This window comes from Ranitomeya imitator, chromosome 2 (assembly GCF_032444005.1).
Source record: "Ranitomeya imitator isolate aRanImi1 chromosome 2, aRanImi1.pri, whole genome shotgun sequence".
Taxonomy (NCBI): Eukaryota; Metazoa; Chordata; class Amphibia; order Anura; family Dendrobatidae; genus Ranitomeya; species Ranitomeya imitator.
Window position 1 is genome coordinate 771642377 of NC_091283.1, and position 576716 is coordinate 772219092.

Consider the following 576716-nt stretch of genomic DNA (forward strand, 5'->3'; position numbering starts at 1 on the left):
AGCGGGCGAAAATTTTCTAGAAAAGAACGCACATGGCTTCATCACCGAGCCATCGGAGCTTCTCTGTGACAAAACCGCCCCCGCTCCAATCTCGGAAGCATCAACCTCAACTTGGAAAGGAAGCGAAACATCAGGCTGACGCAACACAGGAGCAGAAGAAAACCGGCGTTTAAGTTCCTGAAAGGCCTCCACAGCCGCAGGAGACCAATCAGCAACATCAGCACCCTTCTTAGTCAAATCCGTCAAAGGCTTAACAACACTAGAAAAATTAGTTATAAAACGACGATAGAAATTAGCAAAGCCCAAGAACTTCTGCAGACTTTTAAGAGATGCAGGCTGCGTCCAGTCACAAATAGCCCGAACCTTGACGGGATCCATCTCAATAGTAGAAGGGGAAAAAATATACCCCAAGAAAGAAATCTTCTGGACTCCAAAGAGACACTTTGAGCCCTTTACAAACAAGGAATTAGCCCGCAGGACCTGAAACACCTTCTTGACCTGCTGAACATGAGACTCCCAGTCATCAGAAAAAAACAAAATATCATCCAAATACACAATCATAAATTTATCCAGATATTCACGGAAAATATCGTGCATAAAGGACTGGAAGACTGAAGGAGCATTAGAAAGTCCGAAAGGCATTACCAAATACTCAAAATGGCCCTCAGGCGTATTAAATGCGGTTTTCCACTCATCACCTTGCTTTATTCGTATAAGATTATACGCACCCCGAAGATCAATCTTAGTGAACCATTTAGCCCCCTTAATGCGAGCAAACAAATCAGTCAACAAAGGCAAAGGATACTGATATTTTACGGTAATCTTATTCAAAAGACGATAATCTATACAAGGCCTCAAGGACCCATATTTTTTGGCCACGAAAAAAAAACCTGCTCCCAAAGGGGACGAAGATGGACGGATATGTCCCTTTTCCAAGGACTCCTTAACATAATCCCGCATAGCAGTATGCTCTGGCACTGACAGATTGAACAAACGACCTTTAGGAAATTTACTACCAGGAATTAAATCTATAGCACAATCGCAATCCCTGTGAGGAGGAAGCGAACTGAGCTTAGGCTCCTCAAAAACATCCCGATAATCAGACAAAAATACAGGAACCTCAGAAGGAGTAGATGAAGCGATAGAAATCGGAGGTGCATCATCATGAACCCCCTGACATCCCCAGCTTAACACAGACATTGTTTTCCAGTCAAGGACTGGATTATGAGTTTGTAACCATGGCAGACCAAGTACTAGAACATCATGTAAATTATACAATACCAGGAAGCGAATCACCTCCTGATGAACGGGAGTCATACGCATGGTCACTTGTGTCCAGTACTGAGGTTTATTCATAGCCAAAGGTGTAGAGTCAATTCCCTTCAAAGGAATAGGGACTTCCAGAGGCTCAAGACTAAACCCACATCGCTTGGCAAATGACCAATCCATAAGACTCAGGGCAGCGCCTGAATCTACATAGGCATCGACGGAAATGGATGATAATGAGCAAATCAGAGTCACAGACAGAATGAACTTAGACTGTAACGTACTAATGGCAACAGACTTATCAACCTTTTTTGTGCGTTTAGAGCATGCTGATATATCATGAGCTGAATCACCACAATAAAAGCACAACCCATTTTTCCGCCTATAGTTTTGCCGTTCACTTCTAGACTGAACTCTATCACATTGCATTGTCTCAAGTGCCTGTTCAGAAGACACCGCCAAATGGTGCACAGGTTTGCGCTCCCGTAAACGCCGATCAATCTGAATAGCCATAGTCATAGACTCATTCAGACCCGTAGGCGCAGGGAACCCCACCATAACATCTTTAATGGCCTCAGAAAGGCCATCTCTGAACTTTGCAGCCAGGGCGCACTCATTCCACTGAGTAAGCACTGACCATTTCCGAAATTTTTGACAATATATTTCTGCTTCATCTTGCCCCTGATAGAGAGCTAATAAAGCTTTTTCAGCCTGAATCTCCTGGTTAGGTTCCTCATAGAGCAAACCCAATGCCAGAAAAAACGCATCCACATTAAGCAACGCAGGATCCCCTGGTGCCAATGCAAATGCCCAATTTTGAGGGTCACCCCGCAGGAAAGATATAATAATCTTAACCTGCTGAGCAGGGTCTCCAGAAGAGCGAGATTTCAAAGAAAGGAACAGCTTGCAATTGTTCCTAAAATTCAGAAAACTAGATCTATCTCCAGCAAAGAACTCTGGAATAGGAATTCTAGGTTCAGACATAGGAGCATGTACAACAAAATCTTGTATATTTTGAACCTTAGCAGCAAGATTATTCAAGCTGGAAGCTAAACTCTGGACGTCCATGATAAACAGCTAAGGTCAGAGCCATTCAAGGATTAAGAGGAGGAAAAAAAAATCAGCCAGGTTGCAATTAAGGCTAGGCAGCAACCTCAGAGGAGAGAAAAAAAAAAAAAACTTCCTCAGACTACTTTTCCTCCTACTTCAGCCCAAACATTTTTGGGCCGGCTATACTGTCATGATTCCAATGGCAGGGAATCACAAAAGGACAAGCACCAACGAGCTCTAGGGTGATGGAACCTGAGCTGACCGCGACCCTAAACCTGAACACACAAATAACAATAGCCGGGGAACGTGCCTACGTTGATCCTAGACGTCTCGCACCAGCCGAAGATCTAACTTCCCCTATTAGAAGAAACACAGACCTCTCTTGCCTCCAGAGAAATACCCCACAGGAATAGCAGCCCCCCACATATAATGACGGTGAAATGAGAGGAAGGCACATACACAGTATGAAAACAGATTTAGCAAAATGAGGCCCGCTAAAACTAGATAGCAGAGGATACAAAAGTAAACTGCGCGGTCAGCAAAAAACCCTTCAAAAAACCATCCTGTAATTACTTGAACTCATGTTCCAACTCATGGAACATGAGGAGCAATTACAGCCCACTAGAGCAACCAGCAGCAAAGAAACAATTACATGCAAGCTGGACAAGACAAAAATAAAGCAAAACGTGAAACAAGAAAATCAAAAACTTAGCTTGTCCTGAAGATTACTGAAGCCAGAAGCTGAGGTAACAAAACACTCTGATAACCTTGATAGCCGGCGGGGAAATGACAAGAAAGCCCGGTTAAATAGGAAACTCCCAAATCCTAATAGAACAGGTGGACACCAGAGACAGCAGAACACAAATCACCCAGTACCATCAGTAACCACCAGAGGGAGCCCAAAAACAGAACTCACAACAGGGGAAATACAAAGTACAGGTGTGTATTTACAATGATGTATTTACAATGATGGTCCGGCCATCTTCAGGGGTTGGGGAATAGATGGGGATAGTGAATGGGCTACACACACACAAACATAACATAACTTTGATTAGTGAACGTGATAGGCCGCTCTGAACAAATGAGTTTTGAGCGAGCGCCTAAAACTATGCAAATTGTGAATGGTCCTAATATCTTGGGGTAGAGCATTCCAGTGGATTGGCGCAGCATGGGAGAAGTCTTGGAGTCGGGAGTGGGAGGTACGGATTAGTGCAGAGGTTAATCGAAAGTCATTTGCAGAGCGCAGTGGTCTGTTAGGCTGATAGACAGAAATGAGGGAGGAGATGTATGGGGGTGCTGCACTGTGGAGAGCTTTGTGGGTGAGAACAAGTACTTTGAGTTGTATCCTGTAATGAATGGGTAGCCAGTATAACGACTGGCGAAGAGCGGACGCGTCAGAGTAACGATTAGCGAGATGGACGACCGTGGCTGCTGCATTAAGGATGGACTGGAGAGGGGAAAGTCGAGTGAGGGGGAGGCCAATTAATAGAGATAGAAAATAAAGCCTACCTTGCCTCAGAGAAATTCCCCAAAGGAAAAGGCAGCCCCCCACATATATTGACTGTGAGTAAAGATGAAAGTCACAAATGCATAAATGAAACAGGTTTCAGCAAAGGGAGGCCAGACTTACTAAACAGACAGAGGATAGGAAAGGTATCTTTGCGGTCAGCACAAAAAACTACAAAAGACCACGCAGAGTGTGCAAAAAGACCTCCGCACCGACTCACGGTGCGGAGGTGCCACTCTGCATCCCAGAGCTTCCAGCAAGCAAGACAAAATCATGATAACCAGCTGGACAAAGAAACAATGAACAAATAATAACTATCAGGAACTTAGCTTCTGCTGGAGAAGACAGGTCACCAGAAAGATCCAAGAGCGAACTGAATCAATGCAGGAACATTGACAGCTGGCATGGAGTAACGATCTGAGTGGAGTTAAATAGAGCAGCCAACCAAAGGATAAACCACGTCACCTGTGTAAGGAACCTCAGAAGCAGCAGCTTCACTCACAGCCACCAGAGGGAGCCCATAGACAGAACTCGCCGAAGTACCATTCACGACCACAGGAGGGAGTTCGACAACAGAATTCACAACAATACCCCCTCCAATGTACCAAATACTGCAAAGACCCCCGAACCAGCCTGGAATCCACAATATGTTGTACCTCAAAGTCCATATGTCCCTCAACCAAGACTGGAGGAGGAGCAGCTTCAGTATCCTCCCTCACCACCCCCAAGGGTTTAAGTAAAGACCTATGAAAAACATTATGGAGTTTCAACCCATTACTTGCCAAATTAAAATTTTTACAAGTACGGATTTTTTCAGAAAATGGCATCCCAATATTCAATTAAAAATGACAATGACATGATTTCCTATTTTGAAAACATTCATTTTACAAACACAACACAAAAAATTGGACCTAATTATAAAAATTATAAAATCTTAGTTGCTAGAAGCTAAAGATTAGGCATCCCAAAGAAAGGACATTGGTAGATAATGGGTTAAGGAGGGAGGAAAACGGAGGCAATAGGTTACCGGGTTCACTAATTCGATGATCTCATAGGGGCCAATAAATTTAGGCCCCTATTTGGCGGAGGGCAATCGAAGATTTATATTTTGTGCGGACAGCCACACCTTGTCCCCACAAAGCAGCGTCTGAGCAGAGTCACTTTTCCTATTCGCAAAAAGTTTATATTTCTCCTGAGCCTTAGTCCAAAGATCCTTGAGATGATTGACCCCGTCCTCTGCCCCCGGACAACCAGAATCTATTTGAGAAAATTTGCCAAAATGAGGATTCATCCCAAAATTAATAAAAAATGGTGACCTACCAGTAGATTGGTTTACCCGGTTATTGAAGGCGAATTCTGCCAATGGTAAGGCATCAGACCAGTCGCTTTGTAGGGTAGAAGTCTGGCACTGGAAAATTTGTTCAAGCGACTGGTTGGTATGTTCAATTTGTCCGTTGGTTTCTGGGTGATACGCTGAAGAAAAAGAAAGAGATATCCCAAATTTCTTGCAGAAGGCCCACCAGAGTTTAGACACAAACTGAATCCCTCTGACACAATAATAGTGGGGACCCCGTGTAAGCGAACCATCTGGGACAGGAAATGTTTAGAGAGCTTTTCTGCTGACGGTAAACTTGTCATGGGTACAAAATGTGCCAACTTAGAGAACCTATTCACCACTACCCAAATTACAGTATTACCACGGGATGATGGAAGATTGGTGATGAAGTCCATGGACAAGTGAATCCATGGCCTTCCTGGGACTGGCAAAGGCACCAATTCCTCAGCCGGCAACTCGAGCTCTTAGAACGGGCACGTATCCCACAAGCTGCGACATGTTTCTTGATATCTGAAGCCATTAATGGCCACCAAAAGACCCTTGTCACTGCTTCCCGTGTGGTGGCCATACCAGGGTGTGCACTCAAATTTGAATCATGGGACTCCCCCAGGAGTTTGTTGCACATATGCTGCGGGACAAACAATTTGTCTACAGGTTTGGAGGTTGCAGCCAAAGATTGAGCCCCCACAATCTCTCGCTCCAATTCTGACGATACCTCAGCAACCACAAGACTGGGTTGAAGAATGGGGGATGGTGGATCGGGGCAGATAACGGCTCAAAACTACGCGATAAGGCATCAGCCTTTATGTTCTTATACCCTGGTCAAAAGGTAATGGAAAACTGAAATCTTGAAAAAAAAAAGTGACCAGCGAGCTTGCGGGAGTCAGTCTTTTAGCAGACTTGATGTACCCTAAATTTTTATGGTCAGTGATAACCGTAATAGGATGAGCTCCCCCCTCCAAAAAGTGTCTCCATTCCTTGAACGCCAATTTAATAGCCAGAAGCTCTCTGTTGCCTACATCATAATTTTTCTCCGCCAGAGAAAATTTCTTGGAAAAATAAGCACAGGGCCTTTGATTAGTCAGAGAAGCTGGTCCTTGTGACAAAATTGCCCCCACCCCCACCTTGGAAGCATCCACCTCGACCACGAATGGTTTGGAATGATCCGGTTGGACCAGAATAGGAGCATATGAAAAACTGATTTTTAGCATTAGAAAAGATTGTTTAGCTAACGAGGACCAGTTTCTGACATGTGCCCCTTTACAAGTGAGGTCCGGGAGAGGCTTAGTCACCAGTGAAAAAACCTTTAATAAACTTGCGATAATAATTTGCGAATCCTAAGAAGCGCTGGAGTCCCCTAAGGTCCTGAGGCTGGACCCACTCCACAATAGCTTGCACTTTCTTAGGATCCATGCAAAACCCCTGAGGTGAAATTATCAGACCTAGAAATGACAATTCCTGAACAAAAAATTAACATTTCTCGAGTTTGACGAACAATAGGTTTTCTCTGAGCCTCTGAAGCACTGTTTTAACATGCAACAAAGGGGAAACTCTCTCAACAGAATATATCAGGATATCATCAAGGTATACCACTATAAAACCAGAGCAGCTTCGGACAGGCCTCTTCGGAATAAGCCCCGAAGGGTGGCATCATTCCATGAGACCTCTGCTGCCCAGCATTGAAACTCCACACAAAACCACTCAGGCGAGCGTTTACCCTGATGCACACTCATGACTCTGTCAGACTCATCATATATGCGGCCCAAGACTTCAAAGAAGGCATTGACTGTCATTCTCTCAGGGGCAGTGGGAGACAGAGAAAAAGCCCATGCTTGGGAGGCACCCCGCAGTAGAGAAATAATGACCCCCACCCTCTGGAACTCATCTCCAGAGGAACAGGGCCTTAAAGAAAAAAAAGCTTACATCCCTCCCTGAAGGACCTAAACTCATTTTTATCCCCTGAAAAGGAATCAGGTAATTTGACCAGAGATTCAGGGGATACCACAGATATGTCCCTACTCCCAGAACCAGGAGACCCTGCCATAACGGCCTCCTGCACGGTGTCCACCAACTGCTGTTGAGTATGGGCCATCATGCACTGTTCCACATTGAACTTTAGGAACTTTTGAGTTAGATGCTTGACCTGATCGGCCAAAGCCTGCAGGGGATCTATGTTGCTAGTTTGCACAGAAAATACACACAACTTTTCCCAACCTAGAAAAAATGTGCGGTCGCTTATAATATCAGGATCCTGTCAGCACCAGCGAACTGCCACAGCTGAGCAGGGTGACTCACCCACACTGCGGGAGAACCCTGGCTCAGATGCCGCGGGGAAATCTCAGACAGATGGGACCTGAGCAGCATCGTGAGAGAAGACACTGAGAATAGCAGAAAACAGAAGGACCTGCGATCATGTGACCACAGGGGGTGGGTCTTAGCATCTTGCTACTGGACATGAGTGAAGTATACTACAGGGACCCTGGAACAGAGGAAAGGGGAACTCAGGTCAGACAAACGAGGCTCATACACGGAGAGGGCAGCGTGGTACAGAAGGGGAGAGCAGAGAATAGTCAGAATGTAGGCAAGGAGTCATACGCGGAGATAGCAGCGCAGTACAGGAGGGACAGGCAGAACTCTAAACGGGGACAGAACCAGATCAGAACCAGACAAGCATAGAGTAGCACAGGTACAAAGCACAGACACAGGCACAACAGGGTCACACACCTTCGGCCAAGGGTCAAAGTATAAGCGACAGGGAATGGACCCACAATGAGGCTATAAGCAGCCTCTCAGAATCCAAGAGCAAGGCCGTCCAGATTAACCTCTGAACTACCTAATTCCACAAACTAATCAGATCATGACAATGGTGCGTTGTTTTTCTCTGAAACTATTTTTCTACAATCATTTACAGGACTATTTACAGTGTTCTATGCCACAGAATGGTGAGGTATCTAAATAACAGACGGCATAAGGTTGGTCTGTATGCCGTGCGATTTTTTTCTCGCAATTATTGACTTGCATCGGCGAGTCTCATCTGTGATACGCAGCAAATTGCAGCATGCTGCGATTTTTTTCTCAGTCCAATTTCAGCTGAGAAATAAATCGCAGATGAGATGTAACCCATTGAATAACATTGTGCAATCTGATTTTTTCATGGATTGCACTCGTCCATTTTTCTCACAAATGAGTATAAGCCCTAAGAGGGAAAGTGTATGTTTAATAATAAATAAACAAATAATTTTAAAAAATGACATAGGGTACTCCTTTTATTTATAACCATACAGGGTAAAGCAGACAACTGCAGGCTTTTATTTTCAGGATGGGAAGGTCCCTGGTTATTGGGCCCTTCACAGCCTAAAAAAAGCCCACAGCCACCCAGAATTGGCGCATCACATTAAATGCGCCAATTCTGGCTCTTTGACCGGCTCATCCCAATTGCTCTGGTAAGGTGGCAGTCAGGGTAATATATTTGGGGGTTGATGTTAGCTGTGTAAAGTCAGCTGGCATCAAGCCCAGTGGTTAGCAATGGAGAGTGTAGGGGAGTTTTTATTCAAATAAAGTATTTTTTTACTTACTGGGATAGTAACGGGGGTGTCTGTTAGGCGCCACTCCATTACTAACCTCTGGGCTTGATGCCAGCTGACATTGCACAGCTGACATCAATCCCAAAATATTACTCTGATTGCTACTGCAAAAGGGCAATTGGGAAGAGCCAGGCAAAGTGCCAGAATTGGAGCATATAATCGATGTCCCATTTCAGAGGCAGGTGCAGGCTTGTATTTTTAGGCTGGGAAGGGCCAACTAACCATGGACCTTTCCAACCTCATAATACTACTCCTCCCCTCTGTATTTCACCTTGGCTGGTTATCATATATCAAATGTATATTTGACCTTGGTGATGTTGTCCACTTGCTATTTTAATCAATTTTGTCTTTTTAATCACATTCACTATATACTTGCGCATATTACATTTATGGCTAAACTTTATTAATCTGACCTGCTTGCGCAGGCACATTTAGCCATTTCAATTACTAACAAATATGCTAACCCATGCACTATTAAGGTTCATAGACGCTGACAAAAATTACTCAAACATAACCACCTATTTTTAATCAACTTTGTTATGATATATATATATATATATATATATATATATATATAAAACAAAGTTTTATATATATATATATATATATATATAAATATATATATATACCGTATATACTCGAGTATAAGCCGACCCGAGTATAAGCCGACCCCCCTAATTTTGCCACAAAAAACTGGGAAAACTTATTGACTCGAGTATAAGCCTAGGGTGGAAATTCAGCATTTACCGGTGAATTTCAAAAATAAAAATAGATCATTATTTCCCCATAGCTGTGCCATATAGTGCTCTGCACCGTTCATATTTCCCCATAGGTGTGAACCATATAGTGCTCTGCACCGTTCATTGTGCCCCCTAGCTGTGCCATATACGGTGCTCTGCACCGTTCATTGTGCCCCATAGATGTGCCATATACGGTGCTCTGCACCGTTCATTGTGCCCCATAGATGTGCCATATACGGTGCTCTGCACCGTTCACTGTGCCCCATAGCTGTGCTGTGCCATATACGGTGCTCTGCACCGTTCACTGTGCCCCATAGCTGTGCCATATACGGTGCTCTGCACCGTTCACTGTGCCCCATAGCTGTGCTGTGCCATATACGGTGCTCTGCACCGTTCACTGTGCCCCATACATAGCTGTGCTGTGCCATATACGGTGCTCTGCACCGTTCACTGTGCCCCATAGCTGTGCCATATACGGTGCTCTGCACCGTTCATTGTGCCCCATAGCTGTGCTGTGCCATATACGGTGCTCTGCACCGTTCACTGTGCCCCATAGCTGTGCTGTGCCATATACGGTGCTCTGCACCGTTCACTGTGCCCCATACATAGCTGTGCTGTGCCATATACGGTGCTCTGCACCGTTCACTGTGCCCCATAGCTGTGCCATATACGGTGCTCTGCACCGTTCACTGTGCCCCATAGCTGTGCTGTGCCATATACGGTGCTCTGCACCGTTCACTGTGCCCCATAGCTGTGCTGTGCCATATACGGTGCTCTGCACCGTTCACTGTGCCCCATAGCTGTGCTGTGCCATATACGGTGCTCTGCACCGTTCACTGTGCCCCATAGCTGTGCCATATACGGTGCTCTGCACCGTTCACTGTGCCCCATAGCTGTGCTGTGCCATATACGGTGCTCTGCACCGTTCACTGTGCCCCATAGCTGTGCTGTGCCATATACGGTGCTCTGCACCGTTCACTGTGCCCCATAGATGTTCCACATAAATTTGTGCCGCCGCTGCCGCAATAAAGAAAAAAAAACACATACTCACCTCCCTTGATTGCAGCTCCCGGCGTCTCGTTCCGGCGCCTCCATCTTCCCGGCGTCTCTGCTCTGACTGATCAGGCAGAGGGCGCCGCGCACACTGTATGCGTCATCGCGCCCCCTGCCTGATCAGTCAGAGAGCAGAGACGCCGGGAAGATGGAGGCGCCGGCCGGGAAGATGGAGCGGCGCCCGGCGGCTGGAACGAGGACAGGTGAATATGCTATACTCACCTAGTCCTGGCGATCCTCGCGCTGTCCCCTCCTGTCTTCGGTGCCGCAGCTTCTTTCTCTATCAGCGGTCACCGGCACCGCTGATTAGAGAAATGAATAAGCGGCTCCGCCCCTATGGGAGGTGGAGCCGCTTATTCATTTCTGTAATGAGCGGTCCCACGTGACCGCTGAAGAGAGGAAGAAACTGCAGCGCCGAAGCCCGTGGGACGGCAGGGACAGCGCGAGGATCGCTGGGACTAGGTAAGTATGCCTCAGCGCCCTCACCCCCTCACCTGCCGACCCCACCGCTACCGTGACTCGAGTATAAGCCGAGGGGGGCACTTTCAGCCCAAAAATTTGGGCTGAAAATCTCGGCTTATACTCGAGTATATACGGTATATATATAAAACACAGAACACCGAAAACTCATTTCACCCCTGAGGAAGCCACAGATTGCATGGTGATATGCATGGGGTCTTCACCCCTCATCACATTACTGCCTTTCATAGGTTCTTTGCATATTTCACTTCTGCATTTACTGCAGACCCATACATGGGGGGGGTTGGTTGGGAGGGGAGCAAAACTGAGTGGGCGATAACAAGGCAATTCTGATTACAACGATGGTGTGGAATCCTAATAGTGGATGTATGAGAACCTCATCAGATGATCGTGCTGCTACTAAAATAAATCTCTATACAAAGACCAACACTGATATTACTGCTAGATGGTGAACATATAGTGGTAGACACCAGTGCTGCAGAACATGTAAGAGATTACAGTACAATTATAGTGACTTACAGCTGATGTTCTTTCTGGTGGAGTCATTCACTTCTCCTGTCTTTTCTATCTGACCGACATGACAACTTCTTCCAGCCAGGATTCAGCTGCAAAGATTACAACAAAGACACATTTGGCTTCTCACATTTCCAGAAACCTGCACAAACTCCTTGTTCTGCTGATACTGCAGTATGCGGCTTTATTACTGCATTTACTGTGTGGTACTGTGTGCCCTCTAATTTTCCTCCTATTGGATTCCTAGAGTGATGTCAACAAAAATGCCCCAAAACAATGTAAGATACCCCACAGTGAATTACTCTACAGTACCCTCCACATGCACAGTATGATGACCCTACTGTATCCCACCCCTCAACTCCCCTGGAAAAGTATGTTGACCCATCACTGTAAGATCCCCCAACTGGAACCCCTGACAGCCCTCCATGAAGTATAATGTGTCTACATATAGTATAATGGCTCCAAACCTAACCACACTGTATAATAGCCTACACACAGCCCTCCACACAGTAATATAGACTCCACACAAACCTTCACACTGTATAATTGCTTTAATACAGTATAAAAGCCCATGCATAGCCCTCCATGAAGCATAAGGGCCCCCACATAGCCCTCCAAATATTATAACAGCCCGCACATAGCCTTCCATAAAGTATAATGCCCCAATAGCCCTTCAAATGCTATAATGCACTCCCAATAGTATTCCATATAGTATATGGCATTACCAATAGTCCTCCATATAGTATACTGCACTCACATATTCCTCCATATAGTATACTGCACTTTTATTGTCCTCCATAAAGCATACTGCACTCCCCAAAGTCTTCAATATAGTATACTGCACTCCCCATAGTCCTTCATACAGCATACTGCACTCCCCAAATTCCTCCATATAGTATACTGCACTCTTCATAGTCCTCCATATATTACAATGCACCCCATAGTCTTCTATAGAATATAATGCACACTGTATAGTCCTCCATACAGTATAAGGCACTCCCCATACAGTTCTCCATGAAGTATAATGCACCTCATAGTCCTCCATATAGTATAATGCACTCACCATAGTGCTACATACAGTATAATGCACCCTAGTCTTCCATACAGTATAATGCACTTTCCATAGACTTCCATTCAGTACAATGTCATCCATACAGCATAATGAATAATCCTTCAATAGTATAGTACACTCCCCATAGTCCTCCATATAGTATACTAAACTCCCCATAGTCCTCTGTATAGTATAATACACTACCCATAGTCATCCATATAGTGTAATGCACCCCCATAGCCTCCATATAGTATACTCCTATCCCCATAGTATTCCATGTGGTATACTGAACTCCCTATAGTCATCCATACAGCACCCTGCACTTCCCATAGCCTTCCATAAAGCATAATGTATTATATTATATGGAAGGCAGTGTGGGAAAATTATATTATATGGAAGACAATGTGGGACCATTACATTATATAGAAGGCAATGTGGGGGCATTACATTATATAGAAGACAATGTGGGGGCATTACATTATATGGAAGACTATGTAGGGCAATTACATGATATGGAAGCAATGTGGATCCATTACATCATAAGGAAGGATATGTGGGGTCATTATTTCATATGGAAGGCAATGTGTGGCCAAAACATCATATGGAGGGCAATGTGAGGCCATTATAATATATAAGGCAATGTGGGCCCATTATATTATATTAATGGCTATGTGAGGTCCATTATATTACATTATAGACAATGTGGGGCCCATTATATTATGTGTAAGGCTATGTGGCCCTGTCATGATTCCTCTGCTCAGTGTGTCTTGGACGCAGTGAATGACAGTTTTGCTGTCCTATGGACTTAGGACCCTGCTGAGCTGTTAGTTTGGTAGAGACAGCTCAGTAGTCCAATCGTAAGTTACAGGCATTATATCTAGAGCCAGTCAAGCTCCTTACAAGTTCTTTACATTTTGCCCCAAACCTGGGACAGTTTTATGACGTAGCTAAATCAGGATTTGAAAACTAAGTCCCTGGTTTGCACAACAATATGAAATATACCTTTTACTAAAAATATCACATAAAATTGGATCATGAACAATCTCTCATGTACACCTCTCAAGTCCAGGAAGAAGCAGGTCAAAGATGTGGTGGCAGAAAGAATCAGACCTGGTGATAGGCACAGGTGTCAGTTGCCATCTGCCCATTTCTCAGGGACTCTTCTTTTTGCTGTCATAGCTCTGGATAGTACCCTCTCTGGAAGTCCCGACCAGGAGAAAACAGGTCAAAGATGTGGCAGCAGAAAGAATAGGACCTGATGGTGGGCAGCACTGCTTGTTGCCCAACATCCGATTCCAGGGCCTCTTTTTTTGCCGTCATGGTTCCAGCCTGTTTACTCGCAGCTGAACTCCTGTCCACAATCTTAGCCAAAGAAATAAAGAAACTTTAAAATAATCCCCAATAAATTCAGTTATAAACATACAGTAGGAAAAATGCAATGGTACTTATCAGCCAAGGTCACGGAAACTAATGCACAAACAGGATGCAGCAGACCCTCATAATAACGGTGGAGGCAACACAGGTCCAAAATACTGATGAAACTGCAGCTCACAATCTACCAGTTTATGAAGAGGGTGATAGCCCAGTATTAGAACTGCACACAGATGAAGTTTGCAATAGGACGCAGGTCACACTCATGAATATTATTATAATTATTTATTATTATAGAACCATTTATTCCATGGCGCTTTACATGTGAGGAGGGGTATACATAATAAAATCAAGTACAATAATCTTAAACAATACTAGTCATGACTGGTACAGGACGAGAGCGGACCCTGCCCGCGAGGGATCACAATCTACAAGGGATGGGTGAGGATACAATTGGCGAGGGCAGAGCTGGTCATGCAGTGATTTGGTGGATTGGTGGTTACTGCAGGTTGTAGTTAAAGCCCAGCTTTAACTGTTAGTTTACCTACCGGCGCTGGTTGCTCCATCCTCCACCAATGTATTCACAGTTGTCTGCATCAGGAGGATATGGATAGAGGTGACAGCGGGTGGGTGTGGAGTGTGGACATGGTGCGACCAGTGGGCCACTGTTTCAGCCCTTAAGCTGTCTCGCGGGTCAGACTGCAACAGCCAGAGGCTGTACAGTATGTGTCCCATGGGCAGCAGTTTCCTCAGGTCTGCTGTAGATGAAACATTATATGGAATGTAATTTATATCTTTGTTTTGTAAGTTTACAACAGATAGTTTCTGAATTTAATCTGAATACTGTAGTTATGCTATTTTTATATGTCACATTGTTATAAAGATATTCGTTAATTTTAGGGTTTGGTTAAAATCATTTTAAGATTAAAAGGATAAGTCAACAAGAGCAGTGGTATAAAAAAAGAAATGACAATTCGAGAAAGAATTACTGTGTCGATGATTACTTCAGAGACATATAAAATACGTTTTGAAATTGCTTGTAGCTAAAATCACATTTGTCTGAAGAATTGGTATTGATCTTTGTGTAGCCATTACTTTTGTATTGTCAATGGATAAATTGTTATGAAGGCAAAAGTGTTAGAAACTGAAAAGTCCAAATTTGGAGAGACCTTAGTAATGTGAAATATCACATCTGTAGAGTAAGAGGTCAACTAACTAGCTAGCTTGTAAAACTGTGCTATATTTGAAAACAGCTTATGACAGTTTTATAAAAGATAACAAGGTATATCAAGCTATTTTCTATAAATTTCCTTTAAGTACCTGTCAAATAAAACTGTATTGGTTTTACCCACTGGAAAATTGCTTCAAATATAAATTAATATATCACCTCAGATTTTGACTTTTCAGATGTGTTCTCAATTTCTTGTGCTACGGTACTTATTATTACAACAGAAAAGCACATAATACAATTACCCCACAGGGACAGACGCCCCAATGCACCAAGCCAACAATAAGGGGCCTGGCTGCATCCTGCAAAAAAATGATAAAAAGCGCAATAAAAGATTAAAAAAAAATGAATGTATATGATAAATACATTAAATGAGGTATTGGTTAATATTTTGGCAAAAATATATAAGCTTGCAACCCAATGTCAAGGGTCCTCATACTTGCATGTTCTAACACTAATTTCAAAAACAGCTAACATAGAAAAATTGAAAAAAAAAACACATACTCCTGGGTCGTTGGAGGCCGCCATGGCCCTTGCTATCTGGGTGGATAGACGGGGTGGATAAACGCCTCAGGGAGAGGCATACACCGAATCTACCCTTGTTCTCTCTAGGGAGGAGGAGACACTGGTGCAGATGGACAAAACCATGCAGGTGGGAGGAGTCTCTTCTCAGACTAGGTTGCGCGCGGTTCGCCGTGGGATGGGGCAGGATTTTTTTTGTGGTCTGACTGATCATTACATCAGAGTCTGCTCAGCTAGCGCCAAAGTATGTACTCCATCACAAAAGCCATGTACATGTCCTCCATTTTTTCATCTCAGTGTACCATTCCGGCTTGGGTGGTGGGTAGTGGCGAAACTGAGACTATACCAGTTCTGGTGGATAGTGGGGATGGAGTCAATTTGGTGGATTCTCGCTTTGTTCAGACTCATTATCTGATTGGTATAATGCTGGCGAGACCCATTTCTGTTTAGGCAATTGACTCTGTTCCTCTAAGCCAGGGGAGGGTAACCCAAGTGGCAGATAATATTAACCTCCGTATAGGGACTCTTCACAAAGAGTCCCTGTCATGCTACGTCTTGGAGGGTATGCAAGAACACTCAACAAGGCACAGATATCACTTATTTATATTAAAAAGGATTTAAGCATACATATATAGATTTATATATATATATATAGATATATATAAAAATATATATACACAGATACATACATCTACACCTATGTATATATTCGCATATATCTCTTCTATTGTGCCAAAGAGAGAAAAAAATAAAGAAGTGGAACCCACTCAACATATATGAATAACACCAAAATGTGAGCAATGGATAAACAAGGGACCAGTCAAGCAAATAGGTGATGTTTAAAAATTTAACATTTTATTTTAATGAAACATGGTAAGCAATAATCCACAAGAATAAAAAATATAATATAAATATATAATAAACAAACTACGCACGTATGCTGGACCGAAAAAAACCGTGCCAACTACATCAGTATATATAGGCAGAATTAATACAGAAAGCCCCTGAAGGAATAAATATAAATTTTTAAACATCACCTATTTGCTTGACTGGTTCCTTGTTTATCCATTGCTCACATTTTGGTGTTATTCGTCTTGGAGGGTATGCCAACTCCCATAATCTTAGGCCTTCCCTGGCTGAAGTGACACAATCCGGTTATTGATTGGCGGCCTAGGGAAGTAGTTAGCTGGGACCAGTCTTGTAAAGACTGCTGCCTGGGAGCTACTATCTCTGCCATCCTTCTCAAACCTACCCCTTCTGCTCTGGTGGAGGCAGATAAGGAGCTACCAGGGATTAGGGGCAGGATTCAACCCTCACCACAAATAATCCCTGAGTCTCGGGATCCCCTCAGGGGGAGGGATCAGAGGAGGGTGGTGGTGCCCTCTGAATGTAGTGAGGGTATTAGTTTGGTGACATGGGGGATGACTTTGTTGTCTGTTCCTTAGGGAAATTACTGACTGTTGGCAAACTTATGCATGGAAATAAACATTCAGGTCTGGACCTGTGTGTGAATGATTACGTGTGAGTGTCCACTAAAAACATTAAGTGGAAGTATACATCTTGTACCTGGAGTTCTAGGGTGATCGAGCCATATAGGGTGTTGGCCATTCTCAGTCCGGGAACTTTTCAGATGGTGTTACCCCCAGTAATGCAGGTACACAACATATTCCACAGGTCGGCGCTCTAGAGATTTGTGGTGCCTACAGAGCCTACGTTATTTCCATCATGATCAGGCTGCATTTGCCATAAATCTGAAGATCAGGTGACTGCAGAGGTGAATCCTGGTGGGTTGAGGCATCCTCACCTTATTTTTTTCCAGTGAGGTCCGGTTTGAAGGGTCCAGAGGCCCCTCGTTGAAAGGGATACTGTCACAATCCATTTTTGGATTTGTGGCAGCTCTTTTTCCACTATAATTTAAATGTAGCTTTTTTCCTTTCAGGCCAGCAAGGGGTATTGTCAGTTTTCCTTGCTGGCAGCTTGCTGCAGCTGCTAGTTGCTAGGTTAGCTGATGTGGGTGGTGACCACTCCCACCATCCTTTAAATAGTCACCTGATGCATCAGATGACTGTTGATGATAGAGTTTCTCTGGAGACCAGCCGATGACTGAGGATCTCTCTGGTGTCAGCGTATATCACCTGTTTGACATCCTCTGCTGAGTGGTGTTAGCTTGGAAGCTAAGTTTCCTTACTCCCTATTTTTGCCTGAGGTTCGTGATGGCGGCGGGGGAAAGACCCGCATAGGGCATTAGGGGAGCTTAGGGAAAGGCACAGGCAGAGTTAAGAGGTACCCCATCCCTCTTTCCCTATTATGAGGGCCTTCCTTCCCCTTTTTCCATCCCTAATGTTGGTGTTCGTTGTGTAATCCGTTGGACTTAACTGAGTTGACTCATGACACTTTAAAGTTGACTTCAGAAAGGCAGATTTTAATTTACTCAGAAAGAGGATAGGAAAGGTCCAATGGCTGGATGGACAGAAATGACAAAAGATCAGAAATATCCAAGAAGGATGGGAGCTATTTCTAAATGAAATTCTTACCACACAATCAGTAATAAACCCGAAAAAATGGAAAAATTGGAAGCATTTAAAGAGGCCAGGGTGGATGAACACAAAACTTAATCTCTTGTTAAAAATGAAAAAAGACATGTATTTCAAATGGAAAGAGGGGTGCATATCTAAAGAAGAATATAATTCTGTTTGCAGGGAATGCAGGGCAAGCTTTAAAAGAGCTAAAGCCAGTAATGAAGTAAGGCTTGCGAAGGAGACCAAAGCAGTAACAACATTTATGGGGATATGTGAAAAGTAAAAGAGAAGTCGAAAATACTATATTTTTAGATTTTTACAGGATGAAAAGGGTGAAGTGGTCACAAATGATTTGGAGAAGGCCAAAGTTTTATCTTCCTATTTTGCATCTGTGTTCTCTAAGAAAGCAATTGTAACATCAACTGATCACCATGGTGCCATTGAATGAATAAAAGAATGCACACTATCTATAAACAGAGAGATGGTGAGTGAACACTTAGCTAATTAAAAAGACTTTAAATCTCCTGGTCCAGATGAATTACATCCTAGGGTACTGAAAGAGTTATCAGAAGAAATTGCAGAACCACTAGCCATAATCTAGTCCCTGAACATTGGAGAAGGGCAAATTTTGTCCCTATCTTCAAAAAAGGAAAGAAGATGGAGCCATTAAATTACAGGCAAGTGAGCCCTACTTCTCTACCAGGAAACTTATTTTAACAAATTATTAAACAGCATGTATGTAAGTACTTTGCAAAGAATGCAGTATTTAACCAGAGCCAGCTTGGATTTGTAGCAAAAAAGTAATGCCAGACTAATCTAATTTCCTTCTATGATGGAATCTCTGACTGGGTGGGTCAGGGCAATGCAGTAGATAAAGTATACAGTGGGTACGGAAGGCATTCAGACCCCATTACTTTTTTCACTATTTGTTACATTGCAGCCATTTGGTAAATTCAAAAAAGTTCATTTTTTCACATTAATGTACACTCTGCATCCCTTCTTGACTGAAAAAAACTGAAATGTAGTACTTTTTGCAAATGTATTAAAAAGAAAAACTGAACTATCACATGGTCATAAGTATTCAGACCCTTTGCTCAGTATTTAGTATAAGCACCCTTCAATACAGCCTAAAATACTCAATAAAATCAAAGCTTTAGGTATTTATGTAATCTATTGTGACACAAAGAAACTAGCTTTCACTTTTCAAGCTCAAAATGTCTCTACAGATCAACCAAAGGCCTTCTTGCATGAAACTCGTAAGCACCTTCTTTTCAGTCAAAACTAAAGGCATGTACTACGGAGGACAGAGAATGAACTTCAATCCAATATTGCAGCCAGCATGCAGCCAGCGGGTAAGGAAAGGGTGAATAAAAAAACCAAAAACCCCGCCTCCATGGCTGAAGATTGTTCCCTCCAAATTCAGGTGACAGTGTCCCTTTAAGAAACTGTAAGTTACTCAAAAGTGCATATGATTGTGCAAACACTAGTGTTGGGCGATACCTTCCGATATCGAAAATATCGGATCTCGCCGATACCGAGTTCCGATACCAATACAAGTCAATGGGACACAAATATCGGAATGTATCTTGCATGGTTCCCAGGGTCTGAAGGAGAGGAAACTCTCCTTCAGGCCCTGGGATCCATATTAATGTAAAAATAAAGAATAAAAATAAAAAATATGGCTATACTCACCCCTTCGAAGGACCCTGGCTGTCACCGCTGCAAGCGTCCGCCTCCGTCCTTAAGAATGCTGTGAGTGAAGGACCTTCGATGACGTCGTGATCAGGTAACCGGTCACCTGACCGCTCATGTGACCGCTCACCTGACCGCAACGTTATCGAAGGTCCTTCACTCACTACAGTCTCAGGAACGGAGGCGGACACTCGCAGCGGTGACAGCCAGGGTTCTTCAGAGGGGTGAGTATAGCCATTTTTTTATTTTTATTCTTTACTTTTTACATTAATATGGATCCCAGGGCCTGAAGCAGAGTTTCCTCTCCTCCAGACCCTTGGAACCATACGCACCGCACACTCCAATACCGATTTCCGATATCACAAAAATATCGGATCTCGGTATCGGAATTCCGATACAGCAAATATCGGCCGATACCCGATACGTGCAGTATCGGAATGCTCAACACTAGCAAACACATATTCCCTTAAACACAGTGTAAGTAATTATGTACGAAGATCAAAGGTACATAAAAAGTAATGGAAACTAACAGAGCTGTATGCAGAGTTAGAAAAGTGTGCTGGTCAAGAAAGGAGTAAGGTAAGTAGATGGGTGCCTGATGTTACCTGAGGGTTGCGGTGCCTCTGCTCCAATGCGTGTTTTGGCACAGTGCCTTCTTCCTGGGGCTTGACACTGTTATTTTTCTACCACCTGTAGCTATACATGTTTTTATATGGTTTTTCAACAAAGCTTTATTCTTTTAAATATTGATTCTTTGGTGCTGTTCTTTCTTGATATGATTTCCATAGCTTCTGCACTGAACCTGTCACATTAATCCTTTTCACCCCTATATATTGATCACTAGACACTATAGTCACTGTGGGTATTTTCTTACTTATAGGATTTGTGATGAGACTCTATGTACTCAGAATGGAGAGGAGGAGTTCTACCACTAGCTCCTCTCTCTTATCATGTACATAGAGTTTTATCAGTAACACACCACTGGCATAAGGACTCACAGTACAAGTCCACTCACCAAGCCAGGACCCACACTTTCATATAGCATGCTGGGGTGTTAAAGAAGAAAAGTGCCTTGCTGGCAGCTACCACTCTTCAAAAGAAAGAGAAAACAATTACTAAGCATATGCTAGTGCTCGTGGAGAACCCCACTAGGACCCTGGGGTACATGGGCCGGGTCCGGTGGTCATTAAAGGGGTGGTCACGGTGGCAGTGACCGATCCGTGGCCCTGGGCGTTCAAGTAAAATGGAAGGTCTTTAAAGGGATTATTTAGAATAAAGAATGTTCGTGATGCCACCTGTGGTATTCGGTCAGGTATGACCGACGCTGCTTAAAGGGGTCCACTGGGAATGATGGTACTGCAGCAGGATTGGCATGGCTTCCCACAGGTGAAGCCGGATTCCAGGGCTCCCGATGTAGCAAGCAAAGATAGTCAATAGTGTGGTGCCAAAAAGAATCAGAGGACACAAGGTTGCAGTCTCTTTACCTTTTACTGGTGGTGGAAAACCACAGTCCAGGGTACCGGTAACTGGTGATGTGAGGTCCAGGCAGCCTGGAAATGATTAGGGATCCCCTTAGCCAGGTGGAATTAGGAGCCTTCCTTGCTGCGCTGTAAGGTGCTTCCATTGCTGGCATGGCAGGCAGCGCGAGCCTTTTTACAGGTGTCTCTATTTTCTGTGACTCCAGGTTCTGTATGCTGCTGTGCCTTTGGGTGTAGTTGTGGATGTAGTTGTAGTTTAATCTCCTGCCCTCCTGTTCTGCTGCGTGACATACAGTTCCACACAGCCTCGGACTCCCGGTGTGCTGTTCCTACACTCAAGCGTGGAGGGAGCCCAGTCGTATCTCCCCTCCAGCTCCTCACATCTCCTCTGATCCTTCCTCCTTCACTGTCTGCTACAGACTCCTACTCCAAGCCAGTACATATTTCTAGGGCAGCTCCCCTGAAACCACGTTCAGAGCTCCCCCTTCTGGCCTTGAGTCAGAACAAGTTGCATGCATTGTGCTGCCTGTTAAAGTGATCTTCCTCATTTCCAGGCATTGCATCACCCTCCCTGAAAGGAAGGCAATACCACTGTGGTACCCGAACTCCTGGGGTGCCACATTCCCCCCCATTTATTCTCCTTTCTACCTGTAGTAATACCTCTGTTGTTGGTAGCTGTGCTGATTAAAGTCATGATTTTGCTTATTCACTGTGGGCATGAAAAATTCGCTATTAGCAGGGGGTGGATTTTCTTGCTCCACTGCTGGTGTGATGTCTGCTGCTTGAGCTTGCTGGTATAGAGTCTCTTCTGGTTCAGATTGAGTTTGAATCACATCTCTTTCTGGTACTTCCAACTGGGGAAAGGTCAAAACGGGCACCACTATGGCTTGATTTACTTGAGCCCATACCTGGGGAAAATCTCCAAGAGTGGTATAGATTCTCTTTTCCTCCTCTTCTGTGGATTGGGGGCTATATTGGTCTTTCTACTTGTCTTTCAGTTGGTCAGGGCATACCTTGAGATGATCTCTTGATACTGCAGTCGAGGTTTCTCCTCCATCTTTGCTTATGAGACATACCTTGGTGTTATTAAAGTTTGACTGGAAGATGGTGTATGGTTCTGCCTCCCACTGATCATCGAGTTTGTGCATTCTTCTTTTCCTCTTTAGAATTTGTTCACCTGGTGACAAGGGAATTGCAGGGCCATGCTGGTTATAGTTTCTCTCTTGCTTCTGTCTCGCCTGGGACAGACTTCTTTCCACGCATTCTTGTACTTGACGATATTTCTGCTGCCACCCCATATCCCAGTCTGCATCTGGTAATGTTGATCCTGGTGTTAGGACTCCCATATCAAGGTCAACAGATCATTTGCTGGTTCTTCCTCTCATTAGGTAAGCTGGAGTGCAGTTGGTGGAATTCGTTGGGATATGACTGTACGGATCTGCCAGATCCAGCAACTTCTCTGGCAACACTTTCTCTCTTCCAGGGGCAATGTCTTCATTAAGTCAATTACCACCTGGTTCATCTTCTCACACATGCCATTTCTCTGTGGTGATACGGCGTTGTCCTGATCTTCCTGCATCTGTTCAGGTTACAGAACTCCTGGAATACTTCTGCTTCAAAGGCTGGGCCTTGGACGGTGAGTACCTTTTCAGGGTAACCATGTGGTCGACAAAAGTGCTGTTGGAATGCCTTGGCTGCTGTCTTTTCTGTTTGATCCTTGACAGGCATGACTACCCGGAATCTTGAGTAATGGTCCACTATGTTTAGGGTGTAGACATAAAGTGACCAGCTTGGGGTTAGCTTCACATGATCCAAAGCGACCAGTTCAAGTAGTTGTTTGGTGACTATAAGCTAATGGGGTACCCTCTGGCTGTCACGGTCCTTTCTGCACAGGTTGCATGGGCCACACTCTCGGCACCACTTTTCAATTGCTCTTCTCATGCCAATCCAATAGACTCTCCCACAAAATAGGACCTCCAATTTCTTCCATCCGAAGTGTCCTGTTTCATCGTGGTACGCTTCCAAAATCATTGACGCATCTTGTCTCGGGAATACTACTTGGCAGACCAGCTCGTGAGTGTGATATTCCTTTGACACAGCTTATCATCATAGATAAACAATTTGCCCTTCTCCTTGCACAACTATTTAGTCTCTTGTGGAGCATCTGGACTAGGGTGTAAATCAGCTTAGGTCAACAGTTCTTTTACCAGATGGACTGCTGGGTTGCTATCCTGCGTGGCTTCTCGCCTGTCATTGCACTTGTTCTTCACATAATGGGAGTACTGGGTCACCTCGGGGTGGTGGAAGGCTGGTAACTCAATCTCTTCGAGTGCTTCCGGATCTTCTTCCACTTCCGGTAAATGGGGCATCCTGGACAGCGCATCGGCATTTGCGTTCTTGTGGCCCGCACAGTACTTGACAGTAAACTCGTTGTTGGACAACCGGGCTCCAGGTGATTCAGCAGATTGTTGACCATGAAAATGGTGAACTTTGCTGAAGCCAGGTAGTGCTTAAATCGCTCTGTTACTGCCCAGAGTATGGCGAGGAGCTCCAGCTTAAAGGAACTGTAGTTGTCGAGGTTCCTTTTGGTAGGACGAAGCTTCCTGCTGGCGTAGGAAATCACCCTTTCTCTGACTTTCTGCACCTGGGACAATACTGCTCCCAATCCCATGTTGCTGGCATCTGTGTAGAGTACAAACGGCTGGTCATAGTCAGGGTAGGCCAGTATCTCATCTCCCGTGAGAGCTAACTTCAACCGAGTGAAGGATCCTTCCAGCCTGTCATTCCACTAAAATGGAGGACCCTTGTTCTTGGTCTTCTTGGATTGGCCCACTAACAGGTCTTGCAAGGGTGCAGCTATCTTAGTGAAATCCTTGATGAATTTTCGATAGTAGCCTACCAACCCGAGGAACTACCATACTTCATGAATGTTGCTGGGTTTCGGCCAGTCCCTGATCACGGTGACTTTGTCAGGGTTTGGTGCCACACCTTAGGCGCTTGCCACATGGCCCAGGTACTGCACTTTGGGCTTCAACAGGTGGCACTTGGACAGCTTTACTTTCAGGACAAAGTTAGACAGAGCTTCAAACACCTCGGCCAGGTGCTTCAAGTGGTCTTCATAGGTCTTGGAGAAGACGATGACATCATCCAGGTACAACAGAATGGTTTCAAAGTTCTTTTGCCCAAGACAGCACTCCATCATCCTCTGGAACGTCCCTGGTGCATTGCACAGTCCGAATGGCATCTAGTTGAATTCAGAGAGGTCCATTGGTGTCGTGAAGGCAGTCTAGTCTTTGTCCGCCTCTGCCATGGGAACCTGCCAATACTCACTAGTGAGATCTAAGGTGGAGAAATAGTTAGCATATTTCAAGGCAGCTAATGACTCTTCAATTCTGGGTAATGGGTATGCATCCTTGTGTGTAATGCGGTTAATCTTCCTGTAGTCAGCACTAGGGATGAGCGACTTTTCTTTTTATAGGATCGGGTCGGGTTTCACGAAACCCAACTTTTTCAAAAGTCGGGTCGAGTGAAATCGGCCGATCCTATAGAAAAGTCGGGGTCGGCCGAAACACGAAACCCAATGCAGTGCATTGGGTTTCTAATGGTTCCCAGTGTCTGAAGGAGAGGAAACTCTCCTTCAGGCCCTGGGATCCATATTTAGGTGTAAAATAAAGAATCAAAATAAAAAATATTGATATACTTACCCTCGGACGCGCCCTGGTTCTCACCGGCAGCCTTCCTTCCTAAGAATGAGCGCCTGAAGGACCTTCGATGACGTCGAGACTTGAGATTGGTCGCGTGAGCGGTCACATGGGTGTCACGAGACCAATCACAAGCCGCGACATCATCTAAGGTCCTTCAGGCGCTGATTCTTAGGAAGGAAGGCTGTGGGTTAGAACCAGGGCGCGTCCGAGGGTGAGTATATACCTATTAGGAATATACTCAGCCTCGGACGCGCCCTCGGATGCTTCCTTCCTAAGAATTAGGGGTAGGGTTAGGGTTAGGGTTAGGGGTAGGATCCCTTTATCAATTTTATGGTGTGGGGTGGTTTATCAGTGTGTTTTTTTTTTAAACGCACGCGTTTTTAACGCATGCAAACGCATGTGGTTAAAAACGCATGTGTTTACATAGACAGCAATGCATTTTTTTGCCGCAAAAAAAGGCATGCTTTTTTTGCGGCAAAAAAAAGCCGCTAAAAATACTACACGTTGCATTTCTGCAACACAACGCATGCAGAAAAAAACGCATGCGTTGCAAAAGCGCGTCAAAACGCATACAAAAAAACGCATGCGTTTTTAATGTTAAATATAGGTGAAAAAAACGCATGCTTTTTTTTGCATTTTTTACCACAAAAACGCAAACAAAAAAACGCAAATGTGAAACCACCCTAAGCCCCATGTTTTTGGTGTGAAGGGGTAGAGTCAGTGCCTACATATAACTTCTGACACCAATCCTCCAACTGTCCTGCAGAGCCATTGTCCTCCGCCTGGTCCATCTATTGCTGGTATTGCATTATCACTAACAGTGAACATTTTAGCAAGGGTGGCATATATGGGTAAATGGACCTCCTTATCCCCACAATTAAGGATGCATACTGGTACCCTCCTTTTGCGGACATCAACCACCCCTCAGGCTGTCAGGGTGGTGGGCCTACTATCTGAATACACAGGTTCTACCAGGGCCTGGTAGTGTTTACCTCTGAGGCCTATTGCTGCCCAACACCAGATTAACATTTCACACTTGGGGGTATTGCAATGGGAATCAGATCACTCGCTGTGACACTGCCAACTTCTCCACCAGACAGTTCTACCTGTTGTCTCTGCATCAGGGCTTTGATTTCTTTTTGCAAGACGCGCTGCTCACTGGAACTAGCAGCTTCAGCCACTTGTAACAAGACAATAACCTCGCCGAGACATTAGTACCTTAGGTCATCATTGGATTACATTCTCGCCGGTCAATATCTACAATCACCAGACCTTGGTCTTTCAATTCTACCCGCCCCACTTTAATGGTCACCTCCATATACCCATAAAGGCTGACCATTGCTGACCACTATTGTCAAATCACTATCTGGACCACGGGTAATGTCTGAGTCAGCCCAGTACCATTTGTAAAGAATATATGGCATAGTCGTCACCTGAGAGCAGGTGTCCAGTAAGGCGCTCATCGGGATGCCATCAATCACAATTGGGAGGACCAGCCACGTACTTGGCTCACCAGCTTTGTGGGCCTAGTCGTCTTACTACTGGGGGTTGGCCCTCTTCCCCAGAGATCGCTCATTTAAATTGCAGAATCTTGCAATGTTTCCCACTGCCATCACCAGGGGATGTAATCTGGACTGGAAGCCAGCTGGATCTTTTCCCTTGGGGACTCTTGCAGGGACTGCACGGTTTTGGCTAGTGCAGCTACACTTTTGGTTAGCTCCTGGACCTGGAAGCGCAGTCCTGTGGAGGGGTCATCATACAGGGTCTGCGCATCGGCCTCGGTGGTATGTAATTGCTGGGCGCTGCGCGGTTGGGATGTGGTTCATGTAGCACCTGGATGGCCCTATCTTTGAAGTGTGCAAAGTCCAGGTCAGGGTTTTGCAAGGCCAGGATGCGCAACTGTGTCCTGTGGGTGCTGGACAGAAATCCGTCAATAAACTGCTCCTTTAACAATTTGTACCCATCCTGCATGCTGTTTGGGTCGACCTGCTTAATGGCCCGCAGTGCCTCCTGGAGATTAAGGGCATAGTCCCGTATACTGTCCTGCACACTTTGTTTGCACCGAAAGAACCTCATCTTGATTTCTGCAGCAGTTCGGTTGTCAAAAGTGTTTTTCAGTTTGGCTAATATCTATTCTACAGTTCCTTTTTCAATATCCAGCCAGCAAAAATTAATTGGCCAGTTAGGATGCTGACCTTTTGATGTTCTGTCAGGGGCTACACTTCAAATAGGCTGCAGAGTCTCTCTTTAAAGTGTGGGACTCCCCTGAGTATTGTGGCAGCCAGGCTGCTCCCGGTATATAGGACATGGATAATGACATTATGGGGGCAATAGCTGTGGCTGGGTCCGGACGGCTTACAGGGGCTGCAGCCATCGCGGGGCCTGGTGGCATCATGGGGCCTGTGGCAGAGACCGCTGCTGGATCACCTCCCGGGTCAGACATATCCCTTCCTCTGTGCTAACCTCAAACAGGCCTGATATTCCGTCACCAGAATCTGCAGCAGTTCCATTGGCACTCGGTATGATGCTCCTTCCGGTTCTCCACCCGGGGCTTTCTGCTTCTTCACTCGCGTATCCTTCAGCACAGAGTGCCACTTCCTTTTGCACTTTTTCAATTAGAAACCCAATGCACTGCATTGGGTTTCGTGTTTCGGCCGACCCCGACCCCGACTTTTCTATAGGATCGACCGATTTCACTCGACCCGACTTTTGAAAAAGTCGGGTTTCTTGAAACCCGACCCGATCCTATAAAAAGAAAAGTCGCTCAACCCTACTGCCCATACAGTGGGGTTGGAGGCCCAGATCTACACAGGGGCCGACCGAGGGATTCCCCTGTTACCCTGTGGGCCAGTCCGAGCCTGTATACGCTGTATACACTGTGTTCTTAAAGAAAATTATTGCCATATAGCGTCCATGCATCAACCTGCTGTTATGGCTAACATCCCTTCATTACATTACATTGAGTACCTGTAAACATACCGCAAATTCCAGGTTTTTCAAGGACAGAACAACATATCTAAAAAAAACTATAATTATAATAGAAAATAATTTCACAAGAGATAGGTATTTCAGTGTAAAGTTAAGGTGAAAAATCAGATTTAAGACCCCTTAATCTTTTTTTATGTTGCCTGTTCTTTACAGTTTGTTAAATTTAGTCACTCTTTAATCAGTGTCTTAGTTGAGATGTCAATCAGACAGAGCAAAGATTCAGTTAGCTAAAAGCAAAAAACTGTCTAAAGGCGCCTGCAAACGGCAGAGATCTGTGCTTGGAACCTGTCAGAGTGAAACCTGTACATCATTTATGCGTTGGGCTCCATTTGTATGGATGGTTTCCCTTCAATAAATGCTTTGAAGAAAACCTCCTTGCAAAGACACTCAGGCAGAGGCTTCATTTTTTTCTGTCCGTAAAAATGTGACATAGAAAATTCCTGCATAGTAGACAAAGTGAAGGAGCTGCATTACTGGCACTTGGAGAATGTTCAAATAGGATTTATTGTCAGAAGGTCATATCCATTGGTTACACTGCGGTAAGGCTGGTTTCACATTTGCGTTGGGCAGAGCTGCGGAGGGCTGCTTAGTTCCTCCGTTAAGCCCTGCCTACTGCCGCACATCTTCCATTCAGCTCCACCGACGTCGGCAGGCATCCTGCGTACCTATCTTTAACATTGGGAATGCAGGCCATGCAAATGCATGCGGATGCCTCTGCATGCGTCATTTTGACGCTGCACCAACCGCAGCAAAATGCAACATGTTGCATTCGACGCAGTTCGGCGCAGTGTCAAAACGACACATGCAGAGGCATCCGCATACACTCGCATGGCCTGCATACCCAATATTAAAGATAGGTACACAGGACGCATGCCGACGTAGGTGGAGCTGAATGGAAGAGGTGCTTCAGTGGGCGGGGCTTAACAGAGGAACTACGCAGCCCTCCGCAGCTCTGCCCAACGCAAATGTGAAACAAGCCTTAGTACAGTATTACGTTAATGTGTAGGGTGAAAACCCATAATCATACATATAGGCTATCTTCAATGCATATATTGTAGATCAAAGGGGTCCAGGCTGTGGAGTGGGATTCTCCCAAACAGAGACAACTATGATCCAGATGTATCAATGCCTGTGGTATTTAATAAATAGTTCTGCATGTATCCAATTACATACAGGGCATTGTGGGGGCCACATAAACCTTACATAGCAGCCCTCATAACAAAACAACACCGTAATCAAAATTATGAAGTCAGTTTTCCAAAACAGTTTGAAAAGGAGAGCTATTTTCTGATTGGGTAACATACCTCACAGGAACAGACTTTATAATTTGGTAGGGAAAAGGCTATGCAAATGAAATTTGGAAAAAAAATTTAGGAATGAATTGAACCTGGGAAATTTGAAAAATTTGCAACGCAAAATGTCAAAAATTGCCTTTGCCATTTTACACATTGCAGAAAATTTAATCAACCACAGAATGCTCACATGACCTTAGGTGCAGACAGACGGACTTCCTCATAATGCAATTCTAAGGAGGTGACAAAGACTGATATACGCCCCACCCATTTAAATACATCCCAATTGCTGCACTGCGTAAGAATAAGTTAGTTTAATGATGTATGTCATGTCTTCTAAATGTTTGCCATACCATAATGTGTTGTACTACTTGTATGGTGCTTTTATCCCATAAGAATGTAGTGACAGTGTAGTACTTCAGTTGGCCCACTAGATGAGGCCCATGACACCATATCATTAGTAGTGGTGTAAATAGTTAACCATAGGAGGAACTAGCTGGGGTAAGGAAGGAACAGCTTCCTAGTGAGGGTGAGTAGGGACCAGGGGGCCCAGGCAGCTTGGTCGGGCGCCAGAGCCCAGGCTATCCAGCAGCTGTGCAACGATAAGTCAGTTCCAGCCATTCAGGCACCACTGGGCCAGAAAGATAGCAGTGCAGCAGACTGTTAGCAATGAAGAATTGTAAAGCTGAAAGCAGGGCCAGGACAGTACGGGGACACAGGTGACTCCATAATGTGGCAAATGATAGAATGGGCTGATGCCCTCAGATCCATTGTGAAACGGCCAAGCACAGTGAGTTTGGAAAGGGAGAATGCTGCGTTACCACAGGAAGTGGTACGACCTGGGCACGTTCTCGAGGCCGAAAGAGAAGCAGGGAAAGTGAGACATGTGAATTGTTTGAAACCCACTGCTGTAACTGTAACTGAGATGGATGTGCTGTGAAACGTAACAAGTAAAGTTTTGTGTTTGAAGTTAAAACTGGACAGTGTCTCAATTAGTGAAAATTCATCTGAATGGAGCCTGCAACAGCTGAGAAGGGATCCGGAAGGTACAGATAACATAGAGGCAAGTACCCTCATAAAAGAACATTGTTTGTATGTGCAGGGAGACCAGGGCACGCAAGAGCCTTTGATCTCAGCCACAACTACGGCCCTGGTCTTCTCTCACACAGCCACCACATCATATGGTACATCACAGTCAATCATATAATACTATCATACCCTATATAAAAGCCATGGCAAGAATGCAGCAGCATGAATAGGAATAGTGAGAGTAAATCACAGCTCACAGCATAGCAATATAGATAGGGAGAGAAAGACATAAAAAAATAATAAATTCTACTCATAGTGTGTGATAGCACAGTGGTGGAGAATGATTATCATCTGCTAACCCATAGCCATATACGTGTCATGGCTCGGTTTGAGGATTTGAGACACTGACCTTTTGCTGCATGGTCTGTACCCCTGTCCGCTGAGCTATTGTCTTTTCTTCTCTGTCCAAATGCTGATTTATCCAAGTGTATTTGTTCCCCTTTCTTGGTTTACTGTTCTCCAGGTGTCCTTCATTTTCCCGTTTTGGTCTGCCCTATCACATTGTGGGTTGGGTTTTATATTTTCACCATTTACTGCACTTCCTTGCTGGCTATACATCTAGGTGGACTTGGGTTTAGGAGTTTCAATCCTTTAGAAAAGGGATTTCCCTTGCATGGTAAACATCAGTTGAATTCCTGGGGTAAGTCTGTTTGAATTCAATTCCTAGAGAATTCCTGGAGTGAGTTCCTTCCCAGTTCCTCTTCAGGTTTCTGGGAGGTAATACTTGTTCCATTTACTTTTTGCTTCCCTTAGCTTTCTCTCTCTGCCCTATATGAATGTGTTTTGATTTTCTTGCTCTGAGTTTTGTATCTTCCTACACACTTTCCTCTCCTCTTGTTGGCAAAGTCCAGGTTGGTGGTTTTAGAGTTTTCACTGGGGGGTTGTATTCTTCTCCCTGTATGTTGCTGAACAATCATAAGTAGACAGGAAGATTAACATGCCCCCACCAAAACATACAGCAAGTTTGTCAGAGTGTGAGATATATGACAGATAACTTTGATCTTATATGACAGACAGCTCTGATCTCCTGGTCTAACATCCTGCATGAGTCAGCATGGGGAAAGGGGAAACGCAGCTGAGTTTAGCTGTGTCACATACAAACCCTTCTATAAGCTCTCCAGAATCCTGAGTGTCAGTAATAACACTTATTATATGTCTGTTGTGCTCAAGAAACTGGCACCTACTCTGCAGTGAGATTAGGTTGTCATTGTAACTTTGTTCTGGACTATTCCTGTGTGAGATATAATGACACCCTGCTCTGCTCTTACTGCTGGGCAAGTACAAGGTGAGCACAACAGACATAAGTCTAATATATACTGACACATCTCTGAACACACAATGTGGGGTGTAGGGGTTGTACTTGCTCTGGTGCGAAAGCTGACACTCAGGAGGCACGTTCCATTAAAAGTTCACAGGGTTTATTGCTCCATAAACCACATAGTAAATAACAGAAAACAAATAGCCTTTAGCTCAGGAAAAGAAAACACAAGTGTCCAGTCCTTCAGGCTCAGTCCTGGAGCCTTAACACACTCTGGAGGCTTTCACCTCCACACACACACTTCCTGTGTTAAGCATTAGCCTGTCTTTTATGGATCTAACCAAACCCAGGAACCCATCACATGAGTAGACATGTGGCTATGACATCACCACAGGTCCTGAAACACATATAGATAGGCATGGTTATGCCCCTTACCCAGGGGTGAGGTATATGGGTAGTCAGACCCCCTCATTGCTTTATGTGCATCAAAGAAAACACTCCGGGTTACATCACAGCGACAAGCCACCTATGTGACACATACCTCCCGTCGACTACACAACCTTTAGCCACGCTACATGGGGAAGAACAGTATAGCAGAGATGACAGTGCCAGGAGAGGAGGAGAGCTTCTAGAAGTAATATGACACAAGTTTGTAATGTGAAACACCTAAAATCAGCTGCACTGCCCCTCCCCCCACACTGATCCACAGAGTATGAGACCAAGGCTGTCTGCTATTATGCTTCTCACGCATTAGGAAATCTTCTCCATTTTTGGGTGGGGATGTGTTCTTCTTTCCTTTGAGTACTGATGCATGATTATGATTGGTCAGCAACATTTAAAAGAAGTACATGCCCCCCGTGAACACTGACTGGTAACACCCTCTTGGGTTTTAAAATGTTAACTCATTAGGTGCCAAATACCTTAATTGCTAACATCTCTGCAACAAAGAGGTGAAAAAAAAAGAAATAAAAAAAATAACTATTTTTTCTGATCCGCAGCCACTATGCGCAGACACCATGTGTCCAGTTCAACATGAAAAAAAATTGGTGTAAGCTCCTTCTGTAAGGGTTAGCAAAAATGCCAAGTTTCAGACGACAACAGCATGTTTTGTTGTACCATTGTTATATTCTCATTGTGATTGTGTCATTTTAGTTTCCGTTAATGTATTTATTACTATATTAATAGCAGTGTTGTGTTGCTATCTTGCTACTGCTTTAGTCTGAGGATACATGACTCATAAAAAAATGTTACATGCGTGGGAGTCTGCTGCATATTTCTGTTACTGGATTCATTAAGCAATGAAAATGAAAATGTTCTGAAATCCATTAGGAGGATGCAAACAGCATTGTTTTGTACAGATTGTGAGATTATAGTACTCTACGTGTGCATTTATAGTAAAGGATAAGGTATTGTTATTGAGTCATTATTTTTCTACAACTAAAATTCCGTTTCGCATAGCCAGCTATCAAATTGATTCCCAAAATGGCATGTAGTGATATTTGGCAATCTGAGCCAAGGTGGCTATTTCTGCGAGAACATAAGGCTCACTTTGATTGTTCTGAAGATTTTCTAGAAGGCCTATGATTTTTCTATTTCTTTCATATATTGAGTTATCGCTTCATTTTTAGCACGATTCAAATGTACAATCTAAGAAATTGCTTGTGTGGACAAAATTGATCTATTGGCTTTAAAATAGATTTTGGCTGAAGTGTAGTTCAGATTTGTCTATTTATTTCAGTATAAGATTTTCTTTAAATTTATATTTTAAAAAAGCTTGAGATACTGCCTATCTATCTATCTATCTATCTATCTATCTATCTATCTATCTATCTATCTAGCAACTAAAGATGTAGAAAAAAATGCCCCTATGAATGGAGATAAGGGGAAGGAGAAAGAATAATAAAATACTGACAGGGGTGTGTTATAAGTCTGCAAGTATAATGGATGCAAAACAGAAAATATCCTCTTAAAGCAAATATATCAGGCAGCGAATCAGGGAGACGTACCGTAATTATTATGGGGGCTTCACCTGACCTGATATAAATTGGCGAGCAGAAACCTGCATGTCCAGCAAAGGAAACTGGTTTTTTACAATAACACAAGACAATTACTGTACCTTTCACAACTGGTGCAGGACACAACAAAAGAAGGGACACTTCTAGACCTAATTTAACCAATAAGCTAAACAGAGTATCAGATTGTTGGGTTAATGATCACTTGGGTTATATTGATATTTTTTCCTTAATAATATGTATAGTAAAGAATTTCAAACTGCTGAAAGATGATCTTAGTGCCCTAACCTGGGACAATGTCCTTGAAAATAAAAGTACACAAATCAAATATGACACATTTATAAGCATCTTGAATAGGACCTGTGCATAATATATACTGTAAGGCAGTGGCTTTCACAACAGTGTGGTAATGAGGCACTGACCCAAGATAGTTCAAATTAAACATCTTTATTTTTGGCAACTTACAAAATTAACTCCGGTTCGCACCTGGATCATCAACAGTCCGTATCAATCCGATTCTGTGGGTGACTGCACCACCTTTTCACTCGTGGGTGCAGCAATGACTTTGCTCTCTCTGGCTCTTGTCATTTTTCAGTCTCACACAGACCTGACATGCAAAAAGCTCCTGCTCTGATGCTTGTAAACCAATACTGACACACCCAAAACTGAATGAAAGTTTAAATGAGAATCGTGGACATGGGCCACTCCCAAGACCTGGAGTGGAGGGAGAGATCTGTCCCTCTACCATCCTACAGATCTCTCCAAGAATAAAAGCCCATATCAGGTTTTCCTAAAATTGACTTGGTCAAATAGCTTGACCAAGTCCATGCTCTCTTTTACAGTGCATTATAACCACAGCTGTGGCTGTCATTACAATGCTCTCTAGCAGGTTCCTATGCACTTCCTGGAGGAGATGTAGCAACCATCGTACATGATCCCCTCGCTGCCTCACAATACCCAATGGGAATAAACAAGCTAAAAATAGGCTAAAAAGAGCTGTGAGGGGCACAATAAATGATTGCATTCAGGCAATCAAGGCAAAAGGGGAGTTGAGAGGCATTAAATAATTATAGAGAAAAAAATGGTGTAGAAAGGAAAGATTGAGACACCAAGGCTCATTGCCAAAGAAAGTTAATAAAAATCTGTTCTGAAAATGATGTACTTTCCATATGAATTGAAAAACTGAACTCACAAAGCAGGTGAGAAATCTAAAATATAAATTAAATAAATGTAAAAAATAAATTTCTGCAGCCATCTCTGTAATGTGAGAATTCACCCTAAGGGGGTATTAATAGAAATTAAAGTTATCTTAAAGAAAACCTATAAGCATAATTTTATAATACAGAGACATGGCTATAATGGCATTGTAATACTGATTACATTGGTACAGATCGTGAAGAAATCCACCTTGTTCTTCTTTAATCATCATTTGAAGTTGTCTGCTAATTAGATTTTGGTGCATAGAGGCGATACTGTGCACTGAGCCTTCTCTTCCTTGTCTTCGATTCTCTACCCCTCCGTCTGCCTTCGGTCTGTGAATGACATTTCATTGCTATTTTTCAGTAAGCTTCCTCCTCTGTTTGAGATCTGAGCAGTGACCTGTCATTCACATACCAGAGGCAGGTGGAGAAGCTGGGAAACCACACACATGGAGGAGAAGACCCAGTCCACAGTCCGGCACCTATGCACCGAAATTTAAATTGCAGAAAATGTCAAATCCTGGTTAAAGAAGAACCATAAAGTGGATTTGTTTACCAAAGTTAGCAATGTAATCAGAATTACAGCACCATTACACCCATGTCTTTTCTTTACTATACAAAATCTTGCTGACAAGATCTCTTTAAATGGGTTGTCCACTACTAGGACAACCCCTTCTGGACCTGAATGTTTGCCCCTGTGAAAATAAAAACACTTATAGTCACCTCCTGTGCCAGTGCCATTACAGCAGTCTCTACAGAGGTGTTGGCACTCGCGTTCCCGGGGCTGTTGTTATGACACGTGAGTCCTGCACCCAACTAGCAATGACATGACTGTCCCCACGTTTGGACATACACTGTTTAAGCAATTATGAGGAAGCAAGAGCTTCAACTGGCCACTCACTTCCTCCTGATTACTTACAGTATACATCTGAATGTGGAGACAGTGACCTGAGCACTGATTGGGAGCAGGGTTCACATGTCATAACAACCTCACGAGAGCCACGGGAACATGAGTGCTGGCACCGCTGGAATGCCTTCATGAGAAGTATGTGTTTTTACTTTCATGGGGACAAACATTCAGATTGAGAAGTTGTTGTCCTGGTAGTGGACAACCCCATTAATGAAAGATACCTTAATGATCGCTGGGCATCCAACTGTTTCAGCAATCCAGAGAACAAGGATCTAGATCCCAAGAAAGGGGCTTTGTAGATTCATCACTTTGAATGGAGGGGTGCATGCTCAAACTGTACTTCATCATTATCTATTAGACTGCTGGAAATAGAGGATTGTCATACACAATGCATGGATCAGAAGTTGAGCATGAGCACCTTTGCTCCATTTGAGACAAGGAAATTCCAAAACGAAAATAATACACCCAGCCACGTCTTTTAATGACCAGCTGAAGTATCGTTTGACCAATAGACATCTAATGTGTTTACTAACCAGTCATTGTGAGATACAAATTTACTAAATATCATACCTTTTTAATTATTCATTACTCAGTTAAATGTTAAAATGGTTCAGAACTGTTTTTACAGATATCACCACAATCAATGATTTACTAGTTTCATTGTGATAGTTCAGGCACTCATCAGATAATTAGATTTTACATAGGAATAGGCAGAAGCGACACTAGATCATGTCTCCCCTGAATTCATCAAATCACACCATTAGCGTAGCTACTGGGGGGCAAAGAGAGCGGCTGACCCAGGCCCTGTGCTAAGGAGAGACCCAACCGGAGCTACACTACCCTTAACTCAATTGACATATGCAGGATGATGGGGAGAGCCTGGAACAACAGCAGATGTACAGGACGTTTGAGTCCCAGTGCGGTGACTTCATCACGCCATGCTGAACATCTAACATCCAGTGCATACACCCGGACTTTGCTGGAGGACTCATTAGGATTAGGTGAATATTGGAAATTTTTATTTTAACTTGTGATGAGACATGAGGGCATCTTGAACAGTGGTGGAGGGGGCTCCCTCATACACTATAGGGTCTATTAAATTGTGCTAAAGCTAATGTGGGGCCATTATATTGTGCTAATATGGTAATATGCTACTAATATGGTAATGTGCTATATGCTAATGTGCGGGCCATTATTTATATTATGTGGGGGCCATTACATTACAACGATACGATACACTTTATTGCTCCTGGGGAAATTACGGTATTATTACATTACCTTGTGCTGCTGCTAATGTGGAGACCATTATACTGTTTTGGTACTACTGTGGGGCTATTATATAGTGTAGCAGCTAATGTGTGGGCCATTATATAGTGTGGTAGATAATGTAGGAACCATTATATAGTGTGGTAGATAATGTGGGAACCATTATATAGTGTGGTAGATAATGTGGGAACCATTATATAGTGTGGTAGATAATGTAGGAACCATTATATACAGTAGTGTGGTAACTAATGTAGGAATTATTATATAGTGTGACAGCTAATGTAGTCATTATACTGTGTATAGGGGAGTTGTGGGCCCATTATACTGTCTATAGAGGATCTGTAAATTGGGGTACTTAACAAGCATTATTGTTATAGGGGCACACAAGGTATTGTGACAATCAAAAGTGTCCACTATTATCTAGGGTACTTACGCAGAGTATTAATATTTTCAAGGGTCAATGTTGGCATCAAGAGGGCACAAAGAGACATTTTACTTTGTAAGTGGCACAGTGGTGGGCATTAATGCTATTGTACCACACAGCAAGTGATGAGGAGTTTTGAAGGCTGTGAATAGATGGAAATGTGAAAAGTCTAATGTGTCTTTGTTGTAATCTCTGCAGATGATGAGTTGTGGCTGGAGAAGTTGTCATGTCGGTCTGGGCCAAATGGAAAAGATGGAAAAAGAGAGCAACTCCATTAGAAAGAACGTCATCTATCAGTCACTATCTGTAACTGTGCTGTAATCACTTGTATGTTCTGCGGCACTGGTATCTACCACTATGTGGTCACTGAGATGTGTTATCAGCTCAGTCATCTGCTGAGGTTCCCCTATACCCACAATTAGGGTGCACCACTGTAGTTGTAATCAGAGTTATCTGGTTAGGGGCCTATTCAGAAGTTTTGTCCCTCCTGAGCTGAACCACTCGGTACACCGCTGTATTACACCTTAACTTGATATAATATTAGTGTGATGGTAAAATAAATGCTGCAGTTCTTACATTTATTTCCCATCTGACTACATTGTCAAACTATGTGAATCACTATACTTTGGTCATTAAGCAGTTACATTGTAAACTTCTTACACTTCATTCTGTAGAAAACATAGTGCCTGTGTTTATTTCTGAAGCCCACCTGCATGCTTTATTAGCTTTGTTAGCCTCTACACGTTATATCCAACAATGAGAGTATAAAATCATTATAGCTTGAAGGTCAATTGTACGATGTTGAAGGCAGCATACTCCAGAAGCATATTCTATGGGTAGTGTAAACTCTATACCTCATTGTTACAGTAGTTATTATGAATGGTATTCAGTGCATTCAGTATATCTACTATGTCCTTAGTTCTTAGTGATGGGCATACCCATGGATTTTCGAGTCCATCAGGTTCTTCCGAACTCTAAAATAAAGTTTGGTTCAGGTACCAGAATGCTACCTGATCTCGACCCCAAACCCAAACACCATTGAAATGAATGAGGGGCCCTAAAAATACAGCATTTCCCAATGCTGTCATCTGTATTACAAAAAGGTTCACGCAGGTCACAGGCGTAGGTTGATGAGAGTACTACTCTCATCATTATACGCTTGGTCTTTCTGATACCAGAGAGAGCAGGAGCACGATAAAGAGTGTATTTCCCAGCCAGCACCTGTCCATTTACCTAATAAATAAATAAAACAAAAAATGGAGTGGGATCCCCTCTATTTTTATAAAAACAACTCAGGCAAAACCGACAGCTGCGGGTTGCAGCCCTTAGCTGTTTTGCTTTATCTTGAACGATTATCAAAAATAGAGGGGTCCCCACGCTGTTTTTTCTGAAATATTTAAATAAATAAGTTTAAAAAATAGCGTGGGGTTCCCCCCATATTTGATAACCAGCCAAAGTAAAGCAGATAGCTGGGGGATGGTATTCTCAACCTGGAAAGGGGCCATAAATATTGGCCCTCCCCAACCTAAAAATAGCCACCCCAGAAATGGTGCATCCATTAGATGAGACAATTCTTGCATTTTGCCTGGCTCTTCCCACTTGCCCTGGTATGGTGGCAAGTGGGTTAATAGGTTTTGGGGTTGATGTCAGTTGTATTATGGCCACTGACATCAAGACCAGGGATTAGTAATGGAGATGCGTTTATAAGATGCCCCCAATAATAACCTCGAAAGTTTGTTAAAGGGAACCTGTCACCTCCAAAATCGAAGGTGAGCCAAGCCCACCGGCATCAGGGGCTTATCTACAGCCCCCGATGATGATGAGAAAAAGAGGTTAGATTATACTCACCCAGGGGCGGTTCCAGTTCTGGTCTGATGGGCGTCGCGGTCCGGTCCGGGGCCTCCCATCTTCTTACGATGACGTCCTCTTCTTGTCTTCAGGCTTTCAGGCTGCGGCTCCGGCACAGGCGTACTTTGTCTGCCCTGTTGAGGGCAAAGCAAAGTACTGCAGTCCGCAGGCGCCGGGCCTCTCTGACCTTTCCCAGCGCTGGCGCACTGCAGTACTTTGCTCTGCCCTCAACAGGGCAGACAAAGTACACCTGCGCCGGAGCCGTAGCCTGAAGGCAAGAAGAGGACGTCATCGTAAAAAAATGGGAGGCCTCAGACCGGACCACGACGCCAATCGGACAGAATAGAATTGGGACCGCCCCCGGGTGAGTATAATCTAACCTCTTTTTCTCATCTTTCAGGATACATCTGGGGCTTATCTACAGCATTCCAGAATGCTGTAGATAAGCCCCTGATGCTGGTTGGCTTAGCTCACCTTCGATTTCGGGGGTGACAGGTTCCCTTTAAAAAACAGCACACACAGAGTAAAGTCCTGTACTTGAAATAGCGGGTCCCCACATCATTTTTTTAAATAATTTATTTATTATTATTGAATACATTTGCTTAGCCTTCAATAGATATTATAGGGAGACCCCCCAAAAATTGATGTGGGGTCCTCCCTATATTTACTAACCAGCAAAAGCTAAACAAGACAGCTGCGAGCTGATTTTATTAGCCTCAGAAAGGGCCATGGATGTTATCCCCTTCCCAGACTAAGAATGTCATTCCTCAGCCGCCCCAGAAATGGTGCATCCATAAGATACACCAATTCTGCTGCTTATGCTCACTCTTGCCACTTGCCCTGGCCTGGTGGCAAATGGGGTAATAGTTATGGGGTTGATGTCAGCTGCTTTATGGCTGCTCACATGATCCCAGGGGTTAGTAATGTGGATGTCATTTAGTCCCATAGTCAAATGTAATAAAGACAGAGACAGAGTAATGTCCTTTAACTGAAATAAACACACAAAGTCCTTTAATCAAATAAAAACTCACCAACCCTCTTTTGCTCATGCATTCAACAAAAATAAGATTAAAAAGGAAAGTTATACTCACCTTTCCGCTTATAATTCATTAAGCCCATGCCCCACGACGATCCAAATGGTTTGGTGAGAGGTGACATCAGTAACGAGAGCACTCACCACGCCAGCCTGCTCACACTGAGCTGAGCATGAGAACGCGGCTGCAGATAACCTTAATGACATCACCGCCAGTCTCACTGCAGCTGCGTTCTCACGCTCAGCTCAGTGTCTCCTCGCTGGCAAGGGGAGAGGTCGCATCACTGATGTCATCGCTTATCCATTGTACTGTCACACAAATGCCTATGTTTATTTCCTATCTATTGTCCAAGCTACTGTCGCATAGTGTGATCTAATTTTCTCGGATGATGAGCAAATAGAAAAGAAAAGTTTCTCCATCTTCTCCACTCTGTCCGATTTTTTTCCACTGATTCATTTCCTTGCATGGCCAAGTGTGATCCGAATATCGGATGCAAGTCATGCATGCCGCGAAGAAATCGAACATGTGCACAAGCGCATTGAAGAGTGAGCTGATGTTTTGTCTAATCGCACTAGGACCGAAAATATGGTCTTCCGCAAAAACCCTTACAGTTACACAAAGTTGCCTAACCATGTTAACGAGGGTTTGTGTTCAAATTTGAAGAAGCAGTGCCAGTCTTTTCCATGGGCTGTGTTTGATATTTGGTATTAATACATAACATTTAGGGCTAAAATATTTGCAGATATGGTTTCATTATTCTTGGCAGTTTCAATTGTGGTATAAGTATTTTCCAGATTTTGCATTAATCCTGGAGATAAAAGGTCCGTGATTGAAATTTTGTTCCAACTCTCAATGCTAGTAGTATTCTGAGGCCAAACTTTAAATTCCATATAGAAAAACATAAAAAGTGCTGACACATTAATTCGGTAGACTAAAACAAACGTTGTTTACTTTGTTTCTGTACTTTACATTTTTGTGTGTTGGCAACCCATTTATTGACTATCACCTTCCAAGGACAGTGAAACAGATTTTGGTTGGCAAGCAAAAAATACATCAATTAACTGCTGCAATTCAGAACATAACACTTAATGAGCATCATCTAAGGTACAAGACACAGGCAGCCAAAAATGAGGGCAAGGTAGAATAAAAACAAAAATAAATATTTATCATTTATTATTAGTGCTATTATTATTGATAAACATTATAATAATTGGAGGCAATGTACACTCATATGTCGATTTTCCATTTTCAATTTTTTTTATTAATGCTGCAATCTTTGACAGACGGTGCTCATATGGATTGTTACTAGCTATTGCTCAGTATATACAGTGCCTATAAACGTAAATGGTATTCTGGCCACTGCATTGATTTGCTGCTTGGCGGAGTTTAAGTTCTGCCAAGTGAATAATCAGTATAAATATTCTCTTAGCCAAGGACACAAAGGAGAACGTAGAAGCTGCATAAAAGCAGATGCATAATCTCACATGAAAATAGATCTGATGATTTGTTTCCGTTTTAAAGACAGCAGGCTCCAGTATTTCAAAACACCACCAGGGCTGTATTATCTTCAAAGGATCTTTCTGCTAAATTACTGTTTTTTTTGTTACCAGTTATGATATGATTTATCAGAAACAATATGCAAATTGTGTTTTTAAAAGGAAAGTGTAAATTTCTTTGAAGTGTTTAATGCTTGTTAAACAACACCTGAATTGATTTTAGTATCTGACTAGCAACAAGTACTATTGGAAAAATGGATAGCTGTATCGATTCCACACCCCTCAGTGTGTCTTAGGGAGCAGTGATTGAAAGCTTAGTCATCCAGTCTGGTGCAGCGGCGTGCTGAGGTGTCTGTGCAGTGACTGACAGCTCTGTTGCCCAGTCTGGTACAGGAGAGTGCTGAGCTGTCTGTGCAGTGACTGACAGCTCTATTTTTCAGTCTGGTGCAGGGGCATGCTGAGCTGCCTGTTCAGCGACCGACAGTTCTGTTGTCCAGTCTGGTACAGGAAAGTGCTGAGTTGTCTGTGCAGTGACTATCAACTCTGTTGCTCAGACTGGTGCAGAAGCGTGCTGAGCTGCCTGTGCAGTGAGTGACAGCTCTGTTGCTCAGTCTGGTGCAGGAGAGTGCTGAGCTGCCTGTGCAATGAGTGACAGCTCTGTTGTTCAGTCTGGTGCAGAGGCATGCTGAGTTGTCTGTGCAGTGACTGACAGCTCTGTTGCCCAGTCTGGTGCAGAAGCGTGCTGAGCTGCCTGTGCATTGACTGACAGCTTTGTTGCCCAGTCTGGTGCAGGGGTGTGCTGAGCTGCCTGTGCATTGACCGACAGTTCTGTTGTCCAGTCTGGTACAGGAGAGTGCTGAGTTGTCTGTGCAGTGACTAACAACTCTGTTGCTCAGACTGATGCAGAAGCGTGCTGAGCTGCCTGTGCAGTGAGTGACAGCTCTGTTGCTCAGTCTGGTGCAGGAGAGTGCTGAGCTGTCTGTGCAGTGAGTGACAGCTCTGTCATTCAGTCTGGTGCAGAGGCGTGCTGAGTTGTCTGTGCAGTGACTGACAGCTCTGTTGCCCAGTCTGGCGCAGAGGCGTGCTGAGCTGCCTGTGCAGTGACTGACAGCTCTATTGATCAGTCTGGTGCAGGGGCATGCTCAGAGGCCTGTGCAGTGACTGACAGCTCTGTTGCCCAGTCTGGTACAGGAGAGTGCTGAGCTGTCTGTGCAGTGACTGACAGCTCTTTTGTTCAGTCTGGTGCAGAGGCGTGCTGAGCTGCCTGTGCAGTGACTGACAGCTCTATTGATCAGTCTGGTGCAGGGGCATGCTCAGCAGCCTGTGCAGTGACTGACAGCTCAGTGGTCCAGTCTGGTGCAGAGGTGTGCTGAGCTGTCTTGTTTATACTGACAGCTGGGCCGTCCAATCTGAGTCTGGGAGGTGCTGAACCCCTTTAGGTGTTCCCTGTTCCAGTGATTCTACTTAACTTAGCTGTCTGGCACAGGTAGCTGCCAGTAATACAATTGAAACTAGAAGTTTACATACACTATATAAAAAGACACATATATGCATGTTTTTCTCAATATGTGACATAAAATCAGAATAAACCTTTCCGGTTTTAGGTCAATTAGGATTATCATAGTTAATAATATTTGCCAAATGCCAGAATAATGAGAGAGAGAGACTGTTTTAAGGCATTTTTATTACTTACTGCAAAGTCAAAAGTTTACATACACTAATATTACTATGCCTTTCAGCAATTCTGGACTGCCCATATGATGATGTTAGGTGTTTGGAAGCTTCTGAGAGAATGTGAAGAGGTTTTATGGGCTACATTTTGTCAGAATTTCACAAAAAAGAACCCTAGTGCAATGCTACATCAGACAAAGTATTGCCAAATTATTTTTTGGGGGTTGAGTTATGTTCATAATACTGTGGTGACAACTCCTTAGTATGTTTTATTTTATAGTCATCTTATATTGGACTTGCTTTCCAGGGCTGCCAAAAAAACAGAAAGTAGATGTAGGCTTTGTTAAGACTACAGGAAAATCTCCCCATTTTAGCGAACAAGGTCTCTACTTGACATACAGCCCCAACTGCACTGAAAAAATTTTTTGAGCGCACGTTTACCACTGTATAAGGATCATTACAGTGCAAAGTATACATTTTGCAAGGGAATTCTGTGGCAGAGGCTTTCACCTATAGAGGTGCATCTGTGCATTCAGCGGGAATATTGATGACATTTAAACCTAATGTGATCTAAATCTATTGTTACATTGCATGAATGCTGTGGAGACATAGGAAATGTTCTGGGCATGTAATATCAATGGATTGATGACAGGAAATGAAGCGATACAAGAGAAAGTATAGATACAGTGGTAGCGGATACAGAAATTCATCCTTTCAAAGAAACTAAAGACAGGACCTAAAATACTTAATTATATTCACCGGCTTCAAGTTCAGCCAATACCTCCTGGTCCATGGTCCTGCCATTCTGTTCTCTTGTTTCTGGTGGATACACTGGTGCGGTCACATGACCATAGACTGTACCCTCATACTGGGTCTACTTAGTTTCGCCTTAGTCACTTTCTCTAGTTCCTTGCCCCAATTCAACTTTCTGTTGTCCCAGAATACTTAAAGGGGTATTCCACTTCTCTAAAATGTTTTGGTCTCAGTGGGGATGTCACATCAACAGGTTTTTTGATGTAGATAGCACAAGCTGCCAAGCTCAGTGATTGGCTACAGTGATGACAGACACTGTTGACTTGATGTCACCCTTGCTGCCAAAACACTGATACAGGAGGAGAGGTAAAGAGCTGGTGTTGGACCAGTTGAGAATGAGAACCTGCTCTGATTGTTATGTTTCTTATTTAAAAGTGTTTTAGCTCCACTATTCTTAAAGTGAAAACCCTTTAAGGGTCCCTCCACCATCACTTCCCATGTGAGCAAAATTGTTCTATAGTTCTTGTTAAATGCTACAGTTACTTTTTTGATTTTTCATCAGTTACAACCTGTCTTCATCTTTTGCATGATTACTGTATTAAACATGCCCTGCCTTCCGTCACTTTGACGTGTCAGGCTACATTTCACAGACCACATGTTTACCTTATGCCTTGAAATACATCAACTGACAGCCAATAGGGACCACTATAAGGTTGAGTCATAGAATATTATGCAAAAAAAGTCCAGGTATCTGTGCAGCAATTAAATGGTAAAGGACAGGGTGTGCTAGGGTTTCCCACTCATTAGTTTAACCCAACTCCATTGCAACCCTAGGGGTCCATGAATTCCAGGTAGGTCTTAAATGAAAGAGGAAGACTCTACAGTGCCATCCAGACTCAAAAGAACATTTTTTTTTTTGTAGTAGGCTTTAACCCCTTCATGCAACCTGATGTAATTGTACGTTCCAATCATGGTGTGCATGTATGAAGCAAGTTCATGAGTTGGGCTCTCTCTATATAAAGCAGCTATTGGCATTCTTGGGGGCATGACAGGTTTCCTTTAACTCAACCCCCCAACCCTTCTTTTCCCCGTTTTAAAAATAAAGAAATAGAAAAAAAATAAACATAATTGGTATCACCGCGTTAATACAAATCTGATCTATCATATTAATTTAAATAATATACATTATATACATGAAAAATCTAAATCAAAATGCCAGATTTGTGTTTTTTCAGTCCTTGCAGTTCTAAACAATGCACTAAAAATCAATAAATCATACAGCTCCTTTGACTGATTAATATAAATGTTATAGTGACACAAACAAAATAATTTTATACAAATTTGTAATTTTTTTCTCATTTATTTCACCCAAATGAGATTATTTTCACATTTTAGCCATTATTACCACAAAATGAACGCTATAGAGACAAGACACAAAAACAGTTGCATAATTGTGTTTTTTTTTTTCACAAATTCACATCTCTTGGGAAAAAAAAATTCAGCTAAACAGCACATTTGTTAAGGTGAATAGAGCCATTCAACTTTACAATTTTTCCCACAAGAAAAAAAACCTTCATACAGCTTGAACAATAGAAAAATAAAAAAGTTATAGATTTTGTAAAAAGGGGAGAAAAAACTAAATAAAAATGAAAAATAACACTCATATTGTATTTTTTTCAAAATGATTATCTCCAATAAATGTATTCAGTTCATGTTACATTATACGTTTGTAGGAAATGGACTGATTTATTGAGTGCTCAAATTTACAGTCAGTTTCAATTGAATCTCCATTACTTTATTGTAACTAGAGACCAATCAAACCGAGTGATTGGGTTCAAGAAACATTTAGAAGTCATTTTAGCTCATTTACAACTCATAGAAAATATCTGACCATTTTTGATGCTGTTAATGGATTTCCCTGTGGAGCCATTCGTGACTAATCTTTTGTTCCATTCTTCAATTTTAATATGCAATTTCGATCTTTGAATAAGTTGAGCCCCAGTTTGAGACCAGCGATCCTTTTAAGCGAAATGAAACAGTAAAAAGAAAGCATTTGCACTACTAAAGCAGGATGGCACCATTGAAGCTCTAAAAAACTATAGGGAGAAAAATACTTTATCTAAAAAACTAATTAAAGCTGCCAAAAAGGAAACAGAGAAGCACATTGCTAAGGAGAGTAAAACTAATCCCAAACTGTTCTTCAACTATATCAATAGTAAAAGAATAAAAACTGAAAATGTAGGCCCCTTAAAAAATAGTGAGGAAAGAATGGTTGTAGATGACGAGGAAAAAGCTAACATATTAAACACCTTCTTCTCCACGGTATTCACGGTGGAAAATGAAATGCTAGGTGAAATCCCAAGAAACAATGAAAACCCTATATTAAGGGTCACCAATCTAACCCAAGAAGAGGTGCGAAACCGGCTAAATAAGATTAAAATAGATAAATCTCCGGGTCCGGATGGCATACACCCACGAGTACTAAGAGAACTAAGTAATGTAATAGATAAACCATTATTTCTTATTTTTAGTGACTCTATAGCGACAGGGTCTGTTCCGCAGGACTGGCGCATAGCAAATGTGGTGCCAATATTCAAAAAGGGCTCTAAAAGTGAACCTGGAAATTATAGGCCAGTAAGTCTAACCTCTATTGTTGGTAAAATATTTGAAGGGTTTCTGAGGGATGTTATTCTGGATTATCTCAATGAGAATAACTGTTTAACTCCATATCAGCATGGGTTTATGAGAAATCGCTCCTGTCAAACCAATCTAATCAGTTTTTATGAGGAGGTAAGCTATAGACTGGACCACGGTGAGTCATTGGACGTGGTATATCTCGATTTTTCCAAAGCGTTTGATACCGTGCCGCACAAGAGGTTGGTACACAAAATGAGAATGCTTGGTCTGGGGGAAAATGTGTGTAAATGGGTTAGTAACTGGCTTAGTGATAGAAAGCAGAGGGTGGTTATAAATGGTATAGTCTCTAACTGGGTCGCTGTGACCAGTGGGGTACCGCAGGGGTCAGTATTGGGACCTGTTCTCTTCAACATATTCATTAATGATCTGGTAGAAGGTTTACACAGTAAAATATCGATATTTGCAGATGATACAAAACTATGTAAAGCAGTTAATACAAGAGAAGATAGTATTCTGCTACAGATGGATCTGGATAAGTTGGAAACTTGGGCTGAAAGGTGGCAGATGAGGTTTAACAATGATAAATGTAAGGTTATACACATGGGAAGAGGGAATCAATATCACCATTACACACTGAACGGGAAACCACTGGGTAAATCTGACAGGGAGAAGGACTTGGGGATCCTAGTTAATGATAAACTTACCTGGAGCAGCCAGTGCCAGGCAGCAGCTGCCAAGGCAAACAGGATCATGGGGTGCATTAAAAGAGGTCTGGATACACATGATGAGAGCATTATACTGCCTCTGTACAAATCCCTAGTTAGACCGCACATGGAGTACTGTGTCCAGTTTTGGGCACCGGTGCTCAGGAAGGATATAATGGAACTAGAGAGAGTACAAAGGAGGGCAACAAAATTAATAAAGGGGATGGGAGAACTACAATACCCAGATAGATTAGCGAAATTAGGATTATTTAGTCTAGAAAAAAGACGACTGAGGGGCGATCTAATAACCATGTATAAGTATATAAGGGGACAATACAAATATCTCGCTGAGGATCTGTTTATACCAAGGAAGGTGACGGGCACAAGGGGGCATTCTTTGCGTCTGGAGGAGAGAAGGTTTTTCCACCAACATAGAAGAGGATTCTTTACTGTTAGGGCAGTGAGAATCTGGAATTGCTTGCCTGAGGAGGTGGTGATGGCGAACTCAGTCGAGGGGTTCAAGAGAGGCCTGGATGTCTTCCTGGAGCAGAACAATATTGTATCATACAATTATTAGGTTCTGTAAAAGGACGTAGATCTGGGGATTTATTATGACGGAATATAGGCTGAACTGGATGGACAAATGTCTTTTTTCGGCCTTACTAACTATGTTACTATGTTACTATGTTACTATGAAAGTAGCCCTTCTTAGTAGTCTAAAACATTTACAGTTGATATCATATTTAAGAAAATAAGAATGGAGTAAATCTACAGAATTTATCTTCCATATCTTTTTTGGTTAGAAAAAGGCAGTATCGGCTTTATGTTTTATGCTTATATTATTATGTTTAGGTTGTTGTAATTTTTACATATTCGACCCCTTATTTTTGAGAAGTTTCACAGCCTTAAAATACAGTGGGATTTTAGCAACCATGGTCACATGAACTGAACCCAGTCCCCATGGTTATTTAAATCTTCTTAAAATAACAGTGAGCCATATCAAAACAAAGAACCATCCAATTACGCATTTCAAGCCATTGTATAGAAGTGTGGTATGCCCAACCACCCATGAGATGACTAAGGGCCAAAATGCCTCATAACACATAATCAGATGGTTATTTTTTGTCCTCCATGTTTGATATGGCTCACTGCTGTTTTAATAAGATTTAAATACACATGATTGATTTTATACCATTTTGAGCATTGGCATTATCATTTATTCCTACTTGTTTCCAGATTGGGCTGACTGCCTCCTTCATACATTTGAATAGGAGAAAAAGGGAGCATACAATATAGATAATTTTGTAAACACATGTCTTTATTGGTACAAAAATACTAAAAATAGTAAGGCAATTACATCTTAGGTGTCATCCACTCAGGCACAGAAGGAGAACCACCCCCATGCAAACCCCCATGTATGTAGACATAGTGGCCGGGGAGAAAAAAACTCCCATATGTTATAAACCTGGGAGACTAAGCCCACATGTACCAAGGTAAATGTCATTACAAACGATAGAACAATGCTACCGATAATATGCACTGCATCATGATATAGCAGGTACCGTGGCTAGGCTTACCAGTGGGGGATGCAGGAAGAGGGTCCGACCGGAAGAAAAGCGCCCCGACGTGCGTTTCGCGGCTCAAAAGTGCCGCTTTCTCAAGGGGAAAGCAGTCCACCGGTACAGGACCTGCAAATAACCCCCCCTGACCCCAATCACGTGCGCGAAGTCAACCAATCCGCGCGGCGTAAGCGGCGCATGCGCACTGCGGCGGGCGGGTCGGGCATGGGGGCAGGGCGTCAGGCCGAGCACGCAAGCGCCGGGAGAATGCCCGGAGATTGCGCACAGGGCACCGAGACGCCCCGCCCACACATCGGAGCCGCTCACACACAGCGCGATGCGCACAGCCGCATAGATGGATGAGTGAGGGGAAGGACGTAAACCCTGAACTAACAGTGGGGGAACTCTCTATATAGGCGGTATGGACATAATAGAGCAAAGTGTCTGCAGCACACCAGTCAGCAAAGTGGGAGTCGACTCCATATAGGCTAAACATTATTATATATATACGCGCGAGTAACATGCCATATCAAACTGTACGTACAGTAGTGTCTGCAATAAATGCACAGGAGAATAGTAGCACCTAGCACCAATACACTCTATGCCTGCATATCACTATCCAAATCACGTACCCCCAATAAATAATCCCAACTTATCCAAGTAGGTAAAGAGAGGGGGGGAGGGAAAAGTAGGGGAGAGAACAACCGCAATGCATGACATAAAAGTGAATATAATATACGCAAAACCTGTGCACATGCGTATAACCTAAAGCAATATATACATAACATTGATCATAGCGACATGATATATCCGGACAACCATTTGCATATACATATGTGTCAATGCTCGTTATCCGTATTACGTCCAATAGTAGCAGATGATACGCCAGACAGTCCCACATTCATATAAGTGGATGATAAGGTGTGTGTGGAATATTCACCTCACACGAGGCTGGGATCAGGGAGGAGCCATATGCAAAAAGCATTACTATGAATAAAAAGAACACAATAAATTCAAATAGGAAAAATAATACATTAAAAAGAATAAAAACACGAAAACCGGAGGGACCATGATGAGACGCAAGGGAGACTAATATAGAACTACACTAGAGATAGGAAGCAAAGCTTAAAGATTCGTTGAGACCCCTAGGTGTCAAAGTATCAAGCAAAACGATCCACTTGGACTCGATCTGGGCCAGTCGTTTTTTTATAGTCCCCACCTCTAATGCCAAGGTGAAGAACGTCAATCCCCCTCACAGAGAGTAACTTATCATTAAAATTGTGGTGCTGCCTGTAATGGCGTGGAATAGATTTCAAGTCCACTAGTGTGGGTGCCGTCCTGGCCGCACCAATGTCCCGCACATGCTCACGAACACGAACCCTGAGCTCACGAGTGGTAAGCCCAACGTATATTTTTGGGCACGGACAAGTCGCATAATAGATGACATTGGTAGTATTACAAGTTATGCGCTGTCTAATTTGAAACCTTTTTAAACCATCACTCGAAGTAAAGTCGGAACAGCGGAGGACATTGGTGCAGGCAAGACAGCGCCCACACGGGACACATCCCAGATGGGGACCCCCCGTACCAAAGATGTTTCTCGGGGCTGGAACGTAATGACTCCTTACCAGTATATCATTAAGGCTCCTACACCTCTTAGGAGTCATCAAAGGGAAATCACCCAAGGCAGCACGCAGGGAAGGCTCGGTGTGTAATACAGACCAATGTTTTGAAAAAATTGAGCGCATGTTCTCCCACTCATGATTATAGGTGGAAGTGTATCTAATTAATCCACCTTTTTCCCCGTTGCGACGTCGAGAGCTACCATGCAATAGATCACTACGTGGAGTGGTCCTGGCACGGTGATAACCGGCCCTAATAGATCTGTGGCTGTAGCCACGAGCCTTAAATCTCTGTTTAAGGTCACTCGCCTGTTGTTCAAATTTAGTCTCAGAGGAGCAGATACGTCGCATCCTGAGAAACTGTCCGACCGGGATGGCCCTCACAGTGGCTGGATGGTGAGCGGAGGTGGCATGCAACAAAGAATTGACCGAAGTCGGCTTCCTGAAAACGTCGGTCTGGATGCGCCGATCAGAATCAATTTCCAGACGGACGTCCAGGAAGTCGACCGTGGTAGTGCTGAAAACATAAGTCAAACGTATATTTAGTGTATTGTCATTAAGGCCCCTCATAAAATCCTCGAGCTGGTGGACAGACCCACTCCAAAGAAACAAAATGTCATCGATATAACGATGCCAGTACAGCACATGGGCAGCGGACGGTGGGCCCCCGTCGCCAAAGATCTCTCTCTCCCAGGCGCCCAAGAAGAGGTTGGCGTACGAGGGCGCACACGCCGCGCCCATGGCTGTGCCGCGTTTCTGTAGATAGAAATTATCTTTAAAAATAAAGAAATTGTGGGTCAGAATATACTCCACCAGCTCGAGGATTAGCTCACATAGAGGGCCGTCCAGGTCGGAGGCACTCAGGAAGCGGCAAATAGCATCCAATCCATGAGAGTGATCGATGCATGTATATAGACTCTCGACGTCAGCTGTAACAAGGATTGTATCACAGTCCACAAGGATGCCATCAACCCTCGACAGGACGTCCGAGGTGTCTTTGACGTAAGATGGTAAGGTCTCTACCAAAGGTTTTAAGTAATAGTCAACAAATTGGCATATGGGATTACACATACCATCAATACCAGACACTATCGGACGCCCCGGAGGGTCAAGGGCATCCTTGTGGACCTTAGGCAGCAAATACAGGGTCGGAACTCTGGGGGACCTAACCATTAATCCGTCGAATACTTGTTTGGTAATAATATTACCCTCCAAAGCCTCAATGAGAATATTTTGTAAATCCCGCAAAAAAGGTACCGTGGGGTTGGAGGAGAGCCTGAGGTAAGTGTGAGGATCCTTAAGTTGCCGAAAGGCTTCCCGTTCATACTTCACGCACGGCCAGATCACCACGTTCCCCCCCTTGTCCGCTGGTTTAAATATCACATCTTTCCATGATTGTAATTGTTTAATAGCCGAACGCTGTCTAGCGGTAAGGTTATCATGCGTGCGGCGTGAAGACAATTTTTTGAGATCCTCACTCACCAATTTAGTGAAGATCTCCACCGCAGGAGATAAGGACAAGGGGGGGAACCTGGCAGATCTGGGACTGGCGGAAGGAGGGAACTTACTTGGATCAGGAGTTTCTTGTTCCTCAAGCAGATCCTCCAAATCCCGGAGAGTATTCCTCTCAATATCACTCATATCAGTAATGAGGGTTCTGCTTGTATGAAGTTTCTTGAGGATTAGTTTGCGGGAAAACAAATGAAGGTCTTTTACTGCGGAGAAGTAGTCAAACGAATTAGTGGGAGAAAAAGTTAGGCCCCTACTAAGAACATCAATCTGGTCTTTAGAGAGAACATGTGCAGATAGATTAAGTATCTGTATGCCCCCCTGCGTGCTTACCTGGGCAGACCCCCCAGTCTTAGTAGATTTGGCAAGTCGTCTAGTCGTCATCCCCTTATTAGAGTATCCTGACGTAGTGGGACCACCACTATGGGAGGTGGGGACTATGTCATCGTCCTGGATGGATACATTGGAACGTATAGAAGTTGACCTTGATCTAGATTGGAACCTGTTCCTAGATCTGGTACGTGATCGGCCAGGTGGATTCTGCCATCTATATACTCGTAGAAGTTGTTTATCTTGGATGTCCCGTTGAAACTTTTTCGCTTTGGTGGCTTGAATATCACTGGCCCACTTCTGAAGCTCAGCATCCACCTCATCATTTAATTTTTTGAGGGCATCTCCTGTCATTTCTTTTTGTAAGATGGTCTGCAGGCCATCAATTTCCACCTCGATGGACTCTAATGATGTCTGATTCATTTGTTTAAGGAGGCTCATAAAGCCCCTTGAGCAGGTGTTAGCCAGGTCCTCCCATTTATTTTTAATATCTACATCCTCTATAGGGAAAGAGGGAAAGACCTGTATCCGGAGTCCCCTCGGGATGAGGTCTTTTTGGAGATACTTTGCCAAGAATTCGTGGTTCCACCAAATACGTGTTCTCTTGCGTAAGAGATCTTTAAATCGAAGAATGGTCTCTTGTATTTCTCTGTTAGGCCTCTCATCGCCCCCTTCGGTGCTATTGTGGAACACCTCATTAAGCTGTGCACGCCACGTATGGTCGCGTGCACGGAAGTCCATACTGGTAATGGGACACACTGTGAAACACACAGAAACAATCAATGTTAACAAAAGTCCCAATGTCATAATGCTGGTCTGGGTTATAGCACATAACCGTAAAGTGCACCCAGATCAGTCAGGAAAAGCTCCAAAGCAAGCATATAAATAGGAGAAAAAGGGAGCATACAATATAGATAATTTTGTAAACACATGTCTTTATTGGTACAAAAATACTAAAAATAGTAAGGCAATTACATCTTAGGTGTCATCCACTCAGGCACAGAAGGAGAACCACCCCCATGCAAACCCCCATGTATGTAGACATAGTGGCCGGGGAGAAAAAAACTCCCATATGTTATAAACCTGGGAGACTAAGCCCACATGTACCAAGGTAAATGTCATTACAAACGATAGAACAATGCTACCGATAATATGCAGTGCATCATGATATAGCAGGTACCGTGGCTAGGCTTACCAGTGGGGGATGCAGGAAGAGGGTCCGACCGGAAGAAAAGCGCCCCGACGCGCGTTTCGCAACTCAAAAGCGCCGCTTTCTCAAAGGGATAGCAGTCCACCGGTACAGGACCTGCTAATAACCCCCCTGACCCCAATCACGTGCGCGAAGTCAACCAATCCGCGTGGCGTAAGCGGCGCATGCGCACTGCGGCGGGCGGGTCGGGCGTGGGGGCAGGGCGTCAGGCCGAGCACGCAAGCGCCGGGAGAATGCCCGGAGATTGCGCACAGGGCACCGAGACGCCCCGCCCACACATCGGAGCCGCTCACACACAGCGCGATGCGCACAGCCGCATAGATGGATGAGTGAGGGGAAGGACGTAAACCCTGAACTAACAGTGGGGGAACTCTCTATATAGGCGGTATGGACATAATAGAGCAAAGTGTCTGCAGCACACCAGTCAGCAAAGTGGGAGTCGACTCCATATAGGCTAAACATTATTATATATATACGCGCGAGTAACATGCCATATCAAACTGTACGTACAGTAGTGTCTGCAATAAATGCACAGGAGAATAGTAGCACCTAGCACCAATACACTCTATGCCTGCATATCACTATCCAAATCACGTACCCCCATTAAATAATCCCAACTTATCCAAGTAGGTAAAGAGAGGGGGGGGAGGGAAAAGTAGGGGAGAGAACAACCGCAATGCATGACATAAAAGTGAATATAATATAGGCAAAACCCGTGCACATGCGTATAACCCAAAGCAATATATACATAACATTGATCATAGCGATATGATATATCCGGACAACCATTTGCATATACATATGTGTCAATGCTCGTTATCCGTATTACGTCCAATAGTAGCAGATGATACGCCAGACAGTCCCACATTCATATAAGCGGATGATAAGGTGTGTGTGGAATATTCACCTCACACGAGGCTGGGATCAGGGAGGAGCCATATGCAAAAAGCATTACTATGAATAAAAAGAACACAATAAATTAAAATAGGAAAAATAATACATTAAAAAGAATAAAAACACGAAAACCGGAGGGACCATGATGAGACGCAAGGGAGACTAATATAGAACTACGCTAGAGATAGGAAGCAAAGCTTAAAGATTCGTTGAGACCCCTAGGTGTCAAAGTATCAAGCAAAACGATCCACTTGGACTCGATCTGGGCCAGTCGTTTTTTATAGTCCCCACCTCTAATGCCAAGGTGAAGAACGTCAATCCCCCTCACAGAGAGTAACTTATCATTACAATTGTGGTGCTGCCTGAAATGGCGTGGAATAGTTTTCAAGTCCACTAGTGTGGGCGCCGTCCTGGCCGCACCAATGTCCCGCACATGCTCACGAACACGAACCCTGAGCTCACGAGTGGTAAGCCCAACGTATATTTTTGGGCACGGACAAGTCGCATAATAGATGACATTGGTAGTATTACAAGTTATGCGCTGTCTAATTTGAAACCTTTTTAAACCATCACTCGAAGTAAAGTCGGAACAGCGGAGGACATTGGTGCAGGCAAGACAGCGCCCACACGGGACACATCCCAGACGGGGACCCCCCGTCCCCGTATCTGCTCCTCTGAGACTAAATTTGAACAACAGACGAGTGACCTTAAACAGAGATTTAAGGCTCGTGGCTACAGCCACAGATCTATTAGGGCCAGTTATCACCGTGCCAGGACCACTCCACGTAGTGATCTATTGCATGGTAGCTCTCGACGTCGCAACGGGGAAAAAGGTGGATTAATTAGATACACTTCCACCTATAATCACGAGTGGGAGAACATGCGCTCAATTTTTTCAAAACATTGGTCTGTATTACACACCGAGCCTTCCCTGCGTGCTGCCTTGGGTGATTTCCCTTTGATGACTCCTAAGAGGTGTAGGAGCCTTAATGATATACTGGTAAGGAGTCATTACGTTCCAGCCCCGAGAAACATCTTTGGTACGGGGGGTCCCCATCTGGGATGTGTCCCGTGTGGGCGCTGTCTTGCCTGCACCAATGTCCTCCGCTGTTCCGACTTTACTTCGAGTGATGGTTTAAAAACGTTTCAAATTAGACAGCGCATAACTTGTAATACTACCAATGTCATCTATTATGCGACTTGTCCGTGCCCAAAAATATACGTTGGGCTTACCACTCGTGAGCTCAGGGTTCGTGTTCGTGAGCATGTGTGGGACATTGGTGCGGCCAGACGGCGCCCACACTAGTGGACTTGAAAACTATTTCACGCCATTTCAGGCAGCACCACAATTGTAATGATAAGTTACTCTCTGTGAGGGGGATTGACGTTCTTCACCTTGGCATTAGAGGTGGGGACTATAAAAAACGACTGGCCCAGATTGAGTCCAAGTGGATCGTTTTGCTTGATACTTTGACACCTAGGGGTCTCAACGAATCTTTAAGCTTTGCTTCCTATCTATAGCGTAGTTCTATATTAGTCTCCCTTGCGTCTCATCATGGTCCCTCCGGTTTTCGTGTTTTTATTCTTTTTAATGTATTATTTTTCCTATTTTAATTTATTGTGTTCTTTTTATTCATAGTAATGCTTTTTGCATATGGCTCCTCCCTGATCCCAGCCTCGTGTGAGGTGAATATTCCACACACACCTTATCATCCGCTTATATGAATGTGGGACTGTCTGGCGTATCATCTGCTACTATTGGACGTAATACGGATAACGAGCATTGACACATATGTATATGCAAATGGTTGTCCGGATATATCATGTCGCTATGATCAATGTTATGTATAAATTGCTTTGGGTTATACGCATGTGCACGTGTTTTGCCTATATTATATTCACTTTTATGTCATGCATTGCGGTTGTTCTCTCCCCTACTTTTCCCTCCCCCCCCCTCTCTTTACCTACTTGGATAAGTTGGGATTATTTATTGGGGGTACGTGATTTGGATAGTGATATGCAGGCATAGAGTGTATTGGTGCTAGGTGCTACTATTCTCCTGTGCATTTATTGCAGACACTACTGTACGTACAGTTTGATATGGCATGTTACTCGCGCGTATATATATAATAATGTTTAGCCTATATGGAGTCGACTCCCACTTTGCTGACTGGTGTGCTGCAGACACTTTGCTCTATTATGTCCATACCGCCTATATAGAGAGTTCCCCCACTGTTAGTTCAGGGTTTACGTCCTTCCCCTCACTCATCCATCTATGCGGCTGTGCGCATCGCGCTGTGTGTGAGCGGCTCCGATGTGTGGGCGGGGCGTCTCGGTGCCCTGTGCGCAATCTCCGGGCATTCTCCCGGCGCTTGCGTGCTCGGCCTGACGCCCTGCCCCCACGCCCGACCCGCCCGCCGCAGTGCGCATGCGCCGCTTACGCCGCGCGGATTGGTTGACTTCGCGCACGTGATTGGGGTCAGGGGGGTTATTAGCAGGTCCTGTACCGATGGACTGCTATCCCCTTGAGAAAGCGGCGCTTTTGAGCCGCGAAACGCGCGTTGTGGCGCTTTTCTTCCGGTCGGACCCTCTTCCTGCATCCCCTACTGGTAAGCCTAGCCACGGTACCTGCTATATCATGATGCACTGCATATTATCGGTAGCATTGTTCTATCGTTTGTAATGACATTTACCTTGGTACATGTGGGCTTAGTCTCCCAGGTTTATAACATATGGGAGTTTTTTTCTCCCCGGCCACTATGTCTACATACATGGGGGTTTGCATGGGGGTGGTTCTCCTTCTGTGCCTGAGTGGATGACACCTAAGATGTAATTGCCTTACTATTTTTAGTATTTTTGTACCAATAAAGACATGTGTTTACAAAATTATCTATATTGTATGCTCCCTTTTTCTCCTATTTATATGCTTGCTTTGGAGCTTTTCCTGACTGATCTGGGTGCACTTTACGGTTATGTGCTATAACCCAGACCAGCATTATGACATTGGGACTTTTGTTAACACTCCTTCATACATTCCCCACGGTTCTGCTGAACCAAACTTTGATAACACTATGGAGATCTGTATTCAGTTTAGTAGAACCACTAGTGACTAAGCATTGTGGCCCCAACAACTAAAAATGGGCTACGTAAAATTGTCCTTTTGTTATTGCATGTCATATAATGATGATGACTGCTATACATTTAGTTCAAGATGGTGCTGTCCAACCCAAATATGTTTTTAAAATCGAATCTTAATGGTCCACTGCCTCTACTGTTCCCACAATTCAAGGTCCTGATTACCTGGTTCATCCACTAATGACTTTCACTTCCTTAGGTATCAAGATTCAAAGATTCAAAGAAGCTTTATTGGCAGGACCAAATACACATCAGTTTTGCCAAAGCAAGTGTATAGAGGCAATAGGGATAGGGACTGTGGGGATGTTGGGTAGGAGCTGTGGGGGAGGTGGATGGGGCAGATCCAGGTTGGGGGCTATAGTCCATGGCATAGGGGAGGTGGATGGGGCAGATCCAGGTTGGGGGCTATAGTCCATGGCATAGGGGAGGTGGATGGGGCAGGTCCAGGTTGGGGGCTATAGTCCATGGCATAGGGGAGGTGGATGGGGCAGGTCCAGGTTGGGGGCTATAGTCCATGGCATCATACTTCTCTTTCTCACAGTCTATGACATTCGCTCACATACCGCGCTGCTATCTCCACTGCTCTCTCTTCTTCTCCCCTATTACCGTATTATCTCTCGCTTGGTACTTACCATTTCACATAATATATCATATCATTTTTATCATAAACTTAGATTAACAATTAACCATAACCCAACACCTAGTCCTTTCAACAATGAATTGAGTACCACCTAGAGATGACAACTGGAATTGCTCTCCAGATCCCCAATCTAGCACTTCCTGTAACCTAACTCATGGCTTCCAGCACTACAACCCTTCATTATATTATATCATAGACAGCCCGTAACTTGGATGCAATATTTAAAATCGTTATAAAAAAAATGTGCATGTTGCCTTTATTTACCAGATAGAAGATCTTGCTATCTGATGCCTTCTTATTGAAATGTATATAGAGGACATTTATTTCAAGAACAGTTCTAGATACAAAGAATGGTTAATATATGCTAGGTGTAACCTTGTTATTTACTAGATTATGCCTGTGAATTCTTTCCATCCCCCTTTTGTATATGTAACCTGTTTTTCTGTTGTACAAATCTCACAGTTTTGATTAAGGTCTGATTGTAAGACCGAAAACGTTTAACTTTTATTTATAGCCTGAGTAAAAGTATTCTCATGTACTGCAAGTCCTTTTGAGTGCCAAGTTTAATGTTTGCCTCTGGCTCTACTAAGTCACCACTGCTGCTAGTGATTGGTTACAGAGGTAACATGCTCATGTTGTGCTGTTTTCACAGGAACAGGAAGTACAAAGCGTGTCGTAATCAGAAGCAGAACAAGAGTGGTAGCGGATTGCTATGGAATTACTTATTATTTATTATTTTAAATAATTCTGATATTTTTGCTTCATTTCTTAGCTGTATAACCGTAACTAAAATTATCTAGGTTTCGTGAAAATTACGTTTTACATTTTTTTATTCATATATTCATTCATTCAGAGGGGCAATTTTTTCCTCTTGGCCCTTTTCATGCCCCTGTGTAACCTGAAATGAAAATAAAATATTATAATATATTGATAGTTTTAGTACTTGTGAAAGAAAATGTTTTATTATTTTTGTAAAATACTGAGTAACATAACTTGCATAAAACTTAACAATTCTGTGCTAAACAAACAAAATCCCCAAAACTGACAGACCCACTTTACTCTGAATTTCTAAATGCGCTTTCCACTGCAATAATATTGAAGTCCTATCTCTAAGATAAGTTACTAATATCAGATCTGTGCAAGTGTGAAACTTAAGGTACCGTCACACTAGACGATATCGCTAGCGATCCGTGACGTTGCAGCGTCCTCGCTAGCGATATCGTCCAGTGTGACAGGCAGCAGCGATCAGGCCCCTGCTGTGCTGTCGCTGGTCGGGGAAGAAAGTCCAGAACTTTATTTTGTCGCTGGACTCCCCGCAGACATCGCTGGATCGGCGTGTGTGACACCGATTCAGCGATGTCTTCACTGGTAACCAGGGTAAACATCGGGTAACTAAGCGCAGGGCCGCGCTTAGTAACCCGATGTTTACCCTGGTTACCAGCGTAAAAAAACAAACAGTACATACTTACATTCAGCTGTCTGTCCCTTGCCGTCTGCTTCCTGCACTGACTGCTGGCCGTAAAGTGAAAGTGAAAGCACAGCACAGCGGTGAGTCACACAGCGGTGACTCACCGCTGTGGCTGTGCTGTGCTTTCACTTTACGGCCAGAAGTCAGTGCAGGAAGCAGACGGCAAGGGACAGACAGCTGAATGTAAGTATGTACTGTTTGTTTTTTTACGCTGGTAACCAGGGTAAACATCGGGTTACTAAGCGCGGCCCTGCGCTTAGTTACCCGATGTTTACCCTGGTTACCGGGGACCTCGGGATCGTTGGTCGCTGGAGAGCGGTCTGTGTGACAGCTCTCCAGCGACCAAACAGCGACGCTGCAGCGATCCGGATCGTTGTCGGTATCGCTGCAGCGTCGCTAAGTGTGACGGTACCCTTATAGTGGCAGTCTGGAGGTAAACAGACTACATCACAGATCAGGAACAGAAGCTGATGTGCAATACCTGGGAGCAGCCACTAAACAGTGGGACAGATCAGTTGCATTCTGTTCTTAAGCCACAGGGCCACCATCAGGTCATTACTACCCTTACTGGTATATAGGGCACGGTGAGCAGCAATAAAGAGAGGATGCCTGGACTGTGTGAGACATTCTGGCAGCATTTCTCACCCAGTCCAGACCCCTACCGAGCCCTAGGGGCAGGTTGGACTGGTTCAGTATTCAAGTGAACGTGTGTAGTCGGACGTCCATTCAGTTGAAATACCAGAGCACTTGTATTCCTGCAGGTTCCACCTTCTCTTGGTGCCTATGTATTGTATATGTTTTTTGTTAGTTGGGTGTATTTGGTCAGGAAAACTTTTTTTACTGCATCACCATCATAAAGGTTAAGTTTTAATGATCACTTTTCTTGTTGGATTAATACTATTTAATTGGTGATCCTATCTGGTTTATTCGTATATTGCTGCTTTTTCTGCAATAGTGAGCAACCAACAGCCAGTCAGAGGCTGGAAGCTGACTTTAGCGCGCACATCACCGATGTATGACGTCACTGCCATGCGCCGGCGCGTCCACACCTCATATAAAGAAGGAAGAGGATGCCGCTGGACAGCGGCCACGTAAGAAGAAAAGAAAATTTTTGAAAAGCCACAATATTGGGAACAGGGAGAAATGATGGATGTGGGGTCAAGTGACACGATAGACATATGATGGATGTAGGGACAGGAGATATGATGGAGACATAGTAACATAGTAACATAGTTAGTAAGGCCGAAAAAAGACATTTGTCCATCCAGTTCAGCCTATATTCCATCATAATAAATCCTCAGATCTACGTCCTTCTACAGAACCTAATAATTGTATGATACAATATTGTTCTGCTCCAGGAAGACATCCAGGCCTCTCTTGAACCCCGCGACTGAGTTCGCCATCACCACCTCCTCAGGCAAGCAATTCCAGATTCTCACTGCCCTAACAGTAAAGAATCCTCTTCTATGTTGGTGGAAAAACCTTCTCTCCTCCAGACGCAAAGAATGGCCCCTTGTGCCCATCACCTTCCTTGGTATAAACAGATCCTCAGCGAGATATTTGTATTGTCCCCTTATATACTTATACATGGTTATTAGATCGCTCCTCAGTCGTCTTTTTTCTAGACTAAATAATCCTAATTTCGCTAATCTATCTGGGTATTGTAGTTTTCCCATCCCCTTTATTAATTTTGTTGCCCTCCTTTGTACTCTCTCTAGTTCCATTATATCCTTCCTGAGCACCGGTGCCCAAAACTGGACACAATACTCCATGTGCGGTCTAACTAGGGATTTGTACAGAGGCAGTATAATGCTCTCATCATGTGTATCCAGACCTCTTTTAATGCACCCCATGATCCTGTTTGCCTTGGCAGCTGCTGCCTGGCACTGGCTGCTCCAGGTAAGTTTATCATTAACTAGGATCCCCAAGTCCTTCTCCCTGTCAGATTTACCCAGTGGTTTCCCATTCAGTGTGTAATGGTGATATTGATTCCTTCTTCCCATGTGTATAACCTTACATTTATCATTGTTAAACCTCATCTGCCACCTTTCAGCCCAAGTTTCCAACTTATCCAGATCCATCTGTAGCAGAATACTATCTTCTCTTGTATTAACTGCTTTACATAGTTTTGTATCATCTGCAAATATCGATATTTTACTGTGTAAACCTTCTACCACATCATTAATGAATATGTTGAAGAGAACAGGTCCCAATACCGACCCCTGCGGTACCCCACTGGTCACAGCGACCCAGTTAGAGACTATACCATTTATAACGACACTCTGCTTTCTATCACTAAGCCAGCTACTAACCCATTTACACACATTTTCCCCCCGACCAAGCATTCTCATTTTGTGCACCAACCTCTTGTGCGGCACGGTATCAAACGCTTTGAAAAAATCGAGATATACCACGTCCAATGACTCACCATGGTCCAGCCTATAGCTTACCTCTTCATAATGGATGCGGGTCCAGGAGACATGATGGATGTGAGGCCAGGAGGATGGAGACATGATGGATGTGGGGCCAGGAATGAGACACATGGGGGCCAGGATGTGGGATATTACCGGAAGGGGTCAGGATGTGGGACATTATTACTATAGGAGCTAATTAATGGAAAGTATTACTGCTGTGATGCATTTTATTTTTGAGAATACTATTTCAATGGATGGCTAATTGTATCCAGAAACATTTTTCAATGCTTTTTTTGAGTGTTATATACCATCATTATTTAACAGAAAGTACGCAATACTTTGTAGATAACTAATTGAATCCGGAAAACATTTTGAATACTTTTTTTGGAGTGTTATATACCATCGAAATGTAAAACAAAGCACACAATATTCTATGGATGACAATTTAGTACATTTTTTCACCCCTCAAAAAAACAATAAGGTCAACGTGCAGCAACCTTATAGTTAACAACGGACTACAAAGCCCTAAGTCCAGCCTAGGCGCTGTATTCTGCCACTCTCACTGCTCCCGCAACTGTCCCTAGTCTAAATGCATAAAGTATCTGATACATACAGCAAAGCACAATATTAGCCCTTATAAGAACTGTTAGTCTGATGGTTCAGCATCAGCACCAGTACAAACACTATAGGACACTGATTAGTTAAACTGTCCACACATAGGCCTTGAAAACTGCTCTCTTCCTCCAATCAGAACTGTCCCTGAGCTGTGCAATGGCGTCAGGGAGCCAAGCATTGCGGTGACAGTGGTTTTATAACCGCTGATAAAACAATACGGCCAGCCAATCACAGTAATGCCATTACCAAGATGGCTTCAGCATTACCGTGACTGGCAGGCAGAGATTCGAGCTTCAAATCCGGGCACCAGCCAAAGGTCATCGAGTGCCGAGCATATCCAAGCACCCAGATACTCGAGTGATATCCGAGTATCACCAAGCTCGTTTGTTCAACCTTAATCCCAACTGATCTGATATTGATGACCTGTAATAAAGGTGTGATTGTAGTGGAGCCCCTTTAAACTATTAAAATTATATTTCTTCTACATAAATTGTAAATTAATAAAATCTTCATACAATAATATAACCTCTATATATTCAGTATCCCCATAAGAAAAAACGTTAACAAATAAATGTTTAAAATAGTACATATAGTAAAAAATATAACATACATGGGACCCATATTATTTCCATGTCAAGATGGTAAAAAAATAATAAAGTGGTCTTAAGTCCACGAATGGTCTGATTTTGGTTATTTGTGTGTAGCTATGGATATTCGTAGTCAGCATGTATCTTAGGATCATCTGTTGGTATTTCTAGCAGAGAATATAATATCACACCATGAACAAAAAATATATAAAATGATACTATTTTCTCATTTTAAACAGGTCCTATATAGAAAAAATCACTTTGGGATTTGTTCTTATTCTTCTTAATGTTGATGCCTTTTTGAACGACTGGCAGCTAGAGAGATTGACAATTTAGATAAAACATTTAGATAAGTGGAAATTCATTCTTGTCTATTTAGGATTCTGTCTTTGAAATTATATATTGAATTTTTATCAAATTTACTTCATGCACATTTTGTGGAAGCAATCACTTTGCAAATGCGGAAAATGATGAAAAAAAATATACGGTATTTATAAATACACTTCAGGTTAATATCAAGGAAAGCATATACTTAAAGCAAACCTGTCAGTAGGATAGTTGCTACTGAGCATACACCACAACTCACGCCATTTTGCTGGAGTAAATTTTTTTTTCTAAGCCAGCAATATTATATGCATTATGTGAAATAGGAGGCAGGTCATTGAAGATTCAGTGATCTGTCATAAGCCCATAAGGATGAATATGTCAACAGAGCCCCAAGTGCTGCCCCGGACCACGAGAATCTCATTAACTAAAAACTACAAATATAGATTAACCCCATAACCCCCGGGTCATTTTCCATTTTTGTGTTTTCATTTTTTGCTCCATCTTCCCATAGCCACAACTTTGTTATTTTTCCATAGATATGTCCATGCGAGGACTTGTTTTTTGTGGGACAAGTTGCACTTTTGAACAACACCATTGGTTTTGACATATCATGTTCTGGAAAATGGGAAAAAAATTCCAAGTGTGGTGAAATTGCAAAAAAGTGCATTTCCACAGTTCTTTTTTTTTCAATGTTCACTAAATGCTAAAAGTGACCTGCCATTATGATTCTCCAGGTCATTACAAGTTCATAGACCTCAGACATGTCTAGGGTCTTTTTTATTTAAGTGGTGAAAAAAATCCAAACTTTGGTAAAAAAAAAGGCTCCATTTTCTGAGGCCTGTAGCGTCACCTTTATTCTTGATCTGGGGCTGGATGGGGGCTTATTTTTTGCGTGCTGAACTAACGTTTTTATTGATGTCATTTTTGTTCAGATACAATACTTTGATCACTCGTTATTCCATTTTATTTTGCTTGGCAAAGAAATTCTTGAATAAATGAGAAACCAAGTAATTTAGATCTATCAGTCTGGAAAAGGTTATAAAGCCATTTCCAAAGCTTTGGGGCTCCAGTGAACCGCATTAACTGCCATTTGCAAATGGCAAAAACATTGAACAGTGGTGAACCTTCCCAGAAGTGGCCGGCCGACCAAAATTACCCTAAGAGTGCAGCGATGACTCATCCAAAAGGTCACAAAATGCCCTACAACAACATCCAAAGAACTGCAGGCCTCACTTGCCTTAGTTAAGGTCAGTGTTCATGACTCCACCATAAGAAAGAGACTGGGCAAAAATGGCCTGCACGGCAGAGTTACAAGAGGAAAACCACTTCTGAGCAATAAGAACATCTTAGTTTTGCCAGAAAACATCTTAATGATCCCCAAGACCTTTGGGGAATAATCTGTGGACTAACAAGACAAAAGTTGAACTCTTTGGAAGGTGTATCACCTTTGCCGCAGAAGTAGCACAGCATTTCAGAAAAGGAACATCATACCAACAGTAAAATATGGTGGTGATAGTATGATGGTCTGGGGCTGTTTTGCTGCTTCAGGACCTGGAAGACTTGCTGTAATAAATTGAACCATGAATTCTGCTGTCTACCAAAATATGTCCGGCCATCTGTTTGTGACCTCAGCGTACTTTGGTTATGTAGGTGGACAATGATCCAACACACACCAGTAAGTCCACCTCTGAATGACTTAAGAAAAACAAACTTAAGACTTTGGAATGGCCTAATCAATTATCTGCCCTTAATCCGATTGAGTTGCTGTGGCATGACTTTAAAAAGGCCGTTCATGCTCGGAAACCCTCCAATATGGATGAACTACAACAATTCTGCGAAGATGAGTGGGCCAAATTTTCTCCATAGCATTGTGAAAGACTTATTGCCAGTTATTGCAAACACTTGATTGCAGTTGTTGCTGCTATGGGTGGCCCAACCAGTTATTAGGTTTATGTGGAAAATAAGGAAAACCAGCACCACAAAACTTATAGCATACCTTTTCAAGCTTACTCAGCTGACCATCAGTGTAAGGCTAGCAAAATCCAAAGTGCAACACCTGAAACAATCAGCATTGTACAAAATCTAGGCCAAAGAGGAATAAGTAGGTGGCACTCAGTGATGCAGTAAAACAATCATTTCTTTATTCAATACAATTGATTTATTCAAGCAATGCTTTGTGAAAGCAGCACATGGCTTTTATCTGAGACCTTCCCCAAGGCTAGCTGAGGGGTAACTATGGTATTCTGTAAGGAGCCTTAGCACTGAGCTTCTCTCCACAAGTAGTATACAATACAAGTAGTACATGGATGCAGGGGAGCACTTTTTCACACAACTATAGTATTCCTGACACAGGCATTTTACAATCCCTTTTATGCAACATGTTTTATGTGTTTTAATATTGAATGTTTCCGCTTAGGTTTCAAATGTGTGGATTGGGTTGCAATTCTGAATTGCACAATCTTTACAGGGAAAAAAGACGTTCTGGTTATATTTAGGATTACCAGTTTTTCTAATAACTATGGGAGCTATTTTGCTTGCTAAATTCTGCGCATCTTTTTTAAAAATGAACCTTGTTTGGGGTGGAATAATTTTCCCCAAAATCTTATTTCCCTGTAGTAATGGCCAATTTTTTTTACAATAGTTTTTAGAAATCTACATTCCTTGTTATAAGGTGTCATAATTGGTATGCAACATACAATATTATTGTTTTCTGCGCTGTTAGATAAAAGAGATTCTGTTGGTATATCTTCCACTTCTTCATGTGTTTTTTTTTTTTAGTTTGGCTGGATTGTATCCCTTTTGGACAAGTCTTTTGATAATTTTTTGTGATTCTTCTTAGAACAATTTCTTGTAATTCGCATACCTTTTGGGGTATTTTCAAGCCATACTGGTAAGTGGCAGCTATCCTTCCGGATATAACTATTTCTCTCAGTTGGTTCGTTACATGTTTTAGTAGCTATAAGGATCCAATCTATAAATACTGTGATGTCTAAAGAATTGGTGCTAAAAAAAAAAGAACCTGGCACTCAACTTAATGCTCGTGAGATTTTAATGGTAGTAGCCAAAAAACGTTTCGGTCCTATATCTGGACCTTCATCAGTTACGTACTATGATGAAAAAGTGAATGACTGTAGTGTCATATAAGGCACAGCATGGTCTGCGTCTGGTATTTGCGCAGATAGGTTTAGGCACACAGATTGGACTTATTCACGCTGATAGGTGCTGTGCTTGTGTCCAGACACGGAATCCCCGCTTGTCTGAGACATACCAGACCAGGTTCTTTCTTTTAGTATCACATGGTGTGGGAACCTACCTGGGCACCACTAGTAGTAGTGCACACGGCTTTATCTTTTAAAGAATTGGTGCTAACAGCCTTCCTCAGATATCTGCAAATAAAATGAAGAGCCTGACCCTCTTATACATCTCAATTGGAAAGGGTGGAATTATTGATTAACAAAAGACACACAGTATTTGTACAATTATTCTCAGCAATAACACATCCTAAGCATATAAATAAAAGGAGTATTTCACATATGGACTCATAAAGGAACATAAATGAATAACAACACATGTTCATTTTATCTAATTCTCTGCTCTAAGACAATAGTTACCAAAACAGACACCTTTAACTTCTGGAATCCATTAGTTGCCTAAGAAAACAAAAGTGAATAAGTTTTTCTACAATCTGGTTTCAGTGCTTCACAAAAAACTTTTCTGTTCTGACAAATGTGCAAGCCACAGTCACTTCTTTATAGTTTGTAAAGCCATGCTGGCTTTCTAGGCCAGTTGGCCCAGCATGACTGTTAAAGGGAACCAGAAAAGATGGTTTCACTAATCAAACTAGTGATATTCCTGTATAAGTCATAGAATAACAATAAAACTGTGATCTATTTTGTAGTAATTCAATGTGCCAGCTATGAATAATCAAGCTGTGAAGCAGGAGAGGACATACCACTATGGGACTGCAAAGGGCCCATTTAGTGTATCTGTACAGGGTTCCTCACCTTTCTATGCCCACCCCTGCTTTGAAGCCACATCCAAATTAGCTTGGAAGTGCATTATGGATGTGCATCACCCCTCTACAAAACTCCTATCCCTATAACCAATGTCAGCTAGGCAAATACATGACATATGAGGGGCATATGAGATGCTAATCGATGTGAGATTGGTAGAGCTGTGCAGGGATTAACCCCTTTCCGACATCAGGCGTAATAGTACGCTGATGTTGGACTCCCTCCATTTGCTGGTGAGCCCACATCTTTCCCAACACGTCAGCTGAATTGAACAGCAGACATGAGCTCCACCCGCGACTATTAACCCGTTAAGTGCCACTGTCAAAGTTTGACAGCAGCATTTAACATGTGCTTCCAGCAATCGTACCGGAAGTCTGTCCATCGCTTACTTCCGTCATGTGATCGCGGGTCACAGATGGGTCGGCATGACAACCAGACGTCTCCTGCAGTCCTGTATGATTGTCAATGCCGGATAGCTATGAGCGTCGCCCGATGGTCGGTGCTCATGGCAAGTTAGCAATTCTGCTACATACAGGCGATGATTGGGTTATGGCAGCTTCAAGTCTCCGATGGAGATTATTGAAGCATGCCAAAAGTAAAAAAATATGTTTTTAAAAATATTAAAAAAGTAAAAAAAATAAAAGCTCAAATCACCCCCCTCTCGCCCCATTCAAAATAAAACTATAAAAAAAATCAAACATACATATATTTGGTATCGCCGAGTTCAGAATCGCCCAATCTATTAACCCTGCTGTTCTGTTCGGTCTGGGGAGACCTATTTTGAACTTTGGTATTTTTTGGGGTGTTCAAGATGCGGTTCTGAAACTTGTGGTTGATTGACTTAAATGAGGATGGGTCGGTCGGCCATGGGTTTCAGAGCCGCATCTTGAATATTTTAAAGAATATTGAAGTTCAAAGTCGGTCATTTTTGACCAACAGAACAGCAGGGTTAATACAAAAACAGAATTAACCCGATTGCTAATTGGTGTAACGAGAAAAAAAGTCAAAAAGTCAGAATCATATTTTTTCGGTCGCCACAATCAAAAGACCATATCTGCACCAAAATGATATCAGTAAAAACATCAGCTCGACACACAGAAAAATAAGCTCTCACCCAACCCGAGATCATGAAAAATGGAAAAATGGAGACGCCATGAGTATTGGAAAATGGCTCAATTTTTATTTTTATTTTTAACAAATTTGGGATTTTTTTTCGCCACTTAAATAAAAAAGAACCTAAACATGGTTGGTGTCTATGAACTCGTAATGGCCTGGAGAATCATAGTGGCAGGTCAGTTTTAGCATTTAGTGCAAATGGTGAAAAATAAACACCAAAAGGCAACTGTGGAGTTGCTCAAGAGACCTAAACTGAAAGACTAGGTGACATTCGCTGGAGTAAAACTAATATATCATCTCGTTTTTCCATATGAATAACTGTATGCAAGGCCATGCAGAAGGAATAATTAAGCATTTCAGCTCTTGTAAGAAATATAGTAATTATGTCGCATACACATTTGCTGAATTGCACTCGCTTTGTGTTAATATTGAAATAAGGGGTTTATTGACTTCAGCAATCATATTGTTGTTCATAATATCTTGTTACATGAATGCCAGAAATGACCTTCAACTTTGCAATAAAGTGTTTTGTCTTCTCACAAAACGTGGGTAATCACATAGAAATTGTGGAATAAATGGAAAGCTTTCATTAACAAGTGAGGAATACAGACAGGTTTCTCAGTTCAGCCACTGTGTGATTAAAATAATTTTCCTGGGAAAATTAAAAGTTTAAATTAGTTGCCTTAAAAGCAACCCTTTTTTGGGCTGCACAGTAGTCCTACTTTCAACAGCTTCCGCAAACAGCTAATTTTGCAGGGGTGAATCTACATCCAGCTACAGATTTCCTTTGCAGTAATGAAAATGTAATATTTTGATGATCAAGTGTCCTTGCAATACAAGTATAGCTCAAGTCTGGCAGAAAGGCAGTCACTTTTATGGAACTGCTAGCTGTCCTTGCTCATAGAGGAGGGTCCTGAATGGAAGACTTCCTCAAAAACATCCATACGTGATAATACGAAATTCTACCAATACAGAATTCTAGTATACCCTATTTAGTGGCATAATGATCGTGGTTGCAGAGAGTGAGATTACGACCAAGCCTGTGCAGAAGAAGGGCCCGACAATGACAATTTCACCTGAAATCTGTGTTCTTTGACGAACATTCAGGTGAAACAACGTCGGCTCTCTTCTCTGCAATACATGTTGCTGACTAATCAGAGGCTGGCAGCAGACATCAGCTAGCCAGTGATGCGTGGCATATGACAGTGATGTCATGTGCTGCCCGCACCGACAAGCTGAAGTCAGCTGCCAGCTACAGAAGAGAACACCGCATAGCATGGGAGTGGAGGAAGGTGAGAATAATCATTTGTTTCTCTTTAAAATGTGCTGAAGAAGAACAGAATGGGCATGGCATATTACACCAGATTAGGGGCATTATACCAGCATGGGGACATTCTACTAGAATTTGAGATATTATACCAGAATGAAGTACATTATACCAGGATGGGTGTTGTGAATTCTGTGGCAGAGCTCCCTCCTGTGGTCTTTTCTATCCTCACTCTGTTAAGAAAGTCGGGCCTCACTTTGCTGAATCTATTTCATCTCTACGTTTGTCTTTTCATCTTAACTCACAGTCATTATATGTGGAGGGCTGCCTTTTCCTTTGGGGTATTTCTCTGAGGCAAGGTAGGCTTATTTTCTATCTTCAGGCTAGTTAGTTTCTCAGGCTGTGCCGAGTTGCATAGGCAGAGTTAGGCGCAATCCACGGCTGCCTCTAGTGTTGTTTGGAGAGGATTAGGGATTGCGGTCTGCAGAGTTCCCACGTCTCAGAGCTCGTTCTATGATTTTGGGTTATTGTCAGATCACTGTATGTGCTCTGACCGCTATGTCCATTGTGGTACTGAATTGCCTTTCATAACAGATGGGGACATTATACCAGAATGAGAGCATTATAACAGAATGGGGGTGGGGGAATTATACCAGCATGGCGACATTATATCAGCATGGGGGGTGTTATACCATTATGGGGACATTATACCAGGATGGGGCATATTATACCACGATGTTAGGGGTCGAGTTCCTGCCTCTGCACAGCGGGAATCTCGGGCCATCTCCGCTGCGGTCTCCCATTCTTCTCCTGCCGCAGTAGAGCCTGCTCAGCGGAGACGTCGGTCCCAGCGTCTCGCTCAGTCTGACTCTGTACAATGAGTTACTGCTGCTTTTCCTGCTTCTGCCAATGAAGTCAGTGCTGGGCAGCGGTGAGCAGAAACTTCTGGGACTAAGTCCTGCTTTTCTCATTCTGAGCATGCCCAGAGTAAGATCTCTCAGTGGAGATCAAGGGTCACATGATCAGATACTGCAGCCAAGGCCATTGGTCCTTCAGGAAGGGCCTGTAGGTGCTCAAATTTTGTGGCAGCCTCTCATTGGTCCTTCTAGGAAGGTCCTGTACGTGCTGCAACTATTTAAGGCTCGCATGGCCACACGGCCATGCGCTAGTATTGTTCTAAGTTATGGGCTTTGCGCCAGTGTGGTCACGTGAGAGTGTGTTCAGGGACCCAGCTGAAATAAGCCCCTAGAATGCATGCACCTCCGGTGAGGAGATTGTGTTTGTATGTATTCAGGGACCTGGCTGAAATAAGCCCCTAGAATGCTGGCACCTCCGACGAGGAGTTTTGTGTGCATGCATGACCACTGACTGCTCTCTGTTGGGCAGTTAGCCTGTGCCTCTGTGAAGTCTAACAGGGTGCAGTGCTTTGCTTTCACGGCTACTCAGTGAATTAACTGAGTCAGTCCATACCGCCATATAGTGCCGCCGTTTGCTAGAAGCAGGTTCTCCTGCACGGTGGACCCCGGGCTGCGAACGCATCAATTATAATAAAACCTTTAAATTTACTTGGTGCATTCCGCTAGCCCTAACACAGGATGAAACTATACCAAGATGGGGGACATTATACCAGCATGTTGTACACTATGCTAGAAGTTGGGGTATTATACCAGGATCAAAGAAATTATACCAGAATTGGTACATTATACCAGGATGGGGACATAATACCAAGATGGGGACATTATACCAGGATGGGGGACATTATAACAGAATGGGAACATTATACCAGGATGGGAACCTAATATTAGGATGGGGACATTATAACAGAATGGAAACATTGTACAAGGATGGGAAACATTATAACAGAATGGGGAAATTTTACCAAGATGGGTGAACATAATACCAAAATGCAGGAAATTATACCATGAAGGGGCTCAGGATGGGAGACATTATTACAAGAAGGAGCCAAGACAGGGAACATTATTACATTGGAGGGTGAATAAGTATGCCTTTATAGGATCTAGAAAGCTACGAGGGCCCATACATCTGACCAACATGCAGGTAGGGGCCAAGGTCCAAATTTTGCATCACACCACATCGTACTCTAGTTACACCACTGGCCATATGTGATATGGGAGTATGCAAAAGGCCTTTTTGTTTGGAGGGGGAGGAGGATGTGCTGTGTTCATCACCTATGATCAAAGGAGTGATCCTGTACCATCTGCCTCCATCTTTATACCAAAGTTTTTACTTTCTGTATAATTCTGTCTGTGATAATAATGAGATAACTGCTAAGGTGTCATATGAATAGAACAGAAAGTATCAGCCTATCTTGAGTCTCAGCATCTGGTGAAAAGAAAGCAATGTTTTACAATTTTTTGCCCAATACAAATATTGAAATGAGAATGAATTAAAAAAAATAAGTAACATAAAATATCATCTAATATGAAAATTAATTTAAACAGTGGGTCATTTTCTTACAAAACCTATGCCACCACATATGTATATTTTTAACTTTCATAACTGTTTAAAATGAAATGTCTGCAAGTCTGCACAGACGGTATTAACTGAGTATGGTGATAAAGTCAACAATAGAAATTAAATGATTTTCTATTTCTAAAGAAAAGCATTCAGAGTAATGTTTATGCTCTAAGCCTGGATGCCGTTTGGCATGACTAGCATAATAATCTCTTTAACAATTTAACAGGTTTCATTTTACAGCTATCCAGTGTTTTAATTTGCTTTCATTGTTCCATTTTCATTTTCTTTACTGTCTTTTTTTTTTTTTACAAAAGATAAGTAAAATTCCATTTGTAATAACTCAATTTAGTTTCAGTAGATAATATATTCATTGTAAGTGTTATTGCCATAATAATAAACATTTCAACATTTAAATCCTGGGTCCATTAGATATAAGAACAAGGCCAAGATGAGAATAATCCCATAGTTTGCCCATATTGGAATAGCAGTGTTATTAGTGAGGATGAGGAATGTACCTTAAACATTTTACATTAAAAATGATATTTTATTTAATTTACTTTTCTATAGCACATTTTTTAATAGAAGATTTTGCAGATTTCTGCCAATCTAATATAACTACCAGATATTGCACATAAAAATAATCTAGCAAAATGAATGCAACTTGTATGATCAAATCTGAATTGCTATTATTGTAAAAAAAAAAAAAAAAACTAAAAAAAAAAGGTAAATGAAACAAAGACCCAGTGGAAAATAGCAAAATTTTATTAACCCCTTTCTGACCTCGGACGGGATAGTACGTCCGAGGTCAGATCCCCTGCTTTGATGCAGGGCTCTGGCGGTGAGCCCGCATCAAAGCCAGGACATGTCAGCTGTTTTGAACAGCTGACATGTGCCTGTAATAGGCGCGGGCAGAATCGCGATCTGCCCGCACCTATTAACTAATAGGGCGGCCGGAAATGACGTCATCGCCGACCCCGTCACATGATCGGGGGTCAGCGATGCTTCAGAATAGTAACCATAGAGGTCCTTGAGACCTCTATGGTTACTGATCCTCGGCAGCTGTGAGCACCACCTTGTGGTCGGCGCTCACAGCACACCTGCAATTCTGCTACATAGCAGCGATTCGATGATCGCTGCTATGTAGCAGAGCCGATTGTGCTGTGCCTGCTTCTAGCCTCCCATGGAGGCTATTGAAGCATGGCAAAAGTAAAAAAAAAAAGTTAAAAAGAATGTGAAAAAAATAAAAAAAATATAAAAGTTTAAATCACCCCCCTTTCGCCCCAATCAAAATAAATGAATAAAAGAAAAATCAAATCTACACATATTTGGTATCGCCGCGCTCAGAATCGCCAGGTCTATCAAATAAAAAAAAACATTAACCTGATCACTAAACAGCGTAGTGAGAAAAAAATGCAAAATGCCAGAATTACGTTTTTTTGGTCGCGCTACATTGCATTAAAATGCAATAACGGGTGATCAAAAGAACATATCAGCACCAAAATGCTATCATTAAAAACATCATCTCGGCACGCAAAAAATAAGCCCTCAACCGACCCCAGATCATGAAAAATGGAGACGCTACGAGTATCGGAAAATGGCGCAATTTTTTTTTTTTTTTTTTTTAGCAAAGTTTGGAATTTTTTGTCACCACTTAGGTAAAAAATAACCTAGTCATGTTAGGTGTCTATGAACTTGTACTGACCTGGAGAACCATAATGGCAGGTCAGTTTTAGCATTTCGTGAACCTAGCAAAAAAGCCAAACAAAAAACAAGTGTGGGATTGCACTTTTTTTGCAATTTCACCGCACTTGGAATTTTTTTCCCGTTTTCTAGTACATGACATGCTAAAACCAATGGTGTCGTTCAAAAGTACAACTCGTCCCGCAAAAAATAAGCCCTCACATGGTCAAATTGATGGAAAAATAAAAAAGTTATGGCTCTGGGAAGGAGAGGAGTGAAAAACGAACACGGAAAAACGTAAAATCCCAAGGTCATGAAGGGGTTAAAGTAGGTGTGTGGTGGTTAAGTAGGAGACAGGCGTACAAACAATGTTAAAACCAATAAGAAAAACATATTAAAAGAACCATACAGTAGCTGGATGTAACCTACAAGGCATATATGATAATGTATACATACACAGTAAAAAAGTTTGCAAATGAGGACAATGAAATTGGAATAACAGTCAACTCATCAGATATGTGCATGTGCATAAATATTCCTAATATTCCTAATTACTTGCATTCGCTAATGAGGACAAAAAATTGCATAGTCAACTCATAGGTGATAGTGCTACAGTGCTAATCAAAGAGAGGACAATGTAATTGGAAAAATAGCCATCTCTTAACTGATATTACTGCATTCGCTAATGAGGACAATAGGAACTACTGTAGATAACTAGTCAACTCATAAGTAATAGAGCTAGTCAGAGCGAGGACAATGTAATTGGGTAAATGGCTTGTTCCTTGTTCTGATTTGTTTAATTGTCATTATTAAGTAAGCATAAAATAAAAAAAAACATGAACCAAAAAGTACAAAGCAAGAGGTTAACGAGTGACACACTGCTACAGAAGAAGACAGGGCGCTGCTTGCAAGGGCTTACAATCTGCAGCGAAAGGTGGCAAGAGACAGGAGGTGAAGGTAGAAGATTCTTGTATTGCAGTATGGTTGTAGCACGGTTAATGTAGATTGCACCAATTTTTGAAGTGGGTTTTAGATTCTTTTTGAAATGTTCAAAGGTGGTAGAGGTGTTATGCTTTACAAGGGTCCAAAGTATAGTAATGCACAAAGAATTGGGATACAATAGTGTGAGGAACAACAAGAGAGGTAAATAAGAAGGTCTTAGGAGGATTAATGCGGAGTTCATTGTCTCTTAGCCCCAAATGAAGGTGTGTTTGTCTATACCAGGGGTGGGCAATTAATTTTCCCTAGGGACCACATGAGAGACCATGATGTTGTGGAGGGTCGAACTAATAGCTTGAAATTAATTCTACTCAATATTAATTTATTAATATTAATTGCATTACTTAAAATTGAGCATAATCATGTATGCTGACGCCCTCTATAAATCTTTGAACCCTCCCACAGCCCCTTATATAAAGTATGAGTCTCACACAGCCTACTACATATGCGGCATGAGCCCCACACAGTCTCCCTATATATGGCATGAGCCCCACACAGCCTCCCTATATACGGCATGAGCCCCACACAGCCTCCCTATATACGGCATGAGCCCCACACAACCTCCCTATATATGGCATGAACCCCACACAGCCTCCTTATATATGGCTTGAGCCCCACACAGCCTCCCCATGTACAGCATGAGCTCCACAGAGCCTTCCCATGTACAGCATGAGCCCCACACAGCCTCCCTATATACAGCATGAGCCCCTCACAGCCTCCCCATGTACAGCATGAGCCCCACACAGCCTGCCCATGTACAGCATGAGCCCCACACAGCCTCCCTATATACAGCATGAGCCCCTCACAGCCTCCCCATGTACAGCATGAGCCCCACACAGCCTGCCCATGTACAGCATGGACCCCACACAGCCTCCCCAATGCATAGCATGAGCCCCACACAGCCTCCCCATGTACTGCATAACGCCCCACACAGCCTCCCCATAAACTGCATGAGCCCTACACAGCCTTCTTATATGCAGCATGAGCTCCACAGTCTCTCCACATACTGAATGAGGCCCTACACAGCCTCCCATATACTGCATGAGGCCCCACAGCCTCCCCATATACTGATTGAGCCCCACACAGCCTCCCCATATATTGCTTGACAGTATACAGTCTTCCCATAACCTCACCATGTGCAGCATGTCACCCCATAGCCTCCCCATGTGCAGCATGATACCCCCATAGCCTCCCCATGTGCAGCATGACACCCCCATAGCCTCCCCGTGTGCAGCATGACATCTCCATAGCCTCCCCGTGAGCAGCATGACACTCCCATAGCCTCCCAATGTGCAGCAAGTCACCCCCATATAATCTCCATGTTCACCCCATGAAATCCCCATGTTCAACCTCATAGAATCCCCATGTTCACCCACATAGAATCCCCATGTTCACTCCATAGAATCTCCATATTCACTCCCATAGAATTCTTATGTTCACCCCATAGAATTCCTATGTTCACCCCATAGAATTCCTATGTTCACCCCATAGAATCCCCATGTTCACCCCATAGAAGCCCTATGTTCACTCCGATAGAATCCCCAGGTTCATACACATGAAAAAAAAACACCACATACTCACCAGCTCCCAGGTGCCCTGCTTTTACTTCTGTTGCTGTTTCCGATGTGCTGACTCTCCAGTGGTACGCAGCTGACGCAATGACAAGAAGTCATCACGTCAGCTGTTTTACATGCTGATTGGTGGAGGAAGTGGCCGGAGGCCCCTGCTCCACCAATACTGACTGCGGGAGACAGCGAGCGAGCAGGCGGGCACGGTGCGGCCCGCGGACCTCAGGTTTTGAGCCCCAAAGGGCCGGATGTGGCCCACGGGCCCCACTTTGCCCAGGTATGGTCTATACCAATATAGGATTATGTACTGGAAAGTCAAATTACTATCCATGTTATATATAGACACAATGCATCTGCCAAAGTGAGAATCTAATATATAAAGCTGAATGTGTGTGTGTATGTGTGTGTGTGTGTATGTATGTATGTCCGGGATTGGCATCTGCACCGTCGCAGCTACAGCCACAAAATTTTGCACAGTCACACGTCTGGACCCCGAGAGCGTCATAGGCTATGTTGTGAGGCGAAATTTTAACCCCGCGCGTTCCAATTCACCAAACAATTTTGCTCCTATCTACATAATGGGGAAAAAAGTGAAAGGAAAAGTGTTGGAGGCGTCGCAGCTACAGCCACAAAATTTTGCACAGTCACACGTCTGGACCCCGAGAGCGTCATAGGCTATGTTGTGAGGTGAAATTTTAACCCCGCGCTTTCCAATTCACCAAACAATTTTGCCCCTATCTACATAATGGGAAAAAATGAAAGGAAAAGTGTAGGAGGCAAATTGACAGCTGCCAGATGTGAACAAGGGGGACTTAAAGAATGAGAGCGATGGCACCAAAGAGTATATACCGTACTGTTGCTAAGGTGGGGCCCCGACATGGGATACTCACCACACACGGGGATATGAACACACACACAAAATGCGCCACACACTACCACGTGCTTGAACACATATTACCCTCAGCACACATTTCACCACAAATACACCAACCTCGCCACATAAAAGTCAAAACACAAAAGTCGCCACTCAAAACTCGCCACGCGCAGAACTCGCCACATGCAAAAACTAGGCTCTTGCAAAACTCGCCACAAGTGCAAAACTCACCTCATGGAAAACTCGCCACACGCAAAACTTGCACACGCGGAAAAATTGCCACATGCACAAAAGTTGCAACACATGCAAAAGTTGCCTCACACAAAACTTGCACATACTCAAAAGGCACCACAAATAAAACTCGCCACGCGCAAAACTCACCATGCGCAAAACTTGCTGCACACAACTTGCTACACTAACCTGTCACATGCAACTCGACACACAAAAAGTTGCTACATGCATGTTGCCACACAAAACTCATCTCACAAAAGTCGCTACATGCATGTCGCCACACGCAACTCAACACACACAACTTGACAAATGAAACTCGCCCTAAAACACACACAAGTCTGGTATTATCCTTCAAAAATAAAAATCTGATTAATAAGCAGACAAACTACAACAAATGTACCATATAGGAAATACGGCAGCTGTCAGTCACATGACCTGTCTATTATGGGTATGTGTGAGCTAATATATACTGCCAGGGGGAGGGCTTCCTGTTGGCTGGGGATTTATCAGGCTGCCAATTTAGCTTACAAATACTGAGGTAAAAATACTGAGCAAATAACGTGTGAACGAGGTCTAATACAGGAGGAGATGACACACAGGTATATACTATATACAGGGGAGATGACACACAGATATATACTATATACAGGAGAGATGACACACAGGTATATACTACTTACAGGAGGAGATGACCTACAGGTATATACTATATACAGGAGGAGATGACATACAGGTATATGCTATATATAGAAGATGACATGCAGGTATATACTATATACAGGAGGAGATGACACACAGATATATACTATATACAGGGGAGATGACACACAGGTATATACTATATACAGGAGGAGATGACATACAGGTATATACTATATATAGAAGGAGATGACATTCAGGTATATACTATATATAGGGGAGATGACACACAGCAGGTATATACTATATACAGGGGAGATGACATACAGGTATATACTATATACAGGAGATGACATACAGATGTATACTATATGTAAGGGAGATGACAAACATGTATATACTGAGGTGATGAGGTGAAAATGAGAGGTGTGAGGTGAAAATGAAAAGGTGTGAGTGCAAAATGAGAGGAGTGAGGAAAAATAGTGGAGTGATCAGAAAATGACAGATGTGAGGTTGAAATGACAAGTGTTAGGGGGAATGAGAGGAGTGAGGGAGAAAATGAGAGGTGTGGGGGAGAAAATGAGATATGTGAGGGGGAAAATGAAAGATGTGAGGTTGAAATGACAAGTGTTAGGGGGAATGAGAGGAGTGAGGGAGAAAATGAGAGGTGTGGGGGAGAAAATGAGATATGTGAGGGGGAAAATGAAAGATGTGATTGGGAAAATGAGAGGCGTGATGGGAAAATAAGAGAAGTGACGTGCTATAACTAACCACAGATATTTACTATGCCCAGGCAACGCCGGGCTCTTCAGCTAGTCAGTTTATAAAGCTGAAATGTATTTAGGCTCATAGTGGGGATCCAGAGCAGGGAACATGACTGTATGAGATACAAATGCCCAATCCTTTTTGCACCTTGTGTGTAAATGACTGCACAATAGTAAAATTATTCCATTTTTACTACTTACATTTGAGCACTTAAATGGTTTCTGTTGCTTTGACAAACTTTAACTATATTGATAGTGCAGGTAAATAAATACAGTATATACTATGAGCCATTTCTTCAATTGCCTCCTAAGCTCATCATCAACCCTGAAAAATAGCTCAAATCCTTCTTGGTCAAATCAAAAGTGCAGATTAGTGCAGAAAGGGGAAGGTGGTATGAGACGGTGTCCGGTCAGTGAAAGATCAGGCAGACACAGGCAGATTGTACTGTAGCATCTAGCAAATAGATTTAGCTTCAGAGCTGGATTCATGGCCACGCAGCTCGTTATTGTTTTATAATGTCTTCAATGCTGCTGGTGAATCATCTGCGTGTCTGCTACAGAGAAAGAAGACCTGGAATCCATCTCTCTGTGTGTACTGTGCATGGGAGACATCATAGCTCAGATAAAATTATAAATTAGCTATAGAAAAGTGGTGAAAAAAGGATGCAAGTCGTATTATGAGCTGAAATGGGGTTATTCTGCATGTAAAACACTCATGACAACTTATTCTGTAAAGTAACCTGAAATAGAAGGTAAGCTTCAAGATGAATTGGTGCTGTGTACAAGCATAGAGAAAATAAATATGACAATACTTTTAAAGTTGCTTTATAATGCCATGTCTTGTTACGATAGTTTTTAGGGCTCTCATTAACTACAAGAAAAATACATTATCTGTGTAAACCATGTAACTTTTTTTTACTGACAATAATGACTAATCATAAAAACAAGTGGGAATTAAATTGAACCGGTTATGTCCACAAGTAATATTACCCTGCAGATATAAGGCTAAGCCCCATGTTAATTGTAGTAGAATACTGCTCTGCTTTCAGTCATAGAGGCATGGCTGGAGTGGCTACAGTCACTGCTCAGTACACAGCTAGCGGATGCTGGAATCACGCCCACCACTTTGATTGACAGCTTGCTTTGCATCGCGTTGGTGCAGAGTGAGCTGTCAATCCAAATGCTGGGGTGTTCTTACAGCCACTCACAATACTGTGCGTGCTGACTGTAGCCACTCCACGCATGCCTCTTTGAAAGCTGGGGGATACCATGAGGAATAAAACTTTCAGTATGGTGGCCAGACAGGATTGTATCACTATTAATCTGCAGATTAATAATTTATCAGTAGGCTATTAGTAATTGAAGCATGACAGGTTCCCTTTTAACACACACAGTAACACACTCCAAAGACATACTGATAGGGAATTTAGATTAACTCCAATGGGGACAGCAATAATAATATATGTAAAGCATTGTGGAATATGATGGCGCTAAATATATAATGAAGAATAAAACTAACTTTCCTTAATACAATGAATAAGCTTTTTCTCTCAATTTTTGACTCATAATTTGTTACGTGTATTGCTGTTTCACACTAGAGGCCCACAGCTTCTGTTTTGGTCTTCATGCTTCTCAGTGACAGGTTTATTTTCTGTAATTGTAAGCGTGTATCTCATCATTAATTACATTATTCAACACAGATTTTGAAATCAAAACATGATTAACTAAATCTTCCATAATTGTTGGATGTTGATCATCAAAATGACATTGAAAATGCAAGATTGGTTTGTGTTTGAAAGTTGCAAAAACGAAAAGAATGCTGAGTTTAATTAGATTTTCTTTTATTAGAAAGAAAATGCACATACACACAAATACAATGTCTTGTTGCTTATCTCATAATTGCAGGGCACTTAGGGTGAGTAGACCAGTGGAAGATCGGGTTTGATAGATTTGACCAAACCGTCGTCCAAAGTTCGGTTTGGGTACCAGAACTGTACCTAAACTTATTATTATTATTATTATTGTTATTTATTGTTATAAACTTGAAGCTGAACCCAAAACCCATAGAAATCAATATTGACCCGAACTTTGGAGCTGGAAAATCTTTCCCTCTCTCACAGTCTTAGGGACGTTCTGGAGTACATTTTCTGGTATGCAATAGAGATTTTTGCCCCTGACAAACTATTTGACCCAATACTGAAAGCCTTCCATGCTTCATTTTCACTGTCCTTCATCCAACTCTCAAATTCCTCATCCTTTTGCAGTCGTCTGATCTGGGGACCAATAAATATTCCTTACTTGATTTCTTCTGTGGTGACGCTCGGTACTATGAAAAAATGAAAAACATAAAACCACTTCAAACAATTCTCAAAGTGTTTTAATTCATGTGGAACCGCAAATATCTAGAAATTTGACTCAAAATCTATCATCCGTGGATTGATCATCTTGCTATTTATTGCTTAATTATTGTTGTATAGTTTATATACATATATATAGTAATATAGTTATAGTTTATTGCGTAAACTCATCATCTTTCCCCCATCTCACATATATTCTCTACCTGATCTACGGTATCTATCAGAAAAAATAACATCATGCTTTTCCCTGTACTAGAAATGCACTGCTTCAGAGTAACCTTTGACTCTGCCCTGTCCTTAAAACTGCATATGCAAGCTCTCCCCCATCCCCTGTCGCCTCCAGCTCAAAAATATTTCCAGAATCCATCCATTCCTCAATCCTCACTCTACTAAAATGCTTGTGCATGCCCTCATCATCTCCTGCCTTGACTACTGCAACATCCTTCTCTGTTGCCTACCTGCTAACACTCTCCCACATCTCCTGTCTGACCTTAACTCTGCTGCCAAACTAGGTAATCTCTCTCCTCCCTACTCCTCCACTTCCCCCCTTTGCAAATCTCTTCACTGGCTCCCATTCCTCAGCGTATCCAGTTCAAACTTTGAACACTGACCTACAAAGCCATCAATAACCTTTCTCCATATATTTCTGAAATAATCTTCCGTTATCTTCCCTCACGTAATCTTCAGTCTTCGCAAGACCTCCTCCTCTCCTCCACACTTATTCGTTCCTCACCCAATTGCCTCCAAACCTTCTCCTGAATATCCTCCATTCTCTGGAATTTTGAGCCCAAACACGTCCGATTATTCACCACACTTGGATCCTTCAGGAGGAACGTGAAAACCCTTCTCTTCAAAAAATCTACAATTTGAAATGATCACGCTGCCACATCAACACCACCAGAGATACTGCAATCAACTGTCTCCATCACCATCATCCTGTAGAATGTAATTCCGGAAGAGCAGGGTCCTCTTCCCGCTGTACCAGCCTATCATTGTTAGTTTGTTTACTGTAAGTGATATCTGTATTTTGATGTAAACCCTTCTCATATACAGCATGGTGGAATCAATGGTGCTATATAAACAAATAATAATAATAGTTAAATAGCTCCATCTTTTGTGAATGTAGCCTTGTATGATTCGTTTATCTACTTTTTTTATTGAAATTCTCAGATTGTGCATCTCCCCTCAAAAAATAAAAAGTGCTCACATACACTGTGTGCAGAATTATTAGGCAAGTTGTATTTTGATCACATGATACTTTTTATACATGTTGTCCTACTCCAAGCTGTTTAGGCTTGAGAGCCAACTACCAATTAAGTAAATCAGGTGATGTGCATCTCTTTAATGAGGAGGGGTGTTGTCTAATGAAATCAAAACCTTATATAAGGTGTGCTTAATTATTAGGCAACTTCCCTTCCTTTGACAAAATGGGTCAGAAGACAGATTTGACGGGCTCTGAAAAGTCCAAAATTGTGAGAAGTCTTGCAGAGGGATGCAGCAGTCTTGAAATTGCCAAACTTTTGAAATGTGATTACCGAACAATCAAGCGTTTCATGGCAAATAACCAACAGGGTCGCATGAAGCGTGTTGGACAAAAAAGGCGCAAAATAACTGCCCAACTGCGTGAAGCTGCCAAGATGCCATTTGCCACCAGTTTTGCCATATTTCAGAGCTGCAACGTTACTGGAGTAACGAAAAGCACAAGGTGTGCGATACTCAGGGACATGGCCAAGGTAAGGAAGGCTGAAAAACGACCACCTTTGAACAAGAAACATAAGATAAAACATCAAGACTGGGCCAAGAAAGATCTTAAGACTGACTTTTCAAAGGTTTTATGGACTGATTAAATGAGAGTGACTCTTTATGGGCCAGATGGATGGGCCAGAGGCTGGATCAATAAAGGGCAGAGAGCTCCACTCCGACTCAGACGCCAGCAAGGTGGAGGTGGGGTACTGGTATGGGCTGGTATCATCAAAGATGAACTTGTGGGACCTTTTCGGGTTGAGCTCAACTCCCAGACCTACTGCCAGTTTCTGGAAGACAACTTCTTCAAGCAGTGGTACAGAAAGAAGTCGGTATCGTTCAAGAAAAACATGATTTTCATGCAGAACAATGCTCCATCACATGCCGCCAACTACTCCACAGCGTGGCTGGCCAGTAAAGGTCTCAAAGAAGAACAAATAATGACATGGCCCCCTTTTTCACCTGATATGAACCCCATAGAGAACCTGTGGTCCCTCATAAAATGTGAGATCTACAGGGAGGGAAAACAGTACACCTCTCGAAACAGTGTCTGGGAGGCTGTGGTGGCTGCTGCACGCAATGTTGATCATAACCAGATCAAGCAACTGACAGAATCTATGGATGGATGGCTGTTGAGTGTCATCATAAAGAAAGGTGGCTATATTGGTCACTAATTTTGGGGGGGTTTGTTTTTGCATGTCAGAAATGCTTATTTCTAAATTTTGTGCAGTTATATCAGTTTACCTGGCGAAAATAAACAAGTGAGATGGGAATATATTTGGTTTTTATTAAGTTGCCTAATAATTCTGCACAGTAATAGTTACCTGCACAAACAGATATCCTCCTAAGATAGCCAAATCTAAAAAAAAAAAAAAAACCTCTACAACTTCCAAAAATATTAAGGTTTTATATTTTATAAGGTTTGAGTCTTTTGGGTTGATTGAGAATATAGTTGTTGATCAATAATTAAAATAATCCTCTAAAATACAACTTGCCTAATAATTTTGCACACAGTGTAGATGAATACTTTTCAAAACCTGCAATAAAAAGAGAAGGGACACAACGTATTTTCCAACCCTCTGAATCAAGAGACCAACCTATAACGTCCAGATGCACATTACTGATTTAAGTAGGAGGGGACAGTGCTAAATTTGCATAAATTTGCATGTACAAGGCTAGTGTTTTTTGACAATTAATTTTCTCTTCTACAACAGTGGTCAATCAGATGTTGCGATGTGGAGAACAGGAGGTACTACTATTTACTTACAGCTAATAGAACTTGCTCTACAGCTACAAAACATGTATTCATACTTGTGATTTTCATGATATTTAGATTTATGTGTTCATTCCATAAAAACTGTATAATTTTGTCATCTTTCAGTGCGTGTATCAACAATAAATGCTTGGTCAATGAAAGAAGATAACAATAGCAGTATTCACATTAGGTTTGAAAATAATGACTGGCTGTTGAATTTGTATTTCACTTTTGCATTCCTGGCAGATGTCCTATGTTATTAGAATAATTACTGCTCCATTTAACATCAGTATGTAATAACACCCATGCAAAAAGGCATACCAGTTTCATCTTCTACGATTTCTATGTTTCAGCTCTATTTCATAATGTATCGGTATTAGTGATGAGCAAATATACTCGTTACTCGAGATTTCCCGAGCACGCCGAGTGTTCGGAGATTTAGTTTTCAACACCTCAGCTGAATGATTTACATCTCTTAGCCAGCATAAGTACATGTGGGGATTCCCTAGCAACCAGGCAACCCCCACATGTACTTATGCTGGATAATAGATGTAAATCATTCAGCTGACGTGATGAAAACTAAATCTCCGAGCACTAAAAAATACTCGGAGGACAACCGAGCGTGCTCGGGAAATCTGGAGTAACGAGTATATTCGCTCATCACTAATCGGTATCAATAAATACGTATACTATCAGTATATTGTCAAGATGTATTGAACTCTATGAACCATTGCCTTATGTGATGCGTACATGGGCCTGCACATACTACACAGGCTGCATCTGCCATGAGATGGGTTTAGCATCTCTCATCAGATGAATTATTTCAGCATGTTAAAGGGGCAGCAAGACAGCACCTTAAAAAATCACTGTCATAAATATTTGTTTTACTAAATCTGTGTATATGTGCATGTGTGTGTTGTGTTACTATACTAAGCTACCACTACATGCACATATATACCTTTATTAAACAAAAATCATCAAGTATTTGCTGCCTTTACTTGAGCCCCTTCACCTGGCAACTAGAAGTGTTGCTTCCTTAAAAACCTGCCCAGCATTTCCTTAAAAACATGCCTCCTGCCTCCTCTGAGCCTCTGCACCCTCACTGCCTTTAAAGTATAGTGTGATATCAATAGAAAATTGAAGCTGGATGTCTTGCTCATAGCCCAATGTTGTGCAAATGCCTTCTGATAGTTTTGCGTAGAAATAGTTTGACACCTGACCTTACCCTTGGTAAGTGATATCCAGTGCAAAGTACAGTTCGAGAGCGGGAATAATGAGCAGTGATGTCACCGCTCATCATTTGGGCTCTCGCACTGCCCTCGTTAGACCTGGCGCCTGTGAACTGAGGTACTCTTAATGATGTCACTGCAGTTCACAATGACCTGGTCTCCCAGAGTGAAGTGTGAGACCTATCAGCAACTTCTGCTCCAGTTTATGGAGCTTCGTTCTCTGAACAGGGATCCATACAGTGGACGAAGAAGATGGGGATTGTCGAGGGACCTCCATTTAGATTACGGCAGACCAATGTGGATTATTAAATTTTTTTTTAAATAAATTTGTGAAGGAGGGAATTGATTTTTTTAAATAAAGGATTTGTGTGTATGTTTTACTTCTTTTGACTATGGGATTAGTAATGGGAGTATCTGACAGACATCTCCATTACTAACCCATGCGCTTGATGTCAGCAAGAGCTGCTGACATCACCCTTACAAACACATTACTTCGATTGCCAATGCACTAGAGCAATCAGGAAGAGCGGAGGCTAAGTGCCAGAATTGGATTTGTCATTTCTTGGGCGGCTGAGGGCTCTTCTTATTAGGCTGGGAAGGAGCCAATATCCATGGATCTTCCCAGCCTATTAATGTCAGCCCCCAACTGTCTGCTTTGCCTTCACTCGTTATTAAAAATATGGGGCCCCACATCTCTTTTTAGGGCCACACCTATTTTTAATAACCAGCAAAGAAAAAGCAGATAGCTGAGAGCTTTATATAGCCTGGAAAGGTCCATAGATATTGGCCCCTTCCCAGCATAATAACAACTCACAGCTGTTTGATTTCCCTTGGCTGGTGTCACGAGTGTATCACGCCAATCTGAGAGATCTGGGGGTAAAAGTTCACTTTGTATTGTGAATCACAGTTCTTCCAGTAATTCAGTGTATTTGGATCCCATATTAAAAAATTAATTTGGTTTCCTTTAGGTGCTGAAGAGGTTAGCAACTCTTTCTATGCTGGTCAGAAACATGCAGCTCCATTTCTGCTATTTTTGATCTGGTCATTAAATCTTCCTGTATAACCTGGCCAGACCCTCTCTGTCCTGCCAGAGAAAGCTCTGCTTCCTTGCTCTTAGGAGATCCTGTGCTGAATAGGAGTTTGTTGTTGTTATTGGAAATTCATCTTCCTGTGCTATATGCCAAACAAAGTAGTTGATGCTTGGAGTTGGAGTTGTGATGTTCTGTAGTTTGTTGATGTTCGTATGTGTTTACCTCCTGTGTCACACTGCTGCAATGCAGGTAATTGCCAGCTCCATTAGGTGGCAATAGAGTGGAGGGAGGACTACACACAGCAGGACCAGACCTGCTATGCAGCGGCAAGGCCACCACCAGGTGGCAGCTGAATAGTCAAAACAAGCCGGGTCGATGTAAGACTGTAGCACAGTTCAAAAGGAATAAGCAAACACAGAGTCAATAACAAGTCAAATGGGTCAGTACCAGGCAGATGCAGATATGCCAAACACAAGAGACTATTGCAAAACAATGGGGAGACAAAGAGCGCAATAGGGTCTTATCCACGTTACACAGAGGAGAATACATACCAAATTTGCTCACCTGGTTAGGATGAGATTAGAGCACATAGATAGTAGCTGCTGCAGATCCACAGGTCTTCACCGACCAGAGAAAATAATGTCTTCAAAGGGAGATTTGTAGTTAAAGTTCTGCGCTGCCGCTAAGATGAATTTCAGGAGAGTATAGTTGATTCACAGTGGTTTTATTCAACGCGTTTCAGGGGTCTCATGCCCCCTTAATCAGGAAATACCACACAGAATATACAGGCATCACAGGTATAAATAGTTTTGCTAGGTTACAAAAAAAATGGGTGCCAACAGGTCAGATGACTCAGTGTCAAAGTTCAATGAATCACACAATTAACAATTCAAGCGATTAGAGAGGTATGTATAATGAAAAAAATACAATGACTTCTTTTATATTGCTAGACAATAGTTCCAAATTTGCAGCATTTAGGAGGAAATAAAGAAAAAAAAACATGATCTCTACTTAAAGGGACACTGTCACCTGAATTTGGAGGGACCAATCTTCAGCCATGGAGGCGGGGTTTTTGGGTGTTTGATTCACCCTTTCTTTACCCACTGGCTGCATGCTGGCTGCAATATTGGATTGAAGTTCATTCTCTGTCCTCCATAGTACATGCCTGCGCAAGGCAAGACATTAAAGACAAGAGACAAAACAACAGGTCAGGGTCCAAGCCAAGTCAAAACCGGTGAGTCAATACACGAAAAGGGAACACAGAGTCTGAAAGGGAAGAGGAGATGAACAGGCATGGGTTCAGTAAGCAAGCAGCAGGACAAATCAGGGCAAACAGAGTCAGATACACATGCCATAGGCTGAAACTATAACTGACATGATCTGCAAGACCCAGTGGCGATAAATAGCAAGCCTGAGACCAGATTGAGGCTGAGAAAGTTAACTCCTGGCATGACCAGACTGGAAAAAGAAGAAGAAGACAGGACTCAAAACTCCGTCTGGATCATGACATCCTGGTCCCTTTTCCCAGTTAGTTTATTCCTTCCGGTCCTTATCTTCCTTATTGTGGGGCCGTGGTGCCCTAGTGGTGCCGTGAGAGCACCGGAGCTGATCAGCTGATGAACTCCGGTGAACTGTCACGACAGTTCATTGATACACTGTGGAAGCGATTACCTCCCATCAGTGTATTGCCGGCGGCCAGGTGAGATCGACGTGGGACACTCGGTATTAAACGGACTATGGCGGAAAGGTGAGTATATGTTGGTTTAATATTTTTTATTATTTGCAGGAGACAAGGGCATCGGGATTAGGTGTTTTGTGTGTATTCATTTTGTATGTGAATATGTAAATGTTTTGTTTTTTTACAATTGAACACAGATGCCGGATGATCAGACTGTTCTCCCATCATCGGCTCATGCTGTCTCTGTTATATGTCACAAAATACATAGCCGGATGGGAGTAGTAGCCGCATCAGGCATCACGCAATGCCTGGCTATACCTGTTGCATGGCTTTACACACACAGAGAGACACACAGACATATGCACATATTCTCCACCCACACACAGAGACACTCACATATTTACCACCCACACACTCCTCCTCCTTCTGACATCATTTCCCATTGACAAATCACAGTATTTTTGGAAGCAAATCTGCAGCAAATAAGCAAACCTTTTTACACCTGTGTTTTTGCTGCAGATTTGACTGACTCAATTGAAGTCAATGAGTCAAAAAGGCTGCAAAATCGCAAAAAGAATTGACATGCTGCAGGAAATAAAACGCTGCAAATACAGACGGAAATTTATGGCTCATGTGCACAACATTTCAGGATTGTCTTTGAATTACTTTGCTTTAGTATTCCATTGCATTTTTGGAGCACTTATGCGCGTAAAAAAATGCTGTGAAAACTCATAAAAAAACGCATCTTGTGCACATAGCCTTAGAATGTAACATTTCCTGGAATCATTAGCACATGTCATGTCTCATTTGGAGAGCCCCTGATGTGCCTAAACAGTGACATACCCCACAAGTGACCCCATTTTGGAAAATAGACCCCTCAAAGAATGTATTTAGATTAGAAGTTTATAATGTTGAGCCGTGAAAATAATAAAATCATGTTTTCCTCACAAAAATGTTGTTTTAGCCCCAAGTTTTCACCTTTTCAAAGGGCTCATAGGACAATTAAGAAAAATAACTACAAGTGTACCATCAAAATTTAGTTTGAGCCCCAGATTTTACATTTTCACATGGCACCACAATTTGTCCCGCAATTTCTACTGTGGGACTCCAGGAGTTTGGGGACCACAGTGGTGCTGCCTTCCTCTTGGGGAGGGTAATGCCATTCCTGGAGACAGGAAGGATCCCTTTGGCAGGTAATCTTACATGCAACACTTTCTGACTCCAGGCCAGAAGGGGAGCTCTAAACCCGGTTTAAGGGGAACTTTCCTATATACATCCAGGTCTGGAGAAGGAATTAGACAGTTGGTAGTATATAGGGAAGGAGCACAGAGGAACTTAAGAGCTAGAGGAGGGCTGTGATTGGGCCTCCTCTAAGCCAGAGCTCAGAAATCGGGCATCGGGAACCCGAGGCTGTGTGGAACTGCAAGTCCCTAGGCAGAACCGGAGGGAAGGAAGCTAAAAGTGACTTGCCCACATAATACCTTAGGTACAGCAACAATTAGAGCCCGGACACACCGTGGATAGAGACACTAAGGGAATAGCTCAAGTTGCCTACCATGCAGGGACTGTCCCAGTACAGAGAGTAACTGAGGACCTCGTCAGGACACTACAGGCAGCAAGGGACTAGTAATTAGCACAAATTGGAAGGCTCCCAAACTGACCTGGCAAAGGGATTTCCTCTTGTCTTCAGGCTGCCTGGACTCGATCAACTCCTGTTGCCGGTACCCTGGACTGAGGCTGACTACAACATCAGTAAACCAGGTAAAGACTGCAACCCTGTGTCCTCCATTTATTTGTCGGCATTCACCATCCCTGCTAAACAAACCCTTTTTTTGACAACCAGCCAAGCTGAAACAGACAGCAGGGTGCTGGTACTCTCAGGCTGGTAAGGGGTCGTGGATATTACCCCCCAGCATAAAAATAGCAGCCTGCAGCTGCCACAGAAATGGCATCTATTAGATGCGCCAATTCTGGTGCTTTGCCTGGATTTTCCCACTTGCCCTGTGGTGGTGGGATTGCATTGTTCATCGCCAGACACTGAGCAGTGCTAGCACATTCTGTTCAGTGTCTCTGCTGGATGGCAGGCTGTATAGTCGCATCATGCAACAATGCAGTCTGCCATGTAGCAGAGCTACATCGCGGGATAAATGGATTATTATTTTCTCACTGGACAGGTAAGGAATATTGTTGTTTTATTATTTTAATTCTGTTACAGGAGACCATGGCTTCTGTGGACTGGGTGATGACGTGAGTATGGTTTAATTTAGATTCATTAACGGAGTCTGTGTCATTCTTTCAATTAACCCCTTAATGTCCAATAACGAGCAGAGCACATCATGTCAGGATGTCAGTTCCTGCACCAGGACAGACTGTGCCCATCATGCATTGAAACTATCACTGCATGAAAACACTCAGGATAGCTCAGTGCCGAGAGCTGTCTGTGACAGCTGAGAGGCACGGGAAGTCGTGCGAGGACCATGCCGTTGGTCCCCGCACCCAGATCTCTGTGACCAGTCAGTCAATCTGACTGACCAATCACAGCATGATCGCGCAGGAGATGTTGAAATATCAGCACTTAATGCCCAATCAGTGCAGCAGCTCAGCTCTGCCAGTGGCTGAGCATCTGCACTAACAGCTAAGAGTGGTGTCAGCGCTGACACTGGTTGTTAACCACCTAAATGCTGCGATCGAGTGTGATCACAGTGTTCAGTAGTGAGGCAGAGGGATGGGAGCTCCCTCTGCCTTCAGACCAGCATCCCTGCGACGTCATTGTGGGGCCCAATCGTTGCCATGGTGACCCCCGGGACACCAGGCTACAGAAAGTTCTAAGACCACGCTCACAGCATGGTTTCAGAAGCTTTCAGTATAGTGTATTGCAATGCATTATAGGTGCAATCATAGTAAAAAAATGTGAAAGTCCAATAAAGGGACTAGGTAAAAAAGGAATTGAAAAAATATTTTTTTTTTAAAAAAAGGAAAAAATCCACCAATAAATACACATTTTTATGTAAAAAAAATAAATAAACAAAACAAGTGCACGTTTGGTATCGCCGCGTCTGGAACAATCCGATCTATAAAATTGCCATGCTAATTAACCCCTTCAGTGAAAGCCGTTAAAAAAAAGCACTAAAAGAAGTAGCAAACAATGCTTTATCATAATACCGCTTGGAAAAAGTGGAATAATATGCAATCAAAAAGACGACTGTAAATAAAAATAGCATCATTGAAAATACCATCTTGACCCGCAAAGAACAAGTCACCATACAGCTACATTAGCGGAAAAATATAAAAGTTATAGCTCTCAAAATAAAGCGATGCACAAATAATTATTTTTCCTATAAAAGTTTTTATTGTTCAAAAGCGCCAAACATAAAAAAACTATTTGAATGTGGCATCGCTGTAATCGTACTGACCAGAAGAATAAAGCAATTTTACCACATGCAGAACGGAGTTAAAAAAAATTCCTGAATTGCTGTTTTTTGTTCATTCTGCCTCCACAAAAATCGCAATAGAAAGCGATCAAAAATGTCATGTGCCTGAAAATGGTACCAATAAAAAAGTCAACTTGTCCTGCAAAAATTAAGCCCTCACATGACTCTGTGGGCTGAAATATGGAAAAATTATAGCTCTCAAAATATGGTGCTGCAAAAACTTCTTTAAAAAAAGCTTCTTTTAGTGTGTGACAGCAGCCAAACATAAAAAAGATATAAACCTGGTATCACTGTAATCGCACCGACCCAAAGAATAAAGTTGCCTAATCACTTATATGGTGTAAAAAGTAAATAAAACCAATTCTTCACCTGTTGTGGATTTTTTATTCTCCGAAAGATCACAGTAAAGCTCAGCGCACATTTATCCTGCACTTTTCACTGAGGGCTTACACCGGGGTTTCCTTGTAAATCTCTGAAATATGTTATTCAGTAGGAAACCCCAGCGGAATATTCCCTATAATGAGGCAGATGGAGGCACTGTGAACGCCAAAGGACCTGTGATACGGCAGTGTCCGTCTTTTTAGGCTTGCATAAAAATACGGTCCATCACAGTTTTTTGCACCTCTGAAAGGAAAGACAATGTTGAACAGAGGCCTGATGGAGTCAAGAGTAACTCTGCTGCCTCATTATAGTGAATGGATACCTCTGGGGCTTCATCTGTCACGTCACATGGAGATTTAGATGGAAACCCCAAAGTAAGTGGTCAGAGTAGAGCACTATATAAATGTTATCCCAAATGTTATGAAAAATGTATCCAATAAAATCTTCAACTCAATCCACAAAAAGCAAGTCCTCACTCAGTTCCATCATCTCTTAACAGAATATAGGGGGCTTCCACATTACTGGTAGCACAATTGCTCTGGAAAAGCAAAATGGCTGGTGATTACCCCCAAACAGAAATTCAGCGAATTCTGTGCTCCATCAACCTGTTGAAGCGCTTGATCAGCGTGAAACGGCCGTCGTCATTCCCTGCTCACCTCCCGTTCACCTGCACTCCCTCGGACCATGAAGCTGTAAATCCTCATGTCTTGAATAAAAGCATTGGACCACTACAGGGTGAGTGCTGCCGCATTTTTCTGCTCTTAGTCATATGTACACAGTTGTCTTCCATGCGAGCACCCCCTGCACTGAAGGCTGATTGCTGTGAATCATCGCCGCTGATCTGCTGAAAGGTAAGGCTGTGGAGCTCGACCCCTTTTGTTTCTTTTTGTCTTGGACATTATAAACTTATGTGAAGCACTTGGTGATTCAGGGTGCTTAACAAACATCTATATTAGGGTACCGTCACACAGTGCAATTTTGATCGCTACGACGGCACGATTTGTGACGTTACATCGTCGCTTAATTATCGCTCCACTGCGGTCACACTTCACGATGTACGGCGCTGGAGCGATAATTTCATGACGTATTTGCGATGTAGAAGTCGTATGGGACAGTCGTACGGTCGTGTCACACAAGACGATTCAGAGCAAATTTTGCATAATCTGTGCGTGACGTTGTTCACTAGGGGGCGTGTCGAGCTGCTAGCTATGTGCTGATAGGTCACAGGTTCTGAGCACACAATTGGTTGGAAAATTTGTCACCTGAGCGCTATTGTTTCCAAGCCACCTCACCGGTTTCAAAATTTCCTTTCTTCACTTTGTACTTGGACACTTGTTGGACTAGGACATCGGATTCAGTATTTCACAGAATATTCCACGCTTTGCACCGCAGCTTCGAGGTATGTTACACCGCTTGGGCATAGTGGATGGAACGATGTACTGTCGTCATGAGCGCTTCGTTCCGTCGCTGAAGCGATGTGGATGGTACGCTGTTGTGACTGGTTGTGACTGGTGGGCTAGAGCGTGGTAGATGGAACGCTGTTTGGTCTGCATGACCGCTTCGTTCCGCCGCTGAAGTGATGCGGATGGTACGCTGTTGTGACTGGTTGTGTCTGGTGAGCTACAGTGTGGCAGATGGTACAATGTATGGTCACCATGAGCGCTTTGTGTGGCTGCTGTATGGAAGCGGGCGGTACACTGTTCTGGGTTATGGTGGCCTATGGCGTGGCAGATGAAACAAGCGATGCGGATGTTACGCTGTTGTGACTGGTTGTGACTGGTTGTGACTGGTGGGCTAGAGCGTGGTAGATGGAACGCTGTTTGGTCGGCATGACCGCTTCGTTCCGCCGCTGAAGCGATGCGGATGGTACGCTGTTGTGACTGGTTGTGACTGGTTGTGACTGGTGGGCTAGAGCGTGGTAGATGGAACGCTGTTTGGTCGGCATGACCGCTTCGTTCCGCCGCTGAAGCGATGCGGATGGTACGCTGTTGTGACTGGTTGTGACTGGTTGTGTCTGGTGAGCTACAGCGTGGCAGATGGTACAATGTATGGTCACCATGAGCGATTTGTGTGGCTGCTGTAGTGAAGCAGGCGGTACACTGTTTTGGCGTGGCAGATGGAACAATGGATGGTAGGCATGAGCTCTTTGTGTGGCTGTTGTTGTTAAGTGTTTGGCACACTGGCAAAAGTATTGTTTAAAGGACTCTTTGTCAACCGTGTAATTTTTTTTTTTTTAATAATTATTTTTCAGATGTCAAATCGTGTGGAATTCATCAGGGAATTCATCGAAATATACCAGTCTTTTCCCTGCCTCTGGAAAATCAAATCTCCAGAGTATTGTAACAGGGAAAAGAGGCAGGAGGGTTATTTAAAGCTCATTGAGCTTTACAATCGTCATGCACCAGAAGAGCCAGCAAACGAAGCGGTTATTAAAAAGAAAATTCAGGCGCTCCGCACGGTGTGGAGGAAGGAGCTTAACAAGGTTCTTCACACTACAAAGTCCGGGGCTTCCACCGAAGATGTTCATGTGCCAAAGCTTTGGTATTTTGAACATCTGAATTTTCTGAGGGACCAAGAGGTGCCACGGCCTTCCACGTGTTTTCACTTGTTGGCACCTGTGGAACAAATTGTTTCGGAGAACCACGCCGAGCAGGAGTCACAAGGGCAACAAGTAAGTAGCTCTTTGGACGAAAGTTCACCAATGTGTCCTATAATTACATAATTTTTCTCTGCATTTTATGTTTTATACTTCTGATTATCACATCAGTTTGAAGTTATTACAAAAACATGTCCACATAAGTAACCCTGTCGCAGTAAAGTATTATATGTGGAACATAATATGTATGAAATGGCGATATTTCTAAACCATACCATCTAAGCAATATAGAAAATAGTATCGCTTCAAGCTGCCGATGTACTCTTGTTGAGACTATTTAGACTATAAAATATTAATCAGGTTCCCCTAGCAGTCAGAACAGTGTAGTTAAAAGTATTAAATAAATGGGAAGGTTAAAGAATATTACTAAGCTTAAAATATATTACAACCTTTTTTTACCTACTACGAATATATAGTTTGGATGCGGTTATGGTGGTCAAACTTTTTGTTGCCAGGTTCGTAACTTTTTTTTTTTTTTTTTTTTCCCCAGGATGACAGTGCGCAGGACAGTACACTGGACTGTTCACAGGACTGCACGACAACAGATTTAGTGGAGGCGGCACCTGCCAGGACTCAATCGAGGCAAGGTCCAAGGAAACGGAAAGCCACCTCAGACGTTTCACATGAACTGTTGAGCCTTGCAAAAAAGGTGTTAACAAACAATGTTAGCCCTGCGTTGCAGGGGTTTGGACACTATGTTGTTGACAAACTGGCCAAAATGGACGACAGCCAAAGAACACTAGCGGAGCGTCTAATATTGGAAGCAGTAAACAAGGGTACAGATGGCGATTTGGACAAGCACACTCGTTTGGTCTATTCCCGGCCAATGTAGCGGACAGAGCCCTCATATTACAATGGTTGGTCACAGTGTCAGACACCAATGCGACACAATGTTCCCGTTTCCCACTTCGTCCAGCCACCCCCTAACTCCTACACGCCAATACCTTCACATATGGCTTCGCCCATCAGGCACCCAAGTTATCAGCCGGAAGAATCGGCGTATCACGATTTGTGATTTCCTAACTTATTTTACATTACTTTTTTTTTATTGTCTTGTTAACATAATGTGTTAAATAAAAGCTTTTCTTTGAAATTCTATCACGACTGTTTGATTGGTGTGTCTCGATCACAGCACTGTATGAGGGCACAAATTAACGTAACAAAGTCATGTACATTTAACTAATACAAAAAAAAAATGAATCATAGTTTAACTAAATTTTTTTAATGTAACAACAAAAAATTTTTTAACCCGGTAATAATATGTATTATTGTCCCGCCTCCAACAGTTGGCACATGTCTTTAATCTTATTCAACTCTCCGATTGCCAGATTCTGCTGCTCCTGAATCTGCGCCAGAGTCACGCACAGCCTTTCAATCCTGGCTTTAACATCTACGATGGTCACACTGCCGGCTGCTGTTGTTGAGAAAGCATAAAAACATAACATTAATACCACAGTATTATCCAGATAGTGGGCTGTGATCACATCCCCATAATAGCGTAAAGGATGAATGAAACATCTGAGGCGGCGGAAGGCTCTGAAACGGCCCTTGATGTACAGGGTTACATAGAGAGATGCAGTGAGTGACAATCTTAAGCGAGTTGGAAAAACTTACGTGGCAAGACCTCGTCTGGGGTCATATTCTCCGGAAGAGCATCAGGGGGCCAGTACTGCGGTGACTGGGATGCCTCGGGGTGGCTGCGCTGTTTCTTTGCCTCTGTGAAGGGAAAAAAACAAAAAAATATTTAACATAAATGGCAACAGTGACTGCAGTTGAGGGGGGGGGGGGGGGAAGAGGGGACCTGCCACCAATTTCTAATCACATTATTGTGGGAACCTACTAGGTTGTTCAGCCGTTGACCCAGATGGCGCATGGACATGTGAGGCGGGGTGGGAAGCCTCGTGGCTGCGGCGCTGTGTCTTTGCCTCTGTGAAGGGAAATTTTTTTTTTTTTTTTAACATAAATGCCAACAGTGACTGCAGTTGTGGGGGGGGGGAAGAGGGGACCTGCCACCAAATCCTGAACACATTATTGTGGGAACCTACTAGGTTGTTCAGCCGTTGACCCAGAGGGCGCACGGACATGTGAGGCGGGGTGGGAAGCCTCATGGCTGCGGCGCTTGGTCTTTGCCTCTGTGAAGGGAAATTTTTTTTTTTTTTTTTTAACATAAATGCCAACAGTGACTGCAGTTGTGGGGGGGGAAGGGGACCTGCCACCAAATCCGGAACACATTATTGTGGGAACCTACTGGGTTGTTGAGTCGTTGACCCAGAGGGCGCACGGACATGTGAGGCGGGGTGGGAAGCCTCGTGGCTGCGGCGCTGTGTCGTTGCCTCTGTGAGGGAAAAAAAAAAATTTTTTTTACATAAATGGCAACAGTCACTGCAGGTGGGGGGGGGGAAGAGGGGACCTGCCACCAAAACCTAATCACATTATTGTGGGAACCTACTAGGATCTGTAGGCACGGAGGGCAACTCTGGATCAGAGTCCGTGTCAAAGGCCTGGTAAACTCGACTGCGGCGCTGTGTCTTTGCCTCTGTGAAGGGAAAAAATAAAAAAATTTTTTTTACATAAAAAACATTTTTTTTACATAAATGGCAACAGTGACTGCAGGTGGGGGGGGGGGGAGAGGGGACCTTACAACAAATCCTAATCACATTATTGGGTGAACCTGCTGGGTTGTTGAGCCGTTGACCCAGAGGGCGCACGGACATCTGAGGCGGGGTGGGAAGCCTCGTGGCTGCGGCGCTGTGTCGTTGCCTCTGTGAGGGGAAAAAATAAAAAATTTTTTTTTACATAAATGGCAACAGTGACTGCAGGTGGGGGGGGGGTAGAGGGGACCTTACAACAAATCCTAATCACATTATTGGGTGAACCTACTGGGTTGTTGAGCCGTTGACTCGGAGGGCACAGCGATATCTGAGGCGGTGTGGGATGCCTCATGGCGGCGTCAGTGTGTCTTTGCGTCTGTGAAGGAAAAAATAATGTTCGATCAGCAGATATGGCAACAGTGATATTTGACCATAGCAGGGCCACATAGTGCTCTGCACCTTTCATTGTTGCACCATAGCAGGGCCACATAGTGCTCTGCACCATTCATTATTGCACCATAGCAGGGCCACATAGTGCTCTGCACCTTTCATTGTTGCACCATAGCAGGGCCACATAGTGCTCTGCACCTTTCATTATTGCACCATAGCAGGGCCACATAGTGCTCTGCACCATTCATTATTGCACCATAGCAGGGCCACATAGTGCTCTGCACCTTTCATTGTTGCACCATAGCAGGGCCACATATTGCTCTGCACCATTCATTATTGCACCATAGCAGGGCCACATAGTGCTCTGCACCTTTCATTGTTGCACCATAGCAGGGCCACATAGTGCTCTGCACCTTTCATTATTGCACCATAGCAGGGCCACATAGTGCTCTGCACCATTCATTATTGCACCATAGCAGGGCCACATAGTGCTCTGCACCTTTCATTATTGCACCATAGCAGGGCCACATAGTGCTCTGCACCTTTCATCGTTGCACCATAGCAGGGCCACATAGTGCTCTGCACCTTTCATTGTTGCACCATAGCAGGGCCACATAGTGCTCTGCACCATTCATTATTGCACCATAGCAGGGCCACATAGTGCTCTGCACCTTTCATTGTTGCACCATAGCAGGGCCACATAGTGCTCTGCACCATTCATTATTGCACCATAGCAGGGCCACATAGTGCTCTGCACCATTCATTATTGCACCATAGCAGGGCCACATAGTGCTCTGCACCTTTCATTATTGCATCATAGCAGGGCCACATAGTGCTCTGCACCTTTCATTGTTGCACCATAGCAGGGCCACATAGTGCTCTGCACCTTTCATTATTGCACCATAGCAGGGACACATAGTGCTCTGCACCATTCATTATTGCACCATAGCAGGGCCACATAGTGCTCTGCACCTTTCATTGTTGCACCATAGCAGGGCCACATAGTGCTCTGCACCTTTCATTGTTGCACCATAGCAGGGCCACATAGTGCTCTGCACCTTTCATTATTGCACCATAGCAGGGACACATAGTGCTCTGCACCATTCATTATTGCACCATAGCAGGGCCACATAGTGCTCTGCACCTTTCATTATTGCATCATAGCAGGGCCACATAGTGCTCTGCACCTTTCATTGTTGCACCATAGCAGGGCCACATAGTGCTCTGCACCATTCATTATTGCACCATAGCAGGGCCACATAGTGCTCTGCACCTTTCATTGTTGCACCATAGCAGGGCCACATAGTGCTCTGCACCTTTCATTATTGCACCATAGCAGGGCCACATAGTGCTCTGCACCATTCATTATTGCACCATAGCAGGGCCACATAGTGCTCTGCACCTTTCATTGTTGCACCATAGCAGGGCCACATAGTGCTCTGCACCATTCATTATTGCACCATAGCAGGGCCACATAGTGCTCTGCACCTTTCATTGTTGCACCATAGCAGGGCCCCATAGTGCTCTGCACCTTTCATTATTGCACCATAGCAGGGCCACATAGTGCTCTGCACCATTCATTATTGCACCATAGCAGGGCCACATAGTGCTCTGCACCTTTCATTATTGCACCATAGCAGGGCCACATAGTGCTCTGCACCTTTCATCGTTGCACCATAGCAGGGCCACATAGTGCTCTGCACCTTTCATTGTTGCACCATAGCAGGGCCACATAGTGCTCTGCACCATTCATTATTGCACCATAGCAGGGCCACATAGTGCTCTGCACCTTTCATTGTTGCACCATAGCAGGGCCACATAGTGCTCTGCACCATTCATTATTGCACCATAGCAGGGCCACATAGTGCTCTGCACCATTCATTATTGCACCATAGCAGGGCCACATAGTGCTCTGCACCTTTCATTATTGCACCATAGCAGGGCCACATAGTGCTCTGCACCTTTCATTGTTGCACCATAGCAGGGCCACATAGTGCTCTGCACCTTTCATTATTGCACCATAGCAGGGACACATAGTGCTCTGCACCATTCATTATTGCACCATAGCAGGGCCACATAGTGCTCTGCACCTTTCATTATTGCACCATAGCAGGGCCACATAGTGCTCTGCACCTTTCATTGTTGCACCATAGCAGGGCCACATAGTGCTCTGCACCTTTCATTATTGCACCATAGCAGGGACACATAGTGCTCTGCACCATTCATTATTGCACCATAGCAGGGCCACATAGTGCTCTGCACCTTTCATTATTGCACCATAGCAGGGCCACATAGTGCTCTGCACCTTTCATTGTTGCACCATAGCAGGGCCACATAGTGCTCTGCACCTTTCATTGTTGCACCATAGCAGGGCCACATAGTGCTCTGCACCATTCATTATTGCACCATAGCAGGGCCACATAGTGCTCTGCTCCTTTCATTATTGCACCATAGCAGGGCCACATACACACCACATACACACCCAATTAACCCTTCGCCGTGCAATACTTTTGGGTACCTGCGTACTCACCACTGCGGATCTCACGGCGAAGCTCCTGCAGGCGCGCTGGGCTTTTTGATTTAAGATCTCCCCATTTCTTCACAATCTGGGCCTTACTTCTCGTTATCCCAAACTGCTTCCTGAGGCCCTCAGACACCACCCGCACAACTTCATCCTTGTGCTGGTTGCGGTGCAGCACCAGCCCTGTGGTTTCATACTGCATCTGATCCATAGTGGTAATCATGAACTTTAGCTCTGGGACACCCATAGGAGGATCACGTCGCCTGGCAGCCATTTTAAGGATGTCAGGGAAGCAAAGCAAGGTAGCGCAGGCACGCAGGAACGCTGTAACGTCATCACGCCGTCATATACCACGAGCGCACATTACGTGCCGCACCGGCGTTATATCTTCATCGTTCGAACGTCATTTACTATGTGCGTTCCTTCTGTAGCGCTCAACCGTCACAAATGTGACGCTGTCCATAAACGGCAACGCTATAGCGATGCGGATCGCGCGGGAGAACTGCACAGTTAAGGACTTCCTCTGGGCGTGGTTAGGTGCTGCTTTATAGCGTCTTTTTATTTGTAATGGCTGGAAGACAGAGATCTGCCCCTTTGGGGCACACCGAGCTCCGGTTTTTGGTACATCGCATGGATGCACTTGATTATGAGTGCCAGAAGACTCTCCCAGCACACCCGAACCAACATAAGCAGGAGGTGCTGCGTCGCATTGTCCAAATGCTGGATAGGAGGTTTGGCATCCGCCGGAGTGCGCAGCAGTTGCGTAAGAAATGGGCTGACCTCCGACACAAAAATCCACACCTTCTTGCTGAGTTGCGTGCGGAGACAAGGCGAGGCAAGTACCAGTATGGGGGAATTGGGCGATGCACGCTTTTATGAGGAGGTAGGCCTGCGGGCTATTTTTTTTTGGGGGGGGCTCTGGAATCCCTGTTCTTTGTTTTTAAAACATTGCTTTTCTTTCATTTATGTGTAGAGAGAAGGCGACGGCAACACAGACCTGCCATTGCTGCCAGTTCTCCTTCATCCACCAACAGCAGCAGGCCACAGCCCAGGACCTCACGTAAGTGTACCATCACTCATAGAAATGTAATTATAGCATAGGTGACATAACAGTGTAGCGTACATATTGTATACATTATCCTGCGCGCACAGTGCCCGGAGGAGAAATAATGGCAGCTAATCAGTAGACGCGCACAGCCGTGATGCTCTTCTAGTACTGCGGCATACACACCGTGTCGCACATAATACGGAGCACACACAGCGCCGCACACACAACGACGTACACACCGTGCCGCTAACACAGTACCACGTACACATCGTACGGAACACACAATATGGAGCACACACAGTACTACACATATAAAAGACAAGCTTCTCTGTTACAACTTCTCCAAATGCTGCTGCAAAACACGATCAGAACACAGCGTTCATTCCCTTTGAATTTTAGGACTAATTAAAGCAGGAACCGTATTGGTTTAAATGATTCCCTTTGCTCTGCACTTGGTTTATAACATACAGTATAGGAATGTCTAAACATTTTGTTTGTTTCATTTATGTGTAGAGAGAAGGCGCCGGCAACAGGCACCTCTCATTGAGACAAGCTCTCCTTCATCCGCCACCAGCGGCAGCCCAGAGCCCGGGACCTCAACATGTTTATTGACCATGCGGCCTCGCACCCCAACACCACCCTCAACACCTCCCTTCCGGCCCTCATTTTCCTCCCCCGGGTCGGCGGCCTTCTCCCCAAAAGCTACCATACGTAAGTGACAAAAACAGCGAGCGCTTTGCAACGGCGTGTTCCATAGTTAAACAGATCTGTTATTATTTCCTTTTAGCAGCAGTGGCCAGATGTCATGGATGGGAAATAAGCAGTAGTGGTTCTGGCAATGAAGAACCGGCGTCCCTTCTCCGTAAGTATTAAGATAATACGAGTGGATATCTCGGTGGAATGTCACAATTGACAACAAAAACTGTAAAATTTAATTTAAAAAAAAAAAAGCCCTGTGTGCCCGGACCAAATAGAAATTTACAACACACTCAATTTGGTCCAGCAACAGAGGTCGATAGGTATTTTCAGCGGAATCACCATCAGTTCTCCAACCTCTTCTATCCACAGAACCGCCCACCGTGAGAGACCTCCTGGCCAGACAACTGCGCCTGGAACGTACAGCAGCGCTCCTGCAGCAGACAGCAGCGCTCCTCCAGACTCAAGTTGAGCAGCAGGGCGTGATACTGCGACACCTGTTGGGCCGTGGAAGAAGATAATTTTTCTTTTTTATTGTTTTTTTGGTTATGTTATATTTTGGAGTTAGATTGTTACATATAAAGAAATTGTTATCTAAAAAAAAAAAAATCTCATTATTTAATGTTTATGGAGCTATAAGGGTTTACAACACTATTTTTTCGGCATCTCATCACATTTTAAGTCATTTACAGAGGTTTATATGATTGAAAATACGATTCTGTGTGGGTACACCTTTGTTTGTGTGCATGGCAGAGCTTGGAATGGAAGGAAGTCAACATTTGACTTTGGAATGCAATATAGACCGACCGCTATAACGTAGTATCTAAAATGAACAATCAACAATAACGGGAGAAATAAATACAATTTAATTTTATTACAGAAAAGACAGTGACCTACTCGCAAATTTACATTGTGGACACGAAAGCATAACATACATATTGTTGAGTAAACAGCAAAACAAAAAGAAATATTTTTTTTATACGGCGCGATCCTGCCAGGGTACAGCTCCAGAACCATTAAAGTACTGACAGTATTTTTCTCGACAGTCCCTTGCATCGTCTGCCTGTCTGCCAGATCCAAGTGCTTGAAGAGCTGTTAAATTATCAGGTTGTGTACGCCATTCCCCGGGCACAATATCTCCGGTTCTTGGGTCCACTGCATCAATAAACGAAGGAGGAGAATAGGAGCTCGTATCATGATGTCTCAGGAAATTATGGAGCACACAGCATGCCAAAACCACAAAGTCTATAGACGGCAGCTTCAAGTTGATAGCTGTGTGGAACACTCTAAACCGATTAGCCATAATCCCAAAGGCATTTTCAACCACACGACGGGCCCTCGACAACCGGTAATTATAGATTCGGCGCTCCGGTGTGAGTGTTCTCTGTGCAAATGGCTTCAGCAAATGTGGATGAAGAGGGAAAGCTTCGTCTGCGATGAAAACAAAATTGAGGTTTGCTTTTGTGTCTTCATTTACTGGCAACTGCAGTTGATTGTTCCTTAAGCTTTCCCCAAATGAAGTGTGTTCAAAAACTCCACCGTCGGAGACTCGACCATTCATGCCAACATCCACATCGACGAACTCATAGTTCGCATTGACAAGGGCCATGAGGATCACACTGAAATATCCTTTGTAGTTGAAAAAAAAGGATCCAGAGTTGGCTGTTTGCATGATGCGCACATGCTTTCCATCTAATGCACCACCGCAGTTTGGAAACTGCCACAGCTCATCAAAATCGGAAGCAATCTTCTTCCAGTCCTCCGCCGTCTTGGGAAACTGCAAGATGAGAAGGAAACATGTACAAATTAGGTCAAATATATTGTTGTGCACATACACTCTCATGTGGACATCCTAGAGTGATTGACGCACAGTTTTGATTAGTATAACAAAGTTATAGTCAACAATCCTGAATATGCAGGCAGCCATTTTATCAGACGGCTTCACTGACTGAGAGGGGGTGCAAAACAATGTATCAAAATAATATAACCTATTAAATTACGTTGGGAGCAGCAAATAAAAGAAGGGTGGCGCAGGATTGGAGCAGCACATGTCAGAATGGAGCCGCAAAATGGGAGCAGCACATGTCAGAATGGAGGCGCAGGATGGCGCAGGATCGCAGCAGCACATGTCAGAATGGGGGCGCAGGATGGGAGCAGCACATGATAGGATGTAGAACATATACCAATAGAAATGCGCGCAACCAGGGCGTAGAACGGGTTAAATAGCTAGTATAATATATCGACATAACACAACAGCCAAAATAATATAGTAGTACCTCCATATAATGCCTTAAGCTGTGCACAATGGCCTCGCATGTCTCCGGAATCACAACGCTCAGGAAAGGTCTGGAAACAGCTGCGGAAAACTGCAAATCCTGAAGAGACCTTCCTGTTGCCAGGAACCGCAGTGTCACCGCCAACCTTTCATCCACGGGCACGGCTGCACGCATCGGCGTATCACGCCTTTGTATGAGTGACGTAACAGCAGACAGTATTATTTGGAAGGATTCCTCTGACATCCGAAGGTAGTTTCGGAAATCATGAGGGTTATTGTCACGTAACTCTCTTATGAGACCCATGTGTGACAATGTGGATCTTTTCTGCAGCCAGCTCCGGGTCCACATGCGACGTTTTCGTTTAGGACGTCTCTCCTCTTGGAGACGTGCTGCCTCAAACACCAGGGCAGCAGCAACAACAGAACTCTCATCGGAAGTGAGCATAGTTCCTAAAAATAAAACAAATGTACAATAAATACACGTGCTTACAAAACAATGTTTTGACCATTGATCTAATAACTATATATGTTACTACTGGCATTAAATGGGGCAGTCAACCATCTCGATCTGTAAAAGGATTAATTAATTGGGCCACGCTACAGCTGTGTACCTGAGGTTCTCTGGCCTACCCTACCCTACTCTCCATAAAGGAACAATCGACCACGCTCCAGCGTTTATCCCCGTTGAAGCGCAACATCTGCTACGCTGTAGCGTTATGCATACCTTTTGCGGTAAAAGTCTGTAGTTATAGTAGTTATAAAAGTACAGGGAATCCAGCGAATTTAGGAGTTCTGCATCCAGCACGTGCTACAGAGAGAAATGAATAGAGCGCTCGACAGCTCCGGTTTTATCCGCTTGGAACAATAGTCCTTTGTCTGTCGAATGAGCGCACAGTATTGTACCGCCCAATCAGCACACGGGAGGTGGAGAATTTTGCGCTCCTACGTAGCCAGCTCCTCCGCCCTTTACATCGTATACAATATCGTGCACACCTTTGTTACACCATGCGATCATGCCGCCACAGCGGGACACTAGACGACGAAAGGAAGTTTGAAACGATGTGCTACGACGTACGATTCACAGCGGGGTCCCTGATCGCAGGAGCGTGTCACACACTGCGATATCGTAACTATATCGCTCGAACGTCACGAATCGTGCCGTCGTAGCGATCAAAATTGTACTGTGTGACGGTACCCTAAGTCCCTGAGGGGTCTAGTTTCCAAAATGGTGCCACTTGTGGGGGGTTTCTACTGTTTAGGTACATCAGAGGCTCTCCAAATGCGCCATGGCGTTGTCATGGCGTCTTCTCTCGATTTCAGTCAATTTTGCATTCAAAACATGAAACAGTGCTCCTTCCCTTCCGAGCCCTGCCGTGCATCCAAACACCGGTCTTCCTCCACACATGGAATATTAGAATACTCAGTAGAAATTGCACAATAATTATTTTGGTCCATTTTCTCATGCTACCTTTGTTCAAATAAAAAAATTGGTGCTAAAAGATGGTTTTTGTGGAAAACATGTGATTTTTAATTTTCACGGCACTACATTATAAACTTATGTGAAGCACTTGGGGTTTCAGGGTGCTTAACTGCTTAACAAACATCTATATAAGTCCCTGAGGGGTCTAGTTTCCAAAATGGTGCCACTTGTGGGGGGTTTCTACTGTTTAGGTACATCAGAGGCTCACCAAATGCGCCAATGGCGATCTCATGGCGTCTTCTCTCGATTTCAGCCAATTTTACGTTCAAAACCTCAAACGGTGCTCCTTCCATTCTGAGCCCTGCCGTGCTCCTAAAAAGTGGTCTTCCTCCACACATGGGGTATTGGTGTACTCAGGAGAAATTGCTCAACAAATATTGTGGTTCATTTTTTCCTGCTACCCTTGAGAAAATGAAAAAAAATTGAGCCCGAATTAAAATTTTTGTGAAAAAAGTTAAATGTTCGGTTTTTTTCCTTCCACGTTGCTTCAGTTCTTGTGAAGCACGTGAAGGGTAAATAAACTTCTTGAATGTGGTTCTTAACATCTTGAAGGGTGTAGTTTTAAGAATTTTTTCCCATGAGGGTATTTTCTGTCATATAGGCCACTTCAAATGTGAGGTGGTCCCTAAAAAAATTGGTTTTGTAAATTTTGTTGGAAAATCGCTGGTCAACTTTGAACCCTTATAACTTCCTAAGAAAAACAAATTATGCTTCAAAAATTGTGCTGATGTAAAGAAGACATGTGAGAAATGTTATTTATTATCTATGACATAATGCTTTGATTTAGGGGCATAAAAAATTAAAAGTTTGAAAACTGTTGTCAGAATCACCGGGATCCATTGAAGCGTTCCAGAGCTATAACCACATAACGTGACAGTGGTCAGATTTCAAAATTAAGGCCTGGTCATTAACCTACAAAGTGGCTTGGTCATTAAGGGGTTAATGGACTTTATTCTGGGTGTGTGTTTATTTACAATATAACTGTAGGATTAGTAATGGTCAGGCGTCTTATAGATGCATATCCATTACTAATCCGTGGGCTTGATTTCACCTGATAATACAAAGGTGACATAAACCCCAGAAATATGAACACCACTTACCACCGGCTCAGGGCAAGTGGGAAAAGCCAGGCAAAGTGTCAGAATTGGTGCATCTAATAGATGTGCTTTTTCTGGGTCAGCTGTGAGGTGCTATTTTTAGGTTGGGGGGCTAATATCCATGGTCCCTTAACAGCCTGACAATTTCTGTCTGCTTTAGCTTGGCGCTTTGTAAAAAAAGTAATGAAAAAATATGTGCGGCCCCCTCTATTCATGATAACGAGCCTTGCTAACAGTGACAGCTGAGAGTTGCATCCCCCAGATTTGTCTGGCTGGTTATCAAAAATACCGGGAAACTCCATGTCATTTTTTAAAACTTATTTATTTATAGCGATGATGAATACTCCCATAAGCCGCCGCCTGCTCTTGTGTTTAACAATTGAATGCAGCTCTCAACATTGTCCCCTTCTCGCGCTTACCCAGTGAGAGCAGTGGACAGTGATGTGAGCTATCTTCACTTCAGCACCCAGCTCCAGGGAACAGCGTGAACAGTATCGCTGATTCCCAGGCACCAGTACGTGTCATACTGATGACACACGGATGTCATCTGTGTGTAATCAGGTTGCGGGGTGTCTTGCGGCCTGTGCAGCTACCGGAAACACTGACATCTGAAAGAGCCCTTAGTGAATTTGATCATTTACCGAACTATTGCCGACTTTTTCCGATTTTTAGGGAAGAAGCTCGGGAATCCAAACACAAATCCAAATGTGCAACGTTCGTGCTGAATTTGAGATTGGCGAACATTTTCTTAACAAGTTCGCTCATCTCTAGAAATGTGTCCCAGTTACGGATCCAGCCATGAGCTCATCCATCTGGTTTGACAAAAATCACTGTCATCCGAGTCCAATGTAGGCTCACAGAGATAATAGAGAAGATGGAGGAATTCTCCATCTTCTCCACACCTGTGCTGTGATTCTCTCATGCAAAAGAATCGGATTACACTCAGATGACACTTGGCTCAAGCTCTGACAAAGCTTGAGCCAAGTATCAATAGCATAGTTGGCCTGATTCTCTCGCACTAGAGAATAAACACCAGTATGAGCGAGACCACAGGGTAAAATCTGTATTCAGTGAAGACAGACTTTACCATTACTTAGATAGGAGATGGCAGCTGTTACTAAGGGAGAGGTAGCCCACTCCTTCTTTTAATCATCTAGATGCTGCGATGATGATTGTTTTATTTAAATGAAAAAAATAATCTTTTCATGATCAAGCAAAGGACACAGAGGTGACTGGCTCATAGTCTGTCTACCACGTGAAAAGACTTTTTTTCTGCTTGAAGTTAACAACAAAGATCCTTTAAGATGAAAGTCATCCAAGATCTTGAATACAATGGGGAATTGGTACATAAAGTGAATTGAAATATACATTTGCATAAATTGGATAATTAAAAGTATATTTTTAATTAAATAATGAGCCATATTTGTTTGCTGAAACTGGAATAGCCCTTTAGGGACTGAAGTTGAGAAACACTGTGTTTGAGCCAGCAAAGAAAAGCCCGAAGGAAGCTGCTAGGCATATCATGTGAAAAAAATAAGTACCGTATTTGCATTTCATTTTGGTGATAGACTACAGGTCATAATCGGGTATTTTTTTCAAGTCTTCTAGAATCTTGAGCTCTTTTCTTTTTTTGGGTGAATTTTTATCAGAAGCTCAGGTTGATTTTAGAATTTAATGGTTGTTATTTAGCTCATGGAGACCTAAATATAGAACAATATGATAATTCCCTTTGCATGTGAGGAAAATCAATTGCATTGTCCTTAAACAATTCAGAGATTCCTCAAATGTTAAACTCAAATAGCCTGTAAAGCAATAATAGATTGGAGAACAAAAAGCCAAAGGCAATAGCAATGGATATCTTAACTGCTTTCCGCTACATTAATTTACTAAAGGAATAATGTTTCTTTTCACATTCAGGTTCAAATCATAAGTCAGGACTAACAATAAAACCCATAAAATCTCTAAATTGTCTAAAGTTACAACTTCAAGGGAGAATGTACTCAAGTATTTCTGTTTAATGATGAGCAAATTATGATTTTTTATTGTAAATGTAATCAATTACATAATATATAAATATTAGAATTATTATCAGAATAATACTTAGAACTGTTGGAGTAGTATTACAGTGTTTTGCATTGTGAACTGGAGCAGAATAGGTTGATACTTTTTTCTGCAGATCAAGTGTGTACTTTGCTGTGTAGACTCGGACAGAGTCAACAGAAGATGGAGGATTTAATGTCAGCTATGTTGTATTGTTGCATGTCAAAATGAGGAGGGTTAGTAACACTATACCAGGCACATTATTATCAGCATAAATCTCCACTCTCGATGATTTAACTTAATTCTAATAGTCTGTACTTGACTCAATTAATTCTAGAGATGAACAACCGTTTGAACAACCCCAATGCATGGTCCAGCTCAGTTTCCTCACTCCATGGACAACAGCATCTTATGATTAGCTGGGCAGGCAAGTTGTCAACTGTGCACCGCACACCACACAGGTAATGTCACATGAGGCTAGAGAATCATATGCCGTGCCTGGAAACCCCCGAAGCTCAGGATATTCACACACATCTTGTATCCATGCCCAGAGAGTTCTGGCTTGGTGTGGAGACATAGGGGGGGTCAGTGGGTGCTCTCATCTGCTTGCCTGAGATCACATGGACCAGGGCTCATTCCAATGAATGCCCGCTCTACTTTTTTTGTGTGCAGAATACTACTTAGACAACACAGGGTGAGGGTAAAACAGCTTGGCAATAATTTATTTTACCACCAAACAGACAGTAACATATAGAACAGTCCCAGCAAAATGCCTAAGATGGTACAAAATTACAGAGTCTCACCTTTCCACTGACTCACCGGGATTAGAGCAGTTGCGACTTCAAGACTTACAGGATTGCCTACCCCCACAACTGGCATCTTGCTTTTGGCAGGCACCGACAAAGAGGATGCATGGAGCCAGGTGACCAGAGGATCCCAACATGGCTTCTCCAAACATATCCATGGGGTCAGTGATGGTCAATGGAGCAGATCTGTATTCTTCCAGGCAGGGCCGTAGTCCCTTAAGCTGGCATCCCGTAAAATCGACAAATCTGTGTCTCTCTTCATGGAGCCATAGTGTCCTGTCAGTTGTCTTGTGGAGTGTTCCTGGTAGTGGATTTGTAAACTTACTCCATTTGATGGAGTGCAGCTCCATGTATTATTGTGCGGCTGCACTCCCACTCCGGAGTGCCAGCGCCAGAGCTGGGTTTTCACCTGCGAGACTCGGCCGTATCTCGCGTATGTGTGATCCCGGCCTTACTATTCGTGTTCGTCACCACGAAAATCAGGTGTTTCCCATACTGTCATCCACATGGCAGCGCAAAACACACAGATGGCTCTGACCATCGGTAAGTTAGTTACCGCCTGACAGATGACAGCGTCAGCCAGTATCTGTGACTGGCGGTAAAAAGGCTACTGCCAGTCAAAGGTGTCAGCTGATGAAAGATCACTACTCTTATCAGTGTACGCGTGCTGTCATTGATAAATAAATAATAACAAAATGATGTGGGGTCTCTTCTATTTTTGATAGCCAAAGCATGCAAAGCTGACAGCTGGGGGTGCAACCCTTAGCTGTCAATTTTATCATGGCTGGTTAACAAGAATAAAGAGTGTGAAGGATGACACCAGGGAGCTCATGCAGAATCCCAGCGCTTCCACCACATGTGAAGAAACTGTACCTCGCCACCCCGCCCGACGTCACTATTAAGTCCAAGGGATCACAATATATGCTCTCCTCACTTGCACCAATGTGACCTTCCACATCACCACAGTTTTCCACAGACACTCTCTATCCACACAGGCCCAGGGAGGCATGAGGAATGACAGTATGTGGCTCACACAGTCGCTGACATAGCACCACAATCGTTCACAAAAATGACAGGCTGAAAGACCCCTTTTTACTAGCACCAGTGAAACAGCTCCTGTTCAGCCCAGTAGGACTGCCACCAGTTCTTCGCTATATATAACCCCAGGCTGTTAACGGGATTAAATCAAGGCAAAAACCAGCCCCGCTGGCATGGAAAGTTAAACCGAGAACACGAACGGACATGAGATTCGTGAATCAAGATAAAAGAGCAGCCCAAGGTTAAATTATATATTCAATCGCCTTAAGGGCAAACTAGACAAACCACTATATACTGTATGCAATGGTTATACATATAAAATGGGCAGATATGCAAATACAGTAGTTGTAGGTAGGGTTGAGCGACTTTTCTTTTTATAGGATCGGGTCGGGTTTCACGAAACCCGACTTTTTCAAAAGTCGGGTCGAGTGAAATCGGCCGATCCTATTGAAAAGTCGGGGTTGGGGTCGGCCGAAACACGAAACCCAATGCAGTGCATTGGGTTTCCAATTGTTCCCAGGGTCTGAAGGAGAGGAAACTCTCCTTCAGGCCCTGGGATCCATATTTAAGTGTAAAATAAAGAATCAAAATAAAAAATATTGATATGCTTACCCTCGGACGCGCCCTGGTTCCTTCCTAAGAATGAGCGCCTGAAGGATCTTCGATGATGTCGCGGCTTGTGGTTGGTCGTGTGAGCGGTCACATGGGCTTCACGCGACCAATCACAAGCCGCGACGTCATCTAAGGTCCTTCAGGCGCTGATACTTAGGAAGGAAGGCTGCGGGTTAGAACCAGGGTGCGTCTGAGGGTGAGTATATACCTATTAGGAATATACTCACCCTCGGACGCGCCCTCGGATGCTTCCTTCCTAAGAATTAGCGCCTGAAGGACCTTAGATGACGTTGCGGCTTGTGATTGGTCGCGTGATGACCATGTGACCGCTCACGCGACCAATCACAAGCCGCGACGTCATCAAAGGCCCTTCAGGTGCTCATTCTTAGGAAGGAAGGCTGCCGGTGAGAACCAGGGCGCGTCCGAGGTATATCAATATTTTTTTATTTTGATTCTTTATTTTACACTTAAATATGAATTCCGATACCGATTCCCGATATCTTAAACATATCGGAACTCGGTATCGGAATTCCGATTCCAGATCAGAAGATCGCCGACCTCATGGCCGACCCCACACAGGGGTCGGGTTTCATGAAACCCGACTTTGCCAAAAGTCGGCGACTTCTGAATCTGGCCGACCCGTTTCGCTCAACCCTAGTTGTAGGACAAAGTGTGCAGAATATAAAAGTCAATTACCAGTTAGATGAAAGGCCTGGCTTGTGGGGGAATGGCTGCCACATGGGAGGCTTGTGGTTCCCTCTGTACCTTGACTTCTCCCCATACGATATGTTGTTGTAACCTCCCCAGAGAAAAAGTAATAGGCCATGCTTTACACAAGTATTTAACCCCTTGGGGTCACTTCCCTCCTGCCCCTGGGTTGGATATAAGTCATCTCCCCTTGCATCTAGCAGGAAAAAAACCCAAACCTAAGATGGGTCATAATAACTCCTTTATGAATGGTCATAGGGAGATGGTTTTGGTACCATGAGATCTGGGCAGGCTCCTGCTACAGATGGCTTGCTACCTGGCTCCCACTAGGCATTTTACGTAATTCTCCACCCTGAGGTGCTAGAACGTATCGAGACTCTGGAGGGCATTCAGCCCATTTCAGATATCTTGAAAATGTTACCAGTGTGTGACTAGGTTGTACTATAAGTCCATATTCTCCTTATGAAATACTAGTTGTCTGAACAAAGCAGTTACATGGCATGGGCTCCGCAGTAGGTCTTCCTGTAGATGTTTAGATGCTAGCTTTGCTTGTTGGGGTGTGAATTTCTTCTTGTAAGCTGAAAAGGCTGGGCCACCTGCTGAGCTAGGTGTTGTGTCACAGCTAAACATGTTTTTAGGAGGATTCTAAGCTGACATTACATCCCCCATTTTTCACAGAGGGTTCTCACACATTTTTTTTAAATTATTTAAATATTTTTGTCAAAAAGCCAAGCTAAAGCAGACAGCTAAAGCAGAAATCACAGTTTCATTTGAGGCCCTGACAAAAGGCAGGATTTCAAAGAAGTTCTGTTATGACAAGCATGGTGGGTGTTCGGGTTTGCCCATTTCTTTGCCCAGGGCTCATGCTCCCTTCATGTTATGCCTTTATGTTAACCAAACTCCAAAAAATCTCATTTAACAAAAGAATTATACAATAAACATATATACTTCCAATCCATACAGTAAGGCTTATATGCTTTAAACACCAATAACACCTATAATGGAAAAAAGATGCAAGTCATTGAAATCACATTTACATCTTTATTAATGTATATCACAAGACAAAGATAAAAACATAGAAAGAATGATACACCACAAGTAATGAATAAAACACAGGGGACTTCAACAAGCAAAAATTAAACCATAACACCATTCTAGGTTATGTATTAAAGAAAAAATACCATGCATAGCAAAAAGGTGCGAATAGATAAGTAATTTAGTAAACAAGGCAATTAATCATGTCATATCCAAGTAAGACTCCTGTTCTGTCCATTAATGTGCAGCAAGTTAATTCACAAATGTAGTCCTAGTTGTCACCATTAAAGGTCATTAGGTACACAATTATCCTGTTCCTGTATCCAGGAGCATTTTGCTTTAAGCCTGTGTTCTGACTAGAACCACCCCCTGGTTTCCCAGGCAAAAGTAGCCATTTTCCCCTGAACCTTGAGTCTTACCCACATGTTCCTTGCTCTCTCTTCCTGCAGATCATTGCTCTTGATAAGCGGATTCCGGTGAGGCACAAATGTACTTACATGTGTGTGTTATGTTACAACACTTATGCAGCCACTGTGTAGCAGAGTGTGTAGTTAGGCATGTTGTGCTTTGTTTCATATTGCTGTTTCTCTGTATGCAGATAGATGTTTGCCTGCTTAAAGTAATACAATGCTGACAGCCTATACTTTCCCTAAGATAGCCATGATAAATGTGTATCTGCCTTATGCTGTGTTAGCTCTGCAATCTCTGTTATTCATGTTATTGCATCCTGTAACATGCTGTAATGTGCCAAGTACTGATGCACTGTTATTTCCTTTGTAGTTCTTACCTGATCATCCTTTATATCGCATATCTCACAATATCATCCACTATTGTTGTTCATTGTTCACCATCTCAATAAATATACATAGACTTAAGAACCTATACCGTCTGTTTACTGAGGAAATGGATGAAGGTTTAGCCTTATGCTAGAATCCACACCACATCATACTTGGAGGAAGGCAGAACAACTCCCACACCAATATCTATATTAAAGCTCTATAACAGTCATCTACAGTAAATACCCACATGACTCTAGAGGTAAGGCAAGGTAAAGGCCGGGGTCACACTTCCGAGTGTGATTGAAGAAACTCGCACGAGTCTCTCTCATTAATTCCTGGCACTGCCGCCGGCACTCGGGACCGGAGCTTGTGGCTGCATAGAAATACATGCAGTGTCAGGTATTGAATCGAGAGACTCGTGCAAGTTTCTCACATTGCACTCGCAAGTGTGACCCCAGCAAAAAGAAGAGTCCCGATGTACCTGACGGGGGTTTCAAATGTCCAAGTTGCCGTTTTACAGCTTTTTTAAATGTTTTTCCAATACACAAAATGGAAATAAACATGTATAACACAACATGTGTAATTGCCATAATTTTTTGGGAGAAATACATCATTTTCTGGAGCAATTTTAAGAGTGCCAACACTTTCGGCCATGACTGTATTAGCCCATTATTTTACATGTATTTAAGCTTCTTTGTAGCGTTGAAAACCTATTTAACTTCAATGCAGGAGGGTCTGAGTGTTAGGTGTCGAGTTCCCGCCTCTGCACAGAGGGAATCTCGAACCATCTCTGCTGCGGTCTCCCATTCTTCTCCAGCCGCAGTTGAGTCTGCTCAGCAGAGACATCGGTCCCTGCGCCTAGCTCAGGCTGATTACTACTGCTCTTCCAGGCTCTGTCCTTGTAGCCAGCAATGTTCAGCAGCGAGCAGGTCTTTCTGGGACTAAGTCCTGCTTTTCACATGCCCAGGGTAAGATCTCTCATTGGAGATCAAGGGTCACATGCTTAGATACTGCAGCAAATCCCATTGGTCCTCTAGGAAGGTCCTGAAGGTGCTCAACTTCTGTGGCAGCCTCCCATTGGTCCTTCTGGGAAGGTCCTGTACTTGCTGCAGCTATAAAAGACCCTGTTGAAAAACCTAGAACGCGAAACGCGCATCCGGGGTAGCTGAGAGAGGCGGGGGTGTTTTCCCTGATGATTGCAATGGGTAAGCATGAACCTTGAATATTGTAGGATTATTTGTATGCGGCTAGCCTGAGTATATATATCGCTACTTACATTACTGGGGACCCTGTGGGACCGCTTATAGATTTGGGATTGGTTCATGTTTGTTGCCCTAAGGATGTATTGCAACATCCCCCCCTAACTTGGCTACCGTCATGTCTCCTCCTCATTGTCCTCTATTTTATATTTTATACATAGTGCATAGAGCACATTTATGCAGTTTTGGAACTTTGTTTGTATTGATATATTGTTATATCTACATAATTAATAAAACTTCATAGATTTTTATATATAATAATGTTGTTGTGGACGTTCTTGCTCCATTTGTTTGTGTTAATAAGCTATAAAAGGTTCACATGACCGCACGGCCATGCGCTAGTGTATACTTGAAATCATGTGTGTGTTGATGTGTGAAAGTCGCTCATTAATCATCCCCTCCCTTGTGTATGACTGCTCGTGTAAGGTGGATGTTTGCTATCTAGCGCCTGACAAAGCCATCAGTACTAAACACACGATACAGTGTCAATTGCTGTGACAGCCAGTGTGGCGCCGTGTGCTATTAGAGCACTTTCCTATCCCAAGACTGGGTGGTTAATGGCGTCCACCAAAAGCGGCACAGCGCGCATTCTTGTGCATTTAAATTATATTTTCAGTTACTCTGACACCCCAGTTGCGGTGTCGAGTGCAAGTGGTCTGAACGTACTCTAATCCTGTGTCTTGGGATAGAGTCCTGAGACTCCTTGCTTGCGCTCTTGGTGCGGTACCGCGGCCCTGTGACGCAACAGGGTTTGCTTCCTTCACACAGGGTGAAGTTAACCCTTGTGTGTATCCACATTGTACCGCCATATAGTCCGTCATTACTCAGCAGCAGGTTCCATCTCTGCACGGTGGACCCCGGGCTGCGAACGCACCTCATATCATCTCTCTTATAATTTGGTGTGTTCCGCTAGCCCTAACACTGAGAAAGGGATTGACGCACAGCATAGGAATATTTTTACAGATATTCTGAGCCATAGAGGTGAACTAATCATACATTTGCAATGGTGAATTTCAATAGAAACACACCTGTGAAAGCCATTTAAAACAGAGACTCTTGATGACAGCTTCCCTTTAATTTACTGTAATATGTACTATAATAAATTAATTCTAAAGGAATCTGCCATCAGCCTTCCAATCTTCATAACACATTGATTATATTTCTTCCATATATTCCTTTACTATTAAAACCTAAAACTATTAGGTAAGTAAAATGTTAGTCATAAATTCTGGTGTAGTAACTTGTGTAGACCCATGACTCATACTGTTTTTGGAAAGCAAAACAAGTTTGATTCAAATTTCCACTTGTGCCTATTCTCGCACAAACATTAAACTGAGATTACAGCCCTTTGAGAAAAGGGAATGACAGATGCACGGTATAAAAAAAAAGTACATGAAAACCCTATTCTGACCGCCATCACACAGCTGAAGCTTGTGACAGCTACTCCTCTCAGATAAGATGATGGTTTTAAAGTACAAATTGGAAAATCAAAAAGCCAATTTAAAACTCTGATATTTTAAATGGTTATCAGTAAAGCAATATACACTTGTCTATAGACCCATTTACTGTAAAACTAAATGACTAACATTATCTTGAAGAAAGTGTAAAAATCAAAGAGCCATATTTGAAAATAGAAATCACTTGAAAATCTTAAGTAATAATAATTTCATGCTTAAGAAAAAAGTATTGTTATGGTACCACAAATAATTATAATCTATCATTTATGGCTTCAAGAAATAACAGGGAATTTAAAGAATGTTTCATATTTATTTCAATAATAATTTGTAAAATACAATTGCTTGTATATTACTGTTAAAGAGCTTCTATTTCTACACCTATTTTTGTTCTAGATTGCAATTTTTTTATTTCTGTGTGTATGGGAACAGCATCCTGATTGAGTTGTTGCTCGGAAAATAGCAGGTTCAGAAATTTGTTGTATATTTGGCATCTATTCAAAAAAAGAAATAATTGAATTCTATAGGATGATCTATGGATGATCACTCTCCAAGGAGGAGGAAGAGGGAGACTCAGAAGTTGAAGTATGTTTCTCACGTATCGTTATTGGTATGAATCTTTGTTATTTTCCTCCATATTAGTGGTGTTATGCTAGTTTAATACTACGAAATCTTTTGAAATTCAAATTCACCAGCTTTGAAGAATTTTTCAAAAATGTTTGACCTATGACGAATCTGCTAAGCATGCAACTGCCCAGAAAAGATGCGCAATACTCTGAAGTCTCCTACGATTATATAGCATCCATTTTTAGCACTTTAATGCAAATACAGCCTTAGAAATGGTAAAGTGACTTCAACTTTTCTCACTAGAGGAAAATTGATGGTATCAGCTTATTTAACACAACACTGCGCTTCCACACATTTTAGGTTACTTACATTGTAAAATCAGTCCAAAAATTATGCCTTTTGGGGGGCAGAAGCCAGCTTTGTTGGAGTTTATACACTGGTGGTGCAAATGAAAGAAGCTTTGTCTTTTTGACAACGGACAGTGAAACAATTATCCCTATTTGAAAATGATCATTTGCTAAATGAAGAATAAATAGTTTTTTTTCACAAGCCACCTAAAAGTTGTCCTTTTATTTATGTTTTAACAGTGAAGAAAGCAATTCTCAACTAGGAGTGAAAATATTATTAATTTTTCTGTGATCGGCAAAGGTATGCAATTCACTTAATGACAATTATATGTTTAAACAATGAAAATGGCGTTTTATCAAGCCATTCAACAGGTAACCCACTACATAGGGGACATGAACAGATTAGCTGTTTTTAAAGTAAAGAAGCAATGGCTTCTCAATAAGCTATGAAAAAATATACCTATTTTGGAAGCGATTTCCTGTTTTTTCCCTGATGAGGGTACACATCTCAGCAACAGTACAGTATGGCTATTACAAAGGATATATGCGTGGACATCTAGTGGAAGTAACAGTGGCAATAACCCCCCAATATAGGAGAGAGCAAGAAAGGAGATTTCTGGTAGTGAAGGATCAGATCTGTCACACCTGGCAGCAAAGTTTGATATTGCAATGTAAAACATAATTGCCACGAAATGTGTGGTTGACGTGGCTGTGCAGAGACAGCAGCAAAAACCATATGGTATAAATACATTACAGGACATGAAGATGTCTGGCAGTGAGGGCCAGCAACAGTAGCCATAGCAGCAGTATAGCATAGATGAAATGATGAGCATTGAGTAGATGACCATCTGGGTATGCTAACCTGCCTGTCTGTATGCTGATCTGCCTGTCCACTGACTTGCCTGTTTATTGTCTCCTACACTGTTCTGCTGCTGCAGCATTGGCAGCAGCAGAGCACTGTAGAAGACAACAGACAGGCCAGCAGAACGTACGGGCAATTTAATCATCAACATCATCTGTAGGTGAATGAAAGTCAACACTCATCCATACCTTATTAATTTTGGCAAAAGTAAAGTTTTCCATGCTTGTAGAAGATAACCGGGTCCACTTGAGTATGACGAAGCCAATGGTCATGGGCAATATCCTCTCTGCTAGTACACTGGAGGCTCGACATGACAATACATCCATAGCAAGCTCAGCCAGTTCTTGTCATTGGTCCATTCTGCTCAGACAGAAGTCCATGGAATTAAGATTAAGGGTATGTGCTGGAGAAAGGGCACAGTCTAGGTTTGACTAAGCCTAGCTGATCAGCTGGTGCATCTTTTTTGCTGAAATTTAGTTGCCCCCTCCAACACCTAGCCTTATTCTCAAGAGAATTGTCCTAACTCAGAGTGCTGCTAAACATCTGGTCCATCAAATCAAATATACTGCAGTTGATGCTGCAATCTCAGCTACTTGTTGTTGCCCAAGTGCTGGCATAAAAGGGGGAGTATTGAATCTGTGATAGGAGAGTGGGATCTCATGGTCAGCCGTGCAGTGGCAGGCATCCTTCAGGCAAAAGTTTCACCAAAAAGGTAAGATAGCTTATCCTGATAATATACCAATTTGGACATCCTTTTGGAAGCCAGAAAAAACATTTTGTTTTTACAGCCAGTGTCTAAAAGCAAAAGCATGGCTAATTGTCATCCCTTTACTTGAATGTAGAAACAAACATGTCATATACGCTATTGCTATGCTCTCTAGCAAGACCCAGTTCATAAACGCTCTATTGGTCATCATAGTCAGTGTCTTCATTAATGTCATTTTAACTATGACTTTCAGCCTAATTACCTTTTGCTGCTCTTTCCCCTCATCCTCCTTGTCCTCCTCCTCCCCCCATTCCTCCATATCTTGCTGCATGTAACATGGACCTTAAGTGTTCCCAACTGCCACAAAGTGGTGATAAAGATGTCCAAGTTGCTGTTCTTCTTCCATCCCTTGTTGAATTTTGGTGAATGTTTTTTTTACAGAATAAATATGAGTGGAATGAAAACCATGATAACACACTTGTCCCTGAAAAATTTTGTAGCCCCTTCAAAAGACTTCAGTAGGTGACTTTCATCCCTCATCAGCTGCTAATGGTAGAACTCAAAGTAATTGACACTCCCATTTGGCTGTGGCACATTATACACAGCATTTTAATCAAGTGGGTATTTCTTAGAAAAATGATACACAATTAAAATTAGGACATGTGCCATGCAGAGAGCAAGCGTTACCATGTCCAAACATAAAACAGCCAGAATGCTTTGAGATTGTTGTGCATGGTACTTCCCAGGTGCAGTTCAAGGGAGCCATCCAAAATGAGATTTACTGTTTGATGCACAACAGCAAAGAGTCCTCTGTACAGCTTTTGTCCCAATGCTTTCAAGCTGTAAAAGCGCTTTACTTTGCATGAGAGAAAAGAATGAGCATATCACAGTATAATTCATTCTGTATGAAGACACGGTGACTTGGATAGAATACCACACTGTGAACCAAAATAAGTAAATAATCCGCACTCTTTAAATTGCAAGAAAATGTGGTTTTAATGAGAGTCACAATCCAGAAATAAAAAATGCCCTTTCTGTCAACAATACCTTATTCACACGGATTGCACTTGATTGGCTTGATGTCATCTGTCAATACAAAGGTGCTCAATGTCATCTGACAATACAACTTCCTACAACTATTACTCCTCTTGCTACCGCTATAGGGCAAGTGGGAAGAGTGAGGCTAATCGCCAGAATTGGCACTTCTTATAGATCCATCTTTTCTGGGGTGGCTGAGGGATGATATTTTTAGCATGGGGGGCAGTATCCATGACCCCTTCCTGAGCTTTTAACCTTCGTCCGGCTGAGTAGGTACAATTGTAACTATTCAGTTTGAAAATTGCAATAACTTTTTTTTTCGAAAAGCCGTAGAGGGCTGAAATTTCGTGACATCTCTGCAGTTTTGGTCCAGAATATATTGGCCAAATTTCAATAAAATATATATGAAGGTACAATTGTACCTCTGCAGCCTGTTAACGTTGTAAAATTATGCAGCCTGACGAAGGTTAATATCAACCCACAACTCTCTGCATAGACTTTGCTGGTTATTAATTATAAGGGGACCCTACGTCATTTTTTGGGGGGGTTCCCCATTTTAATAGCCAGTAAAGGCTAAGTATAGAGCTGTGAGCTGATATTAATAACCTGGGAAGCTCCATGGGTATTACCCCCTTCCCAGTCTGTAAACATCTGCCCCCAGCCACAGGCTTTCCCTCTGCTCGTTAAGAAAATTACTCAGGAGCCCACGCCATTTTTTTTTCAATAGTTTGACAATAAATGGCTTTACCCAGCTACTAACCATGAGTGGAGAACTAATTTTGGTGTTATCATTCATACTCTCCGAAAAAAGGCCAATAAAGCAAACATTCTACTGGGGTATGTAAACTTTGAGCACAACTGTATATATATATATATATATATATATATATATATATATATATATATATATATATATATATATATATATATATACAGCTCTGGCAAAAAATTAGGAGACTGCTGCAAAATGTTCAGTTTGTCTGATTTTTCTCTTTATAGGTATATTTTTGAGTAAAGTGTAAATTGTTTTTTTAGTCTATAAACTTCTGACAACATGTCGCTGAATTTCCAAACAATAAATTTTGTATTTTTTTCTGACGAAGAAATATGGTCAAAATAAAAAAACACTGCTTTCAGACCTCAAGTAATGCAAAGAATACAAATGCATAATCATTTCAATTCAAACAACAATACCAATGTTTTAACTCAGGAAGAGTTCAGAAATCAATATTTTGTGGTTTTTAATTTAATGGTTTTTAATCACAGCTTTCATGTGTCTTGGCATGTTTGATGGCTTGTAACTACCCATCATCCTCTTGATTACATTCCAGAGGATTGGAATATGGTTCAAGTCTGGAGATTGGGCTGCCCATGACAGGGTTTTGATTTGGTGGTCTCTTAATTTTTGCCAGAGCTTTATATATACATATATATATTGTGGTGCAGTGGCCAATGTTACACCCAGGGGGCGCTGCGTGTGCACTTCAAGATGCACTTGGAGGCATAATTGTAATGAGACAAAGTCCGGCAGAATTGTAGATGGCCGGTATGTGTGTCGCAGAGGAGGACACTCTGCGCTGTCAGTCTGAAGGTATGTTGTATTCTGGGACCTGTAGTCCCACATGTAAATGTGTAGTTCTAATGGGAGACTGATAAGGCTAGTTATGAGAGATGGGCGGTCAAACTAGCCACACACACCCACACTCCCACCCAGGGGAGTGGTTACAGGTATGTAATGTGACCAGGGTGTGGTTCTCAAGGTTCCTGTGTGTGGATCTGAATGATCCAAGTGCAAGGCCCTGGAAGCCTGTTGGAAGTTCTGGGGAATAGAATTCCACAATAGCACATGGTTGGGTTTTGGCACTGAGTGGATGGTCAGTGTTTGAGTCTCCTGGCAGTGGAGACGTCCTGGAAGCACTGTGAGACCATCGACCTGGACAGTCTGTGTTGAGGACCTGGGACTGACGTGGAGTCAACCTGTGGAGCAGGAGCTCCTGAGAGGTACCAGGGGAAAAGAACTGTGTGCTAACACATGACAGTTGCTGAACTGTGCAGTCACCTGGTGACTGGAGAGACAAGGCGTGCCTATTGAATGCTTTGTAAAGCCACACGTGTCAAAACAGTGGACTATGTGTAAGCTGGTGATGTGAAGCTTATGACAAATAAATAAACCATATGGACTGATTTGTGTGAGATATCGTGCCTGAGTGCCTGAATCCTATGCCAAGCGAGTGTCCCCCAAGACACGTAGTAGGTGAAACGCTACAATATATATATATATATATATATATATATATATATATATATATATATATATATACATACACAGTACAGACCAAAAGTTTGGACACACCTCATTTAAAGATTTTTCTGTATTTTCATGACTATGAAAATTGTAAATTCACACTGAAGGCATCAAAACTATGAATTAACACATGTGGAATTATATACTTAACAAAAAAGTGTGAAACAACTGAAATTATGTCTTATATTCTAGGTAGCCACCTTTTGCTTTGATGATTGCTTTGCACACTCTTGGCATTCTCTTGATGAGCTTCAAGAGGTAGTCACCGGGAATGGTTTTCATTTCACAGGTGTGCCCTCTCAGGTTTAATAAGTGGGATTTCTTGCCCTATAAATGGTGTTGGGACCATCAGTTGTGTTGAGCAGAAGTCTGGTGGATACACAGCTGATAGTCCTACTGAATAGACTGTTAGAATTTGTATTATGGCAAGAAAAAAGCAGCTAAGTAAAGAAAAACGAGTGGCCATCATTACTTTAAGAAATGAAGGTCAGTCAGTCCGAAAGATTGGGAAAACTTTGAAAGTGTCCCCAAGTACATGTAAGGAGTGATGATCACATGGACTCACTCTGAGTGCCGACCCTCCTTCTTGTGTGCAATGCACTGATCTAATGCCCTGCAATGCAAAAGCATTGCAGAGTATAAGATAAGCGATCAGAAGAGGAAAAACTGATGTCTCTTTCTGGGACAAAGTAAAAAAAAATGTTTAAAATTGTAAAAAATACAAAATAAAGAACCTAAAGAATGAAAAAATCTGAATCCAATAAATACATATATTTATTAGTGATGAGCGAACGTGCTTGGATAAGGTCTTATCTGAGCATGCTCGTGTGCTAACAGAGTGTCTTTGACGTGCTTGAAAAATATATTGAGGGCCACGTGCCTGCATGTCTCAAGGCTGTTCGGGCAGCCGCGACAAATGCAGTGGTTGCCTGTTTGTCATGCTGGAGCAGGGATTTGAACATATTCTTTGGGCAGGCCGAAGACACTCGGTTAGCAACCGAGCATGCTCAAAAAACACCTTATCCGAGCAAGCTCATCACTAATATTTATCTTAAAAAAAAACAAATAAAATAAACATATTTGGTATCGCCATGTCAGGCATAACCAGACCTATAAAAGTGTCCCACTAATTAGCTCCATCATTGAACACCGTAAAAAGAAAATAAAAAAAATGTGGCAAAATAGTATGTTTTCTCATGATATCATCGGACAAAAAGTGGATTAAAGCACGATCAAAAAGTCAAATGTAGGTAAAATGGTATAGCTAAAAACAATATTTTGTCCCACAAAAAATCAAGCAAGTCACCATACAGGTTCATAAGCAGAAAAATAAAAAAGCTATAGCTCTTAGAATAAAGCAATGACAAAACAATTCTTTTTATTCTAGAATAGTTTTAATTGTGTCAAAGTGTCAAAACTTAAAAACAGGTATAAATGTGATATCCCTGTAATCGTATTGACCCGAAGACTTAAGCTGCAAAATCACTTTTACTAAACGGTGAACGTCATGAAAAAAAAATCCTGAATTGCTGTTTTTTGTTCATTTTGCCTCCCAAAAATCAGAATAGAAAGCGACCATAAAAAAAATAGATGACCAAAATCCTTGTATTTTACTTATTGCTTTATCTCCCCTTTCCAAAGTTGCAAAAATTCTCACAAATAATTATTGGAATACAAATGAGACAAATAAAACGTTAACTCATCCTGCAAAAAACAAGCTCTCACATGACTGTTGGCAGAAATATAGAAAAAGTATAGCTCTCAAAATATTACCCTGCAAACACTTTATTTTGCAAAAAAAAAGCATCTTTTAGTTTGTTATAGCAGCCCAACAAAAACCTAATGTAAATCTATACATACATGCTGGCCACCTTAGGGAGAGACCCAAGTTGGGCTAAATGTAGCGGGACGAAAGAGACCGAAAAGCCCTCTACTTAAAGGAAATACATAGTGGATGCTTTCCTGAAACGGAAAGTACTTGCCAAGCGTGCAATGCTGCGGATTAGTTTCTAAATTTACACAGCCAACCAATTCCTACCTGTGGACACGTGTTTCGGGCTTTAGGCCCTCATCAGCACAGGAAAGCATCCACTATGTATTTCCTTTAAGTAGAGGGATTTTCTGTCTCTTTCGTCCCGCTACATTTAGCCCAACTTGGGTCTCTCCCTAAGGTGGCTAGCATGTATGTATCGCTTGCTCACCGAGCCCCACTCCATACAGCCAACCAATTCCAGCCCTGTGCTGATGAGGGCCTAAAGCCCGAAACACGTGTCCACAGGTAGGAATTGGTTGGCTGTGTAAATTTAGAAACTAATCCGCAGCATTGCACGCTTGGCGATTCCAAGCGCTGTGGATTAGACAGGGGTGGAAAGAGATGATTTGCATAGCTCCGCCTACTGCAAAGGATTCTGGGTAAACCTGCTATTCTTTGTATTATGCTGCTTGCAAGTACTTTCCATTTCAGGAAAGCATCCACTAATGTAAATCTAGTATTTCTGTAATCGCACTGACCCAAAAAATAAAGTTGTCTTATCACTGTTACCGCAAGAGGAACATTATAAAAAGAAACAAATAAAACAAATTCTTTAACTGATCTTGATTTGTTTAGTATCGCTCACCTCACATTTATCCTGTGCTCTATACTGAGCGCTTAAAGTACCTTCACACTCAGCGACGCTGCAGCGATACCGACAACGATGTCGATCGCTGCAGCGTCGCTGTTTGGTCGCTGGAGAGCTGTCACACAGACAGCTCTCCAGCGACCAACGATCCCGAGGTCCCCGGGTAACCAGGGTAAACATTGGGTTACTAAGCGCAGGGCCGCGCTTAGTAACCCGATGTTTACCCTGGTTACCAGCGTAAAAGTAAAAAAAACAAACACTACATACTTACCTACCGCTGTCTGTCCCCGGCGCTCAGCTTCTCTGCACTCCTCCTGCACTGACTGTGAGCACAGCGGCCGGAAAGCAGAGCGGTGACGTCACCGCTCTGCTTTCCGGCTGACCGACGCTCACAGCCAGTGCAGGAGGAGTGCAGAGAAGCTGAGCGCCGGGGACAGACAGCGTTAGGTAAGTATGTAGTGTTTGTTTTTTTTACTTTTACGCTGGTAACCAGGTTAAACATCGGGTTACTAAGCGTGGCCCTGCGCTTAGTAACCCGATGTTTACCCTGGTTACCAGTGAAGACATCGCTGGATCGGTGTCACACACGCCGATCCAGCGATGTCTGCAGGGAGTCCAGTGACGAAATAAAGTTCTGGACTTTCCTCAGTGACCAACGATCTCCCAGCAGGGGCCTGATCGTTGGTCGCTGTCACACAGAACGATTTCCTTAACGATATCGTTGCTACGTCACAAAAAGCAACGATATCGTTAATGATATCGTTATGTGTGAAGGTACCTTTACACAAGAGTTTCTGTGTAAACATTTGATCCAAGCAGTATCGTTTCTCCTTCTGGAGAGTGACATGTTAAGCATGTCGAGATGAGGAGACTCAAAGCTGCAATGCTCCTCCGAGAAATATGCAAATTGTCCCTTCAGAGAGGAAGAGGACTAGAATTCTAGTGCCACCTATTGGAAGTAGCAATCCTAACATTGACTGTTAGGATTGCTACTTCTAATAGGTGGTACTAGAGTTCTAGTCCTCTTCCTCTTTGAAGAGACAATTTGTGTAAATCTTTAAAATATGTGATTGAGACCGAACCCCAGCAGAAGATTCCATATAGTGAGGCAGCTGTTGACACCATCTAGCCTATGATCCAGCGGTGTCCCTTTTTAAGAGTGCACAAAAATACAGTTGACCACAGTTTTGCACACTTCTGAAAAGAAGTACATCAATCAACAGTGGTGATACGGAGTCCAGAGTGACTTTGTTGCCTCATTATAGTGAATGATCTCTCGGGGATTTCATCTGAATCACATCACTCCGAGATTTACATGTAAACACTAATGTAAGTGCTCAGCATAGAGCACAGAATCAATGTGATCCAAAATGTTATGTAACATAGTAACATAGTTAGTAACATAGTTAGTAAGGCCGAAAAAAGACAATTGTCCATCCAGTTCAGCCTATATTCCATCATAATAAATCCCCAGATCTACGTCCTTCTACAGAACCTAATAATTGTATGATACAATATTGTTCTGCTCCAGGAAGACATCCAGGCCTCTCTTGAACCCCTCGACTGAGTTCGCCATCACCACCTCCTCAGGCAAGCAATTCCAGATTCTCACTGCCCTAACAGTAAAGAATCCTCTTCTATGTTGGTGGAAAAACCTTCTCTCCTCCAGACGCAAAGAATGCCCCCTTGTGCCCGTCACTTTCCTTGGTATAAACAGATCCTCAGCGAGATATTTGTATTGTCCCCTTATATACTTATACATGGTTATTAGATCGCCCCTCAGTCGTCTTTTTTCTAGACTAAATAATCCTAATTTCGCTAATCTATCTGGGTATTGTAGTTCTCCCATCCCCTTTATTAATTTTGTTGCCCTCCTTTGTACTCTCTCTAGTTCCATTATATCCTTCCTGAGCACCGGTGCCCAAAACTGGACACAGTACTCCATGTGCGGTCTAACTAGGGATTTGTACAGAGGCAGTATAATGCTCTCATCATGTGTATCCAGACCTCTTTTAATGCACCCCATGATCCTGTTTGCCTTGGCAGCTGCTGCCTGGCACTGGCTGCTCCAGGTAAGTTTATCATTAACTAGGATCCCCAAGTCCTTCTCCCTGTCAGATTTACCCAGTGGTTTCCCGTTCAGTGTGTAATGGTGATATTGATTCCTTCTTCCCATGTGTATAACCTTACATTTATCATTGTTAAACCTCATCTGCCACCTTTCAGCCCAAGTTTCCAACTTATCCAGATCCATCTGTAGCAGAATACTATCTTCACTTGTATTAACTGCTTTACATAGTTTTGTATCATCTGCAAATATCGATATTTTACTGTGTAAACCTTCTACCAGATCATTAATGAATATGTTGAAGAGAACAGGTCCCAATACTGACCCCTGCGGTACCCCACTGGTCACAGCGACCCAGTTAGAGACTATACCATTTATAACCACCCTCTGCTTTCTATCACTAAGCCAGTTACTAACCCATTTACACACATTTTCCCCCAGACCAAGCATTCTCATTTTGTGTACCAACCTCTTGTGCGGCACGGTATCAAACGCTTTGGAAAAATCGAGATATACCACGTCCAATGACTCACCGTGGTCCAGTCTATAGCTTACCTCTTCATAAAAACTGATTAGATTGGTTTGACAGGAGCGATTTCTCATAAACCCATGCTGATATGGAGTTAAACAGTTATTCTCATTGAGATAATCCAGAATAACATCCCTCAGAAACCCTTCAAATATTTTACCAACAATAGAGGTTAGACTTACTGGCCTATAATTTCCAGGTTCACTTTTAGAGCCCTTTTTGAATATTGGCACCACATTTGCTATGCACCAGTCCTGCGGAACAGACCCTGTCGCTATAGAGTCACTAAAAATAAGAAATAATGGTTTATCTATTACATTACTTAGTTCTCTTAGTACTCGTGGGTGTATGCCATCCGGACCCGGAGATTTATCTATTTTAATCTTATTTAGCCGGTTTCGCACCTCTTCTTGGGTTAGATTGGTGACCCTTAATATAGGGTTTTCATTGTTTCTTGGGATTTCACCTAGCATTTCATTTTCCACCGTGAATACCGTGGAGAAGAAGGTGTTTAATATGTTAGCTTTTTCCTCGTCATCTACAACCATTCTTTCCTCACTATTTTGTAAGGGGCCTACATTTTCAGTTTTTATTCTTTTACTATTGATATAGTTGAAGAACAGTTTGGGATTAGTTTTACTCTCCTTAGCAATGTGCTTCTCTGTTTCCTTTTTGGCAGCTTTAATTAGTTTTTTAGATAAAGTATTTTTCTCCCTATAGTTTTTTAGAGCTTCAATGGTGCCATCCTGCTTTAGTAGTGCAAATGCTTTCTTTTTACTGTTAATTGCCTGTCTTACTTCTTTGTTTAGCCACATTGGGTTTTTCCTATTTCTAGTCCTTTTATTCCCACAAGGTATAAACCGCTTACACTGCCTATTTAGGATGTTCTTAAACATTTCCCATTTATTATCTGTATTCTCATTTCTGAGGATATTGTCCCAGTCTACCAGATTAAGGGCATCTCTAAGCTGTTCAAACTTTGCCTTCCTAAAGTTCAATGTTTTTGTGACTCCCTGACAAGTCCCCCTAGTGAAAGACAGGTGAAACTGCACAATATTGTGGTCGCTATTTCCTAAATGCCCAACCACCTGCAGATTTGTTATTCTGTCAGGTCTATTAGATAGTATTAGGTCTAAAAGTGCTGCTCCTCTGGTTGGATTCTGCACCAATTGTGAAAGATAATTTTTCTTGGTTATTAGCAGAAACCTGTTGCCTTTATGGGTTTCACAGGTTTCTGTTTCCCAGTTAATATCCGGGTAGTTAAAGTCCCCCATAACCAGGACCTCATTATGGGTTGCAGCTTCATCTATCTGCTTTAGAAGTAGACTTTCCATGCTTTCTGTTATATTTGGGGGTTTGTAACAGACCCCAATGAGAATTTTGTTACCATTTTTCCCTCCATGAATTTCAACCCATATGGACTCGACATCCTCATTCCCTTCGCTAATATCCTCCCTTAAAGTGGACTTTAGACAAGACTTTACATAGAGACAAACCCCTCCTCCTCTCCGATTTTTACGATCCTTTCTAAACAGACTGTAACCCTGTAAGTTAACTGCCCAGTCATAGCTTTCATCTAACCATGTCTCGGTTATTCCCACTATGTCAAAGTTACCTGTAGATATTTCTGCTTCTAGTTCTTCCATCTTGTTTGTCAGGCTTCTGGCGTTTGCGAGCATGCAGTTTAGAGGATTTTGTTTTGTTCCAATCTCCTCACTGTGGATTGTTTTAGAAATGTTCTTACCTCCCTTCTGAGTATGTTTTCCTGGGTCGTCTTTGTTCGAGTCTAATGTTTTTCTTCCCGTCCCCTCTTCTTCTAGTTTAACGCCCTCCTGATGAGTGTAGCGAGTCTTCTGGCGAATGTGTGTTTCCCAGGTTTGTTGAGGTGTAGTCCGTCTCTGGCGAGGAGTCCATCATACCAGTAATTCACACCGTGGTCCAGGAATCCAAATCCTTGTTGTCTGCACCATCGTCTTAGCCAGTTGTTTGCATCAAGGATCCTGTTCCATCTCCTGGTGCCATGCCCGTCTACTGGAAGGATAGAAGAAAAAACTACCTGTGCATCCAGTTCCTTTACTTTCTTCCCCAACTCTTCAAAGTCCTTGCAGATTGTCGGTAGGTCCTTCCTTGCCGTGTCATTGGTGCCAACATGTATCAGAAGAAATGGGTGGACGTCCTTGGAGCTGAAGAGCTTTGGTATCCTATCGGTCACATCCTTGATCATCGCACCTGGAAGGCAGCATACTTCTCTTGCAGTTATGTCCGGTCTGCAGATGGCTGCTTCGGTGCCTCTCAGTAGTGAGTCTCCCACCACCACCACTCTTCGTTGCTTCTTGGCTGTACTTTTTGCTGTCACTTGTTGCTGTGTGCCCTTTTCTTTTTTGCTTGCTGGTATTGCTTCATTCTTAGGTGTGCCATCTTCATCCTCTACAAAGATTTGATATCGGTTCTTCAGTTGTGTGGTTGGTGATTTCTCCATGGTCTTCTTGCTTCTTTTGGTCACATGCTTCCACTCATCTGCTTTTGAAGGTTCTCTGACACTTTTTGCACCTTCTGTGACCAGTAGAGATGCTTCTGTTCTGTCTAGAAAGTCTTCATTCTCTTTGATGAGTTTCAAGTTGCTATTCTTTCTTCCAGACCCCGCACCTTTTCTTCTAAAAGGGCCACTAGTCTACACTTCTGACAGGTGAAATTGGATTCTTCTTCTGGTCGATCTGTGAACATGTAGCACATGCTGCAGCTCACCATGTAGGTTGTCACATCTGCCATGTTGCTCCTAGATCCTGCTGACTTGCTGTGTGTTTTCCTTCTTGTTTAATCTACTCAGCCAAGCTCTCTTGCAATAATGTCCTACAGGCAAAAATTGCTTTCGAAGCAGCTGGCCCCGGCTGTACCCAACGATCTTCTAGCTTAGGGAGACTTCGCTTCTCCCAGAAGGCACCTGGAATATGCAAATTAGCCTCCTGAAGCTTGAATCCCTGGTTTGGTGATGCTTTCGAAGCAGCTGGTCCCGGCTGTACCCAACGATCTTCTAGCTTAGGGAGACTTCGCTTCTCCCAGAAGGCACCTGGAATATGCAAATTAGCCTCCTGAAGCTTGAATCCCTGGTTTGGTGATGCTTTCGAAGCAGCTGGTCCCGGCTGTACCCAACGATCTTCTAGCTTAGGGAGACTTCGCTTCTCCCAGAAGGCACCTGGAATATGCAAATTAGCCTCCTGAAGCTTGAATCCCTGGTTTGGTGATGCTTTCGAAGCAGCTGGTCCCGGCTGTACCCAACGATCTTCTAGCTGTAAAATGCTTCCCAAAAAAGATTCAACTTAATCCACAAAAAAACAAACCCCCACTCAGGTCCTACATCTGTCAATGGAAATATAAGGCCCTGCCACATTACTAGTAGCACAAAAGTTCTGGAAAATTGCTATGGCTCCTCACCCCCCAGAAGAAATCACGCAAATTCTGCACTCCGAAATGCAAATTACCCCCTCCCTTCTGAGCCCCACAGTGTGCATAAACTGCAGTTAGCATCCACGTTTGATATTTCTGTAGCAATGAGAGCTTGCTTAATTTAGTGTGGGTCCATGTCTTCAGAATCATGAATTTGGGAAAAATGGATGGGTACTGCAATGTATGGGCACTACAAAGTATGGGCGCTACCATGGCAGATTTGCAATTTTCATTCAGCAACATTCACTGTTACTTGTTTCTGGCAAATACCAATGGAGTCAAATCGTCACTACATTTGTAAAATAAATTCCCAGAGGGGTATACTTTCCACTTGTGGAGAGATTCTGCTCTTCTGGCACTTAAGGGTTCTGAATATGGAGTTGGCAAATTATTCAATGATAATTTGTTCTAAAAAGTCAAATAGCACTCCTTCCTTTCCGAGTCATGCCGTGTGGCTAAGCAGTACTATACAGGTACGAACACATATGTGGTATTGAAACGTTGAGCAGAAATTGTGTGACAAACTTTAGTAATGATTTTTCTTCAGCGCCCAAAAGTATAAAATTCTATGACACACATGTGGTGTCAATATGATCACTGCACCCCCACATCAATTCACTGAGAGGTATTGTTTGCAAAATGAGGTCACTTATGGGGTTCTGCAGTTCTTGCAACCCCAGGAACGCTGCTAATATGATATGGCACCCTCAAACCATACCAGCAAAATGTGCACTACAATATGGCGCTCCTTCCCTTCTGAGTTTTGCACTGTGCCTCAAAAGTAGTTTTTTACTGCAGAAATCGCATAACATACTTTATGGTCCATTTTATCCTAGTATCCTTTTTAATTTAAAACTTGGGCCAAAGTAACATTTTAGTTGATAAAATTGTAATTTTCCATTGACTCAGCCCAATGTTTTAAAATTCAGTTAATCTCCTGAGAGTTAAAATGCTCACTACATCTCTAGATGAATTCCTCAACACGTGTAGTTTCCAAAATATGGTCACTTGTGGAAATGTTTGCTGTTTTGGCATGTCAGGGACTCTTTAAATATGATATGGTATCCACAAACTGTTCCAGCCAAAATTTTCCTCAAGAATTCAATTAGCGCACCCTCTGTTCCAAGCCCTGCTTTGCATCCAAACAGTAGTATTTCACCACTTATGGGGTATCGGCATACTCAGTGCAAATTGAAAAACACATTTTATAGTTATAGTTTTTCCTCCTGTTACCCTTGTGAAAATGGAATATTTGAGGCTAAAGCAGTATTTTTGTGTGAAAAATTTATTTTTTTCATTTACATAGCTCAACTTTATAAAATGCGGTGAAGCACTTGTTAGTTCAAGTTGCTCTCCACACCTCTAGATAAATTCCTTCAGGGCTGTAGTTTCCAAAATGGAGTCCCTTGTGGGGGTTTCCACTGTTTAGGCACATCAACAGTTCTGCAAATGCGACAAAGTCCTTACTATTAGTGATGAGCGAGAGTGTTCGTCACTAGAGTTGAGCGACCTTGAACTTTTTAGAGTCGAGCCGGGTTTTGCGAAACCCGACTATGTCCAAAGTCGGGTCGAGTGAAATCGGCCGATTATGACGTAAAGTCGGGATCGACCGAAACACGAAACCCAATGCAAGTCAATGGGGCAGCATAGTCGGCAGTGAGTGGGGGCCAGGAAAACACCTAGAGTACCCATTTTAATGTCAAAACCATCCATTCTTCTTAATGAAGCTTGTCAAGCGTAATTTACCTTATAATAATTGGAAGGCATTTGAAATTGGGGGTCATTTGGCTAAAGTTGTGGGGGGTAGGGCTGGTTCAAGTAATTAGTGGGCCCAGGAAATCTGGACCACGTCACGGCAGTGGAGCAGGGAGAGGTAAGTATTTCAACTTTGCAAGTGCTGTGAACCTGAGCAAGCAGGGGGGGCCCACTCGTTGGCATTGGCACTGGCACAGGGCCCCTCAAAGTACAGCGGTGTGTTTGCACGGCGGGGGCGCCTCCCACCGGCAGCAACACTTTTGCGTACTATGAGAGGCCCTGTGCCAGTGACGTCGCCAACTAGTATTCCTCCCCCCACCTGATGAAGGAACCTGCACTTTCATCTGCACCTTCCTCTTTGTCCCCGTGTAAGGTGGTATGGTATGCGGGAAGAGCAACCTGACTTTCAGCAGGGTCACAATGTTGTTGTGTAGCGTGCACGGGGAATGTTGCGTTATGGGTCAATGTACCAGCAGACTCATCTTTCACTGGCTGGGCAATGGGCACGATGAAGTGGAAACACAGATATAGGCCCAAAGAAGAAAGTGGGCTAAATGCAGTTCAAAATTGGTAACACAGGAATAACCAGGGGGCATTGCAGTGGAGGACAACTGGAATGAGAGGCTGACACAGAGAGTAGGGCCAAATCAGTAAGTAGTCGAAATGCAGTTCAAAATTGGCAACCGTAGTAAACAGGCGGCACAGCTTTGTTCAGTGGAGGAGAACAGCAAGGAGTGGCAGACACCGATAGTAGGCCCCAACCCAACTAGTAGGCCAAATGCAGTCTAACATTAACAACTACTTAACGAGAGGCTGAAAATGGAATTTCAGGACAGGAAACCAGGAGAACAGCAAGGAGTGGCAGACACCGATAGTAGGCCCCAAACCAACTAGTACGCCAAATGCAGTTGTTCCATTTAACCACAATTTAATGAGAGCCTGAAGATAGAAGCTCAGGAAAGGCAACCTGGGGAACACCTTGGAGTGTAACACACCATCTCTCTCCACCCCATACCCATTTTGTAGGCCTAATGCTGTGTACTTTTCTACAACTACTAAACGAGAGTCGGAAGACCGAAGCAATGGCAAGGAAACCTGGGGAACACCTTGGAGTGTAACACACCATCTCTCTCCACCCCATACCCAATTTGTAGGCCTAATGCTGCCTACTTTCCAACACCTACTAAACGAGAGCATGAAGATCGAAGTTCAGGAAAGGCAACCTGGGGAACACCTTGGAGTGTAACACACCATCTCTCTCCACCCCATACCCATTTTTTAGGCCTAATGCAGTGTACTTTTCTACAACTACTAAACGAGAGTCGGAAGACCGAAGCAATGGCAAGGAAACCTGGGGAACACCTTGGAGTGTAACACACCATCTCTCTCCACCCCATACCCAATTTGTAGGCCTAATGCAGCCTACTTTCCGACACCTACTAAACGAGAGCATGAAGATCGAAGTTCAGGAAAGGCAACCTGGGGAACACCTTGGAGTGTAACACACCATCTCTCTCCACCCCATACCCATTTTTTAGGCCTAATGCAGTGTACTTTTCTACAACTACTAAACGAGAGTCGGAAGACCGAAGCAATGGCAAGGAAACCTGGGGAACACCTTGGAGTGTAACACACCATCTCTCTCCACCCCATTCCCCATTTTTTAGGCCTAATGCAGCCTACTTTCCGACACCTACTAAACGAGAGCATGAAGATCGAAGCTCAGGAAAGGCAACCTGGGGAACACCTTGGAGTGTAACACACCATCTCTCTCCACCCCATACCCATTTTGTAGGCCTAATGCAGCGTACTTTTCTACAACTACTAAACGAGAGCATGAAGATCGAAGCTCAGGAAAGGCAACCTGGTGAAAACCTTGGAGTGTAACACAACCTGTCTCTACACCCCATACCAAATTTGTAGGCCTAATGCAGCGTAGTTTCCACCAACTACTAAACGAGAGCCGGAAGATCGAAGCTCATGAAAGGCAACCCGGGGAACACCTTGGAGTGTAACACAACCTCTCTCTACACCACGAAAGGGCTGATTCTTAGGAAGGAAGGCTGTTGTAAATAAGCATTGCGCGTCCGAGGGTGATTATATTCTTATTCGGTATCTACTCACCCTCGGACGTGCCATGCTTCTTGATTTGTAATTAATGTTTATTTGCAATGTGCTTTTGACTTACTCAATTATTTTTTTAATTATTGATTTTATTAAATTAATAGTTTAACATCTTATTGGAAATAATTTAAAGGAGACGCGACAGGACAACACTCGGTGGATGCCATATCTGTGTTAACAACTCCAAAAAACTTTCAGTTAACTTCTTGCAGGAGAAAGAAATTGTAGCTGTTGGACCTTTGTAGTACAGTTCCAGATATTTGTTGTGTGTTTGTTTTGATTGTTAAAATGTCTGCATTTGAGATCTCAACACGATCTTATTTTTTATAATCAAATTAATTTTTTAAATATTTTATTAGGTTGGTTCAAGGGGTACACGGGCCGCAGTAGACAGGTCAGTGGAGGCCTAGTGGAAGGAGGGACCGCAGATGCGCCACTGTTTCACCCATACACAATTAGTAGGCCTAATGCAGCGTAGTTTCCAACAGCTACTAAACGAGAGCCGGAAGATCGAAGCTCAGGAAAGGCAACCTGGGGAACACCTTGGAGTGTAACACAACCTCTCTCTACACCACGGAAGGGCTGATTCTTAGGAAGGAAGGCTGTTTTAAATAAGCATTGCGCGTCCGAGGGTGATTATATTCTTATTCGGTATCTACTCACCCTCGGACGCGCCATGCTTCTTGATTTGTAATTAATGTTTATTTGCAATGTGCTTTTGACTTACTCAATTATTTTTTTAATTATTGATTTTATTAAATTAATAGTTTAACATCTTATTGGAAATAATTTAAAGGAGACGCGACAGGACAACACTCGGTGGATGCCATATCTGTGTTAACAACTCCAAAAAACTTTCAGTTAACTTCTTGCAGGAGAAAGAAATTGTAGCTGTTGGACCTTTGTAGTACAGTTCCAGATATTTGTTGTGTGTTTGTTTTGATTGTTAAAATGTCTGCATTTGAGATCTCAACACGATCTTATTTTTTATAATCAAATTAATTTTTTTTATATTTAATGATGTTGGTTCAAGGGGTACACGGGCAGCAATAGACAGGTCAGTGGAGGCCTAGTGGAAGGAGTGACGGCAGACAGGCATCAAAGGCCTAACATTGGGCTGGCTGTAGGCAAGTTAAAATTGGTTCCAGGGGAACACGGCCATCAGTGGCCTGGTCAGTGTAGTTGTAGTTGAAAGAACGGGACGCAGACAGGCTTCGAAGGCCTAACATAATAACATAGGGCTGGCTGTAGGCAAGTTAAAATTGGTTCCAGGGGAACACGGCCGTCAGTGGCCTGGTCAGTGTAGTTGTAGTTGAAAGAACGGGACGCAGACAGGCTTCGAAGGCCTAACATAACAAACTTGGGCTGGCTGTAGGCACTTTTAAATTTGTTCCAGGGGTACATGGGCAGCAGTGTATGGTCAGTGGAAGTCTAGTGGAAGGAGTGACCGCAGACAGGCTTCCAAGGCCTAACATAACAAACTTGGGCTGGCTGTAGGCACTTTTAAATTGGTTCCAGGGGTACACGGGCAGCAGTGGTCTGGTCAGTGGAAGTCTAGTGGAAGGAGTGACCGCAGACAGGCTTCCAAGGCCTAACATAACAAACTTGGGCTGGCTGTAGGCACTTTTAAATTGGTTCCAGGGGTACACGGGCAGCAGTGGTCTGGTCTGTGGAAGTCTAGTGGAAGGAGTGACCGCAGACAGGCTTCGAAGGCCTAACATAACAAACTTGGGCTGGCTGTAGGCACTTTTAAATTGGTTCCAGGGGTACACGGGCAGCAGTGGTCTGGTCAGTGGAAGTCTAGTGGAAGTAGTGACCGCAGACAGGCTTCCAAGGCCTAACATAACAAACTTGGGCTGGCTGTAGGCACTTTTAAATTGGTTCCAGGGGTACACGGGCAGCAGTGGTCTGGTCAGTGGAAGTCTAGTGGAAGGAGTGACCGCAGACAGGCTTCCAAGGCCTAACATAACAAACTTGGGCTGGCTGTAGGCACTTTTAAATTGGTTCCAGGGGTACACGGGCAGCAGTGGTCTGGTCTGTGGAAGTCTAGTGGAAGGAGTGACCGCAGACAGGCTTCGAAGGCCTAACATAACAAACTTGGGCTGGCTGTAGGCACTTTTAAATTGGTTCCAGGGGTACACGGGCAGCAGTGGTCTGGTCAGTGGAAGTCTAGTGGAAGGAGTGACCGCAGACAGGCTTCCAAGGCCTAACATTACAAACTTGGGCTGGCTGTAGGCACTTTTAAATTGGTTCCAGGGGTACACGGGCAGCAGTGGTCTGGTCTGTGGAAGTCTAGTGGAAGGAGTGACCGCAGACAGGCTTCGAAGGCCTAACATAACAAACTTGGGCTGGCTGTAGGCACTTTTAAATTGGTTCCAGGGGTACACGGGCAGCAGTGGTCTGGTCTGTGGAAGTCTAGTGGAAGGAGTGACCGCAGACAGGCTTCGAAGGCCTAACATAACAAAATTGGGCTGGCTGTAGGCACTTTTAAATTGGTTCCAGGGGTACATGGGCAGCAGTGTATGGTCAGTGGAAGTCTAGTGGAAGGAGTGACGGCAGACAGTCTTCGAAGGCCTAACATAACAAAATTGGGCTGACTGTAGGCACTTTTAAATTGGTTCCAGGGTAACACGGCCAGCAGTGGCCTGGTCAGTGTAGTAGTTGTAGAAAGAAGGGACCGCAGACAGGCTTTGAAGGCCTAACATAACAAAAATGTCAAAACAATGGTATTGTCAGTGCCAGGCATTGAAGGATGTCAGCGCCTAGACTACACATTGGTGAAGCTGTGAGAGATAATTTTGCTAGTGGTAGAGCACTGTTTGAGCTGGGGGGGAACTGTCTTGTGGCCGGCGGTACAGGCACAGGGCCCCTCATATTACAACGGTGTGTCTGACGTTGGGTGCGCACCACCACCGCCAGAGACACTTTATTGTACTATGAGGGACCCAGTGGCAGTGCCGTCGACCAAAAGCGGCCACACCCACCTCTTCAGACAAACAGCACTCTCAAGGGTCCAAGCGCAAAGTGGCGATAGCACGGCCCCGTGTGGGGAGTTTGGCCATTTCGTGAGGTGGAAACATGTCGTATGCTGGACAATCAGGTGAAGAAAATTACGAGATTGGAAAAGTCATTCAGAATAGTCCACAGGCAAGACCTTTTCATAGGAAAGCTAGGTGTCAGCCGGGCAGGGTGGGGCAAAAGATTTTGAAATCCAGTTGTGGTTCATTTTAATGAAGGTTAGATCATCTACATTTTGGGTAGCCAGACGAGTCCTTTTTTCTGTTAGTATTGAACCTGCAGCACTGAATACTCTTTCTGATAGGACACTAGCTGCCGGGCAAGCAAGCTCCTGCAATGCATATTCTGCCAATTCTGGCCAGGTGTCTAATTTGGATGCCCAGTAATCAAATGGGAATGACGGTTGAGGGAGAACGTCGATAAGGGATGAAAAATAGTTTGTAACCATACTGGACAAATGTTGTCTCCTGTCACTTTGAATTGATGCTGCAGTACCTGTCCTGTCTGCGGTCATAGAAAAATCACTCCACAACCTGGTCAGAAAACCCCTCTGGCCAACGCCACTTCTGATTTCTGCCCCTCTAACACCTCTGGTCTGCTGGCCCCTGGAGCTCGTGTGAGAACGATCACGGGCGCTGTGTGCAGGGAATGCCAGAAGCAAACGGTCAACAAGAGTTGATTGTTTTGTTGCTAATATTAGTTCCAAGTTCTCATGTGGCATAATATTTTGCAATTTGCCTTTATAGCGAGGATCAAGGAGGCAGGCCAACCAGTAATCGTCATCGTTCATCATTTTTGTAATGCGTGTGTCCCTTTTGAGGATACGCAAGGCATAATCCGCCATGTGGGCCAAAGTTCCCGTTGTCAAATCTGCGGTTGTGCTTGGTTGAGGGGCAGTTGCAGGCAAATCTACGTCACTTGTGTCCCTCAAAAAACCAGAACCCGGCCTTGCCACGCCACCAATTTCCCGTGCCCCCGGGAAAGCTTCCTCATTAAAAATATACTCATCCCCATCATCCTCCTCATCCTCCACCTCCTCTTCGCCCGGTACCTCGTCATGTACACTGCCCTGACCAGACAATCGCTGACTGTCATCAAGGCTTTCCTCTTCCTCTGGTGCAGACGCCTGATCCTTTATGTGCGTCAAACTTTGCATCAGCAGACGCATTAGGGGGATGCTCATGCTTATTATGGCGTTGTCTGCACTAACCAGCCGTGTGCATTCCTCAAAACACTGAAGGACTTGACACATGTCTTGAATCTTCGACCACTGCACACCTGACAACTCCATGTCTGCCATCCTACTGCCTGCCCGTGTATGTGTATCCTCCCACAAAAACATAACAGCCCGCCTCTGTTCGCACAGTCTCTGAAGCATGTGCAGTGTTGAGTTCCACCTTGTTGCAACGTCTATGATTAGGCGATGCTGGGGAAGGTTCAAAGAACGCTGATAGGTCTGCATACGGCTGGAGTGTACAGGCGAACGGCGGATATGTGCGCAAAGTCCACGCACTTTGAGGAGCAGGTCGGATAACCCCGGATAACTTTTCAGGAAGCACTGCACCACCAGGTTTAAGGTGTGAGCCAGGCAAGGAATGTGTTTCAGTTGGGAAAGGGAGATGGCAGCCATGAAATTCCTTCCGTTATCACTCACTACCTTGCCTGCCTCAAGATCTACAGTGCCCAGCCACGACTGCGTTTCTTGCTGCAAGAACTCGGACAGAACTTCCGCGGTGTGTCTATTGTCGCCCAAACACTTCATAGCCAATACAGCCTGCTGACGTTTGCCAGTAGCTGCCCCATAATGGGAGACCTGGTGTGCAACAGTGGCAGGTGCGGATGGAGTGTTTGTGCGACTGCGGTCTGTGGACGAGCTCTTGCTTCTGCAGGAGGACGAGGAGGAGGAGGAGGAGGAGGGGGTGCGAACGGCTACAGACAACTGTTTACTAGACCGTGGGCTAGGCAGAACTGTCCCAAACTTGCTGTCCCCTGTGGACCCTGAATCCACCACATTTACCCAGTGTGCCGTGATGGACACGTAACGTCCCTGGCCATGCCTACTGGTCCATGCATCTGTTGTCAGGTGCACCTTTGTGCTCACAGATTGCCTGAGTGCATGGACGATGCGCTCTTTAACATGCTGGTGGAGGGCTGGGATGGCTTTTCTGGAAAAAAAGTGTCGACTGGGTAGCTCGTAGCGTGGTACAGCGTAGTCCATCAGGTCTTTGAAAGCTTCGCTTTCAACTAACCGGTAGGGCATCATCTCTAACGAGATTAGTCTAGCTATGTGGGCGTTCAAACCCTGTGTACGCGGATGCGAGGCTAAGTATTTCCTTTTTCTAACCATAGTCTCATGTAGGGTGAGCTGGACTGGAGAGCTGGAGATCGTGGAACTAGCAGGGGTGCCGGTGGACATGGCAGACTGAGAGACGGTGGGAGATGGTATTGTTGCCGCCGGTGCCCTAGATGCAGTGTTTCCTACTACGAAACTGGTGATTCCCTGACCCTGACTGCTTTGGCCTGGCAAAGATACCTGCACAGATACAGCAGGTGGTGCGCTAAATGGTGGTCCTACACTGCCGGAAGGGATGTTGCGTTGATGACTAGCTTCACTGGCCGAGGGTGCAACAACCTTAAGGGACGTTTGGTAGTTAGTCCAAGCTTTCAAATGCATGGTGGTTAAATGTCTATGCATGCAACTAGTATTGAGACTTTTCAGATTCTGACCTCTGCTTAAGGAAGTAGAACATTTTTGACAGATGACTTTGCGCTGATCAATTGGATGTTGTTTAAAAAAATGCCAGACTGCACTCTTTCTAGCATCGGATACCTTTTCAGGCATTGCAGACTGAGCTTTAACCGGATGGCCACGCTGTCCTCCACCAGGTTTTGGCTTTGCCACGCGTTTTGGGCAAGATACGGGCCCGGCAGATGGAACCTGTGGCGATGTTGATGCCTGCTGCGGCCCCTCCTCCTCCTCTGCTTCAGAACTGTTGCCGCCTGCACCCTGTTCCCCCAATGGCTGCCAATCGGGGTCAAGAACTGGGTCATCTAATAACTCTTCTTGTACCTCCTGCGCAACTTCGTCTGTGTCACCGTGTCGTTCGGTGGTATAGCGTTCGTGATGGGGCAACATAGTCTCATCAGGGTCTGATTCTTGATCAGCAGCCTGCGAGGGCAATGTTGTGGTCTGAGTCAAAGGACCAGCATAGTAGTCTGGCTGTGGCTGTGCGTCAGTGCACTCCATGTCAGATTCAACTTGTAATGGGCATGGACTGTTAACTGCTTCACTTTCTAAGCCAGGGACGGTATGTGTAAAGAGCTCCATGGAGTAACCCGTTGTGTCGCCTGCTGCATTCTTCTCTGTTGTTGTTTTTGCTGAAGAGGACAAGGAAGTGACTTGTCCCTGACCGTGAACATCCACTAACGACGCGCTGCTTTTACTTTTACCAGTTTCACGAGAGGAGGCAAAAGAGCTAGAGGCTGAGTCAGCAAGATAAGCCAAAACTTGCTCTTGCTGCTCCGGCTTTAAAAGCGGTTTTCCTAATCCCAGAAAAGGGAGCGTTCGAGGCCTTGTGTAGCCGGACGACGAACCTGGCTCCACAGCTCCAGACTTAGGTGCAATATTTTTTTCCCCACGACCACCTGATGCTCCACCACTACCACTACCCTCATTACCAGCTGACAATGAACGCCCCCGGCCACGACCTCTTCCACTAGACTTCCTCATTGTTTTAAAAACGTAACCAAACTAACGTTATTTGTTGCAGTCACACAACTTACAAGGTGAGCTATAACTTCAGTATGATTTAGCTACCCCTTTACAGGTTGGTGAGACCACAGCGAAAATCAGGCCCAATGTTACACACTCTTTTTTTGGTGGCTGCAAATTAGAGAGATGCCCCACACGCAGGACTGTCACTGAAGCACAAATGTTAATATTAATGTCACACTATTATTTTTTTTTTATTTTTATTTTTTTCAGGAACACTTTAGAAACCCCCAAAAAAAAAAAAAATAGATTTTTGCAGGGAGAATTTAGAAAACAAATGTAACAAACTATATGCTTTCTATGGGCCACTGAGTGAGAGATGACGCACACAGGAATCAGGAGTGGCACACAAGCCCAGAGGCCAATATTTTTCTACCAATGATTGATGGAGTTATTTTCTCTGGTAGATTTTGGAACCCAAATCAAGGAAAAAAAATATAGGCTTTCTATGGACCACAATTGGAGAGAGAGAGAGAGAGAGAGAGAGAGAGAGAGAGAGATGGCACACCCAGGAGTCAAGACTGGCACACAAGCAGAAAGGCCAATATTAATCTCCCATTTTTTTTTTGGGTTTGTTTTTTTTGGTTGTTTTTTTTTTTTTTTTTTCAGGGAGACTTTAGAAAAAAAAATAATAAAAAAAATATGATTTTATCAGGAAGAATTTAGAAACCAAATAAAATAAAATGATTTTTTCAGGGAGAATTTATAAAACAAATAAAAACAAAAATAGGCGTTCTATGGCCCACTGACTGAGAGATGACGCACACAGGAGTCAGGAGTGGCACACAAGCCCAGAGGCCAATATTTTTCTACCAATGATTGATGTAGTTATTTTCTCTGGTAGATTTTGGAACCCAAATCAAGGAAAAAAAATATAGGCTTTCTATGGACCACAATTGGAGAGAGAGAGAGAGAGAGAGAGATGGCACACCCAGGAGTCAAGACTGGCACACAAGCAGAAAGGCCAATATTAATCTCCCACTGTTTTTTTTGTTTGTTTTTTTTTTTTTTTTTCAGGGAGACTTTAGAAAAAAAAATAATAAAAAAAATATGATTTTATCAGGAAGAATTTAGAAACCAAATAAAATAAAATGATTTTTTCAGGGAGAATTTATAAAACAAATAAAAACAAAAATAGGCGTTCTATGGCCCACTGACTGAGAGATGACGCACACAGGAGTCAGGAGTGGCACACAAGCCCAGAGGCCAATATTTTTCTACCAATGATTGATGTAGTTATTTTCTCTGGTAGATTTTGGAACCCAAATCAAGGAAAAAAAATATAGGCTTTCTATGGACCACAATTGGAGAGAGAGAGAGAGAGAGATGGCACACCCAGGAGTCAAGACTGGCACACAAGCAGAAAGGCCAATATTAATCTCCCACTGTTTTTTTTGTTTGTTTTTTTTTTTTTTTTTTCAGGGAGACTTTAGAAAAAAAAATAATAAAAAAAATATGATTTTATCAGGAAGAATTTAGAAACCAAATAAAATAAAATGATTTTTTCAGGGAGAATTTATAAAACAAATAAAAACAAAAATAGGCGTTCTATGGCCCACTGACTGAGAGATGACGCACACAGGAGTCAGGAGTGGCACACAAGCCCAGAGGCCAATATTTTTCTACCAATGATTGATGTAGTTATTTTCTCTGGTAGATTTTGGAACCCAAATCAAGGAAAAAAAATATAGGCTTTCTATGGACCACAATTGGAGAGAGAGAGAGAGAGAGAGAGAGAGAGAGAGAGAGAGAGAGAGAGAGAGATGGCACACCCAGGAGTCAAGACTGGCACACAAGCAGAAAGGCCAATATTAATCTCCCACTGTTTTTTTTGGTTGTTTTTTTTTTTTTTTTTTCAGGGAGACTTTAGAAAAAAAAATAATAAAAAAAATATGATTTTATCAGGAAGAATTTAGAAACCAAATAAAATAAAATGATTTTTTCAGGGAGAATTTATAAAACAAATAAAAACAAAAATAGGCGTTCTATGGCCCACTGACTGAGAGATGACGCACACAGGAGTCAGGAGTGGCACACAAGCCCAGAGGCCAATATTTTTCTACCAATGATTGATGTAGTTATTTTCTCTGGTAGATTTTGGAACCCAAATCAAGGAAAAAAAATATAGGCTTTCTATGGACCACAATTGGAGAGAGAGAGAGAGAGAGAGAGATGGCACACCCAGGAGTCAAGACTGGCACACAAGCAGAAAGGCCAATATTAATCTCCCACTGTTTTTTTTGGTTGTTTTTTTTTTTTTTTTTTCAGGGAGACTTTAGAAAAAAAAATAATAAAAAAAAATATGATTTTATCAGGAAGAATTTAGAAACCAAATAAAATAAAATGATTTTTTCAGGGAGAATTTATAAAACAAATAAAACCAAAAATAGGCGTTCTATGGCCCACTGACTGAGAGATGACGCACCCAGGAGTCAAGACTGGCACACAAGCAGAAAGGCCAATATTAATCTCCCACTGTTTTTTTTTTTTTTTTTTTTGTTCAGGGAGACTTTAGAAAAAAAAATAATAAAAAAAATATGATTTTATCAGGAAGAATTTAGAAACCAAATAAAATAAAATGATTTTTTCAGGGAGAATTTAGAAAACAAATAAAACCAAAAATAGGCGTTCTATGGCCCACTGACTGAGAGAGAGAGAGAGATGGCACGCTTAGTACTGGCACACAAGCCCAAAGGGCAATATTAATCTCCCTTTTTTTTTCAGGGAGAATTTCTAAAACCCAAAAAAAAAAAAAAATAGGCTTTCTATGGCCCACTATTTGTGAGAGAGATGGGACGCTCAGGACTGGCACAGATGGCACGCTCAGGACTGGCACAGAAGCCCAGAGGCCAATATTAATCTCCCTTTTTTTCTGGGAGAATTTATAAAACCAAAAAAATATTTAAATAGGCTTTCTATGGCCCACTATTTGTGAGAGAGATGGCACGCTCAGGACTGGCACAGATGGCACGCTCACAACTGGCACACAAGCCCAGAGGCCAATATTAATCTCCCTTTTTTCAGGGAAAATTTATAAAACCAAAAAAAAAATTAAATAGGCTTTCTATGGCCCACTATTTGTGAGAGAGATGGCACGCTCAGGACTGGCACAGATGGCACGCTCACAACTGGCACACAAGCCCAGAGGCCAATATTAATCTCCCTTTTTTCAGGGAAAATTTATAAAACCAAAAAAAAAATTAAATAGGCTTTCTATGGCCCACTATTTGTGAGAGAGATGGCACGCTCAGGACTGGCACAGATGGCACGCTCACAACTGGCACACAACCCCAGAGGCCAATATTAATCTCCCTTTTTTTCAGGGAGAATTTATAAAACCAAAAAAAAAAATTAAATAGGCTTTCTATGGCCCACTATTTGTGAGAGAGATGGCACGCTCAGGGCTGGCACAGATGTCACGCTCACAACTGGCACACAAGCCCAGAGGCCAATATTAATCTCCCTTTTTTCAGGGAAAATTTATAAAACCAAAAAAAAAATTAAATAGGCTTTCTATGGCCCACTATTTGTGAGAGAGATGGCACGCTCAGGACTGGCACAGATGGCACGCTCACAACTGGCACACAAGCCCAGAGGCCAATATTAATCTCCCTTTTTTTCAGGGAGAATTTATAAAACCAAAAAATAAATTAAATAGGCTTTCTATGGCCCACTATTTGTGAGAGAGATGGCACGCTCAGGGCTGGCACAGATGGCACGCTCAGGACTGGCACACAAGCCCAGAGGCCAATATTAATCTCCCTTTTTTTCAGGGAGAATTTATAAAACCCAAAAAAAAATAAAATAGGCTTTCTATGGCCCACTATTTGTGAGAGAGATGGCACACTCAGGACTGGCACACAAGCCCAAAGGCCAATATTAATCTCCCACTGTATTTTTATCAGGGAGAATTTATACACCCCACAAAAAAAAATACAGAAAAATGAAAAGGCTTTCTATGGCCCACTATGTGAGAGAGATGGCACACACAGGGATGGCACTCTAGCAGAAATGCCAAATTGCCAATCTTAATCTCCCACCGAAAAAAAAAAAAAAAAAAAAACAGGGAATGTCCTACAATTACTATCTCCCTGCCTGCAGTAATCTCAGCCAGGTATGGCAGGCAGCTACTATCTCCCTGCCTGCAGTAATCTCAGCCAGGTATGGCAGGCAGCAATAAGGAGTGGACTGATGCACAAATGAAATAAAAAGTGTGGACAAACAAAAAAGATAGCTGTGCAGAAAGGAAGGAACAAGAGGATTTGTGCTTTGAAAAAAGCAGTTGGTTTGCACAGCGGCGTACACACAGCAATGCAGCTATCAGGGAGCCTTCTAGGGCAGCCCAATGAGCTACAGCGCTGAGGGGAAAAAAAAAAAAAAAAACTTCCACTGTCCCTGCACACCGAGGGTGGTGTTGGACAGTGCAAATCGCTGCAGCACAAGCGGTTTTGTGGTTAATGGACCCTGCCTAACGCTATCCCTGCTTCTGACAAAGCGGCAGCAACCTCTCCCTAAGCTCAGATCAGCAGCAGTAAGATGGCGGTCGGCGGGAACGCCTCTTTATAGCCCCTGTGACGTCGCAGACAGCAAGCCAATCACTGCAATGCCCTTCTCTAAGATGGTGGGGACCAGGACCTATGTCATCACGCTGCCCACACTCTGCGTTTACCTTCATTGGCTGAGAAATGGCGCTTTTCGCGTCATTGAAACGCGACTTTGGCGCGAAAGTCGCGTACCGCATGGCCGACCCCGCACAGGGGTCGGATCGGGTTTCATGAAACCCCGACTTAGCCAAAAGTCGGCGACTTTTGAAAATGTTCGACCCGTTTCGCTCAACCCTATTCGTCACTGGTCATCACTCACTCATGTATCAGTGTGCTCAAGATGCTCGTTACTAGATGAGTATTTTTCCAATGCTCGAGCGCAAGCTTGAGTCCGCACCCACATGTTAGGCACTTTTTAGACAGACAATAAACATGGGGGATTGCCTGCCTGTCACTGTAATGCCATAGTCACCTTGGTTGTGGCATTACTGTGATTGGCTGGCCACATAGCATCATCGCATCAATATAAGACATGTGACGCCATGCTCGGCACACTGTAACCCGGAAACAAGCAGAGCAGGGAGAGGTGCTGATTAATGATGAGTAAAATAGATGATTACAGCACTCCTGTGGATGGTGCCCAAGTAACATAGTAACATAGTAACATAGTTAGTAAGGCCGAAAAAAGACATTTGTCCATCCAGTTCAGCCTATATTCCATCATAATAAATACCCAGATCTACGTCCTTCTACAGAACCTAATAATTGTATGATACAATATTGTTCTGCTCCAGGAAGACATCCAGGCCTCTCTTGAACCCCTCGACTGAGTTTGCCATCACCACCTCCTCAGGCAAGCAATTCCAGATTCTCACTGCCCTAACAGTAAAGAATCCTCTTCTATGTTGGTGGAAAAACCTTCTCTCCTCCAGACGCAAAGAATGCCCCCTTGTGCCCGTCACCTTCCTTGGTATAAACAGATCCTCAGCGAGATATTTGTATTGTCCCCTTATATACTTATACATGGTTATTAGATCGCCCCTCAGTCGTCTTTTTTCTAGACTAAATAATCCTAATTTCGCTAATCTATCTGGGTATTGTAGTTCTCCCATTCCCTTTATTAATTTTGTTGCCCTCCTTTGTACTCTCTCTAGTTCCATTATATCCTTCCTGAGCACCGGTGCCCAAAACTGGACACAGTACTCCATGTGCGGTCTAACTAGGGATTTGTACAGAGGCAGTATAATGCTCTCATCATGTGTATCCAGACCTCTTTTAATGCACCCCATGATCCTGTTTGCCTTGGCAGCTGCTGCCTGGCACTGGCTGCTCCAGGTAAGTTTATCATTAACTAGGATCCCCAAGTCCTTCTCCCTGTCAGATTTACCCAGTGGTTTCCCGTTCAGTGTGTAATGGTGATATTGATTCCCTCTTCCCATGTGTATAACCTTACATTTATCATTGTTAAACCTCATCTGCCACCTTTCAGCCCAAGTTTCCAACTTATCCAGATCCATCTGTAGCAGAATACTATCTTCTCTTGTATTAACTGCTTTACATAGTTTTGTATCATCTGCAAATATCGATATTTTACTGTGTAAACCTTCTACCAGATCATTAATGAATATGTTGAAGAGAACAGGTCCCAATACTGACCCCTGCGGTACCCCACTGGTCACAGCGACCCAGTTAGAGGCTATACCATTTATAACCACCCTCTGCTTTCTATCACTTAGCCAGTTACTAACCCATTTACACACATTTTCCCCCAGACCAAGCATTCTCATTTTGTGTACCAACCTCTTGTGCGGCACGGTATCAAACGCTTTGGAAAAATCGAGATATACCACGTCCAATGACTCACCGTGGTCCAGCCTATAGCTTACCTCTTCATAAAAACTGATTAGATTGGTTTGACAGGAGCGATTTCTCATAAACCCATGCTGATATGGAGTTAAACAGTTATTCTCATTGAGATAATCCAGAATAACATCCCTCAGAAACCCTTCAAATATTTTACCAACAATAGAGGTTAGACTTACTGGCCTATAATTTCCAGGTTCACTTTTAGAGCCCTTTTTGAATATTGGCACCACATTTGCTATGCGCCAGTCCTGCGGAACAGACCCTGTCGCTATAGAGTCACTAAAAATAAGAAATAATGGTTTATCTATTACATTACTTAGTTCTCTTAGTACTCGTGGGTGTATGCCATCCGGACCCGGAGATTTATCTATTTTAATCTTATTTAGCCGGTTTCGCACCTCTTCTTGGGTTAGATTGGTGACCCTTAATATAGGGTTTTCATTGTTTCTTGGGATTTCACCTAGCATTTCATTTTCCACCGTGAATACCGTGGAGAAGAAGGTGTTTAATATGTTAGCTTTTTCCTCGTCATCTACAACCATTCTTTCCTCACTATTTTTTAAGGGGCCTACATTTTCAGTTTTTATTCTTTTACTATTGATATAGTTGAAGAACAGTTTGGGATTAGTTTTACTCTCCTTAGCAATGTGCTTCTCTGTTTCCTTTTTGGCAGCTTTAATTAGTTTTTTAGATAAAGTATTTTTCTCCCTATAGTTTTTTAGAGCTTCAATGGTGCCATCCTGCTTTAGTAGTGCAAATGCTTTCTTTTTACTGTTAATTGCCTGTCTTACTTCTTTGTTTAGCCACATTGGGTTTTTCCTATTTCTAGTCCTTTTATTCCCACAAGGTATAAACCGCTTACACTGCCTATTTAGGATGTTCTTAAACATTTTCCATTTATTATCTGTATTCTCATTTCTGAGGATATTGTCCCAGTCTACCAGATTAAGGGCATCTCTAAGCTGGTCAAACTTTGCCTTCCTAAAGTTCAGTGTTTTTGTGACTCCCTGACAAGTCCCCTTAGTGAAAGACAGGTGAAACTGCACAATATTGTGGTCGCTATTTCCTAAATGCCCAACCACCTGCAGATTTGTTATTCTGTCAGGTCTATTAGATAGTATTAGGTCTAAAAGTGCTGCTCCTCTGGTTGGATTCTGCACCAATTGTGAAAGATAATTTTTCTTGGTTATTAGCAGAAACCTGTTGCCTTTATGGGTTTCACAGGTTTCTGTTTCCCAGTTAATATCCGGGTAGTTAAAGTCCCCCATAACCAGGACCTCATTATGGGTTGCAGCTTCATCTATCTGCTTTAGAAGTAGACTTTCCATGCTTTCTGTTATATTTGGGGGTTTGTAACAGACCCCAATGAGAATTTTGTTACCATTTTTCCCTCCATGAATTTCAACCCATATGGACTCGACATCCTCATTCCCTTCGCTAATATCCTCCCTTAAAGTGGACTTTAGACAAGACTTTACATAGAGACAAACCCCTCCTCCTCTCCGATTTTTACGATCCTTTCTAAACAGACTGTAACCCTGTAAGTTAACTGCCCAGTCATAGCTTTCATCTAACCATGTCTCGGTTATTCCCACTATGTCAAAGTTACCTGTAGATATTTCTGCTTCTAGTTCTTCCATCTTGTTTGTCAGGCTTCTGGCGTTTGTGAGCATGCAGTTTAGAGGATTTTGTTTTGTTCCAATCTCCTCACTGTGGATTGTTTTAGAAATGTTCTTACCTCCTTTCTGAGTATGTTTTCCTGGGTCGTCTTTGTTCGAGTCTAATGTTTTTCTTCCCGTCCCCTCTTCTTCTAGTTTAACGCCCTCCTGATGAGTGTAGCGAGTCTTCTGGCGAATGTGTGTTTCCCAGGTTTGTTGAGGTGTAGTCCGTCTCTGGCGAGGAGTCCATCATACCAGTAATTCACACCGTGGTCCAGGAATCCAAATCCTTGTTGTCTGCACCATCGTCTTAGCCAGTTGTTTGCATCAAGGATCCTGTTCCATCTCCTGGTGCCATGCCCAGGATCCTATCCCATATAAATCTTGCAGAAAACTGGCCACTCAAGTAAATGTTGTAAGCAGATAATTTTATTGTGTGAAGGCAATCCAAAAATAAAAGAAGACATTTCAGCCCAACAATGACCTTCATCAGTCAAGCAGATTGCAGTGTGCACAGGGTTATAGGCAGAAAGCAACGCTCAGTATCAACGGCACATACTGCAGCAGTGTATACCGTTCAGCATGTGCTACTGATCCTGAGCATTGGTTTCTGCCTGTAACCCTGTACACAATGCAATCTGTCTCCCTGATGAAGGTCATTGTAGAACCAAAATGTCTTCTTTATTTTTGGATTGCCTACAAACAAAATTATCTTCTTATAAAATTTTACTGACTGCCAAGTTTTCTACAAGATTAATGATGAGTGAGAGTGCTCTTAGCTGCTAGTTATTCGCTTGAGTATCAGTGTGCTTGAGATGCTCCTTACTCGATGAGTATTATTTTGAATGTTCAAGGTCAAGCTTGAGTCCCGCGTGTTTGACACTTTATAGACAGCCAATAAACATCCGGGGATTGCCTACCAGTCACTGTAATGCCATAGCCATCTTGGTTGTGGCATTACTGTGATTGGCTGGCCACATAGCGTTATCGGATCTATATAAGACTCATGATGCCATACTCAGCACACTGTAACCCAGAAAACAGGCAGAGCAGGGAGAGGTGCTGGTGAATTAGGGAGAGAAATTTAATTGCACTTCCTTCCTTTCTGGTGCAACTCGTATCAGAAGCCTTTCTCAGGGATAATAATATTCTTTTTGCTCTTAATCCTGTAAATTGTTCTGAGCAGGGAAATATTATATGCCATTTATACTATGGCAGTTGTGCATCAAAATTAAAAAGCCAGAATTGGTTGGTTAGAAACAGCATCGCTATATTGCTCCAGCACTGTAGCACGTTCATCTGAGGTGAGCACTTTTTTTCTGTGCTAATATTCCTGCCATTTTTTTTACTATATGCCATTTATACTGCATCAGTTGTGCATCAAAATAAAAAAGATAGAGTTGGTTGGTTAGAAATTGCATTGCTATATTGCTCCAAGACTGTAACACGTCCATCTGAGGAGAGCAATTTTCCTGCGATACTAATCCTACAAATTTTGGGGGACAAGTAAATATTATACACCATTTACACTGTGGCAGTTGCGCATAAAAAAAAAAGTCAAAGTTGGTTGGTTAGAAATAGCATCGCTATATTGCTCCAAGACTGTAACAAGTTCATCTGATGTAGGCAAAATTTCCATTGCTAGTATTCCTGCCATTTTTTCAGCAGACAAATATTATATGCCATTTATACTGTGTATCAAAACAAAAAAATCAGAGTTGGTTGATTAGAAATTGCATTGCTATATTGCTCCGCACTGAAACAAGTCCATGCGAGGTGGGCAAATTTTCCTGCGATACTAATCCTACAAATTTTGGGGGACAAGTAAATATTATACACTAGGGTTGAGCGAAACGGGTCGAACATTTTCAAAAGTCGCCGACTTTTGGCGAAGTTGAGTTTCATGAAACCCGATCCGACCCCTGTGCGTGGTCGGCCATGCGGTACGCGACTTTCGCGCCAAAGTCGCGTTTCAATGACGCTAAAAGCGCCATTTCTCAGCCAATGAAGGTAAACGCAGAGTGTGGGCAGCGTGATGACATAGGTCCTGGTCCCCACCATCTTAGAGAAGGGCATTGCAGTGATTGGCTTGCTGTCTGCGGCGTCACAGGGGCTATAAAGGGGAGTTCCCGCCGACCGCCATGTTACTGCTGCTGATCTGAGCTTAGGGAGAGGTTGCTGCCGCTTTGTCAGAAGCAGGGATAGCGTTAGGCAGGGTCCATTAACCACAAAACCGCTTGTGCTGTAGCGATTTCCACTGCCCAACACCACCTTTGGTGTGCAGGGACAGTGGAAGCTCCTTTTTTTTTTTTTTCCTCAGCGCTGTAGCTCATTGGGCTGCCCTAGAAGGCTCCCTGATAGCTGCATTGCTGTGTGTACGCCGCTGTGCAAACCAACTGCTTTTTTCAAAGCACAAATCCTCTTGTTCCTTCCTTTCTGCACAGCTATCTTGTTTGTTTGTCCACACTTTTTATTTAATTTGTGCATCAGTCCACTCCTTATTGCTGCCTGCCATACCTGGCTGAGATTACTGCAGGGAGATAGTAATTGAAGGACAGTTCCTTTTTTTTTTTTTTTTTGTGGGAGATTAAGATTGACATTTCTGCTAGAGTGCCATCTCTGTCTGTGTCATCTCTCACTCAGTGGGCCATAGAAAGCCTATTTATTTTTTGCTTGATTTGGGTTCCAAAATCTACCAGAAAAAATCACAACATCAATCAGTGGGAGAAAAATATTGGCCTCAGGGCTTGTGTGCCACTCCTTACTCCTGTGTGTGCCATCTCTCACTCAGTGGGCCATAGAAAGCCTATTAATTTTTTTGCTTGATTTGGGTTCTAAATTCTACCTGAAAAAATCAATAAATCAATCAGTGGGAGATTAATATTGGCCTTTGGGCTTGTGTGCCAGTCCTAAGCGTGCCATCTCTCTCTCTCTCAGATAGTAAGCCATAGTAAGCCTATTTTTTTATTATTTTATTGGGTTTATAAATTTTCCCTGGAAAAAAAAAAAAGTGGGAGATTAATATTGGCCTCTGGGCTTGTGTGCCAGTCCTGAGCGTGCCATCTCTCTCACAAATAGTGGGCCATAGAAAGCCTATTTATTTTTTTGGTTGATTTGGGTTCATAATTCTACCTGAAAAAATCAATCAATCAATCAGTGGGAGAAAAATATTGGCCTCAGGGCTTGTGTGCCACTCCTTACTCCTGTGTGTGCCATCTCTCACTCAGTGGGCCATAGAAAGCCTATTAATTTTTTTGCTTGATTTGGGTTCTAAATTCTACCTGAAAAAATCATTAAATCAATCAGTGGGAGATTAATATTGGCCTTTGGGCTTGTGTGCCAGTCCTAAGCGTGCCATCTCTCTCTCTCTCAGATAGTGGGCCATAGAAAGCCTATTTTTTTATTATTTTATTGGGTTTATAAATTTTCCCTGGAAAAAAAAAAAGTGGGAGATTAATATTGGCCTCTGGGCTTGTGTGCCAGTCCTGAGCGTGCCATCTCTCTCACAAATAGTGGGCCATAGAAAGCCTATTTATTTTTTTGGTTGATTTGGGTTCATAATTCTACCTGAAAAAATCAATCAATCAATCAGTGGGAGATTAATATTGGCCTTTGGGCTTGTGTGCCAGTCCTAAGCGTGCCATCTCTCTCTCAGATAGTGGGCCATAGAAAGCCTATTTATTATTATTTTTTTTATTGGGTTTATAAATTTTCCCTGGAAAAAAAAAAATGGGAGATTAATATTGGCCTCTGGGCTTGTGTGCCAGTCCTGAGCGTGCCATCTCTCTCACAAATAGTGGGCCATAGAAAGCCTATTAATTTTTTTGCTTGATTTGGGTTCCAAAATCTACCAAAAAAATCACTAAATCAATCAGTGGGAGATTAATATTGGCCTCTGGGCTTGTGTGCCACTCCTGACTCCTGTGAGCGTCATCTGTCACTCAGTGGGCCCTAGAAAGCCTATTTTTTGTTTTATTTGTTTTCTAAATTCTCCCTGAAAAAATCATTTTATTTTCTTTGGTTTCTAAATTATTCCTGAAAAAAATCATTTTTTTTGTATTTTTTTTTCTCTAAAGTCTCCCTGAAAAAAAAAAATAAAAAATCTGTGGGAGATTCATATTGCCCCTTCTGCTTGTGTGCCAGACTTGACTCCTGGGTGTGCCATCTCTCTCTCTCTCCCCAATTGTGGGCCATAGAAAGCCTATTAATTTTTTTGCTTGATTTGGGTTCCAAAATCTACCAAAAATAATCACTAAATCAATCAGTGGGAGATTAATATTGGCCTCTGGGCTTGTCTGCCACTCCTGACTCCTGTGTGCGTCATCTGTCACTCAGTGGGCCCTAGAAAGCCTATTTTTTGTTTTATTTGTTTTCTAAATTCTCCCTGAAAAAATCATTTTATTTTCTTTGGTTTCTAAATTATTCCTGAAAAAAATCATTTTTTTTGTATTTTTTTTTCTCTAAAGTCTCCCTGAAAAAAAAAAAAAAAAAAAAATCTGTGGGAGATTCATATTGCCCCTTCTGCTTGTGTGCCAGTCTTGACTCCTGGGTGTGCCATCTCTCTCTCTCTCCCCAATTGTGGGCCATAGAAAGCCTATTAATTTTTTTGCTTGATTTGGGTTCCAAAATCTACCAAAAAAAATAACTAAATCAATCAGTGGGAGATTAATATTGGCCTCTGGGCTTGTGTGCCACTCCTGACTCCTGTGTGCGTCATCTGTCACTCAGTGGGCCCTACAAAGCCTTTTTTTTTTTTTTTTTTCCTAAATTCTCCCTGAAACAATCATTTCATTTTATTTGTTTTATAAATTCTTCTGTAAAAAATAATTTTTTTTTAATTTTTTTTTTTTCTAAAGTCTCCCTTTTAAAAAAAACAAACACAAATCAGTGGGAGATAAATATTTACATTTGCGCTTCAGTGACAGTCCTGCGTGTGTGCCATCTCATTTGTTGCCAACAACAACAGAGTGTGTAACATTGTGGCTGATTTTCGTTGTGGTCTCACCCACCTGTAAAGGGGTAGCTAAATCATACTGAAGTTATAGCTCACCGTGTAAGTTGTGTGACAGCAACAAATACCATTCGTTTGGTAATGTTTTTAAAACAATGAGGAAGTCTGGTGGAAGAGGTCGTGGCCGGGGGCGTTCATTGTCAGCTGGTAATGAGGGTAGTGGTAGTGGTGGAGCATCAGGTGGTCGTGGGAAAAAAAATATTGCACCTAAGTCTGGAGCTGTGGAGCCAGGTTCGTCGTCTGGCTACACAAGGCCTCGAACCCTCCCTTTTCTGGGAGTAGGAAAACCGCTTTTAAAGCCGGAGCATCAAGAGCAAGTTTTGGCTTATCTTGCTGACTCAGCCTCTAGCTCTTTTGCCTCCTCTCGTGAAACTGGTAAAAGAAAAAGCAGCGCGTCGTTAGTGGATGTTCACGGTCAGGGACAAGTCGCTTCCTTGTCCTCTTCAGCAAAAACAACAACAGAGAAGAATGCAGCAGGCGACACAACGGGTTACTCCATGGAGCTCTTTACACATACCGTCCCTGGCTTAGAAAGTGAAGCAGTTAACAGTCCATGCCCATTACAAGTTGAATCTGACATGGAGTGCACTGATGCACAGCCACAGCCAGACTACTATGCTGGTCCTTTGACTCAGACCACAACATTGCCCTCGCAGGGTGCTGATCAAGAATCAGACCCTCATGAGACTATGTTGCCCCATCACGAACGCTATACCACCGACCGACATGGTGACACAGACGAAGTTGCACACGAGCTACAAGAAGAGGTAATAGATGACCCAGTTCTTGACCCCGATTGGCAGCCATTGGGGGAACAGGGTGCAGGCGGCAGCAGTTCTGAAGCGGAGGAGGAGGGGCCGCAGCAGGCATCAACATCGCAACAGGTTCCATCTGCCGGGCCCGTATCTTGGCCAAAACGCGTGGCAAAGTCAAAACCTGTTGGAGGACAGCGTGGCCATCCGGTTAAAGCTCAGTCTGCAATGCCTGAAAAGGTATCCGATGCTAGAAAGAGTGCAGTCTGGCATTTTTTTAAACAACATCCAATTGATCAGCACAAAGTAATCTGTCAAAAATGTTCAACTACCTTAAGCAGAGGGCAGAATCTGAAAAGTCTCAATACAAGTTGCATGCATAGACATTTAACCACCATGCATTTGCAAGCTTGGACTAACTACCAAACGTCCCTTAAGGTTGTAGCATCCTCGGCCAATGAAGCTACTCATCAACGCAACATCCCTTCCGGCAGTGTAGGGCCACCATTTTCTGCACCACCTGCAGTATCTGTGCAGGTTTCTTTGCCAGGCCAAAGCAGTCAGGGTCAGGGAATCTCCAGTTTCGTAGTAGGAAACACTGCATCTAGGGCACCGGCGGCAACAATACCATCTCCCACCGTCTCTCAGTCTGCCATGTCCACCGGCACCCCCGCTAGTTCCACGATCTCCAGCTCTCCAGTCCAGCTCACCCTACATGAGACTATGGTTAGAAAAAGGAAGTACTTAGCCTCGCATCCGCGTACACAGGGTTTGAACGCCCACATAGCTAGACTAATCTCGTTAGAGATGATGCCCTACCGGTTAGTTGAAAGCAAAGCTTTCAAAGACCTGATGGACTACGCTGTACCACGCTACGAGCTACCCAGTCGACACTTTTTTTCCAGAAAAGCCATCCCAGCCCTCCACCAGCATGTTAAAGAGCGCATCGTCCATGCACTCAGGCAATCTGTGAGCACAAAGGTGCACCTGACAACAGATGCATGGACCAGTAGGCATGGCCAGGGACGTTACGTGTCCATCACGGCACACTGGGTAAATGTGGTGGATTCAGGGTCCACAGGGGACAGCAAGTTTGGGACAGTTCTGCCTAGCCCACGGTCTAGGAAACAGTTGGCTGTAGCCGTTCGCACCCCCTCCTCCTCCTCCTCCTCCTCATCCTCCTGCAGAAGCGAGAGCTCGTCCACAGACCGCAGTCGCACAACCACTCCATCCGCAGCTGCCACTGTTGCACACCAGGTCTCCCATTATGGGGCAGCTACTGGCAAACGTCAGCAGGCTGTATTGGCTATGAAGTGTTTGGGCGACAACAGACACACCGCGGAAGTTCTGTCCGAGTTCTTGCAGCAAGAAACGCAGTCGTGGCTGGGCACTGTAGATCTTGAGGCAGGCAAGGTAGTGAGTGATAACGGAAGGAATTTCATGGCTGCCATCTCCCTTTCCCAACTGAAACACATTCCTTGCCTGGCTCACACCTTAAACCTGGTGGTGCAGTGCTTCCTGAAAAGTTATCCGGGGTTATCCGACCTGCTCCTCAAAGTGCGTGGACTTTGCGCACATATCCGCCGTTCGCCTGTACACTCCAGCCGTATGCAGACCTATCAGCGTTCTTTGAACCTTCCCCAGCATCGCCTAATCATAGACGTTGTTACAAGGTGGAACTCAACACTGCACATGCTTCAGAGACTGTGCGAACAGAGGCGGGCTGTTATGTTTTTGTGGGAGGATACACATACACGGGCAGGCAGTAGGATGGCAGACATGGAGTTGTCAGGTGTGCAGTGGTCGAAGATTCAAGACATGTGTCAAGTCCTTCAGTGTTTTGAGGAATGCACACGGCTGGTTAGTGCAGACAACGCCATAATAAGCATGAGCATCCCCCTAATGTGTCTGCTGATGCAAAGTTTGACGCACATAAAGGATCAGGCGTCTGCACCAGAGGAAGAGGAAAGCCTTGATGACAGTCAGCCATTGTCTGGTCAGGGCAGTGTACAGGACGAGGTAGCGGGCGAAGAGGAGGTGGAGGATGAGGAGGATGATGGGGATGAGTATATTTTTAATGAGGAAGCTTTCCCGGGGTCATTGGAAATTGGTGGCGTGGCAAGGGCGGGTTCTGGTTTTTTGAGGGACACAAGTGACGTAGATTTGCCTGCAACTGCCCCTCAACCAAGCACAACCGCAGATTTGACAACTGGAACTTTGGCCCACATGGCGGATTATGCCTTGCGTATCCTCAAAAGGGACACACGCATTACAAAAATGATGAACGATGACGATTACTGGTTGGCCTGCCTCCTTGATCCTCGCTATAAAGGCAAATTGCAAAATATTATGCCACATGAGAACTTGGAACTAATATTAGCAACAAAACAATCAACTCTTGTTGACCGTTTGCTTCTGGCATTCCCTGCACACAGCGCCCGTGATCGTTCTCACACGAGCTCCAGGGACCAGCAGACCAGAGGTGTTAGAGGGGCAGAAATCAGAAGTGGCGTTGGCCAGAGGGGTTTTCTGACCAGGTTGTGGAGTGATTTTGCTATGACCGCAGACAGGACAGGTACTGCAGCATCAATTCAAAGTGACAGGAGACAACATTTGTCCAGTATGGTTACAAACTATTTTTCATCCCTTATCGACGTTCTCCCTCAACCGTCATTCCCATTTGATTACTGGGCATCCAAATTAGACACCTGGCCAGAATTGGCAGAATATGCATTGCAGGAGCTTCCTTGCCCGGCAGCTAGTGTCCTATCAGAAAGAGTATTCAGTGCTGCTGGTTCAATACTAACTGAAAAAAGGACTCGTCTGGCTACCCAAAATGTAGATGATCTAACCTTCATTAAAATGAACCACAACTGGATTTCGAAATCTTTTGCCCCACCTTGCCCGGCTGACACCTAACTTTCCTATGAAAAGGTCTTGCCTGTGGACTCTTCTGAATGACTTTTCCAATCTCGTAATTTTCTGCACCTGATTGTCCAGCATACGACATGTTTACTCCTAACAAAATGGCCAAACTCCCCACACGGGGCCGTGGTATCGCCACTTTGCGCCAGCACCCGTGAGAGTGCTGTTTGTCTGAAGAGGTGGGTGTGCCCGCTTTTGGTCGACGGCACTGCGACTGGGTCCCTCATAGTACAATAAAGTGTCTCTGGCGGTAGTGGTGCGCACCCAACGTCAGACACACCATTGTAATATGAGGGGCCCTTGGCCTGTACCGCCGGCCACAAGACAGTTCCCCCCCCCAGCTCAAACAGTGCTCTACCACTAGCAAAATTATCTCTCACAGCTTCACCAATGTTTAGTCTATGCGCTGACATCCTTCAATGCCTGGCACTGACAATACCATTGTTTTGACATTTTTGTTATGTTAGGCCTTCGAAGCCTGTCTGCGGTCCGTTCTTTCTACAACTACTACACTGACCAGGCCACTGCTGGCCGTGTTCCCCTGGAACCAATTTAAACTTGCCTACAGCCAGCCCAATTTTGTTATGTTAGGCCTTCTTAGCCTGTCTGCCGTCACTCCTTCCACTAGACTTCCACTGACCAGACCACTGTTGCCCGTGTACCCCTGGAACCAATTTTAAATTGCCAACAGCCAAATGTTATTATGTTAGGCCTTTGATGCCTGTCTGCCGTCACTCCTTCCACTAGACTTCCACTGACCAGACCACTGTTGCCCGTGTACCCCTGGAACCAATTTTAAATTGCCAACAGCCCAATGTTATGATGTTAGGCCTTTGATGCCTGTCTGCCATCACTCCTTCCACTAGGCCTCCACTGACCTGTCTACTGCTGCCCGTGTTCCCATGGAACCAATTGTAAATTGCCTACAGCCAGCCCATTTTATTACATTAGGCCTTCGAAGCCTGTCTGCGGTCCCTCCTTCCACTAGGCCTCCACTTACCTGTCTACTGCTGCCCGTGTTCCCCTGGAACCAATTTTAAATTGCCTACAGGCAGCCCAATTTATTATGTTAGGCCTTCGAAGCCTGTCTGCGGTCCCTCCTTCCACTAGGCCTCCACTTACCTGTCTACTGCTGCCCGTGTTCCCCTGGAACCAATTTTAAATTGCCTCCAGCCAGCCCATTTTATTATGTTAGGCCTTCGAAGCCTGTCTGCGGTCCCTCCTTCCACTAGGCCTCCACTTACCTGTCTACTGCTGCCCGTGTTCCCCTGGAACCAATTTTAAATTGCCTACAGGCAGCCCAATTTATTATGTTAGGGCTTCGAAGCCTGTCTGCGGTCCCTCCTTCCACTAGGCCTCCACTGACCTGTCTACTGCTGCCCGTGTTCCCCTGGAACCAATTTTAAACTGCCTACAGGCAGCCCAATTTATTATGTTAGGGCTTCGAAGCCTGTCTGCGGTCCCTCCTTCCACTAGGCCTCCACTGACCTGTCTACTGCTGCCCGTGTACCCCTTGAACCAACATCATAAAATAAAAAAAAAAGTATTTTGCTTATAAAAAAGAAAATACTGGTGAGATATCAAATGCAGACATTTTAACATTAAAAACAAACACACAACTAAAATCTGGTACAGTACTAAAAATGGCCACCAGCTACAATTACTTTATCCTGCAAGTATTTAACTGAAAGGTTTTTTAAATTGAAAACACAGATATGGCATCCACCGAGTGTTGTCCTGTCGCGTCTTCTTTATATTATTGCCGAGAAGATGCAAAACAATGAAAATAATAAAATCATTAATTACCAAAATAATAGAGAAAGTCAACAACACATTGCAAATAAACATTCATTCCAAATAAAGAAGCAGGGCGCGTCCGAGGGTGAGTATATACCTAATAAGAATATAATCACCCTCGGACGCGCAATGCTTATTTCCAACAGCCTTCCTTCCTAAGAATCAGCCCTTCCGTGGTGTAGAGAGACGTTGTGTTACACTTCAAGGTGTTCCCCAGGTTGTCTTTCCTGAGCTTCGATCTTCCGGCTCTCGTTTAGTAGTTCTTGGAAACTACACTGCATTAGGCCTTCAAATTGGGTATGGGGTGTAGAGAGAGGGTGTGTTACACTCCAAGGTGTTCCCCAGGTTGCCTTTCCTGAGCTTCGATCTTCCGGCTCTCGTTTAGTAGTTGTTGGAAACTACGCTGCATTAGGCCTTCAAATTGGGTATGGGGTGTAGAGAGATGGTGTGTTCCATTCCAAGGTGTTCCCCAGGTTGCCTTTCCTGAGCTTCGATCTTCCGGCTCTCGTTTAGTAGTTCTTGGAAACTACACTGCATTAGGCCTTCAAATTGGGTATGGGGTGTAGAGAGAGGGTGTGTTACACTCCAAGGTGTTCCCCAGGTTGCCTTTCCTGAGCTTCGATCTTCATGCTCTCGTTTAGTAGTTGTCGGAAACTACGCTGCATTAGGCCTACAAATTGGGTATGGGGTGTAGAGAGAGGGTTTGTTACACTCCAAGGTGTTCCCCAGGTTGCCTTTCCTGAGCTTCGATCTTCCGGCTCTCGTTTAGTAGTTGTTGGAAACTACGCTGCATTAGGCCTTCAAATTGGCTATGGGGTGTAGAGAGAGGGTGTGTTACACTCCAAGGTGTTCCCCAGGTTGCCTTTCCTGAGCTTCGATCTTCCGGCTCTCGTTTAGTAGTTCTTGGAAACTACACTGCATTAGGCCTTCAAATTGGGTATGGGGTGTAGAGAGAGGGTGTGTTACACTCCAAGGTGTTCCCCAGGTTACCTTTCCTGAGCTTCGATCTTCCGGCTCTCGTTTAGTAGTTCTTGGAAACTACACTGCATTAGGCCTACAAATTGGGTATGGGGTGGAGAGAGATGGTGTGTTACACTCCAAGGTGTTCCCCAGGTTTCCTTGCCATTGCTTCGGTCTTCCGACTCTCGTTTAGTAGTTGTAGAAAAGTACACTGCATTAGGCCTACAAAATGGGTATGGGGTGGAGAGAGATGGTGTGTTACACTCCAAGGTGTTCCCCAGGTTGCCTTTCCTGAGCTTCTATCTTCAGGCTCTCATTAAATTGTGGTTAAATGGAACAACTGCATTTGGCGTACTAGTTGGTTTGGGGCCTACTATCGGTGTCTGCCACTCCTTGCTGTTCTCCTGGTTTCCTGTCCTGAAATTCCATTTTCAGGCTCTCGTTAAGTAGTTGTTAATGTTAGACTGCATTTGGCCTACTAGTTGGGTTGGGGCCTACTATCGGTGTCTGCCACTCCTTGCTGTTCTCCTCCACTGAACAAAGCTGTGCCGCCTGTTTACTACGGTTGCCAATTTTGAACTGCATTTCGACTACTTACTGATTTGGCCCTACTCTCTGTGTCAGCCTCTCATTCCAGTTGTCCTCCACTGCAATGCCCCCTGGTTATTCCTGTGTTACCAATTTTGAACTGCATTTAGCCCACTTTATTCTTTGGGCCTATATCTGTGTTTCCACTTCATCGTGCCCATTGCCCAGCCAGTGATAGATGAGTCTGCTGGTACATTGACCCATAACGCAACATTCCCCGTGCATGCTACACAACAACATTGTGACCCTGCTGAAAGTCAGGTTGCTCTTCCCGCATACCATACCACCTTACACGGGGACAAAGAGGAAGGTGCAGATGAAAGTGCAGGTTCCTTCATCAGGTGGGGGGAGGAATACTAGTTGGCGACGTCACTGGCACAGGGCCTCTCATAGTACGCAAAAGTGTTGCTGCCGGTGGGAGGCGCCCCCGCCGTGCAAACACACCGCTGTACTTTGAGGGGCCCTGTGCCAGTGCCAATGCCAACAAGTGGGCCCCCCCTGCTTGCTCAGGATCACAGCACTTGCAAAGTTGAAATACTTACCTCTCCCTGCTCCACTGCCGTGACGTGGTCCAGATTTCCTGGGCCCACTAATTACTTGAACCAGCCCTACCCCACACAACTTTAGCCAAATGACCCCCAATTTCAAATGCCTTCCAATTATTATAAGGTAAATTACGCTTGACAAGCTTCATTAAGAAGAATGGATGGTTTTGACATTAAAATGGACACTCTAGGTGTTTTCCTGGCCCCCACTCACTGCCGACTATGCTGCCCCATTGACTTGCATTGGGTTTCGTGTTTCGGTCGATCCCGACTTTTCGCCATAATCGGCCGATTTCACTCGACCCGACTTTTGAGATAGTCGGGTTTCGCGAAACCCGGCTCGACTCTAAAAAGGTCAAGGTCGCTCAACTCTATTATACACCATTTATACTATGGCAATTGTACATATGTGAGGTGGGCAAATTTTCCTGCAAAAGTAATCTTGCATAGTTTTCTCAACAGGGATATATCATTACGTAATTTAAAATGAGCAATGTGCGTGGTAAGGCACAAGGAAGTGAATATGATGCTGATGGTGAGTGCAGAGGCTGCGGCCGTGAGCAAGGTGAAACTGTACCTGCTGTGTAAGCACAACAAACACACACATCATGTCGATCTAGCTTTGTGTCCCACTTTGCAGGGGCGCATAGAACACCACTCTTGAAGCCAGACCAATGTAAAAAGGTTGTTGGATGGTAAGTAAATAATGCTTCCAGTCATTTTGCCAGCACCACCCTGTATTCCACACAGTCCAGTCTCAGTATCCATGCTTCTGGACCACACAATCCTCACCCTGATCCTCCTTCCGCCCGCCATGCCGATTGCCCGGAGACAAGTGATCCCACACTTGGACACTTCAAAGAGCTTTTCACATTTTCATTTATAGATTCTGGCCTCTCACCTTGTCCATTTCAAGTGGGACATGAGAAGATTACATGTAGCGATTCCCAAATATTTGAGCAGCCTCGCTCACAAAAAGGTGACGGTGGGAAAATGCAAATACTGTTGGAAGAGGTGGATGACGATGAGACACAATTGTCAATAACTGATGTTGTTACATCAGCAAGTCAGGAGGAGGATCAGAGTGAGGAAGTGGAAGATGAAGTGGTGGACGATGAAGTCACTGACCCAACCTAAGAAGGATGACATGCCGAGTGAGGACAGCACAGCGGGAGGTATCTGTAGCACCACAACAGGCAGGAAGAGGTACTGGGGTGGCCTGAGACACAACACAGGCAACTGTTCCCCAGAAGACCAACACAGGTGAAGTTGCCACACCAAAGTTTAGGCATTCACAAGTCTGGTGCTTTTTTAAAGACAGTCCAATTAACCCCAAAAAGGCCATTTGCAACATCTGCTATGCCAACATCAGCAGAGGAAGCACAACTACTAGCCTGACCACCACCAACATGCTCAGGCACATGCCAACAAAGCACCCAAATACTTGGACCGAACACCAGGGTCCTGAAATTGCGCCAGTGATTAACATCATTGCCTCTTCCCCTATTCTATGTGCACACCAATTCTCTGTTCATGATGTAGGCAAAATTTACATCTACCCTCCACCTGACGTTGCACACTTGCAACAACCGTCAGCAACCACGTCCACATCCTTGTCCCAGCACATCGTTTAGTTGTCCCTACCCCATTCCTTGGAGCGCAAGTAAGTACACAGCCACCCATCCATAGGCCACAGTACTAAACAGCTACATTTCCAGATTGCTTGCCCTGGAAATGTTTCTGTTTAGGCTTGTGGAGATGGAACCTTTCCTCGTCTCTTGGTACTCGGTTCCCAGATGCCTCAATTTCCCCCGTTGTTGCCATCCCTGCCTTACACAATCATGTATCCCATAACATCAGCCGTGTCCTGACCAACGCTGTTACTTGGAAGGACCACTTAACCATGGACATGAGGACAAGTGCTTGTGGCCAGGGACGCTTTATTTCCCTGAAGGCATACTGGGTGAACATTTTGGAAGCCGAGACCCAGTCAGACCCTGACACAGAACACGTGCTACAGACACCGAGGATTGCGGGCCCGGTTTCAATTAGGTTTTCCACCACCTTCTACAGCAGCTCCTGCACCTGCTCCTCCTCACCCTCCAACTCAGAAACGTCAACATCAGTTGCAAGCTGGAATCACTGCAGCACTGCCTTCGCTAAGCGACAAGAGGCTCTGCTGAAGCTAATCTGCTTAGGTGACAAATGCACACCTCCGCAAAGTTGTTGAGATATCTAACCGACAAGACTGATCTGTGCCTGTCACCCCTGAACTTACAGCAAGGCATGGTCATGTGTGAAAATAGCCCTTACTCTGGTGGTGGCTCTGAAGCTTGGCAACCCCACTCACATACCATGCCTGGCCCACATGCTCAAATTACTGGTTCATCAATTTCTCAAAATTTAACCAGATCTGCTTGTAAAAGTACGCTGTGTCATGACTCAGGACGGAATGGTTTAGCCTCTGTCCTGGTCAGGTCAGGGTTAATGTTAGTTCACCTCTCTTTTGTTCTGGGATGGCTATTTAACCCTCCGTCACATACAATATTCGGACTAACGAGTTCACATACAATGTGCCTGTCAGGCACCTGCTGGAAAAATACCTATAATATCTAATGTTTGCAATTTCAGTGCTCTAAAAGTGATCAGTGACCTTCATAGGGATGTAATAAAAGAGACTACACATAATCAGTTGCAAAAAAAAACATTTACTTAACATAAACCTAATAACTATGAAATACAAACTTTTCAAAACTCCCGCCAAATAGTCCCCAGTTCGACTCTCTCAAAAAAACGTACAAAGAAAATTTTTGAACACAAACTTAATTTTAAGGTACCTTAAGTACTATTAAAAACATATTCAATCAGAAGTAGATGCTGAGGTTTCCCCAGAAAAGTCACACTTGCAGAGCAAATAGCAAGAATTACACACCATTTTTGCATGTGTCAGGCAAATTGCTTTATGACATTTGAGACATTCATAATTTGAAAGCCTTCTGGTTCCGCTTTCCGTTTGGCAGGTGGTGCATCTCCTTCTTTTGTGAGGTGGTGCAGATGGTGACTTTTCACCATCATCTTCTGGGCGGAACCTTTTGAGCTGAACTTGAAGGCGAGAGGAGATACCGATTGTTTTCACGCTTCTCCTGCGTAGCTCTCCAAGTACTAGTTCATGGGCCAATTTTTTCAGATACAATCATCTACGGAGTGGTTCAAGCTTGTTTTCAAGATAAATTACTTGTGAATTTATACCACCCAAATTCAACATAGCAAAAAATATGACCATTGGCCAGCGTTTGATGTTTCTGCTGACGTTGAAAGTGGAGCACATCTGATCTGCTGTATCCACACCCCCTTTGGTGGCATTGTAAAATGTAATTATCTCCGTTTTTTTTTCTGCCCCAGTCCCAGGATCGATGGCAGCATCATCATGAAGTGTTGATAGAAGAAGTACGATTTTTTTGGCATGTGGTACATAGGAAACTAAAGCCTTTCCATTATGGAATGCAAACATACTGCTGTACTGTTGTCTCTCTTTCACACTTACAAACTGTGGCGGCAATTCCCTTTTGTTTTTTCTTACAGTTCCCACATATGACAGCTTCTTAATTTTCAGATAATCAATCAGATCACAACTTGTAAACCAATTGTCAGCTGTAATATTGCGACCCGATCCAAATAAGGGTTCAGCCAGTCTTTTTACAACATCAATGGGTTTGTTGCTCACACAGTAAGGACCTTCTGGTTGTTTTCCTGCATAAACTTCCAGGTTGTAAGTGTAGGTCTTACTGGCATCAACAAGGGCATAAATTTTTATTCCATAAATCCTAAATCCTCATTCAGTGTGAGGTCTCTATCATCTAACAGCATGTTTGTTACTTCCTCAACATCAAGTTGTTTGGATAAATTGTACATTTTCCTCTCCATTTCAGCAGATAATCTGAAGCAAGAGAAGGAATATGTTAGGGAACTACTGTATATGCCTGAGCAGCACACTTTCTTTTATAAAATCTCCCTTATTTCTATGAAATATCCTCACATTTTGTGCTATACATTCATAAAACAAGCTAAATAAACTATTGTGATGAATAAAAACATAAAATACCAACCTTACTGAATGTGACGTATTCACATACAATGAGCCTGAGACATCTGTGCAGCTATATCCTCTCCCCTGAAGCTCTGAAATCCAACTGTGATATCAGGTTTCACAGACCTTCAAGAGACAGGAGACTACCTGGAGGGAGGGGGTTTCCTCACAATCTGGTGAGGAAGGAGAAATGAAAGTAAAAGAGAAGCGCCTGTCAGATCAGTTGTATGTGACGGAGGGTTAATGCTGGTTGTTCCTGGGTCTGGTGTCAGTAATAATTCCGTTACTCTTGGCTAGTGTAGCTGAACCAGGTTACTCAGTTAACTATCGTTGTTCCTCTGTATGCGTGTGCTTCTGTGTATGACCTGGTGTGCTCCTTGACTTGTCTCTGTCTCCTGTCTCTGTACCGTTATGACTTCTCTGGTTTCTGACACTTGGCTTGGCTCCTGCCTTTTCTCCTGTACAGCCCTTTGGATACCGTGCTCCCTCCTGGCCTTTGACCCACGGCTCATTACTGACTTCTCTCTTGTCTCACCCCTCAGCTCCCGCGAACCCTATCTGGCTTCCGACCCTCCGCTTGCTCCTGACTACGTCTCCGTTACCACTTCCAGCCGGTTCCCGTTCTGTTGTGTGGTGGTTGGCTCTGCCCCATCCTTCCCTTTGACTTTGCACGTCCAGCTGGGCTTTGGTTTGGTACTCAAAGCACCTTGCGGTGTTCTCTGTTGTGAATTCTGTTGTCGAGCTCCCTCCTGTGGTCGTGAATGGTACTTCGGCGAGTTCTGTCTATGGGCTGCCTCTGGTGGCTATGAGTGAAGCTGCGGCTTCTGAGGTTCCTTACACAGGTGACGTGGTTTATCCTTTGGTTGGCTGCTCTATTTAACTCCTCTCAGATCGTTACTCCATGCCAGCTGTCAATGTTTTTGCATTTGTTCAGTTCGCTCCTGGATCTCTCTGGTGACCTGCCTTCTCCTGCAGAAGCTAAGTTCCTGATAGTCATTATTTGTTCTTTGTTTTCTTGTCCAGCTGGTTATCATGATTTTGTCTTGCTAGCTGGAAGCTCTGGGATGCAGAGTGGTCCCTCCGCACCGTGAGTCGGTGCGGAGGTCTTTTTTGCACACTCTGCGTGGTCTTTTGTAGGTTTTTGTGCTGATCGCAAAGTTACCTTTCCTATCCTCTGTCTATTTAGTAAGTCTGGCCTCCCTTTGCTGAAACCGGTTTCATTTCTGCGTTTGTGACTTTCATCTTTACTCACAGTCAATATATGTGGGGGGCTTCCTTTACCTTTGGGGAATTTCTCTGAGGCAAGGTAGGCTTTATTTTCCTTCTCTAGGGCTAGATAGTTCTTAGGCTGTGACGAGGCGCCTAGGTCTGGTCAGGAGCGCTCCACAGCTATTTCTAGTGTGTGTGATAGGATTAGGGCTTGCGGTCAGCAGAGTTCCCACATGCCAGAGCTCGTCCTGTATGAGGTTTAACTATCAGGTCATTCCGGGTGCTCCTAACCACCAGGTCATAACAGTATAGCTGGCCCAAAGTATTAATACATCTCAATAGAGGGATAAGAGAACTTCTGAGACCATTTTTTTTTTCTTTGCACTGTGTTTTGTTTCTCTTTTCCCCTAGACCTTTGGGTGGTTCAGGACACAGGTGTAGGTATGGACATTCAAGGTCTGTCCTCTTGTGTGGATCATCTCACTACAAGTGTACAAAACATTCAAGATTTTGTGGTTCAGAATCCTATGTTAGAGCCTAGAATTCCTATTCCTGACTTATTTTCTGGGGATAGATCTAGGTTCTTGAATTTCAAAAATAATTGTAAACTGTTTCTAGCTTTGAAACCCCGCTCCTCTGGTGACCCCGCTCAACAAGTAAAAATCATTATTTCTTTGTTGCGCGGTGACCCTCAAGACTGGGCATTTTCCCTTGTGCCAGGAGATCCTGCATTGCGTGATGTCGATGCTTTTTTTCTGGCGCTTGGATTGCTTTATGATGAACCAAATTCAGTGGATCAGGCAGAGAAAATCTTGCTGGCTTTGTGTCAGGGTCAGGATGAAGCGGAGGTGTATTGTCAGAAGTTTAGAAAGTGGTCTGTGCTTACTCAGTGGAATGAATGTGCCCTGGCAGCAATTTTCAGAAAGGGTCTTTCTGAAGCCCTTAAGGATGTCATGGTGGGATTTCCCATGCCTGCTGGTCTGAATGAGTCTATGTCTTTGGCCATTCAGATCGATCGGCGCATGCGTGAGCGCAAAGCTGTGCACCATCTGGCGGTCTTCTCTGAGCATAGGCCTGAGCCTATGCAGTGTGATAGGACTTTGACCAGAGCTGAAAGGCAAGGACACAGACGTCGGAATGGGCTGTGTTTTTACTGTGGTGAATCCACTCATGCTATCTCCGATTGTTCTAAGCGCACTAAGCGGTTCGCTAGGTCTGTCACCATTGGTACGGTACAGTCTAAATTTCTTTTGTCCGTTACTCTGATTTGCTCTCTGTCGTCCTATTCTGTAATGGCATTTGTGGATTCAGGCGCTGCCCTGAATTTGATGGATCTGGAGTTTGCCAGGCGCTGTGGTTTTTTCTTGGAGCCCTTGCAGTATCCTATTCCATTGAGAGGAATTGATGCTACGCCTTTGGCCAAGAATAAGCCTCAGTACTGGACTCAATTGACCATGTGCATGGCTCCTGCACATCAGGAGGATATTCGCTTTTTGGTGTTGCATAATCTGCATGATGTGGTCGTTTTGGGGTTGCCATGGCTACAGGTCCATAATCCAGTGTTGGATTGGAAATCTATGTCTGTGTCCAGCTGGGGTTGTCAGGGGGTACATGGTGATGTTCCATTGCTGTCTATTTCGCCTTCCACTCCTTCTGAAGTCCCTGAGTTTTTATCAGATTACCGGGATGTATTTGAAGAGCCCAAATCCGGTGCCCTACCCCCTCATAGGGATTGCGACTGTGCTATTAATTTGATTCCTGGTAGTAAGTTTCCTAAGGGCCGTCTGTTTAATTTATCTGTGCCAGAGCACGCCGCTATGCGGAGTTATATAAAGGAATCCTTGGAGAAGGGTCATATTCGTCCGTCGTCGTCACCATTGGGAGCAGGGTTCTTTTTTCTGACCAAGAAGGATGGTTCTTTGAGACTTTGTATTGATTACCGCCTTCTTAATAAGATCACAGTCAAATTTCAGTATCCTTTGCCGCTGCTGTCTGATTTATTTGCTCGGATTAAGGGGGCTAGTTGGTTCACCAAGATAGTTCTGCGTGGTGCGTATAATCTTGTGCGAATTAAACAGGGTGATGAATGGAAAACGGCATTTAATACGCCCGAGGGCCATTTTGAGTACCTGGTTATGCCATTCGGGCTTTCTAATGCTCCATCTGTGTTTCAGTCCTTTATGCATGACATCTTCCGAGAGTACCTGGATAGATTCATGATTGTATATTTGGATGACATTTTGGTCTTTTCGGATGATTGGGAGTCTCATGTGAAGCAGGTCAGAATGGTGTTCCAGGTCCTTCGTGCGAATTCCTTGTTTGTGAAGGGGTCAAAGTGTCTCTTTGGTGTTCAGAAGGTTTCCTCTCCTAAGTTTAAGCCTCATTTCATTGGGCCGTATAAGATTTCTGAAGTTCTTAATCCTGTGTCATTTCGTTTGGACCTTCCAGCTTCTTTTGCCATCCATAATGTGTTCCATAGGTCGTTGTTGCGGAGATACGTGGCGCCTATGGTTCCCTCCGTTGATCCCCCTGCCCCGGTGTTGGTTGAGGGGGAGTTGGAGTATGTGGTGGAGAAGATTTTGGATTCTCGTGTTTCGAGACGGAAACTTCAGTACCTGGTCAAGTGGAAGGGTTATGGTCAGGAAGATAATTCCTGGGTTTTTGCCTCTGATGTTCATGCTGCCGATCTTGTTCGTGCCTTTCATCTGGCTCATCCTGATCTGCCTCGGGGCTCTGGTGAGGGTTCGGTGACCCCTCCTCAAGGGGGGGGGTACTGTTGTGAATTCTGTTGTCGAGCTCCCTCCTGTGGTCATGAATGGTACTTCGGCGAGTTCTGTCTATGGGCTCCCTCTGGTGGCTATGAGTGAAGCTGCGGCTTCTGAGGTTCCTTACACAGGTGATGTGGTTTATCCTTTGGTTGGCTGCTCTATTTAACTCCTCTCAGATCGTTACTCCATGCCAGCTGTCAATGTTTTTGCATTTGTTCAGTTCGCTCCTGGATCTCTCTGGTGACCTGCCTTCTCCTGCAGAAGCTAAGTTCCTGATAGTCATTATTTGTTCTTTATTTTCTTGTCCAGCTGGTTATCATGATTTTGTCTTGCTAGCTGGAAGCTCTGGGATGCAGAGTGGTCCCTCTGCACCGTGAGTCGGTGCGGAGGTCTTTTTTGCACACTCTGCATGGTCTTTTGTAGGTTTCTGTGCTGATCGCAAAGTTACCTTTCCTATCCTCTGTCTATTTAGTAAGTCTGGCCTCCCTTTGCTGAAACCTGTTTCATTTCTGCATTTGTGACTTTCATCTTTACTCACAGTCAATATATGTGGGGGGCTTCCTTTACCTTTGGGGAATTTCTCTGAGGCAAGGTAGGCTTTATTTTCCTTCTCTAGGGCTAGATAGTTCTTAGGCTGTGACGAGGCGCCTAGGTCTGGTCAGGAGCGCTCCACGGCTATTTCTAGTGTGTGTGATAGGATTAGGGCTTGCGGTCAGCAGAGTTCCCACATCCCAGAGCTCGTCCTGTATGAGGTTTAACTATCAGGTCATTCCGGGTGCTCCTAACCACCAGGTCATAACAGTTCTCCCTACTTCCTCGCAGGCCTGTGCTATCTGCTTAAGCCCCCTAGGCTTCACCTCTGGATACACACGCGCTGTGTATCATTACATTATCACTGACCTGAACTTTTCACAGAGGGCACCTTTTGTATGTCATGGATCTGCTCCGTGCTCTATCGGATCAGGTTTCCAACCTGACCGAAATGATGCAAAATTTGTCTGTGGAACAAAGCGCCTGGTTGCTTCTCACCAACAGATGCAGACTGAGCTGGCTGATACTGTTAACATTGTGCGGGGTGCCTCCTCTTAGTCTGGTGGTGTGCCAGATGTTTCCCTACCCTCTCCTGAACTCTCTGTCAAACTTCCAGATACCTTTTCTGGGGATAAAAGTATTTTATAAAAAGTGTTTAAAGAGAATTGCAAGTTACTATTTTAACTGCGACATCAGTACTCGGGTGATCAGAGTCAAAGAGTGGGGATAATTACACTGTGTTCCAAATTATTATGCAAATAATATTTCCTCATATTTTCTCTAAATTACCTATCTGAATTGCAGTCATTGTTATTTTCAAGTCATCTACTATTCTAGTATAATTGCAATGTTTTGGAACAAACTGCCTATGAAAACTATCTTTTTTAAAAAAAAAAATAAACACTCAAAATGCAAGTTTTTGGATGGTTTCTGCTTCAATTGTTTTGCATGTGGACAGAATACCCTCCCAGAGCTGTTGCTTAGATGTGAACTGCCTCCCGCCATCATAGACACTCCTTTTGATGATGCTCCAGAGGTTCTCAATGGGGTTGAGGTCAGGGGAAGATGGTGGCCACACCATAAGTTTGTCCTCTTTTATGAGACGGTGCATTATCATGCATGAAAATTATCTTGCTGCGGAAAACACGGTTCTTCCTCTTGAACCATGGCAGGAAGTGTTGTTTTAGAAACTCCACATAGATTATGGAGTTCATCTTTACCCCTTCAGGGATCATAAAGGGGCCGACAATCTCTCTCCCCATGATTCCAGCCCCAAACATTACTCCACCTCCTCCTTGTTGGTGCCTTAGCCATGTTTTCATGGGGTGTCCATCAACCAGCCATCCTCCACTTCATCCATCTGGACCATCGAGCGTTGCACGGCACTCATCGGTGAACAAAACAGTTTGGAAGTCAGTCTTCATGTATCATTTGGCCCACTGGAGCCATTTCTGCTTGTGTGTAGTGGATAGAGGTGGTCGACAGGATGGCTTACACACAGCTGCAAACCTCTGAAGGACCTTGCATCTTGTTGTTCTGGGGATGTTGGAGGCACCAGCAGCTTCAAAAACTTGACCAACCCTGAGGAAGGAGACAGGCGTCTCCGAAACGCGTCGGTTGTTTGGCCCCATTCGCACTCCGTACTCACTTGCCTGGTCACCGGGGGTTACGGTCACGTGACTTGTTACGTCACCCAGGTCCTGCGCACAGCCGGCACGCACTGCCGCTTACACACGCGGCGTCGGCTCTTCAGGATCTTCGTCTCCTCCCGGAGACCAGCTGTTTGTGGCTTGCCGCCGGCCGGGGCAGCCACTCGACCAGACCTTCTGTGTCCGCTGAAGGACTTATCGCGCAACAAGAGCGCTCAAGACTCCTTATCCTACGATACAGGTAGGAACTATTGCCGAGTGCTCTGAATTGTTATTGCCCGTGTCAGACGAATATATTGTCATCCTGCCAGCGGCCATTGTTCCAGTTAAAAGACTGAGATTGGGACACTTTTTTGAGCAAGGTTTCTTTTTCTATCGTGTGAATATTTTATTTATTTATTTCTTTTTCCACCATCCTCCGTTATTTTCCTAGCGCTTACCGGAATATATTACTCACGTATATATACATATTCATAAGCTTCAAAAACTTGTCTGCTGCTATGACAAGACATGTTTGCAGCTGCTCTTTTAACCTTACGCAATTGCCTGTTGGAAAGAGTTCTCAATTTTTCCTTATCAGCACGCACACGTGTGTGCTGGGAATCAGCTACATACTTCTTGATTGTGCGATGATCACGATGAAGTGTCTTTGGCCAAAAATGTAGGCTGCTTAATAATGTGGAACATCCTTCTTAAGTAGTCTTGCCTTCATTTTGACACACCTACCAAACTAATTTGCATAGGTATCTGCAATTGCTTTCAGTGATATAAAGAGTCCTGACACACATCACCATCAATGAGTTTAAATGACAAACAAAAAAATTCTAACCTTATCACTCCGAAACTCTTTGTGCATAATAATTTGGAACACAGTGTATATCTCTTTTACGGGAAGGGACACAGGCTTGGGCTTTCTTGCTATCCCCCACCTCCCCTGAGAGATTGTCTGTGGATAGGTTCTTTGAGGCCTTGGGTCTGGTTTACGATGAACGAGATTGAGTGAGGTTGGCTGAGGACACGATTATGAATCTCACCCAGGGAAAGCGCTCTGTTGAGTGGTACTGTTCTGAGTACAGACAATGGGCACCAGAAGTATCTTGGAATGACTTAGAGGGCTTTTCCGAATCGGCCTTTCTGAGCATATAAAGGACGCATTGGCTCTGCACCCGCCACCTGATTCTCTGGAGGAGACCATGACACAGGCAGTCCGCATGGACCGCAGGTTTTGAGAGAGAGGAGTGGTGCAACATGACATTTCTTTAATCCCGTCTGAACCTGAGAGACTCAGGGAGAACAAGCTGTTTGCTAAGTTTTTAGGGTTCATTATATCGTGTGAGGGGTTTCATATGCATCCCAAGAAGGTTCAAGTCATTGTAAATTGGGTGCAGCCCCGTGTCCTGAAAGGACTTCAATGCTTCTTGGGATTTGCCAATTATTACCGGAGGTTTATTAAGGGGTTCTCCCAATGGTCATACTCCTCACTGATTTGATGCAGAAGGGAGCTGATGTTAAGAACTGGTCAGCCTCAGCTGTTGCGGCATTTTCATCTTTGAAAAAATGCTTCATGACTGCTCCGATCCTAGTTCAACTAGATCCATCCAGACCCTTTGTGGTAGAGGTGGATGCCTCAGTGGTTGGGGTGGTGGCGGAGTTGTCTCAGGGCCCGCCACTTTGACCAACCTGAGGCCATGTGCCTACTTTTCTGAAAAGTTCTCCCTGGCAGAGAGGAACTATGACGTGGGCAATCAAGAACTTCTGGCAGTTGAGTTGGCTTTTCAAGAGTGGAGGCATTTTTTGGAAGGGGCAGTTCATCCCATTACTGTGGTTACTGATCACAAGAACCTGGGGTATATTGAGTCTGCCAAAAGATTGACCCCGAGGGGGGACAGGTGGTCTTGGTTTTTTTTACCGGTCCCAGTTCTTGATCACTTTGGGCCCTGGGTCCAAGAATGTTAAGGCCAATGCCTTGTCCCAGAGTCTGGATTCAGTGTATCCCCCAGAACCTCCATCCCCTATTCTTCAACCTGGGGTGGTGGTGTCTGATGTGTCATCGGGGTTGGAATGGGAGATTTGAGAGGTTCAGTCACAGGCTGCTCCATCTAAACCGATGGATAAACTGTTTGTTCCCATTTAGTTTTTTCTCAGGGTTCTCCAGGAGTTCAACAACTTGGCTCTAAGAGGACATCTGGGGATCTCAGCTGCTCATGGGACCATTGTGAGGGATTTTTGGTGGTCCCTGCTTGCATCAGATGTTAGGAGGTTTGTGTCTGCCTGTGAAGTTTGTGCCCGTGCTAAGAGCTCCTACAACTGGCCAGCTGGGAAATTGGTGCCTTTGCAAATTCCTGGTAGACCATAGACACATTTATCAATGGATTTTATCAACAATCTTTCCCCTTCCAAAGGGAATAATGTGATGGTGGACAGGTTTTCTAAGCAAACACACTTTGCACCTTTGGTGGCTTTGCCTTCTGCAGAGACCTTGTCTACGTTGTTTGTGCAGCATGTGGTTTGGTTGCATGGGGTACCCTTGAGTGTGGTGACTGATCGTGGAGTGCAATTTGTGGCCAAGTTTTGGATGGCATTTTGCAAGAGGTTGGGTGTTACGTTGTGCTTTTCGTATGCGGATACCACTCAGATTCCAATGCTCAGATTGAGCTGGCCAACCATTCTCTGAAGCACATTTTGTGCTGTCTTTCTACTACTAGACAGGATGATTGGTGTGATGCCTTGCCGTTAACAGAGTTTGCATTCAGTAACCGTCTTAATCACTCCATAGGCATGTTCCTGTTCTTCTGCAATTACGGGTTCAACTCACACTTTAGGGAGTTCTCCCGTTTGGGCTCTGGTTGCCCTGTGGCTGTTGTAGCAGTACAGCAGCTGGGGAAATTATGGCAGCAGGTCCAAAAAAATATGGGGGAGGCTCAAAGGAAGTTTAAGGTTTTAGTGGACAGAAGAAGGGCTGTGGGACCCACGCTCCGGGTTGGAGATAAAGTTTGACTGTCCACTAAGAATATTAATCTTAAGATTCCCTTGGCAAAACTGGGGCCTATGTTTATTGGTCCGTATGAAGTCACGGAAGTAGTCAACCCGGTGGCGTTTTGGATGTGTCTTCCATCATCCTTTAGGATCTCCAATGTATTCCATAGGGCCCTGTTGAAACCATTGGGGGCTGTTGAGGAGGGATCACTGGTTCCCTCGCCACCCATTTTGGTGGAGGGTCACATGGAGCACATCGTGGATTCTTGGATTGTCCGTTATACCCTTCAGTATCTTGTGCACTGGAAAGGTTATGGCCCAGAGAACCATTTGTGGGTTCCGGCCTGGTCGATTCATGCCTATCATTTGGTTCAGTCTTTCATGTCTGATATCTTGGGAAACCCGGGGGTCCAGTGGACCACGTTGACAGAAGGTACTATCATGACTCAGGACAGGATGGTTCAGCTTTTGTCCTGGTCAGGTCAGGGTTAATGCTAGTTTGCCTCTGTTTGGTTCTGGGGCATCTATTTAATGCTGGTTGTTTCCCTGTACAGTCCTTTGGATACCGCACTCCCTCCTGGCCTTTGACCCCTGGTTTGCTATTGACTTCTCTTTTGTCTCACCCCTCGGCTCCTGCAAACCCCGTATGCTTCCGATCCTCCACTTGCTCCTGATTACATCCCCATTTCCTCTTCCAGCCGGCTCCCGTTCTGTCACTTGGTGGTTGGCTTCATTCATATCCTTCCCTCTGACCTCACACATCCAGCTGGGCTTTGGTATGGTAGTCACGGCACCTTGTGGTGCTCTCCCTACTTCCTCGCTAGCCTGTGTTCTCTGCTTAAGCGGCCACTAGGCTTCACCTCCGGATACACACGTGCTGTGTATCATTACATCACTGTGTATCATTACACACTGGGTGTGTGCCCATTTCTGAATATCAGCTACAGCTGCCGCCCTGGCAGTGCTACAGCAGCGTTTCCTACGCTGACTCTTGACCCAGGCAGGCGCTCCCCCTGTTCTGGGTTCTCAGAAATATACACAATGTACAGCTAGGATGTATAGAATTTCCACAGCTCCTTTAATTATTCCTAGATGACTGAACAAAGGACTCAGGCCATATGGCTTGGATCCCCAGGGGGTCTTTCTGTAGAAGGTTGCATACCAGCTAGCGGGGGGGAGGGGGGGTGAAACCCTTGTTTGAAACTGACCAGGTGTTATGTTACCACAGCATGTGTTTCAGGAGTTTTTACAATTCCATGCCCAATAGTATACAAATGATTAACATAGAATGGAATTATGTCTCTAATATTCTTCACATATAGCAATAGAGGACACGGCACTCAGGGCTTCTTGGTGGTGCACAAGTTAGGTATCCAACCCGTCAAATATAAGCAATAAATTACTTGGCACTCAGGAGATAGTTATGCAATTTGAGAAGTTCATTTATTCAGTGCATCCAGTTCAAAATTAAACGTTTTCGGTCTAATCACAAGACCTTCATCAGAAACAGTTTTGAACACTGAAACACATATGCAAAAGAACAAAAAAGAAGTTTTTCAGACAAAATACAAGATGCACAGTACAATTATATGCGTATAGTACATTCTGCTCATCAGAAAAGAAAAACTACATCACATGTTAAGTGGCGAACAACAATGGTGGCGGTCTAGGTGGATCCAACCTGGTGGGCCGTGAGGCGTGGGTCTCGTTCAGGAGATGAGAGACTGAGGTGACCTCCCAAGACGCGGGGTCTTATGGCTAAGGTGCAGGGTGAGCTGCCTGGAAGCCACAAGAAATATAAATGTGTCAGCCCTCAAGGTGCTAACTTCAGATGGAGTCCGGGAGACTCGACAAGGGAAACAAAAGTTTCCACCGGTGGATTAGACCGTGGTGGCATGTAAGAACTGCGGATTCGTAGGCCCAGGTCGCGGAGTTCAAGTAGGGTCTTGTCCTGCCTTGAAGGATTCAATGCAGGAGATTGTTCCGAGAAATGGACACGTAGTCTGAGGTTGCGATAAAACCTCTGTAGGTCCATATTGAGTTCAAATGAGTTAAACTTGTACATAGGACAGAAGGATAAGCCCTTCTGAAGTACAGCCAGTTGATGTGTGTCCAAATTTTTCGGGGAGATATTTACTACCAGTGGGAGGTCCTTACCTGTGAGCGTGTTGCCATCTGGTTTCTGGGTTCCCCGGCGGCACTGGCCCCCCCGCCTCGTTTTCCCTTTTGGCGACCGCGGTTGTTCCCTAAAAAAGAAGAGTGGGAGATGGAAGAATTTGAGGTGCCGGGCCTGCTGTCGATGGAACCAGAAGAGTCCAGAGGATCCCACGGGGCCTACGGGTCCCTTTACAACCGACCTTCTTCAGGGAAGATAAAGATTACTGTACAAAGTTTGAACACATTCTGAACAAATGCTCAGCGGACCTCATGACCTTAACCCTCTCTTTTCTCCAGAAGAACCTGGATACGGTAAACGCCCAAATAAATGCTATCGAAAGCCAATTGACCAGCACTATGCCCCAGGAGGAGTTCCAGGAACTCAAGATAAAAAATCAAGAACTATTACGATCACACAGATTGGAATTAGAAAAGAGGAAAAGATCAAAATTCCTACGAGACACCGAGGATTATTTACAGAACCGAGTCTACCAGTGGCGGGATACTCGGCATTCCACCAGATGACACAGCTCTCTAAGCTCTTCTGGTTCCATCGACAGCAGGCCCGGCACCTCAAATTCTTCCATCTCCCACTCTTCTTTTTTAGGGAACAACCGCGGTCGCCAAAAGGGAAAACGAGGCGGGGGGGCCAGTGCCGCCGGGGAACCCAGAAACCAGATGGCAACACGCTCACAGGTAAGGACCTCCCACTGGTAGTAAATATCTCCTCGAAAAATTTGGACACACATCAACTGGCTGTACTTCAGAAGGGCTTATCCTTCTGTCCTATGTACAAGTTTAACTCATTTGAACTCAATATGGACCTACAGAGGTTTTATCGCAACCTCAGACTACGTGTCCATTTCTCGGAACAATCTCCTGCATTGAATCCTTCAAGGCAGGACAAGACCCTACTTGAACTCCGCGACCTGGGCCTACGAATCCGCAGTTCTTACATGCCACCACGGTCTAATCCACCGGTGGAAACTTTTGTTTCCCTTGTCAAGTCTCCCGGACTCCATCTGAAGTTAGCACCTTGAGGGCTGACACATTTATATTTCTTGTGGCTTCCAGGCAGCTCACCCTGCACCTTAGCCATAAGACCCCGCGTCTTGGGAGGTCACCTCAGTCTCTCATCTCCTGAACGAGACCCACGCCTCACGGCACACCAGGTTGGATCCACCTAGACCGCCACCATTGTTGTTCGCCACTTAACATGTGATGTAGTTTTTCTTTTCTGATGAGCAGAATGTACTATACGCATATAATTGTACTGTGCATCTTGTATTTTGTCTGAAAAACTTCTTTTTTGTTCTTTTGCATATGTGTTTCAGTGTTCAAAACTGTTTCTGATGAAGGTCTTGTGATTAGACCGAAAACATTTAATTTTGAACTGGATGCACTGAATAAATGAACTTCTCAAATTGCATAACTATCTCCTGAGTGACAAGTAATTTATTGCTTCTAATATTCTTCACACCATGTGATTCATATATGGTGGTCCCAGGCAGACGTTCTTTTTTATGCCACCTTGTTTTCATAAGACAATAACTTTAATTGAGAAAGCATGAAGACCAAATCAGAGACAGTAATGGCTACTGAGGTTTTACTTGGAATAAAGTACAAGCACAGTATGCATAATTGTCTTCAATAGATACATGTTATGGTTGTCTATTTCCACTCCTGACAAGTAGATTTCTACAAGACTATTCATAGATTATAGATTATTGTGCACTTTCTATTATAAATGTGTGATTTTTAAATTGACTTTGATTAGTTATAGAAATATTGCATTTCTATTTCCATATTTTATCCTCAAAGCTTCCTGTGTCATTTCTTCTATTCAGGCATCACAAGTCAGTAGAAATGTTGTAGCAAATGAATAAAAATGATTTTTAACAACCCAATTCAGCATGAAATGTGCTAACAGCTTAAGAAACATGAACTAATCATGGCAAACCGCATGTCAACATTTACAACTGTTGTACTTTTTCTCCCGAGGACAAGATTCAGATTTCCTATCCGCAGTTCTCCTATGCTAAGGATGTCATTTAATATAGAATATTTAATTATTCATTGAAACAAGTAGGAAAAATCATCTTAACGGACTAGCAGATTATCATTTTCTCCTTTATTACTTTAACTTGGATTATTGCTTTGTAGTTATCAGAGATCTTAATTGGAGTGAAATATGTAGAATCAAATTGATAACATTTGCCATTCCTAAAAGACAGCACTAATAAAATCACTCAGAGATTTATAAAAACTATTTTATTGTGAAGAGTACACAATGATGTTAGAGTTATATAATTTCCCAAACATTTCTGTTGTTAATGTATTGTAATTTGTTATCAAAGGCCATGCACTTGGCACTCTACAGGGACTGTAGTGCAATATGAGGACTCCATCTTTACATACCCATCTGTTCTGCTTGCCATGTGGTGCCATTGTAAAATGCCTTCCTGATACCGAATATAATGGAGTATGCTACCAATTTTTTCCTCATAGACAAATTAATTTTCTAGTGTCTTTCTCATAATACATACAAGTGCTTTGCACTAAATTAGAATATCATCAAAAAATTAATTTATTTCAGTTCTTCAATACAAAAAGTGAAACTCATCTATATATATAATTGTCTAAGGGTTTTTCTGTCTGTCTGTCTGTCTGTCCTGGAGGCCTGGCGGCCTCGACCAATCAGAGACGGGCACGGTATCGACGTAGAAATCCCGCATCTCTGATTGGTCGAGACCGCCAGGCCTCGACCAATCAGTGATGGGCACAGTATCGACGTAGATGTCATAATGGTTGCCATGGCGACGATGATGTCATAAAGGTTGCCTCGACCAATCAGCGACGGGCACAGTCTGCCGCGAATTCTGGAATCATCATTGTCCATATATTACGGACAATGATCATCAATATTAACAGAAATAAACACTTGAAATAAATCACTCTGTAATGACCCTATGTAATATGTGAGTTTCACTTTTTTGTATTGAAGAACTGAAATAAATTAACTTTTTGATGATATTCTAATTTAGAGAGAAGCACTTGTTCTAATAAATTAAAGTGGGAAATGGTTTAAAATTGAAATGACATAATGTGTGTAAGTTCACATTCACACATTCAGTATTTGATCAGTATTTTACATCTGTATTTGTAAGTCAAAACCAGGAGTGGAGCAATCAGAAGAAACACGTAATCACTTCTGCATTATTCACCTACTCCTGGTTTTGGCTTGCAAATACTGATGTAAAATACTGAACAAATACTGATAGTGTGAATGTGGTCTTAAGGGGAATTTGTCAGCAGGTTCAGCCTTCCTAAGCTGTTCATAGAGAGTTGTATAAATGATACCTTTAAATTTGCAATCTGATGTTTTGTTCCTGAGAAATCCTCTAGCCATTAAAATCCATAGGCTGGAAATAGATCTCCCAGTATTAGTGATGAGCGAGTATGCTCGTTACTCAAGTTTCTCCGAGCATGCTTGGGTGTCCTCTGAGTATTTTAGTGTGCTCGGAGATTTCGTTTTTGTCGACACAGCTGCATGATTTGCGGCTGCTAGACTGCCTGAATACATGTGGGGATACCCTAACAGTTAATCCCCACATGTATTCAGGCTGTCTAGCAGCCGCAAATCATGCAGCTGCGTCAACAAAAATGAAATCTCCGAGCACACCAAAATACTCAGAGGACACCCAAGTGTGCTCGGGAAAAACTGAGCAACGAGTATATTCGCTCATCACTACCCAGCATTGTACATGAAAGGGGTTCTAACCAGTATGAGACATGCAATGACTGACAGTCTGCTCTCTTGATCTATGTCTCACTCTGGTAATGCCCCTTTCATTTATAATAATCTCTGTAGCAGATTTTCATGCAGATCACTGTCTGACCCATAGCCTGGAACAGCTCATTTACATATAAGAAAAATGTGAATTTCTCTGGAATAAGACATTTGATCGCAGATATCAAGGTGTTATTGTGTTCAGCTTCCTATGATCTAGATGCTTGTATTAACGGCTTAGGAGGGTTGATCCTACTGACAGATTCCCGCTGTCAGAAAATGCTTTTCAAGTTTGAAAGAGCTGCTGAAATGTTTTTTTTTTTTTTTCTGTAAGATATGAGTTACCCCATAATGATGATTTACAGTATATCTAAATGTCCTTTTAGGGTATTTAGATTTATAGACCTCCTGGAGGGAGGATCCCCTTCGTAGATGCTCTGTAAGAGCGACTTTCACTTTGACAAATCTTGCACATCCATGGTGTAACAATATATAGGTACTAAGGAATCTGATAGCGTAGGATAAAACCAGTCTGAGAGCAAAGCTGCAGTAAACGATGTATTTAAACAAAACAGAAATGCAAACAAAACTAACACAGATATTCCTGCAATTGTAACGAGGTGCTCAGCACAATATGGTAATCACAGCACAGTGAATAGCGGGACGCGACCGCTAATATGAACCAGTCCAGCAAGGATATGACAAGGGGGCAGACAAGACACTTGACAAGGAAGTCCAGCAGGTAATTAGTGGAAATGCACACAGTACTTAAACTTGAGAATCCAGCAGAAGTGAAGTAGAAATGCACACAGAAATGCACACAGTACTTAACGAGAAAGTCCAGCAAAACTTGATCCCATGTGCGCACAGCATTTGTTTGTGGAAGTTCAATAATATGCAGGTGGTGCATTGAGCATGAAGTCCTGGTGAAAGAGGATGAAGGGAAAAAGAGGGAGAGTGCTATCTAAGCGTAGTAGATGAGTACAAAATTCTCTTGGTGAGAAAAGCAACACTGGAATCTTGCTCACCTGGTGTGGTTGTGCAAAGAGGCACAACGCTGGGAAAAGCTTAGCAAACAAGGGAAATCCTTCCACAGGTGTGCTGCCAGTCGCAGCAGTTCCAGAGGTGATATGCAGCTCAAAGGGGTGAGGCAGACCACCGAGTAGTGAGCAACTGAAGCAGGGCATTCCCCAGACCACAGGCAGAAGCTCAGGAGCCAGCAGCACAAATTGCTCAAGCACAGAACACCACATGCCTCAGACTTAAATAATCAGGACAGACAGGAAGTTCCATGACAGGGTGAGATCCAAAACTCCATCTTGGATCAGGGCAAACAGGAACAAACAGGAACAAGGTAAGTCTGGAATCCTTACACATGGATTACATGCACAGTTGTTTATTGATATTGCAATATGTAACTTTACATATCCCTTGTGTTGGTGGCTGCAAGGGAAATGTAGGCTTGCTGATATCACCTGACCATCAGGGATTATAGAGGTCGGATCATGGAGCCAGACGTCTTCTCTTCATGATGCTCCTTTTTATGGTATGTTTTGGCATGTGTTCAGTATGATTCCATAAAAAGACATGCAACTGCAAGGCATACAGCTGCATATGTTGAGATCTATATGTCCAGTATAGACTGATAATTACTTAATAGCCTATACACCAGACAAAAACACAAATTTGATTGATAAGAATTTAATAAAATAAAACAATTTCATTTAAGACAAAAAACTAAAAGACAAAGTGCCTATGTATGAATCAGAATGTAGTGTATGTGAAAATTGTATAATATTCTAGCAGAAAATATATAGCGATTGGATTTAATTCTACACTATAATCCTTTTGCATGGCTATTAGTGTATTAGAGAAGCAAGGAGAGATTAGTGATATTATCTGAATAATCACCATTATATTGTAATTACCAAAGGCGGGGCTGTAATGAGGGAAATTCACTAAGGTGAAGAACATTTTTTGCTCCTATACTGTTAGCATCCATAAATTGAGCACAGAATTAGCGACTAAAGTTCCATCCATATTTGGATTTCCTACCTCCTTATAGCACTGATACTTTCCCTCACTTCCATCCTCTCTCTTTATCAGCAATTCATATCGTTGATGAAGGTCTATTATGATGAAAACTTTTATGCTTTACGCTATGAGCGAACATTGCGTATTTGCTTGCAGACGATTTTGCAAGGTTTCTGCATAACTTGGCAGAAAAACGCATCTGAAAATATGCGTGTTTTTAATGCGTTTTTGTATGTGCTTTTTTCATGCATTTTTGTAAATCAATAGAGCTAAATAAAAATATAATATTAAAAAAGAACTGTGAAGTCATTTCCTTGTTCAACCTCTTCAGGTAGATACCCTCATTAAAGAGAACCTGTCACCCCGTTTTTTCAGATTGAGATAAAAAATACTGTTAAAGAGGGCCTGCGCTGTGCATTACAATAGTGTATGGAGTGTACCCTGATTCCCCACCTATGCTGCGAAATACATTACCAAAGTCGCCGTTTTCGCCTGTCAATCAGGTTGGTCAGGTCGGGTGGGCGTGGTGACATCGCTGTTTCTTCCCCAGCTTTCCGTTGGTGGCGTAGTGGTGTGCGCATGTCCAAGTGCCAAATCCACTGCGCGCAGGTGAAGAAAAAGCGCGCGATCTGCGCTATTACCCTTGTCATCGGTGGGGGCGGCCATCTTCCTGAGGCCGCGCGTGCGCAGATGGAGTGCTCTGCTGCACGGGGCTTCAGGAAAATGGCCGCGGGATGCCGCGCGTGCACAGATGGAGATCGCGGCGGCCATTTTCCTATAGCCGAGTTTGCATCTTTGCTTCAGGAAAATGGCCACCGCGATCTCCATCTGCGCACGCGCGGCATCCCACGGCCATTTTCCTGAAGCCCCGTGCAGCAGAGCACTCCATCTGCGCACGTGCGGCCTCAGGAAGATGGCCGCCCCCACCGATGACAAGGGTAATAGCGCAGATCGCGCACTTTTTCTTCACCTGCGCGCAGTGGATTCTGCACTTGGACATGCGCACACCACTACGCCACCAACGGAAAGCTGGGGAAGAAACAGCGATGTCACCACGCCCACCCAACCTGACTAGCCTGATTGACAGGCGAAAACAGCGACTTTGGTAATGTATTTCGCAGCATAGGTGGGGAATCAGGGTACACTACATACACTATTGTAACGCACAGCGCAGGCCCTATTTAACAGTATTTTTATTTCAATCTGAAAAAACGGGGTGACAGGTTCCCTTTAATATTAAATAAAGACACACACACACCAGCCTATGTAAGAGCATTAGCAAAATTAACCTACACATGCTGTAACAAAACACAAACTGTCAGAAATCTGCGTGAAATGCAATATTTGTTTATTTTTCAAAAAAATGTAATAAAAAATTGTGTGGGCTCCCGCATAATTTTCATAAAAAGCATAGGGAAAACCGATGGCTAAGGGCTGATTTTAATATTCTGGGAAGGAGCCAATAGCCAAAGGTTCCCAAGCTATTAATATCAGCTCATAGCTGTTTGCTTAGTCTTTACTGACTAGTTTACAGGGGAACCCTATAAACAATTGACATGGGGTCCCCCTGTAAAATCGAACCAGCAAAAGCTAGGCAGACAGCTGCGGGCTGATATTAATAGCCTGGGAAGGAGCCATGGATATTGGCACCCCAAAGCTAAAAATATCAGCTCTCAGCCACCCCAGAAATGATGCATCTTATAGATGTGCCAATTCTGGCACTTAGCCTCGCTCTTCCCACTTGCCCTGTAGCTGTGGCAAGTGGGGTTCATATTTGTGGGGTTGATGTCACCTTTGTGTTGTTGGGTTACATCAAGGCCGCAAGTTAGTAATGAAGAGGCATCAATAATACACCTATCCATTACTAACCCCATAGTGATATTGTATATAAACACAGACACCCAGAATAAAGTCCTTTATTTGAAATAATCACAGACTCCTTTATTGGATCTAAATTTACCATACTTACTGAATGCCAAATCCCCGACGCCTTCATCTCCGGCAATCAAAAATGATAAACCATCATATAAAACTATCCTGTCTGATGTAGTCCTCTTAATACCGAGTGTCCCACAGCGATCTCACGTGTAGAACAGTCACATCGGGAGATGTGACCACTCTACCTGGCCGCCGGCGATACACTGACAGGAGGTAATCGCTTTTGAAATGTATCACTGAGCTGCCATTAGAGTTCACTGGAGTTCATCAGCTCCTTTGCTCTCAGTGATGGCAACACTGGTCATACATCTTGCTTGGACCCGATAAAATAATAAAGTTTATACTCACCTCCTGTGTCGGTGTCGTTCCCACAATGTCGGCACTCGCTCTCCCTAGGACTCTCATGTGGGGTTGTGACAAGTGATGCCAACACCTAATCAGTGCTGATTAGTGTTGAGCATTCCGATACCGCAAGTATCGGGTATCGGCCGATACTTGCGGTATTGGAATTCCGATACCGAGATCCGATACTTTTGTGGTATCGGGTATCGGTATCGGATACATAGAGATGTGTAAAATAAAGAATTAAAATAAAAAATATTGATATATTTACCTCTCCGGCGGCCCCTGGACTCAGCGCGGGTAACCGGCAGGCTTCGTTGTTCAAAATCAGCGCTTTTAGGACCTGAGAATCACGTCCCGGCTTCTGATTGGTCGCGGGCCGCCCATGTGACCGCCACGCGACCAATCACAAGCCGCGACGTCACCGCAAGCTATTAACGCGCTCATTTTTAAAAATGAGCGCATTAATGACTTTCAAAGACGTAGCGGCTTGTGATTGGTCGCGTGGCCGCGACCAATCACAAGCCGCTACGTCTTTGAAAGTCATTAACGCGCTCATTTTTAAAAATGAGCGCGTTAATGGCTTTCAAAGACGTAGCGGCTTGTGATTGGTCGCGGCCACGCGACCAATCACAAGCCGCGACGTCACCGCAAGCTATTAACGCGCTCATTTTTAAAAATGAGCGCGTTAATGACTTTCAAAGACGTAGCGGCTTGTGATTGGTCGCGGCCACGCGACCAACCACAAGCCGCGACGTCACCGCATCTATTAACGCGCTCATTTTTAAAAATGAGCGCGTTAATGACTTTCAAAGACGTAGCGGCTTGTGATTGGTCGCGTGGCCGCGACCAATCACAAGCCGCGACGTCACCGCATCTATTAACGCGCTCATTTTTAAAAATGAGCGCGTTAATGACTTTCAAAGACGTAGCGGCTTGTGATTGGTCGCGACCACGCGACCAATCACAAGCCGCGACGTCACCGCAAGCTATTAACGCGCTCATTTTTAAAAATGAGCGCGTTAATGGCTTTCAAAGACGTAGCGGCTTGTGATTGGTCGCGGCCACGCGACCAATCACAAGCCGCGACGTCACCGCAAGCTATTAACGCGCTCATTTTTAAAAATGAGCGCGTTAATGACTTTCAAAGACGTAGCGGCTTGTGATTGGTCGCGGCCACGCGACCAATCACAAGCCGCTACGTCTTTGAAAGTCATTAACGCGCTCATTTTTAAAAATGAGCGCGTTAATAGCTTGCGGTGACGTCGCGGCTTGTGATTGGTCGCGTGGCGGTCACATGGGCGGCCCGCGACCAATCAGAAGCCGGGACGTGATTCTCAGGTCCTAAAAGCGCTGATTTTGAACAAAGAAGCCTGCCGGTTACCCGCGCTGAGTTCAGGGGCCGCCGGAGAGGTAAATATATCAATGTTTTTTATTTTAATTCTTTATTTTACACATCCCTATGGATCCCAGGGCCTGAAGGAGAATACCTTCCGATACTTGATGTCCCATTGACTTGTATTGGTATCGGATATCGGTATCGGCGATATCCGATATTTTTCGGGTATCGGCCAATACTATCCGATACCGATACTTTCAAGTATCGGACGGTATCGCTCAACACTAGTGCTGATGTTACCGTCCCCTCCTTCTGATAAATTGAGCCTGAAGAGGAAATCTGCAGCCCAGACTTCTTCTTCATGTTTAATTTGTGCGAAGACAGAGACAGTGATGATTAAGCACCGGCATTACGTGTCACAACATTGCATGAGTGCCTCGGGGAAAGCAAGTGCTAACACAGCGAGAACGGTGCTGGCATGGGATGTGAGTATTGGCTTTATTATTTAATGGGACCAAACCCCTTTAAGTTCTGAAAATAATTATATCAACTAAGCATATTGTATCTAGAGTTATTTCCTAATAAATGTCTGTGTATAAGTGTGGTTGATACTCATATGGTGCTGGCCTGCACTGCGGTGCATCAGAAGTACTCAACATTGATGACACTTTTTTTTTGTAATGTGCATAAATATTCCCTATTTAAAGGGAATCTGACAGCAGGTTTATGCAGTGTTGTTGAGGACAGCATGATGTAGGGGTTAAAACACTGAATTCAGTGATGTGTTAATTATCCGTCTGTGTGCTGTTGTTTACTTACAATGAAGGTTTTATCACTAGGACATTATCATTGCCCTGACCACAGTGCACCTCTCAAGTCGTCTGACCATACCCTTTCCTCTAATGAGCATCTTGCTGTCAATAGACTATGTACACAAAAAGCCTGGTGTGGGTGTGGTTAGTTTTCTGAGCTCTGCTTCATGCTACATTTAAGAACTCTAATTGTGTAACAACGGCTGCACCCAGTAAACTAAGTGATACATTGCTGGAATCGTGGTCTGTTTTCCTACATTATTCTGCTGTCAGATGAAGTAGCAAAAATCTGGTTACAGATTCAAATTAACTGATGGTCAATACACATCTAAATAACATGGTTAATCCGTTAGAAAGTGTGTCTAATGCAGACATCAATAATAAAATATTGCCATGACTATTTAAAAATAGCCACAAGTTTTAATGATCTCTCTACTGAAACAAAATACATTGCAATTTCTAAAATTGATATTTCACAATAAGAAAAGCTATTATCATAAGAGACAAAAGAATTGTAGGATTTGACCAGGTTGCAAAGTTCTAATGAAAAGTGTATGATTCCTTTTGAGACACTAATTGCTGTTCCCCACCATCATCTTCTTCTGGCCGTCACTGCTCAAATATTTGGGCATCACTACACACAAACTCCTTATGTCCCTCTTGAAACATTCAGAGCGAGAGGCCAGAATCAATAAGTGGACACAGCTCCTTGGAGTGTCTGAATGTGGGATCACTTGTTGCATGGGACCCGCCATGGTGGGAGGAAGGAGGATCAGAGTGAGGATTATGTGGTCCAGAGTCTTGGCTAGTGAGACTGGACAGTGTGGATGACAGGGTGTTCCTGGAAGATATACTGGGAGCATTATCTTCCATCCAAACTTGTTCACAATGTTCTGGCTGCAAGACTGGTATCCCGCGCCCCCCTGTAATGTCCACACGGTGTAAGGAATTTAAGAGAGAGTAAGCTTTAGGCCATGTTCACACAGTGCGTTTTTTTTCTGCGGAACCGCAGCGTTTTTGCCGCTGCGGTTCCGCAGCTGTTTTCCATGCAGGGTACAGTACAATGTACCCTATGGAAAACAGGAACCACTGTGCACATGATGCGGGAATCGGGAAAAAAAGCCGCGCTGAATAGCCGCGGTAAAAAAGAAGTACCATGTCACTTCTTTTTTCGGAGCCGCAGCGGTTCTGCACCCATAGACCTCCATTGTGAGGTCAAACCCGCAGTAAAACCCGCAGATCAAAAATATATCTGCGGGTTTTATTGCGGCTTGTGGTGCCGAACCGCTGCAGCAGGAAGTGCGGGGAAGCGGGCGGAAGTGCGTGGGCGGAGTGTGGCTGCCCCGATCCCACCCCCCCATGCTCCGATGCCCCCCCGTGCTCCGATGCCCCCCCCGTGCTCCGATGCCCCCCCCGTGCCCTAATCTCCCCCCCCTTATACTTACCCGGCCTCCCGTTGTCCGTCCGGCCGTCTTCTCCCTGGGCGCCGCCATCTTGCAAAATGGCGGGCACATGCGCAGTGCGCCCGCCGAATCTGCCGGCCGGCAGATTCGTTCCAAAGTGCATTTTCATCACTGAGATATAACCTATCTCAGTGATCAAAATAAAAAAAATAGTAAATGACACCCCCCCCCTTTGTCACCCCCATAGGTAGGGACAATAAAAAAATTAAGAATTTTTTTTTTTCCACTAAGGTTAGAATAGGGTTAGGGTTAGGGGTAGGGTTAGGGTTAGGGGTAGGGTTAGGGTTAGGGGTAGGGGTAGGGTTAGGGTAGGGTTAGGGTTAGGGGTAGGGGTAGGGTTAGGGGTAGGGTTAGGGGTAGGGTTAGGGTTAGGGGTAGGGTTAGGGGTATGGGTAGGGTTAGGGGTAGGGGTAGGGTTAGGGTTAGGGTTAGGGGTAGGGTTAGGGGTAGGGTTAGGGGTAGGGGTAGGGTTAGGGGTAGGGTTAGGGTTAGGGGTAGGGTTAGGGTATTTTCAGCCATTTTAACCCTAAAAAACTTCCTAGAAAACACACAGACTCTGCATAGAAAACTGCATAAAAAAACGCATCAAAAAATGCATCAAAAAATGCATCAAAAAACGCACCAAAAAAAGGACCTGCGTTTTCTGCAAAGAGCTGCGGTTTCAGTCCTGAAAAAAAAAGGATGGAAATCAGGAACGTGTGAACATACCCTTAACTGTATTTTATTCTCCTCTTCTTCCTCCAGCACACAACATAACAGCAGCATAAGATTTCCTCCTCAGGCCAGAACTGAAACTGAAACTCCTCTCAACTCCCGCCCTCGCTTTCTTAAAGAGACAGATCTAATTCTTATACATTACATCATCCCCCTTTTTTTTTTTTTTTTATATATATATTAACCTAAAACAAATATTGACAATGTAACAATACGAAAATGTCCAAGAAAAACCATATGTCTGTATTGTCTTATTCCCCTTTTTTTTTAAACTATATCTCTTCAATAAGTCTCGATGGAGCCCTTCTTTCCCGTGTAGGGTAATGTCTGGATTCATTGGGGGTGTCCAGTGCTGACGGATCAGTCACCTCTTGTTGGTCCTCTCCACCGTCGGGTATCAAATCTTCCACTGGTGGGAGTTCATTATCATTGTTCTGCAGTATGATTTTAAAATGTGAGGAATTTCGAGTGATGGAGTGTTCGTCTCGCTCAGCCGTGACCATACTGCCTTTTCTCTCAGTAACATTATATTTTGTGGGACTATATACAGCTGAGGTTTTGTTGGTTGATTTTTGACGCACAACAACCATATCACCTCTTTTGATGACACATGGCTGTGCCTGTCGCCTTCTGTCTGCATAATGTTTCATGGCTTGCTTGTTAAAGAAATCCGTTGATCGCACTGAAGAGTCATTTGGTAAGGGATGAATGGTCACATCAGGGATCCGTGTACGAAGAGTTCTGCTGAACATTAGATGAGATGGCGCAGCATTAGTGGTGGAATGTGGCGTGTTGCGGTAATTGCGCAGGAATTTGTATAGTGACTGTTTCAGTGGGGTGTGCTCCAGGCTAGCTGCCTTGATTCGTTTCCCCATGGTGCGCATGAAACGTTCTACGATTCCATTAGCTTGCGGCCAGCAAGGTGTGATTTTTCTGTGGCTGAACCCCAAGTATTCAGAAAACTGTGCAAACACATGTCCATTGAATGGAGGTCCATTATCTGTTTTGACCACTCTTGGAATGCCATATGCAGAGAATATGTCGTCCAGTTCTGGTATGACACTATTAGCAGACGTTGAAGAGATGAATGAAATGACAGGGTATCTAGAATATTCATCAATTGTTACTAGAATGTATTGGCCATTTGGTAATGGTCCATATATGTTGACTGCCACTTCCTCCCATACAGCAGTGGGTAACGGAGACATTTGTAGTGGCTCTAGAGTTGATGATGGAGTAATTAATTGACAAGTGGAGCAATGTCCAATCTTCTCTTCCACCAATTTATCCATATTTGGGAACCACACTTTTTCTCTGAGTAACTTTTTTGTGCCAACAATTCCTAGATGACCTTCGTGTGCTATCTGTATGACTAGGTTGCGCAAGGCCTTAGGTACAACCAGTTTGGTACCACGAAGGATGAGTTGATCTTCAGTGACTGATAATTCCTCACGTACATTTGAAAATAGTTTTAACTCTTTCAGATCAATCCCATCTTCAGCAAATTTTTTCTTTTGAATTTCATGCCACCTTCTATTTTGGATAATTTGTATTAAGGCACAGAGTGTCTTGTCACTTGTTGTCGTATTCACAAACTGATCAACAGAAAGTGCTTTTGGCACGGCGTGAGCTGCAACAAAGTGGATGTATTCTTCAATGGAGGAATGCACAGGTAAATCATCATTCGTGGGATGTCTTGAGAGATAATCAGCCGGATTGCTGTATTTTCCAGGTTTGTGAACAATTTTGTAATTATAGTCCTGTAGACGTAGACCCCATCGTTCAATCCGTGCTGGCATTTTAGCTCGGGGATTTCCAAAAATTGTAAGGAGAGCTTGATGATCTGTGACAATAGTGAAGGGAGCACCATAGAGAAATAAGTGAAAGTGTTCACATCCCCAGACGACTGCCAAGCTTTCTTTTTCAGGTTGTGAATACTTTCTTTCAGTGCTTGTTAAGCTTTTACTTGGATAGGAAATGATGTGGGGACTTTGATTGTCATCCTTGTATTGTGCTAAAATTGCACCCAGTCCTACGGGACTAGCATCCACAATCAGTTTGGTTCGAAGAGCTGGATCAAAATAGGCCATGGTGGTTGTTGAGCAGAGTTCGTTTTTGATTGTTTCAAAAGAGGCCTGACAGTCTTGGGACCATTGAAAAACGCAATTTTGTTTCGTAAGTTCCCTTAATGGAGTGCTGATTGTCGAAAAATTTGGAATATATCTAGCACAGTAACTTGCCATTCCAAGAAAAGAGCGCACTTCACTGGCTTCCTGTGCGATTGAAGCTGCTCTGATGGATTCCACTTTCTTGGGATCAGGTCGTACTCCTTCCGCCGAGAAAATGTGACCATAGAACTCCAATGAATTTTTATCGAATTCACATTTTTCTTTGTTTAAAGTGAGTCCAGCAGAGAGCAGACATTCAAAGATAGCATATAGAGCACGATTATGTTCAGCTTGAGTTTTCCCAAAAACCAGTATGTCATCACTGTAATTAAAGGCATTTGGAATATGTTGAATGACGCTCCTTATCGTATCTTGAAAAATTTCTGCTGCTGAGCAGACCCCAAACGTCAATCTTTTGTATCTTCTGAGACCCACATGGGTGGAAAATGTTGTTAAGTATCTGGATTCTGGACTCAATTCTAATTGATGATAGCCCTTATTGAGGTCGAGCTTTGAAAAAACAGTTGCTCCATTTAATAAATTGATAATTTCATCAATTGTGGGTGAGATGTGTCTTTCCCTTTGAATAGCAGTGTTGGGCAGGCGCATGTCAACACAAAGTCTTACCTGCTCTGGAGTCTTTGGTTTTGGAACTACCACAAGTGGAGAGACCCACGGAGTGGGACCAGAAACAGTTTCAATGACATCATCATCCATGAGTAATTGGAGTTCCTTTTCTACCTTCTTTCTCAGGTGAAATGGAATACGCCTGTGAGCCTTGGCTACTGGACGGACACTGTCATCCACATGAAGATGCACTTGAGAGTCCTTTAATTTTCCTAATCCACTAAATAGTGAGGGAAAACCGTTCACCATAGCTTGTACATCCAGGTCCGCAGGGTCGGTTATGGTATGAACAATCTGGATGAGTCCTAGCTTCAAGGCAGTGTGATAGCTGAGAAGACAGCCTCCGGATCCTTGTAATGTGTGAAAAGTGGTTTTCTGCCTATTTTCTTTATAGCTAAGTTCAGCATCAAATTGTCCCATTGTAACTAGAGGTGTTTTAGATCCATATGGAAAGATTTTAGTATGCACTTGCTGTAGGACTGGCTTTGTTTTCAACTGTTCATAAGTATTGCTGTCTATGATATCCACCGAAGCTCCTGTATCTATTGTAAAGGTGATATCCGTGTTGCAGATGGTGAGTGTAATACATGGAGACAGCACTGAGCCAGTGGCAGACGTCGTGAACACATAGTTCTCAGCCACAGACATTTCTTCTATATCCTGATTTACCATTTTTATATTTGCAGGCTTTGTAATTGGCAGAGGAGACTTGTTGGGCGCTGATTTGCAGACAACTGCAAAATGGTTCCCTTTTCCACATTTACTGCAAGTTTGTCCTATAGCTGGACATTTGTTCATGTGGTGAGGGAAATCTTGTCCACATCTATAACATTTCTTCTGTTGCGGAGCCTGCTTGCCTTGTGCACTGTTATGTTTGAGATTATGCACATGTAAATTATCCCCACTCTCCATTGCACTTGCCTGATGATCTGCTATCTCTATAGCACGGGCCATCTTGAGTAAATCATGCAGAGAGAGATCCTGCTGCAGAGCTTTACGCCTTATGGTATTAGACGAGCAGGTGACAATTACTTGAGTTAGGATTTCATCATCTACGTCAGTAAATGCACACCCATGTGCTAGTTCTTTTAGCCGGGTGACATAGGTGTCTATGGATTCTTCTGGAAGCTGCTTAGCAATCCTGAACTTGTATCTTTCATATCTGATGTTTTGTTTAGGGTTGAAGTAGTCAGTGAGAGCTTTGGAGCATTTGCTGTACGTGTCTGTCTCCGCTACTGGTAATGTGCTGTATATGTCATAGACTCCTGTGCCAAATAGATCAATGGCTGCACTCAAAATTTACTGTGCTACAGCAAGGAAATGTGTGATATATGAAATGGGAATAGCATAATGGCTTGTGAAATATATGAAAAAACACATGAGATTCTTAGCACAAGATTTGGCCAAAAGTTGTGAGCCCATCCACCAAACGTCAAGGTAATCTCAGAACGGATGGGTACCTGAGCTGACTGCCTAGTGTGAACACTTACCTATGGCTAATAACGTGGTAAAGCCTGCTTTTATAGGAAGCTCAGAACCAACTGTGTTAGGATGTAATTAAAATCACAGCATGGTGAAGGGCGGGGCGTTCAAGTCAGAAAAAAAGTACATAATAGGTATAGAAAAACTGACTGAACAGCAATCTAGTCTGAACTGGTGCATAACCAAAAAAGTCATATAGCAAATAGATCAATGGCTGCACTCAAAATTTACTGTGCTACAGCAAGGAAATGTGTGATATATGAAATGGGAATAGCATAATGGCTTGTGAAATATATGAAAAAACACATGAGATTCTTAGCACAAGATTTGGCCAAAAGTTGTGAGCCCATCCACCAAACGTCAAGGTAATCTCAGAACGGATGGGTACCTGAGCTGACTGCCTAGTGTGAACACTTACCTATGGCTAATAACGTGGTAAAGCCTGCTTTTATAGGAAGCTCAGAACCAACTGTGTTAGGATGTAATTAAAATCACAGCATGGTGAAGGGCGGGGCGTTCAAGTCAGAAAAAAAGTACATAATAGGTATAGAAAAACTGACTGAACAGCAATCTAGTCTGAACTGGTGCATAACCAAAAAAGTCATATAGCAAATAGATCAATGGCTGCACTCAAAATTTACTGTGCTACAGCAAGGAAATGTGTGATATATGAAATGGGAATAGCATAATGGCTTGTGAAATATATGAAAAAACACATGAGATTCTTAGCACAAGATTTGGCCAAAAGTTGTGAGCCCATCCACCAAACGTCAAGGTAATCTCAGAACGGATGGGTACCTGAGCTGACTGCCTAGTGTGAACACTTACCTATGGCTAATAACGTGGTAAAGCCTGCTTTTATAGGAAGCTCAGAACCAACTGTGTTAGGATGTAATTAAAATCACAGCATGGTGAAGGGCGGGGCGTTCAAGTCAGAAAAAAAGTACATAATAGGTATAGAAAAACTGACTGAACAGCAATCTAGTCTGAACTGGTGCATAACCAAAAAAGTCATATAGCAAATAGATCAATGGCTGCACTCAAAATTTACTGTGCTACAGCAAGGAAATGTGTGATATATGAAATGGGAATAGCATAATGGCTTGTGAAATATATGAAAAAACACATGAGATTCTTAGCACAAGATTTGGCCAAAAGTTGTGAGCCCATCCACCAAACGTCAAGGTAATCTCAGAACGGATGGGTACCTGAGCTGACTGCCTAGTGTGAACACTTACCTATGGCTAATAACGTGGTAAAGCCTGCTTTTATAGGAAGCTCAGAACCAACTGTGTTAGGATGTAATTAAAATCACAGCATGGTGAAGGGCGGGGCGTTCAAGTCAGAAAAAAAGTACATAATAGGTATAGAAAAACTGACTGAACAGCAATCTAGTCTGAACTGGTGCATAACCAAAAAAGTCATATAGCAAATAGATCAATGGCTGCACTCAAAATTTACTGTGCTACAGCAAGGAAATGTGTGATATATGAAATGGGAATAGCATAATGGCTTGTGAAATATATGAAAAAACACATGAGATTCTTAGCACAAGATTTGGCCAAAAGTTGTGAGCCCATCCACCAAACGTCAAGGTAATCTCAGAACGGATGGGTACCTGAGCTGACTGCCTAGTGTGAACACTTACCTATGGCTAATAACGTGGTAAAGCCTGCTTTTATAGGAAGCTCAGAACCAACTGTGTTAGGATGTAATTAAAATCACAGCATGGTGAAGGGCGGGGCGTTCAAGTCAGAAAAAAAGTACATAATAGGTATAGAAAAACTGACTGAACAGCAATCTAGTCTGAACTGGTGCATAACCAAAAAAGTCATATAGCAAATAGATCAATGGCTGCACTCAAAATTTACTGTGCTACAGCAAGGAAATGTGTGATATATGAAATGGGAATAGCATAATGGCTTGTGAAATATATGAAAAAACACATGAGATTCTTAGCACAAGATTTGGCCAAAAGTTGTGAGCCCATCCACCAAACGTCAAGGTAATCTCAGAACGGATGGGTACCTGAGCTGACTGCCTAGTGTGAACACTTACCTATGGCTAATAACGTGGTAAAGCCTGCTTTTATAGGAAGCTCAGAACCAACTGTGTTAGGATGTAATTAAAATCACAGCATGGTGAAGGGCGGGGCGTTCAAGTCAGAAAAAAAGTACATAATAGGTATAGAAAAACTGACTGAACAGCAATCTAGTCTGAACTGGTGCATAACCAAAAAAGTCATATAGCAAATAGATCAATGGCTGCACTCAAAATTTACTGTGCTACAGCAAGGAAATGTGTGATATATGAAATGGGAATAGCATAATGGCTTGTGAAATATATGAAAAAACACATGAGATTCTTAGCACAAGATTTGGCCAAAAGTTGTGAGCCCATCCACCAAACGTCAAGGTAATCTCAGAACGGATGGGTACCTGAGCTGACTGCCTAGTGTGAACACTTACCTATGGCTAATAACGTGGTAAAGCCTGCTTTTATAGGAAGCTCAGAACCAACTGTGTTAGGATGTAATTAAAATCACAGCATGGTGAAGGGCGGGGCGTTCAAGTCAGAAAAAAAGTACATAATAGGTATAGAAAAACTGACTGAACAGCAATCTAGTCTGAACTGGTGCATAACCAAAAAAGTCATATAGCAAATAGATCAATGGCTGCACTCAAAATTTACTGTGCTACAGCAAGGAAATGTGTGATATATGAAATGGGAATAGCATAATGGCTTGTGAAATATATGAAAAAACACATGAGATTCTTAGCACAAGATTTGGCCAAAAGTTGTGAGCCCATCCACCAAACGTCAAGGTAATCTCAGAACGGATGGGTACCTGAGCTGACTGCCTAGTGTGAACACTTACCTATGGCTAATAACGTGGTAAAGCCTGCTTTTATAGGAAGCTCAGAACCAACTGTGTTAGGATGTAATTAAAATCACAGCATGGTGAAGGGCGGGGCGTTCAAGTCAGAAAAAAAGTACATAATAGGTATAGAAAAACTGACTGAACAGCAATCTAGTCTGAACTGGTGCATAACCAAAAAAGTCATATAGCAAATAGATCAATGGCTGCACTCAAAATTTACTGTGCTACAGCAAGGAAATGTGTGATATATGAAATGGGAATAGCATAATGGCTTGTGAAATATATGAAAAAACACATGAGATTCTTAGCACAAGATTTGGCCAAAAGTTGTGAGCCCATCCACCAAACGTCAAGGTAATCTCAGAACGGATGGGTACCTGAGCTGACTGCCTAGTGTGAACACTTACCTATGGCTAATAACGTGGTAAAGCCTGCTTTTATAGGAAGCTCAGAACCAACTGTGTTAGGATGTAATTAAAATCACAGCATGGTGAAGGGCGGGGCGTTCAAGTCAGAAAAAAAGTACATAATAGGTATAGAAAAACTGACTGAACAGCAATCTAGTCTGAACTGGTGCATAACCAAAAAAGTCATATAGCAAATAGATCAATGGCTGCACTCAAAATTTACTGTGCTACAGCAAGGAAATGTGTGATATATGAAATGGGAATAGCATAATGGCTTGTGAAATATATGAAAAAACACATGAGATTCTTAGCACAAGATTTGGCCAAAAGTTGTGAGCCCATCCACCAAACGTCAAGGTAATCTCAGAACGGATGGGTACCTGAGCTGACTGCCTAGTGTGAACACTTACCTATGGCTAATAACGTGGTAAAGCCTGCTTTTATAGGAAGCTCAGAACCAACTGTGTTAGGATGTAATTAAAATCACAGCATGGTGAAGGGCGGGGCGTTCAAGTCAGAAAAAAAGTACATAATAGGTATAGAAAAACTGACTGAACAGCAATCTAGTCTGAACTGGTGCATAACCAAAAAAGTCATATAGCAAATAGATCAATGGCTGCACTCAAAATTTACTGTGCTACAGCAAGGAAATGTGTGATATATGAAATGGGAATAGCATAATGGCTTGTGAAATATATGAAAAAACACATGAGATTCTTAGCACAAGATTTGGCCAAAAGTTGTGAGCCCATCCACCAAACGTCAAGGTAATCTCAGAACGGATGGGTACCTGAGCTGACTGCCTAGTGTGAACACTTACCTATGGCTAATAACGTGGTAAAGCCTGCTTTTATAGGAAGCTCAGAACCAACTGTGTTAGGATGTAATTAAAATCACAGCATGGTGAAGGGCGGGGCGTTCAAGTCAGAAAAAAAGTACATAATAGGTATAGAAAAACTGACTGAACAGCAATCTAGTCTGAACTGGTGCATAACCAAAAAAGTCATATAGCAAATAGATCAATGGCTGCACTCAAAATTTACTGTGCTACAGCAAGGAAATGTGTGATATATGAAATGGGAATAGCATAATGGCTTGTGAAATATATGAAAAAACACATGAGATTCTTAGCACAAGATTTGGCCAAAAGTTGTGAGCCCATCCACCAAACGTCAAGGTAATCTCAGAACGGATGGGTACCTGAGCTGACTGCCTAGTGTGAACACTTACCTATGGCTAATAACGTGGTAAAGCCTGCTTTTATAGGAAGCTCAGAACCAACTGTGTTAGGATGTAATTAAAATCACAGCATGGTGAAGGGCGGGGCGTTCAAGTCAGAAAAAAAGTACATAATAGGTATAGAAAAACTGACTGAACAGCAATCTAGTCTGAACTGGTGCATAACCAAAAAAGTCATATAGCAAATAGATCAATGGCTGCACTCAAAATTTACTGTGCTACAGCAAGGAAATGTGTGATATATGAAATGGGAATAGCATAATGGCTTGTGAAATATATGAAAAAACACATGAGATTCTTAGCACAAGATTTGGCCAAAAGTTGTGAGCCCATCCACCAAACGTCAAGGTAATCTCAGAACGGATGGGTACCTGAGCTGACTGCCTAGTGTGAACACTTACCTATGGCTAATAACGTGGTAAAGCCTGCTTTTATAGGAAGCTCAGAACCAACTGTGTTAGGATGTAATTAAAATCACAGCATGGTGAAGGGCGGGGCGTTCAAGTCAGAAAAAAAGTACATAATAGGTATAGAAAAACTGACTGAACAGCAATCTAGTCTGAACTGGTGCATAACCAAAAAAGTCATATAGCAAATAGATCAATGGCTGCACTCAAAATTTACTGTGCTACAGCAAGGAAATGTGTGATATATGAAATGGGAATAGCATAATGGCTTGTGAAATATATGAAAAAACACATGAGATTCTTAGCACAAGATTTGGCCAAAAGTTGTGAGCCCATCCACCAAACGTCAAGGTAATCTCAGAACGGATGGGTACCTGAGCTGACTGCCTAGTGTGAACACTTACCTATGGCTAATAACGTGGTAAAGCCTGCTTTTATAGGAAGCTCAGAACCAACTGTGTTAGGATGTAATTAAAATCACAGCATGGTGAAGGGCGGGGCGTTCAAGTCAGAAAAAAAGTACATAATAGGTATAGAAAAACTGACTGAACAGCAATCTAGTCTGAACTGGTGCATAACCAAAAAAGTCATATAGCAAATAGATCAATGGCTGCACTCAAAATTTACTGTGCTACAGCAAGGAAATGTGTGATATATGAAATGGGAATAGCATAATGGCTTGTGAAATATATGAAAAAACACATGAGATTCTTAGCACAAGATTTGGCCAAAAGTTGTGAGCCCATCCACCAAACGTCAAGGTAATCTCAGAACGGATGGGTACCTGAGCTGACTGCCTAGTGTGAACACTTACCTATGGCTAATAACGTGGTAAAGCCTGCTTTTATAGGAAGCTCAGAACCAACTGTGTTAGGATGTAATTAAAATCACAGCATGGTGAAGGGCGGGGCGTTCAAGTCAGAAAAAAAGTACATAATAGGTATAGAAAAACTGACTGAACAGCAATCTAGTCTGAACTGGTGCATAACCAAAAAAGTCATATAGCAAATAGATCAATGGCTGCACTCAAAATTTACTGTGCTACAGCAAGGAAATGTGTGATATATGAAATGGGAATAGCATAATGGCTTGTGAAATATATGAAAAAACACATGAGATTCTTAGCACAAGATTTGGCCAAAAGTTGTGAGCCCATCCACCAAACGTCAAGGTAATCTCAGAACGGATGGGTACCTGAGCTGACTGCCTAGTGTGAACACTTACCTATGGCTAATAACGTGGTAAAGCCTGCTTTTATAGGAAGCTCAGAACCAACTGTGTTAGGATGTAATTAAAATCACAGCATGGTGAAGGGCGGGGCGTTCAAGTCAGAAAAAAAGTACATAATAGGTATAGAAAAACTGACTGAACAGCAATCTAGTCTGAACTGGTGCATAACCAAAAAAGTCATATAGCAAATAGATCAATGGCTGCACTCAAAATTTACTGTGCTACAGCAAGGAAATGTGTGATATATGAAATGGGAATAGCATAATGGCTTGTGAAATATATGAAAAAACACATGAGATTCTTAGCACAAGATTTGGCCAAAAGTTGTGAGCCCATCCACCAAACGTCAAGGTAATCTCAGAACGGATGGGTACCTGAGCTGACTGCCTAGTGTGAACACTTACCTATGGCTAATAACGTGGTAAAGCCTGCTTTTATAGGAAGCTCAGAACCAACTGTGTTAGGATGTAATTAAAATCACAGCATGGTGAAGGGCGGGGCGTTCAAGTCAGAAAAAAAGTACATAATAGGTATAGAAAAACTGACTGAACAGCAATCTAGTCTGAACTGGTGCATAACCAAAAAAGTCATATAGCAAATAGATCAATGGCTGCACTCAAAATTTACTGTGCTACTTTTTTGGTTATGCACCAGTTCAGACTAGATTGCTGTTCAGTCAGTTTTTCTATACCTATTATGTACTTTTTTTCTGACTTGAACGCCCCGCCCTTCACCATGCTGTGATTTTAATTACATCCTAACACAGTTGGTTCTGAGCTTCCTATAAAAGCAGGCTTTACCACGTTATTAGCCATAGGTAAGTGTTCACACTAGGCAGTCAGCTCAGGTACCCATCCGTTCTGAGATTACCTTGACGTTTGGTGGATGGGCTCACAACTTTTGGCCAAATCTTGTGCTAAGAATCTCATGTGTTTTTTCATATATTTCACAAGCCATTATGCTATTCCCATTTCATATATCACACATTTCCTTGCTGTAGCACAGTAAATTTTGAGTGCAGCCATTGATCTATTTGCTATATGACTTTTTTGGTTATGCACCAGTTCAGACTAGATTGCTGTTCAGTCAGTTTTTCTATACCTATTATGTACTTTTTTTCTGACTTGAACGCCCCGCCCTTCACCATGCTGTGATTTTAATTACATCCTAACACAGTTGGTTCTGAGCTTCCTATAAAAGCAGGCTTTACCACGTTATTAGCCATAGGTAAGTGTTCACACTAGGCAGTCAGCTCAGGTACCCATCCGTTCTGAGATTACCTTGACGTTTGGTGGATGGGCTCACAACTTTTGGCCAAATCTTGTGCTAAGAATCTCATGTGTTTTTTCATATATTTCACAAGCCATTATGCTATTCCCATTTCATATATCACACATTTCCTTGCTGTAGCACAGTAAATTTTGAGTGCAGCCATTGATCTATTTGCTATATGACTTTTTTGGTTATGCACCAGTTCAGACTAGATTGCTGTTCAGTCAGTTTTTCTATACCTATTATAGACTCCTGTGCCCGCACAATGCAGGAACACGGCTTTTTTTCTGTTGTCCTCTTTTATATCTATTGCTTCCAGGAAATTCTCAAATCGATTTAACCATTTTCTCCAGTTATGAGAGAGATTAGTGACATCAGTCATATCAAACTGTGGGAACATGTGCAAGTATTCAGCCATGATGGAGTCTCTCAGTGGTGCTGGCGTGTGAAGCAGTAAAGCAGGGGTCAGTACTCACAGTAGCAGGTGATTCAATCCCATCCTCGTCGCCAGTTGTAATGTCCACACGGTGTAAGGAATTTAAGAGAGAGTAAGCTTTAACTGTATTTTATTCTCCTCTTCTTCCTCCAGCACACAACATAACAGCAGCATAAGATTTCCTCCTCAGGCCAGAACTGAAACTGAAACTCCTCTCAACTCCCGCCCTCGCTTTCTTAAAGAGACAGATCTAATTCTTATACATTACACCCCCCTGCAAAGGTGGACCCGGAAGCTAGTTCTCATGGATGAGCATGTTTGTTGTGCCAGTGGCAGACACAGACAGAAAAGGGCCCAGTGCAAGAGCAGCATATGGGCCCTTTGTAGTCCAATAGTTCTGCTATAACAGAAGCTCCTTACTGCTTTGGAAAAGGAAAAAGGGGCACCTGACCTTTTCAGCCTCTGTGCAGCTGCACAGCCTGCACCAATCATATGTCCATCCCTGTTTTGTGCTTCTGCAGCTGGCACAGTTTCACCTGGCCCATGGCCTCGACCTCTGCATACACCATTAGCAGCACGTCCACTTCCCTATCCCTTGCCGCACACATTTCACATATTAAATTAGGTATAAAATACTTTCCTGCAAACTTCCCGCTACTAATGTATGGCACGTAATCCTTGCCCATTTATTGGCTGTCTAAAACAGCTGCAAATAGAAAAAAATTACCACACACAATACTGGTATGATGCGAAAAAAGGTATATGCCAGGTTTTATTTAAACAAAGAATTTCAAAGTTGCCACAGATTTTGTAGACAGAAATATATACAGACAGAGATGGGTCTCTGTCTGTATATATTTCTGTCTACAAAATCTGTGGCAACTTTGAAATTCTTTGTTTAAATAAAACCTGGCATATACCTTTTTTCGCATCATACCAGTATTGTGTGCGGTAATTTTTTTCTATTTGGATTAACTGGACCACACGGTCCGTTTTACCAGCACCTGCTTGTCCCTGACCTGAGTGCACACCATTATCCCTATATATATAAAACAGCTGCAAAACATGTGGGGCGTGGACTTCATCACCCGCAATACTCTATCAAGTGACGAGCGTACCCGAGCACCCCAATGCTCAATCAAGTATCAAGCAGTGGCGAGCATGCTCGCTCATTACTAGTAACTAAACTTTCATTTTTTTAATAACGCTGTTCAGTCTATAATTTTAAGGGTTTGTTAATTTTAGCATTGAGAGATACTTATTTCTCACTGCAAAATGCAAATAAATTTATATAATTTATACAATGTGATTTTCTGGATTTTATTTTTGATATTCTATCTCTCAATGTTAAAATTAACCTACCCTTAAAATTATAGACTGTTCATGTCTTTGTCAGTGGGTAAACTTACAAAAACAGCAAGGGATCAAATACTTATTTCCCCCACTGTATATGCAGCCAATTAATGACCTCACTGGTCAATGATGCCACAGAACCAGTTGGGACCACTGGAATGGTAGTCCAGTAGCGGCAATTTCCATAATTGATGTTCATAATAGCATACCCAAAGATTACGGGGGACTCCTACAGTTAAGCCATAAATTTCCCAGATGGGACAAACTATTTCAATAGGTAGTTCAATATAAGAAAAAAAAAGTATTTTCTAAACAGTGACACTATTGTTAATCGATCTGGTGCTGTAAGTCTGGGTCAGTCACATGAAAGAAAACCTCTTTTAATTGTAGCAGTTGGTAAATGTGAACAGTTTGTCATTGGCATACCCACTACAGAAAGGAATGTCAAGTGAAAAAACATTTATCTGTTTTGTTTCTTTTTAAGTACAAATGATTAGTTAGCTAAATAGTACATACTTATGTTGGTTCAAATATTACATTAAACTAATATAATATCAGCTTGTACCTGGGTATAATATTACAAAAACAACTAAAAAATATACAGTGCATACCATGATCACAGTCATAAAAGGAATCACAGAGACGTTACAGGAGATCTTTCCCTCTTGATACATGAAAGAAAATCAAAGCAATTGTTTTGCGTCATGCATCTTGATTCTTGGCACCCTGTTGGATGTCCTGCTGCCGTTGGTGATCAACAGTGGGAAGTGTAGCTCTATCAGAATAGTGGTAGCAATGTTTTCTGCCTGCAGCTTTAATAGAAGCAGCAATAAAGATGCTAAAACAGTTCCAATTCAACACAATGGGTGGCAATGCAAATAGAGTCTGATGTTAAATGAATGCTGTGATCAACTGACCCACACAGCATGGGTGATGCAGTGTGCAAGTATAATCACTCCCTAAAATCATGGACTAAGTTCACTTAGACGACAAACAGGTTTTAGTAAAAGCTGATATCTCATTATGGGCTATTTAGTTACCGTAAATTATCGCAACATGTGATATCATAGAGATGTCTTCAAACAGAAAGGTAAGAGAAACCTATACTGGCCGTCCTGTATTTATGCAGATATAATATTTATATGGCATATTTGCATTAATTATTTTTCATTTGAATGACATTTTCTGCCACACGATATTGTAATGGTCAATTCACTACTAAAATTCAAGAAAGAAAAAACACAAAAATTGAGCTTGACTTAAGTTGGTACACATGCAGCACATAAACGCATGTTCACATTGGCCATAAAACATATAAAACCTACAAGAGAAAAAATGAGCTAAAACCCTGCTGTAAATAAGTAAAAAGCAAAACGTGCATCTAAATAACCCAATGTTGACTTGCCTTTTGTTGTTGAGGTAGATGACTCTTCTATAGGCAAGGGTGCTGTTCTTTCACAGAAGAAGGAAGGTTACTTTCATCCTTGTGCGTTTCTATAGTTGAAATTCTCACAAGCAGAGTCCAACGATGATATGGACAATCAGAAACTCTTGGCAGTTAAGAGAGCTTTTGAAAAATTGAGACATTGGTTGGAGGAGGCTAGGCATAGAGTAACGTTCTTTACTGATCACAAAAATTTACTGTATGTTGACGCTTCTAAGTGCCTGAATAGTAGACAGGCCGGTGGGCTCTCTTTTTTTGTTTGGTTTGATTTCTCTGTGATATATCTCTCTGGTATTAAGAATGTTAAAGCGGATGGCTTATCACATAGTTTTGTTCCAGAGTTGAGGGATGAAAATCCAGTTAAAATGCTTAAAGAAGGGGTGATGGTGGTGGGTGCTTTGGGTCTCAATCTCAGACATCACTTTATGAAGCTCAGGATGGGGCACTGGAGGGCTTTCCACCCTTCAAGTTTTTGTGCCTTTCTCGCTTCGCATTGATCTTTTTAACAAAGTACATGACTCTGTGTTGGCTGCATATCTGGGTTCCTCTGCCATCTGGAGAGCTTTCAACAGGTCTTTTAGTGGTATAGTGCTCGAAAAGATGTGGATAAGTATGTTCGTAAGTGTAGGATTTGCCCGAGGTCTAAAGCATCTTGCCAGGCCCCCACAGTGTTTCTTTTGCCTAACGAAGTTATGTCTCGACCTTGGACCCACGTGTCTATCAATTTTGCCATGCCTAATTTTGGTGAAAATACTGTGGTGTGGGTAGTGGTTGACCATTTTGACAAGATGGTTCACTTGGTTCCTCTACCAAAACTCCTGTCCTTCAAGTGGGAGATTTTGTCTGGTTGTCCTCTAAAATCTCCTTCTTAAAGTTCCATCCAGAAAATTTGCTCCTAACTTTTCTGGATCATATAAGATAATCAGGATCATTAATCTGGTGACAGTGAAGCTTCAAATCCCGGTTACATGAAGGATTAATAATTCTTTCCATGTCTCTCTTCTTAGAAAGTTTGAACGAATGCTGGGTCCTCAGGACAGTATTGAGGTAAACTTAGTGGAGGCCAGGGAGTATGAGGTGGAACGAATCTTGAAATCCACCAACGGAACACCGTCGCCCCACACACACACTGTATACATCATACGCACCACACACACACACACAAACACACACTGTATATGCCATATGCACCACACACACTGTATACACCGTACGCACCACACACACATAAACACACACTGTATATGCCGTACACACCACACACACACACACTGTATATGCCATACGCACCACACACACAAACACACACTGTATATGCCGTACGCACCACACACACACTGTATACGCCGTACGAACCACACACACACTGCATACGCTGTACGCAGCCTCTTGCGCGGTACCACCAGCGGAACACAGCTTAACATCGTTGCGAACACGCTGCCGTCGGGATCAGCCGAATGATTCACTGACCACCACCATCTTTGTACAGGAGGAGCGCATGTGCAGTTTTAATGTGACCGCCGCTATCTGTCTGCACAAAGATGGAGGCAGTCTGATTTACTGCACCTGCGTGAATTCCATGAAGGTGCAGTGAATCATTCAGCTGATCCCGGCGGCAGATGTGCGATGTGTCTACAGGCAGGAAGCCGGTCATTTTAAAGGGGTTTTCTCATGAATGAAAGTTCATTTTAAAAATTGTCTGTGTCGTGTACAGAGCATACCACATCTCCTGGGCAGGGGAGGTGGAGCGCCCTCAGACGCAGGGCCACGGGTTTCTCGGTACCGGTCCTCTCTGTCTGGCTCTAGGGTTGTCACGGTGGCTGGACCCGGTCTGTGACCCTGCTAAGGGGCGTCCAATGAAAGGGGTGATGAAAGTCGGCCAAGGTTTCGTGATGCCACCGGTGGTATTCGGTCAGGATGACCAACGCTGCTTGGGGCCCACTGGGGTGGTGTTATGGCAGCTAGATGGTATACCTTCCCACAGGTGAAGTGCTTCCCCAGGGCTTCCCAGTAGTGTAGGTGGTGATGATGTGAGGCGCGGTTAATAACGAGGACACAGGGTTGCAGTCTCTTTACCGTTTTACTGAAGACTCCGGGATCCGCAATGCAGAGCACTGCTAACAGGGCTGGCTGAGTCCGGTCGGTCCGAAGGCACATCCAGAGTTCCCTTTGCAGGTGGAAATCAGTGCCTACCACTAGCGCCTGTGTGTTGTAATTCTTCCCTGCTGAGCATTCAGGATAGTCCTCACAACTTTCGTATTCGCTCTTTCTCTCAATCTCCGTCCCCCAAGTTTATCTGGATAGGACGCACCCGTTTGACGGGAAGGCTCTGAGCTATTCTGGGACCCTAGAGACGCTCCTCTCCACGCTTGCCCCCTATGTCTTCTTAGGTGATCTATGGTAGACAGCCATCCTATAATCAACTGTCCTGCTGCTGTTTGAAGTAATGCTTGGAGTCAGTTACTTCCTCGGTGTTCCGGCCAACGGCTACGCGCCTCAGTAGGATGTTGCCATTCTCGGTGCACGACTCCTACTGGCTCTCCTTTGTTCTTTGATCTCGTTTCTCACTTCTCCACAATATCCTTCTCTTCGTGTCCTTTCTTAGGATGCCGCTGCAAGGTAGTGCAGGTGCGGCTCTGTTGCTTTCTACTCTTTCTGCTAGGTACCTGTCAGAAACCCACCCCTGACAGGTCCTCCCTGGAGCTCTCCCAGGCTGCGTTCTGTGCTAACTTCCTATCCGATTCCCAGTTTTACCAGTACGAGGAGTGGCTTAATACATAGTGCCTTTTGCTCCCCCTGGTGGCCGGAGTGTGAAGTGTAATGTGTGACTGTGATGCCTGGTCAGGTGAACTCCTTTAGTGCAATCAGACATAACATCACTCCCCTTAGTGGCAGAGCGACATTACTGCAACGACTAGGACTCTGGTGTGCTGCAGAGGAAGCAAAAGACAATACTGACATTACAGCAGTAGATCGCAGAGGATACATTTTGTCAGGTAAAATATTTAGCTGACTGTTCTTAAACAATATTTTACCTCACAAAATGTATCCTCTGCGATCTCCTGCTGTAATGTCAGTATTGTCTTTAAAAAGCAAATATCAATGCCAACATGGCTCCTCCTAAAAAGTACACCAATGACAATGAAAAGAAAGCAGCAAAGGCACAACAACGGGCAAACAAGACTTTTGAAGAGCAACAGCATCGCTGGGACAAAAACAATTCCTATAGGCACAGGCATCAAGCACATGAGTCCCCTGGTGCAAAAGTCATTAGAATATCACAGGATGCCATTAGGCAACAAAAGCACCACAAACAGAAATCTGCAGTCTTAACTGCAATACCATGCTCACAAGATGACCCATTGGACCAGCACACCACACCGCCGAGTCTACAACTTCAAAGTGTATGAGCTTAACTAAGAAGACATTTTCCCAAAGCCAGCTACTTCAGGGACAATATCCATTGGCCACAGCAAGAAAACTGCCACACGATGCAGAAGCACACTGTCTACAGCGACATGCTGAAACACAAAGCCAGAGACAAGTGCGACTACAACAGCTACAACAACTCAACATCCACCGGCAAATAAGTCACATACAAAAAAAAAGACATGAACTTCAACTACAAGCAAAAAATTTAACCCATGATAAAAACACTCATGAACACAGCTGCGGTCCCATGAACCATTTATGTCAAAGTTATCAATCTTTGAATTTTGGAGCTGAGACACCTTCGGATGGAAAATTTAATCAGTGTTCAAATAACAGATGATAGAAACATAGATAGATGATAGATCAATATCGAATACATGTATAATACATAGAGACAGGGATAGATAGATAGATAGATAGATAGATAGATAGATAGATAGATAGATAGATAGATAGATAGATAGACAGACATAGATTATAGAATAAAATGTGTTTTTTGTACTTATGTGGATACAAAGTAAATTAAAGCACCTTTGTCATAAAATGTTACTTTTACCTACTTTGCATTCATTTTAACACGGGGAGGGGTGAGTGCACATAGGAAAGAGAACACACGGGGGAAACAGCTCAAACAAGAGAACACATGAGGGAAGAAGACAGCACAGTGGTGGAGAGAGAGAGCAGACAAGGGGGAGAGCACATGGGGTACACAGAAGAAGATGGGGAGAGAGAAAGCACACAGGGGTGAGAGAGACAGAGCACAGGGGGAGACAGCTCAAACGGACAGCACATGAGGGGAGAGCATAGCACAGGAAGGAGAGAGACAGCAGACAAGGGGGATAGCACATGGTGTAGACTGGTCAAAGAAAAGAGCACAGACGGGAGAAGTCAGCACATGGGGAAAGAGAGAGTGGATAGGTGAGTGAGCACATGGGGGGAGAGATTCTCAACTCTGCAAAGCCTGCCCCTTCGCGACATTACCGCCCTCCCGATGGGATAGCATCGGGCCTCCATCTAGCAAATATATAAAACAGAATGAAATTAAGTGGAGTATAAGTTGTTATACCAGCATAGTGTAGGAATATGCTCACACTCGCCATTAAACAGACAAAACCTAAGATACAAACAAAATGAACGTATACTTTGCTATAAGAAATTAAAAAGCAATAGTGCCTATAAATGCCACAGGTTACTTAGTAAACATTGTTTTTGATTGAAAAAAGAGTAAAAGCCATCCCACCAGCGCCATGGTCTACGCAATTGGGATGATCCTAACCTCTACTATTAAAACCTTATCTATATTTATAATTGTCTAAGGGTCACTTCCGTATGTCTGTCCCGGAAATCCCGCATCGCTGATTGGTGTCGCCAGCTGCCTGTCCTGGCTGCCGCGACCAATCAGCGATGGGCACAGTCCGGCCGAGAATTAGTCCCTCCCTACTCCCCTGCAGTCAGTGCCCGGTGCTCGCTCCATACTCCCGTCCAGTCAGCGCTCACACAGGATTAATGGTAGCGTTAATGGACTGCGTTATGCCGCGGGTAACACACTCCATTAACGCTGCTATTAACCCTGTGTGACCAACGTTTTACTATTGATGCTACCTGTGCAGCATCAATAGTAAAAAGATCTAATGTTGAAAATAATAAAAAAATAAAAAATCTGCTGTTAGGAGTCGAGTTTCCTCTCCTGCACAGGGGGAATCTCGATCCGTCTCCGCTGCGGTCTCCCATTCTTCTCCAGCCGCAGTGGAGTCTGCTCAGCAGGGACGTCGATCCCAGCGTCTCGCTCAGTCTGACTCTGTGCGAAGAGTTACTGCTGCTTTTCCTGCTTCTGCCATTGAAGCCAGTGCTGGGCAGCGGCGAGTGGACGTTTCTGGATCTAAGTCCTGCTTTTCTCTGTCTGAGCATGCCCAGGGCAGAATCTCCCGTTGGAGATCGAGGGTCACATGCTCAGGTACTGCAGCACATCCCATTGGTCCTTTTGGCAGGTCCTGAAAGGGCAAAACTTCTGTAGCTGTTTCCTGTGCTGCAGCCATACAAACTGCGCATGACCGCACGGCCATGCGCTAGTATTGTCTTGTAAATATGTGTGTGTGTTGTGAGTGAAAGTCGCTCTTTAAATAACCCTCCCTATTGAATGTCTGTTCGCGGAAGGTGTATGTTTGCTATCTAGCGCCCGACTTATCCAACAGCACGAAACACACATTACAGCTACCAGTTGCTGTGTCCGCCAGTACGGCGCTGTGCGCTTGCTCTGTGCTTTCCTGACCCAAGCCTGGGTGGTTAGTGGCGTCCGTCAGTGCGGCACCGCACGCACTCTTGTGCCTTAATATTATTATTTATGTTCTTCTGACACACCCAGTTGCGGTGTTGTGCCAGCAAGTGTCTAATCGGACTTCAATCCTGTGTAGGGGTTGAGTCCGCTGACTTCTTGCTCGCGGTTTATGTGCGGTACTGCGGTCCTGTGACGCAACAGGATCGCTTCCTTCATGCAGGGTGAAGTTAACCCATGTGTGTATACTTAGTACCGCCATATAGTCCGTCTTACTAGCAGCAGGGTCTGCACGGTGGACCTCGGACTGCGAACGCACCTAATACCATCACATCTGATTCTTGGTGCGTTCCGCCAGTCCCTAACAGAATACTAGCGCCAAGGTCTGGCTAATAATGACGGACGATCAGCGTTCACAGCGGTACATCCAACAGCTGGAGGGTAGGTTGGCGGCTCTAGAGCGTGCAACCTCAGCTGTGGATGTTACTGCTGTCGCTGTTCAGGCTGCAAGTGCAGTTGCAGCCAGTTTGTCCGCTGCCACCCCTGCTCCGACCTTATCCCGTCTCCCGCTTCCAGACAAGTTTGCTGGTGACAGTAAGTTATGTCGGGGATTCGTGAACCAGTGCTCCATACATCTCAAGCTGCTGGCTGCACGTTTTCCTACGGAACGGGCGAGGGTGGGATTCATCTTGTCTCTTTTGTCGGGCAGGGCGTTGGAGTGGGCAACGCCGCTTTGGGAACGTGGTGATCGTGTGGTACAGAGTGCTCCTATCTTCCTGGATGCTCTGAGGCAGGTCTTTTTGGGACCCCGTGTCACCCACGATACCGCGCTCCAATTGTTGCCAATTACTCAGGCTTCGTCCATGGTCAGCCAGTTCGCAATCCTATTCCGGACTCTAGCTTCTGAGCTGGAATGGCCGGATAAAGTCCTTATTCCGGTGTTCTGGAAAGGACTGGCAGATCATGTAAAGGACGCCTTGGCCACCAGGGAGATTCCCGCCACACTGGAGGAGCTTATTACTATAGCTACCCGCATCGATCTCCGTTTTAACGAGCGGAGGTTGGAGCGGACCCAGTGTAGGCAGAGGTTTCGGCTGGCTCCCACCTTTGCCAAACCTCTAGAATCTCCTGTTATGGCGTCTGACTCCCATGAGGCCATGGAGGTTTCTCGAGCGGGACCTAGGTCTCAGACCGCTCGAGTACCTGTGGTGCGTAAAAATTGCCAGCAACCGGGACATTACGCTAATAAATGTCCACGGCGGTCGGGAAAACGATCGCGTCTAGTGACCATTGGAGGAGGTTCACTGGACACAGCGGCATTTTCCTCCAAATTGTCCTTTAAAGGGACAATCCTGTTAGGCACATCCACTCTTACAGTAGAGCTTTGTGTGGATTCAGGAGCAGAAGGAAATTTTATGTCTTCTGCTTTTGCTCTGCGCCACGCAGTACCTCTGGTTATGCTTGCCAAACCAGTAACCGTTAGAGTGGTGAATGGGTCGACACTTCCGCTACAGATCACACATCAGACTGTCCCTTTCACATTAGCCATGTCCCCATCCCACCAGGAGATTATTTCCCTTCTTGTCCTTCCCGAGGGAATGGATGAGATTCTGCTGGGAATACCCTGGCTCCGTTTCCAATCCCCACATATTGAGTGGACCTCTGGGAGGATATTGGGTTGGAGTGAATCCTGTAAGGGCAGATGTGTGAAAGAGTGCGTTCAGGTTTCCACCACTGAGATGCCCGCAGATCTCTCTACTCTCCCCAAATACTATTGGTCTTATGCAGACGTCTTCTCCAAAAAGGCCGCGGAGACCCTTCCGCCTCACCGTCCCTATGACTGTCCTATAGATCTCTTGCCTGGAGCAGAGCCTCCTCGGGGACGTGTCTATCCCCTCTCTCTCCCGGAAACGGAGGCTATGTCCCAGTACATCCAGGAGCATTTGGCAAGAGGGTTTATTAGGAAGTCAGTGTCACCAGCAGGGGCAGGGTTCTTCTTCGTACAGAAGAAGAATGGAGAGTTGCGTCCTTGCATAGACTACAGGGGTCTTAACGCCATCACTGTTAAGAATAAGTACCCGCTGCCCCTGATTTCTGAGCTTTTTGATAGGCTACGGGGAGCAAAGGTATTTACCAAATTAGACCTGCGGGGAGCTTATAACCTGATTCGCAACCGTGAGGGGGACGAATGGAAGACGGCGTTTAACACCAGAGATGGGCACTATGAGTATCTGGTGATGCCCTTCGGGCTCTGTAATGCCCCAGCCGTTTTCCAAGACTTTGTCAACGACATCTTCCGGGATATGCTTTCCACCTCGGTCGTAGTCTATCTGGATGATATTCTCATCTTCTCTCCAGATATTGACTCCCACCGGAGAGATGTTGGCAGAGTCTTCGACCTCTTACGGGCAAACTCTCCTTACGCAAAGTTGGAGAAGTGTGTGTTTGAGCAGGAGTCTTTACCTTTCTTGGGCTATATCATCTCTGCCCAGGGATTGGCTATGGATCCTGCCAAACTACAGGCTGTGATGGACTGGCAAGAACCCCATTCACTTAACCCTGCTGTTCTGTTGGTCAAAAATGACCGACTTTGAACTTCAATATTCTTTAAAATATTCAAGATGCGGCTCTGAAACCCGTGGCCGACCGACCCATCCTCATTTAAGTCAATCAACCACAAGTTTCAGAACCGCATCTTGAACACCCCAAAAAATACCAAAGTTCAAAATAGGTCTCCCCAGACCGAACAGAACAGCAGGGTTAAAGCGGTGCAGCGCTTTATGGGGTTCATTAATTATTACCGCCAGTTCATTCCCCATTTCTCAACTTTGGTAGCTCCCTTGGTAGCCCTCACCAAGAAGGGAGCAAATCCCAAACTGTGATCTGAAGAGGTCTCCAAGGCCTTTTCTTCTACTAAGTCTCATTTTGCTAGCGCTCCCATCCTACATTGTCCCGATGTCGATAAGCCGTTTATAATGGAGGTGGATGCCTCTTCCGTTGGTGCTGGAGCAGTCCTCTTCCAAAAGGATGCTCAAGGTCGGAAGCATCCGTGCTTCTTCTTCTCCAAGACCTTCACACCAGCGGAGAGGAATTATTCCATCGGGGACAGGGAGTTGCTAGCGATGAAATTGGCTTTCTCAGAGTGGAGACATCTCTTGGAGGGGGCTCGTTTTCCCTTTCAAGTTTTTACAGACCACAAAAATTTGCTCTATTTGCAAACAGCCCAGCGGCTAAATTCTCGCCAGGCCAGATGGTCCTTATTCTTCTCCCGATTCCACTTCACCCTCCATTATCTCGCTGGGGAGAAGAATATTCGAGCTGATGCTCTTTCTCGCTCTGTTGTGTCATCTGAGGAGGAGGAAGGAGAGCCTCGGCTTATTGTTCCTTCTGAGAGCTTGAGAACCATGGCTCCGGTGTCACTTGAGTCTGTGCCTCCGGGCAAGACTTTTGTGCCCATAAATTTGCGACCGGAGGTTCTCTCTTGGGCTCATTCCTCCAGGGTGGGCGGACACTTTGGGACAAAAAGGACATTTGAGCTGCTGGCGAGGACGTACTGGTGGCCGCATATGCTCCGAGATGTCAGAGATTACGTTCTGGCGTGTGTCTCATGCGCCAAAAATAAGTCTCCTCGACAACGGCCGTCTGGGTTACTCTATCCCTTGCCGGTGGCAGACAGGCCCTGGGAGATGGTCGGGATGGACTTTGTAGTGGGTTTGCCCAAGTCTCGCGGCTGTACCATCATTTGGGTTATTACCGATCATTTCTCGAAAATGGTGCATTTGGTGCCGCTCCCACGGTTACCTTCTGCACGGGCCTTGGCAGCGTTGTTCATAAGACACATCTTCCGCCTACACGGCATGCCAGACAAAATTGTCAGTGACCGGGGTCCCCAGTTTGCGTCTCGGTTCTGGAGAGAGCTTTGTCGTCTTCTCAGCATTGAGTTAAATCTTTCTTCCGCATATCATATCGAGAAGAATGGGTTGGTAGAGAGGGCCAATCAGACTCTGGTCATATATCTACGACATTTTGTTTCTGCCAGGCAGGATGACTGGGCATCTTTATTACCATGGGCAGAGTTCGCCCTTAATAACGCTGTAGCCGACTCCACCGGTCAGACTCCTTTCCTCCTTAATTACGGCCAGCATCCGCGGGTTCCTGTGCCTATGCCTGTGTCCTCTGCTGACTCCAGGGTGGCAGACTGGGCAGTGGAGGCACGGGACATTTGGGACCGCACTCAGGATGCCATTCGGCCTCGAAGGAGAGAATGAGGTCCTCCGCCGATGCACATCGGCGCCCTGCCCCGACCTTTGCTCCTGGCGATTTAGTGTGGCTCTCCGCCCGTAACATCAGGCTGCGAGTTGAGTCCACTAAATTTGCTCCTCGCTACTTGAGCCCATTCAAGGTCCTCGAGCAGGTTAATCCTGTGGTCTATCGTTTGGCCCTTCCGCCACGCCTGGGTATCACCGACACATTTCATGTGTCCCTCTTGAAACCCGTGTATATGTCCCGGTTTTCCGAGTCATCTGCTGGGACATCAGGTTCGTCTACGGACGATTATGAGGTGAACGCTATTTTGGGGTTCAAGGTGGTACGTGGCAAAAAAATTTATTTGGTAGACTGGTAGGGTTATGGCCCCGAGGACAGGTCCTGGGAGCCTGTTGAGCACATTCGGGCCCCGCAGCTCATTGCTGCCTTCGAACGTAGCGAGGCCCAAGGGGGGAAGGCCATGTTAGGAGTCGAGTTTCCTCTGCTGCACAGGGGGAATCTCGATCCGTCTCCGCTGCGGTCTCCCATTCTTCTCCAGCCGCAGTGGAGTCTGCTCAGCAGGGACGTCGATCCCAGCGTCTCGCTCAGTCTGACTCTGTGCGAAGAGTTACTGCTGCTTTTCCTGCTTCTGCCATTGAAGCCAGTGCTGGGCAGCGGCGAGTGGACGTTTCTGGATCTAAGTCCTGCTTTTCTCTGTCTGAGCATGCCCAGGGCAGGATCTCCCGTTGGAGATCGAGGGTCACATGCTCAGGTACTGCAGCACATCCCATTGGTCCTTTTGGCAGGTCCTGAAAGGGCAAAACTTCTGTAGCTGTTTCCTGTGCTGCAGCTATATAAACTGCGCATGACCGCACGGCCATGCGCTAGTATTGTCTTGTAAATAAGTGTGTGTGTTGTGAGTGAATGTCGCTCTTTAAATAACCCTCCCTATTGAATGTCTGTTCGCGGAAGGTGTATGTTTGCTATCTAGCGCCCGACTTATCCAACAGCACGAAACACACATTACAGCTACCAGTTGCTGTGTCCGCCAGTACGGCGCTGTGCGCTTGCTCTGCGCTTTCCTGACCCAAGCCTGGGTGGTTAGTGGCGTCCGTCAGTGCGGCACCGCACGCACTCTTGTGCCTTAATATTATTATTTATGTTCCTCTGACACACCCAGTTGCGGTGTTGTGCCAGCAAGTGTCTAATCGGACTTCAATCCTGTGTAGGGGTTGAGTCCGCTGACTTCTTGCTCACGTTTTATGTGCGGTACTGCGGTCCTGTGACGCAACAGGATCGCTTCCTTCACGCAGGGTGAAGTTAACCCATGTGTGTATACTTAGTACCGCCATATAGTCCGTCTTACTAGCAGCAGGGTCTTTTACCTGCACGGTGGACCTCGGACTGCGAATGCACCTAATACCATAACATCTGATTCTTGGTGCGTTCCGCCAGTCCCTAACACCTGCTATACTCACCTTCCGTCGTCTGCCGAGGCGAGCGCGGCTGCCGCCAGCTTCCATTCCCAGAGATGCATTGCGAAATTACCCAGAAGACTTAGCGGTCTCGTGAGACTGCTATGTCCTCTGGATAATTTCGCAATGCATCCTGGGAACGGAAGGAGACAGAAGCCGTGCACGCATTGGCACAGCTTCGCTGGATGCCGGCGGGTGAGTATACAGTCATGGCCAAAATTTTTGAGAATGACACCAAAATTATATTTTCACATGATCTGCTGCCCTCTGGTTTTTATTAGTGTTTGTCTGATGTTTATGTCACAGACAGAAATATAATTGCAATCATATTATGAGTACCAATAGGTCATATTGACAGTTAGAATGAGTTAATGCAGCAAGTCAATATTTGCAGTGTTGACCCTTCTTCTTCAAGACCTCTGCAATTCTCCCTGGCATGCTCTCAATCAACTTCTGGACCAAATCCTGACTGATAGCAGTCCATTCTTGCATAATCAATGCTTGCATTTTGCCAGAATTTGTTGGTGTTTGTTTGTCCACCCGTCTCTTGATGATTGACCACAAGTTCTCTATGGGATTAAGATCTGGGGAGTTTCCAGGCCATGGACCCAAAATCTCTGTTTTGTTCCATGAGCCATTTAGTTATCACCTTTGCTTTATGGCAAGGTGCTCCATCATGCTGGAAAAGGCATTGTTGGGCACCAAACTGCTCTTGGACGGTTGGGAGAAGTTGCTCTTGGAGGACATTCTGGTACCATTCTTTATTCATGGCTGTGTTTTTAGGCAAGACTGTGAGTGAGCCGATTCCCTTGGCTGAGAAGCAACCCCACACATGAATGGTTTCAGGATGCTTTACAGTTGGCATGAGACAAGACTGGTGGTAGCGCTCACCTCTTATTCTCCGAATAAGCTGTTTTCCAGATGTCCCAAACAATCGAAAAGGGGATTCATCAGAGAAAATGACTTTGCCCCAGTCCTCAGCAGTCCACTCCCTGTACATTATGCAGAATATCAGTCGGTCCCTGATGTTTTTCTGGAGAGAAGTGGCTTCTTTGCTGCCCTCCTTGAAACCAGGCCTTGCTCAAAGAGTCTCCGCCTCACAGTGCGTGCAGAAGCACTCACACCAGCCTGCTGCCATTCCTGAGCAAGCTCGGCACTGCTGGTAGTCCAATCCCGCAGCTGAAACAGTTTTAAGATATGGTCCTGGCGCTTGCTTGCCTTTCTTGGGCGCCCTGGAGCCTTTTTGACAACAATGGAAGCTCTCTCCTTGAAGTTCTTGATGATGCGATAGATTGTTGACTGAGGTGCAATCTTTGTAGCTGCGATACTCTTCCCTGTTAGGCCATTTTTGTGCAGTGCAATGATGGCTGCACGTGTTTCTTTAGAGATAACCATGGTTAACTGAAGAGAAACAATGATACCAAGCACCAGCCTCCTTTTAAACTGTCCAGTGATGTCATTCTTACTTAATCATGACTGATTGATCGCCAGCCCTGTCCTCATCAACACCCACACCTGTGTTAATGGATCAATCACTAAAACGATGTTAGCTGCTCCTTTTAAGGCAGGACTGCAATGATGTTGAAATGTGTTTTGGTGGTTAAAGTTCATTTTCTGGGCAAATATTGACTTTGCAAGTACAGTAATTGTTGTTAAGCTGATCACTCTGACATTCAGGAATATATGCAAATTGCCATTAGAAAAAATGAAGCAGTAGACTTTGGAAAAATTAATATTTGTCTCATTCTCAAAATTTGTGTCCATGACTGTATAACTATTTTTTATTTTAATTATTTTGTTAACAGGGATATGGTGCCCACACTGCTATATACTGCGTGGGTTGTGTTATATACTACCTGGCTGCTACATATTACGTGGGCAATGTAATATACTGCGTGGGCTGCGTTAGATACTACATGGCTACTATATACTACGTGGGCTGTGTTATATACTACGTGGGTTGCGTTATATACTGTGTGGGCTGCGTTATATACTACATAGCTGCTATATACTACGTGGGCTGTGTTATATACTACATGGCTGCTATATACTACGTGGGCAGTGTTATATACTACATGGGCTGTGTTATATACTGCATGGGCTGCGTTATATACTACATGGCTGCTATATACTACATGGGCAGTGTTATATACTACATGGGCAGTGTTATACTACGTGGGCTGCGTTATATACTACGTGGGCTGTGTTATAAACTACATGGCTGCTATATACTACGTGGCCAGTGTTATATACTGCATGGTCTGTATTATATACTGCATGGGCTGCGTTATATACAACATGGCTGATATATACATCGTGGACAGTGTTATATACTATGTGGGCAGTGTTAAATACTACATGGGCTGTGTTATATACTGCATGGGCTGCGTTATATACTACATGGCTGCTATATACTACATGGGCAGTTTTATATACTACGTCGGCAGTGTTATACTACGTGGGCTGCGTTATGTACTACGTGGGCTGTGTTATAAACTACATTGCTGCTATATACTACGTGGCCAGTGTTATATACTGCATGGTCTGTATTATATACTGCATGGGCTGCGTTATATACTACATGGCTGCTATATACTACGTGGACAGTGTTATATACTATGTGGGCAGTGTTATACTACGTGGGCTGCGTTATGTACTACATGGGCTGTGTTATATACTACATGGCTGCTATATACTACGTGGGCAGTGTTATATGCTACGTGGGCTTTGTTATATTCTGCGTGGGCTGTGTTATATACTACAGGGCTGCTATATACTACATGGGCTGTGTTATATACTGTGTGGGCTGCGTTATATACTACATGGCTGCTATATACTAGTGGGCTGTGTTATATACTACGTGGGCTGCGTTATATACTACATGGCTGCTATATACTAAGTGGTCACTGTGATATACTGCGTGGCCTGTATTAATGCATCGGGTATTCTACAATATGCCGTGGCCTGTGCTACATACTATGTGGCTGCTATATACAGTGGGGCAAAAAAGTATTTAGTCAGTCAGCAATAGTGCAAGTTCCACCACTTAAAAAGATGAGAGGCGTCTGTAATTTACATCATAGGTAGACCTCAACTATGGGAGGCAAACTGAGAAAAAAAAATCCAGAAAATCACATTGTCTGTTTTTTTAACAATTTATTTGCATGTTATGGTGGAAAATAAGTATTTGGTCAGAAACAAACAATCAAGATTTCTGGCTCTCACAGACCTGTAACTTCTTCTTTAAGAGTCTCCTCTTTCCTCCACTCATTACCTGTAGTAATGGCACCTGTTTAAACTTGTTATCAGTATAAACAGACACCTGTGCACACCCTCAAACAGTCTGACTCCAAACTCCACTATGGTGAAGACCAAAGAGCTGTCAAAGGACACCAGAAACAAAATTGTAGCCCTGCACCAGGCTGGGAAGACTGAATCTGCAATAGCCAACCAGCTTGGAGTGAAGAAATCAACAGTGGGAGCAATAATTAGAAAATGGAAGACATACAAGACCACTGATAATCTCCCTCGATCTGGGGCTCCACGCAAAATCCCACCCCGTGGGGTCAGAATGATCACAAGAATGGTGAGCAAAAATCCCAGAACCACGCGGGGGGACCTAGTGAATGAACTGCAGAGAGCTGGGACCAATGTAACAAGGCCTACCATAAGTAACACACTACGCCACCATGGACTCAGATCCTGCAGTGCCAGACGTGTCCCACTGCTTAAGCCAGTACATGTCCGGGCCCGTCTGAAGTTTGCTAGAGAGCATTTGGATGATCCAGAGGAGTTTTGGGAGAATGTCCTATGGTCTGATGAAACCAAACTGGAACTGTTTGGTAGAAACACAACTTGTCGTGTTTGGAGGAAAAAGAATACTGAGTTGCATCCATCAAACACCATACCTACTGTAAAGCATGGTGGTGGAAACATCATGCTTTGGGGCTGTTTCTCTGCAAAGGGGCCAGGACGACTGATCCGGGTACATTAAAGAATGAATGGGGCCATGTATCGTGAGATTTTGAGTGCAAACCTCCTTCCATCAGCAAGGGCATTGCAGATGAAACGTGGCTGGGTCTTTCAACATGACAATGATCCAAAGCACACCGCCAGGGCAACGAAGGAGTGGCTTCGTAAGAGGCATTTCAAGGTCCTGGAGTGGCCTAGCCAGTCTCCAGATCTCAACCCTATAGAAAACCTTTGGAGGGAGTTGAAAGTCTGTGTTGCCAAGCGAAAAGCCAAAAACATCACTGCTCTAGAGGAGATCTGCATGGAGGAATGGGCCAACATACCAACAACAGTGTGTGGCAACCTTGTGAAGACTTACAGAAAACGTTTGACCTCTGTCAATGCCAACAAAGGATATATTACAAAGTATTGAGATTAAATTTTGTTTCTGACCAAATACTTATTTTCCACCATAATATGCAAATAAATTGTTAAAAAAACAGACAATGTGATTTTCTGGATTTTTTTTTCTCAGTTTGTCTCCCATAGTTGAGGTCTACCTATGATGTAAATTACAGACGCCTCTCATCTTTTTAAGTGGTGGAACTTGCACTATTGCTGACTGACTAAATACTTTTTTGCCCCACTGTACATACATACATATTCTAGAATACCCGATGCATTAGAATCGGGGCACCATCTAGTCATATATAAATGAATATAAACACATAAATACATTGTACCCACCAAACCATCAGAAAACAGCAGATGTCGAGATGAAATAGCAATGCAACACATGTATTTGTAACTAAAATTAACTGGAAAACTAGACAAAAATGTTAAATGTGAGAAGCAGTCTAGAGATTGTACTAATTATTTTTGCTGAATGATCATTTGTCTTTATAAAGCTTAGTAGCATGTCTGGATAAATCCTATAAAATATACAGTAATTAGCAATATCTCCAAGAAGAAGGTTGTCATAGTAATCCTAGCAGGTGTATGCACTGTAGCTTCACATACAGTGTAAAACAAGGTCTAGGTTATTTCAGATATTTTCTCCTTGTAAACAAATGACTAATAACTGTCATCTCAAAAATACATAAATGCCATTTAGGAAATATTGTAACTACTTATTTGTCATATTCATAACAAAATGTGTACTAACCAGGTCACTACGGTCTAATCTTTTTCCTTTTTTTAAAATCTGAAAGACATAATTAAATTGGACCTGTCAGCTGATACATGCTGCTCGATCCACGGGCAACGTTTATCACACACTGGCTGTAATATCTCAGCCATGTATGTTTGATTTATGCTTTAAATGCTGTCAGAGACTGAGACCATGCTGTAGAATAGTCAGAATAGTCAGACAGGCGGGTCCACAGTGACTTCTCCCCTCCCACTGCCCTGGAATGACAGAGTTCTGCCTACATGTGTGTATAAATTAGGGTGTGTTCACACAATTTTTGGAGAAGTAACTGAGCTTACACTGTGTGACGTTAACAGAGTGTGTTTAAGGAAACGCTCGCCATTTTGTTCCGTCATTGTCGACACGAGCAGCAGATTCTAGTCTGCACGGTGGACCCCGGGTTGTGATTGCACTTTATTTTATATTTTATTTAGTGCAATCCGCTAACCCTAACAGTAGGTACGGAAAGTATTCAGACCCCTTTAAATTTTTACACTCTTTGTTTCATTGCAGCCATTTGGTAAACTTAAAAAGTGTATTTTTTTTCTCATTAATGTACACTCTGCACCCCATCTTGACTGAAAAAAACATTTTTTTTTGCAAATTTAATATAAAAGAAAAAGAGAAATATCACATGGCCATAAGTTTTCAGACCCTTTGCTCAGCCTTGAGTATAAGCACCCTTTTGTGCTAGTACAGCCATGAGTCTTCTTGGGAATGATGCAACAAGTTTTTCACACCTGGTTTTGGGGATCCTCTGCCATTCTTCCTTGCAGATCCTCTCCAGTTCCGTCAGGTTGGATGGTGAACGTTGGTGGACAGCCATTTTCAGGTCTCTCCAGAGATGCTCAATTGGGTTTAGGTTAGGGCTCTGGCTGGGCCATTCAAGAGTGGTCACAGAGTTGTTCTGAAGCCACTCCTTTGTTATTTTAGCTATGTGCTTAGGGTCATTATCTTGTTGGAAGGTGAACCTTTGGCCAAGTCTGAGGTCCAGAGCACTCTGAAAAAGGTTTTCATCCAGGATATCTCTGTTTTTGGCCGCATTCATGTTTCCTTCAATGACAACCAGTCGTTTTGTCCCTGCAGCTGAAAAACACCCCAATAGCATGATGCTGCCACCACCATGTTTCACTGTTGGGATTGTATTGGGCAAGTGATGAGCAGTGCCTGGTTTTCTTCACACATACCGCTTAGAATTATCACCGAAAAGGTCTATCTTTGTCTCATCAGACCAGAGAATCTTATTTCTCATAGTCTGGGAGTCCTTCAACGTGCCAGGAGTAAGGCACCTTACTCCTGGCACGTTAGTGCATATCCCCAGCACTCGTACTGGTTTCTTCAGGTCCATTCGGTCAATGTGTACCTGATCTTTTCGTCCTCAGGAACTGATAATAATTGTAGTTCTGAAGAAGGCCTGGCATTGGCCAAAACATCAATTTTGGATATACCTACTTTAATGAAAATTATTTTGTTTTTTTGCATCTCAATTGGGAGTGTCGAATTCTGTTTTTCTATACTAATTGATAACAGTATCGGCGTCCAGAGGACACTGATATCGTTAAAAGAATAGAAGACATTGTGGCCCACAGCCAGACCAGCCTATCTGACATTTGTCAGAATTGTCAGATGGTCAGTCCAGCCCTGTACGCAGGCCATGCTGCATTTATTTTTTTTAAAAGCGTCAATGATCCAATTAGCAATAAAGAATAAAAAATGCTTTCTTTGTAGAGAGCTAGAAATATGTATGTAACTTTGGCCACACTAAAAACATTTAAGAATATGTCTTGAATAACAAGAAAAACAAATGAGGCTTTTTGTCTGAAAACCGCTCTATGTTGAATTACTGTTGTACGATGTACAAAGTCGAACTAAGAAGAACATTTTCCCTTCTTTGAATTTACTTCTCTGTTTGACTAAAAAAAAATCTGGATCCTAAACTGCATGTGTGATTCTAGCTTTAAACATAGCCGAAAATATGTTCTTTATGATTACTTTTGTTATCCCAGGTGGTAGAACATCGTGACTAATTTTTCTGCTTCATTCATGTGGCATTTGGTGCATATGTAGATGCTTGCATTGCATGCCTATTTTGTTGCCTATATCTTACTTTGATAGGTTGTAAAAAATATTGTAAAAAAACTATATCCACTGAAGTCTATGGATTTTTTGACACTTGACAAAATTATTGATTTAAATGTTCTCGTCACAAAGTAATATATAACCCTCTGCTAAAATTATCATTATGCATTTTCTAATGTTAATTTGTTACTAACTATAGGAAAAATCAGCCGCACTCAAATGGTTGAAAGTTCAGCAAACTGTGTAGTTTCTTTATTAACATAAACAATAAACATCACCAGGTGCTTTTTTAGGAGGTAAATGGGTGGCGGACTATTCAATTCGGGTAATGTTTCGACCCCAGCGGGTCTTTATCAAAACCTCACTTATGCCAAAGAGGTAGAGGAGAGGAGAAAGAGCCGAGTTCCCATAGGGCAGCTCTGGTGGAGTTGTGTGGAAGCACGTCCACCCGCTGGGGTCGAAACGTTACCCGAATTGAATAGTCCGCCACCCATTTACCTCCTAAAAAAGCACCTGGTGATGTTTATTGTTTATGTTAATAAAGAAACTACACAGTTTGCTGAACTTTCAACCATTTGAGTGCGGCTGATTTTTCCTATACTTGGACTATTTTGTTCATGCCTGCACCAACCTAGTGACAGTGTGCACATCTTTTTCCTGAATTTGTTACTAATTGGCAGTTTTGCTGTATGACCTGCATTGTGATTTTCTTCATATGTCCCACTTTCAGCTGTTATGCAGAATTACCCTTCTACTTGAAACTAAACAGATTGTCGGCATCTGATTGCAGTTACATCAAGTCTGTAAATCATTTGCATATTCTATAAGCCATTTGATTAGTCAAAAACAAACTTCAAGTAGGCAGTAATAGCACAAACAAGAATACCAGTCTTAATTTATTTTACATGAAGCAGAAAATCTGTTCTAGGCTAAAAATATACAACCATGTGCGCTCTGCAGTCACACAGGTTAACATTGGATTTATAGTGAGGATCTCATTTCATTTTAATATTAGCGGTCAGAGAGGCATAACTTGAAGCTCTTGGGCCCCAATGCAAAAACTCCAGCAGGGCCTCCAGTTATTTCAAGTTTTTAATTGCATTGTATTTTTATATAGGCCAATGAGAATTTTTCAAGGCTCGGATGCAATTGCAATCCCTATACCTATTGCAATTACGCCCGTTTAAGGGGGTGTCTGAGATGCCCGCTATGGCTGCTATCCTCATCCAACCCCATCAGTTTCCAAGTTTCAAATATTAACATAACTATATCAACACAGTCTATGCCTGATGAAGAGATCTTAGTAGTCTTGAAAGCTTGCAATTTGTTAGCATCTTTTCAGTTAGCCTTTAAAAGGTATCAACCACTGAGGACTCTAGATTCTAAATATTGTTCATAACTATAATCTTTATTTTTGTTATAATAATCTTTATTTTTTATATAGCGCTAACAAATTCCACAGTGCTTTACAAACATTATCAGCACTGTCCCCAATGGGCTCACAATCTAAATTCCCTATCAGTATGTCTTTCGAATGTGGGAGGAAACCGGAGTACCCCGGAGGAAACCCATGCAAACACGGAGAGAACATACAAACTCTTTGCAGATGTTGTCCTTGGTAGGATTTGAACAAGGACTCCAGTGCTGCAAGGCTGCTGTGCTAACCACTGAGCCACTGTGCTGCCCATGGGAACTAAGTTCAGTATTTAAAAACAGCACCTGAATTAAGATTTTTACATAAATAAAGCACCAAAACTAAACTAACAACATATGTATAGTTATAATATAAGTATTAGAGATGAATGAATCTTGAAATTCAAACTCAGCATGTTCTCTGAATTTTAACTGTGAAATTCAATTTGCCACAAATTGGAAGTACTCCAAATCTGCCAATGGCCTTTAAAGGATGAGTATGACATTCTGGGCTCTCTTAAGATTGCATAAAACCCTGTTAAATTCTTTAAACCAAACACTGCCTCACTTGTGTCAAAGTGACCTCAGTATAAATGACTGCGGGTAACTGGTTGATAATCAGTGGTTCATCTATTGCCTGTTTAATAACATATTACCCTGTTAGATTTTTTGCCCCTTTTTAAAATTGAAAAGAAAAAAGAGAGACACGTGCGCTTCGGGTGATGCCATATAGGGTAGAGGAAGTTATGGGGAGGTGAGAGAGGTTCTCACCTGACCAGTTATGAATCTCTCAACCCTATAGAGGAGTATAGCTGGAGTCACACCCGTGGATTGAAGGAAATCTGCATCTGCAAATGTATTGAGGAGTAATAAGATATGTACGTTTCTGGTTGACTGCTCTGCTGCTGGTTGACTGAAAATAAAAACCAAGGAATACTCACAGCGTCGGGGTGCCAATACGAATCAGTGATATAAGTATTGTTTAGCTATAGATAGTAACCTGTTGTGAATTCTGTTATCGAACTCCCTCCTGTGGTCATGAATGGTACTTCGGCGAGTTCTGTCCATGGACTCCCTCTGGTGGCTGTGAGTGGAGCTGCTGCTTCTGAGGTTCCTTCCACAGGTGACGTAGTTTATTCTTTGGCTGGCTGCTCTATTTAACTCCACTTAGATCATTACTCCATGCCGGCTGTCAATGTTCTTGTACTGGTTCAGTTCGCTCTTGGATCTTTCTGGTGACCTGTCTACTCCAGCAGAAGCTAAGTCCCTGCTAGTTAATTATTTGTTCATTGTTTCCTTGTCCAGCTAGCTATCATGATTTTGCCTTGCTAGCTGGAAGCTCTGGGATGCAGAGGGGCACCTCCGCACCGTGAGTCGGGGCGGAGGTCTTTTTGCACACTCTGCGTGGTTTTTTTGTAGTTTTTTTGTGCTGACCGCAAAGATACCTTTCCTATCCTCTGTCTGTTTAGTAAGTCTGGCCTCCCTTTGCTGAAACCTGTTTCATTTCTGTGTTTGTGACTTTCATCTTAACTCACAGTCAATATATGTGGGGGGCTGCCTTTTCCTTTGGGGAATTTCTCTGAGGCAAGGTAGGCTTTATTTTCTATCTCTAGGGCTAGTTAGCTCTTAGGCTGTGAAGAGGCATCTAGGCAGAGTTAGGTACGCTCCACGGCTATTTCTAGTTGTGTGATAGGATTAGGGCCTGCGGTCAGCAGAGCTCCCACTTCCCAGAGCTTGTCCTGTGTGAGTTTAACCATCAGGTCGTTCCGGGTGCTCCTAACCACCAGGTCCATAACAGTACAGCTGGCCCAAAGTATTAATGCATCTCAATAGAGGGATAAGAGAAGTTCTGAGACCATTTTTTTTCTCTGCAGTGTGTTTTGTCTTTCTTTTCCCCTTAACCTCTGGGTGGTTCAGGACACAGGTGTAGATATGGACATTCAAGGTCTGTCCTCTTGTGTAGATCATCTCACTGCAAGGGTACAAAGCATTCAAGATTTTGTGGTTCAGAATCCGATGTTAGAGCCTAGAATTCCAATTCCTGATTTGTTTTCTGGGGATAGATCTAAGTTCCTGAATTTCAAAAATAATTGTAAACTGTTTCTGGCTTTGAAACCCCGCTCCTCTGGTGACCCCGTTCAACAAGTAAAAATCATTATTTCTTTGTTGCGTGGTGACCCTCAAGACTGGGCATTTTCCCTTGCGCCAGGAGATCCTGCATTGCGTGATGTAGATGCGTTTTTTCTGGCGCTTGGATTGCTTTATGATGAACCAAATTCAGTGGATCAGGCAGAGAAAATCTTGCTGGCTTTGTGTCAGGGTCAGGATGAAGCGGAGGTGTATTGTCAGAAGTTTAGAAAGTGGTCTGTGCTTACTCAGTGGAATGAGTGTGCCCTGGCGGCAATTTTCAGAAAGGGTCTTTCTGAAGCCCTTAAGGATGTCATGGTGGGATTTCCCACGCCTGCTGGTCTGAATGAGTCTATGTCCTTGGCCATTCAGATCGATTGGCGCTTGCGTGAGCGCAAAGCTGTGCACCATTTGGCGGTATTCTCTGAGCATAGGCCTGAGCCTATGCAATGTGATAAGACTTTGACCAGAACTGAACGGCAAGAACACAGACGTCGGAATGGGCTGTGTTTTTATTGTGGTGATTCCACTCATGCTATCTCCAATTGTCCTAAGCGCACTAAGCGGTTCTCTAGGTCTGCCACCATTGGTACGGTACAGTCTAAATTTCTTTTGTCCATTACTCTGATTTGCTCTTTGTCGTCCTATTCTGTTATGGCATTTGTGGATTCAGGCGCTGCCCTGAATTTGATGGACTTGGAGTTTGCCAGGCGCTGTGGTTTTTTCTTGGAGCCCTTGCAGTATCCTATTCCATTGAGAGGAATTGATGCTACGCCTTTGGCCAAGAATAAGCCTCACTACTGGACTCAATTGACCATGTGCATGGCTCCTGCACATCAGGAGGATATTCGCTTTTTGGTGTTACATAATCTGCATGATGTGGTCGTTTTGGGGTTGCCATGGCTACAGGTCCATAATCCAGTATTGGATTGGAAATCTATGTCTGTGTCCGGCTGGGGTTGTCAGGGGGTACATGGTGATGTTCCATTGCTGTCAATTTCACCTTCCAATCCTTCTGAAGTCCCTGAGTTTTTGTCAGATTACCGGGATGTATTTGATGAGCCCAAATCCAGTGCCCTACCTCCTCATAGGGATTGCGATTGTGCTATTAATTTGATTCCGGGTAGTAAGTTTCCTAAGGGCCGACTGTTTAATTTATCTGTGCCAGAGCACGCCGCTATGCGGAGTTATATAAAGGAATCCTTGGAGAAAGGTCATATTCGCCCGTCGTCATCACCGTTGGGAGCAGGGTTCTTTTTTGTGGCCAAGAAGGATGGTTCTTTGAGACCTTGTATTGATTACCGCCTTCTTAATAAGATCACAGTCAAATTTCAGTACCCTTTGCCGCTGTTGTCTGATTTGTTTGCTCGGATTAAGGGGGCTAGTTGGTTCACCAAGATAGATCTTCGAGGGGCGTATAATCTTGTGCGAATTAAACAGGGCGATGAATGGAAAACAGCATTTAATACGCCCGAGGGCCATTTTGAGTACCTGGTTATGCCATTTGGGCTTTCTAATGCTCCATCTGTGTTTCAGTCCTTTATGCATGACATCTTCCGAAAGTACCTGGATAGATTCATGATTGTATATTTGGATGATATTTTGGTCTTTTCGGATGATTGGGAGTCTCATGTGAAGCAGGTCAGAATGGTGTTCCAGGTCCTTCGTGCGAATTTCTTGTTTGTGAAGGGGTCAAAATGTCTCTTTGGAGTTCAGAAGGTTTCATTTTTGGGTTTCATTTTTTCCCCTTCTACTATCGAGATGGACCCTGTTAAAGTTCAGGCCATTTATGATTGGACTCAGCCGACATCTGTGAAGAGCCTGCAGAAGTTCCTGGGCTTTGCTAATTTTTACCGTCGCTTCATCGCTAATTTTTCTAGTGTTGCTAAACCGTTGACTGACTTGACCAAGAAAGGTGCTGATGTGGTCAATTGGTCCTCTGCGGCTGTAGAGGCTTTTCAGGAGTTGAAGCGTCGTTTTTCTTCTGCCCCTGTGTTGTGCCAGCCAGATGTTTCTCTCCCGTTTCAGGTCGAGGTTGATGCTTCAGAGATTGGAGCAGGGGCTGTTTTGTCGCAAAGAAGTTCTGATGGCTCGGTGATGAAACCATGTGCCTTCTTTTCTAGAAAATTCTCACCTGCTGAGCGCAATTATGATGTTGGCAATCGAGAGTTGTTGGCCATGAAGTGGGCATTCGAGGAGTGGCGACATTGGCTTGAAGGAGCCAAGCATCGCGTGGTGGTCTTGACGGATCACAAGAATTTGACTTATCTCGAGTCTGCCAAACGGTTGAATCCTAGACAGGCTCGATGGTCGCTGTTTTTCTCCCGTTTTGATTATGTGGTTTCGTACCTTCCGGGCTCTAAGAATGTGAAGGCTGATGCCCTGTCAAGGAGTTTTGTGCCTGACTCTCCGGGTGTTCCTGAGCCGGCAGGTATTCTCAAAGAGGGGGTAATTTTGTCTGCCATCTCCCCTGATTTGCGGCGGGTGCTGCAGACGTTTCAGGCTGATAGACCTGACCGTTGTCCAGCGGAGAAACTGTTTGTCCCTGATAGATGGGCTAGTAGAGTTATCTCTGAGGTTCATTGTTCGGTGTTGGCTGGTCATCCTGGAATCTTTGGTACCAGAGATTTGGTGGCTAGATCCTTTTGGTGGCCTTCTTTGTCACGGGATGTGCGTTCTTTTGTGCAGTCCTGTGGGACTTGTGCTCGGGCTAAGCCCTGCTGTTCTCGTGCCAGTGGGTTGCTTTTGCCCTTGCCGGTCCCGAAGAGGCCCTGGACGCATATTTCCATGGATTTTATTTCAGATCTCCCTGTCTCTCAAAGGATGTCGGTCATTTGGGTGGTTTGTGATCGCTTCTCTAAGATGGTCCATTTGGTACCCTTGTCTAAATTGCCTTCCTCCTCTGATTTGGTGCCATTGTTTTTCCAGCATGTGGTTCGTTTGCATGGCATTCCGGAGAACATCGTCTCGGACAGAGGTTCCCAGTTTGTTTTGAGGTTTTGGCGGTCCTTTTGTGCTAAGATGGGCATTGATTTGTCTTTTTCTTCGGCTTTCCATCCTCAGACAAATGGCCAAACCGAACGAACTAATCAGACTTTGGAAACGTCTGAGATGCTTTGTTTCTGCTGATCAGGATGATTGGGTGTCCTTCTTGCCTTTGGCTGAGTTCACCCTTAATAATCGGGCCAGCTCGGCTACTTTGGTTTTGCCTTTTTTCTGTAATTCTGGTTTCCATCCTCGTTTATCTTCAGGGCAGGTTGAGCCTTCGGACTGTCCTGGTGTGGATACTGTGGTGGACAGGTTGCAGCAGATTTGGACTCATGTGGTGGACAATTTGACATTGTCCCAGGAGAAGGCTCAATGTTTCGCTAACCGCCGGCGCTGTGTTGGTCCCCGACTTCGTGTTGGGGATTTGGTTTGGTTGTCGTCTCGTTATGTTCCTATGAAGGTTTCCTCTCCTAAGTTTAAGCCTCGTTTCATTGGTCCGTATAAGATTTCTGAAGTTCTCAATCCTGTGTCATTTCGTTTGGCCCTTCCAGCTTCTTTTGCCATCCATAATGTGTTCCATAGGTCGTTATTGCGGAGATACGTGGCGCCTATGGTTCCCTCCGTTGATCCTCCTGCCCCGGTGTTGGTTGAGGGGGAGTTGGAGTATGTGGTGGAGAAGATTTTGGATTCTCGTATTTCGAGACGGAAACTCCAGTACCTGGTCAAGTGGAAGGGTTATGGTCAGGAAGATAATTCCTGGGTTTTTGCCTCTGATGTTTATGCTGCCGATCTGGTTCGTGCCTTTCATTTGGCTCGTCCTGATCGGCCTGGGGGCCCTGGTGAGGGTTCGGTGACCCCTCCTCAAGGGGGGGTACTGTTGTGAATTCTGTTATCGAACTCCCTCCTGTGGTCATGAATGGTACTTCGGCGAGTTCTGTCCATGGACTCCCTCTGGTGGCTGTGAGTGGAGCTGCTGCTTCTGAGGTTCCTTCCACAGGTGCCGTAGTTTATTCTTTGGCTGGCTGCTCTATTTAACTCCACTTAGATCGTTACTCCATGCCAGCTGTCAATGTTCTTGTACTGGTTCAGTTCGCTCTTGGATCTTTCTGGTGACCTGTCTACTCCAGCAGAAGCTAAGTCCCTGCTAGTTAATTATTTGCTCATTGTTTCCTTGTCCAGCTAGCTATCATGATTTTGCCTTGCTAGCTGGAAGCTCTGGGATGCAGAGTGGCACCTCCGCACCGTGAGTCGGTGCGGAGGTCTTTTTGCACACTCTGCGTGGTTTTTTTGTACTTTTTTGTGCTGACCGCAAAGATTCCTATCCTCTGTCTGTTTAGTAAGTCTGGCCTCCCTTTGCTGAAACCTGTTTCATTTCTGTGTTTGTGACTTTCATCTTAACTCACAGTCAATATATGTGGGGGGCTGCCTTTTCCTTTGGGGAATTTCTCTGAGGCAAGGTAGGCTTTATTTTCTATCTCTAGGGCTAGTTAGCTCTTAGGCTGTGAAGAGGCGTCTAGGCAGAGTTAGGTACGCTCCACGGCTATTTCTAGTTGTGTGATAGGATTAGGGGTTGCGGTCAGCAGAGCTCCCACTTCCCAGAGCTTGTCCTGTGTGAGTTTAACCATCAGGTCGTTCCGGGTGCTCCTAACCACCAGGTCCATAACAGTAACCCTACCACCGGGAGCTGGACCTGTATAACTAAATGAGGACAGTCGAAAAAACACAGAAGAAAGACCAAAAGAAAAAGCATAAAGTTCAATCAAAGTGTGATGAAAAAATCAATCATGTGTATTAATATCAATAATGCACAGGTAATAATAATAGGAAAAACAAATCAATGTATACAAAAAGTTTAAAACAAGGGCGCACATCCAGACAGAAAAAATTGGCAATAAACAGTAAAATACAATCTGACCAATTATAAAGTGCCAATCACAATATTGATGGAAATAAGTCAGTAAAAAATACAAATCAACCACAGGATAGTACAGTGCATGTAAGTTGTAGTTGTGTAAGGTAAATATAAGGTAATAAAGTGCTAAATGCTTCGTGCAGAAAATACCTACAATAGTACATAGCTCCAGGAAGTATCAGCATAGGTTCATCGAACTATGCATGAGATGATGTGCAGGCATATTAAAGCAATATATTAATGTATTAAATAGAGTGGAGACCAGGTATAATTGTGTAAACTTTGGACCCGTCACCAACAGGCAGGACAGTGTGGTCGAAGGACTGCGCAACAGGGTTAGACAGCAGTTGGAGGGGGCGTGGTATGATCCATGGGGAACAGGACGACGAGGGCCAACCGTGGAGACCGCGTCATGCAGCCATGGCAATGGGAACACATGAAGAACAACGTAATCCGACACCAGGAAGCATAGAGAAGCTGCCCACAAGGCATAACAAGGACAACACTGCCCCACACTCATCTCCAAGTCGGAGAGTAATCTGAATAAGGTTGAAAAAATGGAGATGGTATTTCACAGAAAAAATGTATAATGCTTTAAAAATAACATGCCATACAAAAAATAGGAATGGAAAGAAAAAGGGAGCTGACAATATATGGAACTGAAGGAAATGTAAATAAATACAAAAGGGAAAAGAGAAAAAATTAATAATGTATGATACAGAAAAGAAAATAATGATATGAAACGTAGGAGATATGCTTATACTAGTAAAGAAGAATGATACCACTGCTGACTGGTGAACATTGTGAATAAATGGGAAGTGACAAGATAATGACTTATTTCCATCAATATAGTGATTGGCACTTTATAATTGGTCAGATTGTATTTTACCGTTTATGGCCAATTTTTTCTGTCTGGATGTGCGCCCTTGTTTTTAACTTTTTGTATACATTGATTTGTTTTTCCTATTATTATTACCTGTGCATTATTGATATTAATAAACATGACTGATTTTTTTCATCACACTTTGATCGGACTTTATGGTCGGCTTTTTCTTCTGGTCTTTCTGCTCGTTGACTGCACAGAACACATAGTCCAGCTGATGGTGTCACTGTCAAAGGTTAAATCATCCTGCTGTGTTTGAGATGAGTAATGGGATATATACTTCATTACCGTCTATGTGGTGTACAATTGCTAAAATGGAATGCTGTTACAATTGTCAACTATGTTTGCTCACTCTGAGCAGTAGATTTATGTACCTGCAATTCTGTGTAATATCACCAGATGAAAAGCTCAGCTCTGCTACATATCTATCCTACATCAAGCATCGTCAGGAATATCTAGCACATTCCTCTGCTCTGTGTCTACCAGTCTTCACTGTACATCCTGTATTCTGTTTATCCTGTAAGAAGCTGGGTGACAACTTCTGTCAGTAGCGTAGTTACCGGGGGGGGGGGGGGGGGCATAGGGTGCAGATGCCCGGGCCCGGTGCTCAGAGGGGGCCCACCCGGAGCTACGCTACTGTAACTGTATTAGCGTGTGCAGCGCGCCGATACAGTTACATTCTGTCCCAGAGCAGGGAGAATCAATATGCTATGCAGCTGTATCTGCATTTAGCCGTGCAGCTGATCGCAATGATGGGAGAAGGAGCGCTACGCTCTTTCTCACCTTCATCCCCGTCAGTGTCGGTGTCTGAAGTCGCCGACACTGACAGCGGGCGTGATGACATCACTGCCCCACGCCCGCTGTCAAGGAGATCAGCGGGACCAGAGCAGGAACCAGGAAGAAGAGAGGTGAGATTTTTTATTTTAGTTTTGTTTTAATTGGTGCTGCTACCTTATTACAGGGTCTGCCTATGGGGGGGGCTGCCTTATTACAGGGTCTGACTGTGGGGGCTGCCTTATTACAGGGTCTGCCTATGGGGGGGCTGCCTTATTACAGGGTCTGACTGAGGGTGCTGCCTCATTACAGGGTCTGACTATGGGGGTGCTGCCTTATTACAGGGTCTGCCTATGGGGGGGGCTGCCTTATTACAGGGTCTGACTGTGGGGGCTGCCTTATTACAGGGTCTGCCTATGGGGGGGCTGCCTTATTACAGGGTTTGACTGAGGGTGCTGCCTCATTACAGGGTCTGACTATGGGGGTGCTGCCTTATTACAGGGTCTGCCTATAGGCCTTATTACATGGTCCGCCTATAGGGGTGCTGCCTTATTACAGGGTCTCACTATAGGGGTGCTGCCTCATTACAGGGTCTGACTATGGGGGTGCTGCCTTATTACAGGGTCTGCCTATAGGGGTGCTGCCTTATTACAGGGTCTGCCTATGGGGGGGCTGCCTTATTACAGGGTCTGACTGTGGGGGCTGCCTTATTACAGGGTCTGCCTATGGGGGGGCTGCCTTATTACAGGGTCTGACTGAGGGTGCTGCCTCATTACAGGGTCTGACTATGGGGGTGCTGCCTTATTACAGGGTCTGCCTATAGGGGTGATGCCTTATTACATGGTCCGCCTATAGGAGTGATGCCTTATTACAGGGTCTCACTATAGGGGTGCTGCCTCATTACAGGGTCTGACTATGGGGGTGCTGCCTTATTACAGGGTCTGCCTATAGGGGTGCTGCCTTATTACAGGGTCTGCCTATGGGGGGGCTGCCTTATTACAGGGTCTGACTGTGGGGGCTGCCTTATTACAGGGTCTGACTATGGGGGGCTGCCATATTACAGGGTCTGACTATGGGGGTGCTGCCTCCTTACAGGGTCTGACTATGGGGGCTGCCTTATTACTGGGTCTGCCTATAGGGGTGCTGCCTTATTACAGGGTCTGACTATGGGGGCTGCCTTATTACTGGGTCTGCCTATAGGGGTGCTGCCTTATTACAGGGTCTGACTATGGGGGTGCTGCCTTATTACAGGGTCTGACTGTGGGGGCTGCCTTATTACAGGGTCTGACTATGGGGGGGCTGCCATATTACAGGGTCTGACTATGGGGGTGCTGCCTCCTTACAGGGTCTGACTATGGGGGCTACCTTATTACTGGGTCTGCCTATAGGGGTGCTGCATTATTACAGTGTCTGCCTATAGGGGTGCTGCCTTATTACAGGGTCCGCCTATATGGGTGCTGCCTTATTACAGGGTCTGGCTATGGGGGTGCTGCCTTATTACAGGGTCTGACTATAGGGGTGCTTCCTTATTACAGGGTCTGCCTATAGGGGTGCTGCCTTATTACAGGGTCTGCCTATAGGGGTGCTGCCTTATTACAGGGTTTGACTATGGGGGTGCTGCCTTATTACAGGGTCTGCCTGTGGGGGTGCTGCCTTATTACAGGGTCTGCCTATGGGGGCTGCCTTATTACAGGGTCTGACTAAGGGGGCTGCCTTATTACAGGGTCTGTCTATGGGGGCTGCCTCATTACAGGGTCTGACTATAGGGGTGCTGCCTCAGTACAGGGTCTGACTATGGGGGCTTCCTTATTACAGGGTCTGACTATAGGGGTGCTGCCTTATTACAGGGATTGACTATAGGGATGCTGCCTTATTACAGGGTCTGACTATGGGGGAGCTGCCTTATTACAGGGTCTGCCTATGGGGCTGCTGCCTTATTACAGGGTCTGACTACAGGGGTGCTGCTTCATTACAGGGTCGGACAATGGGGGTGCTGTCTTATTACAGGGGCTGCCTTTTTACAGGGTCTGACTATAAGGGGGCTGCCTTATTCCAAGGTCTGACCATGGGGGTGCTGCCTTATTACAGGGTCTGACTATGGGGCTGCCTCATTACAGTGTCTGACTATAGGGGCGCTGCCTCATTACAGGGTCTGACTATGGGGCAGGGGCGGATTATAAGAGGGTCAATCTGGGCGGTAGCCCAGGGCCCAGTGGTGTGGGGGGGCCCTGGGCTACCGCACAGATTGCCTGCCGGCCGCCGCCATCAGGGCATTACTGCACGTGACCCTGTCAGACTGGTGTATCATTTATGGGCCCCTGGACCCGGTGGGCAGAGAGAGGGGGCCCGCATCGAGCCCCATCTCATCTGCTCACTGGGCCCCTACCGGCGCTGCGGCGGTTTCCTATTGACGTGCGGGCGCGCGCCCGCACGTCAATAATTAACAACAGCCACCAGCCAATTGGTGGCTGATAACTGAAGTCGGCCGCAGGCGCAGCGCACACGTCGACGGAGTCTGACGTCACTGTCAGTCGCTGGCGAGTGCGCGTTGCTGGAGGGAGCTTGCCGCCTGGAGCGCTGGTCAGGTGAGGAGAACTCAGTTTTTTTTTTTGTTTGTTTTTTGTTAACCTAACGGCAATCCGGGTGGGCCAGAATGCTGGACACTGGCTGGGGGCAATATACTGGAGTCGGAGGACACACTGGGGCAGATGATAGCTGCACACACTGGGGCAATGCTGGAGACACTGGGGCAGATTGCTGGACACACTGGGGGCAATGCTGGAGGGCACACTGGGGCAGATGATTGCTGGACACAGTGGGGCAATGCTGGAGATACTGGGGCAGATTGCTGGAAACACTGGGGGCAATGCTGGAGGACACACTAAGGCAGATGATTGCTGGAGACACTGGGGCAATGCTGGAGACACTGGGGCAGATTGCTTGACACACTGGGGGCAATGCTGGAGGACACACTGGGGCAGATGATTGCTGGAGACACTGGGGCAATGCTGGAGACACTGGGGCAATGCTGGAGACACTGGGGCAGATTGCTGGACACACTGGGGGCAATGCTGGAGGACACACTGGGGCAGATGATTGCTGGAGACACTGGGGCAATGTTGGAGACACTGGGGCAATGCTGGAGACACTGGGGCAGATTGCTGGACACACTGGGGGCAATGCTGGAGGACACACTGGGGCAGATGATTGCTGGACACACTGGGGCAATGCTGGAGACATTGGGGCAGATTTCTGGACACACTGGGGGCAATGCTGGAGGACACACTGGGGCAGATGAATGCTGGAGACACTGGGGCAATGCTGGAGACACTAGGGCAATGCTGGAGACACTGGGGCAGATTGCTGGACACACTGGGGGCAATGCTGGAGGATACACTGGGGCAGATGATTGCTGGAGACACTGGGGCAATGCTGGAGACACTGGGGCAATGCTGGAGACACTGGGGCAGATTGCTGGACACTGGGGGCAATGCTGGAGGACACACTGGGGCAGATGATTGCTGGAGACACTGGGGCAATGCTGGAGACACTGGGGCAATGCTGGAGACACTGGGGCAGATTGCTGGACACACTGGGGGCAATGCTGGAGGACACACTGGGGCAGATGATTGCTGGACACACATTGGGCAATGCTGGAGACATCGGGGCAATGCTGAAGACACTGGGGCAGATTGCTGGACACACTGGGGGCAATGCTGGAGGACACACTGGGGCAAATGATTGCTGGACACACTGGGGCATTGCTGGAGAAACTGGGGCAGATTGCTGGACACACTGTCTGGGGGCAATGCTGGACACACTGGGGCAGATTGCTGGACACACTGGGGCAATATGCTTGAGTCAGACACTGGGGCAGTTTGCTGAACACACTGTCTGGGGGCAATGCTGGACACACTGGGGCAGATTGCTGGACACTGGGGCAATATGTCCTGGCTGGAAGAAATGATGGCGGTCTGTGCTGGATGAAAGATGAAGGACTTCACCTAGAGACGTCACTGTTGAGTCAGTGTTACCTATACACTGACACTATACACTGTATACTATATACAGAGGTCCTGTGCACAATGTCACCAGTGATCACTGTATTACCTATACATTATATACAGAGCTCCTGTGTATAATGTCACCAGTGATCTCTGTATTACCTCTACACAGACACTGCATACTAAATCACTATGTGGTGGTAATATGTGGTCTGGAAATGGTGTTGTGGTATTTGTCCCTTGTATGTGCTATTTGGTTACCAAGTGGTGGTAATATGTGGTCTTGACATGGTGCGGTGGTATTTGTTCCTTGTATGGGATATTATTCGATCTCTGTGGTTGTAATTTGTGGTCTGGTCATGGTTCGGTGGTATTTGTTCCTTGCATGTGATATTGGTCAAAATATACCTAAATTGTATTGCATATTTTAACAAATATTTAATAGGTTACAGTAGAGTAGGGCCCGTCCATTTTTCTGGAATAATCTGGTTCAGGTATAACATGACCCCCGTCACATGACCCCCATCACATGACCCCCGTCACATGACCAGGGGGGCCCACAGTGTCTGCAAAGCCCGAGGTCCTGGCTACCCTTAATCCACCCCTGCTATGGGGGCTGCCTTATTACAGGGTCTGACTATGGGGGTGCTGCCTTATTACAGGGTCTGCCGCCTTATTACAGGGTCTGCCTATAGTGGTGCTGCCTTATTACAGAGTCTGACTATGGGAGCTGCCTTATTACAGAGTCTGACTATGGGGGTGCTGCCTTATTACAGGGTCTGCCGCCTTATTACAGGGTCTGCCTATGGGGCTGCTGCCTTATACTACAGAGTCTGTCTAAGGGGGTACTGCCTTATTACAGGGTCTGCCTATATGGGGGTGCTGTCTTTTTACAGTGTCTGCCTATGGAGGCTACCGTATGCTATAGAGTCTGCCTATGGGGAGTGCATTATACTATATTTTGGACTATTTGGTGCATTATGCTACTGTATATGGAGGCTATCTAGGGGGCCATCGTACAGTATGGAGATTACAGTGTGGGGGTCATTATACATTGTTGGAGCCATCAAACAGTTTGGGGGCTACTAAGGTGTCAGTATACTGTGTGGGTGCATTATACTGTGTATAAGAGAGCATCATGCTGTGTAAAGGGGAGCTGTACGGGGGGGGGGAGACTCTGGACTTTATTAAATGTAAAGTGGGCACTTATTGTCATAGGGGAACTCAGGTTACTGTGGCTATCAAAGGGGCACACAGGGCATTATTACTTTCTAAGGGCAAAATATGGGCACTGTTTTCTAGGGCACTTGCAGCTGGCATTACTATATTGTAGAGAGTTGCTTTAGAATTTAGAGGGCACAGAGAACCACACAGCAGGTGCAGTAATAGGGACACATACGGCAGCAGCGGCTCAGTATTGGGGTATCAGGAGCAGTAATAGGGTCACATACGGCACCAGCGGCTCAGTATTGGGGTATCAGGTGCAGTAATAGGGACACATACGGCACCAGCGGCTCAGTATTGAGGTATCAGGGGCAGTTATAGGGACACATACGGCAGCAGCGGCTCAGTATTGGGGTATCAGGGGCAGTAATAGGAACACATACGGCAGCAGCGGCTCAGAATTGGGATATCAGGGGCAGTAATAGGGACACATATGGCAGCAGCGGCTCAGTATTGGGGTATCAGCAGGATGAGTTTGTGCAGGTTGGGAATAGATGGTGATGGGACTGGAATACGAGAAGTGAAATGTGTCTTTGTTGTATTCTCTGCAGGTGAGTCGTTGCTGGGTCATGTCGGTCTGGGCCAGATGGAAAAGACGGGAAAAATGAACGATTCCATCAGAAAGGACGTCAGCGGTAAGTCATTATCTGTAACTGTGCAGTGATCTGTTATATGTTCTGTAGGACTGGTATCTACCACTGACCATATGGCAGTAATATCCATGTTGGTCTTTGTATAGAGATTATCTTCAGTATTAGCGCAGTCATCTGCTGAGGTTCTCCTCCACTATTAGGGTGCATCACCGTGTTGTAATGAAGATTACCTGGTTAGGAGCCCACTCAAAAGCTTTGCCCCCCCCCCAACCAAAACCCTAGCTACGCCTCTGACTTCTGTAGATATTGTAATTGCAGCCATATTGGTTGTCACCCAGCTTTTCAAAGAACACAGCTGTGTTGTTTTTAAAGTAACAGTACTAATTAGAAATTCCATGTTGACTGAACTTCTGTGCCTGATTGCTAAGCCATTGACGGATACTCTGTGTCGGATCAATGGGTTAGAGGCTGATTCTCTGTGCCGGATTAGTGAGTCAGTGACTGGTCCTCTGTGCCGGATCACTGAGTTAGTAAATGATACTCTGTGTCAGATTGATGGATCAGTGACTGATCCTCTGTGCTGGATCGCTGGGTCTGTGACTGATCCTCTGTGCCAGATCGGTGGGTCAATGATAATCTTCTGTGCCGGATCACTGGGTCAGTGACAATCTTCTGTGCCAGATCACTTGGTCAGTGAATGATCCCCTGTGCGGGATTGGTGGGTCAGTGACTGATCCTCTGTGCCTGATCACTGGGTCATTGAATGATCCTCTTTGCCAGATCGGTGGGTCAGTGACTGATTCTCGGTGCCGGATTAGTGGGTCAGTAACTAGTCTTTTGTGCTGGATCACTGGGTCAGTGACTAATCATCTGTGCTGGATCACTGGGTCAGTGACTGATGCTCTATGCCAGATTGGTTGGTCAGTGACTGATCTTCTGTACTGGATTGCTGGTCAGTGAGTGATCCTCTGTGTCGGATTGATGGGTCAGTAACTGATCCTCTGTGCCGGATTGGTGGGTGAGTGACTGATTCTCTGTGCCAGATTGCTGGGTCCATGCCTGATCCTCTGTGTTCTGAGCTCCGGTGTCCAGTAGAAGTCTCCTATTCTAAAATCAAACTGAACATGCTCTGCGTTCTGACCAATCAGCACTGAGCTCAAGTGTTTCTACCCAATGAGAGGTGAACAGTAGGAGCCCATTGTGACGTCATATCTTGGTCTGCTCACTCTGCGCTTGCTGTATGTCCATGCACTTCTTCCACAGCTTGTGCATCCTGTTTGACATCCTGAATGATGAGCGTCGGGGATACGTGCATATCTAGGAGATAGAGAATTGCTGGCGGGTAGCTGACTCCCATGCACTGCCATCTGGGAAGCTGCTGTGCCTTAGGAAGGGGGCACCCTCAGATGGCTAACTCACTTTTGACCGATTTGTTCATGGCCTCCGGACTTCAATGCTGAACTCTCAGAACAGGGAGAATTACTATGCGGGGGTGCGAAGAGATCCTGCAAAAGTTCACAGAAAAGTGTGATACAAAGTGGTGACAGGCAAGTGGCAAGCGGCATGGGCAGTGTCCACAATGATGAGTTCTCCCCCCGTTTGTCCAGGGACCCAGCACATGCCTGGTTGCGCTGGGTGGTGACGCTGACCTTGACTGCATGCATACCCAAATAGACAACTTAGAAGGATTGATCCTACTGAGAGATTTTCTTTAAACACTAAAAAAGAATGGCTGCCATTGTATTAATAATTGTCCCTGTGCCGTGTCCACACAGCGCTCTGCGCACCGCACACACCGCACATACCGCGCAGGCGCCCTGTGCCCTCTCTCCTAGCCTTCTACTGTGCCGTGTCCACACAGTGCTCTGCGCACCGCACACACCGCACATACCGCGCAGGCACCCTGTGCACTCTCTCCTAGCCTTCTACTGTGCAGGTGTCCACATAGCTCTGCGTTTCAGACTGGCTCCCTGTGCTCCTAGCCTCTCGATTCATCGCGCGCACGCGCATTCCCTCCCGCCCCTCTCCACTTCCTGTTCCGCCGCTACATTTAACCTCTGGCCACCAATGACGGCAAACACCACCGCAGATCTCCCAGAATCCGAACCCACAGGTATTTCTCCAGGCACCGCCACCTCTTTGCTCTCTGACAAGATAAGGATAAGGAGTGCAAGATAAGTCTGGATGTTGCAACATCCATACAAATAGAGGAAAAAAATTTTTATGAAAAAATATTTTTGGGAAATGTATATTTGTCTGTGTTTTCACATGGCCGATTCATGTGCATGTGCTGCTGTGGTCTTTTTTATCTGTGTGTTGCAGTTTGCAGCTTGCACGTGTTCACATTGGGAGTGCTGATTTGTTTTTTTTCCTCTATTTGTATGGATGTGGCAACATCCAGACTTATCTTGCACTCCCCCCATTGACCTTGCAGGTGGCGGTGTTCTGCCCATCTTAATGTGCAGAGAGTTAATTATCATGTTATTCAAGTTGTGGCCACTGGAGGTCATCAGTTGCCTACTTTTCATATTGTTTACCAACCTTTCCCTCCTAAGAGCAATGTCTTATGGGTTAGTTCCACCCACATTCTTCTTGTGAAGACAAGCTTCAGTAGCCATTTTTCCTCAGATCTGCAGAGAGGCACACGTGCTCCTGTCTCGCTTACGTTCTTACCCCTGTCCTAACGAATCTCGGTACGTTTATAAAGGTTTAATGCATCTTATGTTTGTGTTAGTATTTAAGCCTTATGCAGCTCCTATAGTCAGATATAGTTAGGCAGATGTGCTTTGCAGCTTGCAGTTAGGTTAATGTGTACTCTGCATTTAGATAGATGCATTCTTGTATAGAATAGGGCAGTGCTGTTAGAATTACTGTGTAATGCACTCTGTATAATTCTTGCTGTAATGTCCCAGTTATTTATGTGATTGCACCCTGTATGTGCATATACTGAAATGCTGTTATTCTTTACAGTTTTTCACCAGTCATCCACTATGATCAGTCATCCAATATGATCAGTCATCCACTATGATTATTCACTGAACATCCACTTTGTACATCAACATCGTTCACTATTCGATCATCTACTATGAATACTGTCCACCATTGTTGTTCAACGTTATAGTTTTGGTTATCATCACCCTAATAAATAAGACTTAAGCATCAGCACAGTCTGTTTACTGGGATGTGGATGAAGGTTTAGCCATATGTTGGAATCCACACAGCATCCTACGTGGAGGAAGACAGAACAGTGAAAAACGAGACCGCCAGTCGCAGGCGGTGATTGTAAAGTAAGAACAGATTAGCTGCCTTCAGTGAAACTGATAGCCGGTTGCAGGCTGTAGTTGTTCAGACTGTACGGAACCGCTAACACCCACACTGCTCTGCATTCGGGTATCACAGCAGCCGCCATACAGCCGCAGGACTATACTGCAGCCCGCCAAGAGGAGCTACATCATTCCCGCCACGCGGAAGCTCACCGCACCTAGACTCAGTTTCCCGCCAAAACACTCAGCAGTACGCAGCTTAGCGCACAATGTCTGGAAACAACACATCCTCACTCAAGACGAGGTCACGAGCAAGCTCTAGCAGGTCATCATTAGCAGAGCTGGCTGCTGTCGCTCGTGCTGAAGCTGAAGCAGCCAAAGCGAGGTCTTCCTTCACTGAGAAAGAAATGCATCTAAAGCTGAGACAAGCAGAGCATGCAGCAGAAAATGCACGTATGCGGGCAGAGCATGAAGCAGAAAATGTACGTTTGCAGGCTGAAACCGCACGTTTGCGGGCAGAGCATGAAGCAGAAAATGCACGTTTGCAGGCTGAAACCGCACGTTTGCGGGCAGAGCAAGAAGCAGAAGGTGCGCGCCTGCAAGTGTCTCTAGAAAGACTTATGGTAGACAAAGAGGCAGCAGCTGCAATAGCTAAGACAGAGTACTTGGAAGCCATGAAGGATCCTGATTATGAGAGACGCAGCAACGTTCTTTGAACAGATCTAGAGCAGCAAGATCCAGCTCAGCGCGTCGCAGAGTACGTTCATCGACACTCCAGCATGGACAACACCCTTGACAGACTACAACGATCAGCCTACGCCGATTATCATCGATCCAACCCCGAACTTCACTACTACAAACAAGAAGACGTCCAACACAGAGGAGTCGACCACAGCTACCGTTCCACTGAAAAGAAGGTACAGCTCCCACCTCACCTTAAAGAGACATCTTCTTCACCAGAAAGGTACTATGCAGACTGTCCGAAGCCAAGAGCGTCTCACAGGTATGGTGATGCACCACACACTAGACATGGCTATAACATACCGGCTCGTACCAACACTGATCAAGCCACCATAGACTTGGCAAAGTTCTTTGCCCGCCGAGAACTGGTAACAAAAGGACTTGTAAAGTTCACTGACAAAGCCGAAAACTACAGGTCGTGGCGAGCTTCGTTCCAGAACGCCATTCAGGGACTGGACCTTTCTAGTAGTGAGGAGTTAGATCTCCTGGTAAAGTGGCTTGGAACTGAATAGGTCGAGCATGCTAAAAGACTAAGAGACATTAACATAGAATACCCACACATAGGTTTACGTAAAGTGTGGGAAAGACTTGACGAATGCTATGGGTCCGTAGAAGTAATAGAGAATGCTTTATTCAAAAGAATTGATGATTTCCCTAAGATAGGGCCCAAGAGTTATCAAAGACTTAGAGAATTGAATGATTTATTGATAGAGTTAGAGGTCGCCCAGAAGGAAGGTCACTTGGCTGGATTGGCATTCTTAGACACTGCTAGGGGTGTCAATCCAATAGTACAAAAACTTCCTTACAATCTTCAAGAAAGGTGGATTATACATGGTTCAAGGTATAAACAAATTCATAACGTACCATTCCCTCCTTTTACTGTATTTGTTGAGTTTGTCACCCAGCAAGCCAAGATCAGAAATGACCCTAGTTTTGATTTCACTCTGTCATGTTCCACTACCCCTGGTGTCAAACCCAGTAAGACACCCGTGGCAGTCCATAAAACTGATATTGATTCCACAGGTCCTCCACACAAGACAACTAAGCCCCCTACGGAAGAGAGCAAACCTCAGGATGTCAGTAAGCAGTGTCCTCTACACAGGAAACCACATCCTCTACTAAAGTGCAGAGCCTTCAGGGAGAAGACTTTAGAGGATCGCAAAGGTTTCCTCAAGGAAAACAACATCTGCTTCAAATGCTGTGCTACGACCTCTCACTTCACCAGGAACTGTGGAGCTAGCGTGAAATGTGCAGAATGCAGCAGCACGGATCACAATACAGCCTTGCATCCTGGACCACCTCCAGGAGTGTTGTCACAAGCAGAGGAGCACAATGAGAAACAGAAGAACACCGACGAAGACACCCCTGTGGTCACCTCTCAATGTACGGAGATCTGTAAGGGACTCAAGGGAGGAAGATCCTGCTCAAAAATCTGCCTTGTCCGAGTCTATCCAACAGGCCACAGAGACAAAGCGCTCAAGATATATGCAATCCTAGATGACCAAAGTAATAGGTCTTTAGCCAGGTCCATCTTCTTTGACAACTTCAGCATTGTAGGCCCCAGTTCTCCCTACTCCCTTAGGACATGTTCAGGTACCGTCGAGACGGTGGGGAGGAAAGCAACCGGATACAAAGTGGAGTCCATGGATGGCCAGACCTGTCTGTCACTACCGACCATCCTGGAGTGCAACCAGATTCCTGACAACAGGTCTGAGATACCTTCACCAGAGGTGGCAACGTATCACCCCCACCTGAAGCGTATAGCCCACCTGATACCTAAGTTGGAACCAGAAGCGCCAATAGCTTTACTTCTGGGAAGAGATATACTACGAGTCCACAAGACTAGAGAATATATCAATGGCTCACTGAATGCTCCATACGCGCAGAGGCAAGACCTTGGATGGGTCATTGTAGGAGATGTCTATCTAGGAGGAGAACACAAGCCGGTCTCAGTCAACAGTATGCTTACCAGCACACTAGAAAATGGACGTCCATCTCTCTTCCAGCCGTGTCACAATAGTCTGCTGGTAAAGGAACTACCGAGCAGCACTCCCCTACCTTGCCCTTTCTCAGTTCCTATCAACGAAGACCACGCCTGTGAAGGTGAACAAGACCACATAGGATGTACAGTCTTCCACAGGACGAAGGAAGACAACAAGGTAGCGATGTCTATAGAAGACAAGATATTCCTGGACATCATGGACGAACAATTAGTCAAGGATACGGCGAATAGTTGGGTCGCACCTCTACCATTTCGACCTCAGAGGAGATGCCTACCCAACAACAAGGAATTGGTCTACAGCAGATTCATCTCCCTAAGACACAAGCTTCAGAAGTCACCTGAGACGAAGGAACATTTCTTTACCTTCATGGGAAAGATATTCCAGAACAACCACGCAGAGATTGCACCTGCACTTCGACACGGAGAGGAGTGTTGGTACCTGCCCATCTTCGGAGTGTACCATCCTAAGAAGCCAGGTCAAATTAGAGTGGTATTCGACTCAAGTGCCAAATGCGAAGACGTGTCATTGAATGATGTCTAACTGTCGGGCCCAGACCTCAACAACAGACTTCTGGAAGTATTACTCTGTTTCCGTAGAGATTCAGTGGCATTTATGGCCGACATACAACAGATGTTCCACTGTTTTCTCATCAAAGAGAAACAAAGAAACTACCTGAGGTTCTTCTGGTACCGTGACAACGACCCGGACGAAGACATCGCAGAGTACCGGATGCGGGTACACATCTTTGGGAACAGTCCTTCCCCAGCGGTCGCAATCTACGGCCTCTGACATTCTGCCAAAAAGGGTGAAGAAGAGTATGGCTCGGACGTCAGGTCCTTTGTGGAAAAGAATTTTTACGTGGATGACTGTTTGAAGTCCACACCGACAAGTGAGGCCGCAATCAGTCTACTAAAGAGGACTCGTGACATGCTCGCTCAGTCTAACCTAAGGTTACACAAGATTTCTTCCAACAGCCGAGAGTTGATGGAAGCCTTTCCCTCTGAAGACTATTCCAGCGATCTAAAGGATTTAGACCTCAGCATCGACCCCCTTCCTATGCAGCGGAGCCTTGGATTGCTGTGGAACCTGAAGACAGATACCTTCACCTTTCAGATCAGCAAGGATGAGAAACCCTTCACGCGCAGAGGAGTTCTTTCCTTCGTGAATAGTTTATACGACCCCTTGGGGTTCGTAGCTCCAGTAACCATCCAAGGAAAGCTGATGCTCAGGGACTTCACCCAAGACACTACTGATTGGGATGATCCACTTCCAGCAGGAAAGGCTGACCTGTGGGCAGAGTGGAGGAAGTCTCTTGAAGCCCTGACCGACCTTCGTGTGAAATGACCGTATGCTCCTGTGCCATCCACAGAGGTCAAAACGCAAACACTTTGTATTTTCTGTGATGCATCAGTCAAAGTGATTGCAGCAGTAGCATACCTCAAATCCACAGACATAAGCGGACAATGCCATATCGGGTTCGTTATAAGCCGGACGAAATAGGCGCCACTTCGTGAACACACGATACCCAGACTGGAACTCTGTGCTGCTGTCCTCGCAGTTGAGTTGGCCGAGCTGGTCTCGGATGCGATGGGCCTGAAGATCGGCGATGCAGAGTTCTACACCGATAGCAAGGTGTTACTGGGGTACATCTGTAACAAGACACGACGCTTCTACGTCTTCGTCAGCAACCGGGTACTTCGGGTAAGAAGATCCACCGACCCTAATCAGTGGCACTACGTACCTACTCACCACAATCCTGCGGACCACGCGACTAGATCCGTTACACCAAGTCATCTGAAGGACACTTCATGGTTCACAGGTCCTACCTCTTTGTACCGTTCGATGCCCCACATCAGCAGGCCTGAAACTTTCGAACTTGTGGGTCCAGACACAGACGAAGAGATCCGACCTCAAGTGTCTGCTCTACATACAGAGATTTCAAGCTGCCACCTCGAATCTCACCGGTTCAGCAGGTTCTCCACCTGGAAGTCACTCGTTCGAGCTATAGCTTGTCTGTTTCATGTAACGCAGTCCTACAAGACAGCACTTTCTAGTGATTCTGGAGATCCATCCATCCTTACTCCTGCAATGTTACTCACACAGAAAACCTGTGTCCCGAAAGCTCCACTCAGAGAATTCAATGACAAAGACCTCTACAGACGACAATGGAGGCAAGTACAAAGCGTGTCCAACGTCTTCTGGAATAGATGGAGGAAACAGTATCTCTCCACTCTGCAAACCAGGACAAAGTGGCAGAAAGACCGCCCAAACATTCAATCTGGCGATGTTGTACTCGTCAAAGACAGTCAGTCACATCGGAACGAGTGGCCACTCGGCTTAGTCATTAAGACCCTTCCCAGTAAAGATGGGAAAGTGCGGAAAGTAGAGGTCAGAGTGTGCAAGCTTGGAGAAAACAAACTGTTCCTCAGGCCCGTTACCGAGCTTGTATTATTATTTTCCCCAAAAGAACCTAATTGTGGCATCTGTTGACGCCAAGCGGGGAGTGTTCTGCCCATCTTAATGTGCAGAGAGTTAATTATCATGTTATTCAAGTTGTGGCCACTGGAGGTCATCAGTTGCCTACTTTTCATGTTGTTTACCAACCTTTCCCTCCTAAGAGCAATGTCTTATGGGTTAGTTCCGCCCACATTCTTCTTGTGAAGACAAGCTTCAGTAGCCATTTTTCCTCAGATCTGCAGAGAGGCACACGTGCTCCTGTCTCGCTTACTTTCTTACCCCTGTCCTAACGGATCTCGGTACGTTTATAAAGGTTTAATGCATCTTATGTTTGTGTTAGTATTTAAGCCTTATGCAGCTCCTATAGTCAGATATAGTTAGGCAGATGTGCTTTGCAGCTTGCAGTTAGGTTAATGTGTACTCTGCATTTAGATAGATTCATTCTTGTATAGAATAGGGCAGTGCTGTTAGAATTACTGTGTAATGCACTCTGTATAATTCTTGCTGTAATGTCCCCGTTATTTATGTGATTGCACCCTGTGTGTGCATATACTGAAATGCTGTTATTCTTTACAGTTTTTCACCAGTCATCCACTTTGATCAGTCATCCACTATGATCAGTCATCCACTGTGATTATTCACTGAACATCCACTTTGTACATCAACATCATTCACTATTCGATCATCTACTATGAATACTGTCCACCATTGTTGTTCAACGTTATAGTTTTGGTTATCATCACCCTAATAAATAAGACTTAAGCATCAACACAGTCTGTTTACTGGGATGTGGATGAAGGTTTAGCCGTATGTTGGAATCCACACAGCATCCTACGTGGAGGAAGACAGAACAGGCGGTAATCAACTCTACCTGCCCATAAATTGTAGGTTTGGCCCAGAGTGACATGTTTGTCCGAAGTTGTAGGCTGGTGGCCCAGGAGTGGCATGTGCAGTGGAGTGGGACCCATCAGGGGGAGATCACCTTGCCGTGGTTGATGGGCACACATGAATTGGCCAATTTATGCTCTAAGAATCTCCATTTTAACTGTAAGTTTTATGAAAAAAATTTTTTGAAATGTATATTTGTCTGTGTTTTCACATGGCCTATTCATGTACATGTGCTGCTGTGGTCTTTTTTATCTATATATATTTATGTACATATTTTTTGTATACTACTGTGTGTATCTACTTATATTCTCTGATGTTTGTTTACCATAATTCTGTGTGCATTTGATAGGTTTTTGGTCACCACATAGTGCTTGTGCACTATATCTTGAACCCTTTATTTTCTCTTTTATATGGACTCTAATATATTGTATTTCTATGTTTTTTTTCAGTGAGTTTTGATAAAGGGGTCGAAACCTTACATCAACACTTTATTAACTACTGTGGTGTGCTTTAATAAAACTTCACATGTATGATGCAGTTCATATCCATCTCCTGAGAGTGGTGGTTTCTTCAAATATACGAGTCTACTGGATCCATTCCAGGTTCAGCCTGCACCAGCTCCGTATTTCCAGAGTGCACGCCTTTCCCTTAGAACCATTGTATTAATAATACATATTTAGAGTTATGTTCACTCAGGTGAAAATGCACTTTATCATGTTAATTCCCTCACATCTTTAATATTGCCATGAAACTGCGCTGTATCAAATATACAACTATTAAAACTCACTAATGAGAGGCACCAAAATTACAGTGCTCTTGTCCTAGGAAGAAGCCAAGAATAACCAGACAAAATGACACTCCGGATGCTTTCCCAGTGCGTAGAGAGATTAAAAATTGCCATCTAGAATGAGATAGGAAATGATTGAGACTAGTATTGTAGTTGACATCAGTTCATGTGGCTGTTCAGTGCAGCACAAAGCAGTAGCCAGTACAGTATGTCCCAACAGCTGGCGACAGCTCAATTGGCCAGCTGGGAGATTGGTTTCTATAAGAAAAGCAATGGAGATATGATCAATGCAGCATTTTATCACAGAGCATCACAATTTAAAATGATCCTAAAGATTCTTAATATTGAAGTCTGTACATTAGGCGGTTTAATAACTGGTACCGGCAGAACAACAGCTGCGATTGCTGATAGAATCAAATGCAGCATATTCCTGTCCACAGTGGTTATACACTGTCAGGGCTGATATATTGTATTAGCTGGGCTATGAAATAACATAGAAAGGCATTATGTTTTCACACAAGTTTACATTAGATATATAAAGGAGCAAGCTGGATATAGCAATCTGTGCACTATATAAATAAATAGAAATGGAACAATAGGCAGTGAATGTCAGTTATTGAATTCTGTAGTATTAAACTCGAAACAATAGCATATAGGTAATCAGTTATTGCATGCCAAAATAGGTGGCTTGGATAGTATAATAAGTTATAAGGGGAATATGAAATTTATTCTTAGACAGCCAATAAAAAAAAGCATATGTTCATTATCTGAGACATCAAGGTGTAATTATTATTATTATTACTATTATTATTATTGTTATTAATAATAATAGTGTGCAATAGGAATTTATTAATAGGTGTCACTAAAAGATATATTTTAAATTACCTACATCACTTTTTTCCCATTTTGCTTATGCCATTTTATTGATTTTTTTACATAGGAAAAGTGCTGTAATGTAATCTTTGCACTGTCTACACACACTTCAATTCCAAGAAAAAGCCTCTATACTCCCCTTGCGTGGTGGCAATCCTTGACTTATCTTAGTAAAGATGGAAATTTCATGCAGGTGCGCTGGTCTCCTACAATTCGGATAAACTACATTGGCAAGCAGTTCAGCATGAAGATGTTTACACGCTCATCTTTGGCCCTTTCTAAAGCCTTGGAGATGTACACTTTACTTACCATAACTTGTTAGCTAGCAAAGTCGCAGGCTTTCTTTTGGGCAACTCATATTCTTCATTCCCTGCCTGCCTACACATTTCTGATCTGCACTTCAATGGACAAGGATACAGTGGGTACGGAAAGTATTCAGCCCTCTTTAAATTTTCCACTCTTTGGTTCATTGCAGCCGTTTGGTAAATTCAAAAAAGTTCATTTTTTCTCAATTTCCTTGTGATTCTCCTTGAGATGGTTCTAATCCTTCATTGGAGTCCAGCTGTGCTTAATTAAACTGATAGGACTTGATTTGGAAAGGCACACACCTGTCTATATAAGACATCACAGCTCACAGTGCATGTCAGACCAAATTAGAATCATGTGGTTGAGCTCCAATGATGCAGTAGGGAGATGGGAGAAAGCTCCAAAAAGTTAACTATCACTGCGGCCCTCCACAAGTCGGGCCTTTATGGCAGAGTGGCCCAACAGAAGCTTCTCCTCAGTGCAAGACATATGAAATCCCGCATAGAGTTTGCTAAAACACACATGAACGACTCCGAGACTATGAGAAATAAGTTTCTCTGGTCTGATGAGACAAAAGATAGACCTTTTCGGTGCAGGAAAGAAATATATTTTGGTACCTTTTCAGTAATAATCGTAAGCAGTATGTGTGGAGAAAACCAGGCATTGCTCATCACCTGCCCAATACAATCCCAACAATGAAACATGCTGGTGGCAGCATGAAGCTTTGGGGGCGTTTTTCAGCTGCAGGGACAGGATGACTGGTTGGCATTGAAGGAGACATAAATGCGGCCAAGTACAGAGATATCCTGGATAAAAACCTCTTCCAGAGTGCTCTGGACCTCAGACTTGGCCAAAGGTTCACATGTCCTGATTTAACCTGATTACCTGGGCTGCCACGCCAGTGTCCCAGCTGATGACCTGGGCTGCCATTCCAGTGTCCCGGATGTCTGTCCAGTACTCCTGTGTCCTGATGCCCTGCCTGTGTCCTGATGTCCTGAGGTATTTCCTGAGTCCAGATGTCCTGTCTGTATCCTGATGTCTTGCCTGCGCCCTGATGTCCTCGTGTATCCTAATGTCCTGCCTGTGTCCTGATGTCCAGCCTATATGTGTGTGCCTCGGTGATCTGTTGGTGCCTTGGGGTCCACTGGGTGGTACCCTTCTGAGGTGTGGAATAAGGAGCCTGACATCGTCATGTTTTGTTTATATACTGTGTGACTTTACTTAGTAAACTTTACTTTCTCTATACCTGAAGTTGTGCGGTGTAATCAAGTCCTACGTGTCTTTTTCCTTGTCCACATGCTCAGCTGTCACAGAACCCCGGTCGCTGCCCTCCCCTAGTTCGGGTAGGCCGGGTCCCCCTCTGCGGTTTAAAGGGTCCATATTTCGTCCCTGGGGGACGCATGCCCCACGCCTTCTGAGGTTGGTCGGCTTGGGGGCGTCTATGGGCTGGGCCGCATCTGCGGCTGCAGCTGATCGTGACACTAGCACTCAGGAAGGAAGGAAGAGTCCAAGGGAGACTTAGAGATGCTGCTTACTTAGTCAAGGGCTGAGCATTGGTTAAACTAGTTAAAGAGGTTGTCTATTACTTTTTGATTGATGACCTATCCGCTGGATAGGTCTTCAATGTCTGATCAGTTGGGATCCAAAACCCGGCACAACCTCTGACCATCTGTTATCGATGTCTATGTTGGCGGTTGCCATCCAGAAGTACTCACATGCAGAGCTGGTGGCCGCCTCTGCCAACACCGATGACCGCTAATCTGTGGGGATGCCGTTGTCAGACCTAGAACAAAAGCAAAATTGTAAGGCAGGTGAATGGTCCAAAAAAAACAGGCCAGGGTCAATAACAGGATATTGCTGATAGATGTGTGTGAACCACATAGCAAAACAATGACTAGTAATAAGGCATTCAAAATTTGTTTAGCCAACAACCCTGCCCCGAATTAATTACAGGGATCTAAAGGCATAAGTGTAACCCAAATGCCTCAATCAGTGCAGGTCCACAAGTCTCAGAATAATTCAGAACCATTGCATAATCTCTATGTTTTGCCAATGACAAAGGTTAGTGGAAAGAAACGTGTGCACTACTGGTAAGATGGTGCTAAGGTAGGCTCCCACACCATAATGCAAATAACGAAAAGAACCTAGCACTCAACTTGATGCTCATGTGCAAATTTTATTGTAGTACCCAACAAACGTTTCGGTCCATCATACGGACCTTCATCAGTAACGTACTATACTGGAGTTAGGGCAAAGAGACCGTAATGTCTTGGGGCACTAATGAATGCAGCGCCTTATGAGAACGCTGGGCCGGTTAGCAAGCTTAGAGGGATGAGTCGTGATGTGCCACTGACAGACGCGGAGTCCACCGCTGGTCTCTGTTTTTTGATGCTCATGTGCAAATTTTATTGTAGTACCCAACAAACGTTTCGGTCCATCATACGGACCTTCATCAGTAACTACATGTGAAAGCAAACAACCAAAATCAACCAAAACAATAAACAAAGTATATACATTGCATGGAGAAAGAGAAACAACAGCATCTATATCATAACAGGTCAAGTGTGCAAGCGAAATATATGCTGAAGGAGACCATACCGAAAAAAGAGGCACAGAACTGTTCCACAAAATGAAATAAAATAAAAGAAAAAGAAAATGGGAGTGTATGGCACGTACCGTACTATACTGGAGTTAGGGCAAAGAGACCGTAATGTCTCGGGGCACTAATGAATGCAGCGCCTAAAAGTCATGGGAGAGTGAAATAAGACGTCTGCCTACAGTGCAGTGATCAGAGGGAGTGCTGTTGTAAGCGTACCTTATGAGAACGCTGGGCCGGTTAGCAGGCTGGGGGTAAAAAGAGGAATGTGGTAAGCATACATACCAGATTGCTATACGGGAGATGATAAGCTGCGCTGGAAGGTGGTTACCTTAGAGGGATGAGTCGTGATGTGCCACTGACAGACGCGGAGTCCACCGCTGGTCTGATCAGGGGATGTGAAAACCGCTATTAAATAGACAGAGGGAGGGGCCATATCCGCCAAATAGCCAATGATCTGTGTATGCAATGGACAGGAAGTGACATCACCGGGCCCTAGTAACGCTGTGAAGCTAGCGTGCGGTTATGCAGGTACAGTTAGGGGCAGAAATATTTGGACAGTGACACAATTTTCGCGAGTTGGCTCTGCATGCCACCACATTGGATTTGAAATGAAACCTCTACAACAGAATTCAAGTGCAGATTGTAACGTTTAATTTGAAGGGTTGAACAAAAATATCTGATAGAAAATGTAGGAATTGTACACATTTCTTTACAAACACTCCACATTTTAGGAGGTCAAAAGTAATTGGACAAATAAACATAACCCAAACAAAATATTTTTATTTTCAATATTTTGTTGCAAATCCTTTGGAGGCAATCACTGCCTTAAGTCTGGAACCCATGGACATCACCAAACGCTGGGTTTCCTCCTTCTTAATGCTTTGCCAGGCCTTTACAGCCGCAGCCTTCAGGTCTTGCTTGTTTGTGGGTCTTTCCGTCTTAAGTCTGGATTTGAGCAAGTGAAATGCATGCTCAATTGGGTTTAGATCTGGAGATTGACTTGGCCATTGCAGAATGTTCCACTTTTTGGCACTCATGAACTCCTGGGTAGCTTTGGATGTATGCTTGGGGTCATTGTCCATCTGTACTATGAAGCACCGTCCAATCAACTTTGCAGCATTTGGCTGAATCTGGGCTGAAAGTATATCCCGGTACACTTCAGAATTCATCCGGCTACTCTTGTCTGCTCTTATGTCATCAATAAACACAAGTGACCCAGTGCCATTGAAAGCCATGCATGCCCATGCCATCACGTTGCCTCCACCATGTTTTACAGAGGATGTGGTGTGCCTTGGATCATGTGCCGTTCCCTTTCTTCTCCAAACTTTTTTCTTCCCATCATTCTGGTACAGGTTGATCTTTGTCTCATCTGTCCATAGAATACTTTTCCAGAACTGAGCTGGCTTCTTGAGGTGTTTTTCTGCAAATTTAACTCTGGCCTGTCTATTTTTGGTATTGATGAATGGTTTGCATCTAGATGTGAACCCTTTGTATTTACTGTCATGGAGTCTTCTCTTTACTGTTGACTTAGAGACAGATACACCTACTTCACTGAGAGTGTTCTGGACTTCAGTTGATGTTGTGAACGGGTTCTTCTTCACCAAATTAAGTATGCGGCGATCATCCACCACTGTTGTCATCCGTGGACGCCCAGGCCTTTTTGAGTTCCCAAGCTCACCAGTCAATTCCTTTTTTCTCAGAATGTACCCAACCGTTGATTTTGCTACTCCAAGCATGTCTGCTATCTCTCTGATGGATTTTTTCTTTTTTTTCAGCCTCAGGATGTTCTGCTTCACCTCAATTGAGAGTTCCTTTGACCGCATGTTGTCTGCTCACAGCAACAGCTTCCAAATGCAAAACCACACACCTGGAATCCACCCCTGACCTTTTAACTACTTCATTGATTACAGGTTAACGAGGGAGACGCCTTCAGAGTTAATTGCAGCCCTTAGAGTCCATTGTCCAATTACTTTTGGTCCCTTGAAAAAGAGGACGCTATGCATTACAGAGCTATGATTCCTAAACCCTTTCTCCGATTTGGATGTGGAAACTATCATATTGCAGCTGGGAGTGTGCACTTTCAGCCCATATTATATATATAATTGTATTTCTGAACATGTTTTTGTAAACAGCTAAAATAACAAAACTTGTGTCACTGTCCAAATATTTCTGGCCCTAACTGTAGCACATGTAACAGAGCCGGCGGAAGTGACGTGCATGTGTATCACCATTCTAAGGAAAATATGCTACAGTCAAAAGGTTCCACCTGAAAGAATGCGAATATAGGTAATCACAGGAAAGCGTGGAGGGGCGGTGCCTAGCGGAGATCCAGTGATTGGTGGAGGATCTCCGTGGTGAATATGCTCATTCTGCACTGTGTTCAGCCGTGCGATTACTAGGCGTAGTGAAGAAAGAAGACTTGGTCCAGTGCGGTCTATTAATGGCGTTAAAGAGGCCTCAATACAGTCGGCTCTAATAATAAAAGAGAAAAAACAGTTACATATGGTATACATATATACATTTGCCATATTGAAATTAAATAACCACCTGAGAAAAGGATGCACAGGATATATTGTATAACCGGTAAGAGGTAGTAACCCAGAATGTTTTGGGATAAGTCAAAATCGGACAACCTCATATGGGGGCCTACGGGAATGTAGTGTAGATGTACTGTAGGAAGAAATTACTGCCTGAGTAGGTACTCAGAGAAATGACGCCAGATCGTAGTCTCTGTTGAGACCCAATGGGTGAAGGGTCTCCAACGTGTGGATCCAAAAAGCCTCCCTCAGGTTTTAGACGGGCCACCCGATCCCCACCCCGTCGAATGGGGGGGATGTGTTCAATAACCTGAAACCGTAACTGTGAGACATTATGACCTTGAGTATTGAAGTGTGACGGGATGGGTAATAAAAGGTTTTTGCAACGGACCGTAGACTTGTGCTTAGAGATACGATCGCGTATTGGTTGCGTGGTTTCCCCCACGTATAGAAGTCCACACGGGCATTTGATCAGATATATTACCCATGATGAGGCGCAGGTGAAGTAATCTGGAATGCGGAATATTTTACCCGAGCGAGGATGGTGAAAGGAGGAGCCCTTGAGGACATTATGGCACTGTGAGCAATTGAGGCATGGAAAAGTCCCTGTGCGGGGATTTTGTAAAAAACGTTGGCGAGGGGACGATTTACTAGATCCCAAGTCTGCCCTCACCAATGAGTCTTTCAGATTAGGTGGGCGCTTAAAGCAGGGGAGAAATGGGTTTTGGAATTCAGGAACGTGAGGGTAGGCTTTTGACAGTAAATGCCAATTTTGGCGTATGGACCTATGTAGGATATAGGCGAATGGGTGGTATGAATGTATAAATGGAACCTGATTGGTGGCTTTGTTGGGTCGTGTGAGCGGAGGTGAAGCGGCTTGTTGGAGAACAGATGACGGATAGCCACGTTGGGTAAATTTAGTGGCCATTTCTTGTAGACGGAGTGGCCGTAGATCCGTGTCAGACACAATTTTAGAGACCCGATGGAATTGGGACTTGGGTACCGATTTCTTAGTGGCAGGGGGATGAAAACTCGTAATATGTAACAAACTGTTACGGTCGGTACTTTTTGTGTAAAGGTCAGTTGAAATAGAGCCGTCTGGCTGAAGGATGACCATAGTGTCAAGGAAGTTACATAGTAACATAGTAACATAGTTAGTAAGGCCGAAAAAAGACATTTGTCCATCCAGTTCAGCCTATATTCCATCATAATAAATACCCAGATCTACGTCCTTCTACAGAACCTAATAATTGTATGATACAATATTGTTCTGCTTCAGGAAGACATCCAGGCCTCTCTTGAACCCCTCGACTGAGTTCGCCATCACCACCTCCTCAGGCAAGCAATTCCAGATTCTCACTGCCCTAACAGTAAAGAATCCTCTTCTATGTTGGTGGAAAAACCTTCTCTCCTCCAGACGCAAAGAATGCCCCCTTGTGCCCGTCACCTTCCTTGGTATAAACAGATCCTCAGCGAGATATTTGTATTGTCCCCTTATATACTTATACATGGTTATTAGATCGCCCCTCAGTCGTCTTTTTTCTAGACTAAATAATCCTAATTTCGCTAATCTATCTGGGTATTGTAGTTCTCCCATCCCCTTTATTAATTTTGTTGCCCTCCTTTGTACTCTCTCTAGTTCCATTATATCCTTCCTGAGCACCGGTGCCCAAAACTGGACACAGTACTCCATGTGCGGTCTAACTAGGGATTTGTACAGAGGCAGTATAATGCTCTCATCATGTGTATCCAGACCTCTTTTAATGCACCCCATGATCCTGTTTGCCTTGGCAGCTGCTGCCTGGCACTGGCTGCTCCAGGTAAGTTTATCATTAACTAGGATCCCCAAGTCCTTCTCCCTGTCAGATTTACCCAGTGGTTTCCCGTTCAGTGTGTAATGGTGATATTGATTCCCTCTTCCCATGTGTATAACCTTACATTTATCATTGTTAAACCTCATCTGCCACCTTTCAGCCCAAGTTTCCAACTTATCCAGATCCATCTGTAGCAGAATACTATCTTCTCTTGTATTAACTGCTTTACATAGTTTTGTATCATCTGCAAATATCGATATTTTACTGTGTAAACCTTCTACCAGATCATTAATAAATATGTTGAAGAGAACAGGTCCCAATACTGACCCCTGCGGTACCCCACTGGTCACAGCGACCCAGTTAGAGACTATACCATTTATAACCACCCTCTGCTTTCTATCACTAAGCCAGTTACTAACCCATTTACACACATTTTCCCCCAGACCAAGCATTCTCATTTTGTGTACCAACCTCTTGTGCGGCACGGTATCAAACGCTTTGGAAAAATCGAGATATACCACGTCCAATGACTCACCGTGGTCCAGTCTATAGCTTACCTCTTCATAAAAACTGATTAGATTGGTTTGACAGGAGCGATTTCTCATAAACCCATGCTGATATGGAGTTAAACAGTTATTCTCATTGAGATAATCCAGAATAACATCCCTCAGAAACCCTTCAAATATTTTACCAACAATAGAGGTTAGACTTACTGGCCTATAATTTCCAGGTTCACTTTTAGAGCCCTTTTTGAATATTGGCACCACATTTGCTATGCGCCAGTCCTGCGGAACAGACCCTGTCGCTATAGAGTCACTAAAAATAAGAAATAATGGTTTATCTATTACATTACTTAGTTCTCTTAGTACTCGTGGGTGTATGCCATCCGGACCCGGAGATTTATCTATTTTAATCTTATTTAGCCGGTTTCGCACCTCTTCTTGGGTTAGATTGGTGACCCTTAATATAGGGTTTTCATTGTTTCTTGGGATTTCACCTAGCATTTCATTTTCCACCGTGAATACCGTGGAGAAGAAGGTGTTTAATATGTTAGCTTTTTCCTCGTCATCTACAACCATTCTTTCCTCACTATTTTTTAAGGGGCCTACATTTTCAGTTTTTATTCTTTTACTATTGATATAGTTGAAGAACAGTTTGGGATTAGTTTTACTCTCCTTAGCAATGTGCTTCTCTGTTTCCTTTTTGGCAGCTTTAATTAGTTTTTTAGATAAAGTATTTTTCTCCCTATAGTTTTTTAGAGCTTCAATGGTGCCATCCTGCTTTAGTAGTGCAAATGCTTTCTTTTTACTGTTAATTGCCTGTCTTACTTCTTTGTTTAGCCACATTGGGTTTTTCCTATTTCTAGTCCTTTTATTCCCACAAGGTATAAACCGCTTACACTGCCTATTTAGGATGTTCTTAAACATTTCCCATTTATTATCTGTATTCTCATTTCTGAGGATATTGTCCCAGTCTACCAGATTAAGGGCATCTCTAAGCTGTTCAAACTTTGCCTTCCTAAAGTTCAATGTTTTTGTGACTCCCTGACAAGTCCCCCTAGTGAAAGACAGGTGAAACTGCACAATATTGTGGTCGCTATTTCCTAAATGCCCAACCACCTGCAGATTTGTTATTCTGTCAGGTCTATTAGATAGTATTAGGTCTAAAAGTGCTGCTCCTCTGGTTGGATTCTGCACCAATTGTGAAAGATAATTTTTCTTGGTTATTAGCAGAAACCTGTTGCCTTTATGGGTTTCACAGGTTTCTGTTTCCCAGTTAATATCCGGGTAGTTAAAGTCCCCCATAACCAGGACCTCATTATGGGTTGCAGCTTCATCTATCTGCTTTAGAAGTAGACTTTCCATGCTTTCTGTTATATTTGGGGGTTTGTAACAGACCCCAATGAGAATTTTGTTACCATTTTTCCCTCCATGAATTTCAACCCATATGGACTCGACATCCTCATTCCCTTCGCTAATATCCTCCCTTAAAGTGGACTTTAGACACGACTTTACATAGAGACAAACCCCTCCTCCTCTCCGATTTTTACGATCCTTTCTAAACAGACTGTAACCCTGTAAGTTAACTGCCCAGTCATAGCTTTCATCTAACCATGTCTCGGTTATTCCCACTATGTCAAAGTTACCTGTAGATATTTCTGCTTCTAGTTCTTCCATCTTGTTTGTCAGGCTTCTGGCGTTTGCGAGCATGCAGTTTAGAGGATTTTGTTTTGTTCCAATCTCCTCACTGTGGATTGTTTTAGAAATGTTCTTACCTCCCTTCTGAGTATGTTTTCCTGGGTCGTCTTTGTTCGAGTCTAATGTTTTTCTTCCCGTCCCCTCTTCTTCTAGTTTAACGCCCTCCTGATGAGTGTAGCGAGTCTTCTGGCGAATGTGTGTTTCCCAGGTTTGTTGAGGTGTAGTCCGTCTCTGGCGAGGAGTCCATCATACCAGTAATTCACACCGTGGTCCAGGAATCCAAATCCTTGTTGTCTGCACCATCGTCTTAGCCAGTTGTTTGCATCAAGGATCCTGTTCCATCTCCTGGTGCCATGCCCGTCTACTGGAAGGATAGAAGAAAAAACTACCTGTGCATCCAGTTCCTTTACTTTCTTCCCCAACTCTTCAAAGTCCTTGCAGATTGTCGGTAGGTCCTTCCTTGCCGTGTCATTGGTGCCAACATGTATCAGAAGAAATGGGTGGACGTCCTTGGAGCTGAAGAGCTTTGGTATCCTATCGGTCACATCCTTGATCATCGCACCTGGAAGGCAGCATACTTCTCTTGCAGTTATGTCCGGTCTGCAGATGGCTGCTTCGGTGCCTCTCAGTAGTGAGTCTCCCACCACCACCACTCTTCGTTGCTTCTTGGCTGTACTTTTTGCTGTCACTTGTTGCTGTTGATCCGAGTGGGATCATGTGACATGGTAAAGGAGATGCCCGGCCAGGCTGTATTGAGCCAGTCAAAAAAGGACGTGAGGGCTTCCAACGAGCCCCCCCATATGCAAAAGACGTCGTCTATGTAACGTCTCCAAAGGAGTACGTTACTACGGAATAAGGAGTGAGAGTATATCTGGCTCTCCTTGACGTCGTCCATGTAGCAATTAGCATATGGGGGCGCTACGTTGGAGCCCATCGCGGGACCCCGGATCTGTAGGTAGAAATCGTCCTGAAACATAAAATAATTGCGGGTAAGAATAATGGTTAACAGTTCAATGCATAGGTTAATTTGGTCAGGTTGAAAGCCGGACTGAGTGAGAAGTTTGTGAACGGAATTAATACCCTCTATGTGTGGAATGGACGTGTACAAATCTTTTACATTCTCAGTAACCAGTATAGAGTGTGGAGGAATGGGTCCCACTTCTTTAAGAATATTTAGGAAGGATCCTGTGTCCAGGATGAAGGACTTGGATGACCGTATCAGTGGAGTTAAGATTTTCTCGAGGTACACTGCCAGAGGGGAGAGTATGGAGTCAGTGGAGGCAACTATCGGCCTCCCTGGTGGTTTCTCCAGATTTTTGTGAATTTTAGGAATAGTGTAAAAAACAGGGATAACCGGATGTAAATTGGTAAGGAATTCGCATGTTTTCGAATCGAGGACCCCTAACTGAGTGTATTTCAGAAGGGTGTCTGAGATGATTTGCCGAGTAGCGGCCGTAGGGTCTCGTTGTAACTTAACATAGATGGTAGAATTATCCAATTGAGGTCTAATTTCAAGAAGGTAGTCCGTCTTATTCATTATCACCAGGGCGCCCCCTTTGTCAGCCGGTTTGATAACTAGGCTGTTGTCATTTTGTAGGCCTTCTAGGGCCTGACGTTCCGTGGTGGAAAGATTGGGAGGATAAGACAGTCTACCCCTTCTGATGTCCTCACAAAGTGATCTGAACGAATCCTGTACGAAACCTATAAAGGTTTCCATGGCGTGTGAGCCATGTGGGGGCCTGAAGTGGCTTTTAGTGTGGAGGCCCAAACTGCGTGAGGAGAGGGTATGGTCTGATGGTACAATTTGGGATTGGATCGGAGCTGGCTCTGGGGAGGTAGCGAAAAAGGCCTTAAGTCTAAGGGTGCGAAAAAATCGTTGGAGGTCCATTTCGAGATCAAATGTGTGGCACTGATACGAAGGACAAAATGATAGTCCCTTCTGTAGTACCTTATATTCCGCCACCCCAAGTAGTCTATCTGAAATGTTTATCACCAGCGGGTTAGTACCTGAGATCTCGTTATTCTCACATGGTCTGAGTCTCTTCCTGTGTCCGTGGCCGCGCCTCGTGGTCTTCTTCGCGGGTAGCGTTGTCGTTGGCCTAAAAAAGAGGCGGGATGGCTGCAGAGGTTCCTTGTTCTTGTTCCGAGCCTGATGTTGAGTAGTCGAGGGAGGTTCGAGGAGCCTGGCGTGATGTGTTTCGTCGAACGTAAAAGTTGTCTTGCCATCTGTATACCTGTTGGCGTTCGGTGGACTCCGCGTCTGTCAGTGGCACATCACGACTCATCCCTCTAAGCCTGCTAACCGGCCCAGCGTTCTCATAAGGCGCTGCATTCATTAGTGCCCCGAGACATTACGGTCTCTTTGCCCTAACTCCAGTATAGTACGTTACTGATGAAGGTCCGTATGATGGACCGAAACGTTTGTTGGGTACTACAATAAAATTTGCACATGAGCATCAAGTTGAGTGCTAGGTTCTTTTCGTTATTTGCCAATGACAAAGACATGATGCCCTGTGATTGGAGCAGAAGCAGAGAGCAGACAGTGACACGGATGTCATGTACACACAGGGCATTTTTAAAAACCACAGTTGTAATTCTGCTGAAGCAATGGAAACTTCACATACAGTAATATAGACACCTGGAGGAGTATCCTGTATTTTGTCCATGGGAGACTTTTGCCAGTGAATATTTCTCACAGCCTTTTAGTAGCACAAACAGATGTAATTTTATTTTTGGCAGGCAACATGATAGTGCAATATTTTCTATTATTTCTAATTAGAATGACATCCTGCCAAAACAAATCCTACTAGGTTATAAATTATAGCCATATATCTCAGACACATTTTACGATTTCCTAAATATAATTGGAAAAAAAGTCATTTTGCTGAAATGTTTTAAGATGGTTGATATGCCAACAATCAGTGCCACCATCAGGGCTGTAAAAAATAAGGGGCCCACTACCACACACCACTTGGTGATACACGTAGGCCTCGATTCATTAACACTGGCATTTTGTACACAAGTCTTAACCCCTTTCTGACATTAGACGTAATATTCCATCCATGTGCTTATTTGACCGGGGACAGAATATTACGTGAATGCACGGTGCTAGCGGGGATCTCACCGAGGTCATGCCAGTTCAGCCAGACTGGGAATGTAGCCTCAGTGACCGGAGGTAACCTCGATGATGTCACCACCGGTCACTGACACTGCACTCGCAGCAGCTCAGTCACCAGTGGTTCTCAGCCTGGATGGTCGCATCTTGGCACCGTCCAGGTTGAAAACTATTTATCCCCCAGACATGGATTATGGCATGGGACAGAATGACGGTGAGATGAGGAATATTGTTTTTTCTTTTGTTTTCTTATAGTAGATGAGGAATTCAGTGGAATTAGGCGTGAGTATAACTGTGCTTATTATTTTTAAATAAAAATGGAAAACTGTGTTTTATTTCTAATAAAACACTTTGTTCTGGCTGTGTCCTAATTTGCCATATAACTATTGGATTAGTAATGGAAAGGTGTCTTATAGATGCTTCTCCATTACTAAGCTGTGGGCATGATGTCTCTTAACAATACAAAGGTGACATCAACCCCACAAATATGAACCCCACTTGCCACTGCTACAGGGCAACTGGGAAGAGCCGGGCAAAGTGCCAGAATTGGCGCCTCTAACAGTTGTGCCTTTTCTGGGTGGCTGCAGGCTGCTATTTTTAGGCTGGGGGGTCAATATCCATGGCACCTTACCAGTCAGAGAATACCAGCCCCCAGCTGTGAGCTTAAGCAAGGCTGATTGTTAAAAATGGGAGGGACCCCACACTGTTTTTTTAAATTATTTATTTAAATAATTAAAAAAAGAACAGAGTGAGGACCCCTCTATTCTTGATAGCCAACCTTGCTGAAGCTGACAGCTGAGGTTTGCAGCCCCAGTTGTGAGTTTTGACTGGCTGGTTATAGAAAATACAGGGGAACCCACGCTGTTTTTTTAATTTATTTATAGCGCAGGCAGCGGCTGATAAATACCCCCATCAGCCGCTCTTGCTCTTACTGTTATTAGCAGCAGTACTGGTAGCCTGATGGGAGTAATAGTCGCATTAGCTGCCGACTGCTGTCGATCGCTGGCAGAGCAGGGGAGAATGATGAGAACCGTGTTCACACCTGGCATCGGGGAACTGCGCTTACTGTAACACTTCTTCCCCGGCACCGATGCGTGTCACACGGATGAACAGATGACATCCATGTGTGTTATCAATGGGCACGTGTGCGGAAGGGTTTGCAGCCCATGCTAACATTAAAAAACAGACATGTCAGCATGTTTTGCCCATGGACACATGGTCCGTGAAAACACACTGACGTGCACAGACCCATTCACTTGAAAAAAAAAATGATGTTGTAAAAATGAGAAATTGCTGGTCAACTTTTAACCCTTAAAACTTCTTAATAAAAAAAATTTGGTTCCAAAATTGTGCTGAGGTAAAGTAGACATGTGGGAAATGTTACTTATTTGACATATCTCTGTGATTTAAGGGCATGAAAATTAAAAATTGGAAAATTGCTAAATTTTCCAAATTTACGCCAAATTTCAGTTTTTTCACAAACAAACGCAAGTAATATCAAATAAATTTCACCACTATCATGAAGTACAATAAGTACATAAGAAATGTTACCACTTTCTATTAATTTGATGGGCAGGTGTTCCACCCTGTCCCTCCCCAGGTTCTTTGCAGCTCAACCCATTATGGTAGCTCAACCTAGCATGGTAGAGCTGCTAAAAACTAACATGAGAAAGACAAAAGTCAAAAAATGTTTGCACAACTTCTCACTGCACAAAAAGTTTGAGACTATTCAAAATGTTTTGCGCCCGGGTATTAGTCTGCAACCGCGAGGCCCATTCTTTTGAGTGCCCAAGGTGATAAAGCTTTGCTCCCCTCTTTCTGAGAGTAAAATTACAATGGAGTTCATGACTAATGGTCCAATTCATCTCTCAGCCTAGCCGATGTGGTCGTTTTTGAAAAGGGCCAGTTGATGAGTCAAAAGCATCTTTGGTGTTCTGTGTTGGCACTGTAGCTGATAACTTCAGTATTGTTCTGTCATGTGATTGTCTGTAGCAATTAGGTGACTAGAACAATGTGTCAATTAAGAAACATCTGAAGAAATACCATTCTAGTAATCTAAGCACTCCTCGGCACTTCAGTGACAGACACTACCACAGTGGCATGCTAAATTCACAGGGCTGACAGCATGTGAATATGACTCAGTTTATTTTCAATTCATCCTTGCCACTATTGAAGTTTTTATGTTACCTGGACAATCCCTTTAATATTTGACACTAGCCAGATTGTGTAGTGCTGAAAAATCTCCTTAGCAGCTGAAGTCATAATAAAACCCCAAGTCTGCCATCAATGCACTCCTGTGCATAACATGGCAGATATTATTGAATTGACCAAGCGAGTACATGGTCAAATCCCCTACTGGGTCTAAAAATGTTGCAAAAATTCCAGAATTGTTATTTTTTGTTTCACACTCCCCAAAAAGTTATCAAGAAGTTGTCTGCGAATTGAGATACTGATTTGGCTTTTGTCCTAAGTCATGTTGCGTGACCCGTTAAAGGGTTGATTGTGACTTGTAGGATCGCTACTTCCAACAGGTGGCGCTATAGAGTTTAAGTCCTATTTTTCTCTGAAGAGGCAATTTGCATACAAGAAGTTGCATACATTATACATCCATGCAATAAAAAAAATAAAAAGTGTCAAGAAGTTGCATGTATCTAAAATGGTAGCAATAAAAGCTGCTTGTCTAAAACAAAAAAATAAATTAGAAAAGTGGTACAAAAATTATTCCTCTAAGTCATTTTTGATCAGGCAGACGGTTCTGTGCAGAACACTGACTCAATCTGATAGGGTAGGTGTGACTGAGATGAATGATGTGCCATATATTAATGCCAAAATGCCCTTTGCTTCCTCCCCACTAATAGATTTGTTGAAGACAAATTGTGGTTCCGATGGCTGATGCCTAAGGTTGTGGTGTTTTTATGCTGCTCTTTGTGGCCTCTACTGTCTTAACTATGATATAGTGTTTGTTTGTTTTTCTTATACTACGGTATATACATTGTCAGTGCCACATTTTCCTTTACCATACACTTTGTACAATACTTTTACTATTTAAAAAAGTATTAATAAATGCTAGGAAAGTAGTTACACATACAATATTCAAAATCTTCCAGGAAAAATGACAAAATTAGAAATACTAAATATATACATGACTAGAAAAGCCAGCATCTACAACAGAACATTGAATTGGTGGGATATGTATAGAAGTAAAATTTGACTAGTAAAACAGCTCTGCAAAAATCAAGTGATTGGAACACGCACACTTTGTGTGATAGACAGTCTTCATAATTAAATGCCTAGATAAGGGAGAATTTTCTTTTGCATTTTTAGAAAACAATTAGTCCCCCCTTTCACAAAAATGATTGCACCAGAAATGCATTAGCTCAGTAGTTACTAGTGACAGACTCATAGACTGACACTGATTATTTTTTCTGTAAAAAGTATTGTAATGTCTTGCTTAAGCTTTTTATTACATTAAGAAAAAAATGTGTAATTGTAATTCAAATTCAGCAGGACAGATGCTAGCTACACCATATCACTAGTCAATCTTCCTCTGTTGCTGGTATCTCTGCTATCTCTTGCTCCCCCTACTAATTGAATCTCTGTATTTGTTCTCAGACTACTACTCTCATCTGCTTCAGTGATGCATTCATACATAAGTTTATGGAGTATGTGTCCAATGTTTTAGTGCTTTTTTTCTCATCTCTCTTGCTAAGCTGGGACCTCTGACATCATCTCACTATCGTAAAATCTCCACAAAATGGCTGCTGCATTCCATGCCCATGCTTTTATACAGGCTAAAATAGTTCCTCCTGATTTGTAGTAATAGCTTCAAGGCCTTAAGTGTTATCAAACCTGTGACTGATGCAATCAACCGTAATGTATTAAAAAAAATCAGACATTTGTTGATGATTCACATGAATAAAATTACAAATTGTTCAAATTTGCCAGATGCTGCGAATTTCCCAAAATTTTACTCAAATTCAATTTCCATAGAATCAACTCAGTCATCTCTAGCTTTATGATTAGTGTTGAGCATTCCAATACTGCAAGTATCAGGTATCAGCCAATATTTGCTGTATCGGAATTCCGATACCGAGTTCCGATATTTTTGTGATATCGGAAATCGGTATTGGAGTGTGCGGTGCGTATGGTTCCCAGGGTCTGGAGGAGAGGAAACTCTCCTTTAGGCCCTGGGATCCATATTAATGTAAAAAATAAAGAATAAAAATAATAAATATGGCTATACTCACCCCTCCGACAAACCCTGGCTGTCACCGCTGCGAGCGTCTGCCTCCATTCCTGAGAATTGCAGAGAGTGAAGGACCTTCGATGACGTCGCGGTCATGTGAGCGGTCACGTGAGCAGTCAGGTGACCGGTCACCTGACCGCGACGTCATCGAAGGTCCTTCACTCTCTGCAATTCTCGGGAACGGAGGCAGACGCTCGCAGCGGTGACAGCCAGGGTCCTTCGGAGGGGTGAGTATAGCCATATTTATTATTTTTATTCGTTATTTTTTACATTTATATGGATCCCATCGCCTTAAGGAGAGTTTCCTCTCCTTAAGACCCTGGGAACCATCCAGGATACCTTCCGATATTTGTGTCCCATTGACTTGCATTGGTATCGGGTATCGGTATCGGCGAGATCCGATATTTTGCCGGTATCGGCCGATACCATCCGATACCGATACTTTCAAATATCGGAAGGTATCGCTCAACACTATTTATGATCCTTGAGCCCCATTTATATGGTGTCAATGTTGGAAAATTTCTAAAAAAAAAAAAAAAAAGATAGATATTAACTGATCTATTTGGTGGTATGCACTTTTCTAATGATCCAATAGCTAAAACCGAATTTGCAGTGTTAATCAGAAGAAAACCATTGGCCATAAATAATTCTTCACACATATTATGCCAAACAATAAAATTCCTCCCATCCACAACACATTTTATAAATAAGACTACAATCCATACATCACAACTCCCTATATTTGTAGGTTAATTAAATGGAAGCGAGCCAAACTGCAAACGAAATACCCATTTCTATATTAAATGCTGCAGCAGTAATCTGTTTAAAAAGCTGTGGGCTCCTAAAGTGATTAAGCGTGATTATTACGCGCTATCTGGCCTTGGAAGTGGTAATCAGGATGCAGAAACAGGATGTCAGCGGATGCAAATAAAGGTCTGCACCATTCATTCTCATTGAAAAAGAAAAAGAGAGAGATGTGTTTACTTCCAACCTCCAAGGAAATTTCCTTCCACCAATAAATGAGAATAACGGCTGAAACAATGCATAATCAAAGCAGCACATTGCAATCAGCAGAGACCTGGCAGGAGAGTGATCAAGGGGAATAAAGTTATTACAGGTGAAATTAACTTTTTCGTTTTTAATTTGCAGTTGTCTTTTTAAGACAGAATATTTTTGTTTTGTTAATTATTTCTGTGGAAGAATGCTCATTGTCATCAACCCTAGCCTTTATTACATTACATTATGGAGCTGGAAAATGTACAAACGTAACATCATATATCAGTTCTGCATTTTCACGTATGGATTTTTTTACGGATCTCAGTAAGAGGAAAAAGTAAGACAATATTGAAGTTGAAAGTTTGGCCAAACTAGAATTCATCTGCAGCAAAAGAGACATTGCGAGAGATTACGGGAAGCTTCAGCTAAGGCTATCTGTCAAACTGGACTTTTTAAGGTCGGGACAAGCAAACTGACAATGGCAGGAGAAATGCATGCTGGAATGTGAAAGAGGTTCCAGCACATATAGTGCTTGCAGAATGCCGATAAAGGGAAACAGCCTATGAAAAAAACTGATTGAAAAATTAGCGTGAGGATAGGGTAAGCTCCTGAAATATGTTATGTGGTATGTACAAAAAAAAACAATTTGTGGAGGACGATGGCGGTAAGACAGTGCTTTTCTACAGGTTTTCAACTTATGAAAAGAAAGTAGGGACCTCCGCTTTACCGTTTAGTATAAAAATTGTCCGTGCCTTACTGTTCTTCATATACCAATCTGTCATAGATAGGATAAAGATTTAGCCTCTGTTTTTCTACATCATGGTTATTCCATTACAGTGATTCGTCTTTATCGGTATACTTAATGGCTACATAGCCAGCATCTATGCACTGTCAGTCTGAGTTCTCCGATCCAGTGGTCTCTAGTATATTACAGATCAAAAGTACACAAAAATAAATAAAATACATTTTTAAAAATCGCATGAATGAAAATAAAGATAATAAAATAATCATCTCTTGGCAGTCAATGTAGATCCTCTATAAGGTATGATGCTTTATATCTCTCTCACTAGTACCATATCAAACGTGCATTGATTTTTTTTTTTTTACTTAAGTAGTGAAAAATATTCAGATGCTTGTAAAAAATATTCTTGATTTGTAATGCTATTTTCCAAGCTCGGTAACACTTTTAATTTTCCATCATTGGAATTGTATGATGGTTGTATTTTGCAGGTCAAACTGATAGATTCACTGATACTGTTTTGGAGCAAATTCAATGGTTTGCATTTTTTTTTACTGTACAAAAAAGGCAATTCTGGTAAGGTCAATGTGATTTTCTTTCTCTTAACAGCATTTACAGTATGAGTATATGATTTTATATTTTGATAAACTGGACTTTTGCCAACACAGGAATGCCATATGTGATTATTTTTATAACTTTACATTTTTTTTATATATATATATGTTATAAAACTTTTTTTTTCATTTTTTAGATTTTTTAAGTATTTTTAGGAGTGTTGAACCTGCAATAATCTGTTTGTTGATACTATGCACTGTAATACCACAGTCAGCGTCGGACTGGAGTGTGCAAATACCTGTTAGCCATTATTATTGTTATAATGGTATGTCGACTGTAAAACACCGGAGGCTCCTGCACATGTACTGTGCGCATATCATAACTGTGAAGTACAATTACGGTAGTTTGCATTAAAAGGGTTCTTTGGTGAAAGCACACCCATCCATGGGCTCCACAGGATAGATGATAACTTATTGACCGTTTGGGTAAAGAGGAACGTTTTATCCCTGACAGCACACTTTTATCCACATTTTAAAATGCAGCTGCAGGTGGGATGTCTGACCGCAGCTCCATTCATTCTCTTTGGGGTTTCCAGAGAAAAAACAAGAATAGCACTCGAAGCCACTGAGGAAATGAATGGATCAGTGGCCAAGCTATACATGCTGCTCCAGTCTTATAGGGATAAAAGCTCCACAAAAGCTCCACATTCTGCCAATTGCTGCAGGTCCCAACAATCGGACCCCCACAGATCAAATTAGCAATTATCCTGTGCAGAGGTGATTACTTGTTTTCACCGAGGAACTCCTGTAAGTGCATCTTGTTCCAACTATTTAATCTCTAATGCAAATAAAGTGTCTTCTCCTAATTAATAAAAGAGAGTACAAATAACCTCCATACACAACACAATCCACTATAGCAGGAACAATAATACGACATACACAGGAGAAATATCGCCACACCGTGGCCAGACCACATATTACCACCACATAGTGACCGAATAGTACCACATACAAGGGAGAATGCAACCATACCATGACTGGACTACATCTTACCACCACATAGTTACAGAATAATCCCACATACTGTACAAGGGAGAAATACTGCCACCCCATGACCAGACGACATATTACCACCACACAGTCACAGAATAATACCACATACGAGGGAGAAATATCACAACATAGTGACAGAATAATACCACATACTGTACAACAGAGAAATACCGCTACACCATGATAAAAACACATTACCAGCATATAGCAAGTAAATAATTCCACAAAGGAAAAATATCGCCACACTGTGACCAGACCACATAGTGACTGAATAATACCACATACAGTTAGGGCCAGAAATATTTGGACAGTGACACAATTTTCGCGAGTTGGGCTCTGCATGCCACCACATTGGATTTGAAATGAAACCTCTACAACAGAATTCAAGTGCAGATTGTAACGTTTAATTTGAAGGGTTGAACAAAAATATCTGATAGAAAATGTAGGAATTGTACACATTTCTTTACAAACACTCCACATTTTAGGAGGTCAAAAGTAATTGGACAAATAAACATAACCCAAACAAAATATTTTTATTTTCAATATTTTGTTGCAAATCCTTTGGAGGCAATCACTGCCTTAAGTCTGGAACCCATGGACATCACCAAACGCTGGGTTTCCTCCTTCTTAATGCTTTGCCAGGCCTTTACAGCCGCAGCCTTCAGGTCTTGCTTGTTTGTGGGTCTTTCCGTCTTAAGTCTGGATTTGAGCAAGTGAAATGCATGCTCAATTGGGTTTAGATCTGGAGATTGACTTGGCCATTGCAGAATGTTCCACTTTTTGGCACTCATGAACTCCTGGGTAGCTTTGGATGTATGCTTGGGGTCATTGTCCATCTGTACTATGAAGCACCGTCCAATCAACTTTGCAGCATTTGGCTGAATCTGGGCTGAAAGTATATCCCGGTACACTTCAGAATTCATCCGGCTACTCTTGTCTGCTCTTATGTCATCAATAAACACAAGTGACCCAGTGCCATTGAAAGCCATGCATGCCCATGCCATCACGTTGCCTCCACCATGTTTTACAGAGGATGTGGTGTGCCTTGGATCATGTGCCGTTCCCTTTCTTCTCCAAACTTTTTTCTTCCCATCATTCTGGTACAGGTTGATCTTTGTCTCATCTGTCCATAGAATACTTTTCCAGAACTGAGCTGGCTTCTTGAGGTGTTTTTCTGCAAATTTAACTCTGGCCTGTCTATTTTTGGTATTGATGAATGGTTTGCATCTAGATGTGAACCCTTTGTATTTACTGTCATGGAGTCTTCTCTTTACTGTTGACTTAGAGACAGATACACCTACTTCACTGAGAGTGTTCTGGACTTCAGTTGATGTTGTGAACGGGTTCTTCTTCACCAAATTAAGTATGCGGCGATCATCCACCACTGTTGTCATCCGTGGATGCCCAGGCCTTTTTGAGTTCCCAAGCTCACCGGTCAATTCCTTTTTTCTCAGAATGTACCCAACTGTTGATTTTGCTACTCCAAGCATGTCTGCTATCTCTCTGATGGATTTTTTCTTTTTTTTCAGCCTCAGGATGTTCTGCTTCACCTCAATTGAGAGTTCCTTTGACCGCATGTTGTCTGCTCACAGCAACAGCTTCCAAATGCAAAACCACACACCTGGAATCCACCCCTGACCTTTTAACTACTTCATTGATTACAGGTTAACGAGGGAGACGCCTTCAGAGTTAATTGCAGCCCTTAGAGTCCATTGTCCAATTACTTTTGGTCCCTTGAAAAAGAGGACGCTATGCATTACAGAGCTATGATTCCTAAACCCTTTCTCCGATTTGGATGTGGAAACTATCATATTGCAGCTGGGAGTGTGCACTTTCAGCCCATATTATATATATAATTGTATTTCTGAACATGTTTTTGTAAACAGCTAAAATAACAAAACTTGTGTCACTATCCAAATATTTCTGGCCCTAACTGTATATGGATAATTACCACCACACCATGACTGAACCACATATTATGACATAGTGACTGAATATTACAATACTTATTATTAATAAAAAGCTCAATACTTACAACACTGTTTGTTGTGAATTCCGCTCTTGGGCTCCCTCCGATGGTTGTAAGTGGCACTTTTGTGAGTTCTGCTCTTGGGCTCCCTCTTGTGGTTTCTAGTGGTATGGCTGCTCCTTGGATTTAGCTGTCTTCAGCTGCTTCTACTGATTGTCTTTTCTGCTCGGCTATTTATGCCTGGCTCTGTCCTTCAGACAGTGCCACTTGTAAATGGTTTCTGGTTGGATTCGCATCTCATTGGATTTCCCTGTTTTCCTGACCAGTTCAGCAAAGCTAAGTTTTTGCTTGCTCTTTTCTGTCCATAGATTGTGGACTTATCCGTTCTGTGCTTTCTATGTTTGTCCAGCTTATCAGTATGAATTAATTCTGTCTTGCTGGAAGCTCTGGGAAGCAGATTTACCCCCCACACCTTTAGTGAGGTGTGGAGATTTTTTGTAAACTCTGCGTGGATTTTTTGTAGTGTTTTATACTGACCGCACAGTATTCCATCCTGTCCTATCTATTTAGCTAGACTGGCCTCCTGTGCTCATCCTGGTTTCATTCTGTGTATGTCTTTTCCCTCTCCACTCACAGTCATTATTTGTGGGGGGCTAATCTATCCTTTGGGGATTTTCTCTGAGGCAAGATAGTTTTCCTGCTTCTTTCTTTAGGGGTAGTTAGCTCTTAGGCTGTGACGAGATGCCTAGGGCGAGTTAGGAGCATTCCACGGCTACTTCTAGTGTTGTGTTGAGCTTAGGGACTGCGGTCAGTACAGTTACCACTTCCTTCAGAGCTCATTCCATGTAGCTCCTAGTCCACCGTATCATAACAACTGTTATTACCACCGGTTACATAATATACAGGAGCTCTGTGTATGGTATACAGTGAATAGTGTAAGTGAACAGGTAATACAGTGACTCACCAATAACAATATACACAGGAGTTCTGTATATAGTGCACAGGTTATACAGTGATCACCAGTGACATTATAAACAGGAGCTCTGTGTATAGTGTAAGTGTACAGGTAATGCAGTGACTCTCCAATAACAATATACACAGGAGTTCTGTATATAGTGTACAGGGAATACAGTGATCACCAGTTACATTATACACAGGAGCCCTGTATGAGTACACGTAAGACGCTGACTCACCAGTGACGTCTCAAGGTGAAGTCCTTCATCTTTGCTTTTCTTCTTCATCTGGCAATGACCACCAACGCTTCTTCCAGCCAGAACTCATCTCCACAGAAAATAACACACAGTTATCAATAGCTGATCGCTTCTAGTGCACATTCTCCACTCGTTCCCCAACTTCTACACTACACAAGATGAAGAAAAAAGTGACATAGTGCCGCCCTGAACAGTAACAGGACTTCCCTTTTGTCCCTCCCCATGGAAAACAGTATTCTAAAAAGTAAATTATATTATGGCAACAATGTTCCCTCATTGAAATCTACATTAATTATGTCCATCCACTTGCCAGAATAAACTAATAATGTAGGTTCCTCATTTTGGTCTCCACATAGTAATTAATTCCCTCAACCTAACTACTTTAATTAAAAATGTCTCCCATGTTGGAGCCACAGGTCTCTAGTTCCTGGACCTCATGTCTCTGGTCGATGGCCCCCATGTCCCTGGCCCCCACGTCCCTGGTTCCTGGTCCTCATGTCCTATGTCCATGGCCCCCATTTCCTATGCCCCTGGTCCCTTTCCACCATAGGCCCCATGCCCTATGTCCTTGGTCCTGGCCCCACATCATGCCGCATCCACAAAAGCAGTTGAAGAAGAAAAAAAAATCTTCTTACCTGCCTGTGCTCCTGGTGTTCTGTCCCTTCATATCCTGCACGGTCGAGATAAAATGGATGCTGACCTATCAGAGGCCGGCTGTTGATGTCAGTGCGCCTGTCGAGGTCACAACAGGTACAGTGATGTCAGCTCTTGGCTGTGCTAACTATTGGGGTGCAGATTTTCTACATTGTAATACATTTCAACTGACGCATATCCAGTTGAAAACAGCGGGCCCCCTCTACATCCCGCTAGGGGCCCCGCCTTGGACCTGGGTCCACTGGAGAAATGTCTGGTGTCCCAGTGCTCCAGGCCAACCCTGACCACAGTATAACATTAATTGGTACACCTCACTGCTTCACAGTTGTACGAAAATGGTGGTCACAGGGACCTTCAGCAGACCTCCACCTGCCATGGTAACCCATTTGTGCTCCACTTAAAGAGACTCTGTCAGCACAGAAGGACTGTTCACCCCAAGTACATGCGCTCGATGCTACATGGCGGAGCCATACATTTAAATATACCTTCCTACCTGTTTGGTTTTCATCTATCTCTGCCCATCTCTGGCTCTACCAGAGACTGGTAATTGACCGGGCCCACCATGAAGCACCCAGTGGCAATACTTAGCATGAACAGTAATTCTGTGCTGACCGAGTCCTTTAAAATAATAATCTTCATTTATATAGCGACAACATATTCCGCAGCGCTGTACAATTAAAATTTCATATACAAGTTATAAGTAACAACGTTAAAGATAATACAATAATTAAAGGAAAAATAAGGACGACCCTGCCAGTAAGAGCTTACAATCAACAACTTTAAATGTTGTTATCCTGCTCTGCTTTCTGCTCCTGGTAACAGGTCCTGGCTATATAACATGGACAATGTCTACCGCGTATGGTGGCTACTCTGCTCCTGGACACCCCTCCACATTTGAAAACCTTAGATAGTATATTCATCTAGGTTAATTTGTGCTAAGGGAATATTTTTCTGATATATGTACAGGATATGCTAAAAATGTATAATAGAATAAGATCCTACCAAATGGACTTGAATATATCTCGAGATTGTAGCTCTGTCCAGCAGATGGTGCCTGCACTCCAAATAAATAAAGTAAAAAAAACGACGTGGGTTCCCCTGTATTTTTGATAATCAGACAGGGAAAACTGACAGCTGGGGGCTGCAACTCTCAGCTGTCAGTGTTAGCAAGGCTGGTTATCAAGAATAAATTTTGTAAAACTATTTAAAGAAATAATGTTGAAAAAAAAACTCACCATTTTTGACAACTAACCAAGCTAAAGCAGACAGCTGGGGACTGGTATGTTAGGTTTTCATATCTACGCATTTCAACGTCTTCCTCAGGACACAACCACAGTGAAAATCCATTTACAACAGACAGTACATTGTATAATTCCTTGTATAATTGATTTGGACTTTGTGGTAACAAACTGTGGTTGAACTTTGACAACTTTGTCTTTTTGGCGCTTATATTCAAACATCAACATACCCTATATATCTGCCTACTTGTAAATGGAATCTTCACTGTGGTTGTATTCTAAGGAAGAAGTTGGATAACTTTGAAACGCGTAGATATTAAACAGCATTTCATTCACCTTGATGTCCTTGCGTCCCTTCACGGTTTCCCACCAGCATCACAGACAAAACGGCTTTAATTCCATACAACATTTCTCCTGGTCCGTTGACCTGTGGTTTGCAGCAGCTCCTACTTGCCTAGAGATTGAGGCATATGCAACCCCATCAGGTGATCAAGCACTTCACTTGTACAAAGTCATCATCACTGGATAAAACCCTATTTATGCTTTTGTTTACTCCTCAGTCTCCCTTGATATAGAATTTTAATTCGTTTTGCTTTCCCTATCGCATATATGTGAAATGTATGATACGCATAATGAATATACACGCGTCTCCACTCCCATAGGCGTGGAACACATATTCATTACCTTAATGAGTGGTACCACATGACCGCTCAGTACAGGAGAGCTGCCAGGGCCGGGACAACTGAGATGCAGGGACATGCAGCGACCGTGCAAGGAGGGTGAGTATGACGGGGAAGATGCCAAGCCATGCATACAAGGGGAGGACGGCGAGCCATGCTTACAAGGGGAGGATGCTGAGCCATGCATACAAGAAGGAGGACAGGGAGGATGCCAAGCCATGCATACAAGGGGGAGGATGGGGGAGGACACCGAGCCATGCATACAAGGGGCAGGACGGGGAGGAAGCCCAGCCATGCATACTACTAGGAGACCAGGGGAGCCACACATATCAGGACAGGGATGAGGGGACAATGCATACCCAGCTTATACTCGACTCAATAAGCATACCCAGTTTTCCGTGGCAAAATTAGGTGCCTCGGCTTATACTCGGGTCAGCTTATACTCGAGTATATATGGTATATATATAAATATATATATATATATAATACACTGCTCAAAAAAATAAAGGGAGCACTTTAACAACAGAATATAACTACAAGTAAATCAAACTTCTGTTAAATCAAACTGTCAACTTAGGAAGCAACACTGTTTGACAATCAATTTCACATGCTGTTGTGCAAATGGAATAGACAAAAGATGGAAATTGTTGGTAATTATCAAGACACACTCAATAAAGGAGTGGTTCTGCAGGTGGGGACCACAGACCACATCTCAGTACCAATGCTTTCTGGCTGATGTTTTGGTCCCTTTTGAATGTTGATTGTGCTTTCACACTCGAGGTAGCATGAGACGGACTCTACAACCCACATAAGTGACTCATGTTGTGCAGCTCATCCAGGATGGCACATCAATGCGAGCTGTGGCAAGAAAGTTTGCTGTGTCTGTCAGTGTAGTGTCCAGATGCTGGAGGCACTACCAGGAGATGGGCCAGTACACCAGGAGACATGGAGAGGGCCATAAGAGGGCAACAACCCAGCAGCAGGACCGCTACCTCAGCCTTTGGGCAAGGAGGAACAGGAGGTTAGAAACTGACTCCATGAGGATGGTCTGAGTGCCCGAAGTCCACAGATGGCGGTTGCGTTCAAAGCCCAACACCGTGCAGGAAACTTGGCATTTGCCACAGAACACCAGCATTGGCAAATTCACCACTGGCACCCTGTGCTCTTCACAGTTGAACGCAGGTTCACACTGAGCACATGTGACAGAATCTGGAGTCGCCATGGAGAGCGATCTGCTGCCTGCAACATCCTTCAGCATGACTGGTTTGGCAGTGGGTCAGTAATGGTGTGGGGTGGCATTTCTTTGGAGGGCCACACAGCCTTCCATGTGCTTGCCAGAGGTACAGTAGTCTGACTGCCATTAAGGTACCTTCACACTCAGCGACGCTGCAGCGATACCGACAACTATGTCGATCGCTTCAGCGTCGCTGTTTGGTCGCTGGAGAACTGTCACACAGACAGCTCTCCAGCGACCAACGATCCCGAGGTCCACGGGTAACCAGGGTAAACATCGGGTTACTAAGCGCAGGGCCGCACTTAGTAACCCGATGTTTACCCTGGTTACCAGCGTAAAAGTAAAAAAAAAAAACACTACATACTTACCTACCGCTGTCTGTCCCCGGCGCTCAGCTTCTCTGCACTCCTCCTGCACTGGCTGTGAGCACAGCGGCCGGAAAGCAGAGCGGTGACGTAACCGCTCTGCTTTCCGGCTGACCGACGCTCACAGCCAGTGCAGGAGGAATGCAGAGAAGCTGAGCGCCGGGGACAGACAGCGGTAGGTAAGTATGTAGTGTTTGTTTTTTTTACTTTTACGCTGGTAACCAGGGTAAACATCGGGTTACTAAGCGCGGCCCTGCGCTTAGTAACCCGATGTTTACCCTGGTTACCAGTGAAGACATCGCTGGATCGGTGTCACACACGCCGATCCAGCGATGTCTGCAGGGACTCCAGCGACGAAATAAAGTTCTGGACTTTCCTCAGCGACCAACGATCTCCCAGCAGGGGCCTGATCGTTGGTCGCTGTCACACAGAAAGATTTCCTTAACGATATCGTTGCTACGTCACAAAAAGCAACGATATCGTTAACGATATCGTTATGTGTGAAGGTACCTTTAGGTACAGAGATGAGATCCTCAGAACCCTTGTGAGACCATATGCTGGTGCGGTTGGCCTGGGTTCCTCCTAGTGCAGGACAATGTCAGATCTCATGTGGCTGGAGTGTGTCAGCAGTTCCTACAAGACGAAGGCATTGAAGCTATGGACTGGCCCACCCGTTCCCCATACCTGAATCCAATTGAACACATCTGGGACATCATGTCTCGCACCATCTACGTTGCACCACAGGCTGTCCAGGAGTTGGCGGATGCTTTAGTCCAGGTCTGGGAGGAGATTACTCAGGAGACCATCCGCTGCCTCATCAGGAGCATGCCCAAGCATTGTAGGTAGGTCATACAGGCACGTAGAGGCCACACACGCTACTAAGCATCATTTCCTTGTCTTGAGGCATTACCACTAAAGTTGGATCAACCTGTAACTTCATTTACCACTTTGATTTTGAGCATCATTCCAACTCCAGACCTCCGTGGGATATTAGTTGTGATTTACGTTGATAATTTTTAGGTTTTATTGTTCTCAACACATTCCACTATTTAATGAATAAAGATTTACAACTGGAATATTTCATTCCGTGATATCTAGGATGTGGGATTTTAGTGTTCCCTTTATTTTTTTGAGCAGTGTATATTATGGTAAATGTATTGACAAGTCTATAGCATTGAAAAGTCAATGTCAAAAGTCTGTTATATTATTTTAGAATGGAAGAGATCCATATAACTAAACACAAGTTTAATATTCTAAATTTAAGAGCAATAAGAAAAGCTTTATAAATGTTATTAAGCAGAATAAAAAGCCTCCTGGCACGCAGTGAATTAATTACATTCTGATCAGTTTTCCATTTCATTTGCCCTAGTTAGCACCACTACAAAATGCCTGATGAATATATACAGTATAGAGCATTCATTGTGATATTTTTAGAGATGCTGTGTATTATTAACCTATAGATTCTTTTGAATGTCCGTAGAGACTTCTCTGTAAGAATCCATCCACTTCCCATTAAAAAGACCATTTCTATAGGGATTAAAGTTAATTAGAGTCATTGATATTGTTAGTGGATTAAAGGCCTAACACATGGATGCCCCAACACAGTAAATTAACTAGTGTGTTACAAAACAATATAAAAGGCTGATCCCTCAGTAGACTTAATAGACTTTAACAAGTTCCAAGCAGAATTATATTCTCATTTTCTATAGTTTACAGGTATTTAAATAGCATTTAAAGGGCAACTCCTTGCAAAAAAAAATTGTTATATTTGTACAACTTTTGGTTATTCTAGTTTTGGCATTGGGTGAAGACTAACATGCTGTAAAGCATTTTATTGTACACCAACCAGCAAAAGGGTAACAATGCTTTCATCTTTTGATTTTCAGGCTCCACATATCACTATCCACTACAGCTTCAAGCATGAGACAGCCATCATTTTATAGATAATCATCTTGACTCCAGAATGTATGTCTCACGTCCCCTCTCAGCTCTGGTGATATATGTTTTATCACTGTGGCCCCACTTGAGGTCTCATTTTGGACCCAATTTATTAATGGAAGAGGGTTTTTGAGTCTCCTGTTAATCTATCAAATTGCCTCTTCAGAGAGGAAGAGAACTAGAACTCTAGTGCCACCCTAGATGCCAATCAGAAGTCTGTCATACAGCCAAATCAGATCTCTTACTTTGCACTGACGAGGAGCAACAACCCGAAACACTGTCTGCAAATTGAGATTCTGGTTTGGCTTTTATCTTAAGTCAAATGGCAAGGCTCGTTAAAGGGTCCATTACTGATTTTCAGGATTGCTACTTCCAACAAGTGGCACCACAGTTCAAGTCCTCTTCTTCTCTGAATAGACAATTATCATATTTAATTTCCAAGAGGAGCACTATATGGCACTATAAGCCTCCTCACAGTATCATGCTAAGCATGTCACTCTCCACGATGTGAAATGTTACTGTGGCACCCCTGGAGTTTGGGTACCACAGTGGTGCTGCCTTCCTCTCGGGGAGGGTAGTACCATGCCCGGAGACAAGTGGGATCCCTTTGGCAGGTAAGTCTTACACACAACAGATTCCAACTCCAGGCCAGAAGGGGGAGCTCAAAACCCTGTTTTGGGGGAACTTCCCTGATTTCCATCCTGGTCTGGAGGAGGTGTTAGACAGTCGGTGTGAGACAAGAGACAGGAAAGGAGTGATTAGGAGCTTAAGGAGGCTGCGATTGAGCCTCTCGTGAGCCAGAGTGCAGAAACCGAGCATCGGGAGCCCCAAATTGTGGATAACTGCAAGGTCCACAGTAGAACTGGAGGGCATAGGACTATGTCAGAGACCCCAGGAGAACAGCTCAAGTTGTCTGCAATGCAGGTCCTGTCCCAGGACCGGAGAGAGAAAGGGGTACCTTGCCAGCAAGCTACAGGTAGCAAGGGACCAGAAAACCAGCGCGTAGTGGAAGGCCCCCAACCTGACCTGCCAAGGGGATTTCTACTTCTTTTCAGGCTGCCTGGACTCCTTCTGCACCTGTTGCCGGTACCCTGGACTGAGGCCTGCTACCATCAGTAACGTAGTAACATAGTTAGTAAGGCCGAAAAAAGACATTTGTCCATCCAGTTCAGCCTATATTCCATCATAATAAATCCCCAGATCTACGTCCTTCTACAGAACCTAATAATTGTATGATACAATATTGTTCTGCTCCAGGAAGACATCCAGGCCTCTCTTGAACCCCTCGACTGAGTTCGCCATCACCACCTCCTCAGGCAAGCAATTCCAGATTCTCACTGCCCTAACAGTAAAGAATCCTCTTCTATGTTGGTGGAAAAACCTTCTCTCCTCCAGACGCAAAGAATGCCCCCTTGTGCCCGTCACCTTCCTTGGTATAAACAGATCCTCAGCGAGATATTTGTATTGTCCCCTTATATACTTATACATGGTTATTAGATCGCCCCTCAGTCGTCTTTTTTCTAGACTAAATAATCCTAATTTCGCTAATCTATCTGGGTATTGTAGTTCTCCCATCCCCTTTATTAATTTTGTTGCCCTCCTTTGTACTCTCTCTAGTTCCATTATATCCTTCCTGAGCACCGGTGCCCAAAACTGGACACAGTACTCCATGTGCGGTCTAACTAGGGATTTGTACAGAGGCAGTATAATGCTCTCATCATGTGTATCCAGACCTCTTTTAATGCACCCCATGATCCTGTTTGCCTTGGCAGCTGCTGCCTGGCACTGGCTGCTCCAGGTAAGTTTATCATTAACTAGGATCCCCAAGTCCTTCTCCCTGTCAGATTTACCCAGTGGTTTCCCGTTCAGTGTGTAATGGTGATATTGATTCCCTCTTCCCATGTGTATAACCTTACATTTATCATTGTTAAACCTCATCTGCCACCTTTCAGCCCAAGTTTCCAACTTATCCAGATCCATCTGTAGCAGAATACTATCTTCTCTTGTATTAACTGCTTTACATAGTTTTGTATCATCTGCAAATATCGATATTTTACTGTGTAAACCTTCTACCAGATCATTAATGAATATGTTGAAGAGAACAGGTCCCAATACTGACCCCTGCGGTACCCCACTGGTCACAGCGACCCAGTTAGAGACTATACCATTTATAACCACCCTCTGCTTTCTATCACTAAGCCAGTTACTAACCCATTTACACACATTTTCCCCCAGACCAAGCATTCTCATTTTGTGTACCAACCTCTTGTGCGGCACGGTATCAAACGCTTTGGAAAAATCGAGATATACCACGTCCAATGACTCACCGTGGTCCAGTCTATAGCTTACCTCTTCATAAAAACTGATTAGATTGGTTTGACAGGAGCGATTTCTCATAAACCCATGCTGATATGGAGTTAAACAGTTATTCTCATTGAGATAATCCAGAATAACATCCCTCAGAAACCCTTCAAATATTTTACCAACAATAGAGGTTAGACTTACTGGCCTATAATTTCCAGGTTCACTTTTAGAGCCCTTTTTGAATATTGGCACCACATTTGCTATGCGCCAGTCCTGCGGAACAGACCCTGTCGCTATAGAGTCACTAAAAATAAGAAATAATGGTTTATCTATTACATTACTTAGTTCTCTTAGTACTCGTGGGTGTATGCCATCCGGACCCGGAGATTTATCTATTTTAATCTTATTTAGCCGGTTTCGCACCTCTTCTTGGGTTAGATTGGTGACTCTTAATATAGGGTTTTCATTGTTTCTTGGGATTTCACCTAGCATTTCATTTTCCACCGTGAATACCGTGGAGAAGAAGGTGTTTAATATGTTAGCTTTTTCCTCGTCATCTACAACCATTCTTTCCTCACTATTTTTTAAGGGGCCTACATTTTCAGTTTTTATTCTTTTACTATTGATATAGTTGAAGAACAGTTTGGGATTAGTTTTACTCTCCTTAGCAATGTGCTTCTCTGTTTCCTTTTTGGCAGCTTTAATTAGTTTTTTAGATAAAGTATTTTTCTCCCTATAGTTTTTTAGAGCTTCAATGGTGCCATCCTGCTTTAGTAGTGCAAATGCTTTCTTTTTACTGTTAATTGCCTGTCTTACTTCTTTGTTTAGCCACATTGGGTTTTTCCTATTTCTAGTCCTTTTATTCCCACAAGGTATAAACCGCTTACACTGCCTATTTAGGATGTTCTTAAACATTTCCCATTTATTATCTGTATTCTCATTTCTGAGGATATTGTCCCAGTCTACCAGATTAAGGGCATCTCTAAGCTGTTCAAACTTTGCCTTCCTAAAGTTCAATGTTTTTGTGACTCCCTGACAAGTCCCCCTAGTGAAAGACAGGTGAAACTGCACAATATTGTGGTCGCTATTTCCTAAATGCCCAACCACCTGCAGATTTGTTATTCTGTCAGGTCTATTAGATAGTATTAGGTCTAAAAGTGCTGCTCCTCTGGTTGAATTCTGCACCAATTGTGAAAGATAATTTTTCTTGGTTATTAGCAGAAACCTGTTGCCTTTATGGGTTTCACAGGTTTCTGTTTCCCAGTTAATATCCGGGTAGTTAAAGTCCCCCATAACCAGGACCTCATTATGGGTTGCAGCTTCATCTATCTGCTTTAGAAGTAGACTTTCCATGCTTTCTGTTATATTTGGGGGTTTGTAACAGACCCCAATGAGAATTTTGTTACCATTTTTCCCTCCATGAATTTCAACCCATATGGACTCGACATCCTCATTCCCTTCGCTAATATCCTCCCTTAAAGTGGACTTTAGACAAGACTTTACATAGAGACAAACCCCTCCTCCTCTCCGATTTTTACGATCCTTTCTAAACAGACTGTAACCCTGTAAGTTAACTGCCCAGTCATAGCTTTCATCTAACCATGTCTCGGTTATTCCCACTATGTCAAAGTTACCTGTAGATATTTCTGCTTCTAGTTCTTCCATCTTGTTTGTCAGGCTTCTGGCGTTTGCGAGCATGCAGTTTAGAGGATTTTGTTTTGTTCCAATCTCCTCACTGTGGATTGTTTTAGAAATGTTCTTACCTCCCTTCTGAGTATGTTTTCCTGGGTCGTCTTTGTTCGAGTCTAATGTTTTTCTTCCCGTCCCCTCTTCTTCTAGTTTAACGCCCTCCTGATGAGTGTAGCGAGTCTTCTGGCGAATGTGTGTTTCCCAGGTTTGTTGAGGTGTAGTCCGTCTCTGGCGAGGAGTCCATCATACCAGTAATTCACACCGTGGTCCAGGAATCCAAATCCTTGTTGTCTGCACCATCGTCTTAGCCAGTTGTTTGCATCAAGGATCCTGTTCCATCTCCTGGTGCCATGCCCATCTACTGGAAGGATAGAAGAAAAAACTACCTGTGCATCCAGTTCCTTTACTTTCTTCCCCAACTCTTCAAAGTCCTTGCAGATTGTCGGTAGGTCCTTCCTTGCCGTGTCATTGGTGCCAACATGTATCAGAAGAAATGGGTGGACGTCCTTGGAGCTGAAGAGCTTTGGTATCCTATCGGTCACATCCTTGATCATCGCACCTGGAAGGCAGCATACTTCTCTTGCAGTTATGTCCGGTCTGCAGATGGCTGCTTCTGTGCCTCTCAGTAGTGAGTCTCCCACCACCACCACTCTTCGTTGCTTCTTGGCTGTACTTTTTGCTGTCACTTGTTGCTGTGTGCCCTTTTCTTTTTTGCTTGCTGGTATTGCTTCATTCTTAGGTGTGCCATCTTCATCCTCTACAAAGATTTGATATCGGTTCTTCAGTTGTGTGGTTGGTGATTTCTCCATGGTCTTCTTGCTTCTTTTGGTCACATGCTTCCACTCATCTGCTTTTGGAGGTTCTCTGACACTTTTTGCACCTTCTGTGACCAGTAGAGATTCTTCTGTTCTGTCTAGAAAGTCTTCATTCTCTTTGATGAGTTTCAAAGTTGCTATTCTTTCTTCCAGACCCCGCACCTTTTCTTCTAAAAGGGCCACTAGTCTACACTTCTGACAGGTGAAATTGGATTCTTCTTCTGGTCGATCTGTGAACATGTAGCACATGCTGCAGCTCACCATGTAGGTTGTCACATCTGCCATGTTGCTCCTAGATCCTGCTGACTTGCTGTGTGTTTTCCTTCTTGTGTAATCTACTCAGCCAAGCTCTCTTGCAATAATGTCCTACAGGCAAAAATTCGCGCGCCGTAAGGCGCGCGGTTTGGTGATGCTTTCGAAGCAGCTGGTCCCGGCTGTACCCAACGATCTTCTAGCTTAGGGAGACTTCGCTTCTCCCAGAAGGCACCTGGAATATGCAAATTAGCCTCCTGAAGCTTGAATCCCTGGTTTGGTGATGCTTTCGAAGCAGCTGGTCCCGGCTGTACCCAACGATCTTCTAGCTTAGGTAAAGTAAACCAGGTAAAGACTGCAACACTGTGTCCTCCGTTATTTACCGGCAGCCCACCATCCTTGCCATACACCTTGGGAGCCCTGGGGACCCCGCTTCACCTGTGTGAAGCGTCACCATCTTTCTGCAACAACATCACCCCAGAGGACCCCTTTAAGCAGCGCCAGTCCCTCTGACAGAGAACCACAGGTGGCGTCACAAATAAACTTTATTCCAAAGTACCCTTTAAAGGATTTCCCTCTTTACTTGAGTGCCCAGGGCACGGACCGGTTGCTGCCACTGTGACCACCCCTTTAATTGCGACCTGACCCGGTGCCGAGTGCCGCAGGCCCTGGCGGGTGACTCATTACCCCTTAGATCATGTTACTCCTCACATACAATAAATGCTTTGGTGGTCAGACCCCCTTAGATCACTATATACAGTAAATATACAGATTACATTTTAATTTTGAAATCGTAAAACCTTTTTGCCATAAGACACGTCACAATCTCTGTTATAAAACTCAAAGTTCACCGGTAAAATATTAATCTTTGTGTTCGCTTTGTTCTTCAGTGGAGGATTTACTTGTCATTTTCAGCCAGGTTCCTATGGGTTTATTCTAAAAATAAAAGCATAATCCAATGAAACTGCTTAAGAAATAGGTTCATTTTTCGTAAGCAAAAAAGACATCAGACATTTCCTTTAACTGGTTTATGAGTGTTACTTAGTTTGTCTGTGTTCTGGTTTGATAAGGGATTTGAAAAAGATGTACATTTCCACAGTGTGATTTGTACTTGTTCAGAACGTAATAATAATATCTGGTATGTTTGCATTAGCAATGCACAATTTAGCACCACTCAAAACAAGAATCGAAATGATAAATCGGCTTAGTAGGAATATATTTTTAGAAAATAATTACTCTTGCATTCCTACTCACAGCATGCTGTCATGTTGTCTAATACTAATATTCCTGGATATCTGTGGCACATTTGTGCGATTTTAACTGTTGTGCTACTGATTTACTTTGTACTTTGCTTAAAAATGTGGAAAAATTATTATTCAAACACAATTTCCAGCTGTGCAAAGACAATGTAATCGTAGATATTATTGTCCTCCGTAACTAGTGAAAATTCCTGAGCATAAGACTAGTGATGAGCGAATATAGTCGTTACTCGAGATTTCTCGAGCATGCTCGGGTGTCCTCCGAGTATTTTTTAGTGCTCGGAGATTTAGTTTTTCTTGCCGCAGCTGAATGTTTTACATCTAAAAACACACATGAGAAAGATCCAGTATACTGTGCTATTTTAAAAAAAAAAAAATTATCTCTTTATTCAACACAACTACAAAACTACATGAAGTTAATGTAGCAAAATCACAAAATCATAACTGTAAATCCAACATCAATAAGTATAATCATTAAGGTCACTACTTGATTTAGATGGGGAAATATGCCAACACACACCTGATCTACTACTCATGTATAGAGTGCACGATTCAATCCTAACTCTTAATCCCAAGTGGTGTCCTGTAGAATAGTCACTCATGCTAATACGGGATTAAATTAAGACATGTTGTTCACAAGCACTTACATAAGGGGTGGTCTGCTGTGCGTGGTTATCCCCAAGCGCGCCATCGCGCGTTTCGTCCCTTCGTCAGGAGGCGAACGCTAGAGGGAAGGTGTGTCTATCTTAAATAGGAAGGATATCCAATGGGAAAGCCAGTTTCACTTTCGCATAGCTACGCTCAATGTCATATGAACATCACATCCTGTGCATCGTGTGCGTGCGCTGCTGATAAAATCCATCACCAAGACGCCATGGTTTGCGGCCGTGGAACGCAAGCTCTACCTGGGCCATCATAGAGATGGCGCAGGCGTCCTGCTCCTAATGCCTGCTCACCATAGCGTCAATGGATATGACGGCGGGGCACGCATCACATCACATGGAGTGACTAAGTGTTAGAACTCCAGTTAAACTAATTTAAAGTGCACAGTGCCTAGTGAATATAAAAAACCATTAATAAGTACTAGATAGTGATAGCATTTTACCGCTGCCCCATTCATAACTAAACTACATATTATTTAAATAAATGTGCACTAGTGCTCCCTAAATGTGTAATATTGTAACAAATATTGTACAGTGGATTAAGTTGAATATAACATATAACATACCTTTATATAGTACAATAACAATCACAAAAAGGTGATACATGTGCAATGTAAGTGCTTGTGAACAACATGTCTTAATTTAATCCTGTATTAGCATGAGTGACTATTCTACAGGACACCACTTGGGATTCAAGGTTAGGATAGAATCGTGCACTCTATACATGAGTAGTAGACCAGGTGTGTGTTGGCATATTTCCCCATCTAAATCAAGTAGTGATCTTAATGATTATACTTATTGATGTTGGATTTACAGTTATGATTTTGTGATTTTGCTACATTAAATCCATGTAGTCTTGTAGTTGTGTTGAATAAAGAGATATTTTTTTAAAAAATAGCACAGTATACTTTCTCATGTGTGTTTTCTGACATTGTCAGTTTTATGTGCTTTGACTAATTAAGGGGATTTTTGTGATATGATTTACATCTGGTAGCCAGCATAAGTACATGTGAGGGTTGCCTGGTTGCTAGGGAATCCCCACATGTACTTATGCTGGCTAACAGATGTAAATCATTCAGCTGTGGCAAGAAAAACGAAATCTCCGAGCACTAAAAAATACTCGGAGGACCCCCGAGCGTGCTTGAAAAATCTCGAGAAACGAGTATATTCGCTCATCACTAGTGTTGAGCATTCCGATACCGCAAGTATCGGGTATCGGCCGATTTTTGCGGTATCGGAATTCCGATACTGAGTTCCAATATTTTTGTGATATCGGGAATCGGTATTGGGATTAAGATTCATGTGTAAAATAAAGAATAAAAATAAAAAATATTGATATACTTACCCTCGGACGCGCCCTGGTTGTCACCGCTGCAACCGCCATGCTTCCGTTCCTAAGAATGAGCGCGTTAAGGACCTTCGATGACGTCGCGGCTTGTGATTGGTCACGTGAGCGGTCACATGACCGCTCAGCGACCAATCACAAGCCGCGACGTCATCGAAGGTCCTTAACGCGCTCATTCTTAGAAAGGGAACCATGGAAGTTGCAGCGGTGACAACCAGGGCGCGTCCGAGGGTAAGTATATCAATATTTTTTATTTTTATTCTTTATTTTACACATGAATATGGATCCCAGGGCCTGAAGGAGAGTTTTCTCTCCTTCAGACCTTGGGAACCATAGAGGATACCTTCCGATATTTGTGTCCCATTGACTTGCATTGGTATCGGATATCGGTATCGGCGATATCCGATATTTTTCGGATATCGGCCGATACCATTCGATACCGATACTTTCAAATATCGGACGGTATCGCTCAACACTACTCATCACTAATTAAGACTCAATGTCATAAAACGCACGCATACGTATACCATGTGCAGAAACTCCACATAGGAACTTGAAGGTTAGATTTGATTTGCAAATTATGTCACTTTACCTAATAATTACCACAGTTGTGCTTCAAAATTATTACATTTCTGTTTCACTCGTGCCAGAACTCAAAACTAGAGGTGAAGGATCTATTTGTGTACGATCAAGTTTGTGTTTAAATTCCTTTTACTTGTATTCAAACATTTTGAGATTAGATTCTCATTAAAAAAAAAAAATAGCCCGGCACCATTTTCCACACTGCTGAAGCACCATAGAGCAGGATAATATCATTTTGCATTGCTCACCCATAAGCCACTGCAGCTATGACATCTAACGTAATTATCATAGCTGGTACAGTGGTGGTCAGTACCTGGAACATCACAGATCCCACCAGTTCCCAGCAGAACACAGTTTGTACAGAGTCGATTTTCATCCTCAGAGTCACTGGGTCAGTTTCTCTCTCCTGTCTCTTCTCTTATCGACAACTATTCACTCTTTATCCTGTAGAGTTAAAGCTCTTATGGTCATAGGTGCCCTCTCTTTCTCGTCACCTATAGAGTGTAAGCTCTTATGTTCAGCAGGGTTCTCTCTCTCACGTGTAGAGTGGAAGCTCTTATGATCAGCAGGTTTCTCTTTCTTTCACTCATAGAGTGTAAGTGCTTATGGTCCACAAGGTTCTCTCTCTCTCTCTCCCTCTCTCTCTCCTGTAGAGTGGAAGCTCTTGTGGTCAAAGGGGTCCTCTTTCTCTCTCTCTTTCTCTCATCTATAGAGTGTAAGCTCTTTTGGTCAGCAGGGTTTTCTCTCTCCTGTAGAGTGGAAGTTCTTGTGGTCTGTGAGTTCCTCTTTCTTCCTTTTTCTCTGTATTTCTCTTCTATAAAGTGTAAGCTCTTATGGTCAGTCATGTTCTCTCTCTCTCTCTCTTCTCTCCCACATGTGTATTTTCTGAGTAATTGCAAGTTTCCCCTAGTGAGATTTGCACAAATTTATTTGCTTCAAATCTAATCTTTGGGAAAAATTAGGTGAAGTCGGCAAATATGAATTTAGAAAGATTCACTCATCTCTACTTAAAATATAACCTTTATTACCCAACAGTTCACTATAAGAAAATAACAGCATAACAATGACAAGAATCATGTAAGATCCTAAAACAGGCAATAGTAGTATAATACAAGGAATAAATAGTATAAAAGAGCAAAAGGACCATAGGAGGGAAGGCGGTCTGTAGGAATAGGAAAAAAATTGAAAAATTTCAGCTTCTAAAATTCCAGTGTTTATTTTAAAAAAATTCAAAACATGAATCCACAGCGCAGAGCAACGCATTTCGAACACATGCAGACGTTCTTTGTCAGAGCTCAAAAGAACATCAGTGGTTGTAGGAATATGGGCATGCTCTACTAATTAATTTTTTAATTGCGTGCTGGGTTTCCTACAAAACCACAGGTCCCATGGAAGCAGCTATAGCTGCAGAAGTGATAGATACATGCCTGTATCTATCTTTCTATCTGACTGTCTATTCATTTATTAATCTATATATCTATCTAGACAAAAAAAAATAAAGCAGGACAAGTCCCAAAATTAGAAAATGGTGCTAGCCTTTAGGTAGTGGTCCGACAACCAAACTATACAAAAATAAAAATAAAAAAGGTAGGCAGTACTCAAGTTTCGGATTATCAAAAGTGCAGAAAAACTTTTAATCAGTCCATGTGTGCAATAGTTTTGGTTCCACGGAGCATTTGTCAATGAGTTGATCAAGTGCAACAGACTAGTATAAATATAAATATTAGCATAAAAACATAAATCAATCAAGTGTTTATCAATGATATACAGTCATGGACGAAAGTGTTGGCACCCTTGAAATTGTTCCAGAAAAACAAGTATTTCTCCCCAAAAAATAATTGCAATTACACATTTTGTTATACACATGTTTATTTACTTTGTGAGTATTGGAACAACACAAAAAAAATAGAGAAAAAAAGGCAAATTGGACATAATTTCACACAAAACCCCCAAAATGGGCTAAACAAAAATGTTGGCAACTTTCTAAAATTGTGGGTAAACAACTTTGTTTCAAGCATGTGATGCTCGTTCAAACTCATCTATCATCTATTTATCTACCTATTTATAAACATCCCTAATATTTCAATACGAAGAGGTAAATAGTTTTCTCTATAGTAACTATACAATAATTTCGATAAGATTACTATTGTGCAGATTCAGAACATCTGCTCATTAATGCACATTTATTTTGTTCCAGATATTTGCACTGTGAAAGCAAACAATATATTTCTTTTTGCTTTCTTTGTAAATTACGATCCATTATTGCTATTTTGGCACACCATTCTTCAATGTACAGAATCTGGGACAGTCGTTTCGTCTCTCACAATAGAATCATTTTTCTGGCACAAAATTTCATTGAAACTTCATCAAAGTCTTTTGAGAACCCTCTATTTGTCCAACAGATTATGTTCTTCTATCTGCTTTAATACAACATGATTTGATATAATTCTAGATTAAAATAATTAAATGGCTGTACACTGTTATCTGCTTAGACAACATCTCACTTCACAAATTTTAAATTCAGGTTAGGTTTAAAGAAGACCTGTGACCAGGTTAAAAGTGGCCAGTTTTTGCAGATATTTTATTATTGCTCTTCCACTGAGAATTCCGTTTTTCTTTTTTTTGTTTTTTTAATCTTTTTAATCTGCCATACAGTTGATCTGGAAATTTACTTTTAGCGCTACTTTTATGCTCTTTAGAAAGGAGGTGTTGCTCCCAGGGTAATGATGCAAAGCCTAAAGACACGCCCATGAGAATCCTGTGAGCAACATCCTCTTGACATCCTCTAGACAATAAAAATAAACACTAAATAAAAAGGCCCATATCTGTGGAACCATATGGCGGAAAAACAAGTGAATACGCAGAGGAACATCAGGAACAAAATAAGAGATTTCAGTCTCAGAGCAGCAGACGCAATGATGTCACTATATCTTGCCTGCGGTTCAGAGCTTCAGACCACATAATGCAGAGGGAAATGAGGTGAAATAAGCCATTTTCTTCCTTTTTTTAAAGTGACATCCGGGACTTTAAAAAAAAAAAAAAAGAAGTGCTTTAACAGACAGATAGTGTCTACCTACTTGCTTGTTGTGCACGGTGCAATTCTCCGCCGACACAGAGTGGTCACAGATTTTCACTTATGTCATGTTAGCACAGTGGCAGTTTCTTTTCTTGTTCACAGGGCAAGACTACCGGTGTCATGCTGATTGACAACTGCCTAATTAGGGGAAAGTGGCGTGCAATCGGCATGATGCCAGTAGTCCCGCCCTGTCAACAGTAAAAAAAAATCTGCTCTGTTGACAGGGAGCAGCTGAATCTCCGGCAGGAGTGATCAATAACTGGCGCCAAGTACAACAGGCAGGTAGTTTCTTCTGTTAGTAGATACATACCTGTTAGTGTTTAGGAATGTTTAGGCATATATTTTTTTCAAGTCCCGGATATCACCTTTAAATAAACATGAATACTTGTATGAATCTGTCAAACTGTGTGTAGGGATCATGGGGGATCATAAACTGTTAGGAACTTTGGGGGTCATCAACTGTATGGGGGGAAACGGTGGAGGTGATGAAACTGTGTGGGGGAACTGTTGGGGTGATAATACTTTGTGTAGGTTATCATACTGTGTAGGGGAGTTTTGGGTGCATCATACCATGTGGGGATCATAATACTGTTTGAGGAGGCTCTGGGGCCATCATGCTGTGAGGGGCAGCAGTGAAAGGCTTCATACTGTGTGGGGCAACAGTAGGGCAGAATCATACAATGTAGGAGGCTGTGGATGTTATACTTTGCAGAGGGGTATGTGCACCATCATACTGTGTAAGACAACTGTGGGGACATCATACTATATGAAGAGGGTTGTGAGGGCATCATAATGTGTGGGGGCTTATGTGGGAGGGCTGTGGAAGGCATTATACTGTGTGGATGGCTGTGGTGGCATGATGTTGTATGGGGAGCTGTGGGACCACCATACTATGGGGAAATCATACTATGTGGGGGGTTATGGTGACCATCATACTGTGTGTAAGAACTGTGGAGGCCATTTTATTGTGTGGAAGGTTGTGGGGGCCATGCTCATAAAATACAAAATAGTTATGGCTCTCAAATATGGGGAAAGAAACAATCTTATTGCAAGATATTTAAGTTGTAAAACATAAAAAAAACTTTATAACTTTGGCCTTATCATAGCACAACTGACATGTAGAACAAAGTTACCAGTTGTAGTTGTACCAAAGTGAAAGCTGTGTGGACTAAATCCAAAACACAGTGTTAAAATTTAAGATTTTTTTTTTTATTCCACCCCACTTGTATTTTTTTGGTACTTTACATGATAAAATGACTACAACTAAAACTACATTAAAAACTACAAGTAATTATTTTAAAAATGGCCATGTCTCAAAATCACTATTCATATCAATTTCCATATTCTATCACATTATTTCAGCTTAAATTTTAATCAATGTCTGACCAGCTGCAGTGATCAGAAGCTTCCCGAAATCAGCCTCAATCTTCAATATAGATTATGTTTTGTGCACAAATCAGGGATTAGAACAAAAAGGAACATTTTGGATAACAGGATATGAGAATTGTTAAATGGGCATGTGGGGAATTGTGCTAAAAAATGTATGGAATATTCAAATATTAGACAATTCTATTATAAAACTGGAATTGAACATTTATACACAGGACATGTCCAGGATTTATACATATTCAACAGTACACATGGTCAGGGGAAGACGCCATCAGGCAAATCTAGCAAATGCAAGATGGGCCAGTCCTGCCCTCGGTTGCATTTATTGACATACTGTAAACAGTATTGGTGTCCTCAGGCTCCTCGCTCCAGATTGATTGCTCTCAGTGGGAGAAACAAAACAATAATCTTGTAGGTATGATACCTTTAAAGGTTAACTAAAAAAATAAGCGATGTTGCACAGTTAGCTTTCAAGACTTCTTAGGTTCTTCATTAGGTATGGTAAAACAAAGTGTCTGAAGCAGTAGCGTAGCTACCGGGGGGGCAGAGGGGGCAGTGGTCCCGGGCCCTGTGCACTGAGGGGGCCCACCCAGAGCTACGCTACTGTAACTGTATCGGCGTGCACAGCGCGCCGATAATGTTACCTTCTGCGGTCTGCCGTCGGCTGCTACTGGGCCCCTAAGCAGGCAGGGGGGCCCAGTGCCAGCAGTGGGCCCCCCGCCTGTCATCGCAGGGTCAGCTGTACCGGCATTTAGCCGATACAGCTGACCGCAATGATGAGGGAAGGAGCACTGCGCTCCTTCTCCCATCATCCCCCTGTCAGCTTCTGACGTCATCAGCACTGACAGGGGGCGCGATGAGTCAATGCCCGGCGACGAGACAAGCGGGAGCTCAGAGCACCGCAGAAACCAGGAAGAAGAGAGGTAAGTATTTATTTTTTTAAGGGGTGCTGCCTTATATTACAGAATCTGCCTATGGGGGTCTGCCTAATTCTACAGGGTCTGCCTATGGGGGGTCTGCCTAATGCTACAGAGTCTGCCTATGGGGGGTCTGCCTAATGCTGCAGGGTCTGCCTATGGGAGTCTGCCTATTACTACAGGGTCTGCCTTTGTGGGGGTCTGCATTATACTACAGGGTCTGCCTATGGGGGCCTGCCTTATACTACAGGGTCTGCCTTTGGGGGGTCTACATTATACTACAGGGTCTGCCTATGGGACGGCGTCTGCCTAATACTACAGAGTCTGCCTTTGAAGTCGGCTGCCTAATACTCCAGGGTCTGCCTTTGGGGGTCTGCATTATACTACAGGGTCTGCCTATGGGGGGTCTGCCTTATACTACAGGGTCTGCCCTTGGGGGGGTCTGCATTATACAACAGGGTCAGCCTATGAGAGGGGGTCTGCCTAATACTACAGTATCTGCCTATGGGGGTCTGCCTAATACTACAGGGTCTGCCTATGGAGGGGTCTCCCTAATACTACAGGGTCTGCCTGTGGGGGGTTTGCCTTATACTACAGGGTCTGCCTGTGGGGGTCTGCCTAATACTACAAGGTCTGCCTATGGGGGGTCTGTCTTATACTACAGGATCTGCCTATGGGGGGTCTGCCTAACACTACACGGTATGCCTCTGGGGGGTCTTCCTAAAGATACAGGGTCTGCCTATGGGGGGACTGCCTTATACTACAGGGTCTGCCTATGGGGGTCTGACTTATACTACAGGTTTGCCTATGGGGGTCTGCCTAATGCTACAGGGTCTGCCTATGGGGGTCTGCCTTATACTACAGGGTCTGCCTTTGGGGGGTCTGCATTATACTACAGGGTCTGCCTTATACTACAGGGTCTGTCTATGGGGGTGCTGCCTTATACTACAGGGCCTGCCTATGGAGGTGCTGCCTTATACTACAGGGTCTGCCTATGGGGGTGCTGTCTTATACTACAGGGTCTGCCTATAGGGGTGCTGTCTTATACTACAGGGTCTGCCTATAGGGGTGCTGCTTTATACTACAGGGGCTGCCTGCAGGTGCTACCTTATACTACAGGGTCTGCCTATGGGATGCTGCCTTATACTACAGAGTCTGCCTATGGGTAGGGTTGAGCGAAACGGGTCGAACATTTTCAAAAGTCGCCGACTTTTGGCTAAGTCGGGGTTTCATGAAACCCGATCCGACCCCTGTGCGGGGTCGGCCATGCGGTACGCGACTTTCGCGCCAAAGTCGCGTTTCAATGACGCGAAAAGCGCCATTTCTCAGCCAATGAAGGTAAACGCAGAGTGTGGGCAGCGTGATGACATAGGTCCTGGTCCCCACCATCTTAGAGAAGGGCATTGCAGTGATTGGCTTGCTGTCTGCGACGTCACAGGGGCTATAAAGAGGCGTTCCCGCCGACCGCCATCTTACTGCTGCTGATCTGAGCTTAGGGAGAGGTTGCTGCCGCTTTGTCAGAAGCAGGGATAGCGTTAGGCAGGGTCCATTAACCACAAAACCGCTTGTGCTGCAGCGATTTGCACTGTCCAACACCACCCTCGGTGTGCAGGGACAGTGGAAGTTTTTTTTTTTTTTTTTTCCCCTCAGCGCTGTAGCTCATTGGGCTGCCCTAGAAGGCTCCCTGATAGCTGCATTGCTGTGTGTACGCCGCTGTGCAAACCAACTGCTTTTTTCAAAGCACAAATCCTCTTGTTCCTTCCTTTCTGCACAGCTATCTTTTTTGTTTGTCCACACTTTTTATTTCATTTGTGCATCAGTCCACTCCTTATTGCTGCCTGCCATACCTGGCTGAGATTACTGCAGGCAGGGAGATAGTAGCTGCCTGCCATACCTGGCTGAGATTACTGCAGGCAGGGAGATAGTAATTGTAGGACATTCCCTGTTTTTTTTTTTTTTTTTTTTTTGGTGGGAGATTAAGATTGGCAATTTGGCATTTCTGCTAGAGTGCCATCCCTGTGTGTGCCATCTCTCTCACATAGTGGGCCATAGAAAGCCTTTTCATTTTTCTGTATTTTTTTTTGTGGGGTGTATAAATTCTCCCTGATAAAAATACAGTGGGAGATTAATATTGGCCTTTGGGCTTGTGTGCCAGTCCTGAGTGTGCCATCTCTCTCACAAATAGTGGGCCATAGAAAGCCTATTTATTTTTTTTTTTGGTTTTATAAATTCTCCCTGAAAAAAAGGGAGATTAATATTGGCCTCTGGGCTTGTGTGCCAGTCCTGAGCGTGCCATCTGTGCCAGCCCTGAGCGTGCCATCTCTCTCACAAATAGTGGGCCATAGAAAGCCTATTTAATTTTTTTTTTTGTTTTATAAATTTTCCCTGAAAAAAGGGAGATTAATATTGGCCTCTGGGCTTGTGTGCCAGTTGTGAGGGTGCCATCTGTGCCAGTCCTGAGCGTGCCATCTCTCTCACAAATAGTGGGCCATAGAAAGCCTATTTAAATATTTTTTTGGTTTTATAAATTCTCCCAGAAAAAAAGGGAGATTAATATTGGCCTCTGGGCTTCTGTGCCAGTCCTGAGCGTGCCATCTGTGCCAGTCCTGAGCGTCCCATCTCTCTCACAAATAGTGGGCCATAGAAAGCCTATTTTATTTTTTTTTTGGGTTTCAGAAATTCTCCCTGGAAAAAAAAAGGGAGATTAATATTGCCCTTTGGGCTTGTGTGCCAGTACTAAGCGTTCCATCTCTCTCTCTCTCTCAGTCAGTGGGCCATAGAACGCATATTTTTGGTTTTATTTGTTTTCTAAATTCTCCCTGAAAAAATCATTTTATTTTATTTGGTTTCTAAATTCTTCCTGATAAAATCATATTTTTTTTATTATTTTTATTTCTAAAGTCTCCCTGAAAAAAAAAAAAAAAAAACAACCAAAAAAACAGTGGGAGATTAATATTGGCCTTTCTGCTTGTGTGCCAGTCTTGACTCCTGGGTGTGCCATCTCTCTCTCTCTCTCTCTCTCTCTCTCTCTCTCTCCAATTGTGGTCCATAGAAAGCCTATATTTTTTTTCCTTGATTTGGGTTCTAAAATCTACCAGAGAAAATAACTACATCAATCATTGGTAGAAAAATATTGGCCTCTGGGTTTGTGTGCCACTCCTGACTCCTGTGTGCGTCATCTCTCAGTCAGTGGGCCATAGAACGCCTATTTTTGGTTTTATTTGTTTTCTAAATTCTCCCTGAAAAAATCATTTTATTTTATTTGGTTTCTAAATTCTTCCTGATAAAATCATATTTTTTTTATTATTTTTTTTTCTAAAGTCTCCCTGAAAAAAAAAAAAAAAAACAGTGGGAGATTAATATTGGCCTTTCTGCTTGTGTGCCAGTCTTGACTCCTGGGTGCGTCATCTCTCAGTCAGTGGGCCATAGAACGCCTATTTTTGGTTTTATTTGTTTTATAAATTCTCCCTGAAAAAATCATTTTATTTTATTTGGTTTCTAAATTCTTCCTGATAAAATCATATTTTTTTTATTATTTTTTTTTCTAAAGTCTCCCTGAAAAAAAAAAAAAAAAAACAACCAAAAAAAACAGTGGGAGATTAATATTGGCCTTTCTGCTTGTGTGCCAGTCTTGACTCCTGGGTGCGTCATCTCTCAGTCAGTGGGCCATAGAACGCCTATTTTTGGTTTTATTTGTTTTATAAATTCTCCCTGAAAAAATCATTTTATTTTATTTGGTTTCTAAATTCTTCCTGATAAAATCATATTTTTTTTATTATTTTTTTTTCTAAAGTCTCCCTGAAAAAAAAAAAAAAAAAACAACCAAAAAAAACAGTGGGAGATTAATATTGGCCTTTCTGCTTGTGTGCCAGTCTTGACTCCTGGGTGTGCCATCTCTCTCTCTCTCTCTCTCTCTCTCTCTCTCTCTCTCTCTCTCTCTCCAATTGTGGTCCATAGAAAGCCTATATTTTTTTTCCTTGATTTGGGTTCTAAAATCTACCAGAGAAAATAACTACATCAATCATTGGTAGAAAAATATTGGCCTCTGGGTTTGTGTGCCACTCCTGACTCCTGTGTGCGTCATCTCTCAGTCAGTGGGCCATAGAACGCCTATTTTTGTTTTTATTTGTTTTATAAATTCTCCCTGAAAAAATCATTTTATTTTATTTGGTTTCTAAATTCTTCCTGATAAAATCATATTTTTTTTATTATTTTTTTTTCTAAAGTCTCCCTGAAAAAAAAAAAAAAAAAAAAAAAAAAAAAAACAGTGGGAGATTAATATTGGCCTTTCTGCTTGTGTGCCAGTCTTGACTCCTGGGTGTGCCATCTCTCTCTCTCTCTCTCTCCAATTGTGGTCCATAGAAAGCCTACATTTTTTTTCCTTGATTTGGGTTCCAAAATCTACCAGAGAAAATAACTCCATCAATCATTGGTAGAAAAATATTGGCCTCTGGGCTTGTGTGCCACTCCTGATTCCTGTGTGCGTCATCTCTCACTCAGTGGCCCATAGAAAGCATATAGTTTGTTACATTTGTTTTCTAAATTCTCCCTGCAAAAATCTATTTTTTTTTTTTGGGGGGGTTTCTAAAGTGTTCCTGAAAAAAATAAAAATAAAAAAAAAATAATAGTGTGACATTAATATTAACATTTGTGCTTCAGTGACAGTCCTGCGTGTGGGGCATCTCTCTAATTTGCAGCCACCAAAAAAAGAGTGTGTAACATTGGGCCTGATTTTCGCTGTGGTCTCACCAACCTGTAAAGGGGTAGCTAAATCATACTGAAGTTATAGCTCACCGTGTAAGTTGTGTGACTGCAACAAATAACGTTAGTTTGGTTACGTTTTTAAAACAATGAGGAAGTCTAGTGGAAGAGGTCGTGGCCGGGGGCGTTCATTGTCAGCTGGTAATGAGGGTAGTGGTAGTGGTGGAGCATCAGGTGGTCGTGGGGGAAAAAATATTGCACCTAAGTCTGGAGCTGTGGAGCCAGGTTCGTCGTCCGGCTACACAAGGCCTCGAACGCTCCCTTTTCTGGGATTAGGAAAACCGCTTTTAAAGCCGGAGCAGCAAGAGCAAGTTTTGGCTTATCTTGCTGACTCAGCCTCTAGCTCTTTTGCCTCATCTCGTGAAACTGGTAAAAGTAAAAGCAGCGCGTCGTTAGTGGATGTTCACGGTCAGGGACAAGTCACTTCCTTGTCCTCTTCAGCAAAAACAACAACAGAGAAGAATGCAGCAGGCGACACAACGGGTTACTCCATGGAGCTCTTTACACATACCGTCCCTGGCTTAGAAAGTGAAGCAGTTAACAGTCCATGCCCATTACAAATTGAATCTGACATGGAGTGCACTGACGCACAGCCACAGCCAGACTACTATGCTGGTCCTTTGACTCAGACCACAACATTGCCCTCGCAGGGTGCTGATCAAGAATCAGACCCTGATGAGACTATGTTGCCCCATCACGAACGCTATACCACCGAACGACACGGTGACACAGACGAAGTTGCGCAGGAGGTACAAGAAGAGTTATTAGATGACCCAGTTCTTGACCCCGATTGGCAGCCATTGGGGGAACAGGGTGCAGGCGGCAGCAGTTCTGAAGCAGAGGAGGAGGAGGGGCCGCAGCAGGCATCAACATCGCCACAGGTTCCATCTGCCGGGCCCGTATCTTGCCCAAAACGCGTGGCAAAGCCAAAACCTGGTGGAGGACAGCGTGGCCATCCGGTTAAAGCTCAGTCTGCAATGCCTGAAAAGGTATCCGATGCTAGAAAGAGTGCAGTCTGGCATTTTTTTAAACAACATCCAATTGATCAGCGCAAAGTCATCTGTCAAAAATGTTCTACTTCCTTAAGCAGAGGTCAGAATCTGAAAAGTCTCAATACTAGTTGCATGCATAGACATTTAACCACCATGCATTTGAAAGCTTGGACTAACTACCAAACGTCCCTTAAGGTTGTTGCACCCTCGGCCAATGAAGCTAGTCATCAACGCAACATCCCTTCCGGCAGTGTAGGACCACCATTTAGCGCACCACCTGCTGTATCTGTGCAGGTATCTTTGCCAGGCCAAAGCAGTCAGGGTCAGGGAATCACCAGTTTCGTAGTAGGAAACACTGCATCTAGGGCACCGGCGGCAACAATACCATCTCCCACCGTCTCTCAGTCTGCCATGTCCACCGGCACCCCCGCTAGTTCCACGATCTCCAGCTCTCCAGTCCAGCTCACCCTACATGAGACTATGGTTAGAAAAAGGAAATACTTAGCCTCGCATCCGCGTACACAGGGTTTGAACGCCCACATAGCTAGACTAATCTCGTTAGAGATGATGCCCTACCGGTTAGTTGAAAGCGAAGCTTTCAAAGACCTGATGGACTACGCTGTACCACGCTACGAGCTACCCAGTCGACACTTTTTTTCCAGAAAAGCCATCCCAGCCCTCCACCAGCATGTTAAAGAGCGCATCGTCCATGCACTCAGGCAATCTGTGAGCACAAAGGTGCACCTGACAACAGATGCATGGACCAGTAGGCATGGCCAGGGACGTTACGTGTCCATCACGGCACACTGGGTAAATGTGGTGGATTCAGGGTCCACAGGGGACAGCAAGTTTGGGACAGTTCTGCCTAGCCCACGGTCTAGTAAACAGTTGTCTGTAGCCGTTCGCACCCCCTCCTCCTCCTCCTCCTCGTCCTCCTGCAGAAGCAAGAGCTCGTCCACAGACCGCAGTCGCACAAACACTCCATCCGCACCTGCCACTGTTGCACACCAGGTCTCCCATTATGGGGCAGCTACTGGCATACGTCAGCAGGCTGTATTGGCTATGAAGTGTTTGGGCGACAATAGACACACCGCGGAAGTTCTGTCCGAGTTCTTGCAGCAAGAAACGCAGTCGTGGCTGGGCACTGTAGATCTTGAGGCAGGCAAGGTAGTGAGTGATAACGGAAGGAATTTCATGGCTGCCATCTCCCTTTCCCAACTGAAACACATTCCTTGCCTGGCTCACACCTTAAACCTGGTGGTGCAGTGCTTCCTGAAAAGTTATCCGGGGTTATCCGACCTGCTCCTCAAAGTGCGTGGACTTTGCGCACATATCCGCCGTTCGCCTGTACACTCCAGCCGTATGCAGACCTATCAGCGTTCTTTGAACCTTCCCCAGCATCGCCTAATCATAGACGTTGCAACAAGGTGGAACTCAACACTGCACATGCTTCAGAGACTGTGCGAACAGAGGCGGGCTGTTATGTTTTTGTGGGAGGATACACATACACGGGCAGGCAGTAGGATGGCAGACATGGAGTTGTCAGGTGTGCAGTGGTCGAAGATTCAAGACATGTGTCAAGTCCTTCAGTGTTTTGAGGAATGCACACGGCTGGTTAGTGCAGACAACGCCATAATAAGCATGAGCATCCCCCTAATGCGTCTGCTGATGCAAAGTTTGACGCACATAAAGGATCAGGCGTCTGCACCAGAGGAAGAGGAAAGCCTTGATGACAGTCAGCGATTGTCTGGTCAGGGCAGTGTACATGACGAGGTACCGGGCGAAGAGGAGGTGGAGGATGAGGAGGATGATGGGGATGAGTATATTTTTAATGAGGAAGCTTTCCCGGGGGCACGGGAAATTGGTGGCGTGGCAAGGCCGGGTTCTGGTTTTTTGAGGGACACAAGTGACGTAGATTTGCCTGCAACTGCCCCTCAACCAAGCACAACCGCAGATTTGACAACGGGAACTTTGGCCCACATGGCGGATTATGCCTTGCGTATCCTCAAAAGGGACACACGCATTACAAAAATGATGAACGATGACGATTACTGGTTGGCCTGCCTCCTTGATCCTCGCTATAAAGGCAAATTGCAAAATATTATGCCACATGAGAACTTGGAACTAATATTAGCAACAAAACAATCAACTCTTGTTGACCGTTTGCTTCTGGCATTCCCTGCACACAGCGCCCGTGATCGTTCTCACACGAGCTCCAGGGGCCAGCAGACCAGAGGTGTTAGAGGGGCAGAAATCAGAAGTGGCGTTGGACAGAGGGGTTTTCTGACCAGGTTGTGGAGTGATTTTTCTATGACCGCAGACAGGACAGGTACTGCAGCATCAATTCAAAGTGACAGGAGACAACATTTGTCCAGTATGGTTACAAACTATTTTTCATCCCTTATCGACGTTCTCCCTCAACCGTCATTCCCATTTGATTACTGGGCATCCAAATTAGACACCTGGCCAGAATTGGCAGAATATGCATTGCAGGAGCTTGCTTGCCCGGCAGCTAGTGTCCTATCAGAAAGAGTATTCAGTGCTGCAGGTTCAATACTAACAGAAAAAAGGACTCGTCTGGCTACCCAAAATGTAGATGATCTAACCTTCATTAAAATGAACCACAACTGGATTTCAAAATCTTTTGCCCCACCCTGCCCGGCTGACACCTAGCTTTCCTATGAAAAGGTCTTGCCTGTGGACTATTCTGAATGACTTTTCCAATCTCGTAATTTTCTTCACCTGATTGTCCAGCATACGACATGTTTCCACCTCACGAAATGGCCAAACTCCCCACACGGGGCCGTGCTATCGCCACTTTGCGCTTGGACCCTTGAGAGTGCTGTTTGTCTGAAGAGGTGGGTGTGGCCGCTTTTGGTCGACGGCACTGCCACTGGGTCCCTCATAGTACAATAAAGTGTCTCTGGCGGTGGTGGTGCGCACCCAACGTCAGACACACCGTTGTAATATGAGGGGCCCTGTGCCTGTACCGCCGGCCACAAGACAGTTCACCCCCCCAGCTCAAACAGTGCTCTACCACTAGCAAAATTATCTCTCACAGCTTCACCAATGTGTAGTCTAGCCGCTGACATCCTTCAATGCCTGGCACTGACAATACCATTGTTTTGACATTTTTGTTATGTTAGGCCTTCGAAGCCTGTCTGCGGTCCCTTCTTTCTACAACTACTACACTGACCAGGCCACTGCTGGCCGTGTTACCCTGGAACCAATTTAAAAGTGCCTACAGTCAGCCCAATTTTGTTATGTTAGGCCTTCGAAGACTGTCTGCCGTCACTCCTTCCACTAGACTTCCACTGACCATACACTGCTGCCCATGTACCCCTGGAACCAATTTAAAGTGCCTACAGCCAGCCCAATTTTGTTATGTTAGGCCTTCGAAGCCTGTCTGCGGTCACTCCTTCCACTAGACTTCCACTGACCAGACCACTGCTGCCCGTGTACCCCTGGAACCAATTTAAAAGTGCCTACAGCCAGCCCAAGTTTGTTATGTTAGGCCTTGGAAGCCTGTCTGCGGTCACTCCTTCCACTAGACTTCCACTGACCAGACCACTGCTGCCCGTGTACCCCTGGAACCAATTTAAAAGTGCCTACAGCCAGCCCAAGTTTGTTATGTTAGGCCTTGGAAGCCTGTCTGCGGTCACTCCTTCCACTAGACTTCCACTGACCAGACCACTGCTGCCCGTGTACCCCTGGAACCAATTTAAAAGTGCCTACAGCCAGCCCAAGTTTGTTATGTTAGGCCTTGGAAGCCTGTCTGCGGTCACTCCTTCCACTAGACTTCCACTGACCAGACCACTGCTGCCCGTGTACCCCTGGAACCAATTTAAAAGTGCCTACAGCCAGCCCAAGTTTGTTATGTTAGGCCTTGGAAGCCTGTCTGCGGTCACTCCTTCCACTAGACTTCCACTGACCAGACCACTGCTGCCCGTGTACCCCTGGAACCAATTTAAAAGTGCCTACAGCCAGCCCAAGTTTGTTATGTTAGGCCTTCTAAGCCTGTCTGCGGTCCATTCTTTCAACTACTACTACACTGACCAGGTCACTGCTGCCCGTGTACCCCTGGAACCAATTTAAAATTGCCTACAGCCAGCCCAATTTTTTTATTTTAGGCCTTCGATGCCTGTCTGCGGTCCATTCTTTCAACTACTACTACACTGACCAGGTCACTGCTGTCCGTGTACCCCTGGAACCAATTTAAAATTGCCTACAGCCATGTGTTATTATTTTAGGCCTTCGATGCCTGTCTGCGGTCACTCCTTCCACTAGGCCTCCACTGACCACACCACTGCTGTCCGTGTACCCCTGGAACCAATTTAAAATTGCCTACAGCCAGCCCAATTTTTTTATTTTAGGCCTTCGATGCCTGTCTGCGGTCCATTCTTTCAACTACTACTACACTGACCAGGTCACTGCTGTCCGTGTACCCCTGTAACCAATTTAAAATTGCCTACAGCCATGTGTTATTATTTTAGGCATTCGATGCCTGTCTGCGGTCCATTTTTTCAACTACTACTACACTGACCAGGTCACTGCTGCCCGTGTACCCCTGGAACCAATTTAAAATTGCCTACAGCCATGTGTTATTATTTTAGGCCTTCGATGCCTGTCTGCGGTCACTCCTTCCACTAGGCCTCCACTGACCACACCACTGCTGCCCGTGTACCCCTGGAACCAATTTAAAATTGCCTACAGCCAGCCCAATTTTTTTATTTTAGGCCTTCGATGCCTGTCTGCGGTCCATTCTTTCAACTACTACTACACTGACCAGGTCACTGCTGCCCGTGTACCCCTGGAACCAATTTAAAATTGCCTACAGCCATGTGTTATTATTTTAGGCCTTCGATGCCTGTCTGCGGTCACTCCTTCCACTAGGCCTCCACTGACCACACCACTGCTGTCCGTGTACCCCTGGAACCAATTTAAAATTGCCTACAGCCATGTGTTATTATTTTAGGCCTTCGATGCCTGTCTGCGGTCACTCCTTCCACTAGGCCTCCACTGACCACACCACTGCTGTCCGTGTACCCCTGGAACCAATTTAAAATTGCCTACAGCCAGCCCAATTTTTTTATTTTAGGCCTTCGATGCCTGTCTGCGGTCCATTCTTTCAACTACTACTACACTGACCAGGTCACTGCTGCCCGTGTACCCCTGGAACCAATTTAAAATTGCCTACAGCCATGTGTTATTATTTTAGGCATTCGATGCCTGTCTGCGGTCCATTTTTTCAACTACTACTACACTGACCAGGTCACTGCTGCCCGTGTACCCCTGGAACCAATTTAAAATTGCCTACAGCCATGTGTTATTATTTTAGGCCTTCGATGCCTGTCTGCGGTCACTCCTTCCACTAGGCCTCCACTGACCACACCACTGCTGTCCGTGTACCCCTGGAACCAATTTAAAATTGCCTACAGCCATGTGTTATTATTTTAGGCCTTCGATGCCTGTCTGCGGTCACTCCTTCCACTAGGCCTCCACTGACCACACCACTGCTGCCCGTGTACCCCTGGAACCAATTTAAAATTGCCTACAGCCAGCCCAATTTTTTTATTTTAGGCCTTCGATGCCTGTCTGCGGTCCATTCTTTCAACTACTACTACACTGACCAGGTCACTGCTGTCCGTGTACCCCTGTAACCAATTTAAAATTGCCTACAGCCATGTGTTATTATTTTAGGCATTCGATGCCTGTCTGCGGTCCATTTTTTCAACTACTACTACACTGACCAGGTCACTGCTGCCCGTGTACCCCTGGAACCAATTTAAAATTGCCTACAGCCATGTGTTATTATTTTAGGCCTTCGATGCCTGTCTGCGGTCACTCCTTCCACTAGGCCTCCACTGACCACACCACTGCTGCCCGTGTACCCCTGGAACCAATTTAAAATTGCCTACAGCCAGCCCAATTTTTTTATTTTAGGCCTTCGATGCCTGTCTGCGGTCCATTCTTTCAACTACTACTACACTGACCAGGTCACTGCTGCCCGTGTACCCCTGGAACCAATTTAAAATTGCCTACAGCCATGTGTTATTATTTTAGGCCTTCGATGCCTGTCTGCGGTCACTCCTTCCACTAGGCCTCCACTGACCACACCACTGCTGTCCGTGTACCCCTGGAACCAATTTAAAATTGCCTACAGCCATGTGTTATTATTTTAGGCCTTCGATGCCTGTCTGCGGTCCATTCTTTCAACTACTACTACACTGACCAGGGCACTGCTGGCCGTGTACCCCTGGAACCAACATCAGAAAATATAAAAATAAGTATTTTGCTTATAAAAAAGAAAATACTGGTGAGATATCAAATGCAGACATTTTAACATTAAAAACAAACACACAACTCTAATCTGGTACAGTACTAAAAATGGCCACCAGCTACAATTACTTTCTCCTGCAAGTAGTTAACTGAAAGTTTTTTTAAATTGAAAACACACATATGGCATCCACCGAGTGTTGTCCTGTCGCGTCTTCTTTATATTATTGCCGAGAAGATGCAAAATAATGAAAATAATAAAATCATTAATTACCAAAATAATAGAGAAAGTCAACACCACATTGCAAATAAACATTCATTCCAAATAAAGAAGCAGGGCGCGTCCGAGGGTGAGTATATACCTAATAAGAATATAATCACCCTCGGACGCGCAATGCTTATTTCCAACAGCCTTCCTTCCTAAGAATCAGCCCTTCCGTCGTGTAGAGAGACGTTGTGTTACACTCCAAGGTGTTCCCCAGGTTGCCTTTCCTGAGCTTCGATCTTCCGGCTCTCGTTTAGTAGTTCTTGGAAACTACTCTGCATTAGGCCTTCAAATTGGGTATGGGGTGTAGAGAGATGGTGTGTTCCACTCCAAGGTGTTCCCCAGGTTGCCTTTCCTGAGCTTCGATCTTCCGGCTCTCGTTTAGTAGTTGTTGGAAACTACGCTGCATTAGGCCTTCAAATTGGGTATGGGGTGTAGCGAGAGGGTGTGTTACACTCCAAGGTGTTCCCCAGGTTGCCTTTCCTGAGCTTCGATCTTCCGGCTCTCGTTTAGTAGTTCTTGGAAACTACACTGCATTAGGCCTTCAAATTGGGTATGGGGTGTAGAGAGAGGGTGTGTTACACTCCAAGGTGTTCCCCAGGTTGCCTTTCCTGAGCTTCGATATTCCGGCTCTCGTTTAGTAGTTGTCGGAAACTACGCTGCATTAGGCCTACAAATTGGGTATGGGGCGTAGAGAGAGGGTGTGTTACACTCCAAGGTGTTCCCCAGGTTGCCTTTCCTGAGCTTCGATATTCCGGCTCTCGTTTAGTAGTTGTCGGAAACTACGCTGCATTAGGCCTACAAATTGGGTATGGGGTGTAGAGAGAGGGTGTGTTACACTCCAAGGTGTTCCCCAGGTTGCCTTTCCTGAGCTTCGATCTTCATGCTCTCGTTTAGTAGTTGTCGGAAACTACGCTGCATTAGGCCTACAAATTGGGTATGGGGTGTAGAGAGAGGGTTTGTTACACTCCAAGGTGTTCCCCAGGTTGCCTTTCCTGAGCTTCGATCTTCCGGCTCTCGTTTAGTAGTTGTTGGAAACTACGCTGCATTAGGCCTTCAAATTGGGTATGGGGTGTAGCGAGAGGGTGTGTTACACTCCAAGGTGTTCCCCAGGTTGCCTTTCCTGAGCTTCGATCTTCCGGCTCTCGTTTAGTAGTTCTTGGAAACTACACTGCATTAGGCCTTCAAATTGGGTATGGGGTGTAGAGAGAGGGTGTGTTACACTCTAAGGTGTTCCCCAGGTTTCCTTGCCATTGCTTCGGTCTTCCGACTCTCGTTTAGTAGTTGTAGAAAAGTACACTGCATTAGGCCATACAAAATGGGTATGGGGTGGAGAGAGATGGTGTGTTACACTCCAAGGTGTTCCCCAGGTTGCCTTTCCTGAGCTTCTATCTTCAGGCTCTCATTAAATTGTGGTTAAATGGAACAACTGCATTTGGCGTACTAGTTGGTTTGGGGCCTACTATCGGTGTCTGCCACTCCTTGCTGTTCTCCTCCACTGAACAAAGCTGTGCCGCCTGTTTACTACGGTTGCCAATTTTGAACTGCATTTCGACTACTTACTGATTTGGCCCTACTCTCTGTGTCAGCCTCTCATTCCAGTTGTCCTCCACTGCAATGCCCCCTGGTTATTCCTGTGTTACCAATTTTGAACTGCATTTAGCCCACTTTCTTCTTTGGGCCTATATCTGTGTTTCCACTTCATCGTGCCCATTGCCCAGCCAGTGATAGATGAGTCTGCTGGTACATTGACCCATAACGCAACATTCCCCGTGCACGCTACACAACAACATTGTGACCCTGCTGAAAGTCAGGTTGCTCTTCCCGCATACCATACCACCTTACACGGGGACAAAGAGGAAGGTGCAGATGAAAGTGCAGGTTCCTTCATCAGGTGGGGGGAGGAATACTAGTTGGCGACGTCACTGGCACAGGGCCTCTCATAGTACGCAAAAGTGTTGCTGCCGGTGGGAGGCGCCCCCGCCGTGCAAACACACCGCTGTACTTTGAGGGGCCCTGTGCCAGTGCCAATGCCAACGAGTGGGCCCCCCCTGCTTGCTCAGGTTCACAGCACTTGCAAAGTTGAAATACTTACCTCTCCCTGCTCCACTGCCGTGACGTGGTCCAGATTTCCTGGGCCCACTAATTACTTGAACCAGCCCTACCCCCCACAACTTTAGCCAAATGACCCCCAATTTCAAATGCCTTCCAATTATTATAAGGTAAATTACGCTTGACAAGCTTCATTAAGAAGAATGGATGGTTTTGACTAGAGTTGAGCGACCTTGACCTTTTTAGAGTCGAGCCGGGTTTTGCGAAACCCGACTATGTCCAAAGTCGGGTCGAGTGAAATCGGCCGATTATGACGTAAAGTCGGGATCGACCGAAACACGAAACCCAATGCAAGTCAATGGGGCAGCATAGTCGGCAGTGAGTGGGGGCCAGGAAAACACCTAGAGTGGCCATTTTAATGTCAAAACCATCCATTCTTCTTAATGAAGCTTGTCAAGCGTAATTTACCTTATAATAATTGGAAGGCATTTGAAATTGGGGGTCATTTGGCTAAAGTTGTGGGGGGTAGGGCTGGTTCAAGTAATTAGTGGGCCCAGGAAATCTGGACCACGTCACGGCAGTGGAGCAGGGAGAGGTAAGTATTTCAACTTTGCAAGTGCTGTGAACCTGAGCAAGCAGGGGGGGCCCACTCGTTGGCATTGGCACTGGCACAGGGCCCCTCAAAGTACAGCGGTGTGTTTGCACGGCGGGGGCGCCTCCCACCGGCAGCAACACTTTTGCGTACTATGAGAGGCCCTGTGCCAGTGACGTCGCCAACTAGTATTCCTCCCCCCACCTGATGAAGGAACCTGCACTTTCATCTGCACCTTCCTCTTTGTCCCCGTGTAAGGTGGTATGGTATGCGGGAAGAGCAACCTGACTTTCAGCAGGGTCACAATGTTGTTGTGTAGCGTGCACGGGGAATGTTGCGTTATGGGTCAATGTACCAGCAGACTCATCTATCACTGGCTGGGCAATGGGCACGATGAAGTGGAAACACAGATATAGGCCCAAAGAAGAAAGTGGGCTAAATGCAGTTCAAAATTGGTAACACAGGAATAACCAGGGGGCATTGCAGTGGAGGACAACTGGAATGAGAGGCTGACACAGAGAGTAGGGCCAAATCAGTAAGTAGTCGAAATGCAGTTCAAAATTGGCAACCGTAGTAAACAGGCGGCACAGCTTTGTTCAGTGGAGGAGAACAGCAAGGAGTGGCAGACACCGATAGTAGGCCCCAAACCAACTAGTACGCCAAATGCAGTTGTTCCATTTAACCACAATTTAATGAGAGCCTGAAGATAGAAGCTCAGGAAAGGCAACCTGGGGAACACCTTGGAGTGTAACACACCATCTCTCTCCACCCCATACCCATTTTGTATGGCCTAATGCAGTGTACTTTTCTACAACTACTAAACGAGAGTCGGAAGACCGAAGCAATGGCAAGGAAACCTGGGGAACACCTTAGAGTGTAACACACCCTCTCTCTACACCCCATACCCAATTTGAAGGCCTAATGCAGTGTAGTTTCCAAGAACTACTAAACGAGAGCCGGAAGATCGAAGCTCAGGAAAGGCAACCTGGGGAACACCTTGGAGTGTAACACACCCTCTCGCTACACCCCATACCCAATTTGAAGGCCTAATGCAGCGTAGTTTCCAACAACTACTAAACGAGAGCCGGAATATCGAAGCTCAGGAAAGGCAACCTGGGGAACACCTTGGAGTGTAACACACCCTCTCTCTACGCCCCATACCCAATTTGTAGGCCTAATGCAGCGTAGTTTCCGACAACTACTAAACGAGAGCCGGAATATCGAAGCTCAGGAAAGGCAACCTGGGGAACACCTTGGAGTGTAACACACCCTCTCTCTACACCCCATACCCAATTTGAAGGCCTAATGCAGTGTAGTTTCCAAGAACTACTAAACGAGAGCCGGAAGATCGAAGCTCAGGAAAGGCAACCTGGGGAACACCTTGGAGTGTAACACACCCTCTCGCTACACCCCATACCCAATTTGAAGGCCTAATGCAGCGTAGTTTCCAACAACTACTAAACGAGAGCCGGAAGATCGAAGCTCAGGAAAGGCAACCTGGGGAACACCTTGGAGTGGAACACACCATCTCTCTACACCCCATACCCAATTTGAAGGCCTAATGCAGAGTAGTTTCCAAGAACTACTAAACGAGAGCCGGAAGATCGAAGCTCAGGAAAGGCAACCTGGGGAACACCTTGGAGTGTAACACAACGTCTCTCTACACGACGGAAGGGCTGATTCTTAGGAAGGAAGGCTGTTGGAAATAAGCATTGCGCGTCCGAGGGTGATTATATTCTTATTAGGTATATACTCACCCTCGGACGCGCCCTGCTTCTTTATTTGGAATGAATGTTTATTTGCAATGTGGTGTTGACTTTCTCTATTATTTTGGTAATTAATGATTTTATTATTTTCATTATTTTGCATCTTCTCGGCAATAATATAAAGAAGACGCGACAGGACAACACTCGGTGGATGCCATATGTGTGTTTTCAATTTAAAAAAACTTTCAGTTAACTACTTGCAGGAGAAAGTAATTGTAGCTGGTGGCCATTTTTAGTACTGTACCAGATTAGAGTTGTGTGTTTGTTTTTAATGTTAAAATGTCTGCATTTGATATCTCACCAGTATTTTCTTTTTTATAAGCAAAATACTTATTTTTATATTTTCTGATGTTGGTTCCAGGGGTACACGGCCAGCAGTGCCCTGGTCAGTGTAGTAGTAGTTGAAAGAATGGACCGCAGACAGGCATCGAAGGCCTAAAATAATAACACATGGCTGTAGGCAATTTTAAATTGGTTCCAGGGGTACACGGACAGCAGTGGTGTGGTCAGTGGAGGCCTAGTGGAAGGAGTGACCGCAGACAGGCATCGAAGGCCTAAAATAATAACACATGGCTGTAGGCAATTTTAAATTGGTTCCAGGGGTACACGGGCAGCAGTGACCTGGTCAGTGTAGTAGTAGTTGAAAGAATGGACCGCAGACAGGCATCGAAGGCCTAAAATAAAAAAATTGGGCTGGCTGTAGGCAATTTTAAATTGGTTCCAGGGGTACACGGGCAGCAGTGGTGTGGTCAGTGGAGGCCTAGTGGAAGGAGTGACCGCAGACAGGCATCGAAGGCCTAAAATAATAACACATGGCTGTAGGCAATTTTAAATTGGTTCCAGGGGTACACGGGCAGCAGTGACCTGGTCAGTGTAGTAGTAGTTGAAAAAATGGACCGCAGACAGGCATCGAATGCCTAAAATAATAACACATGGCTGTAGGCAATTTTAAATTGGTTACAGGGGTACACGGACAGCAGTGACCTGGTCAGTGTAGTAGTAGTTGAAAGAATGGACCGCAGACAGGCATCGAAGGCCTAAAATAAAAAAATTGGGCTGGCTGTAGGCAATTTTAAATTGGTTCCAGGGGTACACGGGCAGCAGTGGTGTGGTCAGTGGAGGCCTAGTGGAAGGAGTGACCGCAGACAGGCATCGAAGGCCTAAAATAATAACACATGGCTGTAGGCAATTTTAAATTGGTTCCAGGGGTACACGGACAGCAGTGGTGTGGTCAGTGGAGGCCTAGTGGAAGGAGTGACCGCAGACAGGCATCGAAGGCCTAAAATAATAACACATGGCTGTAGGCAATTTTAAATTGGTTCCAGGGGTACACGGGCAGCAGTGACCTGGTCAGTGTAGTAGTAGTTGAAAAAATGGACCGCAGACAGGCATCGAATGCCTAAAATAATAACACATGGCTGTAGGCAATTTTAAATTGGTTCCAGGGGTACACGGGCAGCAGTGACCTGGTCAGTGTAGTAGTAGTTGAAAGAATGGACCGCAGACAGGCATCGAAGGCCTAAAATAAAAAAATTGGGCTGGCTGTAGGCAATTTTAAATTGGTTCCAGGGGTACACGGACAGCAGTGGTGTGGTCAGTGGAGGCCTAGTGGAAGGAGTGACCGCAGACAGGCATCGAAGGCCTAAAATAATAACACATGGCTGTAGGCAATTTTAAATTGGTTCCAGGGGTACACGGACAGCAGTGGTGTGGTCAGTGGAGGCCTAGTGGAAGGAGTGACCGCAGACAGGCATCGAAGGCCTAAAATAATAACACATGGCTGTAGGCAATTTTAAATTGGTTCCAGGGGTACACGGGCAGCAGTGACCTGGTCAGTGTAGTAGTAGTTGAAAGAATGGACCGCAGACAGGCATCGAAGGCCTAAAATAAAAAAATTGGGCTGGCTGTAGGCAATTTTAAATTGGTTCCAGGGGTACACGGGCAGCAGTGGTGTGGTCAGTGGAGGCCTAGTGGAAGGAGTGACCGCAGACAGGCATCGAAGGCCTAAAATAATAACACATGGCTGTAGGCAATTTTAAATTGGTTCCAGGGGTACACGGGCAGCAGTGACCTGGTCAGTGTAGTAGTAGTTGAAAAAATGGACCGCAGACAGGCATCGAATGCCTAAAATAATAACACATGGCTGTAGGCAATTTTAAATTGGTTACAGGGGTACACGGACAGCAGTGACCTGGTCAGTGTAGTAGTAGTTGAAAGAATGGACCGCAGACAGGCATCGAAGGCCTAAAATAAAAAAATTGGGCTGGCTGTAGGCAATTTTAAATTGGTTCCAGGGGTACACGGACAGCAGTGGTGTGGTCAGTGGAGGCCTAGTGGAAGGAGTGACCGCAGACAGGCATCGAAGGCCTAAAATAATAACACATGGCTGTAGGCAATTTTAAATTGGTTCCAGGGGTACACGGACAGCAGTGACCTGGTCAGTGTAGTAGTAGTTGAAAGAATGGACCGCAGACAGGCATCGAAGGCCTAAAATAAAAAAATTGGGCTGGCTGTAGGCAATTTTAAATTGGTTCCAGGGGTACACGGGCAGCAGTGACCTGGTCAGTGTAGTAGTAGTTGAAAGAATGGACCGCAGACAGGCTTAGAAGGCCTAACATAACAAACTTGGGCTGGCTGTAGGCACTTTTAAATTGGTTCCAGGGGTACACGGGCAGCAGTGGTCTGGTCAGTGGAAGTCTAGTGGAAGGAGTGACCGCAGACAGGCTTCCAAGGCCTAACATAACAAACTTGGGCTGGCTGTAGGCACTTTTAAATTGGTTCCAGGGGTACACGGGCAGCAGTGGTCTGGTCAGTGGAAGTCTAGTGGAAGGAGTGACCGCAGACAGGCTTCCAAGGCCTAACATAACAAACTTGGGCTGGCTGTAGGCACTTTTAAATTGGTTCCAGGGGTACACGGGCAGCAGTGGTCTGGTCAGTGGAAGTCTAGTGGAAGGAGTGACCGCAGACAGGCTTCCAAGGCCTAACATAACAAACTTGGGCTGGCTGTAGGCACTTTTAAATTGGTTCCAGGGGTACACGGGCAGCAGTGGTCTGGTCAGTGGAAGTCTAGTGGAAGGAGTGACCGCAGACAGGCTTCCAAGGCCTAACATAACAAACTTGGGCTGGCTGTAGGCACTTTTAAATTGGTTCCAGGGGTACACGGGCAGCAGTGGTCTGGTCAGTGGAAGTCTAGTGGAAGGAGTGACCGCAGACAGGCTTCGAAGGCCTAACATAACAAAATTGGGCTGGCTGTAGGCACTTTAAATTGGTTCCAGGGGTACATGGGCAGCAGTGTATGGTCAGTGGAAGTCTAGTGGAAGGAGTGACGGCAGACAGTCTTCGAAGGCCTAACATAACAAAATTGGGCTGACTGTAGGCACTTTTAAATTGGTTCCAGGGTAACACGGCCAGCAGTGGCCTGGTCAGTGTAGTAGTTGTAGAAAGAAGGGACCGCAGACAGGCTTCGAAGGCCTAACATAACAAAAATGTCAAAACAATGGTATTGTCAGTGCCAGGCATTGAAGGATGTCAGCGGCTAGACTACACATTGGTGAAGCTGTGAGAGATAATTTTGCTAGTGGTAGAGCACTGTTTGAGCTGGGGGGGGGAACTGTCTTGTGGCCGGCGGTACAGGCACAGGGCCCCTCATATTACAACGGTGTGTCTGACGTTGGGTGCGCACCACCACCGCCAGAGACACTTTATTGTACTATGAGGGACCCAGTGGCAGTGCCGTCGACCAAAAGCGGCCACACCCACCTCTTCAGACAAACAGCACTCTCAAGGGTCCAAGCGCAAAGTGGCGATAGCACGGCCCCGTGTGGGGAGTTTGGCCATTTCGTGAGGTGGAAACATGTCGTATGCTGGACAATCAGGTGAAGAAAATTACGAGATTGGAAAAGTCATTCAGAATAGTCCACAGGCAAGACCTTTTCATAGGAAAGCTAGGTGTCAGCCGGGCAGGGTGGGGCAAAAGATTTTGAAATCCAGTTGTGGTTCATTTTAATGAAGGTTAGATCATCTACATTTTGGGTAGCCAGACGAGTCCTTTTTTCTGTTAGTATTGAACCTGCAGCACTGAATACTCTTTCTGATAGGACACTAGCTGCCGGGCAAGCAAGCTCCTGCAATGCATATTCTGCCAATTCTGGCCAGGTGTCTAATTTGGATGCCCAGTAATCAAATGGGAATGACGGTTGAGGGAGAACGTCGATAAGGGATGAAAAATAGTTTGTAACCATACTGGACAAATGTTGTCTCCTGTCACTTTGAATTGATGCTGCAGTACCTGTCCTGTCTGCGGTCATAGAAAAATCACTCCACAACCTGGTCAGAAAACCCCTCTGTCCAACGCCACTTCTGATTTCTGCCCCTCTAACACCTCTGGTCTGCTGGCCCCTGGAGCTCGTGTGAGAACGATCACGGGCGCTGTGTGCAGGGAATGCCAGAAGCAAACGGTCAACAAGAGTTGATTGTTTTGTTGCTAATATTAGTTCCAAGTTCTCATGTGGCATAATATTTTGCAATTTGCCTTTATAGCGAGGATCAAGGAGGCAGGCCAACCAGTAATCGTCATCGTTCATCATTTTTGTAATGCGTGTGTCCCTTTTGAGGATACGCAAGGCATAATCCGCCATGTGGGCCAAAGTTCCCGTTGTCAAATCTGCGGTTGTGCTTGGTTGAGGGGCAGTTGCAGGCAAATCTACGTCACTTGTGTCCCTCAAAAAACCAGAACCCGGCCTTGCCACGCCACCAATTTCCCGTGCCCCCGGGAAAGCTTCCTCATTAAAAATATACTCATCCCCATCATCCTCCTCATCCTCCACCTCCTCTTCGCCCGGTACCTCGTCATGTACACTGCCCTGACCAGACAATCGCTGACTGTCATCAAGGCTTTCCTCTTCCTCTGGTGCAGACGCCTGATCCTTTATGTGCGTCAAACTTTGCATCAGCAGACGCATTAGGGGGATGCTCATGCTTATTATGGCGTTGTCTGCACTAACCAGCCGTGTGCATTCCTCAAAACACTGAAGGACTTGACACATGTCTTGAATCTTCGACCACTGCACACCTGACAACTCCATGTCTGCCATCCTACTGCCTGCCCGTGTATGTGTATCCTCCCACAAAAACATAACAGCCCGCCTCTGTTCGCACAGTCTCTGAAGCATGTGCAGTGTTGAGTTCCACCTTGTTGCAACGTCTATGATTAGGCGATGCTGGGGAAGGTTCAAAGAACGCTGATAGGTCTGCATACGGCTGGAGTGTACAGGCGAACGGCGGATATGTGCGCAAAGTCCACGCACTTTGAGGAGCAGGTCGGATAACCCCGGATAACTTTTCAGGAAGCACTGCACCACCAGGTTTAAGGTGTGAGCCAGGCAAGGAATGTGTTTCAGTTGGGAAAGGGAGATGGCAGCCATGAAATTCCTTCCGTTATCACTCACTACCTTGCCTGCCTCAAGATCTACAGTGCCCAGCCACGACTGCGTTTCTTGCTGCAAGAACTCGGACAGAACTTCCGCGGTGTGTCTATTGTCGCCCAAACACTTCATAGCCAATACAGCCTGCTGACGTATGCCAGTAGCTGCCCCATAATGGGAGACCTGGTGTGCAACAGTGGCAGGTGCGGATGGAGTGTTTGTGCGACTGCGGTCTGTGGACGAGCTCTTGCTTCTGCAGGAGGACGAGGAGGAGGAGGATGAGGGGGTGCGAACGGCTACAGACAACTGTTTACTAGACCGTGGGCTAGGCAGAACTGTCCCAAACTTGCTGTCCCCTGTGGACCCTGAATCCACCACATTTACCCAGTGTGCCGTGATGGACACGTAACGTCCCTGGCCATGCCTACTGGTCCATGCATCTGTTGTCAGGTGCACCTTTGTGCTCACAGATTGCCTGAGTGCATGGACGATGCGCTCTTTAACATGCTGGTGGAGGGCTGGGATGGCTTTTCTGGAAAAAAAGTGTCGACTGGGTAGCTCGTAGCGTGGTACAGCGTAGTCCATCAGGTCTTTGAAAGCTTCGCTTTCAACTAACCGGTAGGGCATCATCTCTAACGAGATTAGTCTAGCTATGTGGGCGTTCAAACCCTGTGTACGCGGATGCGAGGCTAAGTATTTCCTTTTTCTAACCATAGTCTCATGTAGGGTGAGCTGGACTGGAGAGCTGGAGATCGTGGAACTAGCGGGGGTGCCGGTGGACATGGCAGACTGAGAGACGGTGGGAGATGGTATTGTTGCCGCCGGTGCCCTAGATGCAGTGTTTCCTACTACGAAACTGGTGATTCCCTGACCCTGACTGCTTTGGCCTGGCAAAGATACCTGCACAGATACAGCAGGTGGTGCGCTAAATGGTGGTCCTACACTGCCGGAAGGGATGTTGCGTTGATGACTAGCTTCATTGGCCGAGGGTGCAACAACCTTAAGGGACGTTTGGTAGTTAGTCCAAGCTTTCAAATGCATGGTGGTTAAATGTCTATGCATGCAACTAGTATTGAGACTTTTCAGATTCTGACCTCTGCTTAAGGAAGTAGAACATTTTTGACAGATGACTTTGCGCTGATCAATTGGATGTTGTTTAAAAAAATGCCAGACTGCACTCTTTCTAGCATCGGATACCTTTTCAGGCATTGCAGACTGAGCTTTAACCGGATGGCCACGCTGTCCTCCACCAGGTTTTGGCTTTGCCACGCGTTTTGGGCAAGATACGGGCCCGGCAGATGGAACCTGTGGCGATGTTGATGCCTGCTGCGGCCCCTCCTCCTCCTCTGCTTCAGAACTGCTGCCGCCTGCACCCTGTTCCCCCAATGGCTGCCAATCGGGGTCAAGAACTGGGTCATCTAATAACTCTTCTTGTACCTCCTGCGCAACTTCGTCTGTGTCACCGTGTCGTTCGGTGGTATAGCGTTCGTGATGGGGCAACATAGTCTCATCAGGGTCTGATTCTTGATCAGCACCCTGCGAGGGCAATGTTGTGGTCTGAGTCAAAGGACCAGCATAGTAGTCTGGCTGTGGCTGTGCGTCAGTGCACTCCATGTCAGATTCAATTTGTAATGGGCATGGACTGTTAACTGCTTCACTTTCTAAGCCAGGGACGGTATGTGTAAAGAGCTCCATGGAGTAACCCGTTGTGTCGCCTGCTGCATTCTTCTCTGTTGTTGTTTTTGCTGAAGAGGACAAGGAAGTGACTTGTCCCTGACCGTGAACATCCACTAACGACGCGCTGCTTTTACTTTTACCAGTTTCACGAGATGAGGCAAAAGAGCTAGAGGCTGAGTCAGCAAGATAAGCCAAAACTTGCTCTTGCTGCTCCGGCTTTAAAAGCGGTTTTCCTAATCCCAGAAAAGGGAGCGTTCGAGGCCTTGTGTAGCCGGACGACGAACCTGGCTCCACAGCTCCAGACTTAGGTGCAATATTTTTTCCCCCACGACCACCTGATGCTCCACCACTACCACTACCCTCATTACCAGCTGACAATGAACGCCCCCGGCCACGACCTCTTCCACTAGACTTCCTCATTGTTTTAAAAACGTAACCAAACTAACGTTATTTGTTGCAGTCACACAACTTACACGGTGAGCTATAACTTCAGTATGATTTAGCTACCCCTTTACAGGTTGGTGAGACCACAGCGAAAATCAGGCCCAATGTTACACACTCTTTTTTTGGTGGCTGCAAATTAGAGAGATGCCCCACACGCAGGACTGTCACTGAAGCACAAATGTTAATATTAATGTCACACTATTATTTTTTTTTTATTTTTATTTTTTTCAGGAACACTTTAGAAACCCCCCCAAAAAAAAAAAATAGATTTTTGCAGGGAGAATTTAGAAAACAAATGTAACAAACTATATGCTTTCTATGGGCCACTGAGTGAGAGATGACGCACACAGGAATCAGGAGTGGCACACAAGCCCAGAGGCCAATATTTTTCTACCAATGATTGATGGAGTTATTTTCTCTGGTAGATTTTGGAACCCAAATCAAGGAAAAAAAATGTAGGCTTTCTATGGACCACAATTGGAGAGAGAGAGAGAGAGAGATGGCACACCCAGGAGTCAAGACTGGCACACAAGCAGAAAGGCCAATATTAATCTCCCACTGTTTTTTTTTTGTTTTTTTTTTTTTTTTTTTTTTTCAGGGAGACTTTAGAAAAAAAAATAATAAAAAAAATATGATTTTATCAGGAAGAATTTAGAAACCAAATAAAATAAAATGATTTTTTCAGGGAGAATTTATAAAACAAATAAAACCAAAAATAGGCGTTCTATGGCCCACTGACTGAGAGATGACGCACACAGGAGTCAGGAGTGGCACACAAACCCAGAGGCCAATATTTTTCTACCAATGATTGATGTAGTTATTTTCTCTGGTAGATTTTAGAACCCAAATCAAGGAAAAAAAATATAGGCTTTCTATGGACCACAATTGGAGAGAGAGAGAGAGAGAGAGAGAGAGAGAGAGAGAGAGAGAGAGATGGCACACCCAGGAGTCAAGACTGGCACACAAGCAGAAAGGCCAATATTAATCTCCCACTGTTTTTTTTGGTTGTTTTTTTTTTTTTTTTTTTCAGGGAGACTTTAGAAAAAAAAATAATAAAAAAAATATGATTTTATCAGGAAGAATTTAGAAACCAAATAAAATAAAATGATTTTTTCAGGGAGAATTTATAAAACAAATAAAACCAAAAATAGGCGTTCTATGGCCCACTGACTGAGAGATGACGCACCCAGGAGTCAAGACTGGCACACAAGCAGAAAGGCCAATATTAATCTCCCACTGTTTTTTTTGGTTGTTTTTTTTTTTTTTTTTTCAGGGAGACTTTAGAAAAAAAAATAATAAAAAAAATATGATTTTATCAGGAAGAATTTAGAAACCAAATAAAATAAAATGATTTTTTCAGGGAGAATTTATAAAACAAATAAAACCAAAAATAGGCGTTCTATGGCCCACTGACTGAGAGATGACGCACCCAGGAGTCAAGACTGGCACACAAGCAGAAAGGCCAATATTAATCTCCCACTGTTTTTTTTTTTTTTTTTCAGGGAGACTTTAGAAAAAAAAATAATAAAAAAAATATGATTTTATCAGGAAGAATTTAGAAACCAAATAAAATAAAATGATTTTTTCAGGGAGAATTTAGAAAACAAATAAAACCAAAAATAGGCGTTCTATGGCCCACTGACTGAGAGATGACGCACACAGGAGTCAGGAGTGGCACACAAACCCAGAGGCCAATATTTTTCTACCAATGATTGATGTAGTTATTTTCTCTGGTAGATTTTAGAACCCAAATCAAGGAAAAAAAATATAGGCTTTCTATGGACCACAATTGGAGAGAGAGAGAGAGAGAGAGAGAGAGAGAGAGAGATGGCACACCCAGGAGTCAAGACTGGCACACAAGCAGAAAGGCCAATATTAATCTCCCACTGTTTTTTTGGTTGTTTTTTTTTTTTTTTTTTCAGGGAGACTTTAGAAATAAAAATAATAAAAAAAATATGATTTTATCAGGAAGAATTTAGAAACCAAATAAAATAAAATGATTTTTTCAGGGAGAATTTAGAAAACAAATAAAACCAAAAATATGCGTTCTATGGCCCACTGACTGAGAGAGAGAGAGAGATGGAACGCTTAGTACTGGCACACAAGCCCAAAGGGCAATATTAATCTCCCTTTTTTTTTCCAGGGAGAATTTCTGAAACCCAAAAAAAAAATAAAATAGGCTTTCTATGGCCCACTATTTGTGAGAGAGATGGGACGCTCAGGACTGGCACAGATGGCACGCTCAGGACTGGCACAGAAGCCCAGAGGCCAATATTAATCTCCCTTTTTTTCTGGGAGAATTTATAAAACCAAAAAAATATTTAAATAGGCTTTCTATGGCCCACTATTTGTGAGAGAGATGGCACGCTCAGGACTGGCACAGATGGCACGCTCACAACTGGCACACAAGCCCAGAGGCCAATATTAATCTCCCTTTTTTCAGGGAAAATTTATAAAACAAAAAAAAAAATTAAATAGGCTTTCTATGGCCCACTATTTGTGAGAGAGATGGCACGCTCAGGGCTGGCACAGATGGCACGCTCAGGACTGGCACACAAGCCCAGAGGCCAATATTAATCTCCCTTTTTTTCAGGGAGAATTTATAAAACCAAAAAAAAAAATAAATAGGCTTTCTATGGCCCACTATTTGTGAGAGAGATGGCACACTCAGGACTGGCACACAAGCCCAAAGGCCAATATTAATCTCCCACTGTATTTTTATCAGGGAGAATTTATACACCCCACAAAAAAAAATACAGAAAAATGAAAAGGCTTTCTATGGCCCACTATGTGAGAGAGATGGCACACACAGGGATGGCACTCTAGCAGAAATGCCAAATTGCCAATCTTAATCTCCCACCAAAAAAAAAAAAAAAAAACAGGGAATGTCCTACAATTACTATCTCCCTGCCTGCAGTAATCTCAGCCAGGTATGGCAGGCAGCTACTATCTCCCTGCCTGCAGTAATCTCAGCCAGGTATGGCAGGCAGCAATAAGGAGTGGACTGATGCACAAATGAAATAAAAAGTGTGGACAAACAAAAAAGATAGCTGTGCAGAAAGGAAGGAACAAGAGGATTTGTGCTTTGAAAAAAGCAGTTGGTTTGCACAGCGGCGTACACACAGCAATGCAGCTATCAGGGAGCCTTCTAGGGCAGCCCAATGAGCTACAGCGCTGAGGGGAAAAAAAAAAAAAAAAAAACTTCCACTGTCCCTGCACACCGAGGGTGGTGTTGGACAGTGCAAATCGCTGCAGCACAAGCGGTTTTGTGGTTAATGGACCCTGCCTAACGCTATCCCTGCTTCTGACAAAGCGGCAGCAACCTCTCCCTAAGCTCAGATCAGCAGCAGTAAGATGGCGGTCGGCGGGAACGCCTCTTTATAGCCCCTGTGACGTCGCAGACAGCAAGCCAATCACTGCAATGCCCTTCTCTAAGATGGTGGGGACCAGGACCTATGTCATCACGCTGCCCACACTCTGCGTTTACCTTCATTGGCTGAGAAATGGCGCTTTTCGCGTCATTGAAACGCGACTTTGGCGCGAAAGTCGCGTACCGCATGGCCGACCCCGCACAGGGGTCGGATCGGGTTTCATGAAACCCCGACTTAGCCAAAAGTCGGCGACTTTTGAAAATGTTCGACCCGTTTCGCTCAACCCTAGTTTTGACATTAAAATGGCCACTCTAGGTGTTTTCCTGGCCCCCACTCACTGCCGACTATGCTGCCCCATTGACTTGCATTGGGTTTCGTGTTTCGGTCGATCCCGACTTTACGTCATAATCGGCCGATTTCACTCGACCCGACTTTGGACATAGTCGGGTTTCGCAAAACCCGGCTCGACTCTAAAAAGGTCAAGGTCGCTCAACTCTACCTATGGGTGCTGCCTTGTGCTATAGAGTCTGCCTATGGGGGGTACATTATACAATATAGAGTTGGCCTATGGGGAGTGCATTATACAAAATTGAGGACTATCTGGTACATTATACTATATTGAGGACTATCTGGTGCATTATACTATATTGAGAACGATCTGGTGCATTATACTATATGGAGGCTATCTAGAGGGGCATCATACAGTGTGGGGATTACAGTGTTGGAGCCATCAGTTTGGAGGCTACTAAGGGGTCAGTATACTGTGTATAAAAGAGCATCATGCTGTGTATTGGGGAGCTGTACAGGAGCCAGACTCGGGACATTATTAAATGTAAAGTGGGCACTTATTGTTATAGGGGAACTCAGGTTACTGTGACTATCAAAGGGGCACACGACAATATTACTTTCTAGGGGGCAAAATATGGGCACTGTTTTCTAGGGCACTTGCACCTGGCATAGCTATATTATAGAGGGGTGCCTTAGAATTCAGAGGGCACAGAGAACCACGCATCAGGAGCAGTAATAGGGAAACATACGGCAGCAGCGGCTCAGTATTGGGGTATCAGGTGCAGTAATAGGGTCACATATGGCAGCAGCGGCTCAATATTGGGGTATCAGGTGTACTAATAGGGACACATACAGCAGCAGCGGCTCAGTATTGGGGTATCAGGTGCAGTAATAGCGACATATTCGGCGGCAGCAGCTCAGTATTGGGGTATCAGGGGCAGTAATAGGGACTCATACGGCAGCAGTGGCTCAGTATTGGGCTATCAGGGGCAGTAATAGGGACACATACGGCAGCAGCGGCTCAGTATTGGAGTACCAGGGGCAGTAATAGGGACACATACGGCAGCAGCGGCTCAGTATTGGGGTATCAGGGGCAGTTTTAGAGACACATTCGGCAGCAGCAGCTCAGTATTGGGGTGTCAGGGGCATTAATAGGGTCACATAGGGCAGCAGCAACTCAGCATTGGGGTTTCAGGGGCAGTAATAGGGACACATATGGCAGCAGCGGCTCAGTATTGGGGTATCAGGTGCAGTAATAGGGACACATTCGGCAGCAGCGGCTCAGTATTGGGGTTTCAGGGGCAGTAATAGGGACACATTCGGCAGCAGCGGCTCAGTATTGGGGTATCAGGGGCAATAATAGGGACACATAGGGCAGCAGCGGCTCAGCATTGGGGTATCAGGGGCAGTAATAGAGTCACATAGAGCAGGAGTGGCTCTATGTGACTCTATTAGTATCAGCAGGATGAGGAGTTTGTGCAAGTTGGGAATAGATGGTGATGGAGCTGGAATATGAGAAGTGAAATGTGTCTTTGTTGTATTCTCTGTAGCCGAGTCGTTGCTGGAAGAAGTTGTCATGTCGGTCTGGGCCAGATGGAAAAGACGGGAAAAGTGAACGACTCCATCATAAAGAACGTCAGCTGTAAGATATTATCTGTAACTGTGCTGTGATCTATGTTCTGTAGGGCTGGTATCTACCACTGACCATATGGTGGTAATATCCATGTTGGTTTTTATATAGAGATTATCTTCAGTAGCAGAGCGGTTATCTGCTGAGGTTCTCCTCCACTATTAGGGGGCGTCACCGAATTGTAATCAAGGTTACCTGGTTAGGGGCCCACTCAGAAGCTTCGCCCCCCTTGAGCCAAAACCCTAGCTACGCCTCTGGTCTGAAGAGATACAAGTATATACAGAAAAATAGCAGCGACCTGTCACAATAAATGGACAATTATAAAAAACAAACTGAGCTCAGAGAATGAGCACAGTAGTAATTATAAAAACATACAGAGTCATTATTATTACAATGAGTCAACAGAGATTATTTTTATTATAGGGAGGCAAAGGTGTATTATTATTATTATTATTAGAATGCACAGGAGCAAATTATTTCTATAGGGTGCTATATAGCTGTAACGAGGCACAGAGGGACATTGCTACAGCAAGAAAGTACAGCTAGTTATTCAGCTAGGGAAAATAAATCAATTAGAAAATGGCGCTCCCCGCGACTTTGCAACTCGGAGATAGCCAATAGCTGCTACTACATAGGCGACGCAATCTTGGAGGAGGAATGTTTTTTTCTCCAGCAGGAAGGCGCCGCCGGTGCAGCTATCGGATCACAGCCAGACACCGACAGCAGCTACTGCGCAGGCATGGTGAGCACCATTTGAAAATTGATTTTTTTCCAAAGCTAAATAACGTGAATAGAATGTATTATTGTCACATAAAACATGCGATTATGCTAAAGAGCAGGTGCCATGGGTGGCGCCTGCCTGCAGAAGGTTTTTTTTTTTTTTTTTAAATGTACAGATATTGATTATGCAAACTAGGGGGCAGATAAGTGAGGGATCAGTGACCTATCAGAAGCCTGCATTATGAATATCTAATCAGAGCACCACATGAAGACCCCTCCAGACCCGCCTTAGGGCACGGGCATATAATTACCGTATATACTCGAGTATAAGCCGACCCGAGTATAAGCCGACCCCCCTAATTTTGCCACAAAAAACTGGGAAAACTTATTGACTCGAGTATAAGCCTAGGATGGAAATGCAGCATTTACCGGTGAATTTCAAAAATAAAAATAGATCATTATTTCCCCATAGCTGTGCCATATAGTGCTCTGCAGCGTTCATATTTCCCCATAGCTGTGCCCCATATAGTGCTCTGCACCGTTCATTGTGCCCCATAGCTGTGCCCCATATACAGTGCTCTGCACCGTTCATTGTGCCCCATAGCTGTGCACCATATAGTGCTCTGCACCGTTCATTGTGCCCCATAGATGCTCCACATAAATCTGTGCCGCTGCTGCTGCTGCTGCAATAAAAAAAAAAACACATACTCACCTCTCTTGCTTGCAGCTCCCAGCGTCCGGTCACGGCACCTCCATCTTCCCGGCGTCTCTGCTCTGACTGATCAGGCAGAGGGCGCCGCACACACTATATGCGTCATCGCGCCCTCTGACCTGAACAGTCAGAGCGCAGACGCCGGGAAGATGGAGGCGCCAGGAAGATGGAGCGACGCCCGGCGGCTGGAACGCGGACAGGTGAATATTACATACTTACTTGGTCCCAGCGATCCTGATGCTCCCTCTGCCTGGTCTTCGGTGCCGCAGCCTCTTTCTCTATCAGCGGTCACCGGCACCGCTGATTAGAGAAATGAATACGCGGCTCCACCCCTATGGGAGGTGGAGCCGCCTATTCATTTTTTTAATGAGCGGTCCCACATGACCGCTGAAGAGGGGAAGACGCTGCAGCACAGAAGACCGTGGGACGGCAGGGGGAGCGTCAGGATCGCTGGGACTAGGTAAGTATACCTCAGCGCCCTCTCCCCCTCACCCGCCGATCCTGCCACCCACCTTGACTCGAGTATAAGCCGAGAGGGGCACTTTCAGCCCAAAAATTTGGGCTGAAAATCTCGGCTTATACTCGAGTATATACGGTAACTACAAACTGAAAATAAAGATTACACAACAACCACAAGACGGATTTTATCACCAGGTATCATTGTAATCAGTATAACAGCGCTGACCTGACGCTGTCTGTAGATTACTGAGCACAATCCTGCTGACAGGTTCCCTTTAATAACAGAGACCCAAGATGGGGAATAGGTCAGAGACAGCATGGTGTCTCTGTGCACTGTCAAATGCCAGGGCGGAATTTCAGTCCTAATCTGGCCCTGCTGGTTGAAGAGGAATATCTCAGTTTGGTGTCTAAAATGCCCATTAAATTGAAATATTTGACGACTATGCTATTTATAAGTGTCCTGTATATTACATTGCAGCTTTTTGATAACTATAGAACAACTTTTAGAGCTTTTTATTCAGAGCTTCACATTATGAATATTTTTTATTTCCAGTAAAGGCATATATTTAAATGACTAATACGATGTTTGTTGCCCAGCAACAACTTTTAGGCTGCCAGTGTCAAATTTCTGTAGGAAAAGTGCAATCGGTTTCAATAACTTATCTTGACGGCTATTAAAAAGATTATTTAAAGAAATAAATGGACTACCAATGTAAATTATGGTCATTACGATAATTATTGCTGTCATGTTCAGCCACTTAAAGCAAATTTGACTTATTTTCAGTACTGTGTTTTGGTGGAAATACTGCAGCCTTGCTATTGTGTTCTACTAAATAAAAAAAAATTAATTGAGGTCCACTGGCTCAGTGTTTCTTGTACCCTGCAACTCTCTACTTTGCAATAAATGTAAAAAAAAAACAACTTTTTTTTAAGAAAAGTCTGCAAACAGGTAAATCTCAGTAGCACCTTAAAATACTACACTAGTTTGGATCTCCTGGTAAGTGACTCTGGCATGCTGGAGAGTCACAGCACATACACTGGACTGTACTGCATTGTTTGTTCAGGTTCTTCATCTCTTTGCTTCTTTTTTAACCCCTTTACCCCCAAGGTTGGTTTGCACGTTAATGACCGGGCCAATTTTTACAATTCTGACCACTGTCCTTTTATGAGGTTATAACTCTGGAACGCTTCAACGGATCCTGATGATTCTGACACAGTTTTCTCGTGACATATTGTACTTCATGATAGTGGTAAAATTTCTTTGATATTACCTGCGTTTATTTGTGAAAAAAAAATTGAAATTTGGCAAAAATTTTGAACATTTTGCAATTTTCCAACTTTGAATTTTTATGCACTTAAATCACAGAGATATGTCACACAAAATACTTAATAAATAACATTTCTCACATGTCTACTTTACATCAGCACAATTTTGGAATCAAATTTTTTTTTGTTAGGGAGTTATAAGGGTTAAAAGTTGATCAGCAATTTCTCCTTTTTACAACACCATTTTTTTTAGGGACTACATCACATTTGAAGTCACTTTGAGGGGTTTATATGATAGGAAATACCCAAGTGTGACACCATTCTTAAAACTGCATCCCTCAAGGTGCTCAAAACCACATTCAAGAAGATTATTAACCCTTCAGGTGTTTCACAGGAATTTTTGGAATGTTTAAAAAAATGAACATTTAATTTTTTTTCACAAAAAAATTAATTCAGCTCCAATTTGGTTTATTTTACCAAGGGTAACATGAGAAATTGGACCCCAAAAGTTGTTGTGCAATTTGTCCTGAGTACGCTGAAACCCCATATGTGGTGTTAAACCACTGTTTGGGCGCACAGCAGAGCTCGGAAAGGAAGGAGCGCTGTTTGACTTTTAAATGCAAAATTTACTGGAATTGAGATAGGATGCCATGTTGCGTTTGGAGAGCCCTTGATGTGCCTAAACATTGAAACCCCCACAAGTGACACCATTTTGGAAAGTAGACCCCCTAAGGAACTTATCTAGATGTGTGGTGAGCACCAAGTGTTTCACAGAAGTTTATAACGCAGAGCCGTGAAAATAAAAATTCTTTTTTTTTTCCACAAAAATTATTTTTTAGCCCCCAGTTTTGTATTTTCCCAAGGGTAACAGGAGAAATTGGACCCAAATGTTGTTGTCCAATTTGACCTGAGTGCGCTAGTACCCCATATGTGGGGGAACCACCGTTTGGGCGCATGGCAGAGCTCGGAAGGGAAGGAGCGCCGTTTGGAATGCAGACTTAGATGGATTGGTCTGCAGGCGTCACGTTGCATTTGCAGAGTCCCTGATGTACCTAAACAGTAGAAACCCCCCACAAGTGACTCCATATTGGAAACTAGATCCCCCAAGGAACTTATCTAGATGTGTTGTGAGAACTTTGAACCCCCAAGTGTTTCACTATAGTTAATAATGCAGAGCCATGAAAATAAAAAATCTTTTTTTCGCAAAAATTGTATTTTAGCCCCCAATTTTGTATTTTCCCAAGGGTAACAAGAGAAATTGGACCCCAAAAGTTGTTGTCCAATGTGTCTTGAGTACGCTGATATTCCATATGTTGGGGTAAACCCCTGTTTGGGTGCACGAGAGAGCTCGGAAGGGAAGTAGCACTGTTTTACTTTTTCGACGCAGAATTGGCTGGAATTGAGATCGGACGCCATGTTGCGTTTGGAGAGCCCCTGATGTGCCTAAACAGTGGAAACCCCAAAATTCTAACTGAAACCTTAATCCAAACACACCCCTAACCCTAATCCCAACGGTAACCCTAACCACACCTCTAACCCAGACACACCCCTAACCCTAATCCCAACCGTAAATGTAATCCAAACCTTAACCCTAACTTTAGCCCCAACCCTAACCCTAACTTTAGCCCCAACCCTAACTTTAGCCCCAACCCTAACTCTAACTTTAGCCCCAATCCTAACTGTAGCCCTAACCCTAGCCACAACCCTAACTTTAGCCCCAGCCTTAACCCTAGCCCTAACCCTAAACCTCATGGGAAAATGGAAATAAATACATTTTTGTAAATGTTATTATTTTTCCCTAACTAAGGGGGTAGTGAAGGGGGGTTTGATTTACTTTTATAGCGGGTTTTTAGCGGATTTTTATGATTGGCAGCTGTCACACACTAAAAGACGCTTTTTATTGCAAAAAATAGTTTTAGCGTCTCCACATTTTTCCATATTATGGTCCACAGAGTCATGTGAGGTCTTGTTTTTTGTGGAACGTGTTGAAGTTTTTATTGGAACCATTTTCGGGCACGTGACATTTTTTGATCGCTTTTTATTCTGATTTTTGTGCGCCCCCGTGAGCGGGGGGCATTCTTAAAGGGTTGGAGAGAAGAAGAAACAATAATACTTTTTTTTTACATCCCTACACCAGCAGTATAATCCCTCCTCTGCCTTCTCCCGCCAGTTTCCTGGCATAACACTAAGCACCACTGTGCTCAATGGCACATTAGGGTGAGTCTCAGCTTGGGCTCAGACAAACGCTTTACACCTCCTGCATCTTCAAGCTTGCAACCAGGATATTACGCTTTCTAGTGACCAGTGACATCGACAGGCTCTCGCAGTGGCTACCAAATCTTTACAATTCAAGGGCTGAACACAGGACAGATAGTAATAAGGACAATCAGGGCCACTTCTCATGTCTTAGGGCTCCAGGGGACCCATGGCCAAATAGCTTTTATGATTATTCATTTTGCTTACGTTGCCTGTTGCCTGCAATATAAAACAGCAGCATAGATTTTCTTGGTTCTCTGACCTGTGCTTTCTCTATGACGCAAGCGGGATGATGTTGTCATCAGAGTCATTTAGCAGAACTCAAACAGGGTTTGAAATGCATTCGTGTTTTTTTTTTTTGTCGCATTTTTGACTCTTTTTAATGGACTTGAATAATGCTGTGAAATTTTATACTAATGGAGCTAAATTACCTCCTCCCTGTACTCATGTAGAATATGGCAAGCCACTCAGGCAAGTAGTGGCCTGGGGGATCATCTGGAAGAGAAAGTGATTCATTTATTTATTTTTTTTTACCTTGAACTTCTGCACTTAGTGGAGTACAGTGGGGGAGAGAACAATGGGAGGGGTGGGAATCAAGAAAGGGACTTGTAATGAATTAGTGAGCAGAAGAATAAAGTGGGGGGAGAAGACAAAGGACAAAAGCTTGAAATTAATTGGCAAAGGTAGATGTTTAGTGGCTAAAAGGGGAAAGAGTACAGTAGCTAATTTATATTGCTATTGGGTGGGGGAAGGTTTGCTAATTATAGGTAATGAGGGGCCCAATGTTGGCTTATTAAATAATATTCTGAATGGTGAGTAGAACAGTAGCTAATTGTATATTAATGATTTGGAGGATATTCATACTGAGGAGCCCAGCATATTGAGCATAATGGGCATCAATTTGACACCACTGGATAATACTGCCATTGCTATTGTTGCACTATTTATTATAGTTATTATTTATTTATTTATTTATTTATATAGCACCATTGATTCCATGGTGCTGCACATGAGAAGGGGTTACATACAAGTTACAGATATCACATACAGTAAACAAACTAACAATGACAGACTGATACAGAGGGGCGAGGACCCTGCCCTTGCGGGCTTACATTCAACAGGATTATGGGGAAGGAGACAATAGGTTGAGGGTTGCAGGAGCTCCGGTGTTGGTGAGGCAGTATCTCCAGTAGTGATGAGGAGGCAGCGGGGTCTGTGCAGGCTGTAGGCTTTCCTGAAGAGATGGGTTTTCAGGTTCCGTATGAAGGATCCGAATGTGGCTGATATTCGGACATGTTGGAGCAGTGAATTTCAAAGGATGGGGGATATTCTGGAGAAGTCTTGGAGGCAGTTGGATGAGGAGCGAATAAGTGTGGAGGAGAGAAGGAGGTCTTAGGAGGACAGGAGATTACGTGAGGGAAGATATAGGGAGATTAGTTCAGAGATATATGGAGGAGACAGGCTATGGATGGCTTTGTAGGTCAGTATTAGTAATTTGAACTGGATACACTGAGGTAATGGGAGCCAGTGAAGAAATTTGCAGATGGGGGAATCGCAGGAATAGGGAGGACAGAAATGAATTAGTCTGGCAGCAGAGTTAAGGATGGACTGGAGAGGTGCAAGGGTGTTAGCAGGGAGGTCGCAGAAAAGGATGTTGCAGTAGTCAAGGTGGGAAATGATGAGGGCATGCACAAGCATTTTAGTAGACTGACGGTTGAGGAAAGGACGGATTCTGGAGATATTTTTGAGCTGAAGGCGACAGGAGGTGGACAGAGCTTGGATGTGCGGTTTGAAGGACAGGGCAGAGTCAAAGGTTACTCCGAGGCAGCGGACTTCCTGTACAGGGGAAAGCATTGCTGTGAGGATTAACTGTGGAGACTATAGGGTGGACCCACTGGACCGTGACAACGAACCTCCTACGGGCGAGCTGACCAAGTGCACCACCCCCTATACAGAGAGAGTTAGGGGCAGACCCGAAGGAGACTATCGCCACGGCAGCTGGTAAGAAGGACAGACAAGAAATCAACTAATAGGGATCAGAAAGGACCAACGAGGAGACAGAAACAGGGAAAGCATGGGAATACGGACTGGACGGAGAGGACGAGCAGGAAGGCAAGACGCGGGAGCAGGGACTGGACAGAGGACACGGGCAGACAGACTGGAGACAGGAACACGGACAAGGCGGAGGACAGAGGCAGGCAGGCAAGGACCCTGGAACACGGACAGGATGATGAACGCAGGCAGGAAGGCAAGGACACTGGAACATGGACAGGATAGAGGACACCGGAAGGCAGGCACTAGAAGGGAACAAAGGAGAAGACCAGGATTAGCTAAAGGATACAGCAACTGGAAGTGAGCGGCAAACAAGAAGGCAGGGATGAACGCAGGAGAGACGTGGAGCCAGATTCACTTGTGGATCAAAAATGAGCATCAGGCATGACCAAGAGGAAGAGGCTGCCTAATAAGGGCAGTGCAGTGCAGTACTTCTGGGATGGAGTCCTCCAGGGAGATAGAGAGGGCAGTCAAGAGAGACCAGGACTGAGCTCAGAAGTGTGCGCACACAGCGCTGAACCCAGCGCGCGTGAGCACCCGATGTAAAGCATAAGCCGGGTGCGAGCGCTGAGGAGGAGGTGGTGCCAGGCGGGGAAAAGCAGCTGTGGGAGCGTGCCAGGACGCCGATGAAAGGTAAGTATGACAGGGCTCTGGAAGCGGCGGTGACGGTGACGTGACAATTGCATTATTATATCACTTATACATTGTTTGTTGTAACATTACTATGGTTGTCTTACTTACTGTGAATATAAGGATGTCGTCATACTTCACTTTGTGTGGCTTTATATATTTTTGCTTGTCCATTAATGTCAATAAAATGTATTTTTATTCATTAATTATGTGTGCACATCTAATATGTATTAGTCATTTCTTTTCTCTTTGTCTCCCTCACTAAGAATAGCAACCTCAAATATCACAGTGTCATCTATTACTATGTATGATGCCGTTTCTTATTACGTAGTGTTGTTTCATTATTTATAGCGCCGTCCCATTTTACATAGTGTCCTCTCATATTATGTATAGCAGTGTCCCTTGTTACATAGTGTCCTCTCTTATTATGTATAACACTGTTCATTATGACATCCTTTCTTGTTATGTTTAGCACTGGCTACAAGGAAAGAATTTGGCACGGCAAGGGCAACCTAATAATTACTTTTGTAATAGAACTGCTTGCACTATTTTCAACGTCAAGATTCAGAGTGACCTGCTGTAAACAATGTTAGTATTGATCAATTTTTATATGTTCTTTTTTAGGGAGATTAAAAAGATTGTGCATAATTTAATATATATTTCAAAGGACTTGGAAGTAGAGTTGAGCGACCTTGACCTTTTTAGAGTCGAGCCGGGTTTTGCGAAACCCGACTATGTCCAAAGTCGGGTCGAGTGAAATCGGCCGATTATGACGTAAAGTCGGGATCGACCGAAACACGAAACCCAATGCAAGTCAATGGGGCAGCATAGTCGGCAGTGAGTGGGGGCCAGGAAAACACCTAGAGTGGCCATTTTAATGTCAAAACCATCCATTCTTCTTAATGAAGCTTGTCAAGCGTAATTTACCTTATAATAATTGGAAGGCATTTGAAATTGGGGGTCATTTGGCTAAAGTTGTGGGGGGTAGGGCTGGTTCAAGTAATTAGTGGGCCCAGGAAATCTGGACCACGTCACGGCAGTGGAGCAGGGAGAGGTAAGTATTTCAACTTTGCAAGTGCTGTGAACCTGAGCAAGCAGGGGGGGCCCACTCGTTGGCATTGGCACTGGCACAGGGCCCCTCAAAGTACAGCGGTGTGTTTGCACGGCGGGGGCGCCTCCCACCGGCAGCAACACTTTTGCGTACTATGAGAGGCCCTGTGCCAGTGACGTCGCCAACTAGTATTCCTCCCCCCACCTGATGAAGGAACCTGCACTTTCATCTGCACCTTCCTCTTTGTCCCCGTGTAAGGTGGTATGGTATGCGGGAAGAGCAACCTAACTTTCAGCAGGGTCACAATGTTGTTGTGTAGCGTGCACGGGGAATGTTGCGTTATGGGTCAATGTACCAGCAGACTCATCTATCACTGGCTGGGCAATGGGCACGATGAAGTGGAAACACAGATATAGGCCCAAAGAAGAAAGTGGGCTAAATGCAGTTCAAAATTGGTAACACAGGAATAACCAGGGGGCATTGCAGTGGAGGACAACTGGAATGAGAGGCTGACACAGAGAGTAGGGCCAAATCAGTAAGTAGTCGAAATGCAGTTCAAAATTGGCAACCGTAGTAAACAGGCGGCACAGCTTTGTTCAGTGGAGGAGAACAGCAAGGAGTGGCAGACACCGATAGTAGGCCCCAAACCAACTAGTACGCCAAATGCAGTTGTTCCATTTAACCACAATTTAATGAGAGCCTGAAGATAGAAGCTCAGGAAAGGCAACCTGGGGAACACCTTGGAGTGTAACACACCATCTCTCTCCACCCCATACCCATTTTGTATGGCCTAATGCAGTGTACTTTTCTACAACTACTAAACGAGAGTCGGAAGACCGAAGCAATGGCAAGGAAACCTGGGGAACACCTTAGAGTGTAACACACCCTCTCTCTACACCCCATACCCAATTTGAAGGCCTAATGCAGTGTAGTTTCCAAGAACTACTAAACGAGAGCCGGAAGATCGAAGCTCAGGAAAGGCAACCTGGGGAACACCTTGGAGTGTAACACACCCTCTCGCTACACCCCATACCCAATTTGAAGGCCTAATGCAGCGTAGTTTCCAACAACTACTAAACGAGAGCCGGAAGATCGAAGCTCAGGAAAGGCAACCTGGGGAACACCTTGGAGTGTAACAAACCCTCTCTCTACACCCCATACCCAATTTGTAGGCCTAATGCAGCGTAGTTTCCGACAACTACTAAACGAGAGCCGGAAGATCGAAGCTCAGGAAAGGCAACCTGGGGAACACCTTGGAGTGTAACACACCCTCTCGCTACACCCCATACCCAATTTGAAGGCCTAATGCAGCGTAGTTTCCAACAACTACTAAACGAGAGCCGGAAGATCGAAGCTCAGGAAAGGCAACCTGGGGAACACCTTGGAGTGTAACAAACCCTCTCTCTACACCCCATACCCAATTTGTAGGCCTAATGCAGCGTAGTTTCCGACAACTACTAAACGAGAGCATGAAGATCGAAGCTCAGGAAAGGCAACCTGGGGAACACCTTGGAGTGTAACACACCCTCTCTCTACACCCCATACCCAATTTGTAGGCCTAATGCAGCGTAGTTTCCGACAACTACTAAACGAGAGCCGGAATATCGAAGCTCAGGAAAGGCAACCTGGGGAACACCTTGGAGTGTAACACACCCTCTCTCTACACCCCATACCCAATTTGAAGGCCTAATGCAGTGTAGTTTCCAAGAACTACTAAACGAGAGCCGGAAGATCGAAGCTCAGGAAAGGCAACCTGGGGAACACCTTGGAGTGTAACACACCCTCTCGCTACACCCCATACCCAATTTGAAGGCCTAATGCAGCGTAGTTTCCAACAACTACTAAACGAGAGCCGGAAGATCGAAGCTCAGGAAAGGCAACCTGGGGAACACCTTGGAGTGGAACACACCATCTCTCTACACCCCATACCCAATTTGAAGGCCTAATGCAGAGTAGTTTCCAAGAACTACTAAACGAGAGCCGGAAGATCGAAGCTCAGGAAAGGCAACCTGGGGAACACCTTGGAGTGTAACACAACGTCTCTCTACACGACGGAAGGGCTGATTCTTAGGAAGGAAGGCTGTTGGAAATAAGCATTGCGCGTCCGAGGGTGATTATATTCTTATTAGGTATATACTCACCCTCGGACGCGCCCTGCTTCTTTATTTGGAATGAATGTTTATTTGCAATGTGGTGTTGACTTTCTCTATTATTTTGGTAATTAATGATTTTATTATTTTCATTATTTTGCATCTTCTCGGCAATAATATAAAGAAGACGCGACAGGACAACACTCGGTGGATGCCATATGTGTGTTTTCAATTTAAAAAAACTTTCAGTTAACTACTTGCAGGAGAAAGTAATTGTAGCTGGTGGCCATTTTTAGTACTGTACCAGATTAGAGTTGTGTGTTTGTTTTTAATGTTAAAATGTCTGCATTTGATATCTCACCAGTATTTTCTTTTTTATAAGCAAAATACTTATTTTTATATTTTCTGATGTTGGTTCCAGGGGTACACGGCCAGCAGTGCCCTGGTCAGTGTAGTAGTAGTTGAAAGAATGGACCGCAGACAGGCATCGAAGGCCTAAAATAATAACACATGGCTGTAGGCAATTTTAAATTGGTTCCAGGGGTACACGGACAGCAGTGGTGTGGTCAGTGGAGGCCTAGTGGAAGGAGTGACCGCAGACAGGCATCGAAGGCCTAAAATAATAACACATGGCTGTAGGCAATTTTAAATTGGTTCCAGGGGTACACGGGCAGCAGTGACCTGGTCAGTGTAGTAGTAGTTGAAAGAATGGACCGCAGACAGGCATCGAAGGCCTAAAATAAAAAAATTGGGCTGGCTGTAGGCAATTTTAAATTGGTTCCAGGGGTACACGGGCAGCAGTGGTGTGGTCAGTGGAGGCCTAGTGGAAGGAGTGACCGCAGACAGGCATCGAAGGCCTAAAATAATAACACATGGCTGTAGGCAATTTTAAATTGGTTCCAGGGGTACACGGGCAGCAGTGACCTGGTCAGTGTAGTAGTAGTTGAAAAAATGGACCGCAGACAGGCATCGAATGCCTAAAATAATAACACATGGCTGTAGGCAATTTTAAATTGGTTACAGGGGTACACGGACAGCAGTGACCTGGTCAGTGTAGTAGTAGTTGAAAGAATGGACCGCAGACAGGCATCGAAGGCCTAAAATAAAAAAATTGGGCTGGCTGTAGGCAATTTTAAATTGGTTCCAGGGGTACACGGACAGCAGTGGTGTGGTCAGTGGAGGCCTAGTGGAAGGAGTGACCGCAGACAGGCATCGAAGGCCTAAAATAATAACACATGGCTGTAGGCAATTTTAAATTGGTTCCAGGGGTACACGGACAGCAGTGGTGTGGTCAGTGGAGGCCTAGTGGAAGGAGTGACCGCAGACAGGCATCGAAGGCCTAAAATAATAACACATGGCTGTAGGCAATTTTAAATTGGTTCCAGGGGTACACGGACAGCAGTGACCTGGTCAGTGTAGTAGTAGTTGAAAGAATGGACCGCAGACAGGCATCGAAGGCCTAAAATAAAAAAATTGGGCTGGCTGTAGGCAATTTTAAATTGGTTCCAGGGGTACACGGGCAGCAGTGGTGTGGTCAGTGGAAGTCTAGTGGAAGGAGTGACCGCAGACAGGCTTCGAAGGCCTAACATAACAAAATTGGGCTGGCTGTAGGCACTTTAAATTGGTTCCAGGGGTACATGGGCAGCAGTGTATGGTCAGTGGAAGTCTAGTGGAAGGAGTGACGGCAGACAGTCTTCGAAGGCCTAACATAACAAAATTGGGCTGACTGTAGGCACTTTTAAATTGGTTCCAGGGTAACACGGCCAGCAGTGGCCTGGTCAGTGTAGTAGTTGTAGAAAGAAGGGACCGCAGACAGGCTTCGAAGGCCTAACATAACAAAAATGTCAAAACAATGGTATTGTCAGTGCCAGGCATTGAAGGATGTCAGCGGCTAGACTACACATTGGTGAAGCTGTGAGAGATAATTTTGCTAGTGGTAGAGCACTGTTTGAGCTGGGGGGGGGAACTGTCTTGTGGCCGGCGGTACAGGCACAGGGCCCCTCATATTACAACGGTGTGTCTGACGTTGGGTGCGCACCACCACCGCCAGAGACACTTTATTGTACTATGAGGGACCCAGTGGCAGTGCCGTCGACCAAAAGCGGCCACACCCACCTCTTCAGACAAACAGCACTCTCAAGGGTCCAAGCGCAAAGTGGCGATAGCACGGCCCCGTGTGGGGAGTTTGGCCATTTCGTGAGGTGGAAACATGTCGTATGCTGGACAATCAGGTGAAGAAAATTACGAGATTGGAAAAGTCATTCAGAATAGTCCACAGGCAAGACCTTTTCATAGGAAAGCTAGGTGTCAGCCGGGCAGGGTGGGGCAAAAGATTTTGAAATCCAGTTGTGGTTCATTTTAATGAAGGTTAGATCATCTACATTTTGGGTAGCCAGACGAGTCCTTTTTTCTGTTAGTATTGAACCTGCAGCACTGAATACTCTTTCTGATAGGACACTAGCTGCCGGGCAAGCAAGCTCCTGCAATGCATATTCTGCCAATTCTGGCCAGGTGTCTAATTTGGATGCCCAGTAATCAAATGGGAATGACGGTTGAGGGAGAACGTCGATAAGGGATGAAAAATAGTTTGTAACCATACTGGACAAATGTTGTCTCCTGTCACTTTGAATTGATGCTGCAGTACCTGTCCTGTCTGCGGTCATAGAAAAATCACTCCACAACCTGGTCAGAAAACCCCTCTGTCCAACGCCACTTCTGATTTCCGCCCCTCTAACACCTCTGGTCTGCTGGCCCCTGGAGCTCGTGTGAGAACGATCACGGGCGCTGTGTGCAGGGAATGCCAGAAGCAAACGGTCAACAAGAGTTGATTGTTTTGTTGCTAATATTAGTTCCAAGTTCTCATGTGGCATAATATTTTGCAATTTGCCTTTATAGCGAGGATCAAGGAGGCAGGCCAACCAGTAATCGTCATCGTTCATCATTTTTGTAATGCGTGTGTCCCTTTTGAGGATACGCAAGGCATAATCCGCCATGTGGGCCAAAGTTCCCGTTGTCAAATCTGCGGTTGTGCTTGGTTGAGGGGCAGTTGCAGGCAAATCTACGTCACTTGTGTCCCTCAAAAAACCAGAACCCGGCCTTGCCACGCCACCAATTTCCCGTGCCCCCGGGAAAGCTTCCTCATTAAAAATATACTCATCCCCATCATCCTCCTCATCCTCCACCTCCTCTTCGCCCGGTACCTCGTCATGTACACTGCCCTGACCAGACAATCGCTGACTGTCATCAAGGCTTTCCTCTTCCTCTGGTGCAGACGCCTGATCCTTTATGTGCGTCAAACTTTGCATCAGCAGACGCATTAGGGGGATGCTCATGCTTATTATGGCGTTGTCTGCACTAACCAGCCGTGTGCATTCCTCAAAACACTGAAGGACTTGACACATGTCTTGAATCTTCGACCACTGCACACCTGACAACTCCATGTCTGCCATCCTACTGCCTGCCCGTGTATGTGTATCCTCCCACAAAAACATAACAGCCCGCCTCTGTTCGCACAGTCTCTGAAGCATGTGCAGTGTTGAGTTCCACCTTGTTGCAACGTCTATGATTAGGCGATGCTGGGGAAGGTTCAAAGAATGCTGATAGGTCTGCATACGGCTGGAGTGTACAGGCGAACGGCGGATATGTGCGCAAAGTCCACGCACTTTGAGGAGCAGGTCGGATAACCCCGGATAACTTTTCAGGAAGCACTGCACCACCAGGTTTAAGGTGTGAGCCAGGCAAGGAATGTGTTTCAGTTGGGAAAGGGAGATGGCAGCCATGAAATTCCTTCCGTTATCACTCACTACCTTGCCTGCCTCAAGATCTACAGTGCCCAGCCACGACTGCGTTTCTTGCTGCAAGAACTCGGACAGAACTTCCGCGGTGTGTCTATTGTCGCCCAAACACTTCATAGCCAATACAGCCTGCTGACGTATGCCAGTAGCTGCCCCATAATGGGAGACCTGGTGTGCAACAGTGGCAGGTGCGGATGGAGTGTTTGTGCGACTGCGGTCTGTGGACGAGCTCTTGCTTCTGCAGGAGGACGAGGAGGAGGAGGAGGAGGGGGTGCGAACGGCTACAGACAACTGTTTACTAGACCGTGGGCTAGGCAGAACTGTCCCAAACTTGCTGTCCCCTGTGGACCCTGAATCCACCACATTTACCCAGTGTGCCGTGATGGACACGTAACGTCCCTGGCCATGCCTACTGGTCCATGCATCTGTTGTCAGGTGCACCTTTGTGCTCACAGATTGCCTGAGTGCATGGACGATGCGCTCTTTAACATGCTGGTGGAGGGCTGGGATGGCTTTTCTGGAAAAAAAGTGTCGACTGGGTAGCTCGTAGCGTGGTACAGCGTAGTCCATCAGGTCTTTGAAAGCTTCGCTTTCAACTAACCGGTAGGGCATCATCTCTAACGAGATTAGTCTAGCTATGTGGGCGTTCAAACCCTGTGTACGCGGATGCGAGGCTAAGTATTTCCTTTTTCTAACCATAGTCTCATGTAGGGTGAGCTGGACTGGAGAGCTGGAGATCGTGGAACTAGCGGGGGTGCCGGTGGACATGGCAGACTGAGAGACGGTGGGAGATGGTATTGTTGCCGCCGGTGCCCTAGATGCAGTGTTTCCTACTACGAAACTGGTGATTCCCTGACCCTGACTGCTTTGGCCTGGCAAAGATACCTGCACAGATACAGCAGGTGGTGCGCTAAATGGTGGTCCTACACTGCCGGAAGGGATGTTGCGTTGATGACTAGCTTCATTGGCCGAGGGTGCAACAACCTTAAGGGACGTTTGGTAGTTAGTCCAAGCTTTCAAATGCATGGTGGTTAAATGTCTATGCATGCAACTAGTATTGAGACTTTTCAGATTCTGACCTCTGCTTAAGGAAGTAGAACATTTTTGACAGATGACTTTGCGCTGATCAATTGGATGTTGTTTAAAAAAATGCCAGACTGCACTCTTTCTAGCATCGGATACCTTTTCAGGCATTGCAGACTGAGCTTTAACCGGATGGCCACGCTGTCCTCCACCAGGTTTTGGCTTTGCCACGCGTTTTGGGCAAGATACGGGCCCGGCAGATGGAACCTGTGGCGATGTTGATGCCTGCTGCGGCCCCTCCTCCTCCTCTGCTTCAGAACTGCTGCCGCCTGCACCCTGTTCCCCCAATGGCTGCCAATCGGGGTCAAGAACTGGGTCATCTAATAACTCTTCTTGTACCTCCTGCGCAACTTTGTCTGTGTCACCGTGTCGTTCGGTGGTATAGCGTTCGTGATGGGGCAACATAGTCTCATCAGGGTCTGATTCTTGATCAGCACCCTGCGAGGGCAATGTTGTGGTCTGAGTCAAAGGACCAGCATAGTAGTCTGGCTGTGGCTGTGCGTCAGTGCACTCCATGTCAGATTCAATTTGTAATGGGCATGGACTGTTAACTGCTTCACTTTCTAAGCCAGGGACGGTATGTGTAAAGAGCTCCATGGAGTAACCCGTTGTGTCGCCTGCTGCATTCTTCTCTGTTGTTGTTTTTGCTGAAGAGGACAAGGAAGTGACTTGTCCCTGACCGTGAACATCCACTAACGACGCGCTGCTTTTACTTTTACCAGTTTCACGAGATGAGGCAAAAGAGCTAGAGGCTGAGTCAGCAAGATAAGCCAAAACTTGCTCTTGCTGCTCCGGCTTTAAAAGCGGTTTTCCTAATCCCAGAAAAGGGAGCGTTCGAGGCCTTGTGTAGCCGGACGACGAACCTGGCTCCACAGCTCCAGACTTAGGTGCAATATTTTTTCCCCCACGACCACCTGATGCTCCACCACTACCACTACCCTCATTACCAGCTGACAATGAACGCCCCCGGCCACGACCTCTTCCACTAGACTTCCTCATTGTTTTAAAAACGTAACCAAACTAACGTTATTTGTTGCAGTCACACAACTTACACGGTGAGCTATAACTTCAGTATGATTTAGCTACCCCTTTACAGGTTGGTGAGACCACAGCGAAAATCAGGCCCAATGTTACACACTCTTTTTTTGGTGGCTGCAAATTAGAGAGATGCCCCACACGCAGGACTGTCACTGAAGCACAAATGTTAATATTAATGTCACACTATTATTTTTTTTTTATTTTTATTTTTTTCAGGAACACTTTAGAAACCCCCCCAAAAAAAAAAAATAGATTTTTGCAGGGAGAATTTAGAAAACAAATGTAACAAACTATATGCTTTCTATGGGCCACTGAGTGAGAGATGACGCACACAGGAATCAGGAGTGGCACACAAGCCCAGAGGCCAATATTTTTCTACCAATGATTGATGGAGTTATTTTCTCTGGTAGATTTTGGAACCCAAATCAAGGAAAAAAAATGTAGGCTTTCTATGGACCACAATTGGAGAGAGAGAGAGAGAGAGATGGCACACCCAGGAGTCAAGACTGGCACACAAGCAGAAAGGCCAATATTAATCTCCCACTGTTTTTTTGGTTGTTTTTTTTTTTTTTTTTTTCAGGGAGACTTTAGAAATAAAAATAATAAAAAAAATATGATTTTATCAGGAAGAATTTAGAAACCAAATAAAATAAAATGATTTTTTCAGGGAGAATTTAGAAAACAAATAAAACCAAAAATATGCGTTCTATGGCCCACTGACTGAGAGAGAGAGAGAGATGGAACGCTTAGTACTGGCACACAAGCCCAAAGGGCAATATTAATCTCCCTTTTTTTTTCCAGGGAGAATTTCTGAAACCCAAAAAAAAAATAAAATAGGCTTTCTATGGCCCACTATTTGTGAGAGAGATGGGACGCTCAGGACTGGCACAGATGGCACGCTCAGGACTGGCACAGAAGCCCAGAGGCCAATATTAATCTCCCTTTTTTTCTGGGAGAATTTATAAAACCAAAAAAATATTTAAATAGGCTTTCTATGGCCCACTATTTGTGAGAGAGATGGCACGCTCAGGACTGGCACAGATGGCACGCTCACAACTGGCACACAAGCCCAGAGGCCAATATTAATCTCCCTTTTTTCAGGGAGAATTTCTAAAACCCAAAAAAAAAAAAAAATAGGCTTTCTATGGCCCACTATTTGTGAGAGAGATGGGACGCTCAGGACTGGCACAGATGGCACGCTCAGGACTGGCACAGAAGCCCAGAGGCCAATATTAATCTCCCTTTTTTTCTGGGAGAATTTATAAAACCAAAAAAATATTTAAATAGGCTTTCTATGGCCCACTATTTGTGAGAGAGATGGCACGCTCAGGACTGGCACAGATGGCACGCTCACAACTGGCACACAAGCCCAGAGGCCAATATTAATCTCCCTTTTTTCAGGGAAAATTGATAAAACAAAAAAAAAAATTAAATAGGCTTTCTATGGCCCACTATTTGTGAGAGAGATGGCACGCTCAGGGCTGGCTGGCACAGATGGCACGCTCAGGACTGGCACACAAGCCCAGAGGCCAATATTAATCTCCCTTTTTTTCTGGGAGAATTTATAAAACCAAAAAAATATTTAAATAGGCTTTCTATGGCCCACTATTTGTGAGAGAGATGGCACGCTCAGGACTGGCACAGATGGCACGCTCACAACTGGCACACAAGCCCAGAGGCCAATATTAATCTCCCTTTTTTCAGGGAAAATTTATAAAACAAAAAAAAAAATTAAATAGGCTTTCTATGGCCCACTATTTGTGAGAGAGATGGCACGCTCAGGGCTGGCACAGATGGCACGCTCAGGACTGGCACACAAGCCCAGAGGCCAATATTAATCTCCCTTTTTTTCAGGGAGAATTTATAAAACCAAAAAAAAAAATAAATAGGCTTTCTATGGCCCACTATTTGTGAGAGAGATGGCACACTCAGGACTGGCACACAAGCCCAAAGGCCAATATTAATCTCCCACTGTATTTTTATCAGGGAGAATTTATACACCCCACAAAAAAAAATACAGAAAAATGAAAAGGCTTTCTATGGCCCACTATGTGAGAGAGATGGCACACACAGGGATGGCACTCTAGCAGAAATGCCAAATTGCCAATCTTAATCTCCCACCAAAAAAAAAAAAAAAAAAAAAACAGGGAATGTCCTACAATTACTATCTCCCTGCCTGCAGTAATCTCAGCCAGGTATGGCAGGCAGCTACTATCTCCCTGCCTGCAGTAATCTCAGCCAGGTATGGCAGGCAGCAATAAGGAGTGGACTGATGCACAAATGAAATAAAAAGTGTGGACAAACAAAAAAGATAGCTGTGCAGAAAGGAAGGAACAAGAGGATTTGTGCTTTGAAAAAAGCAGTTGGTTTGCACAGCGGCGTACACACAGCAATGCAGCTATCAGGGAGCCTTCTAGGGCAGCCCAATGAGCTACAGCGCTGAGGGGAAAAAAAAAAAAAAAAAAACTTCCACTGTCCCTGCACACCGAGGGTGGTGTTGGACAGTGCAAATCGCTGCAGCACAAGCGGTTTTGTGGTTAATGGACCCTGCCTAACGCTATCCCTGCTTCTGACAAAGCGGCAGCAACCTCTCCCTAAGCTCAGATCAGCAGCAGTAAGATGGCGGTCGGCGGGAACGCCTCTTTATAGCCCCTGTGACGTCGCAGACAGCAAGCCAATCACTGCAATGCCCTTCTCTAAGATGGTGGGGACCAGGACCTATGTCATCACGCTGCCCACACTCTGCGTTTACCTTCATTGGCTGAGAAATGGCGCTTTTCGCGTCATTGAAACGCGACTTTGGCGCGAAAGTCGCGTACCGCATGGCCGACCCCGCACAGGGGTCGGATCGGGTTTCATGAAACCCCGACTTAGCCAAAAGTCGGCGACTTTTGAAAATGTTCGACCCGTTTCGCTCAACCCTACTTGGAAGTTCTAATTAAGCAGTGAAGGTACAATGATATTTCACAAACAAACCATCGTTTTATTCCAGCTGTTCAATGATATTAAATTCAAACAAACTAAAATCTTAACTTTCAATTGTTTCACTTTAACACATTTTGTTCTCATTTTGCAAGAGTGTTGTTAAAATAAAATTACCTTATTCACTGCATAATTGTACATAATTATTTTTTACACTGTGAAAGTCTAATTTAATATCCCTAAAACTGTCTGCATTTGCTGGGTGATAGACAGTGGATATAGAAAAATCCAAGCAACCCTTTTAAAATGGCAAGTTTTTGTTATATGAAAATTGTCTCTTCAGAGAAGAAGAGGACTTGAACTCTAGTGCCACCTATTGGAAATAGCAATCCTAAAAGTCAATACTGAGCCTTGCCATATGATTTCAGATAAAAGCCAAACCAGAATCTCAATTTGCAGACACAGTGTTTCAAGAATTGCCCCTCTTCAGTGCAAAGTATAAGATCTTAATTGGCTACGTGAGAGGCTTCAGACTGGTATCTAAGGGGTCTCCTTGTGAAGAGTGACATGCCTGGCATGTCAGTGTGAAGAGGCTTATAAACCAACATCAACCCTTTATCAAGCCTTGCCATATGACAGCATAAAAGCCAAACCACAATCTTAATTGAGAATCTCAACTGACACATATTATGCGGGGGAGTTTTTTGATGAAAGAGTTTGCTCAACTCTGAAATGCGTAGATTAATGAAACTGCTCTTTGTTCAACATGATCATCGCCATTGCATATCTTCTTGACCAGCAGCGCAACAGAATTATCCATATATTCCTTTCTACTATTGCATTTACTACTGATTTATTCCAGCATACAGAGCAGCAGCAGCTGGTACTTATACCTGCATAAGAGTTGTGCCTGACACAATCCAGCCAGGTAAGCAATACCACAGTACCTACAATATTTATTGCTTGGGTGATGCCCTATTTTGTGTTTTTTGTCACTTTATATCTATACTACAGTTCCAGGTATTGTCACTGTTGTGCTAAATTTAAGCCATTTCTCGAAGACCATCTTCACAATGTCCCATGGTATATCTATTTCCTTCCAAATTATTTTGTACCCTTTTCTACATGGATAACTTTCAACAATTAAATCCCTTTGCTATGTTGTAAGCTGTTTACGGACCATGGCTTTTACAATAAAATTCAACAAAGAAAATGTCAGAAAAATCCTTCTAGAATTGGAATCACTGTAAATGATGACAGCCATGCATTGGCTATTTAACATGAGTTTAATTGTGATTGGTTAATTCTGAACATAACCACATCCCCAATTATAAGAGAGTGATCAAATGTATGCATTCACAGTATTTTAGTTTTGCTATTTTTATTTACCTCTTTAAAATGTTTGCAGTTTGTTTCTCAACAGATTTAAACAGATTTTGGATGGCATTAAATGGGGAGAAAGTTCTGAAATGATTCTTCTTGGAATGATTATTTTTAATATTTTTATATAATATTAAGTCATTTTAACAGGGATTTATAGACTTTTTATATCTACTTTACATATATACTTTATTGTGCCGTTTTTTGTATAGTTGTTATTTTTGATGTCAAGTAAGGGAGTGACAACCCTGTACAGACTATTGGACCTTTTGAAGTCAAGGGGATTAGCCCTTTTTATACCAACTCTTTTTGCACTTAATATTTTCGTATGTTTCCCTTTCCAAATGTTTTTTCAAATGTTTTCCCCTCCAGATTTTTTTTAAAGGTTTTACCCTCAATGCATGCAACATGATATTTGATGACAAAGAATCAGTCTCCTTTAATGGGTATGTTCACTTTTGCAATTATACATATTGTCCCAATACATGTAAAACAGGTTTTACAGCTTAAATGTTTACAGCTGATTTCCTAGCATGTCAATTAAAAACAGTCAAAAGTGCAGTAATAAAAAATTGCACTTAAAATGCTTTTTGCAATCTTAATCTGGGTATTACCACGTTGAGAACAGCTTCCGTTAGCTATGCTGCCCTATTGCAGGCAGCAAACCAGCAGGAATGGTCTCTGCATGCTACTAATGATGGCAAAAAAGTTGTAATGTAGCAACCGGACCATGGCACCCCTGGGGCTCCATTCAATAGCACCACTTGCCCTACTTCTGAATCTGAATCTACCCTCACCTACTGTATCCTAACCATCCCTTGTAGATTGTGAGCCCTCACAGACAGGGTCCTCTCTCCTCCTGTACCAGATGGCCACTTGTTTTATTTAAGATTACTGTACATGGTTTTATTATGTATACCCTTTTCACATGTAAAGCTCCAATAATAATAATCTGTCCCTGTATTTAGTCCTTGAGTTGTAAAAACTAGTCAGAGTAGCTAGGCCCACCAGGAAACATAGTTTCCTAGTTACAAACTTCAATAAGAAGGGGGTATTGAGTGATAGCATGGCCCATGCAGAGCTTGTGTGCCAATTAACACTCTGTTTCCTAATGTTGTGCTAGGTGGGAAAGGGTAGATCAGGGATTTGCTGCAAGCGGAAATGAGGCGTGACTTTGACAGGTGTCAGAGAATCCTCTTTATGTGAGCAAGTATCTCCACATACATCAACACTAAGTTGTGCCAGTTGGTTGTAGAAAGAAGCAAAACTACAAGGAACCTGAGCGAAACAGTTCATCACAGTTCAATGTACCCTGCCATCTTGGTAGAGTAACTTACCAGGAGATCCAAAGTTACCAACTGGTGATTTAATCTATGGTGTTGAGTTTTGCCACTCAGATAAACCAATGATCTTAGAAAGTTTGCTTAATTTGTTGTTGTTGTTTTTTTTTTTTTGCTTGTTATTCTCCTGTTAAAAGTAATGGGAATAGAGAGTGATTAGAGTATAGGGAGTGAAGTACAGTTAGGGTACCGTCTCACAGTGGCACTTTGGTCGCTACGACGGCACGATCCGTGACGTTCCAGCGATATAGTTACGATCTCGCAGTGTCTGACACGCTACTGCGAATCATACGTCGTAGCAGATCATTTGAAACTTTCTTTCGTCGTCTAGTGTCCCGCTGTGGCGGCATGATCGCATCGTGTAACAAAGGTGTGCACGATATTGTATACGATGTGCGCATAGTAACCAACAGCTTCTACATCGCAAACACGTCATGAAATTATCGCTCCAGCGTCGTGCATTGCGAAGTGTGACCGCAGTCTACGACGCTGGAGCGATAATGGAGCGATGCTGGAGCGTCACGGATCGTGCCGTCGTAGCGACCAAAGTGCCACTGTGAGACGGTACCTTAACACACGTCAGCAGAAGATGGCTGCACACAAGGTTGGCTTGTAGCCTTTTTAGTACAGGACACATGGGTAGGCATACAGAATGCGGTATATACACAAGCCACGGGCTATTTATATTCATTAACTATTAACAAGATTGCTTTATGTTTTATATACACTGAAGCAATACAAGAAATGGTATACTGGTTTTTACCTCCTGCAAACATAATTGTACAATCTATTGCAAATCTATTTTGCAAATATCTGTTATATTGTGCTGAGCTATAGCATACAGATCTGGCAAAATTAAGAGACCAACACATCAAGTCCCTGTCATGGGCAGCCCAATCTCCAGACCTGAACCCCATTGAAAACCTCTGGAATGTAATCAAGAGGATGATGGATAGTCACAAGCCATCAAACAAAGAAGAACTGCTTACATTTTTGCGCCGGAAGCAGTGTGAAAGACTGGTGGAAAGCATGCCAAGACGCATGAAAGCTGTGATTAAAAATCATGGTTATTCAACAAAATATTGATTTCTGAACTCTTCCTGAGTTAAAACATTAGTATCGTTGTTTCTAGATGATTATGAACTTGTTTTCTTTGTATTATTTGAGGTCTGAAAGCACTGTTTTTGTTTTTTTAACTTTGACCATTTATCGTTTTCAGAAAAAAAACAAAATGTATTGCTTGGAAATTCAGAGACATATTGTCAGTAGTTTATAGACTAAAAGAACAATTTCCATTTTACTCAAACACATACCTATAAAGAGAAAAATCAGACAAACTGAACATTTTGCAGTGGTCTCAGTTTTTGCCAGAGCTGTAAATTATATACAATTCTTAGGGTTTGATACTAGAATCTTTGCAAAATTGCAGTCCATGAGAGATTTCTTGAAAACACATTTGGAAAAGCCATCAGCTTTGAGTTTATAAACTTATGTATGAGTCTCAGAATTAAAATGATCTATATAAACTAATGTTTGACACACCAATAAGAACCATCTCATTGAAAGTGAGCTTCTGGTCCAGAAACATGTAACAGAAACTTAACATCACAGTCAGCAACATCAAACTGAACAAGGATGATTTTACTACTACATGACTTTTTTTTAACAATGATGTAATATTTGTTTAATAATTTCATGGTAATTGGATTTTTAATTATTTGATTTTAGTTTTAGTTATGATGGATGTACATCTTCCTGCTAAGATTAAAAGGCCAGGAGACCTTTAGCTTAAGTTTTAAATGGTTATTCTTTTCTACATTAAATATCATCTACTAGATATGTGATAACTGATAATTCTTACATCAGTATAATTCCCACAGGAATTGTGAGCACCAAGCTCAGATATCTAACCATGTCTATTAATACACATAGGAACAAATTACACAACAGAAAAGGACCTGGAAAATAAATGCAGAGACTTTGAAGACCTAGGCCGGAAAGTGAAGGAACTGGGAGCGCAGGTCGTCTCCTCACTCATCCTTGGATGGGCATAGACCAAGGAGATTGAAGAGGATTACAGGTGAACAACTGGCTTTGTCAATGGTGCCATGAGCATCGTTTTGGGTTTCATGACCATGGAGTGAATTACCTGTATGATGAACTACTTGCTAGAAATGGGTTGCATTTTGCGAAAACAGGAAAACATATTTGGTAGACGCCTTGCTACACTCAACAGGAGAGCTTTAAACTAGAGCAATATGGGATGGTTAATATATGGCCAGGAGAAAATATGCAGCTAATTCATTCTTTTGAGAATCCTGCTTTTAGAAGTGGAAATAAAGAATGAAAACAACAAACTCTGAATGAAAATAGCTGAGCAACAGAAACCGACTACAAACTAAAATGTGTCTATATAAATACACAGCATGGGAAACAAACAAGGAGGATTGGAGCTGCTAACACAGGAAGAGAGATATGATGTCATAAGCATCACTGAATCTTGGTTGGATAATACACATGATTGGAATACAAACCTTGAAGGCTACAACTTATTTATTAGAAACAGGATTAACAAGAGAGGTGGAGGTGTTGCTTGTCTGTACAAGTCCCCTCTATAATTTGTAAAGCGCTGCGGAATATGTTGGCGCTATATAAATAAAAATTATTATTATTTATTATTATTATCTCCACAGAGAGAGAGGACACTATTGTAGGTGTCGGTTTACTATAGGCCACCTGGACAGACTGAAGATATAGATGAACTCTTTTTACATCTGATGTCTCTGTTCTCAAAAAAGTACAACATAGTGATCATGGGAGATTTTAGCTATCCAGATATTTGTTGGGAATCTCTATCAAGCTAAAGTAATGGGTCCAGAAAATCCTTATCTTCTCTTGCTGACAACTCTATCTTTGAAATGGTAGAAGAGAGAACAAAAGGATCTGAAATATTGGACCTAATTCTTACCAATAGGGAGGAAACAGTTGAAGAAATATAGGTGGCTGGGAATTTAAAAGGAGGAAGACCAGCGAGAACTCAAAGTTTAAGGTTGGACTTCAAAAAGGCAGATTTTAATAGACTCAGAAAGAGGGTAGGAAAGGTCCAATAGCTGGATGTTTTAAAGCAGGGGTCCCCAACTCCAGTCCTCAAGGCCCACCAACAGGTCATGTTTTCAGGATTTCCTTTGCATTGCACAGGTGATGCAATTATTACCTGGGCAAGACTAAGGAAATCCTGAAAACATGACATGTTGGTGGGCCTTGAGGACTGGAGTTGGGGACCCCTGTTTTAAAGGACAGAAATGTCCAAGAAGGATGGGAGATTTTGCTAAATGAAATTTAGGTAAAAAATCAAAAAAGAAGGAATAATTTGAAGCATTTAAATAGACCAGGATGGATGAACACAGAATGTAATCACTTGTTAAAAAGTTAAAAATAAATATATATTAAGTGGGAAGAGGGGGGCATTGCAGTAAAGTGAGGCTTGCAAGGGAGACCAAAAGCAGTAAAAAAGGATTTGGGGGGTATGTCAAAAGCAAAAGAAAATTCAAAGATACTATAGAATTTTTACAAGATGAAAATGGTGAAGTGGTCAAAAATTATGTTGAGAAGGCCGAACTTTTAAATTCCTATTTTACATCTGTGTTCCCTAAGAAAGTAATTGTAACATCAACTGATCTTCACGGTGCCATCAAAGGAATAAAATAATCCACACTATCTATAAACAGTGAGATGGTGAGGGAATACTTAGCTAATTTAAATAAATGTAAATCTCCTCGCCCAGATAAATTACACTCTAGGGTACTGTAAGAGTTAGCAGAAGAAATTGCAGAACCACTAGCCAGTATCTTTGAAAAATTCTGGAGAACAGGAGAAATCCTTGAAGATTGGCGAAGGGCAAATGTTGTCTCTACAGTTGAAACCAGAAGTTTACATACACTATGTAGAAAAATATTTAAAATTGAGAGTCCTCAGTGGTTGATACCTTTTAATGGCTAACTGAAAAGATGGTAACAAATTGCAAGCTTTCGAGACTACACAGGTCTCTTCATCAGGCAAAGACTAAAAGAAATTGTGTAGTCTCGAAAGCTTGCAATTTGTTACCATCAGGTGGCTGATTTGGGCCTTGTATTCCTATACATGCCTACCTAATGAAACCAGGTGCGTTTTGTGTTTACTGTGTGCCCTGTGAAATATATGATAGTTGACACTGTATAATAGAATAATGGCTGACACTGTTCTGATATTTGTGTGTTGTGTGCATTGGTAAGGGTTATGGCAGTGCAGTTGCGGGTTCGAACACTGTGGGGCACTGTACTGTAGGAGATTAGATTGAGATAAGAACTGATTTCATCCGGAGTTGTGACAGTTGAAAAAGGGGACGGGGCCAGTGTAGAGGCGGGAAGAGTGTCTCCCTAAGGTAATTTTCAGCTAGTAGAGTTGAGTAGAGCTGTCAGGTTGTGAGAGGAATGAGTCTGTGAGGAGGATTGTTCCAGAAGATTATTAAGGTGACACGTCTGTCTTCATGACTGGTGTGATCTGGGCAGTTGGAGACATCAGCGGTTAGGCCTTTGGGATCTTCCATGATGTCCGGGACCTACGGTCTGACAAGGATTAGAACCATAATCCTGTAATTTCACCTAAGGAAGGGAAAAGTGGATGGGGAGCATTGGGGATCAGCTAGACGGGCAAGCCAGAAAAACTGCAGGAATGGAGATCATGGTACCACATAATGTGGTGTTAAGAAAGACCAGGGACAGCTTAGAGAGTGGAACCTCTGTGATATGTAAAGACTAGTGTTGAGCTTTCCGATACCGCAAGTATCGGGTATCGGCCGATATTTGCGGCATCGGAATTCCGATACCGAGTTCTGATACTTTCAGTATAACGGATACCGGAATCGGAAGTTCCCATAATTCAAACAGCCAGAATTCAGCCAATGAGGAATGATTAGAAGTGTGGGCACATCCTGTTCTGCATGGTAGGCATGTAACTACTGGCATGGCTGTGATTGGCTGCTGAAATGATGTCATGATGAACTATAAAAGTCGCTGCTGCCATTTTGGGTTCACTCTGCTGTGAATTCAGTTAGGGACAGGACGCTGTGTTCTGACTGAGGGCCAGTTTAGAGATAGCGATTTGCTTCATTGTGCTTTACCCAGGCTAATTTAGCAACCACTGTGTGAGAACCTTGTTTTTGCCTTGCAGCGCTGTTCACAGGTGTCTGCACGGTCTCTGTGTGAGAGCAGCTCACTCTAGTCTGGTCTGCAGCCACCGCTGGTTGTAGTCTGCTCAGGGTGCATCACTGCCTTATACCGTTCCAATGTCCGTTTTTCAATTAGTGCAGCCTGCTGCACATTTGTTCAAATGTATCCTATTAGTGGCTTCCCATCCGTATACAGCTAGATTGTGGGAAAACACTATAGGATTGCATAGAGAAGCTTTTTTTGGCCTTGCAGCGCCGTTCATGGCAGTCTGCACGGTCTCTGTGTGAGTGCAGCTCACTCTGTAGTCTGTTCTACTGCCACAGCCGGTTGTAGTCAGCTCAGGGTGCATCACTGCCTCATACCGTTCCATTGTCCGTTTCTCAATTAGTGCGGCATGCTGCACATTTGCTCAAATTTATCCTATTAGTGGCTTTCCATCCGTATCCTGCTAGATTGTGGAAAAACACTATACAGGAGTACATAGAGGAGCTTTTTTTGGCCTTGCAGCGCCGTTCAGCGCATTTCGACGGTACCCCCGTCTTCATCAGGTGGACGACCTGTTAAAGACGGGGTACCGTCGAAACGCGTTGTGGGTTACACCAATATTCTTGTCCTGGCTTCATTTCAGTGCTCCTGTGACCGTGCTTGTTTTTCCAAGTTTTATTCGCTCCTTCTAGAAGGTGCACGACTGGAGCTGTGTTGAATCCTGCTTCAGTTTTTAACTCCCTCGCTGCTCTCATAGCGCTCCCAATAGACTGCTATTTTCCTGACTTATAACTGCTCTTTGATTGACAGTTCTCTTTTCAGCGCATCTGCATCGGGACATGCTTACAGTAACTGTTCACAATGCTGTAAGTGATGACTGTAGCCATTCCATGCACACTTCTAGTACTGACAGCTTAGCTTGTGATTTTTTTCATCATGAATTTGCAGCCATCATTTATACTATTCATCAATTGAGCCTCCTGATGAACCAAATGGACAGGGAAACACATCGAGGCAGTTTCTACAACTATTGATAAGTTTATCCTTCTTTCTATGCAGGGTGCCAGCCTCCGCATTAAGGAGTATCAGCTAAGGAAAAGAACAGAGATTAATAATTTTATAGTTGGTATTGTCAGAATTTTTTTTAGGGTATTTGTTTAATATGGTCGCCTTCATTAGAATATCGTTTGTTTCCACATCACACGGGTAATGGTGTTTTTTCATCAAGTATATTGAAGTAGATTGTTTTTACATGGTATATATGTTCACACTACCAGGAGGAATGAAGTTCATGGGGCCGCACTAAACCAATATAACAAGTGCTGTGAAGAGCCCTGTGTGAATGTAGCAGTGGTCAATCATACATGTTCCTGCTGCATTCATTCTTATGGAAGTTCCAAAGACCTGTCAAGTGCAGCTCTAGCCCTATATCCGGTGGTCCTATTAAGAATGAATGAGGTGACGTCTGCATGATCGACCCCATCATCATTCGCATGGTTCTCGGGGTCAAAGCAGGTGGACACACAGTGATAGAGTTATCCCCTAATCCACAGATAGGAAATAACTTTCAAACTAGAGAATAGTAGCTTAAGTTCTAAAATAAATTCACTTTTCAACAGTGTAATATTAGAATGATTGAGTGAGTCAACAATGTACTATTCTCATTTGTTATTTTCCACAGATTAATACTGTAAATTCACAATACGACACATTCCCATGTGTGATCTTAGAAGCATTCAACCAAAGAACCCATTAGTGACTTTAAAATATTATAAGAGTGACCTTTTATAAATTACTGTATTCTGCAAAATCAAAATCATGTTTACTTTTGCATTTTATCCTTAAAGCCTACTAAAGTTCAGCGCTGCAACTGCTAAAAGTTGAGTTTCTTTCAATATGAAAAAGGAATAAACTGCTTAAAAAAACAATTACAATGGCTTATGATAGAACAGCTCCCCAATACTATATTTTTATATCATCATTAATCTATGGACAATAATGCTGACCCAAAAGGGGGCATGTGAAAAATTAATGTTGGCAGATCTTTGGAAAATGACGCAGAAGCAGCTACAAAATTTGCAACAGTATGCTATTCTATTTTATGGCTCCATAAACCTTTATGTTGTGTGAACCAATAGTATGATATTTAATGATGCATCATATAGTGATATCATATTGATTGTTTAAAAAGAACCTATCAATTTTCCTGACATGTCTGTTTCAGTAAATGCAGTGAGTACGGAAAGTATTCAGACCTTTCAATCTTTGTTTCATTGCAGCCATTTGGTAAATTCAAAAAAGTTCATTTATTTCACATTAATGTACACTCTACACCACATCTTGACTGAAAAAAACAAATGTAGAAATTTTGCAAATTTAATAAAAAGGAAAACTGAAATATCACATGGTCATAAGTATTCAGACCCTTTGCTCAGACACTCATATTTAAGTCACATGCTATCCATTTCATTGTGATCCTCCTTGAGATGGTTCTACTCCTTTACTCCTTTATTGGAGTCCAGCTGTGTTTAATTAAACTGATAGGACTTGATTTGGAAAGGCACACACCTGTCTATATATGACCTCACAGCTCACAGTACATGTCAGATCAAATGACTGAGAATAATAAGATCAAAGGAAATGGCCAAGGAGCTCATAGACAGAATTGTGGCAAGCCACAGATCTGGCCAAGGTTGCAGCAGAAGTTCTGCACTACTCAAGGTTCCTATGAGCAAAGTGACCTCCATAATCCTTAAATGGAAGAAGTTTGAGACCACCAGAAGTCTTCCTAGACCTGGCAGTCCAGCCAAACTGAGCAATCATGGGAGAAGAAACTTTGTGGGAGAGGTAAAGAGAAACCCCAAGATCGCTGTGGCTGAGCTCCAGAGATGCAGTTGGGAGATATGAGAAAGTTCCACAAAGTCAACTATCACTGCAGCCCTCCACCAGTGGGGCCTTTATGGCAGAGTGGCCCAATGGAGGTCTCTCCTCAGTGCAAGACATATGGAAGCCCTCACAGAGTTTGCTAAAAAAAAAACACATGAAGGACTTCCAGACTATGAGAAATAAGATTGTCTCATCTGATATGAAGATAGACCTTTTTGGTGATAATTCTAAGCGATATGTGTGGAGAAAACCAGGTACTGCTCATCACCTGCCCAATACAATCCCAACAGTGAAATATGGTGGTGGCAGCATCATGCTATGGGTGTTTTTGTCAGCTACAGGGACAGGGTGACTGGTTGTCATTGAAGTAAACATGAATGCGGCCAAGTACAGAGATATCCTGGATGAAAACCTTTTCCAGAGTGCTCTGGACCTCAGACTTGGCCTAAGGTTCACCTTCCAACAAGACAATGACCCTAAGCCCACAGCTAAAATAACAAAAGAGTGGCTTCAGAAAAACTCTATGACTATTCTTTACTGGCCCAGTCAGACCCCTAACCTAAACCCAATTGGGCATCTCTGGAGAGACCTGAAAATGGCTGTCCACCAATGTTCACCATCCAACCTGACGGAACTGGAGAGGATCTGCAAGGAAGAATGGCAGAGGATCCTCAAATCCAGGTGTGAAAAACTTCTTGCATCATTACCAAGACGAAGCAAGGCTATACTAACTCAAAGGGGTGCTTCTACTCACTACTGAGTAAAGGGTTTGAATATTTATGACCATGTGATATGTCAGTTTTTTGTTTTTTAATAAATTTGCAAAAATTACTACATTTCTGTTTTTTTTGTCAAGATGGGGTGCAGAGTGTACATTAATGAGAAAAAAATGAACTTTTTTGAATTTACCAAATGGTTGCAATGAAACAAAGAGTGAAAAATGTAAAGGGGTATGAATACTTTCTATACCCACTGCAAATAGCATTTCCCAACAAAATATCAGTTTAGAATTTTTTTCTTTAACGGTAACCTGCGGTGTAAAACAAAAGCTTTTAACCTGCTTAAATGGGGATAAGCTTCAGGTTCTAAAGCTGCCTGGCCACCTACCTAAAAGCTCAGCCTCCAGCGTTCAGTGATAGGGGTGTGGCCAGCACTGCTTCAGTCGCCACTCAGTACACTGTGAGCTGTGGCTGTAACCACCCTGGCACTGACTGATAGCTGGCTCTTACAACCAGTGCAACGAAACAGAACTATTTTAGTACAAGAAAAATGTGCAAAAACTAGACAACCTTTAGGAAGCCAAATACAGGAAGAATATTAGAATACTAGATGGTGGCCCGATTCTAATGCATCGAGTATTCTAGAATATGTATATAGTTTATTTATGAAGTTTTCAGAATAATGCAATTTATACACAGGATTCGGCCGGCCGCGACCAATTAACGAAGCGTGATTCAAATTTGCGGGCGGACTGCGCCTGTCGCTGATTGCTTGCGGCCGGGCGTGACCAATCAGTGAAGCCAGGGCTGGCTCCAGGTTTTTGAGGGCCCCGGGTGAAAGATTCTCAGTGGGCCCCCCTCTTTAACACATACCATGATTCATGATGCACAGATACAGCAGAGAAATATAGCACAGCCAAGTAGCATATAACACAGCCCACATAGTATATAACACAGCCACATAGTATATTGCCCAGCCACATAGTATATAGCACAGCCCACATAGTAAATAGCACAGCCCACGTAGTATATTGCCCAGCCACGTAGTATATAGAACAGCCACGTAGTATATAGCACAGCCACATAGTATATAACACAGCCCATGTAGTATATAGCACAGCCACGTAGTATATAGCACAGCCCACATAGTATATAGCACAGCCCACGTAGTATATAGCACAGGCCACGTAGTAAATAGCACAGACACGTAGTATATTCCCCAGTGACGTAGTATATTGCCCAGCCACGTAGTACTGTATATTGCCAGCGACATAGTATATTGCCCAGTGACGTAGTATATTGCCCAGCCACATAGTATATTGCCCAGCAACGTAGTATATTGCTCAGCCACGTAGTATATTGCTCAGCCACGTAGTATATTGCCCAGCCACGTAGTATATTGCCCAGCCACGTAGTATATTGCTCAGCCACGTATTATATTGCTCAGCCACGTAGTCTATAGCACAGATATGCAGTATATAACACAGCCCACACAGTATCTAACACAGCCCAAGTAGTATATAGCAATGTGGGCACCATATCTCTGTTAAAAAAAGAATTAAAATAAAAAATCGTTATATACTCACCTTCCGTCAACCCCCCAGATCCAGCTGAGACGTTTACCAATGCTCCTCGCGACACTCCGTCCGAAGAGTGCATTGCGGTCTCGCGAGATGATGACGTAGCGGTCTCGTGAGACTTCTACGTCATCATCTCGCGAGACCACAATGCATGGACCGGTCACCGGAGCGTCGTGAGGAGCAGGAAAGGCCTGGGCTGGATCTGGAAGGTGAGTATATAATGATTTTTTTTTTTAATTATTTTTAACATTAGATCCCGCTCCAATGTCGCTGATTGGTCGCGCCCAGCCGGCGCGACCAATCAGCGAAGCGTGATTTAAATCCTGTGGCAATGTCACTGATTGGTCGCGCCGGCTGGGCGCGAGCAATCAGCGAAGCGGGATTTAAATCCCATGGAAATGTCACTGATTGGTTGCGCCGGCAGGGCGCGAGCAATCAGCAAAGCAGGATTTAAATCCCGCGCCAATGTCGCTGATTGGTCACGCCGGCTGGGCGAGAGCAATCAGCGAAGCGGGATTTAAATCCCACGCCAATGTCACTGATTGGTCGCACCGGGTGGTCGCGACCAATCAGCGAAGCGGTGGGACCGGAGCATCGCGAGCTGCAGGAAAAGCTGCTGCGGAGGTGACAGAAGGTGAGAATATCATGATTTTTTATTTTTTTATTATTTTTAACATTATATCTTTTTACTATTGATGCTGCATAGGCAGCATTATTAGTAAAAAGTTCGTCACATAGGCTTAATAGCAGCGTTAACAGACTGCGTTACACCGCGTTATGCCGCGGTGTAACGCAGTCGGTTTAACGGACTGCTACAATGCTATGTGGGCGGCGGGCATTGACTGAGGAGGTAGTATAGAGGGGGCACTGACTGCAGGGGAGTACGGAGTGGCCAGACTGTGCCTGTCACTCCCAAGAGTGCATTGGGGTCTCGCGAGATGTTGACGTGCAGTCTCGCGAGACCGCTACGTCATCCTTTCGTGAGACCGCAATGCACCGGAGCGTCGCAAGGAACGGGAAAGGCCTGGGCTGGATCCAGAAGGTGAGTATATAATGATTTATTATTTTTAACATTAGATCTTTTTACTATTGATGCTGCATAGGCAGAATCAATAGTAAAAAGTTGGTCACACAGGGTTAATAGCAGCGTTAACGGAGTGCGTTACACCACGGCATAACGCGGTCCGTTAATGCTGCCATTAACCCTGTGTGAGCGCTGACTGGAGGGGAGTATGGAGCGGGCACTGACTGCGGGGAGTAAAGAGCGGCCATTTTGCCGCCGGACTGTGCCCGTCGCTGATTGGTCGTGGCTGTTTTGCCGCGACCAATCAGCGACTTGGGATTTCTGTGACAGACAGAAAGACAGACAGACAGAAGGAAAGACAGAAAGACAGAAGTGACCCTTAGACAATTATATAGTAGATTATAATATTCATAATCTGATCCCCTTTAACACCGTGTTTCAGGAAGTCTGAATCTACCCATGTAAATGAAGCAGTTAGAAAGCTCACACACCTTAATAATTTTGACACATTTTAACTGCTTAAGGTCAGTTTCACAGATTTGTTTTTTTTTTGCTCAGACATGAAAAACAGTCTGTGCTTTTTTTAGTATACTGTATCCATTTTTATTTAGTGTGTCGGTTTTTACAATCTATGTTGGATCCATTTTCCACATAAAAAGAAAAAAATGTCTTAACTTCTCCTTTAAGCAGTAAAATGCAGACAGCACAAGGAAGACATCATTGTCCTGTTTTTTTTCATTAGTTTTTCCCAATCTCCCCAGTTGGCTCTTCCTTTAAATGTTTTTCTTTCTGGATCCTATTCACTAGCCTATCCTGGCTTATAATTAAAGTTGAGCAAAATTTTCAATATTTGGTTCAGAATTCGTTCGCCAACGAATATGGTTTTTGCAATACTCACCAAACATTGCCAAATGTCATTGGAGTCAATGGGAGTAGAAATGTTCAGAAGCTATCGTCAAACATAAATTCAGCACAAATATGGTACCAAAATGGAACGAATATTGCAAATTCAGATTCGGAGATCGTTTTCGAACATATTCACTCAACTCGTTATAATCCCATTTCTCCTCAACACTTTGTCCTGTATTTATTTATATACTATCATTTGTATGTATAGTTTACTTTTTTCCTCAATTGCCAGTTGAATTTCACTCCCATTCCTTATTTCCCTATTTGTTTAAACATCCCTTTGGGTGTCCCTATATCTAAGTGGCATCCATTTTGGGCCTTTAAAAAGCCATCTGTTGTCCTGTATTGTACATTTGTTGTCACTTTATTAAGATGTCGGTACGATGATAAAACGCGTTTTGAGCGGAAAAACACCTTAATTATCATCATTGTTGAAGAATCGGTTTACTCCAGCAGCGCAGCCCACATAATGTGTTTGATCCAACTGGATCCAATATTTTCAGGAGGATTTATTCACCAGCCTCAGGGTAGCCGCAGCTGTTCATGCCTACATAAGAGTTGTACCTGTCACAACACCACCAGGTGAGCATAACCAGAATTTACCCACTCTCTCTCCATAGGGTATTGTCACCTACACAGGCCTTACTAAGTGGCTACCTGGTGTGCACTGGAGATTCTAATGGTGGAGTCAGACTTGAGCTGCAGGTAGCTGCCAAGTACCACTCCAGTGGAGTCCTGGATGCTGCTTCAGGATTCACATACCGCTGGTTCAGGTATCACCGGATGTAGTTTCAGGTTTAGGCCCTGGCCACACAAGGAACAGGGGTTTAGGTACTTAGACCTGGCAACTCACCAGTTGCACAAACTATCACTAATGGGAGAAAGTTGATCAGGCACCTCCCTATTGGGAAGGATGCCTTTTGTACAAGATTCCTCCCATTTTCAAACTACGCGTGTTGCCCCTTTAAGAGCAGGGGAATGTCGTGCACAGACAGCAGGATGGGAGATGTGCCAAGAGATGGGGAAGTGACCGCGTAGCCACGGCAGTGAGTATGTTGGCGTCCCTGCATGGAGAGGGAAGAGGAACCATGCAGGGGCACTGGCTTTAGCATTACAGATATTACCCTATTGTGCACTCTGTTCCCCACATCTAGATTTCTTCAGTACCACCACTTTTAACATAGTTAAACTCATCCTGTCTTGAGCTGCTTAAAAGGGAATCTGTCAGCAGTTTTCTGCTCTATAATCTGAGAGCAGCATACTATAAGGATATAAGGTAAGAGAGGCTGATTCTAGCAATGTGTCACTTTGATAGAATCCCTGTTTGGCCGGGGTCACACTTGCGAGCACAATGCGAGAAACTCGCACGAGTCTCTCGCATCAATACCCGGCACTGCCGCCGGCTCTCGGGAACAGAGCCCTCAGCTGTATAGAAATACATGCAGCCGCATGCTCCGGTCCCGAGTGCCGGCGGCACTGCCGGGTATTGATGCGAGAGACTTGTGCGAGTTTCTCGCATTGTGCTCGCAAGTGTGACCCCGACCATTGTGTGATGTAAACATAGCAAGGTTAAGTCTGCTAATCATTGGTGGGGCAGGGTTGCACAGATCAGTTTAATATTCTTTATACTGAAATTCTTTTTTTTCATCACTGTCATTTTCCCATATAGATAGTTGAATAAAGAAGAATAACTGTCACCATAAGAAATATATTTAATCTAAAAGTCTAATTTAAATATGTTTTATATTTTCTTGTTTGTCCACCTTTATATATATTTAAATAGTGTAATTTACTTAATGGATCATCGAGCACAATATTACTTGGTAATGTTAAAACGTAACGTGTTTTGTTGGATAAGCAAATGTAATTAAAAAAAGATCATGATTGCGCCAAAATAATGCCAGTATAAATAAACATTTTTTATTCAAAGGCCATTTCTGACTTTTTAAATAAAATGGCATTTACCTTTGACTTTTAACCAAATGAATTGTATTTTTATGTAAAACCATACACGTTGCATGAGTTAGATTTTGTAATGGTATAATAAATTTCAAAGCTAAAATCTAAGAATTCACATCACTGTAATATCAGACTTTCAAAAATTAAATCTGTTCTCTAAGTATAGTATTGATGACCTACCCATGGGATTGGTCATAAATATCAGATCAGTGATATTCAGCACTCTGATCAATCAGTTGCTATTAGCTCTGCTATCGGCCAGATGTAAACATTGAATAAATGGATGGATGGCACAGCTTTATTCCATATGAATCAGCTGCTGCCAAAAGCTGCTGATCAGTTTCTATTCTATGGAATCTCTGGACAGCTACTTACCCTGTTCCTATTGTTTGGTGGCATGCAAAGAACAAGCTTTTGCAGAAAGTTTTTTTCTAAATAATCCTCCTACCGTGTGTAGCATGGTGTATCTCCTTGTTCCACAGCACCGACAAGTCTCCACTGCCAATAATAAGATTTCATATAGTCATGTCTGCAATCTATACCACCTAATGAGACTCTTGTAATATTTCTTCTTGTCATTGCAAGTTGTACAGTACTTATTCGTAAATGTTTGATCATCTTGTGGAAATAAAGAAATATTTACTTCCTGTTCCCAAACTTGATCCATAGAAAAAAAACAATGGAGTACATGTCCATATTTAAACACGTTACAATTTTATTAAGTTTTATTAAGTCACAATTCACAACAATTAAATATATACAAATTAGTTCATACAAAAATAAGAACTATTTCAGACAGAGAGAAACCAGGTAGCACAGACCAAAACACGGTGTGGATCACAGCTGATGCCGTATACAAACGTAAGGTGCATAGTGCAAAAATGGACAGGCATGAGACCGGGGGTATAATTAAACCATATGAGAAAATCACTTAGCCCTGTACACAGGCTCCAAAAGTCATTAGATAAACAATCACTCACACCCCAGGTTCTTACCCATGTGCTGGCATCAAGGAGGATCCACATCGTAGCCCCAACGCGCGTTTCGCGTCGGCTTCGTCGGGGGGCAAACTTCCCAAACTTGTATAATGTTAAAATCTGGTCCTTTATACAGGAAAGTTAAATAGTAGGATAATTATGTGCATGGGTAGTGAGTAGGGATGAGAGAATGTGCTTGGTGACACTCAGATATCGCTGAAGTATCTGGGTGCTCGGATGTGCTCGTTCCTCGGCAAGCATTGGGGGGTGTTCGATTTACAACTGATGATGTAATATGGCCAGACAATCACAATAATGCCACCATGAAGCTGGTGACTATAATGATTGTCTGGCCGTATTACATCATCAGGGGTATAAAAGGACAGGCACTGCCACACTTGGCTCACTGAAGCCATTGCACAGCTTAGGTACAGTTCATATTGGAGGGAGAGATACTGGTGCTGATGCTGAATCATCATACTAACAGCCCTTCTAAGGGCTAATGTTGTATTTTGCTGTTTGTATCAGATAAATTGTGCATTTAGCCTAGGGACAGTTGCAGGAGCAGGGTGGTAGAATAAAGGCTCAGAGCTGGGCTGAGTGCTTAACCCCTTAATCCCATATGACGTACTATCCCGTCCAGGTGACCTGGGACTTAATTCCCATGGACGGGATAGTACGTCATATGCGATCGGCCGCGCTCACGGGGGGAGCGCGGCCGATCGCGGCCGGGTGTCAGCTGCCTATCGCAGCTGACATCCGGCACTATGTGCCAGGAGCGGTCACGGACCGCTCCCGGCACATTAACCCCCGGCACACCGCGATCAAAGATGATCGCGGTGTGCCGGCGGTGCAGGGAAGCATCGCGCAGGGAGGGGGCTCCCTGCGGGCTTCCCTGAGACGATCGGTACACGGTGATGTGCTCACCGTGTACCGAGCGTCTTCTCCCTGCAGTCCCCGGATCCAAAATGGCCGCCGGGCTGCATCCGGGTCCTGCAGGGAGCACTTCCGGGTCAGGATCAGGCTGCAGCTGCAGCTCTAATCCTGCCCGGCTGTATGTCAGATCACCGATCTGATAGAGTGCTGTGCACACTGTCAGATCGGTGATCTGTGATGTCCCCCCCTGGGACAAAGTGAAAAAGTAAAAAAAAAAATTTCCACACTTGTAAAAAAAAAAAAAAAAAAAAAATTCCTAAATAAAGCAGAAAAAAAAATATTATTCCCATAAATACATTTCTTTACATAAAAAAAAACAAAAAAACAATAAAAGTACACATATTTAGTATCGCCGCGTCCGTAACGACCCGACCTATAAAACTGGCCCACTAGTTAACCCCTTCAGTGAACACCGTAAGAAAAAAAAAAAAAAAACGAGCCAAAAAACAACGCTTTATTATCATAACGCTGAACAAAGAGTGGAATAACACGCGATCAAAAAGACGGATATAAATAACCATGTTACCTCTGAAAACGTCATCTTGTCCCGCAAAAAACGAGCCACCATATAGCATCATAACCAAAAAAATAAAAAAGTTATAGTCCTCTGAATAAAGCGATGCCAAAATAATTATTTTTTCTATAAAATAGCTTTTATCGTATAAAAGCGCCAAAACATAAAAAAAATGATATAAATGAGGTGTCGCTGTAATCGTACTGACCCGAAGAATAAAACTGCTTCATCAATTTTACCAAACGCGGAACGGTATAAACGCCTCCCCCAAAAGAAATTCATGAATAGCTGGTTTTTGGTCATTCTGCCTCACAAAAAAATCGGAATAAAAAGCGATCAAAAACTGTCACGTGTCCGAAAATGTAACCGATAAAAACGTCAACTCGTCCCGCAAAAAACAAGACCTCACATGACTCTGTGGACCAAAATATGGAAAAATTATAGGTCTCAAAATGTGGAGACGCAAAAACTTTTTTGCTATAAAAAGCGTCTTTTAGTGTGTGACGGCTGCCAATCATAAAAATCCGCTAAAAAACTCGCTATAAAAGTAAATCAAACCCCCCTTCATCACCCCCTTAGTTAGGCTAGGTTCACATTGCGTTAATGGGTTAACGCTAACGGACAGCGTTGCACGGCGAAAATGTCACAATTAACGCCGTGCAACGGGTCCGTTAGCACAACCATTGACAGCAATGTGATTTTCAGGTGTAGCGCATCGCTAGAGCGTGCCATTTTCGGCTCGCGCTAGCAAGGTGCCATTCTTTTGTGGCGCGCCTCAGACGCTGCTTGCAGCGTCCGCGGCGCGCCCGAGGTCCGATCCCCGATCTTCCAGAGCGGGGACGTTAACGCGACCACTAAACACGACACCTAAAAAGACATTGTGTTAGCGCAATCCGCTAGTGCTAAACGGATTTCCCTAACGCAATGTGAACCTAGCCTTAGGGAAAAATAATAAAATTAAAAAAAATGTATTTATTTCCATTTTCCGGTTAGGGTTAGGGTTAGGGCTAGGGTTGGGGCTAGGGTTAGGGTTTGGATTACATTTACGGTTGGGATTAGGGTTGGGATTAGAATTAGGGGTGTGTCTGGGTTAGGTGTGTGGTTAGGGTTACAGTTGGGATTAGGGTTAGTGGTGCGTTTGGATTAGGGTTTCATTTATAATTGGGGGGTTTCCACTGTTTAGACACATCAGGGGCTCTCCAAACGCGACATGGCGTCCGATCTCAATTCCAGCCAATTCTGCATTGAAAAAGTAAAACAGTGCTCCTTCACTTCCGAGCTCTCCCGTGCGCCCAAACAGGGGTTTACCCCAACATATGGGGTATCAGCGTACTCGAGACAAATTGGACAACAACTTTTTGGGTCCAAGTTCTCTTGTTATCCTTGGGAAAATAAAAATTTGGGGGGCTAAAAATCATTTTTGTGGGAAAAAAAAGGATTTTTATTTTCACGGCTCTGCGTTGTAAACTGTAGTGAAACACTTGGGGGTTCAAAGTTTTCACAACACATCTAGATAAGTTCCATGGGAGGTCTAGTTTCCAATATGGGGTCACTTGTGGGTGGTTTCTACTGTTTGGGTACATCAGGGGCTCTGCAAATGCAACATGACGCCTGCAGACCAATCCATCTAAGTCTGCATTCCAAATGGCGCTCCTTCCCTTCCGAGCTCTGCCATGAGCCCAAACAGTGGTTCCCCCCCACATATGGGGTATCAGCGTACTCAGGACAAATTGAACAACAACTTTTGGGGTCCAATTTATTCTGTTACCCTTGTAAAAATACAAAGCTGGGGGCTAAAAAATCATTTTTGTGAAAAAAAAAAAGAATTTTTATTTTCACGGGTCTGCGTTATAAACTGTAGTGAAACACTTAGGGGTTCAAAGTTCTCACAACACATCTAGATAAGTTCCATGGGAGGTCTAGTTTCTAATATGGGGTCACTTGTGGGGGGTTTGTACTGTTTGGGTACATCAGGGGCTCTGCAAATGCAACGTGACTCCTGCAGACCAATCCATCTAAGTCTGCATTCCAAATGGCGCTCCTTCCCTTCCGAGCTCTGCCATGCGCCCAAACAGTGGTTCCCCCCCACATATGGGGTATCAGCGTACTCAGGACAAATTGGACAACAACTTTTGGGGTCCAATTTATTATGTTACCCTTGTGAAAATACAAAACTGGGGGCTAAAAAATTTTTGCGAAAAAAAAATAAATTTATTTTAACGGCTCTGCGTTATAAACTGTAGTGAAACACTTGGGGGTTCAAAGCTCTCAAAACACATCTAGATAAGTTCCTTAGAGGGTCTAGTTTCCAAAATGGTGTCACTTGTGGGGGTTTTTAATGTTTAGGCACATCAGGGGCTCTCCAAACCAACATGGCGTCCCATCTTAATTCCAGTCAATTTTGCATTGAAAAGTCAAATGGCGCTCCTTCCCTTCCGAGCTCTGCTATGCACCCAAAAAGTGGTTTACCCCCACATATGGGGTATCGTCGCACTCAGGACAAATTGCACAACAACTTTTGTGGTCTAATTTCTTCTCTTACCCTTGGGAAAATAAAAAATTGGGGGCGAAAAGATCATTTTTGTGAAAAAATAAGATTTTTTATTTTTACGGCTCTGCATTATAAACTTCTGTGAAGCACTTGTTGGGTCAAAGTGCTCACCACACATCTAGATAAGTTCCTTAAGGGGTCTACTTTTCAAAATGGTGTCACTTGTGAGGGGTTCCAATGTTTAGGCACATCAGGGGCTCTCCAAACGCAACATGGCGTCCCATCTCAATTCCAGTCAATTTTGCATTGAAAAGTCAAATGGCGCTCCTTTCCTTCCGAGCTCTGCCATGCGCCCAAACAGTGGTTTACCCCCACATATGGGGTATCGTCGCACTCAGGACAAATTGCACAACAACTTTTGTGGTCTAATTTCTTCTCTTACCCTTGGGAAAATAAAAAATTGGTGGCGAAAAATTATTTTTGTGAAAAAATATGATTTTTTATTTTTACGGCTCTGCATTATAAACTTCTGTGAAGCACTTGTTGGGTCAAAGTGCTCACCACACCTCTAGATAAGTTCCTTAAGGGGTCTACTTTCCAAAATGGTGTCACTTGTGGGGATTTCAATGTTTAGGCACATCAGGGGCTCTCCAAACGCAACATGGCATCCCATCTCAATTCCAGTCAATTTTGCATTGAAAAGTAAAATGGCGCTCCTTCCCTTCCGAGCTCTGCCATACGCCCAAACAATGGTTTACACCCATATACGGGGTATCAGCGTACTCAGGACAAATTGGCCAACAATTTTTGAGGTTCAATTTCTTCTCTTACTCTTGGGAAAATAAAAAATTGGGGGCGAAAAGATCATTTTTGTGAAAAAATATGATTTTTTATTTTTACGGCTCTGCATTATAAACTTCTGTGAAGCAATTGGTGGGTCAAAGTGGTCACCACACATCTAGATAAGTTCCTTAGGGTGTCTACTTTCCAAAATGGTGTCACTTGTGGGGGGTTTCAATGTTTAGGCACATCAGTGGCTCTCCAAACGCAACATGGTGTCCCATCTCAATTCCTGTCAATTTTGCATTTAAAAGTCAAATGGCGCTCCTTCCCTTCCGAGCTCTGCCATGCGCCCAAACAGTGGTTTACCCCCACATATGGGGTATCAGCGTACTCAGTACAGATTGTACAACAATGTTTGGCATCCATTTTATCCTGTTACCCTTGGTAAAATAAAACAAATTGGAGCTGAAATAAATTTTGTGTGAAAAAAAGTTAAATATTCATTTTTATTTAAACATTCCAAAAATTCCTGTGAAACCCCTGAAGGGTTAATAAACTTCTTGAATGTGGTTTTGAGCACCTTGAGGGGTGCAGTTTTTAGAATGGTGTCACACTTGGGTATTTTCTATCATATAGACCCCTCAAAATGACATCAAATGAGATGTGGTCCCTAAAAAAAAATGGTGTTGTAAAAATGAGAAATTGCTGGTCAACTTTGAACCCTTATAACTCCCTAACAAAAAAAAATGTTGGTTCCAAAATTGTGCTGATGTAAAGGAGACATGTGGGAAATGTTACTTATTAAGTATTTTGCGTGACATATCTCTGTGATTTAAGGGCATAAAAATTTAAAGTTGGAAAATTGCGAAATTTTCAAAATTTTCGCCAAATTTCCGTTTTTTTCACAAATAAACGCAAGTTATATCGAATAAATGTTACTACTAAAATGAAGTACAATATGTCACGAGAAAACAATGTCAGAATCGCCAAGATCCGTTGAAGCGTTCCAGAGTTATAACCTCATAAAGGGACAGTGGTCAGAATTGTAAAAATTGGCCCGGTCATTAACGTGCAAACCACCCTCGGGGCTTAAGGGGTTAACAGTCTGTTGATAAATATATATGTGCTGTATGTGACCAGATTTTTATTTATCATTCATATAGTATTACGTGCTCTGGGGTAAATTTTGATGATACATTACCCTTCAAAAAGCATTGAAAATTGTATCTGGATTCAATTACTCATTGATATACTATTTTGTATTCTGGGGTTCATTGCGGTGGTATCAAACCCTCAAAAAGCATTGAAAAAGTTATCTGGATTCAATTCCTCATAAACAGTTGTGCTCAGAAGTTTACATACCCCAGCAGAATTTTTCTTGGCCTTTTTTCAGAGAATATGACTATGAAAATTGTACATTCACACTGAAGGCATCAAAACTATGAATTAACACATGTGGAATTATATACTTAACAAAAAAGTGTGAAACAACTGAAAATATGTCTTATATTCTAGGTTCTTCAAAGTAGCCACCTTTTGCTTAGATTACTGCTTTGCACACTCTTGGCTTTCTCTTGATGAGCTTCAAGAGGTAGTCACCAGAAATGGTCTTCCAACAGTCTTGAAGGAGTTCCCAGAGATGCTTAGCACTTGTTGGCCCTTTTGCCTTCACTCTGCGGTCCAGCTCACCCCAAACCATCTCCATTGGGTTCAGGTCTGGTGACTGTGTAGGCCAGGTCATCTGGCGTAGCACCCCATCACTCTCCTTCTTGGTCAAATAGCCCCTACACAGCCTGGAGGTGTGTTTGGGGTCATTGTCCTGTTGAAAAATAAATGATGGTCCAACTAAACGCAAACCGGATCGAGAATAGCATGCCGCTGCAAGATGCTGTGGTAGCCATGCTGGTTCAGTATGCCTTCAATTTTGAATAAATCCCCAAAAGTGTCACCAGCAATGCACCCCACACCATCACACCTCCTCCTCCATACTTCTCGGTGGGAATCAGGCATGTAGAGTCCATCCGTTCACCTTTTCTGTGTTGCACAAAGACACGGTGGTTGGAACAAAAGATCTCAAATTTGGACTCATCAGACCAAAGCACAGATTTCCAGTGGTCTAATGTCCATTCCTTGTGTTCTTTAGCCCAAACAAGTCTCTTCTGCTTGTTGCCTGTCCTTAGCAGTGGTTTCCTTGCAGCTATTTTACTATGAAGGCCTGCAGCACAAAGTCTCCTCTTAAGAGTTGTTGTAGAGATGTGTCTGCTGCTAGAACTCTGTGTGGCATTGACCTGGTCTCTAATCTGAGCTGCTGTTAACCTGCGATTTATGAGGTTGGTGACTCGGATAAACTTATCCTCAGAAGCAGAGGTGACTCTTGGTCTTCTTTTCCTGGGGCGGTCTTCATGTGAGCCAGTTATTTTGTAGCGCTTGATGGTTTTTGCAACTGCACTTGGGGACACTTTCAAAGTCTTCCCAATTTTTCAGACTGACTGACCTTCATTTCTTAAATTAATGATGGCCACTCGTTTTTCTTTACTTAGCTGCTTTTTTCTTGCCATAATACAAATTCTAACAGTCCATTCAGTAGGACTATCAGCTGTGTATCCACCAGACTTCTGCACAACACAACTGATGGTCCCAACCCCATTTATAAGGCAAGAAATCCCACTTATTAAACCTGACAGGGCACACCTGTGAAGTGAAAACCATTTCCGGTGACTACCTCTTGAAGCTCATCAAGAGAATGCCAAGAGTGTGCAAAGCAGTCATCAAAGCAAAAGGTGGCTACTTTGAAGAACCTAGAATAAATTATATAATTTCAGTTGTTTCACACTTTTTTGTTAAGTATATAATTCCACATGTGTTAATTCATAGTTTTGATGCCTTCAGTGTGAATGTACAATTTTCATAGTCATGAAAATACAGAAAAATCTTTAAATGAGATGGTGTGTCCAAACTTTTGGACTGTACTGTATATATATCTATATACATAGACTAGATGGTGGCCCGATTCTAACGCATCGGGTATTCTAGAATATGCATGTCCACGTAGTATATTGCCCAGTCACGTAGTATATTGCCCAGCGACGTAGTATATTGCCCAGCGACGTAGTATATTGCACAGCCCACGTAGTATATTGGCTAGTCACGTAGTATATTGCCCAGTCACATAGTATATTGCCCAGTCACGTAGTATATTGCCCAGCCACGTAGTATATTGCCCAGCCACGTAGTATTTTGCCCAGCCACGTAGCATATTGCCCAGTCACGTAGTATATTGCCCAGCGACGTAGTATATTGCCCAGCAACATAGTATATTGCACAGCCCACGTAGTATATTGGCCAGTCACGTAGTATATTGCCCAGTCACGTAGTATATTGCCCAGCCACGTAGTATATTGCCCAGCGACGGAGTATATTGCCCAGTCACGTATATAGCAGAGCCACGTAGTATATAGCAGAGCCACGTAGTATATTGTCCAGCACAGAGCCACGTAGTATAGAGACTTTAAAAAAAAATAAACATATACTCACCTATAGCCCGTTGAAGTCCTGCTATACTTACCATCTGCCGCCTTTTCCGCTCCTCGCCACGCTCCCTGGATCGCTCCATTGCAAGCGGCAGCTTGCGGTCCCAGGGCTGGTGTGAGCAGGACCTATGATGACGTCGCGGTCACATGACCGTGACGTCACGGCAGGTCCTTGTCGCACAGCAGCCCTGGGATGGGACCGGAAGCTGCCGCTTGCAATGGAGCAGTCCCGGGAGCGTGGCGAGGAGCAAGAAAGGCGGCGGAGGGTGAGTATAGTAGGTTTTTTTTTTTTATTATTTTTAACATGACATATTTTTACTATTGATGCTGCCTAGGCAGCATCAATAGTAAATAGTTGGGGACACACAGGGTTAATAGCAGCGGTAACGGAGTGCGTTACACCGCGGGCCGTTACCGCTGCCATTAACCCTGTGTGAGCGGAGGGGATTACGGAGCGGGCGCCGGGCAGTGAGTGCAGGGGAGTAGGGGAGGGACTAATCGGACCGTGACCATCGCTGATTGGTCGCGGCAGCCATGACAGGCAGCTGCCGAGACCAATCAGCGAACGAATAACCATGACAGAAGGACAGACAGACAGACAGACGGAAGTGACCCTTAGACAATTATGTACATAGATATATATACATATATTTACTAGATGGAGGCCTGATGCTATCGCATCGGGAGGGCGGTAATGTCACGATGTTGATTTGTCGTAGCTGTTGTAGTCGCACTTCTCTCTGGCTTTGTGTTTCAGCTTGTTGCTGTAGATGGTGTGCTCCTGCATCATGTGACAGTCTTCTTGCTGTTGCCAATGGACATTGTTCCTGAAGTAGCCTCTTGCGCGGTACCACCAGCGGAACACCATCGCACCACACACACACATACTGTATATGCCGTACGCACCACACACACACAAAGACACACTGTATGTGCCATATGCACCAAACACACACACACTGTATAGGCCATACGCACCACACACACACACTGCATAAGCCATACACAGCCTCTTGCGCGGTACCACCAGCGGAACACTGTTGCGAACACGCCGCCGCAGTGATCAGCCAAATGATTCACTGACCGCCGCAATCTTTGTACAGGAGGAGCGCATGCGCAGTTTTAGTGTGGCCGACGTTATCTGTCTGCACAAAGATGGTGGCGGTCTGATTTACTGCGCCGGCGCGAATTCCACTCAGGCGCAGTGAATCATTCGGCTGATCCCAGCGGCAGATGCGCGATGTGTCTACAGGCAGAGGAAGCTGGTCACATTAAAGAGGCTTTCCCATGAACAAAAGTTAATTTTAAAAATTGTCTGTGTCTGACCGTGTACAGAGCATACCACATCTCCTGGGCAGGGAAGGAAGCAAAAGACAATACTGACATTATAGCAGGGGATCACAGAGGATTCATTTGTGTGTTTGTGTGTGTGTGAGGTGCGTACGGTGTATACAGTGTGTGTGTGTGTGTGTGTGTGTGTGTGTGTGTGTGTGTGGTGCAATGGTGTTTTGCTGGTGGTACCGCGCAAGAGGCTGGTACTGACAGAAGTTTCCATATTTGGACACCCATCACTTGAGTGTCCCAATATAGAGGTCGGTGAACTTCCGCCACTCGGAATTCTGGGATCCGGACACATCTGGATGGAACAGGATGTGAAGACATTACAAGGTAAGTATATATTAAGATAATTACACTGCCTCCTCTCATCTTAATATTAGTTACCTTGTAATGTCTTCACATCCTATTCCATCCAGATGTATCCAGATCCCAGAATTCCAAGCGGCGGAAATTCACCGACCTCCATATTGGGACACCCAAGTGATGGGTGTCTCAATATGGAAACTGCTGGTGGTACCAGCCTCTTGCGCGGTACCACCAGCGGAACACCATCGCACCACACACACACATACTGTATATGCCGTACGCACCACACACACACAAAGACACACTGTATGTGCCATATGCACCAAACACACACACTGTATAGGCCATACGCACCACACACACACACTGCATAAGCCATACACAGCCTCTTGCGCGGTACCACCAGCGGAACACTGTTGCGAACACGCCGCCGCAGTGATCAGCCGAATGATTCGCTGACCGCCGCAATCTTTGTACAGGAGGAGCGCATGCGCAGTTTTAGTGTGGCCGACGTTATCTGTCTGCACAAAGATGGTGGCGGTCTGATTTACTGCGTCGGCGCAAATTCCACTGAGGCGCAGTGAATCATTCGGCTGATCCCAGCGGCAGATGCGCGATGTGTCTACAGGCAGAGGAAGCTGGTCACATTAAAGAGGCTTTCCCATGAACAAAAGTTAATTTTAAAAATTGTCTGTGTCTGACCGTGTACAGAGCATACCACATCTCCTGGGCAGGGAAGGAAGCAAAAGACAATACTGACATTATAGCAGGGGATCACAGAGGATTTCTTTTGTCAGGTAAAATATTTCACTGACTGTTTTTAAACAATATTTTACCTCACAAAATGTATCCTCTGTAATCAAAGCGCACAGGGGTGAGAGAGACAGAGCACAAGGGGGAGACAGCTCAAATGGGAGCGCATATGTGGGGAGGACACAGCACAGGAAAGAGAGAGACAGCAGACAAGGGGGATAGCACATGTGGTAGACAGGTCAAAGAAGAGAGCACAGACGGGAGAAGTCAGCACATGGGGAAAGAGAGAGTGGATAGGTGGGTGAGCACATGGGGGGGAGAGATTCTCAATGCTGCAAAGCCTGCCCCCATCTTGACATTATCGCCTATCGCATTGGGCCTCCATCTAGTTATGTATATTGCCTCCCCTTACCATATAATGCCTACTCTTGTTATGTACAGCACCTTTCCTTACATAACGGATTTTCTTGTTATTTATAATCCCCTGTGATTACCAAGATTCGCTGCAAAAATAAGAAAGCTGCATCAGTTTATGGAAGCCGATAATATAAAGACAAGAACTGTGAAAAACTTTAATCTTGGCAGGAGAACAGAAATTTATCTGAAGAATGGAAAGCTTTGCTTAACTGTATTTCTGCAAGGTGGTAAAAAGAGGCTGCTTTGAAGTTTAATTTAAGCATTTATTTGAACAGCTTTTTGAAGAGCTTAGAGGAACAATATTTTATAAGTATGGACAGTTCATTTTATATGTAATTAAACTCATGTGTTTGAAAGATGAACTAAAATTTATCTGACTATATGCAACTACTGAAAGACTTTAGAGGGAACTTGACAGCTGATACATGCTGCCCAATCCACGTGCAGTAGTTATCAGACACTGGCTGCATGATCTTAGCCATATGTGTTTAACCCTAAAACACCGCAGCGCTTCAGAGAAAAACATAGCTATTATTAGTTGCTGGGAATTGAGACACTTGGAGACTAGTCAGTGATATAGAAGGGTTAATAGTTTGCCTTTAAGTGCCTTTTGCCTTTAATTGTTAGAATTACTAGAATCTGTTGATGCAGTAGTCTGATGGCCTCCTTTCAAGGAGACCATACTTCTTATCAATGTATGTTCTCAATAGTCAGTCACAACATGCTCTGGGTACGTTAGAGAATAAAGGTCAGTATGACCCTGGGTGATGGTGTGGGCTACATGAATTGCATTAAGAGTTACATTTGTTGTAAATGGTATAAAATATTGCCTCTTGCTCTATTACTTCAGATAAAAGTGACTTGCTCACAGGATATGTGTGAGGTGTCTTTTTGTCTCCAAGCGCGCTTGTAAAATGACGGGTGTAACTCCACAATTTGGTCTCACTGGTGATCTGTCAGCTGACATTGGTCAGAACGAAAACAGCTACGACAGTTTTGGAGCCCAACGTGGGGCCGTGTATCCAGTCTATTCGGAATCCGTATGGGGGAGCTTTCTGAGAAATTGGACATGCAAAACACCAGCTGCAGCAAGGTGAGAAATATTATTCTTACAACCTGTTTTGCACTTACAATCTCTCATCTGGATCTCTCCATACCTCTGGGTAAAAGGCTGCGAGCATGGTTCAAAGAATCCACATCACCAGTGAGTTTTGTGTATGTTTTCTGTTTATGTCCGTATGAGAGGTGAATAATAGAGTTATAAGATGATAATTGTTATCTGTATTATTTGTCAGTATCCTAATTGGTTGTGTATTTGTTTAGTGTGTGTGTGAAGTACAGAGCTGCGATAGACTCTGTGCAGTGTTGTTATTTTGGTCATTTTGGATTGGCAGTACATTATATGAAGCTGTATTTTGTATTAGGGCCGTGGTTTTTGTTGTTTGGCCTTAAAGTGCTTTCAGAGTGTCAGTGGACACTGCTGCAGTTTTTGTTATATAGAGTTGTGTTATTTCCAAAGTGCAAAATAGGCAGGCTGTGTGAACCTTGTATGTATGTATGTCTATGAGAACTCTGAATGAGATGACAGGTGAGTAAATGAGTATAAGGGATAAATAGATAAATCCCTGATTGATGAGGGGTTCCATTAGGTGTGGTCCTCTGTATGTGACAGAAGACATTATTCAACGCAGTTTGAGCTGAATTAGGTGGAGTGATTGAGATAAGGGATTTTCTTCTTGTAAAAATCAACTGAAAAGTGAAAGGAAAAGAAACAACAATCCCTGAATGAGCATGTATGTATGAGTGATCATTACTTATCATTACTTATCTAACTGTTGTTGATTGTCTAGGATGAATGAGTTGTGGATATTTTTAATGTACATTTAATTTACATCTGAGATTCAGTGAAACCCGTGTTATATATATGGTTTGACATTGGATAGGTTTCTATATGTGTTTTGGCCGGACGTGGTCAGAATCAGCTTATTCAAGTTGTGCAGTGATCTGCCTGTATAGAGAAACTGTTTTTAATTCCGAGAGGATGAATGTTTTGTAGAGATTAAGTCTGAAAACTGCTGCATTCTGTTTCTGTGTGTGAGACAAGCTCTTATCTATGTTTATACCTGATGGGAGGGGCGAACCCCTGCGCAAATTGTTTTTGATTTCTCCTCTGTGCTGCGGGCCAGAGGAAGGGGGGCCATGCAGCTGCGCTGAAGAATATGGAGCTGTGCATATTCTGTCCTTGGTTCAGTATGCGCTGAGAGATTTGTGTTTAAAGCAATAGTACTGTATGTATTGAAGTAGAAAGAAATATCGTAAGTTCAAGTTGGAATTTGAAAGTGAAAGAATTGTGCCTATTTTAGAGGAAACTTGTAAGTGATTGAAAGATTGGTAAAAGATTCACCTGCTTCAAGTTGAGTGATTGATATATAGCAAATTGAGGATCAACTGAGGAGGTAGCCAACTGCACGGCTGATGTAGTAGGTGGTGTAACCTGCTACAGTCAGCCTACGGCAAATAGGTGGTGTAACCTTGCCGTTCCATGGAGCTGTGCTAGCCAGCTGATCTACCGGGTGGTAGGTGGTTTAACCTGCCCGCTAGAATCCTTTAGGTCTACCGGGTGGTAGGTGGTGTAACCTGCCCGCTAAACCTTGACACTCGCTCTGACTTGTCACGTGTTGCAACCCTGGTTTAAGGCAAGGCACACTAAAAAGGGCATTTTTAGAGCTGAGTTGTCTGAGCGGATAAGTTGAAGCCATGGGCAACTTATTCTGTGTGCAGTCAGGGCCCCCAATGGGATCCAAAAACCGCTGTACAGATTGGAAAAAGGAAGCAGTGAAAGATGTGAGACCAATATTGAAACAGGCAAAAATGCCAGTGAGTGGATGGATGTTTGGATGTTCAAAAAGGCACAGACAAAGGAGGAAAATAGCATGTGAATAAATGGCATCTGAGAGAGTGCAGCAGGACGGAAGTAAGGTGTATTATGAATATTTTGATGCTCAAAAGTCCGACTATGACCGACACATTACTGCTACGGTCATACCTTTGTATAACCAGAGACCAAGACAAGACAGATGGACTTGTAAACATTGCAGTCAGACAAACCCAGACTGGAGAAATACTTGTATGATCTGTGCTGCAACCCAACCTAAGTGAATTACACTGAATCTTGTCCAGACAAGATCACATGTAGTGACATAAGAAGCTGACACAGGATTGTGGTTAGTGGGTAGTGGGGACATTAACTTTTGGGAGTAAGCTGACAGTAATCCTTTTGGGAAGGAGCTGTAGACCAGCATGTCATGTCACCCCCAACCGGTCATCTAGTCACCCCCACCACCAGAGAACCAACCACATCAGGTAGTGTAAGACAGATACAGGAGTATTATCCCTGGAAGCCCTCTGACTAGCTAGCTTCGCTAAAATAATTGGCTGACCCTGAGAACAAACCTTTCCCATTTAACAGACAAAGACAATATGATGGACGTATAAGTGCACCTGAGCAGACCTAGAGAGTTGGTGAGCACAAAAGCAGGTGACGTACTAGGATGCAAATTAAGACTTTTACAGATGTGGCAAAAGGAGAGAGTGTAGAGATGTACTCTGGACGGTTACAGCTGAAATGGGCAGACATGGAGTACAGTCCAGTAAACCCACTCAATGTTAAAATATTGGTAAATACATTCATTGACGGCTTACGAGACGCAGTACAGACAGCCAGACCTAAATGGAGAAATGTAGATCCAAAGACCTCCTGAAGGTTGCTCAGGAGTTGAAGAAACTAGGACAATAAGACGACGTGTCATGTATGCTGGAGCACAAGGAAAACAGTAGAGACATAGTAAGGGACCTAAGGACTTAGAAACAGTGAAGTGCTGGAATTGTGGAGAAAATGGACACTCAGACCAATCTTCCACCTTCTTCACCTTCAGACTTGGAAACTGACAACCCAGTGACAAATGTGTGCCCTGTTCTTGTCCCCTCCGGACCTGGTCCTGCCTTGATGACCACCATACCAATGCTGGGAGGGAAATAGACAGAATTCTTAACTGACACTGTTGCAGCCGGAACTGTGGTACACAAAGACTTGATACTGCCAGACATGATTACTGACGAGACTGTGGAATACGTGAGGGTAGAGGGACAAGCGACTGAAGCCCCTATGACTAAACAAGAAAAGACTAGAGTCTCGAGACAGCCAAGAGGTGCTTACAAACTTATTGTTAGTGACAATACCCCTATGAATTTGCTGGGAGCAGAGTTGAGTGCTGTCTAGGCCACTATACAGTACTCTCCTGAGGGTATAACAGTCACAAGTCCCCTTTCATATAAACACTTGTGGCAGAGGGACGACAGGGTCTTCCACGTGCACATTATACCACAGGTAAATCATGCCCTATTATAGTTACACTTAATTCCATTAATTTAGCAGTTTAGTAGTTTCCTTACACAAGATGGTATAGTTACCGTGGTGTATTTCTAGGTTGTCTTCATATGATATATAGTTTTTTAGCCATTCATTATATTGGCTCAAACCATAGTCACTGTTTATTTGTCTTTTCCACTTCCTATACCTTATCGCAAGCAACTGGTATTGATATTTGGCATTTTTCAAATCCCTTCTTTTTGTATTTGGAACTGTTAGTTATGGATTTATATAGGGCTGCTACTTTCTTAGAAGAAGCTTGTGCTTTGCTGTGGCCTATGGCATTGTGCTCCCCCGTTTTATGACTCAGTATCTTTCGTAATTATATATATAATTTTCTTTTGGTAACATTTTGTGAATCAAATTTAATTTTTTTAAGGGGTACTCTACCCAATCAAATACGGGTATAAATATTTGGACATTAATGTGTGACTTATATAAACACTTAATAATATTGCAAAAATGGTGTATATGGCAAGAGTAGTGAAAGTAACACCTGACACCAGAATGTCTGAGGACAGGGAAAAGAGTCAGGTACCAGACACTGTTTGGGCAAGGGGAAAATCTGATATGGGTCGGCTGCCCATTCCCCCTGTCATGATAAATCAAGAGAAGGAATCACTCCTCTTTGGTTAAGGCAATACCCCTTAAGTCTAGTCAAATCAATGGCCCTGAGCAGGGATATTAAAGAGTATGTTAAGGCAGGGGTTCTAGTGCAGAGATATTCCCCCTGCAACACCCTTTTGTATCCCAGTAAGAAAAAAAGGACCCAAGGGTTCCCCTAGTGCTTACAGAATAGTTCATGACTTAAGGGCTATTAATGAGGTTACAGAGAGTATGACCTTAATTAACATAGTAACATAGTAACATAGTTAGTAAGGCCGAAAAAAGACATTTGTCCATCCAGTTCAGCCTATATTCCATCATAATAATTGTTCCTAACCCACACACCTTACTGTTACAAATCCCAGCGACATCAAAATGTTTCACAGTTATTGATTTGGCAAATGCATTCTTCTCTGTCCCACTGCACTCTGACTGACAGTATCTTTTTTTTCTTTCACTCACGAAGGTAAACAATACTGTTGGACGGTCCTCCCACAAAGGGGGAAAGAACTCCCCAACCATCTATTCAACAGCGATGGCAGGGATTCTTGAGCAGTGGCAACCACCTCATCCACAGATTGTACTATTACAGTACGTGGATGACCTCTTGCTCTGCTGCCCGGACCAGATGTCCTGCAAGGAAGCTACAGTTTCCTTGCTGTGTTTTTTGGCAGAAAAGGGTTGCAGAGTCTCACGTGATTGCAAACAAAAGGTGCCATTTTTAGGACATTGTATTGCTGAAGGTACAAGACACCTGACTGAAGACAGAAAACAGGCAATACAAATCTCCCTTTACCCCGGTCACACCAGCATCTACGCACTTTTCTAGGTTTGGTGACCTACTGTAGGCCTTGGATAAGGTCTGCTTCACAAATGATGCACCCACTCTATGACTGTTTGCCATCAGACCCCTACAATCTCACTCAAGAAGCAATTGACTCCTTCCACTCTCTCAATCTGCTCATTGTGTCAGACATTCCAAACTATGATCAGCCATTTTTCTTATTTTTCACAGAGCAGGGTGGACATGCTAACGCAGTACTGACACAACAACATGGAAGGAAACAGAGACCGATAGCTTATTACTTAGCACAATTAGACCCCGTGATTAGAGGGTCTTCTACGTGTGTCCGTGCTGTAAGAGCTGCTGTATTACTGAAAGGCATGTGAGATCACACTGACTTTTTCTTTTTGACAATTTGTTCCTCACATGACATTAATGCCATACTCGTACAAGTTCAACAAAAACACCTGTCTATGGCGAGACAGATCAGACTTGAATGTGCTCTAATACTAATTCCTGAATACGTCACCCTCAAAAGACATAATGTTCTGAATCCAGCCACTCATCTGCCTGTGGATTCAGAAAAGGGGAATTGGTGACAGCATTGGCAGGTGGGAAAGAGAACATGACATGATGTTGACATGACGCACGAACATGACTGCATAGGAACTGATGAGTCAGGAGACAGTGGGTTTTACATATGTTCGTGGGAAGAAAAAAACCTGTTCCTAATGCATATTTTGAGGTTTTTTATTTTTGTAGATGGCTCCAGATACCACCAGAATGGGCGACTCTACATTGGATATGCAGTAGTATCCTCACATGAGGTAATCCGAGCTGAACCACTCGCTCCTCACATGTCGGTGCAGGAGGCAGAGTTGAAGGCACTCACTGAGGCGCGTAGAGCTGCTGCAGGTAAAGTCGCTAACAGTTACACAGTTTCGAATTGTGCATGAGGAATATCCCATGATTATTGCCCTATCTGGAGAAGCCGGTAAGCCCATTAAAAATGCAGAGCTGGTGAAACTATTAGTTGAGGCATTGACGTTATCAATCCAGGTTGGCAAAGTAAAAGCACACACGGACGGTGACTCTGTGGAGGTAGAGGGCAACAAAAGGGCGGACGAGGCTGCTAAAGTAGCAGCAAGACGGCCTAGGGAGCAGTGGACGGTGGCGGGGAGTCAGCGTATTCCAGCCACACTGAGCCTAGATGTCCTGAAATCCCTCCAGCTGCCCAAACAGAGAAGGAACACTGGGAGAATGGGAGTTGAGCTGAACTCAGAAAGAGTATGGGAGAATAAGGATAAATCGTATATACCAAGATCCCTGCTCCCAATCACGGCGCAAGCAACACAAGATGCCTTCTGGATCGCTCCTGGTTTCAGTTACGGAGCCGCAAAGCTCGTACAGTCATGCTTCATCTGTGCACAGCACAACCCAGGAAAAACAGTAAAAATCCCTAAGAAAGCGACACCCAGGTCTCTCTACCCGTTTCAGAGACTGCAGACTGGCTACATACAGCTACCCAAGGTAGTAGTGTGTGGAAAATGTCCTAGTATGTGTAGATCTCTTCTCTGGTTGGCCGGAAGCCTATCTGGTAAAATGTGCAAATACTAAAGTGACTGCAGACAAACTGATGAAAGAACTGATCTGCAGGTATGGTGTCCTAGAAACCATAGAGAGCGATAGGGGTACACACTTCACGGGAGAAATAATGAGGGAAGTCATGCAGGTCCTGGGAGTACAGCAAGCATATCATGCACCATATAGACCACAAAGTAGTGGGAAAGTGGAGAGACTAAACGGGACACTTAAACTGGAAAATCAAAGGCCACGGCAGACACAGGAAAGAGCGGGGTAGAGTGCTTGTCTCTTGCACTCATGTCAGTCAGACACACTCCAAATAGAAAGACAGGCTTGTGTCCTTTTGAAGTCCTGTTTAGTAGTTTGCCAAAGGCTGGTCTGTACTTCCCACAGGTGCTACAAAGGCAACACGGTGCTATGACAGCCCATGTCCAAGCCTTACAGAAAATACTTAATGTGGTGCATAAACATGTGTTTTCATCCATTCCAGATCCTAATGCCAGTGCAGACGTACATCAGCTGAAACCAGGTGATTGGGTGGTCATACACAGACACGTGAGAAGGAGCCTAGACCCACGGTTTGACAGCCCATTCTAAAGTCCAGCTGACCACATTCACCTCAGGGAAACTTGAGGGAAAGCCCACCTGGATCCATGCCAGTCACTGCAAAAAGATCTTTTCACCAGCAGAATGACTGTTCTCTTATTCACCTTGCTGGCAGTGGTAGGATGTTTGCACCTTACAGAGACACTGGATAAACAACCTTATTCAACATCTTGCTTTTCTTATAAAAGACGCGGAAGGACAAAAACTGCTGGACTGTTGGATCTGCATACACAGCCCAGTATATGCAAGGACTATGCTGTACTTAGCCTTTACCCCAGGAGCCAAGGAAGGTATTAACACCACACCGCATATACAATGAGACTTGGACTCAGATTTTCTTGGTTCCTTAAGGCTCTTAATGAGACTAATACAATATAGAGACTCCTTTTTAAATCCAGCCAATTGGCTTAGCGGCCTAGCGGGATGGATTATTTTTGGTATTTTACAGACTTGTATGCAAATTTTGTTGCTTTGCTTATTGTTTTATGTAGCCGTAAAAGCACTAATGTATATATTACCTAAGCTATGGAATAATGTAGGTGTAGAAAAAAATCTAAGGCTGAACCTTCTGTAGTGTATCATAGGCCCCGTGTAGCCACTGCTGACGGAGGAGGTGAGTGTCCACACTGAGGGTGGATCGGCGAAGCAGGTAGGAAGTCCCCTTGTGGGTACTAGACCCATGAGACAGTAGCTCCTTTGTGGACATCAGCTGACCCCATAGCAGAGGTTATACCATTTACAAAAGGGGGAAATTGATATAGAAGGTTTAATAGTTTGCCTTTAAGTGCCTTTTGCCTTTAATTGTTAGAATTACTAGAATCTGTTGACGCAGTAGTCTGATGGCCTCCTTTCAAGGAGACCATACTTCTTATCAATGTATGTTCTCAATAGTCAGTCACAACATGCTCTGGGTACGTTAGAGAATAAAGGTCAGTATGACCCTGGGTGATGGTGTGGGCTACATGAATTGCATTAAGAGTTACATTTGTTGTAAATGGTATAAAATATTGCCTCTTGCTCTATTACTTCAGATAAAAGTGACTTGCTCACAGGATATGTGTGAGGTGTCTTTTTGTCTCCAAGCGCGCTTGTAAAATGACGGGCGTAACTCCACAATTTGGTCTCACTGGTGATCTGTCAGCTGACATTGGTCAGAACGAAAAAAGCTACGACATCAGTTTCTTTGATCTCCCTTTGATTGACAGGTCTGTCCCTATATACAAACACAAATAGAGACCTATCACTTCATAGGGAGCAAGTAGGGAGAAGCAGAGAGGGATCCATCTGTCTGACTACTTTCCTGTTTAGCGTTTAAACTGTTTTCCTCTGAAACGCTGCAGCATTTCAGAGATAAAACACGTGTGGCTGAACTCATGCATTCCTCTTTATCCAATGCATGTTGTACCACTTGGTTCCTTCTCTTATGGTCAATAGTAATTTCCACACTCTCTTTGGACTCCTAGAGAGCCCAGTGTTCTCATCCCTTCATATACTGGTACAAGTGGATATTCTGAATTTAGTCTGGAGGCTCTTGTAAGAATTTCAATTGACTTGTGCATTTTAGGGGTATAAGTATGAAACTTGGCAGATATGTTTTATGAAGGTGACTGACCTTTTTGTGTGTTGTAGACATCATTGTAAGTTATTCTGAGCAGCCATCTTTGAACATGGCCATTAGTACGTTTTTTAGCCAGTAGCTTTTGAATGTATGATCCGATTTCAATTTTTTTTTTTTTTTCATTTTAAAGGCCTTTTTAAACAGAAAATAATATATTAGGAAATATTTTTCCAAAATTCATTTTTTTGCTGCAATTTTCAAAATATGTAAAAAAGAAAGGTCATGAAGTCACTTTAAACTAGAAGTTATACTTTATTTGTGCAAATGATACATATTGAAAATAACCATTGTTGACAACATTAAAGAAACTCATTCGGAATCTGCTTCATAGCCACCACATAGACAAAGGCCGCTGCATGGTATATCAGATTTAACACATTTACATAAGGGAGGGCAAGACTTTTTGCACTTGCATTGAATCAGGTCTCTGTATTCTGAACCAGCAGGTGCTTTAGTAATCCACTTTGGTTGCCAGGATTCTGAACTCATGTGTTGTGTCCAGCCAAACAGTTCCAAACTGGGTAGTTGTGAAGCCATTGTAGATCCTAAAGGTACCTTCACACTCAGCGACGCTGCAGCTATACCGACAACGATGTCGATCGTTGCAGCGTCGCTGTTTGGTCGCTGGAGAGCTGTCACACAGACAGCTCTCCAGCCGACTCTCCAGCGACCAACGATCCCGAGGTCCCCGGGTAACCAGGGTAAACATCGGGTTACTAAGCGCAGGGCCACGCTTAGTAACCCGATGTTTACCCTGGTTACGAGCGTAAAAGTAAAAAAAACAAACACTACATACTTACATACTTACCTACCGCTGTCTGTCCCCGGCGCTCTGCTTCTCTGCACTCCTCCTGTACTGGCTGTGAGCACAGCGGCCGGAAAGCAGAGCGGTGACGTCACCGCTCTGCTTTCCGGCTGACCGACGCTCACAGCCAGTGCAGGAGGAGTGCAGAGAAGCTGAGCGCCGGGGACAGACAGCGGTAGGTAAGTATGTAGTGTTTGTTTTTTTTACTTTTACGCTGGTAACCAGGGTAAACATCGGTTACTAAGCGCGGCCCTGCGCTTAGTAACCCGATGTTTACCCTGGTTACCAGTGAAGACATCGCTGGATCGGTGTCACACATGCCGATCCAGCGATGTCTGCAGGGAGTCCAGCGACGAAATAAAGTTCTAAACTTTCCTCAACGACCAACGATCTCCCAGCAGGGGCCTGATCGTTGGTCGCTGTCACACAGAACGATTTCCTTAACGATATTGTTGCTACATCACAAAAAGCAACAATATCGTTAACGATATCGTTATGTGTGAAGGTACCTTTACCCCACACATGGCCTGCCTGATATGCGATGCTAAGGTACCATCACACTCAGCGACGCTGCAGCGATATAGACAACGATCCGACCGAAACTCGATCGCTGGAGCGTCGCTGTTTAGATCGCTGTAGAGACGTCAAACACACCAACTTCCGAACGATGCAGGAGCGATACAGTGGCGTAACAGCGACTCACGGATCGTTCTCACTGGTTGTTTGCTCCATGTCAAACAGCAGTGGTGTAAGATACTAACAGGAACGCGGGATGCAGTGACGAGCAAGAGTTGTGGGGGGTTGTAAATATACAGGCCCACAATGTGTATATGTAGCAATAAGATAACTACAACAGGTGAAATAATGGGTTAACTTATCAGACTCTGGTTCCTGGGTGATGGTTGCTGGAAAATCCCACGATGGTGCCGTAGATGGAGCTAGAAGTCTCTGAGCCAGTCCTGAAGAAAAGTTTAGCACTCTCTCTGTATGGCGGCGAAGTATCCTGGTCTTCTTCCACGTGGCCTTGTGATTCTGGAACAGACCCGCAAGAGAGACTAGTATTCTGGTCCATCTTCCTACATTCCCCCACTCCTTTAGCTCGCCATTCCACGGGCAAGGGTTCTTGCGAATTACATTGCCATCTTCTTTTCTTTAGTACATTTTGCTGCCAAATGAAATGTTCCTGATCGAAACGATTGGGAGGTTTGCCTGCTGTTGTTCATTCGTAGCGTCATAAATTGGAAGGAGTAGTGGAGTCCCCTTGAGTGGTAGAATCAGGTTGCATTGAAGGTGCCTCTGTATTCCCGGGATCAGATTCTTCCAGGGCCCCAGGTCTTTGCTCCTCTCTCTCTTCCTCCTCTTCTTCTTTTACTATCGGGGAAGCTGGCTCAGGAGTCTCTGGGATGTCTTCTGCTCGTACCCAGGCCCCTCGGGGCTGACTCATTGCTTTACCCGGTACGGGTCCTTTTCCCACCGATTTTCCAGCTTGTCTTGAGGACTTCTTTCCCGCACGAAGACACGGTCTCCAACCTGAAGACCTGTTGCCTGCAGTGGAGTCCTTTCAGCATGCTGAGTCTCCCGAAGCCTGGTCTGTACCAGCCGATACAAAGTCTGCAGACGATGACGATGTTCTCGAACCAAGTAGGACATCCCCGTCCATTGGTATTCCTCTTCTGGATCCAATTCTAACTCAGTGATTCCCTTTCCAGCCCGACCGAATAGGGGAGATTAGGGGTTAAAACCCGTGGTTCGCTGCACTCGATTGTTGTATATCCATACCAAATCTGATACATATTCAGGCCACCGGGCCTTCCGATCTTCTTCCAGGGTTCTAAGCATTTAAATTAACTTTCTATTGAACCGCTCACAGGCAATGGTTTCCTGAGAGTGATATGGTGTGGAGTGGGATTTGTCGATCCGATATATACAATGTAACTCTTCCATCACTTTCCCCAAGAAACAGGCTCCCTGGTCAGAATGAATCCTGACAGACATCCGTAAAGTTAAATGAAATTTTTGCAGATCGCATGTGCAGCTGACTCCACAGTTTGGTCCCGGGTTGGAGTTACAACAGCGAATTTCGTGAAGTGATCCACCATCACTAAACAATGTTCATACCCCTGGTGGGCTGGCCCGATGGTCAGATAGTCTATCATTAACAGCTCCAGAGGAGCAAATGTCACAATGGACTGTATGGGGGCTCTCTGCTCCAGCGGTTTAGTCAATTCACATGTCCGGCATGCTCTACAGGTCTCTTCCATGACCGCCTTTAACCGAGAATGAAAAATTAACTGTTGTAACCACTGAAAGGTTCTCCTGGCCAAAATGTGCCCCTTGTTCATGTGCTTCGGTGGCTATTTCAGACAACAACGCTTCTGGATCTATGACTTGCCAGGTGGCGCCCAGCTCTGCCTGTAATTGCACTTTCCAATATAGAAAACCATTCTTCATCTGAAGGCGTTCCCACTGTCAAAGAATCTGCAGGGTTTCCTGGGACAGGGTACTTCTCTCCACCAAACTGGGAAGTTTCTTTAAGGTCACACACCATCTAAGCAGAGGAAGCTCACTATCTTCTTGTTGTAACTGGACCCACTCATCCCAAGATTGGCCCAAGATGCTTCCTGAGTAAGGATTTGTACCTGGTCTTGCAATGTCACCACTGTCCCAGCGAGGCCTTGGAATCTGGGGACCTCCTCACTTTCCAGTTCTTCATCTCTATTCTGCTCAGATTTAGCATGTCTCGCCCTAGATAGAGCATATGCATGAGTTTTCTCTGCTCGCCTTTTATAACCAATCTTATATTGAAACTTTGCCATCCTAGCCACCCATCATTGTTCCAGAGCTCCCAGCCTCGCATTTTCCAGGTGAGCCAATGGGTTGCTATCGGTGTGCACCAGCATTTCGGAATCGGACAAATATTCTGTGAACCTCCCGATCATAACCCGCACCAACGCCAGCAGCTCTAACTTAAAGAAACTGTAAATGTCCAGATTACGTTCGGAATCATGAAGGGACTGACTTGCGTAAGGGATCACCCTCTCTCTCCCATCCTGTATCTGTGACAACACAGCCCCAAGTCCCAGCAAACTCCCGTGAGGAGAATAAACGGTTGAGAAAAGTCCACATAGGCCAACACAGGAGCTTCCATCAATGCTTTCTTCGAATCTTGAAAAGCTTCCTCCTGATGTTCTTTCCAACTAATGCTCCAGTTCTTTGCACCCGAGGGCACCACTTTAAGCAGCTCCAGCAGCTTAAATTCTTCACAAAGCGGCGGAAATACCTGGCCAATCCCAGAAATGCTCTGACATCTTTCACCGTCTCTGGAGTGGGCCAATCCTGTACCACCACGATCTTTTCTTGGGATGGTTTCACCCCGTCAGCAGAAACATCATGGCCCAAAATTTTAATTTGGGTGTGAAACAAATGACATTTTTGAGGTTTCACCTTTAATCCGTGCTTTTGGAGGTGATTTAACACCTGTTCCAGTCATCTGAGATGTTCCTCAAATGAAGTAGCATAGACTATAATGTCGTTTATATAGATAAGTGTGGCTTCAAAATTAAAGTCGCCCAGACACCTTTCCATGAGACGCTGAAAAGTTCCAGAAGCGTTGGCCAAGCCAATCAGCATTCGGTTGAATTCGAACAGGCCGATGGGTAGAATGAAATCGGTCTTTGCTTGATCCTGTTTGGATATTGGCACTTGCCAATAGCCGCTGGCGAGGTCCATTGTAGAAAAGAATTTGGCTTTTCCTAGCGCAGACAGGGATTCCTCGATCCTGGGTAAAGGGTATGAGTCTCTCACAGTACAAGCATTGAGTTTCCGGAGTAGTGAGTGACAGTATGTCCACTACTCACTTCTCCCTGGGTTAGAACCAGACCCTTTTGTCCCAGATCTTTTCCACAAATGAAGATTTGCATCCACGCTACCCCTGCAACCGAAATGGGCAGTTGGTTGGCAGCCAGCAACATTATCACTGGGCCCCACTTGGACTGCCTTGCTTTAGGAAAATATCACCAGAAGTACGTTTCTGGCATCGTAGTTACTCTTGAACCTGTGTCCACCAGGCAGCGCACTGCACGACCATCAAATTTGGCACAGGCTAGAGGGCACACTGATGCTAGACTTGTGGGACTTCCACTACTCCTCTTCATCCATTCTGGATCCGGGTGGCGTTCCCCCGGCTCAGAGTCTGTTAGTTTAATGGACGATGGGGTGGAACTCTTCCCCGATGTGTACACTCCTGCACTTCCTTTTAACGTCAGCCAATTCTCCTTTAATATTCAGAAGCTCTCTCCTCAATTCTTCCACCCACTGGGGTTTGGTGATTGCATTTACGGTCACTTCACCTTCCCCTCCCTTCACCCCCTGCTCCTGTTCACGCAAGAGTGCTTCACCTCCTATTTCAGCAAAAGTCACCCGAGGGTTTACCTGCACATGCTCTGGCAGGGTCTGTTTCATCATAGTGTCCCACAAACCCGTCACTAAAAATGTCTTGCAGCATTATTTTCATAGGGCCTATACCAACGCCATCTTTCCTGACAATCACAGTATGTAATTCCTGTAGAGCATTCATATACTGATTCATGGTTTCCCCCTCCCTCTGCATGTGACTAAAGAGACGTTTCCACAGTTCCCCTACATCTGTGGGATCCCCATGGGTATCTAACCAAAATATGCAGCACTTTATTAAAAGTCTCACACTCCTGGGGTCCGCATAATGCCATTGTAGCCATTTCGGCTTCCCATGCAGGGGTCGTGGGGTGCAACCTCATCATACCCCTTATACGTTCAGTCCAGCACCACAACATGGTGTAAGACCCCGTAAACTTTGGTAAATTGTTCAACATTGCCCCCAGCGAGACACTGGACCTAGGGCCTTCCCCAAATGCTTGGTCTGCCACCTCCATGCTGTTGGACTGCATCCTGCTGTCTACGCCAAATTTAAGATACTAGCAGGAAAAAGCGGGATGCAGTGACATCAGGAGGCTGAGCAAGAGTTAACGGGTTTTATATATATAATTATCTCAACAGTAAATACTCCTCAAAGGCAGTGGGAGGTTGTAAATATACAGGCACACAATGTGTATATAGCAATAAAGTAACTACAACTGGTGAAATAACTGGGTAAACTTATATAAGTCTCTGGTTCCTGGACGATGGTGGCTGGAAAATCCCACGATGGCACCATAAGTGGCACTAGAAGTCTCTGAGCCAGTCCTGGAGAAAAGTATAGCACTGTCTATGTACGGCAGCGAAGTATTCTGGTCTTCTTCCACGTGGCCTTGTGATCCTGAAACAGGCTAATGAACGGTGAAAGGTCTGCTGCACGGCTGAGGATGTACAAAGTCCCAGACTGGAGACCGCAGTCTCACTGCTGCAAGCCGTGTGCAACGCCGGATCAGTGCTACCAAGAGTTCAAGTCCTCTTCCTTTCTGAACAGGCAATTTGCATGTTAAATTTCCCAGAGGAGCAGTGCATGGCGAATAAGACTCTTTACTTTGGCATGCCAGAGTCGCTATGTCACTCTCGACAAGGACAACCGTTACTCCTTAGCCCTCAGTCCAGGGCCTCTCAACTAATCAAATCTGTTCTCATACTTTGCACCGATGAGGACCAATAGCCCAAAACACTGAGTCTGCAAATTGACATTCTAATTTGGCTTTTACACCAGGAGTTATATTGCAAATTTTGTTAAAGTGTCGATTACTTTCAGAATTGCTGCTTTCAGCAGGTGGCACTATAGAGTTCAAGTCCTCCTCCTCTCTGCAGAGGCAATTTGCATATTCAATTTCCCAGAGGAGAATTGCACGGCGAATAAGCCGCGGCATGCCAGAGTCGATATGTCACTCTCCACAAGGAGAAATGTTAGACTTCAGAACTAAAACAATGACATCTGTGACTACACTTCTAACGAGGATTTGTTTATGTCCTTGCATCAAGTCATGAGTTGCATGTAAGAAAATTCTAAAATTTAACCTTTATTTAATAAATTTAGAAAATCAAACAAAAATTTTTTTGAAAATGTTTTCATACATAACTATATGTATATTAGGTCACTTGTGCCATACTTGACCCACTAGTTCCAATAGGCGAAATATAGAAATTTTACTTAAATAATATAAAGGGGTTCAGACCATTGTCCCCATAAACTATTGGTCAGATAATTCCCCTGAGTAGGTTGACTATGTCAGAAAGTCATATGCCATTAATACTCAGCAATAGTTGGCTTGAAAAAGTCCCAATTCATAATTACTATTGGGGAATAGAAGTACTGTATATGTAGCACCATACAAAAGAAAATTCACTGCTGAAGCATGGTCATGGTCATGGACGCGAGATTAATGCAGCACACTAAAAACTACACAATTGCCTAGTCTGCCCAGTCTGTGACTGGGGTGCAAAAGTCATTGGAGATCTATGATTTGTTTATTTTGATGAGCGTTAGGCAGTCTGCACTTTCAGGGGACAGCCGAATGCGCTTATCCATTAGGACACCACCAGCAGCACTGAAGACATGTTCTAAGAGAACGCTGACTGCCGGGCATAACAAAACCTCCAAGGTGTGACAGACGAGCTCAAGCCACTATTCCATTTTTGAAGACCAAATTCAAAAGGGTCCAAATTCCCCTTGATGACATTGATATTGAGCTTGAGATGCTCCTACACGAGTCTCTCCTGTCGTGAACAACGTGTACTTTGTTCTGTTAATGCACTGACTGGTCTAAAAAAAATGTGTGAAACGACTCACAGAAATTGCTTCTGCCACGTACACTGTTGCTGCTAATGTTTTTGCGTTGACAACTCGATGTTCCCAGGGTTGGAAATCTATAACTGCGACAACTGAGAGGGGAACTTTATCCTCTTTATCTCCTGACTGTTGCACACCCATCACCTCTTCCTCCTCTTGCTTCTCCATTTGTTCTTCCTTCAAAATCAGTTTGCCTGGTACCATTAGCCCACCTAGATTGCTATAATCCAGCCTCCCATGGCACCCGCCTATGCAACGACAGTCCGGAACGTAGAGATATTGTTATCCCTTCCGCATCCACGTCTGCTTCCACCTCTTCCTCTGGAACCACCACCTCCTCTTGCAGACTATTCAAAGTGTGCTCCAACATGTAGGTGACCAGAAAAGTGATGCTGATGATGGTGTCATCAGCGCTAACCATCTTAGCAGCCATTTTGAAACTATGCAGAATGTTGCAGAGGTCCTTCATCTGGGCTTACTCCGCATAGGTGATTTTCACCACGTCTGTACTAAGTTGGACCAGGCTATGCAAAAGGACATACTGCACCAGGGCTGATGCCACAGTCGCTGAAACTTGTGCAGAGTGGAATTCCACCATGTCGGCACATTGCGCATCAAATGGTTAACTGGTAAGCCAACAGACCTCTAAGGTTGCAAATGGTGGAAAAGAGGTGGCGGGGACCCTCAGTTGCTCTCTCTCCTTTGTCAGACACATGTCCCCCATGTGGTGCTGTGATAGTTTGGCTATGTATTACTGTTATGAACTACTGTTTTATTGCTGTACATGTACTGTGTGAAGTTTACCTGATTTCATGTCTTTGTATTATATTGCACTGTATTGAACATGACTAGTTCAGGGACAGGAAAGGTTAACAAAAAGGGGCTGGGTTAGCAGCCTGGAAGAAGTAGCAATTTCCTGCTTCTGCAGTAGAGCCCAGGCTGTCTTGCCCATGGCAGGACGTGCTACAGCTATTAGATCATAACATTCCCCATGGAGGGGAGAAAGTGCTGCCAAAAAGACTACTGGGAAGCCGAAACAGGCATTAAGACTGTGTGAGTGCCCCATAAGGGACTGTTTGCTCTTCGGAACCAGATGGGAGCTGCTGAAGCAGAGTTTCTGGAAAGAGACAGCTGAGGAACTGTTATCTTCTCTCTTTTCACCATTATTAAAGTTCTACTGTTGGGAAAGAGCTGTGACTCAGAGGAAATTCCTAGGACCAGAATTCCAGCCGGCAGTGAGTACCCATCTCCATGTGCAAGGTGCCAGTGTGTTCACTGACTGTTGCTTAATAGAGTAACCCATGACTACCACCCCGTGCCACCTTGTTACATTTGGAGTAGTCAGCAGGATTGAACCCATCAGCCCTGCAACAAGACTGAAGCTCACATTGAGGAGCCCCGGGGACCCACTGCTGGATCCAGAGGGTGATTGGGGAGAAGAAGTGGCGAGAGCACCCCATTGTCAAGGTACTGCAGCGGCCCAGAGGGGGAGCTCTGGCTGGACGGATGACCAGCGGTGTGGTCTGACACAGGGCCGCCATCAGGGCATGACGGCCGTGACTGGCGTATGGGGCCCGGTGAGCAGAGGGGGCCCGCATCGGGCCCCGTCTTATCTGCTCACCGGGCCCCTACCGGCAGCCGCAGGCTGAACCGGGCCCTTAGCGCCGACGCTGCAGCTGTTTAAAGCTATTGACGTGCGGGCGCGGGCCCGCACGTCAATAGTTAACAGCCGCAGCGCCGCCAGCCAATCTGAGGCTGGCAGGCACTGACGTCAGCCGCAGCGTGCGTGCATGTCGCCGGCGTCTGACATCATTGTCAGTCGCCGGCGAGTGCATGCACGCTGCAGCTGCGTGGAGACTTCGCCCGCCGCAGGAGCGCGGCCAGGTAAGAAGAACTTCTTTTTTTTTTTTTTTTTCTTGAGAGGGGCGATCCGGGGGCCCAGGGAAGAACGCTGGACACAGGGGCAAAACGCTGGACAGAGATGGGGCAGAGTGCTGGACAGAGATGGGGCAGAGTGCTGGACAGAGATGGGGCAGAGTGCTGGACAGAGATGGGGCAGAGTGCTGGACAGAGATGGGGCAGAGTGCTGGACAGAGATGGGGCAGAGTGCTGGGAAGAGATGGGGCAGAGTGCTGGGCAGAGATGGGGCAGAGTGCTGGGCAGAGTGCTGGACAGAGATGGGGCAGAGAGCTGGACAGAGATGGGGCAGAGTGCTGGACAGAGATGGGGCAGAGTGCTGGACAGAGATGGGGCAGAGTGCTTGGCAGAGATGGGGCAGAGTGCTGGGCAGAGATGGGGCAGAGTGCTGGGCAGAGATGGGGCAGAGTGCTGGACAGAGATGGGGCAGAGTGCTGGGAAGAGATGGGGCAGAGTGCTGGGAAGAGAAAGGGCAGAGTGCTGGACAGAGATGGGGCAGAGTGCTGGACAGAGATGGGGCAGAGTGCTGGACAGAGATGGGGCAGAGTGCTGGACAGAGATGGGGCAGAGTGCTGGACAGAGATGGGGCAGAGTGCTGGGCAGAGTGCTGGACAGAGATGGGGCAGAGTGCTGGACAGAGATGGGGCAGAGTGCTGGACAGAGATGGGGCAGAGTGCTGGACAGAGATGGGGCAGAGTGCTGGACAGAGATGGGGCAGAGTGCTGGACACAGATGGGGCAGAGTGTTGGACAGAAATGGGGCAGAGTGCTGGGCAGAGTGCTGGACAGAGATGGGGCAGAGTGCTGGACAGAGATGGGGCAGAGTGTTGGACAGAGATGGGGCAGAGTGCTGGACAGAGATGGGGCACAGTGCTGGGAAGAGATGGGGTAGAGTGCTGGGAAGAGATGGGGCAGAGTGCTGGACAGAGATGGGGCAGAGTGCTGGACAGAGATGGGGCAGAGTGCTGGGCAGAGATGGGGCAGAGTGCTGGACAGAGATGGGTCAGAGTGCTGGACGGAGATGGGGCAGAGTGCTGGACAGAGATGGGGCAGAGTGCTGGACAGAGATGGGGCAGAGTGCTGGGCAGAGTGCTGGGCAGAGATGGGGCAGAGTGCTGGACAGAGATGGGGCAGAGTGCTGGACAGAGATGGGGCAGAGTGCTGGACAGAGATGGGGCAGAGTGCTGGACAGAGATGGGGCAGAGTGCTGGGCAGAGATGGGGCAGAGTGCTGGGCAGAGATGGGGCAGAGTGCTGGGCAGAGTGCTGGGCAGAGATGGGGCAGAGTGCAGGACACAGATGGGGCAGAGTGCTGGACAGAGATGGGGCAGAGTGCTGGGCAGAGATGGGGCAGAGTGCTGGACAGAGATGGGGCAGAGTGCTGGACAGAGATGGGGCAGAGTGCTAGACAGAGATGGGGCAGAGTGCTGGACAGAGATGGGGCAGAGTGCTGGACAGAGATGGGGCAGAGTGCTGGACAGAGATGGGGCAGAGTGCTGGACAGAGATGGGGCAGAGTGCTGGACTGAGATGGGGCAGAGTGCTGGGCAGAGTGCTGGACAGAGATGGGGCAGAGTGCTGGGCAGAGTGCTGGGCAGAGTGCTGGACAGAGATGGGGCAGAGTGCTGGACAGAGATGGGGCAGAGTGCTGGACAGAGATGGGGCAGAGTGCTGGACAGAGATGGGGCAGAGTGCTGGAGGTAGATGGGGCAGAGTGCTGGGCAGAGTGCTGGGCAGAGTTGGGGCAGAGTGCTGGACAGAGATGGGGCAGAGTGCTGGGCAGAGTGCTGGACAGAGATGGGGCAGAGTGCTGGACAGAGATGGGGCAGAGTGCTGGGCAGAGTGCTGGACAGAGATGGGGCAGAGTGCTGGACAGAGATGGGGTAGAGTGCTGGGAAGAGATGGGGCAGAGTGCTGGACAGAGATGGGGCAGAGTGCTGGACAGAGATGGGGCAGAGTGCTGGGCAGAGATGGGGCAGAGTGCTGGACAGAGATGGGTCAGAGTGCTGGACGGAGATGGGGCAGAGTGCTGGACAGAGATGGGGCAGAGTGCTGGACAGAGATGGGGCAGAGTGCTGGGCAGAGTGCTGGGCAGAGAAGGGGCAGAGTGCTGGACAGAGATGGGGCAGAGTGCTGGACAGAGATGGGGCAGAGTGCTGGACAGAGATGGGGCAGAGTGCTGGACAGAGATGGGGCAGAGTGCTGGGCAGAGATGGGGCAGAGTGCTGGGCAGAGATGGGGCAGAGTGCTGGGCAGAGTGCTGGGCAGAGATGGGGCAGAGTGCTGGACAGAGATGGGGCAGAGTGCTGGACACAGATGGGGCAGAGTGCTGGAAACAGATGGGGCAGAGTGCTGGACACAGATGGGGCAGGATTGGAAACAGATGGGGCAGAGTGCTGGACAGAGATGGGGCAGGATTGGACACAGATGGGGCAGAGTGCTGGACACAGATGGGGCAGGATTGAAACAGATGGGGCAGAGTGCTGGACACAGATGGGGCAGAGTGCTGGACACAGATGGGGCAGAGTGCTGGACACAGATGGGGCAGATATGCTGGACACAGATGGGGCAGATATGCTGGACACAGATGGGGCAGAGTGCTGGACACAGATGGGGCAGAGTGCTGGACACAGATGGGGCAGGATTGGACACAGATGGGGCAGAGTGCTGGACACAGATGGGGCAGGATTGGACACAGATGGGGCAGAGTGCTGGACACAGATGGGGCAGGATTGGACACAGATGGGGCAGAGTGCTGGACACAGATGGGGCAGGATTGGACACAGATGAGGCAGAGTGCTGGACACAGATGGGGCAGAGTGCTGGACACAGATGGGGCAGGATTGGAGACAGATGGGGAAGAGTGCTGGAAACAGATGGGGCAGAGTGCTGGACACAGATGGGGCAGGATTGGAAACAGATGGGGCAGAGTGCTGGACACAGATGGGGCAGGATTGGACACAGATGGGGCAGAGTGCTGGACACAGATGAGGCAGGATTGAAACAGATGGGGCAGAGTGCTGGACACAGATGGGGCAGAGTGCTGGACACAGATGGGGCAGAGTGCTGGACACAGATGGGGCAGAGTGCTGGACACAGATGGGGCAGATATGCTGGACACAGATGGGGCAGATATGCTGGACACAGATGGGGCAGAGTGCTGGACACAGATGGGGCAGAGTGCTGGACACAGATGGGGCAGGATTGGACACAGATGGGGCAGAGTGCTGGACACAGATGGGGCAGGATTGGACACAGATGGGGCAGAGTGCTGGACACAGATGGGGCAGGATTGGACACAGATGGGGCAGAGTGCTGGACACAGTGGGGCAGGATTGGACACAGATGGGGCAGAGTGCTGGACACAGATGGGGCAGGATTGGACACAGATGGGGAAGAGTGCTGGGCAGAGATGGGGCAGAGTGCTGGGCAGAGATGGGGCAGAGTGCTGGGCAGAGATGGGGCAGAGTGCTGGACAGAGATGGGGCAGAGTGCTGGGAAGAGATGGGGCAGAGTGCTGGGAAAAGATGGGGCAGAGTGCTGGACAGAGATAGGGCAGAGTGCTGGACAGAGATGGGGCAGAGTGCTGGACAGAGATGGGGCAGAGTGCTGGACAGAGATGGGGCAGAGTGCTGGACAGAGATGGGGCAGAGTGCTGGGAAGAGATGGGGCAGAGTGCTGGGCAGAGTGCTGGACAGAGATGGGGCAGAGTGCTGGACAGAGATGGGGCAGAGTGCTGGACAGAGATGGGGCAGAGTGCTGGGCAGAGTGCTGGACAGAGATGGGGCAGAGTGCTGGACAGAGATGGGGCAGAGTGCTGGACAGAGATGGGGCAGAGTGCTGGACAGAGATGGGGCAGAGTGCTGGACAGAGATGGGGCAGAGTGCTGGACACAGATGGGGCAGAGTGTTGGACAGAGATGGGGCAGAGTGTTGGGCAGAGTGCTGGACAGAGATGGGGCAGAGTGCTGGAAACAGATGGGGCAGAGTGCTGGACAGAGATGGGGCAGAGTGCTGGACAGAGATGGGGCAGAGTGCTGGGAAGAGATGGGGTAGAGTGCTGGGAAGAGATGGGGCAGAGTGCTGGGAAGAGATGGGGCAGAGTGCTGGACAGAGATGGGGCAGAGTGCTGGACAGAGATGGGGCAGAGTGCTGGACAGAGATGGGGCAGAGTGCTGGACAGAGATGGGGCAGAGTGCTGGACAGAGATGGGGCAGAGTGCTGGACAGAGATGGGGCAGAGTGCTGGACAGAGATGGGGCAGAGTGCTGGGAAGAGATGGGGCAGAGTGCTGGGCAGAGTGCTGGACAGAGATGGGGCAGAGTGCTGGACAGAGATGGGGCAGAGTACTGGACAGAGATGAGGCAGAGTGCTGGACAGAGATGGGGCAGAGTGCTGGACAGAGATGGGGCAGAGTGCTGGACAGAGATGAGGCAGAGTGCTTGACAGAGATGGGGCAGAGTGCTGGGCAGAGTGCTGGACAGAGATGGGGCAGAGTGCTGGACAGAGATGGGGCAGAGTACTGGACAGAGATGAGGCAGAGTGCTGGACAGAGATGGGGCAGAGTGCTGGACAGAGATGGGGCAGAGTGCTGGGCAGAGTGCTGGACAGAGATGGGGCAGAGTGCTGGACAGAGATGGGGCAGAGTGCTGGACAGAGATGGGGCAGAGTGCTGGGAAGAGATGGGGTAGAGTGCTGGGAAGAGATGGGGCAGAGTGCTGGACAGAGATGGGGCAGAGTGCTGGACAGAGATGGGGCAGAGTGCTGGACACAGATGGGGCAGAGTGCTGGACACAGATGGGGCAGAGTGCTGGACAGAGATGGGGCAGAGTGCTGGACAGAGATGGGGCAGAGTGCTGGACAGAGATGGGGCAGAGTGCTGGGAAGAGATGGGGCAGAGTGCTGGGCAGAGTGCTGGACAGAGATGGGGCAGAGTGCTGGACAGAGATGGGGCAGAGTACTGGACAGAGATGAGGCAGAGTGCTGGACAGAGATGGGGCAGAGTGCTGGACAGAGATGGGGCAGAGTGCTGGGCAGAGTGCTGGGCAGAGATGGGGCAGAGTGCTGGACAGAGATGGGGCAGAGTGCTGGACAGAGATGGGGCAGAGTGCTGGGCAGAGATGGGGCAGAGTGCTGGGCAGAGATGGGGCAGAGTGCTGGGCAGAGATGGGGCAGAGTGCTGGGCAGAGTGCAGGACAGAGATGGGGCAGAGTGCTGGACAGAGATGGGGCAGAGTGCTGGACAGAGATGGGGCAGAGTGCTGGGCAGAGTGCTGGGCAGAGATGGGGCAGAGTGCTGGGCAGAGATGGGGCAGAGTGCTGGGCAGAGATGGGGCAGAGTGCTGGGCAGAGTGCTGGGCAGAGATGGGGCAGAGTGCTGGACAGAGATGGGGCAGAGTGCTGGACTGAGATGGGGCAGAGTGCTGGGCAGAGTGCTGGACAGAGATGGGGCAGAGTGCTGGGCAGAGTGCTGGACAGAGATGGGGCAGAGTGCTGGACAGAGATGGGGCAGAGTGCTGGGCAGAGTGCTAGACAGAGATGGGGCAGAGTGCTGGACAGAGATGGGGAAGAGTGCTGGGCAGAGATGGGGCAGAGTGCTGGGCAGAGATGGGGCAGAGTGCTGGGCAGAGATGGGGCAGAGTGCTGGACAGAGATGGGGCAGAGTGCTGGACAGAGATGGGGCAGAGTGCTGGACAGAGATGGGGCAGAGTGCTGGACAGAGATGGGGCAGAGTGCTGGGCAGAGTGCTGGACAGAGATGGGGCAGAGTGCTGGGCAGAGTGCTGGGCAGAGTGCTGGACAGAGATGGGGCAGAGTGCTGGGCAGAGTGCTGGGCAGAGATGGGGCAGAGTGCTGGACAGAGATGGGACAGAGTGTTGGACAGAGATGGGGCAGAGTGCTGGACAGAGATGGGGCAGAGTGCTGGACAGAGATGGGGCAGAGTGCTGGGCAGAGATGGGGCAGAGTGCTGGGCAGAGATGGGGCAGAGATGGGGCAGAGTGCTGGGCAGAGTGCTGGGCAGAGATGGGGCAGAGTGCTGGACAGAGATGGGGCAGAGTGCTGGACAGAGATGGGGCAGAATGCTGGACAGAGATGGGGCAGAGTGCTTGACAGAGATGGGGCAGAGTGTTGGACAAAGATGGGGCAGGATGGGAAACAGATGGGGCAGAGTGCTGGACACAGATGGGGCAGGATTGGACACAGATGGGGCAGAGTGCTGGACACAGATGGGGCAGGATTGGACACAGATGGGGCAGAGTGCTGGGCAGAGATGGGGCAGAGTGCTGGGCAGAGATGGGGCAGAGTGCTGGGCAGAGATGGGGCAGAGTGCTGGACAGAGACGGGGCAGAGTGCTGGGAAGAGATGGGGCAGAGTGCTGGGAAGAGATGGGGCAGAGTGCTGGACAGAGATAGGGCAGAGTGCCGGACAGAGATGGGGCAGAGTGGTGGACAGAGATGGGGCAGAGTGCTGGACAGAGATGGGGCAGAGTGCTGGACAGAGATGGGACAGAGTGCTGGACAGAGATGGGGCAGAGTGCTGGACAGAGATGGGGCAGAGTGCTGGACAGAGATGGGGCAGAGTGCTGGGCAGAGATGGGGCAGAGTGCTGGGCAGAGATGGGGCAGAGTGCTGGGCAGAGTGCTGGACAGAGATGGGGCAGAGTGCTGGACAGAGATGGGGCAGAGTGCTGGACAGAGATGGGGCAGAGTGCTGGGCAGAGTGCTGGACAGAGATGGGGCAGAGTGCTGGGCAGAGTGCTGGGCAGAGTGCTGGAAAGAGATGGGGCAGAGTGCTGGACAGAGATGGGGCAGAGTGCTGGACAGAGATGGGGCAGAGTGCTGGGCAGAGTGCTGGGCAGAGATGGGGCAGAGTGCTGGACAGAGATGGGGCAGAGTGCTGGGCAGACTGCTGGACAGAGATGGGGCAGAGTGCTGGACAGAGATGAGGCAGAGTGCTGGGCAGAGTGCTGGACAGAGATGGGGCAGAGTGCTGGACAGAGTGCTGGGCAGAGTGCTGGGCAGAGATGGGGCCGAGTGCTGGACAGAGATGGGGCATAGTGCTGTACAGAGATGGGGCAGAGTGCTGGACAGAGATGGGGCAGAGTGCTGGACAGAGATGGGGCAGAGTGCTGGGCAGAGATGGGGCAGAGTGCTGGGCAGAGATGGGGCAGAGTGCTGGGCAGAGATGGGGCAGAGTGCTGGGCAGAGATGGGGCAGAGTGCTGGGCAGAGTGCTGGACCGAGATGGGGCAGAGTGCTGGACAGAGATGGGGCAGAGTGCTGGACAGAGATGGGGCAGAGTGCTGGACAGAGATGGGGCAGAGTGCTGGACAGAGTGCTGGACAGAGATGGGGCAGAGTGCTGGGCAGAGTGCTGGACAGAGATGGGGCAGAGTGCTGGGCAGAGTGCTGGGCAGAGATGGGGCAGAGTGCTGGACAGAGATGGGACAGAGTGCTGGACAGAATTGGGGCAGAGTGCTGGATAGAGATGGGGCAGAGTGCTGGACAGAGATGGGGCAGAGTGCTGGGCAGAGATGGGGCAGAGTGCTGGGCAGAGATGGGGCAGAGTGCTGGGCAGAGTGCTGGGCAGAGATGGGGCAGAGTGCTGGGCAGAGTGCTGGACAGAGATGGGGCAGAGTGCTGGACAGAGATGGGGCAGAATGCTGGACAGAGATGGGGCAGAGTGCTTGACAGAGATGGGGCAGAGTGTCGGACAGAGATGGGGCAGGATTGGAAACAGATGGGGCAGAGTGCTGGACACAGATGGGGCAGAGTGCTGGACACAGATGGGGCAGATATGCTGGACACAGATGGGGCAGAGTGCTGGACACAGATGGGGCAGAGTGCTGGACACAGATGGGGCAGAGTGCTGGACACAGATGGGGCAGGATTGGACACAGATGGGGCAGAGTGCTGGACACAGATGGGGCAGGATTGGACACAGATGGGGCAGAGTGCTGGACACAGATGGGGCAGGATTGGACACAGATGGGGCAGAGTGCTGGGCAGAGATGGGGCAGAGTGCTGGGCAGAGATGGGGCAGAGTGCTGGGCAGAGATGGGGCAGAGTGCTGGACAGAGATGGGGCAGAGTGCTGGGAAGAGATGGGGCAGAGTGCTGGGAAGAGATGGGGCAGAGTGCTGGACAGAGATAGGGCAGAGTGCTGGACAGAGATGGGGCAGAGTGCTGGACAGAGATGGGGCAGAGTGCTGGACAGAGATGGGGCAGAGTGCTGGACAGAGATGGGGCAGAGTGCTGGACACAGATGGGGCAGAGTGTTGGACAGAGATGGGGCAGAGTGCTGGGCAGAGTGCTGGACAGAGATGGGGCAGAGTGCTGGACAGAGATGGGGCAGAGTGCTGGACAGAGATGGGGCAGAGTGCTGGACAGAGATGGGGCAGAGTGCTGGACAGAGATGGGGCAGAGTGCAGGGAAGAGATGGGGTAGAGTGCTGGGAAGAGATGGGGCAGAGTGCTGGACAGAGATGGGGCAGAGTGCTGGACAGAGATGGGGCAGAGTGCTGGACAGAGATGGCGCAGAGTGCTGGACAGAGATGGGGCAGAGTGCTGGACAGAGATGGGGCAGAGTGCTGGACAGAGATGGGGCAGAGTGCTGGACAGAGATGGGGCAGAGTGCTGGGAAGAGATGGGCAGAGTGCTGGGCAGAGTGCTGAACAGAGATGGGGCAGAGTGCTGGACAGAGATGGGACAGAGTGCTGGACAGAGATGGGGCAGAGTGCTGGACAGAGATGGGGCAGAGTGCTGGACAGAGATGGGGCAGAGTGCTGGACAGAGATGGGGCAGAGTGCTGGGCAGAGATGGGGCAGAGATGGGGCAGAGTGCTGGGCAGAGTGCTGGGCAGAGATGGGGTACAGTGCTGGGCAGAGTGCTGGACAGAGATGGGGCAGAGTGCTGGACAGAGATGGGACAGAATGCTGGACAGAGATGGGGCAGAGTGCTGGACAGAGATGGGGCAGAGTGTTGGACAGAGATGGGGCAGGATTGGAAACAGATGGGGCAGAGTGCTGGACACAGATGGGGCAGATATGCTGGACACAGATGGGGCAGAGTGCTGGACACAGATGGGGCAGAGTGCTGGACACAGATGGGGCAGATATGCTGGACACAGATGGGGCAGAGTGCTGGACACAGATGGGGCAGAGTGCTGGACACAGATGGGGCAGGATTGGACACAGATGGGGCAAAGTGCTGGACACAGATGGGGCAGGATTGGACACAGATGGGGCAGAGTGCTGGACACAGATGGGGCAAGATTGGACACAGATGGGGCAGAGTGCTGGGCAGAGATGGGGCAGAGTGCTGGGCAGAGATGGGGCAGAGTGCTGGGCAGAGATGGGGCAGAGTGCTGGACAGAGATGGGGCAGAGTGCTGGACAGAGATGGGCAGAGTGCTGGACAGAGATGGGGCAGAGTGCTGGACAGAGATGGGGCAGAGTGCTGGAAAGATGGGGCAGAGTGCTGGACAGAGATTGAGCAGAATGCTGGGAAGAGATGGGGCAGAATGCTGGGCAGAGTGCTGGACAGAGATGGGGCAGAGTGCTGGACAGAGATGGGGCAGAGTGCTGGACAGAGATGGGGCAGAGTGCTGGACAGAGATGGGGCAGAGTGCTGGACAGAGATGGGGCAGAGTGCTGGACAGAGATGGGGCAAAGTGCTGGACAAAGATGGGGCAGAGTGTTGGACAGAGATGGGGCAGAGTGCAGGGCAGAGTGCTGGACAGAGATGGGGCAGAGTGCTGGACAGAGATGGGGCAGAGTGCTGGACAGAGATGGGGCAGAGTGCTGGACAGAGATGGGGCAGAGTGCTGGACAGAGATGGGGCAGAGTCCTGGGAAGAGATGGGGCAGAGTGCTGGGCAGAGTGCTGGACAGAGATGGGGCAGAGTGCTGGACAGAGATGGGGCAGAGTGCTGGACAGAGATGGGGCAGAGTGCTGGACAGAGATGGGGCAGAGTGCTGGACACAGATGGGGCAGGATTGGACACAGATGGGGCAAAGTGCTGGACACAGATGGGGCAGGATTGGACACAGATGGGGCAGAGTGCTGGGCAGAGATGGGGCAGAGTGCTGGGCAGAGATGGGGCAGAGTGCTGGACAGAGATGGGGCAGAGTGCTGGGAAGAGATGGGGCAGAGTGCTGGGAAGAGATGGGGCAGAGTGCTGGACAGAGATAGGGCAGAGTGCTGGACAGAGATGGGGCAGAGTGCTGGACAGAGATGGGGCAGAGTGCTGGACAGAGATGGGGCAGAGTGCTGGACAGAGATTGGGCAGAATGCTGGGAAGAGATGGGGCAGAATGCTGGGCAGAGTGCTGGACAGAGATGGGGCAGAGTGCTGGACAGAGATGGGGCAGAGTGCTGGACAGAGATGGGGCAGAGTGCTGGACAGAGATGGGGCAGAGTGCTGGACAGAGATGGGGCAAAGTGCTGGACACAGATGGGGCAGAGTGTTGGACAGAGATGGGGCAGAGTGCAGGGCAGAGTGCTGGACAGAGATGGGGCAGAGTGCTGGACAGAGATGGGGCAGAGTGCTGGACAGGGATGGGGCAGAGTGCTGGACAGAGATGGGGCAGAGTGCTGAACAGAGATGGGGCAGAGTGCTGGGAAGAGATGGGGCAGAGTGCTGGGCAGAGTGCTGGACAGAGATGGGGCAGAGTGCTGGACAGAGATAGGGCAGAGTGCTGTACAGAGATGGGGCAGAGTGCTGGACAGAGATGGGGCAGAGTGCTGGACAGAGATGGGGCAGAGTGCTAGACAGAGAAGGGGCAGAGTGCTGGGCAGAGTGCTGGACAGAGATTGGGCAGAGTGCTGGACAGAGATGGGGCAGAGTGCTGGGCAGAGTGCTGGGCAGAGATGGGGCAGAGTGCTGGACAGAGATGGGGCAGAGTGCTGGACAGAGATGGGGCAGAGTGCTGGACAGAGATGGGGCAGAGTGCTGGGCAGAGATGGGGCAGAGTGCTGGGCAGAGATGGGGCAGAGTGCTGGGCAGAGTGCTGGACAGAGATGGGGCAGAGTGCTGGACAGAGATGGGGCAGAGTGCTGGACAGAGATGGGGCAGAGTGCTGGACAGAGATGGGGCAGAGTGCTGGACTGAGATGGGGCAGAGTGCTGGGCAGAGTGCTGGACAGAGATGGGGCAGAGAGCTGGGCAGAGTGCTGGGCAGAGTGCTGGACACAGATGGGGCAGGATTGGACACAGATGGGGCAAAGTGCTGGACACAGATGGGGCAGGATTGGACACAGATGGGGCAGAGTGCTGGACACAGATGGGGCAGGATTGGACACAGATGGGGCAGAGTGCTGGGCAGAGATGGGGCAGAGTGCTGGGCAGAGATGGGGCAGAGTGCTGGGCAGAGATGGGGCAGAGTGCTGGACAGAGATGGGGCAGAGTGCTGGGAAGAGATGGGGCAGAGTGCTGGGAAGAGATGGGGCAGAGTGCTGGACAGAGATAGGGCAGAGTGCTGGACAGAGATGGGGCAGAGTGCTGGACAGAGATGGGGCAGAGTGGTGGACAGAGATGGGGCAGAGTGCTGGACAGAGATTGGGCAGAATGCTGGGAAGAGATGGGGCAGAATGCTGGGCAGAGTGCTGGACAGAGATGGGGCAGAGTGCTGGACAGAGATGGGGCAGAGTGCTGGACAGAAATGGGGCAGAGTGCTGGACAGAGATGGGGCAGAGTGCTGGACAGAGATGGGGCAGAGTGCTGGACAGAGATGGGGCAGAGTTCTGGGCAGAGATGGGGCAGAGTGCTGGGCAAAGATGGGGCAGAGTGCTGGGCAGAGATGGGGCAGAGTGCTGGGCAGAGATGGGGCAGAGTGCTGGGCAGAGTGCTGGACCGAGATGGGGCAGAGTGCTGGACAGAGCTGGGGCAGAGTGCTGGACAGAGATGGGGCAGAGTGCTGGACAGAGATGGGGCAGAGTGCTGGACAGAGTGCTGGACAGAGCTGGGGCAGAGTGCTGGACAGAGATGGGGCAGAGTGCTGGACAGAGATAGGGCAGAGTGCTGGACAGAGTGCTGGACAGAGATGGGGCAGAGTGCTGGGCAGAGTGCTGGGCAGAGTGCTGGGGCAGAGTGCTGGGCAGAGTGCTGGGCAGAGATGGGGCAGAGTGCTGGACAGAGATGGGACAGAGTGCTGGACAGAGATGGGGCAGAGTGCTGGATAGAGATGGGGCAGAGTGCTGGACAGAGATGGGGCAAAGTGCTGGGCAGAGATGGGGCAGAGTGCTGGGCAGAGATGGGGCAGAGTGCTGGGCAGAGTGCTGGGCAGAGATGGGGCAGAGTGCTGGGCAGAGTGCTGGGCAGAGATGGGGCAGAGTGCTGGACAGAGATGGGGCAGAATGCTGGACAGAGATGGGGCAGAGTGCTTGACAGAGATGGGGCAGAGTGTCGGACAGAGATGGGGCAGGATTGGAAACAGATGGGGCAGAGTGCTGGACACAGATGGGGCAGAGTGCTGGACACAGATGGGGCAGATATGCTGGACACAGATGGGGCAGAGTGCTGGACACAGATGGGGCAGAGTGCTGGACACAGATGGGGCAGAGTGCTGGACACAGATGGGGCAGAATTGGACACAGATGGGGCAGAGTGCTGGACACAGATGGGGCAGGATTGGACACAGATGGGGCAGAGTGCTGGACACAGATGGGGCAGGATTGGACACAGATGGGGCAGAGTGCTGGGCAGAGATGGGGCAGAGTGCTGGGCAGAGATGGGGCAGAGTGCTGGGCAGAGATGGGGCAGAGTGCTGGACAGAGATGGGGCAGAGTGCTGGACAGAGATGGGGCAGAGTTCTGGGCAGAGATGGGGCAGAGTGCTGGGCAAAGATGGGGCAGAGTGCTGGGCAGAGATGGGGCAGAGTGCTGGGCAGAGATGGGGCAGAGTGCTGGGCAGAGTGCTGGACCGAGATGGGGCAGAGTGCTGGACAGAGCTGGGGCAGAGTGCTGGACAGAGATGGGGCAGAGTGCTGGACAGAGATGGGGCAGAGTGCTGGACAGAGTGCTGGACAGAGCTGGGGCAGAGTGCTGGACAGAGATGGGGCAGAGTGCTGGACAGAGATGGGGCAGAGTGCTGGACAGAGTGCTGGACAGAGATGGGGCAGAGTGCTGGGCAGAGTGCTGGGCAGAGTGCTGGGGCAGAGTGCTGGGCAGAGTGCTGGGCAGAGATGGGGCAGAGTGCTGGATAGAGATGGGGCAGAGTGCTGGACAGAGATGGGGCAAAGTGCTGGGCAGAGATGGGGCAGAGTGCTGGGCAGAGATGGGGCAGAGTGCTGGGCAGAGTGCTGGGCAGAGATGGGGCAGAGTGCTGGGCAGAGTGCTGGACAGAGATGGGGCAGAGTGCTGGACAGAGATGGGGCAGAATGCTGGACAGAGATGGGGCAGAGTGCTTGACAGAGATGGGGCAGAGTGTCGGACAGAGATGGGGCAGGATTGGAAACAGATGGGGCAGAGTGCTGGACACAGATGGGGCAGAGTGCTGGACACAGATGGGGCAGATATGCTGGACACAGATGGGGCAGAGTGCTGGACACAGATGGGGCAGAGTGCTGGACACAGATGGGGCAGAGTGCTGGACACAGATGGGGCAGGATTGGACACAGATGGGGCAGAGTGCTGGACACAGATGGGGCAGGATTGGACACAGATGGGGCAGAGTGCTGGACACAGATGGGGCAGGATTGGACACAGATGGGGCAGAGTGCTGGGAAGAGATAGGGCAGAGTGCTGGGCAGAGATGGGGCAGAGTGCTGGGCAGAGATGGGGCAGAGTGCTGGACAGAGATGGGGCAGAGTGCTGAGAAGAGATGGGGCAGAGTGCTGGGAAGAGATGGGGCAGAGTGCTGGACAGAGATAGGGCAGAGTGCTGGACAGAGATGGGGCAGAGTGCTGGACAGAGATGGGGCAGAGTGCTGGACAGAGATGGGGCAGAGTGCTGGACAGAGATGGGGCAGAGTGCTGCACACAGATGGGGCAGAGTGTTGGACAGAGATGGGGCAGAGTGCTGGGCAGAGTGCTGGACAGAGATGGGGCAGAGTGCTGGACAGAGATGGGGCAGAGTGCTGGACAGAGATGGGGCAGAGTGCTGGACAGAGATGGGGCAGAGTGCAGGGAAGAGATGGGATAGAGTGCTGGGAAGAGATGGGGCAGAGTGCTGGACAGAGATGGGGCAGAGTGCTGGACAGAGATGGGGCAGAGTGCTGGACAGAGATGGGGCAGAGTGCTGGACAGAGATGGCGCAGAGTGCTGGACAGAGATGGGGCAGAGTGCTGGACAGAGATGGGGCAGAGTGCTGGACAGAGATGGGGCAGAGTGCTGGACAGAGATGGGGCAGAGTGCTGGGAAGAGATGGGGCAGAGTGCTGGGCAGAGTGCTGAACAGAGATGGGGCAGAGTGCTGGACAGAGATGGGACATAGTGCTGGACAGAGATGGGGCAGAGTGCTGGACAGAGATGGGGCAGAGTGCTGGGCAGAGATGGGGCAGAGTGCTGGGCAGAGTGCTGGGCAGAGTGCTGGGCAGAGATGGGGCAGAGTGCTGGGCAGAGTGCTGGACAGAGATGGGGCAGAGTGCTGGACAGAGATGGGACAGAATGCTGGACAGAGATGGGGCAGAGTGCTGGACAGAGATGGGGCAGAGTGTTGGACAGAGATGGGGCAGGATTGGAAACAGATGGGGCAGAGTGCTGGACACAGATGGGGCAGATATGCTGGACACAGATGGGGCAGAGTGCTGGACACAGATGGGGCAGAGTGCTGGACACAGATGGGGCAGAGTGCTGGACACAGATGGGGCAGGATTGGACACAGATGGGGCAAAGTGCTGGACACAGATGGGGCAGGATTGGACACAGATGGGGCAGAGTGCTGGACACAGATGGGGCAGGATTGGACACAGATGGGGCAGAGTGCTGGGCAGAGATGGGGCAGAGTGCTGGGCAGAGATGGGGCAGAGTGCTGGGCAGAGATGGGGCAGAGTGCTGGACAGAGATGGGGCAGAGTGCTGGGAAGAGATGGGGCAGAGTGCTGGGAAGAGATGGGGCAGAGTGCTGGACAGAGATGGGGCAGAGTGCTGGACAAAGATGGGGCAGAGTGCTGGACAGAGATGGGGCAGAGTGCTGGACAGAGATGGGGCAGAGTGCTGGACAGAGATTGGGCAGAGTGCTGGGAAGAGATGGGGCAGAATGCTGGGCAGAGTGCTGGACAGAGATGGGGCAGAGTGCTGGACAGAGATGGGGCAGAGTGCTGGACAGAGATGGGGCAGAGTGCTGGACAGAGATGGGGCAGAGTGCTGGACAGAGATGGGGCAGAGTGCTGGACAGAGATGGGGCAAAGTGCTGGACACAGATGGGGCAGAGTGTTGGACAGAGATGGGGCAGAGTGCAGGGCAGAGTGCTGGACAGAGATGGGGCAGAGTGCTGGACAGAGATGAGGCAGAGTGCTGGACAGAGATGGGGCAGAGTGCTGGACAGAGATGGGGCAGAGTGCTGAACAGAGATGGGGCAGAGTGCTGGGAAGAGATGGGGCAGAGTGCTGGGCAGAGTGCTGGACAGAGATGGGGCAGAGTGCTGGACAGAGATGGGGCAGAGTGCTGGACAGAGATGGGGCAGAGTGCTGGACAGAGATGGGGCAGAGTGCTGGACAGAGATGGGGCAGAGTGCTGGACAGAGATGGGGCAGAGTGCTAGACAGAGAAGGGGCAGAGTGCTGGGCAGAGTGCTGGACAGAGATTGGGCAGAGTGCTGGACAGAGATGGGGCAGAGTGCTGGGCAGAGTGCTGGGCAGAGTGCTGGGCAGAGATGGGGCAGAGTGCTGGACAGAGATGGGGCAGAGTGCTGGACAGAGATGGGGCAGAGTGCTGGACAGAGATGAGGCAGAGTGCTGGACAGAGATGGGGCAGAGTGCTGGGCAGAGATGGGGCAGAGTGCTGGGCAGAGATGGGGCAGAGTGCTGGGCAGAGATGGGGCAGAGTGCTGGGCATAGTGCTGGACAGAGATGGGGCAGAGTGCTGGACAGAGATGGGGCAGAGTGCTGGACAGAGATGGGGCAGAGTGCTGGACTGAGATGGGGCAGAGTGCTGGGCAGAGTGCTGGACAGAGATGGGGCAGAGTGCTGGGCAGAGTGCTGGGCAGAGTGCTGGACAGAGATGGGGCAGAGTGCTGGACAGAGATGGGGCAGAGTGCTGGACAGAGATGGGGCAGAGTGCTGGGCAGAGTGCTGGGCAGAGATGGGGCAGAGTGCTCGACAGAGATGGGGCAGAGTGCTGGGCAGAGTGCTGGACAGAGATGGGGCAGAGTGCTGGACAGAGATGGGGCAGAGTGCTGGGCAGAGTGCTGGACAGAGATGGGGCAGAGTGCTGGACAGAGTGCTGGGCAGAGTGCTGGGCAGAGATGGGGCCGAGTGCTGGACAGAGATGGGGCAGAGTGCTGGACAGAGATGGGGCAGAGTGCTGGACAGAGATGGGGCAGAGTGCTGGGCAGAGATGGGGCAGAGTGCTGGGCAGAGATGGGGCAGAGTGCTGGGCAGAGATGGGGCAGAGTGCTGGGCAGAGATGGGGCAGAGTGCTGGGCAGAGATGGGGCAGAGTGCTGGACAGAGATGGGCAGAGTGCTGGACAGAGATGGGGCAGAGTACTGGACAGAGATGGGGCAGAGTGCTGGACAGAGATGGGGCAGAGTGCTGGGCAGAGTGCTGGACAGAGATGGGGCAGAGTGCTGGGCAGAGTGCTGGGCAGAGTGCTGGACAGAGATGGGGCAGAGTGCTGGGCAGAGTGCTGGGCAGAGATGGGGCAGAGTGCTGGACAGAGATAGGGCAGAGTGCTGGACAGAGATGGGGCAGAGTGCTGGACAGAGATGGGGCAGAGTGCTGGGCAGAGATGGGGCAGAGATGGGGTAGAGTGCTGAGCAGAGATGGGGCAGAGTGCTGGGCAGATTGCTGGACAGAGATGGGGCAGAGTGTTGGACAGAGATAGGGCAGAATGCTGGACAGAGATGGGGCAGAGTGCTGGACAGAGATGGGGCAGAGTGTTGGACAGAGATGGGGCAGGATTGGAAACAGATGGGGCAGAGTGCTGGACACAGATGGGGCAGAGTGCTGGACACAGATGGGGCAGATATGCTGGACACAGATGGGGCAGAGTGCTGGACACAGATGGGTCAGAGTGCTGGACACAGATGGGGCAGTGTGCTGGACACAGATGGGGCAGGATTGGACACAGATGAGGCAGAGTGCTGGAAACAGATGGGGCAGAGTGCTGGACACAGATGGGGCAGGATTGGAAACAGATGGGGCATTGTGCTGGACACAGATGGGGCAGGATTGGACACAGATGGGGCAGAGTGCTGGACACAGATGGGGCAGGATTGAAACAGATGGGGCAGAGTGCTGGACACAGATGGGGCAGAGTGCTGGACACAGATGGGGCAGAGTGCTGGACACAGATGGGGCAGATATGCTGGACACAGATGGGGCAGATATGCTGGACACAGATGGGGCAGAGTGCTGGACACAGATGGGGCAGAGTGCTGGACACAGATGGGGCAGGATTGGACACAGATGGGGCAGAGTGCTGGACACAGATGGGGCAGGATTGGACACAGATGGGGCAGAGTGCTGGACACAGATGGGGCAGGATTGGAAACAGATGGGGCAGAATGGAGACAGATGGGGCAGGATTGGAGACAGATCGGGCAGGATGGATACGATGGAGACAGATGGGGCAGGATGGGGAGATCATATGGGGCAGAATGGATACTCATGAGGGCAGGATGGGAGAACATATGGCTGGAGCCTGCAATGAGACACACGGGGGCTAGGATGGCGAATATTACCATAGGGGCTAATTAAGGGATATTATTATTGCAGTGATGTATTTATTTTATTTTTTGATTATACTGTTTTAAATGGGGGGAGGTCCTGTTACTGTGCAGAGTGATACTATGTCACCTTCTTTATGTAGTGTAATGTAGAGGCTGTGAAAATTAAGTAATGTGTTCTGCAAGTGGAACTCGAGATAACTGTGTTATTTCCTGCAGAGACGAGTCCTGGCTGGAAGAAATGATGGCGGTCTGTGCTGGATGAAAGATGAAGGACTTCACCTAGAGACGTCACTGGTGAGTCAGTGTTAACTATACACTGACACTATACACTGTATACTATATACAGAGCTCCTGTGTATAATGTCACCGGTGATCACTGTATTACCTGTACACAGACACTGCTTACTAATTGCAGATCTCCTGTGTATAATGGCACTGATGGTGATAGTATTGTGTTTTTTTTTTTATTACTGATCAGTATTGTAGTATTCAGTCATTGGTGGTAATATGTGGTCTGGTCATGATGTGGTGGTATTTGTTCCTTGTATTTTATATTATACGATCACTGTGGTGGTAATATGCGGTCTGGTCATGGTGTTGTGGTATTTGTTCCTTGTATTTGATATTATTCGGTCACTGTGGTGGTAATATGTCATCTGGTCATAGTGCTGTGGTATTTGTTCCTTGTATGTAGTATTATAGGTTATTTTAAAAATTGAAAAATAAATAAAAATATACCTAAATTGTATTGCATATTTTAACAAATATTTAGTAGGTTACAGTACAGTAGGGCCCGGCCAAAAGTGTCAACTGTGTTCTGGTGGCGGCTTAAAAAATCTTTTGGCCAAAACAAAAGCTGCCGGCTATATGTGTGATCTGGTGATGGGAACTGTCAATGTGTGATAGATGAGAAGTGGAGATTTTCCAAGAGATAGCGGTGGGACTGTGGACAGTTCGAGGGGTGGAGCCTGGAGGCGGGGCTGGGGTGGAGCCTGGGCGGAGTCTCAAGGGGGCCCCGAAAATTTTGCCAGTATGGGGCCCCGAAATTTCTAGTGGCAGCCCTGGTCTGACATCTTGATCTGGGAGGGGCTACAGCTTCATCCAGGTAATGGTAATGGAGAAAAGGTCTACGTTAATGCCGGGTTCCTTACTTTTAGCGGTCCTCTGCAGTTAAGGAACCCATGTTGCTTTCATCAAAGAGCCAGGGCCCCAAGGGCTATATGCGGTGGCCATAAAGATGGCCTCGGATTGGGAGGAAGGTCCACCGCAGGAGGCTCCGTATGGTGAATGGCCGATTGCCGCAGCGGTTTTTCCTGCAGATAAGCAGGAGGAAGCGGCTCCTAGACCGAATGTGGCATCCGCAGCTGAGTTACCGGAGCAGGTTCTTGAGAACTTTGAGTACTGCACCAAGTTCGTGAGTGCTGATCAGGCTATTATCAGCGTAACCATTCCGCTGCTGCATCTCTTGAAACAATCACTGCATAATCTCAAAGAGAAGCTTTGAGTGCCCAGCATGTTGGTATGGAGCCAGATTTCACAATCGGTGATATTACCCAGCCCAGCCAATATCCTGAGGCAACATTGGGTAATGAAGAAAATGAGGAGGATGAGGAGGGAGAGGACTTGTTTTTCTGTGCTACCGAGGGGACTCCTAATGCTACAGAGGGGACACCCAACCCAAGTTTCATGTCTGTGCAGCCTGGATGGGCTGGAGAGGAGGAGGTGGAGGAGAGGATGGCTACTGTTCCTACTATTGGGGACACAGAACATTTGTTTTTTTGCAGCTTGGCTCACATGGCACAGTTCATGTGTGTCTGTGGCAAGACCCTCGCGTGATAGACATTTTGTCAAACAACCAATGCTGGTGGCCATTTTTCGGTACAAGGAGGAATTTCGTTCTCTCCTTTTGTAGTAACCAAAGAGTTTTACAAAGGAATCAAGAGGAATCAAGAGGGACGTTGTAGATCAGTTGCTGAAAACATCACCTTCAGACAATGCTGGTGGCAGAGGTAGCGGCTGTTTTCAACGCCAAGAGATAATAGGGAGAGACACGAACACCAGTGTTATGAACAGGTAATTCAGAACCACAATGGACCTTGAAGTTCTGAGCATACAAAGTGACCTGACATTTACCAAAAACATATGACGAGCTCTGAGACGTGGAAACTCTGCTGACAGCAATCCCTAATCCTATCACACCACACTAGAGGTAGCCGTGGATTGCGCCTAACGCTCCCTATGCAACTCGGCACAGCCTGAGAAACTAACTAGCCCTGAAGATAGAAAAATAAGCCTACCTTGCCTCAGAGAAATTCCCCAAAGGAAAAGGCAGCCCCCCACATATAATGACTGTGAGTAAAGATGAAATACAAACACAGAGATGAAATAGATTTAGCAAAGTGAGGCCCGACTTACTGAATAGACCGAGGATAGGAAAGATAGCTTTGTGGTCAACACAAAAACCTACAAACAACCACGCAGAGGGGCAAAAAGACCCTCCGCACCGACTAACGGTACGGAGGTGCTCCCTCTGCGTCTCAGAGCTTCCAGCAAGCAAGAAAAACCAATATAGCAAGCTGGACAGAAAATATAGCAAACAAAAATAACATAAGCAGAACTTAGCTTATGCAGGAGAGACAGGCCACAGGAACGATCCAGGAGGAAGCAAGACCAATACTAGAACATTGACTGGAGGCCAGGATCAAAGCACCAGGTGGAGTTAAATAGAGCAGCACCTAACGACTTAACCTCATCACCTGAGGAAGGAAACTCAGAAGCCGCAGTACCACTCTCATCCATGAAAGGAAGCTTATAGACAGAACCAGCCGCAGTACCACTCACGACCACAGGAGGGAGCTTGGCCACAGAATTCACAACAGTACCCCCCCCCTTGAGGAGGGGTCACCGAACCCTCACCAGAGCCCCCAGGCCGACCAGGATGAGCCACATGAAAGGCACAAACCAGATCGGCAGCATGGACATCAGAGGCAAAGACCCAGGAATTATCTTCCTGACCATAACCCTTCCACTTAACCAAATACTGGAGTTTCCGTCTCGAAACACGAGAATCCAAAATCTTCTCCACAATATACTCCAATTCCCCTTCAACCAAAACCGGAGCAGGAGGATCAATAGATGGAACCACAGGTGCCACGTATCTCCGCAACAATGACCTATGGAAGACGTTATGGATGGAAAAAGAAGCTGGAAGAGTCAAACGAAAAGACACAGGATTAAGAACCTCAGAAATCCTATATGGACTAATGAAACGAGGCTTAAATTTAGGAGAGGAAACCTTCATAGGAATATAACGAGATGACAACCAAATCAAATCCCCAACACGAAGTCGGGGACCCACACAGCGCCTGCGGTTAGCGAAACGTTGAGCCTTCTCCTGGGACAAGGTCAGATTGTCCACCACATGAGTCCAAATCTGCTGCAACCTATCCACCACAGTATCCACACCAGGACAGTCCGAAGACTCAACCTGCCCTGAAGAGAAACGAGGGTGGAACCCAGAATTGCAGAAAAACGGCGAAACCAAAGTAGCCGAGCTGGCCCGATTATTAAGGGCGAACTCAGCCAAAGGCAAAAAGGACACCCAATCATCCTGATCAGCAGAAACAAAACATCTCAGATATGTTTCCAAGATCTGATTGGTTCGTTCAGTCTGGCCATTTGTCTGAGGATGGAAAGCCGAGGAAAAAGACAAATCAATGCCCATCCTAGCACAAAAAGCTCGCCAAAACCTCGAAACAAACTGGGAACCTCTGTCAGAAACGATGTTCTCCGGAATGCCATGTAAACGAACCACATGCTGGAAAAACAACGGCACCAAGTCAGAGGAGGAAGGCAATTTAGACAAGGGCACCAAATGGACCATCTTAGAGAAGCGATCACAAACCACCCAAATGACCGACATTCTTTGAGAGACGGGGAGATCCGAAATAAAATCCATAGAGATATGTGTCCAAGGCCTCTTCGGGACCGGCAAGGGCAAAAGCAACCCACTGGCACGAGAACAGCAGGGCTTAGCCCGAGCACAAATCCCACAGGACTGCACAAAAGAACGCACATCCCGCGACAGAGACGGCCACCAAAAGGATCTAGCCACCAAATCTCTGGTACCAAAGATTCCAGGATGACCAGCCAACACCAAACACTGAACCTCAGAAATAACTTTATTCGTCCACCTATCAGGGACAAACAGTTTCTCCACAACGGTCAGGTCTATTAGCCTGAAATTTTTTCAGCACCCGCCGAAAATCAGGGGAGATGGCAGACAAAATTACCCCCTCTTTGAGAATACCCGCCGGCTCAGACAAACCCGGAGAATCGGGCACAAAACTCCTAGACAGGGCATCCGCCTTCACATTTTTAGAGCCCGGAAGGTACGAAACCACAAAGTCAAAACGGGAGAAAAACAGCGACCAACGAGCCTGTCTAGGATTCAACCGTTTGGCAGACTCGAAATAAGTCAAGTTTTTGTGATCAGTCAAGACCACCACGCGATGCTTAGCTCCTTCAAGCCAATGACGCCACTCCTCGAATGCCCACTTCATGGCTAGCAACTCTCGATTGCCAACATCATAATTTCGCTCAGCAGGCGAAAATTTCCTGGAAAAGAAGGCACATGGTTTCATCACCGAGCAATCAGAACTTCTCTGCGACAAAACAGCCCCTGCTCCAATTTCGGAAGCAACCAACCTCGACCTGGAACGGAAGCGAAACATCTGGTTGGCACAACACAGGGGCAGAAGAAAAACGACGCTTCAACTCCTGAAAAGCTTCCACAGCAGCAGAAGACCAATTGACCACATCAGCACCCTTCTTCGTTAAATCAGTCAACAGTTTAGCAATGCTAGAAAAATTAGCGATGAAGCGACGATAAAAATTAGCAAAGCCCAGGAACTTCTGCAGACTCTTCAGAGATGTAGGCTGAGTCCAATCATAAATGGCCTGAACTTAAACAGGGTCCATCTCGATAGTAGAAGGAGAAAGTAATGAACCCCAAAAATGAAATCTTCTGAACACCAAAGAGACACTTTGACCCCTTCACAAACAAAGAATTAGCACGCAGGACCTGGAACACCATTCTGACCTGCTTCACATGAGACTCCCAATCATCCGAGAAGACCAAAATATCATCCAAGTATACAATCAGGAATTTATCCAGGTACTCTCGGAAGATGTCATGCATAAAGGACTGAAACACTGATGGAGCATTAGAAAGTCCGAATGGCATAACCAGGTACTCAAAATGGCCTTCGGGCGTATTAAATGCTGTTTTCCATTCATCGCCCCGTTTAATACGCACAAGATTATACGCACCACAAAGATCTATCTTGGTGAACCAACTAGCCCCCTTAATCCGAGCAAACAAATCAGACAGCAGCGGCAAGGGGTACTGAAATTTGACCGTAATTTTATTTAGAAGGCGGTAATCAATACAAGGTCTCAGCGAACCATCCTTCTTGGCCACAAAAAAGAACCCCGCTCCCAATGGCGACGATGACGGCGAATATGACCCTTCTCCAAAGACTCCTTCACGTAACTCCGCATAGCGGCGTGCTCAGGTACAGATAAATTAAACAGTCGACCCTTAGGAAACTTACTACCAGGAATCAAATCGATAGCACACTCACAATCCCTATGCGGAGGTAGGGCATTGGACTTGGGCTCATCGAATACATCCCGGTAATCAGATAAGAACTCTGGGACCTCAGAAGGGGTGGATGATGAGATAGACAGAAATGGAACATCACCATGTACCCCCTGACAACCCCAGCTGAACACAGACATTGATTTCCAATCTAATACTGGGTTATGGACTTGTAGCCATGGCAACCCCAACACGACCACATCATGCAGATTATGCAACACCAGAAAGCGAATATCCTCCTGGTGCGCAGGAGCCATGCACATGGTCAGCTGGGTCCAATACTGAGGCTTATTCTTGGCCAAAGGCGTAGCATCAATTCCTCTCAATGGAATAAGACACTGCAAGGGCTCCAAGACAAACCCACAGCGCCTAGCAAACTCCAAGTCCATCAAATTCAGGGCAGCGCCTGAATCCACAAATGCCATGACAGAATAGGAAGACAAAGAGCAGATGAAAGTAACGGACAAAAGAAATTTCGACTGTACCGTACCAATGGTGGCAGACCTAGCGAACCGCTTAGTGCGCTTAGGACAATCGGAGATAGCATGAGTGGAATCACCACAGTAGAAACACAGCCCATTCTGACGTCTGTGTTCTTGCCTTTCAGCTCTGGTTAAAGTCCTATCGCACTGCATAGGCTCAGGTTTATGCTCAGATAATACCGCCAAATGGTGCACAGATTTACGCTCGCGCAAGCGTCGACCGATCTGAATGGCCAAAGACATAGACTCATTCAGACCAGCAGGCATAGGAAATCCCACCATGACATCCTTAAGGGCTTCAGAGAGACCCTTTCTGAAAATAGCTGCCAGCGCACATTCATTCCATTGAGTGAGCACGGACCACTTTCTAAACTTCTGACAATAAATCTCTATCTCATCCTGACCCTGACACAGAGCCAGCAAATTTTTCTCTGCCTGATCCACTGAATTAGGTTCGTCGTACAGCAATCCGAGCGCCAGAAAAAACGCATCAATATTACATAATGCAGGATCTCCTGGCGCAAGGGAAAATGCCCAGTCTTGAGGGTCGCCACGTAATAAAGAAATAATGATTTTAACTTGTTGAACTGGGTCACCAGAGGAGCGGGGTTTCAAAGCCAGAAATAGTTTACAAGTATTTTTAAAATTCAAAAACTTAGCTCTATCTCCAAAAAACAACTCAGGAATAGGAATTTTAGGTTCTAACATAGGATTCTGAACCACTAAATCTTGAATGTTCTGTACTCTTATAGTGAGATTATCCATCAAAGAGGACAGACCCTGAATGTCCATGTCCACACCTGTGTTCTGAACCACCCTGATGTATAGGGGAAAAGAAAGACAAAACACAGTGCAAAGAAAAAAAATGGTCTCAGAACTTCTCTTTTCCCTCTATTGAGAAGCATTAGTACTTTGGGCCTCCAGTACTGTTATGAACAGGTAATTCAGAACCACAATGGACCTTGAAGTTCTGAGCATACAAAGTGACCTGACATTTACCAAAAACATATGACGAGCTCTGAGACGTGGAAACTCTGCTGACCGCAATCCCTAATCCTATCACACCACACTAGAGGTAGCCGTGGATTGCGCCTAACGCTCCCTATGCAACTCGGCACAGCCTGAGAAACTAACTAGCCCTGAAGATAGAAAAATAAGCCTACCTTGCCTCAGAGAAATTCCCCAAAGGAAAAGGCAGCCCCCCACATATAATGACTGTGAGTAAAGATGAAATACAAACACAGAGATGAAATAGATTTAGCAAAGTGAGGCCCGACTTACTGAATAGACCGAGGATAGGAAAGATAGCTTTGCGGTCAACACAAAAACCTGCAAACAACCACGCAGAGGGGCAAAAAGACCCTCCGCACCGACTAACGGTACGGAGGTGCTCCCTCTGCGTCTCAGAGCTTCCAGCAAGCAAGAAAAACCAATATAGCAAGCTGGACAGAAAATATAGCAAACAAAAATAACATAAGCAGAACTTAGCTTATGCAGGAGAGACAGGCCACAGGAACGATCCAGGAGGAAGCAAGACCAATACTAGAACATTGACTGGAGGCGAGGATCAAAGCACCAGGTGGAGTTAAATAGAGCAGCACCTAACGACTTAACCTCATCACCTGAGGAAGGAAACTCAGAAGCCGCAGTACCACTCTCATCCACGAAAGGAAGCTTATAGACAGAACCAGCCGCAGTACCACTCACGACCACAGGAGGGAGCTTGGCCACAGAATTCACAACAGTACCCCCCCCCCTTGAGGAGGGGTCACCGAACCCTCACCAGAGCCCCCAGGCCGACCAGGATGAGCCACATGAAAGGCACAAACCAGATCGGCAGCATGGACATCAGAGGCAAAGACCCAGGAATTATCTTCCTGACCATAACCCTTCCACTTAACCAAATACTGGAGTTTCCGTCTCGAAACACGAGAATCCAAAATCTTCTCCACAATATACTCCAATTCCCCTTCAACCAAAACCGGAGCAGGAGGATCAATAGATGGAACCACAGGTGCCACGTATCTCCGCAACAATGACCTATGGAAGACGTTATGGATGGAAAAAGAAGCTGGAAGAGTCAAACGAAAAGACACAGGATTAAGAACCTCAGAAATCCTATATGGACTAATGAAACGAGGCTTAAATTTAGGAGAGGAAACCTTCATAGGAATATAACGAGATGACAACCAAATCAAATCCCCAACACGAAGTCGGGGACCCACACAGCGCCTGCGGTTAGCGAAACGTTGAGCCTTCTCCTGGGACAAGGTCAGATTGTCCACCACATGAGTCCAAATCTGCTGCAACCTATCCACCACAGTATCCACACCAGGACAGTCCGAAGACTCAACCTGCCCTGAAGAGAAACGAGGGTGGAACCCAGAATTGCAGAAAAACGGCGAAACCAAAGTAGCCGAGCTGGCCCGATTATTAAGGGCGAACTCAGCCAAAGGCAAAAAGGACACCCAATCATCCTGATCAGCAGAAACAAAACATCTCAGATATGTTTCCAAGATCTGATTGGTTCGTTCAGTCTGGCCATTTGTCTGAGGATGGAAAGCCGAGGAAAAAGACAAATCAATGCCCATCCTAGCACAAAAAGCTCGCCAAAACCTCGAAACAAACTGGGAACCTCTGTCAGAAACGATGTTCTCCGGAATGCCATGTAAACGAACCACATGCTGGAAAAACAACGGCACCAAGTCAGAGGAGGAAGGCAATTTAGACAAGGGCACCAAATGGACCATCTTAGAGAAGCGATCACAAACCACCCAAATGACCGACATTCTTTGAGAGACGGGGAGATCCGAAATAAAATCCATAGAGATATGTGTCCAAGGCCTCTTCGGGACCGGCAAGGGCAAAAGCAACCCACTGGCACGAGAACAGCAGGGCTTAGCCCGAGCACAAATCCCACAGGACTGCACAAAAGAACGCACATCCCGCGACAGAGACGGCCACCAAAAGGATCTAGCCACCAAATCTCTGGTACCAAAGATTCCAGGATGACCAGCCAACACCAAACACTGAACCTCAGAAATAACTTTATTCGTCCACCTATCAGGGACAAACAGTTTCTCCACAACGGTCAGGTCTATTAGCCTGAAATTTTTTCAGCACCCGCCGAAAATCAGGGGAGATGGCAGACAAAATTACCCCCTCTTTGAGAATACCCGCCGGCTCAGACAAACCCGGAGAATCGGGCACAAAACTCCTAGACAGGGCATCCGCCTTCACATTTTTAGAGCCCGGAAGGTACGAAACCACAAAGTCAAAACGGGAGAAAAACAGCGACCAACGAGCCTGTCTAGGATTCAACCGTTTGGCAGACTCGAAATAAGTCAAGTTTTTGTGATCAGTCAAGACCACCACGCGATGCTTAGCTCCTTCAAGCCAATGACGCCACTCCTCGAATGCCCACTTCATGGCTAGCAACTCTCGATTGCCAACATCATAATTTCGCTCAGCAGGCGAAAATTTCCTGGAAAAGAAGGCACATGGTTTCATCACCGAGCAATCAGAACTTCTCTGCGACAAAACAGCCCCTGCTCCAATTTCGGAAGCAAGCAACCTCGACCTGGAACGGAAGCGAAACATCTGGTTGGCACAACACAGGGGCAGAAGAAAAACGACGCTTCAACTCCTGAAAAGCTTCCACAGCAGCAGAAGACCAATTGACCACATCAGCACCCTTCTTCGTTAAATCAGTCAACAGTTTAGCAATGCTAGAAAAATTAGCGATGAAGCGACGATAAAAATTAGCAAAGCCCAGGAACTTCTGCAGACTCTTCAGAGATGTAGGCTGAGTCCAATCATAAATGGCCTGAACTTAAACAGGGTCCATCTCGATAGTAGAAGGAGAAAGTAATGAACCCCAAAAATGAAATCTTCTGAACACCAAAGAGACACTTTGACCCCTTCACAAACAAAGAATTAGCACGCAGGACCTGGAACACCATTCTGACCTGCTTCACATGAGACTCCCAATCATCCGAGAAGACCAAAATATCATCCAAGTATACAATCAGGAATTTATCCAGGTACTCTCGGAAGATGTCATGCATAAAGGACTGAAACACTGATGGAGCATTAGAAAGTCCGAATGGCATAACCAGGTACTCAAAATGGCCTTCGGGCGTATTAAATGCTGTTTTCCATTCATCGCCCCGTTTAATACGCACAAGATTATACGCACCACAAAGATCTATCTTGGTGAACCAACTAGCCCCCTTAATCCGAGCAAACAAATCAGACAGCAGCGGCAAGGGGTACTGAAATTTGACCGTAATTTTATTTAGAAGGCGGTAATCAATACAAGGTCTCAGCGAACCATCCTTCTTGGCCACAAAAAAGAACCCCGCTCCCAATGGCGACGATGACGGCGAATATGACCCTTCTCCAAAGACTCCTTCACGTAACTCCGCATAGCGGCGTGCTCAGGTACAGATAAATTAAACAGTCGACCCTTAGGAAACTTACTACCAGGAATCAAATCGATAGCACACTCACAATCCCTATGCGGAGGTAGGGCATTGGACTTGGGCTCATCGAATACATCCCGGTAATCAGATAAGAACTCTGGGACCTCAGAAGGGGTGGATGATGAGATAGACAGAAATGGAACATCACCATGTACCCCCTGACAACCCCAGCTGAACACAGACATTGATTTCCAATCTAATACTGGGTTATGGACTTGTAGCCATGGCAACCCCAACACGACCACATCATGCAGATTATGCAACACCAGAAAGCGAATATCCTCCTGGTGCGCAGGAGCCATGCACATGGTCAGCTGGGTCCAATACTGAGGCTTATTCTTGGCCAAAGGCGTAGCATCAATTCCTCTCAATGGAATAAGACACTGCAAGGGCTCCAAGACAAACCCACAGCGCCTAGCAAACTCCAAGTCCATCAAATTCAGGGCAGCGCCTGAATCCACAAATGCCATGACAGAATAGGAAGACAAAGAGCAGATGAAAGTAACGGACAAAAGAAATTTCGACTGTACCGTACCAATGGTGGCAGACCTAGCGAACCGCTTAGTGCGCTTAGGACAATCGGAGATAGCATGAGTGGAATCACCACAGTAGAAACACAGCCCATTCTGACGTCTGTGTTCTTGCCTTTCAGCTCTGGTTAAAGTCCTATCGCACTGCATAGGCTCAGGTTTATGCTCAGATAATACCGCCAAATGGTGCACAGATTTACGCTCGCGCAAGCGTCGACCGATCTGAATGGCCAAAGACATAGACTCATTCAGACCAGCAGGCATAGGAAATCCCACCATGACATCCTTAAGGGCTTCAGAGAGACCCTTTCTGAAAATAGCTGCCAGCGCACATTCATTCCATTGAGTGAGCACGGACCACTTTCTAAACTTCTGACAATAAATCTCTATCTCATCCTGACCCTGACACAGAGCCAGCAAATTTTTCTCTGCCTGATCCACTGAATTAGGTTCGTCGTACAGCAATCCGAGCGCCAGAAAAAACGCATCAATATTACATAATGCAGGATCTCCTGGCGCAAGGGAAAATGCCCAGTCTTGAGGGTCGCCACGTAATAAAGAAATAATAATTTTAACTTGTTGAACTGGGTCACCAGAGGAGCGGGGTTTCAAAGCCAGAAATAGTTTACAAGTATTTTTAAAATTCAAAAACTTAGCTCTATCTCCAAAAAACAACTCAGGAATAGGAATTTTAGGTTCTAACATAGGATTCTGAACCACTAAATCTTGAATGTTCTGTACTCTTATAGTGAGATTATCCATCAAAGAGGACAGACCCTGAATGTCCATGTCCACACCTGTGTTCTGAACCACCCTGATGTATAGGGGAAAAGAAAGACAAAACACAGTGCAAAGAAAAAAAATGGTCTCAGAACTTCTCTTTTCCCTCTATTGAGAAGCATTAGTACTTTGGGCCTCCAGTACTGTTATGAACAGGTAATTCAGAACCACAATGGACCTTGAAGTTCTGAGCATACAAAGTGACCTGACATTTACCAAAAACATATGACGAGCTCTGAGACGTGGAAACTCTGCTGACCGCAATCCCTAATCCTATCACACCACACTAGAGGTAGCCGTGGATTGCGCCTAACGCTCCCTATGCAACTCGGCACAGCCTGAGAAACTAACTAGCCCTGAAGATAGAAAAATAAGCCTACCTTGCCTCAGAGAAATTCCCCAAAGGAAAAGGCAGCCCCCCACATATAATGACTGTGAGTAAAGATGAAATACAAACACAGAGATGAAATAGATTTAGCAAAGTGAGGCCCGACTTACTGAATAGACCGAGGATAGGAAAGATAGCTTTGCGGTCAACACAAAAACCTGCAAACAACCACGCAGAGGGGCAAAAAGACCCTCCGCACCGACTAACGGTACGGAGGTGCTCCCTCTGCGTCTCAGAGCTTCCAGCAAGCAAGAAAAACCAATATAGCAAGCTGGACAGAAAATATAGCAAACAAAAATAACATAAGCAGAACTTAGCTTATGCAGGAGAGACAGGCCACAGGAACGATCCAGGAGGAAGCAAGACCAATACTAGAACATTGACTGGAGGCGAGGATCAAAGCACCAGGTGGAGTTAAATAGAGCAGCACCTAACGACTTAACCTCATCACCTGAGGAAGGAAACTCAGAAGCCGCAGTACCACTCTCATCCACCAAAGGAAGCTTATAGACAGAACCAGCCGCAGTACCACTCACGACCACAGGAGGGAGCTTGACCACAGAATTCACAACACACCAGGTACAACAGAGGTGGGGTGGTAAATGTGCACAAATTGGGCAATTTTCAATAAACCAGTACAACAGCAAGGGCTATCTGTGCCTGCAACAATGCCAAGGAGGGAGAAGTTGCAGAACATGGTCAAGGGGTACTTAAGTGACCATACGTGCATCCTTTCTGATGCTTCAGTTCCCTTTAATTATTGAATGTCCAAGCTGAACACTTGGCACGACCTCTCCTTATATGCCGTGGAGGTGCTGGCCTGCTCGGCTGCTAGTGTAATGTCAGAGCGTGTCTTCAGTTCCACTGGGTCAATCATCACTGATAGGCGCACACGCCTCGCCACCGAAAATACAGACAGACTTACTCTGCTTAAATTCAACAAGGACTGGATATCTCCACAGTTTGAAATCCCTCCAGATGACAGCAAGCCAATCTAAATTCACCAAAAATGCTGATTCAGCATCAGGGAGGTTAATAAGTGGCTCAAGAATTGGTGTAGGAAGGAGGGGTTTGGGTTCCTTCAGAACTGGGCCAACTTCTCAGTTGGCTACAGGCTCTACGCTAGGGACGGGCTGCACCTCAATGGGGAAGGTGCCGCTGTGCTGGGGAGAAAATGGCTAGAAGGTTGGAAGAGTGTTTAAACTAGGAATTGGGGGGGAGGGTATTCATTTTATAGGAGGGGAAGATAGTGTAGATAGAGACCTGGGCACAAATAAGGAAGATGGGGGTGGCGGTGGCATGGGGGGTGGGGTTAGAACAGTTAATAATTTAAGAAAGAAAAGAGGTGCAGAGAGATACATAAAATGTTTGTATCCTAATGCAAGAAGCCTCGCCAACAAAATGGACGAATTAGAATTAATGTTGTTGGAGCATAATTATGACATGGTGGGGATATCTGAAACATGGCTGGATGAGAGCCATGACTGGGCTGTTAACTTGCAGGGCTATAGCCTATTCAGAAATGACCGTACAGATAAGCGAGGGGGTGGGGTGTGTCTATATGTAAAATCGTCCTTAAAACCCATCCTGCGTGATAATATAGGTGAATTTAATGAAAATGTAGAATCCCTGTGGGTGGCGATAAGGGGAGGGGAAAAAATAATAAATTACTGATAGGGGTTTGTTATAAATCTCCAAAAATAATGGAAGCAATGGAGAATATCCTTGTAAAGCAAATAGATGAAGCTGCGACTCAAGGAGAAGTCATTATTATGGGGGACTTCAACTACCCTGAAATAGATTGGGGAACAGAAACCTGCAGTTCCAGCAAAGGTAATCGGTTTTTGACAACTATGAGAGACAATTACCTTTCACAACTGGTTCAGGACCCAACAAGAAGGGGGGCACTGCTAGACCTAATATTAACCAACAGGTCAGACCACATAGCAAATATAAGGGTTGGGGGTCACTTGGGGAATAGCGATCACAAAATAATAAGTTTTCATGTATCCTTTAAAAAGATGTGTAATAGAGGGGTTACAAGGACACTAAACTTCAGGAGGGCAAATTTCCAATGGATGAGAGAGGATCTTGGTGCAATTAACTGGGATGATATCCTGAGACGTAAAAATACACAAAGAAAATGGTAGACTTTTATTAGCATCCTGGATAGGACCTGTGCACAGTATATACCGTATGGGAATAAACATACTAGAAATAGGAGGAAACCAATATGGCTAAATAGAGTTGTAAGGGGCGCAATCAGTGACAAAAAGAAAGCATTTAGAGAATTAAAGGAAGTAGGTAGTGATGAGGCATTAAATAAATATAAAAAATTAAATAAATTCTGTAAAAAGCAAATCAAGGCAGCAAAGATTGAGACAGAGAGACTCATTGCCAGAGAGAGTAAAAATAATCCCAAAATATTCTTTAACTACATAAATAGTAAGAAACTAAAAAATTATAGTGTTGGCCCCCTTAAAAATAGTCTGGGTGAAATGGTGGATGAGGATGAGGAAAAAGCCAATATGCTAAATAACTTTTTTTCATCAGTATTTAAACAAGAAAATCCCATGGCAGACAAAGTGACTAGTGATAAAGATAAAGTGCTTAACCCAGCAGGAAGTGCGGCGGCGTCTAAAAATCACTAAAATTGACAAATCTCCGGGCCCGGATGGGATACACCCTCGAGTACTGCATGAATTAAGTACAGTCATTGATAGACCATTATTTTTAATCTTTAAAGACTCCATAATAACATGGTCTGTACCACAGGACTGGCGTATAGCAAATGTGGTGCCAATATTCAAAAAGGGGACAAAAACTGAACTCGGAAATTATAGGCCAGTAAGCTTAACCTCTACTGTGGGTAAAATCCTGGAGGGCATTCTAAGGGATGCTATACTGGAGTATCCCAGTATTAGCACGGGTTTACTAGGGACCGTTCATGTCAGACTGATCAGTTTTTATGAAGAAATAAGTTCCGGATTGGACCAAGGGAACCCAGTGGATGTAGTGTATATGTACTTTTCAAAAGCTTTTGATACGGTGCCACACAAAAGGTTGATACATAAAATGAGAATAATGGGGATAGGGGAAAATATGTGTAAGTGGGTTGAGAGCTGGCTCAGGGATAGGAAACAAAGGGTGGTTATTAATGGAGCACACTCGGACTGGGTAGCGGTTAGCAGTGGGGTACCACAGGGGTCAGTATTGGGCCCTCTTCTTATTAACATATTTATTAATGACCTTGTAGGGGGCATTAAGAGTAGAATTTCAATATTTGCAGATGACACTAAACTCTGCAGGGTAATCAATACAGAGGAGGACAATTTTATATTACAGGATGATTTATGTAAACTAGAAGCTTGGGCTGATAAATGGCAAATGAGCTTTAATGGGGATAAATGCAAGGTCATGCACTTGGGTAGAAGTAATAAGATGTATAATTATGTGCTTAATTCTAAAACTCTGGGCAAAACCATCAATGAAAAAGACCTGGGTGTATGGGTGGATGACAAACTCATATTCAGTGGCCAGTGTCAGGTAGCTGCTACTAAGGCAAATAAAATAATGGGATGCATTAAAAGAGGCATAGATGCTCATGAGGAGAACATAATTTTACCTCAATACAAGTCACTAGTTCGACCACACTTAGAATAATGTGCACAGTTCTGGTCTCCGGTGTATAAGAAAGACATAGCTGAACTAGAGTGGGTGCAGAGAAGAGCGACCAAGGTTATTAGAGGACTGGGGGGTCTGCAATACCAAGATAGGTTATTACACTTGGGGCTATTTAGTTTGGAAAAACGAAGACTAAGGGGTGATCTTATTTTAATGTATAAATATATGAGGGGACAGTACAAAGACCTTTCTGATGATCTTTTTAATCATAGACCTGAAACAGGGACAAGGGGGCATCCTCTGTGTTTGGAGGAAAAAAGGTTTAAGCATAATAACAGACGCGGATTCTTTACTGTAAGAGCAGTGAAACTATGGAACTCTCTGCCGTATGATGTTGTAATGAGTGATTCATTACTTAAATTTAAGAGGGTACTGGATACCTTTCTGGAAAAGTATAATGTTACAGGGTATATACACTAGATTCCTTGATAGGGCGTTGATCCAGGGAACTAGTCTGATTGCCGTATGTGGAGTCGGGAAGGAATTTTTTTTCCCCAATGTGGAGCTTACTCTTTGCCACATGGGTTTTTTTTGCCTTCCTCCAGATCAACATGTTAGGGCATGTTAGGTTAGGCTATGGGTTGAACTAGATGGACTTATAGTCTTCCTTCAACCTTAATAACTATGTAATTACTAGATTGTGGCCCGATTCTAACGCATCGGGTATTCTAGAATATGCATGTCCCCGTAGTATATGGACAATGATGATTCCAGAATTCGCGGCAGACTGTGCCCGTCGCTGATTGGTCAAGGCAACCTTTATGACATCATCGTCGCCATGGCAACCATTATGACATCATCATCGCTGTGCCTGTCGCTGATTGGTCGAGGCCTGGCAGCCTCGACCAATCAGAGGCGTGGGATTTCTACGTCGATACTGTGCCAGACACGGGATTTCCAGGACAGACAGACAGACAGAAAGACAGACAGAAAGATAGACAGACAGACAGACAGACAGACGGAAAAACCCTTAGACAATTATATATAGAGATGTAATAAGCTACAGAGCTGATGCACCCAAAAAAAAACTCCACTCTCCCTGCAAAGAAAAGGTGGTGTTGGACAGTGGAAATCGCTACAGCACAAGCGGTTTGTGGGTTAATATTCCCTTCCTAACAATATCCCTGCTTCAGACGAAGCTGTAGCAACCTCTCCCTATACTCAGATCGGCAGAAGTAAGATGGCGGTCAGCGTGCACGCCCCTTTATAGCCCCTGTGACGCCGCAGAAAGCAAGCCAATCACTGTAATGCCCTTCTCTAAGAGGGTGGGGACTGAGACCTATGTCATCACGCTGCCCACACTCTGCGTCCACCTTAATTGGCTGAGAAATGGTGCTTAACGCGTCATATGAAATGCGACTTTGGCGCGAAGATCGCGTACAGCATGGCTGATCCCACACTGGGATCGGGTCGGGTTTCATGAAACCCGACTTTGCCGAAAGTCGGCGACTTATGAAATTGACCGATCCGTTTCGCTCAACCCTAATTGACACCACTGGTGTGTCACAGAATTTTATACCATTGGGAAGAGAAGAAAAAATAACTAAATTTCTACCATCAAAATTTTGTTTTAGCCATAGATTTTACATTTTCACACAGAAAGTGGATAAAAATGGCACCGCAATTTGTCCCACAATATCTACTGAACATGGCAATGCCCATATGTGGCTATACAGTACTACTTAGCGATGTGGAGAGACTCGGGAGGAACGGAGCGCTATTTGCCTCCTGGAGGGCAGATTTCCCTAAAGGTTCCATCTGAATCACATATTTCAGAGATTTACATGGAAACCCGAGTGCAAGCGCTCAGCTCAGAGCACAGGATTAAGGTGTGCCAAGCCTTACTGCGATCTTTGGGAGGCAAAATGAAAAAATCAGGTAGGGGAGATACAAGGTACAAATGTGTATATTCAATGTTGGTCCAGCCATCTTGAGGGAGTGGGGGATAGATGGAAGTAGTGAATGGGCTACATATACACACTTACACATAAAATGACTTTGATTAGGGAACATGATAGGCCGCTCTGAACAAATGTGTTTTGAGGGAGCACCTAAAACTATTCAAATTGTGAATGGTCTTAATATCTTGGGGTATAGCATTCCAGAGGACTGGTGCAGCATGGGAGAAGTCTTGGAGTCGGGTGTGGGAGGTACAGAGTAGTGCAGAGGTTAGTTGAAAGGAGTCTGTGTCTTTCTTTCAATTAAAGGACTTTTTTCTGGGTGTCTTTGTTTTCTTACAATGTGACTATGGGATTGGTAATGGGGGCATCTGACGCCTCTCCATTACTAACCTCGGGGCTTGATGTCACCAGACAATACAAGATGACATCAACCACCCCAACTATTACCCCAGATGTGCCTTTTCTGGGGTGGCTGAAAACTGATGTTTTTAGCCCGGGGGGGCAGTATATCCATGGCCCCTTCTTAGGCTATTAATATCAGCCCACATCTGTATGCATTGCTGGTTATTAATTATAGGGGGATCCCACATCATTTTTGGGGGGGTCACCCATTTTAATTGCCAGTAAAGGCTAATTATACAGTTGTGAGCTGACATTAATAGTCTGGGAAGCTCCATTGGTATTACCCCTTTCCCAGGCTATAAACATCTGTCCCCAGTCGTTGGCTTTCCCTCTGCTGATTCCGAAAAATTGTACGGGAACCCACCCCTTTTTTTTCCAAAAAATAATCTTTAAGATGAATTACCGGCTTTTCTTCGATCTATCTCTCTATGCAATATAAATACTTACATATATGTGTGTCATTGACATATATATGGAGCACCCCCGTGGGCAGTGGGGTACTCGGTACCGGGTCCTTCGGTTCTCGGGGGGATGTCACGGTGGCTGACCCGGTCTGTGGCCTGTGGGGTGTCCGTGTTAAAGGGGAAAGGTCTTTAAAGGGAATATGTTCATGACGCCACCTGTGGTATTCAGTCAGGGTGACCTACGCTGCTTTAAGGGGTCCGCTGGGGTGATGTTATGGCAGCTAGATGGTATACCTTCCTACAGGTGAAGTATGTCCCCAGGGCTTCCCAGTGTGTAGATGGTGGATGGTGAGAGGCGCAGTGAAGAGCGAGGACACAAGGTTGCAGTCTCTTTACCTTTTACTGAAGGCTTCAGCATCCACAATCCAGAGCACGGACCACAGGGCAGGCAGAGTCTGGCCTGTTGGAGGCAAATCCAGAGTCCCTTTATCCATCTAGAAAACAGTAGCCTGCCACTAGCGCCGTGTGTTGTAGTACCTTACTGCTAAGCTTCTCATAAGGTCCTCACAACTGTTGAAGATGTTACAGATGTTATGTCTCTCTCTGTCCCCCAGATGGATAGGACAAACCCATATGACCAGTGGCTTGAGGCTTTTTACAGGGACTCTATCATGCCCCGGCATCTCGTGGGTATCACTTGGCCTCCTGGGTATAGGGCGGATCAGTAACTTGCAATTAGCTGTCCTGCTGGTCTCTGGAGCAAGGCATAAAGGACTGTTGCTCCCTCGGTGTTCCTGCTACTAGGATCCTGCGCCTCAGAAGGAGGCAGCCTGTGCAGGGCAGAACTCCTTCCGGTATCCACTCCTTTGCTATGACTTCTTCACCCTCTCTACAATACAGTTCTCTGTTCGTGTTCTTTCTTAGGAACTGCCACACTTAGGGCAGGCGCAGCTCCGTGTCCCTCTGTCTAGGCCTCTGACAGGCTCCCACCCCTGTCAGGGACCAACTACCTGAGCAAAGCTCAGCCAGCAACTGCCTAACTTTCTCTCCAGGCCACCAGTTTCACCTAATTGTGAAGAGTGTCCTAATAAATAGGAGCATAGCTCCCCCTGGTGGACTGGAGTATGAAATGTGTTGCATGTTTGTGGTACCTGGTAAAGAGACCTCCTTTATTGCCTCCAAATGTAACATCACTACCCCCTAGAGGAAAATGACATTACTGCAATGACCAAGTCCATGGGGCGCTGCATATATATATATATATACATCTATGTGTTTATCTCTATTCTATTCTAACCTGTCACTCTGTGATTATAATGTACGCAGCAGGTATTTTATATGTATATATCTATTCTATCTATTCTATTCTAACCTGTCAGTGTGATTTTACTGTACACCGCACATGAATTGCTGGCATTTCAAAGGTGAGTAAACATCGGACAGTACTTGCATGGTCCATGTGGTGTCCAATGTTCTCTCACAAACATGGGCTTGCATTGGCAAGACTTGGCCGATATACACTTAAAATCACAGCATACTGCGATTTTACACGCACATAGAATATGCCTGAGAAAAAATACGGTGATGTGAGCTGCCCCAGAAATTAACACTGGTCCGAGTGTTATGTGATGTTTCCTCGCATAGCACTCATCCGTATTCTACAGTAGTGAGACCCCGGCCTAACAAATACACTCATTAGAAAACATATGGTCGGCAGTGACAGGACAGGGATCATGGAGATACTTTATTTATAAAAGAGAAAGGTAACATCCAATTGTGAATATATTCATACATTTCATAAGAGATGAAAATGCACAATGCAGAATTATATACAAAGTATTATTCTATGGGGAATACAGGCATTTACTAAAGCAGACATGGCAAGAGATATGGCTGGTCTTTAAGGGTTTGTTTTTTCTATTAAACGTAAAGGGCACATTAAGTTTTAATTTTATGCAAATTACTTTCACCAAGTAATACCTCAAGGCTTATAGCTGAAAAAAGAGACAAAACTAGTATTTGGATTGATCAAAATTTACATTTTAATTGGATATTCTTTTTACCCTCTCAAATGTACTGTATTTAGGTGGTTCTTGGTCTCCTCAATAACTTATAATATTCATAAATGTATCTCCAGGGACTTTCTGAAAAACCAAGATAGTTCTTATTTATTAAACACCTTGCGTCGTGGCTAGGGTTGAGCGAAACGGATCGGACAAATTCAAAAATCGCCGACTTTTGGCAAAGTCGGGTTTCATGAAACCTGACCCAATCCTAGTGTGGGATCGGCCATGAGTTCGGCGATCTGCGCGCAATAGTCGCGTTTCGTATGACGCTTTCAGCTCCATTTTTCAGCCAATGTAGGAGGACGTAGAGTGTGGGCAGCGTGATGACATAGGTCTCATTCCCCACCATCTTAGAGAAGGGCATTACAGTGATTGGCTTGCTTTCTGCGGTGTCACAGGGGCTATAAAGGGGCGCGCACGCCGACCGCCATCTTACTGCTGCTGATCTTAAGATAGTAAATGAAAAAGCCACAAGTACACCAGTCACAAAATACCAAATACAGGCACTGATATAAAGAATAAAAATAAATAATAAAAAAATAATACAGACTATATATATTAATATCAGTGACTAGTGTCCTGTGGAACAAGGAGTGTAGGAAACACCAACGTACCAGACAAAAGCAACCACAGCCAACATGGAATAATCCAAGAAGAATCACCAGACAGGGATAAGGTACAAGAATTATCTTTATTATATCAGATTGGCAATTGTTAACAATAGTAAAAAAATATCAAAAGAAATTGTGCGCACACGGGACAATATAATTAATAATTAAAATCAATACAGAATGGTACAGGCTGACCCAAAGGATATATATAAAAATATGTAAAAACAGGTACATACACCCCCGGACAATTTATAGATAATTAAAAACAAATGGCCAGAAAATTACATATTCCTCTCATGGATATTCAAAGTATAGAAAAGAGTCCTTGATCAAGAAAGCCAAAATATGCGTGCAAAACTGCAGTGTAAAGTGCTAACAGACAAATATTTAAAGTTGATATGGCGTTTAGTAAGATGTCATAAAAAAGTATAGTGCAAAGAAAAGTGCAATGTGCAATATGCAAGGACCATAAAGGTTGTGGTTAGCACAAAAATTGCATAAACCACGGAATGCAGGGTTAACAGCAGTGTATAACTAATTTTAAGTTGTGCACAAAATCGCAGAATGTGAACATACAATGCTATAAGATCCTAATGCTGTCCTAAGACAGAAAGAAGCTGTCACTGCCCGGCCATAATACAAGCCAAGTGCCGGTATAAGAGCCTACAATAGGAGGGTTAACAGCAGTGTATAGCTAATTTTAAGCTGTGCAAAAAATCGCAAAATATGAACATACCAAACTATAAGATCCTAATGCTGTCCAAAGACAGGAGAAAAACTGCCACCGCCCGGCCACAATGCAAGCCAAATGCCGGTATAAGAGCCTACAATAGGAGGGGAATGTATGTTATATTTAGTTTACCTGTAATAATGGGTCAGCCTGGTCCCAGAGAGGCGCACCCCTCTCTGGGACCAGGCTGACCCATTATTACAGGTAAACTAAATATAACATACATACTCCTCCTATGCATTTGGCTTGCATTGTGGCCGGGCGGTGGCAGTTTTTCTCCTGTCTTTGGACAGCATTAGGATCTTATAGTTTGGTATGTTCATATTTTGCGATTTTTTGCACAGCTTAAAATTAGCTATACACTGCTGTTAACCCTCCTATTGTAGGCTCTTATACCGGCACTTGGCTTGTATTATGGCCGGGCAGTGACAGCTTCTTTCTGTCTTAGGACAGCATTAGGATCTTATAGCATTGTATGTTCACATTCTGCGATTTTGTGCACAACTTAAAATTAGTTATACACTGCTGTTAACCCTGCATTCCGTGGTTTATGCAATTTTTGTGCTAACCACAACCTTTATGGTCCTTGCATATTGCACATTGCACTTTTCTTTGCACTATACTTTTTTATGACATCTTACTAAACGCCATATCAACTTTAAATATTTGTCTGTTAGCACTTTACACTGCAGTTTTGCACGCATATTTTGGCTTTCTTGATCAAGGACTCTTTTCTATACTTTGCACAATTATTGAATATCCATGAGAGGAATATGTAATTTTCTGGCCATTTGTTTTTAATTATCTATAAATTGTCCGGGGGTGTATGTACCTGTTTTTACATATTTTTATATATATCCTTTGGGTCAGCCTGTACCATTCTGTATTGATTTTAATTATTAATTATATTGTCCCGTGTGCGCACAATTTCTTTTGATATTTTTTTACTATTGTTAACAATTGCCAATCTGATATAATAAAGATAATTCTTGTACCTTATCCCTGTCTGGTGATTCTTCTTGGATTATTCCATGTTGGCTGTGGTTGCTTTTGTCTGATCTTAGGATAGGGAGAGGTTGCTGCAGCTTCATCAGAAGAAGGGATATAGTTAGGGAGGGAAGATTAACCCCCAAACCGCTTGTGCTGTAGCGATTTCCACTGTCCAACACCACCATTTTTTTGCAGGGACAGGGGAGGCTATATTTTTGTGCATCATCTCTGTAGCTTATTAGGCTGCCTTATAAGGCTCCCTGATAGCTGCATTGCTGGTTGCGCGCTGCTGTGCAAACCAACTGCTTTTTTAAAAGCAAAAATCCTGTTGCTCCTTTCTGCACAGTTATCTTGTTTATTTGTCCACACTTTTGTGTGCAGCAGTCCTTTTTATTGCTGCCATACTTTTCCTGGGATCATTGTAGGGAGATTGAAATTGTAATACAGTCCTTGTATTTTTTCATATATATTCCAGCCACTTTCTGCCACTTACATTGTGTTGTTTTATACACTGGGCCTGAGTTTTGGTTCAGTCTCCCCAAAAAAAAGTGAGATTCAAATTCTCACAAAGTGGATATACTTCAGTCCTGTTAGTTTGTCGTATGTCAGCCAGCCACTTTCTGCCATTTACATTGTGTTGTTATATACACTGGGCCTGAGTTTTGGTTCAGTCTCCCCAAAAGAACGTGAGATTCAAATTCTCACAAAGTAGATATACTTCAGTCCTGTTAGTTTGTCGTATGTCAGCCAGCCACTTTCTGCCACTTACATTGTGTTGTTTTATACACTGGGCCTGAGTTTTGGTTCAGTCTCCCCCAAAAAAGGGAGATTTTTAATTCTCACAAAGTAGATATACTTCAGTCCTGTTAGTTTGTCGTATATCAGCCAGCTAGTTTCTGCCACTCAGATTGCGTTGTTATATACTCTGGGCCTGAGTTTTGGTTCAGTCGCCCCAAAAAAAAGGGAGATTCAAATTCTCACAAAGTGGATATACTTCAGTCCTGTTAGTTTGTCGTATGTCAGCCAGCCACTTTCTGCCACTTAGATTGCGTTGTTATATACACTGGGCCTGAGTTTTGGTTCAGTCTCCCAAAACAAAAAAGGAGATTCTAATTCTCACAAAGTGGATATACTTCAGTCCTGTTAGTTTGTCGTATGTCAGCCAGTCACTTTCTGCCACTTACATTGTGTTGTTTTATACACTGGGCCTGAGTTTTGGTTCAGTCTCCCCAAAAGAACGTGACATTCAAATTCTCACAAAGTGGATATACTTCAGTCCTGTTAGTTTGTCGTATGTCAGCCAGCCACTTTCTGCCACTTAGATTGCGTTGTTATATACACTGGGCCTGAGTTTTGGCTCAGTCTCCCCCAAAAAAAGGGAGATTTAAATTCTCAACAAGTTTATATACACCTTCTACCTTGTTTTACAGTACCATATAACGGTTGTTATTTTGGTTAGATTTTCCAAAAAATGAGGAAGTCTGGTGGAAGAGCCCGTGGGCGGTGGTTGCCAGCTGGTACTGATGGTGGTGGTGGTGGTGGTGCATCTGGTGGTAGTGGCAAAAGCACAGTAGCACCTAAGGCTGGAGGTGTTGAGCCAGTGTCATCCTCTGGCTACACAAGGCCTCGAAGGCTCCCTTATCTGGGAGTAGGAAAACAGCTTTTAATGCCGGAGCAGCAGGAAAAAGTTTTGGCTTTCCTTGCTGACTCGAGTCGTCAGTGGATGCTCCCGGTCAGGAACAAGACGTTTCCTTGTGTCCTTCAACCAAACCAAAAGTGAAGGATGCGTCAGGCGACACTACAGGTTACTCCATGGAGCTCTTTACACATACCGTGCCTGGGTTAGAAAGGGAAATTGTTAACTGCCCATTACAAGATGAATCGGACATGGAGTGCACTGATGCACAGCCACAGCTAGATTATTATGCATTTCCATTGACTCAGATCACTACGTTGCCCTCGCAGTGTACTGAGCCAGAATCTGACCTTGCTGAGACTATGGTGCCCGGTCCCGAACGGTATAGCACCTTACATGGTGACACAGAGGAAGGTGCACATGACATTGAAGAGGAGGTGATAGATGACCCAGTTGTTGACCCAGATTGGCAGCCATTGGGGGAAGAGAGTGCCACTGCCAGTAGCTCAGAAGCGGAGGAGGATGATCCGCAGCAGCCATCTACATCGCAACAGCTGTCATCTGGCAGGCCCGTATCAGGCCAAAAACCTTTGTCAAAAACAAAAACAGTTTTAGGACAGCGTGGCCATCCGGTGAAAGTAGCACAGCGTGCAATGCCTGAAAAGGTATTCGATAGTAGGATGAGTGTAGTGTGGCAATTTTTTAACCAAGATCCGAATGATCAGTCAAAAGTTATCTGTAAGAAATGCTCAAAGACCTTTAGCAGAGGGAAGAATCTTCAAAATTTAAATACATCGTGAATGCTTAGACATTTAACCAGCATGCACTTGCAAGCCTGGACTAACTACCAAACGTCCCGTACCGTTGGTGCACCTGCTCAGAATGAAGGTAGTCAGCAACGCTACATTGCTTCCCTCACTGTAAGCCCACCTATTAGGACACCACCAGCAGCAAATGTGGAGGTATCATCGCAAGGCCAAAGCAGTCAGGGAATCACAAGGTTATTGGTAGGAAACACTGTATGTAGGCCAACATCAAGAATACCATCACCCACCCTCTCTCAATCTGCCATGTCCACCACCAACACCGCTAGTTCCACCATATGCAGCTCTCCAGTCCAGCTCACCCTACAAGAGACTCTCATTAGGAAAAGAAAGTACTCATCCTCTCATCTGCGTTCACAGGGTTTGAATGCCCACATTGCTATACTAATCTTGTTAGAGATGATGCCCTACCGGTTGGTTGAAAATGAAGCTTTCAAAGACCTGATGGCCTATGCAGTACCATGCTATGACCTACCCAGTCGGCACTTCTATGCGAGAAAAGCCATCCCAGCCCTCCACCAGCATGTCAAAGACCGCATTGTCCATGCACTGAGGCAATCAATGGAACGGTTGTATTTGCGGCAGCACTTCTGGTGTATACTGTGCAATGCTTTATTTTGATAAGACTGTCCTTTATTCTGTTTACCTTGAACACACATTCATGGGTTTGCCCTATTGTATTGTAAGTGCATGTATGGTGGTGTCCATATAGCTATTGTCCTATTGGGTATTGACCTATTTACTCTGGCGCAGGTGTAGGCCCTATTATGGGCTGTGTTCTCAAGGAACAAGTATGTTGCCTTTTTTAATTGTTTTTAATTGTGTGTTTTCTTTATTGCCTGTTTCATTTGTATTGTGGCATTTTTGTAATATAATAAAAATGGAACTGGTATATAAGGTAAAACAGACATAGCGGTAGGCACCCCTGACGAAGTCTCCTTTGTGGGGCGACACGCGTCGGGTCTCCGCTTCACCTGCGCTCATTTAACTGGGTCATACACCATTGGTTCGTGGTATTGTATTGAATAGGCTACACATGGGGCTCCTTGCATTTTAACTCGCATTTAACCTTATTTGGTAATGCGATTCAGGGTGTCTGCTTTTGTGTATGCCAAATAGGGGACATGCCTTTATTAGGGGTAGCATTTATGGTTGTATTTGCGGCAGCACTTCTGGTGTATACTGTGCAATGCTATATTTTGATAAGACTGTCCTTTATTCTGTTTACCTTGAACACACATTCAAGGGTTTGCCCTATTGTATTGTAAGTGCATGTATGGTGGTGTCCATATAGGTATTGTCCTATTGGGTATTGACCTATTTACTCTGGCGCAGGTGTAGGCCCTATTATGGGCTGTGCTCTCAAGGAACAAGCATGTTGCCTTTTTTAATTGTTTTTAATTGTGTGTTTTCTTTATTGCCTGTTTTATTTGTATTGTAGCATTTTTGTAATATAATAAAATTGTGTTCATATTTGCTGAATCCATGGTGTGGTGATCCCCTTTTGTATGGCCTTCACTTTTCTTCTGTGCTGTTTTTTGGTTATGCATACATTGTAGGTCAGGGTGATCCCACTGTGTGGACTGTGGTGCCCCCTCAACATTTATTTGCACTGAGGCAATCAGTTAGTGGAAAGGTGCACCTCACAACAGATGCATGGACCAGTAGGCATGGCCAGAGACGTTACGTGTCCATCACAGCGCACTGGGTTAATGTGGTGGATGCAGGGTCCACAGGAGACAGCCATAGTGGGACAGTTCTGCCTAGCCCACGGTCTAGCAAGCAGTTGGCTGTAGGCGTTCGCTGTTGTGAATTCGGTGGCTGAATTCACTCCTGTGGTCACAAGTGGCACTGCAGCTTCTGAGCTTCCTCCCTCAGGTGTTCTGGTGAGCTCGTTAACTGCTTCATTACTTAACTCCGCCTGATGGTGCTATCCTTGCTCCTTGTCAATGTTTCAGTGTTGGATCTGAGCTTCTCCTGATTGTTCCTGTGACCTGCTGCTCTGTATAGCTAAGTGCTTTTTGCTTTTTTGTTGCTTTTTTTCTGTCCAGCTTGTCTTTTGTTTTGCTGGAAGCTCTGAGACGCAAAGGGTGTACCGCCGTGCCGTTAGTTCGGCACGGTGGTTTTTTTTTGCCCCCTTTGCGTGGTTTTGTTTTAGGGTTTTTTGTAGACTGCAAAGTTCGCTTTACTGTCCTCGCTCTGTCCTAGAATATCGGGCCCCACTTTGCTGAATCTATTTCATCCCTACGTTTTGTCTTTTCATCTTACTCACAGTCATTATATGTGGGGGGCTGCCTTTTCCTTTGGGGAATTTCTCTGGGGCAAGTCAGGCCTATTTTTCTATCTTCAGGCTAGCTAGTTTCTTAGGCTGTGCCGAGTTGCCTAGGTAGTTGTTAGGCGCAATCCACAGCCGCTTTTAGTTGTGTTTAGGATAGGATCAGGTGTGCAGTCTACAGAGTTTCCACGTCTCAGAGCTCGTTCTTGTATTTTTGGGTATTTGTCAGATCACTGTGTGTGCTCTGATCGCTAAGCACACTGTGTTTCTGGATTGCCTTCATAACACCTGTCATTAGCAAACATAACAGTACAAGGAGCCAAACTAATGATTCTCAATAGAGGGAAAGAAAAAGTTCTGACATCATTTTTTTTTTTTTTTTTTTTCTGCTCTGTGTTCACTTTTTTTTTTCCCCCTAGACATTTGGGTGATTCTGGACACAGGTGTGGACATGGATATTCAGGGTCTGTGCTCTTCAATGGATAATCTCGTTATAAATGTACAAAAAATTCAAGATACTATTGATCAGAAATCTATGTTAGAACCAAGAATTCCTATTCCTGATTTGTTTTTTGGAGATAGAACTAAGTTTCTAAGTTTCAAAAATAATTGTAAGCTATTTCTGGCCTTGAAACCTCATTCTTCTGGTAATCCTATTCAACAGGTTTTGATTATTATTTCTTTTTTGCGCGGCGACCCTCAAGACTGGGCATTTTCTCTTGCGCCAGGAGACCCTGCATTGAGTAGTGTCGATGCGTTTTTCCTGGCGCTCGGATTGCTGTACGATGAGCCTAATTCAGTGGATCAGGCTGAGAAAAATTTGCTGGCTTTGTGCCAGGGTCAGGATGATATAGAAGTATATTGTCAGAAATTTAGGAAATGGTCAGTACTCACTCAGTGGAATGAATCTGCGCTGGCAGCTTTGTTCAGAAAGGGTCTCTCTGAGGCTCTTAAGGATGTCATGGTGGGATTTCCTATGCCTGCTGGTTTGAATGAGTCTTTGTCTTTGGCCATTCAGATCGGTCGACGCTTGCGCGAGCGTAAATCTGTGCACCATTTGGCGGTACTGCCTGAGGTTAAACCTGAGCCTATGCAGTGCGATAGGACTATGACTAGAGTTGAACGGCAGGAATACAGACGTCTGAATGGTCTGTGTTTCTACTGTGGTGATTCCACTCATGCTATTTCTGATTGTCCTAAGCGCACTAAGCGGTCCGCTAGGTCTGCCGTCATTGGTACTGTACAGTCCAAATTCCTTCTGTCCATTACCTTGATATGCTCTTTGTCGTCGTTTTCTGTCATGGCGTTTGTGGATTCGGGCGCTGCCCTGAATCTGATGGATTTGGATTATGCTAAACGTTGTGGGTTTTTCTTGGAGCCTTTGCGGTGTCCTATTCCATTGAGAGGAATTGATGCTACACCTTTGGCCAAGAATAAACCTCAATACTGGGCCCAGCTGACCATGTGCATGGCTCCTGCACATCAGGAAGTTATTCGCTTTCTGGTGTTGCATAATCTGCATGATGTGGTCGTGTTGGGGTTGCCATGGCTACAAACCCATAATCCAGTATTGGATTGGAATTCCATGTCGGTATCCAGCTGGGGTTGTCAGGGGGTACATGGTGATGTTCCATGTTTGTCGATTTCGTCATCCACCCCTTCTGAGGTCCCAGAGTTCTTGTCTGATTATCAGGATGTATTTGAAGAGCCCAAGTCCGATGCTCTACCTCCGCATAGGGATTGTGATTGTGCTATCAATTTGATTCCTGGTAGTAAATTCCCTAAAGGTCGATTATTTAATTTATCCGTGCTCGAACACGCCGCTATGCGCAGTTATGTGAAGGAATCCCTGGAGAAGGGACATATTCGCCCATCGTCATCACCACTGGGAGCAGGGTTCTTCTTTGTAGCCAAGAAGGATGGTTCGCTGAGACCGTGTATTGATTACCGCCTTCTTAATAAGATCACTGTTAAATTTCAGTATCCCTTGCCATTGTTATCTGACTTGTTTGCTCGGATTAAGGGGGCTAGTTGGTTCACTAAGATAGATCTTCGTGGTGCGTATAATCTGGTGAGAATCAGGCAAGGAGATGAATGGAAAACTGCATTCAATACGCCCGAGGGTCATTTTGAGTATCTAGTGATGCCGTTCGGACTTGCCAATGCTCCATCTGTGTTTCAGTCTTTTATGCATGACATCTTCCGTGAGTATCTGGATAAATTCCTGATTGTTTACTTGGATGACATTTTGATCTTCTCAGATGATTGGGAGTCTCATGTGAAGCAGGTCAGAATGGTTTTTCAGGTCCTGCGTGCTAACTCTTTGTTTGTGAAGGGATCAAAGTGTCTCTTCGGTGTGCAGAAAGTTTCATTTTTGGGGTTCATCTTTACCCCTTCTACTATCGAGATGGATCCAGTTAAGGTCCAAGCCATCCAGGATTGGATTCAGCCGACATCTCTGAAAAGTCTGCAAAAGTTCCTGGGCTTTGCTAATTTTTATCGTCGCTTCATCTGTAATTTTTCTAGCATTGCCAGACCATTGACCAATTTGACCAAGAAGGGTGCTGATTTGGTTAATTGGTCTTCTGCTGCTGTGGAAGCTTTTCAGGAGTTGAAGCGTCGTTTTTGTTCTGCCCCTGTGTTGTGTCAGCCAGATGTTTCTCTTCCGTTCCAGGTCGAGGTTGATGCTTCTGAGATTGGAGCAGGGGCGGTTTTGTCACAGAGAGGTTCTGATTGCTCAGTGATGAAACCATGTGCTTTCTTTTCCAGGAAGTTTTCGCCCGCTGAGCGTAATTATGATGTGGGCAATCGAGAGTTGCTGGCCATGAAGTGGGCATTCGAGGAGTGGCGTCATTGGCTTGAAGGAGCTAAGCATCGCGTGGTGGTATTGACTGATCATAAGAACTTGACTTATCTCGAGTCTGCCAAGCGCTTGGATCCTAGACAGGCCCGTTGGTCGTTATTTTTTGCCCGCTTCGACTTTGTGATTTCGTACCTTCCGGGCTCTAAAAATGTGAAGGCGGATGCTCTGTCTAGGAGTTTTGTGCCCGACTCTCCGGGTTTATCTGAGCCAGCGGGTATCCTCAAGGAAGGAGTCATTGTGTCTGCCATCTCCCCTGATTTGCGGCGGGTGCTGCAAAAATTTCAGGCGAATAAACCTGATCGTTGTCCAGCAGAGAAACTGTTCGTCCCTGATAGGTGGACTAATAAACTTATCTCTGAACTTCATTGTTCGGTGTTGGCTGGTCATCCTGGAATCTTTGGTACCAGAGAGTTAGTGGCTAGATCCTTCTGGTGGCCATCTCTGTCACGGGATGTACGTACTTTTGTGCAGTCCTGTGGGATTTGTGCTAGGGCTAAGCCCTGCTGTTCTCGTGCCAGTGGGTTGCTTTTGCCCTTGCCGGTCCCAAAGAGGCCTTGGACACATATTTCGATGGATTTCATTTCTGACCTCCCCGTTTCTCAAAAGATGTCAGTCATTTGGGTGGTCTGTGATCGCTTTTCTAAAATGGTCCATCTGGTGCCCTTGGCTAAATTGCCTTCCTCCTCTGATTTGGTACCTTTGTTCTTTCAGCATGTGGTTCGGTTGCATGGCATTCCTGAGAATATTGTTTCTGACAGAGGTTCCCAGTTTGTTTCAAGGTTTTGGCGAGCCTTTTGTGGTAGGATGGGCATTGACCTATCCTTTTCCTCGGCTTTCCATCCTCAGACTAATGGCCAGACCGAACGAACCAATCAGACCTTGGAAACATATCTGAGATGTTTTGTTTCTGCAGACCAGGATGATTGGGTGTCCTTTTTGCCGTTGGCTGAGTTCGCCCTTAATAATCGGGCCAGCTCGGCTTCCTTGGTTTCTCCATTTTTTTGCAATTCTGGGTTCCATCCTCGTTTCTCTTCAGGACAGGTTGAGTCTTCGGACTGTCCTGGTGTGGATTCTGTGGTGGATAGGTTGCAGCAGATCTGGACTCAGGTAATGGACAATTTGATCTTGTCCCAGGAGAAAGCTCAACTTTTCGCTAATCGCAGACGCCGTGTGGGTCCCCGACTTCGTGTTGGGGATCTGGTTTGGTTATCTTCTCGTCATATTCCTATGAAGGTTTCCTCTCCTAAATTTAAACCTCGTTTTATTGGTCCGTATAGGATTTCTGAGGTTCTCAATCCTGTGTCTTTTCGTTTGACCCTCCCAGACTCCTTTTCCATACATAATGTATTCCATAGGTCGTTGTTGCGGAGATACGTGGCACCTATGGTTCCATCTGTTGAGCCTCCTGCCCCGGTTTTGGTGGAGGGGGAATTGGAGTATATTGTGGAGAAGATTTTGGATTCTCGTGTTTCTAGACGGAAACTCCAGTATCTGGTTAAATGGAAGGGTTATGCTCAGGAAGATAATTCCTGGGTTTTTGCCTCTGATGTTCATGCTTCCGATCTTGTTCGTGCCTTTCATGCAGCTCATCCTGGTCGGCCTGGGGGCTCTGGTGAGGGTTCGGTGACCCCTCCTCAAGGGGGGGGTACTGTTGTGAATTCGGTGGCTGAATTCACTCCTGTGGTCACAAGTGGTACTGCAGCTTCTGAGCTTCCTCCCTCAGGTGTTCTGGTGAGCTCGTTAACTGCTTCATTACTTAACTCCACCTGATGCTGCTATCCTTGCTCCTTGTCAATGTTTCAGTGTTGAATCTGAGCTTCTCCTGATTGTTCCTGTGACCTGCTGCTCTGTATAGCTAAGTGCTTTTTGCTTTTTTGTTGCTTTTTTTCTGTCCAGCTTGTCTTTTGTTTTGCTGGAAGCTCTGAGACGCAAAGGGTGTACCGCCGTGCCGTTAGTTCGGCACGGTGGGGTTTTTTTGCCCCCTTTGCGTGGTTTTGCTTTAGGGTTTTTTGTAGACTGCAAAGTTCGCTTTACTGTCCTCGCTCTGTCCTAGAATATCGGGCCCCACTTTGCTGAATCTATTTCATCCCTACGTTTTGTCTTTTCATCTTACTCACAGTCATTATATGTGGGGGGCTGCCTTTTCCTTTGGGGAATTTCTCTGGGGCAAGTCAGGCCTATTTTTCTATCTTCAGGCTAGCTAGTTTCTTAGGCTGTGCCGAGTTGCCTAGGTAGTTGTTAGGCGCAATCCACAGCCGCTTTTAGTTGTGTTTAGGATAGGATCAGGTGTGCAGTCTACAGAGTTTCCACGTCTCAGAGCTCGTTCTTGTATTTTTGGGTATTTGTCAGATCACTGTGTGTGCTCTGATCGCTAAGCACACTGTGTTTCTGGATTGCCTTCATAACACCTGTCATTAGCAAACATAACAGTTCGCCACCCCTACTCCTCCTTCTCCTTCTCCTCCTCCAGAAGCAAAAGCTCGTCCACAGAGCGCAGTCGCACGACCACTCCATCCGCAGCTACCAGTGTTGCACATGAGGTGTCCCATTATCGAACAGCTAGTGGTAAGCGTCAGCAGGCTGTGTTACAAATGAAGTGTTTGGGCAACAACAGACACACCGCGGAAGTACTGGCCGAGTACTTGCAGCAACAAACTCAGTCATGGCTGGGCAGTGTACATCTTGAGGCAGGCAAGGTAGTCAGTGATAACGGAAGGAATTTTATGGCTGACTGGTGGTGCAGTGCTTCCTCAAAAATTATCCGGAGTTACCATCCCTGCTCCTGAAGGTGCGAAGACTTTGCTCGCACATCCGCCGGTCGCCCGTACACTCCAGCCGTATGCTGAACCATGAGTGATCGCTGAATCTTCCCCAGCACTGCCTAATAATCGACATTGCAACAAGGTGGAACTCCACACTGCACAGGGTTCAGAGGCTGTGCAAACAGAAGCGTGCTGTAATTAATTTGTGGGAGGATACACATACACGGGCAGGCACTTGGATGGCAGACATGGAGTTGTCTGGTGTGCAGTGGTCGAAGCTACAAGAACTCTGTCAAGTCCTTCAGTGTTTTGAGGAAAGCACATGGCTGGTAAGTGCAGACGACACAATAATAAGCATGAGCATCTCACTAATGCATCTGCTGATGCAAAGTTTGACATACATTAAGGAGCTGGCGTCTGCAGCCGAGGAGGAGGGAAGGATGATGGGGATGAGTATTTATGGGAGGAGGATGCTTCTCAGGGGGCAATACAAACTGGTGGCGTTGCAAGGTCAGGAACAGGGTTTTTGCGGGACACAAGTGATGTTCATTTGCAAGAAAGTGCTCCTCAACCCAGCTCAAGCAGTGAATTGACACCTGGAACATTGGCCCACTTGGCTGAGTATGCCTTGCGTATCCTAAAAAGGGACCCCCGCATTATCAAAATGATGACCGATGACGATTACTGGTTGGCCTGCCTCCTGGATCCACGATATAAAGGAAAATTACAAAATATCATGCCACATGAGAACCTTGAGCAAATATTTGCTACCAAACAAGAAACTCTTGTGGACCGTTTGGTTCAGGCATTCCCAGCACACAGCGGCGGTGATGGTTCTCACACGAGCCGTAGGGGGCAACATGGCAGAGGTGTTAGAGGTGCACAAATCTGAAGTGGCATTGGTCAGAGGGGTTTTATGACCAGGTTGTGGAGTGATTTTGCAATGACCGCAGACACGACAGGTACTGCTGCATCGATTCAAAGTGACAGGAGACAGTATTTGTCCAGTATGGTTACCAACTATTTTTCCTCCCTTATCGATGTTCTCCCTCATAGGTCATTCCCCTTTGATTACTGGGCATCTAAAATAGACACCTGGCCTGAATTGGCAGAATATGCATTACAGGAGCTCGCTTGCCCAGCTGCTAGTGTGCTATCAGAAAGAGTCTTCAGTGCTGCTGGTTCAATACTGACCGAAAAAAGGATACGTCTGGCTACCCAGAATGTTGATGATCTAACCTTCATTAAAATGAACCAATCATGGATTTCAATTTATTTTGCCCCACCTTCCCCTGCTGACACGTAGCTTGCCCAAAGAGGAGCTTACTATTTGCCACATGGGTTTTTTTGCCTTCCTCTGGATCAACATGTTAGGGCATGTTAGGTTAGGCTATGGGTTGAACTAGATGGACTTAAAGTCTGCCTTCAACCTTAATAACTATGTTACTATGTTGCCGGAAAAATGTTTTGCTTTTGGCCTCCTCTTACTGACTTCTCCAATTCGTCCATTTGCAGCTGCTGAATGTCCACCATAGGCCATTTTTATACCTCCCTAAATGGGCTGACTCCCCCCACAGGGCCGTGGTCACCACCTGGCGCAAGCACCCGTGCGAGTGCCATTTGCTTGGACAGGTGGGTGGGCCCACTCTTGGGCGACGGCACTGGCACAGGGTCCCTCATAGTACAATGAAGTGTCTCTGACCGTGGTGGTGCACAACCAACGTCAGACACACCATTGTAATATGAGGGGCCCTGTGCCAGTACCGCAGCCCACGAGAGAGTGTTCCCCCCAGCTCGAACAGTGCTCTACCACTTGCAATACTTACCTCTCCCTGCTCCAACACTGTGTAGTCTGTGCTGTTAAATCCTTCAATGGCACTGCCAATGCAAATTTGTTGAAATGATAGATTATAGTTAAAATATACAGGGGCCCTGGCCTCCATTTAGACCAATTAATACTTTGCGCCTACTACCACTGTCTGCTACTCAGCAGAGGAGCCCACCCCTGTACCTAGCTATGCCACCTGTTTAGTCCTGTTACCAATTTTGAACTGCATTTAGCCTACTTTATTATTTGGGCCTACTAACTGTGTCTGCTATTCATTACAGTTGTCCTCCACTGAACAAAGCAATGCCGCCTGTTTAGTCCTGTTACCAATTTTGAACTGCATTTAGCCTACTTTATTATTTGGGCCTACTAACTGTGTCTGCTGTCATGATCCCAATGGCAGGGGATCACAAAAGGACAAGCACACAAAAAACAGAACAAGCTCTAGGGTGATGGAAACTGAGCTGACCGCGATCCTGAACCTAATTCACAACACTAGCAGTAGCCGGGGAACGTGCCTACGATGATTCTAGATGTCTCGCGCCAGCCGAAGGACTAGCTTCCCCTATTAGAAGAAACAAAGACCTCTCTTGCCTCCAGAGAAACACCCCACAGAAATAGCAGCCCCCCACATGTAATGACGGTGAAATGAGAGGAAAGCACATACGTAGTAATGAAAACAGATTCAGCAAAATGAGGCCCGCTAAAACTAGATAGCAGAGGATACAAAAGTGAACTGCGCGGTCAGCGAAAAACCCTACAAAAAACCATCCTGAAATTACCTGAACTCATGTGCCAACTCATGGAACATGAGGAGTAATATCAGCCCACTAGAGCAACCAGCAACAAGGAATCACATAACTGCAAGCTGGACTAAAACAAAAATAAAGCAAAACGTGGAACAGGAAAATCAAAAACTTAGCTTGTCCTGAAGATTACTGAAGCGGAAAGCAGAGGTAACAAGACACACTGATTACATTGATCGCCGGCGAGGAAATGACAAGAAAGCCAGGTTAAATAGGAAACTCCCATATCCTGATAGAACAGGTGGACACCAGAGACCGCAGAGAACACAAGTCACCCAGTACCATCTGTAACCACCAGAGGGAGCCCAAAAACAGAATCCACAACAGTACCCCCCCCTTGAGGAGGGGTCACCGAACCCTCACGAGAACCACCAGGGCGACCAGGATGAGCCCTATGAAATGCACGGACCAAATCAGCAGCATGAACATCAGAGGCAACCACCCAAGAATTATCCTCCTGACCATAACCCTTCCACTTGACCAAATACTGAACTTTCCGTCTGGAAACACGAGAATCCAAGATCTTCTCCACAACATACTCCAATTCTCCCTCCACCAGCACCGGAGCAGGAGGCTCAAGCGAAGGAACAACAGGTACCTCATACTTCCGCAACAACGACCGATGAAACACATTATGAATAGCAAACGATGCCGGGAGATCCAAACGAAACGACACAGGGTTAAGAATTTCCAAGATCCTATAGGGACCGATGAACCGAGGCTTGAACTTAGGAGAAGAGACCTTCATAGGAACAAAACGAGAAGACAACCACACCAAGTCCCCAACACGAAGTCGAGGACCCACGCGGCGACGGCGATTAGCAAACTGCTGAGCCCTCTCCTGGGACAACTTCAAATTGTCCACCACATGACTCCAAATCTGATGCAACCTATCCACCACCATGTCCACTCCAGGACAATCAGAAGGCTCCACCTGACCAGAGGAAAAACGAGGATGAAACCCCGAATTACAAAAGAAAGGAGAAACCAAGGTAGCAGAACTAGCCCGATTATTAAGGGCAAATTCGGCAAGCGGCAAAAAGGTAACCCAGTCATCTTGATCAGCAGAAACAAAACACCTTAAATAAGTTTCCAAGGTCTGATTAGTTCGTTCCGTCTGGCCATTCGTCTGAGGATGGAATGCAGACGAAAAGGACAAATCAATGCCCATCTTAGCACAGAACGTCCGCCAAAATCTAGACACAAACTGGGATCCCCTGTCAGAAACAATGTTCTCCGGAATCCCATGCAAACGAACCACGTTCTGAAAAAACAGAGGGACCAACTCAGAGGAGGAAAGTAACTTAGGCAAGGGTACCAGATGAACCATCTTAGAAAAGCGGTCACACACAACCCAGATGACGGACATTTTTTGAGAGACAGGGAGATCCGAAATAAAGTCCATGGAAATGTGCGTCCAAGGCCTCTTCGGGATAGGCAAAGGTGACAACAATCCACTGGCCCGAGAACAGCAAGGCTTAGCCCGAGCGCAAACCTCACAAGACTGCACAAAAGAACGCACATCCCTCGACAAGGAAGGCCACCAAAAAGACCTGGCCACCAAGTCTCTAGTACCAAATATTCCAGGATGACCTGCCAACGCAGAAGAATGGACCTCGGAGATGACTCTACTGGTCCAATTATCCGGAACAAACAGTCTTTCAGGCGGACAACGATCAGATTTATCCGCCTGAAACTCCTGCAAAGCACGTCGCAAGTCTGGGAAGACAGCCGACAAAATCACCCCATCCCTAAGGATACCAGTGAGCTCAGAATTTCCAGGGGAATCAGGCACAAAACTCCTAGAAAGAGCATCAGCCTTCACATTCTTTGAACCTGGCAGGTATGAAACCACAAAATCGAAACGGGAGAAAAACAGTGACCAACGAGCCTGTCTAGGATTCAGACGCTTGGCAGACTCAAGGTAAATCAGATTTTTGTGATCAGTCAAGACCACCACACGATGTCTAGCACCCTCAAGCCAATGACGCCACTCCTCAAATGCCCACTTCATGGCCAAAAGCTCCCGATTACAAACATCATAATTCCGCTCAGTGGGCGAAAACTTTCTAGAAAAGAACGCACATGGCTTCATCACCGAGCAATCGGAGCTTCTCCCCCGCTCCAATCTCAGAAGCATCAACCTCAACCTGAAAAGGAAGCGAAACATCTGGCTGACGCAACACAGGAGCAGAAGAAAACCGGTGCTTAAGTTCCTGAAAGGCCTCCACAGCCGCAGGAGACCAATCAGCAACATCAGCACCCTTCTTAGTCAGATCCGTCAAAGGCTTAACAACACTAGAAAAATTAGTTCTGAAACGACGATAGAAATTAGCAAAGCCCAAGAACTTCTGTAGACTCTTAAGAGATGTAGGCTGCGTCCAGTCACAAATAGCTTGAACCTTGACGGGATCCATCTCAATAGTAGAAGGGGAAAAAATATACCCCAAAAAAGAAATCTTCTGGACTCCAAAGAGACACTTTGAACCTTTTACAAACAAAGAATTGGCCCGCAGGACCTGAAACACCTTCCTGACCTGCTGAACATGGGACTCCCAGTCATCAGAAAAAACCAAAACATCATCCAAATACACAATCATAAATTTATCCAGATATTCACGGAAAATATCGTGCATAAAGGACTGGAAGACAGAAGGAGCATTAGAAAGTCCAAAAGGCATCACCAAATACTCAAAATGGCCCTCAGGCGTATTAAATGCGGTTTTCCACTCATCACCCTGCTTAATCCGCACAAGATTATACGCACCCCGAAGATCAATCTTAGTGAACCATTTAGCCCCCTTAATGCGAGCGAACAAATCAGTCAACAATGGCAAAGGATACTGATATTTGACCGTAATCTTATTCAAAAGACGGTAATCTATACAAGGCCTCAAGGAACCATCTTTTTTGGCCACGAAAAAAAAACCTGCTCCCAAAGGAGATGAAGATGGACGGATATGTCCCTTTTCCAAGGACTCCTTAACATAATCCCGTATAGCAGTATGCTCTGGCACTGACAGATTGAACAAACGACCTTTAGGAAATTTACTGCCAGAATCAAATCTATAGTACAATCGCAATCCCTGTGAGGAGGAAGCGAATTGAGCTTAGGCTCCTCAAAAACATCCCGATAATCAGACAAAAATACAGGAACCTCAGAAGGAGTAGATGAAGCGATAGAAATCGGAGGTGCATCATCATGAACCCCCTGACATCCCCAGCTTAACACAGACATCGTTTTCCAGTCCAAGACTGGGTTATGAGTTTGTAACCATGGCAGACCAAGCACTAAGACATCATGTAAATTATACAGTACCAGGAAGCGAATCACCTCCTGATGAACGGGAGTCATACGCATGGTCACGTGTGTCCAGTACTGAGGTTTATTCATAGCCAAAGGTGTAGAGTCAATTCCTTTCAAAGGAATAGGGACTTCCAGAGGCTCCAGACTAAACCCACAGCGGTTGGCAAATGACCAATCCATAAGACTCAGGGCAGCGCCTGAATCCACATAGGCATCGACGGAAATGGATGATAATGAACAAATCAGAGTCACAGACAGAATGAACTTAGACTGTAAAGTACTAATGGCAACAGACTTATCAACCTTTTTTGTGCATTTAGAGCATGCTGATATAACATGAGCTGAATCACCACAATAAAAACACAACCCATTTTTCCGCCTATAGTTTTGCCGTTCACTTCTGGACTGAATTCTATCACATTGCATTGTCTCAAGTGCCTGTTCAGAACACACCGCCAAATGGTGCACAGGTTTGCGCTCCCGTAAACGCCGATCAATCTGAATAGCCATAGTCATAGACTCATTCAGACCTGTAGGCGCAGGGAACCCCACCATAACATCTTTAATGGCCTCAGAAAGGCCATCTCTGAATCTTGCAGCCAGGGCGCACTCATTCCACTGAGTAAGCACCGACCATTTCCGAAATTTCTGACAATATAATTCTGCTTCATCTTGCCCCTGAGAGAGAGCCAATAAAGCTTTTTCAGCCTGAATCTCTAGGTTAGGTTCCTCATAGAGCAAACCCAATGCCAGAAAAAACGCATCCACATTGAGCAACGCAGGATCCCCTGGTGCCAATGCAAATGCCTAATTCTGAGGGTCACCCCGCAGGAAAGATATTACAATCTTGACTTGCTGAGCAGGGTCTCCAGAGGAGCGAGATTTCAAAGAAAGAAACAACTTGCAATTGTTCCTAAAATTCAGAAAACTAGATCTATCTCAAGAAAAAAACTCTGGGATAGGAATTCTAGGTTCAGACATAGGAGCATATACAACAAAATCTTGTATATTTTGAACCTTAGCAGCAAGATTATTCAGGCTGGAAGCCAAACTCTGGACGTCCATGATAAACAGCTGAGGTCAGAGCCATTCAAGGATTAAGAGGAGGTAAGACGCAGCAAACTCTGAGGGAAGGAAAAAAAAAAAAAAAACTTCCTCAGACTACTTTTCCTCCTACTTCAGCCAATATGATTACCACTTTTCAGGCCGGCGATACTGTCATGATCCCAATGGCAGGGGATCACAAAAGGACAAGCACACAAAAAACAGAACAAGCTCTAGGGTGATGGAAACTGAGCTGACCGCGATCCTGAACCTAATTCACAAACTAGCAGTAGCCGGGGAACGTGCCTACGATGATTCTAGACGTCTCGCGCCAGCCGAAGGACTAGCTTCCCCTATTAGAAGAAACAAAGACCTCTCTTGCCTCCAGAGAAACACCCCACAGAAATAGCAGCCCCCCACATGTAATGACGGTGAAATGAGAGGAAAGCACATACGTAGTAATGAAAACAGATTCAGCAAAATGAGGCCCGCTAAAACTAGATAGCAGAGGATACAAAAGTGAACTGCGCGGTCAGCGAAAAACCCTACAAAAAACCATCCTGAAATTACCTGAACTCATGTGCCAACTCATGGAACATGAGGAGTAATATCAGCCCACTAGAGCAACCAGCAACAAGGAATCACATAACTGCAAGCTGGACTAAAACAAAAATAAAGCAAAACGTGGAACAGGAAAATCAAAAACTTAGCTTGTCCTGAAGATTACTGAAGCGGAAAGCAGAGGTAACAAGACACACTGATTACATTGATCGCCGGCGAGGAAATGACAAGAAAGCCAGGTTAAATAGGAAACTCCCATATCCTGATAGAACAGGTGGACACCAGAGACCGCAGAGAACACAAGTCACCCAGTACCATCTGTAACCACCAGAGGGAGCCCAAAAACAGAATCCACAACAGTCTGCTACTCATTACAGTTGTCCTCCACTGAACAAAGCAATGCCGCCTGTTTAGTCCTGTTACCAATTTTGAACTGCATTTAGCCTATTTTATTATTTGGGCCTACTAACTGTGTCTGCCACTCATTACAGTTTCCTCCACTGAACAAAGCAATGCCGCCTGTTTAGTCCTGTTACCAATTTTGAACTGCATTTAGAATACTTTATTATTTGGGCCTACTAACTGTGTCTGCCACTCATTACAGTTGTCCTCCACTGAACAAATCAATGCCGCCTGTTTAGTCCTGTTACTAATTTTGAACTGCATTTAGCCTACTTTATTACTTGGGCCTATATCTGTGCTTCCTCCTCATCCTGCCCATTGCCCAGCCACTGCTAGATGAGTCTGCTGGTACATTGACCCAGACCACTACATTCCCCTTGCACTCTACACAGCCAGAATCTGACCCTGCTGAAAGTCAGGTTCCCCTTCCCGTATACTATACCACCTTACACGGGGACAAAGAGGAAGGTGCAGATGAAAGTGCAGGTTCCTTCATCAGGTGAGGGGAGGCATACTCGTTGGCGACGTCACTGGCACAGGGCCCCTCATAGTATGCAAAAGTGTCTCTGCCAGTGGGAGGTGCCGCCCGCCATCAAACACACCGCCGTACTGTGAGGGGCCCTGTGCCAGTGCCAACGAGTGCCCCCCCCCCCCCCGCTTGCTCAGGATCACAGCACTTGCAAAGTTGAAATACTTACCTCTCCCTGCTCCGCCGCCGTGACGTATTCCACGTTTCCTGGGCCCACAAAAATCTTGAGCCAGCCCTACCCCCCCACAACTTTAGCCAAATGACCCCTAGTTTGCCTAACTATTATTATAAAGAAAATTAAGATTGTCAAGCTTAAGTAATAAGAAATTATGTTTTTGGCTTTAAAATGGGCACTGTAGGTGTTTTCCTGTCCTCCAATCACTGCCGACTTTGATTCCCCATTGACTTGCATTAGGTTTCGTGTTTCAGTCGGCCCCCGACTGTTCGCAATAATTGGCCGATTTCACCCGACCCGACTTTTGACAAAGTTGGGTTTCGCGAAACCCGACTCGATCCGAAAAAAGTAAAAGTCGCTCAACTCTAGTTGTGGCATTTGCATATGCCTGAGTGAACGGTATCAGCATGGTGCTGAGATAACAAATGGAATTGTCATGTCAAGACAAGTTTAAAGGGAACCTGTCACCTGAATTTGGAGGGACCAGTTTTGGGTCATATGGGCGGAGTTTTCAGGTGTTTGATTCACCCTTTCCTTACCCGCTGGCTGCATGCTGGCCGCAATATTGGATTGAAGTTCATTCTCTGTCCTCCGTAGTACATGCCTGTGCAAGGTTATCTTGCTTTGTGCAGGCGTGTACTACGGAGGACAGAGAATGAACTTCAATCCAATATTTCGTCCAGCATGCAGCCAGCGGGTAAGGAAAGGGTGAATCAAACACCTGAAAACTCCGCCCATATGACCCAAAACTGGTCCCGCCAAATTCAGGTGACAGGTTCCCTTTAAAAATGCAGGAAGTTATGTGTTCTCTCATTTCATATACATAAGACCCAAGAGCATAGCAACCATAGGGTGAAAGAATAAAATACTCACCTTGCTGCTCATCTGTCCTTCCTCCACAGTGGGATATTAAAGATCCTTCCTTATAGATGCAGGAAGAGAATGTCACGTGCATGTTTGGTGATAGAGGAGGTGTATGAATAATATTTTCCTTTATCCCTATTCCTATTACCTTGTATGTCTGGCTGGTGTAACACCTTACACTACTACTCCCCTCTTCCCTAGGTTGGGGAAGGGAACAGACTGACGGTGGATTCAGGAGCTCAGCAAGGTATATGGCCTAGCGTCTTCACCATTAGAAGTAATCCGGGGAACAAGGATAGCTAAGGCAGGAACAGAGAAGGAGCACCTGGCCCCGGGATACCTTACAAAAGAGTCATGACAGGAACTGTGTAATCCTTATTTTCTTCTATGGTGGCGCTGCAAAAGAATTAAAGCCATTTGATATGTTTCTTTGTCAGATTATAGCGGATCACTTGAAATTTTGTACATCATGTATTTTAGAGATATTCACAATTTAGTGATGGAAATGGAAACCAATGTCGTTCATCAAAAGAGATATCCATAGTTTTCTTCACCCTTGGTATTCTCTGGAGATTTTAGCATTCTAGGAATAAGCACATAATGTTTAGATGAGATAATGCAAATTAATTATGTGTTATTCCTGGGACATAAAAGCATAGTTCTGGCCATAGACATGAAACAATCTTGCATAACAATATAATATCTATTAACTCAGACCAATTATGGAAACAGGAACACATGGGCTACTTGCACAGTGAACAAGTCTGTATGATCATGTTCACACACCACCAAGAAACCTGAAGACACAAAAGAGAATAGTAAAACCAAAAACACTCAGTTTGAAAAAATGTTGCAGTAATCCGCAAGTGCTAGTAAAAGATGTAAAAAACAGGGTATTTGGTTGATACGTTTTTTGCAAAAAATGTATACTAAGCTGCTCTACCAATCTTCACGGTATACCCTTATCAGACCAGTCCTAACTAATGTATGCAATCCCTATCTGATGTATTTAAAAACCTGATCATCTGTATATAACCTGTGTGAACAGGGTTCAGAGAGGAAAAATCCATGTGTGCATACAGGGTAGAACAGCTTTTGTGCAGATAGCCCAAGAGGAGTGGTGGAACTCCCCAGTCTTGTAGACACAAGAGAACAATTATGGAAACAGGAACACATGGGCTACTTGCACAGTGAACAAGTCTGTATGATCATGTTCACACACCACCAAGAAACCTGAAGACACAAAAGAGAATAGTAAAACCAAAAACACTCAGTTTGAAAAAATGTTGCAGTAATCCGCAAGTGCTAGTAAAAGATGTAAAAAACAGGGTATTTGGTTGATATGTTTTTTGCAAAAAATGTATACTAAGCTGCTCTACCAATCTTCACGGTATACCCTTATCAGAGCAGTCCTAACTAATGTATGCAATCCCTATCTGATGTATTTAAAAACCTGATCATCTGTATATAACCTGTGTGAACAGGGTTCAGAGAGGAAAAATCCATGTGTGCATACAGGGTAGAACAGCTTTTGTGCAGATAGCCCAAGAGGAGTGGTGGAACTCCCCAGTCTTGTAGACACAAGAGAACAATTATGGAAACAGGAACACATGGGCTACTTGCACAGTGAACAAGTCTGTATGATCATGTTCACACACCACCAAGAAACCTGAAGACACAAAAGAGAATAGTAAAACCAAAAACACTCAGTTTGAAAAAATGTTGCAGTAATCCGCAAGTGCTAGTAAAAGATGTAAAAAACAGGGTATTTGGTTGATACGTTTGGTTGTAGTAACATGGATCAAGCCTTTCAACATTCTACCTGTATGATTATTTGTTATCTACGGTATTTCACTTAAAAAGAAAACAAATGTAAAGAAGGATGACTAAATCTTTAAAGGGTTATTCACAACTTTATTAAAGGACACAATTGGATAGTGCTTATGAAATCAAGCAACTTTCCAATTTACAATTTATTACAATTCATCACACCTACCCAGATAGTTGAAGTTTTATTTTTAGAGGTTTTATTTTTAGAGCTTATAAGCACTGCTGTGAAGCTAGCCAGGATAGCTGGAGTGAACTCATAGCTCCCAAACTGGAACAGCATTGATGTTATTACATACTTCCAACTATGCTGAAGCAAAGTTACAGCCAACAGCAACATTTGTTGGGGTATAATTCAAGCCATCAGCGCAATTACATCGATATCCTGAATTGTCAACCTATCAAGATTGCACTACCCCATATCAGCAGGAATTAAAGGGAACCTGTCACGCCCCCCAGGCCTTTTTATCTAAAAGAGCCACCTTGTGCAGCACTAATGCTGCATTCTGTCAAGGTGGCTCTTTTAGTTGGGGTCCCTTCCAACAATAAAATATTGATTTTTATAATTTGCCCCTCATACCTGTGGTCTGTCCGGGGGACATGTCTTTTCCCCCTGGACACAAACATCTCCCAGCCATCCCTCGGCCCCTCCGTGCGCCGGGCGCCGCCTCCTCGGTCATTAGCGTCCCCGGCGCCTGCGCTGTAAGTTCCCATCATGTGATGGAAGTGGAAGGGTAGCGCAAACTGCGCATGCCCGAAAAAAAATGTACAACGCAGGCACCGGGGACGTTAATGACTGCAGAGGAAGCGGTGCCCCGGCACACGGAGGGCCTGAGGGATGGTTCGGAGGCATTTGTATCTGGGGGAAAAGTTATGCCCCCAGGACTGACTACAGATATGAGGGGCAAATTATAAAAATGAATATTTTAGCGTCGGAAGGGACCCCAACTAAAAGAACCACCGTGACAGAATGCAGCATTAGTGCTGCACAAGGTGGCTCTTTTAATTAAAAACGCCTGGGGGTGACAGGTTCCCTTTAAGGAGTCTATACTTGCCTTTATAGAGGTTCTCTGAGAATGAGATAAAATGGTGTCACTGATAGAATTCAAACTTCAGCACTTTATAGTCAAGTGTACGGGCTGCAAACTGAAGACATACAGTTCCCAAGACCTGTGTCTCAACTGCCAAGAGCTGTATTACAGATGCCTCAGTCAGCTGGAATCAGGGCTGCGATATGTGAAGAAATATCTATTTCTATCAACAGGGGCTATCTCCAGCTTCATCCTCTTCAATGTTAATTTGTTTTCTAGCTGGGAGCATCAGTCTCCTGCTATAAAGCTTTCAGAATGATGAAGGATGATGAAGCTGGAGGTCTTCTCACCAAACATAACATGGGTTAAGACATATTTCTTCATATACCACAGCTGAGCTCCTGGCAGCTGACTGAGGTATGTGTGATACAATTCTTGTCAGCTGAGGTCTCGGGAGCTATATATCATCAATCTGCAGCCTGTACTGACACATGACAAGCATAAACTGCAATTTTAATTATATCAGGGACTTTATTATATCATCATTCTTGGAGAACCCCTTTAAGCTATACTTTAAAAAAAAGTGACAAATCCAGTTATCTCTCATGCTTGCAAATTGATTTTCATTAAAATTATGCTGCTTTACCCATAAAGAATAGTGATGAGCGAATATACTCGTTACTCGAGATTTCTCGAGCATGCTCGGGGGTCCTCCGAGTATTTTTTAGTGCTCGGAGATTTTGTTTTCTTGCCGCAGCTGAATGATTTACTTGTGTTAGCCAGTATAAGTACATGTGGGGATTCCCTAGCAACTAGGCAACCCCCACATGTACTTATGCTGGCTAACAGATGGAAATCATTCAGCTGCTGCAAAAAAAACTAAATCTCCAAGCACTAAAAAATACTCGGTGGACCCCCGAGCATGCTCGAGAAATCTGAAGTAACGAGTATATTCTCTCATCACTAATAAAGAAACTACTCTAATGTGCCATCCACTAGGTGTTTATATTATGTGTAACTTACTGTTCACTGCCTGTTGTCAAGTCTAATCAATCTATAGCAATAGAGATACTGGGATGCATTACAGGAAGTGGGAGCAGATCTTTGTATCTCTGCTCCTGCTCTCCTGTCTGTCAACCTGGATGCATACAAAGCAATAAAGTAAACTGAAAAAAAGGTGGCACACATCCGGTAAAACATTCCTTTTAGTCCATAACAGGTGTACAACGGGAGAGGAGTAGATACCTTCTGTGGACGACGGCCATTTCGCGCTAGCTGCGCTTGAACGGGTCCTATTCTCAGAGCATTTTACCGGATGGTGAGTGCCACTTTTTTTTTAGTTTTTGTATTATAAGAGATTTATTTTTTTGGTGTGAACCCGGATTCCCTCAGTTGGCTGGTGTGCAGCCTACACCCAGGTAGATTTCAATCTCAGCTGAGATAACCACAGAAGTAAGTGCTAGTAACACACCTCTTTTTAAACGAAGATGAGTCACCTGCCAGGGCCGTGGGGTACCTGATACCGTCTGGTGTTCATAGGGGGATGTCACGGTGGCTGTGACCCTGTCCGTGGCCCTGGATGCCCATGTAAAAGGGGAAACTCTTTAAAGGGATTTGGTGAATAGAGTTTGTTCGTGACACCACCTGTGGTATTCGGACAGTGAGGACTGATGCTGCTTAGAGGGGTCCACTGAGGTGATGTTATGGCAGCTACATCGTATACTTTCCCACATGTGAAGTATGTCCCCAGGGCTCCCGGTATAGATGAGGATGGTGAATGGAGCAGTAAAGAACGAGGACACAGCTGTGCAGTTTCTTTACCTGGTTTACTGTAGGCTTCAGGCAACCGCAGTCCAGGGCACCAGATCACAGGTACAGGCGAATCCAGAGTTCCCCTTTACCAAATGGAGATGAAAGCCTTCCTCTAGTGTGGTGGTGTTGTAGTCCCTTACTGCCTATGGCTTCTGATAAGGTCCTCACAGTTCTCTCTGTTCCCCCATATAGGATAGGATACAAACCTATATGACAGGTGACTCGAGCCTTTTTACAGGATCTCTATCATGACCCAGGCTCTATGCGTCATTGTGCCTCCTGGGTATTGAGGCGGACAGGTAACTTGAGGTTCAGCTGTCCTGCCAGTCTCTGCTGTAGGTCTTAGAGTCCCTTACAACCTCGGTATTCCGGCTACTGGTTATCTGCACTTCAGAGGGAGGCAGGTCCTCCGCAGCTGGTCTCCCCTGATATCACTCTCCTATGCTTCGCTCTCCTTCACGCTCACTGAACGATGTCCTTTGCTTCTGTATCTCTGTCCAGGAGCTGTAGTACCTCGGACTACCGGACCCCTTCAGACCTTCTGACACTCTATGTCGGTCTGCACTCTCTTCTGTCTCTCTCTGACAGGAACCGACTTTCCCTCCAAACCACAATATATATAGGGGAGTCACCTAGGAATAGGATCAAAAGCTCCCCCTTGTGGCCAGGAGTGTGAACATTGTGATTACCTGATTAAGAGATATCCTTCATCGCTTCCAAGCATAACATCACTCTCCCCGTGAGGAAAGCAATGTCACTGTGACGACCCGGACCCTGGGGCGCCACACTAACAAAACAGTAAGCTTTTAGCTTTAGGAAGTTCTTTGGACAGTGGCAAGCCCAGTGCATGGGAAGTGGGGGGAAAAGTTCCTGCAACTGTAGTACTGCACTGATTAAAATAAACTGCCAAAGAGTGGACAGGAAAATACAGAGCAAGAGACTAAAGTGTTTTGCTAGACTCATATGTGCCCCAGTTTTAAATTGGTTTGCCTTAAAGCACAGGTAGACTTTCACTAAATCTCAAGGAAAAAATTAACAAACACTGGGATTTTGCATGTGTTAGAAAGAAAGGATATTTATAAATAATAAGGGATTAACGATTCTCTTTTAAGTTTCTCTTATAACTGTGTACTGGTGTACCCTAAGGCTTATCACCACAAGGAACTTTGATTTTTATTTGTATAGCAAAAATGCTTTTTCTTTTATGCACCAATTGTAAGAAACAAAACAAAAAAAATCGATAAAAGCCCTTTCCACAGTAATAATATTCTCACTGAGAGGTACAAAACAAATCATTTATATCAAGTTAAAATTGGAATATTCTTCATCCTCTGCCATGTTATTGAGCAGTTTACCAGAGAACAAATGTGTAAATAGTATATTAATAACGTGTGATGTCAATATCCTACTCTGAGATCACTGAGAATAAAAATTTTAGACTATCAAAAGAACTTACAAATCCTAACAAGCGTGATATTTTCAATCAGAGGACAATTGTTGTTAGATTTGAATTAAAGTGAACCTGTCAGGGTATGTTCCCGCAGTTAGTAAATGCTGCGGGTTTGACGCTGTGCATTTGTGCAGCGTCCAACCCGCAGTGTCCAGATGTTACAAGCATAGTGGATGGGATTTCAAGAAATCCCATGTCCACCATGCGTGCTCCGATACCTGCGGCTTAACTGCAGAGACGGACTTAGGGTGCGTCTTTCCAGACCGCAGCATGTCTATTTATTTTGCGGAGATGCTCATTGTCCGCAAGATAAATGTCCCCGTACAATGTATTTGGCATGGTGATTCCGCACGGTTTAATGAACACATGCAGAGTCACCTGAGTTCAAAACGCGGCAGTGCTTTGGACGAAGCGGACATGTGCTGCGTTCAAAGCGCTGCCGATTACTGACCATGGGGACGTAGCCTCGTGGAAAAAAATTCTATTAACCTGCAGATATGGGGTTAATCTGAAGGTTAATAACCTGCTGTGTGCCTGCACTTAGACCCACGGTGCAGGGAGGAAATTAACTTTATTCTTCCCAGCAGCATTCCAGTTTTATTCACAGAGATGGCTTTGGTGCAGGTTCGGTGAGAAGCGGCTGTAACTGGGTCCCCGCACTGGCAGCAGATCAGCATTAGAGTCAGCTGTCAGTCAGTGGGGGGATGCGGTTATAGCCATCACTTTTTATACCCAGAGCGGTGACTGAAACCAGGGCTCCACCAAGAGGAATAAAGTTAATTTCCTCTCTGCAGTGGGGGTCTAAGTGAAGGCGTCGGCCAGGTTGAAAACCCTATTGGCCGGCAGATTAGCCCCATATATGCAGGTTAATAATGCTTTTTCATGTGACAGGCTCCCTTTAATATGTGCTCTTTACTGGTTCTGTGGCACTGGGGAAGACATTCTCATAATATGGACTAAAGAGTGAGGTAGAGTGATAATTCACATTCAGGATTTGAATTTTTTTTTTTAAATCAGGAACCAGAAGGCAAATAAAATGGTGACACTACAAGAGTTGGTGTGAATCAATTTGCAGAACCCAGTCTATCAGCCACATCATAATTTCTGGATTTAAAATCATAAGGCTTTAAAAACGTATAATCTTAGGAAAAAATTCTATTTCTACTATACACATATAGTTGCAATCAAAATTACTCGACCCACATAAAAAAATTTGGTGTCATGCTTCTGGGTTCAAACACTTGAGCTTGTGTTTTGTAGTCAGCTTCTCTTTCTGAAAAGCCACAGTTGTCACACCATTTGTGTTGGTGTTTTGGTTCTGCTATTCTGGCAGCAGTCCATTTAGCATAACACAGGTGTTTTCATTTGTCCTATAACCTTTTGGGTGCAGTTTTATATTCTTTCCCCTACCTACCATTTCCTGCTGGTGATAGTTTTCATTTGGACATCCAACCATACTGCTGTAAGTTAGAACTAAACAGAGAAATTCCAGCTATAGTTTATCTTTTTGCGGTTTCTATTTTTTCTTTGCACCTACTTTCTGTTTGTTGTTTGGAAGTAGACGGCATATAATCTAACAGTCTATGCTCTTTACTTTACTCACTCTGGGATCTTTCCTTTTTCAGCACACTTTTCCTTTTGCAGGGAATTCATAATCTACATTGTCCTCCAGTTCTTTAGGAGGAGCATGAAACGCTCAAAGGCCTTTAAGGCAGTTTACATCCAAACTGCCATCTTCTAGTCTGTGGTTAGTGGTATCTGCACATGCAGGAACTTGTTGTGAATTCTGTGGCTGAGTTCACTTCTGTGGTCACAAGTGGTATTGCAGTCTCTGGGCTTCCTCCCTCAGGTGTTTTGGTGAGCTCGTTGGCTGCCTTGCTATTTAGCTCCACCTGAGTCTGTCTTCCTTGCTCCTTGTCTATGTTCCAGTGTTGGATCTGAGCTACTGCATCTTTCCTTGGGCCTGCTGCTCTGCTAGATAAGTGCTTCTAGTTTGTTTTCTGTTTTTTCTGTCCAGCTTGCTATTGTCTTTTGCTGGAAGCTCTGAGAAGCAGAGGGGTGCACCGCCGTGCTGTTAGTTCGGCACGGTGGGTCTTTTTGCCCCTTTGCGTGGTTTTCGTTTTAGGGTTTTTTGTAGACTGCATAGTTCTCTTTGCTATCCTCGCTCTGTCTAGAATATCGGGCCTCACTTTGCTGAATCTATTTCATTCCTACGTTTGTCTTTTCATCTTGCTAACAGTCATTATATGTGGGGGGCTGCCTATTCCTTTGGGGTATTTCTCTGAGGTAAGTCAGGCTTGTATTTCTATCTTCAGGCTAGTCAGCTCCTCAGGCAGTGCCGAGTTGCATAGGTAGTTGTTAGGCGCAATCCACTGCTGCTTATAGTTGTGTGAGGATAGATCAGGTACTGCAGTCTACAGAGATTCCACGTCTCAGAGCTCGTCCTATTGTTTTTGGTTATTGCCAGATCTCTGTATGTGCGCTGATTACTGCACGCTGTGTTGCCTGATTGCCAGCCATAACAGTACAAGGAGCCCCACCAATGATTCCCAATAGAGGGAAAAAAGAAATCCTGACATCATTTTTTTTTCTTAGCTCTGTCTTCAGTCTTTTTTTTCCCCTAGACATTAGAGTGCTTCAGGACACAGCTGTGGACATGGATATTCAGGCTCTGTGCTCCTCAATGGATAATCTCGTTGTAAATGTACAAAAGATTCAAGATACTATTGATCAGAAATCGATGCTAGAACCAAGAATTCCGATTCCTGATTTGTTTTTTGGTGACAGAACTAAGTTCCTGAGCTTCAGAAATAATTGTAAGCTATTTTTGGCCTTGAAACCTCATTCTTCTGGTAATCCTATTCAACAGGTTTTGATTATTATTTCTTTTTTGCGCGGCGACCCACAGGACTGGGCGTTTTCTCTTGCACCAGGAGATTCTGCATTGAGTAATGTTGATGCATTTTTCCTGGCGCTCGGATTGCTTTACGATGAGCCTAATTCAGTGGATCAGGCTGAGAAAAATCTGCTGGCTTTATGCCAGGGTCAGGATGATGTAGACGTATATTGTCAGAAATTTAGGAAATGGTCAGTACTCACTCTGTGGAATGAATCTGCACTAGCGGCTTTGTTCAGAAAGGGTCTCTCTGAAGCTCTTAAGGATGTAATGGTGGGATTTCCTATGCCTGCTGGTTTGAATGAGTCTATGTCCTTGGCCATTCAGATCGGTCGTCGCTTGCGCGAGCGTAAATCTGTGCACCATCTGGCGGTACTGCCTGAGAGTAAACCTGAGCCTATGCAGTGCGACAGGACTATGACTAAAGTAGAACGGCAAGAACACAGACGTCTGAACAGACTGTGTTTCTATTGTGGTGATTCTACTCATGCTATTTCTAATTGTCCTAAACGCACTAGGCGGTTCGATAGCTCTGCCGTTATTGGTACTGTACAGTCCAAATTCCTTTTGTCCATTACCTTAATGTGCTCTTTGTCATCGTATTCTGTCATGGCGTTTGTGGATTCAGGCGCTGCCCTGAATCTGATGGATTTGGATTATGCTAAACGTTGTGGATTTTTCTTGGAGCCTTTGCGGTGTCCTATTCCGTTGAGAGGAATTGATGCTACACCTTTGGCCAAGAATAAGCCTCAGTACTGGGCCCAGCTGACCATGTGCATGGCTCCTGCACATCAGGAAGTTATTCGCTTTCTGGTACTGCATAATTTGCATGATGTGGTCGTGTTGGGGTTGCCATGGCTACAAACCCATAATCCAGTATTGGATTGGAACTCTATGTCGGTAACCAGCTGGGGTTGTCAGGGAGTACATGGTGATGTTCCATTTTTGTCTATTTCGTCATCCATTCCTTCTGACATCCCAGAGTTCTTGTCGGACTTTCAGGATGTATTTGAAGAGTCCAAGTCTGATGCCCTACCTCCGCATAGGAATTGTGATTGTGCTATCGATTTGATTCCTGGTAGTAAATTCCCTAAGGGTCGTTTATTTAATTTGTCCGTACCTGAACACACCGCTATGCGCAGTTATGTGAAGGAGTCCCTGGAGAAGGGACATATTCGCCCATCGTCGTCACCATTGGGAGCAGGGTTCTTTTTTGTAGCCAAGAAGGATGGTTCGCTAAGACCGTGTATTGATTACCGCCTTCTTAATAAGATCACTGTTAAGTTTCAGTATCCCTTGCCATTGATTTCTGACTTGTTTGCTCGGATTAAGGGGGCTAGTTGGTTTACTAAGATTGATCTTCGTGGTGCGTATAATCTAGTGAGAATCAGGCAGGGAGATGAATGGAAAACGGCATTTAATACGCCTGAGGGTCATTTTGAGTATCTGGTGATGCCGTTCGGACTTGCCAATGCTCCATCTGTTTTTCAGTCTTTTATGCATGACATTTTCCGTGAGTATCTGGATAAATTCTTGATTGTTTACTTGGATGACATTTTGATCTTCTCAGATGATTGGGAGTCTCATGTGAAGCAAGTCAGAATGGTTTTCCAGGTACTGCGTGCTAATTCCTTGTTCGTGAAGGGATCAAAGTGTCTCTTCGGTGTGCAGAAAGTTTCATTTTTGGGGTTCATCTTTTCCCCTTCTACTATCGAGATGGATCCGGTTAAGGTTCAGGCCATCCAGGATTGGACTCAGCCGACATCTCTAAAAAGTCTGCAGAAATTCCTGGGCTTTGCTAATTTTTATCGTCGCTTCATCTGTAATTTTTCTAGCATTGCCAGACCATTGACCGATTTGACCAAGAAGGGTGCTGATTTGGTTAATTGGTCTTCTGCTGCCGTGGAAGCTTTTCAGGAGTTGAAGCGTCGTTTTTGCTGTGCCCCTGTGTTGTGTCAACCTGATGTTTCTCTTCCGTTCCAGGTCGAGGTTGATGCTTCTGAGATTGGTGCAGGGGCGGTTTTGTCACAGAGAGGTTCTGGTTGCTCAGTGTTCAAACCATGTGCTTTCTTTTCCAGGAAATTTTCTGCTGCTGAGCGTAATTATGATGTGGGCAACCGAGAGTTGCTGGCCATGAAGTGGGCATTCGAGGAGTGGCGTCATTGGCTTGAGGGTGCTAAGCATCGCGTGGTGGTATTGACTGATCATAAGAACTTGACTTATCTCGAGTCTGCCAAGCGCTTGAATCCTAGACAGGCCCGTTGGTCGTTATTTTTTGCTCGTTTTGATTTTGTGATTTCATACCTTCCGGGCTCTAAAAATGTGAAGGCGGATGCTCTGTCTAGGAGTTTTGTGCCCGACTCTCCGGGGTTATCTGAGCCGGCGAGTATCCTCAAGGAAGGAGTCATTGTGTCTGCCATCTCCCCTGATTTGCGGAGAGTGTTGCAGAAATTTCAGGCTAATAAACCTGATCGTTGTCCGGCCGAGAAACTGTTCGTCCCTGATAGGTGGACTAGTAAAGTTATCTCTGAACTTCATTGTTCGGTGCTGGCCGGTCATCCAGGAATCTTTGGTACCAGGGAGTTGGTTGCTAGATCCTTCTGGTGGCCATCTCTGTCACGGGATGTGCGTGCTTTTGTGCAGTCCTGTGGAATTTGTGCTAGGGCTAAGCCCTGCTGTTCACGTGCCAGTGGGTTGCTTTTGCCCTTGCCGGTCCCGAAGAGGCCTTGGACACATATTTCGATGGATTTCATTTCTGACCTTCCCGTTTCTCAAAAAATGTCGGTCATTTGGGTGGTCTGTGATCGCTTTTCTAAAATGGTCCATCTGGTGCCCTTGGTTAAATTGCCTTCCTCCTCTGATTTGGTGCCTTTGTTCTTCCAGCATGTGGTTCGTTTACATGGCATTCCTGAGAATATTGTTTCTGACAGAGGTTCCCAGTTTGTCTCGAGGTTCTGGCGAGCCTTTTGTGGTAGGATGGGCATTGACCTATCTTTCTCCTCGGCCTTCCATCCTCAGACTAATGGCCAGACCGAACGAACCAATCAGACCTTGGAAACATATCTGAGATGTTTTGTTTCCGCTGACCAGGATGATTGGGTGTCCTTTTTGCCGTTGGCTGAGTTCGCCCTTAATAATCGGGCCAGCTCGGCTACCTTGGTCTCTCCATTTTTCTGCAATTCTGGGTTCCATCCTCGTTTCTCTTCAGGACAGGTTGAGTCTTCGGACTGTCCTGGTGTGGATTCTGTGGTGGACAGGTTGCAGCAGATCTGGACTCAGGTAGTGGACAATTTGACCTTGTCCCAGGAGAAGGCTCAGCTTTTCGCTAATCGCAGACGCCGTGTGGGACCCCGACTTCGTGTTGGGGATTTGGTTTGGTTATCTTCTCGTCATATTCCTATGAAGGTTTCCTCTCCTAAATTTAAACCTCGTTTTATTGGTCCGTATAGGATTTCTGAGATTCTCAATCCGGTGTCTTTTCGTCTGACCCTCCCAGACTCCTTTTCCATACATAATGTATTCCATAGGTCGTTGTTGAGGAGATACGTGGCACCTATGGTTCCATCTGTGGAGCCTCCTGCCCCTGTTTTGGTGGAGGGGGAATTGGAGTATATTGTGGAGAAGATTTTGGATTCTCGTGTCTCTAGACGGAAACTCCAGTATCTGGTCAAATGGAAGGGTTATGCTCAGGAAGATAATTCCTGGGTTTTTGCCTCTGATGTCCATGCCCCAGATCTTGTTCGTGCCTTTCATGTGGCTCATCCTGGTCGGCCTGGGGGTTCTGGTGAGGGTTCGGTGACCCCTCCTCAAGGGGGGGGTACTGTTGTGAATTCTGTGGCTGAGTTCACTTCTGTGGTCACAAGTGGTATTGCAGTCTCTGGGCTTCCTCCCTCAGGTGTTTTGGTGAGCTCGTTGGCTGCCTTGCTATTTAGCTCCACCTGAGTCTGTCTTCCTTGCTCCTTGTCTATGTTCCAGTGTTGGATCTGAGCTACTGCATCTTTCCTTGGGCCTGCTGCTCTGCTAGATAAGTGCTTCTAGTTTGTTTTCTGTTTTTTCTGTCCAGCTTGCTATTGTCTTTTGCTGGAAGCTCTGAGAAGCAGAGGGGTGCACCGCCGTGCTGTTAGTTCGGCACGGTGGGTCTTTTTGCCCCTTTGCGTGGTTTTCGTTTTAGGGTTTTTTGTAGACTGCATAGTTCTCTTTGCTATCCTCGCTCTGTCTAGAATATCGGGCCTCACTTTGCTGAATCTATTTCATTCCTACGTTTGTCTTTTCATCTTGCTAACAGTCATTATATGTGGGGGGCTGCCTATTCCTTTGGGGTATTTCTCTGAGGTAAGTCAGGCTTGTATTTCTATCTTCAGGCTAGTCAGCTCCTCAGGCAGTGCCGAGTTGCATAGGTAGTTGTTAGGCGCAATCCACTGCTGCTTATAGTTGTGTGAGGATAGATCAGGTACTGCAGTCTACAGAGATTCCACGTCTCAGAGCTCGTCCTATTGTTTTTGGTTATTGCCAGATCTCTGTATGTGCGCTGATTACTGCACGCTGTGTTGCCTGATTGCCAGCCATAACAGGAACTATTAGGAACTGTGGGTCAGGATATCTAGTCTATATAGGAACTCAAAGTTTCTTGGTGGTGTGTGTGAATATGTTCCTACAGACTTGTTCAATGTGCAAGTAGCCCATGTGTTTCTGGTTCTATAATTGTTCTGTTGTTTCTGCAAGACTGGGGAGTCCACCACTCCTTTGTGGGTCATTTGCACTTAAGCTGTTCCATCCAGCATGTCCACATGGACATTCCTTCTCTGAACCCTGCTTATACAGGTACGATACAGATGATCAGGTTTTTAAATACATCAGATAGGGATTATATACATTAGTTAGCACTGCTCTATATGGGTATACCTTGACGATTGGTGGAGCAGCTTAGTATACATTGTTTTGCAAAAAAACATATCAACTAAATACCCTGTTTTATTTCCATCTTTTGACTAGCACTTGCTTATTACCGTGATTTTTTTTTACAACAGAGTATTTTGGACCTTACTGTGCTCTTTTGTGTCTATACAGGAAATGGCAGTGTCAGTTGCAGTTTTTTAGTTTGTCACCTAATTTCCTGAGTGAATTGCTACACAAGCATGACATTAGGCTTATTTGCAAAATTTACAAACTTTCAGATTTTTCTAAACCAATCAAGAACAATTCAAATAGTTCAATACAACTAGTATGACATGTGTTTTCTCCAAAGTCTATACAAAATGCTATTTTACTGAATATGGCAGTCTCCAAATTATCCAATCCTTTCATGATAAGTGTCTATAGAAGTTAGTAAAGCACCTTTTCTGTGATGAACTGCTGCATAGCCAGACACCAATTTCTAGCAGCATTGTTGAAGAATCTTAGCACATTCCACATAAGCAATGGCCTTTAGTTCACTAATATTTTTTTGTTTACTTGCAACAACCACCTTTTTCAAATCCCACCAAAAGATTTCTATGGGATTAAGTCTGGCAGCTGTGATGGCCACTCCAGAATCTACCAGGATTTCTTCTGAAACTAAATATGGTTGGTCTTTGAGATATGTTTGGGATCTTTTTAGTCTTGAAAGCTTCAGCTTCCTCACACAGGGCCTGATATTTTCTCTTTAGATTTCCTTATACTTGAGTGAATCCATCTTAACCTTGAAACACTGCAGGTTTCCAGTGCCAGAAGAAGAAAAGAAACTCCAGAGCATCACCAAGTCACCACCATGCTACACTATTGTTAGGGTGTTTTTTTCAGCATTTGCTTTATTCTTCTTCCTCTAGACATACCACTGATCCTTAGAACCGAAAAGTTCCAGTTTCCTTTCATCACTCCACAGAATTAAATCCTAAAATCTTTTATGTTTATATGGTTTTGCACATTTTGGAAATAACTTTTCTTGTTCTTTTGGGTCACTGAAATCTCAGTATCGGCTTTTGAATACCTACCTCCTCAGGACTCGGTTGACTTCATCTTTCTATCATTTCCAAGTAATTTCTAAATGACAAACAAACATTTGTATTGCATTTTTCCCATAATGGACTCACAGTGTAATGTAGTCAGGGATGCTTTTACTTTGAACTTGTGAATTCTGTTTCCAACAGTATCACTAGGAAAATCCAATCCCTTTGGTATGTTTGTGCAAAGTAACAATCTTTTCTCTTTATGTTTTAGACAATTCTCTTGGCAACCCAAGAATGAACTATAAGCCATTGCCAATGACAAATGGGATAAGATTCCTCAGAAATGCTGTCAGAAGCTGGTGTCTGGCTATAAATCAAATTTGCAGTAGGTCATAATAGTCAAAGGTGCTCTTATTGAGTATTAAAGATGCTTATCATGAAGGGCTTGACTAAGGGTACCGTCACACAGTGCCATTTTGATCGCTACGACGGTACGATTCGTAACGTTCCAGCGATATCCATACGATATCGCTGTGTCTGACACGCAGCAGTGATCAGGGATCCTGCTGAGAATCGTACGTCGTAGCAGATCGTTTGGAACTTTCTTTCGTCGCTGGATCTCCCACTGTCATCGCTGGATCGGTGTGTGTGACACCGATCCAGCGATGCGTTCGCTTGTAACCAGGGTAAACATCGGGTTACTAAGCGCAGGGCCGCGCTTAGTAACCCGATGTTTACCCTGGTTACCATCCTAAAAGTAAAAAAAACAAACACTTCAAACTTACCTTCCGCTGTCTGTCCCCGGCGCTGTGCTTTCCTGCACTCACTGTGAGCACAGCGGCCGGAAAGCAGAGCGGTGACGTCACCGCTCTGCTTTCCGGCCGCTGTGCTCACAGCCAGAGCAGAGAAGCAGAGCGCCGGGGACAGACAGCCGAAGGTAAGTATGTAGTGTTTGTTTTTTTTACTTTTAGGATGGTAACCAGGGTAAACATCGGGTTACTAAGCGTGGCCCTGCGCTTAGTAACCCGTTGTTTACCCTGGTTACCGGCATCGTTGGTCGCTGGAGAGCGGTCTGTGTGACAGTTCTCCAGTGACCACACAACGACTTACCAACGATCACGGCCAGGTCGTATCGCTGGTCGTGATCGTTGGTAAATCGTATAGTGTGACGGTACCCTAATTCTGAGACTTCAAAAGTCAGTAAAAGTGACATTTTTTGTGTTGAATTTTGGGAAACCATTTGTTATATAAGTTATATAAGGTATTTAAATTGACCTCACTTAATTGGCTTACTGCAAACAGCTGAAAGTTGGAAAATTTTGCTGTGAGTTTGATCTGAGCGTGATCTTACTGTGAGGCCAATCTCTCACATGATAAAATTGGAGCACAGGTTTGCAGAGGATGGAGAACCTACCGTGTCCTTCCCCATTATGCTGTAGAATGTAAGCCCGCAAGGGCAGGGTCCTCTTCCCTCTATACCAGTCTACCATTGTTAATAAATCTACTGTAAGGGATATTTGTATTTTGGGTATAAACCCTTCTCATGTACAGCACCATGGAATCAATGGTGCTATATAAATAAATGATAATTTCTATAACTTTCTTTTGTTTGAGTCTGCGGTAGTCAGTCTGCACTGAGATAACATCCGAGTGCAGTCCAATGTTTTACACCCACGCATAGACTTGTATGGATGTGTGTCATTCAATTAGTGGATCCATGATTTTTTTTCTCATGTCAGATCTGTCCAAGTGCTATCTGATAACACATCAGCGCTTGTCTGATTTATACACTCGGTGAGTGAGCATGTAAAAGTGTGAGCGTCCCTGTAATAGTTTATTTCCTAATGACAGCTTCCCTTTAAGAGAAATGTATATTATGACAGACTTTGCGTTAGCTTAGGCATAGGGCCATTTGTTTCTACAATTAAATGATCATAATCAATTTAACACACAATGCCGTCTGTAAACTGCTTAATTCTTATTTTATTATCCATTACACAAATTTAATTGACTTGAGCCTGTTCGTTTATAGGCCCATAATTCCAGTGAAATGTATTAACTAAATGGACATGAAATATAACGGCACATCACAGCTATTCTCAGGGCAACAAACAGCATGTTTTATACTTCCTCGCAGTATTTTAGCCGGTGCCTGTTTTAACGGCTTTCTATCAAGGTCAGATGCAATTGAAAAAATAATATTATCAACTAATGGTCTGAGAGCTCGGAAAAGCTGCTCGCTACATTGTGACTGGTCCAATGAGTCATCCATAAAAGCACAGATAAACTATTTGCAGATATTTGGTGCAAAATCTAATGTGTGGCACAGAAATTTACAGTAAATACACATCAATTATCAAATCTGAGTAAGGTCTTATACACGTCAGGGTTTTTTGCGTACAAGAAAAATTGATGAATTTTGATCAGTTTTTTTATCCCATTTTCATTGTTTTTTTGTGATGTGCCTCTGTTTTTATCATTAATGTTAGGCCGGAGTCAAACTTAACGTATGAAAAATCGGTCCATTTCTTTCGGCCGAGAGTTGTACAAATGTTCCCCGTATGGTCATCCATGTATAATGCGTTTGCAATGCGATGATGAGATTTTCTCGCACCTACGTATCCGTATGACATCCGTGTGGATTTACATTTCCCACGGCTTTTCCCCAATGAATTTAAAGGCTCAATGGGCTGAAATCAGAAAAATGCACGCGTATTTCTCACAAATCACGCTAATGGTCCGTGTGGTGTCCAATTTCTTTCTCGCACCTATAGACTTGCATTGGCGAGTCTCGGGTGATATACGCATACAATCGCAGCATGCTGCGATTTCACCCGCACGTATAATACTTCCGAGAAAAAAAACGGTGATGTGAGCTTCCCCATAGATTAACACTGGTCCAAGTGCTATGCGATGTTTTCTCGCACACCACTCGTCCGTATTATATGCTAGTGTGACTCCGGCCTTACAATCATTTTCTTTGTATAACAAAAAAAAAATTAAAGCTTCATTTACCTACTAGACAGTAAAATACCGACAGCACTGGACACAGCACAGATGTCACTCATCTGGTTTTTATTTTCATAGACCTGTTGAATTGAATGGGCGATTTTCTAACAAGTCTATTTTTATATTTTTTTTGCAAACAATTTATCAACAAGAAAACCAATCCTGTGAACTAACCCTGTGAAGATGCCTCAAGTTAGGGATCTGGGGTCCCCAACCTGTGGCTTGAGAGCCGCATATGGCTCAGGGGCTCATGATGTGCTGCTGGCAGCTGTCTATTATCTTATTGCATTCACAAACAGTTATGAAGAGAAAGTGGCCCCTCATAGAAGAGCCGATATAAATGTCCTTATAATGACTTCAAGGGAACCTGTCAGGTCCCCCGTGCCCCCAGAACCAGCTTATATAAATTCCCTGCCTAACAGTCCCTGTATTACATTATACACATAAACAGATCTTTAGAAAAAGTATTTCTAAAGTCCATTTATGACATTTATGATATGTAAATGAGGACTTTGACTAGTTGATGGGGCGTTAGGGTCCCCAGACAAGTTGGCCCACTTAGCATATCACGCCCCTCACTGCATTGATCCTCTGAAGCCGGGTGTATGCGTGCCATCTTCAGAGAGGTGCATTGGGCATGATCGGACGTCTTCTGCATGAATAGTGCTGACGATCATGCTGGTGGGAGCTTGAAAGTTATGTTATCATGCCTACAGGGGTGTGATAACATGCTAAGTGGGCCGACTCATCTGGGGACCCTAACGCCCTATTGACTAGTCAAAGCCCTCATTTACATAACATAAACGGACTTTAGAAATACTTTTTCTAAAGATCTGTTCATGTATCTGTAGGAAGATGGACCAGAATAGTAGTTTCTCCTGCATGTCCGGGCCGGAACTGTCGGGACTGTCACCATTGTTGCCGGGGAAGAACTTTCTGACTGGGATAGACCTTTGCACCTGACCGCTGGGGGCGGGGGTGATATAAAAGAGACTGCACGCATGGAAACAGGGCTTTTGGCGGGGACCCAGCGCGCACTACAGGAGAAGGTTGACTCCCTCTCCGCTGACCGACGTTAATTGACAAGGCCGCTTTGCAGCGCTCCATCCCCCATGCTTATAGACTGTGCATTACCCAAGTCTAATTCCCCATTACTCTCCGACCTTAGCAGCACTAACTGCTCAGTACATCTTACCCCTTCTGTCCCTCCCAGCTGTGTTGGTCCGGCGTTACACGCGGCTCGTAGTGGTGAGACTGCGGTCTCCAATCCGGGACTGTGCACATCTTCAGCTGTGCAGCAGACCTTTCCCCGTTCAGCACCTGCTATTTCACCTGGTGTAGTTACTCTATTGCTATATATACATCTTGAGCCTGTATATTCATATCCCCTTACTCCCTGCATGGAGTATTTACTGTTGAGTTATACATATATATAAAATCTATTAACTCTTGCTCTGCCTTCTGCTCGTCACTGCATCCTGCGTTGCTGCTGGAACCCTACATTTGGCGTAGTTGGCAGGATGCAGACTAACAGCATGGAGGCGGCAGACCAAGCAGTTGGGGGAAACCCTAGGTCCAGTATCTCACTGGGGGCAATGTTGAATAATTTACCAAAGTTTATTAGGAGTAACACCATGTTGTGGCGCTGGACAGAATGCATAAGGGGTATGATTAGGATGCACCCCATAACCCCTGCATTGGAAGCCAAAGTGGCTATAATGGTGTTAGATGGAGAAGCCAGAGACTCAGCTATGTTGTGGACCCCCAAGGAGTGAGACATTTTTAATAAAGTGTTGTACATTTTGGAAGAGACCCATGGGAACCCCACAGGCGTAGGGGAACTGAGGACATGTCTCTTTAGTTACATGCAGAGGGAGACGGAGATCGTGAATCAGTACAAGAACACACTGCAGGAATTACATACTGCAATTGTTAGGAAAGATGGCGCTTGTATAGTCCATACGGACATAATGCTGTGAGTCCTTTTAGTGATGGGTTTGCGGGTAAACCCTTGGGTGACTTTTGCTGAGATAGGAAGTGAAGTGTGCATGCGTGAACAGGAGCAGGGGTGAGAGCCCCGGTGTGGAAGGTCCGGAAGCTCTGAGAGGGTGATATAGGGATGTGTTCGCTTGCCACGAAGACGATTTTAGCTGCACCATGGCTATCACACATGAGATACCTACTGGAAATACCGCGCCCATTAGAGAACGCTATTGGCAAATCTCACTACAACTGTACCAAGAGGTGAAGAACATGTTGGGGTCATGAGTCAGAGTCCCTGGGCTGCTCCAATAGTGCTAGTGCGGAAGAAGGACGGGACTCTGCATTTTTGTGTGAATTACCGGAAACTCAATGCTTGTACCATAAGAGTCTCATACCCTTTACCCAGGATTGAGGAATCCCTGTCCATGCTAGGAAAAGCCAAATACTTTTCGACAATGTATCTCGCCAGTGGCTATTCGCAAGTGCCAATGTCTGAACAGGATCAAGCAAAGACCGCTTTCATTCTGCCTATGAGCCTGCTTGAATTCAACCGAATGCCATTCGGCTTGGCAAACGCTCCTTGAACTTTTCAGCGTCTCATGGAAAAGTGTCTGGGTGACTTGAATTTTTAAGCCTCACTTATCTACCTAGACGATATTAGACGATATTATAGTCTATGGTACTTCACTTGAGGAACATCTCCGACGACTGGAACAATTGTTGAGTCACCTCCAGAAGCACGGTTAAAGGTGAAACTCCAAAAGTGTCATTTTTTCAGCACACAGATTGGGCCATGTTATTTCTGCTGATGGGGTGAAACAATCCTGGGAAAAGATCGCGGTGATACAGGATTGGCCCACTCCAGAGACGCTGAAAGATGTCCAATTGTCTCAGCAAAAATGTATCCATGCTGTGTCCTGCAGAGATTAGTTTTCTTGGCCTATCCCATGCAAACAGGGCCTTTACCAGTCAGCTCCTCCTACCACTCCCTGCCTGAATGTTTGTTCCTTACCGATTAGTCTACTAGTATATTTGTCTTCGTACTCTACTCTTCGTTTTCGACCCCGGCTATTTTTCCATCCTGTCTGACCTCTCCCCTCCTGACTCCAGCTATTCATTCTGACTCTGTGCTGCCTGCCATGTCCTCGGTTCGTCTCACCACACTTTATCTTTGCCCTCCTGTACCACGCACCCATGCCATTGACCCGGTCAGCTGCTGCAGACCTGGGGATTGCCCTGAGGTGGTATCTGGCAAATGTCTGCAGCCCAGCCTATCCATACAATCAGAGGCTCTAGTGAAAACCAGGTAGTCACTTAGTCATGCTCCTCCAGCGTTACACAGGTAAAAAGGGGAGAAGTTGACTCAATCTCTGTATTGTGTGCCTCTGTATGCCACACTAAGCATGGAGATCAGGAAAAGGAGAAGAAAAGTGTCTGAGGACTTGAGAACCAAAACTGTTGAAAAATAACAACAATCTCTAGGTTGCAAGTCCATTTCCAGAGATCTAGATGTTTCTTTGTACACGGTGAGCAACATAATCGAGAAGTTTGCAACCAATGCACTGTAGCTAATCTCCTTGCATCTGGATGGTAGCTAAAAATTGATGAAAGGTTGTAATGCAAGATAGTGCGGATGGTGTATAAGCAACCCCAATCAAGTCCCAAAGAAATTCAAGCTATTGTGCAGGCTCAGGGTACATTGGTGTCAGTGCAAACTACCCATCAACATTTGAATGCATTGAAAAGCTATGGCAGGAGACCCAGGATGACCCCACTGCTGATTCAAAGAAATAAAAATGCTATACTGCAGCTTGCCAAAATGTACCTGAGTAAGTCAAAATCCTTGTAGGAAAGAGTCTTATGGACAGATGGGACCAAGATAGAGCTTTTTGGTAATGCACATCATTCTACTGTTTATCGAAACTGGAAGGAGTCTTACAAAAAAAGAACACAGTACCTACAGTGAAATATGATGGAGGTTCAAAGATGTTATGAGGTTGTTTTGCTGCCTCTAGCACTGGGTACCTTGACTTTGTTCAAGGCATCCTGAAATCTGAAGACTACCAGTGTCAGAAAGCTGGGCTTGTGCCCTAGATCATGGATTCTCCAGCAGGAGGCGATTAATTGCAGCTATATATTCTAAAGGGTGTGCAACCAAATACTAAGATGAGGGTGTCAATAATTTTGTCTGGCCCATTTTTTGAGTTTTGTGTGATATTATGTTCCATTTGCCTTTTTATCTGTTTTTTTTGTGTTGTTCTAATACACACAAAAGAAATAAACAAGTGTACAACAAAACATGTGTAATTACAATATTTTGGGGGGTATTTACTTCATCTTCTGGAACAACTTCAAGGGTACGCTGCCAACACTTTCGAACATGACTGTATGCAATTGTTTAAAGAGGTTTTCTACTATTTACTTAACCCCCCTTGCATTTGTCCTAAAACTCTTCCTAACACTTTCATTGCCTGCCTTGTTCCTGTAAGCTCATCTCTCTGCTCATCTTTCAGATTATAAGCACTGCAATGTGCTGCTTGTTATTAGAAAGTACATCACAGGGATTGTCAGCTGAAGGCATGGCACTTCAAAGCAGCTTTCGGGCAAACAAGAGTGTAGCCTCATGTGAGCTCAGTAATGCTTGGTGCTGACTGACTCTACCATTGCTTTGAAGTGGCATGCCTTCAGCTGACAAGCCCTGTGATATACTTTCTAATAGCAAGCAGCACATCACAGCACTTGTCAGATGAAAGGAAGGCACTTCTAAGCAGGATTCACGCAGTGGAGAGTGAAGCCTGACGTGAGCTTGGTCATGTGTGGTGCCAACTGAGTCTGCTGATGCTTTGAAATGTGGTGCCTTCAACTGACAAGCCCTGAGATATACTGTCTAATGATCAGCACATTGCAGCACTTATCAGCTGAATGGAGAGTACTTCAAAGCAGGATGCAAGCAGAGAGGAAAGTGAAGTCAATTCTGAGCAGACGTGCTTAGACTGCTGTCACTCACTGATAAATAGCCTCACCCCGGACCCTACCAGTGACTTTCCCCACTCTTTTAGTCCGATTCCAGTCCCCCAATCGGAAGTAGCAGAGCGAGAATCAAAACAGAAGGATTTATGTCCCACAGAGAGATGAGCTTACAGGAGCAGGGCAGGTAACATAGTTAGTAAGGCCGAAAAAAGACATTTGTCCATCCAGTTCAGCCTATATTCCATCATAATAAATCCCCAGATCTACGTCCTTCTACAGAACCTAATTGTATGATACAATATTGTTCTGCTCCAGGAAGACATCCAGGCCTCTCTTGAACCCCTCGACTGAGTTCGCCATCACCACCTCCTCAGGCAAGCAATTCCAGATTCTCACTGCCCTAACAGTAAAGAATCCTCTTCTATGTTGGTGGAAAAACCTTCTCTCCTCCAGACGCAAAGAATGCCCCCTTGTGCCCGTCACCTTCCTTGGTATAAACAGATCCTCAGCGAGATATTTGTATTGTCCCCTTATATACTTATACATGGTTATTAGATCACCCCTCAGTCGTCTTTTTTCTAGACTAAATAATCCTAATTTCGCTAATCTATCTGGGTATTGTAGTTCTCCCATCCCCTTTATTAATTTTGTTGCCCTCCTTTGTACTCTCTCTAGTTCCATTATATCCTTCCTGAGCACCGGTGCCCAAAACTGGACACAGTACTCCATGTGCGGTCTAACTAGGGATTTGTACAGAGGCAGTATAATGCTCTCATCATGTGTATCCAGACCTCTTTTAATGCACCCCATGATCCTGTTTGCCTTGGCAGCTGCTGCCTGGCACTGGCTGCTCCAGGTAAGTTTATTATTAACTAGGATCCCCAAGTCCTTCTCCCTGTCAGATTTACCCAGTGGTTTCCCATTCAGTGTGTAATGGTGATATTGATTCCTTCTTCCCATGTGTATAACCTTACATTTATCATTGTTAAACCTCATCTGCCACCTTTCAGCCCAAGTTTCCAACTTATCTAGATCCATCTGTAACAGAATACTATCTTCTCTTGTATTAACTGCTTTACATAGTTTTGTATCATCTGCAAATATCGATATTTTACTGTGTAAACCTTCTACCAGATCATTAATGAATATGTTGAAGAGAACAGGTCCCAATACTGACCCCTGCGGTACCCCACTGGTCACAGCGACCCAGTTAGAGACTATACCATTTATAACCACCCTCTGCTTTCTATCACTAAGCCAGTTACTAACCCATTTACACACATTTTCCCCCAGACCAAGCATTCTCATTTTGTGTACCAACCTCTTGTGCGGCACGGTATCAAACGCTTTGGAAAAATCGAGATAGACCACGTCCAATGACTCACCGTGGTCCAGCCTATAGCTTACCTCTTCATAAAAACTGATTAGATTGGTTTGACAGGAGCGATTTCTCATAAACCCATGCTGATATGGAGTTAAACAGTTATTCTCATTGAGATAATCCAGAATAACATCCCTCAGAAACCCTTCAAATATTTTACCAACAATAGAGGTTAGACTTACTGGCCTATAATTTCCAGGTTCACTTTTAGAGCCCTTTTTGAATATTGGCACCACATTTGCTATGCGCCAATCCTGCGGAACAGACCCTGTCGCTATAGAGTCCCTAAAAATAAGAAATAATGGTTTATCTATTACATTACTTAGTTCTCTTAGTACTCATGGGTGTATGCCATCCGGACCCGGAGATTTATCTATTTTAATCTTATTTAGCCGGTTTCGCACCTCTTCTTGGGTTAGATTGGTGACCCTTAATATAGGGTTTTCATTGTTTCTTGGGATTTCACCTAGCATTTCATTTTCCACCGTGAATACCGTGGAGAAGAAGGTGTTTAATATGTTAGCTTTTTCCTCGTCATCTACAACCATTCTTTCCTCACTATTTTTTAAGGGTAATAAAAGGTAATAAAAGTATATTAGAAAAGTGTTAGGTAGGAAGAGTTGGGGCAATTAAAAGGGGGTTAAATCAGTAGTGGAAAGACCCTTTAATATATACAATATAGATCAGCACTGTAGAAACTAATATGTGGTCCAATAGGCATTGCAGGTGTTGATTAGGTGCTGGATCAAGACCAGCCCATTGACCCGGACCACACAATAAATGGTGTTTTTTGTGCTATGCAGAGGTGATTGGGGTCTTACACTTAGCATATTAGAGTATAGCAATAAAGGCTTTAAAGGTGATGGCCGTACTTTATATTGGATAAACCTGGTAATAGGGTCCCTTTAAACACAGTTGAGATGGCGGAACTCCAGTGAACGGGAAGAGAGCCAATGATAATACAGAACTTGTGTCTCAGGCTACCACAGACTCTTATAGACGCAGCAACTGAGCTGTAGTCACAGATCATAGTTATGCACTAATCAAAATGAGCAAAAAAGCATCCAAGCAGTAATACCTGAGAAAAATAAATAGGTAAACATCACTTATAGGTCTATGTATACTTGTGTGCATATATTTTAATTTCACAACTGAATAGTCCCTTCCAAAAATTAAATAATTTTTTAATGACATTTATCACATTTTTAATTAACTGCACTTTCAATATAATTCAGCTTCAGTATGTTCCATTTTACCAGTTCGCTCAAGAGTCATATTTACTTTATTTAATTTTAGTAGAGTCATAAATAAATGTTTCTAAATCCATAATCCTGCTCCTACTTTTATTTTATTAACACTCTTACACTGTATGGAGCTCGGAGTATATTTGTTCATCTGTCAACACAATTTTTCACACCACTTAGCTTCTGTTCTATCATTTTTCACAGATAATATGCAAAAAAAACTCTACATTAGTACTTCTATTAGAAGGGTGTGTGTTTTGTTCTTTTCCGGCTTAGTTCTTCATAATGACTTTATGTAAAATTGTATTTGTAGCACATTTCAGTTTCTCCCTCTACACAGAAGAGCAATTTCAGCTATTTAAAAAACAAATTGCCTGGTCTGAAAAACACGGTGATTTAGGTATCATGCACGAGGCAGAGCTGTGTGCGCAGAGCTTTCATGGAGATACTGTATATTGAGGAGCAGTATGGTCACATAGACTTTTTATAGACTTTATTTGATCATCTCTAGCACTAGGCTTGCTTCACAAAAGTAAAAAAACAAATTGTGCATTGTACCTATGGAGATCGCTCTTATGACTACATAGATATAGTGTTTTCATTTTGAGATTTATGAGGTGAACTAGGGATCAGTATGGCAACTAACAAAATATGCCATAATTTGTGTCATGCTGGTGGTTGTAGAATCAATGCGCCATGGAACGGGGAGAGCCTGGAAGGGCGCAACTAAAACGACCACCTGGTTATCACATTTATATACAGCCCCTTATAGTGTGATTAGACTTGGCCGCAGGTTACCACTCTAGGACAGACCCTGGAGACAAGAGCAGCTGACCCCCAAAGGAGCAGGGAAGAAAGGATGGTCTCAGAGATTCAGACCAACTGGTTAACAGGAGGAATGGATGCTGTACAGCTGGTTAACAGAGCAATGTGAATAGAATGGATACTGTGTTAGGCATGGATGGGATAGGTTAAGGAAGACAGGGCGGACTTGGGTGCAGGAGTAGGTTCAAACTGGACAGGTGAGGGTAACGTTGCAGGTGTGGACTAAGAAGATTAGGAACAGGACTGGGTATAGGCAGAAGGGGTTCATGAACAGGATCAGCAGGATGGACAAGACCAAGTTCAGACAGGAAGGATAGGATCAGGCTCAAATAGGATGGACAGAATAAGATTCAGGGAGCACAGATACAGGGACCTTACAACAAAGTATCAAGTCTACACACTGATCATTAATGTTGCTCAGTCTCCTCCCTATGGGGGAGGGTGCCTTAATTACTTAATGTCTCCCAGCTAATGGCTTTGGACATTTTCCGAAGGGCTTGTGCTGCCTCTTTAAGAAGACTCCAACACAGTATGACCCCCACACAGCCCTCCATGCAGTATATTGAGCCTACACAAAATATAATAGACCCACACCTTACCACACTGTATACTGGCCCCCAATAGTCCTCCAAACAGTATAATGACCCCCAAATAGCCATACATAAGTATACAGGCTCCTACATAGTCCTGAGGCGATACAGAATGGCAGTGCAACTCCAGGGGAGCTCCTGACACCTCTGCTGTGAAGTGCCAGCGCGATGACATCATATTATAATAGTCCTCCATGTAGTATAATGGGCCCCATAGCCCTACATACATTATAATGCTCCCCCATAGTTCTCCATACTGTATTATGACTACCACAATGTACTCACTGATTTAGAAAAAAACAATACTCAACTTTTATCCTCATTCCCTTGCTGCTCCAGTGTCTCAACGGAGAGGGACATCAGACTCCAAGGAAGAATGACATATCTAGGATGCCGCTACAGTTGAATGTGCAATGACATACGGGAATGAGATTGTCCTTCTCAAGTCTATGGGTGCACAAAATAACAGATCCCATACAGATCATTCATAATTAGAGTTGAGCGACCTTGACCTTTTTAGAGTCGAGCCGGGTTTCGCGAAACCCGACTATCTCAAAAGTCGGGTCGAGTGAAATCAGCCGATTATGACGTAAAGTCGGGATCGACCGAAACACGAAACCCAATGCAAGTCAATGGGGCAGCATAGTCGGCAGTGAGTGGGGGCCAGGAAAACACCTAGAGTGCCCATTTTAATGTCAAAACCATCCATTCTTCTTAATGAAGCTTGTCAAGCGTAATTTACCTTATAATAATTGGAAGGCATTTGAAATTGGGGGTCATTTGGCTAAAGTTGTGGTGGGTAGGGCTGGTTCAAGTAATTAGTGGGCCCAGGAAATCTGGACCACGTCACGGCAGTGGAGCAGGGAGAGGTAAGTATTTCAACTTTGCAAGTGCTGTGAACCTGAGCAAGCAGGGGGGGCCCACTCGTTGGCATTGGCACTGGCACAGGGCCCCTCAAAGTACAGCGGTGTGTTTGCACGGCGGGGGCGCCTCCCACCGGCAGCAACACTTTTGCGTACTATGAGAGGCCCTGTGCCAGTGACGTCGCCAACTAGTATTCCTCCCCCCACCTGATGAAGGAACCTGCACTTTCATCTGCACCTTCCTCTTTGTCCCCGTGTAAGGTGGTATGGTATGCGGGAAGAGCAACCTGACTTTCAGCAGGGTCACAATGTTGTTGTGTAGCGTGCACGGGGAATGTTGCGTTATGGGTCAATGTACCAGCAGACTCATCTATCACTGGCTGGGCAATGGGCAGGATGAGGAGGAAACACAGATATAGGCCCAAATAATAAAGTGGGCTAAATGCAGTTCAAAATTGGTAACACAGGAATAACCAGGGGGCATTGCAGTGGAGGACAACTGGAATGAGAGGCTGACACAGAGAGTAGGCCCAAATCAGTAAGTAGTCGAAATGCAGTTCACTGGCAACCGTAGTGAACAGGCGGCACAGCTTTGTTCAGTAGAGGAGAACAGCAAGGAGTGGCAGACACCGATAGTAGGCCCCAACCCAACTAGTAGGCCAAATGCAGTCTAACATTAACAACTACTTAACGAGCGCCTGAAAACGGAATTTCAGGACAGGAAACCAGGAGAACAGCAAGGAGCGGCAGACACTGTTAGTAGGCCCCAAACCAACTAGTACGCCAAATGCAGTTGTTCCATTTAACCACAATTTAACGAGAGCCTGAAGATAGAAGCTCAGGAAAGGCAACCTGGAGAACACCTTGGAGTGGAACACACCATCTCTCTCCACCCCATACCCATTTTGTAGGCCTAATGCTGTGTAGTTTTCTACAACTACTAAACGAGAGTCGGAAGACCGAAGCAATGGCAAGGCAACCTGGGGAACACCTTGGAGTGTAACACACCATCTCTCTCCACCCGATACCCATTTTGTAGGCCTAATGCAGTGTAGTTTTCTACAACTACTAAACGAGAGTCGGAAGACCGAAGCAATGGCAAGGCAACCTGGGGAACACCTTGGAGTGTAACACACCATCTCTCTCCACCCGATACCCATTTTGTAGGCCTAATGCAGTGTAGTTTTCTACAACTACTAAACGAGAGTCGGAAGACCGAAGCAATGGCAAGGCAACCTGGGGAACACCTTGGAGTGTAACACACCATCTCTCTCCACCCGATACCCATTTTGTAGGCCTAATGCAGTGTAGTTTTCTACAACTACTAAACGAGAGTCGGAAGATCGAAGCAATGGCGAGGAAACCTGGAGAACACCTTGGAGTGTAACACACCATCTCTCTCCACCCCATACCCATTTTGTAGGCCTAATGCTGTGTAGTTTTCTACAACTACTAAACGAGAGTCGGAAGACTGAAGCAATGGCAAGGCAACCTGGGGAACACCTTGGAGTGTAACACACCATCTCTCTCCACCCGATACCCATTTTGTAGGCCTAATGCAGTGTAGTTTTCTACAACTACTAAACGAGAGTCGGAAGACCGAAGCAATGGCAAGGCAACCTGGGGAACACCTTGGAGTGTAACACACCATCTCTCTCCACCCGATACCCATTTTGTAGGCCTAATGCAGTGTAGTTTTCTACAACTACTAAACGAGAGTCGGAAGATCGAAGCAATGGCGGGGAAACCTGGAGAACACCTTGGAGTGTAACACACCATCTCTCTCCACCCGATACCCATTTTGTAGGCCTAATGCAGTGTAGTTTTCTACAACTACTAAACGAGAGTCGGAAGACCGAAGCAATGGCAAGGCAACCTGGGGAACACCTTGGAGTGTAACACACCATCTCTCTCCACCCGATACCCATTTTGTAGGCCTAATGCAGTGTAGTTTTCTACAACTACTAAACGAGAGTCGGAAGATCGAAGCAATGGCGAGGAAACCTGGAGAACACCTTGGAGTGTAACACACCATCTCTCTCCACCCCATACCCATTTTGTAGGCCTAATGCAGCCTACTTTCCGACAACTACTAAACGAGAGCATGAAGATCGAAGCTCAGGAAAGGCAACCTGGGGAACACCTTGGAGTGTAACACACCCTCTCTCTACACCACGGAAGGGCTGATTCTAAGGAAGGAAGGCTGTCGGAAAGAAGCAGGGCGCGTCCGAGGGTGATTATATTCTTATTAGGTATATACTCACCCTCGGACGCGCCCTGCTTCTTTATTTGTAATGAATGTTTATTTGCAATGTGGTTTTGACTTACTCTATTTTTTTGGTAAATAATGATTTTATTATTTTCATTGTTTTGCATCTTCTTGGCAATAATATAAAGAAGACGCGACAGGACAACACTCGGTGGATGCCATATCTGTGTTTTAAATTGAAAAAAACTTTCAGTTAACTACTTGCAGGAGAAAGTTATTGTAGCTGGTGGCCATTTTTAGTACTGTACCAGATTTTTGTTGTATGTGTTTGTTTTTAATGTTAAAATGTCTGCATTTGATATCTCTCCAGTATTTTCTTTTTTATAAGCAAAATACTTATTTTTATATTTTCTGATGTTGGTTCAAGGGGTACACGGGCAGCAGTAGACAGGTCAGTGGAGGCCTAGTGGAAGGAGGGACCGCAGACAGGCTTCGAAGCCCTAACATAATAAATTGGGCTGGCTGTAGGCAATGTAAAATTGGTTCCAGGGGAACCCGGGCAGCAGTAGACAGGTCAGTGGAGGCCTAGTGGAAGGAGGGACCGCAGACAGGCTTCGAAGCCCTAACATAATAAATTGGGCTGGCTGTAGGCAATTTAAAATTGGTTCCAGGGGAACCCGGGCAGCAGTAGACAGGTCAGTGGAGGCCTAGTGGAAGGAGGGACCGCAGACAGGCTTCGAAGCCCTAACATAATAAATTGGGCTGGCTGTAGGCAATTTAAAATTGGTTCCAGGGGAACCCGGGCAGCAGTAGACAGGTCAGTGGAGGCCTAGTGGAAGGAGGGACCGCAGACAGGCTTCGAAGCCCTAACATAATAAATTGGGCTGGCTGTAGGCAATTTAAAATTGGTTCCAGGGGAACCCGGGCAGCAGTAGACAGGTCAGTGGAGGCCTAGTGGAAGGAGGGACCGCAGACAGGCTTCGAAGCCCTAACATAATAAATTGGCCTGGCTGTAGGCAATTTACAATTGGTTCCAGGGGAACACGGGCGGCAGTAGACAGGTCAGTGGAGGCCTAGTGGAAGGAGGGACCGCAGACAGGCTTCGAAGCCCTAACATAATAAATTGGGCTGGCTGTAGGCAATTTAAAATTGGTTCCAGGGGAACCCGGGCAGCAGTAGACAGGTCAGTGGAGGCCTAGTGGAAGGAAGGACCGCAGACAGGCTTCGAAGCCCTAACATAATAAATTGGGCTGGCTGTAGGCAATTTAAAATTGGTTCCAGGGGAACCCGGGCAGCAGTAGACAGGTCAGTGGAGGCCTAGTGGAAGGAGGGACCGCAGACAGGCTTCGAAGCCCTAACATAATAAATTGGGCTGGCTGTAGGCAATTTAAAATTGGTTCCAGGGGAACCCGGGCAGCAGTAGACAGGTCAGTGGAGGCCTAGTGGAAGGAGGGACCGCAGACAGGCTTCGAAGCCCTAACATAATAAATTGGGCTGGCTGTAGGCAATTTAAAATTGGTTCCAGGGGAACCCGGGCAGCAGTAGACAGGTCAGTGGAGGCCTAGTGGAAGGAGGGACCGCAGACAGGCTTCGAAGCCCTAACATAATAAATTGGCCTGGCTGTAGGCAATTTACAATTGGTTCCAGGGGAACACGGGCGGCAGTAGACAGGTCAGTGGAGGCCTAGTGGAAGGAGGGACCGCAGACAGGCTTCGAAGCCCTAACATAATAAATTGGCCTGGCTGTAGGCAATTTACAATTGGTTCCAGGGGAACACGGGCGGCAGTAGACAGGTCAGTGGAGGCCTAGTGGAAGGAGGGAGGGACCGCAGACAGGCTTCGAAGCCCTAACATAATAAATTGGGCTGGCTGTAGGCAATTTAAAATTGGTTCCAGGGGAACCCGGGCAGCAGTAGACAGGTCAGTGGAGGCCTAGTGGAAGGAGGGACCGCAGACAGGCTTCGAAGCCCTAACATAATAAATTGGCCTGGCTGTAGGCAATTTACAATTGGTTCCAGGTGAACACGGGCGGCAGTAGACAGGTCAGTGGAGGCCTAGTGGAAGGAGGGACCGCAGACAGGCTTCGAAGCCCTAACATAATAAATTGCCCTGGCTGTAGGCAATTTACAATTGGTTCCAGGGGAACACGGGCGGCAGTAGACAGGTCAATGGAGGCCTAGTGGAAGGAGGGACCGCAGACAGGCTTCGAAGCCCTAACATAATAAATTGAACTGGCTGTAGGCAATTTAAAATTGGTTCCAGGGGAACCCGGGCAGCAGTAGACAGGTCAGTGGAGGCCTAGTGGAAGGAGGGACCGCAGACAGGCTTCGAAGCCCTAACATAATAAATTGGGCTGGCTGTAGGCAATTTAAAATTGGTTCCAGGGGAACCCGGGCAGCAGTAGACAGGTCAGTGGAGGCCTAGTGGAAGGAGGGACCGCAGACAGGCTTCGAAGCCCTAACATAATAAATTGGGCTGGCTGTAGGCAATTTAAAATTGGTTCCAGGGGAACCCGGGCAGCAGTAGACAGGTCAGTGGAGGCCTAGTGGAAGGAGGGACCGCAGACAGGCTTCGAAGCCCTAACATAATAAATTGCCCTGGCTGTAGGCAATTTACAATTGGTTCCAGGGGAACACGGGCGGCAGTAGACAGGTCAGTGGAGGCCTAGTGGAAGGAGGGACCGCAGACAGGCTTCGAAGCCCTAACATAATAAATTGGGCTGGCTGTAGGCAATTTAAAATTGGTTCCAGGGGAACCCGGGCAGCAGTAGACAGGTCAGTGGAGGCCTAGTGGAAGGAGGGACCGCAGACAGGCTTCGAATCCCTAACATAATAAATTGGGCTGGCTGTAGGCAATTTAAAATTGGTTCCAGGGGAACCCGGGCAGCAGTAGACAGGTCAGTGGAGGCCTAGTGGAAGGAGGGACCGCAGACAGGCTTCGAAGCCCTAACATAATAAATTGGCCTGGCTGTAGGCAATTTACAATTGGTTCCAGGGGAACACGGGCGGCAGTAGACAGGTCAGTGGAGGCCTAGTGAAAGGAGGGACCGCAGACAGGCTTCGAAGCCCTAACATAATAAATTGGGCTGGCTGTAGGCAATTTAAAATTGGTTCCAGGGGAACCCGGGCAGCAGTAGACAGGTCAGTGGAGGCCTAGTGGAAGGAGGGACCGCAGACAGGCTTCGAAGCCCTAACATAATAAATTGGGCTGGCTGTAGGCAATTTAAAATTGGTTCCAGGGGAACCCGGGCAGCAGTAGACAGGTCAGTGGAGGCCTAGTGGAAGGAGTGACCGCAGACAGGCTTCGAAGGCCTAACATAACAAACTTGGGCTGGCTGTAGGCACTTTTAAATTGGTTCCAGGGGTACACGGGCAGCAGTGGTCTGGTCAGTGGAAGTCTAGTGGAAGGAGGGACCGCAGACAGGCTTCGAAGCCCTAACATAATAAATTGGCCTGGCTGTAGGCAATTTACAATTGGTTCCAGGGGAACACGGGCGGCAGTAGACAGGTCAGTGGAGGCCTAGTGGAAGGAGGGACCGCAGACAGGCTTCGAAGCCCTAACATAATAAATTGGGCTGGCTGTAGGCAATTTAAAATTGGTTCCAGGGGAACCCGGGCAGCAGTAGACAGGTCAGTGGAGGCCTAGTGGAAGGAAGGACCGCAGACAGGCTTCGAAGCCCTAACATAATAAATTGGGCTGGCTGTAGGCAATTTAAAATTGGTTCCAGGGGAACCCGGGCAGCAGTAGACAGGTCAGTGGAGGCCTAGTGGAAGGAGGGACCGCAGACAGGCTTCGAAGCCCTAACATAATAAATTGGGCTGGCTGTAGGCAATTTAAAATTGGTTCCAGGGGAACCCGGGCAGCAGTAGACAGGTCAGTGGAGGCCTAGTGGAAGGAGGGACCGCAGACAGGCTTCGAAGCCCTAACATAATAAATTGGGCTGGCTGTAGGCAATTTAAAATTGGTTCCAGGGGAACACGGGCAGCAGTAGACAGGTCAGTGGAGGCCTAGTGGAAGGAGGGACCGCAGACAGGCTTCGAAGCCCTAACATAATAAATTGGGCTGGCTGTAGGCAATTTACAATTGGTTCCAGGGGAACACGGGCGGCAGTAGACAGGTCAGTGGAGGCCTAGTGGAAGGAGGGACCGCAGACAGGCTTCGAAGCCCTAACATAATAAATTGGCCTGGCTGTAGGCAATTTACAATTGGTTCCAGGGGAACACGGGCGGCAGTAGACAGGTCAGTGGAGGCCTAGTGGAAGGAGGGAGGGACCGCAGACAGGCTTCGAAGCCCTAACATAATAAATTGGGCTGGCTGTAGGCAATTTAAAATTGGTTCCAGGGGAACCCGGGCAGCAGTAGACAGGTCAGTGGAGGCCTAGTGGAAGGAGGGACCGCAGACAGGCTTCGAAGCCCTAACATAATAAATTGGCCTGGCTGTAGGCAATTTACAATTGGTTCCAGGTGAACACGGGCGGCAGTAGACAGGTCAGTGGAGGCCTAGTGGAAGGAGGGACCGCAGACAGGCTTCGAAGCCCTAACATAATAAATTGCCCTGGCTGTAGGCAATTTACAATTGGTTCCAGGGGAACACGGGCGGCAGTAGACAGGTCAATGGAGGCCTAGTGGAAGGAGGGACCGCAGACAGGCTTCGAAGCCCTAACATAATAAATTGAACTGGCTGTAGGCAATTTAAAATTGGTTCCAGGGGAACCCGGGCAGCAGTAGACAGGTCAGTGGAGGCCTAGTGGAAGGAGGGACCGCAGACAGGCTTCGAAGCCCTAACATAATAAATTGGGCTGGCTGTAGGCAATTTAAAATTGGTTCCAGGGGAACCCGGGCAGCAGTAGACAGGTCAGTGGAAGCCTAGTGGAAGGAGGGACCGCAGACAGGCTTCGAAGCCCTAACATAATAAATTGGGCTGGCTGTAGGCAATTTAAAATTGGTTCCAGGGGAACCCGGGCAGCAGTAGACAGGTCAGTGGAGGCCTAGTGGAAGGAGGGACCGCAGACAGGCTTCGAAGCCCTAACATAATAAATTGCCCTGGCTGTAGGCAATTTACAATTGGTTCCAGGGGAACACGGGCGGCAGTAGACAGGTCAGTGGAGGCCTAGTGGAAGGAGGGACCGCAGACAGGCTTCGAAGCCCTAACATAATAAATTGGGCTGGCTGTAGGCAATTTAAAATTGGTTCCAGGGGAACCCGGGCAGCAGTAGACAGGTCAGTGGAGGCCTAGTGGAAGGAGGGACCGCAGACAGGCTTCGAATCCCTAACATAATAAATTGGGCTGGCTGTAGGCAATTTAAAATTGGTTCCAGGGGAACCCGGGCAGCAGTAGACAGGTCAGTGGAGGCCTAGTGGAAGGAGGGACCGCAGACAGGCTTCGAAGCCCTAACATAATAAATTGGCCTGGCTGTAGGCAATTTACAATTGGTTCCAGGGGAACACGGGCGGCAGTAGACAGGTCAGTGGAGGCCTAGTGAAAGGAGGGACCGCAGACAGGCTTCGAAGCCCTAACATAATAAATTGGGCTGGCTGTAGGCAATTTAAAATTGGTTCCAGGGGAACCCGGGCAGCAGTAGACAGGTCAGTGGAGGCCTAGTGGAAGGAGGGACCGCAGACAGGCTTCGAAGCCCTAACATAATAAATTGGGCTGGCTGTAGGCAATTTAAAATTGGTTCCAGGGGAACCCGGGCAGCAGTAGACAGGTCAGTGGAGGCCTAGTGGAAGGAGTGACCGCAGACAGGCTTCGAAGGCCTAACAAGAAAAATGTCAATACAATGGTATTGACAGTGCCAGGCATTGAAGGATGTCAGCGCATAGACTAAACATTGGTGGAGCTGTGAGAGAAAATTTTGCAAGTGGTAGAGCACTGTTTGACCTGGGGGGGGGGACTGTCTTGTGGCCGGCGGTACAGGCCCAGGGCCCCTCATATTACAACGGTGTGTCTGACGTTGGGTGCGCACCACCACCGCCAGACACTTTATTGTACTATGAGGGACCTAGTGGCAGTGCCATCGACCAAAAGCGGGCACACCCACCTCTTCAGACAAACAGCACTCTCACGGGTGCTGGCGCCAAGTGGCGATACCACGGCCCCGTGTGGGGACTTTGGCCATTTAGGAAGGTGTTAACATGTCGGATGCTGGACAATCCGGTGCTGCAAATTACGAGATTGGAAAAGTCGTTCAGAATAGTCCACAGGCAAGACCTTTACATAGGAAAGCTAGGTGTCAGCGGGGCAAGGTGGGGTAAAAGATTTCGAAATCCAGTTGTGGTTCATTTTAATGAAGGTTAGATCATCTACATTTTGGGTAGCCAGACGAGTCCTTTTTTCTGTTAGTATTGAACCTGCAGCACTGAATACTCTTTCTGATAGGACACTAGCTGCCGGGCAAGCAAGCTCCTGCAATGCATATTCTGCCAATTCTGGCCAGGTGTCTAATTTTGATGCCCAGTAATCAAATGGGAATGACGGTTGAGGGAGAACGTCGATAAGGGATGAAAAATAGTTAGTAACCATACTGGACAAATGTTGTCTCCTGTCACTTTGAATTGATGCTGCAGTACCTGTCCTGTCTGCGGTCATAGCAAAATCACTCCACAACCTGGTCAGAAAACCCCTCTGGCCAACGACACTTCTGATTTCTGCCCCTCTAACACCTCTGGTCTGCTGGCCCCTGCAGCTCGTGTTAGAACGATAACGGGCGCTGTGTGCAGGGAATGCCAGAAGCAAACGGTCAACAAGAGTTGATTGTTTGGTTGCTAATATTAGTTCCAAGTTCTCATGTGGCATTATATTTTGCAATTTGCCTTTATAGCGAGGATCAAGGAGGCAGGCCAACCAGTAATCGTCATCGTTCATCATTTTTGTTATGCGTGTGTCCCTTTTGAGGATACGTAAGGCATAATCCGCCATGTGGGCCAAAGTTCCAGTTCTCAAATCTGTGGTTGTGCTTGGTTGAGGGGCAGTTTCAGGCAAATCCACGTCACTTGTGTCCCTCCAAAAACCAGAACCCGGCCTTGCCGCGCCAACAATTTCCACTGGCCCCAGAAAAGCTTCCTCATTAAAAATATAATCATCCCCATCATCCTCCTCGTCCTCCTCCTCCTCTTCGCCCGCTACCTCGTCCTGTACACTGCCCTGGCCAGACAATGGCTGACTGTCATCAAGGCTTTCCTCTTCCTCAGCTGCAGACGCCTGATCCTTTATGTGCGTCAAACTTTGCATCAGCAGACGCATTAGGGGGATGCTCATGCTTATTATGGCGTTGTCTGCACTAACCAGCCGTGTGCATTCCTCAAAACACTGAAGGACTTGACACATGTCTTGAATCTTCGACCACTGCACACCTGACAACTCCATGTCTGCCATCCTACTGCCTGCCCGTGTATGTGTATCCTCCCACAAAAACATAACAGCCCGCCTCTGTTCACACAGTCTCTGAAGCATGTGCAGTGTTGAGTTCCACCTTGTTGCAACGTCTATGATTAGGCGATGCTGGGGAAGGTTCAAAGAACGCTGATAGGTCTGCATACGGCTGGAGTGTACGGGCAAACGGCGGATATGTGAGCAAAGTCCACGCACTTTGAGGAGCAGGTCGGATAACCCCGGATAACTTTTCAGGAAGCACTGCACCACCAGGTTTAAGGTGTGAGCCAGGCAAGGAATGTGTTTCAGTTGGGAAATGGAGATGGCAGCCATGAAATTCCTTCCGTTATCACTCACTACCTTGCCTGCCTCAAGATCTACAGTGCCCAGCCACGACTGCGTTTCTTTCTGCAAGAACTCGGACAGAACTTCAGCGGTGTGTCTGTTGTCGCCCAAACACTTCATAGCCAATACAGCCTGCTGACGTTTGCCAGTAGCTGCCCCATAATGGGAGACCTGGTGTGCAACAGTGGCAGCTGCGGATGGAGTGGTTGTGCGACTGCGGTCTGTGGACGAGGTCTCGCTTCTGCAGGAGGACGAGGAGGAGGAGGAGGGGGTGCGAATGGCTACAGCCAACTGTTTCCTAGACCGTGGGCTAGGCAGAACTGTCCCAAACTTGCTGTCCCCTGTGGACCCTGCATCCACCACATTTACCCAGTGTGCCGTGATGGACACGTAACGTCCCTGGCCATGCCTACTGGTCCATGCATCTGTTGTCAGGTGCACCTTTGTGCTCACAGATTGCCTGAGTGCATGGACGATGCGCTCTTTAACATGCTGGTGGAGGGCTGGGATGGCTTTTCTGGAAAAAAGTGTCGACTGGGTAGCTCGTAGCGTGGTACAGCGTAGTCCATCAGGGCTTTGAAAGCTTCGCTTTCAACTAACCGGTAGGGCATCATCTCTAACGAGATTAGTCTAGCTATGTGGGCGTTCAAACCCTGTGTACGCGGATGCGAGGCTAAGTACTTCCTTTTTCTAACCATAGTCTCATGTAGGGTGAGCTGGACTGGAGAGCTGGAGATCGTGGAACTAGCGGGGGTGCCGGTGGACATGGCAGACTGAGAGACAGTGGGAGATGGTATTGTTGCCGCCGGTGCCCTAGATGCAGTGTTTCCTACTACGAAACTGGTGATTCCCTGACCCTGACTTCTTTGGCCTGGCAAAGAAACCTGCACAGATACTGCAGGTGGTGCAGAAAATGGTGGCCCTACACTGCCGGAAGGGATGTTGCGTTGATGACTAGCTTCATTGGCCGAGGGTGCTACAACCTTAAGGGACGTTTGGTAGTTAGTCCAAGCTTGCAAATGCATGGTGGTTAAATGTCTATGCATGCAACTTGTATTGAGACTTTTCAGATTCTGCCCTCTGCTTAAGGTAGTTAACAATTTTGACAGATGACTTTGCGCTGATCAATAGGATGTTGTTTAAAAAAATGCCAGACTGCACTCTTTCTAGCATCGGATACCTTTTCAGGCATTGCAGACTGAGCTTTAACCGGATGGCCACGCTGTCCTCCAACAGGTTTTGACTTTGCCACGCGTTTTGGGCAAGATACGGGCCCGGCAGATGGAACCTGTTGCGATGTTGATGCCTGCTGCGGCCCCTCCTCCTCCGCTTCAGAACTGCTGCCGCCTGCACCCTGTTCCCCCAATGGCTGCCAATCGGGGTCAAGAACTGGGTCATCTATTACCTCTTCTTGTAGCTCGTGTGCAACTTCGTCTGTGTCACCTTGTCGGTCGGTGGTATAGCGTTCGTGATGGGACAACATAGTCTCATCAGGGTCTGATTCTTGATCAGCACCCTGCGAGGGCAATGTTGTGGTCTGAGTCAAAGGACCAGCATAGTAGTCTGGCTGTGGCTGTGCATCAGTACACTCCATGTCAGATTCAACTTGTAATGGGCATGGACTGTTAACTGCTTCACTTTCTAAGCCAGGGACGGTATGTGTAAAGAGCTCCATGGAGTAACCCGTTGTGTCGCCTGCTGCATTCTTCTCTTTTGTTGTTTTTGCTGAAGAGGACAAGGAAGCGACTTGTCCCTGACCGTGAACATCCACTAACGACGCGCTGCTTTTACTTTTACCAGTTTCACGAGAGGAGGCAAAAGAGCTAGAGGCTGAGTCAGCAAGATAAGCCAAAACTTGCTCTTGCTGCTCCGGCTTTAAAAGCGGTTTTCCTACTCCCAGAAAAGGGAGCGTTCGAGGCCTTGTGTAGCCAGACGACGAACCTGGCTCCACAGCTCCAGACTTAGGTGCAATATTTTTTTTCCCACGACCACCTGATGCTCCACCACTACCACTACCCTCATTACCAGCTGACAATGAACGCCCCCGGCCATGACCTCTTCCACCAGACTTCCTCATTGTTTTAAAAACGTTACCAAACTAACGGTATTTGTTGCAGTCACACAACTTACACGGTGAGCTATAACTTCAGTATGATTTAGCTACCCCTTTACAGGTGGGTGAGACCACAACGAAAATCAGGCACAATGTTACACACTCTGTTGTTGGTGGCAACAAATGAGAGAGATGCCACACACGCAGGACTGTCACTGAAGCGCAAATGTAAATATTAATCTCCCACTGATTTGTGTTTTTTTTTTTTTAAAAGGAGACTTTAGAAAAAAAAAAAAATGATTTTTTAAGGAAGAATTTATAAACCAAATAAAATGAAATGATTTTTTCAGGGAGAATTTAGAAAACAAATAAAACATAAAATAGCCTTTCTAGGGCCCAGTGAGTGAGAGAGGACGCACACAGGAGTCAGGAGTGGCACACAAGCCCAGAGGCCAATATTTATCTCCCACTGATTGATTTAGTCATTTTTTCAGGTAGATTTTGGAACCCAAATCAAGCAAAAAAATTAATAGGCTTTCTATGGCCCACAATTGGAGAGAGAGAGATGGCACACCCAGGAGTCAAGACTGGCACACAAGCAGAAAGGGCAATATTAATCTCCCACTGATTTGATTTTTTTTTTTTTTTTCAGGGAGACTTTAGAAAAAAAAAATACAAAAAAAATGATTTTTTTCAGGAATAATTTAGAAACCAAATAAAATAAAATGATTTTTTCAGGGAGAATTTAGAAAACAAATAAAACAAAAAATAGGCTTTCTAGGGCCCACTGAGTGAGAGAGGACGCACACAGGAGTCAGGAGTGGCACACAAGCCCAGAGGCCAATATTTATCTCCCACTGATTGATTAAGTGATTTTTTCAGGTAGATTTTGGAACCCAAATCAAGCAAAAAAATAAATAGGCTTTCTATGGCCCACTGAGAGATGGCACACACAGGAGTAAGGAGTGGCACACAAGCCCTGAGGCCAATATTTTTCTCCCACTGATTGATGTAGTGATTTTTTCAGGTAGATTTTAGAACCCAAATCAAGCAAAAAAATAAATAGGCTTTCTATGGCCCACTGAGTGAGAGATAACACAGACAGGGATGGCACTCTAGCAGAAATGCGAATCTTAATCTCCCACAAAAAAAAAAAAAAAAAAGGAACTGTCCTTCAATTACTATCTCCCTGCAGTAATCTTAGCCAGGTATGGCAGGCAGCAATAAGGAGTGGACTGATGCACAAATTAAATAAAAAGTGTGGACAAACAAACAAGATAGCTGTGCAGAAAGGAAGGAACAAGAGGATTTGTGCTTTGAAAAAAGCAGTTGGTTTGCACAGCGGCGTACACACAGCAATGCAGCTATCAGGGAGCCTTCTAGGGCAGCCCAATGAGCTACAGCGCTGAGGGGAAAAAAAAAAATGTAGCTTCCACTGTCCCTGCACACCGAAGGTGGTGTTGGGCAGTGGAAATCGCTACAGCACAAGCGGTTTGGTGGTTAATGGACCCTGCCTAACGCTATCCCTGCTTCTGACGAAGCGGCAGCAACCTCTCCCTAAGCTCAGATCAGCAGCAGTAACATGGCGGTCGGCGGGAACTCCCCTTTATAGCCCCTGTGACGCCGCGGACAGCAAGCCAATCACTGCAATGCCCTTCTCTAAGATGGTGGGGACCAGGACCTATGTCATCACGCTGCCCACACTCTGCGTTTACCTTCATTGGCTGAGAAATGGTGCTTTTCGCGTCATTGAAACGCGACTTTGGCGCGAAAGTCGCGTACCGCATGGCCGACCCCGCACAGGGGTCGGATCGGGTTTCATGAAACCCGACTTTGTCAAAAGTCGGCGACTTTTGAAAATGTTCGACCCGTTTCGCTCAACCCTATTCATAATGCATCTGCTGTTTACGGTGAATATTACAATTATTAACATACAGAACTGTATTTGGTCATGTATGTTTTTTAAATTGCCGTACAGTTGTCATACAAGTATAAAAAATAAACATGCAGATAATAAACGGATATCATATGAGTTGCAAAATGGATAAAAAATATTTTTTTCTCCAGATGAAAAATGGACGATTTTTCATACACTCATCTGAACCCAGCCTGATGGAGGAATTGTCCTTTCTTTATAAGAAATCATAATGAGACTATAATACACATGTTAACTAAGTTTATTATTATTTGTTATTAATATTGAGCCATGGCGACTTGATGGAGGAACGATCTGTAGGAAGATCGATCTCATGCAAACCTAAGCTTATACTACAGTATAAATACACTAGCGTTATTTGGAAAGGACCTTCCAATTTTTAAAATCCGAAAGCATTATTAAAAAAAAAAAAACTTAAAATAATATTTTCTCTGCTCACATCAAGACAAAATATAGCAAGGATTCTGAGTGCAGCTATTACCACTTCTGGCTCCGTAAGAGAAATTTCAAGGACAGTCTGTGAATAAGAGTCTTTTCTTTATTGTATAAAAGCAATAACTATAATGCATTTTTTTCCAGTACAACTACAAGTGCAGCTTTTTACACAAAATCAGAAAGCGAATTCGTATTTTTATCAATAGAGCGTCCTTGAATTTGTAATGATTCACCCTAGTAATCTGCTCACCCTATATTAATCCTTTTTATGTTGATATTACCCCTTTTTATTCGTATTTTTATTATGTTTTTTTTTCAAACATGAACTTGATTTGTGGAATGTATTTGCTTGGTTATTTTTGCATAATACACGTAGCTTTTACTGAATTTTCTTTCAGCATAGCGATTTTCAGGTAAGGTGAAATATTTAATTGCTGCTCTTCATTCCCAAAATAAACGTGTTACCATAGCAAAAATATTAGTAATGTAATCAGCTGTAGGTCAAACGGGACTGAAAATATATTAGCTTAAGAATAACTGCTTTTAGAGATGCACACTTGTAAATCTAAGACAAATAGTTATGGATTTAGGCTAAGTTCACACTTGCGTGTGGCTCGTCTGCGTATGGCTGCGTACTTCCTCCCTTAAGCTCCGCCTACGCTCCACCTACTTCCGCATGCGTCCTGCGTACCTATCTTTAACATTGGGTATACAGGGACATGCGTTGAATGTGATTGCGTAGGTGGAGCGTAGGCGGAGCTTAAGGGAGGAAGTACACAGCCATACGCAAACCAGCCACACGCAAGTATGAACCCGGCCTTACTTACAGCCAATGCTAAATAGAACACAGAGAATTTATCGGACCATGCTATACATACTCTGCTCACAGAGATACATGGATGTTGTTTTCTTATAGATTTTATAATGAACAATTATTGTTTTTTTTTTACCAGGCTCCAAAGCAAACTCTGTTATGGAAGGAGTTTCCTCTATTCCAATAGGTGATATTCAATTACTCCAAACATTGAAAGGGTTTTCTATGAGTTTCACCAGGGGATGGGATGAAGAAATATTGTACATTTGTACTTTTTGTAGTTGTTTCTCACATTACTGAAATAGATTACAGCAGACATTTTCTTGCAAAGTCTACTGACACAACAGTTATAGCTCTCAATAGACCTCTATGAGCACCGATCTATTCTATCTCAGTAACTGGAAAACCTGTATTCACTGAAGAAAAGTTTGACCTGTGAATGAGAATTTTCAGAATAAAAGGTCAGTTCAGGAGAAGAAATAAGGGGGTTTCTGAATTAAGATACCTTTTTCAGAACTTCTTATTTTTCTAATTTACTATTCAAAAAAATGAATATGATGGTTACTGTTTAACCCCTTACCGGCATCGGACGTACTATACCATCCGATGCCGGCTCCCCTGCTTTGATGCAGGGCTCCGCGGTGAGCCCGCATCAAAGCCGGGACATGTCAGCTGTTTTGAACAGCTGACATGTGCCCGTAATAGGCGCGGGCAGAATCGCGATCTGCCCGCACCTATTAACTAGTTAAATGCCGCTGTCAAACGCAGACAGCGGCATTTAACTACCGCTTCCGGCCGGGCGGCCGGAAATGACATCATCGCCGACCCCCGTCACATGATCGGGGGTCGGCGATGCTTGTATATTGTAACCATAGAGGTCCTAGAGACATCTATGGTTACTGATGACCGGTGGCTGTGAGCGCCACCCTGTGGTCGGCGCTCACAGCACACCTCCATTTCTGCTACATAGCAACGAACTGCAGATCGCTGCTATGTAGCAGAGGCGATCGTGTTGTGCCTGCTTCTAGCCTCCCATGGAGGCTATTGAAGCATGGCAAAAGTTTAAAAAAAAGTTAAAAAAATGTGAAAAAAATAAAAAAAACATAAAAGTTTAAATCACCCCCCTTTCGCCCCAATCAAAATAAATCAATAAAAAAAATATCAAATCTACGCATATTTGGTATCGCCGCGCTCCGAATCGCTCGATCTATCAATTAAAAAAAGTATTAACCTGATCGCTAAACAGCGTAGCGGGAAAAAAATTCAAAACGCCAGAATTACGTTTTTTTGGTCGCCACGACATTGCATTAAAATGCAATAACGGGCGATTAAAAGAACGTATCTGCACCGAAATGCTATCATTAAAAACGTCATCTCGGCACGCAAAAAATAAGCCCTCAACCGACCCCAGATCATGAAAAATGGAGACGCTACAAGTATCGGAAAATGGCGCACTTTTTTTTTTTTTTTTTTTAGCAAAGTTTGGAATTTTTTTTCACCACTTAGATAAAAAATAACCTAGTCATGTTAGGTGTCTATGAACTCGTACTGACCTGGAGAATCATATTGGCAGTCAGTTTTAGCATTTAGTGAACCTAGCAAAAAAGCCAAACAAAAAACCAGTGTGGGATTGCACTTTTTTTGCAATTTCACCGCACTTGGAATTTTTTTCCCGTTTTCTAGTACACGACATGCTAAAACCAATGATGTCGTTCAAAAGTACAACTCGTCCCGCAAAAAATAAGCCCTCACATGGCCAAATTGACGGAAAAATAAAAAAGTTATGGCTCTGGGAAGGAGGGGAGCGAAAAACGAACACGGAAAAACGAAAAATCCCCTGGTCATGAAGGGGTTAAGGCCTTAATTCACCTTTAAGGCTATGTGCGCACGTTGTGGATTTGCTTGTGTAAAATTCTGCTGCTTGGTTTCTGCCTTTCTTGGCAGAAAACATAGTTGAAAATCTGCACAGTTTTTATGTTGATTTGATGTTTTTTTGATGCAGATTTTCATGAGGATTTTCTTGCGTTTTTGTAAATCCATAGAGCTAAATAAAGATATATTATTAAAAAAAAAAAGAATTGGGATGTCATTTCCTTGTTCAGCCTCTTCAGCCATACACCCTCATTAATATTAAATAAAGACACACACACACCAGCCTATGTAGGAGCATTAACATAATTAACCTACATATGCTGTAACAAAAAAAGAAACTGTCAGAAATGCAATGTCTGTTTATTTTTCAAAAAATGTAAAAAAAAAATTGTGTGGGCTCAAAGAAAAATTTTAATAACCAGCAGAGGGAAAGTCGACGGCTGAGGGCAGATGTTAATATTCTGGAAAGGAGCCAATAGCCATAACGGTCCCAGGCTATTAATATTTGCATAGCCTTTACTGCCTAGTTTACAGGGGAACCCCAGAAAAAAATTAACATGGGGTCCCTTTATAAAATCGAACCAGCAAAGGCTAGGCAGACAGCTGCGGGCTGATATTAATAGCCTGGGAATGGTCCATGGATATTGTCACCCCCAAGCAAAAACATCAGCTCTCAGCCATCCCAGAAATGGCACATCTTATAGATGCGCCAATTCTGGCACTTATCCTCACCCTGTAGTGGTGGCAAGTGGGGTTTATATTTATGGGGTTGACGTCACCTTTGTATTGTCAGGTGACAGCAAGCCCACAGGTTAGTAATGGAGAGGCGTCTATAAGACATCATCTCCTGCAACAAAAATAAAATAATAAACCAACATATAATACTCCCTGCCTGACGAAGTCCATTACCGAGTGTCCAACAACAACCTCACCTGTAGAACAGTCACATCGGGAGATGTAACTGCTCTACCCACCTCCAGAGATACACTGACAGGAGATAATTGATCCCGCAGTGTATCACTGAGAGTTCACCAGAGTTCATCAGCTTCATTGCTGTCACTTACAGTACCGCTGCCTGAGAATTTTCTCACGCAGCGGTGCCACAAGTGGGAGCACCGGAGCTGATCAGCTAATGAACTCCAGTGAACTCTCGTGGCAGCTCAGTGATATACTGTGGGGTGATTACCTCCTGTCAGTGTATCGCAGGTGGCCGTGTAGAGCAGTCACATCTCCCGATGTGACTGTTCTACATGTGAGATCGTCATGGGACACTCGTTACTAAATGGACTATGGAAGACAGGGAGTATATGTTGGTTTATTTTTGATTGCTTGCAGGAGACGCGGACGTCGGGGATTAGGTGTTTGGTGACTATATATTGTGTATGTAATTATGTAAATGTTTTTATTTTTTTTTACAAAGCGCCGGATGATGGGACTACTTTCACACCATCAGCTCATGCTGTCACTGTTATATATGGCAGCAGACATAGCCGGATGGAAGTAGTAGTCCCATCAGACGATGCCTTGGTACACACACAGACACCCGCAGACAGACACACACACACAGACACCCGCAGACAGACACACACACCCACAGACACCCGTGGACACACACACACACAGACACCTGCAGACAGACACACACAGACACCCGCAGAGAGGCACACACACAAACACCCACAGACAGACACGCACATATTCTCCGCTCACACATATTCTCTGCCCACACATAGACACACACACACATGTTCTCCACCCATACACTCTTCCTCCTTCTGATATCATTTCCTTTCTGCAGCGTTTGTGGCACACAAATCCACAGCAAATCCGCAACCTTTTTGACATGCTGCAGAAAATCAAATGCTAATCAGGACATAATCTTCCGCAGCATGTGCACACCAATTCTGGATTCCCATTGATTAGCCTTGCTTGAGCAATCCTTTGCAGATTTGGTGCAATTCCACACAGAAAAAATACTGCAGATCCGCAACAAATCCACAACGTGCGCACATAGCCTAAGAAAAATGAAAAATTTTCTGATGAACAATTGTTTGTTATTCGGTTGAACGGATGTTTATTTGTGATGAAAACAAGCATCTCAGATGACATCGGCCATGAATAATTTTTTTTGTGTGATTAGGCAGCCCAGTGTTTATTATTGTCTAAAAAAATCCAACATTCCCTATCTGTGTTTTAAATTATAATTTTTCATCAGTCGGCATTGATTAAACCTGAAAAGTGTTGAATTCATCGAACCAGCCATTGATCATTTGTTATGGTTGAAATTGGATATTTCCGATAAATGATGTCTTATGTGCATAGAAGCCTATGACAAGCAATAGCTTGCAATTATGTGTAGAAGTTGCCTAAAAGTGGTATTCCCATCCTGACCTTTGACATACCCAGTACTTCATGGTTGGTAAGTACAGTTGGATTTTGTTTTAGTGTTTTATATGACAACTCATCATATAGCATGGACATAATTTGTATTCTATATTGGTTTTGTATCCATGATGACCAATACGTCAACCTTATCTGACATTTTAATGGTTATATCAGTCATGCATTGAAGCTCCTGCAATGCTGTAGATTGTGAGAGGGAGAGGTTGGAATGGGTTTTAGATGTTTTGGTGTGTGAATCCAGATTCTTAATTCTCTCTCAATAGTTTCCTGCAATCAGATCTTGAGTTGATGGGGTAAAAAAAGGGTTTTAGTTGTGAAATTAGAAGCGATCCTGAGAAGTGTTATCATGTCATAAATCTTGTAGGCACATAAGAGACATCTGTTCAGCAAAATTGCAGAGATATCAGATTCAAAATTTCATGATCTTGTACAAAAAAATTGTGTTTTATGCTAAGATTTCTGGTTTTTGGACTTGCAATAATAACAAAAATCATGTGAGGATACAAAAGATTTAAGTTCATTACTATTGCTATCAAGTCCTGATCAGAAGAGATAAAACGGACATGCATTTTAGCTGGAGTATAAGTCACAAACTGGGGTGCGTTTAAGAATTGATTTTTGTGTACGAGGTGGTTTTGACCATCTGCCCCATTCATATACTTGTTTTCGAATAGTTGGAGCGCCCCCAGACACAGGGCCACGACGTTTCGGTACCGGGCCTCTCTGGTTCGGTTCTGAGGCTGTCACGTGGCTAGACCCGGTCCGCGACCCTGCTAAGGGGCGTCCAATGAAGGTGGTAGTACAATCTGTCAGGAGTTCGTGACGCCACCTGTGGTGTTCGGTCAGGGTGACCGACGCTGCTGTGGGGTCCGCTGGGGTGATGTAACGGCAGCTGGATGGTGTACCTTCCCACAGGTGAAGTATATCCCCAGGGCTTCCCAGTAGTGTGGATGGAGATGGTGTGAGACGCAGGCAATAACGAGGACACAGGGTTGCAGTCTCTTTACCTTTTACTGAAGGCTTCAGTACACTCAGTCCAGAGCACGTTCAACCGGGCTATCAGAGACCGGCCGGTCCGATGGGCACATCCAGAGTTTCCCTCGCAGATGGAAATCGTTGCCTACCAATAGCGCCTGTGTGTTGTAGTCCTACACTGCTGAGCATTCAAGATAGTCCTCACAACTGCTGTTCTCCTTCGTTCGTTCTCTACAGCTTTCTCTCTCTCTTTCTTTGGTTCCAGATGTTGCTAGTTTCTAACGTCCCCCAGATATGTAATGGCTAGGACGCCACCCGTTTGATGGGAAGGCTTGGAGGTCTTCCGGGACCCTAGAGACACCCCTCTCCCAATGTTGTCCCCTATGTCTTCGTAGGTGTAGAAGGTAGACAGCCAACCTATAATTGACTGTCCAGCGGAATTTGAAGTAATGCGTGAAGTCAGTTACTCCTACGGTGATCCGGCCACCGACTACGCGCCTCAGTAAGATGTTGCCTTCCTCTCTCGGCACGACTCTTACTGGCTCTCCTTTGTGCTGATCTCGTTTACACTGTTCCACAATATTCTTCCCCTCTTGTCTCTTCCTTAGGATACCGCCGCAAGGTGTGCAGGCGCGGTTCCGTAACGTTCTGTTCTGTCGCTAGGCACCTGCCAGGTTCCCACGCCTGACAGGGACCCCTCTGTGCCTTCTCCCTGCAACACCCCCTGCCACGGGATGTTGCCTGGTTCCAACCCAGTCAGCTTCTGACTAACTTCCTCCCCAGCCCCTAGTTTTACCAGTGTGAGGAGTGGCCCAATAAATGAAGCCTTTTTCTCCCCCTAGTGGCCGGAGTGTGAAGTGTAATGTGTTCTGGTGATACCTGGTCAGGAGAACTCTTTAGTGCCATTGGATGTACCGCTACTCGCCTTGGGGCCATACTGCAACGACCAGATCTCTGGGGCCCTGCATATACACTGCTCAAAAAAATAAAGGGAACACTAAAATCCCACTTCCTAGATATCGCTGAATGAAATATTCCAGTTGTAAATCTTTATTTATTACATAGTGTACTGTGTTGAGAACAATAAAACCTAAAAATGATCAACGTAAATCACAACTAATATCCCACGGAGGTCTGGAGTTGGAATGATGCTCAAAATCAAAGTAGAAAATGAAGTTACAGGCTAATCCAACTTCAATGGAAATGCCTCAAGACAAGGAAATGATGCTCAGTAGTGTGTGTGGCTTCCACATGCCTGTATGTCCTCCCTACAATGCCTGGGCATGCTCCTGATGAGGCGGCAGATGGTCTCCTGAGGGATCTCCTCCCAGACCTGGACTAAAACAGCCACCAACTCCTGGATAGTCTGTGGTACAACGTGACGTTGCTGGACAGTGCGAGACATGATGTCCCAGATGTGTTCAATCAGATTCAGGTCTGGAGAATGGGCTGACCGGTCCATAGCTTCAATGCCTTCATCTTGCAGGAACTGCTGACACACTCCAGCCACAGGAGGTCTGGCATTGTCCTGCATTAGGAGGAACCTAGGGCCAACCGCACCAGCATATGGTCTCACAAGGGGTCTGAGGATCTCATCTCGGTACCTAATGGCAGTCAGGCTACCTCTGGTGAGCACATGTGCGGCCCTCCAAAGAAATGCCACCCCGCACCATTACTGACCCACTGCCAAACCGGTCATGCTGAAGGATGTTGCAGACAGCAGATCGCTCTCCACGTCGTCTCCGGACTCTGTCACATCTGTGAACTGTGCTCAGCGTGAACCTGCTTTCATCTGTGAACAGCACAGGATGCCAGTGGCGAATTTGCCAATCCTGGTGTTCTGTGGCAAATGCCAAGCGTCCTGCACGGTGTTGGGCTGTGAGCACAACCCCCAGCTGTGGACGTTTGGCACTCAGACCGTCCTCATGGTGTCAGTTTCTAACCATTTGGGCAGACACATGCACATTTTTGGCCTGCTGGAGGTCATTTTTCAGGGCTCTGGCAGTGCTCCTCCTGTTCCTCCTTGCACAAAGGCTGAGGTAGAGGTCCTGCTGCTGGGTTGTTGCCCTCTTACAGCCCCCTCCACATCTCCTGGTGTACTGGCCTGTCACCTGGTAGGGCCTCCAGCCTCTGGACACTACGCTGACAAATACAGCAAACCTTCTTGCCACAGCTCGCAATGATGTGCCATCCTGGATGAGCTGCACTACCTGAGCCACTTGTGTGGGTGGTAGAGTCCGTCTCATGCTACTGGATCACCCCCATGGGGCCGTGGGGTACTAAATACCGGGTACTGTGGTGCACAGGGGGATGTCAGAGTGGCTGACCTGGTCCATGGCCCTGGGACATCCGTATGAAAGGGAAAGTTCTTTAAAAAGGATAAAGTTTGTGTTCGTGATGCCAAATGTGGTATTCGGTCAGGATGACTGACGCTGCTTTAAGGGGTCCACTGGGGTGATGTTATGGCAGCGAGATGGTATAGCTTCCCACAGGTGAAGTATGTCCCCAGGGCTTCCCGGTGTGTAGATGGTGGATGGTGGGAGGCGCAGTAAAGAATGAGGACACAAGGTTGCAGTCTTTTTACCTTTACTGAAGACTTCAGCATCCACAGTTCAGAGCACCGGATCACAGGGCAGGCAGAGTCCGGCCAGTTTGGAGGCAAGTCCAGAGTCCCCTTGTCCAGGTGGAAATCAATAGCTTTCCCTTGCGCTGTAGTGGTGTAGTCCCTTACTGCCTATGGCTTTACATAAGGGTCTCACAGATGTGGTGTTTCTCTCTCTGCCCCCATAGTCGGATAGGACAATACCCGTATGACTGGTGGCTTGAGGCTGTTTATAGGGACTCTAGCATGCCTCGGCCTCTGAGGGGTGCCACCGTGCCTCCTGGGTGTAGGTGCGGACAAGTAACCTGCAATTAGCTGTCCTGCCGGTCTCTAGAGTAAAGCATAAAGGTCCTTACTCCCTCGATGTTTTGGCTACTGGGATTCTGCGCCTCAGAAGTAGGCAGCCTGTGCAGGGCTGGTCCCCTACTGGTATCCTTTCCTTTGCTCTGACTTCCTTCATGCTCGCTGCAATAAAGTTCTGCCTTCTGAATGTCTTTTTCAGCGAGCTGCAGCTCTGAGGACATGCACAGCTCCTTGGACCCTCTGTCCACCTCAGACTCAGGTCTAGATCGTTCTAACTCTCCCCACAGACTAGCAGTTATATATATATGGGGAGTGACCTAATAAACAGGAGCAGAAGCTCCCCCTGGTGGTCTGGAGTGTGAAATGTGTTGCATGTTTGTGATACCTGGATGCAGTTATCCTTCTTTGCCTCCAAACGTAGCATCACTCTCCCTGAGAGGAAAGCAATACCACTGCGACGTCCAGGACCCTGGTGTGCTGCACTACCATGAGTGTGAAAGCACAACCAACATTCAAAAGTGACCAAAACATCAGCCAGAAAACATTGGTACTGAGATGTGGTCTGTGGTCCCCACCTGCAGAACCACTCCTTTTTTGACTGTGCCTTGATAATTGCCAATAATTTCCATCTGTTTTCTATTCCATTTGCGCAGCAGCATGTGAAATTGATTGTCAATCAGTGTTGCTTCCTAAGTGGACAGTTTGATTTCACAGATGTTTGATTTACTTGGAGTTATATTCTGTTGTTTAATTGTTCCCTTTATTTTTTTCAGCAGTGTATAATCATTCATGTCATGCTGGAATGTAGCTGTTTTGTGAGTCATGATGGTATCTTCCAGTTTTGATACTGAATTTTGTATGCGTGATGGTGATTCTTTGTAGTCAGGAGTTGTTCTAGTTTAGCTTTAACTGCAGTTATTTCTGTCTGCACTTCAGCAAGTTTTAATTCTTCATGTTTGATTATTAACCTCATGAGATTATGGGAACAGTTAGATAAAATTTGGTTCCAATTGTCCACAAATGTTGCAGAATATGCGGTGATTGGGATTTTTTTTAATCCTTAGACCTCTGGGGACCATATCGTTTTTAATATAATTTTCCAATGTGGTAATGGATCGCCCCCAGACACCGGGCCACGCGTTCTCGGTACCGGGCCTCTCTGGTTCGGTTCTGAAGCTGTCACGGTGGCTATACCCGGTCCGTGACCCTGCTAAGGGGCGTCCAATAAAGGTGGTACAGTCTGTCAGGGGTTTGTGACGCCACCTGTGGTGTTCGGTCAGGGTGACCGACGCTGCTGTGGGGTCCGCTGGGGTGATGGAATGGCAGCTGGATGGTATACCTTCCCACAGGTGAAGTGTGTCCCCAGGGCTTCCCAGTAAGGTGGATGGTGATGGTGTGAGGTACGGGCAATAACGAGAACACAAGGTTGCAGTCTCTTTACTGGAGACTTCAGGATCCGCAATCCAGAGCACGCTTAACAGGGCTATCTGAGATCGGCCGGTCCGATGGGCACTTCCAGAATTCCCTTTGCAGGTGGAAATCGTTGCCTACCAATAGCGCCTGTGTGTTGTAGTGCTACCCTGCTGAGCATTCGGAATAGTCCTCACAACTTCTGTTCTCGTTCATTCGTTCTTTCTAATGTGTTCCAGATGTTTCTAGTTCAACGTCCCCCAGGTATGTTATGGCTAGGACGCACCAGTATGACGGGAAGGCCTGGAGGTCTTCCGGGACCCTAGAGATGCCCCTCTCCCACTGTTGCCCCCTATGTCTTCGTAGGTGTTTAGGTGAGACAGCCAACCTATAATTAACTGTCCTGCGGAGTGTGAAGTAAGGCGTAGAGTCAGTTACTCCCTCGGTGTTCCGGTCACCGGCTACGCGCCTCAGTAGGATGTTGCCTCGGTCTCACGGCACGACTCCTACTGGCTCTCCTTTGTGCTTGATCTCGTTTCTCACTGTCTCACAATATCCTTCGCTTCGTGTCTCTTTCTTAGGATACCGCCGCGCGGTGTGCAGGCGCAGTTCTGTAACGTTCTATTCTGGTCGCTAGGTGCCTGCCAGGTTCCCATGCCTGACAGGGACCCCCCTGTGTCTTCTCCCTGCAACACCCCCTGCCACGGGATGTTGCCGAATCCAACCCAGTCAGCTTCTCTCTAACTTTCTATCCAACCCCTAGTTTTACCAGTGTGAGGAGGGGCCCAATAAATAAAGCCTTTTGCTCCCCCTAGTGGCCGGAGTGTGAAGTGTAATGTGTGCTGGTGATACCTGGTCAGTAGAATTCCTTCAGTGCCATCAGACGTACCATCACTCCCCTTAGTGGCAGAGTGTCATACTGCAACGACCAGATCTCTGGGGCGCTGCAGTAGGATCTCACAATATTTCGGTTTCAGTATTAAGTAGTTTCTCACGCATTTTTAAATCAAAAGATGCATCAGATAATGGCATTTCAAATTCAGTTTAATTAGAAAACACATGAGCAGGCTTTCATTGTCTGTCAGAGTATTGATTATCCATAATTGAAATGAGAGCAATGCCTTGGAAGGAACCATCAAAATATATTAAAGCCCAAAGTTCCACAGGGCAGAGCGACGCGTTTTGAACACCCGCAGGTGTTCTCTGTCAGAGCTAGATGATAATGAAAACCAGTAAAGCTTTACATTAATGGCTGCATATACTATCATTGTAGGCACTATGTTGCAAACCTCTTGTTGTAAATTATAACAGTCGGCGTCTGGCCCAATAATATTAGGAGATTTATATGGCAACGACTACATACTGTATAATACAAGTATACATGTTGCCTTGAGGAAATAGGTGATTAATCTGGAGAATCCACAATTATATCAGAAAATAATTAGACATCCCTTTGAGGCAATACTCTTTTAGACATCATTCTATTACAGATCTTAAAGGTTCTCCAAAGACAACTAATTAACCCAGCTAATGGGAATACTTCAAAGGTCATATATGTGAACAATTGACCTAATTAAAATTAAGCTCCCAATTTCCTTCATGAGTTAATTACCTTGTAAAAATGTACACATGCTGGAAATCCATAGCCCGAAGCACTCATTTTCATAGCAACAAAATGATACCATTAATGATTCCTTGGATAAATAATTACTAATGATTATCTGGAATAATTTGCCTCGTAAAGGAATTTAACATTGGTAAATTTGATTTTAATTTTGATAATGATTACTAATAATGCGAGCTAGAAAAATAACAATGAGCTGCTTCATTGTCAGCTACTAAATAACATCTTGATTTCTTATTAAAAATGTAAATGTCAAACAGCGTTTTTTTTTACATTAATTATAACATCACATGAATTACATTGGCTCGTATAGATGCAAAATTTTTATGGAAGTAAATAGAGAGTAATGCTTATATGCAACCCCCTCCCTGTTCATAGATACCATTGCACCAGGTTGGACCTACATCGATTTATTTATCAGATATACAAAAAACATCTCAGATGGAGCCCACTGCAATATTTAATGGAATAGTACGCCGATGTCAGACTCCCCCTTTTTTGGTGCAGGCTCCGGCGCTAAGCTAGCGCGGTGGCGCAGTGGTCAGCACTGCGGCCTTGCAGCGCTGGAGTCCTGGGTTCAAACCCAACCAAGGACAACATCTGCAAAGAGTTTGTATGTTCTCTCCGTGTTTGCGTGGGTTTACTCTGGATACTCCGCTTTCCTCCCACATTCCAAAGACATACAGATAGGGAATTTAGATTGTGAGCCCGTCGGGGACAGTAATGATAATGTGTGCAAAATGTAAAGTGCTGCGGAATATGTTAGCGTTATATAAAAATAAAGATTATTATATTATTATAGCACCTTTCTGGGCACATGTCAGCTGATATATACCTGATATATAGCTGAGATGTGCCCACAACAGCTGTGGGTGGAATCGCCATCTAGATAAATGCTGCTGTCAATTTCTGACAGCGGCATTTACCTTGCGCTTCCAGCAAACCCACCGGAAATTCTGCCCATCAGTGACCCCGTCACATGATCGTTGGCATGACAACCAGAGGTCTTCAGCAGACCACCATGGTTGTCACTGCCAGATTGCTATGAGCGCCGACCAACGGTGGTAACTGAGCATTTCTGCTACATACAGGTGATCTCATCATCGCCTGTATGTAGCAGAGCCGATCAAATTATGGCAGCTTCTAGCCTCACATGGAGACTATTGAAGCATGCCAAAAGTAAAAAAAAAAAAAAAATTTAAATTAGAAAGATAAAAAAAAATAAAAGTTCAAATCAACCCCCTTTCGCCCCATTCAAAATAAAACAATAAAATAAATCAAACATACACATACTTGGTATTGCACAACTGTGGGATTGCCCTTTTTTGCAATTTTACCGCACTTGAATTTTTTTTCCCGTTTTTCAGTACATGATATGTTAAAACCAATGGTGTCATTCAAAAGGACTTAATTGTCTCACAAAAAAACATGTCCTCAAGTGGCCTTTTTAATTAAAAAATAAAAAAGTTATGGCTCTGGGAAGAAGGGAGCAAAAAATGAAAACGCAAAAACGGAAAATGGCCCTGGGAGGTAAAGGGTTAAAGGGAATCTGTCACCATGAAAATGCAGTCTGATTTTCAGATGCCATGTTATAGAGCGGGAGGAGCAGAGCAGTTGACATATTGCTTTATGAGCAAAGATTCAGTATAACCTGAGTTTTCATCATTTAATCTTCTGCTCTTTCTGGGATTTTTGGTTCAGTGGGTGGTCCAAGGGTGATTGACAGCTATCTCTATATGCACACTTGTATATCCAGAGATTGGAGGCAGCACACCATTCAAGTGAAATTAGCTTCTTATTTAACCCCTTTAACCCCAAGGGTGATTTGCACGTTAATGACCGGGCCAATTATTACAATTCTGACCACTGTCCCTTTATGAGGTTATAACTCTGGAACGCTTCAATGGATCCCGTTGATTCTGACAATGTTTTCTCATGACATATTGTACTTCATGTCAGTGGTAAAATTTATTTGAAAAATGGAAATTTGGCGAAAATTTTGAAAATTTCACAATTTTCCAACTGTTAATTTTCATGCCCTTAAATCACAGAGATACGTTACCCAAATAACTGTAACATTTCTCACATGTCTACATTACATCAGCACAATTTTTTTGTTAGTAAGTTATAAGGGTTAAAAGTTGACCAGTGATTTCTCATTTTTACAACACCATTTTTTTTAGGGACCACATCACATTTCAAGTCACTTTGAGGGGTCTATATGATAGAAAATACCCAAAAGTAACACCATTCTAAAAACTGCACCCCTCAAGGTGCTCAAAACCACATTTAAGAAGTTTTTTAACCCTTCAGATGCTTCACAGGAATTTTTGAAATGTTTAAAATAAAATGAACATTTAACTTTTTTCACAAAAAAATTACTTCAGATCCAATTTGATTTATTTTACCAAGGGTAACAGGAGAGATTGGACCCCAAATGTTGTTGTACAATTTGTCCTGAGTACGCTGATTCCCGATATGTGGGGGTAAATCACTGTTTGGGCGCATGGCAGAGCTCGGAAGGGAAGGAGCGCCATTTGACTTTTCAATGCAAAATTGGCTGGAATTCAGATGGGACGCCATGTCGCATTTGGAGAGCCCCTGATGTGCCTAAACAGTGGAAACCCAACAAGTGACACCATTTTAGAAGGTAGACCCCCTAAGGAACTTATCTAAATGTGTGGTAAGCACTTTGAACTCACAAGTGCTTCACAAACGTTTATAATATAGAGCCGTAAAAATATAAAAAATTATTTTTTTCACAAAAATGATTTTTTGCCCCAAATTATTTATTTTTTCAAAGGTAACAAAAGAAATTGGACCCCAAATATTGTTGTGCAATTTGTCCTGAGCATGCTGATATCCCATATGTTGGGGTAAATGTATATTCACAGCAAGAAATATATATTGTTGCACTCACCCTTGGATCAAGGCTGGCATAGTTCCTGCAATAGTGCTGCATACTGGAATACTATAAGGCGTGGATCCATCATACGGATCAATTGAATGTACATACAAGACATCCAAAGGGTGAGTGCAACAATATATATTTCTTGCTGTGAATATACATCTACACTTAGACACTGCGCCCCTTGTCTCCCTTTTTATATCTCCTTCCGAGATCCTTGTGATATGTTGGGGTAAACCACTGTTTGGGCGCATGGCAGAGCTCGGAAGGGAAGGAGCACCGTTTTACTTTTCAATGCAAAATTGGCTGGAATTGAGATAGGACGCCATGTCGCATTTGGAGAGCCCCTGATGTGCTTAAACAGTGGAAACCCCCCACAAGTGATACCATTTTGGAAAGTAGACCCCCTAAGGAACTTATCTAGATGTATGGTGAGCACTTTGAACCCCCAAGTGCTTCACAGAAGTTTATAATGTAGAGCCGTAAAAATAAAAAAATCATATTTTTTTCACAAAAATGATCTTTTCGCCCCCAATTTTTTATTTTCTCAAGGGTAACAAAAGAAATTGGACCCCAAAAGTTGTTGTGCAATTTGTCCTGAGTACACTGTTCCCCACATGTGGGGGTACCAATGTTTGGGTGCATGGCAGAGCTCGGAAGGGAAGGAGCGCCGTTTTGGAATGCAGACTTTGATGGAATGGTCTACGGGTGTCACGTTGCATTTGCAGAGCCCTTGATGTACCTAAACAGCAGAAACCCCCACAAGTGACCCCATATTGGAAACTAAACCCCCCAAGGAACTTATCTAGATGTGTTGTGAGAACTTTGAACCCCCAAGTGTTTCACTGAAGTTTATAACGCAGAGCCGTGAAAATAAAAAGTCATTTTTTTTCCACAAAAATTATTTTTTAGCCCCCAGTTTCTATTTTCCCAAGGGTAACAGTAGAAATTGGACCACAAAAGTTGTATTCCAATTTGTTCTGAGTACACTGATACTCCATATGTGGGGGTAAACCACTGTTTGAGTGCACAGCAGAGCTCGGAAGGAAAGGAGCACCGTTTTACTTTTTCAATGCAGAATTGGCTGGAATTGAGATCGGACGCCAACCCGCTTGAAGAGCCCCTGATGTGCCTAAACAGTGGAAACTCCCCAATTCTAACTCCAACCCTAACCCCAACACACCCCTAACCCTAATCCCAACCCTAACCACACCCCTAACCCCAACACACCCTAATCCTAATCCCAACCCTAACCATAACCCTAACCACACCCCTAACCCAAACACACTACTATCCCTAATCCCAACCCTAACTACACCCCTAACCCCAACACACCCCTAACCCTAATCCCAACCCTAACCATAACTCTAACCACACCCCTAACCCTGACACTCCCCAAACCCTAATTCCAACTCTAATCCCAACCCTAACCCCAACCGTAAACGTAATCCAAACCCTAACCCCAAATCTAGCCCCAACCCTAACTTTAGCCCCAACCCTAACCCTAACCCTAACTTTAGCCCCAACCCTAACCCTAACTTTATTTTACTATTTTTCCCTAACTAAAGGGGGTGATAAAGGGGGGTTTGATTTACTATTTATAGCGGGGTTTTATGTTTGGCAGCTGTCACACACTAAAAGACACTTTTTATTGCAAAAAATAGTTTTTGCATCACCACATTTTGAGAGCTATAATTTTTCCATAGTTTGGTCCACAGAGTCATGTGAGGTCTTGTTTTTTGCGGGACGAGTTGATGTTTTTATTGGCACCATTTTCTGGCACATGACTTTTTTTATCGCTTTTTATTCCAATTTTTGTGAGGCAGAATGAACAAAAACCAGTAATTCATGAATTTCTTTTGGGGGGACGTTTATACCGCTCCACGTTTGGTAAAATTGATAAGGCAGTTTATTCTTTGGGTCAGTACGATTACAGTGATACCTCATTCATATCTTTTTTATGTTTTGGCGCTTTTATAAAATAATTACTATTTTATGCAAAAAATTATTTTTGCATCGCTTTTTTCTGAGGGCTATTACTTTTTTATTTTTTTGCTGATGATGCTGTTTGGCGGCTCGTTTTTGAGGGACACGATGACGTTTTCAGAGTTTTTTGCCTTGTTTTTTTTTTTTTTTTTTTTACTGTGTTCACTGACGGGTTAACTAGTGGGACAGTTTTATAGGTCGGGTCGTTATGGACGCGGCAACACTAAATATGTGTACTTTTACTGTTTATTTTTATTTACATATAGAAATTTATATATTGGAACAATATATTTTTTTCTATATTTAGGAATTTATTTTTAAATATTGTTACACATGTGAATATTTTTTTTTTAAAATTTTTTACATTTTCCCAGGGTGAGACATCACTATATAGTGTCAGATTGCTGATCTGACACTTTTCACAGCACTGTGTCAGATCAGCGTTCTGACAGGCAGTGCAGGAGGCTTGCCGGCGCCTGCACCTCACTGCAGGACCCAGAAGGACCCAAGCAGCCATCTTGGATCCGGTGCCTGCAGGGAGGAGAATGGAGGAGACCCTCAGAACAACGTGATCACATCGAGTTGTTCTGAGGGTCTCAGGGAAGCAAGCAGGAAGCCCCCTCCCTGTGCGATGCTTCCATATGCCACCGCAACTCTGCGATCTTGTTTGATCGCAGTGTTCCGGGGTTTAAAGTGGTGGGAGCGATCTGTGACCGCTCCTGGCACATAGTGCCGGATGTCAGCTTTGATAATCAGCTGATAATCACCCCATGAGCGCAGCTGATCGCGTTGGATGTACTATTCCGTCCATGAGAATTAGGGCACGGTTCACATGGATGGAATAGTATGTCCAATGGTAGAAAGGGGTTAATAGACCATCACGATGACGTTTCGGTTCCTTAGTGAGAACCTTTTTCAAGCCTCTCTATATGTAGACTTATACACAGAGATCTGTCAGTCAGTGATAGGACCGCCCAATTGATCGTAAATCCCAGAAAGAGCAGAGGATTTAATGATGAAAACTCAGGTTAGACTGAATCTTTACCATGTACTTGAGATGAAATCAGGTGTTTAAAAAGGTGTACTAGCTAACCTTAAAGTCTTCCTTAAAGGCACCCTTTAGATTTCTGGGCCTCACAGCTGCTGGGACAGTGGGTGGTTGTGAACTCCGGTAAGGTTACCAGAGTTCACAGCCACTGAGACTTTATGGTTATTATCTAAAGACTTTTTAAAGGGAATTTATCACCAGATTATTACTACTCCATCTGAGAGCAGCATAATGTAGAGGCAGAGACCTTGATTACAGTGATGTGTCACTTACTGGGCTGTTTGCTGCAGTTTTGATAAAATCACTCTTTTATTGCAGATCTACCAGTTCTCTGAGCTATGTATGACCCACACCACTGATTGACAGCTTTCTGTGTACACTGTGCATAAGCAGAAAGATGCAAAGCAGTGGTGGGGATGGGGTTATACAGAGCACATGAATATAAAACTTTGCATAGCAGCAGTTTTACTAGTCATCTATTAATAATCTGCTGATAAAGGCATGATTTTATCAAACTTACAGCAAGCAGCCCAGTAAGTGACAGATTCCCTTCCATATGAAATATAAAATTATACCAATTCACATGTCTTTAGGGAGGTTACTAACACCTGACCTAATGTGTATGTACTGTATGTGTGTAACGTGTATATGGAGCGCCCCCAAGGGCGGCGGAGTACTTGGAGTCGGGTCCTTCGGTTCTCAAGGGGGATGTCACGGTGGCTAACCCGGTCCGTGGCCCTAGGGACGTCCGTAAGAAAATGGGGAAAGGTCTTTAAAGGGATAATGTTCGTGAAGCCACCTGTGGTGACTTATGGCAGCTAGATGGTATACCTTCCCACAGATGAAGTATATCCCCAGGGCTTCCCGAAGTGTAGAGGGTGGATGGTGTGAGGTGCAGAGAAGAACGAGGACACAAGGTTGCAGTCTCTTTACCTTTTTACTGAAGGCTTCAGCATCCACAGTCCAGAGCAACAGATCACAGATCACAGAGTCCGGCCAGTTTGGAGGCAAATCCAGAGTCCTCTTATCCAGGTAGAAATCAGTAGCCTTCCTCTAGCGCCTGAGTGTTGTAGTACCTCCCTGCTGAGCTTCTCGGTAAGGTCCTCACAACTGTTGTAGATGTTCTAGATGTTAAGTCTCTTTCTCTCTCTGTCCCCCCTGATGGTAAGGATAGGACAAACCCGTATGACTGATGGCCTGAGGCTTTTTACAGGGACACTATCACACCCCTGCCCCCACAGTTGCCACCGTGCCTCCTGGCAGCGTCGGACTGGAGCACCTTGGGCCCACCAGAGAAAATCATTCTTGGGGCCCACTATGTAACTACATAGAAATAGATACAAGACCACCAATTGTGCGGTAAAAAGCGCTAATATCAGGGTATAATATAAGGTAGTTCACGTATAAATAATGTAGCAAAGGTTGGGGTAGCCCTCTCACAGAATATAATGTAGCCCCCTCATAAAATATAATGCGGTCCCCTCTCATAGAATATAATGCAGCACCCCCCAAAATATAATGCAACCCCTTCAGGTATGACACAGTCCCCACCATAGAATATAATGTAGCACCCCCTGTTCTGGCTGGCAATCAGGCAACACAGCGTGCAGTAATCAGCGCACATACAGAGATCTGGCAATAACCAAAAACAATAGGACGAGCTCTGAGACGTGGAATCTCTGTAGACTGCAGTACCTGATCTATCCTCACACAACTGTAAGCAGCAGTGGATTGCGCCTATCAACTACCTATGCAACTCGGCACTGCCTGAGGAGCTGACTAGCCTGAAGATAGAAATACAAGCCTGACTTACCTCAGAGAAATACCCCAAAGGAATAGGCAGCCCCCACATATAATGACTGTTAGCAAGATGAAAAGACAAACGTAGGAATGAAATAGATTCAGCAAAGTGAGGCCCGATATTCTAGACAGAGCGAGGATAGCAAAGAGAACTATGCAGTCTACAAAAAACCCTAAAACGAAAACCACGCAAAGGGGCAAAAAGACCCACCGTGCCGAACTAACAGCACGGCGGTGCACCCCTTTACTTCTCAGAGCTTCCAGCAAAAGTTAATAGCAAGCTGGACAGAAAAAACAGAAAACAAACTAGAAGCACTTATCTAGCAGAGCAGCAGGCCCAAGGAAAGATGCAGTAGCTCAGATCCAACACTGGAACATTGACAAGGAGCAAGGAAGACAGACTCAGGTGGAGCTAAATAGCAAGGCAGCCAACGAGCTCACCAAAACACCTGAGGGAGGAAGCCCAGAGACTGCAATACCACTTGTGACCACAGAAGTGAACTCAGCCACAGAATTCACAACAGTACCCCCCCCTTGAGGAGGGGTCACCGAACCCTCACCAGAACCCCCAGGCCGACCAGGATGAGCCACATGAAAGGCACGAACAAGATCTGGGGCATGGACATCAGAGGCAAAAACCCAGGAATTATCTTCCTGAGCATAACCCTTCCATTTGACCAGATACTGGAGTTTCCGTCTAGAGACACGAGAATCCAAAATCTTCTCCACAATATACTCCAATTCCCCCTCCACCAAAACAGGGGCAGGAGGCTCCACAGATGGAACCATAGGTGCCACGTATCTCCTCAACAACGACCTATGGAATACATTATGTATGGAAAAGGAGTCTGGGAGGGTCAGACGAAAAGACACCGGATTGAGAATCTCAGAAATCCTATACGGACCAATAAAACGAGGTTTAAATTTAGGAGAGGAAACCTTCATAGGTATATGACGAGAAGATAACCAAACCAGATCCCCAACACGAAGTCGGGGTCCCACACGGCGTCTGCGATTAGCGAAAAGCTGAGCCTTCTCCTGGGACAAGGTCAAATTGTCCACTACCTGAGTCCAGATCTGCTGCAACCTGTCCACCACATAATCCACACCAGGACAGTCCGAAGACTCAACCTGTCCTGAAGAGAAACGAGGATGGAACCCAGAATTGCAGAAAAATGGAGAGACCAAGGTAGCCGAGCTGGCCCGATTATTAAGGGCGAACTCAGCCAACGGCAAAAATGACACCCAATCATCCTGGTCAGCGGAAACAAAACATCTCAGATATGTTTCCAAGGTCTGATTGGTTCGTTCGGTCTGGCCATTAGTCTGAGGATGGAAGGCCGAGGAAAAAGATAGGTCAATGCCCATCCTACCACAAAAGGCTCGCCAGAACCTCGAGACAAACTGGGAACCTCTGTCAGAAACAATATTCTCAGGAATGCCATGTAAACGAACCACATGCTGGAAGAACAAAGGCACCAAATCAGAGGAGGAAGGCAATTTAACCAAGGGCACCAGATGGACCATTTTAGAAAAGCGATCACAGACCACCCAAATGACAGACATTTTTTGAGAAACGGGAAGGTCAGAAATGAAATCCATCGAAATATGTGTCCAAGGCCTCTTCGGGACCGGCAAGGGCAAAAGCAACCCACTGGCACGTGAACAGCAGGGCTTAGCCCTAGCACAAATTCCACAGGACTGCACAAAAGCACGCACATCCCGTGACAGAGATGGCCACCAGAAGGATCTAGCAACCAACTCCCTGGTACCAAAGATTCCTGGATGACCGGCCAGCACCGAACAATGAAGTTCAGAGATAACTTTACTAGTCCACCTATCAGGGACGAACAGTTTCTCGGCCGGACAACGATCAGGTTTATTAGCCTGAAATTTCTGCAACACTCTCCGCAAATCAGGGGAGATGGCAGACACAATGACTCCTTCCTTGAGGATACTCGCCGGCTCAGATAACCCCGGAGAGTCGGGCACAAAACTCCTAGACAGAGCATCCGCCTTCACATCTTTAGAGCCCGGAAGGTATGAAATCACAAAATCAAAACGAGCAAAAAATAACGACCAACGGGCCTGTCTAGGATTCAAGCGCTTGGCAGACTCAAGATAAGTAAGGTTCTTATGATCAGTCAAAACCACCACGCGATGCTTAGCACCCTCAAGCCAATGACGCCACTCCTCGAATGCCCACTTCATGGCCAGCAACTCTCGGTTGCCCACATCATAATTACGCTCAGCAGCAGAAAATTTCCTGGAAAAGAAAGCACATGGTTTGAACACTGAGCAACCAGAACCTCTCTGTGACAAAACCACCCCTGCACCAATCTCAGAAGCATCAACCTCGACCTGGAACGGAAGAGAAACATCAGGTTGACACAACACAGGGGCACAGCAAAAACGACGCTTCAACTCCTGAAAAGCTTCCATGGCAGCAGAAGACCAATTAACCAAATCAGCACCCTTCTTGGTCAAATCGGTCAATGGTCTGGCAATGCTAGAAAAATTACAGATGAAGCGACGATAAAAATTAGCAAAGCCCAGGAATTTCTGCAAACTTTTTAGAGATGTCGGCTGAGTCCAATCCTGGATGGCCTGAACCTTAACCGGATCCATCTCGATAGTAGAAGGGGAAAAGATGAACCCCAAAAATGAAACTTTCTGCACACCGAAGAGACACTTTGATCCCTTCACGAACAAGGAATTAGCACGCAGTACCTGGAAAACCATTCTGACTTGCTTCACATGAGACTCCCAATCATCTGAGAAGATCAAAATGTCATCCAAGTAAACAATCAAGAATTTATCCAGATACTCACGGAAAATGTCATGCATAAAAGACTGAAAAACAGATGGAGCATTGGCAAGTCCGAACGGCATCACCAGATACTCAAAATGACCCTCGGGCGTATTAAATGCCGTTTTCCATTCATCTCCCTGCCTGATTCTCACCAGATTATACGCACCACGAAGATCAATCTTAGTAAACCAACTAGCCCCCTTAATCCGAGCAAACAAGTCAGAAATCAATGGCAAGGGATACTGAAACTTAACAGTGATCTTATTAAGAAGGCGGTAATCAATACACGGTCTTAGCGAACCATCCTTCTTGGCTACAAAAAAGAACCCTGCTCCCAATGGTGACGACGATGGGCGAATATGTCCCTTCTCCAGGGACTCCTTCACATAACTGCGCATAGCGGTGTGTTCAGGTACGGACAAATTAAATAAACGACCCTTAGGGAATTTACTACCAGGAATCAAATCGATAGCACAATCACAATTCCTATGCGGAGGTAGGGCATCAGACTTGGACTCTTCAAATACATCCTGAAAGTCCGACAAGAACTCTGGGATGTCAGAAGGAATGGATGACGAAATAGACAAAAATGGAACATCACCATGTACTCCCTGACAACCCCAGCTGGTTACCGACATAGAGTTCCAATCCAATACTGGATTATGGGTTTGTAGCCATAGCAACCCCAACACGACCACATCATGCAAATTATGCAGTACCAAAAAGCGAATAACTTCCTGATGTGCAGGAGCCATGCACATGGTCAGCTGGGCCCAGTACTGAGGCTTATTCTTGGCCAAAGGTGTAGCATCAATTCCTCTCAACGGAATAGGACACCGCAAAGGCTCCAAGAAAAATCCACAACGTTTAGCATAATCCAAATCCACCAGATTCAGGGCAGCGCCTGAATCCACAAACGCCATGACAGAATATGATGACAAAGAGCACATTAAGGTAATGGACAAAAGGAATTTGGACTGTACAGTACCAATAACGGCAGAGCTATCGAACCGCCTAGTGCGTTTAGGACAATTAGAAATAGCATGAGTAGAATCACCACAATAGAAACACAGTCTGTTCAGACGTCTGTGTTCGTGCCGTTCTACTTTAGTCATAGTCCTGTCGCACTGCATAGGCTCAGGCTTACTCTCAGACAATACCGCCAGATGGTGCACAGATTTACGCTCGCGCAAGCGACGACCGATCTGAATGGCCAAGGACATAGACTCATTCAAACCAGCAGGCATAGGAAATCCCACCATTACATCCTTAAGAGCTTCAGAGAGACCCTTTCTGAACAAAGCCGCTAGTGCAGATTCATTCCACAGAGTGAGTACTGACCATTTTCTAAATTTCTGACAATATACTTCTACATCATCCTGACCCTGGCATAAAGCCAGCAGATTTTTCTCAGCTTGATCCACTGAATTAGGCTCATCGTAAAGCAATCCCAGCGCCTGGAAAAATGCATCAACATTACTCAATGCAGAATCTCCTGGTGCAAGAGAAAACGCCCAGTCCTGTGGGTCGCCGCGCAAAAAAGAAATAATAATCAAAACCTGTTGAATAGGATTACCAGAAGAATGAGGTTTCAAGGCCAAAAATAGCTTACAATTATTTCTGAAGCTCAGGAACTTAGTTCTGTCACCAAAAAACAAATCAGGAATCGGAATTCTTGGTTCTAGCATCGATTTCTGATCAATAGTATCTTGAATCTTTTGTACATTTACAACGAGATTATCCATTGAGGAGCACAGAGCCTGAATATCCATGTCCACAGCTGTGTCCTGAAGCACTCTAATGTCTAGGGGAAAAAAAAGACTGAAGACAGAGCTAAGAAAAAAAAATGATGTCAGGATTTCTTTTTTCCCTCTATTGGAAATCATTGAGGGGCTCCTTGTACTGTTCTGGCTGGCAATCAGGCAACACAGCGTGCAGTAATCAGCGCACATACAGAGATCTGGCAATAACCAAAAACAATAGGACGAGCTCTGAGACGTGGAATCTCTGTAGACTGCAGTACCTGATCTATCCTCACACAACTGTAAGCAGCAGTGGATTGCGCCTATCAACTACCTATGCAACTCGGCACTGCCTGAGGAGCTGACTAGCCTGAAGATAGAAATACAAGCCTGACTTACCTCAGAGAAATACCCCAAAGGAATAGGCAGCCCCCACATATAATGACTGTTAGCAAGATGAAAAGACAAACGTAGGAATGAAATAGATTCAGCAAAGTGAGGCCCGATATTCTAGACAGAGCGAGGATAGCAAAGAGAACTATGCAGTCTACAAAAAACCCTAAAACGAAAACCACGCAAAGGGGCAAAAAGACCCACCGTGCCGAACTAACAGCACGGCGGTGCACCCCTTTACTTCTCAGAGCTTCCAGCAAAAGTTAATAGCAAGCTGGACAGAAAAAACAGAAAACAAACTAGAAGCACTTATCTAGCAGAGCAGCAGGCCCAAGGAAAGATGCAGTAGCTCAGATCCAACACTGGAACATTGACAAGGAGCAAGGAAGACAGACTCAGGTGGAGCTAAATAGCAAGGCAGCCAACGAGCTCACCAAAACACCTGAGGGAGGAAGCCCAGAGACTGCAATACCACTTGTGACCACAGAAGTGAACTCAGCCACAGAATTCACAACAACCCCCATAGGGTATAATGCAGCGCCCCTCATATAGTATAATGCAACCCACCACAGAATATAATGTAGTCCCCTGAGAGAATGCAGTTCCACCACAGAATATAATGCAGCCCCCTCATAAAATATAATGCGGTCCCCTCTCATAGAATATAATGCAGCACCCCCCAAAATATAATGCAACCCCTTCAGGTATGACACAGTCCCCACCATAGAATATAATGTAGCACCCCCATAGGGTATAATGCAGCGCCCCTCATATAGTATAATGCAACCCACCACAGAATATAATGTAGTCCCCTGAGAGAATGCAGTTCCACCACAGAATATAATGCAGCCCCCCATAGAGTACACTGTAGCCCCCTCATATAGTATGATGTAGCCCCCCATAATATAATGTAGTCCCGAGAGAATAATGCAGCCCCACCTCAGAATATAATGCAGCCCCCCATAGAGTATACTGTAACCCCCTCATATAGTATGATGTAGCCCCCCATAATATAATGTAGTACCCTGAGTATAATGCAGTCCCCCCACAGAATATAATGTAGCCCCCCAGGGCCGTATTTAGAGTTTCTGCTGCCCTAGGCACTTTTAGTGCTGCCTCCCCCTTTGGTGAGTATGACACTATCGGCAGTGACTTTGGCAAGAATCGCTGATGTGAAAGTCGCCTTTTGCAGCAGATCTGGCAGTTTTTCTGCATCTGCCACGTAACGGATCACTTACAGCAACACTGCATTCGGCCTCATTCATTCCTATGGGATTTGCGGCACTTGCCGTGATCTGGCAAATGCGGTACCATACCTCCCAACTTTTGAAGAAGGGAAGCAGGTATAAAGTTTGCGGCGTGCGTAGTGCGCCGCGGGAAATTTTAGGCCATGCCTCTGACCACACCCATTTCACAACTAGTCACACCCATATCCATGTCCCAACCACAGCCATTTAGCACTGCTGATCACACTGTTTTATATACAATAATTCTAAACAAACACACATGATGCTCAATACTGTATAATGGCCACACACAGTTCTCCATACTGTATAATGGCCACACATGATGCTCAATACTGTATAATGGCCACTCATGATGCTCCATAATGTATAATGGCCACACATAGTGCTCCATACTGTATAATGGTCACACACAGTTCTCCATCTATATATATATAACTAGATTGTGGCCCGATTCTAACGCATCGGGTATTCTAGAATATGCATGTCCCCGTAGTATATGGACAATGATGATTCCAGAATTCGCGGCAGACTGTGCCCGTCGCTGATTGGTCGAGGCAACCTTTATGACATCATCGTCGCCATGGCAACCATTATGACATCTACGTCGATACTGTGCCCATCGCTGAATCAGAGACGCGGGATATCTACGTCCTTTATGACATCATCATCGCTGTGCTCGTCGCTGATTGGTCGAGGCCTGGCGGCCTCGACCAATCAGAGAGGCAGGATTTCCAGGACAGACAGACAGACAGAAAGACAGACAGACAGACAGAAAGACAGACAGACGGAAAAACCCTTAGACAATTCCAGTCTGTCCTGGAAATCCCGCGTCTCTGATTGGTCGAGGCCGCCAGGCCGACGGGCACAGCGACGATGATGTCATAAAGGACGTAGACATCCCGCGTCTCTGATTGGTCGAGGCCACCAGACAATGATGTCATCATTGCCTCGACCAATCAGCGACGGGCACAGTCTGCCGCGAATTCCGGAATCATCATTGTCCATATACTACGGGGACATGCATATTCTATTGTAGAATACCCGATGCGTTAGAATCGGGCCACAATCTAGTATTGTATAATGATCCCACATGATGCTTAATACTGTATAATGGCCACAAATGATGCTCCATACTGTATAACGGCCACACATGATGCTCCATACTGTATAATGGCCACACATGATGCTCCATACTGTATAACGGCCACACATGATGCTCCATACTGTATAATGGCCACACATGATGCTCCATACTGTATAACGGCCACACATGATGCTCCATACTGTATAATGTCCATTGGCCACACATGATGCTCAATACTGTATAATGGCCACACATGATGCTCAATACTGTATAATGGCCACACGCAGTTCTCCTTACTGTATAATGATCCCACATGATGCTCAATACTGTATAATGACCCCGCTCCTGTATGCATGGCTCATATTCCCCCTCTTGTATGCATGGCTCATATGCCCCCCCCAAATGCATGGCTCATATCCCCCCCCCCGAATGCATGGCTCACATTCCCCCCTGTATGCTTGGCTCATATTCCCCCCTGAATGCATGGCTCGTATTTCCCCCTCCCTGAATGCATGGATCTTATTCCCCCCCCCCTGTATGCATGGCTTATCTCTCCACCCCCCGCTCCCATCTTGCATGGCGTGCTGGCTTATGTCCTCCTTCAGACCCCCCATGTGTGTGACAGCACCTCCTCCTTCCCCACAGACCCCCCATGTGACAGTACTCCCTCCTTCCCCACATACCCCCATGTGACAGCACCCCCTCCTTCCCCACAGACCCCCATGTGACAGCACCCCCTCCTTCCCCACAGACCCCCATGTAACAGCACCCCCTCCCCCACATTCAAAAGTCACCCTGCTCTCTGTACAGCCCCCATGTAGGAACGTCCGCTTATCTGTGCCCCCACAACCCTCAGATCAGCCCCATGGAGTCCTGTGTACAGAGCCCCCACCATAGCGCCGCTCCTCAGCCTCTCTCCACAGGACAGGAGGTCTTCTGCTATCAGCGCTGCACTGGAAGATGCCCCGCCCCTTCCTGTGACAGGTGACATCATCTCACATGGTCATGACTGAGGTTGGCAAAGTCAATAAGGAAATACCACAGTGTGGTGAACACCGCCATGCTTCATCCCCCTGTCCCTCATACTCACCTGACCTGACCCGTCCCTCATACTCACCTGACCTGTCCCACACACCGCGCGGCCGCGTCGACATGGCTCTGTCCCGACTCCCAGCGCAGCACCTTCTTCCTGCGTGAGCGGTCATGTGATACCGCTCATTAAGGTCATGAATATGCGCATATTCATGACCTTAATGAGCGGTACCACGTGACCGCTCATTCAGGAGGAGCTGCAGACGCCGAGACCAGGCATCTCTGGAGCAGGGTATCATCTTCAAGGAGGGTGGGAGGGAGGCGGTGGGGCCTGGAGCAGTGGGGGCCCACACAGCAGGTGTCAGTGCCTGGGCCCACCGGAGAATCCTCCGGTTCTCCGGTGGGCCAGTCCGAGCCTGTTAAGGCACATCAGGGGCTCTGCAAACCGGACATGATGTCTGTTCTCGATTCCAGCATATTTTGCGATCAAAAATCAAACATTGTTACTTCCCTTCTGAGCCCTCCATGGTAGTTTTCTCCCACATATGGAGCATCGGAGTGTTCAAGAAAAATTGTACAACATGTTTTTGGGTCCCTTTTCTCCTGTTACCCCTTTGAAAATAAAAAAAAAGTAAAAGTTTGGTGAAAAAAGTTAAATGTTCATTTTTTCCTTACACATTGCTTCAGTTCCTGTGAAGCACCTGAAGGGTTTATAAACTTCTTGAATGTGCTTTTGAGAACTTTGAGGGGTGCAGTTTTTAAAATGGTTTCAATTTTAGGCATTTTCTGTCATATAGCCCCTCAATGTGACTTCAAATGTGATGTGGTTCCTAAAAAAAATGTTTTTGTAAATTGTGTTGAATAAATTAGAAATTGATGGTCAACTTTTAACCCTTCTAAGTTCCTAACAAAAAAATTCTGTTTCAAAAATTGTGCTGATCTAAAGTAGACATGTGGGAAATGTTGCTTGTTAGCTATTTTGTAAAACATAACTCTCTGGTTTAAGGCATAACCATTAAAAGTTTGAAAATGGCTACATTTTCAACATTTTTTCTGAATTTTTGATTTTTTTTACAAATAACGCAAGTCATTTTGAGCAAATGTTACCGCTATCATGAAGTGCAACATGTCTCAAGAAAACGCTCCCAGAATTAGTGGGATGTGTTGAAGCATTTCAGAGTTATTAACACATAAAGTGACACTGGTAACAATTGTAAAATTTGGCCTGATCATGAAGGTGAAGCAGGTTTGGGGTTTGCACTGCAGGGGTTAAATGCAATTTGTCAGTAGGATAAACCCTTTTAAATGAAAGGAGGAGTTACCACTGCGAGACATGTAGATCATGAGAGCAGACTGTCAGTCATTACATGTCTCACACTGGTAATGTCCCCTATCATTTAAAATAATCTCTGGAGGCATATTCTCTGTGTCCAGTTCATAGATCTTAACAGCTATTTACATATTAAGAAAAATTTGGATTACTCTGGTGTATGACATCAAATCACAGACATCAAGGTATCATTGTATTCAACTTTCTATGAGTTGCATGCCCATATAGATGACTCAGGAGGGATGACAGATACCCTTTAAGTCAAAAACTTTGCCATACTGTATGTCACTTGAACACCTTATCTCAGCTTTCAAAAGTTTAAGCATAAAAGAGATGTTTAAAATATTTGGGTTAAAGAGGTTGTCCACTCCTATTCTTAGGGTAGGTCATCAATGTCTCATCGGCCAGGGTCTGACACCCTAAACCCTCGCCGAACAACTGTTATCAGTGTCAGTGGCCAGGCTGCTCTTTCTACTTCTAGGGACTTGGGCTTTTTACTGCACGTCCGCCTCCTATAGATTTGAATAGGAGGTGGATGTGTAGTAACAAGCCCTGGCCACTACCAGAATACGGAGCAGCTTGACAAGTGAGCAATTCCGGCTGAGGCCGCCGCCGAAGACAGCTGATCGGTGGGTGTCGGACCCCGGCCGATCATACATTGATGACCTATCCTAAGGATAGAAAATCAATGTAAAAGTAGTGGACAACCTCTTTAACTAAACTTTCCAGTTCTGAATGTAATTAGTATTAATAAATATCAGTAGTGTATAAGCGGGTGGTTTCGTCAAACTCAATCTGACAGGTGCCCCGCCCCTATCAAAGTGTATCAAAGTGTGTAACCCCTCCCCTCCCCTTGTTTGACGGCTGGTATCCAGCTGTCCCTCCTTGTTTGATTTCCCCTTTTGATATAGTTTAATATAGTTTAATTTGTTGTAGTTTTGATATTATTCCCGTATTTTGTGGAATAACACATGTTTATAATTATAGCCTAGTCGTGTATTTATTTTACACGTGGTTTATAACACCTTTCTCATTTGTTTATAATAGATTTTATACGTATCCCCGAGTTTGATTCTGTAAGCTTTTGTTTTATTCACAGTGTATTCATATAGTGGAGAACTTAAAGCTGTTTATATGTGTCTCTACTGAACACTATGGTGAACATTAACTAAATGTTTATTTTCCCAAACAGAGAATCTGCTGTGGGTATTTGCAGTGTATTCATATAGTGGAGAACTTAAAGCTGTCTATTTGTTTTTGTAAATGGTGAACACTAACTAAATGGTGAACATTATCTAAATTAGGTTAACTGCGGTTCAGAGGTTCATAACACCTAGGTCAAGCAATTGTTGTTGTATTTGCGTACCCCATAAATGTTTATTTCCACAAACAGAAAAGTTATTGTGTCCTGAAGATGGCATCTGAGGTTATTTGTTATCTACTGAGGCCATTGCAAGCTGTGTTTATTCACATTGTAGCAGGTTTTATCCTTGTGGCTGCCTTATATACACAGAAGAGATATGCACCAATGTCACAACACAAGTTATAATATGACCCAATGTTACAATACAAGTAAGAAGCGGCGTGTTTTATACGAATAAAAACCAAAGACACGATATTGTAAAAAAAAATTTAAAAGATTTATTTCTCACGATAAAACAGCATCTCAAAGACATTTCAACACTATAAAAAATTCTTACAGAATATAAAAAGTAAAAACATTACAATACAGTAATATGACAGTACAGTAACAGTACAATGATCAATTACACTTCTTACAAAATAATTAATATAGCGTTACAAGGCGTGTACAGCATTTATCCAGTACATTCTTTACATCGTGAGCCACATGGTTTGTAGCAGCGGTAGAGACCTTTTTTTAGGTAGCAAAGTTCCACGTGTGGTACCTAATGACGGGGAATGTAAAGATTGAATTGTACGGGGTGACGCCGCTAACTTCAGCGGTGTAGATACAGAGCGTGTCTCACTGTTGGTAATTTTTAATTCATCTAAAAGCTTCCTAGTAGCGGGGTTACCCACAACTGTAGACGGCATATTTAGCTCTGCCATAGCCTGCATAAATGAATCCCAACCCGGCGGTAAATTTCTACTGTTCAGAGCATGACTCTGCGTTGTACTACGTACCAAATCCAGTAAGTTAGACCCTGGTATTACGGATCCTTTGAAAATAAATTCAGCATTATTATTCCATGCTGTGACATTTTTATTCTGCAGCAGCCTGTTTAGTAAAAATTCAGCATTCTTTTTATATCTTTGGTTTATATGGCCGACAATTTCAGCGATCTCATGATTTTTATCAGAGTCGGTATTTGGCAATTGCTGCTGACCAGGATCAGGAGGGCTAACGAGATTTAAAGCCGTTACTTCTTTTGAGCTGTGCCTCGTATGTACCAAGTAGCGTTGTAGCACAGCGCTATACATTTTAATTTTCACATCATCGGGAATGTCACGACGCTGTAAAATGTCGCTAATCTCACCATCAAGGCGCCGAATAACACTGTCGCGTATGTTATCTGTAGTACCGGGTCTTAGTTTGTCTAGCTCCTGTTTGGGGACTAGATACATTTTCGTTGTATGCTCCATTATCTTCCGGCGATCAGGCTTGTTATTATTGGGATTGCAAAAGCTAAAAGAGGACCGATAAACCCGCCGGCCTGTTTTAGTAGGCGCTTCTTTTTCTTTATGGGCTGAGACCTGTCGCCAGTGATTTTTGCACTTTATTAACATACAACACACAAGAAATAGACATTTAGAACTTATTTATGATTAATATGCGATTATTAGGCATTTAGGACTTATGTTATCATGTTTTTGCACTTTATTAATATGCGGTTATTAGTCATTTAGGACTTATGTTATCATGTTTTTGCACTTTATTAATATGCTGACCACATAGGTCAGGGATTTTTTGTACTTTATTAATATGCGGGCCACAAACACTTCTGCACCCACGGGCGCTTCTCAACCAACCATGCATCCGGTACTCATCAGGCACTGTGAAATAATGCAAAAATACATCTGTGCGCGGCTGTCGGCATCAACATTGTGCTATTATAAGTTTATGGTTCTGTAAAGAACACGCAACACATACAGAACTCACACACACACACAAATACACACAGCACACAACACGCACACATTTCTCAAAATGCCATACACTTCAGAATATATTTGCAATTCACTACGCATGTAACACATATTTCTTCGCCCCACACGCATTTAACAGTCTTTCATATGTATCGCAGAAAGATTTTAGTTCCAACTGCGGGTCAGCGGCTTAAAGAAAAGTTATTGTGGCCTTGATTCTGGGGTAACACATGTTTATAAATATAGCCTAGTCGTGTATTTATTTTACACATGGTTTATAACACATTTCATGGCCTTGATTCTGGGGTAACACATGTTTATAAATATAGCCTAGTCGTGTATTTATTTTACACATGGTTTATAACACATTTCATTTGTTTTTGTTGTTTGATTGTCATGTAAGAAGCGTTGTGTTTTATACGAATATAAAAGTGACACATTCCCATATATTATTACAGCTTTCATTAATTCTACATTATTTTAGCACATATTAATTTTACACTATTAATTTTACAGGAGCCTGTGCTGCCTATAATTTGACTCCTTTTTATACAAAGACATCTAACATATACAGACTTTTAATATTTTTGTGTAAAATCGCGGTCAGACAGGCACAAACACACACACACACACACACACGCACACAACACAGAACCACACACAACAAACACACAGAACCCACACACACACACACACACACACACACACAAGAAATAGACATTTAGGACTTATTTATGTTATTATCTTTATGCACTTTGAATGTGCTGTCTATAATTTGACTCTATCCTTGTTTTGTTGAAAATAACTGGACATACATAAGAAACCGGGCAATATATCTTTATAGAAATAACACTTCTGCACTCTTTGTGTATTTCTATCAGTTTTATTCAGGCATTTATAACACAACATGTTTGATATTGGTAATTTGATTCTGGGAACACATTTTAAGTTACTGCTGCACATGTATTACTGTTTTTCTTGTTTTTTGTGTAAAATTTCGTTGTTGGTTTACAAAGACATTTCTTTGAGAAATGTGTAGCATAACCAATTACCCATCACGGCCACTAGATGGCAGAATATCATATTAATTATTCTGGGATAACATTTCTCTTTGTGCCTATTAATTTTACAGGAGCCTGTGCTGCCTATAATTTGACTCCTTTTTATACAAAGACATCTAACATATACAGACTTTTAATATTTTTGTGTAAAATCGCGGTCAGACAGGCACAAACACACACACACACACACACGCACACAACACAGAACCACACACAACAAACACACAGAACCCACACACACACACACACACACAAGAAATAGACATTTAGGACTTATTTATGTTATTATCTTTATGCACTTTGAATGTGCTGTCTATAATTTGACTCTATCCTTGTTTTGTTGAAAATAACTGGACATACATAAGAAACCGGGCAATATATCTTTATAGAAATAACACTTCTGCACTCTTTGTGTATTTCTATCAGTTTTATTCAGGCATTTATAACACAACATGTTTGATATTGGTAATTTGATTCTGGGAACACATTTTAAGTTACTGCTGCACATGTATTACTGTTTTTCTTGTTTTTTGTGTAAAATTTCGTTGTTGGCTTACAAAGACATTTCTTTGAGAAATGTGTAGCATAACCAATTACCCATCACGGCCACTAGATGGCAGAATATCATATTAATTATTCTGGGATAACATTTCTCTTTGGGCATTTCTATCAGTTTTATTTATGCTTTTATAACACAACATGTCTGCTATTGTTAATTTGATTCGGGGATAACACATGTTTATAAAAATAACGCTATAGCAAGCGGTAATGTCAAATTCTGAAAATAGCCATTTTATATTGAATTACTAACATTTTTCTATTTTAGCGCTGACACAGCCACATATATTATTCCAGCTTTCTTTAATTCTGCATTATTTTATCACATGATGAAAATAGTCATTTTATATTGAATTACTGCAGCTCGCGGCGCGTTACCACTGGTCTCGTTTCTCAATTAATTTCCCAGCTGACGACGCTATCTATAATTCTGCGTATACCTTAGGCGTGTATTTACATGACAGTGTAATTATTTCTCACAATAAAACAACAGCTCAAATTTTAAGTTAGCTAACAGCATAATGATGACAAATGCATCTTTGCGGAATCTGATAACGACACGCTGAACAAAGGACGGAGCCTGACAAATACACACAACACACAACACGCACATATTATGAAAAATGACAACCATTGTATGTGATTTAAAAAACTTTAGTTAGATTTATCAGGGGTGATTTAGTTTGAAAGCACGCAGCTCCTCGGTAATGTCATGTGTTGGACACGCATTTAACAGTCTTTCATATGTATCGCAGAAAGATTTTAGTTCCATCTGTGCGAGTTTGCTTTGAGCGTACTGCGCAGACATGTCAGTAAACATTTTGACATGGTCAGCATCCCACGAAGGACGACCTGTGTAAGGTGTATGTACAGCAACTTTCTGCTTTCTACCTACACGGCGTCGGGATACGGTTCGTTTCTTTAGAGGTAATACAGGGGCAAAAACGCTAGAAAAGTCTGCAAGAGCAGTATCTGCAGATTGCACAGTCTGGCACACAGGTATATTGAGGGGCTCTGTGGGTGACCACAGACCCTCGGAGAGCTGCTCAATTTCTCTGTTTTCAGGCGTAACTTGGGGTATGGCGCCTGTGCTATTGGCGGGCCGTGTTATGCGGGGCCGAGCGTTCGGCGCTGCACGTTTCTCTCTTGAAACGTTCGTATATTTCTGATGTGAAATCTTGGGGCTTGGATTCCCGGGTTGTTTTGGTGCAGCGTAGCATTCATCACGATCCACAACACAGATGGGCGAGAGAGATGTTGTTCGCACCGCCGTATTAGCTCTTTGTGGTTGATTCTCTTCAGTGTCGTAATTACGCCAGTGCAAAACTCGTTGTTGAAGAGGCGACGTATCTAAAAGAAAAGATACAAGTGGCGGTTAGCCGCGAAACGGCGCAAAATTGGAAAAGCTAAACGGCGACGCATAGCTATGATCATACGTAATATTTGAAAAGTTAATGGGGACAGGTAGCCATGAAATCATTGTAACAATATTTACATAAACCTGTATAGAGCAGTCCAGATATATACTTACAAGTATGAAGCGGGAATTGTCCCACATCAGCTCCTGGTTTAACGGGAGGCGCAATGCTCAAACTCGCAGAGGCGGGAATATTCTCTTTTTCAAGCTGTATTTTCCGGGCAACTAGATTAGCGGGTGTAAGTAAAAATATAACGATTAGCGAACACAGAATTGATTTTCTACACAAAACTGCAGCGGTGAGAAGAATATATATATATTCAAAAATGAATTTTCTGACAGTTAGCTAGCAGCTGTAAGTAAATATGAGTATTACACAAAAGTGAGAATCGACTGTATTTCAAGTGAACAGATACCTTTTCTATTCTTGAAACATCGGTGTAACGAGTTGCCGCGTCTTTTAGGCGCATCGGGTTTCGCTGAAGTTGCAGGGTTCTTGACATCTATGATCTCCACGTCTGAACCCAGCGTATCGCGTGGTTCGGGAACACACCAGTTTTCAGCCATAGCGTCAGATGTCTCCGTGTCAGTATCTGTATGAGAAATTGCGCGTAGTTCGTGTTTACATACAAAGGATTAAAGCAACTGATATAGTATAATATAGTTTTACGGTATAAACATATTTGCGGTGTAAATTAATATAGCAAGACTTATGCCGCTATATATTAATAATTCAGTATTATATTGACGGCTACCGCTATTATTTGTTTTATTAATTTAATCATATATTTATTATGCCATAATTTGTGTAATACAATAGTTAATAGATGCTATAGTTTTACGCCATAAACAGTATATATTAACATAGATAATATATATATATATATATATATTTAGCTTTCTTACATGTGATACATGAAAGATAAATATCTTTGTACCGTGTTACAATGACATTTTTCCCTATCTAAAAGCAAAAAGGTGCTCCTAATTACCCATGATGAGATGAAGAGCAGGCCCATTATCGGCTATCGGCGCCACGGCTTCAATGCGCGCATAATTCTGCGTTATGAAATTATTGCGCCAATCGGGCGACATACACGGCTCTTAAATAAGAAAGAATGCATGAATATATAATTAATATAATTTACTTATAATATAATGACACAATCAGAATGAGTCAATACTCTGTACATTATACGCGTATAATACCTAATTGTGTGCTTGCAAGAAGGGGGCTGCATTGCTCGCGAGGGTATTGGGCGTCCATCTTAAATAAATAGGGGATAAGTTTTATCTATAACTGCGCCGCCAATAAATACAGTTTAAAACTACGTTACAAAAATATGCTTTACAGGCATTGATAATATTAGACCGCAAATAAAACAGTAAACACCTACTTTTCAGAGAGTAGCGCAACTGTTCAGAGAGAAATTACCACCCACCGTGAACACACCTACAGGAAACCGCATTATACGCCACCCGTGACTAATTGCGCGCACATGTCAGATAACAATGGTTGTTATGACTCAGCCATAAGCCTTTCTATATTAATTATGTCCCACAAATATTGCTTATACAGTAAAAACTATATTATACATCGCTACTAAATATGCAGTTAGCTGCCAGTATAACACTAACTTATTAAACAAATAACATCCTTAATTATGGTTTAGAGATGCATAGTTAAATATAATTATGCATTTGCGAATAATAACACAACTGTCTTATATACTTACATTTAGAATAGCTCTGCTTTTTATCCTAGTCGGACTTCTGGTGGATGTCTGTTGTACTGTAGTGGGACAGTCAGCTGTATTTATCCTGAGTGTCAGAAAGCAACTCAGGTGTTAACACCCAGAAACACACCCAGTTACGCCACATCACACGCCTTCTGTTAACACCCAGAACACAGTCATACATGCAATTAATGCATGTATTAACTCGGTATTATACGCGTATAATGTACAGAGTATTGACTCATTCTGATTGTGTCATTATATTATAAGTAAATTATATTAATTATATATTCATGCATTCTTTCTTATTTAAGAGCCGTGTATGTCGCCCGATTGGCGCAATAATTTCATAACGCAGAATTATGCGCGCATTGAAGCCGTGGCGCCGATAGCCGATAATGGGCCTGCTCTTCATCTCATCATGGGTAATTAGGAGCACCTTTTTGCTTTTAGATAGGGAAAAATGTCATTGTAACACGGTACAAAGATATTTATCTTTCATGTATCACATGTAAGAAAGCTAAATATATATATATATATATATATTATCTATGTTAATATATACTGTTTATGGCGTAAAACTATAGCATCTATTAACTATTGTATTACACAAATTATGGCATAATAAATATATGATTAAATTAATAAAACAAATAATAGCGGTAGCCGTCAATATAATACTGAATTATTAATATATAGCGGCATAAGTCTTGCTATATTAATTTACACCGCAAATATGTTTATACCGTAAAACTATATTATACTATATCAGTTGCTTTAATCCTTTGTATGTAAACACGAACTACGCGCAATTTCTCATACAGATACTGACACGGAGACATCTGACGCTATGGCTGAAAACTGGTGTGTTCCCGAACCACGCGATACGCTGGGTTCAGACGTGGAGATCATAGATGTCAAGAACCCTGCAACTTCAGCGAAACCCGATGCGCCTAAAAGACGCGGCAACTCGTTACACCGATGTTTCAAGAATAGAAAAGGTATCTGTTCACTTGAAATACAGTCGATTCTCACTTTTGTGTAATACTCATATTTACTTACAGCTGCTAGCTAACTGTCAGAAAATTCATTTTTGAATATATATATATTCTTCTCACCGCTGCAGTTTTGTGTAGAAAATCAATTCTGTGTTCGCTAATCGTTATATTTTTACTTACACCCGCTAATCTAGTTGCCCGGAAAATACAGCTTGAAAAAGAGAATATTCCCGCCTCTGCGAGTTTGAGCATTGCGCCTCCCGTTAAACCAGGAGCTGATGTGGGACAATTCCCGCTTCATACTTGTAAGTATATATCTGGACTGCTCTATACAGGTTTATGTAAATATTGTTACAATGATTTCATGGCTACCTGTCCCCATTAACTTTTCAAATATTACGTATGATCATAGCTATGCGTCGCCGTTTAGCTTTTCCAATTTTGCGCCGTTTCGCGGCTAACCGCCACTTGTATCTTTTCTTTTAGATACGTCGCCTCTTCAACAACGAGTTTTGCACTGGCGTAATTACGACACTGAAGAGAATCAACCACAAAGAGCTAATACGGCGGTGCGAACAACATCTCTCTCGCCCATCTGTGTTGTGGATCGTGATGAATGCTACGCTGCACCAAAACAACCCGGGAATCCAAGCCCCAAGATTTCACATCAGAAATATACGAACGTTTCAAGAGAGAAACGTGCAGCGCCGAACGCTCGGCCCCGCATAACACGGCCCGCCAATAGCACAGGCGCCATACCCCAAGTTACGCCTGAAAACAGAGAAATTGAGCAGCTCTCCGAGGGTCTGTGGTCACCCACAGAGCCCCTCAATATACCTGTGTGCCAGACTGTGCAATCTGCAGATACTGCTCTTGCAGACTTTTCTAGCGTTTTTGCCCCTGTATTACCTCTAAAGAAACGAACCGTATCCCGACGCCGTGTAGGTAGAAAGCAGAAAGTTGCTGTACATACACCTTACACAGGTCGTCCTTCGTGGGATGCTGACCATGTCAAAATGTTTACTGACATGTCTGCGCAGTACGCTCAAAGCAAACTCGCACAGATGGAACTAAAATCTTTCTGCGATACATATGAAAGACTGTTAAATGCGTGTCCAACACATGACATTACCGAGGAGCTGCGTGCTTTCAAACTAAATCACCCCTGATAAATCTAACTAAAGTTTTTTAAATCACATACAATGGTTGTCATTTTTCATAATATGTGCGTGTTGTGTGTTGTGTGTATTTGTCAGGCTCCGTCCTTTGTTCAGCGTGTCGTTATCAGATTCCGCAAAGATGCATTTGTCATCATTATGCTGTTAGCTAACTTAAAATTTGAGCTGTTGTTTTATTGTGAGAAATAATTACACTGTCATGTAAATACACGCCTAAGGTATACGCAGAATTATAGATAGCGTCGTCAGCTGGGAAATTAATTGAGAAACGAGACCAGTGGTAACGCGCCGCGAGCTGCAGTAATTCAATATAAAATGACTATTTTCATCATGTGATAAAATAATGCAGAATTAAAGAAAGCTGGAATAATATATGTGGCTGTGTCAGCGCTAAAATAGAAAAATGTTAGTAATTCAATATAAAATGGCTATTTTCAGAATTTGACATTACCGCTTGCTATAGCGTTATTTTTATAAACATGTGTTATCCCCGAATCAAATTAACAATAGCAGACATGTTGTGTTATAAAAGCATAAATAAAACTGATAGAAATGCCCAAAGAGAAATGTTATCCCAGAATAATTAATATGATATTCTGCCATCTAGTGGCCGTGATGGGTAATTGGTTATGCTGCACATTTCTCAAAGAAATGTCTTTGTAAGCCAACAACGAAATTTTACACAAAAAACAAGAAAAACAGTAATACATGTGCAGCAGTAACTTAAAATGTGTTCCCAGAATCAAATTACCAATATCAAACATGTTGTGTTATAAATGCCTGAATAAAACTGATAGAAATACACAAAGAGTGCAGAAGTGTTATTTCTATAAAGATATATTGCCCGGTTTCTTATGTATGTCCAGTTATTTTCAACAAAACAAGGATAGAGTCAAATTATAGACAGCACATTCAAAGTGCATAAAGATAATAACATAAATAAGTCCTAAATGTCTATTTCTTGTGTGTGTGTGTGTGTGTGTGGGTTCTGTGTGTTTGTTGTGTGTGGTTCTGTGTTGTGTGCGTGTGTGTGTGTGTGTGTGTTTGTGCCTGTCTGACCGCGATTTTACACAAAAATATTAAAAGTCTGTATATGTTAGATGTCTTTGTATAAAAAGGAGTCAAATTATAGGCAGCACAGGCTCCTGTAAAATTAATAGGCACAAAGAGAAATGTTATCCCAGAATAATTAATATGATATTCTGCCATCTAGTGGCCGTGATGGGTAATTGGTTATGCTACACATTTCTCAAAGAAATGTCTTTGTAAACCAACAACGAAATTTTACACAAAAAACAAGAAAAACAGTAATACATGTGCAGCAGTAACTTAAAATGTGTTCCCAGAATCAAATTACCAATATCAAACATGTTGTGTTATAAATGCCTGAATAAAACTGATAGAAATACACAAAGAGTGCAGAAGTGTTATTTCTATAAAGATATATTGCCCGGTTTCTTATGTATGTCCAGTTATTTTCAACAAAACAAGGATAGAGTCAAATTATAGACAGCACATTCAAAGTGCATAAAGATAATAACATAAATAAGTCCTAAATGTCTATTTCTTGTGTGTGTGTGTGTGTGTGTGTGTGTGTGGGTTCTGTGTGTTTGTTGTGTGTGGTTCTGTGTTGTGTGCGTGTGTGTGTGTGTGTGTGTGTTTGTGCCTGTCTGACCGCGATTTTACACAAAAATATTAAAAGTCTGTATATGTTAGATGTCTTTGTATAAAAAGGAGTCAAATTATAGGCAGCACAGGCTCCTGTAAAATTAATAGTGTAAAATTAATATGTGCTAAAATAATGTAGAATTAATGAAAGCTGTAATAATATATGGGAATGTGTCACTTTTATATTCGTATAAAACACAACGCTTCTTACATGACAATCAAACAACAAAAACAAATGAAATGTGTTATAAACCATGTGTAAAATAAATACACGACTAGGCTATATTTATAAACATGTGTTACCCCAGAATCAAGGCCATGAAATGTGTTATAAACCATGTGTAAAATAAATACACGACTAGGCTATATTTATAAACATGTGTTACCCCAGAATCAAGGCCACAATAACTTTTCTTTAAGCCGCTGACCCGCAGTTGGAACTAAAATCTTTCTGCGATACATATGAAAGACTGTTAAATGCGTGTGGGGCGAAGAAATATGTGTTACATGCGTAGTGAATTGCAAATATATTCTGAAGTGTATGGCATTTTGAGAAATGTGTGCGTGTTGTGTGCTGTGTGTATTTGTGTGTGTGTGTGAGTTCTGTATGTGTTGCGTGTTCTTTACAGAACCATAAACTTATAATAGCACAATGTTGATGCCGACAGCCGCGCACAGATGTATTTTTGCATTATTTCACAGTGCCTGATGAGTACCGGATGCATGGTTGGTTGAGAAGCGCCCGTGGGTGCAGAAGTGTTTGTGGCCCGCATATTAATAAAGTACAAAAAATCCCTGACCTATGTGGTCAGCATATTAATAAAGTGCAAAAACATGATAACATAAGTCCTAAATGACTAATAACCGCATATTAATAAAGTGCAAAAACATGATAACATAAGTCCTAAATGCCTAATAATCGCATATTAATCATAAATAAGTTCTAAATGTCTATTTCTTGTGTGTTGTATGTTAATAAAGTGCAAAAATCACTGGCGACAGGTCTCAGCCCATAAAGAAAAAGAAGCGCCTACTAAAACAGGCCGGCGGGTTTATCGGTCCTCTTTTAGCTTTTGCAATCCCAATAATAACAAGCCTGATCGCCGGAAGATAATGGAGCATACAACGAAAATGTATCTAGTCCCCAAACAGGAGCTAGACAAACTAAGACCCGGTACTACAGATAACATACGCGACAGTGTTATTCGGCGCCTTGATGGTGAGATTAGCGACATTTTACAGCGTCGTGACATTCCCGATGATGTGAAAATTAAAATGTATAGCGCTGTGCTACAACGCTACTTGGTACATACGAGGCACAGCTCAAAAGAAGTAACGGCTTTAAATCTCGTTAGCCCTCCTGATCCTGGTCAGCAGCAATTGCCAAATACCGACTCTGATAAAAATCATGAGATCGCTGAAATTGTCGGCCATATAAACCAAAGATATAAAAAGAATGCTGAATTTTTACTAAACAGGCTGCTGCAGAATAAAAATGTCACAGCATGGAATAATAATGCTGAATTTATTTTCAAAGGATCCGTAATACCAGGGTCTAACTTACTGGATTTGGTACGTAGTACAACGCAGAGTCATGCTCTGAACAGTAGAAATTTACCGCCGGGTTGGGATTCATTTATGCAGGCTATGGCAGAGCTAAATATGCCGTCTACAGTTGTGGGTAACCCCGCTACTAGGAAGCTTTTAGATGAATTAAAAATTACCAACAGTGAGACACGCTCTGTATCTACACCGCTGAAGTTAGCGGCGTCACCCCGTACAATTCAATCTTTACATTCCCCGTCATTAGGTACCACACGTGGAACTTTGCTACCTAAAAAAAGGTCTCTACCGCTGCTACAAACCATGTGGCTCACGATGTAAAGAATGTACTGGATAAATGCTGTACACGCCTTGTAACGCTATATTAATTATTTTGTAAGAAGTGTAATTGATCATTGTACTGTTACTGTACTGTCATATTACTGTATTGTAATGTTTTTACTTTTTATATTCTGTAAGAATTTTTTATAGTGTTGAAATGTCTTTGAGATGCTGTTTTATCGTGAGAAATAAATCTTTTAAATTTTTTTTTACAATATCGTGTCTTTGGTTTTTATTCGTATAAAACACGCCGCTTCTTACTTGTATTGTAACATTGGGTCATATTATAACTTGTGTTGTGACATTGGTGCATATCTCTTCTGTGTATATAAGGCAGCCACAAGGATAAAACCTGCTACAATGTGAATAAACACAGCTTGCAATGGCCTCAGTAGATAACAAATAACCTCAGATGCCATCTTCAGGACACAATAACTTTTCTGTTTGTGGAAATAAACATTTATGGGGTACGCAAATACAACAACAATTGCTTGACCTAGGTGTTATGAACCTCTGAACCGCAGTTAACCTAATTTAGATAATGTTCACCATTTAGTTAGTGTTCACCATTTACAAAAACAAATAGACAGCTTTAAGTTCTCCACTATATGAATACACTGCAAATACCCACAGCAGATTCTCTGTTTGGGAAAATAAACATTTAGTTAATGTTCACCATAGTGTTCAGTAGAGACACATATAAACAGCTTTAAGTTCTCCACTATATGAATACACTGTGAATAAAACAAAAGCTTACAGAATCAAACTCGGGGATACGTATAAAATCTATTATAAACAAATGAGAAAGGTGTTATAAACCACGTGTAAAATAAATACACGACTAGGCTATAATTATAAACATGTGTTATTCCACAAAATACGGGAATAATATCAAAACTACAACAAATTAAACTATATTAAACTATATCAAAAGGGGAAATCAAACAAGGAGGGACAGCTGGATACCAGCCGTCAAACAAGGGGAGGGGAGGGGTTACACACTTTGATACACTTTGATAGGGGCGGGGCACCTGTCAGATTGAGTTTGACGAAACCACCCGCTTATACACTACTAATATCAATAATATGATTTTGTAATTCTGTCTTCTGTATTTTCCTATTTACTATGCTTAAATCAACAGAACCCCTATTAATGAATCTTTTATTTATGTCACTCCTTGCCAATATTTATGCCTGTCAAGATGTTAGACTTCATAAATAATTTATATGGCTTTTGAAAAACGTCTTTTAAGTATGATATAATATTGATTAAACTCTCAGCACTAAATGAGCAGAAAATCCCACAGTACAGAATATATAAAATGTACCGTAATTTATTTATTTTCCTTTAGCATTGGCAGATTAACATTTACCAGAGTGACACGAATCGTGTGAGGTTTAAAAATCCATATACGGTACTTGAAAATAGGATCTTTGTTGTGTCATTGCCAACTGAAAATAGGTATTGCCGACATGTCACTTAGGCTATGCACAGCACTAAATAAATTGCAGTAATGTGCATGAAAGCATTTCCTTTCGATTTGCTACATTATCTGGGTAAGGTGAAAACTGTGAAACGTGCTGTCACGCAGTAGGTAATGTTTTTAAAGTAAGCCCTCATAACATGTCAAGCACTGCACACACTGACAGAAGTTGGAAAGACTTAACGCAAGAATGGCTTTTATTAAAGTACAGAAAGTTTATCACTAAAGCCATAAAAAGAATTTCAACCCAAAAATATAAAATTCTTCCTATGTTAGTATATCATTAGTTAGAAAAATAGTCAAAGTTAGGTAAATAATTCTGAATTAATTATTGGAATTTTTATGTTTGCTCAAAGTGAGCCTGATGCTGAATTTATCATATTTCCTCCATACAACTCATCCACCGACTGTATCACTCACACTTAATGGCTCCATGCTTTCCAAAGTGTAACACATCTACTGCCTTTGGATAACCTTCCATTCTCCATGTCTTTCAAATCATGTATCTAAGCCCTAACCATTTTTTGCCACCATCCATCTCAAACACAACTCTCAAATCTGTTCTTTACTCAACCTTAAGTCAACAAAAATGCTAGTGTGTGACCTTATTATTTCTCCTTCGACAAACTGCCATCAATCCCCCTCAATTCTGCTGCTCTACCTTTCCACATGGGGGTTTCTCCTCATCCACTTCAGTACATGTTTTTTTTTACTTGTGTAACGTCATAAAATTGACTATCCACTCACTGTGATTGCTATGCACATGTGGTAGTAAACACGGGCTAAAAGAATCTAAGTAAGAATAAGCTACATAAACCACACTCAGTTCTTGTACTAAAGTATCCGGTAATGCAGGTCCTAGCGGCTTCAACGTAACCTGGATATCACTTGCAGGTAAAACTATAGATGACCACTTGGACCTGGCTTCCTGAAAGGCCATCAAGTGTATCTCCTTCCTCCTAAGGAACCAAAGGAGAACACAGCATAAAAAAGAACCTCAGCAGTACACTTATCTGACTGGCCTAGAAACTCTAGAAGTAGGAACAGAACTCCAAGCAGGATCCACTAAAGACTGTCACCAACAGAGGAGACCATCACAGGGAAGGTTTAACCCCCTTCATGGCCCAGCCTATTTTGACCTTAATGACCTAGCCATTTTTTGCAATTCTGACCAGTGTCCCTTTCTGAAGTATTAACTCAGGAACGCTTCAACGGATCCTAGCGGTTCTGAGAAAGTATTTTCGTGACATATTTGGCTTCATTTTAGTGGTAAATTTAGGTCGATACGTTTGTGTTTATTTGTGGAAAAAATGTAAATTTGGCGAAAATTTTGAAATTTTGGCAATTTTAAAATTTTGAATTTTTATTCTGTTAAACCAAAGAGTTATGTGACACAAAATAATTAATAAATAACATTACCCACATGTCTACTTTACATTAGCACAATTTTGAAAACATTTTTTTTTTGCTAGGAAGTTATAAGGGTTAAAATTTGACCAGCGATTTCTCATTTTTACAACAAAATTTACAAAACTATTTTTTATAGGGACCACCTCACATTTGAAGTCAGTTTGAGGAGTCTATATGGCTGAAAATACCCAAAAGTGACACCATTCTAAAAACTGCACCCCTTAAGGTGCTCAAAACCACATTCAAGGTGCTCAAAACCACATTCAAGAAGTTTATTAATCCTTCAGGTGCTTCACAGCAGCAGAAGCAACATGGAAGGAAAAAATTAACATTTAACTTTTTAGTCACACAAATGATCTTTCAGCAACAATTTTTTTATTTTCCCAATGGTAAAAGGAGAAACTGAACCCCGAATGTTATTGTACAATTTGTCCTGAGTACGCTGATACCCCATATGTGGGGGGAACCACTGTTTGGGTGCACGACAGGGCTCAGAAGGGAAGGAGGGCCATTTGACTTTTTGAATGAAAAATTGGCTCCAATCGTTAGCGGACACCATGTCGGGTTTGGAGAGCCCCAGTGTGCCTAAAGATTGGAGCTTCCCCACAAGTGACCCCATTTTGGAAACTAGACCCCCCAAGGAATTTATCTAGATGCATAGTGAGCACTTTGAACCCCCAGGCGCTTCACAAAAATTTCTTTTAGCCTCAATTTTTTCATTTTCACATGGGCAACAAAATAAAATGGATCATAAACTTTGTTGGGCAATTTCTCCTGAGTACAGCAATATCTCATATGTGGGGGTAAACAACTGTTTGGGCTCACGGCAAGGCTCGGAAGGGAAGGAGCGCCATTAGACTTTTTGAATGAAAAATTAGCTCCAATCGTTAGCGGACACCATGCCACGTTTGGACAGCCTCTGTGTGCCTAAACATTGGAGCTCCCCCACAAGTGACCCCATTTTGGAAACTAGACCTCCCATGGAACTAATCTAGATGTGCAGTGAGCACTTTGAAGCCCCAAGTGCTTCACATAAGTTTATAACGCAGAGGCATGAAATATAAAAAATTATTTTTCTTTCCTCAAAAATGATTTTTTAGCCCGCAATTTTTTATTTTCACAAGGGTAACAGGAGAAATTAGACCCCAAAAGTTGTTGTCCAGTTTGTCCTGAGTACGCTGATACCCCATATGTGGGGAGGAACCACTGTTTGGGCACATGTCGGGGCTTGGAAGGAAAGTAGTGATTTTTGGAATGCAGACTTTGATGGAATGGTCTGCGGGCATCATTTTACATTTGCAGAGCCCCTGATGTGCCTAAACAGTAGAAACCCCCCACAAGTGACCCCATTTTGGAAAATAGACCCCCCAAGGAACTTATCTAGATGTGTGGTGAGCACTTTGAACCCCCAAATTCTTCACAGAATTTTATAACGCAGAGTCGTGAAAATAAAAAATCATTTTTTTCCCCACAAAAATAATTTTTAGCCCCCATTTTTTTATTTTCCCAAGGGTAGCAGGAGAAATGAGACCCCCAAAGTTGTTGTGCAATTTTTCCTGAGTACGCTTATGCCCCATATGTTTGGGTAAACCACTGTTTGAAAGGCAAGATTCAATCCAATATTGCGGCCAGCATGCAGCCAGCGGGTAAGGAAAGGGTGAATCCAACACCTGAAAACTCCGCCCATATGACCAAAAACCGGTCCCGCCAAATTCAGGTGACAGGTTCCCTTTAAGAACATATGTGACTATACTTCTGGTAGAACTCAAACACCTTATTCAGGTGAGATAATAAAAATCAAAGCTTTCCCAAGACCAATGAAAATATCTATTTAAAAAATAGGGGTGCTAGATTGGGCTGTTCACTAATCCAGGGGTCCTCTTTATAAAGGAACCTACACCCTACCCCTTGTACTAAGCTTCACAACCCAATATAATTCACCCCTTTGTAATGCATGGCACTCAGATTGACCTTTCCCCACTCTTTACACTTATTTAACCCATTAATTGCCTCTCCCCTCCAAGCCTTGCCATGCTCTATGTTGCACCCATTCTGACCATCTTTATTCCTGCACTGTGGCTACTAATTGCACATGCAAATTTTAGAGAGGAAGAGGACTTGAACTCTAGTGCCACCTATTGCAAGTAATAATACTAAAAGTCAATATCCGCCCTTTAAGGAGACTTGCCACGTGCCTTAGGATAAAAGCCAAATCAGAATCTCAATTTGCAAACACGTGTTTCAGGGTGTTGCCCCTTCTCAGTGCAAAGCGTGAGATCTGATTTGGCTGTATGACAGGCCCCTGTCCAAATAATCCTAAAACTTTAATTGTCAATGGTGTTGGGAAGAAGCCAAGGTAGAGCGAGCCCCCAATGTGAGTTTTCATATGAAGCCCTATGGTCACTTGTTACATCCTAGTTATTTTGAAAACTACCTGGCAAATAGTTAAAGACAAAGTTAATATAATACAGTGTCTGGAGAGTTAATTTCTCTAATCTTTGATGCTTAATATGCTTTTTCCAAATGGATAATTTTTTATTCATATATTTTTTCGGGGGCATAACTTTTCAGTTTTCAACCCTTGAATTTGTAGACAGTGCATGATGTCCTTGGCTAATTCAGTACATTTAATGTTTCTTTTTTCAAACTAATAATGGAAATAGAAAGAGCTTTGGCTGAATCTGAGCTTTTTATTCTCCTATCTAAGTGGTTTTTAGTTAGTAAAGATGGAAAAGGTTTTCAGCTGCATCCAGAACATGTACATCATTTTAGTTACTAACGTCAACAGTATTAAATTACTACCTACCGAATTTTCAGTATTTTTTTTAGCCTTATGTAAATGAGCAATAATAATTGTATAAAAATTTTAAAAATTTGTAGAAAATTCTCACGATGGTAGGGGTGACGTCAGTAAAGTGACCGGCATTAATCAGCTATGAAATCCGGTGACCTCACTCATGTCATTGATAGACGCTGCAAATACTAGGATTTCATCAGCTCACCCAACCAGATGTGTTTGAATCCAATTCTCAATAGACATGTGCAGAGCACGGATCACCACCAAGGTCCCGCCGGCCAACTCCCAGGTGAAAATACAAATCACTCTCTTAGCCAGCTCGTGCAAATATTGAATGGAGGAGATGAAGATGGAATAAAAATCTTGTCCTTTATTAGTGCATCATTAAAACAAGCTGACGCGTTTCAGGCAATACTGCCCTTAGTCATAGCATAATAAAAACACATTACAACATGATATATAAAGGCACATAACAAAAGGCTACAACCAATCACAATACATATCAGTTAACCATATATCAAACACCTGAGTACCGATTGGAAGAGCCACACACCCTGCCCAACCTGAGTGCTATACAAATACTTTGGTCGCTACGACGGCACGATCCGTGACGTTCCAGCGATATCCTTACGATCTCGCTGTGTCTGACACGCTACTGCGATCAGGGACCCCGCTGAGAATCGTACGTCGTAGCAGATCGTTTGAAACTTTCTTTCATCGTCAAGTGTCCCACTGTGGCGGCATGATCGCATCGTGTAACAAAGGTGTGCACGATATTGTATACGATGTGCGCATAGTAACCAACAGCTTCTACATCGCAAACACGTCATTAAATTATCGCTCCAGCGTCGTGCATTGCGAATTGTGGCCGCAGTCTACGACGCTGGAGCGATAATGGAGCGATGCTGGAGCGTCACAGATCATGCCGTCGTAGTGACCAAAGTGCCACTGTGAGACGGTACCTTAAAGCTCATGCAACTGTCTCCATTTCCAAAGACTTGTACAGGATTTGGTGAACTATAGGCGAACTGAGTCACATACATTGTGTGGCCCAATGAAGTCCTCCAACGGAACAGTACTATCAAATGGGGGGAAAATGAGACCCAAAAGAATTAACCCCTTAGTGACAGAGCCAATTTGGTACTTAATGACCGAGCCAATTTTTGCAATTCTGACCACTGTCACTTTATGAGGTTATAACTCTGGAACGCTTCAACGGAGCCCGCTGATTCTGAGTTTGTTTTTTCATGACATATTGTACTTCATGTTAGTGGTAAAATTTCTTTGATATTACTTGCGATTATTTATGAAAAAAACGGAAATATGGCGAAAATTTTTAAAATTTTGCAATTTTCAAACTTTGTATTTTTATGCCCTTAAATCAGAGAGATATGTCACGAAAAATAGTTAATAAATAACATTTCCCACATGTCTACTTTACATCAGTACAATTTTGGAAACAACATTTTTTTTGTTAGGGAGTTATAAGGGTTAAAAGTTGACCAGCAATTTCTCATTTTTACAACACCATTTTTTTTTAGGGACCACATCACATTTGAAGTCATTTTGAGGGGTCTATATGATAGAAAATAATGAAGTGTGACACCATTCTAAAAATTACACCACTCAAGGTTCTCAAAACCACATTCAAGAAAGTTTATTAACCCTTTACGTGCTTCACAGGAACTGAAACAATGTGGAAGGAAAAAATGAACATTTAACTTTTTTTTGCAAACATCTTAATTCAGAACCATTTTTTTTATTTTCACAAGTGTAAAAACAGAAATGTAACCATAAATTTTGTTATGCAATTTCTCCTGAATACGCCAATACCCCATATGTGGGGGTAAACCACTTTTTGGGCGCACAGCAGAACTTAGAAGTGAAGGAGCGCCGTTTGACTTTTTCAATGCAGAATTGGCTGGAATTGAGATCGGACGCCATGTCACGTTTAGAGAGCCCCTGATGTGCCTAAACAGTGGAAACCCCCCACAAGTGACACCATTTTGTAAACTAGACCCCTTAAGGAACTTATCTAGATGTGTGGTGAGCACTTTGAACTCCCAAGTGCTTCACAGAAGTTTATAACGTAGAGCCGTGAAAATAAAAAATCGCTTTTGTTTACACAAAAATGATCTTTTCGCCCACAAATTCTTATTTTCACAAGGGTAACAGGAGAAATTAGACGACAAAAGTTGTTGTGCGATTTCTCCTGAATACGTCGATACCCCATATGTGAGGGTAAACAACTGTTTGGGCGCACCGCAGAGCTTGGAAGTGAAGGAGCGCCGTTTTACTTTTTCAATGTAGAATTGGCTGGAATTGAGATTGGACACCATGTCGCGTTTGGAGAGCCCCTGATGTGCCTAAACAGTGGAAACCCCCCACAAGTGACCCCATTTTGGAAACTAGACCCCTTAAGGAACTTATCTAGATGTGTGGTGAGCACTTTGAACCCCCATGTGCTTCACAGAAGTTTATAATGTAGAGCCGTGAAAAAAAAATCGCATTTTTTCTACAAAAATGATCTTTTTGCCCACAAATTTTTATTTTCACAAGGGTAACAGGAGAAATTAGACCACTAAAGTTGTTGTGCAATTTCTCCTGAGTACGTCGATACCCAACATGTGGGGGTAAACCACTGTTTGGGTGCACCGCAGAGCTTGGAAGAGAAGGAGTGCCGTTTTACTTTTTCAATGTAGAATTGGCTGGAATTGAGATCGGACGCCATGTCGCGCTTGGAGAGCCCCTGATGTGCCTAAACAGTAGAAATCCCCCACAAGTGACCCCATTTTGGAAACTAGACCCCCCATGGAACTTATCTAGATGTGTGGTGAGAACTTTGAATGCCCAAGTGCTTCACAGAATTTTATAATGCAGAGTCGTGAAAATAAAAAATATTTTTTTTCCACAAAAAAGATTTTTTAGCCCCCAAGTTTTTATTTTCACAAGGGTAACAAGAGAAATTGGACCCCAAAAGTTGTTGTCCAATTTGTCCTGAGTATGCTGGTACCCCATATGTGGGGGTAAACCACTGTTTGGGCGCACGGCAGAGCTCGGAAGGGAAGGAGCGCTTTTTTGGAATGCAGACTTTGATAGAATGGTCTGTGGGCATTATGTTGCGATTGCAGAGCCCCTGATGTACCTAAACTGTAGTAACCCCCACAAGTGACCCCATTTTGGAAACTAGACCCCCCAAGGAACTTATCTAGATGTGTGGTGAGAACTTTGAATGCCCAAGTGCTTCACAGAAGTTTAGAATGCAGAGTCGTGAAAATAAAAAAACATTTTTTTTTCACAAAAAAGATATTGTAGCCCCCAAGTTTTTATTTTCACAAGGGTAGCAGGAGAAATTGGACCACTAAAGTTGTTGTCCAATTTATCCTGAGTATGCTGATGCCCCATATGTGGGGGTAAACCACTGTTTGGGCGCACGGCAGAGCTCGAAAGGGAAGGAGCGCCATTTTGGAATGCAGACTTAGAATGGTCTGTGGGCGTTATGTTGTGTTTGCAGAGCCACTGATGTACCTAAACAGTAGTAACCCCCCACAAGTGACCCCGTTTTGGAAACTAGACCCCCCAAAGAACTTATCTAGATGTGTGGTGAGAACTTTGAATGCCCAAGTGCTTCACAGAAGTTTAGAATGCAGAGTCATAAAAAATATATTTTTCCACACAAATTTTTTTGTAGCCCCCAAGTTTTTATTTTCACAAGGGTAACAAGAGAAATTGGACCCCAGAAGTTGTTGTCCAATTTATCCTGAGTACGCTGATGCCCCATATGTGGGGGTAACCCACTGTTTGGGCGCACGGCAGAGCTCAGAAGGGAGGGAGCACCATTTGACTTTTTGAGCGCAAAATTGGCTGTCGTGTTTGGAGACCCCCTGATGTACCTAAACAGTGGAAACCCCCCAATTCAACCCTAACCCCAACACACCCCTAACCCTAATCTCAACCTGATCCATAATCCTAATCACTAACCCTAACCATAATCACAACCCTTACCCCAAAACAACCCTAATGTCAACCCTAACCATAACCCTAATCAAAACCCTAAATCCAACACACCCCTAATCCTAATCTCAACCCTAACCTCAAACCTAACCCTAATCCCAATACACCCCTAATCACAACCCTAACCTTAACCCTAATCCCAAACCTAACCCTAATCCCAAGCGTAACCCTAATTCCAACCCTAACCCTAATACCAACCCTAATCCAAACCCTAACCCTAATCCCAACTCTAACCCTAACTTTAGCCCCAACCCTAGCCCTAACTTTAGCCCCAACCCTAACCCTAGCCCTAAGGCTACTTTCACACTTGCATCATTTGGCATCCGTCGCAATCCGTCGTTTTGGACAAGAAACGGATCCTGCAAATGTGCCTGCAGGATGCGTTTTTTGCCCGTAGACTTGTATTGCCGACGAATCGTGACGGATGGCCACACGTCGCGTCCGTCGTGCACTGGATCAGTTGTGTTTTGGCGGACCGTCGGCACAAAAAAACGTTCAATGAAACTTTTTTTGTACGTCGCATCCGCCATTTCTGACCGCGCATGCGTGGCCGTAACTCCGCCCCCTCCTCCCCAGGACATAGATTGGGCAGCGGATGCGTTGAAAAACTACAGCCGCTGCCCACGTTGTGCACAATTTTCACAACGTGCGTCGGTATGTCGGGCCGACGCATTGCGACGGCCCCGTACCGACATAAGTGTGAAAGAAGCCTAACCCTAAATTTAGCCCCAACCCTAACCCTAAATTTAGCCCCAACCCTAGCCCTAACCCTAACCCTAGCCCTAACCCTAGCCCTAACCCTAGCCCTAACCCTAATTTTAGCCCCAACTGCTGTTCTCCTGCCGGCCAGCAGATGGAGACAGATGGCGGGCGCACTGCGCATGCGCCCGCCATTTTCTTTTGCCGGCGGCCAGGAGGAGCAGCAGGAGGATCCAGGGACACAGGTGAGTATGACAGGGTCCCCGAATCCCATTTCTCTGTCCTCTGATGTGCGATCACATCAGAGGACAGAGAATTACACTTTACTTTTTTTTTTGCGGTCGCCGGTAAACAGTTAATTACCGGCGATCGCAAAACAGGGGTCGGTAAAACCGACCCCGATCATGCTCTTTGGGGTCTCGGCTACCCCCGGCAGCCGAGACCCCAAAGATTCTCGCGGGGCCGGCCGGTGGGTGCACTGCGCATGCGCCCGCCATTTTGAAGATGGCGGCGCCCACCGGGAGCCACGAGGAGCACCAGGGGAGATAGGTGAGTATTGGGGGGCTACCTGGGACCCCTTTTCTCTGTCCTCCGATGTGCGATCACATCGGAGGACAGAGAAATTAAAGAGATCGCGGTTTGTTTGTTTTTTGCGATAGCAGGTAAACGGTTAATTACCGGCGATCGCAAATGCGGGGTGGGTAAAAAAAAACCAGAATCATGTTCTCTGGGGTCTCGGCTACCCCCGGCAGCCGAGACCCTGGAGAAAATCTGACTCTGGGGGGCGCTATTCACTTTTTCCACAGCGCCGTTAACTAACGGCGCTGTGGTTTAAGAACCCTTAGCGGCCGTCGTTAAAAGGCATATCGGCGGTCCCTAAGGGGTTAATTCTACATACAATAATGCAAATACAAGGCTTACCGTATAATCTGCTACAGACTTTACCATCTAGAAAAGGGGAACTTTGATCCTTGTATTCTAAAACAAACTGTAAATTCCAATCATTGCCATTCAAAAATACAAAAAACACTTGATGATCTCCTGCCATTTCTTTTTTGATAATAAAAATTAAAAATCAATGTAGCGTCCTGTCCACACAATCCTGTAATAATATGGATTAGATTTTTAAAACAAATAATCATATTCCCAAGATATCATGTAAATGTTTGCCAAAGAGGGGGAGCATTTACCCCCATCGGGCAACCTTTAACCTGTTTATAGTATTTTTTATTGATTAAAAAATAACTATGGGATAGTAAAAAGGACACCACATTAACAATCTTGACTATGAGCCACTCTGGCACCATAGTGTACATTTTCATCACCCTGAATACAGCCGATAATGTTTCCTGATGTGGCATAGATGAATAAAGCGAAACGACATCGCTGGTAACCCATCCATATTCTTGTTTCCATTTTAATTCTTTAATAATATTCAAAAACACTTTTGTATCTTTACAATATGTGGGGGTATATGATACCAAAGGTTGAGTAAAGCGATCTACCCAGGCAGATAATCTCTCAGAGAGAGTTACAATGGCAGACGGTATAGGGCGTAGTTAGCGATAGACGTTGCAGGAACATTCTCACTCTCCTGTCACATGCTATCAATGAGCTGGATGATGAAGTTTCTTTTTTCTTGGGAAGTCGTCTTCACGGCTGCCCCTCGATTACGAACCAATGACCTTTCACTTGGGAATCTACCTAATAACACACTGTGCTATTAGGGAATTAGGGAATGTTAGAACATGTTGTAGTTTGTAGTATACAGGAAGAAAAAATATTTCCACCACCAGAAGCAAAACAGTAACAATGCAGTGACATGACAAGAATCTGCATAACTAATCATATGCTAAATAGTGGCAAGTCAAATTTATGTATGTGATAGCCAAAATGATTGTCTGGATGATAGTCTCACAATCAAACCAGTAGTGGATGGTGAGATATGGAGCCAGAGAGTCAAAGGTTCAGGCTGTGTGCACACGCTGCGGATTTTGCTGCGGATCCGCAGCGGATTTGACCGCTGCGGATCCGCAGCAGTTTTCCCAAAGTTTACAGTACCATGTAAACCTATGGGAAAAAAAACCACAGTGCACATGCTGCGGAAAAAGCCGCGCGGAAACGCTGCGGATTATTTTCCGCAGCATGTCAATTGTTTGTGCGGATTCCGCAGCAGGTTTCAACCTGCACCAATAGGAAAGTGCTGGTGAAAACCCGCAGAAGAATCCGCAGAATAAACCGCAAGAAAATCCGCAGTGAAAACCACAGTGGTTTTGCACTGCGGATTTTCTAAATCCGCTGTGGAAAAATCCGCAGGAAAATCCGCAGCGTGGGCACATACCCTCAAAATATTGTTACCATCTAGCTCTTCACTATATACAGGGTGGGCCATTTATATGGATACACCTGGGTGGGCCATTTATAAAGTTACATCCAAAATGGACGACTACAAAATGGCCGCCATGGTCACCACCCATCTTGAAACGTTTTCCCCCTTCCATACACTAATGTGCCACAAACAGGAAGTTGATATCACCAACCATTCCCATTTTATTTAGGTGTATCCATATACATGGCCCACCCAGGTTTATCCTCATATATGGCCCACCCTGTATATATATTCTATCTATTCTATTCTGACAAGTCACGCTGTGAGTTTACTAATACTTGGCTCATGAAATGTCCAGTTTCCTATTACATGGCTGTGTAAAAATCAGATGGCACACGCATGGTCTGATTGCTGTGCGATTTTTTTCTCGCACCCATTGATTTGCATTAGTGAGTCTCGTCTAATATACGCAGCCATTCGCAGCATGCTGTGATTTTTTTCTCAGTTCGATGCGAGCTGAGAAAAAAAAATCACAGATTTTAACATTAGTCAGAGTACAATCCGAATTGTTATCGAAATGCACTCGTCCGTTTTAAACATAGATGAGTATGAGCCCTAAAATTGATTTGTTTATCCTATAAAATTACTAAAAATGTATGAAAAACACCGAATATTGTCACTTTTAATGCTCTTTTAAAAAAAATAATAAACATCACAAATCAGAACATAACAGACATATTTGGTGTATCTGAAGTCGTAATGACAATATATAGAACAATATGCGCATGTTCTTTTAGCTAGTGTGGAACAAATTTTTCTGACATGCGCATATCGTCATAGCTCTTTGCCAATAATCAAAATGGCGTTTGAACTGTTGGGATTTCTCTTGGACATGCGCCAGTGAGCACTTTAATTTCACATTGAATTTTTCTCTTCCTGACATGCGCACTGGAAAATCTAGGGCGCCGGCGGGCACGCATATCAATATGTGTTATATGGGGTAAGCCATGGAGCGGATTAAACTATTGATTTCACTTGCATGTTTATTGGTAATTAGCGCAAAAATGCGCACTGTACAAAGCTTCCCACGTTTTTATTATTGCACTGCACTTTATGAGACACATGTATAATTTGATAATATTTTGCACTTTGTGCATACTCTTTATAATGAAGGGTTATGCCCTTAATTTTATGATTATTGTTAAACATTGCAATCATGTATACCCTTTAAATCCCAGCATTTTTTCACTTGTACACTGCTTGAAAAAGGATCACTTTCTTGGACCGAAACGTGGCTGTCATGGGCGAAATAAAAATAGCTCTTTTTTCACTAATAACAGTGTTGCTCCTGTTTTTTGGATTCCTGAAATCGTAATGATCCGCACAACACAGCGGCAAGGTTATTTACAAGGATCAGTAAACCCATAAAAAATATATTAAAAATGTAATGCTGCTTCCATGTTCACACGTAGCATAAATGCTGCGTTTTTTTTCTACTGCTTTTTTTCCTGCAGATTTTCTGCGGCTGTCCTCATCACACGAGACAATAACAATCTTCTCTGATTATTGTGTTTGTATGTTTTTTATCAATTTTCCCCCTTATTTGATGCGATTTTGGTGCAAATATGAAGCAGAGATTTTAACGCTTTTAATAGTCCTAAAAATGTTTGATTCAGCACTTAAAAAATACAAGTGTTTTTTTTTCATATGTTTTTTTTTTTTCAGAAGAAGAGTATAAAGAAAAAATGCACCAAAACTGCAGAGTTCAGCAGTATCTTTAGGGTATGGGCACACGTTGCGGATTGGCCTGCGGAATTTTCCGCACAGAATCTGCATCTCTTGGCAGAAAACACAGGCCAAAATGCTTGCGGATTTAATGCGGAATTGATGCGGATTGCTTGCGGATTGTCTTGCGTTTTTTGATGTTCGGATTTGCCTTACTCAAAATATAGTCAATGGGTGCAGAAACGCTGCGTTTCCACACAAGGAATTGACATGCTGCGGAAAATAAACCGCTGCATTTCTGCGCAGAATTTTCCGCAGCATGTGCACAGCGTTTCTTTTTTCATAGGTTTACATGATACTGTACACCGCATGGAAAACTGCTGCGGATCCGCAGGGCCAAATCTGCAACATGTGCACAGACCCTAAGACACAACAAGGGCGGAGATTTCATGGAATCACATCCACTTTGCTTGGACATTTAGACCGTGTTCACATGTAGCTTAAAGGCTGCGTTTTTTCTGTTTTTTGCACAGGAATTTTGCTGTATTTAACTGTCAAAGCAAGGTGGATGTGATTTCATGAAAACTACGCTCTCTGTGCTTCTTAAGGCTTCTTTCACACTTCTGTTTTTACAATCTGCACAGGATCCGTCAAAATGTTGAAATGACGGATCCTGTGCAGATTGTAAAAAACGTGTGCACTGGGCCCGTTTTTCTGATGGACCTGTCGAGGCTATGTGCACCTGTTGTGTATGCGTCTTCGCAGCGGTTTTCCGCTGCGAAAATGCATACACAACGCAACATTCTTACCTTCCGGCGTCCCGCGCAGCATTACTGAAGCTCGCGATGCTCCCGGCAGCTGGCGTTCCCAGTAATGTCTTGCGTGCAAAGACCTCTGATGACGTAGCGGTCTCGCATCGGGTCATTTCGCAATGCATTGCTGGGAACGCCAGCTGCCGGGAGCATCGCGAGCATCGGTAACACTGTGTGGGACACTGGAAGGTAAGAATACTGCGTTTTTTTTTTTTTTCATTTTTAACATTTTATCTTGTTACTATTGATGCTGCATAGGCAGCATCAATTGTAAAAAGGTAGAGAGAGCGAGTGAGAGAGAATTGCAGCGGCGCTGTCCCTCTTTGTATTCTTCAAAAGTTGGGAGGTGTGAATAAAGCAATCTTAGCAACAGCTTTTCTATTTGCAACATGATGTATTTTCCTGTAAAAAAAAATATTGAGGCATGAAGCATATTCATCTTGTAAAAAAGCTTTTTTTCTTTGTACAATCCCTATTTCCTAGTTCCCTTTATAACAATAAGTTGCTCATAAAGTGTCTGGGTTGTACTTTGGTGTGGGAGAAGGAGCACCCCTAAATGACTCAATTGGTAATGGTTGATTACACAGATTTACACGAGTGTATTCCAAGCACAGACTGCAATGCCAGGACTGAGATTCCCGACTCAAGCTTACAGCCTCGTTCATGACGATTAAATTTTGGATTTGGAGACATACAGTCAGTCAGTGAATTGCATCTGTATATGGACTGAACATACTCATACCGATGGCTGTGCACACAACTCCCTAAAACTGTGTGCAGCAGCTTCTATGGCAGAAAAGAAATCTGGTACAGTGAGTAAATGTTAGTGACTAGTCTAGGGGTAAACTATTATTTCTTCAGGTGAAATTTACCTTTGCAAGAATCTAGCCTGGATTGGTCTTTTCTGGGTTCCTATCTGTTTTCTAATGTAATTTTAGGGTCTGGTCTAAAGTCTGATTTTATTTAGGGTTCTGGTCTGGTGTAATATCTAATTTTGGTGTCTATTGTCTGAATTTAAGAGAAGTCTGTCTAGGGTATAAATGAATTTAAAAGTTCGATCTGAGGTCTAAGATTGTTTATGGATTTTGTGTCAAAATTAATTTAGAGGTCTAAGGTTTAAGTGATTTGGTCTGATATCTGGATTTTTTCTAGGGTCTAAATTCATTTTGGGATTTGCATTTATTTGGTGGAGAGCTATAGGGTAGGGAGAATAAGACTTCCAACTCTACCAAAGAGTGTTACTATATCAGTGTGCTTGGCACGCCGATAGTTATAAGTGGGGTCACACGGGTGGGTCACTCCACTACCATTTTATTCTACGGGTGACACCTAGTGAATACAGTTTTTATGGTTTGCTGCTTTTAAATAATAAATAATAATATACGGTAATAAATACACAGGAATGATGAGGTTTTAAAATTTCACATTTACTCTAAAGACTAAGACCAGTCCAATATAGCCCAAACTATGTGTACACACCTTCATATTGAAATTAAAAGTTGTGCAATTATGGAAATCACAGGATACACAGACATGTTAATGTTATGCAAATTATGAAAAGAATAGTAACTAAATTTTCAAAACATCTCGATTTATTCAGTATCAAGTATGACCAGAACATGCAGAAATGCCAGCACTAACATGTCTTGACTACTTTCAATAAGCTTATTAATGATTGAGGAATGTTTTCCAATGCTGAATTTACTTAGGAACGCTATTCATCAAGATCCGCTGCTGGCAGCACCCTTTGAAATTGTCAACTAATGATGTCCCGTAGTGGTAGTACATTCCAGGCTGCTCACAATAACAAGAGCAATATGCAGCCTGGAGTTGTAGTGTTCAAAAACGACTCCTGAGACATTTAAGAGAAATGGTTGCAACACCTGTTGAACGACCATATCAACGTAACACCCAGCTGTTACTGAACCCAGAATGAAAACTAAATAGGTCAAACAGCCGTACATTATGACACCCCACACTATAATCCCAGGAGTAGGACTAGTTTAACATTCCCTCATGAATGCCTCATCAGCTTATTGCCAACTCTGACATCAGTGCTGATACCTGTCTCCTCTATTTCCTTTTCAGTCGTCGAGTAACACAGGGAGACTATATGGTAGACCTGCTTTCATACTGGAAATTCTTTCTCTGCCAAGTCCAGAAGCTTGGAAGGTAAATTCACGATAGTTAATATTGCTGGGTGGGACTGCTCTCTATTTAATCTCTTGAGAGTCAGTTTCCTGTGCCAGTCATAGTAAATTCTAGCCTTGGTTATCTGCCATTTGTTTTGCCCTTTTTCAGCCTGTGTTATGTCTATCCTGGCCTTGGCCCATTTCCTGACCATTCTTCTGTCTCCACTTTTTTACTGTGTATGCCTTCCTGATCCGTACCCAACAACCTGACCACACCTGCCAATTGCACCCCCAGCCAGTGACTAACCCTAGGACTTTCCTCTTATAGATGTAAATGAAAATTCTACTTCTGTTGCGCTTCTAGCATTAGTAGTACTCCAAGATCAATAGACTTTTTGATGGCCACCTTTCCCAAGATGGCACATTAACATTAGAGATATGTCATTCTCTGTAATATTTGGTTATATGACACATGAGGCTGATATTTCACATTTATTGTGCACAAAGTAGATAAAGCAAAAAGCAGGATTCAGCTGTGTCTGTGATAAGTGTGTTCCAATACGTCCCAAGAAAAGAGGTAATGTACTGCTTGGCTGGTACTTTAAATGTATGTATGAGGCTTGAAAGAAAGGCACTGACCTGCAGCATCTGTCTAATAATAGAGTGCTAGAACATGGTGGTCTTTAAATGTCAGGATAGGAACTTTGCGCTCTCCTACTGTAAACCCCAAGGACTTAATAGCATCTTGCCTGCTGATAAAAGTTCAGACTTAACTTATCTGTAGAAAGTGAAGAGAATTGTTTTACTAGCAGGGTATGGAAGATAGAAAGTAATATCTTTTTTTTCTTCCCGCTCTCCTTTTTTCCTAGGGTAGGAAAGATGGGATACAGGATGCTGGATGGATATTGATTATGATTGTTAGTATGTCTTTTCTTCCTTTTTTATAAAACTGTAAAGAGTTTGTATACAATAGAATAATCAAAAAACTGTATAGAGCAATCATAGAGTGCCATGTACAAAAACCGGAGAGCTACATTTGACACCTTTAATGAAGCACTGCAGAAATAGCAGTATGATTGTTAATTTTCCTCTTTGAAATATATTTTTAGCTTGGCTTACTTATAAAACTGCACATGCTTTAGTGTAATTTGTAAAAAAAATGCAAAATGTAATTTTATTGAAGATTTAAAATCAGGATTACAATTCCGACAGGTGATCAAAGCCCCATTGCAAAAGTCCTAAGAGCCCCCTTCACCGCATCCCAAAAAATTTCAATAATAAAATAAAATGTCAATAATAAAATTGAGTGGGTGGGGTCACGGCACATAGGCGCAGTCACAGAAGGGAATGACTCAACTTTCAAAGAAGCACTCTTCTCATCAAAGTTTTTATCCTAATATGTATTGCAGTTATTATTTTATATAGCACTGTGTACTTGAAATTGTTCATTCTCCTTTTCTACCCAATTCATTTTTCTCTTTTCTCTGCTCTATGTAGAAAGAGGAAGTCTCTTTTCCCTGCGTTTGTGTGGCGCCCCTGAGGGTCCAGTCGCAACAGAGGTACTGCACCTCAGCCAAAGGTGTTGTGCCCCAACTCTCTGGTAAGGAGGGGACAATGTACAGAACCCTAACACTTGCACCCATCATCACTAGACCTCCCCAGGCCAGGGAGGGATTAGGTAGAGGGTATGGGTGGAGAAAGTGAATAAAGGAGGAGAAAGTAAGTAAATCAGGGAGTCTGGGAGGAGAAGTGGAGAAGAGCAGACTTGTGGGTCTGAGGCTTCCGACAGTCTGAAGAGAGAGGGGGGAGAGAAGCTCCCAGAAGGAAAGAAGGAGTCCTTGGGGCACGGGAAGTGTGGAAACCACCCCTGGGGCCCGCATCCACGCTGACCATAACCAGGTGGAGGGACCAGGTCGCAGTAGGGAAACTGGCCCCTGATCTAGTGGAGGAACAAGAAGTGTCAGCTAGGAGCCCAGAGACTGTTGTGACTGCAAGTGCAACGGCCACATACACATCTATTTCACTGAAAAGGTAGACACAGAGGGTCAAGGGGACAGTGAGGACTTCGCCTGACAGGACCCGCGACTACCGGAGAGGTGGGAGCCAGCGCAGAGAGTCGGCCAGGAAAAGGCACTTAAGTAGGGGTTTCTGGACAGGAGCCCCAAGTTACTGGAGAGTTGGCTGGACAACTAAACCCGGAGGACACAGCACCAAGCTGGATACCGTACTCAAACTGTGAATAAAAGGTGAAGATTGCACCTTGTTGTGTCCTCTCTCTTTATTGCACCATTTACCCTGCCCTACATCCATAATCACTAACTTTAATATCTTCGGCGCCCTGGGACTTAGCTCTACATGTGGAGAGCTGTACCAACTATACTGCATCATCACCAGCCCCAGCTGTCTCTTTAAGCAGTGTCAGCTATCCCTAGCCGAGTACCACAGGTGGCGTCACGAACAATTCCCCTATCCCCTACAAACATCATCATCTTCCGTTTTATTGCGCACCCAGGGCCACAGAATGGGTCACCGCTGCCGTGACCACCCCATGAAGAACTGTCTGACCCGGTTCCGAGTACCCCACGGCCCTAGCGAGTGTGTCGCATTTATCATTCCCCTATTCAACGTCTGACTCGCCTCCTCCCTATTCGCCCTACCATGGACTTTTGCAGTCAATTAGGACTCATACAGGAAAAATTGACCTTTCGCTTCTACATAGAGCTTAGAAGGATTCACCTGGTCAGTTTTTAATCATGTGATATCATAGACCTAACGGAAAAGAGAAGAATTAACTGGGCAGAAGGAAAAATGAGCAATTGTTACTACACAGTGCTATATAATATGATGACTGTAAAATATTAATAGGATAAAAATTTCATGGGAGTGCTTCTTTAAAAGGAACCTGTCAGCAGGATTGTGCACAGTAATCTACGGACGTTGTCGGGTTAGTACCATTATACTGATTAAAATGATACCTTGTTTGATGAAATCCATCTTGCGGTTGTTGTTTAATCCTTATTTTCAGTTTTTAGTTAATGATATGCTTGTGCTTCGGGGCAGCCTGTTGGGGTCTTCATGCTATTCATCTGTATAGCTTCTAGTTTACATGTTGAATATGCTAATGCATTTATTTGAAAAATCAAATGTCACTTCATAAAAATGCTGTCAGGTATCAGTTTCTGCCTACTATATTACATTTTTATTTTAAAAAATTCACTTCATTTAAATGGCGCCGCCGGCGGCACATGTGCAATAGCATCTATCTCATTCCTATAGATGCTACGGCGCAAATGCACCCACCAGCTCCTTGTTGCTGCAGCAAAAAAAAAATCACTACAACAAAATGGAGCCGAAGGCGGCGCATGCGCAGTACTGCGCTCCTATAGATGCTACTGTGCAAGCGCTGACGCCGGCGCCTTGTTGCTGGAGCCATTTTTTCTTTGCTACAGCAACATGGTGGCAAAGGCGGCGTATGCGCAGTATCATCATCGGCAATCAATTCTTTGAATCTGCACATGCGCCGCCTGCTGTCTCCAGAGGACCTGTGCTCGGGAGCGCACGCAAAGAGGAAATCCAGACTGAAGATAATTACTCAGTCCCCATCGTAAAATAGTTATGAACGATAGAATAATGTTTAAAATCCCACTGTGCCATCAATGTATTAAAATATGTATGTAGGGCAAGATAATAAGCCAGTCATTGGATGAGATAGTGTAGGTATATACATAGGGCTATTTAGTATAGGATACATCCTACACCATGCCACATATAAGCTGATAAAACATGATTTTTTTTTTGGGGGGGGGACGGTATAATGGTGCCGATCTAACAGTGTCTGTGGGTTATTATGCACAATTCTGCTGACAGATTCCCTTTAAAGACAGGGAGAAGGGCATGATTTGTGGCATGCACACAGAAACTGTGCCCCTACTAAAGCCATTCAATGCCACTACAATAATCTTTCATGGCCCTAAAGTGTGAAGCCCTTCAAAATGCATCCACACAGTATGATACCTCCACAGTGAATTTCTTTAACAATTTGTGCTCATTGTGCCTGCAGCAACGTACGCTGTCTCCACAGTGCCCTCCAACACATATTGATGCCCCCATAGCATTACAAACACAGCATAATGTTCCCCTCAGTTCCGTAACATAGATGTCCCCACAGTGTTCCCACACACATTGAGGCTTCCACACAATATTATTTGTCAACACAATATGATGTCCCCCACAATAGTATGATGGCCCACACAGTACCCCATGCCCATCATGATTCACCCACAACCCCATTCGCACAGCATGATGCACTCACAGCCCCCCAAACTCAGTATGATTCCCCCATGCACAGTCTGATGTCCCCATTGCTACACACACAATATGATGACACCCACAGCCCTCCAGAGTATGATGTACCCCACAACCCACCAAACCTCTATAGTATGACATATACACCCCACCAGTACAGACTGTCTGGCAAAAAATACTCACCTAGCCTTGTTCTCTCAATGGACTGCTCCGTTCTGTGCAACAGGTACACTGCAGCGCTGGGCAGTATGTGCAATCTAATGATGTCACCCCACCTGGGCTCGCTGTTCCACCATTCAATTTAACTATCTGCATCCTGAAGATTCAGATACCATTGAAATCGTGACACTGGAGAGGGGTGGAACCGCTCAATATTGGACCCTCCTGCCTACATTTAATAGGCCCCATAGCATAGTCTGCCACTATTAATGATATGCCACTTTGGGTGAACAATTAACCAAGGCTGGAGTGATCAAGGCCATAAGAAACAGTACAGGATTGTAATATACAGCAAGGAACATTAATCATTAGCATAAGCTCTGTTCACACCTGTATTGAGCAATTCCATTTTTCAGACAAGAGAAACTGAATTCATGCAAAATTGAAAAATTCATGCAGGGAACAAATCTAATACATGATGGATGTAAATGGCACCTTATGGATAATATTGACTATAATAGATCTGGTCCATCTGGTTTCCACTATAGTGTTTATCATTTTACTGGAAAAATAGCAGCTCATTAAATGGTGTTTCCTATAACCAGAATTGCCCTTAGAGCCTTTAAAAAAAATTGATGGTAAATTACTTTAATTAAAAGTGCCATTGTGAGATATCTTTCTTTAGCTCATATCCAGTTTTCAGAAAGCTGTGCAACAGCCAGGATCCTGTCTTGTTTTTGGCCGCAGATGCTGGTAGCCATTGCTACATATAACCTCCATAAGCAGCACTTTGCCACTATTTGTACATGCCTGCTTTTTCATTGATTTCTAGGTTTTTTTGCTTAGAGTCAATGGAGTGCTTAAAAGTTTATTGATGCAACTCAGCATGCAGAATAACAAGCAGAGTACGACTTGGTGACGTTAGTCATTGTAGAAGTTCTTAGCATCTTCTAATCGCAGCATTTACATAGAAAATTAATTTTTAAACTGACACTTTTTTATGCAGAATTTGGGTTAATTGGCAATGCTCTTTTAAGGGGCGTCTGTAAACAATTTTTTTGCCACCTAATCTGAGAGCATCCCCTGAAGAAGCTGATGCGAAACACATGTTGGGATCTGCATGCAACTTCCCAGAGATTGAAGTGACTCCTTATGGGAGTATCCATTTAAATAAAAAATGTTTTTCCATATTCTAATCTGAGAGAAGCATGATGTAGGGTCAGAGACCTTGATTCCAGTGATGTGTCACTTACTGGGCTGTCTGCTGCATTTTTTATAAAATCAGTTTTATCAGGAGGAGATCACTAGAGGACTAGTAAACCTGCTGCCATGTGGTCCTCTATATTCATGAGCTCTGTTTAACCCCATAATCCCACCCCCCACCACAGATTGTCAGCTTTATGTCTATGCATAGTACATAGAAAGTAGCCAATCAGTGATGTGGGCAGGGTCATACACAGTTGAGCATTCAGATAACTGATAGATCTGCAGCTGATTAAACTGGGATTATTTTCAAAACTGACCTTTGTGGTTTTACATAAGACCGTGTGGATTGCAATAAGACTAGGAGGAAATACAGAGTTATTACTGGCACTGCTTATGCATCATTCTATATTGGTTTCAGCAAGCTTTTAATATTTCTCTTAATATTCTTATTATTTTACTAGTTTCCATAGATGCTGCAAACTTTCTTTTTTCAGTGCACTCTGTGCCTTATTATGTGTTATGTCTATAGTTGATCTGTCCATATTTCAATGATTATTTATGTATGTCAGCAAACCAACCATAAGGCATGAAAAAATGTAAGTATAAGGTACTGATGTTCTCTCAGATATACAGTATATGTTGTGATGCAGTGACCCCTGTGACAGCTAGGGGGCGCTGTGAGTGCTCCTTGGGATGTGCATAATATGTACAGATATGTGCAGATATGTACAATATCTATTGTGATAATCGTGGTGAAACAGTGACTGGCTGTGTTGTGAATGGCCGATATGTGTCGCAGAGGGAGTCTGCGTAGTAAGTCTGATGCAATGTTGTTGTTCTGGGACCTGTAGTCCCTCAAGAGTGTTTATATGTATGGTGTAGTTGTAAGGGAGACTTACTAGGCAAGTTGTGTGAGATGGGCGGGACAAATTAGCCACACATCCACACTCCCACCCAGGGGAGTGGTTAAGGGTATATAATGTGGCCAGGGTGTGGGTCACATGTTCCTGTGTGGTTCCAGTGTTTGGACCTGAGTGATGAAGGTCCTGGAAGTATGTGTTGGATTTCCTGGGAGTAGGAATCCTGAAGAGCACATACTAATGTGTTGGATTTCCTGGGAGTAGGAGTCCTGAAGAGCTCATGCTGGTGTGTTGGATTTCCAGGGAGTAGGAGTCCTGAATAGCACACTGAACAACCTGTGTTGGACTTCCTGGGAGTAGGAGTCCTGAAGAGCACATGGTGGGGCTTTGGACCTGCTAGTGGCCTGGGGTGTTGGACTGACATCCTGAATATCACCTGGACAGGTCATATGCCTGGGGTATTAGACTGACGTCCTGAATAGCACCTGGACAGGTTATATGTCTGGGGTGTTGGACGAGGTCCTGAATAGTACCTGGACAGGTCACATGTGCGGTTCATGTGAGGAGGAGATGCCAGTGTGTTTGATTTCCTGGGAGTAGGAATCCTGAATAGCACACTGGGCAACCTGTGTTGGAAGACCTGGGAGGAGGCTTCCTGAAGAGCACATGCTGGTGTGTTGGGAGGTCCTGGGAGTAGGACCAGATCCCTGAATAGCGCACAGAAAGACTATGATTCTGGATGGTCTATGTGGGGGAAGCTACCGTCCTTCGGTGGGTCTGGACTGACTAGGATATGCCGCCAGGCAAGTAGGTGATCCCTGTGAGGCAGCTTTCCCGGGAGGAGTGGACTGACAGGGAGTCAGCAGGTGGAGCAGGAGCTCCCGTCAGGTACCTATACAGACTGTTGGTGCTTGTAATGTTCCATGAACTGTGTGGTCTCCCACGATGACTGAACGGAGTGAGGTTCGGCGTGTTTAGAGACCGCGACCCAGTGTCATATGCGCTGTATGTGACTTGGGACATTGGTGAAGAGTACGGCGTACAGATACCCATGGTAACTGGGCAAAGTGAGAGGTCCAGCATGTTTAGTGTCCGTGAGTGAAAGCCGTATATGAAGTGTATTGTACACTTCATATACGGCTTTCACTCACGGACACATAAAGCTGCAAGTCAATATCACCAGATGGTGCCTATTGTGTTCTACGGAATGTATAATATGAACTGTGCATAACCCGGTTTATGACAATTTAATAAACCGTATGGACTGTTTTGTGTACAAAAATCGTGCCTGACTACATTAATCCCGTGCCAAGCGAGTGTCCCCCAATACACTTAGTGAGAGCAATCTTACAATGTGTATATAGAGAGAGAGAGAGAGAGAGAAAGAGATAATCAAAGGCATTGGTCCCCTTAGGGAGCAACCACTTTTTGTCACACGGCCCTGTAGGTTTGTATTTCTTTTTCCCTTAACCCCTTCATGACCCAGCCTATTTTGACCTTAATGACCTCGCCGTTTTTTGCAATTCTGACCAGTGTCCCTTTATGAGGTAATAACTCAGGAACGCTTCAACGAATCCTAGCGGTTCTGAGATTGTTTTTACGTGACATATTGGGCTTCATGTTAGTGGTAAATTTAGGTCAATAATGTTTGTGTTTATTTGTGAAAAAATGGAAATTTGGCGAAAATTTTGAACATTACGCAGTTTTCAAATTTTGAATTTTTATTCTGTTAAACAAGAGTTATGTGACACAAAATAGTTAATAAATAACATTACATCAGCACAATTTTGGAAACCACATTTTTTTTGTTAGGAAGTTAAGGGTTAAAATTTGACCAGCGATTTCTCATTTTTACAACGAAATTTACAAAACCATTTTTTTTAGGCACCACCTCACATTTGAAGTCAGTTTGAGGGGTCTATATGGCTGAAAATACCCAAAAGTGACACCATTCTAAAAACTGCACCCCTCAAGGTGCTCAAAACCATATTCAAAAAGTTCATTAACCCTTCAGGTGCTTCACAGCAGCAGAAGCAACATGGAAGGAAAAAATGAACATTTAACTTTTTAGTAATAAAAAATGATCTTTTAGCAACAATTTTTTTATTTTCCCAAGGGTAAAAACAGAAACTGGACTCCAAAAGTTATTGTGCAATTTGTCCTGAGTACGCCAATACCCAATATGTGGGGGGAACCACTGTTTGGGCGCACAACAGGGCTCGGAAGGGAAGGAGCGCCATTTGACTTTTTCAATGAAAAATTAGCTCCAATCGTTAGCAGACACCATGTCGCGTTTGGAGAGCCCCTGTGTGCCTAAACATTGGAGCTCCCCCACATGTGATTTTGGAAACTAGACCTCCCATGGAACTAATCTAGATGTGTGGTGATCACTTTAAACCCCCAAGTGCTTCACAGAAGTTTATAAAGCAGAGCCAGGAAAATAAAAAATCATATTTCTTTCCTCAAAATTTATAATTTAGCCTGCAATTTTTTTATTTTCACAAGAGTAACAGGAGAAATTGGACCCCTAAAGTTGTTTTCCAGTTTGTCCTGAGTACGCTGATACCCCATATGTGGGGGTAAACCACTGTTTGTGCACACGTCGGGGCTCAGAAGGGTAATAGTGACGTTTTGAAATGCAGACTTTAATGGAATGGTCTGCGGGCATCACATTGCGTTTGCAGAGCCCCTGATGTGCCTAAACAGTAGAAACCCCCCTTAAGTGACCCCATTTTGGAAACTAGACCCCCCAAGGAACTTATTTAGATATGTATTGAGCACTTTGAACCCCCAAGTGCTTCACAGAAGTTTACAACGCAGAGCCGTGAAAATAAAAAATCATTTTTGTTTCCTCAAAAATTATGTTTTAGTAAGCAAATTTTTATTTTCACAAGAGTAACAGGAGAAGAGGACCCCAATATTTGTTGCCCAGTTTGTCCTGAGTACGGGGGTAGACCACTGTTTGGGCACACGTCGGGGCTCGGAAGGGAAGTAGTGATGTTTTGAAATGCAAACTTTGATGGAATGGTCTGCAGGCATCATGTTGCATTTGCAGAGCCCCTGATGTGCCTAAATAGTAGAAACCCCCCACAAGTGACCCCATTTTGGAAACTAGACCCCCCCAAGGAACTTATCTAGATGTGTGGTGAGTAGTGTTGAGCGATACCTTCCGATACCCAGAAGTATCGGTATCTGATTGTATCGGCCAATATCCAAAAAATATTGGATATCGCCGATACCGATACCTGATACCAATGCAAGTCAATAGGACACAAATATCGGAAAATAAATAAGCCCTTTCTGTCCTTCTATATGCTGTTCCGGAGGGGGGAAGAGTGTGGGCGGTGAGTTGGCGGACACTGTGAGTGTCTGTGTGTGCGGGCGGGGTCTGTGCGGGCCTGCCAGGGATCTGCATGTGCCTACCGGGGCTCTATGTGGGCTGCCTGGGCTCTATGCGGGCCTGCTGGGGATCTATGCGGCATGCCAGGGATCTATGTGGGCTTCCCGGGCTCTATGCTGTGTGCCGGGACTGTATGTGGGCTGCCCGGGCTCTATGCGGTGTGTCGGGGCTGTATGTGGGCTGCCCGGCTCTATGCGGTGTTCCGGGGATCTATGCGGGCTGCCCGGGCTGTATGCAGTGTGTCGGGGCTGTATGTGGGCTGCCCGGGCTCAATGCAGTGTGCCGGGGCTGTATGTGGGCTGCCCGGGCTCTATGCAGTGTGCCGGTACTGTATGTGGGCTGCCCGGGCTCTATGCGGTGTGCCGGGGATCTATGCGGGCTGCCCGGGCTCTATGCAGCGTGCGGGGTCTATGTGGCATGCTGCCCGGTCTCTATGCGGTGTGTCGGGGATCTATGTGGGCTGCCCGGGCTCTATGCAGCGTGCGGGGTCTATGTGGCATGCTGGGGCTCTGAGCGTGTGTGCAGGCATCGTCCGATGGGACTACAAGTCCCATCGGACGATGCCTGCTACACTGACAGTGATTGACACATTAGCCAATGATGGGACAGTAGTAGTCCCATCATCCGGCTAATGTGTTGAATGAAAAAAAAAAATACTCCATACATACTCCATACATACTACATACATACTCCATACAGTACATACATATAGACATACAATACATTAAACTTAGAGTTCATAATCACCATTACTTGTCACTTTGTTCCCGAAGCCAGTGTCAACCTGTAAAAAAGATTAAAATAACAAACAACCAATATACTCCCTGTCCGCAGAAATCTACGAGTGTCCCACGACGATCTCCCGTGGAGAACAGCAGCAACAGCTGTTGCGACCGCTCTCCAGGGGCCCCAGAAACACAATGACGGGAGGAAGGTATTCCTCCGCCGCTGTAAAAAAAATAGAGTGCCGATTTGCTAAGTCAAATCCTTGCCCTGTCTAATCCTTTTCTTTCCATGGAACTTGTCCCTATCAGTACATGAGGTTTGGAGCATGCACAGTATAAACCTCAAAATTAGTTTTTTTTTTACACAATGTCTTATACCCTGTTATTGCTGTCTGTAAATTTACAGATGTTTGAAACCCTGAAAATTGTAATTTGTACAGAACTCCAGATGATAAGTCAGATGGGATCACTTTAGGCTCTGTCTGTTTTGGGTGGGCACAAAAATGTGGTAGTCTACACTCTTGTACTTGATCTGTTGGGGGGCCCATCCAAGTTAGAATCCATGAAACGTATGACCTGGGCTTAATGTAAAACCAGCCTAAGACTGTCAACAGGTTTCAAAATCAATCAACAAAAAACAATGCATACATCTTTGGATTGCAAATCGTGCATGATTCACAGACCAGATGTCTGGAAAAAAATATGTCCGACTGCGTACAATTTATACCAATGTATACTCCTTTGGCATATGTCTATGTTCTACTTTCATTTAGACACGTCAGAAGTATTTCCCACTGTGTACGTAGGTGGCACCCCTGGAGGTTCGGGTATTTAGGGGAAACTCTGCTTTAGATAGGCATACATTTTTGTTATAAGGTGAAGCTACAGTTGAGGCCAAAAGTATTGACACCCCTGCAATTCTGTCAGATTCAGTTTCTTCCTGAAAATGATTGCAAACACAAATTCACATTTAATTTGTCTTAAATGAAAAAACACAAAAGAGAATGAAGCAAAAAGCTAAACATTGATAATTTCACACAAAACTCCAAAAATGGGCCAGACAAAAGTATTGGCACCCTCAGCCTAATACTTGGTTGCACAACCTTTACCCAAAATAACTGCGACCAACCACTTCCGGTAACCATCAATGAGTTTCTTACAATGCTCTGCTGGAATTTTAGACCATTCTTCTTTGGCAAACTGCTCCACGTCCCTGATATTTGAAGGGTGCCTTCTCCAAACTGCCATTTTTAGATCTCTCCACAGGTGTTCTATGGGATTCAAGTCTGGAATCATTGCTGGCCACCTTAGAAGTCTCCAGTGCTTTCTCTCAAACCATTTTCTAGTGCTTTTTGAAGTGTGTTTTGGGTCATTGTCCTGCTGGAAGACCCATGACCTCTGAGGGAGACCCAGCTTTCTCACACTGGACCCTACATTATGCTGGAAAATTTGTAGGTAGTCTTCAGACTTCATAAAGCCATGCACACGGTCAAGCAGTCCAGTGCCAGAGGCAGCAAAGCAACCCCAAAACATCAGGGAACCACCGCCATGTTTGACTGTAGGGACCATGTTCTTTTCTCCCACCATACAGTCCCTTTTCATTCAGACGCCGACGGAGAGTACGGGTTGACACTGTTGTACCCTTGGACTGCAGGGCAGCTTGAACTTGTTTGGATGTTAGTCGAGGTTCTTTATCCAACATCCACACAATCTTGCGTTGAAATCTCTTGTCAATTTTTCATTTCCGTCCACATCTAGGGAGGTTAGCCACAGTGCCATGGGCTTTAAACTTTTTGATGACACTGCGCACGGTAGACACAGGAACATTCCGGTCTTTGGAGATGGACTTGTAGCCTTGAGATTGCTCATGCTTCCACACAATTTGGTTTCTCAAGTCCTCAGACAGTTCTTTGGTCTTCTATCTTTTCTCCATGCTCAATGTGGTACACACAAGGACACAGGACAGAGGTTAAGTCAACTTTAATCCATGTCAACTGGCTGCAAGTGTGATTTAGTTATTGCCAACACCTGTTAGGTGCCACAGGTAAGTTACAGGTGCTGTTAATTAAACAAATTAGAGAAGCATCACATGTTTTTTCGAACAGTGCCAATACTTTTGTCCACCCCCTTTTTTATGTTTGGTGTGGAATTATATCCTATTTGGCTTTAGGACAATTCTTTTTGTGTTTTTTCATTTAAGACAAATTAATTGAAGATAATAATAACAAAGAATTTGTGTTTTCAATCATTTTCAGGAAGAAACTGAGTATTATCTGACAGAATTGCAGGGGTGTCAATACTTTTGGCCACAACTGTATTTAGATTGTGAGCCCCATCGGGGACAGTATAGCTCCATGAAGCCACGCTCCCTGATAGCACCTTGTGATTTACGAGACTTGTGAGCTGGAGCTTTCTTGTGAAGCAGCAACACATCTGGACAACTTCCTATGCAGTTTTCTTTGACTGCCTCACAAAACTCCTTAATTCTTGAAGCATAGGTGTCTCCAGTAATTGTTGTCAGGAGTTGCATGAATTCTAGTAAAAAACGCCTCCTGTATCCCAAAAAACTGTTTCCATTACCATTCCAGATGGTGACCTCTTGCGCTTCCATTGCATGGAATAATGTTTACTTACTTACTAATCAATTTTTCCAAGATGTGATGTGCGTAATGTTTTAGTTGTCATGTTTATTTTATGTTGCATAGTATATAATATGTACTATAATATGCTGTGATATCTGCATGTGCTGCTTATGTAGTGGCGGAGGATCAGATAGATGCGTGTGTTTGGGGTGTAACGGCTGATATCCATGTGCTCGGAATCCAGGGCCGGCCCGAGAGATTACAGTGCCCTAGGCAAAACTATTTTGTTGCGCCCCTACTATTCTTGGCAGTAGATGAAAACTTGGGATATAAATTTAGGAGCAAAATAAACCACAACAACAATGATTAATTAACTCTCTCCTAACTCTTTAATCTTCTGAGAAGTTGTATAGGACAAATATATACAAAGTAATCAATAACACAAAACAAAAACGACCATAGGTAATTAAAATGTTTGTTTCCTTGCCTTTTTTTTTTTAAAAGGATGACACTAAGTCACCGAGATTAATTTGTTTAGCAACTTTAGATTCTATCGAAATTGTTGCCAACCCAACAACCTCTCTTGCGTCATATTTGCCCTTAAATATTTTTTAATTAGCTTTAGTTTTGAGAAGCTTCTCTCTCCTGAGGCCACGGACACAGGCAGAGTCAAAAGAATTCTTAGAGCCACCACCAGGTTGGGGACACTTTCTTTCAAGTCAGATTTAAGCAAAAGTTCAAGAACGTCTTTTGGTGATGATGATGAATCTTCTGGAACACGTCTTGACATTGCCTGCAGTTCACCACATAGCTCTATGGCATCGATGTCTTTTACTTCGTTGTGTGTAGGAGACTTTTCCAGAGCTTTACACTTATCCAGAACAAATTTGCTTGGTTTTCCCTCAAGTGAACGGATGTGGTACAAAAATCCAAATTTCAATTCCATTTCTTTCAGCTGAGTGAACCGCTCATCAACTGAATTTATAGCAGTATCTAAGATCGCAACGTAAAAGTTAATTTTGAAACTCTGTTTCTCATCTCTTATGGGCTCATCTTTCCCTGCATAAGAGAACTGTCTGTTTTTTTTTCTTTAAAGGTTTTGGTGCAGAACTTGACTCAAAATTAGCTGGTATGCCCAGCTCTTCTGCGATTTCCCTCGCATCAACTAACAGCTTCTCAAACTCTTCATCGCTTCTTAATGATTGCAGATATTTCTTTGTTTTGTCAAGGTGTTGAGAAGCAGCAGCTAAATGGAATTCTTGTGACTGAAGTAACTTACTTGTCAAATAGATTTTGTACAAAATGTTGAACCATACTAGAACAGATGTAACAAAAGAAAAGGTTCCAACTTGTTTAGCAAGACCTTGAGCTTCTAGACATTTCCAGAGCTTCCTGTGAGACTAATATTTTCTGCTATGTCCATTAGGGCATCATGGACTTCGCTCAATTGGTAACGGAGGGGGGACAGAGCTTCAATTCTACTTTCCCACCTTGTTTCGCTTAGAGGTTTTAGAGTCAGAGATGGCAAATGATGCACGAGTACTTCCCAACGCTGAGTTGACGAAGAGAAAAATACGTAGAGATTTTGAACTAACAGGAAAAAAATTGTCGCTCCAAAACAACATTTAGCGGCATCGTTGACGACTAAGTTTAGAGAATGGAAGCTGCAAGGCACAAAGAATGCACGTGGGTTTATGTCCAAAATTCGTCTGTGTAGTCTAATGTTTTTTCCCTTCATGTTGCTCCCATTGTCGTAGCCTTGCCCTCGTAAGTTGTCCACAGAGAGCGACAGTTCTTCAAATTTGTTCAAGACAGCGGCTGTCAAACCACCTCCAGTTGTATCAGAAACAGGAATGAATCCCAAGAAGTGCTCTTTAATTTCAAACTTTTTGTCTTCTGATGTGGAAACAAACCGAACAATGATAGTCATTTGTTCAACATGAGACACATCTGAAGTACAGTCCAGCACTACAGAAAAGTATTTTGCAGTTTTGACATCGTCAAGAATCTTTTCCTGAATACCATTACTTAGCAGTTGAATCATCTCATTCTGTATTGTTTTTCCCAAATAATGTGCATAAATCGCTTTGTCCCGGATTTTTCAAATGTGCTCACACATGACAGGATCGAACATAGCCAAACACCCCACAAATTTTAAAAAGTTCCCATTATTAGATGCAAACAATGCATCATTTGATCCACGGAACGCTAAGTTTTGCATACCTAGTACCCTCACTAGAGCTATCAACCTTTCTAAAATTTGATGCCAGTATTTTTCTTGCTCTTCAATTTTGCGTAAGTGTTCTTCGTCAATGGTCTTGTTCATCTTAAGTCTATTTTCGAGTTCCTTCCATTTTTGAAAGCTAATCATGTGATCTTTGCTTTTTTCGTGGCTGGCTAAAATAGCAGATATGTTTTTCCAGTCATTTACACCATCAATACCTAAGGCTGAGAGTTTGATGATTCCTAGTTGAAGTGATGAGTCTGGAAACAACGTGCAGCAAAAGCAAAAAACTGAATTTTTCTGAATAGAATACGTTAGCCAATTGCGTTCAAGACTTTCACCATTGACAAGACGACGTTTATAGTGAACACAAGAAAATTTTCTACGATTAGTGTCCAAAGGAAAATCAAAATCTTTAACTTGTGTGGGGCCGAGTTTTACTACATGTAGGCGTAAGTCATAATTGATTACGGTCCACGTAGCGGGATCGTCCGAATAGTCTTTGCGTAGTATTTCTATAGATATACCAGCCTCCATGTCAGTACTGGTACTTTGATCAGATCTACCACCAGATATTGATGGTTGTAGTTCACTATTTTCAGCATGAGAAACAAATTCTATTTCCACATTCGATATTTCAGAGGCAACAGAAGCCTGTTGATCCAACGTTTGGAATTCCGTGTCTTCATTTCTATTGCTTAGATATTTAAAAAATGACCCTTTGATTTTTGAAAGAGATTTCTCTTCCTCAGCTTTTCTTTTACGGTTCTGAAACCCCGAAAGTTTTTTCTTCTTATCAGCCATGACTCGTTACAACACACAGCATTTACCTAAAAGTTAACGCGCCGATTAAAATTGTTATCTGAACATTATATAATACGATTTTACTCTTAAGACAAAAACCACAAATTTCTTTAACAATTTCCAATGTTTCCAATATTTTTGAAAATCAAAACAATATACCTACCTCGCAGCGCCTAACACTTTAGAACCTAGGCCAAAAATTTACTAAAAACCTCCTATTTTCTATTTGCATTCATGAAACCTCATGGAACAATGAATCTAAAGAATATACAAAATAACACCAATGGCTCACATGATAAAGCATGCAAACAGTAGAGACATACCTCGAAAATATTATAATCACGCGCGCCAATATGCAAAAAACGTAGATACTATCTATCTATCTATCTCCCTTGCCTTAGCTGGCCTGACTGGCAGTCCAGCCAGGCAGTCTACGCCAATGCGTCAAAACAGACTCCTCCCACTAGCCGCATCGACTGCTGATGACATCTATCAATATAATCGCCAACTAGTACCTAGTACCTAAAGTCCAAACTACGTATAAATAGGCCATATGGAACACCAACCTTTTAAGTATACGTATTTTTTTCTCTCGGGCGCCCCCTTAGTGTAGTGTGTGCTAAGTGTGCATTTTTGGTTGTTTGCTTTGCTTTGCCAACATTTGAAAACTTAAGAGCAAAATAAACGATCGGGATCAAACACCTGTCAGCAGATGATGCAAACGACTCACGTCCGTACTTTAGCGCCTCCTTTCCGTGCATAAATTGAAGCTCAATGGTTTTTCTTTTAAATTTATGGCAAAAAAAAATTATGTACACTTTTCTTTCCATCCCTAAAACTTTTTGACTTTTGAAAAGATTTTTTATAATTTTTTCTATTTTTTTCTCTGGCGCCCCCTTTGGGTCGGCGCCCTAGGCGGCCGCCTAGTTCGCCTATACGTTTGGGCCGGCCCTGTCAGTATCCCACGTCTCCTCTCTGTATTCTAAAATGCTTGGATTTAAGCAACTGATTTTTTTTTTACACATTTGTTGAGTGCCACATTTGTCTCTACCTACTTGGATATTGCTTGTTTTATACTGAAAAGCTTTTACAGAGGTATAAATAAGACTAATAAGACTGTGCCTGTATAGATAAAATATGATAACGTCATAATGAATTCATACTGTTTTTACGTAGAGCATAATTAATACTCAGAAGCCATTACAATGCATTCACATTCATTCATTGTATTACAAATCAGCTGGAATGTGGGCAAAATAATAATATAATATTTCCATAGAATAATAATGTCTCTGCTGTACACCAAATACAGAGCGCGATAGGGCCAGCCTTGAATTATGATTATATATTAGATTGGCCTTCCAGTTTAGCTAAATGTGCTTATTTATTCCATTAAGATGCTATTATTAAAAAAGCAAATCACTCTACTGTATATAATAATGAGAGAAAGGAAAAACCTTGCACGGTTTCTCTGCCTTAGATCTGATTATCCCCAGAAGAGTTGAACATGAGATTATCCTAAATGAAAAAATAATACAGATAATTCTTCAGTATTTTCTAGAATCACATATATAATTATGTCCTTTCAGCATTGCTACATCCCGAACTATAATCCTTTATGTCCTGAAAGTGGCAACTAAAAGGTTTTAAAACACTATAACTGGTCTATAGAAATGGCTTCTACATGTCAGATTGGAAATTCAGCACTTTCCCATTGCTTCAGGTTGTGCATTTAAGACCTCATTAGCTGAGAAGTTCGTGACAACATACATGAAGACGTATAAAACTGCAGGAAAAGGGCAAACTAATTCACTTAATGTGAATTCTGATAGGAAAGAACATTTTATTACTGTGTGATTTATATTCCCTAATATGATGAGCCCAGTCCTGGTTATTCTGCCATGTCTTTTGGAAGAAATTACCTTCACGGGTGTCATTACCAAGCACGCCATGACTTTACATGAAGATCATTTTGATACAACTTTGATCAGTATCAGGAAAGAAACAAATAACACTTAAGGTAATTATATCACCACAGAAGTTTTTCTCACCTGTGTGCTGTAACTTTTTAGAATTTGAAGCGCACAGAACCATACAGTTTAATGGAAATATTCACACTTTGTTATCAGACTTGTTTTTTGTTCTGTTAAGTCCTAGGACCATGCACTGAGTTTATCTACTTGCTCTCAATTGATGGAAGTGAAGTCATCGATGTTTCTGCCAATCGCTGAGGTTGCGTTCCCAGCCAGGCTATTTATTGGATAACTTTAGAGGGTGTTGGTCGATTTTATTTTTTGTAGCATCATTTCAGAGTAGTGATTGCCTACATATTTAGCTGAGCACTCCTCCAGACTGTCTAGGGCTATTTTTAAAGGGAACCTGTCACCAGAAATAATGCAGATAGCCTGCAGATATGCAGTTATTCTGCAGGATAACAGCTTTATGATGCTGCCTGGCACCTGCACGCAGCCGAATGCAGGGAGGAGAAAACGTTATTCTCCAGCATTCAGTTTCAGTCATGGGGGCGGAGTCTTTGCTGTGTGCACTGACGCTCCACAGCAGACATGATGTTGTAGTGACTGATTCAGTTGCATGCACTGAATGGTGAAGGGAAGAGCTGACGGCTCCCTCCTCCGCCATTGTACTCACTGCTCTTTGCTTCCTGAGGGTGCAGACAGCAGTGCTATTGGGACACGGGATTGGGAGGGCAGGCGCATGGTGCAGAACATGGGCCAGTGTTTTCAGCCTTCCACTGTCTCGGCGCTTTGCTCCGGTCTGGTTAATGTAGCAGTAATTCAATTCAAAACTCAATGATTCAGTGTTGACATATACATTAACGCACTCAATATGTGTTTGCATTTGATTGTGCTCATCATCTCCCGGTTACATCTTTGATCATATAAAACAGTTATTCTGAACATTTCGTACCTTGTCCAGAGCAATACTCGTAGGCAGTTGTCAGATAGTGTAAATGTAGAAGACAAAGCACCGTAAACACTTTCTGATAAATATTTCAGCTTTACATTTGTCACTCTGCATTTCTATAAGCGCCAGGAGCTTCGGGATTTCAGTGTCTTTTCATTGATCACAATCTGGCTAAAGCAATAAATACTGTCTGCAGGAGGCCAATGTGCAATAGCGTCACTGTCCTGCAAAGGGCCCTGACTGCATAGATCAGGAAAGACCACATCTCCTTGTTGGTCATGGAATCGGGATTAGGTTAGTATAAGTTATTTTTTTTTCCTGATGAACAAAGGGGTCACTGTTACTTAATACAGGCACAAAAGTAAGGAATTATTATTATATTGAGGAACAAGGGTTTCATTTTTACTTTTTGGAGTCACAAAGGGTATAGTATTGCAGTTATTTTGTGTTAGGGAACATAAGGAGCATCATTGCTGCATAGGAGCAAAATAGGAGCACTATTACTGTGTTGGGACTAAGTAAAACATTTTCGCTGCATTTTTAATGTGATTTTTTTTGGTGTAGATTACATATGTATTTTACTTACAGTATGTTTAATAAAATCAGTTTTATTCACATTGAAAGAATTGAAGGGATATTCCCATCTCCAAGATCCTATCCCAATATGTAGTAGGTGTAATAATAATAATAATAATAATAATAATAATAATATTAATATTAGCAAATACCTCCAATTAAAAATGTAGCATAGTTTTTCTGATTCACCATGTCTCTTTCCTCATGTGCAGGGCCTTAGGTATCCTTGATTACAACCGCTAGGAACTAGAAATCTAACTGTTACTATATCAGTGGACATACCCATAGATATCTAACGTCCTGCAATGCTTGCACATGAGGAAAGAGAGGAGTTTCAAATGTGAAGTGATTGGAGGCCGGGGCTGCACTCACTTCCCCTTGCAGCATCTAATACACATCATGGAACAGGATGTCACAGGAGGCTGGCGCTGCACTCTCTTCCCTGCATCATATATCAACCAGAAAAGGTTGTCACAGGAGGCTGGTGCTACACTCTTTTCTCTGTATCATTTATCACGCAGAAAAGGTTGTTACAGGAGGCTGGCTCTGTACTCACTTCCCTGCAGCATCTAACATTACAGGAAGCTGGCACGGCACATCGTCAGGGGGCAGTGCTGCAGTTAGTTAATAAAGTTTCTTCCATTCCAATGACACTTGATGATCTACAGGGAGCTTCTGTATCCCAGTCTCGCTCTTTCAGTCATAGGGGTGGAGCTGGCACAGTTTAAGTCACCACTCAGTACATAGAGAGAGATGGCTGTTACAGAGCCCCGGCACTGACTGAGAG

At 44.4% G+C, this 576716-nt stretch overlaps 3 protein-coding genes and 3 long non-coding RNA genes across 9 annotated transcripts; 2 read left to right on the forward strand and 4 right to left on the reverse strand.

The window, feature by feature from the left end:
• Positions 1 to 81438: 81438 nt before the first annotated feature.
• Positions 81439 to 183381, reverse strand: LOC138665731 (uncharacterized). The gene is made up of 3 exons (XR_011318510.1): positions 183202 to 183381; positions 178384 to 178472; positions 81439 to 81940 (listed from the first exon to the last, which is right to left on the reverse strand). It is a non-coding gene; the product is annotated as an uncharacterized lncRNA (long non-coding RNA).
• Positions 96582 to 97891, reverse strand: LOC138667770 (uncharacterized). 3 transcript variants are annotated; one of them, XR_011318930.1, is made up of 3 exons: positions 97825 to 97891; positions 96990 to 97091; positions 96582 to 96789 (listed from the first exon to the last, which is right to left on the reverse strand). It is a non-coding gene; the product is annotated as an uncharacterized lncRNA (long non-coding RNA). The 3 variants fall into 3 exon arrangements; XR_011318929.1 differs by lacking the exon at positions 97825 to 97891 and adding an exon at positions 97421 to 97479; XR_011318928.1 differs by lacking the exon at positions 97825 to 97891 and adding an exon at positions 97216 to 97296.
• On the reverse strand, positions 103465 to 105629 carry LOC138667771 (uncharacterized). Its single transcript, XM_069755865.1, has 2 exons — positions 104898 to 105629; positions 103465 to 104398 (listed from the first exon to the last, which is right to left on the reverse strand). The coding sequence occupies exons 1-2, from the start codon at positions 105339 to 105341 to the stop codon at positions 103598 to 103600; spliced, it is 1245 nt and encodes a 414-aa protein (XP_069611966.1). The 5' UTR covers positions 105342 to 105629; the 3' UTR covers positions 103465 to 103597.
• A 7-nt stretch (positions 183382 to 183388) lies between the features above and the next one.
• On the forward strand, positions 183389 to 382782 carry LOC138665732 (uncharacterized). 2 transcript variants are annotated; one of them, XR_011318511.1, is made up of 5 exons: positions 183389 to 183527; positions 183624 to 183719; positions 346433 to 346506; positions 349333 to 349480; positions 381608 to 382782. It is a non-coding gene; the product is annotated as an uncharacterized lncRNA (long non-coding RNA). The 2 variants fall into 2 exon arrangements; XR_011318512.1 differs by lacking the exons at positions 183389 to 183527; positions 183624 to 183719 and adding an exon at positions 345578 to 345608.
• Positions 382783 to 529360: 146578 nt separating this feature from the next.
• Positions 529361 to 533103, reverse strand: LOC138665733 (uncharacterized). The gene is made up of 6 exons (XM_069753483.1): positions 533034 to 533103; positions 532507 to 532564; positions 532290 to 532400; positions 531714 to 531890; positions 531412 to 531522; positions 529361 to 531230 (listed from the first exon to the last, which is right to left on the reverse strand). The coding sequence occupies exons 2-6, from the start codon at positions 532562 to 532564 to the stop codon at positions 530548 to 530550; spliced, it is 1140 nt and encodes a 379-aa protein (XP_069609584.1). The 5' UTR covers positions 533034 to 533103; the 3' UTR covers positions 529361 to 530547.
• Positions 533104 to 533873: 770 nt separating this feature from the next.
• LOC138667773 (uncharacterized) lies at positions 533874 to 535576 on the forward strand. The gene is made up of 3 exons (XM_069755866.1): positions 533874 to 534034; positions 534226 to 534336; positions 534518 to 535576. Exons 1-3 carry the CDS (start codon positions 533884 to 533886, stop codon positions 535198 to 535200), a joined length of 945 nt encoding a protein of 314 aa, XP_069611967.1. The 5' UTR covers positions 533874 to 533883; the 3' UTR covers positions 535201 to 535576.
• Positions 535577 to 576716: the final 41140 nt, after the last annotated feature.

Coding starts and splice junctions, on each gene's coding strand:
- LOC138667773 (XM_069755866.1), top strand. CDS start 533,884: ATGGCTGAAAACTGGTGTGTTCCCGAACCACGCGATACGCTGGGTTCA. Junction 534,035..534,225: donor ATGTTTCAAGAATAGAAAAG/GTATCTGTTCAC, acceptor CCGCTAATCTAG/TTGCCCGGAAAATACAGCTT. Junction 534,337..534,517: donor ACAATTCCCGCTTCATACTT/GTAAGTATATAT, acceptor CTTTTCTTTTAG/ATACGTCGCCTCTTCAACAA.
- LOC138667771 (XM_069755865.1), bottom strand. CDS start 105,341: ATGCTCACTTCCGATGAGAGTTCTGTTGTTGCTGCTGCCCTGGTGTTT. Junction 104,399..104,897: donor GCTTAAGGCATTATATGGAG/GTACTACTATAT, acceptor CTCATCTTGCAG/TTTCCCAAGACGGCGGAGGA.
- LOC138665733 (XM_069753483.1), bottom strand. CDS start 532,564: ATGGACGCCCAATACCCTCGCGAGCAATGCAGCCCCCTTCTTGCAAGC. Junction 532,401..532,506: donor TCTTGCAAGCACACAATTAG/GTATTATACGCG, acceptor TTCTTATTTAAG/AGCCGTGTATGTCGCCCGAT. Junction 531,891..532,289: donor TGCTCTTCATCTCATCATGG/GTAATTAGGAGC, acceptor TTTCTCATACAG/ATACTGACACGGAGACATCT.